General features: G+C 44.0%; 35 protein-coding genes and 10 long non-coding RNA genes across 100 annotated transcripts; 20 read left to right on the plus strand and 25 right to left on the minus strand.

Annotated features, from left to right (window-relative positions):
- Positions 1–1,541: 1,541 nt before the first annotated feature.
- Positions 1,542–6,553, minus strand: tra2a (transformer 2 alpha homolog). 2 transcript variants are annotated; one of them, XM_052071606.1, is made up of 10 exons: positions 6,354–6,553; positions 5,085–5,218; positions 4,822–4,987; positions 3,405–3,452; positions 2,876–3,064; positions 2,565–2,667; positions 2,238–2,453; positions 2,100–2,170; positions 1,874–1,907; positions 1,542–1,822 (listed from the first exon to the last, which is right to left on the minus strand). In XM_052071606.1, exons 1-9 carry the CDS (start codon positions 6,387–6,389, stop codon positions 1,878–1,880), a joined length of 993 nt encoding a protein of 330 aa, XP_051927566.1. In that variant the 5' UTR covers positions 6,390–6,553; the 3' UTR covers positions 1,542–1,822; positions 1,874–1,877. The 2 variants fall into 2 exon arrangements, with proteins under 2 accessions (XP_051927566.1, XP_051927567.1); XM_052071607.1 differs by having other exon boundaries at positions 2,552–2,667; positions 6,354–6,552.
- Positions 6,554–6,796: 243 nt separating this feature from the next.
- On the minus strand, positions 6,797–11,568 carry ccdc126 (coiled-coil domain containing 126). The gene is made up of 3 exons (XM_052071612.1): positions 10,236–11,568; positions 8,086–8,589; positions 6,797–8,010 (listed from the first exon to the last, which is right to left on the minus strand). The coding sequence occupies exons 2-3, from the start codon at positions 8,321–8,323 to the stop codon at positions 7,772–7,774; spliced, it is 477 nt and encodes a 158-aa protein (XP_051927572.1). The 5' UTR covers positions 8,324–8,589; positions 10,236–11,568; the 3' UTR covers positions 6,797–7,771.
- On the plus strand, positions 10,853–13,380 carry fam221a (family with sequence similarity 221 member A). Its single transcript, XM_052071609.1, has 6 exons — positions 10,853–10,991; positions 11,537–11,710; positions 12,518–12,708; positions 12,792–12,862; positions 12,960–13,092; positions 13,329–13,380. The coding sequence occupies exons 1-6, from the start codon at positions 10,864–10,866 to the stop codon at positions 13,355–13,357; spliced, it is 726 nt and encodes a 241-aa protein (XP_051927569.1). The 5' UTR covers positions 10,853–10,863; the 3' UTR covers positions 13,358–13,380.
- A 5,904-nt stretch (positions 13,381–19,284) lies between these two features.
- On the plus strand, positions 19,285–20,994 carry npy (neuropeptide Y). Its single transcript, XM_052071614.1, has 4 exons — positions 19,285–19,402; positions 19,576–19,763; positions 20,313–20,402; positions 20,726–20,994. Exons 1-4 carry the CDS (start codon positions 19,361–19,363, stop codon positions 20,745–20,747), a joined length of 342 nt encoding a protein of 113 aa, XP_051927574.1. The 5' UTR covers positions 19,285–19,360; the 3' UTR covers positions 20,748–20,994.
- Positions 20,995–22,040: 1,046 nt separating this feature from the next.
- pals2b (protein associated with LIN7 2, MAGUK p55 family member b) lies at positions 22,041–36,261 on the plus strand. Of its 2 annotated transcripts, none has more exons than XM_052071604.1 (13): positions 22,041–22,173; positions 28,307–28,553; positions 30,143–30,261; positions 30,471–30,623; positions 31,762–31,914; positions 31,994–32,221; positions 33,375–33,506; positions 33,587–33,683; positions 34,183–34,251; positions 34,322–34,483; positions 34,567–34,769; positions 34,922–35,050; positions 35,281–36,261. In XM_052071604.1, exons 2-13 carry the CDS (start codon positions 28,430–28,432, stop codon positions 35,455–35,457), a joined length of 1,746 nt encoding a protein of 581 aa, XP_051927564.1. In that variant the 5' UTR covers positions 22,041–22,173; positions 28,307–28,429; the 3' UTR covers positions 35,458–36,261. The 2 variants fall into 2 exon arrangements, with proteins under 2 accessions (XP_051927564.1, XP_051927565.1); XM_052071605.1 differs by having other exon boundaries at positions 30,143–30,243.
- LOC127604509 (uncharacterized) lies at positions 22,168–32,075 on the minus strand. 2 transcript variants are annotated; one of them, XR_007963345.1, is made up of 5 exons: positions 31,976–32,075; positions 25,143–25,480; positions 24,515–24,549; positions 24,225–24,318; positions 22,168–22,499 (listed from the first exon to the last, which is right to left on the minus strand). It is a non-coding gene; the product is annotated as an uncharacterized LOC127604509 (long non-coding RNA). The 2 variants fall into 2 exon arrangements; XR_007963346.1 differs by having other exon boundaries at positions 25,143–25,272; positions 31,976–32,073.
- A 6,746-nt stretch (positions 36,262–43,007) lies between the features above and the next one.
- ago2 (argonaute RISC catalytic component 2) lies at positions 43,008–52,224 on the minus strand. Of its 2 annotated transcripts, none has more exons than XM_052071589.1 (20): positions 51,920–52,224; positions 51,017–51,064; positions 49,828–50,008; positions 49,610–49,730; positions 49,353–49,534; positions 48,832–48,968; positions 48,605–48,739; positions 48,397–48,484; positions 48,003–48,150; positions 47,803–47,922; positions 47,003–47,125; positions 46,778–46,911; positions 46,500–46,684; positions 46,254–46,413; positions 45,904–45,994; positions 45,634–45,828; positions 45,414–45,548; positions 45,224–45,325; positions 44,466–44,665; positions 43,008–44,366 (listed from the first exon to the last, which is right to left on the minus strand). In XM_052071589.1, the coding sequence occupies exons 1-20, from the start codon at positions 51,936–51,938 to the stop codon at positions 44,258–44,260; spliced, it is 2,613 nt and encodes an 870-aa protein (XP_051927549.1). In that variant the 5' UTR covers positions 51,939–52,224; the 3' UTR covers positions 43,008–44,257. The 2 variants fall into 2 exon arrangements, with proteins under 2 accessions (XP_051927549.1, XP_051927548.1); XM_052071588.1 differs by having other exon boundaries at positions 46,985–47,125.
- Positions 52,225–53,642: 1,418 nt separating this feature from the next.
- dlx5a (distal-less homeobox 5a) lies at positions 53,643–55,171 on the plus strand. The gene is made up of 3 exons (XM_052070068.1): positions 53,643–54,204; positions 54,369–54,553; positions 54,670–55,171. The coding sequence occupies exons 1-3, from the start codon at positions 53,856–53,858 to the stop codon at positions 54,985–54,987; spliced, it is 852 nt and encodes a 283-aa protein (XP_051926028.1). The 5' UTR covers positions 53,643–53,855; the 3' UTR covers positions 54,988–55,171.
- A 1,435-nt stretch (positions 55,172–56,606) lies between these two features.
- Positions 56,607–60,805, plus strand: LOC127603594 (uncharacterized). Of its 2 annotated transcripts, none has more exons than XR_007963105.1 (3): positions 56,607–56,972; positions 59,876–59,961; positions 60,063–60,805. It is a non-coding gene; the product is annotated as an uncharacterized LOC127603594 (long non-coding RNA). The 2 variants fall into 2 exon arrangements; XR_007963104.1 differs by lacking the exon at positions 56,607–56,972 and adding an exon at positions 57,209–58,080.
- Positions 58,250–60,008, minus strand: dlx6a (distal-less homeobox 6a). Its single transcript, XM_052069956.1, has 3 exons — positions 59,443–60,008; positions 58,886–59,079; positions 58,250–58,785 (listed from the first exon to the last, which is right to left on the minus strand). Exons 1-3 carry the CDS (start codon positions 59,747–59,749, stop codon positions 58,546–58,548), a joined length of 741 nt encoding a protein of 246 aa, XP_051925916.1. The 5' UTR covers positions 59,750–60,008; the 3' UTR covers positions 58,250–58,545.
- Positions 60,806–60,808: 3 nt separating the features above from the next.
- LOC127603595 (uncharacterized) lies at positions 60,809–66,144 on the plus strand. The gene is made up of 2 exons (XR_007963106.1): positions 60,809–61,256; positions 65,334–66,144. It is a non-coding gene; the product is annotated as an uncharacterized LOC127603595 (long non-coding RNA).
- Positions 66,145–73,552: 7,408 nt separating this feature from the next.
- LOC127603562 (uncharacterized) lies at positions 73,553–83,571 on the plus strand. The gene is made up of 3 exons (XR_007963095.1): positions 73,553–73,687; positions 77,956–78,000; positions 83,063–83,571. It is a non-coding gene; the product is annotated as an uncharacterized LOC127603562 (long non-coding RNA).
- A 2,503-nt stretch (positions 83,572–86,074) lies between these two features.
- Positions 86,075–87,474, plus strand: sem1 (SEM1 26S proteasome subunit). The gene is made up of 3 exons (XM_052070067.1): positions 86,075–86,212; positions 86,640–86,733; positions 87,294–87,474. Exons 1-3 carry the CDS (start codon positions 86,137–86,139, stop codon positions 87,334–87,336), a joined length of 213 nt encoding a protein of 70 aa, XP_051926027.1. The 5' UTR covers positions 86,075–86,136; the 3' UTR covers positions 87,337–87,474.
- A 42,594-nt stretch (positions 87,475–130,068) lies between these two features.
- On the minus strand, positions 130,069–164,200 carry LOC127604852 (cytoplasmic dynein 1 intermediate chain 1). 11 transcript variants are annotated; one of them, XM_052072193.1, is made up of 19 exons: positions 164,053–164,200; positions 163,895–163,979; positions 163,394–163,528; positions 163,207–163,321; positions 162,744–162,842; positions 162,080–162,104; positions 160,979–161,038; positions 160,756–160,871; positions 147,824–147,913; positions 146,217–146,391; positions 146,045–146,144; positions 145,838–145,963; positions 138,632–138,778; positions 137,591–137,704; positions 137,275–137,408; positions 136,936–137,080; positions 134,395–134,535; positions 132,571–132,696; positions 130,069–130,740 (listed from the first exon to the last, which is right to left on the minus strand). In XM_052072193.1, the coding sequence occupies exons 3-19, from the start codon at positions 163,511–163,513 to the stop codon at positions 130,630–130,632; spliced, it is 1,944 nt and encodes a 647-aa protein (XP_051928153.1). In that variant the 5' UTR covers positions 163,514–163,528; positions 163,895–163,979; positions 164,053–164,200; the 3' UTR covers positions 130,069–130,629. The 11 variants fall into 11 exon arrangements, with proteins under 11 accessions (XP_051928153.1, XP_051928150.1, XP_051928152.1 ...); XM_052072190.1 differs by having other exon boundaries at positions 163,394–163,545; XM_052072192.1 differs by having other exon boundaries at positions 163,895–164,104.
- On the plus strand, positions 160,760–171,763 carry pdk4 (pyruvate dehydrogenase kinase, isozyme 4). Of its 6 annotated transcripts, none has more exons than XM_052072208.1 (14): positions 160,760–160,888; positions 160,970–162,198; positions 163,172–163,359; positions 165,194–165,385; positions 165,702–165,843; positions 167,310–167,381; positions 167,964–168,148; positions 168,316–168,405; positions 168,729–168,806; positions 168,965–169,041; positions 169,117–169,215; positions 169,294–169,407; positions 169,587–169,700; positions 170,411–171,763. In XM_052072208.1, the coding sequence occupies exons 4-14, from the start codon at positions 165,268–165,270 to the stop codon at positions 170,552–170,554; spliced, it is 1,233 nt and encodes a 410-aa protein (XP_051928168.1). In that variant the 5' UTR covers positions 160,760–160,888; positions 160,970–162,198; positions 163,172–163,359; positions 165,194–165,267; the 3' UTR covers positions 170,555–171,763. The 6 variants fall into 6 exon arrangements, 4 of the variants coding, with proteins under 4 accessions (XP_051928168.1, XP_051928170.1, XP_051928169.1 ...); XM_052072210.1 differs by having other exon boundaries at positions 163,172–163,353; XM_052072209.1 differs by lacking the exons at positions 160,760–160,888; positions 160,970–162,198; positions 163,172–163,359 and adding an exon at positions 164,086–164,224.
- Positions 171,764–171,879: 116 nt separating this feature from the next.
- asb4 (ankyrin repeat and SOCS box containing 4) lies at positions 171,880–174,102 on the minus strand. The gene is made up of 6 exons (XM_052072207.1): positions 173,767–174,102; positions 173,183–173,482; positions 172,845–173,087; positions 172,511–172,758; positions 172,274–172,387; positions 171,880–172,194 (listed from the first exon to the last, which is right to left on the minus strand). The coding sequence occupies exons 1-6, from the start codon at positions 174,050–174,052 to the stop codon at positions 172,006–172,008; spliced, it is 1,380 nt and encodes a 459-aa protein (XP_051928167.1). The 5' UTR covers positions 174,053–174,102; the 3' UTR covers positions 171,880–172,005.
- Positions 174,103–176,677: 2,575 nt separating this feature from the next.
- ppp1r9a (protein phosphatase 1, regulatory subunit 9A) lies at positions 176,678–208,461 on the minus strand. Of its 8 annotated transcripts, none has more exons than XM_052072182.1 (19): positions 208,253–208,461; positions 202,199–203,684; positions 192,164–192,296; positions 190,900–191,020; positions 189,455–189,559; positions 187,716–187,851; positions 184,929–185,081; positions 184,216–184,269; positions 183,575–183,804; positions 182,566–182,662; positions 181,648–181,783; positions 180,556–180,626; positions 179,895–180,018; positions 179,699–179,762; positions 179,501–179,558; positions 178,495–178,614; positions 178,290–178,313; positions 177,971–178,153; positions 176,678–177,908 (listed from the first exon to the last, which is right to left on the minus strand). In XM_052072182.1, the coding sequence occupies exons 2-19, from the start codon at positions 203,543–203,545 to the stop codon at positions 177,747–177,749; spliced, it is 3,318 nt and encodes a 1,105-aa protein (XP_051928142.1). In that variant the 5' UTR covers positions 203,546–203,684; positions 208,253–208,461; the 3' UTR covers positions 176,678–177,746. The 8 variants fall into 8 exon arrangements, with proteins under 8 accessions (XP_051928142.1, XP_051928145.1, XP_051928147.1 ...); XM_052072185.1 differs by lacking the exon at positions 208,253–208,461 and adding an exon at positions 204,528–205,037 and having other exon boundaries at positions 184,929–185,078; XM_052072187.1 differs by lacking the exon at positions 208,253–208,461 and adding an exon at positions 204,528–205,037 and having other exon boundaries at positions 181,654–181,783.
- On the plus strand, positions 189,886–195,871 carry LOC127604857 (uncharacterized). The gene is made up of 4 exons (XR_007963432.1): positions 189,886–190,236; positions 190,845–191,030; positions 192,174–192,281; positions 195,715–195,871. It is a non-coding gene; the product is annotated as an uncharacterized LOC127604857 (long non-coding RNA).
- Positions 206,512–216,873, plus strand: sgce (sarcoglycan, epsilon). Of its 4 annotated transcripts, XM_052072203.1 has the most exons (13): positions 206,512–206,753; positions 207,835–207,942; positions 211,469–211,591; positions 211,800–211,957; positions 212,556–212,628; positions 213,125–213,323; positions 213,447–213,609; positions 213,976–214,190; positions 214,878–214,904; positions 215,529–215,717; positions 215,895–215,935; positions 216,245–216,282; positions 216,403–216,873. In XM_052072203.1, the coding sequence occupies exons 1-13, from the start codon at positions 206,705–206,707 to the stop codon at positions 216,451–216,453; spliced, it is 1,434 nt and encodes a 477-aa protein (XP_051928163.1). In that variant the 5' UTR covers positions 206,512–206,704; the 3' UTR covers positions 216,454–216,873. The 4 variants fall into 4 exon arrangements, with proteins under 4 accessions (XP_051928163.1, XP_051928165.1, XP_051928164.1 ...); XM_052072205.1 differs by lacking the exon at positions 216,245–216,282; XM_052072204.1 differs by lacking the exon at positions 214,878–214,904.
- LOC127604858 (uncharacterized) lies at positions 216,751–217,547 on the minus strand. The gene is made up of 2 exons (XR_007963433.1): positions 217,359–217,547; positions 216,751–216,919 (listed from the first exon to the last, which is right to left on the minus strand). It is a non-coding gene; the product is annotated as an uncharacterized LOC127604858 (long non-coding RNA).
- Positions 217,548–218,559: 1,012 nt separating this feature from the next.
- Positions 218,560–226,247, plus strand: btd (biotinidase). 2 transcript variants are annotated; one of them, XM_052072216.1, is made up of 6 exons: positions 218,560–219,096; positions 224,451–224,600; positions 224,684–224,829; positions 224,897–225,074; positions 225,189–225,725; positions 225,876–226,247. In XM_052072216.1, the coding sequence occupies exons 1-6, from the start codon at positions 218,875–218,877 to the stop codon at positions 226,146–226,148; spliced, it is 1,506 nt and encodes a 501-aa protein (XP_051928176.1). In that variant the 5' UTR covers positions 218,560–218,874; the 3' UTR covers positions 226,149–226,247. The 2 variants fall into 2 exon arrangements, with proteins under 2 accessions (XP_051928176.1, XP_051928175.1); XM_052072215.1 differs by having other exon boundaries at positions 218,561–219,096; positions 224,678–224,829.
- On the minus strand, positions 226,230–240,417 carry LOC127604859 (serine/threonine-protein phosphatase 6 regulatory ankyrin repeat subunit A-like). 2 transcript variants are annotated; one of them, XM_052072213.1, is made up of 30 exons: positions 240,247–240,405; positions 237,558–237,923; positions 236,313–236,396; positions 235,644–235,722; positions 234,843–234,913; positions 234,504–234,704; positions 234,341–234,428; positions 233,834–233,976; positions 233,659–233,766; positions 233,462–233,566; positions 232,344–232,422; positions 232,155–232,269; positions 231,859–231,941; positions 231,711–231,774; positions 231,564–231,632; positions 231,307–231,447; positions 231,111–231,222; positions 230,945–230,971; positions 230,621–230,695; positions 230,021–230,222; positions 229,502–229,589; positions 229,246–229,363; positions 228,906–229,125; positions 228,734–228,821; positions 228,569–228,652; positions 227,861–228,009; positions 227,696–227,778; positions 227,388–227,470; positions 227,224–227,315; positions 226,230–227,161 (listed from the first exon to the last, which is right to left on the minus strand). In XM_052072213.1, the coding sequence occupies exons 2-30, from the start codon at positions 237,711–237,713 to the stop codon at positions 226,863–226,865; spliced, it is 3,306 nt and encodes a 1,101-aa protein (XP_051928173.1). In that variant the 5' UTR covers positions 237,714–237,923; positions 240,247–240,405; the 3' UTR covers positions 226,230–226,862. The 2 variants fall into 2 exon arrangements, with proteins under 2 accessions (XP_051928173.1, XP_051928174.1); XM_052072214.1 differs by lacking the exon at positions 237,558–237,923 and having other exon boundaries at positions 240,247–240,417.
- Positions 240,418–241,822: 1,405 nt separating this feature from the next.
- Positions 241,823–244,077, minus strand: LOC127604865 (progranulin-like). 2 transcript variants are annotated; one of them, XM_052072226.1, is made up of 5 exons: positions 243,638–244,077; positions 243,374–243,511; positions 243,121–243,303; positions 242,469–242,615; positions 241,823–242,138 (listed from the first exon to the last, which is right to left on the minus strand). In XM_052072226.1, the coding sequence occupies exons 2-5, from the start codon at positions 243,509–243,511 to the stop codon at positions 242,001–242,003; spliced, it is 606 nt and encodes a 201-aa protein (XP_051928186.1). In that variant the 5' UTR covers positions 243,638–244,077; the 3' UTR covers positions 241,823–242,000. The 2 variants fall into 2 exon arrangements, with proteins under 2 accessions (XP_051928186.1, XP_051928185.1); XM_052072225.1 differs by having other exon boundaries at positions 243,374–243,527.
- Positions 244,078–244,352: 275 nt separating this feature from the next.
- fam133b (family with sequence similarity 133 member B) lies at positions 244,353–248,360 on the minus strand. 3 transcript variants are annotated; one of them, XM_052072223.1, is made up of 11 exons: positions 248,192–248,360; positions 247,227–247,324; positions 247,024–247,102; positions 246,772–246,891; positions 246,663–246,692; positions 246,478–246,552; positions 245,921–246,019; positions 245,799–245,837; positions 245,647–245,718; positions 244,943–244,993; positions 244,353–244,852 (listed from the first exon to the last, which is right to left on the minus strand). In XM_052072223.1, the coding sequence occupies exons 1-11, from the start codon at positions 248,213–248,215 to the stop codon at positions 244,757–244,759; spliced, it is 783 nt and encodes a 260-aa protein (XP_051928183.1). In that variant the 5' UTR covers positions 248,216–248,360; the 3' UTR covers positions 244,353–244,756. The 3 variants fall into 3 exon arrangements, with proteins under 3 accessions (XP_051928183.1, XP_051928181.1, XP_051928184.1); XM_052072221.1 differs by having other exon boundaries at positions 245,799–245,840; XM_052072224.1 differs by lacking the exons at positions 245,647–245,718; positions 245,799–245,837.
- A 1,019-nt stretch (positions 248,361–249,379) lies between these two features.
- cdk6 (cyclin-dependent kinase 6) lies at positions 249,380–274,156 on the minus strand. 2 transcript variants are annotated; one of them, XM_052072220.1, is made up of 8 exons: positions 273,624–274,156; positions 272,480–273,011; positions 268,286–268,421; positions 264,654–264,821; positions 257,562–257,671; positions 252,859–252,909; positions 252,632–252,767; positions 249,380–252,171 (listed from the first exon to the last, which is right to left on the minus strand). In XM_052072220.1, exons 2-8 carry the CDS (start codon positions 272,701–272,703, stop codon positions 252,019–252,021), a joined length of 978 nt encoding a protein of 325 aa, XP_051928180.1. In that variant the 5' UTR covers positions 272,704–273,011; positions 273,624–274,156; the 3' UTR covers positions 249,380–252,018. The 2 variants fall into 2 exon arrangements, with proteins under 2 accessions (XP_051928180.1, XP_051928179.1); XM_052072219.1 differs by having other exon boundaries at positions 272,480–272,824; positions 273,624–274,155.
- An 11,666-nt stretch (positions 274,157–285,822) lies between these two features.
- Positions 285,823–292,805, plus strand: hepacam2 (HEPACAM family member 2). Of its 2 annotated transcripts, none has more exons than XM_052072217.1 (9): positions 285,823–286,024; positions 289,046–289,405; positions 289,491–289,778; positions 290,315–290,614; positions 291,202–291,327; positions 291,443–291,464; positions 291,536–291,588; positions 291,872–291,945; positions 292,040–292,805. In XM_052072217.1, exons 1-9 carry the CDS (start codon positions 285,967–285,969, stop codon positions 292,148–292,150), a joined length of 1,392 nt encoding a protein of 463 aa, XP_051928177.1. In that variant the 5' UTR covers positions 285,823–285,966; the 3' UTR covers positions 292,151–292,805. The 2 variants fall into 2 exon arrangements, with proteins under 2 accessions (XP_051928177.1, XP_051928178.1); XM_052072218.1 differs by having other exon boundaries at positions 291,554–291,588.
- A 1,278-nt stretch (positions 292,806–294,083) lies between these two features.
- Positions 294,084–341,292, plus strand: vps50 (VPS50 EARP/GARPII complex subunit). Of its 2 annotated transcripts, XM_052069256.1 has the most exons (29): positions 294,084–294,250; positions 295,149–295,217; positions 299,861–299,983; positions 300,730–300,801; positions 303,073–303,126; positions 305,982–306,052; positions 306,873–306,990; positions 307,372–307,407; positions 307,774–307,856; positions 312,082–312,124; positions 313,085–313,183; positions 314,725–314,865; positions 317,927–318,059; positions 320,820–320,911; positions 320,994–321,088; positions 321,409–321,507; positions 321,840–321,930; positions 322,241–322,426; positions 323,778–323,896; positions 325,084–325,190; positions 325,636–325,757; positions 327,648–327,725; positions 328,126–328,206; positions 335,065–335,213; positions 335,446–335,542; positions 336,200–336,358; positions 338,586–338,707; positions 340,025–340,214; positions 340,357–341,292. In XM_052069256.1, exons 1-29 carry the CDS (start codon positions 294,218–294,220, stop codon positions 340,474–340,476), a joined length of 2,982 nt encoding a protein of 993 aa, XP_051925216.1. In that variant the 5' UTR covers positions 294,084–294,217; the 3' UTR covers positions 340,477–341,292. The 2 variants fall into 2 exon arrangements, with proteins under 2 accessions (XP_051925216.1, XP_051925217.1); XM_052069257.1 differs by lacking the exon at positions 327,648–327,725.
- Positions 341,293–346,895: 5,603 nt separating this feature from the next.
- LOC127603384 (uncharacterized) lies at positions 346,896–353,327 on the plus strand. Its single transcript, XR_007963049.1, has 3 exons — positions 346,896–347,078; positions 352,473–353,022; positions 353,177–353,327. It is a non-coding gene; the product is annotated as an uncharacterized LOC127603384 (long non-coding RNA).
- calcr (calcitonin receptor) lies at positions 349,130–379,118 on the minus strand. Of its 2 annotated transcripts, none has more exons than XM_052069583.1 (22): positions 378,757–379,118; positions 364,241–364,305; positions 362,773–362,914; positions 362,352–362,453; positions 361,769–361,854; positions 361,559–361,694; positions 361,361–361,471; positions 360,425–360,537; positions 359,851–359,923; positions 359,636–359,746; positions 359,395–359,507; positions 358,126–358,285; positions 357,900–358,010; positions 357,705–357,817; positions 356,750–356,841; positions 355,534–355,660; positions 353,271–353,424; positions 352,442–352,502; positions 352,264–352,330; positions 351,909–352,127; positions 351,780–351,821; positions 349,130–350,124 (listed from the first exon to the last, which is right to left on the minus strand). In XM_052069583.1, the coding sequence occupies exons 2-22, from the start codon at positions 364,286–364,288 to the stop codon at positions 349,906–349,908; spliced, it is 2,400 nt and encodes a 799-aa protein (XP_051925543.1). In that variant the 5' UTR covers positions 364,289–364,305; positions 378,757–379,118; the 3' UTR covers positions 349,130–349,905. The 2 variants fall into 2 exon arrangements, with proteins under 2 accessions (XP_051925543.1, XP_051925544.1); XM_052069584.1 differs by having other exon boundaries at positions 378,752–378,799.
- A 4,569-nt stretch (positions 379,119–383,687) lies between these two features.
- Positions 383,688–386,012, minus strand: tfpi2 (tissue factor pathway inhibitor 2). The gene is made up of 5 exons (XM_052069966.1): positions 385,863–386,012; positions 385,600–385,770; positions 384,262–384,441; positions 384,008–384,181; positions 383,688–383,926 (listed from the first exon to the last, which is right to left on the minus strand). Exons 1-5 carry the CDS (start codon positions 385,933–385,935, stop codon positions 383,856–383,858), a joined length of 669 nt encoding a protein of 222 aa, XP_051925926.1. The 5' UTR covers positions 385,936–386,012; the 3' UTR covers positions 383,688–383,855.
- Positions 386,013–387,119: 1,107 nt separating this feature from the next.
- gngt1 (guanine nucleotide binding protein (G protein), gamma transducing activity polypeptide 1) lies at positions 387,120–387,923 on the plus strand. Its single transcript, XM_052069559.1, has 3 exons — positions 387,120–387,244; positions 387,350–387,448; positions 387,629–387,923. Exons 2-3 carry the CDS (start codon positions 387,353–387,355, stop codon positions 387,752–387,754), a joined length of 222 nt encoding a protein of 73 aa, XP_051925519.1. The 5' UTR covers positions 387,120–387,244; positions 387,350–387,352; the 3' UTR covers positions 387,755–387,923.
- A 428-nt stretch (positions 387,924–388,351) lies between these two features.
- Positions 388,352–399,981, plus strand: zgc:85777 (uncharacterized protein LOC405871 homolog). The gene is made up of 9 exons (XM_052069556.1): positions 388,352–388,925; positions 392,569–392,689; positions 396,455–396,584; positions 397,595–397,701; positions 397,790–397,957; positions 398,050–398,223; positions 398,755–398,916; positions 398,999–399,149; positions 399,380–399,981. The coding sequence occupies exons 1-9, from the start codon at positions 388,545–388,547 to the stop codon at positions 399,468–399,470; spliced, it is 1,485 nt and encodes a 494-aa protein (XP_051925516.1). The 5' UTR covers positions 388,352–388,544; the 3' UTR covers positions 399,471–399,981.
- bet1 (Bet1 golgi vesicular membrane trafficking protein) lies at positions 399,760–401,882 on the minus strand. The gene is made up of 4 exons (XM_052069558.1): positions 401,699–401,882; positions 401,365–401,471; positions 401,210–401,266; positions 399,760–400,446 (listed from the first exon to the last, which is right to left on the minus strand). The coding sequence occupies exons 1-4, from the start codon at positions 401,715–401,717 to the stop codon at positions 400,291–400,293; spliced, it is 339 nt and encodes a 112-aa protein (XP_051925518.1). The 5' UTR covers positions 401,718–401,882; the 3' UTR covers positions 399,760–400,290.
- Positions 401,883–420,915: 19,033 nt separating this feature from the next.
- On the plus strand, positions 420,916–435,535 carry col1a2 (collagen, type I, alpha 2). Of its 5 annotated transcripts, XM_052071818.1 has the most exons (49): positions 420,916–421,129; positions 423,675–423,736; positions 424,077–424,160; positions 424,557–424,604; positions 424,769–424,813; positions 424,912–424,965; positions 425,041–425,094; positions 425,191–425,244; positions 425,332–425,385; positions 425,772–425,825; positions 425,915–425,959; positions 426,047–426,145; positions 426,257–426,310; positions 426,535–426,633; positions 426,798–426,842; positions 426,943–427,041; positions 427,134–427,187; positions 427,287–427,394; positions 427,476–427,529; positions 427,611–427,709; positions 427,876–427,929; positions 428,029–428,127; positions 428,213–428,266; positions 428,373–428,426; positions 428,528–428,581; positions 429,049–429,102; positions 429,192–429,236; positions 429,348–429,446; positions 429,595–429,702; positions 429,813–429,866; positions 429,975–430,028; positions 430,302–430,355; positions 430,449–430,502; positions 430,612–430,719; positions 430,873–430,926; positions 431,591–431,644; positions 431,729–431,890; positions 431,984–432,091; positions 432,237–432,344; positions 432,460–432,513; positions 432,607–432,714; positions 432,805–432,858; positions 432,951–433,058; positions 433,221–433,274; positions 433,450–433,557; positions 433,644–433,887; positions 433,968–434,152; positions 434,239–434,481; positions 435,097–435,535. In XM_052071818.1, the coding sequence occupies exons 1-49, from the start codon at positions 421,060–421,062 to the stop codon at positions 435,241–435,243; spliced, it is 4,071 nt and encodes a 1,356-aa protein (XP_051927778.1). In that variant the 5' UTR covers positions 420,916–421,059; the 3' UTR covers positions 435,244–435,535. The 5 variants fall into 5 exon arrangements, with proteins under 5 accessions (XP_051927778.1, XP_051927776.1, XP_051927775.1 ...); XM_052071816.1 differs by lacking the exons at positions 420,916–421,129; positions 431,729–431,890 and having other exon boundaries at positions 423,571–423,736; XM_052071815.1 differs by lacking the exons at positions 420,916–421,129; positions 430,873–430,926; positions 431,591–431,644 and having other exon boundaries at positions 423,571–423,736.
- Positions 435,536–437,713: 2,178 nt separating this feature from the next.
- casd1 (CAS1 domain containing 1) lies at positions 437,714–447,615 on the plus strand. The gene is made up of 18 exons (XM_052071831.1): positions 437,714–438,045; positions 440,132–440,228; positions 440,340–440,460; positions 441,642–441,686; positions 441,781–441,843; positions 441,925–441,969; positions 442,045–442,168; positions 442,316–442,530; positions 442,791–443,216; positions 443,300–443,389; positions 443,462–443,581; positions 443,674–443,830; positions 444,201–444,280; positions 444,489–444,590; positions 444,686–444,826; positions 445,493–445,570; positions 445,654–445,746; positions 446,148–447,615. Exons 1-18 carry the CDS (start codon positions 437,826–437,828, stop codon positions 446,403–446,405), a joined length of 2,475 nt encoding a protein of 824 aa, XP_051927791.1. The 5' UTR covers positions 437,714–437,825; the 3' UTR covers positions 446,406–447,615.
- Positions 440,684–441,307, minus strand: LOC127604643 (uncharacterized). The gene is made up of 2 exons (XR_007963378.1): positions 441,165–441,307; positions 440,684–440,793 (listed from the first exon to the last, which is right to left on the minus strand). It is a non-coding gene; the product is annotated as an uncharacterized LOC127604643 (long non-coding RNA).
- A 6,042-nt stretch (positions 447,616–453,657) lies between the features above and the next one.
- Positions 453,658–468,796, minus strand: snx13 (sorting nexin 13). 10 transcript variants are annotated; one of them, XM_052071822.1, is made up of 26 exons: positions 468,604–468,796; positions 466,865–466,977; positions 463,852–463,964; positions 463,662–463,764; positions 463,488–463,577; positions 462,363–462,484; positions 462,062–462,180; positions 461,809–461,916; positions 461,641–461,729; positions 461,461–461,544; positions 461,244–461,382; positions 461,064–461,152; positions 460,115–460,214; positions 459,856–460,049; positions 459,194–459,298; positions 458,941–459,111; positions 458,780–458,849; positions 458,110–458,288; positions 457,843–457,950; positions 457,645–457,755; positions 457,311–457,472; positions 457,174–457,245; positions 456,946–457,091; positions 456,260–456,328; positions 456,068–456,180; positions 453,658–455,868 (listed from the first exon to the last, which is right to left on the minus strand). In XM_052071822.1, exons 2-26 carry the CDS (start codon positions 466,883–466,885, stop codon positions 455,633–455,635), a joined length of 2,913 nt encoding a protein of 970 aa, XP_051927782.1. In that variant the 5' UTR covers positions 466,886–466,977; positions 468,604–468,796; the 3' UTR covers positions 453,658–455,632. The 10 variants fall into 10 exon arrangements, with proteins under 10 accessions (XP_051927782.1, XP_051927783.1, XP_051927779.1 ...); XM_052071823.1 differs by having other exon boundaries at positions 468,505–468,796; XM_052071819.1 differs by lacking the exon at positions 468,604–468,796 and adding an exon at positions 468,416–468,510.
- Positions 468,797–477,573: 8,777 nt separating this feature from the next.
- On the minus strand, positions 477,574–479,856 carry twist1a (twist family bHLH transcription factor 1a). The gene is made up of 2 exons (XM_052071837.1): positions 478,768–479,856; positions 477,574–478,073 (listed from the first exon to the last, which is right to left on the minus strand). The coding sequence occupies exon 1, from the start codon at positions 479,347–479,349 to the stop codon at positions 478,795–478,797; it is 555 nt and encodes a 184-aa protein (XP_051927797.1). The 5' UTR covers positions 479,350–479,856; the 3' UTR covers positions 477,574–478,073; positions 478,768–478,794.
- Positions 479,857–481,884: 2,028 nt separating this feature from the next.
- Positions 481,885–484,985, minus strand: LOC127604639 (fer3-like protein). Its single transcript, XM_052071841.1, has one exon. The coding sequence runs from the start codon at positions 482,675–482,677 to the stop codon at positions 482,285–482,287; it is 393 nt and encodes a 130-aa protein (XP_051927801.1). The 5' UTR covers positions 482,678–484,985; the 3' UTR covers positions 481,885–482,284.
- A 4,488-nt stretch (positions 484,986–489,473) lies between these two features.
- On the minus strand, positions 489,474–491,748 carry polr1f (RNA polymerase I subunit F). The gene is made up of 4 exons (XM_052071834.1): positions 491,398–491,748; positions 491,024–491,165; positions 490,724–490,932; positions 489,474–490,299 (listed from the first exon to the last, which is right to left on the minus strand). The coding sequence occupies exons 1-4, from the start codon at positions 491,697–491,699 to the stop codon at positions 489,720–489,722; spliced, it is 1,233 nt and encodes a 410-aa protein (XP_051927794.1). The 5' UTR covers positions 491,700–491,748; the 3' UTR covers positions 489,474–489,719.
- A 222-nt stretch (positions 491,749–491,970) lies between these two features.
- Positions 491,971–496,567, minus strand: LOC127604638 (transmembrane protein 196). Of its 3 annotated transcripts, none has more exons than XM_052071838.1 (5): positions 495,907–496,567; positions 494,944–495,000; positions 493,356–493,491; positions 493,155–493,273; positions 491,971–493,085 (listed from the first exon to the last, which is right to left on the minus strand). In XM_052071838.1, the coding sequence occupies exons 1-5, from the start codon at positions 496,069–496,071 to the stop codon at positions 493,014–493,016; spliced, it is 549 nt and encodes a 182-aa protein (XP_051927798.1). In that variant the 5' UTR covers positions 496,072–496,567; the 3' UTR covers positions 491,971–493,013. The 3 variants fall into 3 exon arrangements, with proteins under 3 accessions (XP_051927798.1, XP_051927799.1, XP_051927800.1); XM_052071839.1 differs by having other exon boundaries at positions 495,884–496,013; XM_052071840.1 differs by lacking the exon at positions 495,907–496,567 and adding an exon at positions 495,271–495,393.
- Positions 496,568–504,048: 7,481 nt separating this feature from the next.
- Positions 504,049–511,450, minus strand: LOC127604640 (uncharacterized). The gene is made up of 4 exons (XR_007963376.1): positions 509,731–511,450; positions 508,178–508,399; positions 504,906–504,956; positions 504,049–504,794 (listed from the first exon to the last, which is right to left on the minus strand). It is a non-coding gene; the product is annotated as an uncharacterized LOC127604640 (long non-coding RNA).
- A 12,998-nt stretch (positions 511,451–524,448) lies between these two features.
- On the plus strand, positions 524,449–538,208 carry itgb8 (integrin, beta 8). 2 transcript variants are annotated; one of them, XM_052071832.1, is made up of 16 exons: positions 524,449–524,977; positions 526,172–526,257; positions 527,157–527,328; positions 527,446–527,552; positions 527,992–528,131; positions 529,151–529,316; positions 530,783–530,941; positions 531,049–531,144; positions 531,731–531,823; positions 532,444–532,584; positions 533,732–534,140; positions 534,257–534,479; positions 534,572–534,678; positions 535,243–535,353; positions 536,031–536,194; positions 536,767–538,208. In XM_052071832.1, the coding sequence occupies exons 1-16, from the start codon at positions 524,893–524,895 to the stop codon at positions 536,887–536,889; spliced, it is 2,382 nt and encodes a 793-aa protein (XP_051927792.1). In that variant the 5' UTR covers positions 524,449–524,892; the 3' UTR covers positions 536,890–538,208. The 2 variants fall into 2 exon arrangements, with proteins under 2 accessions (XP_051927792.1, XP_051927793.1); XM_052071833.1 differs by having other exon boundaries at positions 524,450–524,977; positions 535,246–535,353.
- Positions 538,209–538,972: 764 nt separating this feature from the next.
- On the minus strand, positions 538,973–540,742 carry sp8a (sp8 transcription factor a). Its single transcript, XM_052071836.1, has 2 exons — positions 540,455–540,742; positions 538,973–540,215 (listed from the first exon to the last, which is right to left on the minus strand). The coding sequence occupies exons 1-2, from the start codon at positions 540,485–540,487 to the stop codon at positions 539,094–539,096; spliced, it is 1,155 nt and encodes a 384-aa protein (XP_051927796.1). The 5' UTR covers positions 540,488–540,742; the 3' UTR covers positions 538,973–539,093.
- Positions 540,743–540,838: 96 nt separating this feature from the next.
- LOC127604641 (uncharacterized) lies at positions 540,839–546,655 on the minus strand. Its single transcript, XR_007963377.1, has 4 exons — positions 545,233–546,655; positions 544,465–544,678; positions 542,495–542,532; positions 540,839–542,157 (listed from the first exon to the last, which is right to left on the minus strand). It is a non-coding gene; the product is annotated as an uncharacterized LOC127604641 (long non-coding RNA).
- Between the last annotated feature and the right edge of the window lie 1,148 nt (positions 546,656–547,803).

The following is a 547,803-nucleotide window of genomic DNA, read 5'->3' on the forward strand; positions in this document are numbered from 1 at the left end:
TCAGAAAAAGGGATATTTAGCATCTAAACATAACAGCAGATGAGACAACTAGCTGACTAGGTAAATAACTGATTTAGAGTCAACGCAGACCGTAGAAACAGCGCACGTTTGGCATGCAGTCAAAATGTATCCAAAACATAAAGAATAGTCACCATTCTCTCTTTTTGATAGTGCAAGTACACCATAGGTTACACCAGGTCAGCATTTGGGGCAAGTTGTGTTTATGTACACCACAAAAATCAGTTTGAAGCATATCAAAACTTCACAGCAAATTGGGGGAAAAAAGATGAGCTCCTGTGAATTCACATCTTATGACTTAAATGTTAGCTGCACGCAGCTTACGACAATCAAGGCTAGGGACCATTGGGCCCATTCTGTCGCCAACAGGCCATAAAGTGCACTTCTGAAACATGTAGCGCTTATCCAGGCAGACTACAGTTGATCAAGCTATCAGCAGATGACCCCTGAAAATGAACCCGGGTCAGTGATCTTTGAACATCACAAGTAACCATAAGATCATGTTCATTATCTGCATTATTGTTTTTTTTTCCTTTTGGTCCGTGAATGTGTGTGAAACACATTGGAGCGCGCAAATATGGTTGCACTTGTCATGGAATCGCACAGCCGCCAAAGAGCGTTTCCATCAAAAGGTCATGGCTTAAATAACAGTGGAAAAAAAGGGGGGTGTCAACATGACACACATTAAAAGAGATGAAGACAACAAGGTCAAGTCCATCTTTGCGCTGAAATGTCTTACTTTGAACCTCGAGCTGGAGAACTTTCCAGGCTGTCAAAAGTGAACCGATGCATAGCTGCGAGCCCCGCCCCCCTCCACCACATGTCAGCAGTTATTCCAACACCCAGTTGAAGAAGCCGCGCCATTATTTGAGATGGCATTAAGGGGTTAAAAGCAGACGGGTGTGTTTTAGCGCCAGATTTTCAAGATTGCGTTCATTCAGAAAATACCCGATGCGTTGTCACCTGTGTGCACGGAGGACCGATGCGGTGTGCTTTTTTTTTTCTTGGCTCAGTGCCCGACAATGAACATAAAAAAAAAACCTGATCACATTTTCGGAGCCCTTCTGTAAAAGCAGGTCAACTTAAATCACATTGTAGTTATGTGGAATGTCTTGCATAACCGATGTTAACAGGGTGCCTTTTCGTTTTAAGTGAAAGCCATTTTTGATTCATCGTTCCTTCGTAGAGGCGGGTACATCATTATTTGCAGTATTCTGATATTTGACTTCATGAAACGAGACATATCTAATGAAGTCTTTCAGGTCTTTTCTCCACTTTGTTTTATTGGCGAAGCTGGACTGAAGTGGTGTTAAAAGTTTGAGAGAAGTCCTTGTGAACTTGAAGTGCGGCCCCAACATGAATTCAAAGGTGTGAACTTAGAACACCATCCTGGCGTCTTGGCTGGTTCTGTGAAACTCTCCTTTGCTTCATTTCCCACCTCACCCACACATCTTCACTCTCACCCATAAAAGTGAAGCCCAACTTCAATTCCAATGCACATTCGAGCCAGAAAAATGAGAAACTTTTCAGAGTTCATAGTTGTATTTCCATATATAGCGCCCCCACCCAAAAAACAAAACAACAAAAAGGCAGTTTGATCATAAAACTCAAATGATGACCTTAAGAAATGTCAGCAGAGATTTACGCTGACTCTACATGGTACTTACCAGAAGATCCAATTCCCACTGTCTAACAGTGAAGATCAGAATAAAAAAAAAAGGGGGGGGGGTGAATGGCAACAATTAAAAAAATAGTTTTGAGTCCGTGGAAGTTGAGAGATTTGTAAGTTAAAACCACCCTCTGCATGTAACACAACTACCTTGAACTCAAAGTGTGCTGTGAATTTCGACATGCTAAGATCATATCAGCTGCAGCACCTCAGTAGCGCCCTGGAAAAAAAAACAAAGCACACACATTCAAGGCAAGTCAGTGGCGTCTCCCCCCCAAAAAATATGAAAGATATATATATATTCATCAAATATATTCATATATTTGTTGAAAATAGCGATACAAACCCAAATGAGTATATCAGAGTCATATTCAACGTCAAAAGGCATTCATTTGGTCTCGTTCATACTTACTTTGGTTGTAGGAATGAGACCAAGAGGAATTTCTGTATCTCCCGTAGTCCGGTGATGGGGAGCGCCTGCGTCTGCAACGGTACACGGAGAGTTGAAATGGAGTAGAGCAACATTTGGACTTTGAAAATGATGAATTACCCGTTGTATCTGTAGTCGTGCTCTTCGTAGCTGTCGTATCGGCCGTAGCCCCTGTCGTAGCTCCGGTCGTAACGACGTTCGTAGCTCCGGTCGTAACCACGGTCATAGCCTCGGTCGTAGCTTCGCTCGTAGCATCGTTCATAGCCTCGAACGCTATAAGAACCCCTGCTCCGACGGCAAACTCCACCACCGCCGCCATCATCGTCGTCATCCTCTCTATTCAAGAAAAAAAAAGGTTTGAAGGAGATTGTTAACCGACTCCACTCTTCATGAGTGCGACATAAAAAAGCGGAAAACGTTGGTTTGACTCTTACATAGCTTGTTTACCCATGTAAATTCCAGGTGTGGGGGTGTGGGCACGCTTGGTAATGGAGTAATCTACTCTGATTACCCTCCCGTCGATCTCCATTCCGTTGGCTCTCTCCATTGCCTAAGAAACAAACGTCCAGAGTCAAGCAAGGATCAGCAGCAGCATCGGCTCCACATATGCGGAGTCGGAGCAATGATGGCTTGTCTACGAGGTCGCCTGTAACAACACTGACATCTAGTGGTGCACTCGAACAATCACACGTGCCCAGCAAATAATGGAAACGGCGCGCGGTGACGAGTCGCAATCAAATGAAACAAGTCAGCCATACCTCCTTTGAATCTTCGAGTCTCTCAAAGTAAACGAAGGCATATCCTCGCGAGCGGCCCGAGCGCTGGTGGAACACCACGTCGACGGCAGTCAGACGACCGTACTGTGAAAACACGTGCCTCAGGTCTCGCGCTGTGGTCTCCAAGCTCAGGCCAAATACTCCCAAACATTTGCTGGGATCGGGGTTTGCCTAGAAGGGGTCAACAATAAAGCTTTTGGTTGATCGCGTTCCGTCCTTTTTCGGTGCATACAAATGTCCAATTTCAACGTTTCTGCAAGCGGAACAGTGTTGGACCCTTGACAGCTTTAATAACCTATCTGAGGCGGGTCGTTTTGACCTCAATCAACATGGAGTTTATCAGCACACCAAACGGAATCTCTGAGGTGTCAATCGGGTGAGCCTCATTCAAAAATCTGAGTTACCGTTACGTGTACGCGGTGTGTCCCACTTAGGTGCCATTCCACCCGAGAAATCACATGCACAATTACCACGCCACGCTCGCCCAAAATATGGCCCAAGGTCCACCTACCCTATCGACTAGCCCGCCGTGGCTGTTTGCTTCTTTGGCTTCATGGCTCTGTTGGAAGAATGAAATGAGAGCAACGGTTATTGAATGTGCCGTCAAGAGTGCTTTTGCCACAGCATGAACCGCAACTACTTGAAAAAATTCCCGCATGGGACGCATATATTCGGCGTGTTAAGTTCGTTGATTCGTCACATGATAACTTCGAGAAGGTTTGCGGCGTTACGGCAGCCTAATTGGACTCGGCTGTTCCGAGTGACGGTTCGTCTTTTTCTCGACAGAGCGGTACCAATCGGAAAATGTTGAGGTTGTTGTTTCGCCCGGAGTTAAAAAAAACAAACAAAAACAATTAAAGACAGCTGCAGACGGTGAATAAAAGCAGAGCCTTGGAGTCGAACCAAAGGCTGTTTGTTATCGTGGTGAAGTCATACAATGAGGTTGTCAGTAGCCGCACAGTCAAGGGAATGACTACACATTGGTTATTGTAGCACTGCCAACATTTTTGGCTCGCTTGTCAAACCGTGCGAAGGGCTGCGTCCTGAATGCAGGCTTTTCGCCTTTTGCAGCAGAACTTGGTGTGACAGTTTACCGGTAAATACTGCTTGACAGTGATGACTGGTCAGGGTCAACAAGGCCTTCTCTGCTGGCCTCAACAACTAAAACCCAAATTCCAATGTTTGCTCCGGGTAACCACATTAATCGAAACCTAAGAGCCGATGCTCTTCAATTTGTCACATTTCTCTTTGCTAGACTGCTTCGAGGACTTAAAAAAAGTTCGTTTTTTGTTTTTTGGGGGGTGGGTGGTAGGGGGGGGGGGTGTTGTCAGATTTCAGCCTCTATGTGCTGCCACATCAATTTCATCTTTCCAGGGCCTTCGGAATTAATCGCACAAGCAATTTGAATTATATTAGCAATGGGACGGGTTCCTTCAATTTCAAATTTGGTTCGCTGCCACCCCAAGAACATCTGCAAGCATGCCTTTTGTTTTTGGCATGCTATTGAGTGATTACGCACAGGCCAGGACGGGATGGTACACTTAATCCGATATTACGCGTTTTATTTGGTTTTGCAATTCACTCCATAGAAGGGTACAAAATGCACACCTTACACACAGCTGTTAAAGAGAAAGTTACTTAATGTCTCTTAAAGGGTTGCATAACCCCCCCCAAAAAATATTGCCATTGCAATAACACGTATTAGATATGCGTATTAGAAATACGAGCTGTAAATTCATATTAAATTGTACGCCTTGACCCAATTGAACAATCAGATGCAACCTGAAATGCGCATCGCCATTCAATAGGGGGAAAGTATCTCAGCGCAACACTAAACTGCTTAATTCGATTTTTCACGAGATAATGTTTAGATAGGACGACGCACAGTATAGAAAAACATAAAATGTCACAAATTAGTTGGCACTCACTCTGAGCCGAGACTTGGGGCTGCGGTTTGAGATGGGCGAAGTGCTGCGGCTCTTCCTGCGGCGGGAGTGGGGTCTGTTGGAATGAGATCGAGATCTCCGTCGGCAGGGATGAGATGGAGAGGGTGAACGACTAACATGTCGGACAGAAACGTGCTTCGAACTAGAGCTGAAAATAGAGTGTGAGGCAGGAAGGTTGATACATTTTCTTACGAAGTGGACAGGAACAATATTTCACCCGTTTATGAGCATAAATAACAACATACCCTGATTTTGATTGAGAGCGGGATCTGGATTCTGAATGCTTGGATTCTCGGGATGGACTCGTGGAGCCTGAGCTGCTCTCCGATTTGGCCTGAGTTGTACTTCCGTGTTCGGATTTAGATGACAAGCGAAACCCCTGTTGCCATAGTGGTAAAAGACTATCATTTACACTTACATGTCTTTAGAACATGAAGCTCTTTTTAATTTTTTTAAAAAAGTGTTTAACACATTAAACAGCGTACAACTTGCACTCTCCAGACACTATATGGGCAACATTCAATGAAAATGTCATTTCTGCATTAAAAAAATGCTCCATTTAAGAAATATAAACATTCAGGAGTGGAATGAGACTGTCAGAGTTTAGTAACTATCATAGGGCCATCAAAACAAGTAAAGCATGCAGTTTTATGACAAAAAGTTAGCATGCTCAAGAAAGAGCTGTGGAACAAGCAAGGTTTCCTTACCCGAGGGACATATTCTGTCTTCCAGTTTCTTTACAAGTTTTCATTTCTACTCGTCATAATCTTCTTCTATTTGTGTGTTTTTCTTCACCCCAATTTTAGACCCAATTGTTCTAATCTTGGTTCTATTTTCTCTGTTGATGTGCTCATTAGCCTTCTTTTGAGCTTGGAATTGTGTACTTTCTTCCATCATTCTTGGATAAAATTCTGCAAAACTTTCACGAACAATAGATCCTTTATTTAAAAGATTAGATTTATGATAAAGACGTACCATACTTGGTGAAAAAGAAACAGTGACTAAATTGCACTTACATTCGAATTGACAATGTTCACCAGTATTATTATTAATTTTTTTAAAAATCAGAACATTTACAGAATATGTGTCAAGTTCGTAACACTTAAAAGCTAGTCCAGGTTTATTAGACCAAATGAGGGGTATCTGCGCGTGACTTTTGATATGACCACACATATAACGGTTACTGGACTTCAAAAGCCAAAAAATAAAAATAAAAACTACTCCTACAATTACAAGATAAAGACGCCATTCAGGGTAACACCGCGGACGGTGTTCCAGCTAACAAAGTTACTGAAGTTTACTTACTCCTCTTAAAGAAGTCTAACAAAGAATTATTGTCCGTAAGCAAGATGCAACCCCAGAACTGGCTTTTAGGCGAGCTCCACTCGGGGCATAAGCTGCAAATTGTCATCGATAGAAAACTTCATTGACTGATGAATACCTTTTCGTTTGAATGTACAGTACGTATTTGTTGTCGGCTTGCAACGAGTCAGGTACAAGAGATCACTCCTTACCCGTCTTTCGTTACCTCCCTCGTCGACGTCACTCATTTTCAGGTCATCTACCTACCAAGCAACTTTTTTCCGGAATATCCAAAACAAGCAAACAAAAACAAGAAATAAAACGTTAAAATGCCGAATGTTTTGGTTTGAAAGATGTGCGACGAGAAAATGGCGCGCGAGGGCGGAGCGATGACAAAACGCACTGATACGTCATTTCCGATTACGACGCCCCTTGCATCTAAGAGCTGGCGACTTTGCTTGTGTCATTTATGTCGCGTGGCGGATGACGTAATGCAAGAGTCAGCGATACACAATAAAACCACACAATGTCGTTTAGAGGACAGTATTTCAATATAAAATGGTACATTTAACTTTTCTTTTATACCCAACACGTATTGCGATTTAGCAAGTGCGTGTGGACTAAATACTATAGTACACAACATTTATTACACCAGTCATATTTGAACCAGTTTATTAAGTCTGGTGGATTTACGGTACAGTTAAAACTGTGCAAATGAAGCAGAACAAATGAGTCATTACGGCTATCGCCCACATTTGTTGGTAATCTAGTAGGGTTAACAGGCATCATTATGATGCGTATTTGAAAGGTTTGTAATCTGCATGGGATAGTTCACCAAGCAGAGATTGAAAGACTCTTCCAGCAGGTAACAATCGTCTCCCACATACAATGTAACAGCACTACCAAGAGTGGATTAACCCATTATTTTTAATAAAATGTCTACAGTCACAGTGCAACATGAACCCTGAACGCGTATTAGCAGATGGTCAGTCATCTTCACAGCATCAAAGATAAATGACCTTGCAGTACATTCATTCCATTCTACATTGAGTGAAATCACTCCCAAGGCAAGTAAAGGGAAGGGGGCACATTTCAGCGGCAAATGAGATTCATTTGTTGTATCACGAGCTTCACATTGAGGCTGAACAGTCTTTGGATTACGTCTATGCAACTAAATGTAAGATAAGAGATGAAGCGTTTTATTGCATCGAGCAATAGTCCACAGCATAAATGCAGCAATTCATATTGTGAGCATTCTGTTGAGTTCAGCAGGTTGACATGATGTTGTTAAGTTGTATACTACTGTGAGCCCAAAATGTGCTTAGAGCCTTGCACTGCAGTTTCCACAACGGCCGATACATAGTTTGAAGCCAGTACTAGTAATACGATTCAAATATGCCATTATATAAAAATGCAAAATTGAAATATAAAAATGCACGCTGCAATCTTGATCCGTAACAATAAATACTGTGGCGCAAAAAAACCAAACAAGCGAAGGCAAAAAAGGTTTTCCCTCCTTTTGGCTTTCCAAGAAGCATCAGTTCCTTCCAAGTCTGCGGACGTCCTGGGATAAATTCAGAAAAAGTGGGATGTGCCAAGAGAGCAGTCAACACGGCTACCAAAACAAAACTCAAAGATGTTGCTGAGGCTTGTTGGGGCTTTGTGGGTTGAAGCGTGACGTCCCGCGATGACTGCTGGCTCGCTCCTGGTGGGAGGCTCTTTGCAAGGCGGCAGGAGTGGAAGTGAGGACGGCCCCGTGGGAGGCATTGGTTAGAGACACATTGGCAGCCAACTCAATTTTCCCCTCTAGTTTGACCAGGCGCTCCAGGATATCATCCAGCAGCACCGCTATTGTCCTCTTCAGATCCGCTGCGTGCAAAAGAATAGATCGTTAAGTCACGACATGTAGCCCAAAAGTCTGGAAAATTCTCGTGAAATGATTACCATAACCAGCCATGGTGGTCCCCTGCGGCCCACCGGGAGCGTTCTGGCTCTCCTCGGTCAGGACCTTGACGTATCGCCGACTGAGCTCCAGTATCTGCTCGCGGAGCTCTGTGCTGCTCTGGTGGCGAGGTTGCTGCACGGTGTAGCGGAGCAACAAGAGTCCCCACGCCAGGCCAAAGAGTAAGAGCAGCACACTCAGCTTCTGCGACATGTTGCGTCTCAGGAGAGTGCCGAGCATGATACTGGGGATGGTGAAAGGAGCAGGAAACGGGAACGTTTGCTGCCGTCCGATGTGAACGGCCTGGATATTGTTGCTTCGGCGCGATAGATTTCTCAAGTGTTTTTGTTGCCCATTCCCAGGGAGAAGTCCAGAGTTCACAAATGTCACAGTATGAGGCTCGACTTTGATTCTCCTAGACGAGGAGACCCTCAATCTTTGGTGGTTGGCTGCCCACCATGACAGAATGGGGGCTTGGATAGGATGCCCACACGGCGTTGGACAACCTATACACACAACAAAATAAAGAGGTTCGAGAAAAATGATCTGGGGAAGCTGGGAAATGGCAGCCTCACCTACCTGTTCAACATTTCATTGAAAGCTACACACACTCAAAGTCACAGATACTACAGTGTCAAATGTGAGGACGGGCGACTTCAAGAGGACCCAAAAAGAAAAAAAAGCCTTTTCTGTGCTTTTGTTAGTGTGTTGGTATTGCATTTTTAATCACGCAAAATCAATTTTGATCCAATTACTCAAACGGATGGGCTAATTGGTGAATCACTTTGATTGTTACAACGATTAACTGTAGCACCACATCAAAACAGACTTCCTTGGTCAATAAGTCGACGGCGTGCACGCCGCAACACATTTTGACATTTCAGCCCAGAAACCTAATTGCTAGTTGAGCTGTAACTGGATCCACTTTGCTGCTCCTGAAAGGATTCATAGCAGCGGTGACAACCATTGAGGGCATTCGCGTTCTAATCCCACCTACACAAGGGTCAGTGAAAGGACAAATAGCTTTCCGGCACGCATTCACATGGAAAATTAGGTGATCATTTTTCATTTTATAGATCTTTGCCAACCGGTCCATTCTCCCTTCTGTGATGGGTGTGCCGCTATTTACCTATTGAGGTGATGAGACGGGAGCGACTGACTGAGGCAATAAATTATGAAAGCAGAGGTAACGGAATACATTTTGCTCATCGCCAGCATCTTTGAATCAGACGTACATTCATTTGAGACTTTAGTTACACTTGCACATTTTTTGTTGTTTTTAGATATTGTACAGGGGCTCCTTTAATAGCCCCCAAATCTACAACCCTAAAGATAAATTATACTCTTGCCAAATTAATATCTCCCTAACAGGGTGAACACAACCTTTGTAAGGGTAACATTTTGAGTTACAGGCTTCGATTATGTTATGCCGGAGTCAATGACTTATGCATTTTTCCAAATCTCATTCCAAGAAATTCCTCTGGTTTAGTGGGTCACAATGCCGTTCATTGATCGTCATCCACTAGTATCTTTGCCAAAATTGGCCATGCTCACAAAAATCTGCCGCACAGTTTGCAAATAATGAGACGTTACTTTTCCCATTTGAAATATAGGATACGCGACCGCAGCCTCGTTTGATAGTCACAAATAACGGCATCATTATTTTCCTTATAACAGCATGAAAAAGAACGCTTGGTCTAAGTGTTTCCTACTTTGGATCTCATTCGACTTGGGAGGCACACGGGAGTTAATACTGAGGTTGAACATTGACCGACTACTGAGTGGAGGCACACTGTCCCGCTCATCCGACTCGCAGATCGTTAACAAAACTATCAGATAGTGAGTGCCAAGAATTACTGTCAAGTTGACCTTGTATGACAGCAGAACAAAGCAACTGCCCCTTGGCAAACGTAGCGGTTCACTAATTTCTCTACCGCGTAATGTTGATGCCAAGGTTACACATGAAGGTGAAAACTACACAAGAGACGCTCTTGTGTAGTTGACACCTTTGTGGTACTTTTAATGTATATGGTTGCAGCTGCAAAAGGGGAAGTTAACGTGTAGCGACTTTGCAACTCCGTGTTAGCGTCATGTTAGCTCGCTAACAACGCTATTAAAAACAGACAGAGACCAGCAGGCTATGCTAAATTACCTCAGGCTTCCTGCATCCGAGGTTATCTCGAAGCTGGTGATATAATAGCCATGCTGCAGCCAAACGGAGGAGGATGAGGGCTCCAAACCCCAAAAGGCTGATCGGAAAGGGTTTTTGCGGTAGCCGGTTAAAGAAAAAATAAAACAAACCAAAACATGAAGTCTACCGTCTCTGTGTTTAAGTTAGGCGGTCATCATGACCCGAGAGTCGAACATTTAATTGCTGCTTCTGCTAAGCTCCGAAAAACGCTCTGCGACTCAATAAGCTAAAGTGTACAGCTTGAAATGTATGCACGCAAGTGGGCTGACCGTCACGGTTCCCTTGAAGGTTCGCTGTGCGTCACCGCAAGGCATGCTGGGACTTGTAGTCGTTACTGCCTTTCTCTTGCCCCGCGGATGACAAAAGGGGACAGTGATAGAGAAATCACTCATTTAACTTTCGATTACGAGGTAGAAACATTTCCGTGTTACAATATTTCGATTTCAACTGAATGAGTAAGATGATCTCCAGTCGGTGAAATTGATTTGGTGGTTTTTTTAACATCTGCAGTACATTCTCCAGCCGTTAGATGGACCCCGGGTCATTTCCATAGCAACATGGCAGAGAAAAAACAATCGTGGGACAGTTAATGCACTGTACATTGTTCTTAAAAAAAAACAACCTGCAAGATTCGATTGGCGCCCTTTTTACAATGCACTCTCAATTCTTGGATAGTTCAGCCTTAAAAGCGGTAGATGAGTATTGCCAGTACAGACGGTTTGTTTCACTCATTCATTTGTTGTAAATACTGTACACCGTTTTTAAACCCGAATTGGTATTGGACGAAAAGCTGCATATTTGTTTCTATTAATAGTTTTTTTTTGGTGAAAGATTGGTTTGAGAATCAAATATCTTGAATATAAGGGCATTCAAGGCACATTTTCTAATACTACAGAAATACGGAGGCTCATAAATGCCTTTGATGAGTTTGAATCATTAAAATAGCAAATTATACTTGTCTTAAATGTGATTCAATGACTTCAGCAGAAGGATGCATTTTGATTTTGTGCAATCATGATTGAATCAACAACGGAATGTGTTGATTCAATAATTCCATAGCTGCAGCTGCCAAATCTTAATAATTTGTGTCATCTTTAGCACAAATGACACCCTACGTCACCACAGTGATATCACACAGGCAGAAATAGGCGAGGACCTAATTAATCCTGTTGAAGAACACGACATGACTTAAATTACCCTTTTTTTTGGGGGGGGGGGGGGGTTTGAAATAAAGCAACGCTTTTCATTGGTGTCTCTTGCAGGCTTGTGGGTGATGACGACGGCGGCAGACTGTTTACTCCTGAGCAATATAAGGAGTACAAGAGGAAAATGGTGCCGCACCGAGTGAAAAATAGACTCTATGTGAGCTTTGGTGTACCGGGAGGCATCGACTGCAGACTGGTCGGTCCAGAGACACCGTGCTTCTGCGGACATAGGTGGTGTAAAGTTGTTTACTCTCCCATTTGACTGCATACTGTAGTCACTGATCAGGATCCAATAGAGATTAATTATAATTATAATTCTGGATTGACAAAAGTCAAAGAGGTATACGTTCACCCTGATGTTTGTTTGTAGGTAATGGCCTTTTTTTTTCCTCTTCATATAAATCATCTCTCAGGTGTCAAATGTTGAATGAATATCCCGTTGCGGTCACAGGATTACACTTTGCGCTCAAGTGTACATCTGCGGACCCCACGTACTGCTCTCATTAGCTTCATCTTGTTTTGTCAACTCGTCCTGCTGCGCCAGCCAATCAACAAGGTCCTTTTCGTTTTTGGGGGTTTTTTTTCCCCCTGCAGCCTCTCTCTATGCTAAGAATTTTGTCTAATGTCGCGGCTTTGTTTGGTTCCTTGTGACAACAACTTGTGTCTTGTGTGTGTAGAGCTCTACTTTTCCGGCGCTCTGTCCTTGGTGGTTTTTTTATCTTGTGAATTTATGCCGCATTGATTTAAAAAAAACAAAACGTATCTTGATCTGGTTCAGCTGTGTTTGCCATTCCCTCTTTCTAACATTTACACAGCGATATAGGGGATGAATGCACTGGAACCTTAACACGTGAACTTCATTTGACCGTCTCTCACTTTTGAACGCTCTTTCTTACAAGGAGCTGAATGAATGACATTCCCAAGGCCATCCACTTCTGCAATCAGATATTTAGAGTCAGTCAAATGAAATGTTACTCGTGCTCGCTGCTTGATTCGACTGCGCAGGCGTCATTGACGAAAAGGCCCAATGTCTTGCAGATACAAGCAACATAAAACGGATTTTGAGATCATCCCTTCGGAGAGACCTTTAGTCCTCCCATGCCGGGTGAGGAAATGTCTTTGTTTGGCTTATGAGTATCTTCCCCACATCGGCGCAGCACCCGTCCGCTGTGGGTGTAAACACTTACCTGAAGATCACACCGAAGGCGGCAGACATTTGTGCAGAAAGTGTGAGTCAAAAGCTCCCGAGCATGAATGAGCAGCACTATTGTACAGACTTTTGTAGACGCATCACAAAACGTTTCCTTTTCAGGTGACTGTTCTGGGTTCAGGAGTCCGTACACATGTGGATGTGGCCAGCCCACCTATAATCACCAGACCCTGGTCAACCACGATTTGTTTTAAAATAAAAAAAAGACACAGAATTTCACAGACAGAACTCCCGCGCATTTTCATCAATGAAATGACTTTTACCTGTCAGGTTGAGACAAAGTCCGAGAGGGTGGCACGAGGTCGCCCCGTGGGAGGAGATGTCCCTTATGCTGCAATGGGCGGACTGACCAACTTCAGCTCCTTGGTGGATGGTTACATTGCTTTGGAAGCGAGTGGATTACGTGAGTAGGCTTTTTTTTTCCTTTCCCCCCCCATCTTGAATCTATTGGAATAGATAAAGAGGAAAAAGTCATCCATCATACGTCATTGAATGGACATTATAGAGTATACACGGCTGCCAAGAAGTAATACGGAGGATATTTGGCTTTCGTGTGAAATTTGAGGCTGAATTTAAAGCGCATCATAACCTGCAAAAACGTGACAATAAATATATCGTGTTGCATGTTGTATTTTTCAGTTGAGGAGTCCGAAGATGACTGCGAGTAATGAGGAACGGCAGTCACGGATGAGTTGTATCGGCAAACAGAAGTCCAAATGAAAGGGGGATACAATTGCCATTTCAGACTGGACATCAATCACGAGAATGTGCTTATCTTAAAAAAAAAAAAAAAAAAAAAAGTCTTGTCACGACCCATCATCATGATTATATGCCATATCCAATCAACATTTATTGTTATCAGTTAGACGGCGATGCAGTGACAGGCGAGCAAATGCCCCAAACAAATCAGACGTTGACGGCGACTGAATTCATCGACATGCTCTTTTGGGATGTCAGAATTGAGATTTTTTATTTTATTTTTTTGAAGTTCAAGACATTTGTTATCAGCGAAGCCTCGGTTGAGGCACTGCTGCGCGATGCCGAAAGGCTTGCGCAATTCAAATCCACGGTGTGCGCTGATAAATCCAAAGAATAGAATTGATAAGCTTGACCTCATCCAACCATACATTTTCTATAGCGTTGTAGAATTAATGGGGGGTGGGGGGGTGACTACACCCTGGACTGGTTGCCAGTCAATATCGGAGCAGCACATCAGAGACAGGCAACCGTTTACATTCGCACCGCCTACGCAGAAATCCGCCGAGTGAACCCCTACAGCCAAGCTTGACCTGTGAACTTGAAATTCAAACCATTTAAAATTGACCGAGTGAACGACGGTGATAATGCAGCAATATTTATTGACTTCTTCATTTATCGTCTTTAAGAAATCGACGTGACAATGCCATATTTGTTTGCATTACCGTTGTCATCTGATTTTGGACTTCCTGACTCGTGTTTACGCCGAATTTTTGTGAAGCCGTCGTAGTGAAAGTCCAAAACATGTCTAATATATTTATATGTATAATAAAGCTAACAGTTTCTCGTCAAAGACTTAAATTATTGCGCATGCTCAATCGCAAATACAATATTGAAGAAAAAAAAAATTGAAATCAAGATTATTTTCCAGCCCGAAGCACGACACTCCCAATTATCATTAATCTGCACAATCTACTGTTTTTGTTGCTTGTTTACTTGCAAAGCCACCCCAATATCCCCCCCCCCCCCCCCCCCCCCTCTATGGTATGTTTTCAACATCTAAAAAGGTATATGCATTGATGACTGTTTCTTCTGGAGAGAAAACCGCCCACTCAACATGTCACCCAAAATAACAGCAGCACTTCAGTGCGCATGTTCGGCGTTTAATTTTTCCCGCATAGATGTTTTGTCTGCCATTGATTAATCCTATTCCTCATGGCAGATCAGAAGCGACGACTGCCGATTTAATCCGTACCGCGAATGGAGAGTGAGGTGAGTTCGCTTGCTCGATTGGTGGCTCACTTCCACAAAAAAAATTAAAATAAAATTAAAATTGTATTGCTGCGCTCTAAAATGGGCTCGTTCAACCCCTTCCCGTACTCCCCGCCCCCCAAAAAAGCATTTCCACTGCGCTAATGTCGCGGTCATACTCGATCAGCATCCAGATGGATGCTGGCTGGTGCATCTCAGGTGGTGCTGAAGGCAAGGAATTCACGTTGCGTGTGAACAACGTCATGGGTGCACCTGGGTCTCGATGCGCCCAAGCGCTCTGGGAAGTGAGTGGAAGGGATCCCATGTGAAAGCTGACACATCCGGTGTGGATCTCCAATGTCAGTGCACTCGAATAAGAAATTCTAATTGTAGTGCTACAAGTATTTCTATTATTTCAATCAACTCTTGTACTTAAGTCAAAGTAGAAGTCGAGAGATTGAAATGTCGGCAATTATGACTTACTATTTATACTGCCGTACGGTATGTATGTATAAAAAAAAACCGCTTTGCTAACTTTGCGCAGCCAAAAAAAAAAGTCTGCGCACGTCAGTTTGCCTCTTTATTTACGTGCATCGTACTGAGAACAAAAATCCTGTTCCGTGGCATTTTAAACCAAGAGCGAGTTAGTAATTGTGTTTACTATCAAACATGTTTCAATAGAGTTGCAAAATGAGTGATGAAAAATGCTAAATTAGCTAATACGCTATCAAAAACACGTTCCCATAGCTTTGCTAATATTGTGAACCGAATACAAAAAAAAAAAAAAAAAACTGAAATGAGCTAATAACTGATGAATCGTGATACCTTTTATGGGTTTTTTTTCTGTATGTTTTGATCAGACATTTGCACTTCACTTTCCTCCATTGACAAAAACAAGCTACCCCCCGCCCCCCCTTTTTTTTTTACCCACAGACCGGTGGGCAACATGGTTGAGGCGCCACACGAGAAACTATCGAAACCCCCAAATAATTCCAGTCACCACACGTTATTAGTGTGGCACAAATACAATTCAAAGTAATTGCCTCTGCGTAGCAACCGCATTTAGGAGACGGCAGCATTTTACTTTTGGCCGAAGGACATCACTACCATGCCCTGTCTGATCCCCATGGAAACCACACCGAGCTTGACTGACAGACCAAGCCAAAGAAAAAAGAAAAAAAAAAACAGGAGACGCGGCACGGAAGATTAAATTGGCAATTACCATGCATTGAAATACTAAATTACCCCTCTGACAGTTATGGGATACGTAAAAGGATGCAACTGTAGAGGGGGAACATCATTCAGCACAGAGAGACAGTTGCTGGTTAACGACCAATTACAATACTGACCCAGATACCACGCCAAAAATAAGAAAAAGGATCCAAACAATGACAAAATAGGTTTCATGTGTTGAGGAGGGGGAGCTGTCAATTTTGCAAGCAATATAATTCACATACGATCATGATTTCTCAAATGTTAAATATACTGTATATTATTACAGTTCAGTATCATTGTCCACAGGACCACAATCCCCCATCTCAAAATGTCGATGATAAATATAATAATTACAATAAATAGATGAAGAACTGCAGTTTGGTTTTGAGACTAAATCCTTCATCCAACTAGCCCAAAAGTCTTCAAATCAGTTGATCAGAAGTCAGTCCGCCACAATGCTACCCCCCAGCCCTTTTATTTTCTCCAAAAATTACAATTGTAAAACTTCAAATTGTCTGTTTCTGTGCCGCGTGTTCTGGAGAAGAACAAAAAAAAAAAAATCATATGGCGCTGACACATTAGATGTGTGAACATCTCTTTTGTGGGAAGAACAGTGGGAAATTGACAGTGCATGACAGTGCAGCGACTTCATGGAGGCTGAGATTCAATTCCCTCCTGTGTCGGTTGACAAGGAGGAGGAGGAACTGGAAGAGGTCGTGACGAATGGCTTTTTAAAAAGCTGCGTAATAATGTAGCCTAGCATAAGTGCCAAATTGTCATTTTATATGCGCCGTTTGTATGGTTAGTCTTATTAAATTGGGCGTGCGTAGCCTAGCTAACGAATAAACTGCTCTCGCCGTGAAGCTAAAGTGTGACTGCCATTTCGATTGATGCCTCACGCGCAACTGTACGTAAACACGTTAGCATGACACACTCTCCCCGCTCGCTGAACATTTACACGAAACCTGGCCGTTGCTTTCATTATTTGGACACACTTGATGGCGGATTGATGGTAACGGTTCAACTTAAAAGGGAACTTTTAAGTTGAACCGTATAAATCATTAAAGCTACTTGAGGGGTCTCATGTTAGCTTCAAATACATCAACGAAAGGTTCCAACATGTCATTTGAGGACTTTTTTGGACGGTGTCAATGACAATGAAACCTTTTCTGTTTTTGGCTAGCAAAATCCATGCATGTACCGGTACGTTATGTTTTACAATACAATACAATACAATACATGCTGATTTATATGTTTTGAGTTTCGCCATCAAATCCGACGCGTTCAGGCACACTATGCTCAAGCTACTTGAGGGGTCTCATCTTGGCTTCAAATACATCAACGAAAGGTTCCAACAAGTCATTTGAGGACTTTTTTGGACGGTGTCAATGACAATGAAACCTTTTCTGTTTTTGGCTAGCAAAATCAATGCATGTACCGGTACCTTATGTTTTGAGTTTCGCCATCAAATCCGACGCGTTCAGGCACACTATGCTACATACAATGCGTCAGCTGCTAATTATTCATAGGAATTGTGTTGACATTTATGCAAAAAAAAAAAAAAGATAAAGACTTGTCTACTTGCTCCGGGAAAGGACAAGCAAATTCGGAATTTCAATATATTTGTATCTTTGGTAATTTGAATCCGCTTATCTTTTGGTCTCTTGTCACTCAAGCCGACATCACTCCCGACACGATGACCTTTTGCGAAAGCCGTCTCGCGTGGACCCCGGTAAGTTTCCTAGGCAGCTGACATCCAACAGGTGTCCTCCAACTAGGACGGCGGCACATCGCACCTGAGCCGAACAAATGCGACACTTACAATGGCTTGACCTTCTGTTGAGGCGATGGGCCGCACAGATCAACACACTGACAACAAAATACGTGACTTGAACCTTTTTGCGCACCAAGAATGATCATCTCTAACCTGTGATGTGCCGTCCACTGTAGTAACCGCTGCCCCTGAAAGGATTGAACTAATAAGAGGCCCTATTAAAATATTGATTGAATCCTGTGAGTTAATTCATCAAAGTCCAAGTTAGTTCTCACTTCCTCGAAGCTGCCAAACATTTGGCTGATTGTGAATGATGCCTCAACAGGAGCCATTAAATAATTGTATCACCACCTTTGGACCCAAGCTGACCGCTGTGGTTCATTATACGAGCAGCGCTTTGTATTACAGTAGCGCTCGGCACAAAGAAGCAATTTCACTTTAAGGTTGACTGAGTTGCGCACGTCAACATTTAGGCAAACATCAAGTGACCTTTCAATTTACCCCGAGATCCCGCTACATTTGTACACATTTTGACACTTACTCAAATCCGAGCTGTTGTCCCAGAAAAAAAAAAAACAAACAACAGTGTGGAGCCCATTGACGCGACTTCCTGAATGTGACTATCTCCTGAAGAGGGCCGCAAAGTCTAATTCCTGTCGGTAGTCGTCATGATTGGGGTTTGCGACTTTGTGAGACATGTTCTCTCACTTGTGTCTCATTCCTCATCTCTCGCTAAGCATCCTGTGTGACACAAAAGGCCCCTCGCAGCATCCTCCGCGCAACTTAAGGAGCAGCCTTGCAAGATAGGGCACTGATTTGCTAGATTATATGGCTGGGGAGCTGACATACAAAAGGATGATGAATGGGAGGTAAATGAAGCGCTTGGCGTTACACGTTCATTTAAGACCTATTTGGGTGTGCATATTAAGGGTGCTCCCTTGAGAGTGTGTTTTTTTTAGGGGGGGGGTTATGCGTCTGCAGGCCCTTTGTGCCTGTTGCTGCTTCCATCTGATGGGAGGAGCAAATTACATTGAAAAGCGATTCAAGAATAACATTCATGAGGCGGTTTTAAATGTTAGTCATCAGGAGCACTTTTGGTGCAAGGCCACATGTGAAGTGTGTATCATTGGCACTTTTATGACTCTTGGTAGAATAGCGGTTTTGTCGTGAGGATGACGCCATAAATGATTGTAAAAATCTGTTCGTGCCATCTGAATTGACGGCATCTTGGCATCCTTTAAAACGTGCGCATGCTTTCCACACATCTTATCCGCCCTGTCAGAAAGTACATTATGTCCAAAGGTAAAATTTAATTCCCAGGCCACAACATACACCGCAACTAGCAGTATGATAATTGTACCTTGACCAAAGCACCCTAAGGTGTCTATCGATTCGATCAATTCAATCTTTTCATGCTGCCATGTACACATTAGGTGAGTAACCGGATCCATGCATCGGTTATGTAGTGCGTCATGCTCAATCCAAGACAACCCCCCCCAACCCCCAAACAAAACAAAATATTACACCGGGTACTGGAAACAGACAATTGACTAATTCGTGTTGTTTTAATGAGTTGAGATGGTTTGAGAAAGAAAACACTCCAGCAATGAAAGCATCGGCGGTGACGCTGGCGTGGCGCAAAGCGGGCGCCGCGTGCAGCTCTGACGCGCGTCTGGTGCGCGCATATAAAGCGCAGCGTGCACCAGGCGCACTTCAGATCTCCGAGGAGAGACGCATGAGCATCGCGCACCGACACTTCAAGAGCACCGTGGAAAATGTAAGTATAACCGATATCATATTCATCAGACCTAGATTGCGATGACGATAAAGTCGGACTTTTTGGGCGTTTAAACCCGAGTTTACGAATCGTAAAGTCGTAAGAGCTTTTCCGCGGAGTCTTCCAGTTGATGTTGTTTGACTGTCACTCACGTTTCCTTTGCACTCCTTCAGATGCATTCTAACTTTGTCAGTTTGGTGGGGACCCTGGCATTCGTGCTGTGGGCGCTCCTGTGCCTGGGTACTCTGACAAACGGTTACCCGGTGAAACCAGAGAACCCCGGTGAAGACGCCGCTGCCGAGGACCTGGCCAAGTACTACTCAGCCTTGAGACACTACATCAACCTCATCACAAGACAGAGGTAGGATGGAGCGCATGATGGTTAATTTAAGAAACCGTATCCACATGCAATTCATTCTGCGGCACCTCATCTTCACGCAAAAAAATGCATCAAAAATTTGTGTTGTGAATATATTGATTGCCCTTTTGCAAACATGCATCACTGCAATATGATGACTATAATTTGAACAAATCTCTTCTACTGCGTGTGCGTGCATCATCACCTGTGTGGATGTGTTGATAAGTTGCTTTTCCGAGCGACAAGGGTTAAGTTCACTTATCGTTTGAGGAGCAGGCCAGGAGTCATGATATCCTGCGGGGATGCAATAATCCGCGCATGCTGCGTTGGTCTGTTTTACTGAAGCTTCGCTCTGCATGAACAAATTATATCAATCCATACAATGCAAAAAAAAAAGGGGGGGTGATATTTCTGTTGAAATCACATTTAGTATCCTGGTGTGGTCATTTGTCAGTAAAAAAAGAGGCATGAGGAAGAAAAATGAAATGAAAATGTCCTCACCTATAAGCCTTGCTTGATTCCGTCTCATTCTGGTTTCTTGGTCTCCTCAAGGTATGGCAAGAGGTCCAATCCTGAGATATTGGACACACTGGTCTCAGAACTGTTACTGAAGGAGAGCGCAGACACACTTCCACAGTCAAGGTGTGTGTTGTGCAGTAAGATATATACACCCACCGGTGACATGAGGTACAGGTATACCTGCACGATACAGTCCAAGCTCCTTACTTGGTCTCAAAAGATTTTGTGCAGGTATCCCTAATGCAGGGGTAAGCAAACTCCAGTTTCTCGAGAGCCATATCATACCTGTCTCAGATCTCTCTCGACTTCAACACATCCAATTCAAACGATCATCGGCAAGCTCTGGTGAGGCTCTTGAGGAACCGGAGTTCCCTCCCCCTGCCCTAATGTCGAAGTAGAAGAATATTTCATTTTCAAAGGAAGCTGACCTCTGTGTTTCTTACTAGATACGAGCCATCATTGTGGTGAGGAGGTCACGGGTCGATCTGCCCTCCACGTGTGTAAACATCATGTCATCGTACGTGCACCAAAAGGACCGCCGTGCCCGGGTCACATTCCTCCTCCTTGCCTGTCTGCTCCCCTTTTGCCGCTTTGTGCCATCAAATTGTAAGAATTATAGACGCGGTCATCATTTGTGAATGTCTCGAGTAAACTGGGGGACAGGGTACGTCATTTGTTGTGTATGTTTGTGCAATTAAAGAGTAATTATTTGAAATATGCGTTTGGTCTATCTGTCCGATTGCAGGCTCAAGACGTATTTCAAAACGTATTTCAAAATTATGAGCTGTTTGTTCGGCAATGTATTTCTTCAAGACTGATAAAGACTTAAAAAGGCTTTACAAGATTTATGTCACAAGTCTATGATGTCCAAAACTTTACAACTCAAATTTAAAGCTGTACAGAATATCTATTTTGTAGTTTGCACCCGTTATTTTGTTAAACCCGTCTCAATGAATGTTGCGAAAACTTGGTGTATGGCTCCCTCTAGTGGTAGACAGAGGGACAGACAAATGTATTAAAATAAATCAAAATAAATTCACACACACACAGAGGTAGATGCTGCCCGGCGGTACGGAATAAACACGTTCTAATTTTGATTCTGTTTAAACTTAATAGCATTTAATTTATGTGGCATTTCTATAATCGTACCCGCAAACAATTAGTATACAACTATCTGCTGTTAAATCATCGTAACGCCCAATAGAATCTGTCCCAAGGTAGTGCAGCTGGAAAAAAGACTGATTGCAGCTAATGGTTAAAGATAATGAGGGACGATTTAGCAAGCGCTAATGATTTTCTGTCGCTTATAGTGCAATGGTACACACGCCGCAATAGTGTGCGGGCAGCGTAGGTTCGTACTTCTGTGACGGTGAGAATGTGGGTGCGAATGGTCGTTTGTCTCTATATGTGTTAATGGCGACCAGTTCAGGGTGTAGTCTACCTTCCGCCCGAAGTCAGCTGGCATAGCCTCCAGTAACTCCCCGTGACTCTGTTCGGGATAAGCGGTGTTGAAAATGGATGAATTGATTTAGACGAGATGAAGGTGATGGAAGGGCAATAGTCACGAAGCTCCCCTGTAAACACTTTTAGCTTTAAAACATTTGGTCTTGTTAGCTATGTAAAACAATCTTGCTTATTCGTTCGTTTAACGCAAATATTGAATGAACCAGAGCGTGATTTAAAAAAAAAAGTGCCCACTGAGTGAAGGTTGAACCTCGGCTGCTATTGGTTCGTGTTTTGTATGACGCCATCAGTAGGCGGGGCTTACACGTGTGATTGGCACCACGTTCTCTTGCCATTCTGTTGCCGGACCAGGACTGAGACTGAGTAGGGGTCTTTAGTGTCCACACGGGACATTTTGACGAGCGATTGCGAACTCACACGCTCGTTAAAGGTAAGAAACCGCTTCCTACCGCCTTCTTTTTGGTTTATTCTTCCATTTGAATGGGAATCAGATTGACAGTTTGTCGCGTGTGAAGAGTTGGAGGGGCGCGTTGGTAGGTCGCGTGAGCAGCTGTCATTATGCGGCACGCGGGCACCAATTGTGGGACACGGATGGATGTGTCTCTTTTTCTTTGCTCCCTGGGCTAGAACGCGGTGACTGTGTCGGAGTAGCAAGCGTACACACCACAAAGGATGACTAAAAAAATGGCCGCACGTGTGGCAACATGCACGCAATACTCACAAAAAGACGCATTCGTTTTGACGTTCATTTGGCATCTGAGAGAAGAAATAATGTCCTGATTGCACAGAGTACATGACATAATCGTGCATATGAATGCTTAAAAAAAAAAGATTTCACAGTTTGAAAGTTTCCAACTAAGTTGAATTGTGAGGGTTTGATTTGGATCCATTGGTACCAGGGCCGTTGCTAGACATAAAACTCGAATCGAGCACAGCCCCCCCACAGTGGTCACCCAGCCACTGCTCCGGAGCGCATATATACAGTATATGAATGAAGGATATTCTAATTACAGCACTGTAGTGCATTCATATTGTAAAATAAAAACAGGAAACAAATCGCGCCGTCTCTAGGTGAGCTCTACCATGTGAAATTCAAATTGTAATCACACGGAATCGTCCTTGAATCTGATTCCACCACAAGAACCGAGCTCCAGATCGAATCTTGTTCATGAAGATGAAGTAGCCTGGTGCCTTTTCCCCACCGATTTGGACATAAAGCAGGCTGCAGCTCTGCAGTATGGATTTGTCATAGTTGGCACAGAAATAATCCAGAGGATGAGAAAAGGGAAATGGTTGCATACAATTCGCACGGCTTGGTAGGATCTGGGGGAGTTTAGGCTCATCCATGCTGCTTCGAGGTGTATTTCAGGCTGCACAGACAGAGCTTTCTACATTTACCTTGTGTTACGGAGCTCAGGACACTGTGAAACTCCACCAATAACTTTTTCCTGCAGTTTTTCATGCTGTTTTCAATTTACAACAACATGCAAATGTCTTGCTACTGTCACTCTGAAATCACTCAGCCACAATTTCTACGATTAGTGAGGTGTTGTGACAAAGCGCCGTGGCCTATGCTCGCAACAGAAAGCAAAAAGAAACTCACAAGTGGTGTTTTAAAACTTGCCAAGCAGTCACCGGGCTGGCTCTGGCTTGCACAGTGGCCAAGTACAGCCTATTGATTTTCTGTTTTGTCTCACTCCCATCCCATAATAATTGACTAACAAGATGTCAGATCTATTTCATATGAGCATCCAGGAAGAGGTCCATTGTGGGCCGCGGAGTGCAAATAAGCCTTTGACAACCTTTTTATCAGCCGTTTCGCCCGGCTTCACGTGGCGAGGAAAGCGAGGGCAACCCGACCCCACTAAAGAGAAGGGCGCACTTGTCTTCTCAAATGAATCGGGCTTCCCCTCTTGCCTTCGATCTTACAATAGTCTAATCAGATGAGCTGAATCGAATAGCGCGGAGGAAGGAGTGTAGACAGTGCATTAGGGTATATGAGTCCCAAGGCAGGGAAGCCCATAATGACCCGAGCCAGGATCCAGCGTGACCTTTATTGTTCTGCGGGCGTGGAACGAGACCCATTGAGAGATTTGTCAGCCCGCGTGCACTTTGTGCACTAGGTCTCGAGAAAAAAAACAAAAAAATTCAGCCAATGTTTCTGAAATTTGGATCTGGAGTTGTGATATATTCTGATTTCTGTCAAACCTCAGTAATTACATAGTAACTACACACAGTGTGACAATCGCAAAACTAGTGCGTTGGTCTAAAACGAAGGAAAGGCATTTCAGGAAACTCCCTATGTCCTGCTATGCGTTCAGATGTTTGGCCACTGATATAAATACCTCCGTTTCATTATTCTGTGACTTTTGGAATTATGCCCGTGTGATTCCGTTAGAACAGCAAAGACACTTTCGAGTGATATTGACCCAGATAAGAAAGCCCAAAACACAGAGGCATCGGAGGAGTGACTCAACCTACCCGACAATGGAACATGGATCATCGGTGCTCCTCCCTATCCTGTTCATTCACCACCGTCTCCCAATCGTGGTCATTAACGGAGGTTGTGAAACTGCTGGAAAACACAATTAACCCTTTCAGGGACAGCGCTTACTGCAGTGGACAGCTTATCAGGTTCCAAAGGTGCATGAAAGGGGGTTAAAGAACATCGCCTGCGCTCTAGAGTGAATTTGTCACGTTACAATGACGAGCGATCAGTGAACGCGTGAGAGAAATGGAAATAACTGCCGCATCCGATCGTGCTGACTCACCAGTTTTCCGAGGCCGCCGTGGTCTTAAAGGGACTCTGCGGATAAATTGAAAACAAACATCGCTTTTTGGCCCGACTGCTCTCTGTGCGTTTTGTGCATACGACTTCAGATTCATTCTCATTTTGATGTACGCAATCTGACAAGAGCCTCAGTGTGCCAAAGTCGTAGTGGAGAGTCATGCGACAAGCTCCTCACGATCTGCAGGACGGGGCGACTTGCATGAATGTGACTGCGCAGCTATCGTCTTCAAATTGCACCCGGCATATAATATCTGCATATGTTCATCGCCAATAACAAAGCGCAAACCAAAAACTGTACCCTTTTTTTTTTTGGTCATTTTTTCAAATTAGTTTGCTGACGTGTGCTTTTTTTTCTATTAGATTGACTAATATTTTCACGACATAACTTTTGGTGTACTAACTCCCAACTAAATTATGTTTATGCGCCGGACTCCACTGTGCTTCATCGTATCCCATAATTCAATTTTCACAGATCCAATCGAGGTAAGCGGCGAACGCTTACGGAATAGGATGACGATTGTGCCGTCATTTGCAACGGCGGCCATCTTACGGGTGACATTTGTAATCCTCTTAGTGTGCGGCTGCGTTAACTCAAGAGTGTGACCTACATTGGGGTTGGTGCGGAGGCAGAGGCAGGCGGGCGAGAGGCGGGGAAGGGCGGTCGGGTGGGAGGAGTCAATTCCTGTCCAAAGTCGCATATTCGACAGTGGAGGTGCACCTGGATCATCCGATGAGATTCTGGACAAGATGGAAACATTATCTGCCATATGACGATCGTACTTAGGCCCGACCGAGTACAAGGTAGACCTCATGTTGTAAATCGCTCGTCCTGGACCAAGGCCCCTAGAGCGACATCTGGACTCCCGGTGCTGCATCGAGCTCCCGTGACCTTCTTTGTGATTGTCACGTCATTGCGAGGAAGCGGGAGTGACAGATGCTCCGAGCTCTTTGATGTGCAAAGAAAGGGGTAAAGAGAATATGAGACGGTATCAAGCTAGGGGGGGGGGGGGGGCTGGTGTCTAAGGCCGCATGTACTTTAGCTGACATCTTAAAAGTCGGCAAAATGCAAACTTGAGTTGCGAATTGAAGCGCAAGATTGAAATGACACAGCCTGGTGCTGTTGGTCCCCGCTTTTGAATTTTACATGCGTGTGTGTGTTGAATAAGTGTCCAAAAAATAATAAATCCATGAGCTGTTTATCATCAGACCGCTCGGCAACTCTCGAGTGCTTTTGTTGGCTCGTCCAATAGCAGATAGCCTATGAGAGATCACTTCCTGCTAAAGGGGCGGAACATGAGGTGAGCTCGTAACAGGTCCAAACGAGGAATCGTGTGAATCTCAAGGCACCCTTTTGTTGATGCGATATGACGCATCGGCTTTCGTTCCGTGACTTTGCCGTTCGACCCCGCGTCACATTTCGAAGCTCTCGGAACGCGTCGATAAATATCGCGACACAAAACAGTGGCGTCGACACAGCCGTCGCATGTCTCTGTTGTTTCCCCCAAAGCAGATTTGGGTTCAACACGCCAGGCACTGATTTATTTTGCAAATACAAGATCTGATGTCAAATGCCAGTCGAGTCGGATATCAAGACTTCCGCTCAGAAAGCATCCCAGGGTTGACTTGCGTCTTTGGATGCTCAACACTTTTTGTCGTCACGGTCGGCAGACTTTTATTCTCTCATCACGAATCGCTTTTTGACTACATTTGAGCTCCTCTGAATGTGGGCATTTCACCCACCGCCTTCGTCTGCTCCTCCTTATTGTCAGGCCTCACGCGCCGAGCGCCGCTGCTGCTACTTTATCGGTGCGGATGACTTGGCAAAGAATTAACCGCCCCCCCACCCCCCGCCCCCAAGATGCCTCTTCCCTCCGTTAACATTCCTCCAAGTGCAATCCTTTCACTTCCAGCAAGTGTGGCGAGCCCGACTTGTTGCGTAATGAATCGAAAGCTCACTCTCTCCTTTTACAAGCAATCCTCGATGAAGGAATAATGATCTCCGACATGACATGAGGAGACGGGCCAGTGAATGGGTTCCTTTGGTGTGAAGTAATCACACATAATGCTGGAAAGTGCAGGATGCCAACAAGACTTGACCCGGCGGACTTGTACTAAAAAGCAGCTTCGGGTCAAAAGCGAGGAGGACAATGCCAACGTCAATTCCTCTTTGACATGAAAAGCTTCCCTTACTGCTTTCCCGTGACACACCGCCCGACAGATTTATTTCATGTGTTTTAGTGTGAAAATTAGCAATATTGCCTGTGAGGCTGCCCATGGCGTTCATTTCCCTTTTAAGCACAACACGGAGTCAATAGCGGCCGTGGTCAAGTCAACACAGCCAACATTGGCTACTGTATGGCGAGTGAGCGAGCGGGGCAAACAGAGATTTGTAATCCTGTGCTTTTGTGGCCGGATTAAAATCCAACGCCGGGGTTGGGGGATGGGCTGGTCAAATTGAGGCTGGATTAAAAGGCTGTGGGCCCGCTTGGTGCACAGCTGTGTCGGGACGGGAGGGGCTCAAAGAGGGTCCTGGCCTGTACTGGGATGACACAGCTTTGCTCGGAAATATAAAGGAGGACAAAGAACATCATCATAAACGTAGATCAATAAATATATACCGTGTGTATATATGCACACAGAGGCCTCGAAACTAGCTTGACATGATGGTTGGAAGAAGAAGCAAACACAACAAGAACAACATCGCATGCAAAAAAATTCTTCCCAGGACAATCTATTTGTTTTGTTGCTTTGTTTTGATGTCCCGGCAAGGTCGCCTCATATAAGCAAAAAGCAATGGCAACTCGGTTGGATGAGATTTCATTGGTATGTTAGCAATTTCAGTTCCATGTGATTTCTTGAGATACTGCAAACTGCTTTTTGACATCTTAGATAAAGTAATGTTTCACCCCCCATCCCCCACCCCCACCACTCCCACTCTTCTTTTGGGCCCTTTTCAGCTCCAGTCAAATAGTGGCTCGAAAAATGATATAATGAAACGACCAGCTGACATGGACAAACTTCTTGGGATGGCCCCGCCCCTCCACTCAAAGCCCCGTTTGGTGCGTGTTAAATTGCAACCTCATAATTCTGTCAGCAGCTCCCGACGTTCGCGGGAGACACCTTCATAGGACGCGTAAAGAAGGAAAATAAAACACGCGAGAGCACAATCTGTACGCATAGTTTGCTCCGCGGGGGTCCCAACATGACCAGCATGGGGGGAAAAGTGGAGGAGACCGGGAATGTCGGGTCAAGCCACCCCCCCCGCCCCCAAATACTTATGTAAGATTACTTACATAATAGCATAATATCCTACTTGTGTGTGTGTGTGTGAGGGGGGGAGGGAGTGGGGGGGGGGGGGCGGAGTACTATGTCTAGACAAGCGGGCACAGCACCTGAACTTTGGGTGGGGTTGAAGGGGCGAACGAGGAGGGGTACTCAAGCAAGCCCTCGGCGCAGGAGAGGATTGTGGGATTATAAATCCGTATGAGTGCGCGTATGTGGCGGAGGCAGGGCATTAAAAGAGTTGCGGGGAGGAAACCGACGAAATATTGAGCAAATCTGCGTGCGGCATCCAACTTTCAGCTTCTTTTGCGGGTTTCCTGCCTGCCTTTCACAACTTGCATTCACACAAAAAAAAAAACCCTTTGAATTTGCACCTATGAGCCCCCCACCCCCCAACCCCACCCACCTCGCCATCACTTGATATCCAACCCATTTTAATCTCCCTCTACTGCTCTTCAGTTGCTTTCCGCTCTTCTCGTCTTGCACTCAGAGGCTGAGCAATCCAAACCGGGGCAATCGGAGCAGAGCGCGGACATAACGGCCGTTGCACAACGACCGGCGGTTCGCCTACTTGCGGCAGCGGGGAGGAGAAAGAGGGAAGGAGGGCTCGGCGATGGTCATGGCCATGGAGGATGCCAATGTGGCGCGGACGGAGGAGGAAGTGGCGCAAGAAGTGACGTCACCGCCGGCAGCGGACGCGCCGACGGTGGCCAACCAGGAAGCGGTTACATCTGGAGGTGAGGAACTTGCGAGGAGTGTCGAATCATTTCTCTGGACGTCTACACGTGATGGACTGGAATCTGATTGAAGGCGGAAACTATTATTGAGCGCCCCGTTGTTCGCACGATTTGGGTCTTGACGATTCTTTTTCACCGAAATGTCGCTGAAGTAATCAGGGAATTACAGTCGAGAGGCTGAAATTCTGCGGATTTGGAGAATTTTAAATGGACCCTTTCAGGGACGGGGCGGTTACTACAGTGGACAGCTTATCGTGTTATCAGGTTAGACTGCAGGGGTGTCAAATCTCTTTTCACATTGTGGGCCACATACGGTCTCAGTCGATGTCAAGTGGGCCGCACCATTAAAATGATACCATACTCTGCTATAAAGAACCAAAATAATATGGTTCTCCTTTGTTTTGGTCGAAAAAAAGCACAAGAACATTAGAACTGTTCGAACCTCAATGCGGGCCGGTTCCGGCCCGCGGACCGTATGTTTGACACCCCAGGGTTGGAGGGCGAATGAAAGGGTTCAACAAAACAACACAAAACATCAAGGCTGTCATTATCAGTCTGAAAACGAAGCCTAAATCATTTTCCGCGGCCATTTTCATCTCCTACTGAAAAGAGAAGAATCTAGTGGTTAAAAAAAAAAAGCATCTTTTGAGGTGAGAAGTCTATTTTCGAGTCCACGTGGCAGTTAGCCAGACGACAGCAAACATTCCTTTGGGTCAAGGACGCACTGACGCTGACCAAGTGGCCAAAGGTCACAACAGATTATGCAAAATACGTACTCGCAGTGGAAAGTGGGATCCTTCGAGAGCAGATTAGTTGAGTTGAGGTTTTTTTTTTTTGGGGGGGGGGTCAATCAGTTGCAGAACGGGGTTTGTAAATTATCAGTTTTGGGAATAGTGAGTAAATGAGTAGCGAGCGGCGCAATGATTTTTTCCGTGCTTAGTCGCATGTTTGCGACATGTTTATCCGGGCCCTGTGAAAGCGGGTTGTTTGTTTGTGTGTGTGTGTGTGTGTGTGTGTGTGTGTGGCCCTGACAAAAACTCAATATTGATTCTCGTCATGTTGAAAGTCGATATTTTAGAGCGCCATCCAGAGTTTGCATATTTTAGCTTTAAAGCGTTCCTTGGCCGCAAAGTCAAATGCTTTTCTTTACAAGCGTCGTTTTCAAACTGCAAAATTGTGAATAAAACAGATACCATATACCCCTAACCTTAACGCCTAACCCCACCCCAACACTAACCCTTTCCCCTAACCCTAACCAGAACGCCTAACCCCAACATCTGACCCTAACCCACGCCTTACCCTACCCCTAAACCAGCCCCAACCACAACCCTAACCCGAAACCTCCCCTGAAAAAGGTTAAGAATTAGGAGTTGGGCATTAGGGGTTAGGGGGTTACGTTAAGGGGGTTAGGCTGATGGGAGTTGGCCGACAAGCATGTGCTGTTTATTTACCTCGTCCATGTAGCCCGGTGCTATTGTATTCCGGGAATCGCGATGCAAATGAGACTTCTGCATCATTTGCGTTTCAGACCCGGCCGACTCAAATTGTCTCTCTCCCTCTCTTCCTTATATCGATTGTCTGCGGCGCAGCCATGCAGGAGGCGTCGGATAATCTCGGTGAGGTGACTGCCTCCGGGGGCGCCAAAGACATCGACCTTCTCTTCCTCCGCGGCATCATGGAAAGCCCCATTGTACGCTCCCCGGTTGAGGTAGCACACTTGCATACACAGAGTTCAAGCTGACGCGCTTGAAGGGGCGCAAGCCGTCACCGAACGCTTGCCGACCGGAGACGAAACTAGTGCGCTCAATGCTGCGCACGTGCAACTTTACCGTCATCCGTTGACGCATTGCTGCTCATCTGCACGCAAACCGTTGCCCGAGGCATCCTCCCCTGAGCTCGTGTGTTTCTCTCTGCCAGGCTCACGAACAGCTGGAGGAGGTGAAGCTGGAGGCGGTGCAGGACAACAACATGGAGCTGGTGACGGAGATCCTGGGCGACATCAGCGGCCTCAAAGTCAGAGACGACAGTGCGGCCGAACTGTCCAGGATCTTGCAGGAGCCGCACTTTAAGGTGAACGGCACTCCTAGTTTGGGGGCGTGTTTTGTTGGTTACTCTGGGGGAAAACACTTCCACCCTCACAAAATTCGGTTCAGTTCAATTTTTCTGATTATCAGATAAGCAAAATTCCACTCAGGGGGCTGTTGTCAGATTTGCGAGTTCATTACGATCGGACTCGTCTATAGCTACGTGGCAACTTCTTTTTGCAGACGCAATTGAGTGGGGTGCGAGGTGTGTACGGCTCCCAATAGGTCAGGACTGTCAATATTCGCAAATAGAAAGCCAGCACAGCAGAAATTAAGGGGATTGCAGCTGGTTTTGCTTTTAACCTAGGGCATACCGTTCTATTTCATTTTATGCCGTTTTTCTTTTTTGTGTCCAAAGCTTCCCTCTATTTCATCTTCGTGTTTCAATATACATACATACACATTTATTGAAGTTTTTTTTTTTTAAAGAGAATGGGGATCCTACACCTCAAACGCTTGATGTGATAGAGAAAAATTGAGATGGCCCAGGTCATTATTTATTTGGAAAATAAATACTTACATATATATGTGAAAATGTTTATTTTACAATATTATTTACAAAAAAATGTAATTATCCAATGAGATCAATGACTTAGACCAATACAAGTGGGACTTGTGGACCAAAAAAAACAAGACTAAGAGACGGAAGTTGCAAAAGATAACACGACGTTGACCGAGTGAGAGAAGACGAGAGACGGGCACGGAGGGAACAAAATATATGCGAGTGACATTCTCTCCCCCGCCATTATTTTCACTAATTGTTGCAACGTTAAAAGGGTAAACAGGAAACATTTGTCTCGCTTCTGAAATTGGATGAGAAGTGGGTCAAGTATGAATCAAATAGATTTGTTGATAATCCATATTTGGGATTTTAGCTTTTACATGATTAGTTTTTCAAGCGAGGCACATTTCGAAGCGACAGCGGATTCCGAATGGTCATGAATTGTTTATTTTGAAAAAATCTTGGCCGCACGCTGATGCGGTGCTTCATAGCTATTAATGTGTAAAGGCAGAAAAATGACCTTGTCTTGAAGCTCAGACCCAAAGCCCCAAAGTGTCTTTCTATAATATAATATCACAGAATCTTCCTTCAAGCACCGTCCCTTTTGTTCTTTTCTCCTCAGTCCCTTCTGGAGGCACACGACATGGTGGCCTCCAAATGCTATGAAGTCCCGCCCCCTGCCGAGATGGCCAATGACGCGGCGGTGAACAGCGCCCTCATGCAGGCGGACGCCGTGCGCATGATCGGCATCCGGAAGAAAGCCGGGGAGCCTTTGGTGAGCCCAGACTGAGCGCGTTTCCGAAAAATTATTTCGTGAGGAAGAATCAAAATCGAACCTTCGTTTTCCCTCGCAGGGCGTCACCTTTCGCGTCGAGAAAGACGACCTCGTTATAGCCAGGATCCTCCATGGGGGCATGATTGACAGGCAAGGACTTCTGCACGTGGGCGACATAATCAAGGAAGTGAACGGCAAAGACGTGGGCAACAATCCCACCGAGTTACAGGACATGCTCAAGGACTGCAGCGGCGGGATCACCCTTAAAATACTGCCCAGCTACCGTGACGCCCCCGCGCCCCCGCAGGTACACACTCACGAGCGTACGCTGTAACTGGAATGAGGGACAGATGCTGGCCGGCGATACTACACTGGTGTCCTCCGAGCAAGAACGTGAAATCTATTAATAACACTCCACTTCCTATCTAGGTCACATGATCTTACATCTGGGAACGCTCCCCATTCACCGGCATTCTGCCGCGTTCTTTTATGGATGCTCGGTGATTCTTAAAGGAATTAACGGGGGCTGCAAACGCAAAACATTGCTTTAGAAAACGTGCACATTAAATTGAGGAATCGAAATTACCAACGGGGCACCGGGCTCACCCCCGATGAGAAAAAGCAGGAAAGGTCAACACAGAGTGTCAACGGTAGGCGCCAGTCTACTTTTGGGTGACGGATAGGTCGAATCTTACCGTTGATCCGGAGAGATCCCGGCTGCTGTAAAGCTCGTCCAAAAACATTCTTGGGGGAGCCGCAACTGCTGGTAAACACAGTCAGAATTTCTAGTGTCATGTAGGCTAACTTATCAAATATCAAGAGGACTAAAACAGGGCAAGCAAAGCAGAGCTGAAGGCCACAGCTGATGGATGAGGGGTGTGCATTACCGCTTTGGTTTCATCATTACCGCTAGTTTCGCTTAGCTGAAGAGGTCACAGCATCCCTTTCACCGACAAACAGCAGGTCAAAGCCATTAATCTGAGCTACAAAAATGTCACGCTCAAGCGAATGGTAACCATAGCAAAAAAAATAAAGATTTAAAATCAAACAGCATCAAGAAAAAAAATGAAACGGTTCAATTGGTAGGTTAGTCTTCATCGCGATAATGCCATGACCAAAGTTGGGGCATTTAATTGATTGCCATCTTCCAAATCAGCCATGATCATGTTCGCTGTAGTTGAATTTCGGGCCAAGTCTATTTTGGCCTCGACTGGTGGCCTTTGGGTCTCGCTTCCAAGTCAGTTGCCTGATGCAACGCCTTCATTTCGACTCACACTTGACACACATGAATTAGCGGTAAACAAGATGGCTAACCAACAAGAGACACATTCACTAGTGAACGAGGTTTCCCAAACCGACCTGCTAGAAAACAAAAAAAAAAAATCCCGGGTGCAATCTCGACACCCATCACTGCGTTAACGCGCGAGAGCAACAGAGTGTCCTGTAATCACTCCTCACAGGTCTACGTGCGGCCCTACTTTGACTACGACCCGGCCAGCGACAACCTGATCCCTTGCCGGGAGGCCGGCATGGCTTTCAAGCGAGGTGACATCCTTCAGATTGTCAACAGAGAAGATCCCAACTGGTGGCAGGTGAGAGGTTTGCATCGATTCTAGACGGCTTAGTGTTAAAAGACGACAATGGCGACGTGTGTTGGGCAAATGTCTCGTAGGCTTGTCATGTCGTGGGCGGGGCCACGGGGCTGATACCTAGCCAGTTCTTGGAGGAGAAGAGGAAAGCTTTTGTTCCACGGGACTTTGATGGATCAGGTAGGCATTTGGAGACTTTTCTTTTTTTTACGAAATCCACTAATCACCGCTCTCCTGTTTTCTGGAATTGGTCATGTGACGTTCGCAAGCTGAGCCCTTCGGCGCCGCGATGTCATTTTCCGTCGACCGCAAGTGACAAAATGGTGTTTATAACATTTTGCTAGCTGTCTCAAGTCAAGCGAGTTAACGGAAACTGAAAAAGCTTCGTACAATGCAGTGCCATCCATCCTGCTGCAAAGTCATAATCATAAACGTACGCTCCCGGTTTTGCAAGTCGACCCAACGTTGTGCTCACAAGGACGCCGTTTCAGTTTCTCTCATCCGTTTTTCAGTTGGATTAATAAAGCAGGCCATCTGGTGAGTCAGGTTCGCCCTTGCTGAGTAACTTCGACTCATCATGTTTAAAAGTGGTCAGGCCTGCCCTCTAGTGGCCAAATACTGCACAAGCAAGGCCATGTGAGAGGGTCGATTGATCCATTCCCCCCACCCCTCCCTCCAGGCATCTTGTGTGGCACTATTGCTGGGAAGAAGAAGAAGAAGATGATGTATTTGACCGCCAAGAATGCAGGTCAGGCTCGTCGCGTCTTTTCTAGCGTCAGTTTTGATACCTGAACACTAATAACAATGCTGTGAACTAGAGTTTGACAGGCACGAGCTGCAGATCTACGAAGAAGTGGCCAAGGTTCCACCTTTCCAGAGAAAGACGCTAGTTCTAATTGGCGCGCAGGGCGTGGGCCGACGAAGCCTCAAGAACCGGCTGATGGTCCTTCAGCCCACCCGCTTCGGAACCACTATACCATGTACGTCATAAGGGCACTTGGATTCTGAGAACCTCAACATCATGCAGAGTTCTTTCTAACCAATGCGACTTTGCATTGGTAAGATACAACACGGCGTCCCCGCGACGAGGAACTGGACGGCAACTCGTACCACTTCACTTCCAGGACAGAGATGGAGGTGGACGTGAAGGCCGGCCGCTTCCTGGAGCACGGCGAGTACGACGGCAACCTGTACGGCACCAAGATCGAGTCCATCCACGAGGTGGTGGCAGCCGGGCGGACGTGCATCCTCGACGTCAACCCACAGGTCAAAGAGAGAGACAGAGAGTTTGACAGTGAAAATTGAAACTAGGCCCACAGGATACTGATGTTTTGCATTCATTTAGCAGTTTTTACTTTTTTTTTGGTTCTAATTGTAAAAAGTTTCACCGTGATTTCACTTCCTGTTTCTCCTTCCAGGCTCTGAAGGTCCTGAAAACGGCAGAGTTCATGCCTTACGTGGTGTTCATCGCCGCACCCGACTTCGACACTCTCAAGGGCATGCACACAGCCGTCGTGGACGCGGGCCTCACCACCAAACAGCTCACGGTACGCAAAACTCCATTTGAATCTACAGCAGAAGCGGGCAAACGCTTCACTTTCACTGGTCCGCGTTTAGTGTGGGATACACCATAATCACCAAACAGCTCAATTTTGTCCCCGTGTGGACATATCCCGAAATTCTACGTTACCCAGCCGGTCAGACTTTGTCCACACTTGATCTACGCCAACACGTTAATGCCTACTCGCATTTATTAACTTTAAGTCCCCGTTGGCAGGACGTGGACCTGAGGAAGACGGTGGACGAGAGCGCTCGCATCCAGAGGGCTTACGACCACTACTTTGATCTGACAATCATCAACGACAACCTGGACAAAGCCTTCGACACGTTACAGGCCGCCGTAGACAAAATGCGTGCAGAATCCCAGTGGGTCCCAGTGAACTGGGTGTACTGAGGACCCCCCTCGGTCTGCGCACGCCTAAGAGTGTCCGTTTGGGGCCCGGAAGGAGGAGGAACACGAGGATAACTAAGAGCTACTTCTGTAAAATAAGATAAATATTTCGGTTGAATTTGAACACTCTGTCCTTGTGGCCACGCAACTTTTTTTCTACTTCGACTTAAAGGGAAAGAGTGCTTATTTATTATATAACTTTTTATTAAAGCTCTTTCTATACGACGTGAAAGTGCAGCAAAGAATAAACGGGCATCTTGTATTTTTTTTTCTTTCTATGTCTATGTTTCAGTTTGCTGTCCATGTTTCATCATCGGATGCATCTTTCTTCTGCTGATACCAGAGGGCTTAATTTTGTTTTTGTGTGTAGAGAAAAGTCATACTTGTTTACGATCAAACACTGTTTTTTTGGGGTAGTTTTTGTTGAACGTGGTAATAGTTTTTAGTGTACTTTTTTGTCATAAATGATTCTTTGCCTGCCTGCCTGGAGCACATGACCTTCACACTGTCCTCATCTTCAAGCCAACGTGTTCATGTTTAACATATGCGAAAGACGCAAAAACTCTACACTACAACCATAAGAGGAAACCTCTCGTAGACTGAAGAAAATAATCTTTTCACTTACATGTACGTCTTTATTTATTAAAAGTGAAATTGTTCATGTTTTTCCTTTTTTTTTTTAATTCCCAGTGCCACATTGTAGGAAACCCGCTGCCTGTTGAACGGGTTTTCATAAATCACTGTCAAACGATTTGTTTCTACATTTTTACCTGCAAAGTTATGAATAAAAGTGACTGCATTTCACCAGCTGGTTTTATGATCTGTCAACTCATTTGGGAGTACTATTTACAATAAATCAATGACATAAAAGGAACAAAAACAATAGTATTGAACGATTTGGGGGGTGGCAAAATGAATGCAACAAATATTACAGGATGGTAATATAAATGCTTGATTGAAAAAAAGAATGCAGGTGGCTAGTAGGTGTGGCCATGAGCCATGCTTTGCTCATGCACGTCCTGCACGGCACTATACAACACAAACCAAGTACTCCTTGTGCAAAGTATTTAGGCAATAATTTGACTTTTTTTAAAAAACTAGCTTAAAATACAACCGCAAAAGAGAACAGCAAGGAATTCCCAACATTCTACATCTTTTTCAAACATTTTTTTTATTAAAGAATGTAACTTACAGTCAAGCCAAGGAAAGAACTACATGAAGTGATACGTATTCACATTGTGTCCTAACAGGGTTTTACAGCATATCTTGTGTTCTGCAAGCGTAAATGTAGACAATGAGAAGAAGGAAAAACAAACAAACAAAAAAAAAAACAGAAATTAAAAGCTTTACAAACTTTACAACACCCCAAAAAAAGAAAAGGAGCTTTCGCAAGTGGATGAAGGGTTTCAAAATCAGCAATATATAAAGACCCGTCACTCACTCCCTCCCTTTACCAGAATAGGAATGACTGCAAATTCACTTTTGGCATGTCATGGTTTAAATAAGGGAGAAGATAACAGAACACACGAATTAAGGGAGGTTTGAATTCACATGGCCGTGCGGGCTGGCTTTGGTCGGTTTCTTCGTATTGGCTGAGTGAGAGACGGACAGAAAAATGGATTTCCTGGTATCAGCTGCTCGATTGAATAGTGGACCGTCCCTGAGAACAAGAATGGGCCAACTCCTTTGCTCTCATTTTTTCCCCCAGTGAAGTGTAGAAATGAATATGGAGGACGCATGTTTTCAGCTGAATACTTGTCATAAGGTTGGGTATGTTTTTTTTCCCCTTTGCCCTCAGTATAGCCCATCATTGCATTGTGGACTTTTTTTTGCTTAGGTGCCCGCACATTTGCATGCAAGTACAAGTGAATGTCTTTTATCTATCACGAAATTTGGACAAGATTTGAAGGATGTTATCGACTTGCAATTTTACTTTATGGCAGCGGCCATGAAGTTACGTTACATCCCCGCAAAATGAAAAAAAATAATAATACTGTTAGCCCATTCTAGTTCTTCCGTAAGAGCTCATGATTGTCGAAGGTAAAATGTATACGCCAACCAAATCTTGAGGTTATTTTCAGACAATGTTGCTTTTGGGACTACAAACACAGAAAAATGGGGAACATCAGACGAGATAAATACAGCGCGGCCGCTTAAATTCAAACCTCCCCGTGGGGGTGGGGGATAGAATTTTATTGGACATATTGAAGTACACTAAACAAATAAGTGAATGCAGCATATATCAGGCTTATGAGGTACTTCATGAATGGATGTATAGATCTATGTATGTGTATTGCTATATATATATATATATTTTTTTTTTTTTAAATCAGATCAACCTTTAAATTTAATTTGAAGTAGTCATTCCTACTACTAGCATAAAATACCTCGATTTTTGTTACTTTGCGGCCGACTTCAAGTGGGCCGTGTTTGAGAGCGCTTCAAAAGTGCAAAACAAATACTGATCGATCTATACGCAGCATCTATGGGCCAGATTGCCACGTCTCATGGCGGTAAGGAGGGGGGGGACCAAAAAAAAGAAAACCCGGCAAACCCAAACCGGTAGCGGGACTCGGAGAAGTGAGCAGTTTCAACAACCTCGCGGACGTTTTGTTGAGTTTACGATGGATTGCTTGGCTGTGGAAAGTGGTTGTGCGTAGAAAAGGAATCTTGTTTTTATTGCAGTACTGGCTGGACCGTGGCAGGAGGAAAGCTTATTGTAACGTGGCGGTAAAACAAACAAACAAACAAAAATAAATAAAAAGACAACGGTTACCAAACACTGTCTTGTATTGACCCAAAAGGCCTCAAGATGAACGGATGACGACACGTCTCGACTTCATGTTGGAAACTCGGAAACTTCCAAAGCCTCGTTTCTACCAAGCAGTTAGTTCATTTTGGTATGGTTGAATTTCCATTTAAAGGGTCAGTTCTTTGAAACACCACTTGCGTTTTTTTTTTGCTCGTCGGTACAACGGAGAATTTTTTTTTGTTTTAATGCTATTTGTGACATACGACTGCATTACTTTTCATGCTCAGTTTGGACTTACACGGCACGATTCAAGTGACAATTCCAAAATTTCGCTTTCGAGTGGCCCAATAAATGACTTCATAATTCAAACGCTCAATGGAATAAAATGTCTTTACGATCCGGACGCAGACAGAAATTCAATGCATATCGAATTCTGAGCAACAGTAAGTAAATATGTTTGAAATATTGTTTATTGCTCTTTTGTGGAGTTGTGCTAGGTGAAATTTTTTCGTGAGCGAAAACACCACCATGTGGAATATGACTCACATGAAACGTACATATTAAATGTAATGTTTTAAAAAAACGGGTGAAAAAAAAAGCTAATTGGGCACTTTGATCTGCAGTGTGAATCCATCCTTTAAAGTCCCTTGGCATCGTCGATGCTTCCTCAATCTAACAGTGCTCGCACATGATATGAACTTGTATCGCTCACTGCAATATGGGATTTTTTCCCCTGTTATTGTAAATCAAGGCTAATATGTTAGCTAGCACCGCGCTCTGAGGTAGGTTATTTTTTCCCCCCCAAGCTGATAAAAAGAAGTCTAAAATCCTAAAATTCTTCATTTGAATAATAAAACATTTTTAAAACGTTGCCGTAGCGCAGCTTTTCCAATTTGTACTTACATCAACAGTGGCTTAGTTTGGAGAACTGGGGTGGACTAAAATGACACTTGCGAAACGTTGCGTTTCTATCAGACGGGAACTAAAATTGCGGTACAATCAGCAAACGTAAGAATAAAAATAATCAAGAGACCGACTTGTGAATAAAAACAAAAAAGGGAGGTGAAGAGAAGTCGAGGACAGCTTTCAAGAGGGCGGAAGTAGCAAGACTGCAGGCTAACGATCACAAGGCCAAAACGTCTAAAAAGGAGCCAATTAAAAACCTCACCAAAACAACCAACAGACATGCACAAACTCCAAAAAATTATTTGGGACCTGTGAGAGTCCACTGAAATATCACCATGAAAACTCGCTGTATAGTTCTGCAGGAGGACAGACACCTAGTCAAAGATGAATATTACTTTTAAGAACCAAGAACACCTTTAAATTAGAGCAATCCCCAGAGGAATACAAAAATAGGCCACACACACACACAAAAAAAAAAACACATTAGAAATGTAAAAAGGTGGCTAAACGACATAGTATTACAAACCACACAGAAGCTATAAATACATTCATTGATACCTGGGACTAGCTAGGAAAATTGGTTGTAGCGTAGTAGCGCTAGCACAGAGAGAAGACAACTATCCAACGGTAATGCTTTGGGCACACCTAATTAATATGCATACGACCTAGCTTCGGTCGAAAAACTGCTGGAATGATCAAGATGTTATTGTCCACATTACGTCATTTCCGCCGGAGACAAAGAGCTGCTATCGTGAAATGACGTTTCAATTAGCTTATGTTAGCCCGTTGGTCTGTCTGTCCTAGTTAAGGGACACCCAAAAGCAGCCCAACTAAGGTGAAAATGTGCATTTACGTTACAAAAGATGCAAAAATGTAAATAATGACAAAAGAAGAATCAGGGGAATAGGATGTATGCAGCCCTGGCGTCGGTAAACTCCTTAAACTGTGCCACGTTTGAGTAGGAAACCGCCATTACGCTGGAGCCCTGCAAGCTTGATCATCATTATAGAGTTCATTCTAGGTCTCAAGCTTGTGGCAAAGTACAGTGAAACAAAGGGATGTGGCCGTCTGTGCTTGCCGACAGATTGCCACATGACAAGCGGCAAAAAGCTCCTCAATGCAGTTCCTGGCGCCGCGATCCCTCAACTTACTTCAATGCGGCGGCAAAGCAATATTGTTAGAAGACGGCGGCAAAGTGAACAAGAATGAGAATATGGAGGTTACAGAGTATATATGAATTTTAGGGATGGGCATTTTTTTTAAACCGACTGATTCTATTTACCAATTTGTGGTCTAGGTCAGCGATTCCCAACCAGTGAGTCATGGCCTATTTGTGCATCTTTTGAAGTGGCCAGACCAGTTTTCCAATTTCATGTCATTGGTTCAAAATGTATGCTATATTTATCCCAAATGAGATACATTTATTCCGATACCGGCATCAAAACAGAAGTACATTCAGAGATTCTCCCAACCCTTTCCAGATTGAGACACTGGTGGATTTCACCCACAGTCCCTTCGAGGAAATGGCGTGAAATGTCCATCTCGATTGAACACGTCAAAACTCAGAGAGATTGGTTCATATGAGAATGGAACAGCGTCTAGAAAATGTCAGGAACCCGTTTATTTTGGTCTCCATACAGTTTGGATCTTCTTGATACTGAGCTCATCAGTGCCAATTCAACTTCTCCATCTTTGCCACCATAATGACAATCGGTCCAACACTTTCTCCATGTTTAAAAAGGCATCGGGATATTTGTGAAAAACGCAGGAGCTGTCGGACTAAGGCTATTTTTGGGCTCGAGCCTGCTCGGCGACAAAAGCCAACTACTGCTTTCTTTCGGAATACAAACAACCTCGGCCACCAGCCGACGACTATCCTAAATGCTGGGCGGGGGCTACAAAATCCATTCTTGTTTTAGTGCAAAACAAACATCGTCAAAAGTTTGGACTTGATATAGTTAAAGGAAACTCAATTACGTTGTGGCATTATAAGGTGCTGGTATAGTAGTAGGTCAAGTCAAACACCAAGACAGACAAACAACAAGTACAAAACCTTTTTGGGAAGAGACATTTCCCATCCAAATTCTTCCTGGTCATTGTTCAACGTGAATGGTAACGATATTGAATGGGAGACGGGGGGTTGAAGTCAACTTACAAACTGGTCTTTTGCAACCTCTTATCACAGGAAACCAACAGCTGGATGTATAGTTTATCATTAGTTACATGCTTTGCTCAAACATTTATTTGGCAGGCGGCGAGGTGGCCACGCCTTTAAATAACGGATTGTGAACAGACGCGGCGTTGTCCTAGCCCCTCGTGGGTTCTGTCTGAAAGGCACGGGTAAATAAATTTCCGATTTTTGAGCGTAAAAGGGGGTACTGACATCAAACAGGTGGCCTGAGAAGACGTGGAACACTTGTGAGCCATTGACACACAACTCCATCCCAAATCCTGAAGTGGAACGCGAAAAGACTGCAAATACTTGTGACCAGACTAGGGGTCAAGTCCAAAAAGCCAGACCACAACATCGCTCTTGGTGTCCGCCCCGAGAACCGATCTGAACACACCGACGCGGACACGCTTAATTTCAAAATGACTCACAAGGCATGACAGTATGCGATCTGAACCGAACCAAACAAACATCCATTCCTGTGATTTTTTTCCACCATCCGCTGATTTCCAGGTTTTAGGTGTATAAGCCAAATGACAGCGACAGGATGACCTACCATTGTCGTAAATCTCAAGTAGAAATAGAACACGGTGTCAAAAAGAAATACTTTTACATCACCGGTGCATAGAGACAATGGCTAAATAGGGAAAAGCTGTGTGCGAGTAGTGACGCACTTCAAGAATTTGGTCGTGCAGCTCAACGCTAAAACCCCTTAAAGGAAGAAAGAAAAAACAAGCAATCCCACTCCGCAATATCTGTTGAATGATGAAAACAAAAAATGTCTTCACTGCCACGCACACAAAACTGGGACTCACAAAAATGAACCCAATGCCATTTAGATCAATAGCATGGGTAATTATGCAGAAATGGCCAGCAGTGTGATGTTACCATAACACTTGAACAGGTAACAAGAGGTAGACACAAAGCCATTTCCATACAATTACACCAGTGTCATAATATGGCCAAGACAATTTCTCTCTCGCTGACGCACGCACAAAACAAACCTACTGGAGCTCATACCAATGCTATCAAAAGTGCATCCACCATGTGTACATGCTTTGAGACGAGCACCAAGAAGTACAATATTGACATCAACAGGAAATATCAAGTACACGGTGTTCTGAATGCCCCGCAAACACAGTCAGTCGGATTTCTGGTGGGAAGATGGCAAGAATAAGTCAATTATTTTCCTTTAGCATTCCAAACATACATGTGAAAACAAGCAAAAAATAAAAAATAAATAAAATAAAAAGTGGGCCGGTCCAGTGAGATGGTTTGTAGTAAAAAACATCTCACGCAGGGGTTTCTTTTTGTGCTTTGAATGTTTATTTGTAAGGGGATTTTTAAAAAATCTTATTTGGCTGATAGCAGACCAAATTGTCCAGCTGTATTTAGAAAAAAAAAAAAAAATTCTGCAAAGCTACAAAGGACGCGACTAAAAGCGACAATTACAACAAAAAGCACCACCTACATCTATAAAAACTCCGGACTGGGGTGAGAAGCCCCTTTGCTAAATCTCATCGTTAAAAACAATGCATAGTTCAAAGTTGAGACGTCATCGACTTCATTCAAGACGACGAACGCAAGCGACCTTCAACTCGATCGAAGTGGACAAGAGAAAATGTCCACAGAATGACTTGAGACTGCCAAGAGTCTTGCAAGGCAAGATTTGCATTGGACTCTCAACACAAATAGTGTTACTTTAGATTATCGGTGGGCCTGTTATTTTAAAAAAAGTTTTATTTTTTCATTCAAAAAAAAAAAAACATCTGTTTCGGCAGTCTCCACTGAAGATTCATTCAAAATATAGCTCATTTTCAACATCATAAAAAGACTCAGAGAAAGTCATTTGCATAAAAACAATGCTTGTGTGTGCGACAACTCCTTTCGCTTCCAGGAGGAAATACTTGCAGTTGTTTTTGAAGGAATTTGCTCTCAAAGCTTTCAGACCACTGTACCGAACGCATCGCTATGGAAAAGCCACATCAACGCCCTCCTCTGACAACGACGCTGCAGCTTCCACACATATACACTGTATATATACTGGATACTTATACAACCAAAATAGAGTACTGGGGGGAGAAGCGTCTACGTTTTTATAATAGGAGCTGGCTACATGCATATTCATTAAAAAGTTTGAAATTAAAAACATTCTAGAAAAAGACATGGGAGTGGAAAAAAAGTGTTTCAGCTCCCTATATTGATTTGTACATCGTGTGTCTTATAAACACGGCTCAAGAGTACATTAAAAAAAAAATGTATGTTTTCTGGGAACCGGTCCCAATAAGAGATTTCAGCACGGCCATTGGGATGCAAGTACAAACTCATCAAAACAGACAACTACGTTGTATCTATGAAAATATTTAGAGCCCTGGAAGTGTTAGTTCAAGAGTTCATGTCAAGATTCAAGAGGGGTTAACTGTCCCACATTTTGGCGTATCATGTCATCCGGGACGAATACTGAATTAAAAAAAAATGTGGCTAAACATAAATGATCAAATGCGGTCTCAGAATGGCACTTTCATCATTTTCAGAGTGCTCGATGTGAACGTCGCGAGTACTTTCAACTTGATTAAAGTACCCATTCTTGACAGCGCATTTGGCTGGTCAATAATGTACACCCGAGGAACAAACGAAAGTACGCCCTCAAATAGGATTTTAAAAAAATAAAAACGGGGGTGCGGGGGGTGAGGTGCCGCTTCTCCTAATTCAGAAAGCACCGCGTGGAATAACAATACTTTCATATTTTCCGACAGGGGGAAAAAAATATACATATATACACATTTTAAAAAAAATAAACCCGGTGTAGAGGGCTTGTTTTTGCAACTTACAGAGAGTGGATTCGTCTTGGGTACCTGCCAGGTGTTTTAGATAGGGAGCTCACACAGTAAAAGCACACAGCTGACAGCCGGACAGCAAAGGGGGTAGTGCGTTTCCTCAGCAGGGCGTCCTTGGCCCACGCCAACCCGGCGGCCTCAGGCGAAGTACATTGTGCGCAGGGTGTCCTGGTGGATCTGAACGGCTTTGGCCAAGGCTTGTTGGTCACGCCCGTTGCTCTGACCCGATGTGTGACTGCCCTCGGCACTGAAAAGTGAGAGATCCACCAGCGGTTATCGTGTGGAGTGCTGACATGATGTACGATGTGCTTCGGACGCGCTGGCCAGCGGCCGCCGTCATCCTCACCTGTCGTGCTCTTTGTCCACCAAGTGATAGCGGGCGCGAAAAGCCACCAAATGGGCGTAGTAGGCGGGCGCCGGAATGGAAACGGAGCGGGTGCAGCGCACGTATGTGTGGCACAGCTGATACGTTAGCACCTGCAGCTCATCTGAAGAAAAGTGATTGTCGTCCCAGAGCACGTGGTAGTGAGACGGCCTGCTGGTACCCTGCACAGTCGGGACAGTGATGATGCAGCGTCCGTGCTTGCGGTGGGACACGTTAACAGAAATGCCCACGAAACACGCAGTCGATTATTATTATTATTTTTTTAAAGCAGCCAGAAAGGTTTGATCCTGCTTGTAGCAATAATAATTCCACCGTAGGGGTCATCATGGGCCAAACCACCCCACAAATGCTGTACAAACGGTGTTATCGTCTAGATTCTTCTTCGTTTACTGTCAAAAAAAAAATTCTTCTTCAAACTAAACTTCTCACGATACAAAGTCCCCTCAGGAATCATTGACTGATCGCAAAACTAATTAATTATTTTCAGAAAATATCTAATCAAAACACTGAAGATAAAATAATTCACACATTTTCTCTCTAGCCTAACCTGAGAAACAGCAGGCCTCTGTAGCACCAGGTCACTTATTTTTGCAACACCATCTTGTACAATGATTGTAGAGTTTTTAATTCACTGGCTCTCACACCGCTTTGTATAGGTTTGCATCTCAACATGGGTTTAAAAATGTGATCGGCCAGTCATCAGTGAAATCCTATTTTACCTGTATGCCAGCATGACTGCAAAGGTAGAAGTCAAATTCGGATGGGTGAGTGATTTTGGTGTCCACTGTGGTGCCGGCGGGAATATTGCCACTCTTTCCAACCTGCGCAAAAGCGGCAACACATTTTACTCAGCGCGTGGTGAAAGAGACGATTCCTCAAGGTTAGCATGACGAAAGCCACAATACTGACCCTCTCGTTTCGGTCTGTGCAAAACAGCCTGGTGTGGTGTCTCTTCTGGACTACTACAAAGGTGATGCCGGGCTGGTAGTCTTTCTCCAGCTTGATGCAGGCCTCTCTGATTGCAAGCAGTTCATGCTGAAGAACCTGCAGGTTGAGAGAATACCCCCCCCCCAAAACTCAGGTTTTCGTCTTACTCATATTTGCGCATTATGCCCGCGCCGTGTATCACCTGGTTGAACTGTCCTTCGGAGATGCCATCCCGGTAGTAGATGATTCTGGTCGGCTTGAAGCGGGTCGACTTGTAGAACTGGATGAGCAGCTCTCTCACCATGGTGGCCAAGTCCTGTATGATATCCTGTCTGTGCTGTTGGACCCGAACGGTGGCGCAGTATCGGCTGGGGTGGGCGTCCATGCTACCGACAACCTGCGGGGGACAATTTTGCAGTCCATTGAGCAATTCGGTTCGGGAATATAGCGCAAACCATGAGACGTTTCTTACAGCTGCAATGGAGGGCTTTTTTCCATCTCCCGCAGGAGGATGAGTTACATCGGCACCAAGAAAGATGACAGGCTGCTGAAACACCAACGGCCTAAAATAAAATATTCGGGCAGAAGCATAAGCTAAGGCACAGAACCAGTTGTTGTAAATTTGTTAAAAATTAAATTTCAACTGTATTGTGTAGGGATTCAGTCTTGTTGGGTTGAACAGTTTTAAAAGTAAACTAATCCGCATCTTTTCCCCTCAATATTGTAATTGCAGTTTTCCCCCCAAAAAGCCTCTTCGGCTTGTAAAGCATGTAAAAAAACAAAACTCTATTTGGTGTACTTTTAAGAGATTCACCAACTGACCGTCCCTGAGGAAGCAGGATGTTGTTGACACCACCCAGCTTGACATTGATCTTCAGACAGAGGTTGGAGAGGGTCTGTGGTGTCGTCTTCTGGACATTCTTCACCTGCACGCACTGGGTGGCCATCCCAAGGACTGTGTCTCCGACACGCTTTACCTCGGCTACAATCCGAATGAATTGAATGTGACCACACAACACAGCATGAACTGAAGTAAGGTTTGCAGAAATGTGTGACTGGATCCCTCACCGTAGACGGGCGTCTTTCCTGGTAAGATGACGACAACCAGCTGGAGGCCCTGGTATGTGTACTTGAGGTGTCTGAACATGGGCTCCACGCTATCGGCACCCTGGGCGTACTTACAGAAGCAGGGCTGACCCTGAATGGGCATGCCTGCATCCCGGGAGATCTTCCTGAGCTGATCTGTGAATGCTCTAAAACAGCCGATTTTTTTTTAATTTTTAAACCAGGTTAGAAAAAGAGGTCTCTGTACATGATACTACAAATGCTGCTAGGATGTTACTCACTTAAGTAAGAGTTCAGTGCACTGTCTCTGCGGTGCAAAGCAAGCGATGGCCCACACTTTGATTTCGATGCCAGTGTGGAACTGCTTGTTCCTCATGTCCCAGACGCCCTGGATTGGCGTGGCTATCGCCTTGTTCTGCAAGCAACAATAAACGCAAGTGCTGTCATGATATTCTCGTGAAGCCATCTGAAACAATCACTGTACTTACAACTGCTGATGGACATACCCTGCCTCCATACAGAATGGAGGGTGCTTGGAGGACACGGCCGTTCACTTCCGTCATCTCGTCCCTCACCATCACTCCGAATTCGCGAACGTATGGGTCAGTGTTGAAGTTGGCGCTTCTCATCTGGACACAAGCACGTGTGCATTTTCGATGGTTTGACTATAGAGTTCTCAAAAAACAGCATTCCCCCATTAAACACAATCTATTTGATTTTCAAACAAAATAGAGTTTTCCGTGTTAAGTTGAAATAAAGAAAGAACATTAACATTCTTCAGTTTAAATTCTTAGCAAGTCGGTGTTCCATCACTGGTGAGCTATTTTTAGAACAGAGCTATGGGCGACTCAAGTTGTCCTTGGTGCTAACTAGTACACCCTGGCACCATTTTTTTAGGACAAAGCAAAAAGGGACTGCGTTTGCACAGGCTCTTTCGTCTTGCTCCCCATCCCTCGCATCTCACACCTCACCTCTCTGCTCGTTTAGAAAGATGAAAAAAAAAGTCAAGTGGAGGTAACTAAATTTAACTCTGCACGCAGCCAATAATAGAGAACCCTACTTGGACATTCCCTCAAAAAAAAGAAAAATTAATTGCATGTGACAGACGGAATCAATGGTAATTGAAACCTTGACTTTTTTAAACCATGATAAACCATCAAACCGGTAATCGGCCCATACCTAGTTTCAACTCCTCGGGACCTTGGAAAAATTCAGAGTTTCACAAGAGGCCATTACAATTGGCTGCATTCATTCCTAAAAGCGCGCATGGTTGAGCAAAAAATCTGAAATCAAATATTTCACTCACCAGTTTACTAATTTCATCCTGACGGTCAGGTGCTGATCTAGCAGTGGCACGGATCATTGTAGAGGTTTGATTGTCTGTCAGTTTTTTGATGCAGCGCTGTCCTGCAACTATGTTACACACCTGGGAACACATACGACAACTAGCTTGAGAAAAATAGGAAGTGGATGAGCTTCTACTTGGCTGCGTTGGTAGTTACTCACTTCTAGAGGCAGGTAGGTGTGCTTTTGCTCCTGCCCCACTTGCAGACACGGCAGGTGGGGGTATCGCAGCATGAGTTTGTATTTATCTTTGAAGTACTGCGCCACGGTGCACTCAATAGTTTGGCCGCTCTCCTGCTGCAGGGGGAAGCTGATGGGGGAGAAAACACTGCATGACTTCCAGGACACACATTTGACTTTTCCGCTGCGCCATACATGCACAAATCAGAAGCTGAGGACATGTTCGAAACCCCCCCCCCCTGCATTTCTGTTGCTAGGTCATGGATTATATTTGGATTTATGACACTTAAGCAAGAATACACACAGCAGAGGGAGATTAAAACACACACGCATGCCAGCAAAAAAAAAAAAAAAAAAACCCCAAGATTATTCTTACGTTTGATGGCTTGCTGGTCTTCTGGTCACATTGCACACTCTGTATTTCCTCTTCATCTGTCCACAATGTGTGATCTCCACTTTCAGGCCTGGAAGAAGGAATTGCGTTCAAGATTTGTGATTCCAAGTAATGTAGACACTGACAAATATGTTGTCCACCCAAAAAAATAAAATAAACAAACAAACAAACAAAAACACACACACCCTACCTTTAATTTCTTTGGTAAATTTAACTCTTTGAGAGTCTGTTAAGGGCTTCTGTTGTTCTTCAATGCTTTTGAAATCCAAGACCTCACACATGAACTCAATTACAGGCTGAGCTTTATAGAACGCGGTGGCCGAAACTGCAAAATAAATAAAACAACATTAAAGAAAAAAATTGATTAGAAGTTACATTTGTAGAAATGACTTGAGGACACCGACAGTAGAAATTTACCATCAATATTGAGCATCATTTTCCAAAGGGAAGGCCTGACAGATTGGTGGAAGCCAAACCACACCTCTCTACCGCCACCCAGTGGATTGGAACAGCCCTCCGAGGGAGTGAAGAAAGAACGACCCACTGGAGTATACCTAAAAAAAAAGGGGGGGGAGGGTCAGCCAATCAAGACCGAAAAAAGGAATAGTTTTTGACAAGTCTGACAAACTGGAATACGTAAATGTTGGTGTTGCGTCCTCCATTTTATTTTTATGTGTGTACAGTATATATTCCAATAAAATTGTGTAAAAAAAAAAAAAGATTAGGTTTCATTAATAGTGTCAGCTCAAAAACAAACTGGTTTTAAATAAATTACACTGTTCAACGTAAACTGGCATAACTTCATCAAAATTAAACGCACACTGTACCAATTCTACCTATGCTGTGATCTCCATGTAAAGAAATGTCACCATGATCCAGATAAAGTTGTGATCTACATTCTGCGTACTAAGAATCAGAAATAACGTTTTGGGGCGTACCTCATAGAGGGCAAATGTCTCATGACCACATCCAGAGCTTGGATGGTCTCAAACGGGACACTGGGTAGCCGCCCTGACAGCGCCTCATGCAGAGCTTGCAGGCTCACGCACGACACCCACTTGATGGAGACTTTGAAGCTGCGGTCTTTGCCCTCTCCTGGAATGGTCACCTCAAGCTCCACCTGCGGATATCATGAAGGCACAAGTTCTCCCAAGGTGCATATCCTTTAAAAAAATAAAAATTAAAACGAACAGACCTTGTCTCTGCCTATTGGCAAGGGCATGGCCGTGTACAGGTTCTTCCTGCCATCATACACTGGCTTTCGATCCCCAAAGATCTGGGCTTTAAAGTGCTGGACCATGTGCTCCACAATTTCACTGAGGTGGAGGGGGAAAAAAAGAAAAAAAAAAGAAGATGCCACCCCTTAGATTTGAAAATGTAATTGAAAAGAAGCCAGCACAAACTGGTACGCACCGGTTGACCCTCCTGGGACATTTCTCCGGCTTAATGTCAATGTCATAATGGTATACTTCCAGTTTGGGGATTTCCATCTCAAAGAAATTGGCCTGGAGCTTGATTGTCCTGCCCATGGTGCCAAAGTCTGGCCTTGAGGGTGGCTTGAACACATATTCTGGCACTGGGGATGAGGGCGGCTCTATAACAGAAAGTGTTATGCAGTTAAAATAACAGCAAGTAATTCAAGGCTGCTTTTCCTTTGGTCAGCAGTGGCGTGACTTGGAACTCTCAGTTTTGCACGAATATTGCAGAAAAGGGTGAAAAAAGATGTCGCACTGAAGGCAACGGGAGAACAACTCTCTATATTCACCCCACACCTGTCCATCACAATGCTGATTAGACTTAATTGTTCACCGACTTCTTCCAATCAGTTTCTGACGATATTAGGGAACTTCGTTTTCTGCTACTCTTAACACTCGTGATAACTTCGCATTGAAACCTCTACAGGCCAGTGTGTCATGAGTCACACACGCCTTCAAGAGCATTGGCATGAAAATTAAGGCATCTGTTTTGCAAACGCGACACGCCCAGACAATGTGAGCAAAGTCAAAAAATGTGATGAAAATAAAATTATGATTGTGACACACCAAGGTATGAATAAATATATATATATTCTTCTCTGAGGGGGGAAAAAAAAGTTGAAATTACAACAACTTTGAAGCCCACCAGCGCGACAGATTGGAATGTGATGAACTTTGGAGAGTTCAATTTGAAACAACAGGCTGGCACGACACATTACACTGCTAATTGGCGGTCTGACTGGTTTGCATAAAATTCTCCTTCAGGTTTTTGCTAGCGCATAAAAAAATAGACCAGCAAAACCTGAAACCAACCAATCTGAATAATGCAGTTCTACATTCTAGGGCTGAACAATTTTGAAAATGAATCTACTGTAATTGCATTTTTCCCCTTGAGAATGCAATTGCAATTTAATATGCAATTTTTTTGTTTCATGGTCCTCTTTCCGTGTATTGTTTTAAAAACAAACAAGCAATAAATTAATCACCATCCGACCAACATGAAACAGCCCCCCCCCCCCCCTCAAAATTGTAACCTCTGCATTTAAACAAAAATTGCATTCCACTGCATTGAGATGTCAATTTACCAAAAGTCCAGCTGGGCAATGCATAAATTTAAAGAAACTTACCAGAGCTCGCTGACCCAGAAGAACGTGGCCCCTCAAACATCTCTGGAGCTAAACATGAAAAAGATATGTTAACAATGACATTATATAGATTTTTGTTTGTTTCATACAGGTTGTACAAATACATGAATCTTATCAATACTAGGCCAGAGGAACCACAACCAGCTGTTAATCTGAAGAAGCGGGAGCCACCCATTCCACTCCAGATAAATTTAGTGTTGAAGTGCAAGTACTTAAATGTCAAAGCAATCATTGATTATGCGTCGATAGAAGAAATATTTTGAAACAATTACAACAACAAAAATTCACTTTTTAGTCGTGATGGGTATAATAATGCGAGTTACCATTCTGAACTAATTAATTAGGTCAACAATAACTCCACAGCAGCAATGTTTGTCCGTCACCCAATTACACCAAACCTTTGTTTAACACAAATGCACGCGCGCACGGGATTTAGTAAAGTGTATATAACATAAGCGTATTTATATCTTTACCTCAGCTAAGATTGGTGAGGAGATTAGATGGCACGATCAGGCGCTAAATATTCCCGCGTACAGAATCACCATAATTGATCTGGTGAACGTTAACTAAAATGACACGTACAAATAACCACGATACTTTATTTCACATCCAGTCCCAAACTAGTATTTGGAAGATTCCAAGTTTCGGGGGAACGAGGTTGGCTCGAAGCTAACTTGGCTAACAGCAGCTTGTTGTTGCACGCTACGCTTGCTCGCCAATTCCTGCTGCACTAACATTGAACGGATGTTTAACGATTTGGGTGAACTAGCTTGCTAAAACAATCAACTAATGTTTTCCCTCGGTACCGAGTAAAAATAAGGCGAAATTCTTGACGGTTGTGTTCACTTTTGGCAACTATGATTTAGCTTAGCTCGTACCACTTACCTCCACCAGTGGGATACATTTTGTCGACTTTTAAACCCCTGTCGTGGCCGTAAAAATGCTCCACTTCACGTCGGCGAATTCCAAGTAAAAGTCATACGTGGTGGGAAAAGTAGTTCGGTAAAAAACATGGGTATGTGAGATGGGAAATTGTTATATTTGCAAAATACTTAGAGTGGCTCATACTCAGCGCGGCCCCATCCCCCCAACTCACAAACACAAGCCGAGTGCGAAGCTAGCACAGAAAGGAGCTCGGCATCCACAGAGAATACCCTTGTGCTTACTTCCTGCTTCGGTTACGCCCTCTTCGGTTCAACCTGTTGCGCTTTTATCACGTGGAACGGATTTTTTTTCTTCCATCCTTATATATTTGTTCTGTTTTTTAAATTGTGTTATAATTAACCTATTTATTCTTAGACTTGCATTTCTAATATGAGCTTTTTTTTTTAGCCCCACAGGACGGGAACTATTTGGGGGATTCAGTTGATGACGTCCGATGCAAATCATGCACTTGACAACGATTAAGAAGCAGAAAGAAATATCTTGACTTTTTTAAACTATAAATGTAACCCTTCAAAAATCGTATGTAACATCGTTTCAATTACTAAACATAAAATTAATTTATAAATACTGTATATGTGAAACTCACCGCGCTGCATCGGTTCTCGACTACAAGAATGGCGCGCTTTTCGCTATGAAAAAAGCATTTCCGGGTCATGGAGGCGAGCAGTCAAAGGACGTACATGAAATTAGGTTAAATATCCAATTATTCTTTGAGCGGCAGTGCAAAGTTTGCACTTGAAATTTATGTGTGAGTTTGATTTATACAAGTGTTTCTAAATTATCTCCCGAAAAGACGGCATATTTGAAAGTTGTACCTACTGTAGCTGCTTTTCAGTCACAAACCAACTACGACTAGTAGTACTATTACAAATACTGCTACCACTACTACGATATAAGAACAAAAGCCTGATTCCCAGAATTAAATGACATTTTCACCCACATAACTAAACATACATTTTTTAAATATATGAATACATCCGGGTACTGTTATGTACGTATTTCCGGTTTGGGATTTCTGAGACCATATGCACTTGCACAATATGCACACTAGTCGTCACTGTTCCCCACTGGATGGCAGCCTTATTTTCTTCATTGTCTCCTTTGTTTGGGGCTTAAAACACTTCTTGCCTTGTGATTCATTTAAAAACGCAATTAAAAGGAAAGGATGAGTTCTATAGTGATGATTTGATTTTGCGTATATGCTTATAATGGTTGTTTCAGAGATGTAGGGTATTATTTCAGGAGTTACTCGTTAACTTACACAAATAGTCCCCCCCAAAAAACAATAAACAATTACTTTTTTTCCCCTTATACTTGTTTATTCCAGTCGTTTTCCATGCAGTAGTATTATGTTTATATTCGGTAAATAGGTTTCATGATTTAGAATGGAATTAGTAAGAACAATTCGTTGATGTATACATTATGTCCAACTTTATATACGATTAGATATAAATTAGCAACACGTGCAAACAGTTATATTGCTTCCACGCGAAAGTACAGTCATGTCCGGGTGAATCCCTTCCAAAAAGGAAGCTGCCAGTGTGAATTGAGTGTAGTTGTGAACGTGTTACACGCGTGCGTGTGTGAGTGTGAGCGTGTGTGTGTTTGCGTGTGCCTGTGTGTGCGTGTCCTGGCCAATGGAACCAGATCCTCCCTGCAGTGCGTAAGAGCGCGTTTAGGATTTAACCAAGTCTTTGCTGAGCGCCTGGCTGCAGTCTTCACCAGAGCCCGACGACCTGAGACTATTCCCACAATGCCAGTGTAGTTTCCACACCACTTTGGAGCCTCTACGCCTCGTTTTTTTGTTCTCCATTTTTATTTTTTGTTTGTTTTTTGTTGTACTCGTTGAACTGTTCCAAGCGTTCCCTTCCGAAGTATGACTGGAGTATTTGACCGGAGAATCCCGAGTGTCAAACCAGCAGATTTCCAGACTTCTTTCCAACTCTCCGCCATGCATCATCCCTCCCAGGAATCTCCTACTTTACCCGAGTCCACCGCCACGGATTCTGGCTACTACAGTCCGGCCGCTGGAGTCACTCACGGCTACTGTTCGCCCACTTCAGCGTCGTATGGAAAGCAGCTCAATGCTTACCAGTACCAATACCCGGCCGTGAACGCGTCTCCTCGGAATTTTCCGAGCAAATCTTACACAGACTACTCGTACACGACTCCAGCCTACCATCAGTATGCTGGTGCCTACAGTAGAGCTCAGCCAAGTCCACAAGGTAAGAACTTATTATTCATTCTTCTTCTTATTATTATTATTATTAATAATAATAATCAGAACGCTAGGCTATTTTTGCACCGCATTTTAAATTCAATTTGACGGTTTAATTGAATTTCTCGTTGATGGAATAGGAAATAAAATGAAGATATTTATTTTTTATAGAAAAAGAGATTGCCGAGCCCGAGGTGAGAATGGTGAACGGAAAGCCGAAGAAAGTGCGAAAACCTCGGACTATCTACTCCAGTTTCCAGCTGGCCGCCCTGCAAAGGCGCTTCCAGAACACGCAGTACCTGGCCTTGCCCGAAAGAGCCGAACTGGCCGCCTCGCTGGGTCTCACGCAAACGCAGGTGACAAATTTGGTTATATCTCATTTACGCGCGTTATTCAATTCCGCGTCTGCATGCTACATCTGCGTTATAGTTTTGCTTTAAATACTTAGACCGCTGTTTTTTTTATACCCCAGGTGAAAATTTGGTTCCAGAACAGGAGATCCAAAATGAAGAAGATCATGAAAAACGGCGAGCTCCCCCCGGAACACAGCCCCAGTTCCAGCGACCCCATGGCGTGCAACTCCCCACAGTCCCCCGCCGTGTGGGACACGCACGGGCCCGCCAGGCCGCACAGCCTGCAGCCGCAAAGCCTCAACACATCGGCCTCTAACTTTTTGGAAAGCTCGGGGTCGTGGTACACAACCTCAGTCGGAAGCTCGGTGGCCGCCCACCTGCAGAATCCCAACTCGATACAGCACTCGTTGGCTCTCGGAACGGGGACGTTATATTAAAAAAATGTTGTTTCATTTAATTTTTTCAACAAAAAAAAACTTCTATGGGACTCGTGTTGACATTTCAGGGGAATATGCAATGTATTTGACAGTCATAGAAGAAACATGTAAAATGTGTAAATGTGTGCATGTAATTTATTGCATTTTTTTGGAAAACTATTAAACGTTTAAATGGACAATGGAACTCTGCACGCTCCGATTCTATTTTCCCGTCTTATCTGCCCTGCGGATTTACCTGGAAAATCGGCCAAATATCACAGCCATTAAAAAAATCAGCCTCAGGTGAGATTTTTTTTAATGACATGCTTGTAAATCACAGCTGCAGTAGCGAGATGAATTATTCAGATTATGTTTCACTTGGCACGCCCTGCCGTTTATTTCCGTTTTTATAGATTTGCAACGTTTTAAAAAAACACATTAACACAAATCTGTCACAGAGATGATAATTTAGAAGGGAAAGCTAGGCTTTTATTGCACATTTTGTTCTTCAACATAAAGCATGCATTTCTCTTCATTGCATTTGTCATGACTATTGATTTTATTGCTGTCCAGTGTCCACACGACGGCTCCGAAATATTTTTCTTTTTTTTTGTGCTTGCAGACAGTCTGCCGTCTCCTTCGCTTTGTGTCCTCCACAATTAGACACTTTGATTGGCAGCGAGGGGGCGACGGGGAGGGAGGTGGTGGGTGGGTGGGTGGGTGCTTGGTTGTGGGACGCCACGGAGATCTGAGACAATCCGCATTCCTGTGGGGGTAGGCCGGCTCCAGAGCTCTGCCACTCCCGGCCGCAGCCCACCTTCCGGGTAAAATAAAAAAAAGAAGGCGAAATTCTCCGCAGCGTCACCATGTCATTAGCAGCCAGAGCCACCGTGAAACCGCTAAACAAACCTTGCCAATTACAAAACACATTTAAGCATTTGAAATGAAGCTAATTGAATTTCCCTGGGCATGCGCACAAAAGATCATGCCTGCGTTTTTTAAATCTACACTAAATGCACTCTACTCCCCCCCTCCTCTCCCTCACGTTTATTCAGACGCCACACGCTGTCACATTTGAACCACGCGACTTCCACCTGACACACAAACCTGTTTTTTGATCCTTACGTGGCCACTGTTGTTGTCTTATAGAGCCAAGATTCACCATTAGATTTTCTACGACAATCCATCATTTAGTTTAGTGAGTAATATGTGTTGAAATCGACAAAAAATGAATCTAGGAGATCTTTTATTTTGTATTTTACATTCAAAAATATAAAAGCACGCCAAACAAAAATTCATTTGACTTCTTCCGTAATTAAGTAGTACGCGATTTACTTGCTCTTCACGCCTGTCACGACATGGCAAAGTCTTCATTATTTGTAACAAATATTTTTGGACCAATGAAATGAAATTGGATAATTCCTCATCTACGGCATACCTGATGCTTGGGAATCACCCTGTTTTTCTGTATAAACTGTCGTCCGCATCCTAAATCAAACGACTACGTTTTCACGCAGTACATGCACACAGCGGTGCCATTAAATGGAGAGCCCACGTTTATTCCCAACCGAATATTTTCCACTCAGCTACTACCAAACTCCACCCCACTAATTATTTTTTATTTTTCATGTTGCAGCAAATCGAGTAAAAAATAATGACTACTAGTTTTACTGGACAGCTCCAACTGTAACACTCCACAATAATTATTCTCCATGCAGGATTAGGGCCGCCCCATTATCATAATCTGGACATTGACAATTACCTATAATTTGCAAAGATGCGCACGGTTCTTGATTGTAGAGGGCCCTTTTTTTCCCCTCCTTTCCTCTCTCCCAAACTCGCCATCACTAAACAGTGACAGTAATAACAGCTAATTTTGCAGCCAATATATAAGAGCCTACCACGGTGTGCAAACACTTTCCCACCTGGATTTGCTTACGGAGCCACCGACTCGGCACACGTTGGCCATTTGCGTGTTTTTGGTGAGGTAGAGAAGCACGAGGAAGGTAAGGTTGTCTCTGGTTTCACCTTTTTTTCCGCATTCTGGGTGCTAAAATCGATCCAATTTGCATTGTGGTTGACAGATTTAGGCTGCATAGAGACGTCAATAATATATGATGAAAAAAACTGGATAGGCCCTCACTCGGGAGGTACATGTAGTACCTGTAGTAACCAGAATATATTAAAAAAAATATATGTACTATATATATATATATATATATATATATATATATATATATATATATATATATATATATATATATATATAAAACATTAACAAAAGTTATGAAATATCTAGCTAGCTAGCGAGCTAGCTAACTAGCAAGCTAGCTATCTCCCATCTAGCTCTATTATCTTGTCTATTATCTATTCATCTTTAGTCGAAGATGTAAGGTGTTATGTATGATATTTGTGGATTTTGTTGATGTTTTGGATGTTTATACGGCTTTGGTACATGCTTGCCGGGCACACATGCCGGATGATGCAGACGGATTGTCGTGTGTGTGTGTGTGTGTGTGTGTGTGTGTGTGTGTGTGCGTGTCTGCGTGTGTGTGTCCGCGCCCCCAGGTAGTCTGAATGTGCGCCAGTGGGGCATCCGCGACTTTGACAGCTGCATGGAGCCTTTTCACCATGCAGTCGTCATCTCAGATAATATCCCCAACGCTCTCTCTTTTCGACAATTTGTGTATGAATAACCGAATAATTTCCCCTCTTTGTTCCATCCGCACTACCTCCAAACCAAAATAAAGATGCCTTTTAGTATTAAAGTGGTAGAAAATTACAGGTAATTATCTTTGACGGTAAAAACGCTGTAATCAGCGGGCTACATCAAAAATTACCCTAATTATGCCTGCATTTATGAGAAAGAGGGGGAAAAAAGCCTCACTTGGATAAAAACCCCGCAAATTGTCCCAAATATCTCCTTCATATTGAACGCCACTGCAGCTGGCTGCTTTGTTCGGCATCGATCCCGCGGAGCTTGGCATTTAACGGCCTGCATTAGGACGGAGAGACGGCAGAAAACATTTTGTCAATACTTCCAATAATTGAGGGTGGAATGACCTGCGTGCGGTGAGAGTCTTTGGAGGTGAATGTAGGCAACGGCGGTGCAGGGTAAGTTCATTTCCTCGCTCGAGCATTCATAGCCTATTACCGCTTTTTAGATCGACGTGGCGCGTTTCTTGCATGCAATGTTGGCCCAATATGAGGGAGAATTGTTTGTATTATTATTATTATTATTTTTTTGAAAAGCACACAGAGCATGTTTTGAGTCACGGTTTACTCAATCTGACAGAACGTAAAAAGTGTATGTACAAGTGAAGTGGCTGATTCTATTTACAGACACACGATTTCAACAATAACAACAAAAAATAAAAAATAAAAATAAAATAATAAAGCAGTGTACAAAGTCCACATGTGAGTCAGTCTTTGCCCAAATCGGCTCAAAATGTCACTGACAATATTTGGTGACGGATGACAGCTGTACAGTCATATATACTTTGTGATAACGCCACTGAACAGTCCCCTCCTTATTTATCCGTCCCAAATTTCCAGGCCGCATCCGGAGGCCTCCATAGTCTATCTCTGCATGGAGTCTTGGTGCGGGGATGAATACCAATGAGAGTAGCCCGGCATGTAGCTGTTGGCTGCCATGTTTACTCCTTTGGATGAGCCCGAGACGTCCCATATGGGCGGGATGGACGGGGAGCGTGGGGAGAGGGTCATGGAACCCGGCATGGGGTCACTTTCGTGCGGGTTGCCGCCTTGCTTGAGTAGCTTCTTGAACTTGGATCTCTTGTTCTGGAACCAAATCTTTACCTGTAAAAAAAGAAGAAAAAAATGCAATGCAATTAGAAATGAATCCACCCCTCTTGTCTCGATTTTTTTCTTCCTAAGATGCATGCAGGATTCGTTCTACCTGCGTTTGTGTTAGTCCTAACGAGGCGGCCAGCTCGGCCCGCTCAGGTAAGGCGAGGTACTGCGTTTGCTGGAAACGGTGATTGAGCGCCTGGAGCTGCAAACTGGAATAAATGGTCCTGGGTTTGCGGATCTTCTTCCCTTTGCCGTTAAAACGAATCTCCCCGTTTTCAATCACTGTCGTCTTCTGCTGCTCTGCAACAAAAAGAGAAGCAATGATCATCCAAAACCACTTTGCAAATGTCGAAATCGCGCGCCGGTGAGGCCCGTTTTTTTTTAGCTGTCATTTTTTTTCTTCCTCCCTGATATCGCCGCTAATGACGTGTCAATTAAATGCTAATTACAACATTCAAGGCTGCCTGCATTTCTGTTTGCGCGGTACAGATGATCACACCCTGTTTGTTGTTTCTTTTTGGAGGGGGAGGTGAGGAGGACATAAACGTCGGACATAAAAAGGGACTGCTCCGGGAAGATAATCGAATTATTCGACTGCTTGTACGCACGCGTGGAGGTGGCGGATAAAATAATAATACTAATCAGAGGCGGTTTTGGTCTTACCTGCGCCGTCTAACCTCGTCTGTCCTCCCGTGTTGTTGTGGTAGGTGGACAGGTAGGGGCTGTGGTGCGGATGGCTCACGTAAGGGTACGCTAGGGACCTGTTGTAGGTGTTGCCGGCCGGATAGGCGGCGGTGTTGTCATGCTGGTGGTGGTGCGTTCCCGAGTGAAGACAGTGAAGCGGGTAGTGGGCGCCCGCCATGGACGGCGAGTTCTGTTGCGAGTGTGACTGTTGGCCAAACTCCATGAAAGCAGACTTGGACGAGTCCTGCGCCTCCAGACCGCCAGCCATCGTAGTCATGGTCATCATCGAATTTTCCTGCCTTGAGAGCACTCACCCCCCTCTCTCTCAAGACCGAATCGGCTTCCTCTCCCTCTCTCTCTCTCTTTCTCTCTCTCTCTCTATTTACCGCGCGCTGCTCTTTTTTCCGATTAGGTCCCGGCTCCCCACGACCGCCACCGCGACCACCAACCACCACGAGGGACTTGAATCTCTCCGTCCGGTGATAATTCTCGCTCAAGGTAGGCTAGAAAGAAAAGGAAGATTTTTTTTCCTGCTAAAATCGCACCCTTGCTTGCAGACTTGGTGCAGACACTACAAGTAAAATGGTTTGTCTCCAAAGGGCAGCGCCTTCCTATTGGTCACCCGGGCGTGACGTCATCACGCGGGGCTGTGCGCTTCACGGGGACTTGAGCTGGAGTTAACCCACCTTACCAGCTCCGACTACAACTTCGAGGCGGCGGGAGGAGGGGGGGGGGGGGATAATATACGGGATGGGAAAGACGCCTAATTCCCACAGACAAGCTGACCTGCTTGGAATTGCCCTTATCGCTTTTCACTTTCTTTTTCTGCCCAACCCAAACAACCGAATTACGCACGAGAATGCACATTATTGTGCACCGGCATCACGTACCGGCAGCACATATGTGCTCATTTTATTTTTCCCAATGGCGTCGCACTCTTATTTTACTCCCCGATAGGAAAAAAAAACATTAACATATACAATGTATGTGTCAATATATATCTAAGTAAATAAAGATCCGGTGAATCCTATCTTGACTTGTAGGACCAACCGGTCGATTTGTGTACATTTATTTCCACTAATAACTCTTCATGTTTGCATTGCCCCTAACAATGGTCATGAAATAGATTCGCCCCTCCCGCTCCCCTGCCCCCCCCCCCTTTTGCAGCCCTCCCTGTTTACTAGAACAATTTATCCCATCAAATTGGGCTGACGATTGAAAAGAAACAGGCGCACGGCAGAGCTAATAATTACATTAACAATAACAATATCCCCAAAAATGCAATGGGTGACTTGGGGATTCCAAAATAACGTGTCATATTTTCTCACTATAATGAGGCCCGAGACCTATTTGATTAGCGGGCACACTTTTCCTCAAATTGCAGCCATAAAATTTAGAATAATTCGTCCGTAATGATGGTGGACTGGCTTTATTTTGGGAGGTTGGAATAAAAGTGGATATAGCATAAATTATACTCTAATTACACGCCTGCGTCGCCTCAATTATCCTCTTATCAAGAACGGTCGTCTCAACGCGGCGTTTAGTTTCACTTTTCCGCCTAACGAGAACTTGCTACCTTGCTATTATCGTCAACTGCGGTTGTTATTTACTTTCTGCGATTTAAAAGTGCAACAACCCGGCTGCCGGATCGTCATTTTTACACAAGCAGGAGACCAGATGAGAAGCACGCAGGCGGGCGGGCGATGCTGCGACACATCCACGGGGATTTATTTCCAACGTAGTTAAAAAAAATATTATCGGAATAAAATAGACGGATGGGAGCAGGGTTGAAGGTAGGTTAATCGTCTTTTGCGGTGCTGCTAATTTTATTGCTAATTATTCCTTGTCTTTGATTTTACAGCTTGAACGTATATATTTTTTTAAAATAACCATCTTAAAAATTGCGATTCGAGTCGATTAAAGGTAGTGGTGATCTATTGAACGGCCGTTTCAACACGATGCTCCACTTTGTTGGTTTAGAAATTTAGAACCCAACCGGGGCTCATTTAACAGACCCCCCCCCCCCCTCCCCGGTGCGGTATCGATATTTTAAAAATACAATAATAACGATACAATACGTGCATTGTTATCTCAGTTCATGCATGCGCTCATTATTTTGTCAAATTCCAGCTCGCCAAAACGCCCAGAACGCTCAACTTCACGTTTAAAAAAAATCACTTAGTTCCTGCAAGTAGATGATTGACCCGGAGCTCAATCAATGGCTGTTTAATATAAGTGCTCTGTCTTATGAACACTGATGAATGACTCTTTAAAATCACTTGTCCAGGGATTCCCCTGATACCCCAACCTGCTTTTGTAAAAAAAAAAAAAGGCTACTGTCCATATTTGAAAGTGAAATAAACGCTCAAATTTGTTTACAGCGCGCCACCGCGCGTCTTCCTCCCCCCGCGTGGCCCCAAGTGTAAATCATATGTGTGCGTTAACAAGGGAGCTGCATCTCCACCAGAATAGTGCGACTGTGGTTTTTGACTGGCTTGCGCGGAAAGCCACCCCCTTGGCTTGCAGAAGGGGGCCCGGCGGTTGCCACTGAAGAGAGAAAACCGAGAGGCTTTTATGAGACTTGATGTCTCCCCACTGGCGTGTCACAGACAACCTTGAAGGCGACACACACACACTGCGTCAGTCACAAATGACCACGTGCGTACCCCCTGAACGCAAGCGTTTTTTTTTTTTTTTTTTGCCAAACGGCGTGCGCACTGCTTTTACGCACCGAAATGACGCAATCGTTTGAACGTAAATGGTGTGTGGAAAATGAGATGTATTATGCCTCGAGGAAGCGGACTCATTGGCATATCATCTCCATGGCGCAGGTGTCCTCGTGGATTTAATTTCAATTTCTGTTAAGACACACAGCCGACGTGCGAAAAAAAAGAGACGGAAATCTTGAAATATGGAGCAGGAATTGGAATATGTTCTGAAACGTGCGTGCTGCGCGGCATGGGACCCCCTTTCTCCACTCTCGATGTAATCCACGACATTATCATGTGCGGGAGCACAGTGGTCGCTATGAAGGAGAGGATTTGGTCGCTAGATAACAGACAGGAAGGGCAGCAATCACAGGCTTCTTTTTTTTTTTTTATTATTTTCTTTTTTTTTCCCAGAATGTACTGTTCGAAGCCGTTTATCCCTGATGATAGAAAATTGCTCTGTTGCCAGGACGCTGAAATAGAGGGCAGAAGCAACATTTCCATTTTCCTGTTTGAAAGCCGTTGCGATGAATTTGTCTGAAATTAAAAAAAAAAAGAAAAAAAGAGTCACCCTAGTAAACAAAGGCGCCCAAACAAAGATACCTTTTTTTCTTTCAGCTGAAAAATCCTCTTCATTTTTTTTACCCTACGCCCCTCACTCATGTTTCTTATTTTATTTTATTTATTTTTTTGTTACAGAGAGGTTGCAAATGACATGCTTGGCCTCTAATGCTGTCCAAGGGCCAGGCCTACTTCACATGCACTCATTAAACAAAACTGAATATTTAGAGCACCTTTTCATCATGCAGACAGTGAGGGAAGGGGGGGGGGGGGATTGATAAAGAATATCTGACAACTGGAGAAATTATTAACCACTGGGCGTGCATTTATGGCACACTGGAATAACAGGAAAACAAATAGACAAGCAGTTATTATTATGATTATTATTATTATTATTATTATGTTTCTGGTTGCCACTTGAGCACATTCATCCCAAAAATATTGTTTTCCCATTATTATTTAGAATACGCATGGAATTATATCGATAGAAGTAAATTATTATTAATAGCACGTGACCATATTTTGACTGGAGGAATTCCACAGCAGGTGGGCTCGGGAATTGGACTGCATGGTTCAAGATAATCGGGGACCCCATGAAGAGAGGCTACGATACACTGTTGAAATTTGGCAAAGAAACCACGAGAGCTTCGGATCCAATGGCAACTTTTTTTTTTAATGAGGAATGCTTCATATTTAATGACTCCTATGGGATTTTATGATATCGGAATGTTGAAAATATACCATCAAATGCAAACGTCATATTTTGAATACAGCAGAATAAGTCTCAGGAGCTCATTCATCATCATATACTCCCCTTTTGAAAAAGATTATAAAATGAATAGGATGACATGTTGGCCGCCATTGTTTTAATCAAGCAATAAGTGGCCCTGCAAAAGGAAATGCAATGTTCAGCGCCGCACTGCAAACCCGAGGAGCTGAAGAATGTGAAGTGAGGTGGAAACGAAGCAAAGAGAATGGAAGTCACACCTGCTGAAACGCAGAGCTCTCTTTCTCATGGTACAACCCGGTCAGGCGATAGCTTCACCTTTGTTTAAGAGCCAACAATCTCCTCCTACGTGAAACTGCCCTCGTATCAGCTTTCAAATATTCACAACCATGTTATTATATTTAACTTCCACCCAGCCACTCTTTAATATTTCAGCAACATTGAAAAGAATCATCGAATAGTCACCCAAATGTCTTTATAACGTCACTTTTATGTACAGGAAAATGTAAAAACACTCTCGGCCTTTATCGTTTCCATATCAGCCGTAACCTCATAATATCATAATTATGATGGCATGGCCTGAAAAACACTGATGGAAGCTTTTTTCCTTTTTTTTTTTACATCTGATCTTTCAGTGTTGAGTGGATACATTTTTTACGACGTTGTCCATTTTGGTGAAGTGAAGGTATCCAATTATTGTCATCATTGCCCTTTAAAATGCATTAGGCCTCACCTGAGGGCCCAATCAATCAGTGTGAGTGAAGAGCCGATTAACAGCAGACTTGCGACATTTTATGCAGCCCCCCCAAAAAATCACCCCAAAAAGGGCAAGGTGGCGATCAGCATTTATGCTCCATGTTGCTCTCTGCGATTGAGTGTCGGAACATTGCCTTTTATCATGAATTTTCTGGTGTGTGTGTGTGTGTGTGTGTGTGTGTGAAAAGCTATAGTTTATTCAAGAATGGGGTCATTTATTCAAAAAGGTGGCAATTTTATGATTTCATTAAGGAGCGGATTATTTTTGGAAGAGCTTGCTCCAAAGGAATGAAATTGTGGGGGGAAAATGCCATCATGTAGCTCATAATTGGAACTAGGAGGAAAATCATTAGTTTGGCCTCCAGTTTGTTTCATTGAAACTTGAGGAAGGTCTTTACAACTTGAGCTACATAAGATGAATCATAGCCTCAAATTATTTTCTTTAAAATATCCGCTATACACCCCCTCTTCCATCCCTGCTCCTCCCTTATGAAAACATCATGCTACCAATGTAGCAGTTGTGGCTAACAATGGGGCTCTGCGGTGCCTCTGTCTCTGAATGGTTGTTTTTCTTCAGACGTGGTGGTTTATTGGAAATCAAATTCAATTCCAATTACGAAGGGGCCACAGACGGCCGATTTTTAAATATTTATTTGTACTAATGTTAGATCATCGTGATAGTTTTAACAAACAAGTCTTTCTCTAACTGTTCCAAACGTTGTTCCTTTATGACAAATAAGATATCTTTCTTGACCTGTCTATGCCGGCCACATACAGTATAGTGGCCGACAGAACAATTCAACATCGTTCCGCTCGATGGCAGAAGATACAATTAACCTCCGAATCCACTTGTTGCCATTCAAGTAGCGAGAGTAAGAGTAGGTCGTGATTCAATTGAGACCACAACATTATGATTTCAGTATTTCCACTTTTGCGGGAACATTTTCTTAGACTTGCCGTGAAATGTTTGGAATGTAACGTGGTGAAAATATGACTTACATGTTGTGTTTGCCCCCCCCCCTCCAACGACATTGCCAATGTTCAATCACTTTCTCTCTCACCCCCCTTTGCCGCCAATTCTCCCCCCCCCCCTGCCCCCTCAATACATCCCCCAACAGGTACGCCTCCATGCATCCCCTCATGGCAGCTCCAAGCCTCCCCTTTCCCCCCCTCCCAATCCGTCTCCCCCTGGTTGGCTTCCACAGCTGTGGTGAGTGAGGGGGCAGATGACCGGAGATTTGGCCCCTGGGAGAGCGCCGAGCCATCCTGGTGCTATTAGACTGGTGGCTAATAATAGGTGTTTCAGACTCGGGGAAGATCAATCAGAGGGGAATGGGGAATGTTCAGGCCAGCGCTTTTTACACATCGGCCCAGATGGATGAAATTACACTTGTCAGTTTTTAGTTGCATTACTCCCAAATTGGTTGTCTACTCTTTTTTTTTCACCCCCCCCTCCCACCCATCGCTGCCTAATTCCTGCTCTTGTTTTTCCTCCTTTTTTTTTTTTTCCTTGGTTCATGTGTCAATGTCCTGCTAAAAGGATTCGGCAGTGAAATCCCTGTCATTTTGTGCCTGGCTCTTCAAGGAACAGCCCTGAATATTCACTTCAAGGACATTTGTTCCCTGTAAACATTTTTCACGTTATGGTCAAAGCGCGCGATTGTGGAAAATGTGCAAATGACATTTTGTTACGTTTAGTGTATATCATCGAGTTGAAAATGTGTCCTTGATATTCAAATTTTCTCTCATGCTGTTTTTAGCTGCTCGGTGTCATTTGAATGTAAATCTGAAAAAAAATTTCAACGGACTGTCATTATATAAGATTGCTTTAAATGCCTTGCTAATGTGAAATTCATTGAGAAACATTTCCCTGGATGAGAAAAGAAAATTCTTATGACTGTGTCAAAGATAAAGTTCTTTACAACAAAAGGAAGGTTTTGGTGATTTTTCAAATGACATTTTGCTCTTTCAAATCAACTTCCACCAACCCAAATGGGGATAAGTCAGCTACATAGTAGGAAAAACAACCACACCACAGTACTGACTCACTCTGTGTCATCTGCTTTTTAATTCCCAATTGTCTTCTTATAATGATGCTCTCAACTGCACAGATGATAGCAAAATTATTTTTCATGATCATGTCACGTGGCTTCTCAATACGTGACAGAATTCAGAAGGTGCAATTAACGTACCCGTTGGCCAATGAGAAATTAGCATCGCAGTTGCTGTGCTTATGTTTTTTTAGTATGACCTTTAACCCTTTCAGGGACAGTGGTTACTACAGTGCAACGGGTTACAATACAATACAATACAATACAATACAATACAATACAATACAATACAATACAATACAATACAATACAATACAATACAATACAATACAATACAATACATGCACCACATGGGCCAAGAAACGTATGCTGAAACGGCATGCTTTTATTTTGAAGGTCTACCGTTGGACAGAATGTTGCGCAAATGGTGCCTGCTTGTTGTAGGGCAGAGGGGGGGATGCGTGGTTTTTGCTTAAAATTTTTCATAAAAGCTCAGGCTTATTTGTCTCTCCGTCTGCCCCGTGGGAAATTCCCATCTGTTATCTGGAAAGCATTGCCCCTGTGATGTTGTTATAAAATTCGCTCAACACATATGCACCCAAAAATGTGACGATCATTGCTTAAAAGCAATCAAGTATTGCTCAACTATAGTGGTGGCGTGAACAATGAGCCCGTAATGCCGTGGCTACCACGCGAAAATCTGCAGACACTTGGGAAGTGGGTCTCTTACTCCCGTATAATACACCCCACAAAAACACAAGCGTGATAATCACAGCAGAAGATTGGCTGTGTGTTAAAGTAGCTGTTCTGAATCGCTCACTGGGGAGACATCCCATCCTCGCTCCCTCCCTCCCTCCCAATGGAAATCAACACAACACAGCTCCCAGATGTTGGGGTCTCCGGGCCCACGCAGCCGAGATGCTCCTCAACGTCTGATTGCACAACGGAGGAGACTCGGCGAAGAGAAAAGCCTCTTTGACTGAAAGCGCAGTGACCATGGGGGAGGGAATCAGGGCCTCTGTGTGACAGAGAGTCTCCTTAGCAACAGGAAGAAAATTAACACTGACTTCTCAGCTAAACTCGTCTCGGGCCTTGGGTTGGATATTTTCATGCATGGGGTGTTAAAAAAAAAAAAAGGGTGGGGGGGCAGAAAGAGAGGGATGAACGCTGATATAAAGACACACTCCCTGCTCGTCTTCCATTTCTATTCAAATGAGTTTTCCTTTTCTTGCACAGCGTATGTGTGCTGAATGCAGAGAGTCCTCCTAATATATGTATTTTGCTCATTTTACTGTGTCTGGCGTTTCCGCGCCTCTTCTCTCTGACTCTGTGTTTGCCTCCCGCTGCGGTAAACACAACATAGCGATGATAGCGCGTGCATTTCAGAAAGCTCCAAACACGGCAGAGGAGCAGAAACATTCATTCTCTCTCTCTCCCACCCCCCTCCCCAACCCCCCTCCCCTCCCGAGCAGCCAGTCCTCTTCCTCACTTCCAGCCAGGGTATTCAGCTACCCATGATTGCAAACATGCATAATGACAGCATCTCCTAGGGGGCCGGCGGAGGTACCCCACTGATGCTGAGAGTCTCTATCCTGTCGTCACATTGCAGGAAATTTGTCAGCGATGCACTCTGGAGCCCGGCGGTCTTCGGCGAGGCCCCGCCAAAACGAAAGCGGTCTGGCTGTTTTTTTGTTAATAAAATGAAGTGCAAATTGGGCCAGGTTCGTTGGAACAGCTCGCTGCTTCCTCCCATTACGAGGCCAGGGCGAGCGCCGCGGAGGCATAAGCGTGAATACATTATCAAGTAATGAGGAGACATCCAGGAGAGGGTGACGTCAGGAGGGGGGTGGGGGTGGGGGGGGGGGTTCTGGAGGCTCCAGAGGCCGCTCCGAGAGCCTCCAGTGTGCTCAGCCACGGATTAGTCATTTGTGTTTGAAGAGCAAGAGAGAGGTTCAGTTCAACGATGTTACGCATGGCAACAGTTGCTAAGAATTGCGGCGGGCGAGTGCCGTTGAGTCGGTGAATACGGACAGTTGACGCTGAGCGGTTGCCAATAGCGGCGAGGATGCTTTGTGTATCCAACGCGCAGCTTTTGCGGCAATCTCGGGTGATATTCATGAAAACCATGGGCAGTGGCGAGCATAATCATGCCGGAGCAGCGTGAGCACGGCGGAGGTAAAATGTCACTGACATTTGGAATTCAAAGCAAGTCATGAACATGCAAAAGTTTATTCTTCCTCCGGGGACAAAAAAAAAGCTTTGAGCTGGTTAAAAGCAGAAACTATCCACCTTTTTCCATTTAGCTGTCTTGTCTTGCTCATAAGGTTTTTATGTCCATGACTTGCTGACTTTTGTTTCCACTTGCTTGGTAGAATTTTGTAAAATTAGCATCGCAAGTATTTAAAAGTGGAAGTGTGTTGTCTTTATATTAGCATCAGCCTAACTCATAAAATAAATAGTAAATGTTCTATAGTTTATTCATTCATTCATCTTCCAAGCCGCTTGATCCTCACTAGGGTCGCGGGGGGTGCTGGAGCCTATCCCAGCTGTCTTCGAGCAGTAGGCGGGGGACACCCTGAATCGGTTGCCAGCCAATCGCAGGGCACACAGAAACGAACAACCATTCGCACTCACACTCACACCTAGGGACAATTTAGTGTGTTCAATCAGCCTGCCACGCATGTTTTTGGAATGTGGGAGGAAACCGGAGCACCCGGAGAAAACCCACGCAGGCCCGGGGAGAACATGCAAACTCCACACAGGGAGGCCGGAGCTGGAATCGAACCCGGTACCTCTGCACTGTGAAGCCGACGTGCTAACCACTGGACTACCGGGCCGCCTTCTATAGTTTATTGTTGATTAATTCATTGGTTGCATTTGTTCAAAACAATACAGGGTAAGAGGACCTGGAAAAATTTACAGTATCTGATTTAAAAAAAATCCTAATCACAATATTGAGGGGAAAAAATCAATTGACATTATTTTTTTTAAATTGCTGAGCACTTTGACAAATTCTGTTTGTTTGTACGATATTATATTTTAGGGTGCAATATTTCCCCCCCAACAACATTAGAACGAATGAGGGGAGCTGAGGCCTTTACCGCAGCAACCGTTTACATTCACATCATCGCCACCACATCAGCGTCGGCGATTTTTCTTTCTTTAATATAGTTATTCATACAATTGTTTTTTACAAGTACTGTACTCGTGTAACCGCAAACGTGGTCTCTGCGGCATTCCTATAAAGGCCCCCTTTGTCATTAATGCACCACCCGAGCAGATCATCTTATATACTCTTGTGTATGTTCCTGGGTGGGAGCTCAGCACTGTAGAGGCACTTTTCTTTTCTCGCACCACACGAGCAGCACTGATGATCCGCAATGGAGTCGCCTGATGGAATGCCATGGCAACGGCTGACACCTGGCTGCAGTTTATCCCACCTCCTTTCTCCCTCTCTCCCTTCCTCTCTCCCTCGCTCCCTCCCACCCCTTCCCCCATCTCTCTCTGTCTGACTCCCCTCGCACATACAGTGGAACACATTTGCCTTGATGGACTCAAAGCCCCTGTGAACAAATAATGGGAGCACGCCAATTTAAATTAAAAAAAAAAGGTTTATGAGTAGCAGTCAAAAATGTCTCCTTGTAAGCCCCCCCCCTCCTCCTTGCCCCCTCCCCATAACATTTGCCAAGATTTTATTTCAGGAGTGGTGGGATAGGGCCGCATGCATGTATGGTTGTGGATCATACAAAATCATTTTTCCCTTTCTCACAGCGCAGTACATCATCAAAGTCTACAAGCCTGTTATGCATTTTGGCTCACCGTTGCGCAGCCAAAACAAATCAGTGTTTCCCTTTGCCATTTCGCAGCCTTTCAAATACGCGTCACAACTCATGGCTATAAATGTCTTGTTCGGCTCTCCGCAATGTCGAGCTGGAGAATTGGGTCCATCGCGCAGGTTGTGAAAAGTTAATGCAATTGATTGAATCGGCACAAAACGTTCATTCAACTGAGAGATGATACTATCTGATGTCAAAAATAACCATTTCTACTCGGGCCAAAAGTTTACCATGCGGAGTTGCACCTTGTGTATTGAAAACAACTTTGTGTTTTAGGCTACTATCTTAGTGCAAAAGCTAAATAGCATAGACTGCATGTTACAGTGCTATAAGCCTTTAAGACTGATAACAAATAGTGGAGCAACAAATGTAAACAAATGTGGTCATATATTCTTTATCCTGTGCAGAGAACGACTGATATTAGTGTCGCACTGATGAGATGTTGAGATGTTTCAGCAAACAGTATGTTTTATACTGCTCCCAGTTAGCCAAAGCGGTCACACCAGAAAAGGCGGCAACAGTTGCCATTCAATTGATGCAGTGAGGCAAAAATATTTTTTTTGTAAAAAAACATTTATTTATGTCAAATTAGAGTGAAATAATTGAGGTCCATAAACGCTTGGTTGAGTTTGGTATCGAAGAACACCTCTGGGATGGACAGAAATTGTTAGCCTGAGCCTCGCGTCCAACATTAGCAACCTTTGAATGCAATAATCTCATCTAAAGTCTTCCCAGAAGGGTAGAAGCTGCCCGCCAAGAGTCCGCCGCATACTTGCATATTTAGGTCATACATAAACAGAGGTATAAAAAAAAAAAAAAGCACAGTTCTGTTTGTGGTTTTACGAAGACGTACCCGGTGGAACTGAAACTGAATACTGCGCTCATCAACCGTACTTGGCAAAGAGACGTCACAAATCGTCCATAAAACTTCCACATCGCGCTTTGCCCAAGAAAATGCGATGTAGCTTTGCTCCTTTGAGTACTTCAACAGATATGCCCTGAGTTTTACGTGTGTCGGATTCAAGTGCAAATACCAAAGCTGGGGGGAAGGAACATTGACTGGATGGCTCATAAAAAGTAAGAGACCAAGTGATATTTCCAACCAGGAATAACTCAAGCCAGAATCTTACAATTGCCGCATGTAAATATGCATACAATATTATTTTGGCCTATTTGTATATCTACTACAAATTGAATGGATTACACAGACATTAAATTGCTAATTGTGTACGTCCAGACATTTTTTTTAATACACAGTGATTGGTCTGCTTTCACATTGTAATTTATTTTGGTTGTATTTAAAAACAAAAAAAAACGTGTCTTGTAGGCACAGATCTCTCAATGGCACAGATTCTTGTGAGCCGCACAGAGAAGTAGACAGATCTCAAACCCAGAGGAGCCAGAAGTATTAATGAGCATTAAAAGCTCTTAAAATGTAATCTCCACGGACTCATGCTAGGAGGTGTTGGCACCGCCGCTGCAACCACAACGCATATTCCTCCGGGCCAACGACTATGAAAGCAGAACTTGAATTGACTGCTTTACACCAAGCAGTAGTTTTTTTTTAAAATACACATACAAGAAAAGAAACGCATCGGGAAAAGAAAGAGCGATGATAAAAATGGATTTCAAATCTGCCTGGTAGTTTTGTGTGCTTATGTGGGTTTTCAGACTAGCACTTAATTCAGTGGGTACGTGGGTGCTGTTCTATAAAAAACAAACAAACAAGCAAAAAAGTGAATGGTTGGTTAGACGATAACAGGCTGACAGGTGTGAAGTGGACAAAAACAAAACAAAACATAGAACTAGACAATAGTCTTCTTGTGTGTGGGATGACCTCTTTTTTATTTCCAGGCTACAATAATATGGAGTTGTATAAAGTTGATCATTAAAAGTGTGAAAAGCCACCAAAAAAATCAATCTATTTAATATATACAGTATGTCACTGAAAAGCAAATTTTATGTTTTTAAAATGGAGTTAAAGGTCACCTATATTTACTTAAGTTAATGTAATGGAGAAAATGTTGCTCGTTGCTACCCACCTCTGACTGTAGTGGATCTTAAAAAGTGACCATAGCCTTTAAAATCTACATGGGGGATTTCTGTTTACAAAAACCAGGAGGTAACCCGGCGATCATGTTGGACTTGAGAGATGCTGCCGTATTTTCTGTTGGCTCGTATATAGTGAGAACACCCGGCATCTACCTGCATGAGTTTGAGGCTGAAAGAGGGCTTTCCATAACCGCCAGTCACTCAAATTGCAAGGTTGGATGATGAATAGCAAACAGTCAAATAATCCAAGGTCAACAAAGTTGTCCGGATGATGACGTTAAAAAATGTGGCAGCGAATCAGCCACAAACACTGTTGAGGAGATGCCTATTCCAAACTGAGAATGGCCACCCTGTTGCTGTTTATTTGTCGTGTGTTTAGTGGCTATTTGCACTGGCTTAACACAGGATTTATCCTGTCACAAATCGGGACGTCGTCGCAGTCCGTTTCTGGACTTCCGAAATATTATTTTAAGTTATCGCCGTTATTGTAGCTGGGTCGAATGAAAAGATGACACGAGTGGGGTGTTCCAAGGGGTAAATGGAAGACATGTCCAAGCTAACGGATGCGCCTCCGGAAGGCCAGTCGAGATGCAGGGGGGGCTGGAGGACGCAGTGGACCTGGATCATGACCGTGGTCAGTGGCGGGCCCTGGTGAAGCTGATGGGGTTTACGCACTGTGATGACCCCGCCGATTGAGACCGGACTCTCGCATCGCAAGAGCATTTATTATTGTTATTATTATTATCGGTATTATTCGATAAGATCCATTTTTGTTCCTGTTTGTTGTCGTTAGGGTGAAGTGATGCACATCCCAGCTGATTTTGGGCAAGATGCACGCCCTGGACTTGTCAAACTCAAATCCAGCCTGCCATAGCGTTGTATGTGGCCCACTAAAGCAAAAAAAAGAAAAAAAAGTGTCAACCTCATGTTTCTTGCTAAATTTGATTTTTCCAAGTACTGAAATGGCTTGGAAGCATAGCCAAGCTGCATCTCTACTGTGCATGGCCAACCGCCAACTCTTAACGAGCAAAACCAAGCTCTTAAAAAAACAAAAACGTCAATGCTTTGGCAGTATTTAAAGACCCCCCCCCCCGCTGGGCGCAGCTAATTTCCATTTACATGCAATATTCAGCCTCATTAGCTTTCAATACAATTTTAAGACCAGCCGCTAACTTCACCACCATGTGATATAATAAAATATTCAGTTTTCATACAGGGGGGGGGGGTCACAATGGGCGCCCATCACTCTTGTTCACTTGTTTTCAAAAAAATAAGACTCATCTCTGAGAATGTAGGTGGCACTGAAATTATCTTGGAGAGCGGCGTGGTAACATTTCCTGACTCTCCGCATTGAAACTCTTTTACATGCTAATGCGCTGACATGATACGGAGCGAGAATGTTGCCTAATAAATATCACCATCATTTTTATGCCCGCTTTTGAGGTAACCCCAATTAACCAGGCCTACACTGCTCAATGACATATGTCCTAGCTGGAGCCAGTAATAACACTGAGCCACGCAATGAAGGAGCAGGTGAGTGCTTTGTTGCACGTCTGAGTGTCTTTACACTGTGTGTCTCTGTTCCCCTTCGAAAGGATGTTAAATTCATGTGCGACGGCTGCACATTTGCATGAAAGAGAGCAGGCCAGGGTCCGTGAGGTGGAACTCCCAAAGGAGTGCTTCAGAGGCCGGAGCCCCCCCCCCCCCCCCCCCCCCCCCCCCAGGCCATGTGAAGGGGCCGCTGCCTCCATCCGAATGTGGCTTGTGTACAACCACCTGTTTGAAAGACAAAACAGAAGCGGAAAGATTTGGATAAAATAGCAGCACATACTGTATGATTTCAAATCAACTTTAATATCACAGAGATTGGGATACCTTTAGTAGTTTAGATCGGGTGATAACGTAACTTAAATGTTCATTTCTGTTAGCCTGTCTGTTTGGTGTTTATATGATAGCATTAAGCTAGCATGTGTTTATTTGACAGGTTTTGTTGAACATTTTAGTTCATTCTGTTTTTTTTTGTGTGTCACTTTTGCAGTAACTGCTTTCAAACGCCAGTATTGGTTAGTATTATGTGATGTATTATATTTTGGAAGTACTTTGCCCAAAACCTGGTAACAAATAGCTTTCTTCATCAGTGAGTTTGTCCTTAAAGGACATGCGTACTGTATAGTCATTGCAGAAACCCATGGACCACATGCACCGCAAGGCCCGTAATGCTTTCCATAACTTATCGCCATGTGCTGCCGATTAATGGGTGTTCTGCGGAGCAAGCGCCAAGGAGACGGCCCGGCTGAGGGTTTTCTTCTGTGGCCAATCTGTTTAGGATTAGTGGAATAACTGGCTGACACCACAGCATCCAACTCAGGAAGCGGCGATGTGCATGCGTCGTAGCTGTCTTGGTTCTCGGTGATCCCTGTTGATGTTATTCAAAGTCCATTGCATCCCATTTTGTCTTTGCGGGCTATTCGAATAGCTTATCGGAGCGTTTCACACAGAGGCACTTTCTTTCGTCGACCAGGGGCTCGGGCCGCTCAGCCATTATGATGGCAATCTTGAAGATTAAATACCCGTGGAAGAAACTGGGCTACCTGTTGCCATGCATGATGTCATGTCTAGTCGAGAGCAGCGGCGATGATTAAGATTTAAGGCCATTGCAGAACTGGATGATGTTTGTGGAAAAAATATCAATTAGAAGTTGGCTCTGAAAGGAGCAGGTTTATGTTGTGGAGGGTGTAGAGGTTCTGGCTCTCACGGGTTTTCACGGAACATTCAGGAGCACATAGGTGTAAATGTTCTTTTTTTTATGCAAGAAGAATAAGAAACAGCTGTTTCGGGACACTGAGCTTTTCTATTTAGCTTGAGGCAACCAATTGTCACTCTCGTATTAGGAGAGTCAGCTCTTCAACACTTTCGGTCAAAAACAAAAAGAGCAGAAGGTGCTTTTCAGGTACTTTTGAGGTGATGATTAATCCAAATTTTGAATCCAGCATCATCAGCAATGCCTGACTGGTCATAATATTAGGTACACGCGGTCTGCGTCACGGACAACTTTACATCATCCGCAAGTGGAGATCTTGCAGTTCCTTCTAAACGTATTTTGCCTGTTCACCTGCATGGACTCCAAAGAATCCATTATGCTTCATGTAAACTGCACGCCTGAATTGAAAGAGGATGAGGGGAGCCGTGAATCAAGTTGGTAGCGTTCACTCCCACAATTGTCCAAACGGCAATCGCTAACTCAGATCAAATCATAGAATGGAGTATTCTTGAGTATTAAAATAGTGTGCTTTTGACCAAATTTATGTACATAGGTCCATCCATTAAAAAAGGGGTTGTGCCTACCTTGCTCTAGATCACCCACACTAATATACAGCAGTGTGAGTTGAATTTCACTCAATCGGCGTAATATATTTAAACATATGTTCAAATGTGTAAAGTTTGGGAACCCTGCCATGATGTAACATTGGCTTTGACGGAGGTCTGTGCTCGACCACGTGTGCTCTTGCTTTGCACAGCCTCCCCCCTTGAGAAAGAACACTGTCACTCACCCATTGCATTTGCTCACCTCGACAGCAGAGTCGATGGCGTCCTCGCCGCCAAGCGACTCATGCGGCGGGCTGAACGTGTAATTACCAAAGCCGGAGATGCTTATTAGGATGAGAAAGACGACAAGGCGAGTTGTGTGTCTTTTATTTTTGTGTTTCTCAGCACAATGGAGTAAGTGGAGGTCTCTGAAATCATGGTGAGAATGAAATATCTGAGAGGAGGAGAGGCAGCAGTGCGAGAGGGAGCAAGAGATAAGGCGGAGGGATGGGGGGGGCGATCAGGGCGGGAGATAAAGGAGATTCACATGCACACACAGCTGAAAAAAGGCTGTGGTTACCTCACTATTATGTTCTGTGACTACTGCGTACTGCTGTGAGTGCGCGAGGGAGGGGGTTCGGGGGGGGGGGGGGCGTTGCGGGTGAGAAACACAGCTGCAAGGCCCTCCCTCCCTCTGTCATTTGTGCACTTGCCTGCCAAGGGTGAAAAGTGAACAAAGTTATCCAAGGATTCACTGCACTGATGCGTGTGTATCTGTGCGTAGCCTATACTTCACAATCACACCGAGGGACAATTTCAAGTGCTCCATTAACTTGCCATGCATGTTTTTGGAATGTGGGAGGAAGCCGTAGTGGAGAACAACCACCCATGCACAGGGGGAACTTGCAAAATCCACACGGATTCCACACTATCTATCTATCTATCTAGATTTCATCAAGGGTGGCAGTTTGACCAAAGAATGGATTATTTGAACCACTATCACTTGTTTCCAATGGGGAAAATAGTTTCAAAATCTGAACAAATCAGAGCTCGACCAACACATTGGAAGGTTTCACGTCACGCTGCAAACAATGAGACAAATTCATGATGTCACTCCAGACGCCCCAAGGCCATGTATGTTGGCCCAACAAGTGCTCGACTTGTTGAAAGAGAAAAGAAGAAGCCATTATGTTTCCTTATGTGACTAATAAACTGCATGTGCATCGATGAGTGTGTTTTCATGTCTTTTCTCATCTTAGAGAAAAAACAAGCAAATAGCCTTCGATCGATCTAGTGGCCGTATTCCCATTCTCAGCTCAAATGATCAAAATCTTATGTCTCGTCGGGTGCTTTGTTTCCATGCAACTGGAACCTTGGTAATGTGACAAAAGAAATCTTATAAAAGCTGAGATGAAGATAGAAACAATGCAGTGTAAACGCACACTGCCCTTTTCCCCTTTTTTGCGTGGGTGGAGAACCTCATCCACAATCGTCGGCTGACTCGCGCTTGATCAAAGTGTTGCACGCTAAACGGCTGAAAAGTATGATAAAGGAGCTCCGGGTGTAATTACTGTGAGCCACAACTTGTTCCGTACGGCAGTGATCGAGCAATGACCCCAGACTGTTCGGTTTTCATCATGAAGATCCTTGACGGACTTTTTAATGTTCCGTCAAATGAAATACAAATAAACAACGGGAAATGGATTGCAATGATCTCAACGGGAATGGGCCAAAACATTAGGTACACCTGTAGGGTCATTGCGAGCCAAAATTGGAGTCACCTTTTAATTGGGGAGTGTTAGCGACGTTTTTAGCCATCACATAAATGAACAAAATGAGCTTTTTTTGTTTGTTTTTGATTTGGTCAACCAAAGTCTTGCACTGGATGTTACATACAGTATGCCGATTTGCATTCCACATGGGGCCGAAGGTCGCTTACTCTAAATGCCCATCCGCCATATGCATGGGAACTTGTCCTTTTCCCCTGCAGTCCACCCCTCCTCGCTTCCCCTCCTTCCCACTTCCTACTATCTTCAGGGCCAATCTGCAGCCGCGCTATTACAAGTTCTGTACTCGCCCGCGTTTGGCAACCGATTTAGAACATCAACACCATCAATCAAGCCGGCGATGGGGCCAAACCAGCTGGCTGAACCATCCTGTCCCGCTGCAGGACAATTTGTCATCGGACAAGAGCAAGTTGGCTTGATGGAACAACGCCCAACGCTCCTCCTGTTAAAAACCTATTTGGATGACTTTTTTTTTTCACTTGCCCTTCCCTTGATAGCCAGCCATCGCACTTCCCAACAGCTTTTTAACCCCAAATCTGTGCTATTGTTTTCCATCTGTCCTGCCATATGAGAGTAATTGCGCACTTTCTTACAGCCGCTGTGAGAACAAATGACCGGCTTGTTTTGTAGCGATCTCAGCCATTTCTTTGACTAAAATGATCTGTTAACCATTAGTAATGCTTCCCCTTTGTTTTATTTCACATGCAGGCCACCAAAGGAACAACAGAAAAAAAAGCATGGAATGGAGCAACCGTGAGTCATCTTTCTATAAAACACGAAATATACTTCACATCAACAAGACGCGTCTGCAAAAATCACAAGCCAGTATAATGAGTCTGCTTCACAAGCAAATAAAACAGATTTGCTCGCAATGGGGCACATTTTTGAGACGAAATTCCCGCATATGACCACGCAACTGTGATGGCACGCTTCACGGCCTCGTTGCATCGCCTTCTTTCTGGAAGCCCCAGGGTGCACTCCGAGTTGTCCAAACACCCCAAATGAAGGTCTGGGGAAGTTCCTTACTCTTTTGTCTCTACCGGGGGGGAACAAGTGCAGCACAGTACTCTCACTGGGAGCGTGTGTAGCGGGGTCACGATGTGGCTGATCTGTTCCGTCGCAGTCACGCTAGCCTTTTGAGTCCGGTTGCGCCGAGGCCCTGGACTGCCAGACCGCCAGCTGCATGAGCGGCTGCCCTTTACCAGTTTAATCAGCCGAGGTCAACGCCAATCAAGAAGTGATGATGCACATATGTGTGTCTGTACAACAGGCGGGAAGGTAGCGACTTCTTCAAATAAAACACTCATTTATTTCCCGCTGCACACAGGATTGCTAAGTTCTTGCGGAAGGGATGAACAAGAGTGTCGGGGAAGAAAAATGGGAGCTACAGAGAGCCATTTTTTTTTCAACCGGTCGCACACGACTTTATTCGGCCGTAAATAATTTTCCGACACAAAAATCGGCATGTTTGAGTTTTTTCCTTGATGAGGTTTATAAACACTCCACATGGCCAAAAGCAACTTGTACTTGGCAGTTGTGCAAAATACGACTTTTCTCCGTTAGTGAAGCCACATTCACATCAGATAGCTTTGGCGTAAAAAGGCCCCCCCCCCCAAAAAAGCTTGGACTTCATTTCGACACGTGAAACTATTTAGGAGAAGGATGATTTATGTCATCATCATCGGTGACGCAGTTTACGTTTTTGCTAAATATAAAGAGTCCAAACGACAAAGTATTGTTTCCTTTCAACAAAGGTTTCACTTTGAATGTCATTGGCTGAGCTTCTGGGTGAAGTATAGTAAAGGAGTCTAAAATCGTTTGCGAGTGCATCACCGACACTTCAAAGATTTCCCATTTCTTTACCCGCCGCGTCTAAAAACGACATTTGAACTTTTATATAGCGAAGGGATCTTGCTTGCGCTCTTAAAAACGCATTGCCAAGACAAAATCAACAGGGGGTGTGTTTTGATAAAGCGCTAATAATTACACCTCTTTACCTGACCAGGCTGAGCAAACAGGCAACCGTTGACCTCGGTGCAGCTGAGTGGACCGCGTCCCGCTCCCCGCGCGAAACACCCAGACCTGACGGATGGCTGAGAGTTGCCACCCCCCTACCCCCCCCCAAAAAAAGAGGACCAGGTGACCACCAGCATTGGCTGTCTGCAGCCTCGTCTTGAAGCCCTAACTACTTAATAAGTAGCTGTCCGGGGTTTCCTGTACATTGTCCAGACCCCGCTGAGGCCCCCTTCCCAAAAGCCCACGGAGGACTTCATTTATCAATCAGACCAATCACAGACTTTTCCGGGTTTTGGGATGGCCACATGCGGGGGGATTAGGCGCATGGGATTCCGTGCGAGCAATTTGTGCTCATAGAGTCAGTCGGGGAATTGGGGAAAATCAACAATGAAAAAGAACGTGATTACCTGACATTTGGGGCTCAATCAATATGTCACTCTACCAAATGGGATTCCACACACTTATATCAACTCGGACACCACTCTCGGGGCCTGCATGCCTCACGCTCCAACGTTTGAGTCACGCTGCACCGCGGATGGATGTTTGCACCCGCAAAACTTGAAGCACATAATTAGCGTTAGCCGGCTGAACCGAGCCAGTCATTTGGAATCCCGACAGAACGCCAGAGGTGAGCTGTCACCGGCGCCTCTGGCATCTGCTCATTTGCATCCCCGGTGGCTGAGAGTGTGACAGCCGTCCAAGAAGAGCGGAGCAGGTCTTGTCAGTCATCCGCTGACGCCCGACCGAGGAACATGCGCTCCCTTGACATACATAACAAGGAAGAGAGGGAGGATTTGCTCCAGCAAAGTGAGACAAAGGAGAGCGATGATAGATATGTAGGCAACGACGACATGTAATTAGCTTTCTCAAAATAGTACGCGGACAACAAAGATAAAGGAGGGAGGAGATCTATTTATTTTCTCAGCAGTGAGCAAACTTGACCTGCAAGCGTTGAAATTCAGGTGGAGCCAGCATTTCGCCGCACGCATGTGTCAGTGTCCACAAAGGCCCCTTTGTGGGGATGATCTGACACGTCACAGCACAAAAGATGCACTTCAAGCTTAAAGCCGTTAAGGCAAAAAGGTGAGCGTGAATCACCGCGCGCTCTTGACCCCGAATGCACTCCACTACATCATTTATTTTTTTAAAAAAGGGAAAGGAACACAGTGTCAGTTTTCAAAGTGCCGCAACAAATTCATCATGTGTATGTGTTTTTTTTAAATTCATCTCAGGATGATGGGAAGTCAAAGAAAATTTGCTGCCATTCATCATGTACCATTACAACAAAAAAGATTTTTTACCCAAAGGACAATTTAAGCTAATTACTTAGGCATGAGGATAGACTTTGCAGATAATGGGTACTTCCAATTAGAGTGCTTTTGTCAGAGAGGGTTACCACCTATGGTGAGAGCGTGTGAGTGCCTTCACATACAGCACAAGACTGCGCCACCGGAAAACGGACACACTGCTATTATGAAACTGTGAGTACACATCACTGGAAATAGGTGTCCATTTTTTTAGTTTTATTAAAAGATGGTTTGGGTGTATCGCTGCATTAAAGCTATTAAGGGGCAGGTTAGCATTCAGTTTTTTTTTTTTTTGGGCTAATCTATGCAAAGGAGTTGCATTGTGGCTAGCTTAGCTAGATCGAAAATAATAATAATAAGAATCTTCACCGTTATGATCAGCATCAGGAAAATAAAGTAAGGATATAACAAATGGGAAATAATTCATTTACGTTTGGTGCATTTTCTCCACTGTCCATTTGAAATTATTTGCTGTTTTTGAATGCAGGAATGGAATTTAAAACCTGACTCATCACTGAATCGACAAAATAATCCACAGATTAATCGTTGGATAAAATAATCATTAATTGCAACACTAATTCATATTTGTGTCGACTTTTTCCAAGCCTGCATCGAAATCCCGCGCTCCGTTGGAGCAGAAATGTTTTCGGTAAGCCTCCTGTATCAATATAGGGGTGTCATTGTTCCGAAAGTCTCTCTGTCAGTTGGACCCCCCATATTCCATTTCCCCCCGCCCCCCTGATAGCATGTCCAGATAAAAACAAAATATGCAATTTAAGACCGAGCAGGGCTAAGCCGCCGATTTGGACAGGATTACCTGGAGGCCAGACAGGACAAACATCAGATTGTACTGTCATAAAGGACCATTAGCCTGTTAGCAAACTGTACCTCAAACTCCAGATGACAGAACTTTTCAAGGCAGACGTGGGGGCAAAATATGAAATTTGAATTCCTCATGACAGACATCTCAATGAAGAGAGATTTCCGTACAGCAAACAGGAGATAAAACAGGCCATTGCACTTTTATTTTCGGAGTCAAAATACACACGGCACTGATATCCTCTAAACTCTTTTCTTATAAAAAAGTATTCGTGTCCACACAACAGACAATAGAGCAGACTTGCTGACTGGCTAGGATTGAATTTAATACAGGAGCTTGACAGACATATCCTGGAAACAGAGTTTGATCCCTGCGGACTTCCTCTAAAGTAGAGTTGACATGTTTCTCTCGGATTTACCTGATTAATAAGCCGGCTAAGTCACTTTAATGCGTTGTTCGCACTGCCTCTTGGTCTATGTCTTTAACCATGACTGATCTCCTACATTTCTCCTTTGGAGGCTTCACAGCTTTGATAAGCAAATGTAATTTAATCATGTGTACGTGTTAGAGGAGTTAAGTCAGAAATGGCGCTTGTGTGCAAACTTCAATGTCAAAGATGAATGAGTTAACCAATGAATGAAAGATATCAGTCAAAATGTATTTTGACGGCATTTTAAAAACACTGAGGCTCAACCAAAAATGTTTCATCTTTATGATGGCTTTAGTGCACTGAAAAAAAATGTGGAGCTCAATCTACTTGCATCAAATTATCATCCATCCATCCATCCATCCATCCATTTTCTAATCCGCTTATCCTCACGTGGGTCGCGGGCATGCTGGAGCCCATCCCAGCTGTCTTCGGGCAGTAGGCGGGGTACAACCTGAACTGGTTGCCAGCCAATCATAGAGCACAAAATAGGCGAACAACCATTCACACTCACAATCACACTTAGGGAAAATCTCGAGTGGACCATTAACCTGCCATGCATGTTTTTGGAATGTGGGAGGAAACCGGAGAACCCAGAGAGAACCCACACATACAAATTCCAGACAAGAGGATTATAAACATTAGAGATAGATAGATAGACTCATAGCTCAAGGTTTGGATTTCGAACCTCAGCTCCTGATTATCTTTGAATGTTCTTCCTGTGCTTGTATGGATTTTTCATTTCCTCCCATCTTCCAAATCCACGCTGGTGCAGTGACGAATATAAATTGTCCTTAAGTTTGAATGTTTGTTTGCCTTTATGTGCACCTATGATTGATGAGAGGTTGTAAGTGTTGCACAGTGGGCTTAATCTTTGGGAGATCATCTCTCAATGTGGTACACTCTCAAACTTCCACCCTTCCTCTGTCGGTGCGCACTGCCTCAAGGCCACGAGCCCAGTCAGTGATATAAAGAGGCGCACAGTAGCGTCTATGGGGAGGGGCCTTGTGGTCTTATGTTAGAATCTTTTATCTGAGCCTCACGGTCTCTTTCAGAGTACTTGTAAACTCCATCGATCTGTCCTTCCCCATGGGGCTTTGTCTCAGGACAGAAATGTGATGCTATTACTCAGACACAAGCCGTGGTGGCTGGAGTCTGTGTGTGCGCTACGGCAGGCACCTTGTATCTCCCTTTTGTGGCCCTCACCCCCACCGCACTCACATTTTTTTCTTCTTTTCTTTATAGAGACGAGAGACTACAGGCGCCAGCCGCAATGTAACTGCAGTCTCAGGTATGCTGGGCGGACGAGGAGGCCATTTCCCAGGGCTTCACCGGGAAAGACTGAGTGACACTGGCACCAGAGTCGGCTACAATCTAGAGAATGTTGGCAGTTCAGATCTCAATTGACAAAAAAAAAATGCACTTGTGGATAGAATACAATACATTCTGTGATGCTGGATAACTTTTTTTACTACTTTTTGACTTGACTTCCTTTTCAAGAGTGTATTGTAGTGCTGGAAGATTAACTAATTAACTCCCAAATACCTATTTATATGTCTTTTCAGACGCAACACATCCAATCCCAGGGACCTATTTATACCCCCCCCCCCCCCCAAGACTGAGGTTAAAATAGGTCTGAAAATGGCTGGCACTGAATGAATTAATCAAAATTTAAATTCTGAATTCGATGTTGGTTTCTCCCAATCTTCAAAAGGTTCTAATCATAGATGCCAAAGTCCGGTCCTCCAGGGCTAATGTCCATGTTTTCCATGTCTGCCTGTTGCAACACACCTGATCTAGATGATCAGCTCATCAGCAAGCTACAGCCTGATAATGATCCTCATCATTTAAATCAGGTGTGTTGTAGCAGAGAGACATGGAAAACATGCAGCACATCGGCCCCCGAGGACCCAACTTTGACACGTGTTCTAATCGACGAAAAATGATAAACGTGTAGACGGGCGCGTTTCCGACGTTACGAAAGAACCATGAATGCAACATGTTTGCTAAACGGGCTCGTTGGATTGACGATAAGCCGCTCCCGAGCGTGCTTCAAGCTGGGTAATGAAGTTTACTCAAAAATGAAACGCACAACAAAACGAATTGCGATATTGTATATTTAATATATATTATATTATAAAACACTTCGTTTTTAAAACATCGCTGGCGTTAATGCTTCAACGTCATGACATTATCCCATTCAAATGCTAACAGTAAATTAGCTTTCGACTACGGGAGTAACTAAAGAAAATTCACTTACGCTGTATTTGGAAATACACACACATAGGTGAGACAACACGACTCAAATAACAATTTTATTCCCAGTTTATGATATTAATATTCGATTACTTGCAATCGTAACTTCTTCTGTTTCTTTCGAAGTGTGTCTTTGCACGGCACCACACTGCCCCTGAGAGGCTGAAACGCACAGGGTCAGCAGGTACGTTATTTTATTTTAATAGTTTTTCCATTTACTATTATTGTAATTAGGTATATCATTATTGACCTTTTTACTATTTTATTTTGTTGGTGTCCTTCCAATTTATAATTAAAGTTTAGTTTTCAAGGAATTTTCCTTTCCTCAAATTTCAAGGATATAAAGATACAAGGACTTTTTGTCGTTGTTGTACCAACACACATTTCCACAACATGATTTCAACCTCAATCCAAATAATTGTTGTTTTTATTTTTTTGCCTAATCGTCCAGACCTACCTTAAAGGCATTTTCCCTCAGGAAAGTTTAGCTGACCTCCCAATAGTACAACTTTTTGGTGTGTTTGTTTTGTCTTAGGAGGTTCCATTGAAGAGATTTTCCTCCTCAAATGCATTGCAATGGGCTGCAAAGAGCCTAAAGCATGCCAACCCTATTCTTGCATCCATTAGTTTGCTTTTAAGCGACATGGGGCAATTTTACGCTTTAATTAGTAAAAATGAAATAAATAAAACCCACCATGTAAGTATTTCTCGAACTGGCCCGAGGCTTTTCCTCCAAATAAACCTATTTATATTTCCTTCTCTGATTGCCTTTTGTTTGCTTCGCCTCCTCATGTTGTGGCGTTGTCTTGCGCAAAGGCTTAGAATAATTACAAAATAAAACCGAATAAGTGCTTTAAAGCTTAAACCTCAGCTCCGTTAGTCAACAGATGACAGTAGCAGTCAATCATTTCCATTGTGGTGCAAGTGGTTTTGTAGTACATTAGCCGTCTCATTCATCTACAATACATCTAAGCTGTGGCTACCGCTTCGTTATTTGAGCAGGCCTATGGGATACAGTATGCGTTTGTTCCTCAATGAAAAGCGGTTGCTAAGATGTGACTGCTGACTTGTGTGCATATGTTTTCAGGAAGGAGCAAAAGCCTTTTATGGCTCTGCAGAATAGGAGCAGTATGTGTGTACAGTATTGATGGTGGAAAGGCTTTAAGGGAGGAGACGGACAGACTGCATTTTCTGTTTTACAATACGGCCGGGGTTTTTTTTTTTATCCATATGTGTTGCAAAACTGTGCAACACTTACAACCTCTCATCAATCACAGGGCACATAAAGGCAAACAAACATTCAAATTTAAGGACAATTTATATTCTTCACTGCACCAGTGTGGATTTGGAAGATGGGAGGAAAATTAAAAATCCATATAAGCACAGGGAAAACTTTCAAAGATAGTCAGGCGCTGAGGTTCGAAATCCAAACCTTGAGCTATGAGTATCTATCTCTCTATCTCTCTATCTCTCTATCTAAATAAATAGCGTCATTTTAAATTCAATTTAAATGCAAGTTAAAAGTGATTAAGATTAAAACAATCCGCTCAGGGCCAATCATGTTCCTCGAAGGACGGTTTCCTGGATGTTTAATATGGCTCCCTGTTTCCACACATTTCATCCAAATGATCAGGATCGCAATCCAGCTTCTCCAGTCCTTGTTGATTATTTTCTCATTTGAAACGGATTGGTTGCAGCCGGGAGTGATGGAAAAGAGCAGGACTGTAGTCCTCATAGGAACAGGAATGAAGACCCCTTCAATATGGTTTGTGTTTATATAATTTAATAATGCAGCATTGTTTTACTTTAGAGAAGAAAAAATGACGATAAAACTGAAAGTGCTTTACCATTTAGATGTAACATGACTTCATTTTAATAAGTTTCAAAAGTAATCCGGAATTTCTGAACGCTAAAACATCGTACATTTGAGGCTTAACGCAGAGAACTCTGTGCTGCACCTTCATTGCGCAGTCAGCGCAGCCGCTACCCGCTGGAGAGTTAAAAAGTTCCCACAATCCATTGCGCGCCAGCTTTATCCGCATCCGAGCATCCCGCTGGTGAACATGTCGGACAAAAAGCAGACCGTCGACCTCGGTCTACTCGAGGAGGACGACGAGTTTGAGGAATTCCCAGCCGAAGGTTAGAAAATTGTTTTTGACGTTGTGATTCTTATTTTTCTCTTCTTGTTTTACTAATTGTCCGCATTGTATGTGAGCTAGGCCTAGTAGCAATGACTCAGCTCACCTAACTAGGCTAACCGAGCAGTAATTCGCCGTTTACCCGTTAAAGAAAGCCAGTATAACGGATTAATTTAAGTAATGTTATACAACCAGTTAAATGTTCTACGTCATTTGTCATTTTAATGATGTTTGTCAAAGTTTAATTTAGGTTGGCATGTGCCTAAATGCGTTAGCGGACTGAGCTAAACAATATGGACACATGCCACCAACCAAAGAAACGTTTGTTTTTTTTGACGTATTTTGAAAAATACATTTGATTCCCTTCCAACGTATCCTTCTGACCTCTTTTCCACACATTGTTCTCGGCCTGTTGTGGATGTATTTAGATTGGACCGGTTTGGACGAGGATGAAGACGCTCATGTTTGGGAAGACAACTGGGACGACGACAACGTCGAGGATGATTTCTCCAATCAGTTAAGGTATTCCACACGACTCTTTCTTTGCTGATGTGAAGTGTACCGATTCAGTAAATAATTTTCAGATGTCACACTGTCTCACCTGTTCTACGGTTATTATAAACATGCCCTAGCTTCCAGAGAATGCGTTTTAATTTGCCGTGGCAACCTAACCAATCATGTCAGTGGCTTAGGGTGCAAGTAATTGTGAGTTTGGAGATGGTTATTACATTAATCCCCATGTTTCCGCACAGTGGAACGGAAGTGCACTTTGTTTCATTGACGGGCACATTTTTCGCCATGGGCAGATAACTAAACATTTACTTGGTTGCGTAATTTCACACTTGGGGGCAAAATGGAACCCATTCAAATAATGTGATGCAGTCCAGTTATTGTCTTCCTTGTTGCGGCTTTATCATTGGCTTTTATTGGAATTAACCTAAATGTATCAAATGAATTCTCAAATGCCATTGCCACACCTGCTGTGCAACATGAGTGTTTTTATTTGAGTGACGTTGGCAATCGTATGACTCCTCAGTGCTTTAATTGATAATGTATCATTCTTTTTTTTTTTCTATTGGTAGAGCGGAGCTGGAAAAACACGGTTACAAGATGGAGACGTCCTAAGTGGCTGACAAGATCCACTTGGATAATATGGACATTTCTATGTGACTATTACAGGTCGACCACAAAAGGAGGGAAGGAGAGGTTTTTTTTTCATTTTCTATGAATTGTTGACAGAAGTAAAACACTTTGAGAAAAGAACTCTATTTTGAGTGTATTTAATTTTTTTTAGCTGTGCGGATTTAATCAAATAAGGTGTATTGTCTTGTCATCGAAACCGAATCAGATAAATTACATATTGAACTTTCAGGAACATGTATTTGTATGGCTCAAGCACCTAATGAATAACTAGTATTATAAACATGGTGTGTTTTTGTTTCTATTAAATTTGCCATTGCTTTGTGAAGCAAATTTTAGTTCGCCATCTGTTCACATCATCTTTAAAGTTTGATTTTACTTTTTCATTAGTGCCGTTTACGTTCATTATAATTTAGCTGACAGGGTGGAAATTTACGAGTAAGACCTGAAGGTTAAGGTGCTAAAATTTACAAAAATTTTACACTCAACTTACCGGTACTTTGCTAGTTAACTTGTCTCCAATGCAGAAGAACTACCACAGACTAAGAGGATGGAGTAAGTACAACATTGAATAGACACGATTAATGGGGGTGTGGGGGGGATATATATATACAGTGTGTGTGTGTGTATATATACTGTACATTGAAAAAATTTTGTTTTGAAATTATTTATAGCCAGGGATGATCCAAATGTTCACAATATTGTCCGAGGCGGGTAAAATCGATGTGAAACGCTGCTGTATTAACATATTTTTGGTGGTGCACAGACTTGCTCATGTGATCCTGAAAATGTGCACGTAATAATCATGGTAATCTCCGCCATGTACCACCCCTTAAAATTTGAAGGAAATCTGAGAGCGGAAGTGAAAACTCTTGGTTGATTTCACATGGAATGACCCCTAAAGAGCTTTTATGGCCTCGTTTTCAGTCACCGTGATGCTGTTTGAAGCAATGTCAAAAGCAGATGCCAAGGGGAGCATCATTTTTCTGTAACTAAACTAAAAATGTTGCCCATTTTGTGAGATCATAGTTTGCCAAGTGTGTTAGTTGCAAAAGAATTGACCTGCATTTTCTGAGCGGGTATTTTCAGCTTGTGTTAAGGTGTCATATTGCGGAAGTGTACATGAAGCAGTGTGAAATACACACATGTGCACACACTCACCTTTTCAGGCCCACAGTGCCGGGCCGAGATCCTGAAGGAGAGATTATCCACTGCCGTATTTGTCAGAGGTAGGGAGGGGGCCTCAGCATGGGGCCCTGAGCCCGCCTTGCCTGGGCCTGCCTCTGCTGCCAGGAAGGCCCTGCTCTTCCGCTCTGCTCAGCAGGGACTCGAGTACTGAACTAGTGGCCAATTTATCCTCGCCGTGCTTCCTCAGCAAAATGCTTTCTAGCACTGGTTCGTCTCCTCTCACTTCTAGGTCCTCAATGAGGCGAAAAGTGTGCCGATATGACCAGGAGTTGTATCCACAGTGCCTCATGTGCCTTTCATAAATGGAAAATAGCACTATCGATATGTAGTACATGAGTGTTTACTGTTTGTACAAGGTATTATGTTCTTATTTGTATCCACAATGTCATTTTATAAACTTTTTATAACAAGATTGAAATATAATCAAATATAGGAAAGTGTGGAAAAAAATATACACACACACAGGCAGTACATTGCTGTGCTGTGCCTTTAAATGCCGTGGCCTCCCCAGAGAGTGCCTAGCAGCTCCCTCTCTCCCTCCTGCACAGCAAGCTCTGGCAGGAGGGACTGAGGGGCAAACCTCACCAATGAGAACTAAGTGGATACTGTGTTTACTTGGGTACCCAAAGGGAGGACTAATTTACAATACAGGAATAGAAAAATAAAAAATATATAGATCGACTTGCAAGGAGTGACTACGCTGTGTGAGACATAGTGTGAGCATTCCATGTGGATTTCAGGAAGTTGTGCACCCAAGCACGGCCTGAGAAATTTGAAAGCGAATTTGTTATTGGATGTGAAATTCCGCCCTAATTGCTCCATTTTTTTTTCTCCTCAATTTCCTGAAGCTATGGATAGCCTGCAGCTCACTTGTGATTACATTCATAGCTCGCAAGTCAAGGCAAAACAATTGGCCGAGCAATAGCTGAGAAAACTTGTAAGTCCACAGGCTGTAACACCATTTACTTCCTGTGGTCTATTTGCATCTATAGCGGTACTGAATACTGAAATGAATAAAATTTCTGGGTATGTTTAAGGGAACTTGCGAGTGTGCGCTTTCCCTTTCAAGAGGATGTAATACAGTACTTCTTTCAGTTTGATTAAAGAGACCACTCGATGGCATCACACAAGTCTGTACAGGTGATCTCTGCATGAGTGAAACAGCTATCCATGATAAAACATTTTACTTTATCAGTTAAGTATAATAGCTGAGTGTGTGTGCCACTAAGGGCCCTTGTTGATGATTGTTGTGACCGCCGTGAAGTCAGTCGAGCGGGAGAATCGTTAAGTGTGAGCAACAGAGGAGGAAACCTTCGGCCATTTTGTTTGTGCTGAGAGCGTAAGATTGTTCCCTTGTGTTTGCTCGCCGCAAGGGCCTCCGCGGGCCCACGGCGGTATTCAACCCCACACCGATCTGCGGGCTCTTGCTGCGTCGCCGCGCCGCTTCGTCTTTGATCCAACGTAATCAGCTCTTTAATTCCTCGCCGGCATTTGTTGTTTCTTTGTGACCCCCGCGATTCAACATGAAAGCGAAGGCTGATGTTGACTGATGAAAGGATGATAATTAGCTGGGTTGAACGCGTGGACATCACGGAGAGCATGATTTTAAGTATGGCAGTCATTTGTCTGCTTATTTAAAAGTGTCGGAAAGTAATCATTGTAATAAAATATTCACCAGGAAAATGGAGAGATACAGTGTTTGTGTTTTGGGGTGTTTGGAAGGGTGGAAACAAGCCATTAATTTTCATGATGATTTTGCCATTTGTTTTATCTGCACAGGAACAGCAACTCTATTTTTGAATCTTGAATCTTCACGACAGTTCATCGCCACTCATGAAGATGTCTGCAAAGGTGCACCAAATGAGTGATCGTCAGCCTCGATTGGGGGTGGGGTCTTTGCTCCACAGAGTGCCATTCTAGTTCAAAAGAGCATTTCACTAGTTGCAAATGTCCTTGCGCCCACGCGGCGGTGAACCGCATGCGAGCAAGCAGCCACGCTGCGGCGGCGAGCACTTTTTCACTTCACGTTGGGAGATGGCAGACCCATTGTTCTCGATCCCGGCGAGTCTGTGGGCGAGCCTCCCCGCTGCTTTCACTGCAGTAACACGGCAGTATGAAAAAGCTTTATTTTCTTGTCTTTCCTGCGTACTTTATAGGCCACTTTGACTGCTCCGCGCTTGCCGCGCGACATGATGGCACTGCTTTTGCAAAAATCTCAGACCCGGGGAGAAAACGGCACTGTCTTTGCGAGGCTCGGAAGCACACAGCTGCTGCTATAATGGCCCTAATTGCACGTTTCTTTTATCGGGCTGAAATTAGCAACTAGGCCACAACACTACAACTAACATAGAGAGTTAAAAAAAAATAAAAAAATAAAAAGACTCTCAGGAGTATATGCAGCAGCGAGTCTGCCAATCCGCGACAGAATGGCCCACACCTGCACGCTCACACCCCCGCTAAAATAAACACAGATAATAAGGTGTAATTACTTTAGAAAATAATAATGAGGAGCAACCCTTCAGACCCCACCGACTCCCGGTGACAAAGGCCTGCCTGTTTATTGTGGGGGGGCGCAACGAGCCCAAAGGATGCTGGCGAGTGTCCTATCAAAAGACCAGAGGGTCCGACTGAGAGTCCCTTACAGGACGGTCATCAATGTCGACGGGAGCCGGCGCTTTTAAGTCTCTCTCAGCCTAACTGCCTCAATTAAGCAGTCTCAACTGACCACAGGGTACTTTCTTAATCATCAAAACCATCCATCCAGTGTCCTTTTATGCCGCCCCAGCAATTAGCCCATGCGCAAAGCCAAGTAAAAGTGAAGACGTCAATGGCATTTAAATAAGTAGAACACTGAACTAATATACTTAGTGCATCATCTATCTAATGAAATCTTTAGAGCGGAACAATTTTGAAAAACAATCTACCAACAATAATGCAAACACATTTATGGCTTCATCACTCAACGTTTTGTGTCAAATATTTTAGTTCGACCCTGGGGATCGTACATGGGATGGAAACGACCCACTTTTGTTGCACATAAAAACCCGGCTTGTATTTCACACTTTCCTGTGATTATTTTCCCCCTACAGAGCCATCACGCTTCAGCCACACTGCCCATCCATGTGAACACGACACCAGATCATCGAGGAGGTGTATCGTGGCGCCATGGGCTCACTGTCACTTACGCCTGTCCAGACTTTTACCCGATCTGACATGTTGGCATACAGATGGGTGTGTTTCACTTTTAACACTTCTCCTGGTGCTTAGGACATTAAACAAACAACATTTTGGTTTGACGTCAAGACACACAAAGAGGGCCTTGCTTTGACCATGCAGTAGGATCCCGCTTACAGATCATATGGTTTCAGATTATGTGTGGCGCAGAGCAAAGTAGGGCCCGACCGATTAACGGGCCGGAGTCATATGTCCTAATGTTTTTCTTCTGGTTAGAACCGGAGCTGCAGCTATTTGATGCTCTTCTGAGGGAGTCCAGTCAGCAAAATATTAAAATATCAATTAAGTTGTGATCATGAAAATGAAGTTCAACTATGACTCGGGAAGTCCTAATTTTACACAAACACATAATTGCATGTAGATTAGTCCGTTTTAATTTTCTCAGGAAAATGACAATGTTTCTGACATTAAAACTTGATTACCGTATATATAATAACTTTCTTGTCATAACATTGCATTTGTGAGTTTAAGGCCCTTTTTGGGTGGTGTCAACATTCAATACACAAACCTCCATTGGTTAGCATGTACTTGTCTGGATCCATATTCAATCACAGAACGTTGGTGCACTCACAATGAACAAGAAACAATTTAGCCAACACAGCTTTTTCTTCTCTAAGTGATAAAGAACACTTCATGTTGTCATCACCACTGGGGAATTATCAGGCCTCTGGTAGTTGTAATTAATCAATCAGCCGTCGCATTCGCACTGCAGATCTGCTACAGCCGTGTTGACCAAAAGAAACTGTGTGCTGCCACTGTTCGTACGACGACTTCTTCAGTCATTAAGACCGAGTCATTAGCACATGATTAATTGCGTGTCACAGTGGTCGCATCATCACCGCATGAAGGAAGCGAGATTTCAAACACAAACATTGCATCATTTCACTCAAGTTAACATGAAACATTTGCTCAAGGAAAGTGATAGAATCGATTTATTTTCATCACTTCCAATCAAAACGTCACCGCTTGAGCTTGTGGCCGCCTTTGAAACTGGAGCTCAGTGACAGACGTTGCATTCTTCTTCTCTGTTTTTCATCACTTTCTCACTTAGGCGCGCACACACACACACACACACGTCTTGAAAGCGAGGGTGGGAGGCCTTGACCCAGTCGGAGTCGCAACGAGGAAACAATTAATCATGTGTGTGCGGCTGTCTGAGGGTCTGCTCTCTGGACAACAACAACATTCAGCTATTTATCTCCCCTCCAGGCTGGACAAGCAGCCAATGTAGGCATGCATACTCTCCGCACGCACACGTGCAAACGAGCGAGGACAAAAATGCTTTCACATACGGTCAATTTAGGTGGCGCGTGAAGATGGCAGGATGCACGTAAAACACATTCAGGTGGCACACACGTCGTCAGGCAACAGGTGCTCTCTTGTGTGTTGAGTTGAGTTTGGTCAGCCTCATTAATTCCGCTATCTGGACAGAAGTATTGATACACATGATCCAAATGGAAGGAAATGGAGAGTTGTCTTCTCAGTTATCGTGGTTATAAAATGTCTACACACCTTGTTCAAGTTCCAGGATTTTGTGATGTAAATCAGTCAGACCAAGATAAATCATTTCAAAGATCAGTTGAAAAAAAGACTCATGTGGTTTCACGGGTGGACACACCCTTTTGTGTGGATGTGTCACAATCAATTTCTGGTCGAATGGGAGTTTGCACAAGTGCCTCTGATGAACCATGAACTTCTGCTGTTCCAGTAGGCTTTCCCTGAGTCTCCTTTTACAGCTCAAGACATGGATCACAGCTGAACTTTTTTTTTCTACAAGGGGGCAATCAGAGATGCATCTGGCATCTGGATGGCATCAGAGGAAAGTGGCAGATTGGAGGAGACAAGTTAGTGCCAACGTCTCTGGTAAAAAATACATCGCTACATTGCATAGTGGGGATGTGGGGGGGGGGGGGGGGCTTTGAAGTGCAAAATCGGTAGATTCAAATTATTGCCATTTCTCATTTTTCTGAATGTTCTCTCATAACCATGACAAGAATAAAAATATAAGCCTCAATTTGAGGTGCAATTTTATTCCATTATCAAGACATTAGAACGAATAGAAATGAAGTGAGCAAAAATGTCGTTTCACTCTTTCAAGAGTGAATCAGCTTTGCTCAAAAATGAATGCTCTTTTCCAAGGGTGCAGGTACGACTTTTGTAGCATTTGTGCCATGACAGCTTCATATCATCTACTGTTTGGATGAATAGCTATCTCACATCCGTTAAAAAAAAAAAAATCACACTATTCATGTTGCAGTCTGAAACTCCCTGCATCACCGGGATCTTCAATTAAGCAATTAAGACAAACGCAAGCATGCTCTCAATCATGCTCTCTCGCTCCTGCTTTCAGCCCAGGTGCAGCTTGGCAGGAAGAGGAACAGGAAAAGACCCAAGATTTGCCGATGCTGCGCTCATTCGCCTTCAAAGGCAAACGCCCCTGTGATCATTTCCCACAATGCACGTCGCTCACGGAGGCATCTGTGATCAGCGCTTAGGAGAATGCGCAGTAATCTGACAGACAACTACGTGAGGGAGGGGGGTGAAGGTGGCAACCCCATCCCCACCAAGCACTCCCTCACCCTCCACACTTGCTCATTCCCTCATCCTGCTCCCATCTGGGTTCACTTATCCCGGCCTGGGCCAGCCAGAGGACCCCTGTGCCCTCTCGGGTTGCAGGGTCTGAGCGTGCTTCATTGTGGGGTCCTTGTTTTTGTGAAAGGGAAGCGCTTGAGCCAGCCCCCAATGCCTGTCTGGACCATCTCACAGTCTTACCCCCGACCACCCCAGGCCTCATAGCCAACTCAGACGGCCCAAAGGCATGGTTAGTGTTTGCCTCATCACAATTGAAAGATACTAACCAGATTCACCCAGAGACTCCATCAGAGACAGTCGTCCTCGAGGTGGAGTTTTCTGAGAGGAAGCAAAACTGGCCCTTCAATGCGTACATCTCCCACATGTCCCATGTTTATGAAATGCCCATGTCCGCATTTGCATAACGAGACACGCGGATGTGCTGTGCGCCGGTGAAGCGTGCGCAGGAAATGCCCTCCCAATGCGTGTGGAGCACAGGTGAAACCACTGAGAAATCCGCTCAACCCAATGTTTGGAGTAATCCACAGTCCAATCCAAGCTAGACGTCAATCCGGGTTATCACGCTGCACGGCTGAATGGAAGCAGAGCGAATCGGACGGCGTACTTAAAGTCATTGAGAAGTTATTCAAACACTCTTGTTATTGTGGCCTAAACAAAGGCGGCCTGTCACTCTGTGTTACACATACACTGTTTACAAGGAAGACACTTGGCTGGATAAAGATAAAGGAGGATGTCTGAAATGACAACAAGACCGCATTGGGAGATTGTTGCAGTATTTAGCTAATGAGCACCAGGCGTGCAATTAATTTCTGATGCAAGAGGTCATTTAAAAAACAAAACAAAACCTGAAGCATCACATAGAACCATATGCACTATAACATACATGAATGCAATCGTATATGGGTGAACGAGTTTAATAATTGTCCCTATTTCATTTTATCTTGTCCTACTGTGTCACTAAGAATTATCATTTTATCTTTTTCCTCTTAATATTGAAACTTTTTTTTTTGCCCGCACAATTGATGATGATAATGCTTAGTTTTATATTTTTCCACCTACACAGAAGTAAAAATAAGACTACTGGAGAATTAGAATCTGCTCATTTTCTGGCAGTGTGTCTTTTTGAAGGCCAAATTTGTGGCCGTTTTTGTATTGAATGTCATGTCACATTGCGCAAGTGTATCGAATCGTGATTTAAGGCTTAAACGTTTCCTTCCTGAGAGGCGTCTTTTTAAAGCGACATTTGTTTTTCTTTTTTTTTCCTCTTTTTCTGTGTTACAGCCACATGTGATTGGCCAAGATATGTAGCGGCATCTGGGTGTCCACACTAAGCAGCAGGGGGAGGGTGGAGCTTACCGACTGCAGCGAGGGAGGAAAAAGAGTGAAAGACTTCCTGCAGCCAAGATGAAAACATGCGCTTCAAAAAAACAAAGTAAGCTTTGGACACATTTAAAGGGCAGAGTGGAGAGTTGTTAAAAAAAAATTCTAGGCATAATTTGGTCGTAAATTAATTGAACCAACTCTTTTAAAGTATCCGAGCCTAAATAACCTTATCTCGAAAAAGATTCCCATCACTAGTCCCTGGTGAAGAAGAGTGTGCCATAAATGGAAGCGAGGTTATAAATAGTGTGTGTGTGTGTGTGTGTGCGCATTTATGAAATATTCCTTTTAGCCGTGTACTTATATACACTCTTAAATAAGTGACAAATATTATCGTTTGACAATCCTCGTCTTGATGTCAGGTGAGGGCTGACTACAATTCCTAGGAGTCGAAATGTTCTATCGCCAATCCACAATTTTTAAAACCACACCACAGTAGAGAGTGTGTGAGAACCACGATTAAGTAGCTGCGGTACTCAAGAACAAAGCCATAACCGCAAGCAGACTCTTTTTATGGTTTGCACAGATCCAAAATGTCGTATGCATTTGAATGTCATAAATATCAGAACTTTTTTTTAACCTCTACAATAAGAATTTGCAATGAGTTAGATAAAACAAAAGCCTGAGCATGACTCGAGCTGTTTTAGTTCACATAAGAAGGTTGTGAGTGACTGACAGATGATAGCAATAAAAGTAAGAACACACTGGCCATTTTAGCTGCGGTGGGGCCTTTTCAGAGGGGGATTATTAACTTGTCAGCGATTTCAAAGTAAGAGACAATTTTGTCGCTCTTTCTAGAGCATGTCCAACATGTCTGCCTGACTTTTATGAAAAGGTCTTTAAACCTTTCGACCCCGGAGGGCCTCCTTCACTGGCTGCTAATAGGAACGCGGTGGTCAACGGGCAGACCTAAGGTGGCCTCGTAATCATTTGTTTAGGACTTTAGCTCTATTTTGGAGGCTCCTTGTTTAGTGTCGGGCTAAAAATAGACGAGCGAGACAGCCATGCCGCTGCTCATCGCTCAAGCTGTCACGTCACGCGTGCCCCTTGGGGACCCGAGCAAGGAGACCCCTCGGGCCGTGGAAGTTCAAAGGTCGCACGGTTTATCATTATTAGCATCTTAGGTGATGGCACAAACGCGGATGTTTGATTGGTAAGTGTAGAGTCGGAATAGCCGACAATCGCAAATCTGAACGCCGTTTTAATTTCAGATTAGGAGATTTAAATCAAAGCTACAAGAAGTGGTGACTTGAGTATTCTTTACATCTCATGAATAAAACACGAGGAGACCTAATGCCTTTGTGCAACGCGCGCTACACTTAAATGCCGCAAGTATAACTGAGTTACTTGCTGCAGATTGACAGGGACGGGAAATGAAATGTCACCGATCAAATCATTAATCGTCTAAAATATTGTCATGCGACAGGAGAAAATAGCAGTGCGAAGATTGCATCGGCTGATAAAACATTACTTTGGGCCATTTTTCCAATAAGTGATGTCCTCGTTGCTGTCAATATTTGGAGGGAGATATGAGGCGTACCCTGGCCAAGGCCGTTTTGAAAGGAGCAGAGAGCCCGCTGGGAAAAATACAGCGTCTCATGCTGTGCCTCCGGGAAGCTGAAAAGCCACTGCGGCAAAAAGCTATGAATTATTTTGAGCACAAAATACATTTTCTTTGAAGACCGTTGTGCCATTCGAGCCCCTCTGCTCCCTTTTAAATTGTTTTTATGCCGTGAGTAATGTTAACCTTTGCTTTTGTAGTCATCACATTTTCTTTGCACCCCCCGCCAGCAAAAAGAACAGATGGACTGGAGATGCTGTAACTAAGTACAGGAACCATTTACTCCAATCATTAAGAAAGGAGCTATAGATTTTTATTCTCGCATGCAGCAAAGAACCTAAGAATAATCGAGCACAAACCAGGCCGAGAAATGTCCAGGACCCTCGGCCAGTGGAGCATTTAATACTTTATGCCTTCAGAGCCCAAAACACCAAAGCAGCAATGTTCAAATGAGGTTAATTAACATGAGCTCGCATGGTCCCCGTGGACTATCCAACAATATTGACCATGGGATTTGCTGAATAAATGAACTCCATCCGTCTCAAAATAATAAACTAACACATAATGTGAAACAAATTTATTCAAGCGCCAAAAGCCCCACAAGCATGCCAGAGGAGCCATTCAAAGTACGAAAAATGACCCGCACTTCAGTTTTTGTCAAGCGGTCTTGTTTCAACCGTCAAGCGTGCTTGAACAGCTTTAGCAATAATGTAGCCTAATAATAATAAGGCTAATTGATTATCAAAATCACTGCAGTTTAGCCTGAAGTTGATCAGCTAATCATTTAATGCCGCGCTGATGATCATACTCTCAGAGATGGCGTGAGAGCTGATTAAAGGCATTCACTCGGCGCAGTCTTGCACACGTGGTTGCGCACGCGCACACTGAGCGCCACCGTGTACAAGCGGCACGTCCTAAGTAAAAGAAAGAAGGTGCAGATGTTACTGCCTAACTTATTGTTGGAAATACATGAAAGTGCAAAAAAGAAAAGAGTACCCTTGCGTCGTCACTATCCATGATTCACAAACTCACCATTTTTTTTCTCCTTCCCTGTGGAAACTATCCGTTGGGATCATATTGTGGTATATTTCCATTTTAAACGATGAATACCACCAATTATAATTTTTTTTGAGGGCGTGGGCGTCGATTACATACGATTTTCTTGCTATTGGCAACAGGACTCGAGATATTGTGGAATTGTTGGCTGGGTTATTTTTTCTTTTTTCATTCATTCATTCATTCATTCATTCATTCATTCATTCATTCATTCATCTTCCGCTTGATCCTCACTAGGGTCGCGGGGGGTGCTGGAGCCTATCCCAGCTGTCTTCGGGCAGTAGGCGGGGGACACCCTGAATCAGTTGCCAGAAACGAACAACCATTCACACTCACACTCACACCTAGGGAGAATTTAGAGTGTTCAATCAGCTTGCCACGCATGTTTTTGGAATGTGGGAGGAAACCGGAGCACCCGGAGAAAACCCACGCAGGCCCGGGGAGAACATGCAAACTCCACACAGGGAGGCCTGAGCTGGAATCGAACCCGGTACCTCTGCACTGTGAAGCCGACGTGCTAACCACTCGACTACCGGGCCGCCCTTCTTTTTTCATTTGACAGTTTTAAATAAACAAAACAACAATACTTTAATAAACAGTAATCCCCCCCGTCGCAAAAATGGTTTTGTAATTTACGTAAATGCAATTTTTTTTTCCGATTAGTAGATGGAAGAGTCAATGGCACACAGGAAGATATTGAACTTGTCCGTTCATGTCATTGCAATCCTGCACAAGAACGTGATGGTGGCTAATCAGCCGTGAAGCTACAAGCCTCACTTCGATATAGAAGCTCACCACTATGCTATACATAATGTCAAGGCTATCAGCATGTAATGTATCCCTTTGTTTGCACTTGCGTTCTCAAGCGACCTATGACTGAATGCTTTGGTGTGCACATAACGTTGATCATACTTTAATCATATGGTGAGGAAACATCAAAACACCTAAAAGCCGCTTTCAGATCTTTCCATCTTTGTAGATGCAACCCCTCTCCTCCAGCCATTTCACACTTGCTTCCCCCCCCCACCCCTACCAACACTGTTTTTTGCATTAATATGTATGTATTTAATGACACATAATGATGGGTAATAAAATGTTAGGGTAAGTCTTAAAAAAAAAATCACCATGGTAACCACCTGAGCTTGTACAAAGAGCAAAGTGCATGTGGCTGTGTCGTTCCTAGCTATTACATCTGCTTTAAGGTGTGTGTGGGGGGGGGGGCAGAGAGAGAGAGAGAGAGAGAGAGTGTGATGGACTATTGGGGGCTTGGAATTGGGGAAAAAGGAGCGAGAGCAAAGCGCGCAGACACAAACACACACATGCACTGTAATTGGCCATGCTATTCAGGAGCACTCCGCTGCATTGTGCGCCTTTGGAACAGGATAAATGGTGGTCTTAGCATCAAGCTAAACCTATTAGGAACCTATGGCCCAGGTTCTGTGCCTAAGTCTCATTTTTTTCTTTTTTTTTTTTTTTTCTAACAGGGAAATTGAAATAATTTGTAGTCAAAAGATGATGGAAATGTTTCACATGATATGTGGAAAGAAAGAAGCCATGTTTGGTATTATGAAATTAAATAGGTGTCGCTCTGCCTTCTTCCCACATTCCAAAAACATGTGTGACTCTAAATAGTTATTTAGGGGTGAAAGTGAATGAATGCGCATCGTGTGATTGATAAATGATCAGTCTCCCGCCTCTTGCCTGAAGGCAGCTGCAGCTCACCATAACAGCAAGTGTTATAAAAACAACGATGGATGAAATTTAATCCGGAAAACAGGTTTTAAAATTTTTATTTCCCAAATAAGGGATAAGAGCAATCGCGAGTCCACGGACAGAAAGTAGTGTCCAGTCCACTCAAGACCGAGTCCACAGATGTAGAGTAGACAAGAGCAGGCTAAAAAACACACGCCAAACATCAAAGGTAATGGAGAGGATGGACACACCTTCAGCTTAGCATTGCCGTAACCACGCAGCTCAAAGGAGCGTCGACGTCTTTCTATTCATTTCAATGGCTGTTATTTTTTTTTTTTACTCGGATGCTAAATCGTGGACATGTCTCTAAAAAATACAAAAAACTAAAACAACCCATAAAAGATCGGCACAAATACTGCAGGGAACTACATTTTAACATTGTTGTTCTTCTCCATTGCTTTTCTGACAGTCTTCCCAAGAGTTAGCCACGTTTCTCCACCGCAAATCACAAGTAAGCCACTTATTTTTCTGCATTTTGAGCGTCCCACAATTTTTATAATATGCTACTTGAGGTTGGTACGAGGTGGCGGAAAGTCGCTTGCTCGCGTGCCTGCTGCTGTTTTTCCAGGTGGAACTCCATTTCAAGTAAATGAGTCAGGGGTGATGGATATGGCAGGGGGGGGGGGGGGTCGTAGAGCAAGCTGTTTGCACGCGCTTACCTTTCTTTTGGAGAGTCAGTACGAGATGAATTTTACTCGAATGCCAGCAAGTGCAACAGAAGCAAAACTTGGCAGCCGTATAAATTCAGGAATGTATTGACTGTTGAGCCAAATTATTATGTGCAAATGACTTTTCTTCATCTGCGTGCTCCCGGCGAGACTTTTTGATGAAGTGGCAGCGTTCCCTGAATCTCCGCGATAGATTTAAATGTTTGTCTTTCACATCGTCTTTAATTCCTTTGTGCTCACTCGACTGACCGTTGTTTTCTATTTCCTGAAGCCTTTAAAAAAACTTTGTTAAGGTAGCATGCTGGGAAAATGGCATTCTGCCAGCTGCTGAGGGCATTTTGTACTCAGATTGGCGGGTGTCGTCTCCGAGACACCAAACAGATATCCACTGCCAGCGCTCACCTTTAAGTGTGTGTGTGTGTGTGTGTGTGTGGGTGGGTGGGGGGGGGGGGTTGCTTCAGGGGTGTGTCCGTGTGCAAGTGCACTCTAGGTGGGTGGAAAACTGTCAGTAATAATATCAAGATGCCTGGTCCAGGGGATTATTGCTCCTCTTTTCCACTACTATCAGCAGAGGAGAGCTGTCTTTCTTTCAAGCCGGGCTTATCCAACACCATGCATTTACGTTACTTGTAAACAACGTTCCCAACCTAAATTCGGGTTGCGACGAGCGTAGTTATATGCCCGCGGAGAAGGGAAAACAGCTAGGTGACGAGGATCAGACCCGATTTAAAAAAAAAAAAAAAAAAAAAGGGAATATACTGACTGGCCAGCATCCTCAGCTGCCGTTGTCAACTTTGGAAGCCTGATATCATCTTTCTTGCCCGTTTATCAACAATTGACTCCATACAATCAAGAGAACTCTTAGCATTCATTTAATTGCCGATTTTGCCTTTCCCTGTAAGAGTCTACGATGTGATATGCATGTTATAGTTTCATTCATACCATTGTCAACTATTATCTGCCCAGACAAGACGACGTGAACATTGGTAAATCACAAATAGATCAATAATAGTGAAAGCAACCTATGCACTGAACTCTTTGTCACTACCCAACATTTCAGACTGAAGCCTTTCACAGGAACACAAACAATGTCACCTTTCTACAGTGCAATATCGCAAAGGCTTTGTGAAAGCAATCTCAGCAATTGGAATATTTCTTTTGGTCCCCTACCGAGATAGACAAATATCCAGGAAACCCTCCTGTTCATGAAAGAAAGACCCGCGATGGTCACAGAACTAGCGTTGATATACTGAGAATTGACTTTCCCGTAAAGCTTCTGGCAGAATGTCACTTGGAAAGATGGGACAAAGCTGGAACTTTTTGGCAGGTCGCATCCGGCACATGACGCACACAAAGAAAAGAACCTTTGGCACCTGCTGTGAAACATGGAAGAGGCTCGGTTATGTTCTCCGGCTGCATTGTTACCTCTGGCATATTTTTTTTTTCTTCTTGCAGCAGCACAGGGAATTATTCTTTACACAAACTGTCGCTAATTTCTTTCAAGAACAGGTTCCCTGAGGAGATGCCATGAATCTAGTATTACATCAGCAAGTTCATCGCAGGCTATGCACATGGATCAGGAGGAGCTGGACTCCTGCCATGGCAGTTGATGGTTGGGAGAGGCTGTGGCTTGATTTGGGTCTGGGTCTCCATAGACACAAGTCAGGTTTCTCCCCCCCGCCCCTCACCCCCCCCACCACATCATTTTTGCCGCCGACATGGCGCTGCTAATCAACCATCATAATCTTCCTCCCTTGTTGCAGTACAGCGTGTGTAGAAAAAAAAAAGCATTGCAGCGGCTCTGTCATAGAGATGCTCCCTGGATCTTGTCCGAGACTCTGCACTATAAACTTTGATACAATCCCAGCGTGATCAGCAGACTACTCACTTACACTAATATGCTGATTACGTCTGGCAAAACACAGACAGGGAAAATGTAAATTGATGTGAGTGGGGGGGGGGGGGGAGAAATATTCATCCTTTTCAATTTCAATTCAAGTCTGGCAAAGCCAATGCTGCATGGACCGCTTTGTTAAGCTCTCTAAAGTATAAAATATGAGTGTACTTTACATGTGCCACCGAGAATTAATCATTACTCACTCGTTTAATCGTATTTCAGCAGCGTTACACGCCAAAGTATTGGCTTTGTTTTTCATCGTGAATCCACAATCGCAGCAGCGCGCTTTTGTTCCCCTTTCCACCTACTTTGCCATCAAGCCAGCTCGCCTCTTAAAGAATTACCTGCTTGGTTAATAACAAATGTTCTTGACTTGACTGGAGTAAGGCAGCACAATTAAAAAGTAATTAAATATGATCACTGTCGGCCAAATGCAGAATGTAAACCATGGGAGCCTTTAAAAAAAAAAAGAAGGAAAAAAAGGATTTTTAACCAATGCATGCTTTCATTTTCCACAGAGGTCTATGCTCCTGTTTTAATCCTTTTAATTGATTTTTGTGCCAACTTAATCAGCAACGCAATTAATTGCCAGCATAGAAAATACAGTCATTTCAAAACTACTCCCTGTAAATTGAAATAGGTTTGATAGATGGATTTTCACAGCTCACTTATTAGCACTGACCTGTCCTGTAATGAAGAGATCCATTTGTGAAATTCATTATGCAACCATAAAGCAGGCCTTCAATAATAAGGGCCAGACTGCGTGATCCTGGTCTCTCCCAAGGGGGGCCTCATTGGGTTCACTCAACAGGGATGTTTATGCCTTTTTTTTTCCTTGATGGTGCAATGTGGGCATTTGTGTTGCCATGGCGAGGCAGGAGATGAAGTGGATTGCATTACAACACCGACAAACTTGAGGAAAGACTCTGAGCTCAGCTCATTTTTAAATACCCCAATTTTCTCTTTATTTCACGGTAAAACTCAAAACGCATTAAGCCCGCACTCTGTTGAATTGCCCAAATGAGCTACCAACATGATTTATGACATAAACTGGCTCACTAAAATATAAATCTTGATATTTGATCCCTTTTCCGCAGGTGTAAATTTGGCCAATTACTGTACAGGCCACTTCTCAACTTAAACCCGCAACGTGTAATTTGACATTTGATTGATAGCTTGCCCAAATGTTGTGGTTTGCCAGATGCATGTAGGAAATCAATGTTGCGTTGAAATGATTTGTTTTCTGGGGTTTTATAGATATTTTGGTCATGAAAGTAGTAAAGATAAATGTTTTTTTTTTAATGTCATGTTTACTGCGGGAAAATCCTTCTGTAAACATTCAATAAGACTTCATCCTGTCGAGCTGTTGCAAACTGATCACATGATTGGAACTGAGGGCTTATCATGTAGTTTTCAGCCAAACGGCTGGCTGGTAAAGTTGGGCTTCTTTTTCTTTTTTTGAACAGAGCTCGGCTTGATGCAGCGATCTGTGTGTCTGCTCTGCACCCACAGAGCCCAAACTTCAGCTTTCCTCTGCAGCTCAGGAAAGAACAGAAGGCACAGAGTAAGATGTGGAAACGTTTTGCTTCCACAGCCCAGACTTTCACGGCCACCTGAAAGGTAATTCAAAACAAACTAAGTCTGTAAAACCCGCCTCAACCACATGAGTAAACGAGAATGGCCAAAGTAGTGTTGCATTTCAACGACTTACCTTCAAGTAGAAGTCTTAACAAGTGTGAATTCTTTTGCGACAACCCAACTTTTACTCCACTGTTTCTATTTGACAGAGCTATTAAGCAGTAGTGTTTATTTTGATTTTTTTTTTAATTAAGATGAGCAAAGTTGAGCACTGAGTTGACTGATACATTTATCTATTCCTTTTTACTGCATTGCTGAACTATTGGATCGGCCCTGGTATTAGCCACCACTCAATACCGAGAAACTCGATTGACTTGGTGCAAAAAAAAATTAATAAATAAAAATTGTGGCAGGTACATCTCTATCATGTTGTTACATTATCTTGGGGTCAAATCGACAAGCAAAATTGTTTTTGTTTCATTTTTTAAAAATTTGTCCTTGGTCATGTCTGTGAAACGGGTACAATTTGTCATTATCGCTCGGAGTGCATGCTCCCATTTTAAATGTTCGCCAAGAAGCTTGCGGCAGAAAAGTAAAGACCTTTGTAACCGCTGCTTATTTGATATTTAGCTAATTGATTTCAACTCATCTAACGCCAGCCAGTCTCTCGCGTGCATGTGTGAGCCACGAGAGCATTAAGCGTGATTTCGAAATGCGAGGGCGCACCTCCCGCTCTCAAAACAGGGACGAGTGAAGTGAACGCCGCCGTAATTGTTGCCGTCGACGGCGTGCGCCAGTTCATTGCCGACGATCATTTATGCACATATGTAAATTTTCATATTTGAAAGGATCAATTAGAGTGACGTTGTCTTGGCGGCAAATTAAAAGGTCTGTTTTAAAGGTTAATGAATACACTGATGCCTGTGAGATATGCGGCTTGCATACAAGTGGTAAATTGCTTGAAAAACATATATTGCGGAGAAAAAAAAAGTGCATCGAGCTAACACTGAATGTAGTGTGTGCCACTTAGTGGACTACCGTTTTTTGAAACCTAAATAACCTCTCACTGAGATTAGACTTGTCAAAGTTGATTTAATCTGACACATTACAGAATTCTGTCCCCCTGACCCACTGCCTGTTCTTCGCCATTTATTTGTTTCGAGTCACCAAGGAAATATAAAGAACTGCGCCCTTTATGACTTAAAAGCATTAACGATCTGATGTTGCATAAAAGTCTCGTTTGTTTTCATACGCCATAAACATCTGTACCTACAATTCGGATTCCCTTTCTTTGACACTCATTTAGGTCATGTGTCGGTATTATGATGTTCACCCTCCAGCACTTTTTGTTTCGTTCATAAAATTTGCAACACAACTCGTTTGACGAAATGTAGTTGAGGCCAAGCCAGAAAGCAAAAAAATGTTCAGAGTGGTGACGGGTCTATAAAAGCCAATCATATAAACGACCAGTTTGAGAGCAGCCTCTCCTTTAAAGAGTTAAAAGCTATACAGTATTTTTATTGCCTCAATAAAGTGTTAAAAAAATCCAACAACGGCTAAACTGTCTCCTTCTGAAGGTATAGCTGAGGTAAATATCACCCCCCCCCCCCCCAAAAAAGTTGCTTTCCTCCGCTCGTTCAGCCTGGCTTGTTTGGTAATAAGAAACAGGTCGCTCTATTGGTTTGTTTTTGTTTCTTTAGTAAGGCTGTAATTTAGGACTCATGTTCAGTGTCTGCGCACTCCAGTGGGCTGTGCAGGCTTCGAGGCTTCAGCCAGCGGGACTTAAGTGAGAAGAGACGCCAACGCAACTTGAACAAGTTCTGCCATGTGTCATTCAAGGGAACCTCGGTCTCGATCAGAGTCTGATTGTTCTCTGGAGATTGACATTTTGTCATAATCTATCAAAACAAGTAAAAAATCAAAATCAAATCATTGCTTATGTGAAGCACAAAATGGGACCCATATGCTATTTGATACAAGTCCACTCGCCAGGCTTGCGGCCAACTTGTTTGAGGTGTTAATTAAAGTGAGCGGAAAGACGCATTTGACAATCGTTTTTAAACGGCGAGCGTGGCACGGGGTAAATCGAAAGCAGAGTTGATGTTGTGTAATGAGAGAAAACAATTTCAATTGTTTGACATATGCTCGTTCTTTTGTTCTATGGTCTGTAAGATGTCAAAAGGAAAATGAAATAGAACTATGAAGACAATACTTTCTGTGGTGGTTGTCAACGACTTTGCATCACTGTCACGACACATTGCCGGAGTGAAACTAATGACGACTTAATCCAATGTTTCGCCCCCCCCCCCCCCCTTTCAACTGAGATTAACTGCAGGGCAAAATCATAAATCTTACGCAATCTTCCTTGTTTTACTTTTGAACAGTTTCACATGAGCATACGTGTTCTTCCAGTTGCTCTTTTTTTTCTTGCAGTCTAGATTTGTCCAGCAATATCGGTGTGCAAAATAATCTGTTTAAATGACTGTGGCTACTCTTCAACCAGTTCAACTATACGGGAAAAGACATGCTTGCTGCCATTTGACTTGTTAAGATAAGATAAGATAAGATAAGATATCCTTTATTTGTCCCACAATGGGGAAATTTACAGCCTCCAGCAGCAAGAATGTATGTAGAAAGAAGAAGAGAAAAAAAAACCAACAACAAACATCTTTCAATTAAATACAATATGAACACAAATGGATAAATCGCAGTTTTGCACCGTGGGTTTGAGGCAGACGGACTTGATCTTTTTGTAATTTGTTCATGTATTTTGGCTCTCCTTGTTTCCTCCACAAAGGATCCAAAGCATGCCTTGAGCCAGACCAACATCCTCCAGCACGTCCCCATTAACTGCGACCGTGTGTTCGTCCTGCTGAACATTGTTACAAAGAGACAGATGAAGCTGAGCTGTGGTGAGTCGTCGTCCTCCTACTCCTCCTCCTCTGCCACCATTCTGATCAATATCCCAAACTAAAATCTGAGAATCATGGTCAGTTTTTATGGCAGTGGTGTCAGATGACTTAAAGACGAGACTTAAACTGGGAGGAGTGGTGGCACTGGTGGGAGCGCGGGTCCAAGCTGAGCCAAGTTTGCGTCGACATTCAATATACTGTCTATCTGAATGAGCTTTTTATATTGCATGTAACCTAGTCCAGATGGCAAACCCACTCCGGGGCAGCGACGCCCGCATTGGTTGCAGTCTGTTTTTCGAGCTTTCTCTGCAGGCGTGCATGCTGTGTGTGCATTCTATACAGTTTTATGCATACACCGGCGCTACCGTGTATCTGGTTGCCCGCGTGAGCCGTAAAAGCTCCGACAATGTCCAAGATGTGCTTCTTTTGTTTTGGTGGCACTCAAGCCACTTCGCTGCCAAATACTCACAAGATGGGATTAGCAAGGAAAACGTTTGCGCCCGCTGCATAGTTCTCGCAAGGGCTCTCTGGCCAGTCTTGATGGAAGCCAGAGAATCTTACCAATTACATGCATTTTTCCAGTCGCGTATGTGGATGCCGGCCAAAGCTCAGCTCGCAATACTGTCTGCCGGACTATGACTCAGTGCAAACAGCTTCACATTATGCATGTTGGCCTTGTGTTACATGGAAGGGACAGCACGTTTCAGCTCGCAGAATTTGGGTTTCAAATGAAATCCCGGGCAAAAACGGCGACGGCAATTTCTGTACATTGGTTGCCAGTTTAAAGTCTTCAAGCCTTCCGTGCGACCCCTTCCCTTCCCGAATCAAACCAACGAAACACTAACACAGTTGCACAAAGTTAAATCTGTAGCTGGGAATGTAAACTTCTCCGTACCACAGTTTTACTGCTTCGTGAGTGTTGTTTAACTCAAAGCTCCGGCTTTTTTGTCCTTATTTACAAATGGACCAATGCTTGCCCCGTCTTGGTACAGCTACTCCTGTTCTGAAAAAAGGAAAGAAAACCATTTTCATTTTTCTTACTCATACAGCATAATGTATTCTCCTGACAACTATGTAGACAATTGCACAAAATTCTCTATTTATTCACAATACAAGCTTTTACAACCACAGTGCACTTTCTCAAACCACAGTAACGAGGAACCGTGGAAGTACTGTATATCCTATTGCTTATTTTTCCAACATACTAAAACAACCAATTCAAGTTAGGTTTAGAACATCTATTAATACTATATGAAAAGTTTGCACAGGCATCTAAGGCTCAGGGTGAAGGTGTATGTGTGTGTGTGTGTGTGTGTGTATATATATATATATATATATATATAAGATGACCTTGATATATATATATATATATATATATATATATATATATATATATATATATATATATATATATATATATATATATCAAGGTCATCTTTATTGTCAAATATGCTTTATGTATGACATGCAGCATAGATGAAATTGCATATATATATATATATATATATATATATATACTGTGTATATATAATATATAGATTACACAAAAATATATATATATACTGTATGTAAAATAAATGTGTATGTATGTATGTGTAGGCAGTCATTGGGTATTTATTCAATATGGACACAAGTATCGCCCTAAAATATTTCAGCTTTCGACGATCTCCACATATTTTTCTCCATTTCGTCACAACATCAAAATGTATTTTTTGGGCACGTATGTTGTCATTTCGGGGTGTGTGGTATGTGCAGTCGATGTACAGTTTACAGTTTGGCCAATGGTAGAGACATGGACTCCACTGACCAATGGCAATAATTCTTGTTGCTTGTACTTTCCGCAGTGTGAAAATGGCTTGAAGCACATCTCATCATCCATGAGAAAGTTCCGTGGGAATGCTCGGCGCTATGCTAACTTTCTCCGCATCATTATGAACTGCGGCCGGCTGAACACTATCCTCCAAAGGTGCGTACCTGCTCCTCTAAATCACTCAGCGAATAAGCGACACTTCTGACAAGTGTCATTATCCCTAAAAGGGTATGAGCAGTAGGTAACTAAGCATGTATCGCAATAAGAACGTAGAGGAAACGGGAGAAGAATGTGGAAAAACAAGACAGTTTGGATGTTAACCTTTTCAAACATTATTTATGGGACTTGATTACTCATTTACTCATTTCATTATATTGGGAAAAAAAATCATAACATTTTCCTTAACGTACTTTTTTATTTTGTATGGTCCCCATTTAATTTTTTATATATGTACTGTAATAGCCTCTTGCAGCTGATTATTCGCTTGATTAAGTATTGAATTATTTGGTTTAGATGGCATGAATGACAGCCACCACTGATGACCAACAATCAGCTCACAGTGACATTTCAAAGTAGGGTTGTTGCTTAACTTTTCAAAATGTGCTCATTAATATGCTGTGAGTTGGCTAATTGAAATGAGTGATGGGGCCACGTTCACTGTTATAATGAAATTAATACAGAGAAGAAAAGCACTTAAGGAACGGCTGCGCACAAAATTCTGTCGGCTCGGGGCGTTAATTAAATATAGTGGCTGCGGTTCTGCGGAACTTAAGCATTTTGCTACTATATTTCAAGGGCTGGAAAATATTTGTTTTGTCTTATGCTAGTTTGCAATTTCTTCATCGTATTTCAGTTCAAGTTAGCGTCATTGGGCCGGTGGTTTGTTTTTCAGCATCTCATTGCAGACTTGCAGGTTGTGATAATGGCGGCTAATTTCGAAGGCCTGATGAGAAATGTCCCCGCTGACGTTTGTTTGTTTACAAAAGTGAGCAGTACGGTGATTAACCGTCTTGCCTGTACGTGCATGTCTGTCTTTCTGTCCATGCGTATGTGTGTGTTTGTGCGCTCGTATACCTGTAGTAGTTGCTCCTGAAGTGACTTTAATTAAGGAGAGAGTGAAATTGCCGCCCCACAAAGGCATACCGTACTGTCGCTGAGGGACGGCACGCCACTTTGACATCTGGTTCAACATCACATGGGATTTTAAAGTTGCACATGTGAGTGAAATAATGTGCATTTAATTGTATGACGTTCACTGGGTATAGATCATTAGGTGCACCTGCACAATCTAATGAGAACCATTGTAAAAGTTATCAGATGACTTATTGGTCCTGAAATTGCAATTTCTCATATTGGTCTTGACAAGACTTTCTTTTCACCAAATCTCAACTAGTAGCAAATATTTGCTCACCAATGTTTTCTTCTTGCTTCTGATTTCTTGTACTTAAACCAAAGAAATCGATGTATTACAACAGCATGATTCATCTTTTCACAGCATAGTGAGTATGCGATGCATGTCAAGGATGCGTTTGACAAGCTTAGTCATTCCTGTAATGTGTCGTCAAAGGAATCACTTCAACGACTCTTTTAATAAGCGAACAGAAGGAAACTCGATATGCGGCAGGCAAAATTACATGCAGGAACGGGAAACAACTTACTTTGGTGCGCAGATGTTTTTGTCTTGTATACCCCCGCGCCCCCCCACCCCTCTCAGGGGTTCTGTACGGCAACAAATGTCAGCATTCATAACTTAGAATAATGTAACCCAGAGAAGGCAGCGCACACATAATCTACCAATATGACATGCGGATGTATGATACAAACATCTGCAGAGAAATCGACACCGTCATGGAGGCATTCATTTTACAATATGTTTATTGTCGAGCTTGTTGTTTGCAAAGTGACAGCGCTGCAGCATACCGAGCGGCGGTTCTGATATCCCGGTTGGCCTTTTCCGGGACGGCATCCAACAGTGGCATTCTGCTCGCTTTGGTTTTACAGGAGAGTGCATCTTGAACATGCAGCGAACTTGTATCCGGTGAAGCAAGCTCGGTGCAGTTGGAGCTCATCTCAGAACATCATATGTACGGTCATCAGCGGCTGTGGAGGAATGCTTCACATTGGTGAGTTTTTTGTTCGTATCGACTTTCATAGGGCTTCTCATCGCAACGTTAAAAACCACGTACATTTTCAGGCACTTTGTTTTCTTGCACCAGTTGAATTCCGCATGCAGTCATGTATGTCAGCCAGGCTGTTATGTATTCCCGTCTTTCCTCATCCATCCCTCCTTTCATGCACCTCACATCCGTGCTTCCCCCCCCCCCCCCCCCCCCCCGCCCCTCTCTTTCCTTTCAGTTTGCCCCACTTGCGCTGGCTCGGTCCCCACCCTCACGTTGCTGTCTTTTTCCCAACGTGTCATTAAGTCTAACCTCTGTGGCAGCGTCAAAGCCAAGCAGACCAGCTAAATGGGCCCATAGAGACGGAGATAGATAGATGATGGTGGGAGGGGGGGGGGGGCGGCGCTTTGCAGTCCATCCTCTTAGTTCCTTTTTTTTTGTGTGCTCGTGTGTGCATTTTGTGCGGTCGTATTATTGCTGAGCGTGTGTTGCCTCGTGTCAGTGTCTTGCCACCCCCCCCCCCCCCCCATCATTTCATAAACACCTTTTTGACTCTGTCATTTTCTCCGCTGTGTTTACCTCACTGGCCAGTCATCTTGGTGCACATGAACTCCTTGCACGCACGCACCCACAAGCAGTTAAAAACCCCCATAAACACAGAACGTGCAGCCAAGTCGTGTTGGAGAACGGTGATAAGGGCACCCTTCAATTCTTTCACCAAACATAATTGATAAGCATCACACGCAAATATTTTAGTTCCCCCGCTGTGAAAGACTCTGTGTTTTATTGCATTGGGAGCTCATTCCATTTGGAGACGAGGCATCAACAAATAGTGTTTCTCTTGTTTGGAAGAGATTTTAAGCTTCTTTTTAACCAGCCATGAGCAGCCGTTCCTCTGCAAAGGCAAAGAGCGCCATCTAGTGAAAGGATTCCTCTTGCTGCTCTCTCCGCATTGGAGATGGCCACGGCTTTTCAAATATATCCAAAATAGATGTGTAGATGTGTATTAGATGTGTATTCTCACTATATTTTCGCTGTCAGACTATTCAGAACCTGATTTGATAAGACGTGACATTTTAATTCTCATACGCGACAATTTGTGGTTAGTCTGGAATGCTCTTCACATTCTATTTTGAATCCCCCTTCCCTCCCCCTCTATTTTTTTATGTGTTTACAGCTTCCCCCACCTCATAAAGACACTTCATTGAGGCAACTAGCTTATTTTGTGTTAGTGGAAAAAAACAATTTGGTTCGCCCTTAGAAGTACGTTGCTGTGTGTCTTGTTTTAGCATGTTGAGCATGCACGCGTGTTGTATAACTCTGCTTCAGCCTTGCCATCTTCAAAATCCATAAAAAGCTTACAATTCCACACGAATGCACATACTGCAGTCCTAAGCACGCGCTGAGTCTCTCCGTGCAGATAATGCATTTTTCTGGAAAGAGGGCGGCAACTTGTTTTTCTTTGCTTTCTGTGGGGCATTTAAATGGCCTTGCTGGACCTGACCCAGCTCACGTATTCCATCCGCGTTCTCCGATGGGAACATCCTGGCACTGATGTGATTAGCCCACTTTATCCATACTGATGTTTTAGCTTGATAAAATGATGGTGAAGTATGCCTGGAAAAAAACAAAACATTTTTCATAAACCAATTGGACTTTGCTTCTCATGGCCCCGGGCGACAAGCATGGCCTCCTGATGCTATCTGAAGCCTTATCGAGGGTGTGGAAAGTACCCAGACCAAGGGCCCTGACACTCCCCAGACTGGTCCCACTTGGGGCACACCAAGGCCCTTGGCGATTGTGAGCAGCACGTTACAGATATTTGGTTTACAAACTGTCAAACTGTGAGTGTGTGTTATTGGGGGCTGCATTGCAATGTAATGTAAATAAATAAAATGTAAATAAAACCATACACTGCAAGTCTGATAAACATTGATTTGTCAGGAAACATCTAAACCTTTGAAGGAAATCCAAACGTATACCACATACCTTGTGGACCAACATGCTATACATGCTATTTATATGAGCAAATAAAGACTTCTGAACTTTTTTTTTTATACTTGTTGCTGCCGTCAGATTTTTTTTCTCTCAATGCAATCACTGCAATCAGCGATTTCAGTCGCTCTCAATGAGTCTTGTGCACCTGTCAACTGGTATTTCGGCCCACTCCACGAGCGCAAACTTCTCCAGCTATTTCGGATTTGAAGGGTTCCTTCTCCAGACTGCATGTTCCAACTCCTTTCGAAAGATGATCATTTACATCAGGGCTCATTGAAGGCCACTTCAGAATAGTGCACTGTTTTTTTCCCCCCTTAACCATTCTTGTTTAATTATTTATTTATCTAATGTGTTTTGGTCATTTTTGCCATTCGAAGAACTGCAAGTTCTGACTGAGGCAAGGCCAGCACATTTTGTTCAAGAATGCCTTTTAGGTCCTTAGTGTTCATTGTACCCTGCACAGTTTCAACACACCCTGTCCCAGCTGTAGCAAGTGACGCAACATCATTCTGCCGTTTACTGAATAGGGCAGATCAAACAACCCTGACTCCTCCGATGCAAGTCAACCTGTTCATTATTGCCTCTAACAATAGCTCGACACTTATGTTAAAGCCTGCGTACAGAAGTCGCTTCAAATTAGCTTCAAAGTAGCGCAGCGGTGGACTTTCTCCGTTGGCTTTGCTGCCGGTGCTTGGAGTTTGTCAGTTCGCACGGTTGCAGTTGTGATGCGGTTTGAACCGTCACACCTTCCGTCTGCTCCCAAAGTGTCTTGTAGTCGATGCGCCATTCGCTCTTTAAGTCATTCATGTTGGTTCATGCTAAACTGTAAATGCATTTTATCTGGTGCCGCATTCAGTATGTCAACTAACGAGGTTTGAAAATGCCCGTATTCCCTCACGTACTCTGATGAGGATGACCTGAAAGCTTGAAAAGCTTTACTTGTTACTAAATATTGAGACCATGGATGCCAATGTCACTCAGTCACGATAGTTGATGTGGATTTGGAGCACGTATGCACGTGAAATATGGACTGTAGCGACGTTGAACAACCTGGAGGATCGGGGGCATTGGAAAGGTGGTCTTAAATGCCATTTCACGTGGAATTTGCAAACCCTGCTCTTGCTGCCGATCTTGATATTAATGCTCAGTTTAATGTGCTTCCCCGCGTCAATTGAGCCAATGTCACGAATCAATCTAAGGTTCCCTCTCAGTAGCATATGGCGGTCATGGTGCATTATTAAAATAATTAAAATAGAACTCAAGCCATCTCGCGATCCCTCACGACTTGTGACTGGTGCGCTCCAAACTTCCTGAGCCCGAGCTTGCCAGATTGTTATTCCTGGGCAAGGGGATACTTTAATAGCCTCTGCTGCCCTCGATTGACGCTGTGAGATATAATAGCGGCAACATTCAACGAAGCAAAAATGGGAAAGGGCGAGTGTTGCCCATTCCCTCAGTTTGGGAAGTCAAGGAGCGTCACTGAGACGATGAAAAGATTCAGAAACACTCTACGGTTCCCATTCCAAGGATTGGATATCTTTTGTTTTTCTTGGAGAAGAGTATAAACGAACGGCTCCGTTAGATCAGTTGGCGCACTGAGTCTGGACCAAAACTGGTTTCATATTGGCAAAGTGTCTCTAATCAGGAAGAAACCTCAGAATGATGGGCTGTTCTTGGAAAGGTTACTGAGCAGAAATGTTGTAGAGGTCAGTACTTGACATCTTTGACTTTCTCTGATGTAGATTATATTTTTCGGGGCCGAAATCTGTTTTCCACAGACACTTTTTTGGATGTCTTCCGCTTGCTCTTCTATCCTTAAACTCATCTCACCGCCCCCCCACTCATTTAATTCCTTGTTTCTTGCCAAGTCCAACATTCACAACAAAAAATCTTACTGTTCACATGTCTCTTAACACAAATCAATACAGAACAGCAATTCGCCCTGTGGTTTGGGACGCATGAACAGTAAAAAAAAAAAAAAAAGGATGTTGACTTTATTGAATTAAGTTTTACACTTACTGGAAGCAGACATAATTCCTTCTTGTCCATTGGGCGAAAGTGTTTTTTCTCTGTGATAGTTAAACAAATACGAACGGACAAAATAACAAAACAAAATTTTCTTTAACTGTTAAAGTGTTAAAGCATCGTCCTTGTAACAGGAGTCAGCTAACGTTTGACTGCCCCCGCCCCATTAAAAAAAACAAAACAATGTTGGGGCCAACTTGTGTCCAAGTAACTTGTCAGCCTGCAGTGCGAGGCGGCAAATCCTCTTCTTGGCACATGTTCCGTCTTAAAGAAAATACCTAAATCCATAGAAAGATGATGAATAAGGGAACATATGGGCCGTCAGAGGAGTGCAGGAAGGATTTCTTTAGTGGGCTGAGCTTTGTTCCCTGGTGGGTTCCAACTCTCCAGTGAGGGCCTGGCCTGGACGAAGTGGATCAGTCTTGGGCCAAAAGGGAGAAAGTAAAGGGACCCAAGTCTACGCAGACGCCAGTCCCACCACAATGAGCCACTTTAGGCCCTTGTGGTTAGGCCTCAGAGGCTGGCCGCCAGCTCGCTGCAGCTTCCTCCATCTACTGCCTGTATCCCCTCTCCTATTTCTCCTAACATTCTGCTTTAAAAAAAAAAAAAAAAACATTTGGACTTTGTATTTGATCTACCTTAATGCTCCTTGCTGAGAAAATTATCTGTCATTGAGCGGCAGGCTTGTAGAGGTGGGAGTGATTTCAAAGACGGAAGTACGGGGGGGGGGGGGGGGGCTCAGCATTAATCTTGACAGATGGACCTTACGCACACACAAACCCGCCCTGTTGCTCCCCCAGGGTGAAGAGGTCAGGGCTAGGGGGACCAGGCAGGTACCACAGGTGGGAGGGGTGTGAGTGAAGTCAAGTCTCAGGATACACGTTTCACCATCAAATGCCTGATCTCTTGTTTGGCCAAACTTAAAACATCTCACCCCAAAAATGCAAGCTCCGTAGTTTAGAATGTGCATAAAGAAATTGTCATCGTGAAAGCAATCGTTTTCTTTGTGGCCTACCATGTGAGTAAGTCGGGTCAGCGAGTGCGAGCATCTCCGTACACCTTGCGAGGATTTCCATTTCATGTATTGGTGTCCGTTGCATATGCTTTGCAAAAACTGAAACAAATAGTCCTGAAGTGAAATACAGTACACTGTGCGTCGCACGACGCCATTGAGAAGTAAAAACAGGAGATCTGTGTTCAATCTTAGCAGATGGATATGAATTGGTCTGGTGTTGTATCATTCCACCAACCCTGTTGACTGTTGAGCAAGGAATTAAGCTGCGCTTCTCATTATGCAGCGGGGGCGCCCTTGGTCTTGTCTCATTGAGAGGAGCTAAAGGTCGCGACCCATCGTTTCGCTGCATACCTTCATCCCGACAGCCTACCTGCCCGTCATGAGAAAAAGTCGGGAGATGGAAGACAATGGTCCCTCTATTGCCCTCTCCCCCTTGCTCGGAGGAGCAACACCTCTCAATCTCGTTCTTGTTCCCGCCCTCTTGCTTTCTTTCCTCGATACTTTGACTCTTGGGTGCCTCGTGAAAACCGTTGTCCACCTGGGTGAGTGATCAGAAGCGGGAGAATATGAGCGCACGGGGCAAAGGGTGGTTCCCTCACCTTTTGTTGGACTCCAGACACCCCGCTGTTTTTCTCCCCCTCCTCCTCTTCCTCTCTCACCCCTCCCCCCCCCCCCCATTGTCCTCATCTTTCCATCTCAATGGAGACAGTATAATAAGAAGGTATGGTTTTGCCATCCCTTCTCTCTCTAATTAAGTCCGTCGCCTTGAGCCGCTTCATGTTTGTGTTCGTTTGACACGCAGCTAAAAACACTTTAGACATCTCTCTTAGCATAATCCCTCACAGATATACATCAACTGAAAGGGTCACTTTACTCCTGCAGAGCAGTTGGAAAAAATAAACTGTGAAGAACCACAGCTGAAGACAGTTTTGGCCCAGAGAAAGAAATGACAGATGAGATGCTGGACCGATGGCTTTCGTTGAGATGAACGCAATGAGAGGACCTTCCAGAAGGAAAAATGGTTTGCGACCCTTTCGTACTTTTTCAACCACTGGATTGACTTAAAAACTTGAATTTCATTATAGCAGTGAACGCTTGAGATTTCCTGGATAACATGGTTCATAAAATTTGATAATTACAACTCTAATTGGGCTTGAAACCCTTCTAGATATCTCTGTCTCGCTTGATGGGAGGATTCTAGCCACTGGTCCAAGAACCTGATGATGTCCCACATCAATGTTTCCGGGCCGGAAACCAGCACAGGTACAACACGATAGAGTACAACAAAATTCAAACAGACTGGCCAAAAAAAACAGACCTCAAACCCAAACCAGCTCCTCAAATATTCAAGACCTAAGGAAGAATTGGTGGTGGCAACAGAAGAGAATGCAGGGAGGAGGGATTTGAAGAAAAGTCTCAGGTGGGCATGAGGGGCGACTTCACCTCTGAGCTTGACCCGCTTCCTTTTGAAGCGATTACCTGTCTTCGTGAGGACTTTGAGCACAGGACAATAAAGTTTGCATGCTTTTCGGCCTGTGTCACCATATGGAGAGGTCTGCATTGACACACACATGCGCGCACGCACACATGCAGACTTCGAGTAGACGCGACTATGCGGGCGGCTACTTGGGTTTGCATGTAGACACATACCACAAAATCCCTAATGACTACCTGCCTGGTATTCTAAAACGGGGGTTTTGTGTGTGTGTGTGTGTGTGCGTGTGCGCACGCCTGTGTGTATGCGTGTGTGTCTTGATTGTTCCGTAGAACTGAAAGAGCAGCTCATGTGAATCGCCGGAGAGCCTCCTTTAAGATGAAAGAAAAAAAATCTGTTTTGATTGACAGCGCTGAGCTCTCGGGAGGAAGGTTGAATGCTTGAGTTTCTGTCGGAAACACAAAGGGCACGCAGACTAAGAAAGGCCGCAGTGACACGGAGGGGGGAAAAGTCTGGCTCCACGGAGATGGCCATACTGGTCGCTCGGGTGCCAAACTCCAGTTATGTAACCTAAGTCAGAACGCCCCCGCTGTCAGAAAAAGGAAAGAATGTGGACGTGCCGTCACTAAATAGTCACAGGAAGTTTTCAAGAGCTCATATCAATACAGCCTGATGAAGAAAATAATATGATGCATTCTTAGTGTGCTGTCAAAACTGTTGTCGAAACAAGCAATTATCAACACGTCTATTATCAGAAGTGGCAACGTACTCACAGTCTGGACTAAAAACACTCTGTAAAACTAAAATAAATGTCTTGTAAATTTGGCACAACGCAGAGTGTTGTTAACGCCGGCAAATTAGGATGATTAAAAATAAATACATATAAAACCAAGCTTCAAAATTACATCATTTCATGTACCGAAGCCGCCCCCTTCTCTTGACCGTTACCCGCCATTCAAATTCCGCTACTCGGGATGACGGTGTATACGTACGCAATGAAAACAACGGTAGCTAACGCGGCGTAAAATCACATTAGGGGGGGTCATCATTATGCTTGCAGGTGATGGTCGGGCTGCAGAGAAATGTACACATTAAAAAAAAAAAAATATATATATATATATATATATATATATATATATATATTTTTTTTTTTTTTCAGTAGAAACGAAAACGGTTTTCGAACAAAAACATGTTGCATTTTTTTTTACAGCCATCACCATACAGTGTGTCACGCGTGTGCATTTTAATGGTTTTCAGTGGACCAATTCACAAGTTCCCAACCCACTTAGTAATGACGCCCTTTTGACAAGCCAATATTTGATTGACAGAGACAATTCTGATCTTAATTAGTGTACAGCAGAGATGAAGTCACCAAATTTCATATTCGCATGATAAGATGTTGTACAATGTCAATTAAAACAGCATGAGAGTTCAGGTCCATGTTTTAGCCCAAGTTTTGAATAGATAAGACTTCCCCTTGTGTGTGTGTGGGGTGGGGGGGGGTGAGCTTTATTGCGTTCTCTTGTAATTATTTTGTTTATTTGCATCCGGCTTTGACTTGCTTGTAATTAAGGTTCGCATAAACTTTTGGTTACTGAACTTTTTTTCTTCCTATTCCAGGACTCACCCACCCCCTTGTCTTTCCTCACACCCTTCGTCTCTGTTCTGATGTCCCCTCGCTCCACATCAGTCGACCTCATCAGCGCCTTACCGGCTCGCGCGCACACAGTTTCGTGCGCAGCCTGTAGAAGTGGTACGTGTTTTTTTTTTTTCTCTTCCTAATCATCCCGTCGCCATTTTCCGTTAATGATAGGGCTGGTGCCACAGCTACTGGGTGTGACACCCGAGCAAGTCGTCAAACTAGCAGTCAGGCACCGTATCAGCGCTGAGATGTAATGTCGCGTACGCCTGCGCTATCAAGCAGACAAACATCCTTCAATTTGGGGCCACTGTCGTCTTTATGCCTTATGCGCGCATGCACATATTGTTTGGGTGACCAATTGACAGACATCGCTGCTCATGCTTACCTGCATTGCGCAATTTCTCCTCTTTGGTGCGGAGTGCAAGTCTAAATATTGAGTGCCAACCTGGTGGAAATTCAAATGTTTTCGCAAACAAAACACAGCGATGTCATTAAAAGTGCTAGCGCTCACAACACAGAACATGAGACATGGGCAGTCATGCAATCGGAACCACTATTCCTGCATTTGCCTCGTCGTATTTGCTTAATCAGTTTCATTCGCCACTGTTGAGTGTTTTGCCAGGACATTTGCACTTGCGTTGGTTTTTCATTCGTCCCCAAATCAAATCGGTGCACTTATTCCATTGAGTTCATTTGGAGTCTTGATCATCCTCAAAATCCACAAATGCTTTGCTTCCATTCTGTGCAGCCATGAAAGTGAATTTTTCTGTCGCAGTGTGCGCGCCACCCACTTAAGTGCAGTAAAAATGATTCATTTTCAGTCAGTTATGTCTTCTGTCTGCTCTTCAAAGTTCCCGGTGGCGACATGGTGCTTCAGGCGAAAGCGCCCAGACGTTGTGTACGCTGACCTGTTTTCAAAGTGACGCCTCTCTGACAGTCGAGCGCGCGCGCACGGACTGAGCAGTTCTGCCGGTGTTTATTGACGGAATGTCCAGATTGCGGATAAAACGAACCGATGAGCTGCAAACCGTGCGTGTTTTCACGACGCTGCTCATGTGCGAAATGCGGAGGGCCTTATAGATTCACAAGCACACACACGCACTGATTGACAGGAGTTGCTACCCGAGCCGCCCCCCACCCCTCGCCACCCCGTCATCTGCGACCTGCTCTCCCTTCCATCATAGGTTTTGATCACTGACCTGTCAAAGTCCCCCCCCAACACAAATATACGCAGCGGCCTGCACACTTAATTTATTCCTCTATCCGAGTTAAAAAATTTAAAAGCATCTTATCAACCAAAGATCTTATTATTTCAAGTTATAGAGATGCACTTTCTGCCCATAAACGAATCTCACATTTATTCATTCATGAGAAATACAGACAGATATTTGCACACATGCGCGGACACACACCCACAAAGACGTGCGCGCTCTGCTTTAGCAAAGCAAATGAATGAAGCTCTTTGAGTCGAGTCCCTTTTGATGTCGATCACGAAAGTAATGTATTTATTTATTTTTGAACATCTTTCTGTTATACATCCACGATCATGTCCCGAATATACCACTTTTGTGTTAAAAGAGATGAGCATGTCTCGCACTTGATGCGCTGTGAGGAAAACACGTCATGATGAGACATCTCATTTTGGGTCGGAACCAGAACAGTAGCAGGAGGGAGAGTGGAAATGTAGAGGAGTGGAAAGGAGTGTCGATGGATAGATTTTTCCTCCCCCACCGCCCCCATGCGATGTCATGACAGCTCCTTTCATCCTGGCTGAGGCCCCCTGTGTTAGTGCCGGCACTGCTGTCTGCCTGCCACTTCACCTGACATATGCACATGCACCCCAAACACACACATATGTAAGTGTGAAGCCGCTACACATGAAATCCGTTTGCGTTCTTTGGTAGCTGCAACAGGGTTGGACCGCAGTGTCAGACTAAGAGCCTGCGGAACCTCAAATGTAGAGTAAGTCTCAAATAGGACTGAACGGCTTTGAAAAATAATCTAATTGCGATATACAGTATATTGCCATTGCCATTTAATATGCTTTTTTTTTTTCAAGGTCCTCTTTGACCGTGTAAATATTTTCTAAATTATATTCTAAATTATTTTAAATAAAAATATTTGTGTTACAATAAATTCTGTCAGATTTATGATAGATGGATGTTGTGGTCAGGGTTATGTTAAAATGAAGGCAAATGAACCATAGCTATAAAAAAAAAACATGAACATTATTTGATATTCTACCTCTCTCACACACACACACACACACACACACACACACACACACACACAAAATGCGGTGGGTACATTAGGTGCCAACATCCAAGGTCTCCACGGAGCACCATGCCTTGTAATTACCTGAGAATCATCAAAGAGCCGCCAGGACCGTCACTCCCGTAATCACAACCTTCAGCTCCGTCGGACTCGACCTTCCCTGCACTTCTCTTGTGCAGACTTCTGCTCTGTTCTGGTTTTGTCTCACTTTGGAGATCTCATGAGCTTTCTGCTTCATTTAGTCGGCCGCCTTCGGACAAAAAAGATGTTTTCATTTTCAGATTATTTACCCAGATAGTCTTGGATACATTTACGTCATCAATCATGAGCAAAATTTATAATTTACCATCGCAATGTGGGGAAAGAGAATTTGAGCGACAACCTTCCTACGACAATAGATTTCATACCGGCCAGACAAAATACTTGTTGTGGGATTGTGGGGGGGAAGGCAAGGAATTGGAATCCCTCTCGGCATTCATTTGGATCCAAATTTCTTATCAAGATCACTGACTTGACTTCCTGATGAAGCCACAGTCTTGTTCACGACTTGAAGGACACCACAATTGTTGCTCTCATAATGTTTTCCTTTGATCACGCCGTGGCAATGCAATTTAGTGATGTGGTGATCTCCATGACCCACAGAATGCCCCCGTACAGCGACGTCTCTTTCCTCCGTTCGTCTCGTGCTCAAGAGTTCTGATATTTCTCCGGTCACGCTCCACAGACATTTTTCTTTTTCCTTGTTGCGTCGTGTATTATCCGCTCGCTCATCTTCCAAAACAATGTTGTTGTTTATTCCCGTCAGTTTAGTATCCAGCGCCAGTGGCCAACGCCGCCGGAGGCCAACAGCAATAGTATCTTAACTCTTGTGCCATTAGCCAGCATGTAATCAGCCAGCTTATTTCCATAAAACAAGTCATAAAGAGTTAGCCGTGAAAGTAACAGTGTTGGAGGTGACGGCTCTCCGCCAGGTCCTGGCTTGCGATTCAATGGCTGTTAAAAAGTAGCCAGGATCCTGTTTTTATAGCGGTGTTTTGTACCATAACACTAAAAGACAACTCATGAATTTTGTCAATGGAAATCAGGAGTCACGTTTTCATGTTTTGATCAGAAGCTGTAGAAGAGCTGAGTCCAACTGTTCATTTTCTGTAGCACTTATTAGGGTCACAGGTGAGTTGTACTAATACTAATAACTTTTTACCTTTATCACATTAACACATTTTTTCCCTCTTAATTATGTTTAACTGTTTAATGTGTTGATGTACAGTTAAGTCCTCACTATTGCTTATGTTTACAACATCCATGAACAAATCCAAAAACGGTCAAACTGACTTTGGACGAGAGGGACTGGTTGCTAGCCGGTTGCAGGGCAGTAAATAAACAAACAAAGCGAATCGACTTTTGGATGCGTCTAAAACAGTACATGTCCTTACACTGAAACTTAGCTTTGGAATTTTTTTTTACTTTGCTCATAGTTTCCCCAAACAGTTTTCACTGGTTTTGTATAGTCATGGGAATAATCGAGCTACTATGCTCTTTATTTCAACACAGGGTCATTGTGTGCCCACCTTACTGCTATTGTTGCTTTAAGCCAAGACCAAACAAGAAAAAAAATTACAATAAAGCAAATGTAGGTAGGATGGAAAGCAGGTGAATAACAAAATGGTACCAAGGCAACCAAGGCAAAGTTGACAGTCTGGTGTCCTGTTGCTTTTTGCTCATAGCTACAGTAACCATTAGCAACTGAGCGGGAATAGACAAAATAAGATGAGCGGAGACTGCAAAGGGAGGAGAATAAACAAACACGTAAAGTCGGGGTAGCTGGGTCGGCATCGCTCAGAAATGCTCAAAACATTGCTGGCAAGATTCCCGGCAAACATGATTTGTCTCATCAGAACAACAGCTCCCACTTTTCCCTCAAAGCGTGGTCGGCCAACGAAGAACAAGCCAGTCTGAACACGCCTTTTCCTTCCCCTTGTAACATTGAGCTTTTGGTAAACGAAAAACAATATGAAACCAAGTCCTGCTCCTTGGGAAGGGGGGCCGGGGGGGGGGTGCAAACAGCTGACACAGCATCAGTTGCTGACACGGCTCTTTCGTAAAGTTCATCCTTGTATGTTCTTCAGTGACACGCCACGGAAAAGAACTTTTCAACATGACTTGGAAAGTCTTCCCCGTTGACATTCACAAATCTGCATTTTGAAGATAGTCCATTTGTATTTCCTCACGGATAATCCATGGATGAAAATCTGCTCTCCAAGCTGTCAAAGCACGGTCGAAACGTCAGTTAACAGAACGTAAAACATTTCTGACTAGCGCATACATTCAACAAAATAGCAATCAAGAGTTCATCCGTCATTTTTTTTCCCCCCCAAAAATGCCAAAATAATTCACAATTCCTTCCCGGGTATGAAACAAGATCAAAACGGAAACTAAATCATGCACAATATTAGCCATCATTCATACCGACATTTCCACATGGTCATCCATTCAAGAACGGCGCAACACTCATTTGACGCTCAAAGCTGTCTTTAAGGCTAATTGCAATAATTGGTATTTTTCAACAGCGCTGGAATCACAGTGTACTGTTTCAACTCCATCGTGGACTAAATTATTGTTATATAGTGTATGCAAAATATAGTACAAATACAATGTATAATTCCGTGATTATTTTCATTTAAATATTATGAGCTGTTCGCGGTAGGCGGTGGTGGTGGTGGTGGGGGGGTCAAATGCACTCTGGGTGACTTACATCAGTACATACCATCAAACATTAGGAAGTCTTGCAAATTGGATGGCAATGTTTTTTGTCAAATATTTTTCGAAATCATACCTTGAACATAGCATGATTCTGTGCACATGAATGTTTTTTCATTCATTCATTTATTCATCTTCCGTACCGCTTGATCCTCACTAGGGTCGCGGGGGGTGCTGGAGCCTATCCCAGCTGTCTTCGGGCAGTAGGCGGGGGACACCCTGAATCAGTTGCCAGCCAATCACAGGGCACACACAGACGAACAACCATTCACGCCCACACTCACACCTAGGGACAATTGCATGTTTTTTGGGAATGTGGGAGGAAACCGGAGCACCCGGAGAAAACCCACGCAGGCCCGGGGAGAACATGCAAACTCCACACAGGGAGGCCGGAGCTGGAATCGAACTACCTCTGCACTGTGAAGCCGACGTGCTAACCACTGGACTACCGGGCCGCCAGCCAGACAGACAGAAGATATACTTTCATAAATGCTGTAAAGAATTCCTTTTATCTTTGACCAGTGTCGGCTGGAAGCTGATGATTTTCTGCAGTTTGGGTTCATTTTACCTAAGGTTGGGTTAATTATTTTGTCCCAGCTGATTGGATAGAAGATTGGATTGGGGCGGTCTGAACCTGGTCGCCATTTTTGTTGACAGTATTGTCGTAGAAAATGTTGGCGGCAGCTCAACGGTACTGGTAGTTTTTACCTACTGTTGGATCAAATTCTTGCCGCGATGCGCTGGGTGATTTATTTTTAAATTGGTATAAAATAACCCACCATTTTCTCAGTCTTTTCTATTTTTTTATTTTTCCCAGCGATGGATTCACCAATTCAGTCTTTTGACCCAGCAGTTTGAAGAGTGTCAAGGGATGGCAATGGCGCAGGCCATCATGAGGCATCATGGGAAATCCCCAATACCCTCCGCCTAAAGGCACATAACAAAGTGAGGATTCAAGACAAGTATTTGTTGCTTGTGTGCCAACTTGGCTTTTTCCTGACGTCGAGGGGTCCTTCCCATTTGCACATTTTGGGGGAAATTCCCTTGCCGTCTCGCCGATAGAACTCGGAACAAGCCTGATGTCCGTCAGATCACATTAAGTGGGCCCAAAGAACGGAAGAGGTGGAGTACAATTTCCTTCATTGACGCGAACGATCATGTTTTGTGTTCATGTGTTGAGCCACCTTGACTTCATGGTTGCGTGTGTCTCAGTAAATCTTTTGACTCTTTTTTTTTACGAGGCTGTAAAAGTATGCAGAGCCTCCACTTGTCTACCCAACCTGCCTGCAGTTTATGACAATACCGGTGTGCGTGTGCACGCGTGCGTCTATACAGCCGTTGCCTACATCTAACATCCGTCTTCTGCTTACCTGTGCAAGTGTGTGTGTACATGCTCGCGCGTGCACACCGCGTGTGCATCGGGAGACAAAGTGTATTGAGAAAGCGGCACGGGGGAGGTGGGAACGAGACGAGCTCCAGCCTGCAAGCCCCAGACGGCCTGGCTCCGCTGGGGCTGCGCCCAAGCACAGAGCGGCCTTTGTCACAATAATTATCCTGACGCTCAGCCTCTTCTTGACTGAAGCTTCCGTGTTGGCTGGCGCTCTAGCGCCACCATTCGCCGCTGACAGGAATGTTGTCTGTGCAGCGACATGATGCAAGGCGTGTGGTTGTGTCTGGAGGATCATACCCGAGTGAAACAAGGCACATTTTAAAAGCCCTTCACAATCTAAATTCTAGTATTTGATGAAATTGTAACTGGTAGCCAACCTACTTTTACAATCTCAATGACAATCCACTCCCAATTATATTCTCTTTCATTTGCAGTGTTTCTTGGCTGCATTGCTTTCAGAACATGTCTGTTGATTATTTTCAGTCAGATTGAAATCTGACTGAAAACGATGTCGTTTCTTGATATCTACGTCGATTCTCAGTCATGCAGGTCAGGTCAGGTCAGGTCAGGCATCTGTGTTGCCATTCAATCTAATCTGCCCAGGGCCTTTACACTCAGCCCTATGAGCCAATATAACTTGAATTACTGTTTCTCATGACGTACAAGTTGTTAGCATAGTAATTGCCAGAGTCACTTTTAAAGGGTTTTGGAAAAATTCATCAAACGAGGCCAGTTGCGATTCAACCGTTGACAATTTCCCGGATGACCTGCATGACTGAGAATCAACGTAGATATCAAGAAAAACGACATCGTTAACAATACCATTAATGATTTTTATGGATACTTTGACAGGAAGTTAAAAATGACTTAGCTTATAAATAGGTTATGAAATCCTTATGAACAACCCTTTATAGTGGGTGTCCTGATAATAATGTGGTATCAAATGTCACTTGTGCACCTGCTCCTCATAATGCTGCTGGGAGAGATTTTGTTTTTGCCCCAATAGTTCTCTATCCTTACAGTGCGGATCCAAATCCGAGTCAAATACGGCAAGCTAAAGCAATTTTTTTTTCTTTCCCCTCCCTCTCTGGCATCCAGGGCTGCTTTCCTGTACCCTGAGGAGGGACCGGATCACATATGCCGTCAGGCAGAACTCTGGCAGGTCAGCTCAATTTCAGTAAGTTGAAAATGAAATTATGCCCACTGTGCAGTTGTGCCATGAAGCCAACGATGAGCAGAAATAAGGACTTTTTTTTAGAACGTGTGGTGATAAAACTTTCTATTTATTAGTTTTGTTAACGTATATGATTTATCATTCTCCAGTTTGATATGATGACTCCCCGACACGAAATCTCCCATGTTTTGGGAGTTGAGCAAAAAAGTAGGATGTGTGAGTCACACTGCGCTCCCCCTCAGACCTCCACATGGCATACTGACTGTTTGAGAGCTCCATGTTTGAGTCAGGCGGCCTCTGACCGCAGGCTCCACGGCGGTCGCTGCTAATTAGAGCGCTGCTGGCTGATTGGGAACTGGCTTTTGGATCCCTGCAGCAGGGAAGCGACTCACATGGCTGCCAACCATGCCTGTGGGGTGGCTTTTCCAACCGTAATGTGTTGTTCATAAACACACACACACACACACACACACACACACACATGCGGCCAAGGACTGTCTGCATGTGTAATGTTGTAAGCAAGCAGAGGTGGCAAAAGTTACTTTTGTAAAAACAGACTGATAAAAAGATCCGAGCGCTGTACGCTGGCAGAGAAGTCTCTCTTTAAAAACAGACTTCAAGCTGTTTATTGCCACTCCTTGTTGAAGTTTTCTCTCAAACTAACAAACTAAAAAGTGAGTTTAATCTTGCATATTAAAAAAATACATGCAATACATGCAGCCAGATTATATATTTAAAAAAAACTCAGACATATATTCTTTATCCTCTGTGACTAATATTACTGATGTATGGAGGAGCTTAGACGGTCATGTAAAGTATGTTCTGTGTTATAATGCTCCACGTTGCTAAGGTGAGCACACCCAAATAAGCAAGACAATGTCCATTGAATTGAAGCAAAAAATTATTACTTTTTCCCTTCATTACTTTGTGGAAAAATTATTGGCGAAACAAATGTTTTAGTTGCAAACAAATTCGACTTGGTATCTTAAGGCGCCTGGTACCTGATATACCATCATTGTAAATATGAACAAAAGATCGGCACCGGTTTTCTAAACTCTAATATTTTCCTAGGAATCTGTTTGCGAATGTGTTATGTTGATGTTTCGCATGTCATTGTGTGAATATGAATTACATCTCGGCACAGTCACATGATCAAAGGCCTTTTTGAGAAAACATTTGCATGAGGAGACAATGTTTGTTTTAAAAGTTGATGTCAGCAGCGCGCTCTTCAGTGTCAAGGCACAGCATAAGTTGGAAAAAATCATAATTCATAATCGTAATTTTTCCTTTCGTTCCCACCACACGACTGGAAGCCACAGGCTCCGGCCGGGTCTGAAACGAGAGCCATGATTTCTGTCTGCTTTTCGTCACGACCACACTTTTATGCTCCCTGTTTTCCAAATTTATTTATCAGCGGTTTCAGCATTCTGGCAATTAATGTTTCACGGTCCGCGCAGGAAATTGAATTACTTGCTCGGTTTGTCGAGCACTATTTAACCATTGACGTGTCTGTGAAAAAAAGTCACCGTTGGCAATTGAAACTGAATTACAGTAAATGCAGCTTTCATTCTTTGGCCACGATCAGGTCCTTGGAATATCCATCCAATTTTTTTATACTGGGTGCACCCTGGACTGGTAGTCAGCCAGTGACAGGCAAATTAAATCTGTAGTATGTAGTCTTGAAGCTTCATGCAAGATTTGATTGCAGCCTGACTTGAGTCGTCCTTTCCCCAGTCACGTTTCTGCCCAAAGAAATGCCCCCAGCTCACAAAATGGTCAACATGATTTATTCCTGATGAAATATGGCCAAAAACGAAATGCTACCAGTTTGATGTTGTATATGTTTGCATCTTACCATCAATTCAAACATAAGAGAGGCGATCGATGGTCTTGTCGGTGCTTGCAACCTTCCATGGCTCAAAAACCAACATTATATCCCTTGACATATCCCTCCACATATCCTTTTCGTGAGTAGTATATCTTCCCGTCCAGGATCACGATAGAGCAACAATAGCCACAGTACAGAAGAGCAAAGTCAAATAATTAAGCACATATGTGACTGTTATGCATGCGAAGGCCACACGGCTTGTAATTCGGTGCTTTAGTCCAGGTGGTCAGGCTCTCCCCGGTGGCTGCCGCTGACCTTCTGAATAGTTCTCATTTGGTTGGCACAAAACCCTAAAAAAAAGAACCCCGCAAGGAGTAAAGCGGCCAAAGGTGCGGTTGATGGTAATGACGGCGCCACGGATGATTGAGGCCATTCATGCACAAGTGGATGGTCGGCTGCAATGTCGTCACTGCCCCCGGTTTACCACTCACTTTGACAGTGTGCATTGCCCTCATTACCCGTCCATTGTCTGGGGAAGAGGAGAACAAAAGACGAGTGATGAAATTACGACCTCACTTTTTTATCGAACGTGATGCGGACACGCTTGTTCATTGTGTGTGGCGCACATCCTGCTTCACGGTTAACCACCTTGACCACGCTCTTCTTAAAGTGGGGGGAGAAAAATAATCATTCAACCCTTCATTCGATACGGTTCCGATTACATTTGAGATTTTCATTTGATCAACCGATGCCAAGTCTGATTTGAAATAAGTGATCCTTTTAGAAACATGTCGGAGTGTATTGAGTACACTCTTGATTGCGTCTCCACAGGGATGCCAGCAGGCGCTGTGGTGATCCTGCCTGGTGTAGTCCAGACCTCAGGCTGGGGGCCAGAACGCTTGCAGTCGACTGCATGGGAAAAGCAAAGGTAGCTTTTTTTATATTCTGGCTCTTCAAATCAAATCGTAGATACAGTGAACCGGATTGTTGACTGATACAGAGGTACATCACGGGAAGCGAACCGCAAAATCCATCTGACAGCGCTGTGGCGAAAAAAACCTAACAAATATTGAGTTTGGATCCATTTGAAGCACAGCGACTCAAACCATCGTAATAAATGTGAGTAAACACAAAACAGTTCCCAAAATAAGTTGCGCTCCTGTCTCCACAGAGATTTCACTTGTACATGACCTGTTCTCAGTTAATCAGGACAGATAGCCCCCATTGGATTGTATTTATTGTCGTCTCACTACTTCCCTGCGCCCCATTCTCTGGAATCCCTCGCTTGTTCACAACAATCTCAGTTGGGATTCTTTTAGCACAATACATGACCCAATAAGTGACCTACAATGTAATGGACCAGATTACACAATGTGAGAAGCCCATTTTTTCAAATCTGCAGTGCACATGCGCACTTAAAGTAGACCCATGATGTCGTTTTCCTGTGCATGAAACGCCGACTTGTGCGTTTATTTCAGTAGTTTTCAGTGTACAAATGTTTCTTGTGAGCAACATTTCTGGAAAAGCCGATGAGGAAGCCAAAACGCAAGAACCGTTCTGAACTGCTGTATATTAAACATTTGTAGTTCATGATCGAACGTCAAGCCAAAAGGCCCATATGTGACACCCACAAAACGTAGTCTCTGGAATACGCATGCAAGTAGCCCAACGTGAAGTGAACATGACGTTTGTAAACAGTGAGTCTGGAGACCCTTGCTTGAGTTTTTTTTTAACACGAGTGCAAAGCGTTTGTAGAACACAACATCGTGAAGCTAAGATGGGAACCACATTTCAGAAATTCTTAGCCACGCATAACCCGACGCGATCCACCTGCATGTACAGGGGAGCAGAACCGGAACATACAAGAGCAAACATAACGCAGTCCAATGCACGGGAAGGTTGGGAGCCAACGCAAACAGGAATAAGAAGAAGCACATGCGACGGTTGACACCGAGATAAGCACACCAAGGCTCCGCTTTGGTTTGATGTGGCTCTCTATGAAGCCAGCTCCATAGGTCCTTCCTCCTCGCCGTCCTCATGGTTGGCACGGATCTCCATCAGCGTACGGGCGAAGCGTGTCCAGTCGTCACTGTGGGCCACCGACAGCTTGTGGGGGATGTCGTAGAATGGAATTCATGTCAGTTTCAACATCGCCGAGCATTATTTTATTTTTTTTAAAGGCAGAAGTTAACCCAATTAATCCCAAATTTTTCCCAGACATTTAAAATTCTAAATCAGGTGTCATTGGTAGCCATTTTAAGTAATCAGTCATAAAAAAAATTAGAGCCCTGTAAATTAAATCATTGTTGGTGGAATTAAATGGGTTCATATAGGTCTTCAGCCGGAATCGAACCCCAGACCTCTGCACGTGCTAAACAGTCGTCACTGTGACGCCATTGGTCAACCTTAACCCACCTGACCAACCCATTCATTTACAAATGGCACGGGGCAAAACAACAGAATGCCAATATTTATTTCCCCGTCATACCGCCATAACAAATTCATGCTAAAATTAGCCGTGGTAAAATTACCGGTAGTCGAGCTAATGTGCCAACACTGCCTTAAGCTGAAAATGCCCGCCTGCGAACATAGCGGGGATTTCAGGCGGGGTTCTTGCTCGCTTTGTGGCAATGGCTAAGTCACGTGGAGGCTATTTTACAAGGACATGAAGAAAAGGAAGGAGAAGGGGGATCAAACACACTCATCCATAACAGTTCTGACATTTGGGTAAACGCGCAGGGCTAGCGGACCCAAAATGATCCATTGCGGTATTTGTGGAGGTTTTTACTGTAGCATAAAGTACTTTATATTTTTAGTTCATTGTGCGTGTCTTTCACCAGCAGACCAAACTTGCATGAAACATCGCAAAAGTCCAGTGTGGACAGCAAACCCTCAAGCAAAAGCGTCAGCAAGTCACTTGTATACAATTTACCACTTTGTGTCTCACCATATGTTGGCATCGTGATGTGTCGTTTAACGCAGAGCAACTTACATTTTTTAACACGAGACGTTATAGAGAAGAAAGAAGTGGGACGTAGAACCTGGCTGCAGGGAGAGAACAGCTCCACCTCTTCTGGGAAGACTAGAGTTTTTATTTGTTGGGATTATTGTCGGAAAAAAAAATTGTGAGGTCAGAGGCTGAGCTCGTTAATACATATTTGCAAGCTCATGAAAATGATTGACGCTTCATCAGTCTGATTGACCACTTTGGGTTTTTCAAAATCCAATGAGAGATACAAGACAAGGCCAGAGAGTTGCAGCTATTTTTTTTTTTTTAAGATTGTTGTGATAATGCGGCCCGGTAGTCCGGTGGTTAGCACGTCGGCTTCACAGTGCAGAGGTACCGGGTTCGATTCCAGCTCCGGCCTCCCTGTGTGGGGTTTGCATGTTCTCCCCGGGCCTGCGTGGGTTTTCTCCGGGTGCTCCGGTTTCCTCCCACATTCCAAAAACCATGCATGGCAGGCTGATTGGACGCTCTAAATTGTCCCTAGGTGTGAGTGTGAGTGCGAATGGTTGTTCGTTCGTCTCTGTGTGCCCTGTGATTGGCTGGCAACCGATTCAGGGTGTCCCCCGCCTACTGCCCGGAGACAGCTGGGATAGGCTCCAGCACCCCCCACGACCCTAGTGAGGATCAAGCGGCTTGGAAGATGAATGAATGAATGAATGTTGTGATAATGCAAAATGTTTTTGGGGGGGGGGGGGGGTGAGGGGGTGGGAATTGCCAAATATGTTAAGTATTGTGTCGTGAAAACTCAACAAAAAGATTTAAAAAAAAAAATAACCATCCACAAATCAATGACAGGCACTGGAGAACATTGTATTTTGTTGACAAAATATTTGTTACTTTTTTTAGTTTTTGTCAACTAAAATAACTTTGCTAGAGAACCCAAAAGATTTATAAGGAAGTGTGTCCATCTATTATATCACGTTGAATACCTCTCCAGTATCGTAGACCCACACTCGTCCCTCCGAGTCACCCACAGCCACTTCCTTCCCTCCGGATGACCAGCGCACTCTGTTGAGAGCCGACGCACCTTCTATCGTCACGCTGGCCGTTGGTACCTAGCCAACAAACATTTTGCATCCATCAGCACACACACACGAGACGACATGAAATGATATTAGGCCACGTGTGATGTTGCTGACGATGACGCTTGCGCGTTCCTTTTTGGAAACGAGCCCTCGAATTGCATCTTGAAAATGCCATGGAAACATCTGAAGGCTTTCCATTTCATGTGTTCCTGACATATGGCAGGCGAGTCTGACAATGTCACCAGTGGAGACAGAGGCCTTTGGCATCGTGTCACCTCAAACACACAGGGCCGCCGCCGCTGCCGAGTATTTAGAAGCGGCGCTAACCACAGACTGGCTGCCATTAGCCCGCTTGAATCCGCAGCTCCGCCCAAGCGGGTCAGAACAGAGCATTTCCAATTGACTGAATATAAATGCGTGTGCGTCCGAGAGTGTGTGAATATCTCCTGGAAATGAGAACCAGGCGCTCCGCACTTCTCCGTTAATGTTGTTATGACTGTGTGTGTGTTTTAATGTGATGCTAACAATGGTAGGCTGTTGCTGTTAGAATGTGTGTGCGTGCGTGTGCACGTGGGTGTGTGTGTTTTTTTTTTAATACCTTCTGTACATCCGCTTGTGTGTGCGCGCGAGCCAATGTTTCTCAGAAAGCGCATTGTTAGGCCAATTAGGCCGTCTATAATGAACTCTTCCTCTGTCAAAGAAAGGCCCCTGTTGAGGGAACCATGGGAACGCCGTCATCTGCGTGCCTTGTGCCATCGTGATTACAGTTTATGTCGATAACGGGACACGTGAGACACCTTTTTTTTTTCATTTTGGCCCAGTGAATGTAAATGAGTCCGTATGACACGGAAAAGCGAAAGTTGTTGAGGATAGTGTTGATGTTGTTTCTATGGTAACCAAGAGACAGGAAGACTCTCATCTCCTGCTTTTTTAGCGGCGTAATCCACACCGCAACGACAAAGGATGTTTTTCCTTTTGAAGATGAAATGACTGCAATTCTGCTCGTGTTCACCAAAGTGCCGTACCACATCCTCATCTCTGCTTTATAGATGAAATAGGGAAATAAGATTAAAGTATTAGCATGGCATAAGCACTAACCACGGATCAAATAATAATTTGGCATGCAAACTCCCAAGTTCAACGTTGTGCGTTCAATTAGATTACAGCGTACACGGCAACAGTGCGCATTGGGAGAATTGATCTTTTATCCATTTAATTGTTGCTTTGTATTAGATTTCATGAATTATTGGAGAAAAGATCAGCTGTCATGGCGTGTCTGGACGAGAGAACAGTGAGTTATATCCATACCAGTTTGAGCTCTTCCCCTTTTGCTAATCAATCATAACTCACACAGGACCGAACATGGTGACAAAGCACCTGCTGCTACTTCAGTTATCCACTTAACTCCTTGATTGTATTTTGGCCATAGTTTGAGGATGGAAGATGGATGGAAGAGGGTGGCAGGGTTCTGCAGTTGCATGAATATTGTACAGAGGTCTGCAGGAATGTTGGGAGGCAGCCTGGACGAGTGGATGTCACCCGGTGTGATTTAAAGCAAGGGCTGTGGGAAACGCCCACGGGGTGACGAGGGCGGGGCGCGCTCGGGTGTTTGTTTGTGTGGTTCAGGTCGAGGCGTAGCAACGGGCCCTCGGGACACACGTCAACAGAGCGAAAACACACCCGCGATGACCTTCAGTCAGCCATCCATCATGGAAAACACACACACACCTCCGTGTCGTTGTTGAGGTTCCACAGGTCGAGACGACCCATGCCATCCACGGAGGCGAAGATTGCAGGGTGCACGGGCGACCACATGACATCATAGACATAGTCGGCGTTGTCCTCAAAAGAGTACAGAGGCTTGTTTTGCTGGAAGAGATCAGAAGATGTTTATGATGGTGCAAAACAGCTGTAGAGAGAAAAAAAAAGTGAGCGTTCAGGGTTAGAGCATTTGACTGGGTCGAGACGAGACGAGACGAAAAAAAAAAAGGAGCGCGAGAGAGAATGGAGAGAGGGAGTGAGCGAGCTTCAGACAGAGTGGCGCTGCCTCAGCCTTGGGGCCTGTCTGGGTGCGCAGCCTAATTAAAAAGCCTCGTACATTCACACACCGCCATAAAACCGCTGGGAGAGATGAAAGGAAGGGCCCCTCCACAAGGTGTACTGTAACCTCAGCACAACAGCCTTCTGCAACAGAGATGGAATGAGATGGCTAATGCGAAGGGAAAAAAAAATATGGATCCCAAGAAACGGATCCAAACAAATGGCGCTCTAAATAAAAGCAAAATATTTGAATTTTTTTCAGAGTGCAAGGACAATTGTTGTACACTCTGCAGGAAAACAAATACGGGTTTTCATTCATTCAGTCAGTCATTTTCTGAACCGCTTTATCCTCACAAGGGCTGCTGGAGCCTATCCCAGCTGTCCTCGGATAGTAGGCGGGGAACACCCCGAACCGGTTGCCAGCCAATCACAGGGCAGACAGAAACAAACAACCATTCGTGCTCACACTTACACCCAGGGACAAGCTAGAGTGTTCAATTAGCCTGCCGTGCACGTTTTTGGAACGTGGGAGGAAACCGGAGCACCCGGAGAAAACCCACGCAGTCCCGGGGAGAACATGCATACTCCACACAGGGAGGCCGGAGCTGGAATTGAACCTCTGCACTGTTAAGTTGACGCGCAACCACTCGGAATACCGGGCTGCCGCGGGTTTTCCTAATCAAATTAATTATTTTTTTTTTTTATTTCGTCGCAATCTGATCTGCACCTACAACATGGCTGCAAACAGAGAGGAGCTAGTTTATAAAAGTAGAGTCAGTTTTGCTAACCTAACCATTTGGAGCCCTGCGACTTATATAATTTTTTTATCCAAAGTATGTGCTTCAAGGCCAATACCAATTTTACAGAGGTACCGAAGACGAATTGGCTTTGTATGTTTATTTGGTGGTCATGTACAATGGCAACAAGAAGTTGTGTGAATGATATAAACACAAAATTCCTTAATTTGGTTGTCAGGATCTCAACAAACGAATGACTTTCTTGGCCAAGTTGTCATCGTGGCTGCAAAGTTTCGAAGACTCCACATCAGTCATCTTGAAGGTATCCTACCAACCAACATAATGAATCAACGTTGGCCGTGGTCACCTAACATCCCTCCCATTTTTCCTCTCGAGCCCCAGAGATTGTATCCATCATTTCCAGAAAACGACATGAAATATGAACTCGCAAGCACAGGCATTCCCGAAATTCCATCTCAGCTGAGCTTGCAAGAATAGCCAGCAGTTTGCTGGATTTTGTTGATACATGTCCTCTGCCTTGGTGGTGTGGTTCAGTGTGAATGTGAGTTTGAATGGCTGCTTGTCTCTCTGTGTGTGCCCCGCAACTGACTGAGGACCAGTTCTAGGGGCTAGTCTGCCTTTTGCTCTGCATCAGCTGCAATGGGCTCCAGTTCCCCGCAACCTTGAACAGGCTAAGCGCAGTCGAAAATAGACATCTTTTGAATCTTTGAAATACAAATCAGCTTTCCTGTTTATTAAGAGTTTGATGTACTTTCCATCCGCCCCCTCAGTCAAGATCACCTCATCTGATTGGAAGTTCCGAGAAGAGCGTGGCGCACTAACATGTCATCAATCCCTTTACTCACTGAATAAGTTGACCAAAAGAGTTCACGTAATGCTGAAAACCCTCGCTGCCGTGACTATTTCAGACTCCCAATGTTTATATTAAGTGCAGCATTGGAACTCCGTAATGTTAAAAACATTAGCGGACTACTTTTCGAAGACCCTTTTGAACTTGAGAACGATATAGACGTCGACCTGAATGTGCGGTTGCGAGTCATGCTCCACTTTGTGAAGGCTATGATTGGTGGGCGGAAGGTAAACCCCGAGGGGTTTTTAGGTAAGCGGTGGCAGCCTGCTTGAGGTATATCAAAGCATCTGTTTGCACACAAACATACACACACACACTTAGATTAATGTCCCGCATGCCCACATACAAATATGGATAGGCATAAGAGGCAAAGAATGCATTCCTGTGGTGCCCCTCAAAGGAAAAGCGAATTCTCAAAACCTGAGACCCTCTCCCATTTCACGCGCTCCATTTTGTCTTGCTTCTCATGAAGTACCGGTAAACCCATTGACAAGCATAGCTGAAAGTTTCGCTTCAAGATTGAAGTTGTGGCCAAAGCTTCACAAAGGTTGTGCCTCAATCGAATTTGACACGTTGGCGGCGCACCGCAGATCCCGCGTCTCGAATGGGCAAAACACTCACCTTAGTGCTCCAAAGTTTGACTGTCCAGTCAAAGGAGCAAGTGATGAAAAGATGGGAAAAATCCACAGTGCCCACGGCGTTGTGACAGCTGATCCCTGTCACGGGCCCCTGGTGACCCTCGAACATCTCACAGATTCCCGCCTTGCTAAAAGGAGGAGAGAGAACAAAACCTTGGTTCTTGTGCCTATTTTTTTCATAAGCTGACCATTTAAATGGAATACTTTTTCATGTCAAAAGGACAGTTTCTCCAAATTTGTCCTAATCGGTGTTACTGGGCACTTCTCCTGTTTGCAAATTTGTTGAGTGTGTGTGTCTATTTGAGTGACTCCGTCCACCAACCTGCCGTGTCGGGACGCAGTGTACACCGTGCCCTCCTCGCTACCGACGACATAGTTGTTCACATCTCCTGTAGGGAAGGCCATGCCGGTCACAGCCACCGGTTTGGATTTATTGTAGACCAGTTCCATGCTTTCCTACACAAACGCATCGAGACACGCATGTACGCACACATGCACACATTGTACACATTAAGGCCGAGAAGAAAAGAAAAAAAAGCAAAACTCCGACAACTCCTACTACATATACCGTGCACATATGCGACATTCCATCTTATCAGTGAAGATATTTGATAACATGCGATGCCGTGTGGTGAAACCTGAGGCTGAGACAGCATGTCCAGACTCCAAGAGCACATCCTTCCGTCTGTAGACACGGTGATCAGGTTGTTGGCATTTTGCGTGCCGACCACGTTGACACAGTACACGGGGTGCTGCACACAAGGGCCAGATACAAAATGACTGTCCTTAGCTGTCACTCTGTCATACCTTCTCATAAAGAAGCTACTTGTTGCTTTTTACGTCAATTATACTATTGATGTCATTTGGCATCATAGTCTTTGTGTTCAGACTCAACATCCCTTGATAAAATAAAATAAAAACTACAGTATATACTATACTGACCCGAAATCGTGACCCTGATAGTCACACGCCGTCATTCAGTACTTGTTCGGTGTAGTGTGCTCACTTGTTTGGTGCACAGTTTCCTTTGACTGGACTCGACATCTGGCTTACCCGCGCTGCTGTGCAAATCCACAGGAGTGTGTGAAACCATAATGTCATTACTGGCTAGTAATTGATTTGTCTGCAGGGCCACACAAAGAATCCTTTCAGCAATCAGCACCATGCTAAGCTGCTCGCTCTCACTGAATGGAGAGAACATGACCAAGAGCGAAGGCCTCATTATTTCGCAGCCACTTTAAGCCAGCAGTGTGGTCGGCAGTCCGCTCGTGTGTGTGTGTGTGTGTGCGTGTATAGCTGTAGTTATACATGACTCTTGTCGTTATGATGAAGCCAGTGCATATACAGTACAGCATATGGCTGAGCCATTGGTCGAGCTCAGAGGATATAACGGAGTGTGTGGACTGTCTGTTAAGTGTGTTAAGTCACAAATTTGACGCCTGACCTTTTGTTAGTATTGTGAAAGGTTTTTTTGGGGGGTCAATGTAGCAGCTAAAAAAATATTTTCCTCACATATAATACAGTAATGCCTAACGCACTGTACCGTTGTGCTTCTTTACAGTTCGGAGGTTTGGGGTTCGAATCTCCCATCCATCCATCCATTCTCAACTTGCTAAACACTCTCCACTGTGATGCGAAATTCGACAACTATTAAAACAAAATATTAATAAGGCTCTCACAGTGTGTGCAGCAGCCGACAGGGGAGTCCTCTGGACTGGGGTCCGTCTGTGACTGCGGTTGTCCCACAGGACAATCTGCCCCGAGTAGGTACCCCCTACCACGAGGTTGGGGTGAAACTTGGCGAAACCCACAGACACCACTGGAGACTGTGGAGAGAGAGGAGAGTAGGAGTGTTGTGCCAAAGTGAGATAACGGCATGCGAGTGTGCTGTGCAAAGGTTTTATTTGATCTCCCTTTGTTTTTATTTTGACAATGGTTGAATGGTAGTCCAGTGGTTAGCACGTCGGCTTCACAGTGCAGAGGTTCGATTCCGGCTCCGGCCTCCCTGTGTGGAGTTTGCATGTTCTCCCCGGGCCTGCGTGGGTTTTTTCCGGGTGTTCCGGTTTCCTCCCACATTCCAAAAACATGCATGGCAGGCTGATTGGACGCTCTAAATTGTCCCTAGGTGTGAGTGTGAGCGTGGTTGGTTGTTCGTCTCTGTGTGCCCTGCGATTGGCTGGCAACCGATTCAGGGTGTCCCCCGCCTACTGCCCGATGACAGCTGGGATAGGCTCCAGCACCGCCCGCGACCCTCGTGAGGATCAAGCGGCTCGGAAGATGAATGAATGAATGAATGATTAGTTGATGTCATATTCAATTCAGTGATTCATTCGTGTCACAAAGGAGAGCCCGCCAGTGGTTGGTCAGCTCGTTGAGGACAGATTTGAACCAGAGAAGTGTAACAGGAGAGGGAGATGATGAGTTTGGCCAGGGCGAGGGTACGTCGGGCAGAGAAGAGAAGGGGTGATGCCTGGGCGGAGACCGGACAAAGGGGGGAATTGTAGTCCTCTTTCGCCTCAGCCGTGTCACATTACGGCATCAAAACCCCAACAGCCACTAGAGCGCTCACTGTAGCCTCCGTCGTGACAAGCGCACCCTTTAACCCCCACTCCCTCAGAGGCACGCAGACACTCTCCTCTTCACTGCTTTTCCCCTTCAGGCTTCGAGCCAGCACTCCCTGACCCATAGCCAATGTCGTTTCTATTCTTAGGACTTTGTAGAGTGGTGCAGGGGGGAATTGCGCGGCACCGTACGGATATGCATTCATCCCTCCATCCCGTAATCCAGCACATTCATGGAAAAGAAGGCTGACGCAAACTGGAAGTACCAGAATATACTTAACAAATCAGTTGCCAATAAATATAAAGGAGTCCATGAAAAAAACACACTGTACTCTTCAGGACACACATTTATTACTGAAAGACTCAGCAAGTAATATTTTGACGTAAAATATGATTTCAATTGAATTGGAATCAATTCGATGGAATTGTCTTCATCACAGAATGATGTTGATCACATTTTCTCTCGTGAAATTGCAGTTTAAAACCCCAAAACAGTTTAGAATGTTGGCTATATCCATCCTTCCTTTCCCACTCTCTTTCTCTCTCTCTCTCTCTCTTTCACTCTCTGTATCCTGACCACGAGCCATGTGCAAACCAGCCGACTCTAAACCCAAGTACATTTTGTAAAGGAGACTGGAAAAGAAACCAGAAGGAAAGCAAACACTCTCTTTCTCTCTTTTTATGGTTTCTTCTGAAGAGTCCTGGCTTGCAGAGGAATGGTGCGGGAGTCGCTTCAGATGTCAAGACTCAAAATAAACTCAACTTCTGCGGTGAAAATAAAAGTTGCTTATAAGCCGGCAAGGAGGCCCGCTCTGAAAAGTTTATTTGTACAGTTCAATAAAGAGGGGATACTGCTATTTTGACGGCACAACCCGAGTATAACCAGTCCACGGGCTGTTATTGAAATTGAAATGTTATAAAATCTTACGGCTACTGTCGCGGCTTTACATAGCAAGTGCAAAAGATAACTATAAAACCCCGATTCAGGAATTGCTAATTTACTGTGCCGTCCATGGAAACTTCCCTCCTTAACATAAACACTTGGTGTACCATCCAGATTTGAGATTAGCTGCGGTTGTCTGACTGGTTGCTGTTTGATGTCTGCAGCGACTCCGTCATAAAGTCAAGCCTTTCCCCATGGAGAGACAAAGTCATCACCGCAACAATCATTGTCTTGTTGAAGGGCCGTGACCCGTTTCAAAGGCTAAAAGGGGGCCACTGATTCATCTCATGCACCAGTATCGCACTCACTATTGTATCGGTTCTCGTCGTTTTTATCAGAAGGATAATTAAGGGATCTTCATGTCGTCTTCTACTTCCTTTCATTTTCTGACCATATTGTCGCGGTTTGAATCATTATTTGCATGGATTTAGCATCCCTGTATTTGAAGGCGCGTTATACGTATTAAAATAAGCAAATCATTCACCTTCAACTCCTCCGTACGTTTCTCTTCATACATCTGGACACCCCAGAAGCACATCTGTCTAAATAACACCTTAACAACTCTCACATGTGATTGCGCGGGCAAATCAGGCCTGACATTTTTTTTTTCTTCCCCAAATGCCATGTGGCCCTCATGAGTGATTCTCATCTCGCATGCAGCAAGGCGACCCCCCCCCCCCCCTCCCTCCCCCTCACCAAACACGCACCCAACATCAACATTTCACAAGACTGGATGTGAGAAGGGTAAGGGGAAGTTGACAGGTTGCAGGGTTGCAGCAAAAGTCATGGCCCTATATATTAAACCGAAGAAGAATTGTAAATATTTTACTGGAAGAATGTCAGAGAGGAAAAAAAACCCTAAACAAAACCATCTCGCTTGGTGACTTGTGTTAAGTCCTACCCACCCAAGAGATTGTCGCCTACCTGCCACTTGGGCTCACAAGTGCTTCTGGCAACCCTCCTTATATTCACGGGACATTTTCCGTTCAGGATAATGCACACATGGGCAAGGCTCTGATTGAAAGATGGCACCCAGTGAAGGATTACAGACGAATGACCGAAGGAAAAAGAAACTCGAGAGAATGGATCGCTCTCTCTTTTGTTGCTTTCTATCCTCGGGTAACAAATTGCCTCTGAAGTCATATTGCAGTGGCAGAGTTGAAGCCAGCGTGCCATGATGAGAATAGGAGGGAGTGAAGTGAAGTTGGGGGCTGAAGGGGGTGTAGGGGGGTGAAGACAGTAGATGGATCCACACCTCCCTTCTTACCACACTCATCTGGTTTCCACTCTGCCTTATCGGGACCAGATGGATACATCTTCTGAAATCCCGCCACCCTTCTTCACCACCACCTCCCCTGACTTTGCTAGTTTATGACACAGCACAGATTTTGTCACTCTGCGGTTTTCTCCAAGGAAAGAGAAAATAGCAACGACGGTCTCTATTTTACCAGGAGGAGAGAATGCAAGCTGAAAAAGGCTTCTCTCCAAGGGTTCCTTTGCCTCTATTTTACATCATTCTCTTTCTATTGCCACACACTACGATTTAATGGCACTGATCGGTGGCTTTTTTTTTTAAATTTTGTTTTGTTTTAATATGATGATCCACTTCCTCTCCTGCAGTATGCTCACGAACCGTAAGAATCCTTTGTGTAGCAACATACTGTAACACACAAAAGCCATCTCTGGTTACAATTTGATCAGTTTCACAAAGGAGATGTTTTATCTACGGCCAAAGTGAAAGGCAAAACAATTAAATGCTCTTCCACGAGATGGGATAAGGTTAAATTAACCTGCGTGTCCACCTGACACCCGTCATTCATCCAACCGAATACTTCCTGCGAGTATATACCGTTGTATTGAAAAACGGGAATGAAACCGAATGCCAGTTGGTCCTCCATCATGACTTCACTGATCTTCTCCATTTCTTACTCTCCTCCGCTTCCTCCTCATCTCCACTTTAGTGTTATGGTCGTGCGAAAAGATGCTTGGGGAGACGTGAGGCGTGTCGGCATTAATGCAAAGAAGAAGAAAAAAGACTGAATTTGATAGGCTGTGACAGTTGTAATTGGGGGGCCGTTACAGGGGGCGATGTGGGTTTTGGAATATTGGTTCAGCACTGGTTTTAAGTCAAACTTACCCTTTAATGTGGAGTGACTTTGTTCACTTGACAGACGGGTGTCATTTTACTTACGATTGTACTACTTTAAGATTGGGCCTAATTCTGGATGTCTTGAGATTGAGAAGTCTCTGAAAATTGTTCTAAAAATCATTTAAGGCTCTGACTGTCTTTAAATAGCCTCCCAAAAATACAACGCTAAACGAGATCCGCACTCCAACATCAGGATGGTACACCCAATTGCACTGAAACCAAACGACGACTTTTGAACAAACAGAAGCAGAAGCAGGCTGGAGTATTTTGGAATCTCTGTTGCCCATTCACTGCCTGTGCAGGAAATATAGACGACTGACCTCACCAAAACCTCATCTGAAACCTGAAACCATCTGTAAAGCCTAAAACAATAAAGCCCCCACTGCATCAGACCTCAACCGCAAACCCCAGCGACTCAGCACTGTCCTTTTGTATCAACCCCTCGACATTCACATATTTATAGATTTCAACCATCTACCTATCCGTACGCCAGATGAGAAATCCTTTTGCGGGCAAGTCTGGGTAAAGAAAAATGGCTGAAATGCTACTAAAGCTTCTCTCCGGGCTTGCCAAGGCCAACAAGAGAGGGCCTGCCAGATGAAGCCATGCGTACGCGTATGCGTGTAGCGCATGCATACAGTAAACATTCGGTTGGTTTGATCAGCGATGCATGTGAGAGATGTGTTCTTTGCTTCCTTTGTGGAGGGCGAACAGACGAAGAGGGAGAACATTAGAGAAAAGGGGGGCCTTCGAAGCACTCTGTGGTTTTGGGGGGGGCTTAAGTGGCACGACATGCTCACACGTTAAAAAAACATTTCATGTACAGTTTTAGCAATAGCCCGGGCAACCTTTTATGTACATATGCGATTTTTCTTTTTCTTTTTCTTTTTTTTTCCTCCACCAGTGCAAAGTGCTCTTGCATAAAAATGACCATTCAAGGAAAGCACATAATTGCTCAACAGCAAACCAACATGAAGTGTAAGAACTCATTTTGTGCATTTTTTTTCCCCCCAAACAAAAATCAGCTCAATCAAAACTTTCTTATCGAGGTGCTGTGTTTGTCTCGCCTATCATTGCAAACCCGCAAAAAAAACAATAATTAGCCTAGCCTTGTTGTCGTAAACGCAACCAAGCCACGTTCACAACATAAAGCTACAGTCGATATTTAATTTTTTTTTTTTACCATTGCTTTTCCAGGATTTTTTTCCCTCCCAATAACCTTGTGTTTTCATGGAAAACATATTGAATGTTTATGTATCGAAAATTTCTTTCATCAGTCATCATCTTCTTAACCGCTTGATCCTCACTAGGGTCGCGGGGGGTGCTGGAGCCTATCCCAGCTGTCTCCGGGCAGTAGGCGGGGGACACCCTGAATCGGTTGCCAGCCAATCGCAGGGCACACAGAGACGAACAACCATTCGCACTCACACTCACACCTAGGGACAATTTAGAGTGTTCAATCAGCCTGCCATGCATATTTTTGGAATGTGGGAGGAAACCGGAGCACCCGGAGAAAACCCACGCAGGCCCGGGGAGAACATGCAAACTCCACACAGGGAGGCCGGAGCTGGAATCGAACCCGGTACCTCTGCACTGTGAAGCCCACGTGCTAACCACTGGACTACCGGGCCGCCCATAAATTTCTTTCGTTTTGTTAAAAAAAAATCAATCATAATTTATTGGACTTTTTTTTCCTCATAAAGGGAGCCACTCATAGTTAATAACCATGTTGGATTGCAATATTGGGGGGGGGGGGGGGGGGGATGCAACTCCATTACTTTTCAAAATTGTTCAGCCCTTAGTTTAAACATCCAACAATAAAACATGCTTTTATAACACAAAACAAATGTGGTCCGGTAAGCATTATCACGCAGCACAATTTTCATTTGATTTACTTGTCCATAATTTGTTGCACGGAACAGATGCCTGGGCACAAGGTTTCAAAATGTTTGTCAAAACTAAAGGGACTCGGAAAATGCGCTGTTGATACCTTCCAAAATACAAAACATCTTTGTATATAAATCCGAATGTAACAAGATGCAGGCCCGTAGTCCAACCATAAAACCGCAGATTATAACAGCAATATAAATTACCGAGCAGTGAAACAATGAAATGTTTCATGAGGGATGGGAGTAGACTGGGTAACTTGATTGTGAAAAACTTGCATGTGGCCAAGCAGTCCGCAGGAGGGGAAAATGAAGACATAAAATGGGGAAAACATGCGTGCGTTTTCTAACAATTTTGAAGCAACGACATCAGTGGCTGTGACGATGATGCTTTTGCAGATTATTCCCATATTGACGCCGCGTCATTATTGGGGAAAAACGGCGGCGCTCACGTCGACCCAGCGTCAGTGTGGGTGGGCCAACACTCACACATATGTGGCGGCGTCGGATTAGGAAGTGGTAGGCCACATCATTTTACTACCGAGAAGTTTCTGGAAGGTTTCGCTTGTCTCCAGGGAGATGCGAAGCCCTCCCACCCACTCGTCAACCTCTAACGTCTACCGTTTTCTCGCTGTCACTTGCTATTAGCATCACACCTGTCAATGGCTTTCTTAACCACCAAAGAGGAAAGTTTCCTCATTAAAACTGGTCTCCACTGGTGTTGGTCTGTACTTGGCTGTTAAGGGCGCTGAATTTTATAGATTTTTTTTTTCACGTTTGTTGAATTATTATTAGTCTTCATAGCCTGCAGCTCTGGTTATTGTTCCAATTATAATAGTTCCAAGAAAACACATCTTCCAAGCTGAGCTTTATACGATACATATGATTCCCATAAAATTATTGTTGCACACACAAACAAATGATCCATTCCTAAATGTGTAACTTGTTTACCACATGTGATAATCATCATTATGTTTAGAATAATGATCTAGCAGTATCATTAACCATACCTGTCATTGTGTTGGGTTTTTTTTTCCTACTTTCATCACATCTTTGGTTGGCAAGAACAAATTACATCCATCCATCCATCCATTTTCCTCACAAGGGCCGCGGGACAATTTAGAGTGTTCAATCAGCCTGCTGTGCGTGTTTTTTGGAATGTGGGAGGAAACCGGAGTACCCGGAGAAAACCCACCCAAGCCCGGGGAGAACATTCAAGCTGCACACAGGAAGGCCGGAGCTGGAATTGAACCCGGTACCTCTGCACTGTGTGGTCAACGCGCTAACCACTGCCCCACAAATGCCATCTTTCTACTATTATGAGTTACGACAGATCTGAGAGTTACCTGACAGTGAAATATGTATTCCGGCGTGGCCTTTTTGAATTTGATGTTCCACACCAGGGCAACACCGTCTGGTTCGTGGGGGGCGTCTTCGTTGTTGTTGTAGGAGGCAACAAGCAACTCGGGATACTGAAATTTAAAAAAAACAACAACAACAACAACCTCGTTTTAGTTGAAAATAATAATCAGACATTAAGCTGAAGGGCTCACCTGAGGGGACCAGTCAAGACAGGTGACAACGCGATGCTTTGACCAATGATCGTCATAGAAAAGTCGAGTGAAGGACAAACTGGAACCTCCAGCCAGGTCGCTGGGAGCGCACAGCATGAGAGTCAATGAGAGCAAAGCCCGCATGCGCAAATTAAAACTCATTAATGCTCACCCCTCCTTATCCTCCAGGGCTCGACCACCATAGTCGAAGAAGATGTCGCCGCTTTCCGCCAGGGCTCTCTCCATCACCCGGATGCTGCAGTCGAAGAAATTCTGAAACTCAGACGAGTGGAGTATTTGCTGCCTCTCCTCCTCCGTCAGCTCCCGCAGTACAGGGAAAGAGCCTGCTGGTAGGAACAATTTCACTTTCATTATATTCAACAATGAATGAACTCATTTTTTAACATCATTTGGAAATTAGCCGCAACGCTATATGGCAGCATTGAAAAAAAAATGTTGAATGTCGAGCCTTGAACAATCTTCGCATTTGCAAGTTTCCTTGGTAATGCACGACCCATCTCATAATTTTTTTTAAAAATGTAAACTATCCGCCTTGGCTCGATTATGGTTGGGCAACGCTGCATTAGAAAATATGAAGCGCAGAAAACGACACGCAGGACTTTCAACATCGACATCGTTAAGTCGCTCACTCCCGATCAGAACCAGAGCAACATGCTAATAAACTACAAACAGCCCCTTAATGAACCTTTCATAAAATACTACATTGACGAACGTCCCGAACGAGACGCAAACAATTCCGCTTGCCTTTGAACGAAATGGCTGCGCAGCATGGAGTCCGCTTATTGAAGTCCCTGTCCCCGAAGCGCACGCACGCCATTTGGCGCCGTGGCCTGCGCGGACACGCAATTGCGCGGAGCTCAACCCCCCGCCTCTTGACTTTGATCCCCCTTCCATCGCGACTCGTCAGAAAAGACTGAATTGAGCGGAACACATCAAAGACCAAGACCGTCGAACGACAGGAGATGGATGAGCGTGTGTTTATGACGGCACGTGCGTGTGTTCGAGTCCCGCACGGCACGTTGATGATGATGCATGTGGGCGTCTCCCATCAAGTCCTTTGTGTTTGTCTTTGGGTGCATCCGTCGTCTGTTCCCGGCCCCCCGTGGGCCCTCCAGTAACATACGCGCACACTCTTCGCTTTGAAGTATGTTCCAGGGGTCATGTGGAAGCTTTTTAATCATTGCTGACCTCAACATGCCGGAGCACTGATATGGCGAACGAGTCTTAACCCCATGCGTAACCTTCCGTCTTCCATCCCATCCACCCACTGATACGTGCCCCACAAGGTCAGGGAGTGTGTGTGGTGAGAGCTTGACCAACTTTATGTCACTGAGCCGCGCAATGTTATGTGCTAACCTGCTCGAACATGAAGGAATGAAAATCGCTTTTGATTTCAAAGAAATGCCAGCCTGCCAAACTGACAAAAAAAAAATTTCCAGTGAAGTTCATAAATACATTTAAGCGTAGAACCAATGAATTTACACCACAGTGCAATAGAATGTCTTTTTTCTTTTTTTTTTTTGGTAGTTTGGGAATCGTCAATTAACAGATTGTGGTTCGACTTTGGATATTTTAGTGTCTTTGTCTTTGTACTGCAGATGTTCTTATTAGATCGTGCATGTTTACCCAATTAAGTTTTGGCTGTGTTATGCTCGCGCCCCCCCCCCCCCCCGACCCCCCAAAAAGCATAATAATTAACTCTTGGAAATGTAATTGAAACCAACTACTGCTGTCTATGCAGGCAGCCATTTTGTTTACCTTTATTTTCCTTGTCATCTTCATCCTGCAACTCTAACTCAGGCCCTGGCTTCGTTTCCATCAGCTCTTCATCCTCTTCTTCCTCCTCTACTGAGAGAGAGTTTAAAAAAAACAAGAGAGAGAGAGAGAGAGAGAGAGAGAGATAGAAAGAGAGAGAGAGAGCACTTGTGTTAATCAACAGCTGTTCCAATTTTCTCTGACCTCCCACTGTGCACCTCCTTCTCAACCCCTTCTTACCAAAATAATCATTGCCAGACACGTACAAGTACACCTGACTTTCAAAAAATTAAGTCCAAACGGGTCATTTACAAACAGGCAGATGTGAATAAGTCGATTTTGTTTTTCTTCATTAAACACGTACACATATCTACGGGGGTTTGTTTCCCTGTGTGTTCATATGGCCACATATGACGATATAACACACACACGCGCGCGTGCACACACACACAGCAGGAAATAGAAATAGTTGTGTTGACTCCCTCTTCCTGGCTCCCCGTCACCTTTGACCTCTAGAAATGGTATGTATGTGTAAAAGGGGATTCCCTTTACATTCCCTCCAATCAGGCTCGGCAATTACACTTGACTATCCAGGATTTCTTTTCAGTGTGTGCAGCGTGTGTGTTTGGAAGGAGGTGGGAGTTCAAGCATGAAAGGTTACTGTCAACACAGACACCTGCTTGTCAGCTACTGATCCCCCGAAGCCTCCCCCGCGATCACCCCCCCCCCCCCCCCCCCCCCCCCGGGCTGTGTATTGGTAACCCTTGCCAACTTCCCCTCCTCTTTTCTCTTGCGGCCTCACCCTGAAACAGATGCTGAGAGTCAGGGGAATGGGGGGCCTCTTCGACGATCGCTCTGACGATGTGGCCAGACACCTGTGGTCCGCCAACTCACACACACACTCACTCACACACACACACACACACACACACACACACACACACACGCTCATGCCCCTAGCTCACAGTGCCAAGGGTGCTGAGGGGTTAACTGGCGCCAGGTCAAAGTGACAACACGCGCTTAGTCCAGTGGAAGGAAGTGACTACATCACACTCTCAGATGTGAGATCCTTCCTCCATCTACACACACACACACACACAGTGTCAGGGTGTGTTTTACTCAGCTGGAGTACGGCCCGGGGCAATGTTAAACCACTCACTTAAAGCTTGCTCCTGCTGCTGATGAACTGTGCATTAAGCACTTGGACATGCCTAAGCTGATAATGACCTCTCTGGCACTGCTATCCAAGGCAACACATCTCATTCGTCATTGTTATTGCGTATCCCAAAAATAAAAAAATAAAAAAAAGAATCGTCTCACATTGCTTGTTGAAATCCAGCTCAGAACAAATGTTTTGATGTGCAGTGAAACCTCGAGGTACAAACTCGATTGGTTCCGTGAGCCCGTTTGTAACTTGGAATGTTCAGAAATCAAGGTAATGTTTCCCGTTGAAATAAATGGAAATGTAGTTAATCTGTCCCAGCTCCCAAGCTAAATCGTGCATACCTTTTTTTTTTACCACTTTGTTCTTTAAATAAATATAATGCAATATATAACTAAGTGGAAATACACTAATACTTTATGAACAAATAAAATAATTAAAAAAAATATAGCTGGGATAGACTCCAGCACCCCCGCGACCGTAGTGAGGATCAAGCGGTACGGAAGATGAATGAATGAATTAATTATTAATTCGGGCGGCCCGGTAGTCCAGTGGTTAGCACGTCGGCTTCACAGTGCAGAGGTACCGGGTTCGATTCCAGCTCCGGCCTCCCTGTGTGGAGTTTGCATGTTCTCCCGGGCCTGCGTGGGTTTTCTCCGGGTGCTCCGGTTTCCTCCCACATTCCAAAAATATGCATGGCAGGCTGATTGAACACACTAAATTGTCCCTGGGTGTGAGTGTGAGCGTGGATGGTTATTTGTCTCTGTGTGCCCTGTGATTGGCTGGCAACTGATTCAGGGTGTCCCCCGCCTACTGCCCGGAGACAGCTGGGATAGGCTCCAGCACCCCCCGCGACCCTAGTGAGGATCAAGCGGTTAGGAAGATGAATGAATGAATGAATGAATGAATTACTTATTAATTCTAATTACGCTGGGAGGAGGACTACAGTTTTTTCCCCCCTTTTGACAACATTTTTGGGTGATTTCTTTTAGGCTACCATGTCATTCACAAATGCAACCGCTATTAGATTTGCGATTGGATGATCAAGGATATGTGGGCGTAACTTCCGCCTATGCAATGGTTTTACGATTTATGCTGCAGAGATCTAAGTGATTTTCAGTTTGCCGCAATGCGTTAGTTAGGCATGTTGCTACGAATGGAGAGGATACACGACATGGATCCATCTGCTCGTTCATGTCAAAGCCGTTTGTATATCGAAAACAATACGTAAACAGAGGTCATTTTTTTTTTCAACGTTTGTGCCGAACCGAATTGTTCATCAAAAAGGGACGTTTGCAACTCCCGGTTCCGCTGTACTTGACATATCATTTCCATTCGGTGTGCGCTCAGGAGATGACTAAGATGTTCTAAATGCGCTCCCCAATGCCAATGTCCTAGTTTGCTTTGGTCAGTGACTAAGTTGCAAACTTCACAAATTCAGGGAAACGGCATGCCGACTGTGGAAAGTCATGTAAGCAAAGTCCCTTTCGCGGTATCCTCTCCTTCTTCTTCTGTTATGTCTGTCCTATTTTCTTGACCCTGTCATGTCCAGGCCAGTGGTTTGGAATGTGTGGTGCGGAAGATGGGAGGAGCGAGAAGAGAAGAGAGAGCGACCACATTGAGGGGCGATCAAACTGTCACAGCTCAGGGACCACAGGCCTCTGGTGCAAGCCGGCGTGATTCATAGCCGAGGGGTTACCTCACTTGATGCCTTGACAGTCCGGTTCTCCCATGAAGGAATTGTTGATGTTGCTGCCATTTGCCATGCCATACATCAAGTTCCTCTGTCACAATCCCGCACCAAAACTATCACAGTTATTTCTTTCGGACGGAAACATACGTTCATGTGTGCCGAAGTGTGACTAGTGACCCTGAGAAATTTTGTAGGACCTCGTCGCTGATACGTAAATGATGAAAGTCAGGAGGAAAGGGAACTATATTTACTACATTTACGGAGATGTTCGACATGGATCAGCTTCAGAAAGTCCTCCACCAGCTAGACGCTCACCACTGTGAACTCTACTTCTGGTTTCATTGGCTCTCTCTTTACTCAAGAGGTGGTCTATGTTTCTCTGCATCAAGACCCCAACCCATCTTTGCTCTCTGCTCACCATGCATACCACCACCCGCACTCGCCGTGCCTTCAGTTTTATGAACCTCTTCGTTCCCAATATCCACGCTGCCGTTGCCGTTATTGTAGACCTAATGTCATCTCATGCTGTCATCTCCCATGGTTTTCACATTACACTTGCATCTTCAAAACTCGCCGAATTTATTTTCTTTTGAAGTTAACGTCTCATCCTGCGTGTTGTGTGCTTGAGGCAAACCCACGTGATGCTGGATGAGGAGGCGGTTAATCCAGGACCAGACGGCTGTCAACTATAGATCCCGGAGCAAAACACTCAGGTGAGCGAGCAGTCTCGAAATTGGAGGGATGGATATTTGTTAAGTTGACGCAAAGTAAATAGTTGACTCGAAAGTAAGTCCGTCGAGTGCTCACGGACTCGACGGAACAGAAGCAACGGTGTGTCACCGCCGAGGGGACAATCGGACTGACGGGATTCTGCAAAATCCGTAATCTCGACAGATCTCAAATCCCTCAATCGCAATAAAAAGTTACTCTGAGGGGTGGTGGTGGTGGCGGAAATAGGACAGATGTATTTGGGGGGCGTGGGGGGGGGGGTCATAAATGCATTCATCAAGGCACGCTCACATAAACAGTTCACAGGGGTCCTGGGACGTTGGCTGCTCAGCAGACCACAACACAAGCACGACGCAGAGGAGTAGGAGACAGCCACGGCGACTTGAAAGGCTTTTCTAATGTGGCCGTGGCACGACACGCGCACCCCCTCGCGCACGCGCGCACACAATAACCTCAGCGAGAACAAGTCTCATTGTTGAAGAGACGCATGTGCACGCCATCCTCTGTACTCAAGCACATGTTACTTATAACCCCCATGCAACAGGGTGATTGTTTTATTTTTATTCATTCAATCTAACGCAATTTAATCCTTGTACTACAAGTACCGACTCCACAAATGTCACGTTAAATGAATGAGGCTATCGCTCAAAATGTTGTCGGAAAATCCTGTATGTATGCGTTCAACGCAGATTTCCCAAATGGAATACCATGACATTTTATTTCTTTTTTGTTTTTCTTTTTGTAGCTTTCAAGAAATCGAAGTCGGGTTTTCATATCTTCAACAGCCATTGTGAGACAAGGTAATGGAAAGTGACACAGACTATAAAGAGAGAGCAAAAAGAGAGAGAGAGCTATTCTGAAAAAATATATATTTTTTTAATCCTCACACTTAATCACTAAGACCTTGTTGATTCTCAATGCCTTCCATATGTTTAATCCTTCGCTGAGTGCGGTACATCAAGTCACTCTTGCAACAAGAGTAGCATCCAAAGTTGTCCCTCCCCCCACATCCACTCACCAGCAGCAGAACCTGATGCAAATCTGCTCAGACCCAACCCCACACGATGATTTAATTAGTTCATCTCACCACCACGTTTCTTCCCACTTATCAGAACAATGGAGGGCGTGCGTGCACAGTGGACAAAGTTTGTACGTGTCGACGTCGCATGCACACGTGCCTGCCCCGCACATCACCAGATTCCATTAAAGCACTCTATTCCGTCCTTTGGTGGTCTGCGGATGACGCTGCTGTGAGAGCCCGCCGATTCTTTCTGCTATCTTTTTTTCTCTCTCTCTCTGCCCCACTATGTCTTCCCATCCTCTCCCTTCCTCCCTCCCTCTCTCTCTCTCAAGCAGTGGCACCCAAGCTTGGCTCGGACCCAGACCCACATCTTCAAACTGAGCCATCATACCGCATCACGGCATGCTCTGAGCCCAGCCGCAAGGCCCTGATTAAAACCCATGACTTCAAACTTTCCAAACTGTCAAATCGGGATAGAACCAGAGAAAGCGAGAGAAGGCGCAACAGAAATGCCTTACATAAAATCACAGCCGCGGCATCGACTCGATGCCAGGTTAGGCGCTTTGTGTCACTCAGAAATACAGCTATTTGCATCTTCGTGTGTCTTATGGTAATCGGACTTCAAGGCCAAGCGACCAATTTGAAAGCGTCAGCCAAAGACGGGACTTGGTGTGCAATGTTCAATGAACAATATTCATCACATAAACAGTAGAAACATTCGGTATGAATGCGTTCATACGTTTTACCTATTGAGTGCGAAACCACGTTTTAAATGCTAAACGAGTGGTTAAATGTAATCGCGTTTGTCAAAACCTTTGACACTTGAGTTTGCCACAGTCTTGGGCACGTTTGAGCATGCTTTATATGCCAAGAGTGCCCCCTACTGGAGACCTCTGGAATGCCATGTTCAAGTCAATCCACACTGTGCAGAAGCACAGTCATCGCATTTCTTTGCGCTCAAGTGGCAAGCCATAAACCATGATGATGATTTGGAAATTAAGCCCTGGATCCGTTGCCGCTAGAACAGTTCATTTTCAATGCATATTACATTTCTAATGTTTTTTCCCAAGAAACCACAGGCAGATTGTTTACGTTGGCAGTTAAGCTGTTATTTTATTATTATTATTATTATTTTTAAACAATTCCCCAACTTAAGCGTCATTTCCGAAGCAAAACGTGTAAAAATAAAACCACGGGCAGGTTAAACAAAGGTTTTGTCAACATCGAACTGGCCATGGGCTGCAGGCTGGCTGTGGCAGTGAACCGTCAACCCTCTTCAATAAAAACCTCTGGAGAATTGAGGTGAACTTGTAGTGCAAGTGCGGTTGACCACCCAGGCACATGTCCTGGGCCCACTGTTGTTTTACACACAAATAGACATGCTTATGTGAAAAATTTAAGTTCAAGGTAATTTTTGGGGGGGAGCAAAACTGAGAACTGGAAAAAAAAACAATTGAATCTTATCCCTCCACATCTCTTCTCATCAGATGGCAAATATGATTGAGAAGACAGTTGCCAGAGCAAATTGGAGAGTGACAACGATAAAGAGGGCATCGTATATGGTGCTCTCAGGGGAAACTCGCAATCATCTGTGACTGCCTCAGAATGCCACGAGGCTCGTGAAAGACATCACTTTTCTCTCATATCAAAACTTGGGACTTCTGCTCAGTTCTGGAGCAAGAAGCACCGCTTTATATAGCCGCAGGAGCACAGGGCCCGCTCCCGGTCTCCCAAAACGTTCGTCAGTCCTCAAACCAAACGTGACATTTGCTACATGTGCTTTCCGTTCAGTGAATTTGTAGTCAAACAACAGAGGACATTTTGTTCGGCTTCCTCTGGGTACACTCGCTGTGGTTACCCTCCATGTGAATTCTGCCTTCAGAAAACACAAGTACACACACGCACGTACAAGCATGCGGCCTGTTGTAGCAGCCTGGCTGGAACAACAACAATGTAAGAGAGAACTGCTTCCATATGTGGCTGCATACACCCAGATACTGAAACATATACAGTAAGTACTACCTAACCATACAAAACTCATGAAACCGCACTCCTCTTTGCAGAACCTTGAAAAGTGGCCACAAAGCCCACATGTCTGTTTCATATTGACGGGGCGTGTGTTACATTCACTATGATTCGAACGCATCGTCGGTTTCACTGGACACAGTGAGTGTATTGGCACGGTGCGTTTTTGAGCGCGGCAACCTCGTGAGCGTTTGGCACGAGTCGGACTCTCCCGACTGATCATGTCTCGGACAAAAGCAGCAGATGAAATCAATTCTTTTCGTGGACTCGCGCGTGAACGACGATGTTGGCTAGAGTCGACATAAAATAGCAGTTAGCTTCCTGCATTTCAAATGAAGTTTTAAAAAACGGTTCCAAACTACCAGTACAAGCGGTTTCACTGTCAATTGTGGTAAACTGTCTTAAAAAAAAAAAAGAACAACTTCACACGTTTGCCGTTCAGATCGTGGGACTGATCCATGACAGGATTACAGTCGAGCTTCGGATATGGGTCGTCGGTTTGCCAGCATGCAAATGTGTGCTAGCATTTTACTTCCCACTCGGCCTCACGTTTGACTTTCCATTGATGAAATTCACTTCTCTTCATCATCAAACGTGTTTCCTTACGGGCGCTTGGCATTAGAAACACTCCTTGCCCATCTTGTACGGGCAATCGCCAGTTCCACGCGAATGTACGTTAAGGAACGAATTACTGACCAACTATCCCACCGAAGTTGTACAGACCGTGAAAACTAATGTTCCAGAAAAACATGATAAGAGAGAAAGCGAGTCGTATAGACAGATACAAAAACATGTCTGCAGACCCTGTGAACTTTTAACCCCAACGAGGGATTTTCCAAACGTGCAATATCACATTAGAACACACACAGAGAACTGTTTTGCTGATGGCCCGCCTCTGGTTCACTGCAAACAATTACTGATGGAATCATAAGTCGGCGTTTCCGCCAGTGTGTTGAAAGTCCGGTGGTCCTCGGGCTGCAAAGTGACTCCTAGCTACGGTGTTTGCGAGCCGTTTTGTAGTTTTCTTCCATACAGTCGAATCAATAGTGGACCCAACATTTCAGTCCAAGTTGATCATATTAATAGAAGAATGTACACCGCAGTCATTTTTTTTTCTTCCAGATTCTCACTTTTGCTTTTTCTCTTATTTTCATGGCCACCAATGTGGCCAATTACAGGTCTTTTAAGGCACCACTGAGCAGAACCAATTAAAGTAGGCTACATTCACACTGCACCCACGCTGACCTGGACACACGGATACGTGCGCAACTGCATTCGCAAGCAGCCTTCAATTTCCTTGACCTTTCCATCGTGCTGCCAACATCCCAAGTAGAAATACCCGCACACGATAGTCATCTGCAGACTGGGATCGCTTGATTTGAAGTAGTTGCATTTAACTGTGGTCACGGCCAAGTGGGGACTGACTGGTCCAAAGAAGGTTTGAGAGTGGGGAGAAACAAGTCTTTGTTACATCGAAAAGTTGGCCACGTTGTGATTTAATGACGTCAACTCTTGGTCGGCGCAAATGTGTCAAAATGCATTAAATATTCCAAAAAGTCGCTTCAATTACAGATATGCAACTAAAAAAAAAAATATCTAAAAATAATGCTGTAATTGTTCATGCCGCATTATACAATCCTTCATTCTGAACTAATAGTCATTTAATTGTATCCAGACTTAAAGCGTGGCTTGAAATGTGGCAGGTGAACACAGGAAATCGCTATTGGATCTTGGACATATGACGGCACTTTTTAAAATTATTATTATTTTTTTTTTTTAAGGCTGTGGTCTTTATTTTCTGCGTTTTGTTTGAGGTGTGACAATGAGAAGGTGCCAACAACCTGCTGGTAACAACATAACAATGGTGACTTTGTATTGTGGGAAGTTGCGAAGCAGGCAAAACCTTTTGATTACAAGCGCAAATATTTATACCAAGAAATGGAGCATTGTGAGTCATTTATGGTGATTTTTTTCCGCTTCAATCCAAAATGCAGGATATAGAATCATATACAGTAGTACCACACATGAATGACATAACCACTTTCTATATAGCTTTGCTGAGAGGACTATTTTCTCCTAATCTATACTGTTTGTCACTTTTCATTCCACCACACTGTGAGTAAAAAGCACTTCAAATCTTTTGCCAGATATCCAGATTCTGGGGATTTCCACTTTGGAAGCGATCTGAACAGGATGCGCCATTCCCGGTTTGTGTCCGTCTTGAGGATGAGTCAAAAGGTATGACCCTGCCATATTTTATGCCAGTTGTGTTTGGATTTAAAATACAGAAATGTATGAATGACAAAATTAACAAGACCATAACAAACGCATTGTGTGCTTACGATGGAAAGCAAATCCTTTCAAATGAGGTTCTTAACAAAAAAAAAACTTTCATCACGGACAGACTACCATTCACTCACACTTTGTTTGACCTCACTATATTAGGTTACTATCACGGACCCTGTTAGAGCCCGCTTTATTTTTCTTCCGTGGCCCAAGGCAAGTGCGCAAGTGCGCTTCCTTGACGACAAGCCTGCCCATTCAAATCCATTAAGAAAACTGTAAATAACCGAAGCTAACCGTGACTGGGGCTAATTCTATTGACCAACACAATGGACACTCGGGACAGACCGATGGCTGAGCGGCTATTGGGGAAAGGAGCACACATAGACAGCTACTCATCATGATTATAGAGAATCCAATTGGTCTCGGGAAGTGACAAGTCTCATCGTTGAACGGTTTCAGAGAAAGTCTCGTGCGCACACTTGATACACTTAAACCCAAATGTGAAAATTCAGGACACAACGTTGTGCCGTACATGCATGTAAGAACACGCATCGACTTCAAATCAGCGTTCAGGCCCAAACAAACTTGCGGCGCACAAACATAGACAGACGACTTGTGGAAGAGGTCAAAAGTTCATGAGCAGACAAAGCCATGAGACTCTCGGAGTCAGACATCAGCACTTAGTGGTTATAAAATGCACTCAATGTCAATATTGGAGTTTTTCTTTCATCCCATTTAGATCAGGGGAATTTTGGCCTAGATAACATTCAGTAGAGATCATGCTTGGGCTATTCTTAGAGAGGTCAGAAGTTGACACCAGTCACACTTGCGTGTGGACATGCACATGGAGCAAGCATGTCAAACCAATGGAACCACCTCTTTTGGTTGCACCACCATCATTAAACTACGCTGTCTGCGGAGAGCAGCTGGTTTTCTCCCACACTATCATTCCTCCAAACAGCCTCTCCATATTGTAAAACTACAACCGAGCGCCACTACTGACCTAAGTATGGCACGATCAAAGTCTCTGCAGACAACTGGCCAACTGGCATCATATGCAATATAGGGGTGGGGGCATTGAATCGGAAAATTCTATTTTGATTTAAAAGATGAGAGTGCATCGAATCAAACCAAATCAAATCGCTCCATATATATATATGGACATAAAATTTGAATTGAGTGATTCACAACGTCATATTATACATGAAAGGGCTGAAAGTTATAGAGTGAAACTCCTTTACAACGAAATCATGTTTGCAGCAAGAAATGTTTCACAACAGGGGACTTTTCACTATAGCAAATGTAATCTCAGATGTAAACACACACACAACATATATGTGTACTCTTTATTCTTATTCCAAGAGTGCATAAGTATGAGCATACACTTATTTGACACTTCATATAGCCAGCATAGAAAGAAAAAATGTGCGAAATTTACGATCAGCATTCACTTTCACTTATATCAATTTCTTGCATAATGTCTTTTACTTTGCTTCCTCCATCTTTCATTTTTATTACTTTTATCCTGTCTTCAAGTGTTAACGCTTTTCTTTTCTGAACTCCTTGGTCTGCAAAGGTCTGTTTTTTTGGGAGCCATTTTAGCAACGCAACGTTCGTGCTGCGTCTGAAACTAACAATAACAAATAATTCCTGTACTACTGCGCATGTGTAAACCAGTGTGGTGGTTGCTGTTGCCGTTTGCTGGCTAAGCAGTAGGAATCGCTGTGGCAGTGTGTTGGATCAGACTTTTGCGGCAGGCTTGTTTTCGTCGTAGTGGACCTCATTGCAAGCCAACGGTGGAGAAAATGATTTTGTATTACACTACGGGGGCTTTTTGTTGTAGAGGGAAGCAGAAAGGAGGGAAAGGCTTTAATGCATGAAGATTGTTTCACACTAGGGTTATTTTCGCACATGTATGTTTCGTTGTAGAGGAGTTTCACTGTATATTTGAATGTGTTGTTTTGTGATACGAGTCACTACTGTGTAATCAACAACAAACATATGGCCAGACAGCCAGAAATACAGACAGGTGGCAACATCAGTTTTTTTTCCATCTTTTCTTCACACACACTCACTTTGTAGTCATCTGTAAAGAAAGGTCTCCTAAGGCTAGGGTCAAAACACAGTAGACCAGTACGGCCCAGCTCTGGCTCCCAGATGTTCAGACACACACACACACACACACACACACACACAAAAACAGTCACTCCATATCATCTCTATCTTCCTCCCTCGAGTTGCTAAGCAGCTGGCGGCCATGTGACTGTAGGGGTTGTACTTCCTGCTTCCTGTCATTATAATAGATGGTCTGGTGTGGATTCCAGTGCCCCCTCGATCAGCAACCACCAAGCATGCACGCACACACACACACACACACATGCGCGTGCACACACACGCACGCACATCTGTCCTCATCAGCGTCCCACGTTTGCCCCTCCTATTTCCTTGACAGATCTAGGAATAGATCAGCGCCACATGCAGAGGCACTAAATAACATGTGAATACAATGTGTGCAGAGGCCTACAATATACTTTGTACGATTGCACTGGACAGAATATGAGGTACATCTGCACGATCATAATATCGAATATAGCTGTATCAATAAAATATGCCGTTAACATTTTGTTACAATCCTAAACATTTTTTTGGAGGGGGGGGGGGGTACTGTGCCACGGTCTAGGAGAGTGGTTCTCACAAGTACCACCGTCATGATTACCATTAAAATACAGGAGCATAGTAGGTCTAACTGTAAATCAAAAACCAGACCGATGTTCTCTTTCTGACATACTGAACATTAACACCCCGCTTAAATATACAAAAAAAAAAATAATGTACTTAATGATATAAATGTATTGCTAAAAGTTAAATAAAAATTGGAGCTGAACGTTCAAACTAACAAATTGGATGCTGGAAAGATCGATATATTCATTCATTCATTCGTCTTCTGAGCCGCTTGATCCTCACTAGGGTCGTGGGGGGTGCTGGAGCCTATCCCAGCTGTCTTTGGGCAGTAGGCGGGGGACACCCTGAATCGGTTGCCAGCCAATCGCAGGGCACACAGAAACGAACAACCATTCACACTCACACTCACACCTAGGGACAATTTAGAGTGTTCAATCAGCCTGCTATGCATATTTTTGGAATGTGGGAGGAAACCGGAGCACCCGGAGAAAACCCACGCAGGCCCGGGGAGAACATGCAAACTCCACACAGGGAGGCCGGAGCTGGAATCGAACCCGGTACCTCTGCACTGTGAAACCGACGTGCTAACCACTGGACTACCGGGCCGCAGATCGATATATATATATATATATTTTTTTTATCCTAACCTTACCTGTCACTTCATTAAATTACTGAATTTTTAAAAAACTGGTAGTAAAATAAGTTAATGTACTTCTCCAGTGCTCCACTTTGCAAAATCTTGTGGAACATCAAACCGTGGTGTTGCCCATATGGATGTGTTTAAACACTGCTGTGCAGAATAGTGCGGAAAACGTTTTTAACATGCAGGCACTCACAAAACCTCACACGCCTCGATGAAAATGTAAACACCGTTACAGAAATGTAGTTCGTAGTTTGCCTGTAACACACACAACATTAAAGCGCTCCAAAATCCATCGGGAATCATTTTTGGGTCAGTTTTCAACCGATCATTCTGGTTCTACTTATGACCAGGAGTCAGAACCATTCAATGCTATGTTTGAAGACACAACAAATGACAGGCAGACATTGTCTTACTGGCCTCCTCTCTGTTTTTGTGAGATCTTTATGTCACTGCAGGTTTACAGGCTGTGAACTTGGCTAACCAAAGAAGTATCAAATTCAACCACCCAAAGTCGACAGTTTACTGCAACGTGAAACTTCTGGCTTTTAACTTTTGGTGCGCCGCTAAACCCTGTGAATCTCTAAATCCCCCCCCCCCCCCCCCCCACCAAAAAAAGTTAGTTTGAACCTAAAACTTTTTGGAAGTATGTCAGCAAAAAATGTTTGTTTAATGTCATGCACACACAAATGTTCACCTTCAGATAAATGGGCAGTGTGCGGCGTTTGTGTCTCCTTGCTGTACAAGACCAACTCTTTGGGTTGGAAGTCAACTTGTGTGATCTTGGAGGCCCCCAGCTTCTGCATCCTCCGCCTGGTTCACAGAGAAAGGTGCCTTTCTTGGAATGATGGAGACACTCAAAACAGCTTTCATTACCGTCAAATTGAAGTCATATTTTGTTTTGTTTTTAGATGACATACCCGAGCTCGGAATCTGACTCAAGCTGCAACACGGAGGGGTCTGTGTCCCACTGCAAGGTCCTGACATCACCAACAGAGGGGGTAAAAGAGCATACATGTCATCAACAAGCTATAATTGGGATTAAAAAAAAACAAAACGTCACGGATAAATCATTTAAAAAAATAATCGCCACCATTATTGTGTTGTACAACCTGTACAATTCATCCGAGGATGGAAAAAAATGTGAAGTAAAAATAAACAACTGAGATAAAGTAGTTGCATAAGTGTACACACCCTCTTATGACACGCTGCCTGTTGAGAATTAAGAAGTCACATTCAAACTCATGTTCAGCGGCAGTCAGCACAAACCTGCCGCCATTCCGGGTGTTTCTGATTCACCCCAAAGAGAATTTAGTTGTTCTTGTAGCCTTTTTCTGACCTTTCCACATTTGTGACAGGCTTCGGCTCACCTGACATGGCTTATATAGGTTATAGATCACACGGTGCAAAAGGTTTTGAAAGGTTTTATCTTCACAATTTTTATATCACAAAAAAATGGTTCTTGAAACGACGAGACTTTTAATACCCCCTTTTATAATTGACTTATCCGCCTTCAAGGTCAACATCAAATCCATCTTTGATTGGCGTGAACATGTTTGACAGATATGATGAACCCCCCTGCCATGAATGATGATCATGAGAAAAGCTGCAGAGGAGTCTTTCATACCGAAGCAAATACAAAGTTACTTGTGTGAAGGCAAGCCGGCGCTGAGACCTTCCATTTTTATGAAACGCAACACTTCTTGTTTTGATGATACCTTTCAGGGCCACTGAGTGCACCCATCAGACCTTCAGCCTGTGCCATTTCATTAACCTGCCAGAATGGCTGTTTTTACACTATCCGTGAAGACACAGACTGTCAATTCCCGATAAGGCTCAAGCGTCGGCGATCTTTACAAATTGAGGAAGACATCGGGGCTGGAGAAAAAAAGTCACGAGCAAAATGCGAAGGAATGAAAAGGGAAAACTGTCAACCGCTGTGTTTTGATCCGATAAATGATGATTGCCACACGATAGGTGGATTCCTGTTGGTGCCCGTGGCTGTCGAGGGATTTGCTTACCTTGAGCGTTGTACCTCCGACAAGCCTGACCTATGAAGTGGAACACAAGCACACACAGCCACAAATGGAGATGCTCAAAACGACGGCACTGTTGTCCAGGAGGGGTCGTGGGACTGGAGGTAACTTACTCAAGTTGTCAAATTGATTTCCGAAAAGCCAAACAAAATTGTCAACGCTGGCAACTTTACGATTTTGGAGCCCAACTCCACCCCTGGCGGCACCAGTGTGACACATACCACTTTGTATTGATGACTCTCACATTCACCTCAACAGTTAGCTGCAGCCAAAATGTGCAAAATGCAGAAGAAAAGCGACTGAATTTGTCGAAAATCAATAGCAGCTGAGGTGAGTGCACGTCTTCCACCGGTCATCAAATTACAGACACGATGGCAAATGTGGTCACGTGCAAAACACCACACCTTCACCACGTTCGACACATTCTTACCTAAATCTGTGATGCAATTCACACAAGACAGAGAAGAATATATGTCAAAATAAAAGATGAGGCAAAATTATTGCCAATCCGAAACGCTTTGCTAGCTCGCTCTTGAGGTGCATGAGGCTTTGAAATCAAAAGAAAATGTCATGTTCAGAATGATGGGTCGCAATTCCGAAATGAAGCAATGGCTTTGTGACATCCACGTTAGAACTTTTCAAGTCGAACTTGTGCCGTACCTGCCCGCTGCTCCGCTATCAGCTGAATCCTGGCTCTCCGTTTCACTTGGCGTGCTCATTGATTTCGACGGGGATAAAAGATTTGGCACTGAAAAATATACAAATGCAAATTTTGCATTGCAAAATACATATTTATGAAAATCTGACATCGGTTGGCCCCGTTTTGCATTCACTGTTAAAAGTGTAAAAATGCTGTAGGTCAACTTGGAAGATGGCTTCACGATTATGAGGCGTTGTTACAGTATTCGACCACAAGGGAACAGCATTTCTGAAACCCAACTGAAATTGTAAGACACTCTTGGGAGTCCAACTCATCAATTTGAAATGAGCACATGAAGATGATACACTCATACAGTATAGAGACTTGTGAGCCAGCCAGATTCAATACTGCACCGACAAAATATTGTATCTTTACAGCATGCTGTCATTAAATCGATCAAGGAGGTCCAGACCTAAAGAAGGCTCGGGTGAAATGCCGATACTCTGCAGCAGGGCCTCCGTCTCTCGGCGCTTGCGGTCCAAGTCTGAGTCCTCTGAAGTCGCCTCCGTCTTCTGTTGGCTCTCTGCCTGCACAGGAGAATCCAAAAATAAATTCAAAGGTGCAGGTGCGTAAACTTCAATGCGGCGCGATTGACTTACTTTTTTGGTTCCCTCTTTCTTCTTCCTCTCCTCTTCTTTTCTCTTTTTCTCCTCCCTGATCTGGGCGAGGCGCTGCTTCTTGCGCTCCAGCTCTGCTTTTAGGTCACTTTTGTCCGACATGGTCTTCTACTGGGGCTTTTAGGGGTATGACACTGTGTTATTGAATCACAATGATCAGACTGAGACATTTCTTTCAGAAACAACGAAGTCAACATCGCTTTGCATCAAGAAAACGCTTATAATTTCACTCTGCAGTTAAACCATGACCCTGCATCAAATGCTACCTGACAGCATACAGTACCAAATGCATGATCGGAATAGGATAAATACAAAAGCCATTTACAATGCAACGCCAGCAGAAGGCAGATGTTAACAACCACGTCTGTGGCCGTTAACCCACAGCTCGCAGCTCAAACATCAGTCACCTAAATCTCGCCTGAGAATTAATTGTAATGGTCTGCATGCATTTATATTACAATTAGAAACACGCTCTCTTCCTACCTTGTCCACTCGCGTTGATAATGATGTGTCACGGCAAAAGATGCAGTCTCACTGCTACGCCCCGAGGTTTCAACACATCCTTTATCTAAATGTCATTTAAACAGAGGGCGTTCAACAAGGCACCAAACTGGTCTTCCGAACCGTTCGGCGAAGCTTACGGATGGCAGCGGCTGAAACGGTGCATTTCAGATGACGGTGACTCTAATACGACAAGAGGCAGGTGGAGGTCCAGAAGCGGAGGAAAAGATTGATGCTGAGGAAGAGGGACGAGACGAGAACCGTCCCTATTGTCATGGCCTTTGCTACACTGCCATCTTCTGGACTCTTCAAGTAAATGACTGTGCTTTTTGTATTGGCGTTGGCTACGCCGCCATCTTCTGGACACTCCAAGAACGCAATTGGAGATCCTTCACAGCTTCTCGTGCCGATCAAAGTCATTTTACCTTTCAATCATATTGCCGAGTTTCCCCTATCCGCGCCTGCTCTTTAATTATTTAATTAGTATTTTTTTTTAATGTAATGGGATGACTAAAATGCACACACACAAACATGTTACTATTGAGGCAAAGCTGCACTTTTACTGCTACTAGTGATATTGTACATATGTACTCGTTAACAACTAGCACATCAATAATAGTACTCGTAGCATGCAGATGGCAACCCTTGCAGAGTTTTGCCTCAACGGTGACAGCAAGTTCAGCCGGTGTGCAGATATTCATACATCATTTATGACAGCACGTCAGCGCTTCTCGTGCCGGTATGGTCATTTTACATATCGATGATTTCATCGAGCATCAACGGTGACTCGGTGCATCTGTTGCGATCGGTTTAACAAAACGGGAGCATTTAGAGCCGCGCATTGATTTATTTCATTGACTGCAGGTAATTCGGTCTCTGGGAGATGTACGACAACGTTATAATTCGAGCAAGCGCATTAATGGGGCATACTTTGACAATATAACGTAATGTTTTGTTTGTAAATAAAGACAACTCGTGTATGTACTTGAAGTGTTCTGCCGGTGGGGGAGGCTGTGGTTTATTGGTTTGCGATGGGCTCTAGTTTGTTTCTTGACGACCCTCTGTCCCTCCCAATCCTTGCGAACATGGCCGCCATTGGTGTGATTTTATGTCAATCTCGTCGTCTCCGCCCAACTACAGTCCGGTCCAAACATCATTTTTGGTGGATCAAATCATGCGAGGCGGACACTGCCGCGGACGAAGTAATGTACATGCATTACTAATTTCAGCATGTAATTGGCAATGTTAACTAAGAGCCTTCTTTCACTGTGTGTTTGCTAGACAAAAAGCGGCAAACTGGAGTGTGTTGAGGGAAGGGGCGTTCGTGTCAATTGGGCTCTTTCGGGACAGCAACAATGAAGTTCGCACAGTTTCTCATGAAAAACAGCTCAGTGGCCGGAATACCGAAGCAAGTGGAGAGGTTTTCAAAGTTCTCCCCGTCGCCTTTGTCGATGAAGCAATTCATTGACTTCGGTAAGTGTTTCCAGGACAGTTAATTATGTTGCCGGGGGTCTTCAAATAAGATGAGCTAACCTCTTTCAGAAGGTGTTTTTTAACTATTTCAGATAGTGTCATTTTTTTCATGTATAGTACTCGGAATGAGCGCAGAAATAGACACAAAGACTTTTGCACCTGTGCCAGAAAGCACAGCTGCCCTTGAGAGGTTGCAATCAGAAGTTGCACAATTCTTCAATCTATGGTCTTTTGGAACAGGAGCTCCATCATCATTTGACAGAATCAGGCCAAAGTTTGTTTGCTAAGTTGTTTTGTTTTACCCATGTGACTACAGGCTCTGCCAATGCATGTGAGAAGACCTCGTTTGTGTTCCTGAGGCAGGAGCTCCCTGTAAGGCTGGCTAACATCATGAAGGAAATTGATTTTCTCCCGGACAAGCTCCTCGGCACTCCTTCTCTGAAGCTCCTCACAAGTTGGTAGGACACATCAAATACATTCTCCTTTTATGCCCAATATTGCATCCAGAGTCTGAGAAGTATACAGCCCAAATTCCCATCTTCAAGGTCAAAAGCACTCTCTTCAGCCTCGTTGTGATACACTCTTTATGTAGCTAAGTAGACTGGAAGAAGTTCAAGCTAGCCAGTCAGGATGCCTTATTAAGCACTTTAATTCCAATGCTCCAATTTCATAATACTTTCCAACGACCACTTCAAACCGTATCAAACATTCCTCCATCAACTAACTGTCATTACGTGCATGTGACATAGTCCTCATGATCTGTGTCAAATTTGATAACACAATCAGTTTCCCACATCGTTCTTTCAACTTTTCACATGACAAGAGACGGTGTCTTTAATACAATACAAATTATGTTTATTTGTGCCACAAATGTTTTGTTGATAGTGACCATGACCTCCAAAAAGGCAAGTTTATGCATGTCGGGATGGCCCTGGCTCAGAGGTTAAAGCGGGGCGCCCAGTAGCCATTGGGCCCACTCTTCACTTCGCGCTCTGTCCGAGTCATGTGTCATCGTGTCCTTTGGAAAGACACTTCACTCACTTTGGCTGCAGTGCCACTCACACTGGTGTATAGCTGGGTGTGAATTTTATGAACCTGGGTGGGTTGCAATAAAAAAACTAGTGAAACTATGCTTGAAATATTTTATAGCCCTAAGTATTACTCAAAAGATGTTTGGCCAAGTTTACGTGACGCTTGACCTTTTAACTACTACTCGTTACGTAAATTTAGCATGAGCATGGTTATTTTTCTTAACTAGTCTAACTTTGATTTTTGTCTGATATCCTAGTAATGTGCCAGGAAATAACAACAACACATTAGACAGCAATCCTCCACGACAGACTTTGTTCCAGTTTGACAGTTATTTTGTCATCACTATCTGCTGCGTTTCTGCGTGAGTCACATGACGTACAGTATTTTCAACGAGAAAAGGTCAGTCAGTGCACCTCCCCCGACTTGCTTCACGGCATGTGTCGCACGTATATATATTTGGCCCTCATGCCCGCTTGCACTGTGACTTTCTGTGTTGTGCAGTACGTGCTGTTGATGCACTGTTGATGTCTGTTGATGCACTGTTGATGTGGAGTGCAACCAAGGTGACTATGGTGGTTTTGCTCATAGTATGAAAATATGCTTCTAGGTCAACCAGATGTTTCCATGACAGGAAATAAAGTGAGGGTCACTTGACGGGCAGTCTAAGACAGACGTTATTGCATTGTTCACCTTTCACCTACTTTCTCAACACTCGAGCGTGTGACTCTGCAAGCTGCAGTCTTCAACATTTACTGGCCCGCATATACATGTTCAACTTTATGTATCATGTACTCCAAATGCTTATAATGTGACAAACTGTATTTTCAGTGTTTTTACATCTGTTGCGCGTTGTAACTATCCGAACGTGTTTTTTTTTTTTTGCTGCTCATAGGTATTCACAGAGTTTGTTGGAGCTAGTGGAATTTTTAGAGAAAGATCCAGACGATAAGGACATCCTGACAGGGTAAGCCATTTATATCAAACACACATACGCGCGCACACAGTCCACTTTGTTGCTATTGAACCGGTGCCATCATTTAAGTATAGTAATTGTTTTTATATTACACTGTAAACATCCATCCATCCATTTTCCGAACCGCTTGATCCTCACTAGGGTCGCGGGGGGGTGCTGGAGCCTATCCCAGCTGTCTTCGGGCAGAAGGCGGGGGACACCCTGAATCAGTTGCCAGCCAATCACACGGCACACAGAGACGAACAACCATCCATGCCCACACTCGCACCCAGGGACAATTTAGAACGTCCAAACAGCCTGCCATGCATGTTTTTGGAATGTGGGAGGAAACCGGAGCACCCGGAGAAAACCCACGCAGGCCCGGGGAGAACATGCAAACTCCACACAGGGAGGCCGGAGCTGGAATCGAATCCTCCAAAATTATTATAGAACTTAACAAATCCATATTCTACAAATAGAGCTTCGCCTGCAGTATTTACACTGCATTTTTATTTTAGCTGGCTAACTATTCATTTCTCAGCGTAGCTTCCATAGTCATACAGTACTGTACATCCATCATGTTTTTGTTCTCAGCTTCACGCAAACTCTGATTAAAGTCCGCAATCGACACAACAACGTGGTGCCCACAATGGCTCAGGGCGTGGTGGAGTTCAAGGAGGCCTTTGGCGTGGATCCCGTGACCAACCAGAACGTGCAGTACTTTCTGGACCGCTTCTACATGAGTCGCATCTCCACGCGAATGCTCATGAACCAGCACAGTCAGTATAGCACTTGGTGATTATCAGTGAGTTCACCCTCACACTTGCCTTACGTTCAGGTGCAATATTCAAGTATCCGTCGGATTTTTGTAGCAGTAAAGCTCTCTACTGTAATATTAGAGTTGTGCATGTGCATGAATATTTCGAAATGTTTTTGTGTTATGTAGCATTAATCTTCGACGGCAGCGTCAACCCGGCACACCCCAAGCATATCGGGAGCATTGATCCAACTTGTGATGTCGTGGAGGTCGTAAAAGGTAATGAATAATGGTCCTCGGTTTTGTTTTCCACACGCTTACACTGAATGTGTCATCTGTTTTGCGCGGTGCTCGCACAGACTATTTAATCACGTTTTTATAGTCTGCATAAAGGGTTGACTGTCAAAAGATGTTATCATTACATTTATGGCTGGGATTTATTGAGTATGTATGTGAGGTTAACCGGTTCACTTAAGGCAGGAAGCATAATAAATGCACCATCTACTTTGTATACATTGTCTCGTTCTAATTTCCCCTTTCTCTCTTTGAAAAGTCAGCGATTTAATAGTTAAGACGCTTCTTGTATTGTTCTCCATGTAAAGATGCCTATGAAACATCCAAGATGCTGTGTGAGCAGTATTACCTCACCTCACCAGATATGGAAGTCACACAAGTCAACTGTAAGTCTGAAAGAAGCATTTGTTCCATTGAATTTAAAATATTTTGCTGCATTCAGTCATATTTGGCAATTGGCCACAGATTTTAGGTAGCATTAAAATGGTTGACCTAAATTTCTTCTTTTAATTTGTTTTTTCTTTAAATCATGAACGTTGCACAGCCAAAAGCCCAGACCAGCCCCTTCACATCGTTTATGTGCCATCGCATCTTTACCACATGCTATTTGAGCTCTTCAAGGTACAATAAGCAACCAAAGGCAAAGCTTTTGGTTTTGCCACACCCGCTAACTGTCTTTATCATGTTCTCTGTCAGAATGCAATGCGAGCAACAGTCGAAACCCACGAGACGAGCCCAACCTTGCCTGCCATCAAAGTGCGCGTCTCACTGGGCACAGAGGACCTGACTATCAAGGTGAATGACTTCACGCGGTAGTTTCTCCCGCAGAACTCTTCTTTACAGGCCATCTTTATTCCCTCGGCCTATTTTTAGATGTCAGACAGAGGAGGTGGAGTCCCCCTGAGGAAGATTGAGCGGCTCTTCAGCTATATGTACTCCACAGCTCCTAGTCCTGTACATGTAGACAACTCTCGTAACGCACCCCTGGTGAGACTTTAAGTGCGCACTGCTTGTAAATTCCGTTCTAAATGTATGCAAGTGCACCTGGCAAGATGTAACCACTGCAACTGCAAGTCCCTTTTTCAGGGCAAACAGACGATTTAACACTTCTTACAGAACTGGTTTGTTCCTCTAATGCTTTTATTCTTTCCTTCAACCCCTCGAAGGCTGGTTTTGGCTATGGGCTCCCAATCTCCCGTCTCTATGCCAAGTATTTCCAAGGAGACCTGCAGCTCTACTCTATGGAGGGCTACGGAACGTCAGCTGTCATTTACTTAAAGGTGACAACAGCACAAGTGGTTCCCCGATCCAAAATAACCATCCTCCGATCACGTACGCAGCTTTGACGTAACACAAGACCCTTCGCAGCTGATAACGGATGATGTGCCCTTTTGTAAACGATGCGTTCTCACAAGACGGTAGTTGGAAATTGTGTGAAGGGTTGGGCATTATGTTACGTTAATGACGCGGCAGTATGAGTATCAACGTCGTGGAAACAAACACATTCCATCAGTCTTAACACAGCTTTCACAAACTAGTAAAATAGCTAATATAGAAACTATGTGTAAACCCTTTTGACGTGTTCCCATATAGCAAAGTGGCACCTCCAATGAAAGTGACACATGGGAAATAGAGCCTTCAGTCGCTCTGCTCCCCAGCTTTGGAACTCACTCCCAGCTGACCTTCGTAATTCAGACTCACTAACACATTTCAAATCCGGCCTCAAAACACATCTGTTTCAACAAGCCTATTCACTCAGATCATAAAGGCATTATTTTATTTATTTATTTATTTATTTTTGTTGTATTTATTTATTTTTTCTGATTTGATGTTGTTTTTAACATTGTACTCGTGATTTTAACTGCTTGTTGTAAGGTGTCCTTGAGTTTCTAGAAAGGCGGCCACAAATAAAATGTATTATTATTATTATTATTATTATTATTCAATCGTAGAGGCATAAGGGTCCTCACACGTTGGGCCCATTTCACAGGCGCTGTCCTCCGAGTCGGTGGAGAGGCTCCCCGTGTTCAACAAGTCCGCCCTGCGCCATTACCTGTCCAGCAGTGAGGCCGATGACTGGTGCATGCCCAGCAAGGAGCCAAAGAAACTGGGCAGGAGCGAGAGGAATCACTGAAGGAGGTAGTGGAGTAAATAATGGGGTAGGAGGAGTGGGAGACAAAACTATTTGGCCATTTCTGTTCAGATTATGACTTGGTGGTTCGGTCCACTTGGTGGATTTCAACCCGCGTATCAACGCACTCTTCAAACACTATTTTGGTAAATGACTGTTGACCTGCTCAGTTATTCACCAGCTCGTCAAAGTCATTTCAAATTGACAACTGTGGCCAACTCATCAACAATCCGAAAGGGAACCTCTGTGCTATGATCATACCGTATATTTGTACTCTCAAAAAGGATTGTAGATCCTTTCAAGCCCAGTAAAGAACATAATACTACTGTACTGGAGTATTTTAGACGTCTTTGAATGTAAAGTTGTGGTACTATGTTTTAGTATTTTAATCTCCTGAGTAAAATGGCATTTTTGGTCATAGAATACCAGCACATAAGGTGCCAGCTAGCCAAGATTTTTTGACTGCTGATTACAAAAAAGGAGTGAGCATGAAGATGCGAATGAATGTTAATTTCCATTAAGGAAGGCCTCGATGCGCTTGTTTAAAATGAGCACTGTAATGCATGTGATGTCACATGTTACCAATGGAAGTGAAGGATTGACTTGTTTTTGCATGCACTCTTTCCTACTGTAGCAACAAGTGTGCCTTCTCGTGACAAAGGGCAAACGTCCTGATAAATATGTCATGTTAAATATTATATGCAGGCTGTAGTGATCTTAGACTTTGCTTCAATATCGTTACAGCGTCCCATTAAATGTACCAATGAGCCTTTTCAAAAGGGTTTGGTAGGATTTCAAACAAAATGTGTAATTTCTACAAAACTGTCATGTTTGCTGGTGTTATGGTACTACAGTTCATTTTTATAATGAATTTATGTCATAACAATGGCAAAAAAAAATCACATTACCTCTATAACTGTCAGGCCTGGTTTTTAGCACATTTTAAGACTGCCTTGTAACTTAACTCATTCACTCCCAAAGACGTTTTTAAACGTCTATTCAGACTTGGTCTAGAATTGGCTGGTACTGAATGAGTTAACACTTTCTCCTACTAGATTCTTGTAAAAGCACACCTTTTAATAAGTGTGGATATGTACTGTACATTTCATCTTCACCGGATGTCTGACATTTCTTATATTTCTATTTCAAATGTTGGAGTTCACCAATAACCAGAAAAACTGAAAGGAAGAAAAAGACGACACAAAAATGTGATGTCATTTGTTCCATGCGTAATTCTTTGTTTGTCCTTTTGGTAAATTTCACCTGCATACCGGTTTCGAGAAACATGAAACTAAACGCACTTTGGTTCCCTCCCGGCCTTCCACACTGTGACCCTACATGTCATGAACATCCTCGTCGCGTGCATCTCACACACTCTGAAAAATGCATTCCTTATTCCCCTCTCAACAGATATTGAATGTTCTCCGTTGAAGCCATCTTGATATGTACCCGGATCAATACAGTACCCCCTCTGGTGTCAGTAATAAGTAGTTCTTAATACTTGACGGTAAAGGGAGCAATGCCGTTCCTCTTTCACGCGAGACCGCCATACCGCCTCTGATGGCACATCTAGTCAGGTGCAGCAAGCTGCGTGGGCTGTTGGTGCAAACAGCGAACAAGGAGTCGTAGAATTCTTTGTTTCGCTGAGATTCGACAGGACAAAACAGACCGACTTAAAAGACTGCAGCGGTTAAGAAACTAACTTGAGAGTTTGAATACTACCTTGTAGCAATCATCCGGAATGGCAGATCTCCACTTCCTTGTCGGCTTTAAATGTTCATACGAGTTGACCATGATCTCGACAACTTTAGGGTAGTCATGGCAGGACTGCAACACCTGCGCAGGACAGGGCGCAACCCAAGCAGGTCAGTTCCAATGGGAAACAATCCGCAGGATCGTGGGCGATGCACTGAAAAACTTGATTTGCGCTCCAGCTTCACGTCACTGCGTCTCCCGTACCTTATGAAACTGGGGTGGGTAGATCCTGGCCGCGTTGTAGTTGAGCAGCAGCTGATAGCAGTTTTCGTGTAAGGCCGTGTGCCTTACGTCAGTAACTTTGAGGAGGTACTGGATGGGAGAGCAGCCGTTGATGTCCATGGCTCGGGCGTCCGCTCCGGCTTCCAGCAACATCCGCATCAGGATGTGATCGCAGTTCCAGGCAGCCTTGTGAAGAGCTGTTTTGTTATCTTCCTCTTGAAGGTTGACATCTTCAAAAGACAAAGCCCTAGTGAAACAAACTATCGTACTGCCTCAAGACGCACACTCATTGATGAGAAGGACACTCAATGCAAACCCGCTTTGTGGTCCAACAGGATGCGACAGACAAGATGGTGATCTTGGCTGTAGGTTTGCTCTTTCGTGTCAAAAGCCCAAAAGGCGGCGGTCATCAGGGGAGTCTCTTGCAAAGAGTTGACTAAATCCACAGGCGCTCCATGAGCCAAATAGAGTGCCACCAGTTCCGCAACCCCAAATCTGGCCGCGGCGTGTAAAGGTGTGTCCTCCTCATTGTTGTGACTGGGTAGACTCACCTGCGCACCTGCGTGAGCAAAAAACAAAAGTATTTCGGATTCAAATACACAATGAATCAATCTCCGTCAAATTTACCGTTGACTATTTTGACAACGTGCCTACCTTTGAGGATGAGCAGCTTGGCGCAGGTCACGGATTCTTTGGTGATGCAGTAGTGCAGTGGCGTGTGTCCACTCAGGGACAAGCTGTTGACCTTTGCCCCGTGCGCTAAAAGCAGACCCACACAGTCGGCATTGGACACCTCGCAGGCCACGTGTAACGGCGTCTTCCCGTTGGGCATGCCGTTGATGGCCGCGCCTTCCTCGAGGAGCACCAGTGCGGTTTCCAAAGCGTTGTACATCACACAAACATGAAGACCCATTGCCCAGGACTTCTCTAGTTTGTAGCCTGGCAGCCAATACCCTGTCACAAATCGGAACTGATTAACCTCTTTCTTAGCTGAATGATAATCTTGGAATGTGTTAATGAGCGACTGGTTTTAGGAAAGCATGTTGTTATTTATATGTTTCTGGTAGTTTTGATTCCTGGAGCCTTATCGCCATCTAGTGAATAACTGACAGAACTCTTTGTGACCCCCACCCTGCCATCCACTATAAAATGTTTCATTGATCAAGCACGCAACTGTCATAGATTTTTCATATCTTATATTGGACTTGCTTGCGTCATCTGAATTTCTCTTGACTTACCTTGTTTATAAGAGGCAAGGACCATGCTGGGGTCGTCCACTTCCAGAACGGTGTCGATGTCGAGTTTCTTGATGCGGAGGATCCAGAGGACCTCCTCGGCATTGTTAGTCTGCAAGGCATCCAGGTACCGTTGCTTTAGCTGCTTGACAGTTAGTTGTGTCGGGTTCAAGTTCTCCATGAACGCCTCTTGACAAGCGGGCCCTCGGCCTACATTAGCAACACCAGCTGGCTCGGGCAAAAACGCTCTCCTCACAGCATGGAGTAGATTGTAAAATAATGTGCACATTCAAAGGAAAGATTCATGCCTACCCACGGTGGGTTAGTTATTTGGGGCTGCATGACAAAAAACTAGAGCAACAAGTGACGGACGGGAGGAAAATGGCAATAGAGTGAATTATAAATAGATGCAGCAGTGGGAGGGACTCCAGAACTTGAGCTCTGTATCTCTGAATCTGGGTTAGTGAGTCTGCTGTCACAGGGTCATGGTTTTTGTCAAGCTGCAATAACGCCCAACCTTGTTTCTTTTTAAATCATCAAAAGAGACTCAGTTATTTATTGTCACACCCAGTTCAAATTTACTGTCAAACTAAACATAAAACTAAGAGAATTACACGAGGGGTATTTAAAACAATCACATAGCTGAGCATGAAGTCTAATTAGCTTCATGCTCACAAACAATGTAATGAATAGCAGTGGTAATCTGACATTATACTCTTAAACCAGCCGTGTCAAACTCATTTTTGACGCGGGCCACTTTGGAGTTACGTCTTACCTCGGAGGGCGGTTATGACGGTGAAACCACAAAAATGTTTAATCATTTCATTGCGTTATTATTTGTACACAACAAATTAATGGATTATTATTTTTTAAACAAGACAACAATCCAATTACCCAAATTGCTATGCAAAAGTACAAAATGTTGTGCAGGATGAAAGTCAGTGACGGTATATTTTATTGAGTGCGACAGGGATTTGAGCTGCCCCTTCAAAATTTTCAGTATGCAAAAAAAGTAGATTAAGGGTGAGGACTGAGGGTGGGGGTGGGTCGTCGGGGCTGAGAGGAGGAACTATAGCATATTGTGGCAATGATCTGAAAGACAAATGAGCCCTTGTGTACATAACTCAGACTGTTTATTTTGGCCTGCTGGGAGCACCAGTGTCACATCTATGCATTGTATTCATCACACCAGGTAAGAGAAGTTGCTTCAGCACACTGCACCTTCTCACAGTTAATGAAATGGAAAATTAGGATATAAATATGAAGATTGTGGCAGCATATGGATGGATGAGAGGAAACTAAAAAGTACAATGAGACGCTTGGTTCTTCAAAGCCCCCGCCTTTGAGCACATTGCAATTCAGTTTAAATTAATTAATCAAATCATTTATGCGAAAAGGAATCAATAAACGTACAATTCTAGATAAATCATTATTGGTTCATTGTAATTTCCTTACGTGATCAGTTGACTTTAGTTCATATACACAGACATAAGAAACAAGAATGTGGACATTGATCATGGTGACAACAGTCTATATTTGTAAACCTATAGAACTGTTCACAGTAATGACGGGTAAGTAACGCGGAGCATCTTTTATATATTCATTGCATGGCCCTTCCGGTCTAACGTCAAAGTATAAATTGTGATTTTGAACCCCGTCTGTCCACACATGTGAACCATTTATATGATATGGCTGCCTTCCTTCCTCAGTATCATTTTTCATCTCATGTTTTATTTTGACTTCTTCTGGCAGGGAAAAAAAGTGTCTCGCGAGTTATTTCAGGAAAATTCTCTAAACTTTCTAAAGGCAGCTGTTGGATATTCGTTTTTTAAAAGGAATACAAAAAGGTCAAAGCGGGTGACAAGCAACAGTATACTGCAGCCATGTCCAAAGTCCGGCCCGCGGGCCAAATCCGGCCCGCGGTCGAATTTCATCCGGCCCTCGGCCCCCGTCATAAAATCAGTGCCGTCTGGCCCGCAGGTTGGGCGCAATGGAACACGTGTTGCATTGACTGAGGTCTCGTAGACTGGTGAGTGATGTTTCATAGAGTACTGCTTCCCTCTAGTGGCTAAATGAGTAATAGCATTCACTAAATGAGTAATAGCATTTAGACACTAGAGGGCATCACTCACGAGTTAACAAGACATCACTCCGTGTTGACATTGACTGATATGTCATATTTCAAATTCCTGTTTCAAATGAACCAAAAGAAATTCTTAAGATTGTTGAAATTAAAATAAAAATGGAAATGTGATACAGACTGGCTTACTAAAATTTGTTGAACAATATTGTTCAATGTTAAGAATGTCAGCCAAGGTCGGCCCCCCGACATTTTACCACATAAAATCTGGCCCCGTTGGCAAAAAGTTTGGACACCCCTGGTATACTGTATATATCAGCAGAACGTTGTTAATTTTTTTTTTTTTTGTAGAATAGGTTTGGTTATTTACATTTCCCCAGCGGTCTCCATTAGAAGCAGTCATAAAGTACATCCACTTTTGAGACCTGCTTCACAGTATTGGATAGCAGTGCATTTAAACTGCAAGGAATATTGCGCACGCCAGTGCAAAAGTTTACAGCGTTTGCACTTCCAGTGGTCTGGCAAGTTGAGACATACAGTATTAGAAAAGTTCCAGTGTTTTCCTTCAACAGCAAAACTAGGCAGCGTGGTGACACCTAGTGGTCACTGTGTATTGTCTCCTATTGTATAGGTTCCATCAATTCTTTCAGTGATCGATGAGAGCATAAATATGAGTCTATTAAAATGGCACATCAGACACATTTGTATCAGTATCCACTGTATAGGCTGATATATGGAAATATTTCTTTTTAAATATATATTTGATATCCAACTTAATGTCCATGTACTAGGATGCTCTTTGTCCTCAGCAGTAAAACAGCTTGCTTTGGCAAACTAGTAGGAAAATTGTATATTCGTAGTGAGGCAAATTTGTGCCCTAGTTGACAACTGTGCGCCACTAGTATTACTAGTGGTATTATAACATTCGACTAATTAACATCCAGTGCCTTGCTATTAATACTTGTGATGCTCAGATGTCTCCTCATGCACAGTATTGCCTCACTAGTGACAATGTAATTGTACTAGAAAAAAGGAAATAGAGCAAACTCATACAGGAACCTTAATTTGGGGATGGACAGTGAATAGATGCTGCAGTTTGACCATTTAGGCGGCTAATAGTGTGACGCATGCCTACTAGTATTAGTTACAAGTACAGCAATGTAGTTTGTTAGTAAGGTTTAATTGCATAATAATGGTGGCACTTGTAGTGCAAAGAACTTGTCTTTGTCCTGTGCTCTCATAGTCTACAAGTGCACTGAATTCTTACCAGTGAGGGCAAAAAGCACACTAGTAAGTGGACCTTAAGGTAATGCTTAGGTTCATTTGCAAGCTACTAGTAAGCCAAAAGTGACACTAGTACTGGAAAAATACTAGTGAGACAAAAGTCACTGTACTAGAGCGCATTACGCATTTCTACTAATGTGCTGAATTGTCTTACGAGTGAGGATAAAGAGCAAACTAGTACACAGCTCTTAGGCTGGATAGCAATTGAATAAATGCTGAAAACATGTTTCCGTACCGAAAAAGGGGTAGCAGTTAGCTCTGGAGGGGATGTAGGATAAATATGCATTGACTATGTCACAGATTTACCCTGGAGATGAATAAATAAACCCAATTTACAGCAACAAACATCAAAAATAAATAGAAAACAATTTCTGAAATGCCTAACGACACAGGATCGATGCAAAATGAAAGGGCAGAATCCTGTAACCTGACTGTTTGTTTTGGTTTAACTTGCTTGGTGATGGAAAACCTTCCCCAAAACGGTAGGCTTGGTGCTCAAACCACACCCTGTACGAATGGCATCCTGCAAGGTTCAATCTTAGAGCCTTTGCAATTCGTCTTTGCGGGAACCCAAAATTCAAAGGGTCACACGGGATCAGGTCACTTGGGCCACACGTTATCACACTTCTTTCTGCTGTTGCTCCATCTCTCTCTTTCTGAGCTTCTCGCGCTGTTTCTCCACTTTTTCATGGTTCCTCCTGGCCTTCTCCATCAGAACCTTTAGGTCTTTAACCTTTTTCTTGATCAAGGATCGATCTTGGGAAGAAGTTACTCCAAGGGACTGAAATCAGGAGAATATGAATGAGCATCCGACACATCTGGACATTCGACAATGAGGTTTACCTTGAGCTCGGCGCTATCCAGTTGCAGCAGTTTTTCTCCGTTTATGTTTTTGGCAGTGAATTCTGGAATATGTTGGTCTAAACTGAGGGCCATAAGCCAGCCGACCACTTGCTGAGAGCTCCATTCTGCCACGCCGCGATTCTGCCACTGATGCTGCTTCTTACTCCACCCTTCTTCTAAGATCTGGTGACCAAAAGTCCAACAGACAGTCAGTAACATGATTACAAATAATTTTGGGTCTTTCTCTCTGTATTTGATCATGATTTGGAGACTAAATTTGTAAGTAGACAAGGTAAACAGTTCCAGTTGCCAGTCTCACCTCATCATCTACCATATCCAGACTCTGCATTTGGCAGCACAGGAAACAAACCAAAAGAGGAGGGGATGTGAGGAGGTGTGTAAACAATGCAAAAAGACAATGGCAGCACCTTAAATTCAGTTCCGGATTATTTTTTTCGTGAATTCAGGGCACTTATTTTGAAAGAAAACTCGTGTACAGCAATTTCAAAGCGAATGTATTGTACCTCATCAGACGAAAGCGCTAAGTTATCGGCGTGTCCTGATGTTTTGGCTTTGCCGGCCAGTCCGCTGATCTCCACGGAGCTGCTGCTGCTGGCACTCAGGTCCTCACTCAAAGCGGGTCCCTGACAAACCGGAGACAGAATTATCAAGACACTATGGGATCCACTTGGGAGCCGCGGGAGGCTGGACGATGGGCCTCTATTCTATTGGCCTTTCCTTGGAATGTTATTGATTACTATGTGCAGCTTGCAAATGTAATGGAGGCTCTCGGCTGTTCACTGCATGTTTGAAACACACGGAAGTCCGATCCGGGACTTTGCCTGCTGATTCTGGCTCTCGTTGATTGGTCAATTAATTAAAAGTAAATTGAAAAAGTCATTGTAAGGCTGCATGGGAGCAGAATTGTATGAACATTTTTAGCCGGGATTCTAAATAACAACAGCAAGCACCCAAAGTATTTTTTAATTTTCATCTGTTGTATATTCAGTTATAATCATGCCTTTTGAAAAATCAAATATGCAAAATATTACAGTGATACCGTACCCGGTAATATGAATAGGAGAAGAAGTGTGGTAATGTAATACGGGTCTGTTTAACACACACACACAAAAAACCCAAGCATTATTTTTGTAGAAATGTATAACACTCTGTGTAATATATCACCAACCACATTTGGTGGTAATATATCACTACAAAATTTGTAACATTCAAAAGAAGAACTGGGACTACATACAAAATAATCTTCCGTTTTGATGAACCGCATTCAATTTTTTTTTAATGCATTCAATATGATTGGATTGTGCAGGTGCACCAAATGAAGTGGCAGAGGGTTACATAAAATTTCACAAAAAGGCATGTGTGACTGTTGAACATGTCCTGCATATTCATCCAGAGAGCTATTCTTCATAATTACTGCATAATGTCTGTTACAAAATGTACGTTGTATTATGAGTCCAATGTAATGTCTACAATATATGCAAGCCATTCATTTGTCCAGTGTCTCCAAACCTCGTAAAATTTTGGCTTGACTTTCCGAGGGCTGTCCTCTACCAATTTCTCCGCGCAACTGAAAGAGAGTGGAGAGGCATGTTGTACCACAACGTTATAAAAACACTGCACCTCATTTGGTCTTTGACCAACATTGGAGAAGTTAATGCCCCCCCCCCCCCCCCCCCAGCACAACAATGTCACTCGTCTGTATCTTACCCAGACTCTGGGTCTCGTCTCTGTTCCTCCACTTGTCGAGAGGGGCTCAATGTTGCAAGAGAACCTGCCAGAAAGATGGCAGGTTCGGGTGAAAGCCCTGATACCAAACGCACTGCCCCGCCCCTGCTTGACAGCGCTAAGGGAGCACTTTTATTGATCTAATCTGCGGGGTGTCGTCTGTTATAGGCATTCAAACCTTCGTTTATTCGTCTGGGGGATCCCTCTGCACTGGCTGGACCCTTGGTAACCAGATCATAAGACGCCACGCTACGAATGGAGCCGGAGCGACTATGTCCTGGACTGCTGCGCCCCTCCGAGACCTGAGGGATGGACAATAAGAGGGGAGATGGAGAGTCGTATTTGGAGGTACAGAGAAAGCAAATGAAAAACATAAAAGACAGAAAAACGTAATGTTGAAGGGAGACTGAGCCATACTGATTCCGTATTCCCATTTCGAACTCTTTTTGATTTGGAAGCCTCACACTGCCTTCTTTTGGTCTCCCTGTCAAAATGGGATTCTCAAGTCGTTTACCCAACGTGAACTACTCAACTCAAGTTGTGTTGAAAATGACAAGATGCTATCCATCCACAAACCTCCATCACATTCAGCGAGCGGAGACGCACGGCGACAGCGCCATATACTCAATTAGTGCTGCTGAGCAACACGCCGTAATTAATCCATTAACTAAATGGAATGGACAGAGTTCAGACACTCATAGGTACTCTAATTAAATGAAAATACGTGAACCTTTATGGCATATCTCGGTTGGTGATCATGGTTGCTTTCATGACAATGACTCAAGAGACGTGTGATGGAGTAACTGTTGTCGAGAAAGTGTGTTTGTTAAATGACAAACCTCTCCCTCTGTAGAGCTGATGCTGTCTGCTCTGGAGCCTTTCGCTTTGTTGGGTGAGTCCTTCCTCAGTTCTGCACAAAATCAGCAGCATAAAATCAATGGTACCAAATGAGTTGCAGGGAGTATACACAAAATGTGTCTTACTCTTGTTGCTGTGTTTGGGGAAAAGTATTAGGAGTGTCAAATTGCAAGGCTGACGTTTGTAGTGGTGTAGAATTGCATTTTTGCAATTTATACAATGCCATCTCTTTTATTCCCATTTAGAAAGGCAGAATCTTTCGTCCCGAATGACAATCTCTGATCATCATTCTTTTTAGTATGTGCACCTTTCGTGTTCGACAAATTCTCCATTCCATTGGTTTAAACGCGGGAAATCATTTTGCTGTCATTGTAGCCTATTAGTCCACTTTCTTTCAAAAAAAAATGTTCTGCCAAACCGTTAATGCGTTAATTAGGCAATCGTAATTTACTGAGATTACCCAGAGAGCCTGTCACATTGCACGAAACTAGTGGAATTTGGAAGCGATCCGATCTGCACACGTCTCTCTTTTCCTCCCACATGTTCCCATTTCTCGCACGTCCCAGCTGTCTCCTTTTGCCGCCTCGGTTTTAATGTTGCGTAATGGGCCGCGTCATTCAGATCAGCACGCATCCAGTCTCGCCGCTACCCTGTCGGCACTGGTCACACATGTCACGCGTTCCGACGCCGTCGCCGGGGAAATAAAGCCTGCTTAGCTCAAGAGGCGAGCAGGAAGCGGATATCGAGGCTTCAAGTTTGTTGTTCAGACAGCGCGTAAGTGCACATAATCTGTGACTTGATCCATGAAAGCGGTGATTCTCAAAGTGTCTCAAAGTACATCTATTAGGTACAGTTCAATTGTATTTAACATTTAAGTGGAATATAATAAGGACAATTCATTCTTAGTTAAATCATTATTAAAACACATTCAGTCCCAAAGACGTTTTTAAACGTCTTTTCAGACTTGGTCTAGAATCGGCTGGTACTGAATGAGTTTAAGTATTTGTTGTTTTTCGCCGGGGCTAAAATGTTTGGGAACCGCTTTATTAAGGTTTATTAAGTGATGCACTGACCTCTACCTTGTGCCGCAGCTCCGGTGGGGCTGTGCGGCAGAGCATGCAGACTCTCCGCACTGTTGCTGTTGTTGTTGTTGACCTGAATGTTGTTCTGCTTCATCAACTGCAGCAGTTCCGACTCTAGTGTTGCAATCTGTTGAGAGGAGAAAGCAGAATCAATGTGAATCAGCTGCTCTCAGAACAAAAAGCGTTCCACATGACAGGCGCCCGGGGAAACGAAATAATAGCCCCAATTTCTCTTTGCAGCTACGAAAGCTTCCGACTTTTGGGAAGATATTTTGTTTTAATTCATCCCAAAGCTGTTCCATGGGTTCGAGGTTACCGTTCTTCCATATTAAATTCATCCAGCCTACACGGGCGTAGGGGCCGCACTGGGAAACTGAAAAGACATATTCCCAAAATGGCTGAAAGTGTAAAGATATCGATCACGAATGAAAATATCTGTATATGCACTACTAATGTGTACAGTACCCGACTGACTATCTAGTTTCCTTATGTTTTGCCCTCCCCTTTGCTTGTGGAATTTGAATGACGTGCATCCGAATAACGGTAGTCGTGCACATTTGGCCGCATCGGCGATCCAGTTGAGCAGACGCTAACACTTACGTCGTGTCATATTGCGGGCAAAGCAGAAAATAAATCAACTTGACGTTTGACCACAGGCCACGGGGACACCAGAGCCATCCGCTGTCAGTGTGAACTGAGGGGACAGCCTTGCAGAAATAAAGCATCCATGTGGAATAAGCTTTCTAGCGGCCATGCAAAGTGTTGAATTGAAATGCGCTGTCAAGACCAGCGTTTGGATTTGCCTATCGTCTCGGCCTCTTCAGAGATTTCAGTGCGCCCTTTGGGAGACCACTTAGCGGAATTTTACAGAACAACGTCATACATCGAGGTGTAAATATGGTCTTTTACCCTGACTTGCAGTCCCTGGATCTCCGCCAGGTGAGCTTTTTCAGCCTCCTCCAGTCGTCGCCTTTCAGCATCCTCCTTCTGGATGAACTCCACCTCCCTGGAGGAGGAGATTGAAAAAGGTTGAGCGGGGGAGCAAACCAAATTGAACTAAACTACCTCCACTAAGGCTACCATTTGGATCAGCACCCATGTATACACCTTCAAAGAATATTTGTCCGGATATTTTTATTTTTTACCTACATCTATGCGTGAAAGTGCTCTGTCTGGGAAAACAAAAAGTGGGCTCAGTGTGAATCCCTCCGTAGAACACAATGTTCCACTGTTTTTAAATGTACACGTCTCTCCTACGCAGACATCTTTTGCTACAAAGCAGTTTGTCTCTCATGTCAGCTTCACTTGAGCCTGCGGGGCAGGAGCCAATTACAGGCAGTCCGATTGCAGCCGAGGTTGTGATGGGCCTCGCACAAAGAAAGACAAGTTGTGCCGCAAGGGAGTGGAAAGCCTGCTCTCTGTGCTGAAATAGGATAAGATCTCACGGATTTAAAGGAGAAAAAAAAACGTAACTGCCAGACAGATGGGAGTGCAGGAGATTCACATTTTATGATCGATGATGCAAGCGAAGATTACGGGAAAATGAATTCATCAGACATTATTCATCCAACTACACTAAGTGTCAAGATGGGAGCAATGGCCTCATTTTGAAATGCGATGTAGAGGAGCCATAATACATGCGTAGGTGTAAATGTGAGTGTCGGAGCAATTATATGAGTGCGCCATAAACTTGGCTGCATTAAAAACACCTGCATGATCTAAAAATATCGAGTCGTTTGCAAAAAAAAAAAAAAAAAAATCGCCACCCATTTTCTTTGTATTTGAAAGTCGCTGTGAGGTGCTATACAAAATGGATGAATGGATTTCATTCTGCCATCTTAGATGATTCTTAAAATGAAGCCAAAACGATGATTGACAATGAAACGCGATCGTCTGGGCACCATCGGGCGTCGCTCACTTTTGCTGGAAGTCTTTGATGAGTTTCTTGGCTTTGTTGTATTTCTTCTCCAAAGTCTGATACTGCGCCTGGGCCTCTTTGAGGTGTTCGTTGACCGTGTGGCACAGCGTCTGCGCCTCGATCCAGTAGCTCTCCAGCTTCAGCATCCTTTCCTTGTTCTCCTCGATGCTGGCCTTCAGCTGGCTCTTTTCCTTCTCCCACCGCTGCTTCTCCCTCTCCACGGAGGCCAACTGCGAATTCAAAAGACGAAGACGAGAATTACGCTCTTGACTCACAACAAGGGATTCCACGAGACGTAATCACAATAATGCATCATGAACTCATTCACTCCCAAAGACGTTTTTAAACGTCTTTTCAGACTTGGTCCAGAATTGGCCTGTATTGAATGAGGTAATGTCACATTAAAATGCTCCGTTGATTAACTAACTAACTAACTTACATAACAGCCGTATCCAAAATGTGTTTTTTTTTCTGCGTCTGTTAGCGATAAAAGAAACCTGCGACATATAGAAAACATATATACTGAGGGCATACATGTGTCGTTATTTTAAGCTTAGCCCAAAAGCTCGCATGCTTTTCAAAAACTTATCATCAGCCGCAAACATTCACCTCAAGTCCCGCCGATAGTGCTGTTGACTTACCTTGTTTTTAAGCTTCTGGATCTCGGCCTCGGTCACCGTGTGTTTGATCTGGAGCTGTTGGAAAAAAGAGAGGATAGGAGAAGGGAGAAAGAGAAGAGAGCGAGCGTGAGGACAGTCAGATCATCAAACGCATGGCTGCGCAAGCTCGATACAGTGCGACGGGCCGAGGCGGATGACCCGGTCCAATTGCAACGCCAGTGATGACGTGCTCGCTAAGGCCCAAAAGAAAAAAAAAAGTTGACCTTCCACTATATTCAGAGCACAATTACGTGAAGGCAAGATGAACGTTTTGTGCGTGTTGAATTATGCAAAACATGCAAGTGGCAGAATGTTTCCAAAAAAAAAAACATCGCGTAATCCCAAGGAAACATATCATAAAGTGGGATTATTCCATACACATCTCCTCAAAGATCTGTAGTACACGTTTGCTATTTGAGCTCATCCTGTCCTGATTAAAATGTAAAACTCGGCAGCAGGTTGGAGCAATTGCCATCTCCTCTGGGTCAGTGAAACTGACAAGTGTGAATGCATTTGCACAAACGGGAGCAAAATACCGCATAATCAAATACGTAGCACACCAAGTATCATCTGCTGTATTTTCTACGAGTCAGAGACAGTGGGATATAAACGATACTTTGTGGAGCGCTCGTATTTTTACTTCTCTTCTTTTATTTATTTTAAATGGTTGTCACAATGCACCGGGTAAAAATTACCTCTCTGAACTTCTGGAACAGTTTAGTGGCATCCAAATCCGAGGGCGACAAGACGTCATCGTTCTCGGGCAGGTCGAACACTTCGATGTTCTTCCCCTCGCTTGCCGCGGCAGGCGACGCCTCCTCGTCGTCTGTGGCGTACTCGCCGGTCTGCTTGAAGACCAGAAAGTGCCATGTCAGTCACAGATAAGCGTCTCGATTTTGGCCCGTGACTCGGATTTGTCTTGCAGGACTGTCCACCTTGTACGGGTTAATCTCAATCAATTAAGAGTATTGAAACTTTTTTCATTGTAGAGATTCATTAAACGCATAGGAAAAGGAAAACGCTGGCGATTTGTATATTAACATCTTTTTCTGATTGTATCCTTTTCTTGTTCGGGCTGAGCCGCGTGTCAAAAGCTCTCCCAAAATGAGCTTTTCATCTCTCCCCGACATCCTCTTTTCATTTGCGACTTTGCATAAGTAATGCAACTCTCAATGCGAGCATCATGTAAAATCTCGATAACCTACTTAAGGTTTCCCCAACCCTTGTCGGATATGAATTGCGCTGACAGCTTGGTCATCTGTAACATATTTCCTCCGCGTTTTGAGAGGCGTCACATCCATTTGTCTTTTAATCTGAGCGCATGGATCAAATAATCCATTTGGCCCGTGACCAACCCTGCCTCGTATGTCCAGTGACGTGACTCGGTAAAATATCTCTGGCGCCTTTGTAGCATCACACAATCAATCCATTTCAAATAATAATAATTTTTTAAAAAGCCGATACAAAGACAAGACATTTGCTGTGGCTTAATTTAGCTTCGTGCGGGGGCGGGGGTGATATTAGGCATTATTATCTTCCAAACAATTTATATAAGATGATTGTGTGACATGTAAATAATGAAGTGTTGACACTGTTTCTACCTGCCACCCACGCGTGTATTTTAATTCCTACACTTGAACCAGTTTTACCTCCCTAAATTAGAGCGTTGCTTCCATCCTAATACTCAATGTATTAGAACATCTAAAATTATTTTTTTAAAGCAAATTATGTATCCCAGTAGGATATGCAGGTGTAGCTCAGATAACAGGCTTGAGTCTCGTTTCCTCGAATAGGCCCGTCTGTTGCCATGGTTGCAGCCTCCTATATTAAGGTCCCATTCAGTGAAGGAGCAACACAATGCATTGAAGGGCAGTTCCACGTTAGAGTGTGCTCTCATGAACATAGCAGAGGCACCTCAAGTAGACCGAATGGCGGCTCATACCATTTTCGAGTCCGAGGGGAAGCTTGGCCCTTTGACTCTTTCAACAACAACAAAAAAAGTGTGTGTGTGTGTGTGTGTGTATCATGCATGCATGTTCCTATTTAACTGACAGATGGCCAAGCTTGGGCGTTTGATGACAAATAATTCCACACAAAAATATGCGCGTGTCACCGTTTCCCTTGGGCTCACATGTCAATAAAGAGCCGTCAGTTACATTAGGATACAGAGCCTTTATGCCAGCCCACCCGGGGAGAGAATTGCTGGAAAATTTATAGCCGTATTAATATTGATGAGTTCTACTTATTGCCCCTTAGATCTTGATAATGGTTTTGTTATGGTTTAATCCACCAAAGCGTGGAATGAACGCAGAGTGTTTTCGGAATCTTTATATGGACTATCAGTGGACGTTTGGTGGAATATTTTTTTATTTTTATGAACCTAACTGAAAGAGGTTATATTTTTGTTGAGTTTGTTTGTGAGCATACTTTTACCAAAAAAAAAAAAAGACCCCACCAGTCACAAAAGCCATATTGGTATTGTTTTGATCATGGTATGTTGGTTTGATAATTCACACAAGTTCAAACCTTCATGTTTTAATTCTTAGTGGTTGACTTTTGCTGCTGCTTGAGTCAAGCAGTGGCTTCCCTTCTCTAGAAAAAAGAAAAAAAAATGGTGCTGTCTCTTTGTGCTGTGTTGTGAGACATTGCGGGTGGGGGGGGGGGGGGAGAGAGAAAAGCTGGTTCCTTGCATGTCTCAAAGTGACTCGACTGTACATGGCGTCCCACGCTTGCAGTGCCAATTCTCTACAGGACTTTAATTAGAACGGGCACTGTTTGATGCGTGTGTGTGTGTGTGTGCGTGTGTGCGCGCTCGGGATTATGACAGCACTTGGGATAAGCTTCCATGGCCCGGAGAACAGTTTCTTATGCATGACAATTCCCACTGAACCGTCCGCCATGCGACGGGAGACGCGATGAAGATAAAAGCTGCACGATGAGCGCGAGCCTACAGTGTCATTAGGGGTCAGCCGCAAAGTATTGATTCATGTAGATCACGTGTCAAACTAACAGCCCGGGGGGGGGGGGGGGGGGGGCCCAGATCCGGTCCGCCGTGTCAATTTTTGTGACCACCATAGCAAATCAAGTTTCGCGGCTGAGTGGATTTGTTCTTTTCAATTTGGCATAAAATTGGCGGACACATTTTTTGTAATGCATTTTTTTTTCTTCATTTTTAAAAAATGCTGAGCGATGCTGTCGGGTGGAGGTGTGTTAAACCTGCATTTTCTCACTCCATTCTATCACACAAGAAGCGAGGTTGCAGACGAATAATACATACTGAACCTTTTTAACTCCTTCATTACCAGCCACTTCTAGACCAAGTCTGAAAAGACGTTTGAAAACGTCTTTGGGATTGAATGAGTTAAATACGTTTGCGGAATTTTTGTGAAGTAGGTGGCTATTTACAACCGCTACTCTCCTCTATAGCGAGTGACGCCCGCCCGCCTGTCAAGACACTGAATTATACCGATGGTGGTCATTACCTCATCATCATCGGCGTCATACTGGGCGTACTGCTGCTCCAGGAGCTCTCGCTGTCTCTTCTCCTGCTCCAGGGTCTGCTGGATGAGCGTGGCCACCTCGCTCTGCTGGCCCGGTTGCTCTCGGCCAATGACAAACCTGCATTTGGAGACAGTCAGACGGCCTTTCACAGAGTGGAAACTGAATCCATGCCGCCTGCGTCGAAGGCAGGTCAATGACCCGCGACACCCCGAGGGCGTCTCATTCTCATCGAGGAATTGTGCTAACTATAATATAGACATTAATGTAGCGGTTTATTCTCCTGCAGATTCCAATGCCCATGGCTTTCGAAGTGTGATGAGAATTACTTGAAATACACATGAATCCCGTTCAAGAAAGGTAAGCCTTTTCTTTACTCAGGTTTTGATGTTTTATTCTATCCCCCTATGTTGAACAAGTGCATACAACACATCTCCAGGAACTCAAAATACCGTCTCTCGAAGATGGACTGCGAGTTGTGTGAGCAACGTGTTCCAGTGACCTATCTGTGTGAAACTTGAGCTGGAAAGCTTTCTAGTATGAAGGCAATGCAGACAGGGCCTTACGCTCCAGCAGAGGCGCCTTTTTATTATTTGATCGACATGTGAAGCAACAACTGGGGTGAGCAAAAGGGAGGAAAAAAAAGTTTGGGCAGCATGGAGGTCTTGAACCTCATTCGAGGGACTGTTATTTCCACCCTGGTGTGAGGTTTCAGATAATGAAACTCCTTTACGGTGACTGCATGTGAACGTGACTTCGTTTTGAGACCTGCATGATATAAAAGATTAAATATAGATCAAATGTCTAATGTAGGACAGCTGGCTGTAAAACCTCAGCGAGGGAAGGATTTTTGCCAAGGAGGGAGAGGTGCACTAAGTGGGTGGGTGACATGATGGAGGAGGATGGAAAGAGAAAGAGTGTCCGAATGAGGCGAGTGAAAAGAGGACGAGTGATACGAAAAGAAATGCGCCGAGTGTGAATTTGCAGTAGTCGTTTTCATTTATGTACTTGGTTTGGGTAAACGCAGTGTTAAAAGTATTTCGGTGCAAACGAGCAATACGACAGCGAGGCTGAGTTTAAGTGGACCCACTTGTGCTATAAAGCAGTACAACATGTTTTTTTAAAAAGCGACTTTAATATCCCGCAGTCATTTTCTAAGATTACAATTGAACCTGAAAAGTTTTGGGGGACATTTTCTGATCCAAATTGCACTGTTGTTGATATGTCCTTTTTTTTTTTTTTTTTTTTTTTTTTTTGCATCATTTTGGAACCTCACAACTGACAGAATCAGTATATGGCATTGGTTTTGTATTTGCGTTTTTCCTGGTTTTAATGGCCGTTCGCAATTTTAATACGGTAGAAAACGGCAGCAAAAAAAAAAAAAAACACAGCAAATGGGACCTTAAGAAATTATGAATGTAACACATTATTTCAGGCCGTCACAATTAAGTGGCCTATTTGTACACTGTCATTCTAAGGTAAAACGATTACAACATAACTGGTTATCAAATAAATAACAATGCATTGTTTTGCTTGTATGGAATGAATTGTCCATGTAAAAAAAAAAAAAAAAGGACCGTGAATTTCAAAACCGTTAAAAATCCAAGATGACTTTTAAAGTGGGCGAAGCTGGGTGACCGTCACACTTCCCACTGATCTAATCTTATCCGCTCCATCGGGGACTTTTTTTTTTCTTTCTTTTGACAGGGAAAGTGCGTCTTACCGTACAACTCCCGATGTGTTCCTGAGGACGGAGGCCGCAAAACTCTGTGTGACACCCACCAGGCTGGTCCCATCCACCTCCACAATCTGGTCGTTCACCTTGATCCTAAGACACGCAATCACAAAATTGAGGACATCATTTAACGCTTGAAGATTGGAAGACTCCACTGAGGCAAACGTTTCCCTTCGATGACTGCGGACAAATCATGAGACAAAACGAGGCACCCCAAAAACATAGGTCAAATCAGGAGGCACAGGCCAGCTTGCCTTTTTGCTCTGAGGCACAAAACGCAGCCCTGTCAACCAACCGCTGGTCATTGAACATGAGTAAAATCCCTTTTAATTGATAACTATGGAGCAATGGCAAACTTTGGAGATGAATTCCAGAGACCGCTCTAATTAACAGACCATATTTATTTCATTTAAATATCTTTTTTGACTGTACACCATCTTAAACACAAACTCGTTGCTTGTGTGTCAGTCACACCCGCTCAGACTTCAGCTTCTACGAGGACCCACAGCATCTGACATCTTAATCCGGCTTTGTGGCTCCATTTTGGCCCGAAGGGAACATTCCCGAGCCGAGGGGGAATTAGGGAAAAGATAAAGTGGCGACGAAGGAACGCAGTACTGTATCTCCGTGGGTCATCAGAACCGCACATAACAGTGAGCATCAGTCGAGTCCATCGATCTGTCTGCCTGCCATTGTGTGTGTGCCTCGGACCATTAAACCTGCCTCGGCAAAAGGCCGACGCGCATGCACGGAACCAAGTTGATGGAGAGGTAATAACCGAAAGGATATGATGTGCGAGCGAGCATGCCTGCGGAATAACAACATTGCGGCAACAAAAAAAAGCTTTTACACAAGTTACGTCTAGTCTGCTTTGCTCTTTTCGAAGGGCACTCGTAAACATAATCTTGGGTTCTTTCTTAGCATAGAACTGAAGATTCTCTGTTGACTACTACTGGAGAGCCACTAAATGGTCTAATAGCTACTCTGGTGCAACTTGGGAGGATGGGAAAACATGAAGAACTGCATTTGGTGAAAACTGGCCTTTCATATTCAGAAAACCACCACTTAAAAAAAAAGAACATTCCACTCCACCCCAAGCACTGTTGCATCCATTTTCCATCCCACTTAATCCCGTTCAAGGTTTCAGGGAGAGCTGCAGCGACACTTTGGACTTGAGTTGCTTGCGTCAGCTACTGTATGTGAAAAATTGTCCTACAATACATCACAAGCGTAGCTCTGCGCGAGACAGAGCACAGTGTGCCTCTCTATGGATCTAATCTCAACCCCTACTGCTAAATCTGACAGCAACCGTGTGTGGGTTTGGTGTGCGCGGTGCAGATAGCTCACAATATGAACACTTTTTTTGTACACACACCAGATGACAGAGTGGAGTTGCTGCCCTTAATTATGAGCGGGATCGAAAAGAACTTTACCTGCTGTCTCTTTCGGCAGCTCCACCTTCGATGACGGTCTTCACGAAGATGCCCAGTTTCTCCAGGCCTGCATCGGCGCCAACACCCATCCCGATGATGCTGATCCCCAAGCCGTCGTCATCTGAATGCAGGTGGAACACAGTTGAACTCGTCTTATATGTATATACCGTATTGGCCCAAATATAAGACGGTGTTTTTTTTTTTGCATTGAAATAAGAGGGGGTCCTCTTCTAATCAGGGCCGTCTTATATTCGGGCCAATACGGTTGGTTGGTGTCTGCCAAGGTTACGATAATGACCAACAAAATAACTGAAATTAAATAATTTAAAAACAAAAATGCTTTAAAAAAAATCCAAACAATGTTACGTTGATCAACTCGATTTAAACTGATTATAATTGCAGCGACAATTTTGATTTCAGTTAGTGGAGGACGGTCATTTATAGTTGATATTACTCTATTACAATACTCAGTGACCTTTTTTAATCTTACACAAATACTCCAGAATAAAAACATATATATATATAATAAGTAAACTGAAACAAAGCAAGCAAAAACAATCAAACTTGCTCTAGAAATCTATTAAAACTATCTGAATTTAAAAAAAAACAAAAGTAAAAAAAGGAAATAAAAACTCTCGTGAAAATCCCCAAACTATTCTAACCCCGGTGTGTGCATATACGGTCGACTATCGGGTGCTACGGGGTTGCGAAAGTACGTAGGATAACTCAACAGCAATTCCAAAAATAAGTCATAGAAAAAAAAGCAAGCAGATGGTGTGAAGATAAGAAAGGGAAAATGCATATAAATAAACATGCATACGGTTAGTGCTTTATTAATGGAAGGAAAAGAAGAGAAGAGGCGGCACCCCCAAAGCGCACGCTGACCTTCACTCATATTATTGTTCTGGAAGGGAATTTCCTTTCCAGTGCACTATTCCTCCAATTTCGCTGCCCCATTCATTATTCATAAGAGCTTAGGGTTACGTAACGGCCACTGGAAGGTGACAACCCCGCAACACAAAGCGCTCTATTTTAGACCAGGGGCAAAGTAGGAAGCTGGTAGACATTTGTGAGAACTTTTGCTTAGTCTCATACTTGTAAGCTAAGTTGTCATGGGATGTTGAATGCTGAATAGTTCTTATGATGTTCATTCAGGCAGATCAGATCCAGAGAAAACCACACTTAGTACACCCTTGGGAAATACGACACCTCACAATCGGGTGGGCGATTTGTGCAAATTTGTCATGACGATTTTCCTTCCCACCTTTCTCCAGCTCCACGGGGAAAAGTTCGAGCTTCTCGACCCGCTTCTCCAGCTCGTACTCTGCGGACGAGGCCACGGGATCCACTTCCTCGTTGCGGCGGTCGTAGTCCTCGTTGGAGTAAGTGTTGAATACCTACAGAGGTTAAAATACATGGTTTGAAATTAGCTCGAAAACAAAGAGCGGCGGGTATATTGCAGGATGTTTTCGGAAGCCTATCCTGGAAAATTTCCTCCATGAATACAATCCAAAATAAAAAAGCTCAAGCTCAGTTCTGATTGGGCCAATGAGGTATTTAAAAAAAAAAAAGTTTTGTGTATTCTCATATTTGTATTCACTTTTTTTTTTTAACCTTGAGCTATCTTTCTCGAACATTATTTACTTCTGGAAAGCAGAAAGTGAGTGTAAATGTGTGCCACGGTAAGTCATTTTTCACTTCGTCATCCAAGCATATTATTCCAGACACTGTACTACCCAAAAATAAATGTTCGCCAACACAAATATTGACTGACAACAAGCTGTTTGTCAGAGAATCGTTCATAGATGGACCCCCCCACCCCCCAACCCCCCGTCCCCTTCTTCCTCTGAACCGCACAGGACGTCTCTCTCCTCATCTGCAATAGGCAGCTGTCACTTCACATCTCATCCCGGCCAGCAGGATGCCCTCACAGTTCCCTGCATGCGGTGGAGAGAAGAGGGCTCGCTGAGAGCTGTCGCCAGCAAGCGAGCGGCCTTTTCACATGTCCGGTGCCAAAGGTCTGCTGCAGGGGCTAAGTAAAAAGGGGCGCCATGCCAGTTTGCCAGCACAAGTGTCGAAAATGCCAACAACGCCATCAGCGTCTGGTGTATGTTTTAGCGGGGGCTCAAGTGTGATATACATTGGGTGATTGAAGGTTGAAGATTTCCTTCTGGGTGGGTGTGTCAAAGTCTGAATAGGAAAATATGCGCCAATGAAAAATGGGCACGTTCAGACATGTAAAAAAAAAAGAACTGAAGTGCAAATGGGAGAATATGGCCGAGAAAACAATTTTGCACCTATGTGAGGTTGCGCCATAGGCCAAAGAGCAATGCAATGCGTCTTCATCAATAAATTATGGCTGACAAAACGCAATGGAAGCAGTGCGCACGTGGTCAACACAAAAAAAAAAGTGAAAGTAGTCCTAAAGTAGAGGATGCGGAACAAGGAATGCATGCTTGACACGCTGCACACACTTTATAGTTAGCAGTTCTCTTCCCATTCTTTCCTCTGCATGACCTTTCTTGTCATCAATCATTCAGTGTGATCAGCAACTCTGCATTATTTACACTGTAACGCACACACGGAGATCCAAAGACAGTATATTTGGCTTCATCGAGCAAAATCAATTGTAAATGTTTTGCAACTTAAACATTTGAGCAACTGGAAAGCCTATAGCACATCAGGTTTTTGTAGTTTCTCACATGGCTCTGAAAAATGTATTTAACACGAAGGACGAGATTGGCAAATTCTATAATAATATGCTGTAGCCCTCGAGGACGTTTTCAAAATGGACACTGCATGCTTCATTATGAAGACGATACAAACACATAATCGTTTCTTCATTAATGTTTTAAAATCGGCTCACGGCAACGATAAAAATACAAAGGCGGTGGAACAAACGGCGCCATTAAAATTAAAAAAACATTTGGAATGCTAGTGGCTGATTGACTACTTCTGGGGGTTTCTCATCACTGCACAAATACCCCTGAAACAGATGCTACTATTGGCAGTCAGTACTGTCGTTAATGGCTCCTCTCAGTCACCGATGGCTAGCACGACAAACACATTAGCATGCAGAACATGGGTGGGGCTGGGGGGTCAGGGAGAGGATTGAGGACAGATGGGGGTCAATCTTTGAGAAGAAGGCATTTAAAACTCATTCAGTCCCAGCCTATTCTGGACCAAGTCTGAAAAGACGTTTAAAAACGTCTTTGGGAGTGAATGAGATAAGACGTGTTCCCTTACGGGAAAGGCGAGCAAATGGGAGCCCATGTGAAAGGGCATAACAGGAAATAATACACAATGGGAGAAAGAATTATTTGATTCCTGCCGAATTTCGAAGTTTGCAATTTATGTGGTGGCTTATTATGGTAACAGACAGAGAATGGCGGCAAACTTTACTACATAGCGTACACGATAAAAATGATGTCGGTTTCAGCTCCCTCCAAAGTAGGTCACTCTCATGATCTTATTTGAATATTGAGTTTCATGAACTCATGTTTACGCAGACTAATTGTTTGGCGACAAATGCATTTCCCTAAACCAAAGGTCCAACTAGTCCTGTTGGTTTGCTAGTCACTAACAGGGCACGGACAGAGACGGAGACAAAATTACATAATGCAGCTGCTTTGACTTTCCAGAGGCCCGAAAGCGAGACGCAGACTTATTTGTGCTTCTTTTATGTTTGTATGTGGGTATTTTGAGATTGTGTGTATATGTGTGTCCAGAGAATGCATGTCAGGCATTCTGGTAGCAACAACAGGGAAAGATAGTATGCATGTGGGTATCTTGTGTATGTATGCAGCTGGTTTCCTTGCCAGGTGCGTGTCGATACACGCTTGTGTGCCATTCGTGAGGAGCCATCTTCGCATGAAAATGAAAATGTCAGTCACATTTCCCAATGTGAGGAATGAGCAAAGCCCCACCGGGATGAAGAAAAGGGGAGTGGGCGGGGGGGGGGGGAGCCCAATGTGGAGGAGGTTAAATAAAGCCAAGTGTCAGTGTATAAAAGGATGGTGAGAAAATGAAGGGGTAGCGGGTGGTAAACAAAGAGTCCAGTTCACGGGGGAGAGGAGGTAATATCTCGTAAGAAAGTGACTCAGATGATTCATGGTTCTGAGGGGTAGACTCACAAAGGCGGTAGATGGAAATGAAGAACGAAAAGTTGAGGACTGGGGGGGGGAGACTGAGAGTCAGGCGTGGCGGTATGAAGCCTTGTGCCGTTACCATCCCAGTGTCTTTATCGCGGGGGATAAAGAGCCTTGCGCCGTGAGCGGTCGTCACGGGGGACAATGTATCTCAGTGCGATAGCGCAAGCTGTATGCTTTCATTTAACAATTCTTCTTGTTATAAAGCAAGCGAGGATGGAAACAAACGAGTGTCGGGAGAGAAGCGTTGGCCTCATTTAGAAATGTAAAAATGGCTCAAGTGTGGGAGTTCCTGTCAAATACGCATGGAGGTGTTATGATGCAATTTCATATTCGGAATGAAACATTTCGATGTAATTCTGTTATATTTATTAGTCTCGCAATGGAGAAATTGCCATTTCACAGCAGCAAAGTTATGAAAGGAAGAAGAACAAGAACAACAAACTATAGGCATTGCTGGAAAGGCATTCATATGTATGTCGACTTCCAAATAAACAAATCAATGTGGACACATTTGTACGATAAATTTGAATAGCTCCTAATTACAAAAGGTTTTGACTTTTCATGCAAAATGCTGTTTTATGCAATACATTTATTTGATTGAATCACGTTCGAATGTGTCCTTTGTGCTACGACAGCTCACCCTATTCGCATTCCATTACTGTAGTTGTACCTGTGACCACCCACCCTCGCGCCACACAAAAGCCGCGGCCGCCGGAAGGATGATGAGGCAAAGGAACGGATGTCTCGCGGGGATTGGGAGTGACCTTGACAGGCGTAAAGGAGATGAGAAAAAGAAGCCAGCCAGTCTTCCTTATGTAAAAGGTAAGTGGCCCACAAGGGTGACTGGTCCAGTTCAAGGCCAAACTTCCTGTCATGTCACCATGCGTCATCCTGCATGTTAGCAAGTGACATCTGACATGTCGGGGAACGCCAACGACTTACTCAGCATTGTCATTTTTCTTTTTTCTTTTTTTTTTTAGCCCGCATGTCGACTGTGCATACAAAAGGAACTCACATTTATTTTTAAAAGCTATGGCTGAGATTTTAACCGCACATTATTTGGATCCAAGTCGATGCCAGCGCCAACTACTACTAGGTCAGCGACTGAACAAAGGACGCTGGGGGGGGTTGGGGTACTAAACAGGGCCGAGAATAATTCGCATAATTCAATGAGAACAGACAATGGCTTTATTATGGCGCTGGCGAGGATCACGACTACCACAACTACACTGTGACATCGCATGGCCACTTCATTTTATGACTAGTTTTGTCTATTTTCCACTGCATAGAATCCATTCGTCCCTCTTTTTTTTTTTTTTTTTTTTTTTTTTTTCCGAGAATCCCGCTGAGGCTTGTGGGGGAACGAGAAAGGCACACAACCCCCCTGGAATGGCCGGCAGTCGATCACAGGTCACGTGCGTAGAGAATGTCCAATGCTTCACAAATAACATTATGCCGTCCTTTGATTGGTTGGTCAGAACAAAACTCCGCGTTTGTTATCAAGCTGTAGCCTTCTGGACATATCAATAAATGTCATAATCGGAATCTCTGGTGAATATAATCCATCCACCCATTTTCCGATCCGCTTTATCCTCACAAGAGTCGTGGGGGGGTGATGCAGCCAATCAAAGCCGTCTTTGCGCAGTAGGCGGGGGACACCCTGAACTGGTTGCCAGCCAATCACAACACACACAGAGCCGAACAACCATCCGCACTCACACTCACACCGAGGGACAATTTGAAGTGTTCAATGTGCATGTTTTTGGAATGTGGGAGGAAACCAGAGTACCCGGAGAAAACCCACACTGGCCCGTGGAGAACATGGAAACTCCACACAGGGAGGCCAGAGCTGGAATTAAACCCGGTACCGATAAACAGAATTCATCAATCCCAAAAGATTTCCAATCAGATCAAATGACTTGGACGAGACAATGGGTGGAAATAAAAATGTGGTGATAAATGACAAAGGTGGAAACTGACCAGGATAAAAATAAATAATTAAACGCATAATTTAAAAAAATAGCAAGGCAAGTCTCGCCTTTCTCTTGATCATTAAAATTGCATCCCCGCGGGATCATCAGGTGGCACAGACACGAGCAAACAAAAACGTCCTGGCATGAATAATGCACACACATATCCAAAACCCGGGCTCGGAGCTGCTCGACCTGTCAAGGATGAGGATGATGAAAAGTACTATTGCAAGAAAATGTTGCCCCCCCGCCCCCGAACTCACATTTTCACATTGAAGACGTGCATCAAAAGTGCACAAGCTGCACGCTGCGTTGATCCTTTTGAAGGAGTTAGTGAAATACTTTTGATTTAGTCCACTTGAAAAGAAGCTTAGCCGAAATACCGTTTAATACCGACTGCCCTTTTTTTGATCTCATAAGCAAACTATCAACCGTTATACGTGTCACTCTTTGATGCGGTTCTCTCTCACGACGGTAAGCGATAGATTCCGTAATTAGGGACACGGATAGCCAGGTCTACACAGCATCAAGGGAAATCCGGGGAATGCATATGATGCGGTGGTGATGCATATAGCGCAGGGCTGTCCAAAACCGGTCATTGAGTGCCACTGTCCTGCATGTTTTTGGATGTTTCCCTCCTCCAACACACCCCATTGAAATGATCCACTAATCAGGAAGCTCTGACGATGATCCTCATCATCAAATTTCGATGGCAATACGAAAAAGCCCACGAAAGCCCCACGCGTCTCCGTTCAGCTAAATCAACGTCCCTGATAGTGTAGTGCACAGGTGTCAAACTTAAGGCTCGGGGGCCAGATCTGGCCCGCCACATCCTTTTATGTGGCCCGCGAAAGCAAATCAAACTTTCATGATGCTTGCTAAAATCACTACCAAAATTTCAAATTCTCATTTGTAATTAATAAGAGTGATACTATAAGCATTTTTTGTGTGACACCTCATGACAGTAACTTAAATAATAGTCGAATGAACCGTCATTCTTGACTTGTTTATATGGTTTCAGTCATAACGGCCCTCCAAGAGAAACTGTAACTGAAATCTGGCCCACGACAAAAATGAATCTGACCCCCCCTGGTGTAGTGGTTCACTTCCCTGACTTCCACGCAGGCTGTGTATCTTTAATTCCCCACTCGGGGGTGGGGTTAAATCTGTGTCGCTTTAAGTGCCCTGTGATTGACAGGCATCCAACAAGCTTCGCTCCATCACATTTAAATCAAAGGTGCAGGGACTTCTTTGAATTTTTCTTGATTTACTTTGTTGTTAACCACTGTATGATTAAAAAACAAGTCGTCAGTCAAAAGAGGGGCGCCACTAAAGTAGAGTAATCCTCTCCATCAGCACACGGTCTAAAATCAAAATCCTTGGCCGGGAGCCCACCTCGTTTCAGTTTGGGACTCGCTAAACCGTATTAAGCGATGGTGCAGATAAGGATAGAACGCAATGTATATCAAATGAAGTATGGGGGCAAAGGCATGTGTTCAATGTTGCTTTCTAAGGCTTCAGGATGAAGAGGCAGATGGTCAGACATAACTTTTCGAAATACAAAGCGAGCAGAAAACAGCGCGGGCAGGTTGTTTGTCTGAGCATCAGCAACCCGACGAAGAAACTCTTTGTAGTGGTTCATGCTCCACTAAAGAGCACGGTGTGAAACGGTGCGCTGCACGCATTCAGAAGTTTTGGTTTCGTTTTTTTTTTTTTGCCAATGATGTTTGCAGCGTTTCTCATCTTAAAACCTGCGTCATGCAATGCACTATTAATCTGAGAACGATGACCTCAAATTCCCCCAGTGCATAGCGCGCCACCTTCCAGTTCAATATCCAAAATGTAAAACATTCATCAACAAATGGGCACATTTATTCAGTGGAAGAACGGCCCGGTGTGGTTTTATGACTAACCACACCAGTTAAATAATGTCGTTCAGACTCGTGCTGCCGTCCGGATGCATTGCCACAGGAAAGAAGGCTGACACACATCTATCAAATTGACGAGGCCACTCAGCAGTCCCCGAATGGCGCTGCAGCCCAATCTAATTCACAAACGCAGCGGTGATCGCATGAGCTGCTATTTAACCGAAGCCCCCACTTTTTTTTTTTTAATCAAAATATCACAAGAAGAAATACCCTGCATGAATGCAGTTCAAATAAAGGAGAGGGAACAAAAAGTGAAGGCCAGACACTGCGTCCCCTCTTAAACTCCTGTGGCGTGATCCGATCAAAGAGAGGAAGTAAACACAATGGAGGGGGGAGGGCGGAAAAAAAAACGCCTCAATGTGAGATGGATGTTTGATCAGGGCAGACATGTTTAACACCCCGACAACCACGCAGGAGAAAGTGGAAGGATGAGTGTGACGCGCCTCGATGGAAACGCTCGATTCTCTGCGGTTCTTAATGGCTGTGAAAGCATTGCGGTGTCGAAATAGGGCATCAAAAGCGTGACTTGGGCCGCTCCACATCAATCTGAGGAGAAGCGAACGCGGCGACCCGCAGACACTCACACCGAGGATAAGAACCGGTTGCTTGAATGAGCATGCGATGGGATTCGTTTCTGTAGGTCAGTGCTGTCGGGAAGGCGCAGTGGCTCCGCTAAAGTCACTTCCTCACTAGGTCAAAATGTTGCAGCCAGTCAAAGGACGTGGAAAGGGAGCATGAATTCAATCAATGTCCCCGGCAGATAGTCATTGGACACTTCATTAGGGACCCCTGCGCACGCAGCGGCTGTATTTTCGCCGCATGTTGCCGTCCCGTGCGCATGCCAGAGACTGCAAAGGATGCATTCACAAATCTGACATTGATCATCTTGAGTGATAAATCAACCGGCATGTTTTGATATGTTTAGTGGTGTGGTGTGGAAGCGCCCCGCATCGCATTCTGAGAGCCGTTTGAACATTTTGCCCTTAGCGTGGAGCGAATTCTGGAAGCAAATATTCCAAAACATCTTATGACAACCACAATTATAAACATTATTTGTCTGCAACTATTTTTTTTTGCAATGTGAACAATAAAGGTGACTATTTCAATTAACGCCACTCACTCGAAACGGATCATTCCTAGACTTATAAAAGCATTAAAATATTGCTTTTATTTTACAGTATTTTATTTTGATGCAGCTCTTGTCCTGAACATGTGCAAGTGTAGCTAATGCTTAGCTGTCACAACATTTCTGCACCTCCGAGGTACTGGTTTCACAGACTTAATGGAGATTTTCCCAAAAAGACTTCTCGCCCGCTGTTCACAAACTGTTGCCAAAACACTGGTTGGGCGCTCTCTCTCCTCTTAGCAGCTGCCTGCCTGATTTCAAAATCAATTAAGGCGGCAGAGCTCGGATGTTAAAATGATTTATCCGCTTTAAGGAGCGGCTCTTAGAAATATTACAAGAACTGTTAAGATTAAAGGATGGCGAGGGGGTGGGGGGGTTCTTTTCCCTGTGCCAACATCGGCTCTGCGGGCTCCGCCCTTCCCGAGGTCATGCTAGACTCGTGCAGGGCTTGAGAACACATCTTTGTCTCCAACACTATATGGACGAACAAAAGGCACAACCGTGTTTGTGTGCATAGGGGAGGGGGTTGCATAATGGCGATGAGGGAGGGCGTGATGTGACTGCAAGGCTGCGTGTGTAGAAGGTGGGCAGTGCTTGTCCTAATTATTCCATATGATGAATGAGCGTTCGCCTTTCATATAAAACACAAGCCATTAAATAATAGGCACCAATAGGATTTTAAAAAATAATAATCTCTTCTTTTGACCTTGATGTGTGATATGGACTTCTTTTCACTGTCACAACAAAATTGTCTGAAAAAGATTTTTGCACGGACTATATTTCCCTGTGTGCGGTGAGCCTGAGGGGGAGGAGCCAAATGCCACGTGCTCATAAGAGATAGTAATTAGCGCAACAATCGTTTCTCTGTAAAAAGCTAATGGCCTAATTGTGAGCTGCACATCTTCGTCCTTGCGATATTTTGATGATGGCTCGGCACAAGCATGTCGTGACACCAATTGAAGGAAAATGCATATGCAAAACAGTTATCGTCGTGCTTGCATGTAGTGAGAAAAAAAATGGAAGCGCTAAGCATGCAATTCATTCATAATTGGAACGTCCGGAAAAAAATGGCACATCTCATATTGCACAAATGCACTCGATCACAAAATAAAAGTCAATATGATTTGAGATGAAGTGTATTTACAAGTACAAGTGTGACCCTTTGGATCTCGATTGAGGTCGGATAAATAAAAATAAAAAAACAAGGCCACTGGAAATCTGTGCGGACCTACTTTTTTTTGCATACAGACGATCAATACAGGAAGCAAAATATGGACAGCTGTATCAATACAGTCCATTGCTCTGCCCCACTCACCACCCCCAATCTGAACAAATGATAGAAAACACAAATTCCCCAATCAAAACACGGATCGCGTCCGGAGGGCTTCCTAAAATATGTTTCCTACCGCAAATGCTAATCTTATTGATTCTAAAAGCTTGGGGATTACGAGGGGAGTAAAATATTTCCCGTAATCTCCCAAATCCATTTTCACAATCCACAAACTACACTCGCCTCATTGTGCTCAACGTGTGCAGCATACGCACAAAAACTCAAGTCAGATGACGCAACATCCACCGCCACTTCTCATCACCGGCCGCAAAAGGGAAAAGTGATTGAAATTAAATGAGAGACACAAGACGCCCGGATAAGCTTAGTTAAACGCTGATTAGAACCAGATGTGATTTGAAGTGAAGTGACCAAAGTGCTTTGAGAACAAACACGAGAATATGTGAAAAGCGTGTCGGCGCATTAGCACAAGCTAACACGTGCACAGATGTTCTGCTGGTAGGCGAAATTTCCCAAGGGTGGTGGTGGGGGGGGGGCAGGTGCTGTCACCCTCAAGCTGTGCATCATCAAATAGCCGCAGCCCTCGAGGCCTGAACGTAACAGATTTAATGTCGATACATGACGAATAGACGTCGAACAAGAACCAGGTTCACTGCAAGTGACAATGCTAACTGCGCTAGCGAAACATGAGCTCATAATCCGGTAGCTTTAACAACAACGTCTGGTTTCTACTCTTGTTTTGAATTGACCTCAACTCATTCACTCCCAAAGACGTTTTTAAACGTCTTTTCAGTCTTGGTCTACAATCGGCTGGTCCTGAAGGAGTTTTAACTTACCGTTATAGGAGCAGTGCTAAAGCGAATCTTCCTTGTTGCGGGGATGTCCTCTTTGTTCTCCTCCGGCAGACCAGGAATCTCAGTCATATCAGAGCCGGGGTCGTAGACGATATCTTCGTCGTCTCCATACAGCTCATCCTCGGGGTCAGTGCAACTTTCCCCCCAACCTTGGTAACACGCATCCCCATCGGCGTTAAAAATCACCCGCTCATTCCCGGTGTATTCCTCTTCAGGATCGTCCACCTGGTCTTTGGGAGAGTCTGGAGACGTGTCTTCTCTGGTCGGATCTTCTCGGCTTTCTCCGGACGGAGGAGTTTGTGCGGTCGGCGGCTCGGCAGTCGCATCCTCAAAAGTTTTTGGGCTAATGGCATCATTTGTCGTTGTTGACCCATCGTTATTCTCGATATATTGTCTCGTCGCTGGCTGGTTCTCGTCCTCATCACAGGAACCATTGACCTGACTTCCATTTGTAGTGGCGTTGGATAATTGCCTCTTATCTGCTTTATCTCGGGCTTCCTTGTCTCGTAGGATTAGCTTGCGCTCCGCAGTCTCGGCCCCGCCGTGACTCGGACTCAGAAGGTCATCGGCGGACAAAGACGAAGGGAACTTCCCGCCTATCCTGCCGCGGTAAGTTCCACGCACTGGAGATTGTCGCGGGTCGTCCTCACTAACATCGCGGTGGAATCCATCCGGTGAGTACAAGGCCCGTCTGCTGACTCCCCTGAACGGCGTACCCTGGTTGTGTTGCTCGGCGTTTTCAAAAACGGCACTCAGTTGGCTAACGGTCGGCGACGACGCCTCCGTTCTGGAGCACAGCGAGTCCAACGAGTCGGTACTGCCTCTGTTGGACTTGGCGCCCCGCCAGTCGTCCAGGTGCTCGTGGGAACCCCTTTTATCGCGGCCGTAGGGGTAGACGGGCGATTGGGACTGGTCACGTGAATGCTGTTCAAATAACTTCCTGGTTTCCGAGAATTTTGCTCCCGCGCCGCCTACCCTTTCAGCCGACGAGGAATGCTGGAGTTTTATCACCAGTCCATCGGCCTTGTTGATGAAATTGGTTGGCTTGACCAGCTTTTGGGGCGAGGCGTCATCTTGACCCCTCGACTTGACAGACGCACTTTCTGAGCCCATCTGCATGAACATGTCTTTAATGCGGCTGACGTGTGTGCCATACTGACGACCCCTCGGTTGTTTCCCCCGTTCGAGGTCCTTGGCTTTGGAGTTTCCATCTATTTGAGGCTGGTCAAAGGCCTTCTTGAGGGCCTGAAACTCAGCCCTGTAGGCATTGCGGTGCGGGGAGGCACTCCGGAGGCTGGTCCTCTCCCCCGTGGCCTCCGTCTTCAGCATTATGTCGTCTTCGGATTGAGCGCTGGCGTCAGCATCGCCGTGGCCTCATTAGAACTGAGCATTCGGTTTGACCTATTGCAGGGCTGCCAAATCCTCTCCAATCGATACCGTTTTAGAATCCTTTCGGGCCTGCTCACACCTGCAGAGACAGAGAAATTCCATCAGGCTACATCATCATCATTTATGGAAGACATTCCAACCATATCTTCATGGCAAACTGCACACAACAAACAATGACGTGGCACCGCCGGGAGGTGACGCTCAATCACTGACTGTTTTGCTTCTGTAAACCGGTGCTGGGGGGAACAGAGTGCACGGGGCATTACTGGACCGATGATCGGGTCTACCACGCCGTCCGAAAAACAGATTGATGACTCATTGAAACCTAAAACGCATTTATTGTCTATTTAAACCATTGTTTATTATCACATCACTATCTTGAACATTTACACACATAGACACACGCACATGAAATGCCACCAGATCTTTTTTGTTTTTTTTTGGAGGAATGGAAGTCAATTGTAGTTAAATATTCCATACTACCACCCATTAATGTTTAATCCTGCTATCATTGCATTCCGAGAGACGGGATGGGCATACAATGCATACCCACCCAGGGATAAGGCGTGCAGCAGCAGCGTGGTCTGAAATCCAAATGCGCTGATATAATATTCATTGTTTACCACGCCGGACCACGCCGCGTGCAATGTTCAGTGCAAAAAAAAAAGTGAATCTTGTTCAAATGCAAATAACACTCCCGGTTTGCGCAGCTTTGGGGCATTGCGGGGTTGAAAGTCAAATCGCTCCATCGGATGATCATTTTAGATGCACACGCCGCATCGCTGCAATAAGATAGCTCGGGTTACCTTCATGCGTCTGTACTAGCGAAGCGAGATAAGCCACAACACCGAAGACCGTCAAAATAAGTTGAACGCGTAAACACGACGCCTCGGAGTCAGAAAAAAACAAGAGTCCCACTTACATTCGTGGCTTCGGTTCCGTTTTGATGATGCACAAGAAGTGAAACCCACGCTCGGTGGAAGCTAAAGCAAAACACTGGCGCTCTCCCTGCAGAAACCTTTCGAAAGGCGCGTTTTCGATCCAAGCGCTTGTTGGAAGAGTCCCGGTACGGAATGGCCACCGCGGAGCCGTGTGCGAGGATGCACACTGGACTGGAGCGGCTACAGCGCCATTGCAGGCGGCGGCTGATGTTGCCGCTTTCACCACCGGGGTACCGGCGCAGCTTGGGCGCGCATCTTGCCGTAGCCTCTCGGCGGCAGCGTCCCAAATCTTAAATCGGCGTTAGAGCAAAGTGAGCGCACCTATCTTACAACCGGAGCCTTTTTGTGCGATGCAAACGACTGTTCGAACCTAGAGAGCTGGAATGGTTTGATCCGATAAGCTGCTGCTGCTGCTGCTGCTGCTGCTGCTGCTGCTGCTGCTTGGTGGTGGGTTGCAGTCTGGCACAAATAGCAGCACGCAGCTCCTGCAACTTCACACGCTGCTTGCTGCACATCATCACGAATGGGTGGGGGGTAAACGGGGTCGTGGGCTGAGTGGGGAAAATTGTAGGTTTGCCCAAAAACTCTCCAGATCGGTGACTGAGGGAGAATGGTGATGCAAAAAACAATGGCAAAGAGCCATCAAGTGAAGAGTTTTTATTATCTATGTGAGATATTTTTATGTGAGTGAGATAAAAACCTATCCAAGCTGACTTGTATGTAAACCATTTACAATCACCATCTACACTCGCATTTACACCTATTGACAATTTAGAATCTTCACCTGACATGCCTGTTTTGTTCATGTGCATGTGAAGAACATAGGAATTCCACACAGTGGGCTCAAGCCCAGATTCCAAGCCGGGACCTCTCGCCTGAGAGGCTAAAGACTAGCCTGTTAATGTGGCCCATTTCTGAGACATTAAACACAAATTCTAAATCAAGGCCCACGTTACATGTTCTTCACATCCTTGTGGGTGCTTTTGACTGTTGACATTCTACATGCTGGTTGCTGGTGTGAAGATGTTGCTTAGCAACTTAAAAATAATCCTGAGGGTAAGAGAAGAGAATGGCAAGGCGCTGCCAATGGAAGTGAATCAGCCCGGTGAAGTGAGGAAGCATCAAGTGTGTGTGTGTGCCATATGCATGTGTTAGCTTGATCAAATGGGGCATGTTGTGGTAATTAACTGCACGGGAGCACGGGGGCTCAATGAATGGCCCCCGAAGCTCTGACGGGGAGCCGCCGGGGCCAAAAACACACGGCCATCTGTCCGCTGGGTCATTCTCTGCAGGGGGTCTGAACAGTTTGTTGTTGATCAAGGCTCATCCAGCCACATTTTAGGGGTCTAACCATTGAGGGTACGCGTACATTGCTACAGAGTTTTAAAAAAAGGAACATTTCACCTCGTCATGATCAATAAAAATAAACCAAATCACATGGTTCAGAACGCATACATGTATGCAACCCAAAGCATCACGCCATATTGCATAATTGCCCACTTGCATTCAATTTTCATAATTTTATGGCAGGTTTGGATCTGAACTAAAGGGAATATTGTGGGGAAAACTACATATAATCTTATAGTTGATGCAGATGTGCCTGAAGCCGTTGAACATTATTGGAGATAACCTAAATAACAGCTAATTGGATGCTCAATAAGAACTACTTTGTAATGTTGCGGTGATGGCATGTCATCATCATCATTGATTTGTCGTCTGTTTTAATCTTGCAGAATAAATCCCCAAATTCCACAACCCAATCTTTGGAGTGTGGAATAATAATTTTAAAAAAGTTTACGTGTGCATCCCAATGCGTTGATTTGGAGGTTAAATGAGTAGATAAATTGCCTTTTTTTACGTACCTTTCAAAGCACTGAATAACACAACGGTTGAGTGAAATAGTGAAAGAGTTTCCCCACATTTGCTGAGCGAGTGTCGTCTAGAAATTCACTTCCGTTTTAAGAGACAACTATCTTTTTCCACGCAGACGTTGAGCCAGTGAGAAGCCCTGCTTGTGTTGCTCCAGCCAAGGAAGGAGGCGGAGGAGGAGGGAATGCTGCAGGATGCTTTTTTTTTTTTTTTTTTTTGAATCATGGCTGTTAAATCCTCTGGCGACTCGGAGACAAACATCTAGCTTCACGTGAGACTTACAAGGAGGATGACGAGCACCATGTCCTACGCGGTCGTCGCCGTGTGGCTCGCCACGGGTATGTAACGATGAAGCTAGCAAATGTCGGACGTTTCATGCGTGTCCATGACAGTTAGCTAAGCGAGATAGCTCCTTAGTTAGCCTTGCGTATTAGCCACAGTGAAGGAGTCATGGAGAAAAAAAATTGCACTTTTCGGTGGAATGTCTTAAACGCTCAAGCCTTCAAAGCTGTTTTGAACGTGTGTCTTCAACGTGGAGTGTTAAGCGTTTTTCTTTGCGTCACGTCATTCATCTTAATTTGCCATTCGTGTTTATGTATGTTGACGTGCCTGTTTTGATTGTCTCTCATCATTTTCATGGTCATTAATAGCATGCTTTGTTTGGATATGTTTTTCCAGTCTAAAAATTCTTTGTAGTTCCCATAGGCTTTTCTTTTAAAACCAGGACATTTATGAGCAATACACGCTGTTAGTGAATTTGGCAGTTATTCATAAATGTGGGTACACCGTATAACCCAGTTTTCAAGTAGACCAGACAAATTTCACGTAACCCAAAAAAATTTTGGCACACCACAAAACAAAAATGTCACAGTAAACGTGTAGCTCCAGTTAATCACTATTTGCGGGATAGTGACAAGGCCTTACTGCGAAAAGCCACTCCAAAATTGCCGATACATTCCACAAGATCATGGACGGACTACATTTTTTTCCCCGAATGAAGCTCTTCAACTGCCGCTTGGTATCAGATAGTGACAAAAACATCCAATTTTGGAGTTTATCATCAAATAATGAAGGGTGTTTTTTTTTAATCTGAAATGTTTGTAAACTGGCAAATTTCCCACAGCACACCTGATAATCAATCATGACATAAATAGCAATCGGTGGTATACAGTGACCTCATTTTGTAACTTCAACTTTTTTTTAGTCAGACATCCTAAATAAATTGAGACAAACTAAACTACAAGATTATTGTAGACACTTTCAGAAGACTCCTGTCATCGTACTTAAGTCGTAAACCAGACGGTGGTAAAAGTTTGGACGATATCTCTTTTAAATGTTGGACATCTATTAATATTGACATAGACACACAAAATCTCCAAATGGACACTGAATGACACTCTTGATCCATTGATCCTCTAGTTTACATTGTGCATGGCAGCAATGCAACACACGTGGCTTTGCATGAAGGAAATATCCGCAAGGAGAGAACCGTTGGCTGGAAGCAGAGAACAGCCTTGTACAGAGATGGTGAGTGGGTGTGTGCAGTGGTGCACTTCATGTGTTGACCCGCTGTACACTCGCCCCCCCCCACCCCCTTTACCCCCTCTTCGCAGTCATAACACAATGCTCAACTGGTTCCCCCTTTAATACTGTCATGAATGTTGTCACTTGTTTTGCCGTCCCAACGCGTTGGCGTTCTTGCTCTAACAGTGCTTCACTCAGTTAAACTTGCCCCCCTGTAGAAACCAAGTTTTACTGCTGAAGTGACATAGAAAACCAATTCTACCATTCCAACCGCACACCGTTGGGCAAATTTCACGACATTATTTCAGCTTACCTTTTCCAAGGAAAGATAAAGCGCTTGTAGGTTGAACTGTTGTCCGCTTCTACCATCATCGTCGTGCTTGCGTAGACGCTCGCGACTTTCACTTCCAGGTTGTGTGCTCACAGGCAATCAGCACAGGCGCAGTGCCAATGAATTTGTGTCTGAACAGTAGCCATCGTTGTTTTCCTATGCTCCTCAGCTGCACACCAAAGAAGCACATGCATTCCTCCCGACTGGAGCGCCATGCACACATGAAGCTGAAAGCTATCCCTCCCTTTTTTTTCCCCCCTGGTACATCAGCTAGCTAGAGGCCCATCTGCTACTTTGGGTTTCCGCACAGATTTTTCACTGGGGCCTCACACACCAGAGACTCGCGCTTGGACAAGGTTGGGCCAGGAAAGTGCAAGACCAAGTTACCTATTTCCAAAATCCCCAGAAGGCTTGGTTAGTCATTTATGGACATAAGTTTTAACTCATTCCCTGCCAGACATTTTAGAGCATTTTAACATTTTTCAGAAAGCAGAAGTGACAAGTATACTTGTCAACAGGCAGTCAATAACGACCAATGTGATGTTTTTAGACATTGAATGAAATTAATGGGTCACGGTGTGTATGTGAGCTGCGGAATGGAGATTTTCTGTCCATTCCGAAACATTTGTCTTTCAATGCATTAGTCTTGCTCTTAAAGCAGACGGCTCCGTCTGAATTGGCCTGTTATGCATTAACCGGGAATGGGTGAAGTATTACGAACAGTAGGAACTGGAGGTCAGCATCTCGAGAGGGCTCGGCCAGGAGTCGGAATGCCACAAATAGGCAGATTTGATATCGTTTGGGGAGACTCAATCAGATCATAATCAGAATCATCTTTATTGGCCAAGTATGTAGAACACGCAAGGAATTTGTCTCCGGTATAACACGCTGCACTAGTATCATCGTAAAAAACAAAATCATTGAACCATTTTAGAGTAACCAGTAGTTTTGTAGTACCATTTTGTGGTGCAAGAAGAGTGACTATGTCAGTGACTGTTTACGGAGTTAATGGCTAGAGGGAAGAAGCTGTTTAAGTGTCTACTGGATTTGGTGCGCATGGATCTGTAGCGTTTGCCTGAGGGGAGTGGCTGAAAAAGGTGGTGGGCAGGGTGCGGGGGATCCAGGAGGACTATCAAGGTAAATTACCCAATGATAGTCCACCACACGACCTGAATGCCCAAGACTAAGCTACTGGAGAGAGTGGTAGTACCCAGTCCATATTCCCCCCGCCTCTTTCTTTGATATTACATGATACTTTTTTTGTGCTCACTTGTACATCTTGCGTCACGACAAGGTTCCACCATGCTGAATTTTGGCTGCCAGCACTTGACCGTGAGTGCAAGCTGGAGGCCCTTCGTGCTTTTGTCTGCTAAAGAAGTGCCGAGGCCCAAAAGGGGAGCATAGTAGACCAGAATGTCTTTTTGTCGAGGGCACCAACCAACCACTGTGCGAGTTTTTAATTCTCGGGCGCGATTGTAATGTCACGGCGGCCTTTGTTGCTCTCGTAAGAGGATTTGTCTCGCTCAGTTCCCACTTGCCGTCCTTGGAGCTTGGAGAGATAGAATCACCAGCCGCGACATTAGGTACACTTGGGTCGTAATAATAATACAATGATATTGACAACATCAGAGGTATTATTTTTGCAACAGGATTGTGTTTGTAGTTTGCAGTGATTTGTGGCCCTTGGGTTTCTTGCTCAGTTCAGATCTTTGGTGACCGTCAAAAGCAAAATAAGAGCGTTTCCTCACAAATCTGGCATCATTGTCTATAAGTAACACTATGTCAAGCGTCGACTACAGGGCCATTGATCGTAGCCAGCTGTGACTGAGCCCTCAGGGACTTCAGACAACTGGCCAGGTCAACGTCTGTGTCAGATGTTTGACATGCACGTTTAGGCTTTGGACTTCTAACAGTTCCACGTGTCATTGTGTCCCTCTTCAATAAGCCAAACTGTAACAGTGAGCCCTAATCTTTTTTTTTTCAATGCCGATTTCCTATTTCATGGATATGGATTAAAAGCTAAATCCTCTATTACGTTCCTCATTAGATTATCATTGGGAGCTTCAGTCAGTGCATAAGGAGAGCGGGTTGAACGGTCCCATTCATGTGCGATCGTGGCGCTTCGGTTAGCAGTGTCAGTTTGATACTGATGGGGAGTGGATAAAAATATATTTTGAAATAACAGTGCCAGTGGGAAGGAGACACACATATATTTGTAGTGTATGCGTGCCGTGCTGGTGTCCACAAGCAAACGTTTTCTCTTCCCACTACTGTTTTTTCTTCTCCCCTCCCATCCCCTTCCATATGCACTCAATCTCCCATGGCGATGAAAGAAAGAATGGCCACCCACCATTCGAGAGAAAAAAGGGCAAAAAGAGAGGGGAAAAAAATAATGTACGAAGATAAGGGGGGAGGAGGGTGGCCTTGGAAAGAGCAAAGAGGGCCAGCTTGAAAAAAAAATCCACAAGGCTGCGAATAACCTCTAGTATTGAATGCTGTCCGCTTTTTATGTTACGTTTGCATTAAAAATTGAGTGGGTCAAACACAAAAACAACACATACCGTTCTAGTTGTTCGAACAGAATTCTTATGCAATGAATTGAGTACAGTATTCCTTTTCGTGAAGAAGAGTAAAGTCTAGAAACGCTATGAGGGTGTGATAAATGTGACACATTTGAACTTATTATGAATATTTAACACTAAAATAGTACAGCACTATGGATTATTCCGTTTATTATAGACTGTACTGTATATAACCACTCTTACCATCGCAAGTTCTGTATAGAAGCTAGCAAGTGGCAGCTAATTCGTGGCTAATACTGCCAGAACTGAGTTTTTGTGTGACTTTAGAGGGTTACTTCAAAGAATAATTCTTTGGAATAGTACACAATTTGGGAGTACCTGTGATTTTAAAGTAACAAAAGGAGGAAAGGTCAGCAGCTAAAAAAAAGTTAACACTTAAATGAAGATTGAAAGACGCGACTCTGAAAAGTACTGCTAGCACAGAGCTAATGCTAACATCATCAGAGGGGAAGTATCGTAGTTAAATCTGGGGTGGTTATCGGAATGGCAGTGGCACTATTTATCTTTAGTACAAATTAGTAGACCAAAAAGAAGATTTTACAGCACATTCAAGGGACTAGCTGAACATATTGTTGCTGTTGTGATTGTAATACTGTCCATGCAAACTCTGTTTCAGTGATCACCATCTTGTCCCGGTCGCACGCGGAGCGTAACGTCTACCCCTCTGCGGGCGTGCTGTTCGTCCATGTCTTAGAAAGAGAGTACTTCAAAGGGGAGTTTACCCTCTACCCCAAATCAGGTACAACGCTGTCAAATATTGTGATTTAGTGCGCAGCCATATTTGACTGTATGGGCAGGTTGTTGAAAGTCACGCTCTGGCGGAGGCAGGCGCTTTACTGGCATCACTTCACATTCGGTGCTGTAGATCTCAATGAGCGTTATTGAGGTGGTGTTGAAACCCCGTCAGGACATGGGAGTGGATGTAATGAACGCTCCTTTTCTTTCAGGTGACGCCACCAACGACCCCATCACTTTTAACACCAACCTCCTGGGGTACCCAGACCGACCCGGCTGGCTGCGCTACATCCAGCGCACTCCCAATGGTGACGGAGTTCTCTACGGTTCCCCCACCTCTGAGCATGTGGGCAAGGCCACCATCATAGAGGTGTGTCAACAGTGTAAAACGGGGAAAATAACATGTTCATATATTTCATCGAGTGGTACCTTGAATTAACTTCAAATGTATTTAAAGCAGGTGGAGGGGTAATTTTGTTGTTGTTGCTTAAAGGGGTTCCCATCATGTAATTTCTCCTATTGTGGGCTGGCCCATGGTAAATGTTATATATAAGGTATATCGTAAAAGACATTTTAGAATAAATCATATCTTATTGTGATCTACTTTTATGATGCAAAAAGGCATAAAAACCTTAGCAGTTGAAGAAAATAATCCCTCCTGACCACAATATGAGAAATTGTCATGTTGTTCAACTCTGTTGATTGTCTTTAATTAGCAGCACGGTACAGTGTTATAGTTTCGGTTTCCAGGCTTAATTCCATTATCTTATGCTTTTTTTTTTTTTTTTTTACTGTTGAAATTCTTTTCCCAAAAGGATGAGCGGTCCCAGCATGTGCCTCCAATCTAGCGTGCTGGCTCGCTGTGCCGGCCTCCGCAGCTCAGCCCGCGCCAGAGAATTGCCGTATAAACCACACTCATGATCTGATCTTAAATGCCACCCCCCCACCCCACCCCTTGTGTGTTGCAGATTACCGCCTATAACCGACGCACTTTCGAGACAGCACGGAACAACTTGGTCATAAATGTCATGGCCACCGAGGGTATGCACCAGTGTGAGAGCTTAGCACCCGCACACACTCAAACAGCAGATCCCCGATTAAATCCTGAGGGCTAAATCACTTCTGGAATGGTGTAATGGGCTCCTCTAAAGAAAATAAAAAAATAGAATGAGGTTATGTAAATGTTTTAAATAATAATTGAAGTCTTTTCAGCTGGGCACGGTCTACTTTGACAGAGAGCCAATTTACTGCATCATTTCATGTACCAAACACATTAGTTGTGTCGACTGTCGTTCCATAAACTACAGTTCGATGACATGACACCCGTGTCATTGACCACTCAAATCCAAGAATTATCATTGCTCCTCCTATACTGTATAGTGATGTCATCAACCATCTGGACCAAAAGGAATCGGACAGCAGCGTGCGACGAGACCTCCTCGTCAGGACCAATGATGTCAGCCAAACTAGCGTAGCGCAGCTTTCTGGATTAACATCTGCCCTCATTCCCTTCACTGGTCTCTTCATCCCACCGTAGAGTTCCCGCTGCCCTACCAGGCAGAGTTTTACATCAAAAACATGAACGTTGAGGAGATGCTGGCCAGCGAGGTGCTGGGAGATTTTCTGGGAGCCGTGAAGAACGTGTGGCAACCCGAGCGCCTCAATGCCATCAACATCACCTCGGCGTTAGACCGCGGAGGACGTGTACCGCTGCCTATTAATAACCTGAAGGAAGGGTAAGGATGTAGGAAGAAGGAACATTGACAAAAATAAAGTCCATGTGAGCTGGACATCAAAGAATCATCCATCCAATATGAGAAGGATGTCATGTTTGTTAAATGTTTATTTTTTTCCTATAGCGTGTACGTGATGGTCGGCGCTGATGTCCCCTTCTCGTCATGCCTGCGCGAGGTGGAGAGCCCCCACAACCAACTGCGCTGTAGTCAGGAGATGGAGCCCGTCATCAGCTGTGACAAGAAGTTCCGAGCGCAGTTTCACATCGACTGGTGTAAAATCTCTCTGGTAAGATGACAAGATTCGTTCACTCAAATCAAACTTTTCAAAACATGACAGACTACCTAATGACCTGACCGTAACCGCCGTCATCAGTGGACGTTGCTAAAAGTAAGCAACCTATTTTGACAAGGGGTAGAAATTACAGCGCGGTACTTTTTTCACATGGAGGGAGTGCAAGTATAAAAAAAAAGTCATCAGAAAAATAGTCCCGCCATGAAATATTCAAATTGTGCTTCTTCCCACCCCTCCACATCACATGACATCATTTATTCCAAACTGTTTAGCGGACCCTCGCTCAAGGACCCCAGTTCAAAAAGCCTTGAAGCTCATCTTTTCAGCTTTTCCACTGACACGCTTACTTTTCTGCTCTAGGTTGACATCAACAAAGTAATCCCGGTATACGTCAAGCGTCCTGAGCCGGGTCCCGGGGTTCTGCCTGAATTCGGGGAGTACAACCCCCCGTCAGAGTCCCTGAAGAGCCGAGACTACTTCACGGACTTCATCGTGACGCTGGCTGTTCCTTCGGCGGTGGCGCTCGCTCTCCTCTTCATGCTAGGCTATACCATGTGCTGCCGAAGGGAAGGCGTGTATGTATGCTTGGTCTTACAGTGAACTGAGCCTTACTGCCAATCGCGAAAATCTGGAAGGGATTGAGCCGCTAAAAAGCATTATAATTGCTAATGGATGGCTCCAAAGGACTATATTTGTGTCAATGAAACTCCCCCGCTCACTCCAACATTGTTCTTTGATACCACAAGATGGTGCCAAAGTGAATTTTTTTTTGGTCTGATTGCTATTCCTCAATAGGAACTTGAGCAAAGTTCTTAGGCACCAAGATGCCACACGATAGCAGCAAAGCAATGTTTTATTAATAATACCAAGATGCCACGAGGTGGCGCTGAAGTACCGCTTATTTTGGCCTCTGCTCAAAACCAAATTGGGAATTTTTCGCTCATTTTCACAAAATCCCGAACTGTTAAGTATTTGCTGGTTGATTGCTCTTGTTAGTGAAGACTTTTTGAATGGTGATGAGTGCAGAGACGTTAGCAGCACACTAGCACTAATCTGGACCAAAACGGCAGCTTTTCATCACCGTCCATCTGTTGCCACGGCAATGACCTCTCATCTACTGTAAGCCATGTCACCTTTTCCAGGCTTGAGAGCCCCCCCACCCCGTCCCAATGTCACCTCACCAATGTGTCCGTTTGAGTGCAGTTGTGTCCGTTAGGACTGCCGGTGGTATTTAATTCATTCCATCTTTGTTTTGATTCTAGGAAAAAAAGAAACATGCAAACATCAGCGTAAGTGTTTTGCCTCTTCGATGTTTCTTTCCCTCCCTTTCTCTCTTTCCTCCATGTTGATTTTTCCATCACCGTTCTTGTATTCATCAGTGTGTCAGGGTCCATTCATCCATGAGGGCTGCTCCAAAATGTAGGCACGATATTAGATGACCTCAATGTGTAAAGGCGCCTTTGATGCGTTTCGCCGCTATTCATGGAGGACAGCCACCGTGCCCTGTTTTATATCGTGTATCCCAAAAGATAGTGGTAAAGCTCTAATTTTGTCTAAATTAAGATCCTCGCCCCACAGAGTTTCTCAGCACCAGTTTTACTCCGCAAGATCGTTTTACATACATGTCGATCTCAATTACAACATTTACAATCCTGTATAGTTCAGTCACTTCACTTGGAAACGGTGACTCGGTTCACGACAAAGTGAAACATTTACTGGCTTGATTGATTCAAAATATTGCATTAAAAAAATCATAAGGACATCAACCCTTTAACCGTCAAGATACCAAAATTGCAACATTTCGCGTATGCCTTTACCTTCAATGGAATATATATTTTTTTATGAATATAGGCCTGATACAAGAGGTAGACAACAATAACGGACTGTTATGTGTTGAATTTTGGCCCGTCTAGCATTCAGCTGGTCCACCACAGCTCCATCCAGAAATCCACCAAAGAGATGCGCAACATGTCAAAGAACCGGGAAATCTCCTGGCCGCTCTCCACACTGCCCGTCTTCAACCCGGTCAGCGGCGAGGTGGTGCCGCCCATCCATCCCGACACCTACGAGACCACCAGCATGCCTCTCATGCAGACACAGACGTGAGTACAGAAAACCTCATCTTGTTTTTCTTTTCTTTTCAACGTAGAAGCACGGCTTAAGAGCTTCGAGCTGTCCCGTGATTTGTCCATAATGCGCTTGGTGCAGAGAACTATGCGATTACATTTCGGCATGCCATTTGAGGTTTATTCCCACTCACCAAATATCTTTGACTGCAGGAACCTGCAAAACCAGATTACCATACCACAACAACAATCAGGTTTGTTTGCATTACCTTTGTTTAGGTTCATGAGCATGCCTAGGCAGGCCACCACCTGCTTCTTTAAAACAATTTTAAAAACATAGATGTCGGTTGAGTACTTTCCAAATGTTCCATGTATGGCGATCATTCTCAAACCTTCATCCGTTGAAGAAAACGATACATTTTAATTTTGGTCATGATGGTGGTATTAATCTAAGAAGAAAAAAGAAATTGAGCAGCCCTGGAATCAGACAACTGTAGTGTGAGAGCGCCCCCTGCAGTCTGCATGGTCCACTAACGCCCTTTTCTTTTTCACTGCTAACAAAGGAGATAGTTATGTCATGTCGACATTTCGAAGGTTGGAGGTAGGCAAATGTTATCAACCAAAGAGTCCAAATGATTCATAATTCATGAATGTTCTCGTAACTTTGGACTAATAGTACAAAATGAATGAAATTAACCATCTTTTCTCTCGATCTTTGTAGGTAAATGGTATTCCTGAGGAGAGGAAGGTGGCCGAAGCACTCAATTTGTGATCTGACTGAAGGTAGCTAGTCAACAAACAAAACCAAAAAGTCAAGAGCGTGTCACCGATCGGCTCGACTACTTTCTTCACTTTGCGCGTGCGCAGAAAGCACAGAGTATTACATGTACGCTTGAATTTTAAATAATTCAATACTGTACACAGGACAGTAACTTTTAGCATGAGACTACTCCCAAAAAACAAAAGGGGAGGTGGTCTTGAGTTTTGATCAGAAGAGCAACTTGTTGGCCCATTTTCAATTCCAGTCCTGTCGAACACAATGGTGAAAATGGGAAGCAGAAGGCTCGCGTTTGTTTGTTCAGTCAATGTGGACGGAGAGTTGAGAGGCCGCTTCAGTGCTGAATGAGAAGAAGAACAAATGCACCTTTTGTTGTTGTTGTTGTTAGTGTTCTTAATAAATGTGTACAACCCATCCCCTTTTGCAATGTCAAGTTTTTTAAAGTTTTCCTTTCTACAAACTGAGAAAAGGGGCGTGGCCTGAGGCTGGAGATGTCCATACAAATGTACTGTATAGTTGTACGATGTACCATAATAACCAATTAATGCTGCGCTGTGTGTGTCACTAACCCTAAACAAATAACCTTGTCATAAATGCCGTAATTCCGAACTACCATTCTCTCCTGACTGACTTTCTTCGGACACAGCAATAAACTAATGGCCGTTTTTTTTGCATGCACACAAATGTGTTTATATTTTGGAGGTTAAAAATAAGGAATGCCAAAACCCCTCACTAATAAGAGCAGCTCGTACTCGTGTTTGGTTCTAATGGGACATACCGTACAGTATTAGGACTAAAACGCAGGTTGCAAAACGAAGGTCCAGAGTTCATCTGTTTTCCCGATCGGCTTTGTCCTCACAAGAGGTGGGGGTGCTGGAGCCTGTCTCCAACCGAACTACGATCCGAGCTCACACTCACACCTTGGGAGGATTTAGAGCAGGTGTCACCAACATTTTTGAGGGTGAGAGCAACTTCATGTGTACCGATTGTGTGAAGGGCTACCAAATTGATACACGTCTGAAATAACATATTTGTCCAAAATACCTTCAATAATATGAGGATGGGTTATTTTTAATACTTGATGATTTAAATTGTCAGACTTTGATCGTGTTTCGAAATGTCTCACAGTACTGCCAATGTTTGCATTTTTAAATCATAATTTCTACTAGCAAATCACAATGTCCAGGCACTGGCGGGCTACTCAAGTGGTCTTCACGGGCTACCTGGTGCCCGCGGGCACCATGTTGGTGACCACTGATTTAGAGTGTTCCATTAACCTACCACGCGTGTTTTTGGAATGTGGGAGGAAATCAAAGTGCCCGGAGAAAACCCACGCAGGCCTGGAGAAAACATGCAAACTCCACACAGGGAGGCCGGAACTGGAATCAAACCCTGCAATCGTATATTTTTTTCATCGCTGCGTACGGTCATTGATAAAAGCATGATGTGCGCATGCGCAGTAAACCGTTGTACGGGTTTTCGTTGCTTTGTAAGGTGAATCGTCATCATAAGGGCAGCTATTAGCCGAGGTTGACACTAAATTAGGGCATATCTTGAAGAACCACAGATTTCAAGGGCAGGTGATCCACTGAGCTGGTGGAAATACATAGTTTCCGTCTACCCCCGTTTGATCAAAGTAATGGAGAGTACATTTTAGCAACATCTGTCCCGCCAGAGAGGGTGTTCACAAAGACTGGACAAATAATTACTGAGAGGAGGAGCTGGATCAGCCCGTCCAAGTTGTAGTTTAATTTTGTTGCTCGTTTGTTGTTTGGAACCTTTTTAATGTTCAATAAAATTAGTAAAAGGATATGGCATCTTTGCTTGGTAATTATTGCTATTTGCCTTCAGTAGAGTGCAATATTTAGTTCACCAAGTCATTGATCAAAATGTATGCTAAATTTGTCATAAATATTTAAAAGAAAAGCTAAAGTTAAAGGAGCCGTTTGCTTAAAAGCGCCGGCTCTTTTCACTGAGCCGATCCAAATGAATCGGATCACCGAAAATCCCATCACTACTGTACTTCATCAATTCCCTCACCACCCCTGACTGCAATTCATCTGCAAGCCAACCTTCTTCTTCTGCTGCTTGTTCAACGACGCTTTGCATACTAGCGTCACCCGGTGACCCGCCACGATCACTGCTTTGGCTAACCTGGAAATTGTTTTTGTAATTTTTTGAAAGGATTATTCTGATGAATCAAGTGGTTTTGTTTTCGAAAAACGAATACGCTACGTCACGAGTCTTCCGTCTGAGACCTTTTCAACTTAAAGGTTTTTGTTTACATTTCAAAATGTATGTTACCGCATTTTCGCACGCACAGCTTTAAACATTAACCATACATTCCCGAAGGGACTTATGACTTCTCATATGCTTCAGACGGTGTTAGTGTGAATTGTATGAGCGACCGTGAGCATGTTGCTGGACGTTGTCCTTTGGGTTGCTTTCGCGTCCACCTGGGCCTTCGGTCAAACCGACACTATTACTTCGGATTTAACATACGTTGCTGCTGTCTACGAACACCGCGTGATCCTCAATCCGGACCCTCATATCCCCCTTTCTCGGCTGGATGCCCTGCAACACATGCGCAAGAACCTGGCCGTATACGAGGAACAAGCCGACCTGGCTGCCCGGCAGGTGCTGCATTTTATTTTCAAGATTTTATGTATTTTATTGTTTCACTCTGTTCTTACTGGCCATACAGAATGGACGATAAAGCATCTTGCTTATTTATTTATACTCTTGAAGTACAAGCACGTAACTCAATCTCGTAACATCGGGGAGAACACGCGTCACTTTCTGTTCCTTCACCGAAAGCTGTCCGACGTGCAACATCAACTCAATCTAAAAATCCTATTGGTACAATTATTATTCACAGAGTTTGTCAAAGGGCAATTTTACTTAACGTATATTTTATGAGGTGGCAAAATGTGTGTAGTAAAGTAAATATAATTTTTGAAAAAAATGTTTTTAAAAAACAAGTTTTACAGTCCTCTTCTGACAATCACTTTTTCTGCTGATCGTTAAGATAAACTTTAACCAAAATGCACCCTTACATTAATTTTATTGTAGGTTAGCCATCTATACTGTACTGTACACCCTGGTACATGAGTACAATAATGAGCATATCCTTGATGAAAACTACCCAGTCAGCAAAATTGGTCTGGCCCACCTCTGGGACAGACACGGCATGTGCACTCGGCCCACATACTTCAATGAATGACGACCTGCATTGGCCCACGTCTGGCATTCATGATGTGGGCCGCATTCGGCCCAGATCTGAGCCGCATTGTAAAACCATATCTGGCCCTACAACTACCCTGAACAGTAAGGCGTTTTTTGACAAAAAAACGACCATGTACAGCAAGGCGTTTTAGCCGGAAAAAAAACGACCATGAACTGTAAGGCGTTTTTAGCCGAAAAAAAATGACCACCTATAGTAAGGCGTTTTTAGCAGGAAAAAAAAGAGCATGTATAGTAAGGCGTTTTTAGACGAAAAAAACGACCATGTGTAGAAAGGTGTTTTGAGCCGAAAAAATACCATGTATAGTAAGGCATTTTTAGCCCCCCAAATCCCCGACCATGTATAGTAAGCCATTTTTAGCCGAAAAAACGACCATATATAGTAAGGCGTTTTTACCCGAAAAAAAACGACCATGCATAGTAAGGCGTTTTTAGACGGAAAAAAACGACCATGTATATTAAAGTGTTTTTAGACGAAAAAAACGACCATGTATAGTAAGGCATTTTTAGACGAAAAAACCCGACGTTTTTTTTTTCGACTATACGTGGTCGTTTTTTTCGTCTAAAAACGCCTTACTATACATGGTCGTTTTTTTGGTCTAAAAACGCCTTACTATACATGGTCGTTTTTTTCGTCTAAAAACGCCTTACTATACATGGTCGTTTTTTTCGTCTAGAAACGCCTTACTATACATGGTCGTTTTTTTCGTTAAAAAACGCCTTACTATACATGGTAGTTTTTTTTCGTCTAAAAACGCCTTACTATACATGGTCGGTTTTTTTCGTCTAAAAACGCCTTACTATACATGGTCGTTCTTTTCGTCTAAAAACGCCTTACTATACATGGTAGTTTTTTTTCGTCTAAAAACGCCTTACTATACATGGTCGGTTTTTTTCGTCTAAAAACGCCTTACTATACATGGTCGTTCTTTTCGTCTAAAAACGCCTTACTATACATGGTCGTTTTTTTCGTCTAAAAACGCCTTACTATACACGGTCGTTTTTTTCGTCAAAAAACGCCTTACTATACATGTCGTTTTTTTCGTCTAAAAACGCTTTACTATACATGGTCGTTTTTTCGTCTAAAAACGCCTAACTATACATGGTCGTTTTTTTTCGTCTAAAAACGCCTTACTGTACATGGTCGTTTTTTTTCGTCTAAAAACGCCTTACTATACACGGTCGTTTTTTTTCGTCTAAAAACGCCTTACTATACATGGTCGTTTTTTCGTCTAGAAACGCCTTACTATACATGGTTGTTTTTTTTCGTCTAAAAACGCCTTACTATACATGGTCGGTTTTTTTTCGTCTAAAAACGCCTTACTATATATACATGGTCGGTTTTTTTTGTCTAAAAACGCCTTACCATACATGGTCGTTTTTTTCGTCTAGAAACGCCTTACTATACATGGTGGGTTTTTTCGTCTAAAAACGCCTTACTATACATGGTCGTTTTTTTCGTCTAAAAACACTTTACTGTACATGGTCGTTTTTTTCGTTAAAAAACGCCTTACTATACATGGTAGTTTTTTTCGTCTAAAAACGCCTTACTATACATGGTCGTTTTTTTCGTCTAGAAACCCTTACTATACATGGTCGTTTTTTTCGTCTAAAAACGCCTTATTATTCATGGTCGTTTTTTTCGTCTAAAAACACTTTACTATACATGGTCGTTTTTTTTCGGCAAAAAACGCCTTACTATACATGGTCGTTTTTCTTCGTCTAAAAACGCCTTACTATACATGGTCGTTTTTTTTCGTCTAAAAACGCCTTACTATACATGGTCGTTTTTTTCGTCTAAAAACGCCTTACTATACATGGTCGTTTTTTTCGTCTAAAAACGCCTTACTATACACGGTCGTTTTTTTCGTCTAAAAACGCCTTACTGTACATGGTCGTTTTTTTCGTCGAAAAACGCCTTACTATACATGGTCGTTTTTCTTCGTCTAAAAACGCCTTACTATACATGGTCGTTTTTTTTCGTCTAGAAACGCCTTACTATACATGGTTGTTTTTTTCATCTAAAAACGCCTTACTATACATGGTCGTTTTTCTTCGTCTAAAAACGCCTTACTATACATGGTCGTTTTTTTTCGTCTAAAAACGCCTTACTATACATGGTCGTTTTTTTCGTCTAAAAACGCCTTACTATACATGGTCGTTTTTTTCGTCTAAAAACGCCTTACTATACACGGTCGTTTTTTTCGTCAAAAAACGCCTTATTATACATGTCGTTTTTTTCGTCTAAAAACGCTTTACTATACATGGTCGTTTTTTCGTCTAAAAACGCCTTACTATACATGGTCGTTATTTTTCGTCTAAAAACGCCTTACTATACATGGTTGTTTTTTTTCGTCTAGAAACGCCTTACTATACATGGTTGTTTTTTTTCGTCTAAAAACGCCTTACTATACATGGTCGTTTTTTTTTCGTCTAAAAACGCCTTACTATACATGGTCGTTTTTTCGTCTAAAAACGCCTTACTATACATGGTCGTTTTTTTCGTCTAAAAACGCCTTACTATACACGGTCGTTTTTTTTCGTCTAAAAACGCCTTACTATACATGGTCGTTTTTTCGTCTAGAAACGCCTTACTATACATGGTTGTTTTTTTTCGTCTAAAAACGCCTTACTATACATGGTCGTTTTTTTTTGTCTAAAAACGCCTTACCATACATGGTCGTTTTTTTCGTCTAGAAACGCCTTACTATACATGGTGGGTTTTTTCGTCTAAAAACGCCTTACTATACATGGTCGTTTTTTTCGTCTAAAAACACTTTACTGTACATGGTCGTTTTTTTCGTTAAAAAACGCCTTACTATACATGGTAGTTTTTTTCGTCTAAAAACGCCTTACTATACATGGTCGTTTTTTTCGTCTAGAAACCCTTACTATACATGGTCGTTTTTTTCGTCTAAAAACGCCTTATTATTCATGGTCGTTTTTTTCGTCTAAAAACACTTTACTATACATGGTCGTTTTTTTTCGGCAAAAAACGCCTTACTATACATGGTCGTTTTTTTTCGTCTAAAAACGCCTTACTATACATGGTCGTTTTTTTCGTCTAAAAACGCCTTACTATACATGGTCGTTTTTTTCGTCTAAAAACGCCTTACTATACACGGTCGTTTTTTTCGTCAAAAAACGCCTTACTATACATGTCGTTTTTTTCGTCTAAAAACGCCTTACTGTACATGGTCGTTTTTTTCGTCGAAAAACGCCTTACTATACATGGTCGTTTTTCTTCGTCAAAAAACGCCTTACTATACATGTCGTTTTTTCGTCTAAAAACGCTTTACTATACATGGTCGTTTTTTCGTCTAAAAACGCCTAACTATACATGGTCGTTTTTTTTTCGTCTAAAAACGCCTTACTGTACATGGTCGTTTTTTTTCGTCTAAAAACGCCTTACTATACATGGTCGTTTCTTTCGTCTAAAAACGCCTTACTATACATGTCGTTTTTTTCGTCTAAAAACGCTTTACTATACATGGTCGTTTTTTCGTCTAAAAACGCCTTACTATACATGGTCGTTTTTTTCGTCTAGAAACGCCTTACTATACATGGTTGTTTTTTTCATCTAAAAACGCCTTACTATACATGGTCGTTTTTCTTCGTCTAAAAACGCCTTACTATACATGGTCGTTTTTTTTCGTCTAAAAACGCCTTACTATACATGGTCGTTTTTTTCGTCTAAAAACGCCTTACTATACATGGTCGTTTTTTTCGTCTAAAAACGCCTTACTATACACGGTCGTTTTTTTCGTCAAAAAACGCCTTATTATACATGTCGTTTTTTTCGTCTAAAAACGCTTTACTATACATGGTCGTTTTTCTTCGTCTAAAAACGCCTTACTATACATGGTCGTTATTTTTCGTCTAAAAACGCCTTACTATACATGGTTGTTTTTTTCGTCTAAAAACGCTTTACTATACATGGTCGTTTTTTTCGGCTAAAAACGCCTTACTATACATGGTTGTTTTTTTCTATGACGACTATACTTTTCTATAAACAACCAAAACAATATGTATATCGTTTGTTTTGGTATAAAGAAGCACAAGAATATTTGTAAAATGTTGAAATTTAATGAACGTATCTTTTTACAAAACATTTTATGAAGCACCATACATTTCCTTCAACAAATGTGCAATTTACTTTTATCATTCACATATATGCATTTTAACTGATCCCATTGATTGTACAAACCTTAGCAAGTAATTGGTGACGGACTGAGGCTGCTGTTGTCTTCTTCTCTGGTCAAAACAGTGTCCCCTCGCGGATACTCAATGAATTGCACCTCATTAAAAATATTAATTCTGTGTCTTTTATGCATTTTTTTCATTTTTAAATTATCCTGCGAGCCTGATTGAACCGCGCGCGCACGCGTGTGTGTGTGTGTGTGTGTGTGTGTGTGTGTGTGTGTGTGTGTGTGCGTGTGTGTGAGTGTGTGTGTGTGTGATGAATGGAATTCTGCATCGGTGTGCAATTGTAAAACAAGGCTGTGTGTTGAAATAATAAATCTGAAACTGTATTTAAGGGATGCTCAATACTGGCTGGCCATATATGAGCCGGAGTTGTGGCCCTCATCTGGTTTGCCAGAGTCAAGCCAGTGCCTCCTTTGCCACTCCTGGGCCGTGTTCGGCCCACATGCATTATGCCAGTGCCGAATCAAGGCCAGATTCATGCCGAATGCCTTTCTGCGGGTCAGATGCCTTTGCTGACTGGGTACCCTATCTTTCTGGATCAGGGTGCCCAGATCATTGTCTTTCCAGAAGATGGTCTTCACGGTTTCAACTTCAGCCGTTCGTCCATTTCCGGTTACCTGGAGACCATTCCTGACCCTGAAGTGGAAAAATGGAACCCCTGCACTGAGTCAGGAAAATTTAATAATACAGAGGTACACAACACTGCTGCGTTTTTGAACAGTAAATGTTTCAGTTTTATTTACTTGAACGTGTGCTTTCTGCTTACCAGGTTCAGCAGCAGTTGAGCTGCATGGCTCGCCGTCACAACATTTACGTGGTGGCCAACATGGGTGATGTGCAACCGTGTCCTCTCCAGACAGACCCTACGTCTTTTTGTCCCACAGATGGACGCTGGCAGTTCAACACCAACGTGGTTTTCAGGTGTAAAGCCTCCAAAATGCTTTCTAAACTGTACGTGGTCAAGAGACTCTAAAATGTTCTCACGCAGGTCCGACGGACTGTTGGTGGCACGCTACCATAAGCAGAATCTTTATTTTGAGGATGCTTTTGACACGCCGCCACAGCCTGAGATGATCAGTTTTGAGACCACCTTTGCCGGGAGGTTTGGCCTAATCACCTGCTTTGACATCCTCTTCTATGAGCCTAAAGTCACTCTACTGGAGATGGTGAGAAGATGACCCTGAATTGAAGAGTGAATTATCTGTAGGTGCGATACCTTTTATAAAGATTTTAAATCCTAGACCATTATTTCTAAGTGGTCTTTCAATTTCATCCTCCAGGGGGTCCGTCAGCTGATCTTCCCCACCGCCTGGATGAACCAGCTGCCCCTCCTGGACACCATCCAGTTCCAGCGGGCGTTAAGTCTGGGCTCTCACGTCACGCTGCTCGCCGCCAACATACGCAGTGACCGTCTCAAAATGACCGGAAGTGGCATCTACACTCCGTTTGCAGCAACCTACCACCACGCGCAGAGCGGAGACCCAGAGGAGGGCCGCCTGCTGATTGCCAGGATACCTGTGCTGGGCGTGGCCACGGAATATGGCCAAGTCCAGCAGATAGCAGCAGATTTGAGCTACTGTCGCCGTGACGACCGTCCTTCCGATACACCACCATCCTCCACAATCACCTCCACCATGATGCACGATCCGTTTAAATTTGTCTTCCTCGCCAACACGGAAGGCAACCTGAAGGTGTGTGACGGCACCTTTTGTTGCCGCCTACAGTTTCAGCGCTCACCAAAAAATAACAGTGATGAACTCTATGCACTGGGAGCTTTTGCAGGAACGCACACCGTCAACGGGCGTTATGCTGTGCAGGTATGTGTTAATATTTTACGTTTAATTTACTCATAACCGGTGATCTCAGCTTGTTTGAAGGAACATCCTCTCAAGCATATTTGTTCTTGAGCTGAAATGCTAAAAAGTGTCCAACACGGGGAAATATGACGCATCAAAATGTGCTTACAGGTGTGCGCACTGGTTCGTTGTGCGGGGCCCGAGGCCAGCTCATGTGGACAGGAAGTCGAAGAGGCGGAAACAACATTTGATTTTGTTCTGGAGGGTGAGTTTGTGACCAACTACGTGTACCCGTCAGTGCTGGTGAGCCGTTACGTCCTGGAACAGCCGGAACGCGTGGAGAAAAGTCCAGAAGGAAGGGTGACCATGAAACATTCGAACACAGAAGGCGGGCTGGTCACCGCGTGCTTGTACAGCCGAGTCTATCACCTGGATAACGACTGACCCGGTACGATTCTGTCGGGAGACAAAACATATTCGATGTGGACGAGATGAGAATTGTGTCAAAAATCTTGGAACGGTGAATAAAAACAAATATCTTTATTCTGCGTCTTCTTTACAAACATTGCACCATATAGTTTTCATCTCCTACAGGAAAGGTGCTTATTCCTGAAAAGGCAAAAATTGTTCATGATTACGCACTCGTGCACTTACTCAAACATCAAGTAGTTGGGCTGCTGATTCCACAACATTTCTTCATAAAAAGAGGTTGCAGCCGCTACCTTTTCCAAGCGTTCTAATTCCTCTCAAATTCATACTGGCGTCAATCAAGATCAAAATCAAACAGGCTCTTCATCCATCTGGTCCCATATAGAATATGCAAGTTTTTGTTCCCAAGTCAGACTTTTGTCAAGTTTTTTTTTTTTTACAATTGCAACGCCGTGGTGATGGGATGAAGTAAGGATAGTCCTCACTCTGTTGGACCAGGTACCAAATGCTTGCCACTGGTTAGGAGAGAGGATACCTCAAAGAAATGTATTTGTAGGAGAATAAAGTAAGCACTGCAGTATTTGTTATTTGAAGGTTTCACAAAAAGATATCCACTCGAGTGTTTTTCCCCCTCTTACTTTGTGTTTTCTAAATGTCAGTGATCTGTTCGAGGCTCCTTCCCCGAGTGACACACTGGCCTTCCGACATGATGATTAGTGGCAGCGGTCCTCAGTAGGTCTCTGAATCCGAGTCGTTCAGTTCTTCGTCAGTAGTGGCACAGGACAGGGGGCGCTCGGGTCTACAATACGAGGCGCGGTCGGGCCTCAGAGGAGGAAGGCTTTCAAAGGCCACGCCCTTCGCAACGTGATTGGAAACAGGGTGAGGGCTGATGACCATGTGCGGCAGAGAGAAGGCGGGCAGGGTCGCTACGGTGACCATGGGCGAGGCGGGCATCATGGAGTTGAGGATGAGCGCCAAGCAGTCGGCCACGTCGCGGGTGGGGGCGCAGGCCAGAGCGGGCGTGTAACCTAAAGACATGGGAGGGAGTGAAGACGGGAGGAGCTTGTTTGTTTCAAACGTGAACGCTCACCGTTCTCATCCACAGCTTGCACGCTGGCTCCTTTCCCCAAAAGTTCCTGGACAACGACCGTTAAACCGTTTTTGGCCGCAACGTGGAGCGGCCTGCGAGGGAGGATCAAAGTGAGTGGGACCGTGACCAAGAGCGTCTGGCTGTGAGCTAGCGTGACCACGTACGTGCGCAGAGAGGCGTTGGTGCAGTTGATGAGATTCTTATCTCTGATCTTCTCCAGAATCAACAAGGCACACGTCTCGTGACCCTGACAGAGACAAAATCGTGCGCAGTGAGTAAAATCTCACGTCAAAGTCAATACGAAATGTAGCCAAATTATTTTCAATATTTATAGTCAGAAGATGGCCGGATTATCCACAGGGTGGTGGGCGCGCTGGAGCCGATCCCAGCCGTCTTTGGGCAGTTGGCGGCGTCCACCTTGAACTGGTTGCCAGCCAATCGCAGGACGCAAAATAGATGAACCATTCGTTACCTTGCTACAAGCCAAGTGTAAGGCCGTGTTCCTGTCAGTGTCTTGAAGAGCGAAGTCCGCTTTGCTGCTGCTCACCAAAACCTCTGCAACGCAGCGCAGTAGGAAGAGTTACATAAGACAGCTCCTCGCAAAGTCAGAGAAGGTGAATATCGTGCCTGTACGAACCCACGGCATTGGTTTGCCCGTTGAGAGCCGCCATCATCAGCGGCGTCCTACGCGTGTGCTTGTCTGCAATGTTGGCATGAGCTCCGTGACCGAGCAGCAGGGAAATGCATTCTGCGCGGTCTGCGAAAGCGGCGGCGTGAAGCGGGGACCTGCATTGGCGGTGTCGCAAAGCCGTGCCCGTGAGAACAGCGAGTAAATGACACTTTGCACAGAGAGGACTCACAATGTTGTCAATGTCGGGCAGAAGCACACAAAACAATACTATTAGTTTGTCCTTTGTTGTCATGCATTAATTGAATTCTCTCGCATGAATTATCTATGCATTCAATTAAAAAATATATACAATATACTTACAAGTAGAAAGATATGAAATACAAATCTATAAATTCTTGTACAGTGAGACTCCTCTACAACGAAACCTACATGGGCGAAAATACTCTCTAGTGTGAAAAGATTTTCATGCATGAAAGCCATTCCCACTTTTCCGCTCCCCCTACAACCAAAAGCCCCCGTTTCGTTCTACGGATTTTTTTTCTCTGCTCTTGCCTCGCAGCTAGATTCACTACAATGAAAACCAGTCTTGCACTAAAGTCTAATCCAACCTCAGCAGAGACCAGGCAGAACCAGAGTTGGACATTTATGGGCATCAGAGGCAAATCTAAATGTTACTCAAAGTGCCAATTTTGTCATCCCTTCTGTGCCTTTCACCTGCCCTTGGAGTCAGTGGAGTCAATGATGTTGGCACCCAGGGAGTCGATTAACATCTCGGCCACTCCTTCGTTGTCGTTCATTCTAAAACACAAAACACACATTGTCACTTGTGTCTGTGATCGCATCAGGCATTCATGTGCACAAATATTAGTATTTGCTTACACCGCACAGTGCAATGGGCTGAATGTGTTCCCTTTTATCTTCCTGAAGACTTCCTGCTCCAACAACAACTCCACGCAAGCGTCACATCCTAGAAAAAAAAAGAAGTTAAACTTAAAACGTTAATTATTATTATTTTTTTCCATCATTCAGTTTCAGGCTGAGGTTGAGTTACCGCTGTAGCAGGCCCAGTGTAGCGGCGTGTAGCCTTTGTTGTCAGTCAGCTCCGAGAGAGCATTTGAGGTCCCGGGCGACTGCAGCATAGCGCCAAGGACGCCGACACGCCCGCAGGCGGACGCCAAGTGAAGAGGGGAGAGACCGCGAATGTCCTTCACACACGCGCTGGCACCACGCTGAAGGAGCGCCTCCACACACTCCTCCTGGCCTGTTACCGCCTGTGTCGACATAACATAGCTCAAATGGTAAACGAGCACCTTGGTGATAACATCATGATCGCACAGCGGCAGCGCATTTTGTTCTAATGAATCCACACCCACTAACATGATTCATCTCACCCCTCGGTGAAGGGCCGTCCTGCCCCAGCAGTCCTGAACCTGGACACTGGCTCCTTGACTGAGCAGCGAATACACACACTCAGTGTGTCCATTCAGCACAGCTAACATCAGCGGGGTCCTTTGTGTAAACGCACACGCACACACACACACACGTATTGATGACTACTCATCAATCATTAGGACTTTGGTCAAAGTGTTTGCATAAATTTTCATAAAAGGAAGGCCAGCATGATGAAATCAGCCTTCCATAACTCACTGCTTGTTGACATCGAGTGCATCCAGATTGATGTGCTGGTCATTGTTGCTCATGAGAAGACGCAGGCACCCGGAGTGGCCATTTGTCACTGGGGCACGCACAGACATGCACACACATACACCAAGACAGTGGGATTCACTTCACAAAAATATATGCAATCCTTTTTTGGGGGCTCACATTTTCCTGGAATTATGGTAAAATATGTAAGATGAGGTAAAGTGAGGCAAATGTGACATTTGACTGATTCAAGAAGCAGTCCCTCTGGCAATATAGTTGACATTTCATCGACCGGCACTATCAAAACTAATTCTGATGACCCCGGGCAGATTAGAGGCAGCGCATAGAGACTTAAATGGGATTGGATGAAAACATACAAAAACAGCATAGATTGCTAGCAATAAATTAAAACAGCTAAATGAAAAAATATATATATTAGCATTGAGGTTGTAAACGTAGGTCAGTGTACAGCTGAGTTCACTTTTGATATGGAGTCATGTGAAGCAGACTTATTTTGTCTACCAGCAGCGTGTAGAGCTGTCCTTTTCTGGGAGTAATCGCAGGCCATGGGTGAGGCGCGGCGGTGTAGCAGCAGCGAGACGCACTCCTGGTGTCCCTTGGAGCAAGCCAGGCTGAGAGGAGTGTGGCCTTGCGGGTTACGGACGTCCACGTCTGGCATGGAAGACAAGAGGACTTCTAAGGCTCCGCAGTGTCCATGATAAGCCTGCAGGAATGAAGGGCATACCGTGCATATGCAGACTTTGGTGCGGAAGAATTGGGGCACGGCCGATATTTGCAGACCCGGGCAATTGTCTTTTGTTGTAATTGCTTCAAACAACAAAGCGTGTGACGGAAAAGTGGTTAGGACTGCACGACTGTTTGTGTTTTATGTTGTGTGTTGTGTTTATTATTTTACTTTATGTTAACTGTTTTGTAAAGCGCTTTGTTACAGCTGCCGCTGTTGTGAAAGCGCTATATAAATCAGAATGTATTGTATTGTATTGTATTGTAATGTGTAAAAAAAATTATTTCTAATTTTGAAAGCTAATGTTGGCCGATTAATCGGTCAAGCCCTGGTGAGGATTACAAACCCCCCCCCCCCAAAAAAAATACTGAACTCACAGCCAAGTGGAGTGGACTGATCTGCCCATGGCCCTCGGAGTCACTTGGGAAGTCTGTTCCTGATGACTCCATCAGCTGAAAAAGACAGATAGTAAAATAAAACGGAACGCGACGTCAAGACTCAGGATTGCATTCCAATGCAATGCCACATGGGTAAGCCTGATTCAATTTACGTTCGATGAGGTCTTGATGACATTTTGTTCATCGCTACTTTCGTTGTGGCATCGAGTTTGACACTTTGAGCAATGCCTCATCCGTCCAACAGAGGGCACACCTTTCATGAAGAGACCCATTTTCATCATCTCAAGTACTAAGCATTCTTACCACGTCAAGAGGCGTTTCACTTGCCATCTAAAGGAAAACACAAACAAAGAGTATTTACTGTCCTTGGGAATTCAGATCATCCCTCAGAAGTTTTTGAAGCACTTCAGACTTGATATGAATAATTCGTAGGTTTGTTTTTCCCCAACATAATGACTGAGGTACACACCAGCTCCAGAGAGAGAGTACGGCCATAGGCTGAGGCATAGTGGACTGCACTGTACCCCTCCTGGTCCCTAACACCTGGCTCAGCATTGTTCCTCAAAAGGTACTCCACACACCTATGACAATCCGAAATACAAGAGTGTTTCCAGAGCAATGGGGCACTGAAGATGTGTGCGGTTTGAATCAGAAAACTGACGTACTTTCCGTCAGTGTCGGCTGCAGCGGCGTAGTGCAGGGGGCCGCAGCCTCTCTGGTCCAGCTCATTGATGCTTACCCCGGAGCCCACCAGGGCAAACACGCAGTGGTAATTGCAGTTTGCTGATGCATAATGAAGTGGAGTCCTATGAAGGTGAGAGGACGACAACATTTATATGTCTTCCTCTCGCTGTGCATTTTAGCTCTTTATTTGATGTATTTTGCAGTCTTGTCGAGGCACGTTTGGTGGCTGCTAGCTTACCTTCCGTAGTTGTCTTTCTTGTTAAAGTCTGCTCCTATGTTTAGCAGCAGGTTCAGGCACTCCAGGTTCCTGAGCAATTAAACAACGTATGCCATGAAAGGAACACTTACAAACACTGCAAATGGGATGGATAAAAGCAGGACTCACCCTCCAGCTGCAGCAGCATGTAGACATGTCCTTCCGTAATCGTCGGGAGTGTCAATGTCAAATCCTGAGACAAATGAGTAAACACGATCTAGGTACTGATCAACAGGGTGGTTTCAGGGCCTTAGAAAGGTTGTCAACATTAACATACCCGAGGACAGCAGCTTCCTGCAGCAATCGGGGAAGCCGGTGAGAGCTGCCAGGTGCAGCGGGAACATCCCGTGAATACCTCTCCTGGAGATGGGAAAAGGAAGAGCGATTGTCACAAGACGCAGATGGTCAAAACACCTGGTACATTGGGCTTTAGGATAAATAATGGTTCAAAAGGTCCTTCCTTGTTTTGGATTTAGGTCAGACTAATAAGGCTAGGACACAAATGACGCCTCTTCTGTCTCCTCTCTCATGCCAGATGATACAAATGTACTCCAAAGTCTTTTTGTGACTGACTTGGCGAGGCAGGCTCTGTGTTTGACGAGTGCCGTGATGATGAGCTCATGGCCATGACGTGCGGCGATGTGAAGGGCGGTGTTTCGGTCCCTGTCCACGCAATCAATCTCAGCTCCTACAAACACATCAATGAGACATACACTACTCCTATTACAAAACACAAGCGAGCATTTGGCTCCCGGGCTTTACCATTTTGAATGAGGGCCTGAGAGCAGGAAAACCTGCCATGGGTAGCTGCCATATGGAGAGGAGTCTTCCCGTCCTTACTCTGCACAGATGGACAACAGCATTGGTGGACATCGGAGTAAGATCGGCACATGTCGAGGGCCGGTGCAAATAGCTCAGGTTTTACTGCTGTAATGTGGTAGAAAACTGAGCTCGACGTCATGCGAGTGTCACCCACACAGATAGTACCGGATTGGCCTGAATATAAGACGGTGCTCTTTGCATTGAAATAAGACTGAAAAAGTGAGGGTCGTCTTATATTTGGGGTCTAGACATGCGAGATGGCGCCAGACATCATTGAAGCAAATGCTGAATTTGACTCGCCAGGCCAGAGTGAACCCCCGCCACGAAGAATAAAAATAAAAATAGCGGCAGCACGAAGAAGAAAAATAAAAACTAGCGGTAAGAAAGAAAAGTGAAGAAAATAATAGACGTGGCGACAATCTGGAGAAAAGTGGGTCAAAGATCGGCCAGGTTAACCGGTCAGCTGAGGAGAAGTTATGATGTAATTTACAATTCAAAAACCAGAAACCATTCATTTTATGAATGTGACTGCACTTTAGTTTACCTATTTAAATGTTCAGATATTAAGATTCGAATGAGGCAAAATAACATGCCTGCTCTCTCAAATATATTGTTATAATCATTTGTTTCAGATGTACTGTAATTATTTTCGGTTAATTTAGTGTTCCAAAAGTCTTTTTCCAAACTTGAGTCTTGAAAAAGAGGGGGTCGTCTTATAATCAGGGCCGTCTTATATTCGAGCCAATATGGTATATCCCTAGCCAGCAGCCTTGGGGAGACACTGGGCTCCCCCCCACCATGTCGCATGTGGTCGCTGATCTGGAGGCTGCGTGTGTCCTCGTACCGGTTTCCATCGGTACTCCTAATGTGTGTCTTTCCGGTTGCGACAAAGGAACAATCATACAACCGCAAGAATTTGGAGGCACAAGGTCTGTGGGGGTATTTACTGAGTACATCCTCTCAAAAGGGAAAGCGGGCGGTTTAAGATCCTGTAACAGCAATGCTGCCGAGCTTGTCAGTTAAACCCGAGCTTGGAAGTGTTTGCCAGGAGCCCGTACCCTCATGTTGATGTGCGCTCCGTGGGCCAACAGTAGCTCTTGGCACAGCGCGCCTTGGCGTGAGGAGGACGCAAAATGGAGCGCAGAGAAACCCCTCTCGTTGACCTAGAGGAAAGGAACAAATCCCCCCCACAAATACAAAACATATGTTGAGCAGGTTTAATTTTGAACACACGCCCACGCGCACACACACAAACCTGGTTGACACTCGCCCCCGCCTTGATGAGCTCACTGACCACCACATCCTGCCCGTTGTAACACGCCAAATGGAGTGGAGTGTTGCCGTAGGCATTCACCACATTCACCTACACAAAACACATTTTAAGATCTTTTCAATGTCATTACTAGGTGGGAAGCACTGCGCGTGCAGACCTGAACCCCGAGGCCCAGCAGGTAGTGTACAGTGCTGCTCATCCCGCTGGAAGCAGCTGCGTGCAGCGGGGTGTAGGCCTTCTTGTCCTTACAGTCCACCTCGGCGCCACTGCTCACCAGTAATTTAACTACCTCCAGGTGACCTGCGAAAAAAATATATAGCTCAATTAAAACTCATTCAGTACCAGCCAATTCTAGACCAAGTCTGAAAAGACGTTCAGAAACGTCTTTGGGAGTGAATGAACCAGTTTTAGAGGACATGGATTGTTTTTTTCTTTTTTAATATTTGGGATTTATTTGACTCTTCGAGATTTATGGCCAAGAAGATTTTTCTTTCATACAAAGACGAGCTGTTTGATTTATTATTACACTTTTGTGCTAGCATCGGTTACTGATAAACTGCAGGTTTTGATTTGCACATCAAACTGGGTTACAAGAGTATCGTTTAAAAGAAACTTCAGCAGAAACCCAGAACCTAAACAGCCAGAGAACGTGATGTAACCTAACCCATGTAAGCAGCCCAATGGATGGCCCTCCTGTCCTTCTTGTCAAACGCGTTGATGTTAGCTCCTCTTGACAGTAGCAACTTCACCATCTGCAACCCAAACGCAAGCAAACATCCACCGCTGTCCACATGCGGAAGTCCCGTTTTACCGCACGAGAAGCCGACCTCTACGTGTCCACTGAAGGCAGCGTGGTGCAGAGCGGTGCGTCCCGCCCGGTCCGACACGTTGACATTGCTCAGCAACGGGACTAAGGCTTCGGCACAGCGCATGGCCTTGTTGCTCGCCGCAACGTGGAGCGGAGTCTGCCAGTTCTTGTCCCTGGCGTTGACGTCGGCGCTGTGCTTCAGCAACATGGCCACCGCATCCTGCGCAGTCATGGGGAAGGTTGACAGGAGGGCTTTTCAAAGAAAAAACGAATGCTCATTCATATTCTCTCCAAGGCGACAAGGAGGTGACGAGGCTTCAGTCGAGCCCAAGTGAACGGGTGTTTAGAAAATGATTACCTCACTGCACGAAGCCACAGCGCGGTGAAGAGGGGTCAACCACTTGTTGTCTTTGGCATTAACTCTGGCTCCTTGGCAGAAAAGAGCGGACGGCATATTAGTACGGTATCAACAAAGACAAAATTAACCAGCTTCAATAAATCGAAACGATTTGACCGTAACAAGAACTCAAGGACAAATCGATTTCAATGACAAAGAATGGGAGGCGTCTCTTGAGCCAATGGTGGCCGGGGGATTCAAAACTCCCTTGATCCTCGTTGACGCCACTTGGCAGGTTAAAATAGCCCTGAAACTGTGCACCTGTCACACGCTCTTCCCAATACTGAGGAACAGGGCAGCACACGTGGAGGCACGTGCACCCGCTCACACCCCTGCTCTAGCGTTGTGTTGGTGCTGACACCACATCCAGACGCGTGCAGCTGACTTATAGAAAGCCAAGAACGTACAGAGAGACCCCCCCACCCATATCAGCTGATTTCGAAATCACTAGCAGACATCATGTCACAAGGCAATGAGTAGACATAGCACTGGCGCATGTGACCATCAATGAAGAAAAAACAGAACATTCCGCAGAAGACAGTTGTTAAATATTAAACGGAGTGGCTTAATCCTATTTCATGGATCGTCCGGGCATCGCGGCTGAAGCTCTCGAGGCCATGCGGACAGATCTTAATGTTGATCATCACTTTTTTATACCCCCCTTTACCGTCACAAACGATTTTGCGGTAGTTCATGACTGAAGCGTTGACAAAACAAATGTGATTTGAAATACTTGCAATAAGACATTGACTGTAGTTTTACCTGAGAGGATGAGCAGTTCAATGATCTCAGTGTCACCCAGGTAGGCTGCAGCGTGTAGCGGTGTCCGCTTTTCAGTATCCTGTTGCGCATTTCAGACAGGTAAACGTACATTCTGCATGTTATGTAGTACATAGAAAATTATACTTATATTAAAAAATGTACACAATTGATGTTGTGTACTTCTTCTTCGCTAGTGAATCTTTATGGACTCTGTGGGTGTATCTAATATTTCTCTGCTAGTGTCTAAAATGAACTTGGCCCCACAAATGGCACCGTACAGACTCTCATTCACTTTGCCGTCACTCCCTTCATTCAATCATCAGAGTGGGTCTATAAACAAGTGTCACGTGACTGCAATAGGTGGGGGCCAGTGTTGCTGACTCCAGGAAGAGCTATTGTGATGACCCCAGCAAATATTGACCATCGCAGAAAAAAATACAAAAAACAAACAAAGCTTAGAGCAATTAGGTGGATAATATATCCTGAAAGATGGAGATGGGGCAAGGAATGAGATGATGTCAAGGTTATGTCCTTAAACTGCCAGTCAAGTGATTCTCCTCAGATTTTTAATGTGGTAGATCGTGTGAATATGCTGACAAGCAAAAGAGTGCTGCTTCATTAAAAACAAGAGCAAATGAGTCAAAGAAGAGACGGTCGAGCTTGACTTACCTGAATATTGACATCCTCTTTCTTGAATATGAGGGACCGAACTTCATCTGGATCCACATTGAAGATGGCTCGAAGCAAGGACGGCTACAACAAAAACAGCATCATCATTTCCAAATTGTTATTACCGCCGTTACAATTTCCTGTGAGCATGATACAAGAGGCATCGGTGTGCGAGGACCACCAAAAATGGCTGCCGGTGCCAGATTTGTTTATGACAGAGGCAGCTGCAGCACAGTGTCGTAAAGAAACCTCGCAGGTTTGAAATTGTACTCTGCGGCCATTTCATCTTCAATTCCACTTGTCCTGTGCTATTGTATTCTCATCACTATCATTTGCTAGACTACATCAAGGAAAACGATATATTAGTACAACTAAAGGCCTCCCTTCAATGAATGATACCGAGACACAGGATTTCATCCATGATCTTCAGCAAAGTGAAACGCGTGCTCAAGGCGAGCAATTGCTCGACTTAAAAAATATTTTCTTGTTTTCACAGTGCGCTTCGAGTCATTGTCCATCTGCACTGTGAAGTGCCGTCCAATGAGTTCTGAAGCATTTGGTTGAATATGAGCAGATAATATTGCCCGAAACCCTTTGGAATTCTTCCTGCCGGCTTTTGTCAGCAGTCACATCATGAATAAATACGAGGGAACCAGTTCCCAGTTTTGGCAGCCATACATGCCCATATCATGACACCCACACCATCACCACGCCTCACCGATGAAGTGGTATGTTTTGGATGATGAGCTCCTTTCTTTTTCCATCCTCTTCTTATCATTCTAGTAGAAGTTGATCTTCGTCTCACATAGCCAAAGGCTTTTTGGGATTTGTTTGGTAAACTCTTATCTGGGCTTTGTGTTTTTGAGGCTCGCCAGAAGTTCATATTTTGTGGGGAACCCTCCGTGTCGGACAAGATGAGAACTGTGTCACAATATTTATGGACGTCACTATATGTACCCCCAAATAAATAAAAACAGTGAACTGTATTTTCACTCAACTATCGCTTTGGTAATACACACTGCATGTTAAGTGTTTTTATGTGTTTCATTAAACCGCTGCTAAAATGAGCATGAGCAGAAGTGCACTCGATTTTAATAGAATAAAATCAGACTGTGGGTCTACTTACGTAACGAATGTCACGTTTCAACTCAGGTGTGACAAAGAAGTAGCCTTGACATCTCAACGCACATTTCCCTTTACAAAAATGGAGTCAATAATAGAACCATAAAGACAAGGCCACCTCACCTTGTCCTCCAGCGCAGAAGCCCTTCGAGGGGGATGATGTGATCTGCGGTCTAGGGTCGATTTGGGCTCAGGGGGTGGGGGTGAAAAGCAGGGCTCATCCTCCTCCACCTCCTCCAGCACCACGATACAAACACGACTTGCCCGCTCCGACCGCATCAGGAAGCAGTGAAGACAAATATAGCAAGTCCCTCACTCACAATTCACAGATCACTCTGTCATATGTTCCCAGCCGGGAGCGACAGGGGTCACCGACAATTCCCAAAGACATGGCCACTTCCTCGGAAACAACCAGTGCGCATCTTGATGTGAAATCCAAGCACTCCTAGAGCTCTGCAGCACGCCTCCACTCCTCCTCGCTCTGAGCCGCTGTAAACAGAAGCAGCGGAGACAGCAGGGAATTCCTCTGCGTAATGGTGTCGGCGGGCGGCATGCGGCAGAATGACGGCACTGCCTCGAGGCCGACACAAAAGTGCGGGTCCCCGCTGCTGTAGTGCAGGCGCGCTCACAAAAGAGCACTGGTGCATGCGTGGGGATGCAATGTGCCTTTCAGCCAGAGTGCTGAAGCCAGCTCTTTCCGGGGGATGAGACCAAGGGAGTGAGAGAGGCACTGAGAGGGGGGGGGGGAGCTGGAGGATTATTATGGTCAGTTACCTAGAACTCGACCATCGCCATGTATCCTGAAGATGAATAGATAAAAGGGGGCAGAGGGCAGGTGAAAGCAAGTGATATGACTCGGATGTCATGTAAACACAAGGAAAGGAATCATCCAAATTTATATGGACTGAGTTGGCTTTGTCAGTACAAGTTCCAGGTATCAGACTTGAGTAAGGAGCATAAATCGTCAAAGCAGTGTTGAACGAATCGGATCAACGCGTCTTGTGTGTGTCCTCCTATCCCCTTTGGGTATATTATCAGTAACATTGCTTCAATGCTCTCCTCATTATGAAAGTGGAACAAACAGGCTCTGTGAGAGAGACTGCGAGGGCAGCTAACAAGACCAGTCTGTGCGTGTTGATGTCTGCCTGCGTCACTCTGCCTCATATTCAACACACATCCTGAAAGGAGCAACCGTGCCAAGCCGCACAAGCCCATTAACTGAGAGGCAGTAGAGATGAGACAAACAGAGCAGTCCTAAATTATGAGAGGATTGGACTCACCCCTCTGGCACTAAAACATGAAAAACATAAAGCGCTGGTGATGGCACAAGGTGAACACATGAGCGCAACACGGGAGTTCTGAGAAGACAACAGGGGTGTCCAAACTTTTTCGTTTGAGGGCCAGAGACAGAAAAAAATGGAAGCGTGAAAGGTTCGAATCTCAGTTCCAGCCTTCCAGTGAGGAGTTTGCACAGTCTCCCAGTGCCTGTGTGTGTTTTCTCCAGTTACTCTAGCTTCCTTCCATGTTCCAAAACATGCATGTAGGTTTCATTGAAGACTCTAAATGACTTCACTGAGTTTAAATGGGTACTTGTTAAAAGTTAGTTCGGGTGGGATATGCCTACCAGTGACCCTAATAAACGCCAGCGGGAGAGGAAATTAATAGATAACTCCAACAGTTACTTGTAACTACAACATGAGATGTTTCTTAAAGTGTTGCAAAATACATCCACTGGGTTATTCAAGGACCACTTGGCTACAATTTCAGAAAAACTGCTCTGACATGCCCACAAATCTTCATCAAAGCATAAACAATCGGGTACTAATATAAATAAGATTTTACACAACAATAGGAGGCTTCTCTGGCTGCCCGCGATAATCAACACAATCCTGATGTGCCACTTGGAAATGCACAGAAACTCTGGGTAGGACCAAATCATCTGCTTTTTTTGTGCATGCTCTCTCTCCATCCACATCCTGAAGCTCCAATCTCAAGAAAACGAAAGTACATGTCGCCCTCTAGAGCTCAAACATAAACCCATCGTGACAGTGACATTCACCCATGATTCAGTTGCTCCCCTTCCAATGTCTATTTCCAGCTATTTATCCGGTTTTCTGTCAGTAAACGCCACGGAGAACAATGCAGAATGAAGACGGGGAAATTATTTGTGAGTTCACTCCATTGTTAACATATCAACGCCCTCCACCCCAAGGTGCCACATAAAGACAGACATAGACCTTACAAAGTACAGCTTTGGTGGGGGACGCATTCAGAAACATACAAATATTTATTAACCTTATCTTTCTTTGCATTTTTTTGGTCGTGAAACGGTTTAAATTGATGCTAACAACTCGCGTTAAGAAGGGGTGCTCTTGCAGCGGTTTTCACTGACAAAGGGACAATCAATACAAAAAAAGCCAGCATGCTGACTGGCGGTAGTGTTTTAAATATGTTGGTGAAGATAAACTGTTATCTGTTTTTAAGTGCCACAAAACGCACACATAGCCTCCTTTGTCAGTGTCTGTTCAAACAGTGATTTGTTTACCGTTAGCAGCTAGCTTTTCAAGCTAGCTCTCGTGTAATCCCACTGATGTGTATTTTTTTTTCACTTCTGCATTTTTTTCCTCAAATGTAATAACCACACTTGCGTGGCGAGCTGGTTCACGTTCGATAATTAAATTATTCACTGCAGCAGCCAGCCTGAATGAAGGTGTTCACTGCATAATAAAAACCCGAGCTAGGAGGTCCAACTTATAAGAAAAGTACAACTAGGCGTGTCGTTCGCTTCACAGTAGGAAAAACGTGACAGTACCTGGTCTTGGATCTTCATCACAGCCATAATTCCAGTGTCAAGAGTGTCAGGTATGTTGTAAAATAGCCCGGTAATAGCCCAAGACTAACCGGGAAAAATACTGAATCAAATTGGAGCCCCCCCCCGACACTCACACGCCCCCAACTTCCTTCCTGTCACGGAACCACCACCACTCCACAGCAGGAGACAAAAACTGGACCATGAACTTTTCTGAGTGTGTACGGTAGTTGACTTTGTGAGTATAAAATATGTATTACCGACCAGCTTTATACATCTCCATCAGTGTACAGCAGGTCCACAATATCTGAAGCACTGACCGACATTTATGCAATATCAACCCAAATTTGATTATTTTTATCGTTATTATTGATAATCAAAACTCTATTCTATTCATTTCGTAGCTATTCTTTTTTTCCTCTCCAAGATTTCAGCCTCTATATGTTGCCATGTCAACCAAATCTGTCCCATCCCAAGGAAATTTAAAGCAGAATCCCAGCCCCCATGTGCCTCTGGACTTTGTTGTTCTCTATGCTGGGCCTCTTCAATTTTAACAGGAAGCAGGGTGAATTTTTGATTCCGGAAGACTGCTGGTGGTACCGGGTATCGGAAACAGGTGCAACATCTGCAACATTTTTACTTCTGTTCTTAAAGTGAATTACAGTCTGTACCTTTTAAAAAAACATATTTTACCTCGGCCATTTGAATTTAAATATCTGTGCTTGTGCTGCCTGCCCACCAAAGTCCTTTAAAAATATTTTACCTCGGCCATTTGAATTTAAATATTTGTGCTTGTGCTGCCTGTCCACCAAAGTCCTTCACCATACTAATAATGACAAGTAGAATATATAAAGTCCAGTGTGGTTACCAGATAAGCTCAGTTAGCCTAGCTTCTACTTTGTATTTTGCATTCAGGGTGCCGAATAGGACAATAGCTCAGTCTTGATACTACGCCAGACTTCATATGTGGTGTGATGGGTAAGCCATTCACATTTTTTTTTTGCAATTGTCCTAAATAAATATTGATGTCCAGAGCTGCCTTGAAACAATTCCGAACACCTCTTTTCTGCAGCCTCGATACTTCGTAATCTAAGACGAGGAATATATCAGAGACGCCTGAGAAATGTATGTTATTGCATTTGTGTTTCATTTAGAATGAAAAGCATTGGAGTTTTAAAAAGGCGTGGCTTCATTTTTCGTTGTGTCAATTTGTAAGGTTGAACCAACCTTTCACTATGGCAACTTCGTGGCTTTGATGTTAAGATCTAGAATCGAAAAATGGCGACTATTTTCTTACTTAAAGCGGCATGCGTGTTCGTCGTATTCGGGAACGGTTTTGTCAACTGCGCCCAGTATTTTAAGTCACGACTGCCTTCAGCGATCTCATCTTTTTACCCAGAACGAAATCGTGATCGTCCGTGCCGGAAGTGACGTCGCATTTCCGTTCATATCCTTCCGAAAGTGACTCGCGAGAGTAGCTCCTTGATTTACGACGCAGCCTCTTTACGGACGTGACAGTTTTGCGTACATGGGAATTTACACAAAAATACTCCAATAATTTAGTGTGAAAAATAAACACTATGAAAAAAGTGTTTATGAAAATAGCTCGTAGGTACCCAGTTGACTACAGCATCATGACCACCCAACAGGTGAAATTCAGGTTGAGGAAGCTGCTTTGTTTTATTCTTTTAACATTGATTACATGTAATACATTGAAAAGTAAACTCTAAACGAGAATTGTCAACAACAACAAAGTATCACCGGTCATGTTGAGGATGTTCCTGAATCAATGCTGTGGATGGACTCACGAAGGTTCTTCTGCTACATGCTAAGGGGTGGATGTTGCATGTGTAGCCATATTCACAGCAGTGCTGACCATCTGCACAACATTGGCCCTGAAAATCAATGACAGTCGTTTTTTAGAACGAAACATTCTCGTAAATACCTATTTCCCTTAAATACAATCAGCTGCAAATTTATGAATGATCTTGAAATTCAATAATCCTTTTATTTCAGCTACAGCAGATTGCATTGAACGTTTGCTGCCTATCTGGTAGCTGCCTATGCAAATAGATGGAGGAGGGGAAAAACGTTGGTCCACTTGTCCAGGAAGCAGTGAAGGAGCTCTGAAGCAGGCACTACTGACTTCAGCAGGGATGGCTAACACCACACATTATTTTTCTGTCCATTTGTGAACAAAATTAAAATTAATAGCGGATCCATACCAGTGGGTAGGGACAGCAATTCCAAGATTCCGATGACAATCCTTTGCAGCAAGATGTGCCTTGTGGGCAAAAGAACTTGGAACTGCAGCGAATGACTCCAAACTCGCCCTCACTACCCCTGGCATCTACCATAATTGGCACACGTGTCTGCAATAAGATCATAAAAGGACGCATAACATGTTAAGTTTCATTATACTGGCTTGGTTAACCACAAACCGTTCTTGTATTTCAACACAATTTTGGTGTATTAAACCCATTCCATAATTCCAAATTGGAGATTAATAACCAATACTTGAGCTGTATTTATTTAAAAAGCTAAGGAGCATTTACTTGATGTCATAAGGCAAAAAAAAATATATATATATATATATTTATATTTTTGCCTTATGACAAAATAATATATATATATATATTTTTGCCTTAAGTATCGGTGACTAGCTTTGGTAGCTTCGATGTTTTATGCAATCTTGTTTGTCATGGTTTTTTTTGTATACACTGTTGCCATCATCACGTTACTTTCTCCCCTATTGAAGAAGCCAAATAAAGTGCAGTCATGTCTACTTCAACAAAATCATTTGAAACCAACAAAATCATTTTAAACCTATCTGGACTTTTTGACCTGTGATATTTCTGAAGTGCAAGCAGCACTCACCTTTTCAATAATATTGGAGTATGGCAATGATTGAAGTGGGATGACGGGAGGTCCACCAGCAGTTTTTTTCAGCAGAAATGGAGAGTCCATCCATGACGTCGTGACTTTCTCACACTGCTGGGAAACCAAGTCACAGCGAAACCCTTGAGGGCAGCAGTGGGACAAGTCTGGGCAGCATACCGCCTGAAGAATCCCAGGAAATACAGGATTTAAAAAAAACAGTACAACACTTGAGATTACTGTGTGAATTTACATTGGGATATCCACAGCAGCTGTACCCCTGCTCAGTCTGGCAGCAGGTTGTGTGATCGGAGCAGACGGTTTCGTCGGGACATGGGATTTTACAGGACACAAAGGCCCCCACTGCCAGCCACACACTGAGCCTCAACATCTGGAGCACACGACAACTACAACAGGCATTCTAAAATTACAACTGAGGAAACACCCATATGAAGATTTAGTCAATGTTTCCGTGACAAGAGAAAAGTGATGACAAGCAGAAAATGCGTTGACTTACTTTGGCTTGTCAACGTTTCCCAACAGCTTCCCGAATAAGAATCAGCGGGCTTCTGTTTGCTCAGATTAAATATTCGCACTTCTTTTCATTGAATCTTGAAACCACCTTTTAAATCACACCCACGACATCATGTGACTTTCAGATTACACTCAGCCCCTGCCCACAAATGCAGTTCACAACTCTGAAAATGGATTTGGGCATTGAGATTTTACATCCATGTTGCCTAAATCTAACCAATGGCTGGACGGTCACAGCCATAGTTCAGCCTCGACAATCTGATAGTTAATTGCAGTTTACAGTGGTTTAAAATAGCAAAAACATCACACGGCATTTAGCTTTACATGATGGAATATGACACTGAAGCAACAATGCAAATTCCGCATCGCTAAAAAAACTACACAAGCAGAATACGGTGGGTAAATATGGCTCTGACTGGCCGTCACAACTCATAATAGCTGTTTTCCACTGCTTATAAAATATGTTGCCTCCCTGGGGTACAGTATGCGTGAAAGGACATGGTAAAAGTCAAATTAACACCAATGATCATACGTGTGCTGCAGTGAATTCCCACATTTTTAGCAGGTAGGTTGTCTGTGGAGCTATTTAATAATAATGAAAATAAAACATGCGTGGTAACAGTCAAAGCAAATGATGGGTGGAGGTAGTTGGGCTACTGAAGATAAACCTTCAAAATGTCATCCTTCGGTAACCGCAATGACGGATAAAAGGTGACTTTATTCATGAACTCCCAATTCATACACGTGCACAATTGCGCAGCAACGAACGGAGACGCTTTTTTTTTTTTTAATCGTACAGGTCCAACTTCAATATGAGGCTGGCGTGAAATCAAGCGTTGAGCTCGACATGCGAAAGAGGAAGCAGATAATTCCTCAGAATGAAAGTTCAGTAAAATGGGCGGTGGCAAGTGCTGTCAAGAAATCTAATAGCACCTCAAAAAAAGAAGATGCACCTGATTCAACAAGGCTTCACAACCTCAGCACAGCACCGCAACTGTCGCAATCTGAGCAGGATGTTTCTGGTGGTCCAAAAAACAAAACAAAAAAAAAACATTTAAAAAGCTAAAATTGCAGGAGTATGTATGAAACAGTCGTGTCAGAGCTAGTCCAGCTCAGAGTCCGACGGAGATGCAAACTTCCTCTTCTTTTTCCCGCTGTGCTTCTTGTGCTTCTTTTTCCGCTTTTTCTTCGATTTGTCCTGTGTTGAAAAGGCATTTTTTTCTGTCAGCTAAAACAAAAACAACCGTCTTTCAATGTGGAACTGGAACTTTTGAAACTGTACTCTTACTGTGATTTTCTCTTTTTCCTCACTATTTCTCTTCTTCTTCTTGGTGTCAGCCTGAGAAGAAGAGGGAAACAAAAGCAAAATAAAACCCATCGAAACAAAGGAAGCCAAAATTAACGATGTTTCGCAAGAATGGACTTTCTGACCACAATTGAGTGACAAATGTACTTTGGGTTTGGCTGTCTGACAGTGATACCCCAACTTGCGGATGTTTGCTTAAAGTTGTTTACTGCCACTCTCAGTGGAAATTTACTGTGACGCTGAACGTAAAAACAATTTGAAATTATGCATTGCACCAAATTACATTAATGACGCTTAACAAAAGTCTGCTAGCTTAACGCTAACCCGAAATGTGAAACAGCGTAAGAAGGGCGACCGTGGTAACCATCGATATTGCTGTAATTATAAACCTTCACCTGATATATTTGACCACAAATGGTAGTAACACACGCAGAGGGCAATACAATACTGTCAGCCATGTATCAGCCATTCATCATGTGCAAAAAAAACCCCCTAAGGATTATTGTTGCAGCCAATTTGTGATGGTCTTTTGAGTTTCATCATCACATCTACACATCGTACATATACATGGATATATGTTGTTATATTTTATGGATGCACAAACTGTTTAATTCTTTACACTATTAAAAAAATCAACAAGGCTAAAGCTAACGCAAAATAAAACAAACATACAAGGGTTATGTTACCATTTCATCTCCATCCGACTCGGCAGATGACTTTGGCTCACTTTTTATTTTCCTTCGATGGCTTTTGTCATCCTAGGCGACAATATTTTAGTCCCTTAATCCATATTCAGAATGAATGAAAGGTGCATTTAACATTTGAAGATTTAAATCACCTTATTGTTATCGCCTTCTTCCTTGAGTCTTTTCTTTTTCTTCTTGAGGCAAAAAGAGCATCGAGAGTGAATTTGGGATGTTGACCCAAACCCCCCACCCCAAAGAACAAGGCAAAAAAGACCTTTCTTTCGGCATCTGAGTCTGCATCCGAGTCATCTGATGCTCTTCTGGCCGACGACCTCTTTCTTTTCCGCTTTTTCTTCACGGTCTTCTTTTCGGGCTGAAGACAAACAAACGCACAGAAGTTCAGATGAGGTTCGACAGTGTTCCCAGATCACTATTGGCATGCCCTATTTCAAATAAACAACGTCAAGTTCATTAGATAAAAACCATTCTCGAGAAAAGCCACCCTCTCCAACCAAACATGGAGCGCATACCAGAAACTGCCGCGGGTGTTATTCCATTATTTATTTCACAATGACAGACTTGAATTTGAAAATCTGTGTATATATGAACAATTCTGGGTTTAACTGTATATATATAAATATGCACCGTGACTGCCCCCTACAGGCATCGCTGCATCCAGTCCTCAGCTCAGCGATGGTCATGAGTCATAGTGCACTTTGATATGGAGCTGGATAGTAGTTAATACTTTTGAGGCATCATTCCGTTCGGTGTATGATATTTCCTTTTGACAACATTCATCATTTTAAAAGCCCATGGCCATCCGTGACTTACCTCGTCTTCAGATTCTGAGGAGGAGCTGCTGGAGGAATCAGAACTCGATGAGGAGGAGGAAGAAGATGAAGAATGCTTGAGCAGAACACAATAAAAGCAGGGTTCATTAGATTTGAGGGAACTTGTTTTGAGTTGACTAACTATAAAAGCATGAGGTACAGTGAAAACTAGAGGTCTCCCCTCACCCTACTGGATTTCTTCTTCTTCTCCCTTTTCTGCACACAGATTAAAAAGGCAACATAAGATATTAAGGCTATTTTAGCAAGGTAATTTTCTTATGCGTGTATACTGCACCTCCTTCTTATCTTTCTTCTCCTCTCGTTCTCGCTCTCCTGCCTTTTTGTCTTTTTCTTTGTCCTTGTCACTTGCGCCTAAAAGCCTTTCTCGGTTCTTTGCCAACTCTTTCTTCCATCTCTGTTACCGAGAAAAAAATACACCAAAAGTCCGTAAGACAAAATAAGGTACACCTAAAATTCAAGATGCTGATTTTCATGAAAATAAACCACAGATTGTGTTGTTGAATGAGAGCAAAGCCAGTTTTCACACCTCATTCATTTTGTCCTCAAAGTCAGCCAAGGCTCGTGAGCCTTTTTTCTTCTTCTCCAGCTGCTCCTTTATCTCTTCCCTGATGAAGACACAGCAAATGATTTGATTAAGTACATCAGTTGTAATACACATGGAAGTTATTTGAAACAAATAATCTGTTCCACTGTATAATTTACGAGCCGGAGATTTTATCCTATACGCACCATGTTGGCCGAGGTCTGCCTAAATAATCCTGTATGGTGGGTCCTGAGTTCTGTACCGGCCCCCTGGATCTTGCAGCAGCAATTGGATTTACATAGGCCTGGAATGTCAAACAACCAAACAACATATATTGAACAAATCTGGAAAAAATAAATAAGATTAAGAAAACCTTTATTAGTCTCGCAATGGAGAAATTCCAGATTCACAGCAGCAAAGTTATGAAAGGAAGAAGTAGAACAACAAAAAAATAGGAGCTGCTGGAAAGGCAGCCACTCTCGCGGCGCCATTTTGAAGTCAAAATAACAAAAATAACACAAGACAAGATACTTGAGTTACCCTACCCTAAATTTAAGATGTTACAGGAGAAATATTGGCACATGAAAACTTATTAAGATTACAATAGTAATGTAATAATTCGTGTAATTATTTGGTTTAAACAGTCTTCTTGCCTATAAATTTAAAAGCACATTTTGATACGCGTTGTTCGTAACCTCAGACCGCGTAAGTCGAGGACCCCTGCGCAATCATGACAGGAGCATTGTCAACAGGAACATTTCACCTAGAGTACAAATACACAAATATCGACATGATCCTAACGCCGTGGCCTTTTCCCCTCTTAATGGACAGGAGTCATGGAACGACATTGAAGTCGTGCTGGCTTTACAGGGCTAAACCGCGCAGCACACTATACAAAATAGCGAGCTAACGTTGGGAATCCTCTGCTACTACGCGCGACAGTGCTCGAGCCCCCACACGCAACGTACAGATTTTTCGTTCGCGGCTACGGCGTGGAATTAATAATACCATAGTAAATAGTTTCACATAAATGGGGGATGCTGCCTTACGGTTAAATTGACAATAGGCTAGGCGTATCATTAGCGAGCATTGGTATGGGCTCCGTTGTGCTGAGCTGGGCTGGTCGCAAGCTAATTTAGCGGGTTTACACAAAAACATAACAGTAACTCACCACTCGATTGTCTCTCTTGCCCATTTTGGCTTAATTAACAGAGGGGGAATCGAGCAAAATGCATGAACATTAGTGTTTTTGTTCCTAGTTATTGGTAAACGGCTACATCAAAACGGGTTTTCTTGCTAGGAGCTTCGTCTCCTTCTGCGATGAGAAATGAGTCGGGCCAAGTTGGTCTGTGAAGCGTTGCTGCCACCCTCTGTTCATCTTTAGATTGCACATGGCTTGATCAACTCGACAAAAAAAGTAAAAAGAAAAAATACTGAAATACAAAAGTGAAAATACCCATCCACACTTTTTAAATGTCATTAGTACAATGGGGAAAAATTAACACTTCGTTATGACCGTCCTTGTTTTATTTACTTACATCGTACTCAGAAAAACATCATTTAGTACCAAAAAAAAAAAATCAGCCAATAACTGAAACAAACTCACCCTACTTTTGTTTTTGTTTTTTTAAAGATTTGACTCAAAGATCTTGGTTTTTGCCACAGGACAACCTATTCACCGCAAACCATACTTGAAATGAAAACAATTCTTTTAAAAAGCAATGGATAGGGAATATCTTGCTTCTCCAAATCAGTTGCAGTCATCATCAGTGTTCCCTGGTTTCCCTTCCTCCATGTCTTTTTCCCCCACCTGATAAGACCTCAAAATCTCAACTGTGGTCAAGTTAACCATTTTTTTTTAATTGTGTCATCATCAGTGGAACATGGAAAAAGAATAGTTAGGTAGAAAGTACAAATATCCGTTTTCAAATGTCAGAGGTCAAAGTAAAAAGCCAACAGAAAAACAAAGTAATGCACAAATACCGTAAAAAGCTAGCCTGTAGTTTTTTTTATCACTGCAAACCAAAAACGCAGGAGAAAATTTAAATGAACAACTGATAGTGATGGGATCAAAATTATCATTATAGAAATGAAGACACAGCTTATGTAGCAGTCTTGCACACATTCCGCATTGAGCAACAACTACATGCAACCAACAACCTCCCCCTTTTTTTGTAGGTGTCGGACATGTCAATTTGTAGCTTTTTGCAGCTCTCGTTTCCTTTAATGCTGCTGTGTCATCTTTTGACTCTGCTTTTGGTAAAACGTCCAAATGACACCCAGACCTCATTTATTCGACCCCATTTCTTTGCAGGGTTACATTGAAACGTATGTCATGTATAATTAGGATCCAACACAATTTTCGTAAAAAGCGGCTTTTAATTCAGCTGGTGTAAACAATAATATGACACCAATTCTTGAATTCATTCAATAACACCATGATTGTTTTGTTCCGTGTCCCAATTTGACGTGCTGAAAACGTGACAGGAACGTGTTATTTGACTTACAAAATGCTTTGTCCCTAAAACAGCGAAACCTCTAAAAGCTCAAAAGTAGAATTCAATTTTACTCATTTTAAAACGTGATACTGTTACTGGCTAAGAAACAATATACAGTGATTGTATCAAGTTTAAAAGACTAAAGCAGTCGTTACCAAAACTCCTACAAACCTAAAATATTTTGAGCTTTCATTGCATTGTATGTCACAACATCAGATTTGAATCATTTCCAAACAGAATGTTTACACAGTGCTGAGTCAAGCCGATAAGGATTTGTTGATTACGTTCACCAATTAGCAACAAAAGGTTGCTTTTGTGGCCAAAAAAAAAAGAACAGTTCATACAGGCAGTTATATTCATACAGTAATGACTACAGTAACATAACGTGATAAATAGGACTGACAGTAGGATATGATCAATGGCATGATCATTGGACAGCTTGAAGAGAACCTGAAGGAGTTGTAATGTGATCAGTTAGTAGCCAGATGATGTGCAAACTGTGCGAAAGGTTTGGACACCCGGAGCAAAAACCTGAGAAAGAATCACTTTGTGTGTCTGTGAGTGTATGTGTGAAAAGTGTGTGTGTGTGTGTGTGTGTGTGTGTATGTGTGCTAGCAGCACGACCAGTTAAGAGAAGATACACCAGTGTTAAAAGTATGTTACTGTTCTGCGCAAAACAAAAAAAAAAACTATATAGAAAAATACATCTCTGCAACTTCCTTTTTTTCTTTGCTGGTAAAAAATAAAAATCAAAATTGAACAGAGCGGGACTTATCTATAAAATAACGGGGGAAGAAGTTTAAGATATTTGTGCATTATTTAGAAGAAGAAAAAAATAACACGCACACATATTTGCAGCCACTTACAAGCCGAAGGAAATTCAACAAGCACCCGCAGAACCCGCCAGACATTTTCAACAGACAAAATACTCTCGCCGTACAACATTCCACTGACCCTCACTTTGTTACCTGATCCGCTTTTGTGACATTTCTATGGGCTGACAATGCAAATATCAGACATTTTCTACAATGACTGCTGCACTACAAACAGCACAGTATAGTCATCTAGCCATTTATACATTCCTTACATCGTCAATTTATCCTCACACAGGTTTGGTAATCCTCAATAGAGTTGGTATAAGAATACTTTATGCCCCGGCGTCTTAAAAAAAAAATCAAGTACACACCTTGATAAAACATGCATATAAGACTTAGCAATAAAATTAAAATTAAATACAGAATATTGGTAGCAAAATTCTATGCCAAATGTACTGATGAATCGTGCTGGTGGGACTAAAGCCACCTATTGCAAGCGTGTACGTTACTGTGTCAGTTGAATATAAAAAAAAAAAAAGGTTATAAGACACCTTGATGGCTAACTATCATCATGTCAGAAACATCAAGGGAGTGGCAAGAACTGTACATTTTCATCATTGCCGGAGCACCAGTATCAGCCCATGATGTTGATAAATGCCTTTAAGTGTGCTTGGCCCCAAAGTCGCAAAGACCATTAGAATCCTGCTACTGGTCTGCAGTTACGCGGGGCATCCTCTGGATGGCAGTATAACGTTTGTAAGGCCTGCAATGTTGGCGGCGGTAAGTGGCAGTTAGTCATGACTCATTCGTTTGGCGTCTACGGGAACATCAGTGCACACTTGACGTGTTCGTAAATGCGACCGTGCTTGTGCTTCACAAGTCCATAAAGTAGAAGAATGATCCATTTTAGGCATCGCCCCCCCCCCCCCTCCAATCGAGTAGTCTCGGAAGGGAGCTCTACACTGGTCGCACAGTGGCTGCTGCATGGAGTCTACAGTCCTTTCACTGATTAGTCCCAGTCATAGAAGAGTCTTTGCATTGATAACGTAGTCAATCATCAACATTTTAGAACCTAAAAGCAGCAATTTCAATCCATCAGTTCACAGGAGGAGGATAGCGTTTGTGCATATCCGGGGCGGAAGATCCTCATTCCTAGCATTGCCTTCTTCCGAGTACTCTCCTAGAAGGGTTTATTTAAGCATACTGTACGCACCACCTGGTCGTTCGTGCTTTGTTCTGTTATACCACAATGAATCACAGTGGAGTAAGTTTTAACGCTGAACAGAAAAGCTACAAATATAAAACACAAAATCACACAAGGATTCATCCCCTTTTCAATGATCGCCTTTGGTTGCTGCATGACTGTTGGGAATTTATACACACGGGGGCCCGCAAGCTCTCAAAATTCAACTTGCAAACAAGTAAGCGACACCTCAAGCATGGGAGCTAATTTTGAGCGGTGGCAGAATTGTGAAGTGAAATGTCAGGCCATTTCTAAAAGCTATTCAAGAGATGAATGTTTGTCTTGCATCATCTTGTGTTTTATACTTCAATTTCATCCATTTTACAGCTCATTTCACTGGGAGTCATAGTTCAAAGCACTTTGATTGAACAGTCAAAGACTGTCAAGACCAACGAGCGGCCGGGTGAATACTTGGTGACACGGTGAGGGACAGTGAGGACACTCAGGCAGTCCTCTCTTCAATAGCGGGCTTGTTGCCGGGGATAGGCTGTGCCGCATACACACTTCGACTGAGGCTGTCCACACTTTGGAAATAAGGGTGGGTAAGTGCAGCAAATGCAGATATCCTCCTGGAGGGATTGAAGGCGAGAAATTGCTGCATAGAGGACAGAAAAAAAAGTCAGACAGCAAAGTTATTGTCATGGACCGTTAAAAAAAAAAAAAAAAAAAAACCTGACCAACTAAAGTGTAATATGCATGCCGGGCCAATAGTTGGCGATAGCACAAACGCAAAGGCAGATGTTGAACACCAGCTACCTCACAGAGAAAACAATCTTCTTTGGACCGCACACGGAAAAACTAAAAAAAAATTAACAGGAAAATAATATTCATATCTCAACTGTATTTATTTATTTTGTAATTGAACCACAAACAACATGGCGAGATTGTCAAGCAAGCAACACAGACTCTCCACTCGCGAGTCTCCGGGCCCGGATGGCTACCCCACCGACTTTATGAAACATTTCGGCTGATTCCTACTTGCTGCTCTGCGGGGCTACACGTTAACGGCAAAACGATTTCATCGTCGTCACAGAACCAATTAAATTTGGACGTACCAACAAGAGGGCCCGCCCTTGCTCGTCTATGTCAGGAACCAAGTCCTCTATTGGCTTAGCAGGCTGCGGGGTGAAGGCACTCTGTGGTAGGGCCACCTCCTGGGGCCAGTCCTCTGCCGAAGGTACCCCAACAACACTGTGGGGATGACAGCAGAGAGGAGCGTTCTCTTCCTTCGCTCCCAAAACGATGCGAGCGGTCATCCAAATTCAAATCTCCAGATACTCACTCAAAAATCTTTCCCAGCTGATCGACGTCAGAGTTCCCGCGAAACAGAGGTCTGCGAGGGAGAGGAAACCTTTGAGTGTCACTGTGCAAAATCTCACAGGCGAATTTGACTAGCGATCCGCACACATGAAAACATTCAATCGTCAGCATGAGTATGACGATATTTCCAAGTGATTGCTTTTGTGTTTAGGTCATGTTTGATAAATAGTGATTGCAAACGGCTCCGGATGATTTATGTTGCATACTTTCAATTTGTGTTTGTTGGTTTCCTTAATTGCATGGTGATAATGGCGTTGGGCGGCCCGGTAGTCCAGTGGTTAGCACGTCGGCTTCACAGTGCAGAGGTACCGGGTTCGATTCCAGCTCCGGCCTCCCTGTGCGGAGTTTGCATGTTCTCCCCGGGCCTGCGTGGGTTTTCTCCGGGTGCTCCGGTTTCCTCCCACATTCCAAAAACATGCGTGGCAGGCTGATTGAACACTCTAAATTGTCCCTAGGTGTGAGTGTGAGTGCGAATGGTTGTTCGTCTCTGTGTGCCCTGCGATTGGTTGGCAACCGATTCAGGGTGTCCCCCGCCTACTGCCCGAAGACAGCTGGGATAGGCTCCAGCACCCCCCGCGTCCTAGTGAGGATCAAGCGGTTAGGAAGATGAATGAATGAATGAATAATGGCGTTCATAAAACATGGATTAAGTCAAGTTAAGTCCCCACCAAAGCTGGCCCAGGTACCACATTTACAGCCCATAATTTTCAAGCTGACATTTGTGCCGATTTCATGTCGTAGTTTGGAATGCAAATGAACACAATACACGCACTGTATACATACTGTGTTGATAAACTGCGTTTTTGAGCCCGAGGCAAAATGGCAAGTGTCACTCTCAAGGAAAGAAGTCTCACACTTGCATCTCCATCTCGAGCATTCAGCATTGTGAGGTTGTACTGGTAACGCGGGTGAAAAAAAAAAAAAAGACGAGAGGAAAACGGCAGCAAGACTGCTGGTGGTTCCTGTGGCTTTGGCCCGTCTTCGGAAGCCCGTGGGCGTCCATGTCTGCTTTGGCACGGGCGCAAATTCCAGGAGTCAGCATCAGAGCAAGTTTGCCGTTGGTAGCACGGGACGGAAAAAGCCCAAGCATCCTGTGCGCGTTCGCTCGCTCTCGCTTTCGCCGTGAATGTTAAATCGTAAAATAGGAGTGGGAGCGGCGTGTGAAAGAAACGTGTGATTATCCGAATAGAGAACGAAGCATGGGAACTCGACCTTCCCGCTGAAGGTGTTGATGTCAGAGGCTTAATTTGAACAATGCCCTTTGTGCCCAACAAATGTGGTACTTCTGAAAATATGTAAACATGCTCTATTTTTAGCCATGCAACAGAAGACGGAACAATGCACATCTTTACTGTTTTACTTTTATTCGAAGGCTCGGGAGGGGTGAAAAGTGAAGCTGTTCCACTTTGCATCTTCTCCCAATTGCTGTTCGGGCTTTGCCAAAGTATGAGCAATGCTTTGAGAAAGGTAAGCAATTAGACAGGGCAGACTGCGGCTTGGCACCGGGTACGCTAATCATCGCACCAATCAAAGTGTTCATTCACTTAATACAGAATTTGTTGCAGCTATTCCAATAAGCGGCCTTCTTAATTGACGAGACTTTGTGCGTCTGGTCGCCGACGGCTCGCTGAAAGCCCTTTGAAAGGCAACCGCATCTGTGCGGGTTTCCAAACCGCCTTTGAGATCACACCAAACCAGTTTTGAAGATTCACCTCCAGCAAAGCCATCGTGCCAAAACAAGCAGGGCTGATAATTCCGAAAGGTCCGTTTTTAAACCTGCTGCGGATTGCCGGTTTGTTCGCGGTGACCACAGGCATGCGCACGCAGTTGCGGACGCCGTGCTAGTCTTCACACTGGATTTGTCCTCCTTTGTGAGGTTTTGCATCCGCATATACTGTGAAGTGTTTATGCCCCCCCCCCACCCTCCCCCGCCCCCTTTGCCCTCCACTATACACACACAGGGAATATGCTAGGTTGGGAGAGTCAGCTGAGTCATGCTTCCTTCAGCGCCAATACTTCTCTGTCCCACATTCCACTGCAGCAACCTCTGGAATGCCTGTGTGTGTATGTGCATGCGTGTGTGCATGGTTGCACGTGAGTGTCAAGTTGGGTGGCAAATCGAGAGGAAAAAGAGCGTTTTGTCTGATGTGGTGATGCTTTTTTTTTTTAAACCCCCCCTCCACCCACCACCCGATCCTCTCCCCGCCCCGTTTTAAACAGTATAACATATGCACAAGGTGTTGGTGGAGGTTTATCAATAGAAAAAGCCTCCGGCGTAACGGACTGTGAGAAAGTCAACATGGATGCGAGGCTTCTGCCGGACCATTAACACAACACGGTCGACCTTTTTAAGATTAGAGGAATGTCAACAAGCAGGCGGTTTTCTCTTTCTCATTCACTTCCAACCATGACTCACATTGACACTTATCCGAGCCATGCAAATGTAGACTTGTATGATATTTGCTCAAATTCCTTTCACAACAATGTAGTCATTAGAGGAGGCATTAAACGTTGGTATGTTAGACCATGAAAGGGGGAAACTTGCTCCAGGGGTCGCTGATGCAAAGGCAAATACGCTGAAAAAAAGGCTTTGTTGAATTGACTCCATTTTATTCTGTTAAATGTTTGTGTAAAATAAAATCTGGGTCGTTGTGTGGGCTACCTTAAAAGTGTGTCTGGATCGAGATGTTTTAATGTTGTGCAACCACTTGACAAAACGAATTTGTCAAGTAAATTAAATGCAACACCTTTTTTTTTGTTATCCCCCCCCCCTCAAAAATTGTGAACACATTTTAACCATGTGCAACCGATACATGTTCAAACTAAGAAAATTTAAAGAAACTTTTTTTACAGTATTTTCGATGCACTGTATAAGGCTCACTCACAGATTTGCAAAAAGTCTCAAAACAACATCCATGGTTGCATTTCCATGCCTCTTGGCAATACTCGGGTCGAGTAAGTTTCTTTTTTTCTCTTATCATTTAACAACTAAAAGAAAAAAGACAAAAACATTGGGGTATCAACAATGAAAAGCTCATTTTGAGTGCAACCTTAACACGCAATCTGATGAACACAATATTTCATGCGGCACCTATTCTGATGGTCACAAATAATCAGCGGGGTTCTTTCTGAATTTTCAGTGGCTAAAATCTTGGACTTGGGGGGCCGGGAAGACGGCAAACAATAGATTTCTCTCCCATTGTTCCGCCCCGCCCCCCACCCTCTGCGACAGCATCGCCCAGGTGCCCTTTAATCTCTAACAGGTGGCCTTTTAAAAAGCCAACTTAATCACCTTGAGAGAGACCGAGTGTGCACGTGGGCGTGGGTGCGTGTCCATTACAGCGTTCTCTGCCCGGCTCTCTGTCCTTAGGCGAAGTTGGACAAAATAGAGTGCGATGAAGTGACATGTCAGAACTTTTTTGTTGTTGTTGTTAAATAGTAGCCTACTAGATATACCGAATATTATTTTATTATTGGACTACTGGACACTTTATATTGCTCGATGGCGCTCCACAAAATTTGCATATTTGTTGCTGTCTCAGATCTTCTGTAATTTGGAATGAATTAGGAGTTTTTTTTAATTTACGTGACAACAGATGGGGTCAGAATCAAGCTGAAACAAAAAAAGGACAAGTCTTACGCAGAGGGAACGGCGCCGCTTGGTTTGTTCAATGGCACTTCATTCAGATTTCGCTTTCATGTGCATACTGTATTTACTCGCAGTCAGTCACATTGTGCCAGTCTCACCGCATGTCGTGCAATCACCGCGGGGGTCAGTGGGTGTGCGCGCGTGTGTGTGTGTGTGTGTGTGTGTGTGTGTGTGTGTGTGTGGTGGCTGTGTGTGGACGGTTGGGGAAGGAAGCATAAATTGCCATTCTTATCTCCACGAAAGCAGACCATTAAAGTCAGTTGCTCAACAGAAACAATTTTTTTAACCCTTCATATTTAAACCGCCGCTATGACGAATATGGCGATCCCGAACGGATTTTAAAAATGGGAAGGAAGCAAAGCTTTTGACTAGGTTTGACGGAAAATGAGGTTATTAGCTTGGGATGGCTTCAGGGTGTGAAGTCAGTTAGACCGCAAACTGACAAACACCTTCTGTATATCAAGAAGTGGCGTCTCGACTTATGTGCTGAAAACCACAGCGAGTTGCCAGTCATTACTGGAATAGTTTGATAAGCCAACTGTGATGACCCTGCCCTCGCGGCTCAAAATGCATCGGACAGATGGGTTTTTGTCTCACAGCAGCATGATTTGGGAAAACTTCAGCCTACAAACAAAAGATGGAATTATTTTAATGTACTCCCCCCATCGTAAGCAAACTCGTTGTTTTCAACATGCGGGTGAGATTCCAGGCACCAATTCATCTAGCGGACTGTGAATGTGCAAAGCTAGGTGCTGCTGTTTTGGTTAGCAACGTGGCTCAGCAGTTAATTTGTCAGTGGCAATGACTGTATTGTCTACCTCGCAACTAAATGCAGCATGGGATCTATTCGAGGGACGACCACTATTATAAATAAAATATATTATTATTATTATTATTATAAATACCGGAACAGTATGAGTTATTTATAACACGTCTTCCCTTTCAGGTTTTGCATCTGGTACCGTCTATTCATTAACCGCTAACCCGCATGCTACAGTGAACACATTTCGCCTCACCTCCGTCTGAACATCTCAGCAAAGATGCAGCCGACGCTCCACAGGTCCACTGGGGTCGCGTAACTAGACTGCAGCAGCACCTCCGGGGCTCTGTACCACAGTGTCACCACCTATAGCGTTCGGAGAGAACGGTGGTGAGAATAATTTTTACATAAATAATTTTTTTAATGTATTGTCACACAATCCAACATTTCCATTCAAAATGTAATAATCCATTACGGTCGCTTTATTTTTGGCATGATTTTCACGTTCCTTTGTGCTTCTCTCATGAGTAAGCAGCGACATTGTTGTAAAAAAAAAAAAAAGTCTCCAGATACAAACTCGGTGACCATCGAATTATAATGGAAGGTTTCCAGGTGCTTTCCTAAAGGCCTTGATTTATCATCAACCTCTCGCTTTTGTTCCACCTCCTCAGGCACTGCAGCACGCTGATCAAAATCAAAAAGCGAACACCGGAAAGCAACGTGAGTGCAGTGAGTCACCTACACGTATCATGGTTTCATGCAGCATAGATTTTAGGGGGGGGGGGGGGGGAGCGCAAAGTTGAAAAAATGACAGTATTTACTAATGAGCTTGAAAAAAGATCCTGACAACAAATGCAAAGTTTTGGATGAGGTCTTTTCTACTGTGCTTATGAGCACTCAATTTCGGGAGCCGGTTTGCAGATCTGATTTAACGGATCCTTAGGCGAGGCCGATTAGGCCAATCCAACATATCAGTCCCAGTTCTACTTTAAAACTATTAATAGAATTGAGAGTTGCTTTTTTGCAGATGTGAGATACTCTCATCTCCTGTTTCCTGCTCAAGTGGAAATGAGGGAGGAAGCTGGGACAAGTAGGCTGTGAATGCGATGGCTTTGAAAAGCTACTGACCAAATAAATAGCCTGATAAGTCAAGATCGGAAGACTTCAGTATTCTAAAAAAAACTTTTCATTTGCATTTTGGGGGATTTCCTTCACCACATTATGTGTAAGAGAGAAGTTCATCTCGCTCACATGAGTAACCCCAACTGTTGTTTTAATACGCAACCGTATAACTTCTCTTTACAATTTTACGGCAGTTAAGAATGTTAAACATTAAAGAGCCTCTGGAGTAAAATATTTGATGAAGGCCACAGTTTCACTTTCAAATTATTTTTACAACTTTTTTTGTTTTTTTACTTGGGAATAGATTACTTCAAAGCTAATTATTTACCATGATAAATTTAATTTGGGAATTTAAAGAGGAAGGGAGAGACAGAAAGCTGGTGATTGAAAAAAAAAACCCCACACACAAAAATCGTTACTTATGATAATGTCTCATTATCGCTGCGGTTTGCAGGCATAAAATGTATCTGTTCTTATCCTTCCACCCGCTGCATCATTTCAAAGCAGTGCGAGCACATTGCTTGCACGTGCAGCCTTCTAAGAAGAACCACAGACCTGGAGTTTGCAGTATATCCGCTGCAGTGCAATTCAGTTATTCGAAAACCTAAAACGTTACCCACAAGCGCAGATATCGTCTGCATTTATCACTTATTTGGCCCCACACACATACCAAAAAAAAAAAAAAAAAACTGCAAGAAAGATGGGGCGACTGACACTGACAAGTTCTCGGATACCATTTTTGTCGCAGCCAATCTATGGTCGGGTGAAACCTTATTATGCTTCTGAACTGCATAATAAACTCGGCACACTTTTTTCTGTCGTCGGCGCTTGGTAGATAAGACCCCAAACTAAAAGTGTTTTTCTGAACTCCTCCACACTACGCTCAGATCATATCCCACTTTCTTCAACTTAAGTATTTCATGACGCTGCGCAGACTAGAGTGGAAGAGGAAATGTCATTTGACAGCTGAAGGCATCATGCGAACCCTTTCACACGCCGTTTGCCACTTTAAAAAAAAAAAAGTCACATCATTCTTCAATTATGACGCACAGATTTTATTGGGATCTTTCATGACAATAAATTATCGGGGTTTTCTGCCTCTTTTCCATGATTGTCTGGGTCACATTATAATTTGGTCTCGCCCTCCATGTGTTCCTGTAGTTCAACGGTGAATGTTGCAAGAGTAAATATACAGGTGGTAGAGGGAGGTGTGGGGGGGGGGGGGGGGGGGTTGCAGGAAGAAGGAGGTTCGACTTTTGTTTCTATGGTCTGCTGTTCTATGTTGTCAGTATTTTTCTTGGCTGCTTTCTTCCCTTCTTCCACACGGTAACACAAACAACGGAGGGGGGTGGGGGGGTCAGACAAAGCCGAGCAGAGGGGAAAAAAAAAAAAGTTAGTCAGTCTGTGTGTGGTGTACGAGGCTGACTCCAGATCGGAGGACAGCATTCTGAGAATTCCTTTCAGCTGAGAGCATCCTCCCCCTCACCGCCGCTAACGCCGTCCTCCACTTTCACTGCTGAGCTCTCAGCCCCAGAGGACCTCCAGACCTCCTGGGTCAGACCTCCGCGGCCGTGCCACTTGCAGCGCCTGGACCCCTGCCACCGGCGTTGTGCGCGAGCACATCGGAGGAGGACAATAGGGTGCATGAATGCCAGTGTGTGGGTGTTTGTTAGCGAATGTGGGAGTGGTTGCACGTGACTGAATGAGCACCTGCGTTCGCCTCGTTGAATACGCTCCGGTGCCAAAAAGCGCTCGTGTGAATGTGTGTGGCTCCAAAAGAATGCCCAATTATCTCAAACATGTGCCTGATGTTTTAAAAGGCTAATTGCAGTATATTATCTATCATCCCTGTGGGCAATTTAACATTAAACATACTCAAGATAGTTGATAGCAAAAGATCAGTTGAAAGCATGCGGCACAGGCAGAGCCATCGATTTATCTAGCAAGGGTTGTAAATAGAGTGGGCGCATATAACCCCACACACCAAGAAATAAGGGACACGATTAAAAGCTTGAAACTGTTCATTCACTTATTGCAGAATAAGTGCAGTAAACGTTTGGTGTTGTCACGTTTCCCAGCTTGTACACATTATCAGTCTTAGGTCAGAATGTGATTACATTCCTGAGAGCAATTCAGCACAAATTAAAGTCTCCCAAAGTGAATCTCAGAGGAAAGGGGATAAAAGGTTCAGGGTGTGTAGGCAAGCCACATATGGGAAGAGCAGAGGATATAGAAATAATTATCATACGAGGGAAAACAGTCTACAGGGTTCTCGGCCTGAGAGTCCCCGCAGGCCCCATTCAGTCCTTGTAACGACAATATTTCATGACTGGTTCGCTCCTTTCCTCCCTCTTGTTCTGCAATTTATAGTCGCAACAATCAGACTGCACCTGGCCAAGAAAGGACATGAAAGTGAGATTATCGGGGATATTGATATATGGCTCGAAAGAAAAGTGCTCGAGCAGCAGACAAACTGTTACAGTAAAACAGACTGTTGCCAAAGTATGCACAGCATACAGGAATGCAGCATGGGGCCCTCAGCAAGTGAAACAAAGACAGCACAGTCAGTGGCTCCCTCTCCCCTGTGCTACCACATCCGCACATCATTAGCTGGAAAATTCCAGATATATGCCGTCATTTTTTCTCTCGCCCCCCACACCCCCTCCCCTTCCTGCTACGGACACAGCTTCCATATCCCGTTGCACTTTTGTGTGTGTGCACATGTTCGACTCCCGCTGCTTAGAATCCCCATTTGGTGACCTGGAGCGACACCAAAGACTGGTGACAATTAATATAGTTTGGGGCCGGGGTGGGGGTTGGGGGGGGGGGGGGGGCGCGATGCTGGCGAGATGCAAGAAGCACGGTGCACGTGAGGGTGAATGTAAATATAAACAGTGAAAGCAAAGCCTTGACCTGCGTGCATGTAGCAAGCTAAATGCGTTAGCTAAAGTTCTGGGACAGCTCCTTCACTTTTGGCTGCAGTCAAAGCATACAAGCGTTTCCTCCCCCCCACCCCACCCCATGTGGAGCTGTTTGAGGAGATATCTAAACAATCCCCGAGTGCGCTACACGTGCTCTCCTACATTGACCCCCCACCCCCCACCCCGACCCTCCCTGGTCTTCATTGTTCCCCCTTTTCAAATAGCAGAAATGCATTTCAGCAAAGCAGATCAATTCAGAGACTACTACTGCCCTGACAGGGAGATATTAGTGTTCTAAGTCTTGCTTGATGTGCTACCGGATTATAAAAGGGCTCATATGGTAGACATTGGGCTCTTGAAAACATTTATAAGAACCATTCTTCTGTTTTGAGTGCAGGAAATATGTTTTTGATTTGTGTTGCCTGAGATATGCTTCTATTTTTGTAATTGCAGAGGGACGCCTTAATTGGTTAAAAAAAAAACTTTTGTGTGTCCTGAGATATGCTTCTATTTTTGTAATTGCAGAGGGACGCCTTAATTGGTCAAAAAAAAAACTTTAATGAGGGGGTCAGGGGGGAAGACATCTGCTTTCAGAAGAAGCTATAGAGGTGTCCGCGGGCCATCTTCAAGAATACTTACTTACAAAAGCATGCTTGCTACTAATCTTACGCCTGTTAAATGTAGCAACCCCCGGGATAATTTACATGCAAAGCAGAAAAACGCAAATCAAACAAGTGATTAGTCTGGTGGTATTCTCCTTGAATCCAATTTTACAAACGATGCAATCCACAAGACATGGATGAATGGAAGCTAATTGTTATGTCACGTCATATTTTGCCAGATGAGCGAAAAGAGAAAATAGGCATAACACCTAAAAAAAGTCACCGTGCTTCTACCGTCAAAACAATACCAAAAAATAGGATTGAAGCTTGATGTTGGATCCTTACAAATGAGCAGAAACATACCTAATAAAAATGCTGTTATATGTACACCACACCCATAGGTGGCGATGTAACTTTGAGACCACCGATCTTTTTTTCAGTCTTCAAAATGTGCATACAAGAAACCAAAATGTTTGAGCATGTCCACAGTTTCACTGATCCTCGTGATCAGAATTCAAGAAACAAAAATCTTGGCTGGTGGTTAGGATTGGTTGGATTTACAGTTTTGAAATAAGAAACGGCAAATTTTCTTTAATCAAGCAAAAACTGTGCTGTGATCTATTCTCAATGAAATATTTCACCCAATAAATTTGGGAAGCTGGTAATCGGCCCAACTCTTTCCTCTGTGGCACGTCAGATGAACCCATCAGCTTTGCCCATCTGCCTGTCACTCACGGCAGTTCAATGAAGCCGGAGCCAGACTGGGTCATTAAAATGCCATTAACAAAGCAACTGCCCCCTGGGGACTACCAGAGGCAGCCTAATCGAGGCCTCGGTACCAACCCAATGGGTGGTCTCTCTCTCTCTCTCTTTCTCAAGATATGCAAAACTTCATAAAAATGGTGATGTGGATGGTCAGCCAAATGCAATCGTTACACATCTACTTTCAGATTTTTCTTGTCAGAATAGCTAAACACAGTAGCGACCAAAGCAGCACTGATGACTCTAAGAGGCTTTTAAAACATAGATTTTCAACTACCGGTCACAGACAAAGATCATGAGAATCTTGACTGAGAAGGCATCTTTGTCATTTCAAATGGAGGATACAAAACCCTTCAGTGCTATGCTAATATAGTCATTTGACCAGTGTTAGAACACGTGTATGTCCAAGGTTGATGAGCATGAAGATGCTAAGGTTGATTACAGTGGAAATTTCAATTGGTAAGACTGAAACAAAACAAAAAAATGAGACGGGGACTTTGGAGCAAGTTTATGCAAATGGCCACCGCAGACATTGACATTTGAAAAGTGCAAAATGAATCACAAAGAGAAGTCTTGGTCCCTTAAGCAAGAGCAGTTCTCCACAGCCCATCTGTCTGCCAATAACGGTGGCATTAGGTGACTAAATCAGTAACTGCTGCTCTGTGTTGGGCAAGGGGGAAGATCCTCTTAAACGGTGTGGCGCTTTGTGTACAATACATGCAATTCATAGCTTCTATGAGCCGTGAAGAAGCGTAGAATGGCTTAATGAAGGTGGTGTACGATTGTATGTGGGGTTTTGTTTGGGGGGGTAGACTCAGGAACATTTATCTGGGAGCGAAGAGCCGTGCTGCACTCTACCACACACAGCTTTAAACTCACACACTTGTATTATTGTGGCCTTTGCTGTACAAGTATAGTCAAAGAAGGAAATGAGTGTGAGTGTGAGCGAGTGCGTGTGCACAAACCAGCTCAAAAATTAAACCCCTTGGTGTGCACAAGTGATTTACGGTTCACGATGTGTTTCACTCACACCTCAAGTTGAATTCCCTTTTTAGAATGCAACCTTCGAAATGGTACCCTTGCCAGTAATACCAGTGTTAAGGCAATGGCGGGAAGAAAAACTCCCACTGCACAGCACACTTTTTGGAGGCATTATGTTCAATGTGAAAATCATTTGACACTTCAGATATGTTTCGGTGTAATGAAGAACAAATACTGCACATTAATATTCCTACTATTTTTCAGATGCTTTTAAAATGTGTGTGAAAACTAATTGGGTCATTTGAAATACTGACAAGCCAGCAAGCATCAAGCAAAATGAATAAATAAATAAGTGGCAAAAATATTACAAATCAATCCCTAAAATAAATAAGTTAATGTTGTGCATGGCTAGTAAGAAAATATCCCTTAATAATTCAGGACAAAAAATATATATTCTGAGCGACATTTGCTGCCTGTGTCTTGAAGTGAGTTCTTCAGTCTCCATTTTATCTGGTCATCGGCGCCCACAAGCTCAGCAGCGGGACATCAAAGTACCAAGAGCGGGAAAGGGAGGGGTCCTTGCGTCTCCTCATCTGTCCCATCCCTGTCTACTATTGCCACTGAGGAATTCCTGAGAGTAAGAGCCACAGGAGCCCTTGGCTCTTACTTTACACTGAGAAATTCGATCATGTGACTCACTGGAATGGAACTGCCCGCTCATGTCCCACGAGCGCCCGACAAATCACATTTACATCATTTTTCATCCAACTCCCACGGGATGAGAGGGGATTTGACAGCAGTATGTCTGCACTTTCATTATAGAAATAAAAAAAAACATGAATGAAGCTCAATTTGGCAAGATTTCTTGAACCAAGAATCCCAAATGGCTTCATCTGGCGGTATCTCTCAAGGTAAGCAACTGTAAGATCGGACTTTATTATCTGTGAGATATGGACTCACCACAGAGGTGAGCGCCATCTGGAAGCTGTAGATGCGGGCGAGACCAAAGTCGGCTAGTTTAATCTGTCCTCCGCTGGTGACCAAGATGTTCTGCGGTTTGAGGTCACGGTGAACTACACGGTGTGAATGCAGGAAGTCCAGCCCCTGGAGCAGCTGATACATCATATTCTGTAAGAAAACAATCAGTCAGTAACTTTTTTTGAACAGAGATATTCTCACTGGCTAAACATGGAAACTAAATAGCCCGAATGTCATAAGCTTCACAAAAATGGCAGACAGAGTTTGGTAGAAAAGGAGTTAATGGAGGAGGCCTGTGTCTTTTCTTGTTGACTGTGGCAGATGTTTGATAACACACACACACACATACACACAAATGATAGAAGGAGGCCCCGCTCTATACAAGCGTGGAGCTCTGTTTCATAGCAGCTGCTCCGCTGGAGTTAATTGGCATTCCCTCTCATTTTATGACCACAGGCTGACCTCAAAAATGGCCATAGGCACTGCATCGATAACGCATGAGCTCAAGAAAACGAGCGCGAGGAGAAGGCAACTATGTCGAACCAGCTTGGACTTGTTCCTCCCAAACTGAAATAACTTCCCAAAACAGGTCTTGCTTGCACCTGTACACAAGTAACGAGCCATTGATAAAGAAAGTGGTGGTTTTGGCTCCGGAATGAAGCTCATACCGAAAGGGCAGAGCGCCGGTTTTGGATCGTTTATGGTATTCCAATAAAAGACCAGCTTGCATATCCAAATTCAGAAGGGGAAGGGTTGGACGTATACGGCGTATGGAAGCCACTTAAAAAAGGAAGGAAGGAAAAATAATAATTAAATTCGGGCGGCTCGATGCGTCTTATCCCAGCCTTTACATACACACACGCTCCTGTAAATACACACATGCCCCTTAGCCCACCGGCCTCCCACCCTTCCCAAAAAAAGTCCCCAGCCAAGACCTCACAAGTGACATGGAGCTGAGCCCACAGCTCTATTCACTAACTGACCAGCTGGTGAGTGAGTCAAAGAGGCCTGCACACTCAAGCAGAAAACATTAGCAAGCGGCGCAGGGCTGGCTGCTGTGCAGCGCGGGAGATGGGGACACCCCGCCGTGGACACGAGGAGCCGAGAGCGTGCGCGTTTGTATACATACAAATGGCGTGTCCCCCGGCCCCGCGTCCACCTAAACACACAACCGTCCGATTTGCGTACACCTCGGCTTGTCGGGTGTCGAAGCTTGGTGTGTAATAACGCGTGTATGTGAAAATGTTCAGTGCGTTTGTATGTCTGTGTGTGGTAAGGGGGTAGTCGGGGGGGTCCTGACCAAGGGCAGGCAGGATGCATAAACAGACCTTCCTTTCTACATCTCCATCCAGCCATGACCTAGTGAGGAGGGCAGCAGACAGACAGGGTCATAGAACAGAGGGAGGCAGTTGGTTATTTTAACGTGCGTGTGCGCGCGTGTATGTGTGTGTGTGTGTGTTGACACAATAGCACCCCCCAGTCAGTTCCTCTCTGCTTTAAATAACCATTTCACCGTGCTTCCTTTCAGCAGGATTTGCTAGTAAATGCTAATTACCTCAGAAGTGTGACTCTTAGACAAACACACAAACAATGATGCCCCCCACTTGGCCTCAGCGCCTTCTTCTCTGATGTATCAATTTCTACTACAAGTGAGTCAACTGTACAGGTGATTGACAGCATGGCAGATACAATAGACCCAAATATAAATGTGTTGTAAAGTTTAAATTTGAAACTGCCATGCATTTTAAGCAAGTCAGTTCCCCCAAGCGTTCGAACTCAGAAAAGTCCTTAGGCCATCTTGGTTTGGAAGAGACAATATCACACAAAAAGGCAACCGGTTTGACCCCACAAAAACAGAGGGGCCGGGGGGGGGGGGGGGGGGGGGGAGTAGTAAGCCCTCTGCAAGATGCAGCCACAACATGGCTTTCTGGGTATGCTTCCTTTTCTAATGCAAATGTACCAAAGGCGGCCATATTGTTTATTGTAGTGAGGCACAATATGGGACATCTGCCGGTTAGCGTTAGTGTAATTCCCTCCCCATGCTTCATTAACCTCCCCCTTTATAGGCTCAGAGAATAGAGCTGTGGTAGCCTGGATGATGGCAGCGGAGAAGGGTGGGCGACACCCAAGCGCTGGCCCCGGCCGAGGCGCACTGAGCCTGGGGTAGCTCGGCTGCTTGATGTCCTTCCAGCTCATTTAATTCCTGGAGGAGGGCCCCTTTCATCAATGAGCATGTGGTGGGTCTCCGAGCCGAGTGGAGGGTGGGGGCAGCGGGGACAGAGGTGGACAGGCTGGCAAGGAGTGGGGTAACTGGTTTTATGCTGGTTTAGGGTCAACTGTATCTGAGCTTTGTTAACGTGTAGGGGATTTAATGGTAACATCAACAGGCTAAGGTGGGTAAGGGTTGCATGGATGTTCAGGGAAAGCAAAGCGGGCACAAAGACGAGCCCCACAGGTTGCTCACCCTCCACAGATCTGACGGTGGGATGAGCGGCATAGCTCTCCAGCAGGGCACTTTGTGAACGAACCATTATTTCATTCATAAATCACAAATTTGGTTCAATAAAAAAATGGCAATGATCATAACAAATGGTGGCCATTTTAGAAAAATATTCCATGTCAAGATAATTTGCATTGGGGAGAAAAAGAACTTGAACATATTCATGCAACACAATTATTTGCAATTGTGAAACAGGTAAGAGAATACATTGAGAACAAATAAGAGATGAGCCGCTGATTTTTTTTTCTTCAGAGAAATAATGTGTGAAAAAAAATGCGACACGTAACCGGCATTGTCGTATGCTTTTGAATGGCAGAAATTAACGCCGATAATCTTTGGTGATTTTTTTTTTTTAACGGAATCTGCGTACACATTGTGTGGTAAAGTAATACAAGCAAGAAATTACAGCGCTAGACACTACATTGGGTAAAGACCTCAGGTCAGATACACCCGTTTCGTCTATGCTTACACCGTTTATCATCAATATCGCTGTTTGACAGAACGTTCACACATAAACTAGGCCCTTGGGGTGGAAAAAAACCGACAGATATTCAAGCTTCCACAAGGTCTCCATTTCAAAACTGACACTTCAACTCAGAGGCCCAAAAATGGAGCTCTAACTCCCCAGTATTGTAAACGTTAAATCATGGGACCTAGGGGTGAAACACGATTAAGAGTTCTTTAAAAAAAAAAAAAGGTTTGTGGGAAAGATTAAAAAAAAAACTGTCACAGAGGAAGGGTTAATGGCGCGTCCAGTTCCGACCTTTGGGCAATTTGTAAGTGAAGACTCAGTGGATTTTAGCACACTGGAGCAACCGATGAAGGCACTTCCGTATGCTCATAATGGCCCTCACACAGTATAACTTTCAATCCAATATAAAACTTTTCCGTAAAAGCAAAAATCTTTAGATTTGATTACTTCATTCACACACGAGTTTCATTCAAGCCACGGTGGATTATCAAATATCTCCTTTTCCATTTATAATAGAAGTCTAGTTGCCCTCAAGTCACCTTAGTGGTTTGATATGTGTCACAACAATTGAACACAAACTACAGAAACTCGTTGCTGGTCGTCAACTCTTTAAGCTGTCGACTAGTAGCCACTCGTCGTTACCTTGATGATTTCTGGCGGCACGCCGGGGTCAGGGGCTTTCTCTAGGTAGGTGGTCAGGTCTTGATCCACATGCTCAAAGACCAGGGTGAGTTTGGTTTCGCGGTTAGTCCGAGACACTGTGCACACGTCAAAGAGCCTGGAAGAGGAGGAAAAGTGAGCGATCAATAAATATACTGTAGCTGGCTGATTGTGCCGAACATCCAAAAACGAGTCAAGTTCAAACTATTATGTTCGACATCACGCATAAAGTCAGTCAATCTCGCGAGACTTCATCTCACTAAAAATCCAAAGGATTAAGTCCACAGAAGGTGTTTTTGTTAGGGGGGTTGGGGCACCATATAATGTACCAACGATGGCAAAGAGAAAAAAGTGGGAACCGAAAGTGGAACTTGCTGCAACATAGGAAAGAGTCTGGCAGCCACAGGATTGCTTTGCTAACACCTTCCTGTTCTGTCTCCGCGTAGGTGCTGGTCGAGAAAAGTGTGAGGAATAATACTTTATTATAGTGTCACATAGTTGAGATAATTGGGTTTTTTTTTTGGTTACATCAATTTTTTTGGTCCATCAAAATCATTTGGAAGTGCACCAGTGTCACAGAGCAACTTTGTGTCAGACTTTGGAGGTTTCGCTAAATTACTCGTGCGAATATCTGCAACAATATTTCGTTCACTTGACATCACTTGACCAAACCAGCCAAAAGAGGTGAGCTATGACGGCCGCTACCTGAGCCCTTAGGCATTGTGATGTCATTTTCAGTCAATAGCAAGTGTCAGTAAAAGGCAAAATGGCCGCCACCTGAGATGGATAAAAACTGGTGTATTTTTCTGCTTAATTCATCTTCCACAAACATATTATTCATCAGAATACCATGTTTAGCCGAGTGGGAGTTGAGGGGGGGGACATATTACAAACGTTTTTTTTTTCATAACGATTCCCCTGAAACCTTTTAATTCCCACGACAAGTTCAAAGAATTTTTGACCGCTGTAAAACCTTGTTGCTGCCTGTGCATGTTCATTGAAAGCTTTGGAATCTTATTGAGTTGAATGATCACAAGAAAGCAATGCAGGAAAATAACAACATATTGTCCTTTCTAAACAATTTAGCCTTGTAAAAACAAAGCTTTCAGCCATTAAAGGCTAGCAAACCCTAATCATCAGTGGTTAAGGTTGTGCCAAACGAGGCAACAAGCAAAGGCCAAGAATCCAGATTATGTCTGCAACCTGCCAAATGAGGCTTTGGTGAAAAGCTAAAACAAAAAAATGATGCAGTGTGCCATCTTCAAAGAGCCGGGGGACGCAAGCGGCATTCCTCAAACGGCGCTATGACAACTCCTGATGCTCTTTGGCATGTTAAAGAGAGCTGCGGCAAGGGCGTCATCTTCCATCACAGTAGCGATGTCTGGAGGCGAAGGGAAACGTAATGGAAACGTAGCGGCCATGAGCTGTGTTGACACCGATTAGTTATTGGCATCACATGACCTCATCAAGTATATCCAGAAAAGTCTAAATCAATGTCAAATATTGGGTCAGCGCAAGTGAATGATTATACCAAAACATGACGGGGAGTATTTAATCTGTCTTTATCCATTTCGGAAATAAATACATTGTGAGATCTTGAAGTGTGAGGGTCCTACTGCGTCACATTAATTACAACTTCCATGCACGTAAAGAAAAGACGGAATATCTCTTTTAGTCCTCCGACAAGGCTTCATGCGTCCATGCCGACGCTCTTGAAAGAGGCGGACTGGAAACGCTCGAGTCAGTGGTGTGAATGAGAGGTGCTTCGTTCAAGGTATTAGTACCGCGTGTGCGATGTCAAAGAATAGATGACGCCCTTCTCTTGAAGCGTTGAGGTGAAACGCCCCTCACAGCTCGATTGTCGGCCTACAATGTGTGCTCTCAGCAGACACTCAACATATGGAATGAATAATGGAGCTCATTACCAACATCCAGCGGTTGCCGGGAGTCTCACAGAAGGGCCACAATGCACCCTTCCTGGCCTGAGGTGCTCGGTTATAATGTTTGGGTAAACTGGGGGGTCCCTGCACCAATTCAAAAAGCTTTTAACCATTACGGGAGAGATTCTAATGCCCCCCCCCCCCCCAACCTTTCACAGTGGCAGATCTACACTCCAAACTGAGCTGACGGAATGGTTTTTGGTCAAGTTAAAAATAATTCATCGCAATTGTGCTCGGACAAAGGCATCATCACTCATTATTCAATGATTCACTGAGGAATTATTGTTAGAAGCAAGAATGTGAATGCGATGCTTCCGTCATATCCGTTGAGGACTTCCCCAATGCATAAGAGTGGCATAGATAAATGACCGGTGATTGTTTGAAATGAAACCGAAATTAAATGGCCTCAGTTAGCAATTAACAATGGAATTAATCAAAACCTACCGGCCCAGGAGTGAAGCACGGGCCGAATGGAAATGGAAATTGGAAACGCAGTCAAGCCAAAAATGATTTATACGTACCCTTGTCAAACTTTAGAATTTTGTTTGTGTTTTGTTTTGTCGTACATTCGGATAACTAGAAATGGAATGACACAATAATGTCACAAAGACTATAAGATGTTGTGTTTAGTTTCGTGCCAAATTAAAAACACAAATTTAAATTTAAACAATGCATCTTCAAACGTACCGTTAATGAATAACCAACGGTGATTCGAGAAGCAATATTCCCCATGATGCACTGCATCGATAGCAAATTCATGAATAGTGGTACGAAAATGCGATTATTTAATCAAGAGAACACATCTGAGTCATTTATTCAAGCAAAAGAAAAGTCAATTAATTATCCCCCCTCACCCCCCCCCCATGATCATGCTAATTGATTTACCACCATGACAAGTTTTCAATCAACTTAGCTGTTGACATGTAAATTACGTCTCGGGTCGAAGCAATTTACCCACTCGTGACTAATCTGCTTTTTGACTCACACGTCACATTCAAACAACGTGCGCGCTCGAGAAGAAGGCTATAATCATTCCAGCTCTGACATCACGGAGAAATGTCCGACAGTCCAGTGGTCACCAACTACTGGGCCACAGACTGGTAAGAGGACGTAGGACATTTGGTACTTGGCCAGAAAGAGAAACACCTTACAACACAAAATAAAAAGACAATGACATTCAAACATCCTCCCCCCAGCAGGGCTTTAATGTCGTTGTAATATCATTAACAACCACTAGATGGCAGATATGGCTTAGCTGCACCTACAGTGGGCCTTATACTGCTCTATACCACAACGTGAGTCTGCCATTTTTTTTCCCCCGATTTAGAATGATCAAAATTTTGAGCGAGATGATTTTTATGAGAAAATAAATAAATATATAAAATGTAAAATATAATACTTTATGTTGGTTTCTTCAGCAGCTTCGCGTCGTCCTTGAATGGTAATTTTTATGCAAGAGAGCGCGTTGCACTGAAATAAAACAGTATTGGATTGGATAAGCTTTATCGTCAAATGCACTGTATGTGTAACAGACAGCACAGATTACATTTCTTCCCTCTCAACATAAAACAAGATGAATATGTAGTTATTTAGTTGTTTGAATCGGATTTTTAATACATGCATGCAAAAATATATATATATATATTTTGTACGCATGCATGCATACATTTTATTGGTTAGGAAGTGTGTGGCCCAATGCCCCCCCCCTCGAGTAGACCCGGTGAAAACTGCCCACCCTTGATCTACATGCATTACTCCACCACTTGTGTTCAACTACAAGCCGCTTAAAGGGTTATAAGACTGGGGCACAAATGCTATTTAGGAGCCCATCTATGGTGTTTTTCCATTTTATTAGCCGAGTGAACTTTCATAAGGCAAAGCAATGTGATTGTTTGAGATACACGGCATGGAATTCTCGCTGCTTTACACATAGTTTGTCTGTAAACTTCAACTCGGAGATGCATTTCATAGCTTGAAGCCTCTTTTTGAAAGACTGCTCACTACGTGCCAAATTTCTGCTTGTTTTTTTAGTGAGTTGAACTCAATGACCCATACAATGCTAGCAGCTCATATTGTATGTTGTACTAAATAGTGATTGGGTGGTAGGGAGTGCCTGAATAATTACGAACACAGCCATGGTGAGCAACACATAAACGTGCATATATTAGAGCAGGTTCTTACTTAAAATGAGAGTTTGGCCACGCACAGACACACACCTTTTCTTCCCAAAACTTACCTGACAACATTGGGATGCTCAAAGGCTTCCAGCTGCCTCAGTACCGCCACCTCCCGGATGGTTGAGAGAGGCATCCCCTCTTCCTCCGTCTGGACGCGAACTCGTTTTAGGGCAACAAATCGTCCTCCGTTCTTCAGATCTCTGGCTTTGTACACTTTTCCATAGGCGCCTTCTCCAATCTCGGCCACGGGCTCATACTGCGTACCAATCGTTTCTTTGTCCATTTTTGCTTATTTTTTTCCCTCCTCGTCTTGTTGAAAATAGTGCGGGGATTCCCAGCGAGGCTGACGAGCCAGACTTTCTCACCGAGACATATTCACAGGAAAAAGTGGGCACGTGCAATGCCTAGATGACAGAGAGACACGGTTGGAGGTACACACCATCTTTGTCAGAGTTGGTCAAAATGTGCCCCAGGTAGCAATTACAGGACTGTCATCATGTTTTTTTCCCGACTATCACTACAGCAGCCTCGATGCCTCCCAACTTGCACTCCTCCTCCTCCTCCTCCTGTTACGCTTAACATGTCCTCCTCCTCTTAAAACAAAGTTAAAACACAAGAAAAAACATTACTTTAACGTCAGTGTTTTTATGCTAGCTCTATGTGAAACACGCAGTCTGGTGCGTTCAAAGACTCACCGCACATGCAAATGTTCCAAGACATGGACTGTCTCGCGTTAAAGGAAATCGAACAGCATTTAAAGAGAACAAGCAGAAATAAAGTACAAGCTAACACGTTTTGAGTGCCATATCTAGCCTCTTCCCCTGTGTCCATTTTTAGCAACATTTGTTATGAGCTAAAAGTTTGTCACTGAGGCCACACAAACGTTGCGAGCACGTGGCTGTCTCCTGGCTGCATTGTCTAAACTTCAACAGTTTTAAGTCCTTTTAAAACGCTAACAAGAATTGCCTTTCATACATCAAGCCTCCTATTATTACCCCAAGGCTTGCGTTTTAGGTTTTAATACCACTTTCATTCTCAAGAACGGCTACGACTATTTTTAACACATTTTAATTGATTAAAAATTCAAATAAATTCAATCGCGTGGTTGAAATGCTCCATTTTGCCTGCTAAATATAACTGGACACTAGCGCAACATGTATACACACTTTTAGTCTCACATTCAACACGACTTTTAGTGTTTACCTCGTTTTATGTTGTCAATAATATGTCGCAACGTCGGCATGTCCGATAAAGTGAGGGGGCACCCGGGTCTCCGACAAGAAAAAAAAAGGAAAAAAGGGTCGCTCAAACGCATCCCTGTCCACTGTACTCCATACGGGGGCCACACAGGTAGCTGTTGAACGGTGCATGCTCTAAACCCCCATCCCTCAAACTGCACCAGGCAGGGACACTCAAACTGGGGGAGGAGGAGGGTGTGCGGGGGGAGGCGGAGGGTTGTTCGAAAGCTCCACACACGCACACGCGCGCGCACCCACGCACACACACACAGCCTACAACTGTTAGTGGGGTGGGGTGGGGTACGCAGGACAAAAGCAAACGCGTGATACAAGCCCTCCAAAGCCACGCTCCTCTTTAGATTCCCCCCTTTCTCTCGATCTCCCCCCCTTCCCCCCTTCCATATATCCCCCAAACAAGCCCATGCACCAGCAGCCTCGTTCGGCCGTGTGAGCTGCGTCTCCGCCTGGCTTTCCCACGCCGGCTGAATGTGGCCTGACCCCCTTCAGAGAGGTTTGACACGGAGCGGGGACATTTCCGCATTCCTCCCCGACTACAAAGGCACACCGCCTCCTCTTTGCTCTCCCCTCGGCCTCCTCGGAGCTTTACCATTCATAGTGCTCCTCGCCGGCGGGTTTTGTCTCCCGTGTCAAACTCGGGAGCGCCGCAGGGGTCGGGGGTGTGCATGGGGGGGGGGGGGGGGGGGGGGGGGTTGGATGGACGGCCGGACACACTATCTATCTCCCTTCGCACCCATTGACGAGCTCCGGCGGCAACAATGAGCCAGCAGGGGTGATACGTAGAGTGCTCAACCTGGATGGTCCCAAAGGGGTCAGGTTCAAGGCCCGGGGCTTGATCTCTGACATGGGGACTCTTCTGCTCCGGTGGTCATTTGGACTACAGTACGTTATGTAACAAGCCTAATTTGGTCAATAGTACCCCATACAAGAGGTGGAAAAAGTACCTAAAATAAAATATACCTAAAATACTTGTATAAAAAAAACACACACATTCTAGTCCTGGTAGAAGTACTCTTTTACTTAACTTAAAGTAAAAAAAGTAAGGTCATTTGTTAACAACACTGGTTTTGATAACTTGACACAGTTCAACTTTTTTTTTTTTAAACCAAGAGCTCGCCAGTGTTGACACAGACTTCTTATGCCAGTGGTACTGTGTCGCTGAGTTTACATTAAAAAAATTAATCCGAAATCAGCGGTGACCTGAATTAAGATGTGATATGGCCGCCATACAATTAGTAACTCGCTGAAGTTCATTCGGGAGTCACTGCTTAGAAGGTAAATGAATAGCGAATACAGAATTTGGGTGTGAATCCGAGTTCTTCTGCAAGGGAGACTGACCCAAATTGGGTAATTAAATGACGAATAAACAAAAGGATGTAACATAGGAATGTAATGCCATAATGTTCATAAATTGTCATATTGCACAAGACAGTTTTCACCATTTCACAATCAGCAAAGCAGTTTCCTCCTTCCACAAATGTGAAAGAAATGCTTGTTTTTAGCTTCAATACAGGCCTATCAAGTTAATTAAGGAAATTACCATTGATCGTAAGAGTCGTCATCAATATTGCAGGCTTGTTTTCCAACAGTTTCTTCTCATGATGGGCAAAGTTGAGACATGACAGGACTTGATGTCAGATTTTCTCAATGAAAGGCCAGCTGCAGTGTGGAAGTTGCATTATCATAACTATTGGTAAGCATTTATTGTATGAGAAGACCAGGAAAAGACGAGCAAGTTGCCTGATTGATTTCTTATGCTATTGATTCCTATGCTTATGCTTAACTTGGCAGTCAAGGGCCAACATCTTAGGCAAATGTAATGAAATTGCAATTGGAAATGACAAAAGCAAACTATGAGCCTCTGACTAAATGTGGAAATTTAGATGTTTTTTTTGTCATCGTTAGTGTGAAATCTGCTTTGAAAGCAATCCCCAGGGAGGACTAAATTAGCATGATTGCTTCTTTTCTGGTGCTGCAAAACAAAGCAATTTTATTCACTGTGTGTGGTGAGGAGACTTTCAAACATTTATCCAAACACATTCTGAAAATGAGTGTTGGATATCATTTCCCACATCAACTACCATGTCAGTGTTTGACAATGTAATATATTTTGTATCAACTTTCCACAGTCTGTGTTTATTTTATGAAAGGGAATCACTTTCTGGAGAGGAAGGAGGAACAAGCCAGTCGTTTGGGAGCACACTGTCGTTTTTATCTTCATCATTTATTTTTGAACACGTGAAACTTTTGCAATTGGTGATTATATTGTGGATGATATATTATGTCAGTCTTGTTTCAAGTGGACGGAACCAAACCAAACCAAACCGCAAACTCAAAGCAAATCCGAAATGTGGTCCAAATGTACATAAATCGCCGTAACAAGACTTGACTGAGGTTGCGATCTGAAAGAAGGGAAAGTATTTCCAGCAAAGGCGAAAGTGCGTATGGTCAGTCAAAAGTTGTCAGAAATATAAAAACATTCCCATTCACAGTTATGAATCACAATGCAAGTTGCTGCAAAGTCTCGTCTGGCAAATCAGCCCTGTGTTGCGAGAATCTGCCACTGGCGTCCCTCGTGTGGAGGAATGCTGCTTGACAGAGCCACTCCTTGAGATTTTATATAAATGTAATTTAAAAAATGTGCTGTGGGCACATTTCCTCACAGTCAGCATGATATTAGACATCATTGGATGCATGCCATGTGTGCGCGTGTATATATACTGTATATATACACACACACTAGGAGTTATATTGTGGAAGTAAGCTTTGCAAATCTGCAGCTTTCTTGTGAGCCATTCCTCAAAACTTTCATCATTTTGGAACAATCCTGCAACTTTGTGGTGCCCTACTTCATCATTTTAAAGGAGATAAATTGCTCATTTTATCACAGTTTAAAACAAGTCGAGTTTATTTATACAGCCTATGATCAAATAAAGAGTCTCAAAGGGCCCACAACGAACCCCCCGGCCAAAACCCTCTGTCAAGGCAGAAAAAAAAAGAGAGAAAAACTGTTGAGGGAAACAAAAGAAAAATTATTTCGGGCAATAAAAGGAAGAAACCTTGAGGAAGGATCACACACGAAGGGATCCCTTTTCCATCTTTACAGAAACAACTTTACTTCGATGATCGCCACTTAACCTCTTGTCGGAGTAAGATAAAAGGGACACAGGAGAGAGGAGAAGCGGCAATAAAAGAGGCAAAAAAATCCAAATGTCAGAGGGTGAGCAGGGCAAAAAATATTCCATACTTGATGTGCTTTCATCAAGCGTGGGAATGTAGGAATAAATTGAGATCAGTTTTTTTAACAAGCTTTTTGATAAATAAATAAAATAATAATATTGATGCAATCTTGAAATTGAACAAAGCGCCAGTCACAAGCAGTACATCTCCCTTTTGCATTGGCAAAGGCCATAAAAAGCCAGGTTATCTAAGTTAAAATGTCCTACAGCTGTCATTTTGACTAATTTCCAAGAGTGGACAAAAGACGATTAAATCAGAGTGCAAACGTCTCTGTGTTTGATTGTATCCCTGTGTGTGTTTTTTTGTAAGTGTGCCTGTGGCAGCTGCTCATCAGCTCAGCCAAGAGAGAATTACAAAGCTCCCGTGGGAGACCCAAGAAGCCAACAAGGGGCAGGTGACTCGCAGTCGCTCCCAGATCTCCTTACACGCACGCACAAACACAAATACACACGTGCGGACATATGCATACAGACAACAGATGAGATTGATTATGGGCCTGTCTACCACTTATTAGGGTCGGGTTTGGGGAGTGGACCTGGAAGGGTTGGGGCGGGGCGTGGGGGCTCCATTCCACAGGTAGAGTGAAAAGCCTGAGGTCTCTGAGCAGACAGCTGTCTCATCCGAGGGAGGAATCTATCACCTGTGATATCGGATGCCTTTTAAAGTTCCAACAATTGTCGCCGGTTGATAAGAATCACTTGTGATCGGTAGCCTCATTTGATGCCGACATGACATGATGCCAGCCAAAATCTGGCTTTTGATGTGCCTCAGTCACTTGATTTCCTCTCTTTCGCTTCATTGACTCGAGTCCCAAGTGCGTGGCGCACGTAAAGCCCCGTTTCTCCTCTTCCCTTGTCCTTGTCCCTTCCCTTCTCCCCGGCACAGGCCCCCAGACACAAGCCTCTTTCTGTTGAGCCATCGCTATGACAACCAAGCCACTAGCTTGAGGAGGCGACATAAAAACCTGCTCTTTTGCGGGGACACAGGAACACCTGCCGCCTCCAGAGATGGGGAGGGCCAGAGTTGGACACATAAGCGCATGCAGACACACAAACAAATGCAAGTGGTCACTAAGGTGTCACACGCATTATTCAGTACTGTAGGTGCACACAAAGTTAGACACCGAAGAATTAAACGAAACCTCTTTTATTAATAATCTGTCTGCGCTCATTGAATGATGTCATGGGAGGGAGTTGAATACGGCATGAACTCATTATCAAATACAGTTCAGGTTGGTCAGGTTTCAGTTGAAGTGCAATCATTGCGGAATGGTAGTTCAAAGAAATTAACATTTTCGTCTCTTGTCTGTCGCTGAATGAGAACAAAACTTTTCAACAGGCTGCATCACTATGGTAACCTACGTTGTCACCCCAAAACGCTTCAGGTCTTACCACTTGGCAACCGTGTTGGAAATGTTTCTGTATTCACATGGGCCATTTCATTAGGTAAAGTTAATGAATGCTAATCATTGCTTGACGGTTTACTAAATAAAGTAACCAAAACCTTGGTATCCTCTCAGTATGATGCAGAGCAGCTTCAAGCCACTGCAAACTACAAGCAATTTTTTTGGTTTGTTTTGCTCTTTACAATTAGAGATGCATGTAAACTTTTCGAGATTACCGGTATTTATTTTTTCAGAATCTGCCCTTATTTTTTTCTCGTCCACATCCCACCCCCCCCCCCCAAAAAAATAAACCTTTCCGTCACCTGACATAATTTTTTGCAGATATTTTTGGGCTATTTTGAGAGAACAACTGCTGTGCTTTGGGAATAACAGTCAAGAGATTTTTAAAATCGGCATCACAAATACATTTAGCCAATTAGATTTCTCCATTTAGAGCAAACACACTCTAAATGTGCTTCCATCTGAATACATTATTGGAATTATCGAGAAAATCCAGATGTCGAATAAGGTTAAGTGCGGTCAAATGTATGCTCGGGTGCCTGAAGTCGCGATTGGAGTGTGTGTGTGTGTGTGTGTGTCTTTCATTCTTTAAACAAAACCAGGATCCTGTCTAAGTAAACAATGTGAACTGTTTGACCCCAGGAATAAATGATAATTACATCCTCTCCAGTTGAATACAAAGACCAGATGTTAAATGTGTGTTGGGGTTTTTCGTTAAGCGTGAAAAGGGAATTAATTGTGCAGAGCTCATGTCATTCATTACTCAGTAGTCTAAATCTCCTGCATCCCCATTAACTCTATCAACAAGTGCCGGTTTAATCAACTGAAGCTGCTGGTTGGCGTCCTCCTGTTCCAGGCGGAATATTCCGGAAGGACTGGCAAAAGAATCTCCAGGGCCTAGTTGCTGTTCATTAAGTGTATTAATGATTAACTGAGAGTGCTATTGTCCCCTCGGGTCCAGCTGTCCTTCCTCTGCCTGATCCACTTCAATGCCACTGAACTCTATTCATGTGTTTAAGTGACAGCTGCTCCTCACTGTGTGCTCGTTCGATCACTTGCAGATTCTGATTTATGTCGTTAGCTTGTGTACAAAAATTGGGTCTCTGGAGTCTTGGGGTGGGGCGGGGGCTTTCCACCCATGAAGTGTCAAGTTATATAACCACTTTGTACATATTTTGCTACTGTATGTAAAGCCTTTGAGTCATTTCAGAAAATGTGGCTTTGAGCAAGTCAGTCTGTACATCTGCTCCACTGTCTTGTGGAGATCCAGTTTCAAATCAGATGCTTGTGGTCTTTACATTCAAAACAAGGAATACCTCTGCCTTTTGATATTGCAGCGAGATATCCTTATCCATTCATCTCCTCTTTTCTGACAGGAACTATGGATGGTATCTCTTATCTGAACAATGTGCTGGTGGGAACCGCGATGATTCATGTGGGTAGACCTCCAGATGTGATGTTAGGCCTTTGGAAAGGAAATTGGAGAACACTACTGGCCATTACGCTGAATTGAACGCTCGGAAGACTTTTCCTCCACTATATGCGCATAAGCCCCTGCACCAGAGGTTCACATTGAGCGATGAAAACCATTAGCGTGCTCTAAGACTGCAAAAAGGGGCAATGCAATTCCCCTTTTTCAATTTTCGCAATTACTGTTTTTTTTGTGTGTTTTTTTTAGGGGGGCGGGCGTCTAACTTCCATAGCAATTTGAAGAGCATGCAGGCTGGTTGTGCTTTACGTTGGTCAAGTGACATTAATGGCTCCTTTTACCGCCTATTGGTGGCAAGTACAGTGTTGTTTTCCCTTATCCCACGTTTTACGATGGTGTGAAGCATAAAGGACAAGCGCAATCCTTGGCAAAGGGAGGACTGATTTTCGGCCTCTGATGGCAGTGTGTCTTAGCAGCCAGTTTATTGCAGGAGCGAACATAGAGGTGGCTGTGTCCATTCAACTCTTTATGCATGCACGTGCAACCAGCCACACAGGCACATGCCCTCAGACACCGGTCGAGTTTGCGGCATTTGCACCAAGGTAAACATCACATTTTCTCAGAGATGTGTGTGTTGGATGAAAGGCATTTTGCATTTCTCAGTCTACAGGGAAATTAAAGAGTCCGCGGGATAAATGTTCACTTTCATTTCAATTCCCGTGGCGAATTTCAACTCGGACATTCTACACCATCACGTCTGGAGCTGACAAATGTCATATTTTAAGGCTTTGCCGTTTCCTCATTTGCTTCACGGTTCGCACAATAACACACTGAGCGTTACACCTGCTCGGCGTGAGAACATTTGTTTTTGCACTTTTTTCATAGAACCGATCCGAGCCAAAGTCAGTGAACGTCAACATGACTGCATTTTTATCAGTGCCAACTACCGTTAAGAGTCACGTCTGCTTCAGTGACTTGCATTTTAATGGACAATCATGCATAATGCACAAGCGCAGCCTTAGATTGACGTGGTCCGGTGTGGTTTTGACCGGTGACGGAAGAGGATCTGGGTTCCAGACAGCAAGATTTGACATTGGCTCACTTCCTGTCATTGACTGCGGGTCACATGGTGAGTGCGTGGGCGCTCGATAATGGAATGCGTTTAAAGGGTTAGGCTCCTTCCACCAGACACTGTGTCACATGCACACAAACGCACGCTCACACTTACAGCCCTGCGCATGTTTGTGCTGTATTCTGGAAAGAAGACAAACTGCAGTTGTTTTCACATTCACAGCATATTGACACACACTTCAAACTCTCAGATGATTATGAATGGAGTTCAGTCCTTGTTTAGGCACTCGGTTCATGGGAGCAACGGAACCGCCTCCTCTGTGAGAGATACAAAGGTTCAGTGGTGCGGCAGTCAACAAAGTGTCATTCCTGTGCAAACTTAAGTGCATGGCGTGTACATGCATACGCCCACACTCTGCACGATGTGTGCATCCAGCAGACGCATTTTCCTTCTGTTATAAATCTTAACGTATGAATGGAACCTTTGCCATCCAATGAAATCACTCGCATACCATTCAAACATCCACACCCCTTTTGGAGCCTCGCTACTTCTCTTTAAGTATCTCACACTTTCAAGTAAAGGGTAACGTTTGTGTATAGCCAGCCAAAATAACATTTCAGGTTGGAATCAGAAGCGTGACATCCGCTCATCAAACACCCTCAAAAGGCACTGGTGCATGTGCCCACTTTCAGTTTTCATCGAAGAGTGGAGACGGTGCCTGTGAAGGTGTTTGTCAACGCGCTCGCCCTTTCAGGCAGAACCAAAGTCCATTTGTTAAAAATATACAGCGGTATTTATCGTCTGCACACCACTTGCCCGAGAGAGAAAGATATGTGAGCCTGTATCACAGTGGGCCAATGACACCCCATGTGGCCCCACTGTAATGACTGCACCACACACACACACACACACACACACACACACACACACACACACACACACACACACACACACACACACACACACACACACACGTGCCAATAATGTGGCCTTGATGTGGGCTGCTGTGCTGTGTCTGCTTTGAGTGCCTGCAGATGGAGGCCAAGGCTTCCAGTGAGCAGGAATGATGGCAAAGGGGGAAGAGGGATCCACAAAAAGAGAAAAATGTTTTACAGTATCTGCCAGGGTTTAAAAAATAAGTAGTCGACTATAATGAGATGATAGATGAGTTGAAAGCGATTATTTGATGTGCTGTTATGGCACACCGGGGGGCTCAATAATCACCAAATGGAACCTCATAAACGGGAGTGCTAGCTTACAGTCCGCACAAATAGTTGCTCCAAAAAATTGGAAATTGGTTTGGTTTTACAAAATCTCCTTGATTAAACAAATACTGTTACCTAAAAAGACTGTGGGAATTAAATGTGCCTTTTGACCCACTTTGTACCACAAGGACATGACAGGATGATGAGAATGAAGATGAAAAGCTTGATGCTTGCAGTCCAGTCAAGTAGAGCAGTGGTGAAATGGGGGCAGCAGTCACCGCCTGGGAGACTGGAAGTGGAAAAAGTGACATTTTCAAGTACAGCAAGAACCTCAAACGGGGGGCCCTCGTTTGAGGTTGTGTCGCATGTGCGTGACTCAGCTTTGGCGTCCTGGTTCTTGGAAAAGTGTCATGGCCGGTCACGTTGTCTTCCATCTGATAAAAACAAAAGAGTTGTGTTTTATGTCGCGGGGGGTTTGCTGGAGCCTATCCCAGTGAGGATCAAGCGGTTCAGAAGATGGATGTGTTTTATGTGCTAATCTGTTTGTGTGTATTGATGAGAGTCACAGAACAATTGAGTGCTTGTTTGAGTCATAATTCTTGATGACAATCCCGAGTTTAGGGCGAATTTATGACTTCTTCCTTATATCATATTGAAACAGCAAAGTACGTTATCTATCCATTGTCAGCCAATTGCAGGGCACACAGAGACGAACAACCACCCGCCCTCAAACTCACACCAAGGGATAATTTAGACTGTTCACTCAGCCATGCGTGTTTTTGGAATGTGGGAGGAAACCGGAGTACCCGGAGAAAACCCACGCAGGCCCGGGGAGAGCATGCAAACTCCACACAGGGAGGCCGGAGATGGAATTGAACCCGGTACCTCTGCACTGTGAGGTCGAGGCGCTAACCACTGGACCACCGGGCCGCCCCCCGTGTACGTCATTTAAGCACTATTGTGACCATATACAAGTTCTGCTTCAGAGTTTCTCACCAAGCCAAAAGGTCACAGCCTGAGGTTCCATTTGTGTTTCTCAATATCTTTCTTTCTTGTCGAAGGAGAACTAAACTTACTGCATACATCACACATTTTATTTTTACGAGTACATATTGCAGTACTTGTTGCTCCAGTTCTTTAAACACGAATCTTCACTTAAGGCCTCAAACAGAAAATAGTCCTTCTGACTAGAATCATATGTCTTTACAGCATCTTGAAACTAGCTGAAGAGAATGACAAATAGTCTTCAAGAATAACCAGTGGAAGTATGTTTACAGTCACATGATGCAACCCCCCCTCCCCAACAACAACAAAAACGCAAATAGAAATTGACAAAAGTGCCTTTAAGCAGTCATAGCTCGTCTCAAGGCATCACAAGATCAGAATTTAAGGAAATGTTAAATTATATTTATTTTCCAAACTATTATTGTATCAAACTGGATGTTGAAGCTATTCAGAGCAGTAAACACTGAAGTCACAAGTTAGAGAGAGGGAGAGAGAGTGAGAGAAACATTACTTCAGTTGGCCAACAAGCATGCAATGGAAATAGTTTTACTCTTTAGTCGAAAAAAATGTACAAAAAATGTAAAATGAACAACCAAGTGCTCCAACGATGACTTGATGGCTCTTTTCACGTGATTGGGATGATGCAATGACTCCATCTATTGGTTAAGTTGCAACTCACAGGAAAAAAAAATAACTGTTGGCTCCCATCGCTATTTGGATGACAGCCAGCCACATTTATCAATTGAAACAAATGATTTGTTCGATTGACGCATTGTATCACTGTCTAAAGCAGGGGTGCCCATTAGGTAGATCCTGATCTACAGGTAGATCTAAGACAGGTCCCAAGTAGATCCGAGGAGTGTCGAGAAGAAAAAAAACAAACAACCATTTGTGTCTCGTACATGTTATTAATATATTTTTGTGTTAATATACACTGCATACTAATCATATTTTCACTAAAAAATATTTTTAAAATAAAATAAAACAGGTCAATTTACGGTGGCGCGTGATTACGTCACGGGGGTGGGGGTGGGGTGGGGGTAAGGGTAGATCCCGGGAGGTTAGTTGATCGAAAAGTAGATCTTCGATCCAAAATGTTTGGGGACCCCTGGTCTAAAGGAAATCAACAACTTGATGAACCATATTTTCCTTCAGCTAAACCAAACCAAAACTGTGGTCATTGACTTTCTCCAAAGTCAAACAAAAACAAAACATGAAACCATCATCGTGTGATGTGTGACATGCTAAAAAAAAAATATAGTTACACACTCACACAGACTCACAAGTCCAAGCCCCATTTGCGATCTCACCTTATCGTGGTGGAGGGGTTTGTGTGTCCAAATTGTCCCAGGACTTAATATGTTGTCGGGGGGGTTATGCCCCTGGGTTGGGTCACCCAGGGCAAACAGCAACTAGGCGAGGGACTGGACGAAGCACTGATCAAATCACGTGAGTCACCAGTGGCCCTTTCTGAAGCCAGGTGGGCCTTGATAGAGCGCGTCTGGTGGACAGGCCTGCACCCATGAAGCGATGATCCAGTGGGCTGTAGCTCAGCCACTGGAACCTGAAACATGTCGTCATGATATGGATGCGGTTAGAAAAAGAAGCCTACATTGTTCCGGGTCATGGAAGTGGATTTAATTGGCAGTTGACAGTTGAGCAAACATCGTTTTAGCACGTTCAGCGGACACGCCCACAATGTTTGACAGAAAATGGGTTGATGTGTTCGTCATTTGAAGTCTCAATTGATATCCAGTACTTACCGATATTTTTTTTCTTAATTCAACTTTGTCAAACAATGTTTGTGTGGTGTGTCAACTTCAGTAAAGAAATGTTTATTTTCACCTTAAAGAGGTTTTAAGAATGTCATGATGTTACTTAAAACATAGCCTGTACAGTTAATAAAGGATTTATGTTGGCCTGGATACCTGCAACAGTTATTTCAAATGGTTTAAAAAAATACTCAAGAACTCCTGAACTTAAACATTACTGCAAACATTAAATATTTATATCTGCACCATGTTGTTAATATTCCGATATTTCTGAGTCTAATATGCAAATTGTGTGCTTGTGTGCCTGTTATAAAAAATCGACACTGGCGATTGTTCATTTTCTCTCTATGGTGCCATCACCAAATGGGGGCGTTCATTTACACTGCCAACAATGGCTTCATTCATAAGGTACGTGCCAAGTTTCATCACATATTCAATGACCCTCACAATTTACAGCAAACACTTACGGACTACAGATCTGCTCTTCTTATATTTCTACCTATTGATATTTTTCATTTCCTTGGGGGTGGGTGGCGTGGGGGTTGGGTCATATAAGCTTTATTTTTTAAAAGTTGTCAAGTCACATTTCTCTTTCAGATGGACGAGGTTATGCACCTTCAGGACAACTTGAAGGTCAGCGATGTGAACGCTTAAGCAGAGCAGTGTCGGTTTTGCCGTTTACCAAATCATGTCACAGCACGACCGGTTTATACCAAATTTGAGTCCTGTACTTCTAAGCTGTCGAACTGTTTTTTTTTTCCCTGCCCCTCCCGACACATGTACACACCTTAAGGGATTGATGTAAAAAGCTTTACCGTCAAGATTCAGGTTTCCAAGTCTGGCGTTGAAACTATTAATTTACACACAAATGTCTCAGTTTCTGTGATGAAATGAAACCTTCAGCCTTAAGGCAGGACTATGTTTGTGTGTGTGTGATTGGGGGGGGGCATACTGTCCTTCCACTCAGGTGAACCTCTTCTTCTTCTTCCCTCACCTGATGTCACATGGGAGGAGCCTTGCTGCTGAAGCTTGCTCATCTCATTTCCCTGGCAAATGTAGTCACCACAACCAGTCGCACTTCTCTACTCCCTCCTCAATCATCACTCTACCGCCTCCCTTGTTAATTTCTCATTCCTCACAAGTCCCAAGAGGATAAGATGCCATGAAGGCCATGGGGGGAATGGTACTTCGCATCTGCTTGCTGATGGTCCTGCTAACAGGTGAGCGCTGCTGATGGGATGATGAGAGGGATGAAAAACGTTAACATGGAGGAAAATTTCATTATTATTATTTTTATTTATTTTATTTTTTGGAAGTGAGAAAATGTTAAATGAGACATTTTTCTGCAGCAATTACACACATCCGAAATGCAGTCTTGGTATATTTTCTTAATGTTTGGTTTAAAATGAAAATATGACATGAACAATACAAAAAGAACATTCAGAACCAAAACGCACCCAAAAGGGCATTCTGTCACCTCTTGTCACCATTAAAACAACAACAACAACAAAAAAAAGCTTTATAAGTGTGAATTTACCCGTACTCTACTCTAATTGGAATATGTCTTCAGTAAATTTTGTGGTCTGAATCTTGTTTATTGACAAATTCTTTTCATCCACAATCCTGGCTGTGTAACTTTGCTTTTTGAATGTTGCCAGCATGAGATTAATTTTTCAAAAGGCAGTGGAGAAAAGAATTGGGCAACACCACCGCTCTGTGACTCATTTTGAGACAACCTTACCCAAACACAACATCTCAAATTAACCGCTACATCCTTAAGGAGATGTGTTTGTCTTATCTTTGAGCAAGGTGGGAGACCTAAACTTGCCTTTGGACACGCACTGGCTGACTTTATTTAGTATCCAAACAACTTACTTGGTTGTGAAGGTGATAAGAGGCAGGTGTGAGTATGTATGGGTCTTCTCTTGCAATTGTTTGGAAGTGTATGTATGCCCTTCCTTACCTTGAGTGTTTGTTTGTGTGTGTGTGTGTGTGTGTGTGTGTGCGCGCGCGTGCGTGCGTGTACAAGCTTTACCATCACTGCAGCAGTGTATGACCACAACAATGACCACTTTGTTTGGGGCAACAGTTAAGCAGCGGGCTCGGCACACTTCTCCTTATTTTGTCTTTTCAGTGTGTCCCAGCTGGTGTAAATGAAGGCACACGCCTGCTTGTGACAACACACACACACACACACACGCACTCTCACACAAAACACAGAAACTCGCCTGCAGGCCTGGGAGAGTTGAACGTGTTGCTAGGGTGTGGGTGCCGCATCTATTATTTAGTGCATAACGGCTAGCAGAGTAGTTAAGTCATTGTGATAAGGAGCATGGAAACATGGAGTAACATGGAGGAAGTAGCATTTGTTCGGAAAGGAGGTGTGTGTGTGTGTGTATCAAACGTTTACCTAATTTTAGCCTCACTACAAGCACACCAACCTGCTCTGATTAGATTTGATGGACAGATATGCTTAACTAGTAAATTGGATTTTCCATGTCAAATTGAAACTCCTGCCATTTGCATTCGATCGGCGTGAAAGGTGTTTGAATATTGACGACTTTTTAATGATTACCTCTTCTCATCCCAACTTAGCACGTTATTTTGACGCAAGATTGGACAGCTATAATTATTATTAATTTTTTTAATGATGAAAAAAAATGTCGATTCTTTGAAAAACACAAATTAGAATCTCACTTTGGAAGTGATTGTAAGCTAATATTATCTTATTAATTATGATCATTCTATGGTTCAATAAAGCGGCGGATAAAACGGAATCCATCTCTCCTTTTACCGAGCCATCCATTCAAAAATAACGAACCCCTCAACTTACATGATCACCAGGCAGAAAATGTGCCTTTATGGCTAATGCTAGCCTATTAATACGCACATGGAAGGTCCACCGCTTTACAACTTAATGCAGTTAGCAAACCGACTATGCCCTGCTTAAAAATATATTTTGAATTTCAGAAAGTTTTCAGTTGAGTTTCTCTATGCCATAGTTAAGCTCAATAAGCTCAAACTATACACATAATTATGTGTGTGTGTATATTCATATATATAAAAATAATGAAAACCGTGAAAAGGATCATTAGAAGATATCCCAATGCGAGCAAACAGTGAGAGTCTCTTTGCAAGTTAGTGGCTCACAGTACCGCCACCCCCTCACATGCTGTTTGCTCTCAGCCTGGCATCCAAACAGAAACTGGAAAACTACTTTATTCCACTTTTCCGACTTTACAAAAGAAAAAAAAGTGCCCCAAAAGCAATTAGTAATAGTGAAGATCCCCCCCCCCCCCTGCCAAAAGACACCAGCCATCTCAAATGAAATATTAATGATGCTTATGTAACACAATGAAGGACATTAACCCCCCCAGCAGATCTAATATGCGGGTCATATTAATTGTGCTGAACTCACAATGTCGGCATTGTTTGAAACACAATTTGTTGAAGTGAGAAGTTGTTGAGCATTGTGTTGACAACCTTCCCTGGCAACTGCCCTCAACAGCAGTCAGTGAGGTGCTACATATCAACAGCTATCCAGTGCCTTTAGACCGCCCGCGTGTTTGCTTTGTGTGGCGTGAGGTTGAAAGACAGGTCTTGTCCTTGTCAAACAATGACAGCAGTGACTTGTGTCAATATTAACTCATTACAGTTTGAGGATCTGGACAACTTGGTAGAAAAGGATAGAGATAGTGCAAATAACCTCTGAGACCAAGCCTGGAGTTGTTGATCAAGGCCCCATTAATGCTTTGACATGAGCAAGTTACACTCCCTGTTAGGCATTCCGGCACATTTCAATGAGGAGACATGAAATGCAAATTCTCACTTTACAAAGGAGATAACATTCAGTTCTGATTAACCCAGTAGTATACAGGAACTATATATGTTGATACAGCTGCTGTGTTGTTTCTCTTCAACCTGGAAATGATGATGAAGAGATGTGTCTAAATGTACCGCCCCCCCTCATCCCCCCTTGGGTCACGTGACCTGGCCCCGGGAGGTGGGATATACCCTGAACTAGGCAATATCACAATGTTGTAGAATGCGATTTTCTAATCACCCCGCAAAAAAAACCAAACATTTTGGTCGGATGGTAGACTTTTGTTTTTTTTAAATAATCACAATTGGAATATTGAGGGGATAAACATTGCAATACGATTATTTTAAAAACTCAATCAGCCCTACACTGGACTGTGCTCAATGACTGTAAAAACCAACTCTTCTTCCTCATCTCACAGATGTCAATGCAAGATTCATCCACGTCCCTTCATCAACACGCCACGGCATCGAGGGAAAGTCCCTCCGCCTGCCGGTTGACATATACTTCCGATTGGATGAGGCGAATATCCAGGGAACGTGGTCCCACACCACCGCGAGCGGCAACAGGACCACTCTGGTGACATTTACCAAAGAGTCCTCCATTCCTAACATGATGTACCGCAACCACGTCTTTTTCAAAGAGCCCAATATGTCTTTGCTGATACGAACATTAAACCGGCGCGACGAAGGCGATTATCACCTCAATCTCAACATTGAGTTTCTCAACAAGTCGGGGCGGGTTTTGAAAGAGGAGCACACAGTGCGCGTCACTGTGGACGGTGAGTTTACATGAGTTTGACGCATCAAGTCATGTGAGTTATTGTAGCTGATCTCAAAATGCACACGCTTGTTTTCGCTTCTCAGTTCCCGTATCCACGCCAGTCATCGAAAGGAGCCCATCTTACGCAGTCGTTGAGGACAAGGCCAACGTGACGTGGACATGTTCGGTGGAGAGAGGAACCAGAGTTGTGTTTCAGTGGTACAGAGACAACGTCCTTCTGGGTGTCAGTGACAGATATCACTTTTCCAAAGACAAGTCCACTCTACTGATCAGTCCAGTGAAAAAGGAGGACAAAGGAAGTTACCGCTGTGTGGCGAGCAACCCTGTCAGCCAGGAGAGATGCAGAAAGGCCTCGGATCTCACCGTTTACTGTGAGTGGGCTTTCTCCTTAATCTGGTCCAATCTATTGCCTTTCTTTGACAGTTGACCTGTCACGATTCGGTTTAGGGACCAACAGGTGGCACTGTAGAGCTCCCCTGGCAGCTGCACACCTGTTGGTCATAGGTAATCAGTCCTTTTATACTGTCACGATTCGGTTTAGGGACCAACAGGTGGCACTGTAGAGCTCACCTGGCAGCTGCACACCTGTTGGTCGTAGGTAATCAGGCCTATAAAAGGACTGATTACCTATGACCTATGACCTATTACCTTTGACGTAGGTAATCAGTCCTTTTATAGGCCTGATTACCTACGACCAACAGGTGTGCAGCTGCCAGGTGAGCTCTACAGTGCCACCTGTTGGTCCCTATCAGGCCTATAAAAGGACTGAGCGAGCTCTACAGTGCCACCTGTTGGTCCCTAAACCGAATCGTGACATGACCATGTGCGAGTTTCGAGACGGTTGGAGATTGACATTTTCTGATGTATGATTTTTGTTTTCCCCCCGACCCATTTATATCCTCCCTAGATGGGCCGTACAACTTAGAGGTGAACTCTGACCAAGGCCTCCGCACAGGGGAGGTGTTCACCATCAACCCAGGAGAAGTGGTCTTCTTTGAGTGCCAGGCTGAATCCAACCCGCCCAACAGCTACGTGTGGGTCTCCAAGCGACGCAACACGACGCGGGTCATCACCGAGGGCCCGCGCTTGGAGGTTCTCTCCTACAAACTGGCCCAGGCTGAGGAGTACCTGTGCCGTGCCTTCAACAATGTGACGCAGAAGCAAGACGAGACCCAGTTTACCTTGGTGGTCGCCAGCCTTGGAACAGGTTGGGTGGAAAATGACGAGAATCAAAAGCGCGGGGTGTTTCGGGGAATTGCGCGATAAACATTCAGGGAAATCAGATGAGGTCATATTAGGTCTAGGGCTACCGATTCCGCGCTTGGCGGGGAAGTGAAACCTGATTATGACGACTATGGCTCATGAACAGCGCGTTTTTATCTCCGTTGCTAGGTTTCACTGCCTGGAGTCCCGTATTAAAGTTCAGTGTGTGGGAAAGTAAACAGAGCATAAGAGCTGTTGTATTTGTTGACGAAGTTTTATAGCATGCGGTTTGACTGCGTGGAACGCTGATATGTTGTCACGGTGATGGAGAGAAAAGGCTCAGCGGTGGCTTATGCTGATTACTGGTTAGGGTTTAACTCGGGGTGACTTGAATTTCTTTTATTTTTATTTTTAATCAACAATTTACAACAACTAACTACTACAATTGGTATTACGTCATTTTTCAGTCTTTTTTTTTTTGTATGGAGCGGTACTCCAACCTCGCCCCCCTTCTGTTCCAAAGTCGGCTAATGCAGTCCAAATGCAGTATAAACATGAATAATTTGTAATCCCTCCCGTGTTTGTTTGCAGGAAAAGAGAAGCACACCCAGGATAATAATGCCGTCTCCCCGCTGGCTGTTATTACTTTGTGTTCTTTGCTCATCATCGGCAGCGTGCTGCTGGTATTTTTTAGGAAAGCCTGTCACCCAAAAAGAGGTTAGATAGCCCTTTTTGCAACTCCCATACTCAGTTATCATGCGTGATTCCACATTTTCTCGACTGCCTCACGTGTATTCATTTTTCATTTTCCCTCCTTCCGTCTTATCCGCAGTGCTCATGAGAATTTATAACAGGTAAGGACAAAAGCAAACTATTCAATGAAGTCATGTGATTCAAATACAGATTGCTATCATCTTCTACTTAGAACAACTTTTTTTCCCAGACCAATCTCTGATCAGAAACGACCACATCGATCCGGTAAGACACTGCTTCTATCGCAACTCTTCTGTACACATGTGTTATTAGTCATTCTTTTTCATGACAGGTTCGGAATAAACCCATCAATGTTTAGGATCTCAGAAATTCGGTCACAGACAAAATGCGAATCACAAAAATGTTTCTGATCAAAAACGCAAAACAGAAAACGCTACACACAAGGATCCAAGGGGGGAAAATGGGGAATTAACAAAAGGCGCTTGCAAACAAAAATAAATAAACGCAGACATGACATTTCACTCACTCTATATACATTCATCAACAGGCCATGAAGATGCATCTGAAGACTTTGGCATCTATGAATTTGTCTCCATGCCTGGGAAAATGGAATCTGCACAAGTATGTTTTTTTCTTTCTTTTTCTCCCTCCCACATTTGCCCCCAAAAGCAGCAAGAGCTGTTAAATGGATGTTTTTCTCCCTACTGTCCTGCAGGCATCATGCAGATCTCTGGCTCGGCTGGAGTCACTTCAGGATATGCACACCACAATCTACGATGTCATCAGACATGTTCCTGAAACCCCCGGGCAGAATTTTCTCAAGTGACTTTTAAGTCCTCGCCTTAAAAAAAATACGATTTGGGTATGTCTTGAGACTCTTGTCAAAGCCCAAGACACTGCTTTTAGTGACTCACTGTTTGCACAAGAGCTGATAGAGACCCGTGCGAGTGCACAATCTTATTGTGCACTGTTGTTGTCCACACCCCAGGACAGATAATTTATTTGATTGAGGTCATTTTGCTGTCATCCCATTTTATTTAAAACAGGATTTTCTTTCATTTTCTGCAGGATATTTGTGTCGGAAAGACATTGCGAGGGAGAGAGAGAGAGAGAGAGAGAGAGAGAATCATATTTAAAACTTATTCCTTAATTGAAAAAAAAATATTATTTAATGTGGTTTTAAAAGACTGAGTTTAATGAGACTAGTGTTTCATCAAGTATTTTTTTGTAATTTATGGTAGTGAGAGACGAAAAACTGTAAATACTGTACATAGGTTAGACTGAGATTCATTTATAATATGATTTCATTCGAGGTGTCCTTAAGATCTGTTTATTCCTTTTTGAAACCTTTAACCCATTTTCTATACATGTAGCTTTTCTCTGAACGTGAATGTCAATAAGGGGAATGAATGCTTTTTAAATTAATGTACAGTTTGCATTTGTATCTCTGTTTTTTATTTGAATAAATATGATTACCGGTACATGACTTTTGTTTTTAACAACCGTTCAGGCTGAAAACAATTACTTTCAGCCTGAAAAAAAAAACACACAAACAAACAAAACAAGAGCCCCTGTCACTTGTTCTGTCACTTGTGAAAGACTCGCAATTGCTGCAGACTAGTTGGTTTGGTTGTAGACATGATGCATTGGTATGCAGCGTACTACCAGCTGTGATGGTGAGACACACGCAGAAGCGGACTGATGCTTCAGTATGATGAGTGCACTCCAGCAACTTCTGCTGGCACTGTTATGAGAAGATGAAAAATAAAGTGTCTGTTGTTGGTGTATACACTATATGAGACAACCTGACACTCAAAATACTGTGAGGTCAGACGATACTTGCTTTTAATATTCATGAGAATTTAACATGGCAGATCCTGGACAAAAATAAGCACTTTGTTAAATGAACCTCACCTCGAATTACATTATGACCCAGTGAATGAAGTCGTTCTGAGTGGGTCGTGCCATCTGTTAGCAGCGTATGCTTGAGGGGAGGCTTCTCTTTGGCTGAATGCCTACAAATACCTAAAAAGAACTTGCTCACCTTCATTTGACTGGGAAATAGCCTGGAGCTTCATTAACCATGCAGGAACAATAGATCATTGTGTCTCCCGATTTGACCAAATATGCCTAAGGTGAAAGTTACAAGGCCATATGTATAGTGGCTCTGTCATAGTGCAGTGTCATTTGCTATTCAATCGTTCTAGTAGAAACATTCGATATTATAGACTGCATTACTAACCATTCAGACTATGAACAAATAGTCTTCAATAAAACTCAGTTGTTGTTGTTGTTTTGATTTACGCCGCCAGGGGTCGCTACAACGTGTTATTTGCATGATTGTTTGACATAAACACAAATCTATTTGGACATTGCAGTCCAGAGTAAGAATTCGTTTTTACCAATAAATCAACAACAAAAGAGGGTTTTGCGAAGAGCGAAACAATTTTTGTTATCTTTTGCTCTGATTACAGTGTGAATTAAATTAGGCACGCAAATATAATGATCATGTCAAGCAGGGTGTTTCGGGCAAAAGAAACTGTTCAGGTTTATCACCTGATCAAGTGGGCGAATACAATGTTGTTGTGCCGAATGTAATCAGTGTAAAAATAATGAGTAATTTGTGTTAGATATCGTGCTTTTTACTGTTACGTTCTAATATTTGCACCAATTATTGGTCAAGGCCTGTTAGGAAAAAAAAAGCCAAACAAAAAAACACTACGTTTCCCATGATGCTTAGGAACGTGTCAGGCAAGCCACCGCCTTTCTCACAGGTCACGTGACTGCCAACTATGGCGTCCCTCACCGTATTGGTATAGGCGTATCGCTAACATGACAACATAGCTGAAACAATCGCCATTTACATGACCAGTGGACAGATTTCAGCGCTAACATGCAGAAGATCAAATCTCTCATGGCCCGACAGGTAAGTGAAGTTAACCTACGTAAAATGACTTGCCTGACCTTTATAGCAGACGCAGCTGGAGAACTTGCTAGCATGATGGCTAAGGTGCTAATTTGACAGGTGTCAATTGAGTAACCAGTCCAAGTGCACGTATAACAGCTCCGGGCCTGGAGGGCCACTGTCCTGCCTGTTTTCCAGCTCTCCCGGCTGCATCTTCACCTGATTCAAATGATCAGCTCATCAGCCAGCTCTGAAGCAGCATTAGAACGTTCCTGATGATTTGAATCAGGTGTGTTGCTATTGGGAGAGCTTGATAACAGGCTGGACAGCGGCCCTTGAGGACCCACTTTGGACACCCCTGCTTTATAACATAACTAGGATATGAGGAAAAAGCTCATTGTATGCAAACCACTGTGCGTTCGTATATAACGGACATAACAATCTCATAATAGTGCATTATTTACTGTCTGTACAATATAACAGAACACAACACGTCGATTGCATTTTTGGGGATGATTTTTTTTGTCAATGATAACCAACGTCAACATAATACATTGCTTGACACGTTGAAATGCCCTAAGATTTTCACAAAACTCTGATTTCCGTCTTTTCCCCCCATCGATGGGCACTAGACAGTGACAAAAACAAGTTTTTCTTTTGCCTCTTCTGAGATTTACGTTATTTTTCCTGCTACCAAGCTTTCATAGAGTTTCATAGATTCAAACTTAAAAAAAATACAAATAAAATTGCTGGCGGTCATTGCAGGCAATGTTGACAGGTGAATGATTAATTTACAATCTGGTCATCATCACAAAGTTCATAATTTGAATCACGGTTCCACATGACAAATATGCATTGAACTATGAAAATAATGCATTTCCCCCCATATTTTAACGTTATTTTTGTTTATTTCTATCAGGGTCTAAAAAGCCCTCAGGAGAGTATGACAGACCTCAGTCCCACGGAAAACTTGAAGATCCCAAGCAAGGTAAATTTAAGCAGCCTTCTTATCATTATATGGATATATAATAGTGTCGTTCCATTTTTAATATTTATTTTTCTGATTTTACCCCGATAAGAACACTGAGATGATGGAACTTTCTGCGGTTTTGTAATGAAAGTAGACCTTTTGACATTAGATTGACTGCAATGGAGAGGGTTAGAATTTACCCAAATATAAGGCGTGTATGTGTCAGAGTCTTACTGCCACCGTGGTTCATTATAATTCACTCCCAGGAGGTTTCCAGGAGCAGAAGCGAGACTGAAGGCCAACATTTATTTCAATTCAGGACTTCATCTCATTTACCACCGAACCCAGAGTGTGAAATAAGTTCTGCTCCAGTAGGTCACTCTTTTTTTTTTAGGGTGATTGGGAACACAGTCAGTTATGCTTAATTCCATGAGATGACTCAGCAGATTGCCACCTTGTAACATGGTTTGGTGCTCATTTTAAATGAACGCAGTCCCTTTTGATTAGTCGGCTTTGTATCCATTTCTCAGTGAACACAAGATCAATTATTCAATTTTCTTAGGATCTTTAGGTTGACCCTTTTTTTCATGATTCAGGGGTCAAGTCCTTGTTCTTCATTTTGCTTTGAGAACAGCGAGAAGTACGGAATCAGTGTACAGTTGCAACAGAATACTCAAAAGTGTAGAAATGTCACCTGAGAATGGAATATCTGTGGCGAACCATGACGACAGAGGATGCTCGTTGCTCGAGTATACGTTTGCCCAATGACTTTGATTTTTCATCACTTTCACAGCTTGACATCATTCCTGTCTCATGAGTCGCGATTCAAATCATTTGGCTTCCACCAGGAGCCGAGAGCAACATCTGGCTCACTGATGGTCGATGAACGAAGATGCATCACCCATCATCGGACGTGACTCGCACATTGAAGCAGGGAATGAGAGGATTGTCGTCAAGTGTAATGAATAGATTTACATATATTTTTGGGGACAAATTTAGTCATAGAGCAATAGAAATGGAAAATACCGAACAAATTGCTTTGGTGGAATTTTCCGTGCAACATTTTCCTGAATCTCCAAATTCTGCTACGCTAGTTGCGTATACCCCCTTCCACCAGCAGGGGTTCCCCTTGCTTTTCTCACAACGCAGCAAGTCGAGTTGAGAGGCTGCATGTGCTCTAACAGAAAAGAAATTTGAGGCTATACCACAATGTTTTTATTTTGCTTTATATCATTTGGAGAGGGCATGAGCACAGAGATAAATCTGCATGATTTGGTCGGGGTCAGTGCCTCTACCTTACACTTGAGGTCTGAGGTGTATGAGCGCGTGTGGTTAAAGTTGGCCTCTGTAAAGAATCTACATTCATACCTCGAAAGACTGTTCCGTCATGGAAATAATAAGCCCCCTCATCTTTATAAACTAACCTTCATCTCTGTCCCACGGGAATTTACATGAAGCTCCCATTGTTGAGAAACGCTTTGTTTTTGAGCAAACCTCCCCGGCTATCAAGGTCCGTTTTATCCTGGTCCTGACTGTCATCGTTCAGCGAGCACTCGAGACTTTGATATACCCTTTGATTCTTTGATAGTGTCTGTTCAGTGTCCTGCAATTTGAATGCAAATAGATTTGTAATTTCCGAGCTACCCAAAAAAAAGTAACCTGGTTGAAAGAATTTGCACAGAGGATGATTTTTTTTTTTTTTTTTTGCGTCATGCCAGTTCAAAGTGAGATCTGTTCAAAGCTTTTGAAGCACGTATGCTTTGCATACCGAGGACTCTTTCAGTTTGAGTTGTGTGCTAGTTTTCCGCTTGACGGCAAAGTCCAACGATGGCGGGTGACCCCTGGGGGAAGGGACAGAAGAGACACATCTTTTGTTTTGGTTTTACGCTCATCCATCTGTCTAGAACTTCCAACAGCAATGAGTCATTCAACCCCCACCCCTTCCCTTCTCCGCCCCGCCGCCCCCTCTCACTTTTTCTCCCATTTGAGTTGATTTTCCCACCCACCTTTCGTCTGGCCACCCGTGATCTCCTGTGCCTTCACCCTCGTTTTCAATCTCACTGCACTCGCCCACTCATTTCCCTCGGGGCTTTCGCTCTCTTCTTCACCTGAGCCGAATGGCACAGAGTGCTTCATTCACACACTTCCCCATCATCCGATCACGTTATCTGAATGTTGTTCTGCTGCACCATATACTCGTACATATATGATCCGATGCACTGGCTTTCTTACTCAGCATAATTGTCCGATACAGAGGAGCGAGCGCGAAACACGCGCACCCACAGACTTGGCGAGGGTAACATGCGTGGCACACTTGGCTCTGCACACTCCAGACCGATAGCAGTGTGAGAGCTGCTTTGGTGCTTGGTGGGTGTGTAACAACTCTTGATCAGGCTCATCTTATGAGGCCTGTACCCGATGAGCTCGACTGTGCTGGATTTGAATCGGCACTGTAGCGTGCGTAAACGCTGCCCACTGTGCTTCAATTGCCTTTATTTTCCTTAGTCTACATCAGGGTTTTCAAATTCAATAATTACGGTTCATTCCACTATTGGTTAGGTTACTGTAATGCAGGGTTTGGTAACAAGAAAATGCTTATAATATGTCTGCTATTTATTACATATGAGAATTTTAAATTTTGGTCGAGCTTTTAGCAAGCATCGTGGAAGTTGACATGTTAGTTTTGCTTTCGCGGGCCACATAAAATGATGTGGCTTGCCAGATCTGGCCCCCGGGCCTTGGGTTTAACACCTGCGATCGACATGTTTACATGTCATTGAATGACAAGTTGAAATGATGAAGCCACAGATTTTTTTTCATTATTGGTGTCATCCGACTTAAGACTTGTTTACGCCGCACTAGTTTGGGAGAGTTCTATGGCGTTGTCATGGCGAGCGCTGAAAAGACAGCAAGTCATTGTGTGAGTAAGTTAAGCTTTCATGCAAATTTGCAGGTTTTTTTTTAACCTTTTCATACACCCTGTAAGCTGATAACATGGTAAACTGTCCACTTTAGTAGTCGCTGTCCCTGAAAAGGTTCATATCACCACGTCTTCAATTTTTTATTGTAACACAAATTACTGAATTGCTTGTGTTTATTAAAATAAATAAAAACTTCGGAAAAGGACCTTAAAAAAATTGCATATTAAATCGCAATCTAGAGGAAAAATTAAATCGGACATGCGTGAATTGCCGAAGTGCCTATGGATCGTAATCCACATCCAACCTTGCCAAGTCTATTTTTAGTTGCAATAGATTGGAATGTGCTGATGCCTCAATGTATTGATCCAACACATAAAAGAAGTCGCAGTCAGCATGACGCGTACGTGAGATGTTTTATTTAGATGTGCGCTCGAGTACAAAATGCGTATATGTTCCGTATGTAAAGCTTTATGAATTCAGATGTGGCTACGTTTGTTTGCGTTTCATTACCTTATTCATCTCTTCGGGTTCACCTTTTGCTAGCTGACATTTTTGGGCTTTTTCGTGACAGTTGTTTGATCGATTGCTACGAGCACAGATACCCAGAGGGTTAAGAGCAGTGGCGTCAAACTCATTTTTTGGCGTGGGCTAAATTATAGTTCCCTTGGAGGTCCGTTATGACTGTGAAACCATATAAGGAAGTCAAGAATAATGGTTTATTCAACTTTAGTTTAAGTTACTGTAATGAGGGTTGGGTAACAAGAAAACTTACAATGGCTCTCTTATATATTACATATGAGTATTTGAAATTTTGGTTGAAATTTTAGCCAGCATCGTAGAAGTCGACATGTTTGTTCTGCCTTCGCGGGCCTCATAAAATGATGTGGTGGGCCATATCTGGCCCCCGGGCCATGGCTTTGTGTTTTAGAGGATGAATCCAAAGTATTTGCAAAGTAACTTGACCTCCCCTCGAGTGCCAAGTCACTCTATCGTGCTTGTTTTCTACTTTTACAGCCTCGCTCGTCATTTAAATGGAACGATTTTGCCCGCGGTAGCAGCAATTTCCCCTTTCAAAATGCCACCTATCGAGACCTTCAAAGATCCAGAAAGTGCATTTGAAGTGATGTTCATCCACGCTCTTGGACCTTTGCTATGCTGTCAGCAACTGTTCATCAACTTTTTGCCTCGTTATAAACTGCAAACTTGAGACATTTGCTCACACTTTGTCATTGACCCGTGACCACGAACCTGCTAATTAACACTGTCGGTGGTGAGAGCTTCAAATCTGAAAGAGCGTGCGGCAAGCAGCCTCGGCGGATGCGCAGCATGTTGATCAATAAGACTCTTACGGTTCTCACGAGAACTCTGAAGGGGAGGGAAATCTCCTTTTTAAAAAAAAAAAGTCATTCATTTCCTGGCTTTGTTCCCCACCACCCTGACCGATATCCCTCATGAGAGCAGCGCAATGAAATAACATGTAATCTTCTCCCAAACCACACTCCTATTCCCTTTCCTTTTCTTCTCTCTGCCCCTTGTTATCCATCTGATTTTCATTCAACCCCCTTCTCACTTTGTCCTTAAGCCTTGGTGAAACTCCTCTGACTACCTTCTTCCCGCAATGCTATTTTATGTAGACTGCTAGAGGTTTAAATTTTTTTTTTAAGTTTCTTGGGCTGATTGTGTGTTTCCCTGCGCCTGAACTATGTGAACGGTAAACCGAATTGTCTGTGGGTGTTTTAGGAGGAGCTGCGAGAGCTCAGGGAGCAGCCGATCGACCCTCAGGCCGAGCAGGAGATCATCGACGGCATCGAGGAGATCTACTTCTCCAACGACTCTTTTGACATGGTGCAGCACGAACTGCAGGTCGTGTAAAAATACTCTGTTCCAAAGTGCTTGACGAACGGAATGAATGACAACTCGCCCTACTGTAAAACTGATGAGAAGACCGGCTTCGCAGTTTCCACTCCCCCCCGCGGCAACGGCAGTAATTCCATCAAGGCCACCGCCTGCGATAGCGATGCGGTATTTGCAATGCCTCCGAATCCGTGATCGTTATTTTGCGCTTCCTGGTTTCTCATCTGAGCTGCTGCCACTTCCTCTTCTCGTTCCATTGACATCCAGACTGATGGATTGTATCCACTGAACAGAAGGAGGGTGTGAAATCTCATTAGATTTATCTTGGTCTCACCACACCACCTGAAATGAGACTCTCAATCAAGGGGAAAGTAATTACCTATCATCCTTTGGGGCATGGAATTGTAATATCTTCTTTACCCAGCTGAGTTTGTTTGCTGTTTACTAAATAATGTCCTCTGCCATCTTGGCCCACCCTACATCTGATCTTCGGGTATAAATTGAGGTAATCATTTCCGTTTCATTGAATATAAGAGCAAGTCAGAGCAGCGAGACAATCTTGAACCCCCTCCGAATGCTTCGTGGCATATATTTTAAATTCAGGTACAGAGCAGCAAATACCTCCATGGGTCTCCCCGGGTTCAAACTTTTTCTAATGAGGATCTGTTTTGAAGCAGCAGGAGACATCGCCGTGTGATGCGCCTGTCAGCGGCTGGCGTACAAATAAACTTTGTTGTTGTTTTGTGTTTGTTTAGAAACTCCCAACCGAGTTGAACCTGCAGGACTTGGAAGAGTACCGAGACAGACTGAAGAGACAACAGGCTGCTGTAAGTCACACACGCTCACAGAACGGAGCTGAAAAGAATGTTTCCCATTTTAAAATGATGGCGGGTACCACATGGTGCGATTGATAAGAAAAAAAAAATCAATACAAACAGAAATTGCCCATTCCAGGCTCACATTCTTGCCACGACCTTTATGAGCATGTGTTAAGTTTTGTGCGCCATTTTTGCTGAAAATGTTGAATGTGTTTTTGTACCACAATCCTTATGAATGAATGAATTATCAAGCCTCTCTCTTGAACATAGTGCCTGTTGCCCCGCCAGTATGGCAAGTTAGCTGCCCAACAGCCGGTAAATTGAGAGCACCCCAGACTTTATGTGACCAGCAGCGTGGCGAGCGCTATGTGTTTGTAAACACTCGGAGTACATCTTGTCGCTTTCCCCTAATATGTCACAGTTAGCTTCCGGGCACCTGTGGAGAAATAGCCATGGCAACTGTTCCAGTGAACAGTCGCGCCAAAACACTCTAGCCGTGTTGTTCGGTGACATCTCCGACAGTTAGCGAGTTTCAGTGCCGTGGGGCATTTGCAAAAAAAATACAAGATTCTTCAGGGTATAAGCGAATAAGTGCATGGAAGTGAGTGCTTACTCGCAACCCTATTGAGGAAAAGCCGTATGGAAAATGGATCGAAGAAGAGAAAAATCAACATCATTCAATTGCTTGAGTCAGTCTGCCGGGCTCTGATTTTAATCAAGAATCAAATGACAAATATTTTGTACGTTTTTTTTTTTTCTTGTAGCGCAAAGCGTCAAGAGGAAAATACGAAAAATTCCTCTTGAGTCATTAAAAAAAAAAAAACAACGACAACAACGCAAGCCTCTTTTTGGGCACTTGAGTTATGGTAATGAATTGCTTCAATTGGATGCTCATGCCGGCTGGCGTGCAGTGAGCTTCTGTAAACGTCCCAGTCAACAGATTGAGAGTTAATGTATGGCTTGTGTGCAAATCTAAAGTCAAAGAAATGGCATTCATTTTCACCCTACCATGAACAGATGGTCTTAGATATGCATGCAGAATGTTTTCTTTTTTTTTGCGGGATCTAATAGTTTGCGTGCAACATGCATAATAATGCAAAACCCTAAGGAGTTGGTGAAGGCTTTAATTTTTTTTCAAACGAGATTTTATCAATAAGCAACTTAATGACTCAATATTTTCGAGCAGCCAGATAAGGAATTGATTTATTTTGAGGTGATGTAAAAAAAAACGTGAGCCATATGACGCTGATCATCTCACCGCTACTGCTGTCCCGCTGCCAGGAATGAAAAGACCATCTAGACTCGTTGGTAGCTTTTATGTGTTTGTACATTCACGGTGTGCACAGCCAGACTCACTGGTCGCGCAGATCATTACTTCTGGGATGTGTAGTCACTGTGTGAAATGAAGCTTATCCCTGTGCAGAAGCAACGATGATGCTTGAATATGCTCGCCGCAGCGTGACCGGCTTCCCTTTTGTCCCAACTGAGATGCAAATTTTTCCCATTCGTAATGAGATGACATCACCCGTACATATTAGCTGCTTTACCTGAATCCTCTTTGCCTTGGTCGAAGAGGCATTTTGTGTCATTTGGGGAGAGAACATCTGCTTTGTCTGTCCGCCACCGCATTTGAGCTTAATTGGCATCTCTGACTCACTCCCGGCAGAGGTTCATCTCCTAGCTAATTGCCTTTGCGCACTGTTGAGACCTCAGCCGCCTTGAAAACCGGCGTAATCCAAAAAAAAAAAAAAACACACTTTGGCTCACTCCACAGAAGCGGTAGCTGAGCTAATACCAGAGACGGCCATGTTCTAATAACCTGGTGGGAAAGCTGCCGCTGAAAACTTTGTGTGGCTTTGATACCTTTGCTTAAATCCTCCTTGGAAAGGGACTTTAAATTAAGCGTGTCCGTGCCTGTATTCGGTGCTGCGAGGGGCAATGAAGTGCCTGAACGCCAAATGTACAATTTAGCGCAGCATATCATTCATTACATGAAACGAGGGCGAACCACTGAATCAGTAATTGACACAACTCCTTTAAAATGGATGCACTCACTGGCCACAATTGAGTTGACTAATATTGAAATAAGATGAGGTGTAGGAGCTGTATCGTCTTGTTCATCCAATCATATACTCTGTAGATATGTATCTCTATCTATATATTCACACTCTTGATTTTGAGGTAGCACTGCCTCAGCTGTTTTCTTGGGTGACATCTGGGAAAAAAAGTTTCTCTGTTCTAACATGGCCATTCTCATCTCTGCTCTCTCTTTCTCTGTAGGTTTCCAAAAAGGTTGCTGATCTCATTCTGGAGAAGCAGCCTGCTTATGTCAAGGTAAAAAACAAACAAACACAAATAACCACAAAAACTTGCACTGAACAGCTTCTTTCTGATGTTCCTCACTTGAACTCAAATCACCAAAATATTTATTTATTTATCTTTAAATTTCTCAATAAAAATCATACTGCGTTAGCGTCTCAGTTAATGCCCTCCCGGGTGACCTTGTGAAAGTACATCAGTTAGAAAGATCGAAGAGGCGTTAGAAGCTTTTTTTTTTGGAATTCAAAATATCATCCTGAATTAAATTAAAACTTAATCCCAGAAAATCCCTTCTTTGCTCCTCCAATGATGTTGCAACGACCTGAAATGCCTGCAACCGATTTCATTTTAAGTGTGAGAGGGAGATAATGTGGCAATAAGTCTCTTTTGGTCATGTCTTCATCATCTCCTCTCAGTCTGGTCTTTCTGCAGGAGGAGCGATATTTATTTTGACTGCATAGACTTCCAAGTCAGGACCTGGGAGTAATTATGGAACCCAGCACCCACAGGCAAAATGCAATTAATTATTATTAATAAGTTTGGTAAGCTTGACCTGGCTTAACTTTACTCAATTTCCCGGATGTGTGCGTCCGCCATTTATGGGGCCATCACTCTTCAAATAATATTTGCTTGCTTCTTGTGTTTTCTCACCCCCCCCCCCCCACCCCACCCCGAATATCCAATAAATGAGTTTCGTCACTAATCGTGGTGGCGCTTTTGGTCCTGGAAATATGCGGCAGATTGCATAAATGCAATCAAATGAAATGTTCTTAAGCCATCCGATGGTCAATCTGTGAATAGTAAACTGGTCATTATTTCCGTGACCCTCCTGGTGACTCCTCCGCGTCCAAATGACAGCGGAACTTATTAGCCGCGGGAATTCGCCTCCACCCATCTCAGTTCACATCCACAAGTTGGTCTACGAAATGCCCTCTGGGGTCCATGTCATAATGAGTCAAAATAGGGCCTTTTTAAAAAAAATGATTTAATATGAGCTTGATTTCCTGCATTAAGGGCCCCTGATAGGAATGACAGAAAGAGCAGTTGCCGTCTACATTTTGTCCTTGCTTTGCATCTGTGTCGTAAATCCTGAATAATTTCTGCCTCCACCACCACCAACTCTTTATCTGCTCTCCATGATCATTTTTACGACGTAAACAGAAATGCGTATCGCCGCATAACGCGCAGGCAGCCCCCGCGGCCGCCCCGCTTCCTCTCGCCAGCGCTCGCGTGCCGTGTATCGCCCTTCATTGGAAGCATAATTTGTGCAGACATCTCAACCCATGGCTCGCAGCTTAAAAAGGATGGTCTGGTAAGCATCTAATGTGATTCATAGCAATCGAGGGAGTAGCCTTCTGCTGGAGCTTGCGTCTGATCACTGTTGACACCCGCGAGCTGCACATAACCTCCTCCTGCACTCGAAAAAGGACGGATGGGTTACAGCATGACCTTAGCTTTTGTCAGTGATCCGCTTCCAGCGTTTGACTTTCATGCGTGTATTTTGAAGGCGACTGCAGTTATTTGTACGTCTTCTCTTTGCTTACCTTTGCACTCGTGCCCGGTATTCCAAAGATGATATGATTGCAAAGTATATGTGCTGCTATACAAGATCGAATGGATTTCCATGAAGGAGCCCGAACCGGGTCGCTAAACACAATCAAAAAGGAATGGGCTGAGTCGGGGACTCAATTATATTTTCACTGGAAAAACACTTATTAAACTCAGCCATGCGCCTTTCATTGTACACCCAAGTTGTTGCGTTTGAGGAGAAAGGTTCGGCCAACCTTGGTGGTCAGACCTGCCAATTAGAATGGAGGTCTCAAGGCTGTTTCACGAGGGAGATTAGAAACTGACAGGAAATAGAGCTGTCGGGGAAGAGATGCCTAATATCAGCCAAACCGTGGTGGCATGTGGCTTCTTACAAAATGCCACCTCCGGGGTCCATGCACTTTGTAACCTAAATGCCAGTCATCTTTGTTTCATTACGTTTCCTTGACAATGAAGCAGACTCAAACAGCAGCAGCATTCAAATTGACAGAGACATTTAATAAAAGGAACCTGTGCATCGTCAATGTGTTGGAGGGTCAGAGTGAAGACCTCTGATGAATATATGAATAGCAAAGCATTTGGAGAGGGGGGGGGAAATATCTAGTGAGGCTAAACAGCTTGACCTTTACTTGGCATTGCTGCTTTCCTACCCAGCGCTCGTTTGTGGCCATATTAGGAGTTGCTTTGCACTGTTAAAGGTGCTGGCTCATCTTTCCCCTGTTTATGTTTAGAGGATGGACAGGGAATTCGTGCCCGGTTGTACAGCCCCCCCCCCCCCCACCCAGTCTTCCAGCATTGCGAGATGCATATATTAAAGAATAAATTACATTTGAATAAATTATTCAAAATTGTTTTGCAACTGCAAGGCAATCAATCCATCGAAAGATTGAGAATTATTCCTCCCATCCCATGATTTATCAAAAAGATTTATAAATGAATAAAAACAACAACAACAACAACACTAAAGTGCTAATTGGGCCTTGAGGTAAACGACAAAAAGTTTCTGAAGTAGTAACATTATTATATATATAATTATTCACATTATTGTGTTTTTGCACTCCTGAGCACTATTTTTTGTTTGTTTGTTTGTTTGTTTTGTTTTATTCTGATGGCGTCCAATCTCGAATTTCATCTCACGCTCACAGCAGGAGCCTCCTCACCCTAATCTGTGTTTACATCGCAGTTGATTTGTGTGCGCTTCAGCGTTGAAGAAGCGTTATGTTGGATAAATGGCTGCATCAGAGAAATCAATCTTTTGCCGCAGGCGCCTTTTCAACACTGAAGAAAAATTGTGAAGGGGTTCGGTTTATGTTTTTTTTTAGGAACTGGAGAGAGTGACGGCGTTACAGACCAACCTGCAGCTGGCTGCCGTTATTTGCACAAACGCAAGAAGGTGATGGTGCGCTTTGTATGCTTGACCGCATTTAATCCTCATATTCTTGTTGCTTTTCGTGTACTTAACTTAAGATCAGATAATCTTTCACTGCTCAAGCAGTACAGCAACACACAGCAGGTTGTTAAAAAAATTATTAATGGCATTGAGTCCAAAAGAAAAAAACTGTTATCATCAATTCCTGTTTTGCTCCAGAGTGGAATGATGAAGAGCAGTCCCTTGAGCCGGATACTACAGTATGTTCTTGGAAGGCAAAAAAATAAATGCTTATTACATCGTATTTTTATTGCAAAAGAAAATGGCTCTCGCTTTGTTACCCCCACAATCAGCCTTGCAATCAAAGATCTTTGGTGTTGTTCAGGGCCAACGTTCTGTCTGATATGCAAATAATAGCCAACCTATTTCGTTCCCATTTATCACATCGCCCTCCTATCTAAATATAGAGTCGGTACTTTTGAAAGCTTTGAAAAGTGGGACTTATTCCATCTCTGCCCTGTTATCGCTTCTCATTCTCCACAATGGGATCGCTCGCTCTTGCTGGATTGGCAATAGAATGGCATCATCCCTCTGTATTTGTATTCATTATTTATTTGTTGTATATCCGACATTATTTATTCCTTGACCACCTTTAACATTTGAATTCGGACTGACACACCAAACTCGTGTCTGAATGTATTCAAAAGAGGGCTGCTCGCACGCATGAATGTCATGGAAATTAACTCAAAACAACACCATTAGCTGAGTGTATTAAAGCCAAATCCTTCAACAAAGGGTATTATTCTGAGCTTATTTATTTATTTATTTTTGCAATTTGCCTTAGGCAACTGAGTGTGTCAAAGGAGGGATTCACAGAAGCAAGCTTGGGCTTATTAGCCAATCAGAGAAGGCGGCAGCTCTTGACAGGCCTGCTCAAATCTCTTCGGACCATCAAGACGCTGGTAAAGTATATTCACGACAATAATTCTGCTAAATCCTGTATTTTTATTTTATTTTTTGTATCTGCACTCAAATTGAAGAGTCATTGTCCTCTCTTCAGGCTTACCCAATATCCAAACGGTTCTCTTCAGCCTTCAGAATATTTACTTTATTTGTGCTTCCCATTTTGCGTGACTTTCCTTGAACCCGCATGCTTTTGGGCTTCTCAGTCAGACTGCAATGAATCGGTTTGATTGGACAGTGTATTTACGGCCAACGGTATGTTAAATGATGAAATCTGTATAGTTTATTAGATTAGATTATGTTTTGGCCTTTTTTTGTGCATGCACATACTTTTTGGTATGTAATAGTACCGTGCTCAAGTCTTGTTGTTCCCTCCACAGCAAAGAACAGATGTGCGACTCAGCGAAATGCTCGAGGTATTGTATATCCGCCTTACACCCTGCACACATTGATAGACATGCTGACGATTGACTTGAAAGCCCAAATATCATTCGAGATTCTGCATCGGGAGCTGAACTCGTACAAGCTCGTACTCGTACCCTCAAACAAATGCTTCGCTTTTATGAAGATTTTCTGAAGCAACCAAAATCAATATGACCGTTCTTCTGACAAGCATCTTACAGAACCTAGTTTGTAAAACCGTGACTGTGAAAAATATGAACCTATACTGGGTAACGTCATAGCTGATATGATAAAATACATTGTTGTATTTTTACCACTCTTGGACTTGAAAAGAGCTTATGAATTGTTTATAATTGACCAATTTTGCTTCATTTCTTCAGGAGGAAGACTATCCTGGTGCTATCCAGCTGTGTCTGGAATGTCAGAAGGCTGCCAGCACATTCAAACACTATAGCTGCATCAGGTATGGTCAGAATGTCAAAATATTGAATTTTTCATTATGCTTTAGTGGTGGAATTCAATTTATCCAATTTGGGAATTGCCATTGAAAAAACAAGTTACTAATTGTTGTTCATTTACCATTAATATTTCCCATGATGGGGAATTATTATTATTCATATGATTATTCAGCAGTTAGGCGGTCCAGTGGGTTAGCGCGACAACCTCACAGTGCAGAGGTCGTGGGTTCGATCCCGGGTCCGGCCTTCCTGTGTGGAGTTTGCATGTTCTCCCTGGGCCTGCGTGGGTTTTCTCCGGGTACTCCGGTTTCCTCCCACATTCCAAAAACACACATGGCTAAGTGAACAGTCTAAATTATCCCTTGGTGTGTGTGTTTGGCTATCAACCGGTTCAGGGTGTCCCCCGCCGGGACAGACGGCTGGGATAGGCTCCAGGGTGGAGGATAAGGTGGATCGGAAAATGGATGGTTGGATATTCATCAGTTAAGCAAAGTGACTCCAAAAAGACTTGGATGCTGAACACTCCCGGTTATAACAATTGGGCTGAAGTGACAGGATGACTGATGATCAGTAGACGCACATTATACACTGGAAATTGCAATGCTGAACACTCCGTTTACCCCACCTCCCTACCACCCACAACCCCCCCACTGCATCTGCTCTTAATCTGCTTGGATATCACTGTCTTTACCGTGACATTAATTTGTCATTATTGGCATTGAACACATATGGGAATGCTAGTAGAATATTTGACAAAGTGGTGGCTGCATACAAAACAGTCCGCTACTTTATTGGCCGCCGATTATGTCTCCGACTTCGGATTGCTTGTTGACACTAATGTTGATGAACGTCGACTTGTCATCGATGTGTCAGTCGAGCACTATGATTTACAAACAGAAAATAAAGTCACAGCAATAAAATATATTTACCCACAACAGATGGCTCATATGCCAAATTTATGGAGAACACAAGAGCGTGGGAGCGGGCTCGGTGAAACCTGCTGTGGCGTGACTGCATTTCCAGTCTGAGATTAAAAAAATAAATGAATAAAAAATAACTCTGGCTCGTTGTGCTTGCCGCCAGGTATCATTTGTCCGACTGAGGAAACCTGACCTCGTTCTGGGCCCACCCCAGCAAGGGGCGTTTTACACATTGGGAATTTGTGTTGTTTGCAAATAATCGCAGACCTTTTTGCATGTGCATAATTCCACATCCTTCTTCCACTTTGATAGGTCGGGTTGAATAATTGCTACAAATCCTTCTTGAGATAAGCCCCTTCCCTCTTCCCTAGTTTGCCTCATTTACCAAAGCTGCACATTCAGAGAGAGCGAGAGAGAGAACAGTTGAAATCAATTTAGGTGCCGGACTTATTTCACTCAGTGCACACATCCCCTGCTGGAGGCAGTTCTACTTCCTCATCAAGCCAAAGCGACGTGATTAGCGACTGTCTGATGTCACGCTGAAAAAAAAAAAATCATTGCGGAGTAGCAAAGTGAACAAGTTGCCTATCCAACCCCTCAAGTTAGCGTTCAATGAGGACGGTGGGGAAGAAAGGAGAAGAATGTTCCCTTTTGGCCGTCTCCATGTCTGCGTTCTTCTCAATATGATGTGGTGATAGCATTCAGTGGTAGCTCTCAACAGAAGTACGTTGGTTCGCAAACGAGCATTATCATGCATGTTTTACGCAAGCTCTTTGGCCCTTACGACATTGCTCACTCTCAGCAGCTTGTTGCCGGCCGGATGCACTTTGATTTAACCTTGTAGCGACTGCCATGCGCCACTGAGTGCACCCACCGGGAGGGGGGGAGGGGGGGGCGTTTGATGGCCGCCCCCTCCCGTTCATGTCCCTTGCCTTTTAAGAGTCAATATTGTTATTTGAAGAACACGGTTCTGTCTTGATGCATTTTCATGAAGTAACTCACACTGGTGGCTGTAAGGGCATCGAGAGCGCCCCCTGAAGTTAACAGAGGGAATCACACACCGTAAATTCTTCCCGCCTCAATGTGAGCTCACAAAATGAAACTGAATAGAGGGAGTGTTCCCATTCATCTCACCAGTTCCGAAGAATAACCAATTTCTGGGCTGTGTGAAAGCTTTACACAGTGTTTGGTCTGCAAAACAAAAACAACCCCCATTGCCCTTATAACATTTCTTTAAGCCACCATGTGACTGTTTCCTTTATCCCTCCATGCCATCCTTCGACTTTTCAAAGCCACTTTATTGCCTCTGGGTCCGCTGCGTAACAGTGATTTTCATGACCACAGCTATAAATAAATAAATACAGTATTCCCACTGAACCTGAGCTTCCGGGCCAGACCCTTGAAGGCACGGCTAGCCTGTTTATCCAGTCAGCAGTCGACTGTGGAGGGACTTTCCTCCAAGCCCCGTGGGCGCGCCTGTTGTCACCTCTAATTGAAAATGAGGTGTTAAAAAAAACAAAACGAAACACACTCCTTTAACTACATTTCAATCCTCGAGATTCCTGTGGGGAACAGGTTGTTAATTAGGTTTTCCTCCTCATTTGTTATTTATGGATTGTGTTTTATTACGTAAAAGGTGCTATCACGTTGTGCCCGAAACGACAGAATAATCGCTTCGTGCGCAACTAGCTGGAGATAAGTGGATCCCCGAAATGGCAGACACAGAATGGAATTTTGTCACAAAAGATTAGATTTATTTTAACACAAAAATCCCCGTCTAAACGGACAACTGAAAACGCTGGTCAAAAAGAGCACCAGGAAATAATAACGAGGCAACAGAAAACGCTTGCGAAAAAATGGCAAGGAGAAAGTTCTTAAGCAAAATACTATAATCACACACGAGAGGAATATCAAGGAACGCAATAATAGACAATAGTCATTTAAGGTAGTATCGAAGCGAGAATGAATAGGCGATAGCAATGGCACGGCGTGGAATAATGTGCAGGCGGCAAGCAAGAACGCCTGCCCCCCTGCTGTCAAATACAGAACGTGACAGGTGGCAGTATGTAAGTAAGCATCTGATTCCGCACTCAAATGCATGAATATACCACAAATACTGTCTTGCCATTTATAGAGAGAGAGTGTATATGCAAGATAACCAGATTTTTTTCAGCTTGTGTGTTTGCCCTTACTCAACGCTAGCACATGATATTGTGGTTGTGTATTGACGCGATGTAAAGACAAGCGAGGGCATTGATCCAGTTGACCCCTCCTTCACCTTCAGTCGAGCATTCTCCCGATTGTTGAGAGCGGACACGAGGACGCCCTTCTTCAATAGTCACTGCCCAGTTAGATGGATCAGTACACCTGTCTGTACTTGAGCCACACTTTCTGCAGCGCGTTGTGTTATGTAACAGCCTTGACCGCGGTGTTTGTATTTTGGCAGCGCAGCCAATGTCGCATGGGTGTTGGACTGACTCCTCATTATTTGAGGATCATGAGTGTCCTCGTCGCGTCAGTAGCTGACGACTCTGACTAAGTCCCAAACTGTCTTTTTTTTGTTGTTGTCACTTTCAAAGTTCATCTCGAACCAAGTTTTAGAATCTTATCATTTCTGGATTTTCTATCTGAGCAAGCTGCGAGGGACCCAATCTCTATTTTCGCTACTCGACTCACTCCTCCCCATTCTCCTTCCGCATTAAGCAACAATGCGTAATTAGCAATTTTTATTAAGGACACATTCTCCCTTTGGGCAACTTGGTGTCTCAAAAGGCCCAACACAAGAACGGGCTGACCCGAAAAAGACCCCAAACAAAGCAGGGACAGATGCAGGGAGACGGTGGAACAAAGGAGGATTACAGCTGGGTGCTGCATTGGGGCGAGCTAGCCCAAGGGAATTATGTGGGTGTCCTGGGATGGGTGGAATAAGATGTGAATTCTGTTGTTATCTTCATTACCGGTTGAAAAAAAATTCCTACCACGAGATAACATCTTACGATGCTTCAAGGTTGTGTGGGCACGTTTTCTGTGTGTCATAAGCAAGCATACATTATCAACACTTGAAACTGGAGTTGGAGATTAACTGAATGCCTTCACTGAAGCCACCCCCCCGCCCAGCTCTTTTTTTTCTCTCGCAAATGTCATTAAAGATATTGAAAGTGTTTTTTAATCGTTTTTTTTTTAAATGTAGTGCCAGTTCCACAACTTCAGCAATATTCTCTAGCCTATTGAAAATATAACGGCTGGAGGTTTGTTTGTTTTTTGTGGTAAAGGAACTTAAAGATGATAGTCAACTTTTTTGTCTCCACAGTGAATTGAATTCCAAACTACAAGACACTCTGGAGCAAATAGAGGTACTCTCTCTCATGCCCGCTCACTCTGCCTTATCTGTAATTGAGTTATTGAGAGCCACTATATGTGAAAATGCTATTAATGTTATTTAGCATTTGGCCCTGTGCTTTAATATGAAAGAAAAACATTTATTCAGACACAACTGTGGCGATTTAATTCTGCCTCTGTTCAAATATTGACAGGCTGAAAAGTCATTATTTTGAGCGCAAACGGATGCAAATCGTATCAGTTTCATCTCTCGCTCAGTTGCGATGTTATGGCACGATAAAAGGTATGCAAAGCAATTTTCACTGCACCGCTGCCTCCGCACTTGAATAGATTAATTACTTTCGTTTGTCTGTACACGAGAAAAAAGGCACAAATGCATGTGCGCAAATATTGACGAACCGCCGGTGGAAGTGCCCGCTTGTTTACCCGTCAGCTTTGGTGATCAACAAGAGAAAATCCCCTAAACTCATTTTACTAATCACAAAGAGCCATCTGACACATCAGGAAGATGATTTGCGCCATGTTTGCAACTGTGATGGAAGACACACATGCCGAAGGGGAATCTATGTATCTATGTACTACATCCATGTGGATTAAATACCGTTTAGTATTTGCAGTCTCAGAGTAACAAAAACACACCTTGACGCACAGTTAGGACTTTTATCGTTGTCTTTTTTTGCGGCTTTAAAACCTGCAGCCAGAGAGCTTTGTACCTCTGTCAGCACCCTGTTTGAAAAGTTCGATTCAGTGTGGCAAGGTCTTCCTTTCTTACAACCCCCCCTACCCTCACATCTTTGTAGCGCTTTGTCAAAAGCATCCACTCTCATCCACATCTAATTACCGTAGCCTCTGCTTTGTGTACGAGCTATGCATCTGCACATCTATATCGAAATCCCCCGGCCTTAAAGTTGATAATCCCCTCCTCCCACTGTTTCCTTCCTCACCTTTTGTCATCCATCTGTTTCTGCCTCTAGGAGCAGCTTGACGTTGCCCTGTCAAAGACTTGTAAGCACTTTGATGTTTCGCACTATACCAAGGTCCATCTGGCTTACACACTCCTGGGAAAGACACAGGTGAGTTGTGGCGCTCCTCTTCAAGGTCATGGAAATGTGTGTTTCCTCTTGCCATAATCCTTGTTTCCTGAGCAAGTCTTGCCCAATATTGACTTTTTTTTTAACTGGGTGGGAGTGAAATGACAATCACAAGGTTGTGCTAATTTGGAGTCCTGGCAGAAGGTGACAATCACCCAATATATCTTGCGCAATGTCCCCATCTTCCAAATGAATATTTACCTGCATGCAAAGTGTTGTGCACACCGCTCCCAGAGGTCTCGGCTGAATTGGTTCAATAAATGGTATCAGTATTTGATGCAAAATTACTGTTAAAAATCGATTTGCCTCACCCAAGCCTGGTTTAAATGGAGAGACATATTTGTGGTGTGAGCTTGATGTGAGAAGGGCATTTTCAAAGTTTCTGCAAAAATATCTACAAAGGAACACAACTGTAAGGAGAATTGCTCGAATAATAATGAGTCATACACAACAGAATAAACCTTTCAAAAATCTTAAGCAAACCATGAAGTCTTACTTCGAGAGGATTCTGTCTCATATGCAGCTTGGTAACAAACTGAAGCGAGCAGCACATGGGTGGGGGGGGGGGGGGGGGACAGCCCCAAGCCCACTCAGTGTAATGAAAAACATAAATGTTTCAAAACGGGTAATGAACTCTTCCCCTTTATGCATTTCTTGAAAAGCTAAAATGCAATCACCAAAAAAAAAAAAAAAAAAGGCCGGGCAACCTTATTTTAAGAGCCTGTGCAAGTGCACTATTTTCAGCTGCGTTTAGTTGGAGCCTCATTCAGTTTTTCCAATGGTATCCAAATGGAGATGGGAGAAACTGCAGAGTCCGTGTTCATCTTAATGAAGGAATAATGTCACATGGAGCAAGAATGTAGCTCACTGATGACTTTTTAATAGATCTTGGACAACAATGCATCTTTCTGTCATGGAGAAAAAGCTATTAGGCATTGGCTGAAATGCCAATGCTTGTTAAATGAGTACTCACCACTGAGCTGCAAAACATTTCTCACTTTCTCACCGACATTTTCACTAGCCCCGTGTATAAATGTTATTCATCTCCAAGGACAGCGCATATAATACGTGGCAAATTTCTTTTCATCTATTTATTCAGTCATTCAAATGTAGCCCCTTAACTGCTGAACATTCTGTGTCGTATTTATGGCCTAGCAATTGTAAATGTGGAAACTGTGCTGTCTTATGAAGTCTATTTGTTTTTCAAAATATTTGGCACACTCACGGTGCAGATGTGCAAGGTTCGATTCCGGCCTATCCCGTGCCTGCATGGGTTTTCTCTGGGTATTCCGGTTTCCTCCCACATTCCAAAAACATACATAGCAGGTTAATGTAACTCTTTAAAGTGTCCCGAGGAGTGAGTGTGAGTGCAAATAATTGTTCTTCTGTGTTTTCCCTGCGATTGGCTGGCAACCAGTTCAGGGTGTCCCTCGCCTACTGCCTGAAGACAGCTGGGATAGGCACACGGGCAGATGCCAATGGCACCATCATGTTCAGAATTGGGTGTTTGGCTTTCTTTGCAGACCGCTATGGACCAGCTGCACATGCACTTCACTCAAGCCATCCACAACACTGTGTTCCAAGTGGTGCTGGGTTACGTCGAGCTCTGTGCTGGCAATGCTGATACCAAGTTCCAAAAAATGCAGTATAAGGACCTCTGTACGGTAAGACACTCATGTCCTGCACCTTCGATACGCAGATCACCTGTGTCCAAGTCGAAGTCTTCTTGACCCAATCGTTGGTGGCGTTCTGTCTGTCAGTGTCAGTACTTTCCTATCATGATTTTGTGTGAGGTGATGGTTAAAAAGCATGATTTAGTAAAGCCGATTAACAATGGAATGCCCGTACCGTAAATGAATATAAATCACGCCATGGTCACGTCTTCTAATGTACAAACTGGCCCCTTACTTTCCTTTCCTTGGTTGTGTCTGAATTTGTCTCATCTAGGTTCCGCTTTCAAAGAAATCCCAGAATGCTGTTTTCGAAGACCTAGCTTGGTCAATTTATCCTGAATTTACTGGGGCAAATTGCTGTGTATCCCCCAGAGATTAGAAGGTTACCGGTGACTGTTCCCGATGCCTGTGTGGAGTGGATGTTTTTCGGTTCTGTTCCATTTAACACCGTATTCAAGTTTTGATCGTTTTCTTCTTCAGACTCTGCTTGCTTGTTGACTTCTTCTTGTTTGGCTGGCACAGCTGTCATGCAGCAGATTTCCAAAGCTCTCCCTTTTCCCTGTCTTTTCATCCTTCTCTCTGCTTTAAATTTGCAGAGACACTATTTGCTTTTGGAAAGGTCGAAGTCAAGGCATATTTGTTTGATTGGACAGACATGACAGGCGGCGACTTCAATGGAATAACACAAAGTAGTATTTCAGGACTTTTTTATTATACCGTACTTGTTGAACGCTGACCAGCCACAAGGTTAGGTACACCTGTGCGGTCTGGTGAGATCTGGTAGAACAGATTTATTTTTATTTGCTGTGCGATGCAATCGTTTTTAAAAACTGCAAAAATGTTCACACCGTCAAATATGGGTACAGTTTCTTGTAGTTTCCACTTTTACGAAAGCTGCACTGGAACATACTGCAAAAGTGTTTTGGTGAGCTTATTTTAGATAGTCAGCCGAGTGAGTCATGTTTTCTCTTCTGTAATGGGAAAATTAAGATCTGTCTCCTTGCTCACTCGTTTTAACACCTCTCACATCAAAAGCAGGCAGTCTTGAAAATGGATTCCCTTTTGCACGGTCGAGAGAGTAATTGTGAGGAGCGAACGTATTGACTCCCTGTTTCCACGTTAAGTAAATTTTGAATGATGTGAAAGCACACGTTGGACCCTCTGAACCTACCTTTCTGATTGCGTGACTTAAAATTCAAGAGCAATGGGAACTCTCTGAGAGGTCAGTTAGGATTATGGGAAGGCCATATTAATTTTATATCAGCACCTCATCATTATTTGCCAGACTTTGTATCAATCCCCTGGTCTATTGGACCGCTCTTGTTGGAATTTTTCCATTCCAGTCATTGGAAGTGAAGTGGCTGGAGATTTTGGAAGTTATTTATTTGGTGATCATGCACATTATTTGCATCTTAATTCTTGGAGTCGTAATGAAAGGCGGGCATGGTGGAGTATATCGATGCTGTTCATTTTTTTTGTCATTTAAAAAAAAAGGTTGACGTTAATGGGGCGTCTGTTTTTCAGACATCATATTGACATAAAAAAAAATCTGATGCCAAGCCATTTTGTCGCTTATTTTTGTTTGAGCTACACATTTTTGCACATGCCGTCATGCAGGTGTAGTTGCTTATTCATACCAAACAATACAGAGCTGCTGCATCAACATTTTTCCAGCTTGATGGAAATTGATGTCTTTGTTTTAAGGGCTCTTGCGATGATGAACTTTCTATGAACCTGGCCATTATGTCGCTAGTTTTTGAGAAGCTGTACGTCAAGGCTGATCAGGTCTGAAACGGGCAGTTCAAAACCGTATTCCAATGGGGAATCTTCATCTCTTTGCCGATTCTCTAATCTGGTTTAGGCTTCATCAAAGCACTTTGATGATGAACTGAAGCTTCAGGTTACTGATTAACGGTAACAACAAATGTTACTGCCTTTTTGTTTTTTGGGTGGGACGGTCAATCCAGTACTACTGTCTTATTTCCTCCCATGGTTCTGTCAAGCACGCACGGATGAACACAACTAGATGCTATCTTGTAAAAAGTTGAGCTGAGTTTGAAATAATTCTGAACGGCTTGGGAATAATGTGTCTACTTCTCTCTAAATAAGTTACACGTTGTGAGCCGGCAGCGGTAATCGTGTCTTAGATGTCTCTCCCATTCTGTGAAAGTGAAAGTGCAAATAATCTTCCAACCCAAAATTTATAAGTGAATGGTGCAAAAAGCTAAAGAGCTCGTTTTTTTGGGGACAATTAAAATAGACAACAACAACCAAAAAAGGCAACACAACTGCATGTCATATTTCATCCATCTGATCACGCTTGCTGATGTCAGGTCACTGTTCTCAGAAAAAAATCAAATCGTGGAGTTATTGTGGCAGTTCTGTCAAGAAAGCTTGATTTCAACAACGGTTATTTAAACGTCAGGATAGATCTCCCACCCCACCCAGTTGTTCGTCTCGTTAAGCGCAGTCATTGTGTGTAAGTGTAACTGCGGTTGTGCGTATTCCCCATCAAACCCACAGAGCCACTCATACTCGCGCACGTCTTTCGGTGCCTTTGTTGCTTGGCAACATGCTGCTGACATGCTTGACTTGTAGAAAATACGGAGCGTAAAATGTATGCCGCATCTGGATCGAGAAGCTCTCACATTGCGTTGTGTGTCTGTGTCGAACATCTTCCAAGATTTTCTCGAAAAATCATGTGGGGGCAAGAATGGGGCCGATCGTAAATTTGATTGAAATACTGAATAACATTATATAGCACATTAAAATATTGGGAGAAGAAGGAAGAACAAGATTACATCAGAAAAGTTTTGGATGGACCTGCAATTTTTTTTTCTTTCACATGTTCAAGTAATGATTCTTTTTATCTCGAGGGACACTCAAATGCCATTGATGCGTAATCGTGAGTTGTGAAACAGTTGACAACATTTATTTGTTGACTGAGAGCTTTCCTTCATTTTCTTTCAGGCTGCATTGAAGTAGATTAGAGCCTTTTAGCAATTCGTACCACCAAACAGCATCAGTGACTGCATTACCGCCGTGTTTGCAGCATATCACCTTGGACAGCTACATCCCATGTCTGACGGATCTCTGCAAAGCTTTGTGGGAGGTGATGCTGAGTTACCACCGCACGATGCAGTGGCACGAGGCCCACGACAAGCAAGCCGCCGCGCCCACTCCAGGTACTGCCCGATGCCTACGACACCTTATGTTTGATTTTTATGTACAGCATTTAGAAGTCGAGACTTGCTCAACATTCCCAAACTGGACACAGGCGATCTCAACATTCATTTGGTATTTGGTAATTGTATATATACACTTCATGGGTGATTCCCGGCCAATCAAAGTGGCGGTTCTTATTCCCTTTAACTTCAGCGCCAGACTTCATGCGGGAGATACGCGTGCATACTGTACGTTTAGAAGATCTCCACTCGCGGATGATGTCAAGTTGACTGCTGTAAAGTAGACCGCCTTGCACGCCCAAGTCCTTTGGATATTTCATAAAATGCCAACTTCCCCGTGAAGGAAAGGACATGCGCCTCGTTTCCTGCCAAGAGTGCCATCAATCATCTCTATGGTTGATTGGCTTTCACCTCTGTGTAAAGGTGTCCCTGGCCGTAGCTTTTGTCTTGCATTAGAGGAGTATGCGTGTGACCTGTCGCTGCAGTGATTTACTGTGCATGAGCCGTCTCATTTGTTCGACAGGATTTTGAGGTGACTTTGACCTCGAGCTCACACTAGAGCAGTGGTTCTTAACCTTGTTGGACGTACTGAACCCAACCAGTTCAAATGCTCATCCAGTTCAAATGCTCAACCAGTTCATCACTCAACGCTTTATGAGTGAAAAATAAAAATTTTATTTTTTTATTTTATTTTTTACAACTTCAAGACATATAAAAAATTTATTAAAAAGAGAAAAAAAAGTAAATCAAATTTCAAGACAAAAGTATCACTTAACATAACACAAAAACAAACCGTGCATGACGTACTATCACGACAGTCACACGTTGACTACTGAGCGAACTAAATTTCACGCAGCACTGATTGGACAAGCAATGTCATGTGATCATCTGCAGCCAGTGATGGCCAAGTGGGCGTATCATAACTAATTGGCTTTTTGACTCGGGTGTGTCTCAACCTCCATGGCAGAGGCTCCATTGAACCCCTGAAACCAATTCACCGAACCCCTGGGGTTTGAGCCAACCCGGGTTTAGAACCACCGCACTAGAGGCCAGAACAGCCAAGCCTGCTTATAGATCCTTTCCTCCTCCAGCATCTTTCGTCTAACTCTGGCACTGAATATATTGAGTCGGCCTCTGTAACGTTTCACTCAGAAATCATCTACTTTGATGAAAGGACAGCTTTTCACTTTCTCCCTGTGTTGGTGTTTCTTAAATCGCAATGTATGATTTTTGTAATTTGGCCCCAACGGCTATTGTGGCGATTGCCACTTAAAACTTTAAATTGCGCTTTGATCTGAGAATGCACGAGAAAATGAAACTGATTTCCGGTCGGACACATTATGAGCTTCAGAATCTGACCACATGGGCTTATACCCGCAGTCGCCGTCGACGTAGAAGTTCTACCGCATGTTGCTTCCCATACGTATACGTCAACATTTTATATATTTTTTAAAAATAGTAATTGACTTTCGTTGACATCTCCATAAATATTGCCACAGCCATTATTATTACCGTCGTTAGTCATGATAAATGGCAGTGCAGATGACATGAAGCAATGGGGACATCTGTAATTTGCAGTTGATTCATGCGCATAGTGAGTGGCAGCCCTACCTAAACATGGACAAAAACACATTACTCCTTGTCTCATTTGTTTCTATAATGATTGCAATCACAGGTCAAGGAGAGGAGGGGGAGGTGGAAGAGAATTTGATGTTCACAGAAATCGACGAGAATATTGTTGTTGGAGTTTTTATTTATTTATTTATTTTTTCAGTATTTCTTAAATCGCGTAATCATCGCTAGGAATCGGTCATCATCATGAGCTCAGTGGGGTGAAGTAGACATAGCTGTGGAATGATCACCGGTGGCCACCTGTTGCGCTAGCTAAAACCACATATTTGGATACTTTCATTGAAACACTGAAGAGAACGAAAGAATATGATTTGTACGGATTATGACTGAGAAATGCGGAATGGCACAAATTTGACAGATTTGATAATAAATCGTTTCATTTAGTCCAGGAAGTTGTTCCACCAGATATGATTCCACTTGAGACCCCCCAAACTGCCCTTCCTACTTCTCTTCAAATATGTTTTTATATGAGAGGCGTTGGTTTTAATTCTTCTATATGAGAGAGAGAGAGACAAACAAGAAAGATCTGCGTTGACTGTATAGCGGCAAGGGTTTTATTGCAAACAATTTACCAACACATTTCACAATGACCTGCTTTTTAGTGGCCCAATTGATTTTGTGTGTGTATTGTAGTGAAAGAACAACCTCAAAGGCCCTGTTGGTTTCCTGCAGGCTTTGACAAATCCATACTCGCTGATCCTTACTGAACCGAGGTTTCGCCGTGTTTCTTTTGTCTGCAAGTTTCTTTGTCTATTGGAAATGACCTTGACAGACCCATCCGCCGATCCCCTCATCAATCACTCTTGCTTCTCGCTCTCCATCCCGAATGTACTCAGCCAACGTGAGGTGGTGGGCCAAGTGAAGAATTTGGTTTCGCTGCACCACCTCACAACGAAGACAGACTTACTCTGCGGTGACTGTCATCCGCTGTTGAGCACTGCAGGCTGGAAGAATTCCCCCCCCCCCCCCATCACCTGATTGACGACTACCTTCGGTGATAGCGCAATTTCAAATTGTCACTCCTTTGCTCTCTGAAAGTTTCAATGATTACATGCTTGAATGCACAGGAAGAAATAGGAAATTTGTTTTGTTTCTCAGCCTTTTTCTATTCTCTTTTAAAATATGTAGAGGACGCAGTGTCGACAGAGTCCGATGAGTTGGCGATAGACCGCAGCTATGTCAAGAAGAAGCTGGAGCACGGACTGACACGGATCTGGCAGGTTCGCCGCCGATTCTCTTCAGACGTTTACCGTTATCATTTCTGTCCCAACAAAACTGACCTTTTGCTCTCGTTTCCGTCAGGATGTCCAGTTAAAGGTGAAAGCCTACATCCTGGGGACCGACATGTCCAACTTCAAATATGACGACTTCATCGTGGTATTGGATGTTATCAGCAGGTATTGTTTCATGCCAGTGCAGGTAGCTGTTGCTTGCTAATGATTTGGGTTTCATCATGACTGTACCCCAGGGGAGGAACCAAGCATTCATTTGATTCAACTGCCCCCACTACCCACGCCCACTCAGAACATTGCTCGCAATTTGTAGCATTTCCGAGCTCTCCTCATAAGTAGTTTCAAAACAACTCTTATTAGAACCCGATCGCAACAACCCGCTGCTTTGTTTTTAAGGATCTTCAACCAAATAAGATTCCCATCAAGAGACTTTTCCATTTAATAGCTCATGCATGTTCATTTAACTCTCTGCATTCTCTCCCTAGGCTGATGCAGGTTGGTGAAGAGTTCTGTAGCAGTAAATCTGAGGTCCTGCAAGAGTCCATCAAACGCCAGAGTGTCAACTACTTTAAAAACTATCACAGGTAGGATTGCGGTCAAACAAGGACAAACAAGATTGGCGAGGTGATCCCCAGGGTGCAATTTGCAGGAGAAAACAATTGATATTCGCATTGATCTGGACTCTCAGTGAATGCTTATTTTCAGCTTTTGACACGTTTCCTTTCCCCCTTTTGCATGACCTTAAAAGTGCATTGTAAAGAGTCTTGAGATAATTGGAAAATTATGATCACTTTTTAAAAAATGGTTTTAATTTGCGCCTCAGTCAGGGCTTTATCTATTTGAACTGTGAAGGCTTTTCAAAAAAAAAAAGCTGTGACTCATTCCTTTTATTCTACTTTCTTTTACAATTTCTCAGGGCACGGCTGGAGGAGCTGCGTATGTTTCTCGAGAATGAAACATGGGAACTTTGCCCCGTCAAATCCAACTTCAATATCTCCCAGCTCCACGTGAGTTTAACTCTTTCCTTGTCATCAGGTGCCCAGGACAAACACTGCTAGGTTTTAAAGAAGGAAATGAAACTGGTGTCGCGGTTGATGCCTTTGCACGGGTCGTTCAGTAAAATCAGAATCGAGGAATTTGTGATCAATTATGGATATAAGACAAAAAGACCAGACAATTAAAAAGGGAGATAATCTGCAGTATTCATTCAGTGAGTTGCTTTTTAAAACATTATTTTCACTTGGGACTTTTCTCAAAGCTTTTCTATTTCTCTATCCTCTCTATCCCCCCCTCTATTTCACACCTTCCATAAACTAGGAGTTCAAGTTCATGGACCAGTGTCGCTCCCCTCCGCTTTCCCCAAGCCGACAGGGTGCATCCTCTGCCATCCAAATCCAAGAGCAACTGTGTCTGTTCCAGCAATACCTGCAAGACGGAAACCCTTTTGAGATGCACATTGAGCAAAAAGAGGAAGAGACAGAGGATGTGCTGGCATCGAATGGGGTGAGTCCCCAAAAGTCACTCAAACACTTGCGTAATATCATTTGAAATAAACCTCTTGGCTATCATCAATACTTCAAATGATACACATTATTTATGTGTTATGTGATTGTTCATGAGGTACAGTATATACAGTACATTAGATTTTTAGACATTCATACATTTGTTGACAGCTTACAGCGTCTGCCCTCTGATTGAGTCAAGTCAACATCAGCGCGATGCCGATGACTAATTAATGAGCTACCTGTTGAGATACACCGCGGCGTTTATAAAGAGACAAGTTGATTGTCACACAGTCACCGAGGGGGCTTCGCATCAGCCCCCATCCGCCCCATTGAAATTTTGAATGACATGCGAATGACATTTCGGCCATTTTGTATTCTGTCAACAGACAAAGCGTTTCTGCTTAGAAGTGAAGTGAACTTAATTGTCGTCGTCGTCGTATGGATGCCAAAGACGCTATATGGTGATATTGAACCGTATGTGACGGCCAGACAGAGCAGTTGTCATTCAGTGTACGACACATTCGAAGTGATTGCGACACAAAAGAACTGGCACACAGTTGGAGTGATTGGTTCTGTGTACGCTCTCTCTCAGCCCAAGAAGAGTTGGCCTCTTGTGTTTGCACCCATATATCACACTAATAGAGGCGCGCGGGTCCAGTGCGCGCAATTTTCTACTGTCTCCTTTAAAAAAATAATAATAATAAAGCATTCAGTTGTGCTGTCAAGGTCTATTTATGAAAGATACCACATTTTTCTTTGTATTACACTGGTTATTTTTAAATGGCTATATTATCCTTTTTAAAGCCATATTGCCTTATCTAATATGTCAGGCTTTCACAGCCCAAGCGTTCCTTGTGCATAAGCCTGTAAGCTCGAGCTGTTGTGATGCCGGAGCTTACGGTGAAGGAGTACAAAAAAAAAAAAAAGAATATATCAAATTATTTCTGGTAAGCCGTGACCAAATTCTTATCTGGAAGGTGTTTCTTTTCATGGCTATGTTCTCAAAAGGGTAGACGCTTCTCATTTTTGCAGTTGTATGTCACCAGGTCATATGAGTTGTAATTACATTTAGTAAATAACAAGTCATGGCAGTAGTTTGTTTTTTCAATCTTTTCACTACCGAAGGGAAAACCTTGAAAATTTCCATGTCCATTGAGTTTCAATATGCTCGTCCATATCCAATGCGGTTCTACGTTACAAGTCTTAAAAGTGTTATTCCTTCAGACCTCCTTCTCGACAGTAGGTTCCACCTGTGTATTTTTCTATTTGGCCTTGCTTCATTTTTTTTTTCCTCTCGCACCGATCCTTCTTTTTTTTTTTGTGTTCCATTCTCTTTGCCCTTTTCAAAGTATGAGTCCGACGAGCTGGAGAAGAGCACTTATCACGATTACGACAGCGACAGTGACGTCCCAGAGGAGCTCAAGCAGGACTACGTTGACGAGCAGACGGGAGACGTCCCCCTCAAGAGGTCAGTTGCACATAGGACGCACAGCGAGGGGGGGGGACCGGACAGCGAGCGGAGTTTCACAATAGGTTCATGTGTTATCCTTTCCGCTCCCAGGTATTACTTGCGCTTAAAAAAATAAAATGATCGAACTCAACCATGACTTTAATTGAGGGTAAGCGGTGGTTTACAAAATGGATAGATTTGTTATTTCAAGTCTGCAAGTCACCCACTACTTTTTTTTTTTTAACCATGCTCTGTAGGCTTCCCGTGAATGAAATCATGAAATATTCCCTTTCTTTCCACATCGGTGATTACTGCAGTTGCTATCAAACGCCGCCAAGATCAATTGACTAGTCTGACCAAATCCGGCGACGGCTAATTTTATGATCATTGTGTATCGCGGGTCGCATGCTAGATTAGCCGCATGGACCTGGAAGATTGCTGCTTTGATTCTACAGCAATATCAATCCAAGCACGCTATTGTATACATCTTATTAACTTTGATGGCGTCCTTACAAAAGCCGCTCTTGTATTGGACCTCCTTATTGTGCAAATGCATATCACGTGAGGGTCAGTGACTTGAAAGTACATTTTTCTTTTGATGCAACGTTGAATGGCGCAGTGCTTTCACAAAATTACACAGCGAAGAAAACGTGCAATACTATTACTTATTCAGGAGCTTGCCAGTTCAAAGGCATTGTTGTGGTACGTTATATTGAAAACGCCTTGTCCCGCAATGCAAACTCGCGTATTAATTGCACCATTACGAATGCACTCGGAGTCGAATCTCATTCTTTTAAAGGTCTGACACACTGCCTCTTTTGCCCAGGCGCTCACCATCACTTAACCCCTTTCCAGTTTCCATCGCGTGCATTGGCCTAAAGCTCCCAAAATGCTAATATCTCATTATTTTAAGCAGTACTAGCTAATGGCTCATGATGAACTGGGTCGCGTGGTCACGTCCAGTAATTAAATGCCCTATGTCATGATTGCTGGTTAATGTAGCTCAATGACGGGTGTCAGGGGTCCAGTTCATCGTGCTTCACCGGTGCAGTGACCTCACCCTACGGGTCCTTCTTTCTCGCCGGCATTGTATAATGCGTACTGATGGATCAATTAGAACAATTTCCACCCCCGCTGAGGTTGTTGTCCTGCTCTTTTGCAACAGACTAATAACCTATTTTGTTCATGTCTCCTTTCTGTCACAGTGTGTCTCGCGAGACCATACGAAGCAAGAAGAGGTCAGATTATAACCTGAATAAAGCCAATGCTCCGATCCTTACCAACACGACTCTCAATGTCATCCGGCTTGTCGGTGAGTCCCTTTTGTGCATACGTACACATACTATATAGTCTTTGCCCTTAGCTTTGCCCTTGCACTTCTTAAGAGGTACCTCGATGTCCGTGTGACATTATTACAGCATGCAAATGTGATGTGATGCAGCGACAAACATCATGGGATTTTTATCGTAATTTCACACTTTGAACCTCCAGCAACTTTCCACCAGATTTTGGAATATGTGCTGGTGGGATATTTTTGCCACTACGTACATAAACGATGCTTTATGCTCTTGGTCATTGCTGGAATAGAAAAGGGCTTTCTTCAAAATGTGACCACAAAGCTGAAAGTATCTATTCTCGGTGACTTGAAGCTTTCAGATGCAATGAAACTTGATCTCAATCGCGATGATGTTGAAGAAAAAAGCCAAAGATTTTCCTGACTCCACCACTTTCTAACCGCTGATGTCTTGTCCCGTCAGGGAAATACATGCAGATGATGAGCATTCTGAAGCCGATTGCCTTCGACGTCATCCACTGCGTGTCGCAGCTCTTTGACTACTACCTCTATGCCGTTTACGCCTTCTTTGGACGAAATGACATGGTACGGCATTCTAGTGATTCCTCTTTTTTTTTTTTTCTTCAGTCAGTTCTCAGCGGTCAGGAACGCAGGGAGAAGTTGCGTCAACAGAATATTATGCACCCCTGACTGAGATTTAGACAGAGTAACCTAAAGGCTCACCCTCATTTTGACAGATTATTTTGCCGTAACAGCAACAGGAGACCCGCTGGGAGTTGAATTCTTGCAGTAGAGAGAAAATTCCCCTCCCGGTCTTGTAGATTTATGATCTCACGGGTGAATCCTTCGCATATTCCGAAACTCGCTCACCCATAAACTGAGTTGGTGACTCCAGTCTGCATTTTGGCTCAGTGTACGAGTTTTGACTTGGGAACAAAATTCAAATGGGTCCGGTAACAAGCAATTGGATTATCTCTGTGCATATTCCATTGGAATGAAAGGTTGCAGCCTACCGCCAACTCAGCCCAGCCGGGTCTTGCTAAACTATTCTCCACAAAACACATTTGTTGCGTCGTCACCCTACTGTCACGGTAGCAAGAGGAAAATGGAGACTTCTATCCCGTTAAGTTGAAAGAGATAAAGTGGACGAACGCTCCACGCGGTCTGCTGTAATAGAAATTCTTCACGCTTGCATGCGCGTGCCACGCCGAGGTAAACGAAGCTGACGTGTAAGTCGCATCTTCAAAGTTCTTTGACCGTCTTCCACCCACTGCGACACATTATTTTTATGATCATCTGCCATCTTTGAGTAAGATTTTATGAACCATCCCATTGCATCAATGGTCTCACTTAAAGAGGCACGTACAGTAAAATGCAAATCGCTCCATGAATCTTTCAAAAGCCCTTATGCGATGCACGCATGCCGCAGTTTTGACCCAGGACTTGCTCTTTTTGCTCTGCCAGGATGGATCCGCTTGACTTTTCCCGTTGAAAAGTCAAGACTGATTCATATTCCAAAGGGGTAAATGCCCCCAGTATGTGTCTATATTGGCTGAACCAAGTCTGTCATACGTAGGTTCAAGATGCATTATTTTCACAGAACAGACTTCATAAATAATCAGGCGTTGATCTGTTTGGATTTAGTGCAAAGACGATTTTGGACTCCGCATTTCAGACTTGCATGCGTCACTAAAATGTCTCCTTTTGGCGAGAGACAAATTCGAGCCTAAGCAGAGTCATGGGTGTCTACTGCGCAGATGGAGACGGCAAATGACTGAATCCGACGCTGTTGCTCAAATGGTACAGGTCCCAAAAAATGAGCACTTCAGAATGTAGACTTGGAATGACCTCCTGAACTTGAGTGATTTAATATACAGTTGATTTGTTGTGTAACTCCTGGAAAGCCTTGAGTGCAATTTGTCTTTCGGCTTTCCTGGATGTAACGGAGCAGGATTGCACGCTTACTTCTTGGGGCATGTTAAATAACAGCTTGTATATTAAAAAATAAATAAATAAATAAATAAAAAAGGGGAACATTTTATGGTTATTTTTAAGGTGAGACCAAACCATTTCGATCTTTTTCTCGAATTATTTTGTTGGGCCACATCAACCGCTTAATTGGTCTGACAAAGTATGTCAGAGGCTTCAAACGTTTTTTCAAACGAGCCAAACTGTACCAGGCAAGTGCCACAGTGACTCGGTATTCTCCGTCAAGTTTTTCTTTTCACGGTTCGTGCCCTGTTTTAATGATCGCCGCACATAACGTCACTTCGTTAACTGACTGTCACAGTCTTTTTTGTTTTTTGGGGTGATTGTCAGTTCGAAGGCACATTTAAATTTGAAGTCCTCCATTTAATTCCCTTTGGAGTGGTTTCAGATTTTTATGGGGGTAGTTCTGACTTTTCATCCTCACTGTTGTAATTTTACTGTCTTTTCCCCCCCGCCCCGTTTCTGTGGTCCCTATGTCATCTATAGCCTGTCCCAAGCCCATCTTTGCCCTCTCATGGTGGCAGAGAGTCGGGTACAGCCCGAGTGGTGGGCCCGGCTTGTTTGGTAAGAGTAGAATGAGGCCTGCCTTGCGAATTCCACACCCTAGTCAGCACTTGTATGGTGATTTGAAGGTGTGCCTGATCTGCTTCCTTGACTGACGCCAAGTGCATCTGAAAGTAACTCCAGAGGCGTTCAAGTTTTTTTCTGTAGTGCTTCCAGTCTCTCCACCCTCTTCTGTCCTCTGCGTTAGTTTGTGTGAATGTTTTATTTTGATGTGCGCCCCTTACAGTTACCCCTCTCCCTGTCGAAAGAGGATCCTCTTGTCTCGGAGAACATGAGATGAGCGCAGATGCGTATGCGTGTGGCATGCTTTCACACTCTCCTGAAGTGTGCGCTCTCATACAGGAAGTTGTTGCTGACACTAACATGTGTGTGTGTGTGTGTGTGTGTGTGTATTTCACAGTATGAATCATCGGGTCTGGGCCTGATCAGCAGCAGACTGCGAACCACACTGAACCGTATCCAGGAGAGCCTCATTGACATGGTACGACTGCAGTACACCGTCTCCTCACGCTCATGCTTCCTCTTTTTCCTGCTTTACAATTGCTCATTACCTCATTGCCGGGCTCATTTTCTGACACAAACATGCTCTCTCCTTTATGGCCTCTCCATTTCTCTCCTTTTAATGCTTTTTTCCCTCCCCCTCTTCTATTCTCTCTCACCGTCGCGGTCGTATGTGTGGCCTTGTTGCCGAGAGAGCCCGCAGCTTATGTTGCCACCAAATACATTACGGGTCGTCATTAGGTGGCCACCGGTCACTCACACACACATACCTTCCCCTAAGTGACCAGGGCTGGCTGGATTCGTACGTGTTGTTCCATTAGGGCCTTCAATGATGACAATTAGTCTGATGCTAGCCGTACCCCCCCAACCCCCTCACCCCTCCTGCAGCCTGGCTCGTCTGATCCATGATGTTCCCAAAGCCGTCTTGTTAACTTCTGCTTTTCGGTTGTCGCCATTTTCCGGGTTTTCATCTGGCTGTGTCTCCATTGCCGCCCGAAGTTTTGTTTCTCCACAACAAAATAGAAACTTTTGATGACATTGTTGGCTTGGTTCTCGAATCGGTCTCCTCTGTGCTGTAAGAGTTGATGCAAATGAAGTTCACTCTGCCTCTTCGTTGTGAATACGTTTTGAAAAATGTTTCAAACTGGAATTAGCTTTTTTCCACCTTGTGTAAAGCTATGTGAGTGTGTTGTTATATTCAAAATAGAAGTAGTGTATGTGTTGTGTTAAAAAACATGATTTACTTTGACCAAAATTCCCTGCACGCATGCTGAAATATTGAATGTGGAAGGATCCTGCAGAGGCAAGCTGGAAAAACCCCCAAGTTAAAATGGCTGAATAAATAAAACGGAGGGAAAACGAGTGTAATGTGATGAAGCATACGAGCTGTAACACAGCCTTTGCTGAGATTTTCTTCAAAACTGATAAAAGACTAAATCTTCATAACAGAATTTAAGTTTCAGTCATTTTAAAGTGTTATGGGAAATTACATAAGAACGTAAAAGCTTACAGGGAACCCCAAACTTTTTGGAGAGCTTTTGAGTACAAATAACGTCTTACTGTTTGGGAACGCCGCAGCCGTGCCGAGAAGGGAATTGTCGCAGATGAATGAGATTTCTTCGAGTGCCACTCAGCTCTCAGCGGGCACCAAACAAGTCTTCGTAGTTCACCGAAGGCCGACGAACATTTTCAAGCCAAACTTTTGAGTGCCAACAATCAGGAATGCTCTGAAGAAAAATCACATGATCGCAACGTAAGTGATTTCTTGATTCCAGTTTGATTTGGCATGTACTCAGGTTGAGCACGAATTGTCCTTTAAGTAGCGCAAGTGATTTTTTTTTGCTTCCACCCAACTGCGGCTGAGTCCGCAGGCGCAGTCTCGCACTTGCATGCAAATGCGAAAGACTTTGTACACCAGAGAGTGGGCAGGTTGGACCTCATTTGTAAACACATTCTCGAGTTAATTAGACACGGCGTTTCAATCGAGCAGTCAAATCCTTGCGGTTGCGCTCCCGTGATTTGACGTCGCGGCGCTTTGATTCTAAAGCCAGCGTGCTGGTAATGACTCAGAGTCCCACGTGAGGTAGCATCTCATTTCGTCTCAGGTACGGAGTGGACTCGCCTTCAATTGGAAGATCCGCCGGGGGGGAAAAAAAGAGGAATAATATCAACCGCGCTTCCTACAGTGGACGGCTTCTCGTGTCATCAGGTTATCATTACTGGCGCATGAAAGGGTTAATATCATGTTTGCCTTCATGATAGCTCGCTGACATATATTTTTTCAATTTAAAGCTTGTTCAAGAGAGAGGGAATTTATGACCGAATGAGTTAAATTTCATTTTCCTCTTCTTACGAGTCCCCTTTTCGGGTTTTAGTTGATATTTTGGAAGGGATCAGCTGCACCGTGTAAACGCTTGTTGTCATTGATGATGTTTCTGCGGGAACATTTGATGACGGCGCTATATCAAATTCATGGCCGAGGCCCATCTGTGTCCACGGTGTCCCTGGTTGAAAGTTCAGCTGTGACAGATGTTGAGAGCCCCTTGCCCGAGGCAACATTTCAAGCCGTCACACACTTGGATTTTTAATGAACAAGACATTTCTTCTTGTCATGTCTTCCTGTTCTGCCCCTGCCTTTATTTCCATCCCTTTTGTTGTTCACTACTATATGTTCATGATTATAGGCTTTTATAACTTAATTCAGGCATAGTTTGTTATTTTGTGCCACTCAATTTATACTACGGAAGAATCGAGACAGGCCGAGTTAAAGTAAGCCGAGTGTGTGTACGGTAGCTTCCCTAACGGAACCATCGGTGCACACCTTAAGACCTTTCACTTTAATTCATCTGGGATGTTTGTTTTTTTACGCATTAGTTTGGTGCTTCTGTTTTGCTAATTAAAAAAAAAAGTTCTGCTGAGCACAGCAATTTAAAAGTACAATGCATGTTACATTACATTACGTCCATATTTTCCTATTCTTTTGGATCTTGTGATTGCTGAGTTGCGACGAGTTGAGTGGGTTGCGTATGTTAATTTCTGGATGCTCGGCTTGAGTAATATTTCATACATCACAATCGACAGAGTATGGTGAGCTGGCTCCCATATAAGCGGCACAGCCCGCTTGTCGCACACCAAACACGTTACAGTACGGTAATTGGATCGTCACCTTTCAGGGCACATCGCTGTCGCGATAAGTGTCTTTGTTGTGGCCTGCTCACTCGCTTTGAGTAGGGACTGGCTTTTGACAGCGGTTATGGATCATAATTAAAGCTCTACGGTCTGACCGCATTTGTCAGACGATCACAAGTATTGACACTTGGAGGGGTTTTTGATTGGAGCGCACCAAGGCGGCCTCGCTTGAAAGGTTCAGCAGTAGGTCACGTACCTTGGCAGTCAGAAGGAGACGATTTATCCCCTTTGGAGACACTTTCCGCCGCTTCCCTAAATTTCCACCGGTGACTCATCGCAGTTCCCGTGGGAAGAAACATCTTGCTGTGCATGGAAGCGCTGTCATTTAAATATTTACAGCGCGCACCCCCGACACCTTTGTTTTAATTATTTGCCACAGCTGGAAGGATCAGGGGTTTGGGTTAGCCATCCATATGATGAAGCGTCTTTACGGTATTGATTTCAAAAGCAGTGAAATGTCGACTTGACTTGAATTAACCGCCAACATAAGTCCGCCAGTTCAGCTCAACGCGATCCGGATACTGTCCATTTTGGCATCCTCGTGTTCAACTGCTGTCTCTGAATCCCAAACGCGTCACTCTCGTCAGATTCATTTTTGTCAGCTCCACGACGGCTCTAAGGCGCCGAGTGATTGTCAAAACAAAATCAAGGAAGGTTCATTTAACGTGTCTAATGAGAACAAAATATCCGGTAATTGTGTGACAAAGAGGTGCAAAAAGATCCACTTGACAGTAATTGCCTTGGAGCCAGACCACTTGAACTGACCATGCCCCTCCCCCCCCCTCCAGCCCCCACATCCCCCCCCCCCCCCCCCCACCGGGTACACTGGAGAGGAATAAGCAGTCAATCATGATAAATTGAGACACTTCACCAAATAGATTTATAATCCCCTGTTGAAAGCCTCATTTATGATGGCTGCGATATGATTTGAATTCCCTTTATTAATAGATAAATACATTTTAAAAAAACGTTTTATTGGAAACGGCGGTAAAAAAAAAAAGAACATTGAAATTTTCAGAGGCACACCTGTACACGAACAATGCTCGAGATTGTTTTGCGTCACTGTATATTAGTCGGCAGCAAAAAATGTTGTGACAGCTGTTGTGGAGATTTAAATTGAATTCACCAAATGGTATGATCTGATCAGTATCACATCTCACTTTTTCAGGGATGTTTTTTTTTTTTAACGCTTTCATGCACCACTAAGGATAACCTGATAATATGATAGGCTGTCCACTGTCGTGACCGCTGCACCTGAAAGGGTTCAACTTGAAATGACGCAAAATTTGAGAAACCGATCTGAGGGGGGGAATAAATAAATAAAATAAAAAAAATCTGCGCATTTGCTGCTGCCGAGCAACTTTGTTGTGTCATGCGCAAAACTGACACGCTTGCCTGACATGAAAATGCAGTTGGACTTGAATACGGTGATTTTGTCGCCTGCGGATGAGCGGTCTGACGCTGTTCATCTTGATCCTGGCTTTCCTGCAACACACTACCAGAGCCCCAATGAGGGAAAACAAATCCCCGCCCAACGAGTACCGTGCGACACTTCACAAAGTCATTGTGCTTCTCCTGTTGCTGGTTTGTCATTTTCAAGTGAGCAAATCCTGCCGCTTTATCTTTTTCATTGCTTTTAAGCGAAACAGCGGGGCATACGCTCTTATCCCGCGTCTGATCTATCTCCCGCCTCATTCGATGCAAAATCTCCGTATGTATCCTTTCTTTCCAATGGGAATTCAATCCTTTATTTTGAAATCATTAGACAAGGGTAGATAAGCTCCCACGCTTTGATGGCCTCGTCTTTTAACCGAGCACGTGCTCCACATGGGACAAGTGTGTGTTGCGTGCGTTTGTGGCATTAATACCAACAGACACAATCGAAACAACTTTTTCCCCCCCTTTGCACATTCGCTGAATATGAATGACCGGAAAGAATCTTGAAAGCGGTATTCCGGGCAAACTCTTCGTTATTACTCGCTGACAGGCTCAGGGAAAGAATTCTTTACAGAAGCTTTGAGAAGGATGTGTGTGAGGGAAAACGTTTTCATCTTTTCGGGGAGCTGGTAGGATCAAAGATGTATGACATCGTTGCAGTATATCGTCCATACCGGGAGAGGACAATTTATCTTTGAAGGGGAAAAACTGATTGTTCTACAAGGCAGCGCAGATCCTTTTGAGATTTTTACACCCGAGTTTGTTTTGAAGCGCTCATTGCGATCTTATCTTAACCCCTTCAGTTGACAGTTGCTCGTGTTATCAGGTAACAGCACTGGTGTCAGACTCGAGGCCCGGGGGCCAGATCCGGCCCGCCACATGATTTTATGTGGCCCGCCGAAGCAAATCATATGTGTCAACTTCCATGATCCTTGCTAAAATCTGGACCAAAATGTCCAGTTGTCACATATAAATAAATAAATGGTGAGATTTTGCAATAATTTTGTGACCCTGTTTGCACACACTTGAAAATCATTATCGTTGACTGCTTTCAAAACTAGTAATCCGTCAATTTGTTGTGTTACAAATAATAACACGACGAGATGTCATAACGGCCCTCCGAGGGAAGACGTAACTCCAAAGTGGCCCCGCAACAGAAATGAGTTTGACACCCCTTGGTTCCAGGGTGCATGAAAGGATTAATAAACACATGCTGAAATGAGCACGGGAGTTGAATAGCTACAGTCCTGCGAGAGTGAATTTATTGCGTTTTTAAATCCATCAAGCGTGTTTGAAAAAAAAGTTCAATGTAAGCAAAGGCCAATTCTTAATTGTTTTTCAAATCGGGAACAATCTCCTGCTACTCCCTGCCCTGATTAGATAATTACAATAATTACATGGATGTCTCTGGAACGGAATACTTCATTCATTTCTGAACTATTTTTTTAGGGGCAGAGGTGCGGAGGTGTTATATATACAGCACTGTAAGAAAGTAAGATTTGCAAAACTCAAACGCAGCACGCGATTTACAGTATGTCCGCTCACTGAAATCCAACATTTCAAGCCGCGACTTTTATCGATACTCATCTTTCCTTCTCCTGAATAATCACGAAAAGTAGAGACGTTCACCACAGATGTTACGGTGCCTTGTGACCCCCCCCCACCCCCCCCGCCCCGTTCATTTCTCGTTTTGTGCTTTCTTTCGTTTGCACACTTTTTGCTTCGAAAACCCTGACAGCGTGGACCAGTAGTGGCCATTTGTAGCATTCGCGCCGCTATGCCCTGGAGTGTGCTTTTGTGAGAGAATGATCTGTAGCACTCTTAATAGCGGCGCAGCTCACAGCCATTTATTAGTTGCGTGATTGCCATCGATCCGCCAGGAGGCTGTTTTCGAAGCGCCAAGGTTCTCACATGGCCGTGTTGCGTCACATGTTTCATCAGGGGGAAAGAAAAAAAAATGTACGCTGTTTCACTTTTATTTTTTTCTCAAGTGGTTCTGCCTTAATGGGCAGTTTCTCCTCCAGGGCTGACATCCTCCGTCTCTCTTCTGTTTTCATTTTTTTTCTCTCTGTGTAGTCTTCCTCCCTGGCGAGTTCTTCGTCTTCCCCGTTTCCCTTCTGGCTTTTCAATCAACCGTGTAAAACATGAGTGGGTGATATGGGGGGAAAAAAAATAATTTGATGAAACCAACCCCCAAAATATTGTCATTCTGAACTTGCTTCCCAAATGGCTACAAGCAGTACGTTTTGCTTCGATTTGAATGAAGAGACGCTTCCCCATGGATCGCCGTTCTGGAGTCGCCACTGGCCAGTGCGTTGCCATATTCTCATGAAAGTTAGGGTTTTTTTGTCTAGAATTCACAATTTTCAAGAACAGTTGAGCTTTGTTTAGTCTTCAGGGTTTTTTTAAATTACAATTTCACTTCATGTTTGCGCCATTTTGCGAAGTTAACATTGTTGTCAAACGAGTCAAGTAAGAAGATGAGGTTCCACAGCACATCTTCGCAAGATATACTGTATATATCCTGTATATCCCTGAAAACTCAAAAATTAACTCATTCAGTACCAGCCAATTCTAGACCAAGTCTGAAAAGACGTTTAAAAACGTCTCTGGGAGTGAATGAGTGAAGCATTAAAACAAAAACCAAAAAATTGAGTTTACGTTTGCTTTAGGCCGCATGCTAATCCGTTGCATGCATCTCTTTCCCTTGCAGGAGGCCAGCAGTGAAGCTACTAGCATGCACGCTCCCTCTGAGGACAGGAAGGAGAAGGTGCCGAGCCCCCACCTCAGCCAAATGGTGGTCCTCACAAACAGTGGCACGCTTTATGGGCTGGCGCAGAGAGTGGTCGCCACCGAGTCCCTGTAAGTAGCCCCTCAAAAAAAAACGTAAGCAGCCGATGTGAACATGAAATAATGAAACGTGATCAATCCAATGTACATTTCGGCCATTAAAGACTCGGAAGGTCCAGAGGACATGACTAAAAGTCGAAATGAGATGAATATTGTAGACTTGATTTCAGAATGTTCCGTACCTGTTTGGGAGACGAGACGCCGCCGCCTTGATCGGCAACATTTTCTGCTCGTCTTTTCTCAGTGTGTTTTTGGCTGAGCAGTTTGAGTCGCTTCAATCCCATTTGGACACAATGATGCCCGCTGCCAAGAAGCCTTTTCTGCAGCAGTTCTATTCCCAGGTAGAGCACGCAAAATCCCGCACCCTTTAGTCTAATTACTCCAAATATGATTTGTCATTGTCAGCGACAGACGCCTCCATTCGAATTGCTAATCGAGCAACAGCGGGGGCGACCAAGCCTACCGTCGTGATCGAATGTGACATATTTTTCATTTAAATGTCTAAGCATCTTATTGTTACACGAGGTGATCATTCTTGACAATGTTTTGTTTTTGTTTTTTTTTGCTCTTTTGAGTTGAATTTTTGGGGCCCGATGTAACACCGATGTACTTGTTCTCTGTGAAGTATCTCACGTCATTTTTTTTCAACCAGTGCCGACTTTTACTTCTTGAGAAACCAATTTCTGCTCCGGTAGCAACGGCCAAGTAACCCATCACTGTGTGCCATTATCTCTGTGTTCTGCAAAAAAAAAAAGAAAAGAAATTGTCACTCGAAAGTCAGCACGCTGATCTTTTCCTGCCACTTTCTTTGGTGAAGAACTTGACATTTCAGATGTTTAAATGATGATTGAATGCCAGGTTATGACAATGTAATCGCGCACATGCAAACCGGTTGCCCGCATGAAGTGTTATTGTCCCCAAAAAAATAAGTGAAACATTATTCGAAAATTCTAATTTGACCACGTGCCAAAATGACAGTGGGATGTTCCTTCTCTCAGACTGTGTCGACGGCCGGCGAACTGCGGAAGCCCATTTACTGGATCGTGGCTGCCAAGGCCATCGACTATGAGCAGATGTTGCTCCTGATGTCCGGCGTCAAATGGGACATTAAAGAGATCATGTCCCAGCACAACATATATGTGGATGTGCTCTTAAAGGTAAGGTGTGACCGTAGATTGTTTCCCGTTGTTTTAGCCCACCTTGGATTCTATCCACTTTCTGCGTCGCTTGTCCTCAATATGGTCACAAACGGGCGGAGCCTTTCCCGGCTAATTTTGGAGAACCATTTACATCAATGGGCGAGTTTGAACATGGATGTTTTGGGAATGTGGGCGGACGGCAGAGTACCAAAATAGAACGCAAGCAAGAGAGTGAGCGTACATATACGTGAATTTGTTGTCCATCATAAAACTGACTTAAGATAGTAGATCGATCGTAATGGATTTTTGACTCGACTTGAAGAGCAACAGTCATTCGTTTTCCTTCACAAACATCAAATACAGGTGTCGACAACAAATGTGCATTTCGCTATTACGTCATCTGTACCTACACCATTCTTCTCCTTTCACGAGAACGCAGGCTTCTTTCTGCCACACTGGCCGAAAAAAAAAAAAAAGGAAATTTGATTAAGTGAAGCTGAGCCAAAAGGCAACAGGTCACGCTGAGCAAACTCTATTTTTTTTTCTTCTTTTGCAAATTGGATTTGTTGCCCAAGAAGTATTACAGGACTTATATTAATCCAATATAGTCACCTGTTTTTTTCCTTTTTTTTTTTTTGTTTTGTTCTGATTTGTGCCCACTGAAGCCTGTGTTCACGTACAAGAGTGGACCTCGAATCTTCTTACATTTTTTTTCTTTTGCAGAACATTACGCAAATAACTAAATTCAGTTAATATATATGTAATGTGTTTATTATTTTACTTTATGTTAACTGTTTTGTTGAGCGCTTTGTTACAGCTGTAGCTGTTGTGAAAGCGCTATATAAATCACAATGTATTGTATTGTGTGTGTGTCGTGGAGCAGAGAGTTTTCATCATTTTGTGTCTGTCGCTGAAGTGAAAGTAAACCCGCTAAATATGCACCTCGAGGCATGCTCATCATACATTTTGCATTGGAAGGGGAGGGAGAAGGTCAAACCGAGAAGTCAGAAAAAGTTTGCGGTGTGTGCGCTTGTGCACGGGACCCACATCCCTGTTAAGGAATGTGTTAAATCACATATCTGTCTCAGAGTCCAGAGATGATGCATTTATGAATGGAGTCATACATAATAAAATATTCTACTCAGAGGGAAAAGTATTTTGTACCGAAAAAGAAGTTCGACTCACCTCTTTGAATTCCTGCATGGCTCACAGATCTTTGTCCGGCTCTGGAACTAATTTATTTCTTGAGGTAAATTGCAATCCCAGAGTCACTGGATTAAATCCTTACGGTGTCAAAATTGTCCGCTTGATGGACTAACACGGTGCCTCTTACAACCGGCATGTCCCTCTCCCCATCGGGTACTAATAACCTACTTTCACAACTTGTCAGATACACATAATGCAAGCGCATTGTGCATTGATGGAAACCAGCGTGCCACACATTTTTTTGGGGGGGGGGGGGGGGGGTTATACTGCATACAGAAGAATATTTTATTCATGAATTCACGTTTATCACCAACATTCAACAATGACATTGATTTGCATATAAATTGGCATGGAGATGCCGTCGCCTCCAAATTGCTTCATTGAGAAAACGCTGAAGTAAAGGAACTATTGTGAGGCTATTTTAAGACGAAATAACAGTACAGGTTTGCGCGCCGGCTATCAAGCTTCTGGTTTGTGTTGCGCCGGTGTGATTGTCGCGTCCACCTCGCAGCGGAGAGCAACGTTTCCGTGCGTGTGAACATTCACGCATCTTCCACCTGAAGCATCCCTTGGACCGCAGTGAGCGACATCAGACGTTCACGCGGCGGGCCAAAGCGGTGTCACACTTGGCCAAAACCCGAGACCAAAAATAGGTTAACATGATTTTGATAAGTCAGAAGAAAATCCAAACCGGCTATCTATCAAAACAGAATACATTAATATAATCAGCGCTAGCTTACTTTAATTTTCGCATACATGTGCTTTTTAAGGACAATTCATGAAGTCTTCATCTGGAACCATACAATCCCACATTTGCCCCACTCATGAATCATGGGAGAAAAAAAAAACGTGTCGTTTGATAAAACACAACAATTTCTGGTCACCTGACCTCTGAAACGTACGAAAGAGCCTCATTTAAGGAGATCGTAAACTATGCCCATGATTGGACTTCCTGAAATAGCGTTTGCGCGGGAATAAAAGAATGAGTCATCCGTCTTGATTGACCTAATGTCTGCTTTTTCTTTTTCTGATACAAAAGGAGTTTGAGATGTTCAACCAGCGGCTTGGTGACGTCTCCAGACAGGTGCGCATCCCACTGCCTGTGTCCAATGTCCTTTGGGAGCACTGCATCCGCTTGGCCAACAGGACTCTTGTCGAGGGGTAAGACAGTTCATTTACATATTTTGACTTGAGAATCATCCCGAAGATGATGCCGTCATGCGCCTGGACACACGGGCGCACAACCGCCCGTATGTCCGGCTCGTGCCAGAGCGGACTTTGCGGAGATCCTTTGGGATGACGCTTTCACAAAACAGCTCGACATTCATCCCGTCCCGCTCGCTTTGCTCTTCCGCCGTCTCGTCCGGACTCATCGGGGAATCGCATGAGGCGGGCCACTCGTACTAACTGTAACATGTTCTTGACACATCCCTTGGTTATGCATGGCATCGCTTTTTTGCTTGTCAGCACCAAGTAGGGCTTTTGATAGGGGACAGGAAGGGCCTGTGCATGTTTTTTTTTAACACTACCTGCGTCCTTGTGGTTGAGTGGACGTGCGGAGTGGTTTGTTACATCAGAGGCGTGCTGAAGCGCTCTCATCTTGATGGAGTGAGGCTGCAGCCAACTGTTTTGAAGGGTTAAAAAAAAAAAAACAGCACAGAGTGGATTAGTGACATAAGAATCTTGATGATTGCACACATCCTCATTGTCTACCTATTTTTCTCTGCTCACCTGGTGCAGTTTTGATGGCAGGTAGCGTCTGCGTTTTCTTTCCAAACTTAAAAAAAGAAAATTCATAAAGCGCTAGCTTCGCTAGGGAAAAACTACGTATCTGCAGAGGAATCCGAAACACACTTTTTTTGAAGTTTTCCTCAATGTCGCTCTTGCGGTTCTCCAAACAGGTTGCAGTGTGTTTCGAGTCAACCGGAATGAGATAATTCATTCAACATTGTCTGCCTAAACCAGCAAAAAGATTCAACCAAACCATATATGCTTTGCGCAAAAGCTAAATGCTAATGTGAAGAAGAAAAAAAAGGAAATCAAAATTTTTCATGCGCTAATTATAAATCTTTAGCTGGGATAGGCTCTAGCACCTGAAAACCTAACACAGGAGAATATGGGTTGGTGTTCAACCTTCCTTGGATTTAATCGTCTGCATTTACCCCATTTAAAGAGCAAAAATATAATTCTCATGCACTCAAGCGCAGCCCGTTAGTTTGGCTAATGTCAGCTTTCTAATGAGATTCAGCGGCAAGTTCCGAGCACCGTTTGGCTCGTGGCGCCTTTGCGGCACAAGAGGGCCTGTGATCTGCAGCTTGAAAAGGAACGCAGCGCCGTGCCATCTGGCGACGTCAACCGAGCGAAATGAGGCTGGCGAGCCCGAATATGGGGTCTGCCCACGATGGCGCGAGTAAAATAATGAAACATTCTCCGGCGGGCAGACACCACAACATGTGATTTCCTGCCCCTCTTTTGTAGCTATGCCAATGTGAAAAAATGCAGCAACGAAGGTCGGGCCCTAATGCAGCTGGACTTCCAGCAGTTCTTGATGAAGTTGGAGAAGCTGACTGACCTCAGACCCATTCCCGATAAGGAGTTTGTCGAAACCTACATCAAGGCCTACTACATGACGGAGAACGATATGGAGCAGTTCATCAAGAACCACAGGGTGAGGCATCAGTGGCAGTCATTTGTCGAATTTTGTTTGACCTTGTCGACAAATGACCTGGCCTCAAGAAGAAAAACAACATACCGCCACCCCTCTCAAAAAAAAAAAAAACAACAACACCCTTTTCTGCTTTGCTTTTCAGGAGTACTCCATGAAGCAGCTCGCAAACCTGGTGAACGTTTGTCTGGGCTCCCATATAAACAAGAAAGCCCGCCAGAAACTTCTGGCTGCCATTGACGACATTGACAGACCCAAGAGATAGACCGCTCACAAATGGACCAAGCGGCGTGAGGAGATGGACAGTGGAATCTTCTGACATGAACCACCTGCTGCTTCGATGGATATTACTCCAAGTTCATATCTGTACCACAACGCTTATCAACCTCATTGTTTTATTTTATTATTATATCTTTTTTTTTATTTATCATAACTTCACTGCAGTTTTCTTCCTTCAGTTAACGACAACTGGAATTCACCGTGTAATAAATGAGATGAGAACTGTGTCGCCATTAAAAAAAAAAATCACATGATGTTTATGAGGGGTTTTTTTTTTTGTTTTTTTTAGATGATGTTTTACTTGTTATTCGTGCACTCCAGCTAATGAGAACTAGATAGTTGTGCCTGAATGGCTCCCGCTTCTTTTCTTGTTTGTTCTGTTCAAGAATCTTGAATCAAATTGTAATTTACAGCGAGATTGTATATCTGCACCATCTAGAATTGACTGTGTTCGTTATTATGTGCGAATGACGTGATTAGATTATGAAATTGCAATGGAATCCCGCAAATGCAAAAAAAAAATAAAAAAATCCATAAGTGTATATATTCCTGATCGTGTGTCGTCGTCAGAGGAGAATATTACAAACGTGAATGTTTTCACCAACGTCTGTATTTATTTGTGGCTCTTTGTCTTTGGTGTTTTCTATCACAACCGCAATGCCTGCTGGTTTTATCATGTAATGCATCAAAGGAGACAAATGTAAATCGTTCTTAACCATTTAGTGATCTGTCAGAGATGGAGGAAGGTTCGAACCACAATAATGGTACCTACCGTAATAAACACAGAACCGATGTACAGTGAGTGCGTGTTCATTTTTCTAACTGCCTCACATTGGCTGCTCGTACTCAAACGTGCTTTTCTTGCGTCATGAAGTCATGAGCAGCTGCGCATGTTATTTGGGAAGCGCCCCGTGATTAATTGATTCAGGACGAGAGCAGCGAACACGTTATGAGAACACGCATCACATAGGGAACCTTGCTTTCTTCTTCCACGGGTTGCTCTCCACCCACGCGGTGTGTTTTGCACACTCTTATCGGGCTGAAAACGGGAAGAGGCGTGCGTGTATAGACTTTGCAGAGGTCTTCACATCCATTCTGACAGAGATGGGCAATGCATGATTCATGGCGCACATCTTGAGCGGCTCGCCAAGTCGTCGCCTGTTACCCTCATGCGCTTAGTCTATACTTGGGCAAATAAATTTCTCGAGATACTTGCAGCACTTGCCCCACCCATTTCGTCGTCAGGTCTCGAAGTTCAGGAGAATATAAAAGGATGGCTTCGCAGCAATAACGCATCCAGCTTGTTCGCTATCTGGGAGTTTGTTTTTTTTATTTACACTCTGGCATCCACATGTATTATTCCGCACGTCACAAATGGGCCATTTTGGTCCAGATTTTCTGCCAAAACTCAATTTGCTTTTGTGTGCCATTAAAAAAAAAAGATGTGGTGGACCAGGTTAGGCCTCCAAGTGTCACCAAATAGCATGCGCATGCCTCTGTGGATGGACCTCGCACAGCGTTTCATCTTATTGGTTTAACTCTATGGCCTGTTAAATGTGAATATATGACCTTTATACTAACTGAAGCCATTAAACAAGCTGTTGAGAGTGAAAAAATGATGTATAGTGTCTCGTACACAAGTTCAAGTTAGACACAGACACAGCTCTGGTTAATGAAATCAACATTGTTATTTATCTGTATTTAAATATCTAAACGCCGGTATTTCCCTATCTTGTAGACTGGCATCAGAGATGAAGACAGCTAATTGGATGTGCTGCTTCAACTGTGAAAACAGCGCCTCGAGATCGTTGTTCCAGCAAGCAGCCACTGCTAATTTGCTGCCTGACTACCTGAGGTAGGGCGGAATAAATGTTGTCTGCGCCATGACACGAGCAGAGTGGTGAGAGCGCTTGAACGTCGGCGCTGCACTCGATGCTGACAACGTGAGTAAACAATTCAGGTTCAACTGGATAAGAAATGTTAATGGTTAATAGGGAGTTTTTCCCCACCTTTAAACTTTTTTCTTTACTTATATAAATCATAAGCAACATATTTGGTCCATCGTAATATCCTCTACATGATGTCGATCATCATTTTATGTGCTTAATTTGGTATACAGTAGCTTTTTGAAACGGTTTTATTAGATTCTGTATGTGTATGTAATGAAGTCTTCCTCACTTTCTCAACAGCCTAAATTTGGAGCTCCAACCATTTTTAAAAACTTAATAAACACATGACTCACATCTGTGAATGAAGGCAAGAGCGAGTAAAACTCACGTAGGTGAATATGAATCGCTCTATTAGGCCTCTAAACAAAACAAGAAATTCTTCACCACTAATGCATGATAATCAATGTCCTGACCTCTTAATCCTCATTGCAAACAGAATAATAGAGGCAACAAATAGCTGCGCCGCTCATTTGTGTCCTCATTCAGCCACCTATTTTCTTTCATGCTTGTCCTGACTGGGTTCACAAGTGAGCTGTCGACTTTGGGCGAGAGGCTGGGTGGACCCAGGATTGGTCACCAGCCAAAATTGGAAAGACAAAATCACTCTCACATTTATTATTTTTAAAAAATCATATACCTGTACTTAAATTGGGAATTACAGAGAAGTGAAACCTCAGAGTGACCGAGAAGTAATTGTATTTCTAGCAGATGGCAATGTAATGAAAGCAATACATCATCATATACTAAACTCTAAGGTCGTGTACCAAATCTCATCATGTGTGGAAAAGGTGCTTCACTGCCAGAATTACCATATAGACCAAATATTTCACACACCATTTTATTCAGAGTCATCTCATATTGTTTTTATCATATGTGTGCATGTTGTACGCATTATCATGGCAAGGCCAGCCATGCTCTCCAGTATTACCGTTGAAGGAAGCTTGAATCCATGTTGGCTACATGGAGGCAGTATAATACAGACATGGGTATAAAGAGAACAGGCAAAAACTCCACAATAAGATTGATCAGTGGGTAATGAATTGATAATACATGACTATGAATATTGTTAGTTCAGCTTTCTGGTAAATGTGATTGTGTATTCGTTCGAGTGGTGACAGGCATACAAAAACGGCAGAATTGGACAATGCGTATGACGTAATCGATTTACGCCCCGTGTATCATCAAACATGGCGGCACCGGTTATAGTTCTGGCTATTGTGCTTCGATTAACACTTCAGTCACGTAGTAGTAAAGGAAAAACTCGGGCTCGGTAACTCGGGCTCAACATTGCAGTCCATGTGAGCTATGGCTCCATTATTTGTACTTCAGTATTTACGACCACTGCGCGATCTCAGGCGCAAGGTTAACAAATACGGCAATACACTACGACCAAAATAAGCACATTTTAAATTACGTAGGTGTGTTTCAAAATCGATGGTGAAAAAAACATCTAGGTACAAATGTAAAATATACATTATTCCATATTTATTCTTGAAAAATACATATTTCAACTTTTCAATTTCCTGTGATTTTTGTTCCATTGTGGGTAATATAACTTTGTTCGGAGGCGTCGTGGATGCCTGTTCCACCAAGTGTAAATTAAATCAATGGCGCAAAAGGGTCGGGACTGCAGACCACAGAGCTGGGACATCCGACGTTCTCGCAGTCTTGACTGGAACGAGGGGCACAGCGGGTGCAATTATCGGTATTGGCGTTCGTGCTACTGCCACACATGCCACATTTGATTAGGAACACCTGTTTGCTGCTGCCGTAAAAGAGGACCAAAACACGACGCACAAGACTGAATTTAGGACATTTAGCATCTCTGTATAAAGTAGGAATACGAAATAGTAGTAAATAACCTGGGGGGGACGAGACACTTGAAACAATTCCAGCCTGGAGGGGACTTGTTTGACAATTGAACAAAAGGCAGGTATCACTTTAGAAAACCGGGTCGACGTGCATTTCATTCGTTTGGTCTTGGTTCTTTTAACCTTCATCTTTTTGCAAACTAAATGTATTTATTGTGTGAATGCTGAGAGGTGCCATAAACTCCCCTTAATGGCTTTTTACATGATATTCATTTTAGTGAGCTACGAGTCTGATTAGTGACAGGGTCTCTCTGGCCAACTGTCTAAAAAAAAACATAAATCAATTTCCATTTATCGAAACTTATTATTTTGGATGGTGACAGCCTTTGGTGCAGCTCAGTACACGAGGTCAGCAAGAAACTACACAGTTCACTCTCTGTGAGAAACAAATTGATGCCCCGGGCTTACTGGTTTTTGATGCTCCGGGCTTACTGGTTTTCTCAGCTGCAGTCATTCCTCCTCATCATCAACTGCAATGTTTATCTTAATCAATAATGAGTATTTCATTAAGAAAAACAAAACAAAAATAAAATAAATGACAGTGAAAGCAGTCCTGTTACAGCATTGAGTGTAACTCGCGTTCAACTTCCAAGTATTGTAAAGTGTAAACAGCGTACAGTGAAATGCATGATAAATGATGTACATTATCCCAGTTTCTTTTTAATCTAAAGTTAGTTTCTTGCAATTTATCTTCAAGGAGCTGCTATGGAGCGTTGCTACACACTAACAAAAGATTTATCTTGATCTTTCTTCCTAGTATCATGAACACTAATGGCACTAAATAGCTGCTGCCACCATCAGCATCCCAGTTCAAGTCATTAACCTTTGGTAGAATGTGGGCAAAAAACAAAACCAAAAAAAAAAAAACCCCCATCCAATTTGGCCAGTGCTAACAGACCCCCCAAATCCCCGGGCACCCACGGCTGGGCGAAACATCTCGAACTGCCCCAAGCGCACAAAAAATCATATGCGTATGTCATGACATTACAAGATGATTCTTGATTCTATTAGATGAAAAGTAACTTTTGTTATGCTTAGCTAATATTGATTTTGCTGCTTTCGTCTCAGTTCAGAAAGGACGTTTGGCTTTGATTAATAAAAATCCATATTTTATCGCTCGACAGCAATCTAGAGAACAAGTAGCCATTATGCCTTTTGCCCATGTGGCTTAACTCTGTCCATGTCAATCAAATAGACAATTTTGTAGCATGTTTTATTGTTTTTTTTTTTTAAATACGTCATTCATCATATGTATGTACAGTATATATATATATATATATATATATATATAATAGAAAAGATATGATAATTATATTCGGCCTTTTGCCTGAATATTTTTTTATACAACTATTCCTGAAATAAACAAAACATACTAACCCCCCCCCCCTCCCGAAAAAAAACATAGACGGTTGGGAGAAAACTCACAATTTGATAAACACTCCTTTTTCTTCATTTCTGTCACATTCACTTGGGGACTGAGAATGCCTCGGGTGTGTCATTCGTCTGCTGTCTCGTAGAATCAGAAGGATATGGCAAATCCCACGCTCTCCTTCCAGTCATCGTAATATGTTCATAATATCAAGCTTTAAATAATGAGCATACAGGGAACGTTGTCTTCCAATCATACATCAAAGCGGGCTTGCACACCCAATGCTCATTTAGGTTTATTATTAATGAGTATTGCCACATAATGCTGAAGGAGGAGTTATTTTATGATGCAACCTCCGCCGCCGTTTGCAGACTTGTGGGATCAAGTACAATTCAAACATCCAGTGGAAAGTATCAATTGTCATATGCCTGGTCGATTTGTCCTTTTGGCACCAAGAAATGAATTCAGGCAACATTCATGAGTGAGCTCGCAGCGCAACAACTGATTATTCATCGACGGAAATGCTCTTCATACGCTTGTCGTCTGAGGCCTGTGCATAAATGCATCCTGCCACTATTGTTAAGATCACACTCAGTCGGCCTATCTGTCGCAAGCAGATGGCGGCTGTGCTGCAGATTAGAGTGAGGAAAGATTTGGACGGTTTGATTTTCTTGTCTTTGAAGCGGTCGCACCGAGTACAGCACGGGAACTCGTGTCTCGCATTACGCAGGCGGCCATATGATGATGTATGGAAGCCCATTCGAAAAAAAACAACCCCAAACTGTTGGTGTATGTATCCCATATCTGCAAATTTATTATCGACACATAAGTCTACCATTTTAGTGTGCATAAGACGCAAACTTGATACCCAATAAACTCATTTGTGCTCTTTCCTCATTTCAGTTCTTGGCCATCCAGCATCTAATTCGGTTCGCGGTATATTGCGAAAGCTTGTTGGCACAAATTATGCACCCAGAAGATGATTTCCTGCCAATATTAATATATTTCTTTTCATTTTGCTTGCTTATTAGATCTCTATCACACTATGCCAAAAACAATCAATTCCTCCAAATATTTCTATTGATTACAATAGTTAGACGGCGTGGAGGAGGCAAACACGCCACTGCATGGTCGTGTTCTTTTTTTTTTCCCACCTCTTGTTTCAAAGCTCTTATTTTGCCCACTCAAGATGACTCATTGACAATTTTCTGCAGGTTGCTGCCACACTCAAGCCATCAGGAGGCTCCGTCAAATTCCAGACCAAATCAAAGGCTCGCCTTTCCCTGACGTTTCAAAAATCCACCTCGCAACAACATAGGGGCCATTCCAAGCTGTGACTTCCAGCAGAATGCGATTCCATTCATCCGTCCGTCTTGAGCAGGAAAACATGATGAAGGGGGTATGTGTGTGTGTGTGTGCAATTATGAAGATTTCTTTCTCATTGTGTCCTCATTGTAGCACAGGTCCCCCTCCTAAGCCCTCTTAAGCACACTTTGCATACAATTTGACTTGAAGTTGATGATATCAGATCTGCTCCGGTTATTTTATTGTTGTGGTGAGAGTTAAGAGACAATATTTATCAAAGGAATGAGAATGCAGCTCCACAGGCGTCAAACTTGATCATTATCATTATCATCATCATCATCACCAGCACCTCATCAAGCTCATAGCACCAATGAATGAATTCAAAGGAGGACGGTGCGTCGTCTTCTTTTGGCGGCGTTATGAGGATGCAGCAGAGCCTGAAATTGCATATTTTACACTAGCGTCTCTAGCAAGGCAGAAATTATTGGCATGAAAGAAATGAATGTGGCAACTAGAGTACGATAAATGTGACTTGAGGTGTTCAAAAGGAATTCAATTCTGACCTGCTTTAGCCGTCAGATGCCGGCGCTGATGGTATGAAAGGAGTCTTTCGTATCAAAGAGGTTGGATCACAAAGTATAAGTACTGTAATGAGATACAGTGGCGCTTTGAGACATGAGTGACCTGACTCCACCCCCCCAAACGAGCAGTACTTTCGCACATGGCGACCAAATCTGTTGGAAATTTTATGTTATACTCAACATAAGATAAAGGAAATTACAGACGATGTATTTAAAACGGCCACATAACTTGGCCTGGAACTCCGATAGCTTAATGCTAACACGTAATGGAAAATGCCACCATCATATGGTAGCATTGAGCTAGCTCGATCTAACTCTGGGCAGGTGAAAGGATAGCATACACTTGGTGGTAGGCAATGGATATTTGAACACAAAGCCACAGTGACACGCTGAAAAATGGCATATATTCTTTATCCTCTGTGAAAAAGGATTTGATAATCCAGCTCTTTGAGTCACTTACAGAAGTTAGGATGACTGCATTATATCGCTCCCGATGGCCATCTGAAAAATCTGTAATTAATCATAATGCAAGTTTCAATCTTTACGTTTGATTTATTTGTGACAATGCTTTAAAAAAATTACATTATCCGGTGTTCGTATTTTGTAACAGCCGATGCATTTTTGGGGGGTGGAATGGATTTTTCATTTATTACATGTAGAAAATATAATTTATTATTATATATATTATATTACTGTATACAGTATATAATACACGGGATGGAAAAACATCACTCAGTCAAGCTTTTGCGAAATAGATTTTTTTTTTTTAATAAACATCGCATTTTCAATGATGTCAGTCGAAGCCAAGAGAGACAAGGAGACGAAATGAACCACAGGAATTCACCAAAGTGGGGATCACAGTGCAGAAATCATATGGTGTGTTACGTTTTGGCTTCACTAAAAAGCGCGCTAACTTCCACAAACACAGATAATGTCCACAGCTCTCGCCTCGGACAGTTCCTGATTTACCACAAAAAAAAATGCGTGAGAAATACACTAAAATCAATACTTTAGTGAATGCATTGAACATTATTATCACAGAATGAACATCATTCGCGAAGATTGATTGTCACTTCTTTCTAATCTGCAAAAAAGACATAAGTGAATATTGGTAAATCTTTTTCATCCATATGGATATATTTCATTTGAACTTTTTACTGCTGGTTAAACCAAGTGCTTCCTCTCCATAATTTTTGATTTTGTTGACAGTCTGTAGTCTGATTCTGGTAACGGGGTGGGCAAAACCCTCCCCACAAAACACTCAGTAGAGAAAAAGTGTTGGAACCAAGAAAATAGAGTGACTGATGATTACGTGCTCGGCGTACTCCAAATATTGGCCTCACTGTGCCAGTTCTTTTGGAGGACAGCATATTTATATCTTTTACACCTGCTTTTTGCACAGTGAGCTTCCTCTTGCTTCTCAGTCCTGTGATGTTGAGCATCGGCAAAGCAGTCATGGCGCACTACACTTGGTCATGATGATAAAATATTCACGGAAAACAAAATATGCATTTTAAAGGATTTCTATGTACACAATTCCAGAGGCGCAAACATTGATACTTGGTAACATTTCGTGGCACGTAACCAGTGTGGTGGTGCTGGTATATTGTTACTGTTTGTCATGTGTGCACAGTGGATACAAATAAAGTGCACACACCCTTGTTGGAATTCCAAGATAAATCCAAACTTTCTTTTTTTTTTAAATAGGTTGTGCAAACACAAGATTTCAGTGGCTTTTTATTTTGAAGATAAAAAAATGAATTACACAAGTTATAGGTCACCATTGAGGAGAAATGTTTTGAATAGATTGAACTTGGAGTCATTTTTTTTAATATCACAAAAAATGGCATTTCGAGGGTCTGTAGATTTTTTTTTTTTAGATCCACTGTGTGTGCGTGTGTGTGTGTGTGTGTGTGTGTGTGTGTGTGTGTGTGAGAGAGAGAGATGGGTAGGGTACCACATCTGCACTCACTCGGGCACAGAACGTCCCCATCTAGTTTTTGACCTGCATCGTCTACCCTTTGGTGTATTCGGTGAGAATAAAAAAGGATTGTGTCAATCAATTGCGGTTGCTGATCACCGCAGTCATCATCACTGTGTCATCATCACATCGACGCTTACAGATTACATTGTCGTCACAGTCGTTTCTCCTTGCCGCTAGCGCGATAAAGTTGACTCGTGGAAAGTCTCAAAGCCACCGGGCATTGTCACTAAGCAGCTGCAACAAAGTGATCGAAGTGACTCTCTCCCCTTTGTCAGCCCCGATTTGAACCTCCCAGATTCAGTCTCAACCTTGTAGCGTTTGTCGTCAAACGCTACAAGATTGCCGTCTTGTACCGCTCAGGGGATCTCGCCCATTTTCAGCGCCACCAGTTCAGAGTCGTCCAAGTGGCGCCCATTCAAGTGTTCGCTGTTGCCGTCTTGGTGGTACATAAAGGGAGGGACCTCTGAAATGGAGGTGGCCGTGTACGACGTGGAGCGCATCGAGCAGTGGTCCTTTCGCCTCTGACCCCACTCGGTCTTATACTGGATCCACTGTCTCTTCAGAGCAGCTTGCACCTGCACACAGGCGCGGACTTGATTTGAACAATACGGATGCAACAAAACGGAACATTCCTCAGAGCATTTCTCAAAATCTGTTCGCAATCCATATTCCGCTTTTCTCCATTAGAAAATAATCCGCGGATTGAATTTGATCAACACGGTTATTCTGGTTATCTGTGAGCCATAACTTGGGGTCTCATGGAATATTTTAATATGTTGTCGGGGGGGTGGGGGCGGATGCCCCTGGGTAGGGTCACCCAGGGCAAACGGCAACTAGCTGAGGGACTGGACGAAGCACGGATCAAATCACGCGAGTCACCAGGGGCCCTTTCTGAATAAAACATGCCAAACATTCATTCATTGAATAGTAACCACAAACCAGTGTCGCAAAGTCATTTCAGAATTAAAATACGATTCAAATAAAACCAAAACGTTTCCTTGCTCTTGTGCTCATTCAAAGCAATCGAGATCCTTCATAATATACAGTCGGAATGCGCAAACCGCTTCTTCTTATGCTCCCTGCGAGACTCTCATAATGCTCTCATTTTCTGAGGATGCATGAACACACTCAAGCAAAAAAAAAAAAAAGGCACAATCATAAAAATGACCAAACTAATTGTCAAAATGAGCCAAGAGCGCGGCGAGGACGTCCATGTAGAGCATTGTTTTTGGCATCACAAAGACAGCGCGAACGCTATTTGTCTCATTGACCTCGCGCTACAAAGGCGCCATTGTGGGCATAATGCTGGTCGCGCAGTTTTTTTGGGGGGGCTGGCGAATAGAACACAACCCCAAAAACCCATGTCCTTATTAAGGCACTGCAACTGATCAGTTAATCCAAACAAACACTTTGATCCCATGGTGACGGTGTGTTAGATCGCCCTCCTTTCAGGTGGACTCTCTCGATGCGCGTCTCTCAAACGTGGTTTGTACGAGCCGTTTTTGAGCATTCGAGAAGATGGGAACCTGACTTCATTTCAGACAAGAGCACATCCACTTTGTGTTTTAATTGCACATGCCGAGTACTCCAATCTGCACCTCTCCCCTGCCTCGTTCTCGATAATGGAACATTGACCGTTTTGTTGCGTTGTGTTCTCACGACTTGTCCATTTATGACCTCTTTTGGATTATTTAATTGATTGGACCTTCAACAACAAATAAAGCTTGAAACCAATAACATTCAAGCGTTATGGTAACACTCCGTTATGAGAAAGCCGTGCTAAAAAAATGTTTCCAACAACTGCTTGTTTACAGTGCTAATGCTAGCTTAGCATTGCCAGCACTGCTATCTTGTTGCCGTTGGAAATGATTTCTGGCGTCATTGTGACTTGCGCAGGTTAATGAAGTGAGGTGGGAATGTTGAGACGAAAGATTATTCAGCAGAAGGCTGTAATTTGTCCATTTCGTCTCTCGAATGATCTCCGGCGGCCGCTTGGCTGTTTTAAGTGCTCATTTGCTGAATACAAAACAGAACAACCTGTACTCCTGACTTATTACCTGCCTCCATGAACTTTTCCAACAAAACTGGGGGGGAGGGGGGGGGGATACACGTTCCTAATAAAAAATTTTAGTGGACGATAGTTTAAAAAATAAAAATTAAATGGCTTCATTATATTGAAGTACTATGCTAATGGAAGTCTTAAATACCGCAATTGATGAATATCACTCACCTCGCCATTGAAGAAGCAGAATATCGTTGCCACCAGTAAGCCCTTCAAAACAATCGCAATGAAATATTTTACAGCACAAGTAGCCGAAAAGGATCAAAAGCGCCTTTGCGCCCTAAGAGGTCTACGTACCTGGTAGTGCATGAGAATGTGCATGATGTACTCATAGACCTCTCCCGCCAGCCTGTTCTCCGGCCTCCAGGGAAAAATGACAAATTGGATTCCCAGAAGGGGCACCAGGATCAGCGTGGCTCTCACAGCCTTCATGTACATGTTGGACTCAGCACAGTGTGTGTCTCTCAGCTTGGTGACCAGCAGTCTGATGATGTTGAGCAAGAAGAAGAGATTCACCTGCAAAAGAAGAGAACATTCGGAGTATTTGTGGGAACTCGCAAAATGCAAATCAATACTGTCACATGAAGCCAGCATGCATTTCTTTGTCAATGTAGTGCCACCCGGGGCTATAAATAGAACAGAGGAGACTTACAAGGAGCGCTGCCACTATAGGACCATGGACTGCATAAAGCAAATGTGTTTCCACGCTCATCCAGCAGCTACAGAGAGTTAAAAAAAAATAACCTCAGTGCAGTCTGAAGTCCAAAGCATACACGAAGAAAAAAAAATTACCAAGCGTGTATATATTCGTTGACAGGTTTGGTACTCACTTGTCATTAAAAAATGTTGTTCTCGCTACAGCATGGATGGATGCAGGCACGAGTGGGAAACCTTGGAGAATGAAAAGATGGGAGGCAAATGACGGCTCAAGTGAAACGCTTCTGTCATCAAAGCCACAGTAAAGTACGCGCCTTTCATAGATCAACTCGATGGAGTTAAAGAATTGTCTTTGTATGCATGCGAAAAAAAAAAAATATGAAGCAGCCCTGAAAAAGCCATTCAAGCTTGTTTCTATTTTTCATGTTCCAAACACTGTGGCGCGACACACTTTGCTGCGATCGTTCTCGCAAGGGAAAATGTAAACCGGGTCGTGGAGCGCAGAAAGGGCAACGCAGTTGGACGATAAATAGATACAATTAAAAAAAACCTCACACCATCAAATAATACAATATCAGAGAGTGAGAGGACAAATGTCTACTTGCTCTCCCTCGAATTAAAACAAAAGTTCATGAGGTTATAATTAAAGCAGAATGGGTTTTACAACTGCAAAGAAATGACAGGGTTTTTTTTTTCTAATTTAGCATTTTTCTTTGCAAATTAGAACCTGAGCTGCTTTTTTTCCCCGTATTCAGTTCACGATGATCATAAATGATAGTGTGAGCCTGTTATTCAAAAATGAATTGATTTTTACAAGTTCTCGGCAGTTTAAAAGTCGAGCAAAACTTTCCAAATCGGACTTTTGACCTCAGAGGTTCCACTGTTCACCACGCAGTTGAAACCGCGAGCCGATCCCGAAAACTTGTTTTGTTTGTTTTGAGCGGCGTTTGTCAAATGAAATCACAATAGGAGGTTGCCCGAAAGGCACGGATGCCGACTCACCCCAGCCGAGAAGGTAGTACCAGTGCAAATGCTGCTCCTCTGCAAAAACAGCCACCACGATGAGCGTGTGCAGGTAGATTCCTTCACAGAGCATCCAGAAATAATTGCAACTCAGCATGTACATGTGGAAGAAGTGCAACACCTTGCAGCCTACCTGCAAAGATGGCCCACACAGGGACATATAAAGCATTTTATCAGGTAGTTCACTTTCAACATTCATTGACTTTTTTTTCTCAATGCTGCTTATCCCACGTGTTGTGGGTTTTATGGCCAAAAAGTTCAAACCTGGTTTGATGAGGCCTTAACGCATCAAGTTTGTTTTTGCACGATCTAATTTTTATTTTTTTTTTCCTCCAGTTGAGATGTCCAGTTTATAGGTCACATTGTTGGAAGAAAAAAAAATGGTGGAATGTCCCTTGCATCACAAAAACCTGGCAGTTGAAAAGGGGTGTGTAGAGTTTTCCTATGCAGTGTGTATGACTTCAGTAGAAGTGAGCCAGAAAGTGTAGTGGTGCTTTAATTTTTTTTTTTTTTTATGGCTGGCGCCTCGGGTAAAACCCAAATATTAGAAACGCCTTTGTGCATGTGCCATAAACATATTTTTCACTTCTCACCTGCTCACCCAAGACGCCAGTAAGGATAAGCCAAACACAAGGTGGACGGTTTGCGCGGTCCGCTTTGAGTAAAGGCGAATGTTGCCTTGCTGACAACGCAATTAATAGCACGTCTCCTTGTCTATAACTCGCCCTGCTCTACCCTTTTACACAAATGTCCTCCTCACATAATCACATTTCTGTGGCCTCCAAACAGAATGTAGATATTCCCTTCGGGGAAGCTTGTGGAATTGCAGATGAGCACGATTTTTCTTGAGCCGCAGACAATGTTCTGCTTTGCAAATCAAGCCGCTGTGGATCATGTAGCTCTGCTCTCCTCGGAGTCCCGACCGCTTGGAAAATGCGAAAGGTTCTCTCGTGGCAAAGTGAGGGGGGGGGGAGGTGTGCAGCTGTAAATCAGTCGTTCTAAGCCGCAAGCAGAGAAAGCAGCCGGACTCATTTCGATATTTGACGGTAGTTTGTAAATGCAAACGGGTTTGTCGGAGTCTCTCAAAAGGCTGCGAGTGATTGCGTCGAATGATTCCTCTTGAAAACCGAGATTCAACGCTTTTGAATAATGGCAAAGAGGTTTTTGAACCGCTGCTCGGCCTTCCGCAGTGCTTCCAGTATTTTTAGAAAAAAAAAACATTGCGACGAAAGATACGATGACATTGCAGCAGCAGGTTTTTGTATCAAACCCAGATGTCAGGTCGTTTGTCTTTTGTCCGGCCAAAAATTCTGTGCTAAGGGCGGCACGGTGGCTGAGATTCAACTCCCAAAAAATCCCATTCCTCCCTGCCGACTTCTTTCTCCCAACTTAATTCAAGTCTTGGACAGAGTTTTACTATGACTGTATTCATGATTTTAATTGTTAATATTATGAACTACTACAAAAGCCATTAAAAATGTGTTTCTGTTTGCGATGGCGGGAAAAAGAAAAGGGAAGATGATTTGCCGAGCCGACGAACATTTTTTACTTATTCCAAACAGGATTAATTCCTAAAAGGTTTATTTATGTTCTGCCATGCTCGTGAGGCATTCCTGCGAGACAGATTTATCAGCAAGTACTCAGACGATTTTGGAGATTTGAATAACTCAAGTATCCAGGGATTTTCCACAAAAAAAAAAAAAAGAGCCCAATGATACGCAGCCAAAAATATCAACCTATGGAGGCGAGAAATAAGTCAGAATTGCAAATATAGACCAACCACTCTGCTACCGTATCATCATATTATTTTCCCCGAACATATACAATTTCGATCATTTGCATTTGCAAAAGTCTACACACCCCTGTTTCAATGCCAGAGACTCCAAATTGCCCATTGTCGCGAGTGCAAGTGTGAATGGTTGCGTGCTGAGGATTGGCTAGAAACCAGTCCAGCCCTCCCCTCTCCTTTCTTTGCCTAAAATGCTCTGGGATAAGCTCCAGTTACCCACGACCGCCACGGTAATGAGGACTGGCAATCCAGAAAATGGACGGATGAATTTTATCACATCATTTTTCTTTCGAGCATGAATAATAAATAACGTTGCGCCTAATTTCCCACGGTGGAAATAATCTTCCTTATAGACAATGGCGTCCGTGTGTTGAAACGGTACTGTTGGAAACGTGCCAGCGCAAACATTTCATTGTGCTGCCCGACAAGATTCGATACACGGTTGATACTCACAGGATTTCGGCCCACTACTTTAGGGTTATTGACGACGGTGACGAGGTAGATGATGGTCAGGGCGGAATTGAGCACGTAGGAGCAGAAAAGGTTCTTGTGCAGCGTGATCCTTTGGCAGCTCAGACTCCTCCGTGATGAAACGATTGGGGGCCGATAGGTGAGCGTGATGACATTTAAGAAACGCTGTTATGCAGTTGCCAGCGAATACCACGACAGCGATGCAATCTGATCCGAACCCAAAGCCGAGAGATGTTGTCATTTGAACAAGAACCGATGCCACCGGTCCAAATGAACTCATTCAAGCACCAGCCAATTCTAGACCAAGTCTGAAAAGACGTTTAAAAACGTCTTTGGGAGTGAATGAGTTAACAGCCTTGTTTTTTTTTTGTATTGAACCTGCACATTTTTGGATATTTATGTCTATCTTTGGGAAGCATGTAAAGAGAGGGGTGGTTGTGCGCCTTGTGACAAAATGTCTACCGAAGACACCCGACATTGACGATGTTACGCGTTTGGCAAACCCAACGCGGCTTCAGCCGCCCGGCGCATTCCCATCTAAGCCTCACATCTGGATCCTCTCATCCACCCCCTTATACTTGAAAGGAATCTGCTCTAAAGAAAAGCTGAAGTTAGATGAAAGCAGAAACGGGGCCCGGATCCAACTTGTCAGGTTGATTCATTTTCCCGACGAACCGCGGTCCTCCTTCTGACTCGGATATGAAGGATGGTTTTGAAAGTTTTGCAGCACGGCGAGGGCGTCGGGTGAGATCCAGACTCCACATCTCCCCCGCCCCCCGCTTTTAAAAATGGCAACAAGCGGTTTACAAGCACAGAGTTCAATAATAGTCGGGCCAATGGAGAGCTATTACGGATGTATTGAACAACCAAAGCAAACCCCGGTGGCCACGAAATGAAGTAGCTAGATAAAATGAAGTGCCGCCAGTAAAGCGGCATGTGATTTGGGTCGGCTAAAATTAACAATCGCCAACCTTTTCCGTGAGACATCAATGAAACATAATCTACATGAATATAAAAGACACGGGCGGCAAAAGAAGTCGCATCCTTGTGAGGAAAAGCCACGAAGCGAGCGAGCTAGCGTCTGAGATCAAAGCTCTGATTATCATCTCGGCGCGATGACAAATTTTGTCTCGATAAATGTCGCGCCTGTCGGTACAGATGTGATATTAAAAAAGGGAGGTCAGGGAAGTTGCAGTACCTGAAGTAGAAGAAGATGGCCAAAGAGATGAGCAGGGAGGCTATGGATAGGGCGTGACCCACAATCGCCATGTAAAACAGGATGTACGCCGACTGGAAGCAAACGACACAAAACAAATGAGATTGAATATTCGGAAAAGATGGACGAAATGCGCAAATCGCTTTTGGTCGTCGTTTTCAGACAACCCAACTGTAGCAATGTAAAGGGGGGGGAGGGGGTCTCATCGACAGACCTCCATATTTTAAAATAATTTACTGTGACACGTTTGCCGCTGAAATAAAAAGCGACCTTCAATGTCATTTTATTTAGTGTGGCCTTCATTTTCCTAACGAGCGTTGATGCTGTCAAAATTAATTTCCTTAGCTTTGCTTGTGTCCTGACGCGACAAACAAAAGAAAAAAAAATTGCTTATTGGCTTTCGCTTTAAATTAGGTGGCTGAAGAAAAAAAGACATCTGACTTGGGAATTCTTTTCAGATTAGATGGATAGTTTGGGAACGCTAACACTTAGGTTTTTATGGAGGGGGGGGGGGGGGTTGTTTTTTTAAATCCTGCCAGAAAACACAGCACGTTTCCCACAAATCATTCTTGTAGCTGACAACATCAACAAATTCTCCAAAATAAGACCCCGGCTGGGAAATATTGTGCTTTTCTGAATCTGTCGCATCACTGTCGTTAATGGTCCCCGATTCACGTGTCTCCGCGGATCTGACTCAAGTGATTAAGATCTGAATCGCTGTTGACCGTTTTTTTGTTTTTCGTTACCATGATCACCTGAGGTTAAAAAAGAAAGGATAAATGGATCCTATTTTAACAAAGCAGTACAAAGTGCCGATCTGTTTTCAAACGTGTGCTGTAAAACGTCAGAGGGGAAAAAATACTAAAAGTGCAATTGAAGTAACTGAGATATGATCACAAAAACAATCTTTGCAAATTGTTCACAATATCAGTGTTACCTTCAACTTTGCTTTGGTGTTTTCATTGCAGGGTATATAGTTTGACCAGGTTCTGTTGGTGTCAGGGTGGCGAAACCACTGCCCATCATCCCCACAGTACTTGGTTGCCTTTTCTGCACATCCAAGTACACACAATGTATGGATTTTTCCATCCAAACTTACTCTGACAATTACCGAAACTGACATACCGCTTACCTGTAGGGTCAAAGTCAACAAAATAATCGGGGCAGTTTTGAGACGCGTAGGTTCCTGCCGGCGTATCCCCCCAGCACAACCAGCCATCCCAGTTGCGACTGCAGTACACTTCTGATTCACCAAAGAGAGAGATGGGGTGAGGGGGGGGGGGGGTTGGTGGGGGACCCAAACTTGATTTTAGGATAATTCATAGGCCACCAACGTGTAGAGAAAGTGAAGTCATTACTTGATTTGTTATAAGGAGGGTCGTTCTTCATTTTTTCGAAGCATTTGTACTGGCTGTCGAGGATTTGCTTCCTCTCAAGGGCATGCTCCTCCGGGTCCACCACAGTGGCCTCGTCACCATAGTCTTGCTCCGTGTCACCCGAGAGCTGTGCACTCGCCCCCTTGTGTGGTCACACATATTAACACACAAAGGCTACAATCGTCCAATCAATATTAACTAAACCTTTCGCGCACCCTGTAACCTGATAACATGATAAGCTGTCCACTTGTAGCAAGCGCTTATTCAGATCATTTTTCATGCTCGGGTCATTAAATAGATTCCTCTGCTCCGATTGTCTTGGAACAGGGGTGTCAAACTCATTTTTGTCTTGGCCGCGTTATAGTTACCGGTTCCCTTGGAGGGCCGTTGTGACTATAAAACCATATGAAGAAGTCAAGGATAACATTTTTTTGTTTTCAAATAAGTTGCTGTAACGAGGGTTTTGGTAACAAGAAAACTTCCAATAGCTCTCTTATAGATATTCCATCTGAGAATTTGAAATGTTGGCACAAATTTTGGGAAGCATCATAGAAGTCGACATGTTTGATTTGCTTTCGCGGGCCACATCAAATGATGCGGCGGGCCAGATCTGGCCCCCGGGCCTCGACTTTGACACCTGTGTCTTAGAAGCTGTTTCGACTCTCATCCGAGCAGGTTTCAGTTCATGCCAGTAGACTATAAAGCAAAATTGTCTGGTACGCTTCACACCTGCTAGCAGCCTGAGACAAAGACTGGACATCCAATACCCAGGAAAAAAAAACAAACAATCTGTTGGATGCTGTTCCGTGCTGACAAATGGTTTGAAAGATGAGTGAGAGAGGCAATCTGCATTAAGGTTGACACGAACCGTCTCCCACATACAATGCCGTCCTTTCAATCATATGCAGAGAGACTCCATAATTGAGCCTCGAATAAGTAACACAATAGACACTTTTGGCCTTCAGGTGCCTCTGCAAGCAATTGGAAATTTAACGAGTCTCATTCCAGCGAAATGACGGTTGTCGCTTGGCAGAGTTTCTTTTCAACGCATCTTTAACGACCGCATCCCAAAGAGTGCTGCCATTTGTAGTTTTGAGTGTGCCTCTATCTAATGCGTTGCTTTCCACACAAACGCTCTGGCTGGAGCTGTCCTATCGAGCCTGTTGCATGAACTGATGAAGCCCGCTGGGACGAGAGTCGGTGTCTTTTATCCGACCACCCCCCCAAGCCCCCCCCCCCCAAAAAAATCACCTCCAGCTTTTCCTGAATGTCGACGGCACAGAGTGTAAAGTTGGTCCATGTGATATTAGACTCTGGGTGGCGATACCATTGCCCATCCTCTCCGCAGTACTTGCTCACCTTTTCTAAAGAAAGCGCAGCGATGCATTAAACATGTCAACTGTGTACCGAAACCTTGGAAACGGGGGTGAATAATTGTGCATATATATATTTTTTTTTTAATGCCAGTGCAAAAAAAAATCATTTTGCTGACCTGTGGGTTCTGCATACGACAAGTAATCTGGACAATTCTGGGTGGCGTAGGTTCCTGCGACGGTATCGTCCCAGCACAGCCAGCCATCCCAGTTCCGACTGCAGTACGGTCCTGCAGCAGCAAAAAAACAACAAAAAAAAACAAAAATGCAATTTGTGTCCCATTCATTAAACGACAACGACTCATTAAATGATAGCGTTTCAGCAGCTCGTTACCCGATTCATTGAAGGCGGGGTCTTGCCTCATTTTCAGGAGACATTTGTATTCACTCTCAAGTAACTTGTGCTTCTGTTGGATTCAAAATAAAGGCACACGTCTTTAAAAAAAAAACAGTATGATGAATTCCTCTGGGGCTATTTTTGTTCATGTAAAAAGCTCGGGGAATCAATAGCTCCCTGTAAACATGCAGATAAAAGCAAAGGCACTTAGATTTAACATTGTTGTCCCTGACAGGAAACATGACGTCAAAGTCAATGAAAAAAAAAAATTACAAAAATCAATTTCCTCGTCTAACCGTGGTGGCGGGAAACGCTGCATTTCCTCAAATTAGACTTTACTCTATTATTTGTTGTGGAATGAAAGGAAAATGTCTTTGCACGACAATAGTTGTCTGCTACGTGCTTAGAATCCAAATGGACCTTGACCTGCTACCGCTAAGTACATGCCGCTCTCATTTAATGGGCTTTATAACCGTGTCCTGTCCTCACACGTTGTGCAGTGACACCTTGGTTTTGCATGAGCAGCGGTGATCTTGAGCGAATCCACGATATAAAATGAACAAGACATCACCCTGGTCGTCTTCTCATCGTTGCTCGTGCAGAGGGTGTAGTTGGTCCAAAATCTGTCGCTCTCCGGATGACGAAACCACTCTCCGTCCTCACCGCAGTATTTACTTGCCATGCCTTAAGATGAAAATAAAGTTGAAACGCAAGACATTTCATAGCGGCATCGTATTGACGTCTGTTTCTGAGTATGAAGACGAGATTTACCGTATTTTCCGGACTATAAGTCGCAGTTTTTTTTTTTCATAGTTTGGCCGGGGGTGCGATTCATACTCTTGAAATTATGAACGCATGATTGTCATTTCACGTTATATTTTCACATTAAACCACAAGAGGGCGCTCTCGGCCTGTGTTGATAAATCACCGATGAGTCTGATGTAAGCGACGTAAAAGAGGAAGTGGCGCATCGTCTACCTTTTTTTTATATTTTACGTTAGATTTTCACATTGAACCACAAGAGGGCGCTCTCGGCCTGTGTTGATAAATCGCCGATGAGTCTGACGTAAGCGACGTCGAAGAGGAAGCGGCGCATTGTCTACCTCCCGAGTTGAGGAAGTTGTTTAAAAGTGACACCGAGGATGAAGATCTCATTGGATTTAGTGATTTGGAGTGAAACTGATAGTTCCTTAAACTTGTTAGCATGTTATTAATGCTAAAGTTATCTGAATAACTCTTAATATACTGATAATATACTGATATTACCAGGCATGTCAGTCATGTAACGTTAGTATACCGTACACTTATTAAGCCTACTGTTCTCTATTTTAGTTTTATTTTAAATTGCCTTTCAAGATGACATTTATGTTTTTGGTGTTGGATTTTATCAAATAAATTTCTCCCCAAAATGCGACTTATACTCCAGTGCGATGTTTTTTTCCGACTTATAATCGGGAGCGACGAATAATCCGAAAAAATACGGTAAAATGTAACGTCAAATGCTTACCCGATGGTTCAAAGTTGAGAAAATAATCCGGGCACTTCTGCGTGGCAAAGGTTCGTGCCGGGGTGTCGCCCCAACAAAGCCAACCGTCCCAAATACGGCTGCAGAACAATCCTGTCGCATTCGGAGCACTGACGTCAAAACTCCACTATGGAGACATTGATTGCATGATTACGTACGCGACGATTCCATCACCGGTACCTGTTTCATTACGAGGTGAAGCTTGTTCAATCTCCTTGAGGCATTTTTCTTTGTTCTCAAGTATTTTCTTCTGGACGTTTCTGGTATGTTCTATCGGTGATTCATCTTTCACGTCCTTGAAACCATTGTCAATGTCCTGCAGATACAAAGAAGAAAATAGTTTTTCGCAAATCTTCACAGTTTGAACCCTAACGACTCGTGTGCAAGCACCTTGGTTCTGTCCTTTGAGGCTTCTTGGCAAGTGGATCCAGTTTGTACCCATTTACCCCTTTGGTCGCAATATTTAGTCACGTATCCTGCAAATTGAGACAAATAAGAACGGGGCGATTACTGACATCGTTGAATCGTTTATGAACGGCAACGTGACCACTGCAGTTGCTTCCCCAACTGAAGCATGTCCAAAGTTAGTTTACAGATCAGCGGCCGGCCTTTGGCTACTCTTAGAAACTGTTGGGGGAAAGTGGCCTTCTTTCCTCCGCGCCTTCAATTAATTTCGGACAATGAGGATGTTGATTATCCAAATAGACTTCTGGGGGAAGTTGAGGGCCTTCAAGGACTCTCCCGAGGTGGGGGTCAAGAGGCTAAAGGTGATTCTAACCACAGTAAGCTGGAAATACCTTCAACGGCATTCTACATTCTTTGTTTCAAGTATTTGAACAGAACCAACAACAGGGAGGGGCTAAAAAAAATCACAGTAAAGAATAAAACGCATCAAAATTTGTGCTGCTTGGTCGAGAAATGGAGCTCAATCGGATGAATTCCAGTTTATTGGAACCGATGTTTAAATTCTTACCGGCGGGATGGTGACTGGGACATCTCTGTGTTCGAGATGTACCTGCTGGTGCTTCTTCCCAGCACAAAAAGCCATCCCACATTTTTCCGCAGAAGGTGCCCACTAAAAAAAAAAAAAAAAAGTTGAGGGTTTAGCTGTGGTTAATGCACTCCACTCATGTCAGCAGGTCCCTTTCTAGTGCCATTTGAGTGGGGTGTCGGTGGTGGTGGTGGGGGGGGGGGGGCATTGGACACATCAGGCCACATCGTCGCTTTCGTTGCCCATTGGGGCCTGCTTATCATGTGTAATCATTGAAGTCGGAATTTATTGATTTTTTAAAATGTTGATTATGGCAATGTTAAAAAAAAACTACAAACGAAAAAACAGTAAAAGTAGTCAACAGTGGTTAAGCGTGACGTAGCGGTTCATTTGGGCCTCTCACCGGTTTTGTTTTGCTGACTGTCTTTGTTGGACACATTAAGACATCTGTATTGACTTTGTCTCGCCTCTTCCCATCTCTCTTTGCTCATTCTCGGTGTGAGTGATGATCCCGGAGCGGACTCGGTGCCAGCCGACACCTTGCACTGTCGGGACAAAAGGGAGCCGTAGTGAGAGCGAGCAGAAAGAAAGCACGTCCTCGTAGGATCCGTGTCGATACGTAAATGAAAGCAGTAATGATGTTATCTAGCTGTGTCAATTTCACACCTCTATGGTAATGAGATGATGTTTGTTCTTGTGTCGTCTAAAGACTCAAATGGGATGTTTCAAAGCGGATTGAAGGACTTCCCCGCTTTGAAACTTTCATCATTCCCCATTGATGACATTCATCTGTAATATGTTTGCCAAAGAAACTACTTTCCTTCAAAGGGTTCTCATCTTGGCCTGCATTGTTTGCATTTGGAGGTAGCAAGAGATGAAAAAGCCTGCAGGGCGTATGACTGATTTTGATAATGGAGCTCACTGAAAAGGCGGGGGGGGCATTTTGTTGTGACTTGCAAAATTCAGTCTGAAGAAAAAAAAACCCCAAAAACTTCTTCAACAACTCATCTCAAACATTTCTTTTCTCCCTCATAGTTCAGAAATGTAAAGACTTTGCCAGCCAGTCTCCACATCCCTTATCGCAATAGGGACATGCAGCTTCGTTATCTTTGGCGTGGCTATTCATGTGGGCGCTTGGATTCGGGTTCTCGCGAGCGTTGAGCAAAGCTGGCGCTTGCGCGCCGACGTCCCATGTAGCAGTTTAGCAGCCGTACATATGATGTCACTCCAATCATTGAAGTAAATGACGTCATACATACGACCACCAGGCCACCACCAAGATCAGCTGAAGCAATTGGTCCCAAGGATTCTTTTTACCAATGAAATAAAGACACTAAAACATACAAGCACAGTTTAACAAAAAAATGAACGTAGCAATCTTAAACGAATGCAGATGACACAATTCGCCGTTTATTTCAACCTCGCGATTCTGGAAGCAACCTCATTCAAGTGTGAACCAAATATTTTATTTTGCTCTTCCGAAAAGACACACACCATATGTTACATAATTCCACCGCTCCCTTTTTTTCCTCCCCAAAATAGTTTCATGTCACACTTTAAGATTTTAAATTGGCAGCATTGTGACCTTGTGCATCAGTTCAGTTGGAAAGAAAATGAAAAATGTGTAATTTGGTCTCAACAATGTGAGATATAGATAGTCTAATGTGACCGATATTATATTTGGTCAAAGTAAAAAAATAAGGACCATTTAATCTTTTCATTTTAATCTAGTGTATCATGATTAAATGTTCGGGTGGAGTGAATACTGACGATCCGAAAATGTCACTAGCCCACAACGTATTACATGTGTCCCGAAAACTGTTTTTTCAATGCTAAAACATTGTCTGCATAGAAAACTCGTTTATACATACCACTAAGAGACAGCAAAGGATCCAAGGGTAGCAAACGGCTAATTTCATATCTTCCCCTCCGATGTCTGTAACAGGACAAAGAAGGACAATTGCAATATTCATCAACCTGCTCGTGAACCGTGAAAGTGACTGACTGAGCAAACATAATGTTGTTTCAGATCAGGATTATGGCCTCTCGGGAGAGTAGCGTCACTGGGAATCATTAATCTGAAATGCAAAGCGGCGGGGTCGGCGGCCTGCGGTGTTTGCGACACGGAGACAAAGCCATTGTTAAATGTAGAGTCAATGGAGGAAGGGCAAACTGCGGGTTGTGAGCCCGCAGTTGCAAATCAGTTGGTGCTGGGCTTCGGCGGTTCCGCCAGTTTTAGAGGATATCGCGCATTTCTCCGTGTCGTGCAGATCCACGATGGGAAGCCCATCCGTCAACTGTGAGGGGGAAAGTTAAGACGATCAGGGGGGCGGGCGTGGGGCGGGTGTATCAATTGTCAATGGCGACCCACCAGGCTGTGTTTTCAGCATGGGCAACTTCTTGTAAGTCACCGTGCATTTTTTTAGAATGTGGGAGGAAACTGGAGTACCCGGAGAAAACCCACGCAGGCCTGGGGAGAAGATGCAAACTCCACACTGGAAAGGCCGGAGCCGGGATCGAACCCACGACCTCTGCGCTATGAGGTCGACGCGCTAACCACTGCACAACCGGGCCGCCAAATTGTGTCATCCCTTATTTATAATGGCCTCACATACCACATAAACGAACAAAGTCTTTGCAAATGAAACTTGTCCCTGAGATCTAATGGATGAACCAACTCTTCAAACCTGGGTGAGTGAGGTTCTGCCACAAGATGAGAGAGGGACACATCAGAGTGTGAAATTGGACAGCCTAATTGGGAAGAGTTGAGCCCAAAGGTGAAGCTGAGATTTTTACCAGCCAATATACGGACATTAAGTCACAAGTCGGGCGGTGACCGTGAGCGCGCAGTCAGAAATGTGTTTTGGCCCTTAGAGACGGGCTGATATGGAAGTCAGCGAAGGTGGTTCAGGAATCTTTTATGCATTGCTCCTGGCGCGTGCTTGGGGGAAGTAAGAGGAGCCCTTGGGGTAATCTGGGACACGGTGGACGGACGATGCCTCTCAGCTGCCCTTGGAATGCCTTAGTGTCCACTGTGGTGGTAACTAAAGGTGGAGTTCTGGTTCCGAGCATGATGCTTTCGAGGGTCTGCCAGAGGCACATATGTTGTTGTTGTTGTTGTACGGTATGACGGCGCGATAGTCCAGGGTTGGATGTCAATCGCAAGATGAATCACAAGGCAGACTCATGAGAGCTCACGGGACCGTCGATGATGCCTTACAGGCAACTTACAGCTCGAGGCCGGGCATTTGTTCGAAAAGTGGCAGATTTAACTGAGGAATGACAAAGGGAGAGTGCTTTGATGCAATCAGACATGACGTCAAAGACAGTTGTGCCGTCTGCCTGGCGCCGGTCATTGTTGACTTCATGATGGTTGTCTTAGAATTCCCGGTAAAGGAGAAGATTTGGGTGATTCGACAGCATTGATATTTTCCGGATCGAAGAAAATGTCCCTGTTAGGATTTAAGAATCCGGGAGCATTTCTGCAATGACTCGCACTCGGTCCATCCATAATTAATTTGGCTGGCCATGTGACACTTGGGCCAAGATGGTCTTCTGTGATGGACCGCATCGCCGCATGACTCTTCTCTCTTCCATACGTCTTTATCCCTGACGCCAGGGATAAAGACTCATTTTAAAATTAGTCCGCGCCTACCAAGGACGTACTTGTACGTCTAAGTCTTTTTTTTTTGCATCATGGAGAGGAGGAGGGTCTGATGCAATATGTGAATGAGAATTAGCCGTTTGCATTTTAAATCATGTTCAAAAAAAAGCTACCAGTAGGTGGCAGTGGTGCCTCACATGCTTGAAATGCACGCCTTTACAAAAAGCTCTTTTTCTCCGTTTTTTTTCCCCAGGAATCGCCATTTTCATGAAACTTAGCCCTTTTTGTAATGCCGATTGCCTAAGAATGGAAAAAGATAGAAATTGAATTAGTTATGAAATAGGAATGAAATAACAAAAATTCATGCTTGGACTTGCTTGGAGTCTAGGCTATTCATATTCATCTAGAGAGTATCATTACAGAGCAAAACTGCATCAATACATTTTCATCTTTTTTACTCCATCTCTTCGGCCGCGCTGATCAAATCAGACATGGTCACTCGTGCGTTTTATTTCTACTGGCAGTATAGAATGCACCGACATGCGCCGTGACGGACCCATTTGTATTACCGATGCGGCACCGTCTCACATTCTCTGCCCCATCAGTCTGGATAAAGTCATGTGACACCACTTTCCCAGGCTCTGATGAAGGGGGTACAATTGAAGAGTGCTCAGATTAGTTAGACGAGTGAATGAACATTGACAGATTGCGGTTGTCACCCAGCCGCGTGTCGAATGACTTGCGTGTTGGAGCCGGCCCTTCACGTTGTACTGTATTGACCGAAGAGCGCCTCAGAGTGACGAGGTCGTTTTGTAAATGTTCTCTATGACTCAATTGGATGGTACGAAACACGCCGTTGCAGAGAAAAGGCTCAAGTTAACCGAGTTTGTTTGTTTGTTTGTTTTTGAACCAACACATTCAATGCATCAATCAAATATTCAAAACGACCTATCATCAACGGAATCGATGCGTTTGGGTTAGGCGAACTCACTTTGACATCTTGTGTTTTCGTTTCTTGTCTTCTAATATTGTGCAATGAAACACTTTTTTTTGCAGTGTGGGACAAATAAAGGTTATCTTATCCTATCTTTCTCAAAGGCCAAGCAGTAGCGACTCTGCATTAGGGGCAGAGGAGGCAGTGCCCCACCAGGAGCACTTCTGCTTGTTTATGTTGCGATGCCTATTTGTGGAGTCTAGAATTGTCTTGAGTAGCTTTTGTTTCATCTTCGTCTTCTTTTCCGCTCTCTCTTGTTCATTTCCTGTGTACTCACAACTTTTTTTTTTGTCAAGTCACCTGCCCTTGTCACATCCTCTTGCCTGTTGTGGTGAATCTCTGCCCCTTGTGTCCCAAAGTAAGCGTCCTTGGTATTTGTTGTTTACTATCGATCCTGCCGCTCGGCAACTTCTTGTTTTTGTCTTGTGAGAATAAATTATTTTTGGGCACGCCTTGCCCCCCCACCCGCTTCGCTGCACTCGGGTCGTCCGTCTTGTAAGATATCCTTTATTCGTCCCACACTGGGGAAATTTACAGCCGTGACGATGAATTCTCCTTCCGATAACTGTAGGCTAATAAGTACTGCAATGACTGAAAGAACGTTTTCAACAGCTGTCAAGTCAAGGCTGACCAGCGAAGGCTTATTTCCAGGGAGTACAACTCGGCGATGAATAAACATGAGACTACCGTTTTCTGTACAAATTGAGTGGACAGTCATCTCCTCCAGCCTAATGCAACTCATTTCCCAGTAGAGCGCTAGCTCCCATGCCATTTGAAATGAAAAGCTACTGCTTGTGCTTTATTTGTTATCCTGCTTTAAGGCACTGGAAAGGAAAACATTTTCTTCCTGCATTTGAGCATTCTCCAAGCCTGTCGTTTATTCTCTGGTGAGCGGTTAGAAGCGGTGAAGCAGAAGAGCATCGTTCGCTTTTGTGTTCCAGATGCTCAAAATGAGCCTCCTGTGATAAACTGACTCTCTTTGGTGGCAGAGTAAACACTTGATTTATACCTCCCGTTTAAAAAAAAAAATGGAAAGACAGACACGGCGTTTGGGGTTTTAAGAGGGATTAAAGGGAAAGACATGGATGTAGGACAGAAACATTCTTACGGTTATCTGCTGGGACCTCATTCGGATCCATTAATAAAACCTCCCTGCTGGTGTTGTGCCCCTTTTCTGACTTCATCTGTCAGTCCGACTGTCATCGAGCAATTTCAGATCATATCGAGCCTACTGTGCATCCAAAGACGGGCTTAATGTGCGTCATTCCCCCCCCCCCCCCCCCCAATTTGAGAGCGTTCCCAAGCCACACGCCGATAAATCACCTTTAAGTGCGCTCATTTATCATGTGTGCAACAAGCCAAAGTGAACGTGCCCGTTCTCTCGTTTGTGTAGCGCGCTTTAAGCCGCTCGAAATGGACGGGAGGGACGCGTCTTGCGCACAGCGCCGTGTGGGGTTTATTCTTTCACAAGTGAAAGCTCGCCCGATACCGCTGCTTCTCAGACAGCACAAATCGATCACATTGAGAACCTCTGTCGTTGTATCAAGCGTAAGAGTGATGATGTGGGTCGCAAGTCAAGGAAAGAAGCAGGTGTCTATAAAAAGGAAAGGTGGGGGGGGGGATCACTTGCTTTTTCGGGTTTAAGAAATGATTACTCGTGTCAGAGGTTGAAAGATATTGTAAATAATCGTCTGTCAAAGATTCATGAGGAATTTATTGGCCAGGTGGAAGAAGCTGAGGCAATTCATCAGGTGACAATTTGAAACCGAGTATGACTGAGTGCTTTGACGCAGTCAATCGGGAAGAGGGGCTGTACCGCGGATAAACTGCCAAAAGCAAGTCCATCTTTGACTGGTTTCTTCATGCCACTCTTTTTTTCCCCCGTTTGTTGCATCATCTTGTTTTCAAATGTGAGGAATAAACTCAGCATACGACAAGTGGGATCACATGATCACAAAAAGTGATGGTCCAATTTAATGCCAATCCGCCTACGAAAGTTCCGCAAATCAGCTAAATATTTTAAGTTTTGCTATTGTGGACGTTGACTTTCCCGCATTTCACAATAAAAAAATAAGAGTTTACAGAACTGTCGTCTTGTGTTGTAACCCTCCAGACCGAGTTTGTGAGCAATCATTTAGGTGGCCTTCCAAACAGCAAAGCAATGAGTGTTTTAAATGCCTCACGTCATTATCGCTCTCTTTTTTTTTATTTTTTCCTTGACCGTAGACTACCCCTGTATTGAGGCAGATGTCATTGGCCCAAAGGCCACAAAAGAAGAAAAAGAAATATCACACCCACCTGACAGGTGCGGTGCTGTATCTTAATGTTTGATTGCAATGTAATACATTTTAATGGAAGTGTTTGTGCTCTTTATTTTGACTACAGAGATGCTGGGTGTCACTTTCTAAAGTGCATAAAATTACACTTCATGAAAATATCATCATCAGATGTTTAGTCTTGATTGCTGTGCAAGCTGCAGCAGGGAGTTAAAAAAAAAAGAAGAAGAAATGCGGAATTGCCATACACGCCATTAATTAGTACTAATGTCAGCAAATCCTGAGGCTAATGGGATGGTGCCAGTAGAAGATCCATATCTGAAGGGATGAATACTGATAGATTTGGAACTCTCTCAATAGATGAAGACAGAGAGTCTGTCGGATCTTCCTTTTATAATGTCCAACTGTACGCCGGCTATATTTCCACGATAGAGGTCACCTGTGAACGTTTCTGCTCAATAATGCTAATAAGGAACGTGTGACACCTTATTCACCTTCAAATGAACCAGCATGTCGGCTACAGTACGATTCGCAGCCACTCATCTGTTTGTTTCACGTATATCCACCCTATTATATTCTTCCCTTTTTAAAAATATCCCTTCTGTGATATTTTTCCTCACCTTGATACCAACCAAAAACATTTTCGAATACGGAAGCGCAGCAGAGCCTCACTCCCTGACATTAACATTGTTTACATCCAGCAAAATGTGTCATAGTAGGAAAAGGAACAACTTGATGTCAAAACAAAAGCGTTCGTTCTCTGACCACTTTTCTTCTCCGCAATGTCCACTTGACTCCCCAACCCCCCTCCCCTCCCATTGCACGTCTCCGAGGTAACCACTGATATGTATTCGCCTCGTGCACCAAAAGTAGAAAAACGATGCGTCAAGCGCGTTATTTGACATATGTTGTTGCGAAATCAAATTTCCTCTATGTTTTCAGGACACGTTGACATAAAAACACATTCCCCACTCCAGGGATTAAAAAAAAAAAAAAAGGAAAATGCGTTCTGTGCCTGTCGAGCACTCGTCAAAGCAACAGGTGGCATATCAGCTAATTGTAATGCCATTTGAGCAAATTAGAAGCCTGAAGTAATTTGTGACTAAAATAGTCACAATAACAAAATGAAATGGACTCACGTAACCAAGTGCTTATAATACATGGTGTCAAAGTCATGGCCCGGGGGCCAGATCTGGACCGCCACATCATTTTATCCGGCCCGCGAACGGAAATCAAGCGTGTCAACTTGCATGCTCCTTGCTGAATTCTGTACTGCAATATCAAAGTGTCATGCGTCATAAATGACGTTTGTTACAATTATTCGGACAAATAGCTGTTTTTAGGAAGCAATGACAGCGCCGATGAAGGCTGAAGTGACAGCCGAAACAGGATAAAAGTTGAAGAAAAACTTCATCCAAAAAAAAAAGACCATTGTCTTGGAAACCTAATTTAACAAGCAAATAGTGGACTTGAGTGATTTCCAAATTAGTAATCCATCAATTGGTTGTGTACATGTTATGCAAAGAGATAGTTAAACATTTATTCGGTTCCACTGCCGTAACGGCCCCCCGAGGGATAACGTAACTCCAAAGTAGCCCGCGACAAAAATGAGTTTGACACGCCCCTGTTATAACCCAATAAAATGCCTTTACATATGATGCTAGCATGAAATGGGCTGCCCCAAACCGTAAACAAACGCAAACACGCTGTTGTTGCAATTTGAGTCATTCTAACTCGGTCAACAATAAAGGTGCTTCTTCTCTCATCTTAAAACCCATCGAGAATAAGACACTGTATGGAAGACAAACATTCCCCAAGTGTAACATGGGAGCATTGGCACAACGGGGAGCGATTTATTGTACAAGTCTGAGATAAAAGAGAAGCCCCTCTGGCTCAAGAACAGCATTCAGGCACAAAATGACTCCCGCGGGGGGGAGATCAGAGACCCCCAAAGGCAGACATTCAACCAAATCCTTCGACTCAATCTTCAACTTAAACAAGGCAATTGAAAACTGGCGGTGAAAAAAAGGCTTATCCACATGGAGCATGATGGCCACTGAGCGGAAAACCAATAGTTCTGTCTACTGGGAAGGAGCAGTCGAGCCACGTGGGAGGAAATAGTAGCTCAGTCTCAAAATCTCTTACAACAGGCTTGCTGTGTATCTGCTTTGGTTTTGTTTGGGGGGTTTTCCCTCTCTCTCTCTCTCTCTATCTCACGGTGGTATAACTCATTTAACACCTTCCCAAATCTCCCAAGGTGTTCCACGCTAGAGACATTTCTGCAGAGCGTCTGATAAGACCAATTGCACTTGTAGCCGTAACCATAGAATCACACAAAGAAGCAGTAGTATGTTTAGACAACTCCTTACGATAGGTACGACATACCGATTTTTAAAAAAAAACTGCCGTCACTCTTGCTCACTATAGTATACTTAGCTGGTTGAATTAGAATTGTTTTTTCCCTTTTTTTATGCTGTGGTGCAAATCTGGTCAAGCAAAAATTCAAAAAGTCAGCCCCAAAAAAGTTGAGCGCTTTGCCTCCATGCAAAGCGCCACTTTTATCTAATGAAGCGCCTCAACAATCTTCAACATAGTTCCTTGGCCTCAAGATGGCGCAAAGGCAACACTTTCGTATAAATGAAGCTTCTCAAGTCACTTAGAATTCCCTGGCACAGAGATGCCATAAGGTGGAACCAAAGGAGTACTTTTATTGCTTTGCCAAATTGTTTTTTGGCGAATAGTGAATTGTTGTAGATTTGAAAACCAAAATCCCCCCCCCCATCCCCCCCAAATATCAAAATGTGCCGTATCTTACTGCACCTTTATGAATGTGTAAGATTTTCTTTCATCCTCGGTGAATCGATCAAGTTATCTGTTGCTTCCGCTTGGAGCTCGAAGCGGTCTTCATGGTGCGGAGTGCCGCATGTACAGCACAATCCCATTTGCTCTCTTCTAAAAATACCCGGCGATTGTTGAAAATAGCATCGGATTGTTATTTATTTATTTTTTTTGGGGTGCATAAACGGCATTTTAAATCTGCCCTGGTTCTGTTTAGCTATGTGGGGGTGGTCTTTTTCTCGGTTCCAGCTTGGGAAGTGAAAAATAAAATACACATTTCCCCAAGAGGCTGGTATTCCTATGCTTTCTAGAATCATATTTTACGGATTCAACATATAAACTTTTTTGACTCTATGATGTGGTTCAAGAAGGGCAAAAATCATGAGCTGAGCGATTTAGCAGCCGCAGCAGTCATTTAGAAAGCTTAAGACTGCGAATGCGTTCAATCTCTATTTCACAACAACATGCAAGTAATAGTAAAATCATTTACTCTGGCTTTTTTTTTATAAGTGATTAGTCCTTTACATGATATGACACGGCGGAAGCATCGTGACTATCCCTAATGGGCCGATCCTAAAGATCTACCTTTAAAACAGAAATTGAAGAGAATAGATTCTTTTTTTGTTGTTGTTGTTCTCACAAACAACAAGGCCACTCCAAAACATTTTTGCAGTACTAAAGCCCAAACTGATGATATTTCACAGGGATCCAAACATCTCCCCAAATTGTCTCTTCACGCATGCCGTCATTGCAGCCGTGCCAATTCGAATGTGTTTGAATCCCATAACTCGGCAAAGGGAAGCAACAACAATCACTCGGAGAAAAACCTTGGCAAAACGGTCAGCTCTCATTCCATCTTGATTGGTGCTGCCTGAGCAGATTTTTTTTTTTCCTTAATGAAATGTGGATCGCTCAAATCATTCACACACGCCAGCTCAATCGATTTTTCATTCCCTCTGAATAACAAATGTAATTACGGTCACTGCGGATGCATGCCTTTCGCACAAATACACGTTTTTTCCTCTCCAAAAAAAAAAAGCAGTATACAGTTTGTAAGATGTGGAAACTCTGTGCTGTTGACAAACTGTTGTAAAGCGTGATGTAACGTTTTTTCTGCGACGCACGCATTCAGTCCATTTTCACACAGTATTTTTCAGCCGAAATCGAACTTGTTGTAAAAGTCCCGTGAAACAGAGGAGTTGAGTCTCTTGTCGTGCCCTTGCGTCACCCCCCCAACCCAAAAAAAAAATCCATGGATTATCGATTTGAGTTCCGAGCGGGGAACGATGACCAATGTACCCTTTTGCAAGTCCTTACATTCCCAACATTCATTTCCAACTACCCTTTCAGATGACGTTCAGAACTGACGGTTGCACAAATGTTGTCGAGACGGCGTCTTTTATCAGAGGAAAGGGTTTGACATTTTGGGGGGGGGGGGGGGGGGGGAACGCCATCATTAACTTGCAGTGCAGACTTACTGGAAATAAAAACAGTTTTTTTATTTATGTCTGTCCACCAAGTGTGAATTCAAGACAATGTTCCTTATTTTCTGTACACTACTATCCCATAATGATAATGTAAGTATCTTAAGTATCAGCGGTGGGAAGTAATAAAGTACAGATCTAGTCAACCCGACTCAATCACAGATTCCGGCATATATTCCAAATGTTAAACGCTTTTGTGTCATCACGTTGCTCGGTTAAACTGACATGAACTGCCTGTTGCATTTATTATTCTTTTTTTTCAGCCAGCAGCATCATTAGTGCAGAAGTAAAAGCGCATTGCTGTGTCTCTGATTTAGTAATTAGGAACTAATTGTGAAGGGACTCCGGAGGTTATCGCCATTATTATTATTCAATATTCGTTTTTAATTTCATATTCTATGCACGTTCCGCTGAAATGCCTTAATGGGGGGTACAGTTTTCATAGCCTCTCTTTGTAATCACAAACATTTTTATTTGTTTTTGGTTCAAGGTGATGCATGAGCCGAATCTTACGGGGTAATTTATTTCATTTTCAACCTTTAGACCTATTGAAGTTTCCCGTTGTCTAGTGAGCTCTTAAATGGTAGTACTATCACTTCGCTGGAGAGTTAAGCTATGATCATGAAGACAGATCTTGCAGGAGAAGAAAATGTCCAGAGTGTGCTGGTCAGACGGATGGACAGGGACCCGGCTGATTTCCACTGCGTGCATACTCTGTGTTAAAGCTAATCCTTTTTCTTATAGATGCTCTCAATGTCACAGTGAAGGAGAAGGCCATATTGGCAAACATCATGTCGGTCTACGTGTGTTGCTGCACCACAACTGTAACGCTTTGACCAGATGCACGAAAAAACAAATCAGTGGGCAAAATAAAACTATTGTGCAAGCTTTACAAGTACAGTACTGTTAATCAAGTCCATCCATCCATTTTCCGAACCGCTTGATCCTCACTAGGGTGGCGGGGGGCGCTGGAGCCTATCCCAGCTGTCTTCGGGCAGTAGGCGGGGGACACCCTGAATCGGTTGCCAGCCAATCGCAGGGCACACAGAGACAAACAACCATCCACGCTCATATTCACACCTAGGGACAATTTAGAGCGTTCAATCAGCCTGCCATGCATATTTTTGGAACGTGGGAGGAAACCGGAGCACCCGGAGAAAACCCACCCAGGCCCGGTGTATATATACACAGTATATCATTTAATTAAAACCAAATCCAGAAAATGGTGATTCATGGTTCTGCTACTTTGTTTTTTTTGAATATGAGTTTTGTTTTTGAAGAGAGTAATTTTGTGTTGCTACTTTGGACATTTTTGGCGGGGGTGGGGGGGGGGCGGCCTCAAGATTTCTGGGTTTCCTGGGTCCTAGCCTTTTTGCCTCACGGCTCATAACACAATGCCTAAGACCTTAGATTTTGAATATCTAATCTTTTTGTGACGATGTACAATTTAATGATTGCATCTAATAAAGGTTTTCTTATCTTATCTTATCTTATCAACCATTTTGGGCAGAGTCACAGCACGATCACAGATCTGGAAAGCTCCCATTTGGACGCTCGCACCGTTTGCATTGATACGCAATTGGAGCGGAGACACAGCAGCGCTCTCTCAACCGAATATTTTGATGCTGGACTTGAGTTGAAAGTCACGAACTATAGTTCCCCTCGGGTCGCTGCGTTCCCTCTACTGGGTCAGAGGGGTGGGATGGCTTCCGGGTCTGACGGTTACAAGCTGCAAACAGGCGAGTGAGACAAAAGCAGGGCGATGGCTGCCCTTACCGAGACGATGGCTATGAGCATCATATTAATGATACGGGTTCTCCAACAGACTAAAAAGAGCATCCGCAGTGATACTGTATTTCTATTAGCATTAGGAGAGATGAACGGACAACTAGAAAAGCACATTGGTGGGAACATCAACAAAAGATGACGCTGAGTGAGTGAGAGAAGCTTTTCAGAGAACATTGCAGGAAGGTTGCTCCGGCTTTTTGAGGACGACACACTGTCGTCTGCAACTCTTTTGAGAACCAACGGCAGGTTTATCCAACTTGCCATGACTCTAGTTCCAGGGGGGAAAATGCTAACCTCACAACCCAAAAGGCCAAAGCAGCAGCATCATCAAGTGGCGACGCGACTTCTTAGAAAGGCAGCTCAGCAGTTTCCCCGGATGGGAGCTATCGATCCTTAATGCACGCGCTCTATAACTGTTGACCCTCCTCGTGATTGCGAACGGAGAAAAAGAAGCTTAAAATGACATGAGAGGGAAAAAAATCAGGATGAAAGGGACGCAAATGGCAAAGGAAATCAATAATCAGTCTGCCTGTGCCGGGATAGCGTTCTAAGTCAAAATGACCAATGTCTCCAAAACACACTCGCAGTGCTGCCCTTGGGGGAAGAACCTTATCAACATTCATCGCTTCCTTTGATTCTATCCCTCCTCAAGGGTCGCCTGCAATTTAGATGAGCCTAAAAGGTCACTCGGACTCTTTCTGGAATATTTCTTCGAGCCAAGAGATCATTTAGGATTGTCCTCCAAACGGAGTATCTCTCTCCACTCGTTCTTTTTTCAAGTCTTGTGGTGAAAGTTCTTCCAACGCTACTCACCCTGATGTCTCTTTATGTTGTTTTATTATCGTGCACAATAGCAGGCCGATTTATTGACCTTTATTGAACCGCGATACTCCGCCTTCGTGCCGGGCAGCTTTCACAATGTCAAATCAACCGCGCTGCATGCTGAGCAGTCACTCATGTGACCTTTCCTATTTTCTACCACATGAGGCAAACCGCTGCGTACTAAAAGATGACACTTTTTCAAAGTGTGCTGACATTTTGGAGGGATGAATATAGGACAGACGCAACGCGGGTGTGTGTGCCTGGCATATATATCACTTGAAATGTCAGTGTTGATAATGGCAATAATGAGGTGTCGATCAAAATCTCCACATTAACTTTCCACATGTTGAGGATTGCATGGGAGCACATGCAATTAATTAATTGGCGGCGGCGAAGTACAATTTTCATGACGGATGCCCCCCCCCCCCCCCCCCCCCCCCCCCCCCCCCCCCCAAGTCAGTCCACTTATATGCCTTTCTGTAACTTGTTCCAGTCTCTCTGTTGCAACCTGCTGGCCGCGCTGAAAATATCCTCGCTGGAGCCCCTTCATGGCAAGGTACTGTTGATGAATGATGAAAATCCCCCCCCCCCACCCCCCAAAAAATTTGGGGAGTGGTCTAGAGAATCGCAAGAATATATTAGCTGAAAATAAATGGAGCGGTTTGGCAGTGCGACATGAAATGTCAGCCTTTCTTACTTATTATTCCACTCAAAAAATATGCATCATAATAATGCGTTTACAGTAGTGGGGGGCACATAGAACATATTATTGCAAAGACATTTTTTTTTTACTTTGACTTCCACTTTAAAGGTTGCATGTTCACAGTCTGTCCCTCAGGGGGGGGTGTGATGACTAAATCATCTGCGACTGCCAATCATCAAAGTTGTCTGTCCTCGAGGCAGACTGCCCGGAAAGTCAAATCAAAAGCCAGGAGCCGGATTTGTTCCTCTCAGGTGGTTCCCTCAGGCAACCCAGAGATGGAATAGTTGGGAAGTAAAAGTGACAACAAATAGTTCAAAAGCGATTTTTCTTCGGTGACCAACACAGCTCATGTTTCTCAGCTTCTTATTGATTGCATCAGTAATCAGAGTAGCTTTTAGCGTCTTTCATCATGACGCGCCAAATTGATTGCGGAGCAAGCGCGGAACGCATCCTGATGTATTATCAGAGAGCGAAACATTTGCAAAACAATCAGTCAGGTGTTCATGTTTTCAGAAGAGCTCATTTGCTTGAGGCAGGTGGGCAGGAGGGGGTCAAAGGTCAAAGGCTCTTTCACCGTGACACGTTCGGGCCGTGTCGGGTTCTCCATGAGGTCTGATTTGCTCCGCAAGTCGAAAGGCCTGTACTCAATTAGGCCGCGCGTGTCAATCCAGCCAATTAAGACGGACAGAGTGACATACAGCTCTGCCGATGAATAAAACATAAGGTGTTAAGCGTCATTACAGGAGCGAAAAAAAAAAAAGAACAGGTCGTCTGCTGACCTTCACCGTTTGACGGATGTCCGTCCTGGTTTGCGCGTTCTTGCCCATATCTTACATTGGAGTGCCACGTGAAATGCATCGCGCGGATGATCCATCCTCAAAGGCCTGCTTTTTGTTTCTTGTTGTAGTTTTAATTTCATCTCTCGGGGTGTCTTTCCCCGACCCCTTCAAAAACACGCGGACAGGGAATGATGAATTAACAAACGGATGCGCCAGGCACACAAAGCAGCGAGACGCTTTGGCAAGTCTGCAGGGCGCTGCGCATTTCCCAGTCTGCCTGTCACCGTGGATCTCCTCATTGATGTCTGCCTCATTCTGAGCTATTACTCAGCCCCCCCACCCCAACCCACACCCCCCATCTCCCTCCAACAGCCTGCCTCAGTATTATCGCACGCCGGCGTTCGACCCGTGTTTGAAACCCGCACTCGATTCTTGTATGTCATGACAGCAGGCGGTTGCCACCGTTGACTTGCCTCGCACGAGGCCCAAATTTCAGCATACGTGAAGCTTACGGGGATAGTTTAAAAAAAGTGAATGCCTGGGGGGCCGTTGCAGCCGGCAGACTGTAAGACTGATCTTTTAATTCATGCATAATTCATTCTTTCGGGAGGTGCTCAAGTGACTCTCGTTATTTTGGTTACTTGGTTCCAGAGTTCTTTGAAAGCGAGGGATGTACTAAAAAAAAATGTATATATATATATATATATATATATATATATATATACTCTGATTTGCACGTTGCATTTTCACCTCTGAAAATAGACCTTTAGACTTAGAAACAAACCAGCACACGTCAATCGTAGTGTTCCCCTGTTTAACTACACCCGCATCCGTAGGAGTTGATTGTTACGCTCATAATTCCGGCAGGACCCCCTGTATGAGTTTGACTCCTCCATCCTCATGAATAAGACACAGCATGATCAATCACGTTGTGGCTATTTTTACTTGGCAACTCAAAAAAAAAAAATGTGCATCAATCCTGCCGTGTAACAACAAAATGAAAAATAAGCAAGCGAGGAGATCTTGCGCACAAAATAAGCTGAAAATTTGTCGAGCAAATGAGTTCGGTTTTATTTTAACCAAGTAAAAAATGACTTACCCCAATTGACATAAACAACAGGCACGGGATGCTTCAGTCAGGGGTGGGGGGGATTTTAAAAAAAAAGCCTCTCCTCGCAGCAGATCGCAAAATCACTCAAAAGCTTTTTCCTCCAGAGTGATTAAAAGCCCCCAATTAAAATGCCACCTTGCAGTTGTTTGTGCAAGTGTCGGTCTCCCTTTCACCGGGCAGAGACTCGGGGGTCGACGTGCGCGGAGCAGAGCGCCAATGTGTGGCCACGCCGAGCTGTGACAGCCAGCTGACTGGCCGCTCCTCTTGCGCGCTGGCGATCAGCAGCCCTCCGCTTTGAACGGGGAGCTCCTCCTCGTCTCAGCTCCCAGTGCGCGCTTATGCCTGCGTTATGTGCGTGGGTGTATGCGCGTCGTGCCCCCCCCCCCTAGTGTTTAGTTTAAATAAACCTGCAGAGAGCGAGGGAAAGGAGGGGGGGGGGGGGTCATTGTGACGTGAAGCAATTGGCTTGCCTCATGTATAGAATCTATTTTCAAGAACATATGCATGAAACATTGGGATTGGCCCAACTGTAGCCTTATTTGAAGGTATCGTGTACGCGTTAAGGCTGCCGATACTAGCCGCATATCCAAAAAAAAAAAAAAAGTTTTCCCCGGCAGTAGTCGGCACTCTATTGGCGGCAATTTGACACATCTGCGAATCGTCATTTGCGTCAGACAGAAAGGTCTTTGTTCAAAAATGGTTCCGTTTTGGTAGACGGCATTGAACTGCCGAGCCCCCTACGCATCTGACAATTTGCTCACGGAAAGGAGATTGCGCCTTGGCGGAGAAAGGAACGTATCTTTTTCGTGGCGGTGTAAGTTTTGTGTGTTTGTAAAATTTCGTAGACGCCGCTGCGCATCGGTCGGCGTTCCGGCAAACCGAGGGTCTTTATTGTTATACTCCCCCCCCCCCCCCCCCTCTCCCCGGGCGTATTAGCCACTTCGGGCAAACAGCAGACAAAAACTCGTCGCCAATCAATCGCAATACACGTCGGTCAACAACCTTTCACACGCATAGTCACTGAGTAAGAACGAATAATAAAGTTCCATCCCAGAGATCAAGCGCTCGTTCAACCAATGAGTGACTCGGCTCTTATTTAGCAAACCTTATCTTTTCCGAAATTCATCCACGACTCTCTCGCACAACACATTGGCACGCCTCAATCATTCATGATCGTCCTGCTGTCTCAATAACAGACGATTTTTTTTTTTCCCCCAGATGCCCTCACATGTTTTTGTCATCGTCGACCAGTGTGAATATTTTTAGCTCTTGTTGTGGCCAAATGGCAGCAGCTCGGCTTTGCGGAATATTCAGCACTTTGAAGGTCAAACGTCTGACTGAAGCACTCTTGTTATGGGTGAGAGCTTAAAAGCCGTCGAGAAAAGACAAGAAATGTCTTGCGAACGTGGAAGGACGTCGGTCCTCAAACAAAAGTCATTTTGATCACATTAGCTATGACTGCTGGCATAGCCCCACTTAGATTAGTCACATTTGCCGCCCGTCGGAAGTCCAAAACCCCCTCATTACTGCTCATTGCTGAGTTGATGGACAGTGGATCAATGTGGACAACTGCGACGTTTAGTGAGAGATGGCCTTTGATTCCGGGGGACTAATGAGGAACACGAAAAAGACTTGAGCGAGCATGGCGGCAGCTCTGTTAGTGTCGCTTTCTGGCATGAACAAATGTCTTCATTTTAGTCCCGCAGACGCTGCGATCTGACAAGACTGGCAGATGAGGTGTGACCGATGCTGCGCGTCGATGATGAAATGATGTGGCGCGAGCAAAATGCATTTATATATATATTTATATATATTGCGCAGACCGGAGGTCACCGAATGATGTCGGGGAACACACCTGAGGTGAAAATAAAAGCACGCGGTTCGAGCGCGCGGTCTTCAAATGCTATTCAAACAGTTCTGCTTATGAAAGCATTCGTCTGTTTGGGACGTGTGATGATCGCAGGTTTTTAGGTGGGACACTTAATAGATTCATAGCGAGAGACCGAAAGCAACAGGAAGAGGAGCGGGGACGGATTAGATGGGGGGGGGGAGGGTTTGATGACAGAGATTTTTGGGGAGGTGGGTGGGGTGGGGGTCAGGGGTCTTGGATATGACACTTGCATATAAAATGTACGTTGAAATTGACCTGCCTTTTCGTCTCATCAAACTAAATCTTAGTACGTGTTTTCAGATACGTCCACGTCTCCGCCCCAATCATGTCATTGCTGTCATACACACTTTTGACAATTTGTCACAGTAACAATCACATTACACAGTATTTGTTTCTCCGGCTTTTGTGGACTTTCTCTAAGCTGTTTACCAAAAAGAAAATCCTGCGGCTGGGGTTTTAGGCACAGACTCGGAGATCCATGCAAAAAAAAAAAAAAAAAGCTACGCTGGTCTTATTTTTGTGTTGTAGCATATATTTAGTCTTCTGTTTGTTTTTATTGATCCGAAACTATCCGATAAGAGTATGTAAATTCCGAGCCACATTTGTAACTCTAAATAAACAGTAGTTGTGTTCTATTGTAACATTCATCCATCCTATTTTCTGTACCGCTGAACCTGATTAGCATCACAATGGGAAACCTCACGACACGCGACATCGCCAAAAGCTACAGAAAAAGCAAGGTCTGGCAACGGCAGGGAGAATATTCTTGCCAAAGCATCATACCGTCACTACTGATTCTCGATGCTCTCATTTGCAAGATGATTCATTTGCTTTTAATTGAAGATGCTTAATGAGCACTCATGAAATGTCACAAGATTTGCTTTTGTCCAAGTGTGAGAATACTCATTACTCGTGTTTGCTGACGTAGTTTACTTCCTAATTATGTTTGAATATCACCTTCAATGGGACCTCATTATCAGACGTTGGATCAAAGTGGCCACTTGTAGCTTAGCGTGTCTTCAGCAGGTTACAGAGAAACTGGAAAGGTCATAGACATCGACACTACTTGGATTTTTTTCTTTTGGAAGAAATTATATTAAAAAATTTTAAAAAGCAAAAAAAAAAAAATCAAGAACCAAGTGCTGCCCCTACAGCATTTCATTTCACTTAAACTAGTCGACAAACTGCCCAGCTTGAAAGAAGCAAACGTTTTTTACTTCTTTTTTTTTTATTTCCCTTGCAATGAAAACACAAAAATGAGAATAAAAAAACAATGAGGCAGCACGTGAACCAATTCCTGCCCCAACTCTGTAGTGCAAAGTAACAAACGGCTATAAAATAGACAATTCCTTACAACATCTGATTGCATTCCAAAATACATTTGTGCAATTTAAAAGCAACGCAAATAACCCGAACGAATGCTAATAGAATGGAAATTATGTTGCAGTACTGTCATTTAATTAAAATAATGCAGAAAAGTGCCACTAGGGGTCAGCAAAGAATTTCCCTGTTCAAAAGTGCACAGTACGCCGAAGCGCCCCCCCCCCTCCAACTTCAACATTATCATGACATTGGGTTTGAATACAGAAAATCTCACTGCTTCATCACCTGTGCCACCGTTTAGCCTCACACAGTTGCAAAGCGGAAAAAGGCAAGTTGTCAAAGCCAACATCGGGCAGCCAATTAATCTTGGTTTAAAGAAGAAAAATGTTCCACTTGGCGAGAGTCTATTAATTCCCTCCTAACAAGGGCAACACTGCGCCGCCTAATGTACTGCGCCTAATGAAAATGAAACCGATTCATCGCAACATCCACACTGCGTCTTTTGTGATCGCTATCGTACTGTGTAAAGCGGAACGCCGAGCTGTGTAATAATAATCCCCGTGTTTAGCATTTGTCATAATTAAGACGCAGCGGAATTGTAGCGCGACCTTAGAAGAGCGACGCCAGCTTATCGGGTAACATCCATTCACGCCCCCTTATTAGGCACTTATTGTGATATTTATTGTCGGGGGAAATGCGGACAGGAAGGAAATGTTTGCCTCGCATGGGAGGAGTCTAAAATCCATCAAGTCAAATACGATGGCGCTGTTGAGCAGCCGAGCGGGATGAGGAAAAAAAAAATCCTTGTGTTGTCCATCCATCCATTTTTTCAATCCGCTTTATCCTCACAATGGTCGCGGGGCGTGCTGGAGCCTATCCCAGCCGTCTTCGGCTGGGGGACACCCTGAGAAAACCCACGTAGGCCCGGGGACAACATGCAAACTCCACACAGGAAGGCCGGAGTCGGGATCGAACCCACGACCTGAGGTCCACACCCGTTATAACCACTGGTCCACCGTGCCGCCCTCTCTCATGCTGTCGTCTATGTAAATAGCTTAGCAGTGTTTCGTAATATGTCACGAGATGCTTCGGATCAAATATTTCTGTTAATACCCAGTAGAAGAAGGGAAGTAGACTCCTTTCCTGGCTTTCATAAATATTTGCGGCAATAAGGAAACGCGACAGTCCTTCAGATGAATTATGACGGCGCGCCGACTGTCGAATGCTATTATGAAATATCAGCTACGTAGCGCATGCGCAAACCCGCATTCCGATCTTTGCTCGATGCTTCGTAGCGTGTCCCAATAACGTTCTCTCTCGCTACATTACCCGAACTTGTGGTGTCTATTGACTGGTCCTTGGATGAGCCACCCCCTGAAAACGTGCCGCAAAGTCATTACGATGCTATCAACGGTCATGATTTGTTCCTTCCTCATGATGCTAGGATGACTAAGTTCCTTACAAGGTGCTAGCGGGAAGGAGTGAAAGTCACAAGGAGCCCTTTGTCTGAACTTTTTTTGTCTGCTCGGGCGCATTTGTGTTTCAAAAAAGAATTAAGATGGCTCATGTCGCTTGTTCGATGTCCCATTCTATGGTTATCAGTACGTCGTACTTTTCTGTAGGTGGTATGATAGCAACAAAAATGTGCTTGACTTTGTACGTCTTTTTTTTGTAAAAAATAAAACCACACCACAAGACAAAGAAATAGGAAAAAATACTTTATAAAATATAGATATTTACACAAAATAGTGCTTCGTCTACCGGCGCATAAAACAGACGTTACAATCATACAGTCTCAAAAGTGCAACGGAACAATGTTGCCGTCAAAGTCAAAATACGGAAAATACAGGCACGTGCGCGGGAGTCCGTCAGTCTACGCTTGCAAGAAAGTGATGCGGTTTCGTCTCAGGCGGCGCATTTTTCCTCCGCTGCCCTTTTTACCTCCTGGAGGAAAGCGTTTGGGAAAAAAATTAGTCTCGCCTCGATAACGGATTTGGGTGAATTTCTACTAACGCTCACTCACACCTTTAACACACACGTCCATGCAGCTGTGCCTGGAGACGAAATTATTGCTGCTCCCACCGCAGCCCGAGTACGTGAACTCCTCGCACGTCTTGGTGGTCTTATTGTAGTAGTAGCGCGGTATGGAGGCGGAGCATTTGCCTTTGTCCAGAGGGTCCAGGCACAGCACGGGAACCGCTGCAAAAACAATAAGACGCCGTTAGCCACAGGAAACGTCGAAATATTCTCACTCCCGTTCCTCCTTTGAAAGCGCTCACATTTTCGCGGGCTGCAGTACTCCTTGCAGGAAGTCAAGTCGGGGAAACGGTTGTCATTGCCCTGGCAGCCGCCGTAGTAAAAAAGCTCACACTGCATGCTGGTCATGTTGAAGAAATAGCGGGTGAAGAGGGCTCGGCAGGGCCCCTCCTCCATGGGAAACCTGCACGTCTGAGGGATCTCTGGGTGGAGGAGAAACGGAGAGATTGGATCAATTTGAAACTGGCGTCCGCTCGTTAGGAACATCGACACACGAGAGACTGTCGAAGTCATTTAAGTTGTAGCCAGTTTAAAATATTTGACATTTGTGGCAACAGCGTTAGCGCAACAAAGCAAGTTGTTTGCTCCAAAACAATTTCCCGAAAATGTTTTTCTGACGACAGTTTGTCTCTCTTGGTTATGGAATTTGAATTTCTCCATCGCGAGACTAAAAAAGGTTTTCTTATCTTATGAAATGCGGGAGAGCTGATTTTAACAGCAAAAGAGAAAATATCTCAAAGGCCTTTGACTAGAGCATGGGGTGCTCATTAGGTAGATCCTGATCTACCGGTAGATCTAAGACAGGTCCCAAGTAGATCCGATTAGTGTCGAGAAGAAAAAAAACAAACAACCATTTGTGTGTCTTTGTACATGTTAGTAATATATTTTTTGTGAGGATCAAGCGGTTCAGAAAATGGATGGATGGATGTTAACATACACTGCACACTAATCAGTCTAATTTTCACAAAAATAAAAATAAAAAATAAAATAAAGCAGGTAAATGTTAAATTTGTGTGTGTGTGTGTGTGTGTGTGTGTGTGTGTGTGTGTGCGCGCGCCAGTAAGGGTAGATCCCGTGAGGTTAGTTGATCAAAAAGTTTGGGCACCCCTGGACTAGAGAATCTGAGTGTTTCAGTCCTGCTGCTTTAAAAAAAAAGGTAACTAGATGTTGGAGGGTCACCAGTCTCCTCCTTGACTACTGCTGATGTGCTCTTGAGCAAGCCTCTCTAACTAGCTGGATCTGCAGCCAGTCACCCCCCCCCCCCCCCCCTTGACTCCGATTCCTCTTCCTGCATGCTCTTCTTAGATGTGATCTTATCAGTAAAATGCAATGCAGTCGTTAATTTAGAACTATTAAAAGTAACAATGGCAACTTACTGCGATCATCAGGTCATCAAAATATTACAAGCAATTCGTATGGTTTTATTTAATTAAACAAGCGCGTCCTTATAATCCTCAAACTGCCTCAGCTGTCTATTTGTGGCACGTTTCAAATTGTGCGCGTGTACCTAATAAAGTGGCCGTCGAGTGTCAACGGCCAAATTTGCTACCAGCTTCCCGAGACAACACGTCTCAACTTACTCGGTATTCTAAAGCACGTTTTGTGGCACTCGTGGTAAGTCTTGAAGTTGTTGGCGTTGCCTTGACACCCCCCGTAGTAGAACACCTCGCACTTTTGAGTGATGGTGTTGTAGTAGTAACGTTCCATTTCGGCTCTGCAGGGACCCTCGTCGACTTGGAGGAGGCACACACCTGAAACGATCGCGCCGCACATGCACACGCATAAGTTGGAAATATTCACAGCTTTGCGGAGAAGTGCGCCAAGTTGCACGTTGGCCATTTACCTCGGGGTCGCAGCGCCAACGCTTGGTAAAAAGAGGAGCAGAAAGCAAACAGGGCCAAAAAGTACAACTCCATTGTGTTGCCAAGTGTGTTTCTCTGCCGCGACTCTCCAAGCCGACGCCTGTTTTATAGCTCTTGTTTCCCACAAGGAGGGGTTGGGGGGCGGGGGCGGGGGGGGGGGGGGGTCGCTCTGGGGCGGGGATGCAGTGACTCAGTCTGACCGCACGAGCAGCTGTAGTTTAGTGCCAGGAGAAATTCACAGATGACGTCACGTGAATGTCACAATAATTACAAAAAGCACTCAGTGACTAATTGGAGGCAAGGCAAACGGGAGGAAATAAAATGATAGTTTATTTTACCCCCGGGCAGGGTGGTTTTCAACCCCCCCCCCCCCCTCACCCCCAGGAGTTTAAAATAGATAACACGTATCTTTTTGCATACCATGAGTGATAAGTTTTCTACATTTTTGTTCAGGGGCCCAGACTCTGTTTTTATTTTTCTTTCTTTTTGTTCGCAGATTACTGATTGGCCTCTGTGAGCATTGGACAAAATCGTGACTTTTGTTCAAGAGACCTCAAAAATGATGCTTGTTCAATCATTTACCATTCAAGAGAGTAAACCATTTTCAACTCTTTTGATTGGTCAATAATTAGTATAATAATAATAATAATAATACACCCACATGTGTGAACTGACCAAAATGATAGATTCATGAAAAAAAATCAAATATATCCAATTTTGACATCTGAGTTTTTGGTCCGACGCCAGCTATTTAATATGTCATTAATAACTCACGCAAGGACTTCACACATGTCCGTTGGCAAACCTTTTCGCCGACAACTAGGCTGAAGTGCGGAGCGGAGGTTTGTCAGCAGCAAAAAAAAATACTGACATTTTGTTATAAAGAGGGAAAAATAAAGCCAATTTGCTGTGATTGCAAAAGGGGATGAAAAATTGCCTTGCAAAGTCTCAAATTTGACTTACAGGCTGTTGGGAAAACTCCCGTGCAGCCTTGCTGCAGAAAGGAATGCACCTCGAGAGAAGGTTAAATACTGATAAAACCCATTTATCAAAGTGACATGATAGCCGGCACGCCACCGATGACTCATCGGGCTCGTCCAGTACTAGATTGACACTTCCCAAGAATGGAAAAAGATTTTTCAGCCTTTACATCTCATTCAAAAATGAGTCCCAAAATAAAATCAAATGATAAAATTGACTCTGCTGTCAAAAACATCCTGAGGATCCAGGCACAGGGTCTTGTTGAAATCAGATTAGGAGATTAGGATCATTTATGCAGATTACTTTATAAACCCGATTTAGTAGAGGAGAAGGATTCTTCTGCAGGACCGTCGCAGCGAACGACTGCTGCCTGCAAGCAATCGTGAGTAGCATTTCCAAAATTATTCCTGGATGCTTTTCAATAATTTGTCTTGTCACGTAGAAACTTTTTCGCGTGTGTGTGTTTTTTCCCCCCTCCCCTTTTTAGATAATGCCAGTCATAAATGTCGAGGACTTGACAGACAAGGACAAGGCTCTGATGGAAGTCAACCAACTTAAAATTGAAGTGAAACTTCAGAGGTGGTTGGTACGTTTTTCTATTTTTAATGAACTAAATGAATACTTCCGTGCTCGCATGGTGTGGTGCGGCACGGTTTTTAGGATTTAAGGCCATAATAGTAATTGAGAGAGACAGACAGAGGAGCGATTAAAGTCAAATAAATTGCTGGATCATATGGAATGATTTCTGTGACGTGTTCCCTTTTAGACATCGAAATGCTGCGAGGAGATCAAGGATTACATCCAGGCCGGAGTGGATGAGGACACTCTTGTCAAAGGCATTTCAGAGGACAAGAACCCCTTCAAGGAGAAAGGTGGCTGTGTCCTTTGTTAGACTGAACATAAAGTGTTCTTCATAACTCCGATTAGCCACCAAGGGCATTTTTCATGCCCTCCCAAGACAGATTTGCAGACTGAGAAGACTACAAGGGTATAACGAATAGAAGAATTGATGCAGCTTTTTTTTTTTTTTAATAAATTGCATTCCCCGGCTTCTAGTCAAATCTGTACCCGATATCGTTTCCATTTCACTGAAATTATTTATATATAAGGTTATATTTAACGCTTCCCTCTCCTCTGTAAACGGAATAAATAATACGATGCCCATACAAAGTCACAGAATTAAATGTGCTTGTTAATATATACTGACTTTTTATATATATATATATATATATATATATATATATATACTTTTTAATAATAATAATAATAAGAATAGTACAATTGGTGGTTTGCAAAGTACAGTTGATGCCTGGGATGACCACACGGAAATGACGTCCCTAAAAAAATATATTGATCATTTGGGGGTGGGTGGTGCGAATGGAGATTTGCATGGAAGATTTTGCCATTATCTATTGGATACCACTGCCAATGGTTTGATTTTATGACAATTCTGAAACGATCATGACTTTGTGGGGTGGGGGCCGGGGGGGGGGGCAATCTGGAAATATTCATGGTTGATATCCAGTGTATTGCGTGGCAAAGATATTTTGCTGCCTCTTGGATTTTTTTTCATCAATGAGGATGGGGGTCGCCCCGTAAATCCTCTCTTTTGCACGCACGCCCCTGAATAGAGTAAAACTTTATCATAGTCGCAATGGAAATCAGTGTATCTCACAATTTGCATGGTGGTCGCGCCACTCATTATTCGTATTTTTATTAGTAGTAGTAAAATTTATGAGTGTTATTTATTATTTCTTGTTATCCATTTCTTTTATTTCATTTTACTGTATATCGTATATACTTCCAAAGTACCGAACTTGTGCCGTGATCTGCTTCTGCGCATGCGCGACATCACCCAAACAACAATGGCGCTCCGCTGCGGCGCTGCGCGTGTAAAAGCACTTATTAGCACCCGTCCGTTCTTCAAATGTGCTTCGTTTGGCCCCCGCTCGTTTGCTGACCACGCGTCGTCCCCAAAGGTAGCAAGCAACGCCCCAGGGATCTCGCCTGACCATGTACTCTTCACGCCAGAGCACTTTGCGTTAAGGGACTCGCTCAAAAAGGTACGAATGGCTGCTAACGAAAATTAGCAAGCTTTTAGAGTCATGAAAACAAAAGTTAATACTGTTCCTGTGACGCTTTACGGCCGTTTGGCTCACAAAGATGTAGCGTTCAAAGTTGTTGCAAACAGCTGCAGCGCATCAAAAGTGGGTGAGAGGTTAATGTGCAGTCAGTTGATGAATACACACTAGCCGGACAGATTATTAGCTACACTTGCAACATCTATACCAGTGAATATTCAGCCAGAATTAAGCATTCGTGTTTTTTTTTTTTTTGCTTGTGTTGGATTGAGCGCCTGGGAGTCCGGGTTTTGTGACGCTGCACATCAGATATTGTAGAGATACGCACATTATTTCATAACTTTTTTTTTGTTTTGTTTTGCAAGACTGGGAAGGTGTGGAAAATATTGGCTGAATTATGTTATAAGAGATCATGTTGCGTATGTGAGGCTTCGGTTTGTTTGACTTTTGGGCGATATCCTTCTTTTTCCACTTATCACTGGCATTCAATTGGTTATTTGGGCTATAACAGAGTTTTTTTTTAAGTATGAGAATATGTCATCAAATACAATAAAAGCACGAGTGAAATAAAACATTGAACCTGGTCCGTGTGACAGAAAAAGGTGCGGAGAAATTGGTGACGTGATCGATATATCAACTTCGACTCGACTTTCATCACGTATAGTTGGGCTCCAAATGTGTGTGTGTATATATATATATTTCAATTTTCCTCACTCTTATTTTGGTTAAATATTTTGTTATTTTAAAAAACCCATAATGCCTTAGTAATCAGTTTGTCTCTTTTAAAAAGCAGACAGATATTTGTAGGTACAATGTGCAAAAATAACAGCAGCCAAATTTAGGGCAGACAGCAGAGACGTTGCGGTAAAGGGAGGAAAGCGTTCTGTGTGACTAAACCTTCAAAGGATACCGGGAGTTTGAAAATAAACTAGTCCAGGGAATATGGGAAGGATGAAAATGTAAAAGGGAAATACAGAACAATATGCTGTTAGGGCGCGAAAAGGAACTTGAGGCAGCGTGGTTTAATAAAAGAATCGTCTGGAGAATAACGGAAGTACTAGGTATAAATTGAGTCATAGGAAATCCCTCGGTGAGTATTCAAGGTGTTTGCTTTTTTTATTTTTTGGTTGTGGTTGAAAACGTGCGGTGAATGATTCAAATGTTCTTTAATAGTTAGTTGCTCTTGATCTAAAGAAATGCATCAAAATTCCAAACCAATTTGGAGTCGCCTCATTTCGGAAGGCTGCACTTTTAAGTTAGCATAACAATTTCCGCAGAGAAAGGTCACGGCTGTGTTTAGTGTCTGGCTTACACCCCACCCCGCATGGTGAGCTTGCCGCAGGACCGGATAATGCGGTGTTCTTGACAACCCCCCCCCCCGTCTTGGCACACGAATCTGCTGATGTGAAAGCGTCCTGGTATGTAACACAAATAGTCCACAATAACCTTTGTGAAACCATGCGGCATCCCTCCCCAACGTGCCGCATGTTTCCCGTTCCAGCGCGCGCTTTTTGTCCCTCCCTTTCCCTCCTCAGGATCTGAACTTTTAACACGGATGACTTCAACCTTGGAATAATGGCAGCCAACTGCTTATTTTTTACTGTATGCTCTCACGAGTGTACAAGCGAGTTTGTTGGGGCCCTTTCAAGGTTGCGCTTTCGCTTTCGAGCGCAGACTCGTCTCAACGGCTTAATGAAGGAACAATAAAGGAGGGCGTATAGTCCATAAGCCTTCATAATCCGGACGCCTCATTCACGTCATGTCACGTCACGTTTTTTTTTAGCAGCATAGGCTCTACTTTGGGTTCCGAGTAGCCACAAAAATAGTGCACTCGGGGAAACCTGACAATAGGTTGGTCATTTCTAAGCACTTCTCTAACCACTTCCCGATTCTCAAGGTGAGTCATGTTGCCAAAGTTTACCCGCTCAAAAGATCATTTCAAAAAATTGTCGACCGGCTCTTCACTCTCTTTGGAATTTAGCTCTCGACTCGTAGAAATTGCGGCTCCGATAAAGCCGAGATGAATCATGACGCCACTTTGCCTCTGAAGAGCGATGACAAAACGCAGTACTTCCTCCCACCTTCTACTCGAGATCGTAAAAAGCCGAAGGACGAGGATTGACCAAGAATTGTTGAGTTGAAATGTTTTTGTACAGGCGCGCGTTTCATTGACGTGAGGAGTTTAAGATAGCCACCGAAGCGTTAATGCCAAAACACGTAATTGGCGATTAGCGTACTTGGAGCTCGAACAGCTTCTGCGAAATGCTAGTTGAAAGGCGACTGCCCTTGCGTCTGCAGTTAGCCGGGTTGGGATCCAGATTCCCTCGTAAGAATCGACAATTAGTCACTGATTATAAACTGACATGTTAAATATTCTGCCCCTCCCTCATTGCTCAAGGAATTTTGTCAACATGTGGATTGTGGTCTGCCCACCAGGGGATATTCTCCCCATTTTGTTCTTCAAGCATGCAATCTTTTACTGTTGTTGTTTTTGTTCCTGTCACCAAATCAAGAGGCCTTCTTGCTTGGTTTTCTTTTGTTTTTGGAAAGACATTTTTGTACTTTAGTTCAAACGTTTTTGAGTCCGCCCATGTCTTTTTCCAGCATGATTGTGCCTCAGTGTACCAGCCAGTGTTCAAAATACCAAGAGCCCTGACCGCAACCTACGCAAACATATTTGGGGTGATGTGGTGTCAAACTCGAGGCCCGCCACATAATTTTATATGGCCCGCGAAAGCCAATCGGGCATGTCAACTTCCATGATGCTTCCTAAAAACTGTGCCAAAATGTAAAAAATGATCACAAGTAATAAATAAGAGCAGTTGTCAGCATTTTCATGTGACCAGAGCCCTCATTACAATCCCTTGAAATAGCTGAGGAAACGATGATTCTTCTTAATATGGTCTCACAGTCATAACGCATTCATTCCCTCCAAGGGAAATGGCAACTACAATGTGGCCCGCCACAAAAACAATGAGCTCGATTTAGGACAATCATGGTTGATTGACCAAAAGCACCCCGCATCATCAGTCTTGCAAAAGTCTTCATTTGTCTTGTTTACCACGCATGCATCTGTCCGAACGCCTTACCGACATGATCGCTCTTGTTCTATTTTTAGCACCTATTTTACACTTCAGTGTTCTGGATTGGGATTTGGGCCAAATCACACATCTGCTTTTGAGATTCGTGTTTGTATGTGACCAGCCATGCCTGTTAAAAAAAAATAAATAAAATACACGGCGGGGGAATACCCATCTAGGCCTCTCCCTGTATTCATCACCAGCGGCGTTATAGACTCGCCGCGTAACGCATTTCCCCCGAGCTGCTCTCTATTCATTGATAGTTAATGCATTTTTTTTTTTTTGTGGCGGCCTGCTAGAGATTGATAGCTGAGATTTTAGGGGGAGATGTGTCCGCCACGCAGCAGGAAAACGTATGCATGTATGTGATGTCGTTGCCCCCCCCCCCCCCCCTGTAATGGAGATTCTTTGGGGTTGGGCGAAGAAGATGGACCATTTGTTGTTAAGAGAAAGCCTATCATGCACACGCACGTACGGTGGCGATATCTCACTCACACACGCACGCACACTGAATATTCATGCAAGTGCATCTGTTTCCCCGTTAGATCATCGACCAGGAGATCAACCCGTACGTGGATCAGTGGGAAGCCGAGGGAAAGTTCCCGGCGCATAAAATCTTCAAGATCCTCGGAAATGCCGGTTTTCTTGGAGTCAACAGGCCAGTCGGTGAGATGTGCATCTCGGTCAAACCTCTCAGATGATCACGTCTAAAAAGCTCACAAAGTTCTTCCCGATATATCGCTATTTTGTTTGCCGTTAAGAGATCTGGAAAGGCGTTAGCGGTCCATCCTTGTCTCCGTGACACATTTGAGCAAGTTAACTCTCAAAATCTTGTTTGGACATGTTCCTCGGCAAACTGTAACATACATTTGAACCGCTGCAGCTGGCAAGGAATGCGGTCCTCCGTCGCGAGTGCATGGTTCCGCAAGAACGCCGAGACGTTGTCTGACGCATTTAATTCGGTCGGAATGATTTAAAAAAAAATGATGTAGTGGGTATGAGTGAGAGTGATTACTCATTGGCGACTCAATCGCAGTGACGTACGCTGCCTGTATCGTTCCCGTGATTAATGTGCATCATATCAAAGAATCGAAAAGGAGCCAAAATGAATAACACACAAATATTTTTTTTTAAATCAAAAATATGTTATCGAAAATGATAACTTGATATTTTTATCAGAATTGGACCACAAAATAAAAAGCGTTTTGCTTTTGTCGAGCAGCTCCCAGGTGCTTGTATTTATTTATTTTTTTCTTCTTTGTGACTACGAAGCATTCTGGTGCTTTGAAGCGTCACACCGACGTCCTGCAACAGCTGTTGGCTAACATCGAAACCAGATGTGCACCCAGATGATTTGCTGATAGAGTCACCAAGGATTTCGCTCTGAATTTAGTTCAAATGCTGAAAGTCAAGCGCTCACGCAACTGTTATTCTGCAATAAAAAGGTTTTGTGTTTTCGCCATCTGCTCAACTTCGGAAAATGTCTCAACATTTTCCTCCAACTCAGCCGGCGAATCCTTATTTTTCTTTTGCTTCTAAGTCTAGTCTTACTTCGAGCTCCGATGCATTACCCTGTGATGTCACCGTTTTTTTTGGTGTTTTTTGCAGCCCATCTGTGGGGCATCGCAAAGTTTTGTTTTACTGTCACCACGTAAATTAGTTGCTTCACTTCATGGCATAAACAATTCACCCACTTAAAGTCTGGAGAAGATTTCACCAGGAGTGTTTGGGTCAGGGAAGAGGGCGGGCGAGGGAATTCAAATGTGCTGAGTCCACACGCCCCGAGCATTAGTTGACAGGATTAGCGAGCGATGGCCCGGGAGACGACTGTGCAAGGACTCAATGCAATTATCAGGTCCCAAAGAGTCTTTGCAGCGATGCACCGCGCAACCAACTTGTCCGCATCTTTTATGTCGTTGCCACGGGAGCAAATAACCGACGAGGTCTTCATTTGTAAATTCACCCCGAAAAACTATGGTTTGACGTTTTACGCTCATTGGAAAATTTTGAAGCCTCCTCTTCTCCGTTTACTGTTACTTTAAGAAACAACCGCCGGTGTGTTGACTTGACCTACATTTCACACAATCTAATTTCAACGACAGACAAAGTCTCTCTTGAGCAGACATGCCCGGTTAACTCCCCCCCCCCCCCCCCCCCCCAAAAAAAAATCTCCTCTGGGTGCACTGAAGTCTCAGTTTGGCATCGATGAGTCGGAGTTGACCCTGTTTGCGATGGTTTTTGCGCCGAGCCTTGAGCAGATGATTCCAAATTAGAAATGAAATAAGCTTCAATCAACCCGATGAACGTAACGATGTACTCGGGGTTTGGGCGTGGATGACTTTTTGTAGCCGTGATTTGCGTGTTGCACGGAAAGTCCACATTACCTGTCAAAACATGGGAACAGGAAGTTTTCCTAAGACAGCCTCATGGGGGCGGGGGGACAGCGATGACCCCTGGCACCCTGCCTGGCTTCCTCTATCCTGACAGGGAAGAACTCGTCTTTCACACCATGGCAACGGCAACCTGCTTGACAGACAGGAACTGGCAGCCAAAATTGTTTCCCATCCGTTTCGCCAAAGATGCTTGTGTGATTCCTGCTTTAGTAACAGTCTGACGAATGCATTTCATCGTTTGTTTTCCCCCACGCGCGTTCCTGACGCTGTCCCGTTGCACATGCGATATGAATGTGATCGTGACGCATGCAATTGGAGCAACATTATCCATGACTGCGGTACATATACTTACGAAATTAATTGGTTCCAGAAGAAATATCTGAACTAGACCATTTTGTAAGTCGAGACACGTTTTCCATGTAAATGGCCTAATCCGTTCCAACCCCCCCCCCCCTAAATTCAGACCCAAATGTTTTCCAAAGCATAAAAATGCATCAAAATACGTATCAAATACCGGTTACAAATTGAATGATTGCGCAATAAATTGGCGTTGTGCATAATGCAAAAAAAAAACAAGGAATAAAGAATAAAAATTCACTTTTAACTGCGTCATCATTTTTTTAAGCCTCTTTGGTTCATGTTGTCTCTCAGAAGAGAGTATTTTTTTACCTTTTGTAACTTGAAATTTCTTTCATAACAAGAGGCAATATTTTCCTGTTTCGTTTCGTAATTTGAAAATTTTGTATGAAGAGACGTTCATCAGTAGAGGTACCACTGTATGCTTTAATGACGCAAGTTTGGAGACACTTTGCCATTACAGTACACTAAAGTAGGGGTCGCTGTCGTGTCTGTGACTTTGGAGGGTGTTAAAAGGCGGGGGGCCGTGGCCTGGTGAGTGATATGGGCCTAGTATCAACATCAAATACATTTCTGTACTTCATTTTGCAGTTATCATAACATGAAGTCAATACAGCAGGTTTTAAATGTTTATTTTTTTTTCTTACAACCTCTGTTCTAGTTCAGCCCAATGGTGTTGGATTTGGTTGAGTCCGGTCAGGTTGCGCAACACCCTATTGGCCCATTTCCTTGAGGCTGATCCCGATGTTTCACGATTAAATCGAAACAAATCTCTTATCGACTAAAATATCATATTTTTCTGTCCATTCATGCTTACAACAACAGAGACGTAACCGACTGAACGTTTGACTGTTATACTATACTTTGCAAAACTATTCACAACGAGAAAATATTTGTTTGGCGGCGGAACGAGAGCAGACGAGGGCCGCCGCGAACATCTGCCGCTCAGGAGAACGCTCGGGGCTATCGGATTGGCATTTGAGTTTTGAAGCCTACTTGTTTGTTTTTCTTTTGCTTGTTTGTTTAACTCGACAGCCCGCTGTTGCGCTTGAAGCGGGATAAACCTGGGCGCTTCCTTCTGTCCACATGATCCACTGCAGGGTTTCCAGCGTGCAATATCGCGCTCCAGCCGCACCTGTTTCCTCTTAGTTTTGGCAATCCCTCTTCCTACAACACACACACACACACACACACTCACTTGAGTTTGCTTGGCCTACTCTCGCTCGCTTGTATGTCATTTTCCCCGTTGTCTCATTATCTCTCTTTTATCGCTGACGATGCTTTCCATTATTCCATAACTAGTCAGGTGGGTGGTACAAATGCAAGTGTTGCAGAATTGCGTGGTAAATTTGCCCCTAATTGTTCCTTTTTCAACTGCTACACAGTTGAGGCTTTAGTTCACGTTATTCAAGTCAATTAACTCATTCAGTACCAGCCAATTCTGGACCAAGTCTGAAAAGACGTTTAAAAACGTCTTTGGGAGTGAATGAGTTAAGTATCTGAGGGCATTGTGGGTCAGAAAAATTTGCGGTGCGTTTTGAATTTGTCTCCATGTCTCCAAACTGCAGATAGCCGTGAGTCTTATGCTTATCTTCCCAAAGGTGATTTTTACTCGTCGTGAGTTCCGCCAAAATGATTGCTGAAAGCTAATGTTTCATATTGTTGTTTTGTTTTTGTTTAGAGTATGGAGGCATGGGACTGGACTTCAGCTACAGCGTAGCAGTGTCCGAGGAACTGGGTCACATCCGCTGCGGAGGCATCCCCATGGCGATCGGCGTTCAGAGCGACATGGCTACGCCCGCGTTGGCCAGGTAACAATTCCGTCAAACTGAATCGCACGTCTGCCCACGGCTTTGGCGTTGTCTTTATCAGGAGATGCATATTTAACCTTGAAGGCTCCAACGCTGATCCCTTTTATTGCGAGAATCACAATACCCACAATGTCATCTTTATTTTATTTAACTTTTTTCCTCACAACTCTGAGTAGCAGCCTAAACATACACATGCGGCTGTGTTTGAAGCGACAAGTAACCCCCGTATCACTGCAACGGGACCAAACCCTGTCGAGATAAAAATGTATGAATAACCATACCGCAAAATGTTGCCGTGAGAGAGTTGCGACTAACGCAGATTAATGGGATTTAGTCACAAACACCGTATTCTCAAATAAAAGTCCTTTGCGTGTACAAGAGCTTCTGTCACCCGAGAGCTAAGAAACAAATCGTACAACGGTATGAGGTCAAATCATTAAATTTTGCACTGGACCCTCACCCACTAAATATACTGTATATTTTTTTAAACGCATTGTCTGCAAGTACCAATATTAAAATATAGTAGCGCAAGTGTGAATAAAAAAAAATGAGAGAGGTTTTAGTCCGTCAATCTCGTTGCACCTGTAACAATTACAATAAAGACTTTCTTGGTTCCCAAAAGATATATTGAATATGATTGTAAGACGCTGGAACACAGTGCGCACTTTGAGCATTAGCACTGTAAATGAATAGACATGTAAAAAGATTGGAATGCATAAAATGATTTTGATGATCATTTATTGCGTGCATGTGAAAACAATTTGTGGTTTTATTACTGGGGGAGCTTGAGTTCAGTCACGTTTTACCTTTGTCACTTCTTTCCTTTTGGCTTTGTAGTACACAACAATTCTTGCCCGAAATGAGTATTTGCACAAATTAACGCAACTATAATTGCCTTTAAGCATGGCAGGATTGTCTTCAAACTTAAAAAAAAAAAAATCCTAAAAGTCAATTTTGTTGACTTCATAAGCCAAACGAGAAACGTGTCACTTGTGTGTGTGCTTGAGCAGGTTTGGTTCGGCCGAGCTCAAGAAAGAGTTTCTGCTTCCGAGCATCTTGGGGGACAAAGTTGCCTGCCTCGGAGTTAGTGAAGTCGGAGCAGGTTCTGACGTATCCAGTAAGTTTCCATCTCAAAAAGTAGACCAAAAAAAGTTGGCCACCTTTGACCATCTTGGGTTTTTACACCCTCCCTCGCATCGATCCAGGCATTAAGACAAAGGCAGTGAGAAAAGGAGATGACTATGTGATCAACGGCGGCAAGATGTGGACCACCAGCGGCACCCAGGCGGACTGGATGTGTCTCCTCGCCAACACCAGTGACGGACCCCCACACAGGAACAAATCCCTCATTTGTTTGCCCATGAACCTGCCAGGTAGGGTCGCCGCGTAACGGGCCGACGCTATCAAAAACAAGTTGTCATCGATGCGGGTCTGGTTCTCGTCTATGCTCGCCTCCCCGTTTTAGGAGTGCACGTCGCCCGGAAGATCGACAAGCTGGGCATGTGGTCGTCGGACACAGCCGAAGTGTTTTTCGAGGATGTGCGAGTTCCCTGCAAGAACGTCATTGGCCAGGAAGGAATGGGCTTCACCTATCAGATGCTCCAGTTCCAGGAAGAGAGGCTCTGGGCTGTGGCCAATAGTAGGAGAGCTTTCCTCATTTTGTCCTTTGCGCTTCACGTTCTCCCGTTTCCCACATCCGTTACTGTCAGCGGTACATTTTTATGTCGATTCCCCTTGCGCTGCCAAGCAAATCAACAAGGAGGTTGAGTTCACTTCGGGTCAAGCCATCAATCCCGTGAGGAGGGGGGGGTTGCGGGTTGTTTGTGTTTAATTTTGACAGGCGTCAGATAATGTTTTCCTGAACAAGTTGGCAAATGTGAAAACGCTCCATGGTGGAATTTTTTAATTTGGCCGTGTTTATTGAAAGTGTCGTGCGCGTGGTGTAGGAGTGATTTAGAACCGCGCCGTGTCATGCGAAGAGGTGTTTGTGACATTTTGCAACTTTACTTAGCTACAACTGAGCCCCCCCCCCCCCCCCCCATGCAGAATTTTTGGGCGTTGTTAATGTTTAATGTCTTAATGAATCATAAAGGAAACTAGTCCAAAAGCAGGGCATCTCTCGCATATTTCAGATCTCTTCCCCTCATGTCTCTACTTCGAACACCTCTAGTCCTGACTACAATGGACGTCGTCATTAGGGAGACCATCCACTACACTCGACAGAGGAAGATCTTCGGCCATCCGGTCCTCTACCACCAGGCGGTTCATTTTAGGCTGGCCGAGCTGCAGACGGAGGTGGAGCTGCTGCGCGCCCTCCTTTACCAGGCCACAGGTAAACTCCAATGATTTTCCAAATCCCAATCTCAAATATGGAAGGAAACGACAAAATCTCTCGCTTTGTGGTGCGGGTCCAGCCTTGTATATCAAAGGCAATGATGTCACCAAGATGGCATCCATGGCCAAATTAAAGGCGGGGCGTCTGGCCAGAGAAGTGGGTGACTGCTGCCTCCAGTACTGGGGAGGAATGGGCTTCACCAGTGATGTGCTGGTCAGCAGATTCTACAGGTACGTGCGTTTAATTATGTGAAGAAATGTTAGGTTGTGGCCTTACGACGAAACAATAGCTGAGGTCAAAATATGAGTCTCAATAACTGTATTGGTCCTTTTATGACACTGTACTGACATCTAGTGACATGTGGCACAAATGTAGTTGGAAGCGGGCGTGGCACGGTACACGGTCAAGAAAAAAAAAATCAAAACTAACATCCTTTTTACTAACTTTGCCCTATCCACAGAGATTCCAGGTTATTGTCCATCGGCGGAGGGGCAGATGAGGTCATGCTCGGAATCATCTGCAAATACATGGACATTCTACCCAAGAAGTGATTTCGTCAATGATTTTCTCTTCGGTTCGCTTGATAACGGCAACTCCTCAGACTCATTTTGACGCGCAACAAAGCTAATCACCCAAGTGCTGTTATTTATCAATCGATTCGGGTCACTTTGGCTAAGCGAGGTTTGAAGAGAATGTTCGTATTTAAAGGTGCTACGTGAATAATTCAGTGAATGTTTTATTAAGGCATCCAATTTGCATTATGTCAATATTTATTCACGACCAGGCTTTTTTTTGGGAAGAGGTGACATCTGTTTTGTCAGTACATTAAAAAAAGTCGAATTTAAGGACATACCTGATAAATGTTTATTGGTTAAAAAGATCATAAAATATTTACATTGCACATCTAACATTTCTGCCCCCGACCCCCAATGTGCCCCAGATATTGTACACCCACATATATACGCATTAATTGCTGTGAACAGATAATCTAAATATCTCTCGGAGAGCATTGTGTAACTTAGGTGCGCTCAATGTGAAGCACAATAAACAGATAAGAGCATACACAGGGCACTCGTTTCTCCATGTGTCAACTATGGCATTGCGCAATCTGTCTTCTATGTCACAATGCTGAATCTCATCTCATCAGCCTCTACACACGCACATCCAAGCGCTTTGTTACAGCTGCAGGTGTTGTGAAAGCGCTATAGAAATCAACATGTATCTAATCTCACAACAGCCGCGTATTGAGGGTGTAAAATACACAGGATAATACAACTATTTGGCTTCATGAATTATCTGACCACTTTTTTTTTTTAATGAACTTGAGTTATCGAGGTGCGGGTGTGTTCAAAGTCCGTCAAGATCCAGCTGTCACCTCAATTTAATGAACCAGTAGAGTACAAAGAAGACAAAAAGGCAGAAGAGCAGCATGTAGCACAGCAGTTTGGCCTGACTGCCTCTGGACAGCTGTTTGACTCTGCCGATGGTGGCGCCCAGCAGGCCGCCCGTTGAGTCAAAGTCCGTGTCCTAGTTTGGGACAAAAAGACATCCTCAATCTAAACTAGTCACTACACGATGACAAGAGAGGGTGTGAGTGACTTTTACCAAGCAAAACTTACCACGAAATTTGGCCAGCTCATATTTTCTTATTATAAAAAAATCAGCTGTTTAAAAGGTGACACACTTTTTCAGCAATTGAAAAAGTTCCCAGTTGTCTGTGACATCCTTTCATCATATGCAAGAATTTGTTTATTTTGCTCATCTGCCTGTCATGAAGGGAGCTGCCCTTTCTCAGAAGGGAGTGTGAACAATTTTGCCAACTAGAGTTAAATTTCCGAAATTTGAGTTATTATTTGTGCTTGCCTGACATTGAAAAGTCTGAAAATGTCAGGACGCTTTATCAACACCAAATGTTTTCTTGAAATTGATTTCACAGGCCAACTATTTAGTACACTTCCTGGATGTTGACTCAATGCATACTCTGCTCTTCTTCACTTTAATTGTTCCGCTGATAACGCTAATCTGTGATTCCAGCACTGCAGCTCTGTGCAGCTTTTGGTGTTGATGTGACTAGCCTACCAATCGCTCTAAAATGCCGATAAAAAGTTGGCGCTCACAAAGTCCATTTTGGAATGAAGCAGCTCAAAATAATATTTAGTTGGTCGTTTAATTTCACACTTGGGCAGGGATTCCGCAGACATACATACTCTACGCATTGCTTTCGTGATTACAGAATGTAGATTTCAACCAGTTGACAAATCAGACATGCTTTTATTTTGAATCAACTCACCATGTCGTCCAGCATTTTATTCTGGTACTTCACTTCCGTTCCAATGTCGATAGACAGCTGAAGACAATTGTGAGAGTAATTAAGTCAGCGTGATAATTAAATATTTCAAAGAAACAGCGGGGATCTGTTGAAACGGCGAGTTTGAACCTTCTTACACTTTTCAAAGCGCTGACTTTGGCTCGCAGTCCTTCCTGTAGATGTTCATTTTCCTCTTCGTACACACTGTATCCACTTGCCACATAGTTTCCAGATGCTCCATCACCTTGATGACATTAAATTACGAGTACGTGTTTATTTGGTTGACGTTCAATCACAAACACACTGCAAAACGGACTCAATTATACAAACGCGGGACACTAGAAAGCTATTTTCACCTAATTAGCAAGGCACCTGCTTGCTAACAGAAACAGAAATCGGCATGTATTGCATTCTGCGCATGCTTTCGGTTAGCTCGTACGGAATGCGCCAAAGACTTCGCTTTTCTCTTACCCAAGCCGGCGCGCCTCATTGTGAAACACGGACGTTAACGCTGTCAGCTTTTGTGTGAGTAGTGTTTCAAATTCATGAAAATCACACCACACACGAATATTGTGAAGTGTTGTCAGTCTCTTTTGCTTCCTTTCTTTTCAGGTCAGCAGACGCCACGTCATCCTCATCGAACGGAAGACGAGGAGGACCAAAAAGCAAACGACTAAGAAGCAGTTTAGGGTCACCAGCCGAATCTTAAACAAAGAACAGGGGTAACCACATCTTAGTCGTAGTTGTTTTTTTTAATTTTATCTTATAAGATAATCACTTTATACTTCAATGAGAAAATGAAATTATTTCTCATGTTGTATTTCACAAAAGCCTGGCATTTGAAAGAGGGCGTATACATTTTTTAAAATCTAATAAATTCTTGGGATGAAATCGCCATTTCGCTGCTCAAAATTTCGTTTTGATGTACATTTCGTTTCATGTATTGCTAATTCGATGCTTACAAACCTCACTTCTGTTACTTTCGGCGCTGTTACTCAAATGAGGAGAGTCATTACAATAAAACAATGACATGAAAACATTAAATTTGCTGACATGGGCCGCTACGCATTTTGAGTAGACAGAAATTTATTTTTTTGTGTTACAACAAGCAAATGGCAGCGATATGGTGGAATGGCTAATCGATTTATCATGATCACTTAGCCTCATTCCTCTCACCAATGACTCAACTCAACACACACCACATCACAGGATAATTACACGTAATAATCTGTTAGGGGCATGCGATTAGTGGGCCCTTGCTGATTTTGATCAGAATCGGATGCAAAATGCTCAAATTCTCTCATTATCTCTTCATCTGGGGGAAAAAAAGAATTTTAAAAACCCATACTATTGCTTCAAGTGATTTTGGCACATCCATGTCTTCAATACCCGGCGAAGAGGGATGAAGAACAAGGTGGACTAATAATCCAATGTCAAGAAAAAGATGGCGTTCCGAAATGGCCGCGATCGAGGTCACGCCATTGTTAATAACAATCTTAAACTCATGCATTATGCATGAGGATCTCCCCAGCCCGTAAAGGATAGGTGCCATCTGGCAAGACAGAACCGTAATTAGCTGAAAATGAGAAGCGTTCACCTCTCGCTGCATACGACTGCAGATTTAGCCGCCTAATTTCTCCAGAGGATGGAGCAACGAATGAGTCGGGAGGAGAGGTGGAAGGCAAACTAGCCGTGAGGAAAGATCAAAAAGATGTGATTGCGCTTCTTACAAGCCGTCTCGGGAGAGAGGATTTTTTGATTCCCGCTCTTAACGCTGCTTTGAAGCACCGTTAAAAATACTCAGCTGACACTTTAAGTCAGGCTGCAAAATTCTCTTGACTTGTAAATTGTCCTGAAACGAGGATTCTGATATTGAATTGGGACACCGCATGGTTCTGTGCGGCCTATCATTCATTCATAAATGGGATTTATGAGATGAGAAAGGAGAATGAAAATTGTGCTATTTGGGTGAGTCACAGGGTAGCGGTATATCTGCTGCGACTGTGATCAGTATCGCAATACTGAAACTTGTGTTTGCGGACCAGCCATCTAGTAAGAGTGATAAGAATATGTGACTGAGAAACACAGGAGGAGAAAAGGAAAAAAAACTATTCATCATTCAAACAAATCATTGAAAATTGGCTTAAACGAGAGGGAAACATTTAAATCTATTTAAATGATCGCCTTTTATCTTCAGTGTTGTTGAACCCCCCTCAGAGCATCCGTGTCACTCCTCGTGAGCGAGACTATAACTCAAAGTAAAATAAGACGTCGCCTCACCAGCACCGTGTTGTTATTCCCTCCCATCATCGGCGCACGAGCGTGCTTCTGGGGGAGCGTGTGTCTCCATTCTCAGCGTGTCCTTCAGTCCTATGAAGTGCTTGCAAAATTCTCCACGTTCGCGCACTCGGTTAGAACTTTGATTCACCGTTGGATGCAAACAAGGGAGTCCCAAGGCAAAGATTGAATTTTTTTTTATCATTGATGGGGTCGCACTTGTGCCTAGCAAGAATCCACGACATTTTGACGAAGATCGGATTACCGATGCACCTTTGTTATAATCCACAAAAGCATTGGGGCCCAATGGGGCTGTAACTGCATTGCAATTTGTCTTAAGTGGACTAAATACTACTATATTTTGTACTGCGTGTTATACTGGGACTGACGGAAAGAAAATCATTAAAACAACAGGTTACTTTTCTTTTATGAATGACGCACACGCTTGGGTTCTCAAACGAAATAATTAGTTACTATCAGGGGGTTGGGACTGGCGAATAATAGCGACTAATTGATGAGCTCAGGGAACCGCAGCACAATCATGTCATTCATTGCAAAGAAAAGAAATGTCATTGTTGCAATTCGAATACACTTGATCAAAACCTTGAACAAAATCACGTTAGTGCCATTCTGTTTACCCATCCTGACATTTTTTTTAGAGCGCTTGTCTTGAACCCGACCAAGCTGACTTTCGACGGGAAGTTGGGCACACCCTGGAGGAATCGAGATTGCGGCTCCATCAGTCGGGGGAGTGAGTGCTGCCCCCTGCAGGGATGGATCATAAATGCAAGGTTCGTGATGACAACGCAAGACAATACATCCTGATTTATTATATTGCGCTTTCACAACAGCTGCAGCTGTAACAAAACAGTTAACATAAAGTAAAATGATAAACACAACACATCACGTAAAACACGGACAGTCGTGCGATCCTAACCACTTTTCCCTCATACTACTTTGTTGTACGCTGCAAACGTGTGCGTCGTCCTCCTCCTTTTGCCCAATTTTTCCAACAATCACCCCCTTGCTGCACGTGTGCATTTGCATAGTAAAGGTTCTGAGCAGAAAAGCAACAGATTTGCAAGAATGAGTCATAAAGCAGCCAGGAGCCAAAATATGCTTTTGATCATGGGGGTATGGGGGGGAGGTGCTATGCTTTATATAAAAATATAAAAAAAACTCATCTGTTGTCCTCATCTTGACATTATTTTAACAACTTTCAAAGCTGAGAATGTCATTTCAGGGATGTGCGGATGCACCGCCGAGACGTTTAAAAACAGCCCTGTGAGCTAACGCAATTGTCATGGGCACAAATTCTTCCAGCAAAGGAACAAAACAGAATAATCCGACCTTGACGCGAACTCAATTAAAAAGCAGGATATGAACATAAAAACAGTTTATAATATAGCACGTGGCGCCAAAGTTGTGGCCTCGTGCACGTTGTCACCGTACAGTAGGTCACTTGCCTGCTCGCTTTTTTTTTCTGCAATAATTGACTCAACACCTCCCCGGTGCTCTGCATGAGAGCCTTTGATAAATTATTCATTGTTTTCTGAAAAGTGGAATGAATGTCTTTATGGTAATACGGTAATCAAAAACTAATGTCGTGTGACTCTTAAGTGTCTCTTTCATACCTGTGCCTTGTCATAACAACGCATGTAAAGATCTTGACGCAATGCCGGCTAGTCTGGTTATGTGAAAATCTCCCGCCAAGATCAGAAATGTCCACTTCCAAGGCAGTCGCTCTTTTCAGAGTGAGAAAAAGAAACGAGATGAGTCAATCAGACAAATCTGAATGCTGTTTTTATCACTCCACCATCACCATACATGGTGCGTGGCGGATCTACGAAGGGAGAGCTGCGCTGCCGAGGCAGTGGTCACAGCTGACTTTAATCATGACTCGTTCACATGTGGCGCACTAGTCGTGCACTGATACGCTGAAAAAAAAAGCAACGCTGTCAACAAATATTTAAAAAAATTCGCTGCAAGATAAATTTTAAACTTTGACCTCTTTCATCACAAGTCTGTCAACCTTTTACATTGATATTTGTGCATTGTTGAAAATGACGACAATGTGTTCTTTATCCACATTATATTTATTCCTTTTTTTTTAAATGACAGCTTTGGTGTTTTGAAGCCTTGTAACATCTGCACACGGAGGCAACTACTTTATTTCTGCAAAAGCATCCTAATTAGTCGTCGACTGGCACTTGAATGACCTGTCGGTACCCAAAGCTGACGGCACGCAAATGAAGTCCCGTTCCCCGTCGCGATTCTGCAACAATGAGTCATCGCTTCATGTGGTGCAAACAAACCCTTCGTGTGTGCGTGATGTGCGTATCAGTGGGTCTTCAGAGGAAGACGAGGACCGAGGTTTAATGAATTTTTAAATTAGTGGAGCTGAACGAGTTATTTAGGAACTAATGTGCTCAATTGTGACTGATTTCATGATATAATAGAAATTCTCGAAATCTATTCTCTGTACGCTACTTGCTGTGTTGCAGTGCAGCTCATCTTACTGTACTAGTGCACTTACCGTTGTGGTCTTTTATTTAGTCCATCCGGGTCCTTTAACCCTCTCCCCATGTTGGGCATAAACAAACATTTCAACTTCAGAGACACCCTGAGGAAATTGGATGCGTTGATGCAGCTGATGGCTTCTAGCGAGACAGCCAGCGGAACGGTTCAATCTGAGGTCTCCTCCGCAGATATCGCAGATCTTATCATTGCAGTTTGTCACCTAATTCATCATCCAAAGCCTTATGTTGAAATCCAAGATAAATAGGAAGACAAACCGTAAATGTAAAAAGTCATCAGAAAAATACTCAAGGAAACTGCAGATTACCTGCAACATCGATTTAGGTACTTCCAGTGAAGTATTTGTGCTTTGTTGCACATAGAAACAATAATATTTGTGTTTTGTAGCCCCATGCTGTGAAGAGAACACCAAATTGGACACTAATCAGTTTGTGGGCCGCTTGTGTCATGCTCTCATGATTACTCTCACAATTAAGTGTTTGGAAATAGTGCTAGCGCTTTGCGGCCTGTCTCGCTCCAACTCAGCAACTCGGTCAGGTCACATTGCACATTTATATTTTCAGTGTTAACCCCAAAACACCCTTTTAATAGATCACATTTTTGTTTAGGACGGTGCTTTCTAAATTGGCACGTCATGTACTCTAACACGGTAGGTAAATATTTATGAAAACCACTTACTTAAATAAATATAAAACACTACCATCAAAAACAATAAGGAAGGTGGAACTGGGCGTACCTTGCCTTCCTGTACCTTGTGACGATGTATTATTTTCTTTGCCACCAAAGCACAATGAGGTTCTTTTGTAACGTCTAATACGTGTCGAGTATTGTGTCGAGTATTAGTGACACAGTCCGACATCCTTGAAATATAACCACTCCACTATCTCAATACGTTTTAGTTAAGTTCATAAATAAATAAACTGAGACATATACGCCACGTGTAGAATTGACAAAAGTTGTGCTCGAAGGGGAGAGCTTTTTTTGGTTCAACGTTTCAACCACAAGAGGGTGCTGCTGTCTCATTTATGACGCAAAGGAATGGCCAAACTGCAGACGGTCCAATCCTTTGAGTGAAACCCCAAAAATCAAGAATGCTTTAGTGAAGGTTTATCCTAACAACCCCCTGAAGGAAGGTCCCACAAACTGTTTTCTTTAGCAAAGCACCGACAACACCACCAAAGTTGTAACATCAAGTGGGAATGAGTCTTTGCTTCCCTGTAATGCTTACGTCCAAGTTAATAGTTTTAGCACAATTTTTTTTTTAAAGGAGGAGCCCCCCCCCCCCACCCCCCTTTTTCTGCTGCAGATGTTTGAGGCGGTTCCTCAAATGGATTGTTTCAGGCGTTTTTGGACTGAATGTAGTTCACAAATGGCAAAAGGCATTTGGGTTGAGATTAAAAATACGTTATATCATTAGTTGGGGTGTACAGAAGCACCAAAAATGATGACTAGATTGCAGTCTCCGTTTTTATTAGCACTCGACTACATTTCAATTAAAAAAAAAAGGTCAAGGGAGCTATTTTTGTGAAAGTTGTCTTCGTCGGGGCAGTGCAGTGCAGTCGTGGATAGCATTTTTGGCAAAAAGAAAAACACCCTGATGTTGTTTGGTGCTGCAAACAAATTTTGATTAACATTAAACTACATGATGATTATTAAATCTAGGTTATGACATCGTGTTAAATTACGGTGCAGTATGTGACTTAATCCCATTGCTGAACTAGACAATGTGCTAGGCGGTCAATTAAAGACCCACCCAAAAAAGTTGTCTTAAATTAAACCAAATAAACTGATCACTGTGACCAAAAGGTCTCTATAAATGAGAGTGAAAAGGCATATGAACAGCTGCAACAAAAAAAAGAAAAAGAAGAAAACCATTTAGTGGTGAAGCAGAGAAGCATAAACGGAAGGCCAAAACGCAGCAGTGAGAAAAGGAGACTGAGGGATAGAGGACGAGTCAGGGAGAGGAGAGAGCGAGTGAGAGAGACAACGTGGCAGCGGGTCGTGTCTGGTAAGAGAGGACTCTGGGTTCACATGAGCATGAGTGCCTTATGTCTAAAATATGATGAGGAAATACTATTTGCACTCAAATTTATTTGTATCTTTACATGTATTGTAATCATCTCCGTCACACCAGATTAACAATGTCTAATATTGGGGCTTACTACCATGTCTAAAGCGGTTTCATATTGTCTCCCACTCCCCTATGGTAGAACAAACTCGCACAAGCCTCAAACAGACCTTTATCAGAAAAATCAGGCTGCCCCATTTAGGAGGAACTTCCTGTTTAGTTCAAGAAAGTCCTATTTTGCCTTTTCAAGCATCTGGGCACTTCTAACCTTGAACTTGGCAATTCATTTGGCCAAAAACATCATGTGGCATTTACTTAGTTAAAAAAAAATAATTTGGTTGATCTGTTGATTAGCAAGAACATACAAAAATTGCACAGCCAATCTGCAGTTGGCCGATGACCGGGCCAGGGTGTACACCGCCTCTCACCTAAAGAGAGAGGCTCCAGCTGGAATAAAATGAAAATGGATGCTGAGCGCACAGCTTTTCAAATCTAAACTTGATAAAGTGGGATTAAAATGTGAATAAGAAAATGATTTAAAGATATTTTACAGAGTTGCTCATGACCAGTTTTGTCCCAACTGCCAATTCTTCAACTTTTCACATCATTCTCGAATGAACTAGCTGCCAGCTAGCATACACAAAAAAATTGGTGATGTTTCAACGTGTTAGTCTCCTTTATGCTAGATCTAAAGGGACTTCCAGCTTTGGCCCGCTCTGGACATCTCAATTTGCCGCCGAGCAGACGGCAGGTAATTGAGGGCTTCACCTCTCTTTGGCAATTGCACACTTTATTGCAGCTGAAATGGGGGGAGGGGATTCTCTCAACAGGCGATCACAGGACGCACGCCTGTAATGAGGCGCTATCGCTGGAGAGCCACTGTCGGGGAATCGCAGGTGCCTTTGTGACTGCTTTTGCCCTTGTACATTGTGCACCTGCATGAGTTTATTCTCTAAAAATAAATCTACGTCTGTGCGTATCAATTTTATCAAATGTTCCCAAATTCTCACCTTATGCCTTGATAAGTCACCATTCAAAGTGCATTCTCATCATCAAGGCTGTGACCTACGGTAAATTAGCTAATTGCATCCAGCCAATCACAAAAAGGACGAGAAGCAGGCATCAGGTTGGATTTGAGGAAAGTGAGGCAAGGGTGGGAACATGATAATGTAGAGAAATAGAGGAATAGTTTCAAAGGGTTATTTTTTCTTTTTCTTCTATTCTCCCAGCAGTGAAAGTTGGAGAGAGAAAAAAAAAATCGGTCCTGCCTTCTTTGCTGTCCGTCAACACGTTTGGAAGTGTGTTTCCTCCCTCAGGGCGTCACCTTGTGCATCCGCCCACTTACACACACACCCAAGATGGCACCTGGCTCATCCCTGTTTCCGCCCGCCCCTCTCTCCTTTCCTTTCCTCCCCTCTTGCAACCGTCATGGGTGCAGGACGTAGACTGTACTAAAAACAAGCCTTTGGCTGCGGAGATTCCACATGAGCTTTAGTCCTACCTTCTCCTGAGTCCTCCCTCTATTGGTGACAAGCTCATCAAACTGAGGGAAAGCATTGGCTTGGGAGGGGGAGGGGAGAGTTTTAGACCTTTTAAGATGTCTTTGGAGAATGAATCATGGGGGCCTGCACTGGGGGAGATGCACCAGAAAAACACATCTGGCAAAAAAAAAAAAAAAAAAGAAAAAAAAGGAGAGAGCGAGAGGGTGGGAGATAGTGGCAGTTGCAGCAAAACAATGACATTGTCACCTTAATAGCAACCTAGATTGACACGTTTCATAAAGCAGATTTTAATAAAGGAAAGGGGATAACATTGCATAGCTTTGTAGATGCAAATGGAGGAGGCTGTAAAATTTAAGCAGGCGATGTCCCTCCCTAAACAATGTTGGAGCTCCACGTCGTAGGCGGGCAGAAGCGAATGAACGCCATCATGGCTCCAGTCGCTTTGGCTGCTCTTGGCCTAGCCGTGAAGTTTTTTTTTTCTTTGCTTTTAGAAAATGGTTTTGGGCCAAGAGAAAAGCTCGAGTGAGGGAGCGCGACCCAGCCACGTCATCTGCAAAGTCTTTGTGGAGCAAAAATGCTCGCGGATTTCGAGCGCAGCACTTAACCTTCTCGCTCATCGAGAGATGAATGCACCAAAGCCAAGACTCTTTTCCACTGTTAAATTGATATCAAATATTACATAGTGATCACTATTGTCGTCCTGTGCAATTCTTTTACGAATGTAGTTTAAAGTTTTCAAGTAACACTCTGTAAATTTCAGTGTTTAACCTTTAACAAAAAATTGTTCTGGTATCATCATCATCATCATGTCATCATAATTGAGTATATGCAGAGAGAGAGTAGTCAGATTTGCTTGTTAGCATCGCACTTTTCCCCTTTACCTTTATCGGTAACCTCCTGTTGCGGTTCCGCAAAAATGACATACGCATTCGCAGCGTCTTGTGACAAAGGAATGATGTTGAAGTGTATTGAGGAATTTCGTTTTTTAGACAAAAACTGCACTTTGCCATCGCGTTGTGTAATCTTGGTGCTAAGGAACTGTGTTGAAGTGAATTGAGGAGTATGATTTGGACAAAAGCCGCGCTCGGGCACTCTTTGGTGGCATCTTGGTGAGCTAGCGTACTTTGTTGAAGTGAATTGAGGAGCTTCATGACAACAAAAGTAGTTACTTGGCCACCATTTTGGTGCCAAATACAGTAACTGTGCGTGTGTTAACACCTCGCAGCGGAGAGGAAGTCGCGACAGGAAACGCATCCGATTCTTGCAGTGTGGTCATGCTGTCCGGCACGGCTAAGAAAATATGGCAGCATGGTGTCGTTACACACAGGCACACCCTCACCTGGGTGTGAAACATCTTGACTTCTGTCAAGGTGAGAACATCGACCATGTTTGTTGCCGAGTGTGTCACCTGTACTCTAGGTTATTTTACCGAAGAATGTTTAACAAATCAATCACATCAGTCATTGGGGGGGGGCTCTTCAATTTAAATTTTCTAAACCAAATCTCACGTCATATATAGGAATGAGTTTTTGCCGATGAACTGAATGATAATAGGTGAGCAAAAGTGCTTAAACATGAGCATCTGTTCTTTCGTGCTCACCCGTCAGGGCTTGTCCCCCCCCCCCCCTCCCAGTGCAGCAGGCAGGTCACGACCCCTCCCCCCCACATCCCACTATTTTATAAAGGTCACTTAGATCGGTCGGTCGGCTGCGTTTAGCCGTTCGTGTCGCGCAATGCATCTGCAAGGAGTGTTTCAATCAAGGGTTTTGCAGAAGAATTAAAAGCAGCCCAAAGTTCGGGAAACCCAGACATGTTCGCTTGCTCCCCTCCTCCACTTTCAAAGCTCACAGTGGACACGTGGAAGAATTTTCTGGTCATCGTGAAGTTCAGTTTGGAAAAAAAAAAAAAAGAATGAGAGGGAAAGAAACAGAAGAGGTGGGAAAAGAAAAATAATGTTTTTTTTTCTTTGCTCAGACTCCTCCCCTGCAATTTGAGTGGCTGTTGGAGATCATCTGGTCACCAAAGCAAAGTAGGTGGGTCAGGAAGAAAAAAAATGGAGATGTGGCAGGATATAATAATAGCATATAGGATAAAAAGAGAAAGGAAGGAAAGAATTGGAAGTGAGACTGAAACTGAAGCATTCCAAACGACTGCTTTGAAAATCATGAAAACCTGGATGAGCACGGAGACTCGTTTTCTTCGGGAACATGTCCATACCTGCTTCACTGCCTTTAAAACAAGGAATGACTGAAAGTCAATGAGCAAGAAGACCCCCAATGTGTTTCACACACCTCCATTCATCTTCTCTGACGAGCAATCAAAGCACAACTTCGTCATCCTTCACTTTGCCGAAATAAGGACATCGACCTGCTTTACATAAACAAATAAGCCACCCCCCCCCCCTCCAAAAAAAACATACCGGCAACATTTATTGAGACTCTATACATGCTAATTTGAAAAAATCCCACTTTTTCGATGGCACCATCAGTATTTGTCATAATTATTTTTAATCGCGATTAATGAACTAAAAATGAGATTAACTTCACCTAAATAACAGAAATGTGCGTTTGGTAGTTGATTAAATGTCAAAGAGGGTTTTATTATCTCTAAAAGCTACGTTTTTATTCAGCCAATGTGACTCCAATGCATCGAAAGTGAAAACAAATCCAAATTATTCAGAGTGATTCTGCACGTCTGCGTAAGGAAAACGTACTGCTAACTGGATGGCTCCTTGCAGAAAACAAGATGGCAGCCGCTCTCCCACAAGCAATAGGAGCCTCCACCACGTTTTATTTCTTTATTTTTCTCATCCTTGAATTCTATCAATGAGTTTGTCAGAAAGAACTGGAAGGAGACGCCAAACAAGTTAGTGGCAAGGAGATTTAAAAAAAAAGGGGCATGTTCGAAAAAGAGAGCGAATGGCCTCGTTTTCAAGATGGGCTTGAATGCAAGGAGAAGAAGTGGAAGGACGGCAGAGAGTAGATTCTAACCAGATGCAAAACGTTCACCGTGCGCGTCAGCCAGCAAGCATGTGCTCATGCCTTAACTATGTAATGGGCCGCCTGCTCTCCCCTTAAAACGCCCTCCTCCATTAACCCCCCACCCCTCTATTTACTTAAACCAGCCTCTCTGTCTTTCTCTTCTTCTATATGGATATATTTTTTAGTTTTATTCGCACTTCCTTAAATCATGCTGATCCAATCTTCATCTTTCACTCCTCATCGTCTACGGCCACTTTGCTCACTCTCAAAAACCGCCTGCGGTTATTCATAAAGAAAAAGATTGGTTTGGAAAAAAAAAATGACACGGCGCGATAACGCCACGCGTCTTTTCATCTGTTCTCGTTTCTACGTCTCATGAACCCCGTCAGCGGTGCGCGGGTTGCGTTTGAGCAGACTGCTCCCAGTGATGGTGATTTTCCATTGAGCGGTCGTCAAACGCAAGCGAGACAGAGAGAGAAAATCCAAAAAGAAGGAGGAGCTTATCTTGAAGAGAAAGAAAGGGGGAGAGAAAAAAAAAACATCTGCAATTCTCAAGTGGAATTTCTTCCATCATTGTCCAACTTCCCTGAAACCACTCACACGACGTGTTTGGTGCACATCGACAGAAAAGAAAAAAAAACCCTCTGAGGACATTTGACGCGAAATTGAAATACTTTTAATAGGCGTGAGCGTTGCGTATGGTCACTGTTCAAAATGGCGCCACAGTTAGGCGAGGTTGACAAGTACTTTGGTTGGCCAGTTTGTTTGGTTCAGTGCGAAGCCGGTCCAAATGGCTTCCATCTTTTTCCATGTCACAGTGCGAATGCTCAGAAATCAAAGACCAAATATGCGCTGCATCGTGCACCGTATATCACACACACACACACACCTAAATGAGTTTAGGTGTGTGTGTTTGATCAGTGCAACTTCATCTGAGACGGAGGTTGAAGACTTGGTCATTTAGTGGGTAATGCAGGAAGTGTAAAGTATTTCCAGCTGTGAAGCAAGTTACCATGCGTGAGTTAATTGAGTTAAAGTGAGTTAATTATTTCATTGCATGCATCCACACTAATTTACACTTGATCCTTTTTATTTATTTTTTTTAAATAGCATCCCTGCGGTCTTTGTGACTTAATTTACCAATGGAGCTCAGAGGACTATATTGTAACCATAACGTGGGGGTCTGTGGGGGGGGGGGGGGGGCATTTTTAACGTGGGCCTCACAATCTCTCTCATTTGTCTTCATTGCCAACACAAAAACAAGCTGGATATTTCTGTATATCCATGATTCTTGTTCTCATTCTTGTAAGGAGGAGCCACGGAGTAGCAATTTTCCAAACAATTGTTTATCGCTAGACGTGAAACACTTCCTCGTTCCTTTTTTTTCCCCTCTTCCACATCATCCTACTCCGTATAGTACCGTAGTTTCTCTGAATAGTAATTTTACTGAGTTCTAAAAGCAAGGATCCGGATAGGCTGAGGACCTTTATCGACAGGCAGAGAAATGGTGATGTGGTTGCCAAGTCCTCAGCAACGAAAGTCGCTATTGGCTCTCTTAAAAGTGGATTGGAAGTTGATCAAATGTCACTGGCATCCAGAGTCAATCTTTTTTTTTTTTTCATCAGAAAAATATTAGTTTATGATTGCCAGTGGGCGGCGCGTGGTCCAGTGGTTCGTGGGTTCGATCCTGGCCTCCCTGTGTGGAGTTTGCAAGTTCTCCCCGGGCCTGTGTGGGTGTTCTCCGGGTACTCCGGTTTCCTTCCACATTCCAAAAACATGCACGGCAGGCTGATTGAACACTCTAAATTGTCCCTAGGTGTGAGTGTGAGCGCGGATGGTTGTTCGTCCCTGTGTGCCCTGCGATTGGCTGGCGACCGGTTCAGGGTGTCCCACGCTTACTGCCAGAAGACTGCTGGGATAGGCTGCAGCACCTCCCGCAACCCTTGTGAGGATAACGCGGATCGGAAAATGGATGGATGGATGATTGTCAGTGTGTGTTCTGTAAACCAAACATGATGAGATTTAAGTTACCGATGGGGTTACCGATTGTGTGGGTGTTGAATCAGCGTCAATTGTACATGTCCTCTGTTGGAATTATCTCACTCCGTGAAAACCATCGCATGAGACCAGTGATTCCCAACAATAGTTTTTTGGGCACATTGGTGCGCCCGACCAAATCACGCAGCAGAGCCCACACCACCGTTCGAGCAGAGTCTTGGAATTGTCGCTGGTTGCTTTTTTTTCCCCCCCTCCAACAGGAGACGTCTTCCTCCCATTGCTCTTCCTTCCCCTGTAAAAAGAAAGCCTCCTCCCACGGACTTAGCGGGTGGAAAAAATGACACGGCAGCAGACTGAAATACTTGAGTAAAAGTGCTCACAGACAGTCTGATCCAATGGAGGGGAGAGGGGGCAAAAAAGACTTTGCGTTTCAGTTGCATTTTTTTTACCGATTTGTTGATTCCGATGAGGAAAACAACGCAAAGACATGAGCTTGATTTCAAACTGGAACGGGAGTGTATGATTATAAACATATGGAAGGCATTCAACCATATTCACACAGACACACACACAGAGACACATATATCTATAAATGCAAACATGTTTCAGATACCCTTATATGGTAATGAGTAGAGCCCTGATCATTAAAAAAAAATAAAATAAAATGGTTCTAGCTACAACACCATTTGACCAATCGTCCAATCAGTCAAGTTGTCGTCTGCAACTTCCCATTTAGGCTCACTGCGCAAAAAATGGCACACGCCTGCGAAGGGATGAATTGCATCGTCGCCATCTTGAGTTAGCCTCATCCCATTGATTGTCCTGGTAGACACTGTTGGGAAAAAAAAAAAGGTTGACACTTGGGAATGAGTCAACCAATGTGTGTCCATTCAATGCGATGAGACTGAATGTTGTCAGTCGTATGATGTATGAGAACCTGATCAGTCAAAACTCAATAAAATTGCTAATAGGTCTCTGCCTGGGCTGAAGCTACCTCGTTTTTTTCCTTCTCTCCATCTGTAAAATCGTTCAAGTGTTGAGCAGGTCTGGAGGAGTCGTTTGACTTCCTTTGTTGTCACACTTACTGCTGTCGTGACTTGAAAATTGAGTCTTCCTTGACAAAGAGAAAATGATCGTGTTCGATTTGTTGACATGATTAAATGTGGTTTCACCAATGAGATGCTCCTCCTGTTTAACATCAACCACGAACCTACAAATAAAATTTCCCAATGTTTCAAATTGCGGATGGTGTGATGACAATGGTGTGATATCTGAATGGAAGCAGTAACATTCAGGACAAAGCATTGTCGAATAATGACCGGGCTTTTCCGAAATCGCTATTCTGCTTTTTCCAAGGTAGGTTTGTGGTCAGGCATGAAGGAGGAGGGTGAAAAAAAATGTAACCCTTTTTTTTTCATGCTCAAATTTGACCTTAGCCTGTCAGCCACCTAGCTCAGTGCAAGGCCATAGTTGACCTCTCAGAATGAAATTATCTCAATGGCTCACAATTCCTGGGTTCAAGCATAAAATGCAAGAATCAGACGAAGGGGGAATGTTCAAAGTACTAGTTTGGTATGTGAAATGGAAGAGAAAGCAAAGAGTTTCCAGAGGGGGGTGGGGGGAGCAGCAAAAGAGTTTCCTCCCCCATGAAAGCTGAGCCAGTCCACATCGATCGCAACAGAATCAAAGGGGTGGGGCTAATCGAGGACTTGGGGGGGAGGAGCTAATATGATGTCTCTCATTGCTTTGAAGCTTTTCCTTTTCACATTTTCCTCAACTCCGGTTCTATTTTCACTGGCGCTTGAAAAGTATTTTCTCAAAACCAACCCTCACATTCTCTTAACTCACGCTCGTATTCTCGAGACTTGCATGCCCTTTGTCAAAGAGAGAGAGAGAGAGAGGGAGAGACAGAGAGCAAAAGTCTGAGACTCCAAACAGCTGAATTCACTTAAATGTGTTCCTCATGTGCGCAGTAATATACGGAAAAGATTTCATCTCCCCTCACTTGTTAGGCTTAACCCTTCAGAAGTCAACACGCGAGCTATTTGCCTAGCTAGCTAGCTAGCTAGGCAAATAGCTAGCTAGCTAGCCAATACCCAGCTAGCTAGCTAGCTGGGTACAGCAATCTTTGAAGGATTGCCGGGTACAGGTCTGTCTACTTTTGACACTACTCTCATCCGTACACAAACTTTTGAAAAAGCCAATGGCACATAATTCTCCAAAGACGTTTCTCAACTAGAAGCGAATCAGTGGCAATCACTCCTTTGCTTCAATTGAATTAATGAGTTTGTAACCATTTCCTCCTTGCGGCAACCATTCAAACATCCAAAGCAAAATGAAATGACTTAACAGACATTCTCTTGCACTCCTCCCCCCCACACTCCTTTGCTGTCAGACCACAATGCAGTGCTATCTAGCAATTAGTTCCCAGCCTTGGACTCGGGCAACATTGTATAGGGATATTTCTGTCACGTTTATTATGCCTTTGCTAACCAGACTGTGAGTCATGTGGACATGCAAGAAAAATCTAACCATGGGTTAGTTCCAGCCAAGGGAGGTTCCTGCTTTGAATTCACTATCCTGCCTTTGACTCTTCACTTTCTCTCGCTTTTACACTGACAGAAAAAAAAAACATTCAGGTGAATTGATTTCACTTTTACAGTAGTTTCACAAGGGGGGGGGGTCTAAAAAGCAGCCTCAAGCTTGCTTGTTTTTCTTCTAAAAACTTCTTTGGCTGCAAGCATTCTAACCCCGACTTTTACTCTCGCACCCTCTGCAAAAAGTGACCCAGGAGCAGCTCTTTAATAATACCTCCTTCCTTCTTCCATCCCTCCCCTGAGCCTGAAGATGTGGTGGTGACCTGATACGGATGTAGACGTTGAGGAAGAGAGAGAGAGAGAGAGAGAGAGAAAAGTTACGTTAGCGTTACGGTTTAAGGACCAACTGAAAGGAGAGAGGAATTACATCAAGAAAATGAGATGAGGTGCATCCCACTTAAATGTGGAGTGGAGAATTGGATTAGAAACACTGAAATGAAACGAGAGTCCCCTTAAAAAAAAAAAAATTATGACAGGCCCGCATTTTCCTTCCTGGGCGCTGCGCAGGCTGTCATTGGGTGAATGCTGCTTTAGGTCTCAGGCATGCTGCTATGCCCTCGGGCCTGTCGGGAGGAGGCTTCTTCGACTTTGCGTTGCCTTTGTGACGGAGCCTCTCTTGCATCCCTCGACTCAACTTAACTGCATTGATAGAACACTTTCAAACAACCACCAACAACCACTGTGTACAAAGCGCCAAAACTTGAATCTATACCGACCCCATATGCACCCACCACTTTTGTTCCCATTTTTTCCCCCCCAAGGGCTCAGCTCAAAGATCACAAGGCTAGCTTCACCATAAGATTCGAGAATAAATAGGGGAATGATATGCATTTTTTTTAAAAGCAATGTTTGCTAATTGTTTTAGTGTATGGTATGAATAATAATAATAATAATACATTCTATTTACAAGCGCCTTTCAAGACACCCAAGGACACTTTACAATTCTCTTTCACAGCGGAGAAGAATCACACCGTTTCTCCTCCTTTGTGAAAAGTCCTCTGCAGAGAAAGAGAGAGAGGGAAGGAAAGGCTACCAAGAATACAGACTGTAATTTAAAAACCTCAACTCTTGAATGTCTGCTGTGCATGTGTATGCGCATACGTACGCGCAGCGCCCTCTTTAATTAGCTCCTCCGGAGTCAGAGAGGGCAGAGTGTCTGAACCTTCCTGTGCATCCCTCTCTACCATTCTCTCTATTGATTCTGGATCACCTCTGCCCCCCCCCCCCCATCCCCTGTGAGTCAATTCAGGACATTATACTATAGGTATGTAAGTGAATGCTGTCTATCCCATTCACCACAACTGCCTCTATCAAGAGTCCGGGGAAGCATTCTGCTGACATGTTGCGCCCTAACGTGCTTGCAATTCATGATCCGCTCTTGTAATGAAAAATAAAAGCACAACTGCGGAATGGTGGTTACCCTCAAAGCTTTTGTACATGTCGTTTTTGATGTATAACTCTCAACTTATTATGAACACATCTTTCTGACTGTGGAAAAATTATATGAACCGACCCTGGAATCCAAATATGAGAAAATCGGAGGGTACCTTAGTGAGTGGACTACCTACTGGGACCGATATTGACTCCTGTTGTACTCCATCGCTGCATCATATGAATCCTATGAAAGTAATTTTTGGCGAAATCCATAGGCTGTCACGTCAGCACCTGCGCTTTCCCAAGCAAAGCTGAGATAAATTCGATTGATCATGTCTGCTTCACAGTTATGAGGTTCTGGGTTTGAAACTCAGATGAATGGGTAAGGTAGGTCGTTTGCTAGCTCGCTGGCTAGATTCATTCTTTACTTATCCAACAGGGAAAATTAGATGAATTAAATTAACAGTTTATCACGGCACTTGTAGAGATGATATGATGACACTCATGCTAACTTTTCAATAAAAGCAATTTCATATTTTTTTTTCATTATTATTTCTCTTGCCAGCAGTTGAAGTGCCAGCCGGGAATCACTCCACCCATCAATCCCCTGCGTTTTTCCTCAGCTTCTGATGAGAAATATGAAACCCTGAGACTTGAGGTTTGCTCGGAGGAGGGGGGAGCCAATAGTCGTGCAGCACATCTGGAGGAATCTGTCGGCGGGGCTCACCCCACAATACTCATAATATGAGGTAAAACATGTAAAATGGACCATTTGTACACCAAAATGGGGGAAAGGCTGATTTTATGAATACATCTAATTACATTACCTCTGTCTGAGATCGCCTTGTGAGGTTGAAGCTTGTGTGAAAAGGGTGGCACTGTGATCATTGAAGAGCATTTCATCACATTTATATACGATTCGCAAAGCATTTCTGGAGTGCGTTTCTCCATACATGCAAAAAAGTTTCACTAAAATGTGTAAAAGTATTGCACTCGTGTGCTGTGTGCGAGTGAAAAGTTTTACTTGAATGCGAGAGCATTTTAGCCGTATGTGTGAAAGCATTTTGTCAGGGTATGTAAAAGGATTTCACCGGTGTATATGGGGGGAAAAAAACTACCTCACTTGTGTATGTGTGAGAGGTCATCCGGAATTATGTTGTCCCTTTCAAGCTTCTAAATTTTTTCTGAGTTTTTCATGAACGTGACAAGTTCAAGGATGATGATGTGGAGCTTCAGCGACTTCGTTGCTCCTCTGCGTCTGGTCCACCCCACCCCCGAGCCGCTTCAAGCAAACATGAGAATGTAACTCAGCACTGACTGGGAGCTCGGCCATCTTTAAAACACATTTCATCTCGCTCGCCCCTCCTCCCGCCTCTTGTCTCTACGCACATCTCCGTCCTTTGACTGAGGGAAATGAATTTGGGAGTGTTCACCGGTTGCACAGAAGGGTTGTGGGGAGGAAAGTGCACTTTTGTCCGTACAGGAGAGCCATCATAATCCCCTTCAACGCCTCTTGACTGATCATCCCAAGTGCATTGAGTACATTCATAATGAAGCAGTTAGCACTGTATTGAACCAAATGGTGTTTTCTGTCTGTATGTACGTATGCATGCATTTGCCGATAGAAGCTCTTTGGCGGAATGCTTATGCTGAAAGACCGTATGGCTGTTGTGAGTTGACGGCATGTCTGGTCATGTGGACAGGTGAGCTGCAAAGATGTGAGCAAGAGCGTTGAGAGAGAGAGAGAGACTTTAGTGGGCTTTTGCTTGTGACGTGGATCGTTGGGAAGATGCATCAAACACATGGTCCACACATGGAAACGGAGAAGAAAGAATTTGCACGAATGTGATATCAAGCTGGAAGACTGAGGAAAAACAGGTTTAGGGCATTGAAGTTAAATTCCAATTCAAAGGTGTTTCGTCCACGGTTTTCTAAATCCAAACGCGAGTTATTTTGCCGTTACGCACGCTGGGGGCTTTTTTACGCGCGAGCGCGCGGTCTAAGTTGAGCGTCCGATCTCCTCGAGCCGCGCAGAGGAGAGAGAAGCGTGTGGAACTCCCTATCCCCTTTTAAACGTCCACGCTGTCCACGTCCTCAAAAAGAATGGATCTAATTAAATCGATGCACTCGTCATCACGGGACAGATTTTTTTTCTTCTTCTTTTTTTTTGTTTTTTTTGGGGGGGGGCAAACGTGCTCCAGTGGCGGCGGAGAGGAGGCTGGGTGATGCAGGACCACATGACTAGGCCAGGGAGAGAGGGATGGGAGTCAGATTGGGTTTCTCGTCTCTCATTGGCCGGGGGGCTGACTTTTGACACGCAGACCCGGGACCCTCCTGCCGTATAAATAGGCCTGATAGAACTTTATTATTCTAGCATCACGGCTGCAGGCTTCTGCTAAGTTTGGAGTTACTCGCGTCACCTCAACTGTATGCCTGCTTGAAGGTGGTTTAAAAAGAGGGGCACCGCAGCACAAGGAGTCTGCATGTCTATTTAGACATGCTCAGCTTTGTGGATACCCGGATTCTGTTGCTGCTTGCAGTAACTTCATACCTAGCAACATGTCAATGTAAGTTTTATCATATCTGCTCTTTTCTCTCCTGGATATTTCCTTCCACCTACGCTGCTTGAGGATTTTTTTTTTTTTTGGCTTTTGTTTTGGAACTTACTTCAACGTCAAGACAGACAGCTCAGATCGTTGCTGCTGAGTTCATACAGAGGAATCTTGGTTTTGTTTTTTCGTGGTTTTTTTTCCAAGGATACAATAATTATCATAGGAGTAGTTGCACTGCTGCGAGAGAGAAAAAAGAAAAGTTTGGCTTTTGAATGAGATGTCGAAAGTAGTCGGGAAAGCTTTTAGTCCTTTTTAGAATTCATTCAAACGTTTTTCTCCTTAGGTTAAGGGAAGAAAATATTTGGGGCGTTGTACTTAATGTTCCATCCAGACATCCAAGGGTGAAGATTAATTGTAGGAAAAATGTACGGGCGCCCTCCTGTGGCCAGTAGTGCGAACTGCACCTGTAACCCAATTTGATTGAGACTAACTTGAGAGCAGTCAATGAAAACTTAAAATTAGACTGACCGGTATTACATGATGCATAGGTTTTATTTTAATTGATCACATCATATACATTATATTTACCCAACATTTTTACTAGAATCCAATAAATTGAATCGTGTGTTACTCAACTGCAAACGAATGTCATTCATACAGTGCATGATTTGTGCTTCTTCAACAGAAACCTTTCAGTCTTTGAAATACCTTAAAAGGTTGAGATGAACTTTCTCTCGTCACTCGGCGTGCCTCTCTGCGCCACCTTGTGGTTCAGATTGGACACGCCGCTTTAGAGTTCATAGGGAGGTCCTGCGCAACCCGAAGTCAAGCGGGACTTGCTGGTCCACATTCACAGATGCTCCCGGTGTCCCATTCGCGCTGATGCACATTGTAGCACTGTGAGACATGACAATTAGATAACCCAAATTCATTTGACAACTTTGAAGAATCCCTTCAGTCTGTTTGCGAACACACATTTGACTAACAAAGTAGAAAGTACATTCACTTATATCACGCATTCGAGTTACAACACACTGCAATTGATGTTGTTTCGCTTGTTTGCGATGACTGGCTTGACTTGTCCCTCAAGGCATACCTGTCCAAGCCTGTTGGGCTTAACAGCAGCCCGGAATGCTTTGATTGACATTTCAAGTGGGCTGTGACCAATGTCAGCTTATGAACTCCAAGCACATGTCTAGCAAAGAAACCTCCAAGAAGTAGTCACATTTGTTCGGCCTTACAATACAATTGTGCATATGGGGGGCATTGTAATCGAGATGTAACCGATATGATTTTTGTTTTAGCTAGCAATGCGGGTGGTTTTTTTTTTCCTATTGTGTTGCTTCTGTTCTAATGGTGTATTCCCTTTTCTCTCTCTCCCCCCCCCCCCACACACCCTCACCCTCCTCTCCCTCCGCTTCATCTGTCATCTATACAACGATGCAGTCTTGGTTAGTACACGCATGCACGCCAACATGATGAAAACAACACAGATGTTAACAGAGTGTTTGTTACCTTGTTGTTGTTGTTTTTGCCCCCCCCCCCAAAAAAACACGTCCTTAGCGCAGCTAAAGCTTCCTCTCGTCAGGTCCTGTGCGATTTGAGCAATCTCAACCACAGTTTTTGGATTTATAAATTTGTGCCCCCCTCGGCAGAGTTATTCTTGCCTTCCTGTCCTCGGGTAGGTGAGGATCTGACTGGCTGAAGACTGTGTCAAGGAAAGCTTCAACCAACCAGGCACCCTCAGGGGGTCCGCGTGGCACAAAGGATCCTTTCTGAGGGCTGCAGCGAGGGGCAGCGGCCTTCCTTTGCCTCCTCGTCACTTCAGCCAATGATTACATTGAGCAAACATGTCTGATCTCAGATATTTCAATCAATCAACGACACCGTTTTAGCATTTTGAATTTGAATCTGCAGTCCAGTCGGAGGGATTCTGCATTCCCACGTGCCGACTCGCCATTGAGATTGCCCAAACTTTAAATTTCATCCAGCTGCAGCAGCACCATTTGAAATCTGCTACATGCCTCGCTCTCATCTCAAAACAGTTTTTATGCGGACATCATGCTCGTAGTGCCGAGCATTTGCTCAGTCCTGCCGTTGCTCAGCAACCCCCCCGCGCATTGCCCGAATCAGACTTTATCGCGTATTAACACAAAGGCCTCAAACCTCTCCACTTTTGCAAGCAAAGCAGAGAGGACGGCGCTATATAAAGACGTTCATCAACTTAGTGAAAGATGAAACTTACATCTGTGTATCTTCTTTTCCATCTAGGGTGTGAAGGTGAGCACATAATGTTTATCATATGTGTGGTTTAACACCTGACAGCATGGCACACCAAAGCAAGAGAGTTTAAGCATAGAGGCACTCAAAGGGCAACGTTTGTTCTGTCCCAGTCAATGAAAATGTGTCCTAACTTGCTTGTCCTGCGTCTCAAAGGTCAAGTTTGTTGACATGCGCGTTTCATTACTGTAGTGGACCTGCTCTGCATCTAGTGCTTTATTGAGGGCGGCGGCCGCTTTGAAGCAGTTCAATGCTAAGACATCTGGTCTGTGTTTTTAAGCTGACTTGCTTATTTTCCTGCCGCAGGGCCCCCGAGGAGACAAAGGACCTCGAGGTGACAGGGTAAGCTGAAATGGCAATTGAATCGTATTTCACGGTGTTTCATGTCACTTGTTGCATATATAAATTAATTTTTTTTTTTTGGTAATGAGAAATGTTGGACGTAGAACATCTGTTGACATGGTTTGACCTTCTAACCTTGTTAGGCCACATCCCATTTTGCCCCACGTCAACATAGTAGCTACGCTATCGTTTTTGAAATGCAGTCACTTCATTCAGCTCAGAATGATTTTGAGCTTTATTTTCGCAGTATTTTGCGATATGTTGCATAGGAACCAGTGAGAATGAGACCAAAAGGAAGTTTGACAGCTCAGCTCATGGCCCACGTGTCTCTGTTGTGTAGGGTCCCCAGGGACCTGATGGAAAAGATGGAAAACCCGGACTTCCCGGCCCCGCTGGCCCCCCTGGACCCCCTGGACTCGGTGGAGTAAGTCCCCCCAACCCCCCCCCCCCCTTTTTTTTTTTGATGATTAAAAAGTCAAGCAACCTCCAAAACATTCACTGACATTTTATTGACCGCGACGCACATGCGTGTCCTCGCATAGAAAGTGATGCTTTGAACAGTGCACCTGAAAAGCATATTGACGTGATCCTAACGGTCGCGGTCATAGGTCAACTGTGTGTCACAATTCCGTACTCCTTGAGTCTGGTGACATCACTCCCTCTTAAATCGGCATGAATTTGACTCGCATGGAAATCCCTTAATAATATTCTTACCCATCAACATTTTGCCCCCATTGGCTTATTTGCATCCACTGACTTCATCCAGATGTTGTTTTGATTTTGCAAATAATGGACACTTTTTTTTTAATGTCTTTTGCAGAACTTTGCTGCTCAGTACTCTAAGCCTCCCGATCCAGTTTCACCCATGGTGAGAGCCCGTCACTTGTCACACACTTGTGACTGCACCAGAGTCACATTTCAGAAACACACCATTGGACTAAACATGCATGACCACATTTTGTTGAGGTTCCAAAGCATTCCATGATTTTTTTTGTTTAACATATCACACATATTTTTTTTTTCCCCCATTAGGGTATGATGGGCAACAGAGGACCTCCCGGACCCCCTGGACCCCCTGTAAGTTTCGGTTCGGACTCGGATCGCAATCTGGTGTTACACTCGCGCCGCTGGCATGATCACGACTGAAGGCCGTACTTCGTATTCTGTCTTAACAGGGACCTCAGGGACACACCGGACACCCTGGTGAGCCCGGCGAGCCTGGACAGACTGTAAGCTGAATACTCTCGAAATTCAAATATGTGTAGGAGAACTTTGGTGACAAACATTCTGGTTTTACATCAAAGGGTCCCGTTGGTCCCCGTGGCCCACCCGGACCTCCTGGCAAATCTGGAGAGGACGTAAGTAAACAATGGTGTCGACACGGATCCAAAGTGCTCTTTTTTTTTTCCTTGTTGTTCTCATGGGATTGAATGGAGCCATTTTTCCACTTTCAGGGTAACAACGGCAGACCTGGCAAGCCCGGAGACAGAGGTGCCCCCGGCCCTCAGGTAAGCCTCTGGCTTGACTACTATACTTACACTTAATGGCGCAAATACCAATTTGTCTCTAACATTGTCTTTTGTTTTGAACTACAGGGTGCTCGTGGATTCCCCGGAACTCCTGGACTTCCCGGAATGAAGGGACACAGAGTAAGTCTTGCACTTTGCTTGAGGCAGTCTGAACAAAAATGGCGTCAAAGGGGAGAGCCAAATCATAGAAAAGTGAATTTTTGTTGTTGTTGTTGTTGTTTGGATCCACCAAAAGATAGCTAGAGCTATTCCTAGCTCTAAAAAAACGTTTTTCAGAAGGAAAAATATTTGCTTTGGTACACTTGAAGCTGCATTACATTATAATTCAATTTTTTTCAACTACTTACTTAGCAAAACATTTCAGCTAAACTAAACGGCCCCTCAATCTCAGGACATATAAAACAACACCATTCATTTCCCTTTTGATTACTCCCAAATCTTCACGGCCAACATTTCATTAATCTTTTCCGCGATATCACCTTTAATAACCTTTTTCCGTGTTTCAGGGTTACAATGGCTTGGATGGACGCAAGGGAGAGCCTGGTGCCGCTGGAGTCAAGGTAAGAAAGGGGTGAACAGACAATAAATATGAAGGTGATTCTTCGTTCTTCCATATTGCACACATGACACTTTCTCCTTCATAATCTAGGGTGAGGCTGGCGCACACGGAGCTGCTGGAAGACCCGGACTTGTTGTAAGTGTTTCTTCCTTTCCTCCTTCTACTCAATGAGCCGAACATTGCGTGAATGAACACGGTCTGGTTTCTTTTCCCTCCATCCAGGGACCTCGCGGTCTGGCTGGCGAGAGAGGTCGCGCCGGCCCTGCTGGCCCTGTTGGTGCTCGTGGTGCTGATGGCAACACTGGACCAGCTGGTGCTGCTGTAAGTACCGTCTCGAGCTAAAGCTGTTGGCCACGTGACCCAAAATGGTGCCCATCATACATTAGATATGAAGCTATATCTTCTGACTCGGTCCGCTGTTGCTCTCCACAGGGACCCGCTGGTGCTGCTGGTGCCCCAGGATTCCCCGGTGGCCCTGGACCCAAGGTAGGTCTCGATGTCACATGCTCCCTCCCGTATTCTGCCTTTAGAATTGAACATCTGTTTAATGATCACTCTGACTTGTTCATCTTCTGCGTTGTTCTTGATTGTACTCTGTGCAATTGTTCACGCAGCTCCTTCTCAAGTCTTGCATAACAAACTTGAAGCCTTTCCGAAGCGCAGATAAGAGAGGCTCTGTGCATTGATGGCATGTTTTCGGTCATTCGTAGGGAGAGGTTGGATCCGTTGGTGCTACTGGTCCCTCTGGACCCCAGGGAGCTAGAGGAGAGCCCGGTCCCAATGGAGCCGTTGGCCCCGTTGGTCCCGTTGTAAGTAAACTGCTGTTGCTCACCATTTGTTTTTGTTTTTTTGTGATTAATAACTCCTTTAGAAATAACGATCGCTTGTGTTAGCTTGTGGTTGAAATTGAGTGTGAATTGTTTTCTTGTTTTTGTGTTGTGTTTACGTATTGGTGATTTATGTTCTTTCTTAGGGTAACCCTGGTGCTAATGGCCTGAACGGAGCCAAGGGAGCCACTGTAAGTGTTTCGAGAATCTATGCTGTCTTGATCACACATTGACACATGGAATCCTCCCTAAAAGGTTGCTCAGTGGTACTCAAGTGGCTGTCCTTTTTAGGGTGCTGCCGGTGTTGCTGGAGCTCCTGGATTCCCCGGACCCAGAGGAGGACCTGGACCTCAGGGACCTCAGGGTGCCGCTGGTCCCAGAGGCCTGGCTGTAAGTTCACATTCACACAATCACGCAAGAGCAAAAAGTTGCATCGGTTCATCCATATAAATTGTGTTGTATTTTTGCTGCACCTGTTTTAGGGAGATCCCGGTGTTCAGGGTGTGAAGGGAGATGTTGGTGCCAAGGGTGAGCCTGTAAGTTTTGAAGACACCCCACTCGTGTTTTACTCTTTTCCTTTTTTGCGGGTTGACAATTGGTTAATTGTTTTGTCCTCCGTTTGCTGCCTTCTGCAGGGTAGCGCTGGACCTCAAGGAGCCCCCGGACCTCACGGTGAGGAGGGCAAACGTGGACCTACTGGCGAGATTGGAGCCGCTGGCCCCGCTGGTAGCCGTGGATCCAGAGTGAGTGGATGGTGGTGATCGTTGTATCGGATGCCGTCTTGCTTTGGGGATCACCTGACAGCCCTTGTGTGTCTCCTCTAGGGCGCTCCCGGAAGCCGTGGAATGCCCGGTACTGAGGGAAGAGTTGGCCCACTTGTAAGTAAAAGCCTTACACGTGGATATGCCACTCCTCTTGTGTTGCTCCTGGTTTTTCACCTCACGGTCGATGTCACGTAGGGTATGCCTGGTGCTCGTGGAGCCACCGGCTCCGCTGGAGCTCGTGGACCTCCTGGAGATGCTGGCCGTGCTGGTGAGCCTGGTCCCGCTGGTGCCAGGGTGGGTATTGTTTCTTTAATTCCTCCATCAGCATCACTTCAGCCTAGCAAAAAAATCAGCTCTAGCATACAGACATTGTGATGCGTGTTATCGGTATTGTGTTAGGAAGGAAAATCCTGATTCAATAACAGCCGCACCTTTAACCAGAAATGCGCATTTTTAACAGGGTCTCCACGGAAGCCCCGGAAGCTCTGGACCCCAAGGAAAGGAGGGACCTTCTGTAAGTAACCACCTACACAGAATGTAAAGTACCAAAAAAAAGAAAAAAAACAAGCTTCCATGCTCTGGTCATGCTAATCGTTACCGTTTCCTGCTGTAGGGTCCTGCTGGACAAGATGGTCGCACCGGTCCTCCCGGCCCAACTGGACCTAGAGGCCAGCCTGGAAACATTGGCTTCCCTGGACCCAAGGGACCCGCTGTAAGTAGAAGCAAGACCAACTATTTGGACTAATAGGAGAGAAGAAGCAAGTATATCCTAACTCGTTGAATCGAATGTTCTCTAGGGTGAGCCTGGCAAACCCGGAGAGAAGGGAGCTAATGGAGCCACTGGTCTGAGAGTAAGTCACATGACTCACAACAACTTCATGAGAATAATATGATACAATATGATTGAGCACGTACTCAGCAGTCTATTGTTTTAATCATGTCACCGTCTGTGTGTAGGGACCTCCTGGCCCCGATGGTAACAATGGCGCCACTGGCCCCATGGGAGTTTCTGTAAGTATCTGTGTCCCATTTAACCATTTCAAGGCATCATTTATTGAGTTGTGTTATTATACCACGTTATATTAAGCTTGAGTTCCTCTTTACTATTGTAGGGCGGTCCTGGTGAGAAGGGAGAGCAGGGACCTGCTGGATCTCCTGGTTTCCAGGTCTGAATCCCATTATTTGCGAGCCATAACTTAGAACAGCACATATTTTTACATTGGGAGGAAAAAAAAACAATTCACTCCAGTTGACTTCAAAAAGTGAATACAAGGTTCATTTCTACCTTTAAATGGAAGAGCACTGAATTGATCAGCCTGTCACTATATGTCACTGGCATAGAAAGATATGACCTTAGATAACAGTTCAAGTCAATAATTTCCAAACCAATTATGTAAAACCGGATAAATTCCCATGCCACACCTGATGATCTCTCACAGCACACAGGTTGGAGATCATTGGTTGGGTCATTTGTAGTTACAAAATTCATTACATTCTGCTTTGAGTTCAATGTTAAGTGATGATTGGATGCTTTCATAAGTACCCGAGCATGCAGCCAGACATTCATGAATTACAACCAATTCAGCCTACATACAGTATGTTGTCATACTCAAGTATTTTTACACCATCTCAGGGTCTGCCTGGACCTGCTGGCGCTGCTGGAGAGGTTGGCAAGCCCGGAGACAGAGTAAGTACCCGTCCGAAACGCACATCGAATTATGCTACGGTGTGTGCAGTTAATGCATACCAAGCTTACACAACACGTGCCCCTAACAGGGTGTCCCAGGAGACCAGGGAGTCGCTGGACCCGCTGGTGTGAAGGTATGAACTTGGTTTTCCAGATTACACTCATTTGATAATGACCCTTGTTTCGGATGCCTTCCACATATGACTACTCGACTTTCCACTGATAGACTCTGTGTGATCCAACAGGGAGAGCGCGGTAACCCCGGTGCTGCCGGATCTGCCGGACCTCAGGGACCCATGGGAGCCCGCGGAGCTACTGGAGCTCCTGGTGCTGATGGTTCAAAGGTAAGACGTTTGCCGTTGAGAACCTGTTCGGCCAAGGGTGTGGACGTGACCCTCAATGGAGTTTCTACTAGAGTGTGCGAACATGACTCCTTCAAAATAAAACGCTTCAAAGCAAAAATGAACCCAAACTTTTCCGATCCACTTCCAGGGAGAGCCTGGTATTGCTGGAGTTGTCGGTGCTCCTGGACACCAAGGAGCTAGCGGCATGCCCGGAGAGCGTGGAGCTGCTGGACCCGCCGGAGTCAAGGGAGAGAAGGTCTGCGCCAAAAGTCATGACAAATCTATTCACGCGTATCATCCGTGGCATTTTCAGTCGTGGGGCTTACACAAACGTTCACTTTTTTTTTCCTTCTTTTTCTCGTATAGGGAGAGCTTGGACACGCCGGACCCGACGGCAACCCCGGAAGAGATGGTGCCCGTGTATGTGCTGATCCGATCCTCAGTCTCTTCCGTCTCAAAGCGTAGACCTTCCTTACCGTTTTCAAAGCAGAGCCGTGCTCTTACGCATCTTCTCTGATTGACTTCTAGGGTCTCCCCGGAGCCGGTGGCCCCCCTGGTCCCACAGGAGCCAATGGTGACAAGGCAAGTATAGAACAAAAGATGCGAGGAAAGTCTTAGGTCTCTCGCCACTCTCCGTTGTCCTTAATATTCAACCCCACTCGGTGGGGATTTTCAATCACATATCTGTATGCATCCCAGCATGACGGAAGCCAAGAAGTAGCATTCACATCAGCTTCCGTTCTCGTCATCAGGAAAAGACCAAACAACATATTTGTTCTCGATATCATGGTGTATCACCTCACACATGTACTCGTAGATGACGCGGTATGCTCTTCATACTTTGTCTTTTTGTAGGGTGAGAGTGGATCTTTCGGACCTTCTGGACCTGCTGGAGTCCGTGGTGCCCCTGTAAGTTGAGATCAATACCAATCCCAATGTTTATGGTGAAAGATGATCTCTGCATTATTTTGCTAAGAGAGAGTATCTTTCCATTCAACATAGGGTGAGCGTGGAGAGGTTGGACCCGCTGGAGCCCCTGGATTCGCTGGACCTCCTGTAAGCTAACATCCTCACATCTCCGAATCATTACCCGTGATAAACACTGAGGCCATACAGAACGGAATTAGACACTATAGCCAATTCCTGTCATTGCTTCACCCTACAGGGAGCTAATGGACAGGCTGGAGCAAGAGGAGAGCGTGGACCTGCCGGAGGAAAGGGAGATACTGGCCCCGCCGGACCTGCTGGACCCGCTGGACAGTCTGGACCTGCTGTGAGTAGAACATTCAGTCTGGAGCAATGCATGTTGCTTTGTCATTTCGGGTCATAGCACACACTCTCGTGAATTATAAATGACTGTTATGATTGGGAATTTTTGGTTGACACTCGTGTGAAATTTAATCTGACCAATTTACCTGCCTTTCAGGGTCCTTCTGGCCCTGCTGGAGCTACTGGCGCCCGTGGAGACAATGGCCCTCAGGTGAGCAATGAAAACCCAGCATTTCTTCCTTGGCACTTATTACACTCACAAGTATCGAAGTAAGTACGTTGATAATCACAAAGCGCTTCACATCGAGTAATGAAGCCTGCCTAAACAAACGTGCTTGAAAAGCTGCTTTTTTTTTTTTTTAAATGGCAGCTTCCGTTTTAGTGAGCCACGGTGCCAGTTTTACATGAGAAAAATCTCACGCAACACCAACCTGTCAAAAACGATGAGTGAATTAAAGATGATCTCAAAGCAGATTTACTCACAGGAAGCCGTGACTTATTCTGTTGTATAAACGGCGACAGGTGGATACATATAGTGCCGGTTAATTGTGTCGTGTGCTCTCTCGTGGGAGGGCATTTCATTTTTCTTTTGCCTTTCACTCTACTGTACATTGCTGGCATGCATAGATGAACACAAATATATTTTCAATTAATGCAGTGGCCAAGGAGTAGTCATTTCCAGAATAATAAGATTAATCAATACGTTTCTTTGCATGCACTACAAAAGTCCACACCGGATCATTTTTGTTAAAACAATTCATTAGTGACTGAAACTTTGCATCTTGAATGAGTCAGTGCAGTCAAATTTGCCATTTTGACTCCCCCCCCCCTTCCCCGACTATGGCCGTATAATTGATGTTATTTTTGCATGATAGGGTCTGACTGGTTTCCCTGGAGCCGCTGGCAGAATTGGCCCCGCTGGACCTGCTGTAAGTGCATTTTATGTTCGTTCGGGGTCGTTGAGAGCAACCAAAATGTAGATACCCAAATTTCACATGTTCTCCTCCTCTCAGGGTATTGTCGGACCCGCTGGCCCCGCCGGTCCCGCTGGTAAAGATGGTCCCCGCGGTATGCGTGGAGACGTTGGTCCCGCTGGCCCCGCTGGAGAGCAGGGTATGGTTGGACCTTCTGGCCCCGCTGGAGAGAAGGGACCTTCTGGAGAGCCTGGACCTGCTGTAAGTTGGAGTTGCCCGAGCCACATGCGCGCACATTTAACTCGGCTAGTAGTCGTCGTTTCGTTCATTTCATGATGCTGCGCTTGGGCTTAGGGTGCTCCTGGTGCTCCTGGAACTTCTGGACCTCTTGGTCTTCAAGGATTTGTTGGTCTTCCTGGCGCTAGAGGCGATCGTGGTAGCCCCGGTGGTCCCGGTGCTGTCGTGAGTATTGCCATTTTCTGATGACGTTTTTTTTTTTTCTTCATCTGCGACTCCCGCCATAAGCACATTACTGTAACGGAAATGATAGCGTTTGGGGGGGAAAATGTTCCCACCATTATTCATGATAGACTTGGTTACATCCTAGGGAGAGCCCGGTAGACTCGGACCTGCTGGTCCCGCTGGTGCCCGCGGCCCCGCTGGCAACATTGGTATGCCTGGTATGACCGGACCTCAAGGAGAAGCTGGACGTGAGGTACCATCATCCAGTTCTGACACCATCTTATCCTGAAATGATAAAAAAAAAAACACCTGACGAAGTGATGAGAAAGTACAAGGTCTTGAGTTTTAAACTTGACATTGCTTTACAGGGTAACAGTGGTAACGATGGACCTCCTGGTCGTCCTGGTGCTCCTGGAGTCAAGGTATCCAACCAAACTTATGTCTAAAAAGACAAAATATATATATATATATCTTTTCCATTTTGATCATCACCTGCCCACTCCTGCCGCGCTTAGGGAGACCGTGGTGACCCCGGTCCCGCTGGTATTTTGGGAGTTGCTGGTGCCCCCGGACCTGCTGGCCCCAGCGGAGCTGTTGGAAGACCTGGAAACCGTGGAGACTCTGTATGTTACCGCAGCTAGGCCTCCACATTGCAAACAGCACCCAACATTTATTTTTGACAAATATATATTGACTGGATGTCAATACCGCAGGGCTTTACCGGACCTTCTGGACCCGCCGGAGCCGCTGGAGCTAGAGGTGCCGCTGTAAGTAGAGCTACCATCATCATACTATCACGGTTAACGCCATGTCCTGTTCAAACGACACGGTGCCATTTATGCGCTTGTATGTATTCTAGGGACCCGCTGGAGTCCGTGGCGAGAAGGGAGTTGGTGGAGACAAAGGAGAGATGGGAATGAAGGGTCTTCGTGGACACCCTGGTCTCCAGGGAATGCCAGGACCTTCTGTGAGTGAAGCCTACCACCGTGATACAGAAGAAGAAGAAGAAAAAAACTAAACATTGTCCTTATATCAGGACGATGGATTATTTCTGACAGCACTAAAACATTTGCATGCAGATATGTTGCCGGACAATGTCACTTAAAGGCATCTCTCCGTTTCCCTTCAGGGTGCCCCTGGTGACACCGGACCTGCTGGTGCTAATGGACCCGCTGGACCCAGAGTAAGTGAAATGTTGATCATTTCGCGTGGCGTCCATTGTAACCATCGATTGTTGGGCAGGTTCGAGAGTGCGATGTAATGGCTTGCACCCAAGATGGATGGACTATACTTATGAACATGCAGAGTGGATTTGCTTTGAATCTAGATCTGACCAAGATGTTTTCCTCCTTTTTCAGGGTCCCGCCGGACCCCACGGACCTCCTGGTAAGGATGGTAGAGCTGGTGCCCATGGTACTATTGGTGCTCCCGGTGCTCGTGGAGCCCCTGGACACATCGGCCCTGTTGTAAGTATACTTAATACTTTCCATACGCAGATGAGCTCTGTTATATTCTTCAGATACATATCAAAGCTCTCCCTCACCTCTATTAGGGTCCCCCTGGACCTCCCGGTCTGCCTGGACCTCCCGGCGCTGCTGGTGGTGGCTACGATCTGTCTGGATACGATGAGTACAGAGCTGACCAGCCCGCCATGAGAGCCAAGGATTACGAAGTTGACGCCACCATCAAGTCCCTCAACACTCAGATTGAGAACCTGCTCACCCCTGAGGGTTCCAGGAAGAACCCTGCCCGCACATGCCGCGACATCAAGCTCGGCCACCCCGAATGGACCAGCGGTAAGTCGGACATCTTTGGGAAATCCTAGCCGACATGAAATCATGCCGTGAAACCAATCGCAAACCTTTGGGCTTCGCAGGATTCTACTGGATCGACCCCAACCAGGGTTGCATCAATGACGCCATCAGGGTCTTCTGCGACTTCGCCACCCGCGAGACTTGCATCCATGCCCAGCCCGAGAGCATTGCCAAGAAGAACTGGTTCAGAAGCACAGAGAACAAGAAGCACGTCTGGTTTGGAGAGACCATCAATGGCGGAACTGAGGTGAGTTGCTGCAAAGAGTCAAAACCCATCACCTGGTTTTCAGAACTTCAGAACAAATGCGCTTTATTTTTCTTTATTTTTTACAGTTCACCTACAATGACGAGACCATCAGCTCTCAGAGCATGGCCACCCAGCTGGCCTTCATGCGCCTGCTGTCCAACCAGGCTAGCCAGAACATCACCTACCACTGCAGGAACAGCGTTGCCTACATGGATGCTGAGAGCGGCAGCCTGAACAAGGCTGTGGTGCTTGCCGGCTCCAACGATGTGGAGCTGAGGGCTGAGGGCAACAGCCGTTTCACCTTCTCTGTGGTGGAGGATGGTTGCACTGTAAGTAGCTCTTTCTTTTCCGCCATTGTTATCCAGAGCGCCCGGTAGAGTCAATGCAAGTTTTTGCTACAATATGACCCCAGGGTCATTTTGATTCGGATTTTTCTTTAGATTATTGTATTTTTTAATTATACATTTATAATTCAGTTAGTTTTGGTTAACTTTTTTTTTGAGTGAATTTGCTACATTTAATTAGTTTTAGTATTAGCTTTAGTTTTTTGTATATGGCGTATTTTTGTCAAGTGCAAAATTTAAAAGAAAAAAGGCGACCAAATACATTTCCCAAACCACTGTGTGCCCTTTTTGCAGTACAACCTAAGTAAATACATTTAAAATGAACCCCAAAAGCTCATGTGCGATATGAATTGACAAAGTTGAAACACATTTTTGCTCTTATAGCGAATTTTAGTTTGTTTTATTAATGTAAAATGTAGCTTCAGTTTTTGTTTCTTTTTTTGGACTCTTGTTTTTATTTTACTTCATTCACGAAAATGTTTTTTCAATTTTAGTTGTAATTATTTCGTTCATTAATGATGATAAGCTCGTCTGAGCCATGTGTCTTGATCAGCACCATTCTGATCTCGATTCTCTTTTCCCCATCCCCTACCCCCGCAGAGACACACTGGTGAGTGGAGCAAGACAGTGATTGAGTACAGAACAAATAAACCATCTCGCCTGCCCATCCTCGACATTGCACCTATGGACATTGGTGGAGCTGATCAGGAGTTTGGTTTGGACATTGGCCCAGTCTGTTTCAAATAAATAGACTCATGATAAATTAACACCCCAAAAGAGAGAAAGAACGAAAAAAAAAAAAACCCAAAATCTCTGCCCTTCTTTCTGTGTTTTTTTTTTTTAATGCTGATTTCTCACTGCGCAACCACTTGCTTAAGATGGGCAACTATCGGAGAGGACTGAACGGACTGAACGGAGCGATTGTGCAATGCAAATTAATACAGCAACCCAAAGGAACGCGGGAAAACACCTTGTTGTGGGACATCATGTCATCCTTTTGTAAAAAATAAAAGAAGTGTAATAAAAACGCTGAAAGTAAGCATCACTTTGTGGTCTTTGTATATCTTCCAAAGAGGAGGTTTAAAACCACAATTTCCATGAAAATAAGGTTTAAACTACCTCATGCATGTGCTTAAATAGGCAAAACCAGGGTCCACAACAGAGATGTTTGGGCTTCTAATGCTTCAAGCGTTGTCTGATATCAGAAGGTGTTTGGTAACTTGAAGCAGAGATCAATGGTGCTAATCTGCAGCTGTGGACAAAACCACTCTTATCTGTATTATTTTGTATTGATCTTTTAGGAGTCTTGCATTAGTCCTCTGATAGGCTCCCACTTTAAGCAGGTGGAATACCCCTTAACCTGATGTCCAGTATTTGTTTCATGGTTTTTTTTGTTTGTCTTGAAATTTTACTTTGTTTTGGGGTTTTGTTCAAGCTTTACCCTTCAAATCACACATCCAGAGTTCATACTGACATCCCATTCTCATCCAATTCTGAATGCATTTTCGGCGGCCTATCTCTCAAGAATGACATCGCAAAGTCTATTGTACCTATTTTGTATATGTGAGATGTTTAAATAAATTGTGAAAAGTTCTGAAATAAAGCATGTCCAATGTTCCAAAACACACTACTCATTGACTTAAGTGCTTTCATGTTGACACAAAATTTAGTGTCACTTCTGTTGTCAGAACTTTGGTGACATTGATCACCTTGTCGTTATTGACTTCAACATCCATCTTGGACGGAAGCACGATCATGTTTTCTTGACCCCCTTGTTGCTCCTCATCATCACATTTACATTTTAAGTTTAAGTGTTCACACCGTTCATGCCAATGCGTGATGTCTTTTCTTGCACATATGAATCCTTTCATGTTGCTTTCTCATTGCATATTACAGCCTTGGCATCCAAATAAATTCCCATGATTTAGATTAATGTATATTTGCAGTGATACGTGAGTGTGATGAACGTTGATGACATCAATAACTACTTTAGACCATTAGAAATGAGCATATCTAAAAATGAAATGACACAACCTGTGGTACCAGTACAGTACAGTACTGTACTGTAAAATTGTCAGCTGCAGTACTTCTATAGCCTCTAGAGGGCAGTGTTTCCTCTTTTTCGGTTGTGCATTGGCCATGCAGACGAAATCATATGAATAACACAATTCAGATTATGTTTAAGTATGAATTAATCTTAGTTCAAATGAACAAGATAATTGGGAGACTCAAACTTGTACACTTGAATGTGATGTCTCAGCATACTTATTGTATGGCGGATGTGACGTCAGGCATGCAGGTCAATTGGAGTCAGGTGTACACGAGGAAATTCGTAAAGTGCAGGCACAGGTGCGGCAAGAGGGCCATCGATTGAGCGGCATTTTTCTCAACTAAGTGAGCACACGAGTACGTTTGTCGTATGTTGCCCCCTTTCTCAAAATGGCTTTTTGCTTTTTTACACACATGATGATGACTGTATTGGTTTACCATAAAAATTGTTGCTTAAATTTCACGCCACAAAAATGAAAGTGAGCCACATGCCATAAAGTTCGGCAACCTGGTTATCGTAATACAAGACTGGCAGCATGGTCGTTTCCCAACCTACAGGTTGTTGGTTAGATGCCCGGCCCTTACGATTATGTCGAAGTGTCCTTGAGCAAGATACTGAGTGAGTCCCCAGTTGCTCCTGCTGTTGCGACATCAGTAGGTGTGAATGAGGGAACGGCGTAAAGCACCCGAGGTAGAAAAGCGCACGCAAAGTAACAGCCCATTTATCTTTTACATCGTCTTCAGGCGCGGCGTTGTCGCCATCTCCCGGTAGTAGGAAAAAAGCTTTCAGTGAAACCTGCGGGAATCCAAAATAAATACGCGAGCCATTTTTCCATTTGTGTCCCTTGTTGTACTATGTTTCTTTGTAGAAATGAAAATCAACCTGCGATTAGACTTTTTCCTACTCGTTGCAGACAACAAACGAGAAAATCAAGCTAAGATTTTTTTTGGGAAAGTGAATGTTAATTTTCTCTGTGGTGTCTTATAAGGTCAGCCTCAGTTCACTGGGAATTTTAATGACAACGTATTGCACAAAAAATCTATTTAAAAATCAGACACGTATGAACCGATACAGTTCGTCCCTGGAACCGGGTGGCCATGGCGAATTTCGGGAAAATATGTAGACTGTATATGGCACGTTATGGCCCGACTATTCCGGGGTCGAATTTTGCTTCCAGCACATCCCTAGTTCGTCTCGAATATGAGCGCAAATGTGAGCAAAAACGTTGGTTAGTTTTGCAATATACTAGGCAGTGACTCTTTCAAATTAGCAGTCAGGTATGGAAGGGGGAGGAGAAAACGACGAGGAGGAGGAGGTTCGGAGACTCTCCCGTGGAGAGTTCACAGCTGCTTGTTGTCATGGAGGAGCGAAGATGGCGGTCCTGGTCTTGGGCAAGCGTGAAATAAACCAACATTTCACCATTAGGAATGCCAAGTTGATATCGCTCGTGCTCGTTGTTTTACTCGTCATATTCCACACGGCCTCGCGCTATTTTGGAGGTAAGCTGTTCACTCGTCGCTCCGGAATTGGAACACTTGTCACATGCTAATCGCTAATGCTAGCTGGCTTCTCGCCCCGTTACGGTCACTCTACTTCGCGAAAGATGCAAAGCAGTTTGACAACACCGCCGGCAGACGTTGCGGTAGTAACGATATGGCTTAGTGGCTTGGATTTGGCTTGATATGCTGACTAGCCGACGCCGCGTCGAGGGAGCCGTGTTGTTTACATGCTCTTTGGCAGCATGCTTGTCTGAAAACCCTTAAATCCATTTGAGCAGGACACCCACTTTAAGGTCAATTTTTCTACGGGTGTCTTGCTCACCATTAATAGAACCAGTTTGTCATACTAGAAACGCTTTATCTCCTATTGCATTACAATTCTTAGATATTCATTGGACGACAAGTACTGTACCAATAAAAACGACAGGGTATTAGCGAGGCAGGCAAACGTTGGCACCACTACTAGTAAAGCTTAATCAATACAATAACAAGAGATTCTCGGTCTCTTTATAATCACACTAGCTAAACCCCGGTGGGACAAATAAAAAAGACTCCGTGTAGTGTAGAGCAGGGGTGGGCAATTATTTCCCCCCCTAATTGAGAAGCAGAAAATATTGTGGAGGGCCGGGCCAAAAGTTAGAAATCTACTCCCGATTTCAATGTTATTTCTACATTGAAATAAGTTAATGGCATTGTTTACAGAAGCTGATAAGAGTATGTATTATTGCTAGATAATGAAAGTGCAGTTATTTTACAGACAACCGATTTCTTCAGTGCAATTATGCAAAACAATTCTAATTGTGCAACATTTGTAACTCTTTTTCAGTAAGATGACCACTACAATGCTTTCTGATTTTAACTTTCCCATGTAGATAGCACAATGTCTTTGTATGCCAGTAATAATGTCACATTTTTTGTCCCAACTGCCAAACAATATAGAAAAAAATACAAGCAATCATGTTTCAGTGTTTTGTTTGATCTACATAACGTAAAAAATGTTCGCAATTCCAGTAAAATTCACTGCAATAAAGAGTCACTTGCATGTCGTCATTTTGGATCCAATGATTGAAAATAGCGGCGCAGACACGTTCCCTTTGCTTCACATTCAATCTGGGAAAGTGCAGCCTCGAAAGTATCCACAAAAAAAAAAAGAAATAGTGGCTGTCAAGAGACTTTGCGTGCCTCCTCAACTCGTGAGCGGAACCCGAAGGCGTGTGCAACCTAACACTTGCTTGTATTGTCCTTAACAAAAGGGTGAGGTCAACGATGCACCTGATCCAGCTGAAAAGGGAGACATACTGTACATTCCGACTTCATCTCACATTTGAGAGCGTGATGGCAACTGAAGTAACAAGGATTTTTGGACGCGTCTGTACATATTAAGTTTGCAATCGGCATTAGAATATGAGACAATTGTTTCCAGAAAAAAAAAGTACTGCGCGTTAGTTTTCTAAACTGCTGGAGCAATTATGTATTACAATATGCTCCTCAAACAATTACATGAGCATGATGCCAAATTTATTTGTAACCAATTTACAAGTGGATTAACTTGAGGGAGGGGAGGAAAAAAAAAAGTCCTACTGCACGTAAACTATTTCAGCTGTAGAGTTGATATTTTCCTCAACCAATTACACAAGGAATAACCATTATTATTTGGAAATGGTTTACAGGTCGATGAACCAGTCCCCCTAATAGAGCGGCTGGTGAGTGACAATGCATGGGGGCGTGTTGTTTACACACAGGGAGCAGCATCCGTAAGTCGCGACGACACGAAATGAACACGTCTTTCTGCCTGCCGGCACAGTAACTCCCAGAAGTCAAACGCAAATGTGTCAATTGTCTATAAACATCACGATACGACAAAAGCCTTGTCGTTGTTCATCGTCACGGAAGCAAAACGACAACCGGATTGTCGTCGTCGACCGTCGGCTACAAATGAGTGACTCGCCGATGCCTTCCTTTATTTCGCTCTGTATGTGGTGGTAGTCCTGAATGGGCGCAGGGAAAAAGCTCTTTTCGTCAATGTTCTTTTGATGCTTTGTATTTATTTTTACCGGGAGCTTCTCTGTGCTTTGACCTCCCATAGGCCGAGATTCATGCGAATGGCTGCTGTCCAGCGGACGGTACTTGGGGGAGAATGTTTGGCAGCCTTACGGCTGCATGATGCACAAGTACAAAAGCATGTGAGTCCCTCAGATGGCGTTGTGTGACATGTGCGTACAAAGCAAATACCAAAGAGGAAATCTACAGCCGCACGCTATGCGTGCTTGACAATGGTTGTCTTTGTGCGACAGTGAAGCCAAAACCTGCCTTTCGAAAAAGCGAGTGGCCTTCCTTGGAGATTCCCGAATCCGACAGCTGTTTTACTCCTTCATCAAAATTATTGAGCCTGACCGACGAGAAGATGGGAAGAAGGTATGTGTTGACGTCATTTTAACACAATTTACAATTTGAAGTCGACGATGGCTTGAGAACATTCACTTTGCATTATATGTTGGGAGGCAGGAGGGGCCTTTGGAATGAGAACACCTACGAAGTCAGCTGGCGTCACAGCGTCCGCTCTACAGATTCAGCAATTTATAATATATAGCAAAAACAATGCAATATTTTAAGTACTTTTTATTTTTTTGGGGGTGGGGGGGTAAGTGACTGCGTATCACAGGGTTATCAAACTCATTTTTGTCGCGGGCCACATTGTTTCTCTTACGAATTTTGGGAAATCATCTAAATGTTTCAGCACCTTCACATCTTCTATATATATATTGCGCGTCGTCCCCCACGCGGTCTGTCCTTCCGTCTGTCCCTTTTCAAAACGTACCTACTTCACCGCGCCGCTGCGCGCCGCCACTGCGCCGCTCAGGCAGTGGCTCACTACGATCGCGCGGGCATCTTAGCGAAAAAATGTTGTCTACCCACAAGCATTGCAATGAAATTGTTAGTTATTTAGTAGAGCTAAACATCACTTTATTTTCGCGATAAGCAATGAAGATGAACAAAAAGTTGAACCAAGCAACAACACTTTTGTGGGCCGAAGGCCCACCTTACCAGCCTTCCGCAGGAACTAGCTGATGAGCCGCCCGGAGGGCGGCGAACCAGCTAGTACTACATATACAGCGCACAACACATTGTTGAATAACTAGTTTTAAAATCAGAAGTCAAGAATAATGACTGCTATTGTGGGTTACATCTGACAATTTGACATTTTGGTTCAGACTTTAGCAAGCATTATGGAACGTAACATGCTTGATTTGCTTTCGTGGGCCACATAAAATGATGTGGCGGTCCAGATCTGGCCCCCGGGCCTGGATTTTGACAGCTGTGGCGTATACAGTAGCATACCCCGACCTATTTAAATCAGGAGACTGTTTTTTATTTATTTATTTATTTTTTCTTTTTCAAATTCATCATTGCTCTCGAACCAAACAAAAGCTGAGTTTATCTGGGATTCCCCTCCAAGCCTGCTCCTCAATGAAGGCTGACCCGAAGGGCTCTCGAGTGGACAATTCAAGTCCGTGTATTGGGTATCAAGATTGCAGCTGAGAAGTCTCACAATGTCGCAAACAAGAATCTCTTTTATGTTCCATGCCGAATGGAAGCACGCGGACATCGCCTTCCAAGAAAAGAGTTCCTCTCTTTATGTGGTGAGCTGTTTTTGTCAATTGCATTTGTCTCGGCTGTGCAATCGACGACGGGAAGTGAAAAAAAAACCCATCCTCCTTTCTTTTGCGCGTGCAGGACTTCCTCTGGCATCCAGAGGCGAACAACTCGATGACGCAGCGTTTGGCCTCGTGGACACGCGTAAGCGAGCACGCGTTCTCACCTTGCGGCAAGTCGGCCGGCCGCAGCATTTTGTAACGTCTGCAGTGCGGTGCGTTTCAGGAAGGCTCAGCGAGGCCCGATGTCGTCATCCTCGGTGCCGCAACGGTACGTTTGTTGAACAGCCCGTGCGGCGCGCGAGCTGGGTCTTCAACCCTCTCTTGTGGTCTTCATTTACCGCAGTGGTCCATCAAACTGCACGGTGGCAGCAGTGAGACTCTGAAGCAGTACCGAGTCAACGTGAGCGCCATGGCCGTGTACCTGGAGAGGCTGGCCCAGCACGGAGAGGTCTACTGGGTCCTACAAGGTCACACGTCCGATACAATTCAAGGCCGGAAATATGATCCGCTGACTCGTTGCTTCACCCCAGTGATGAATTTCCCATCGCCCTGCCATCCGTTGCTCGTTTAACACCCGCAAGCATGCAGTCAACCCACGCGATCTTCCCCTCCAGAACCGGTCAACGAGGAGCTGCTGAGAAAGGACCGGAAGGTGATCACCAATCAGCAGTTGGAGCTCTACAACAAAGCGGCGGTGGATGCGATTGACGCCGCCAAGCGGAACAACAGGTCGTCGGTGAAGCGACTGGCCGCCTCACGCAAGGCGGCGCTGGAGACCATCGGCCAATCGGACGACGGGCTGCACATACCCGAAGGTGCCAGAGATATTGTAAGTTCATTCGGTCGTGGTCAAGAAGGTCCTTCTTGCACACGGGTAAAATTGAGAAGAAGAAAAAACTAAAGTCATAATGAATGAATGATCAGAAATTCAATAACGTTTTAGAAAACAAAGCTCATAGAGCAGGACTGAACAAAAAAAGGATAGCGAAGCGAGTTGTCTCAGGAGATGAGAAAAAAATAAAAATAAGACAAGACATGGGACTGACTGGATCCAAATCAGCTCAACGGAGTATCGCTGCTGCGTTTTAGGGGGCCATGGTGCTGATGAACGCCTTGTGCAACAAGCTCCACAGACCCATCGACGGCTCCTGCTGCCAGACGGCGCCGTCGCCCACCCTCCTGCAGAAACTGGCCCTGTGCTTCTTCGTGGCCTCGGCCCTCGTCCTCCTGGGCTTTCACGTCCTCGGTAACAACCGCCGCCACCACCACCGGCCCGTGCCGCCGGACGTCGAGAGTCTGGAAGAAAAGAAGCCGGCGAGCGCCGTGGCCCCGCCGGGAGCCGCGGCGCTTTTCCAGGCCGTGTGCAAAATGGGCATCATCATGGCCTACTTTTATCTTTGCGATCGGGCCGACTTGTTCATGAAGGAGCACAAGTTCTACACCCACTTGACCTTCTTCATCCCCCTCATCTACATATTTGTACTGGGGGTGTTCTACAGTGACAACAGCAAAGAGGTACGGCCTTCATTTAGCGGTGAGATGCGGCCTCCGTTTTTGACTTGCGATAAAAGACGACGTTCCTGTTCCCTGCCACGCAGACCCGATTACTGAATCGAGAGCAAACCGATGAGTGGAAGGGCTGGATGCAGCTGGTCATCCTGATCTATCACATCTCTGGAGCCAGCGCGGTGAGTTCCTCACGTCTCGCGCGTCGTTTCAAGACGTCATCAGAATAATAAATCAAATGTCGCGCCTTTCAGTTCATTCCCGTGTACATGCACGTGCGGGTGCTGGTGGCCGCGTACCTTTTCCAGACCGGCTATGGGCACTTTTCTTTTTTTTGGCTCAAAGGAGATTTTGGACTGTATAGAGTATGTCAGGTGAGAACGCACGGGGTGGTCGGAGCCGCATTCAAAAATTGAATGTCTATTGCTATTGTTGTTTTCCTGATGAATCCTTCCTCTTCCTGCAGGTGCTTTTTCGTCTGAACTTCCTGGTGTTAGTCTTGTGTGTGGTGATGGACAGGCCCTACCAGTTCTATTACTTTGTCCCACTAGTCACCTTTTGGTTCGCCGTCATCTATGGCATGATGGCCATGTGGCCTCAAATCCCGCAGAAGATGGCCAACGGTAAGCGTTTGGAGACAAAGGATGAATGATTTTGAAAAAGAATGGAATCGCCATTTAATGAGAGTGTTGTTTTTGTTCTTGTGATTTTTTTTTTTTCTTCTCCAAAGTATTTTCCCATTCGGGTTTTAACAAACACAAGAAGTAAATGTAAAAAAGACAACGAGGAAGCACGCACTTCCTAAGCACCGAACCTATCAAATTAAAAATGTAACTGGAGTTGATCTGTTTTTGTTTTTGTAAAATTGGAGTCATTGCAATTTGAAAATGACATCGAGATGTCTCGTTGAATTCGATCAACCGTTCCGGCCCGATTGGAAACTTTTCACCGCGTCGCACTTTAAACTTAACGGCGGTCTTGTGTCATGTACAGTCAGCGGCATGTGGCATCTCGGCGTCCTCGTCAAGCTTCTGGTCCTTCTGTTGTTCATCTGCGTCTTGGCGTACTCAGAGGTGAGCCAAATCTGCGCACATTGTAGCCTACTGCCAAATTCACATTAATCGCGCTGAAAGACAAAAGTAGTCGCCGTCATCGATAGTGCGAAACGGCTATCACAGTATTAACATCTTGACGAGTGAAAAGGATACATTTAGATTTAGTGGCGCACCCGGTATCACTTCCCAAAGCAATTTTGGGTGAAGTTTGTCTTTGTGTCCGCAGGATTTCTTTCACGCCGTCTTCTCCTTTTGGCCCTTCTCCAAGCTCTTTGAAGTGAACGGAAGCGTCTACGAGTGGGGCTTCAGATGGAAGCTGGACAGATTTGTACGTTTTGACGTCGCGACGCACTCACGTCTGCTGCGGCATCTCGTTTTCTAGCCATGCGAGGTTAAATTTGTTTGGATGCGTTTGCGCGGCAGGCGGTGATCCACGGCATGCTGTTCGCCTTCGTCTACCTGGTGCTGCAGAAGCGGCAGGTGCTGTGCGAAGGCAAAGGAGAAGCTCTCTTCTCTGCCTGGATCTCCAGCCCGCTCTTCTTTCTCGCCATCGTCACCTTTGTCGTAAGAGCGATTTGCCCTTTTTGTACAGTTCCATCTTGAGAACGTCCTGCAAACCTCAGTGGGGGGGCTTATGGTAGAACCGGGTCAACGATTCAGAGTTTTTTGATTGGAGATAACCACACCAAGGACAATATACACTCAAACTGATGGTAAAGTCGACACGTAAAAATTTATCAACTTCAAACAAATGTTTGTTTGTTAGTTGTTGTTTTTTTAAGCAGGAGATTTGGGCTGCTCTCCGGTAAATATGAATGAGTTTCTCTATTTTTGTCATGCGGTCGACGATTAGTAATTCTTTAAATCTTGTGAATGACACTGAATCCGCCGTGTGAAGGTCTTCAAATTTTGTGACATGAACAACGGTGCTCCATTGCGTTCAGAAAACTGAACTGGAGCATTTACAATTGGTCAGCAGTATGTTATTCGAATATGAAAAACTGAAAAACGGATCACAGTGGCCCTTCAAAAGTCTTCCTCAACCCGCCTAGCTTTGTTTACTGCTCTGACGTACTCAAATATTTTTCTTTTTCTTTTTTCACACGCGCACACACAAAAGTCTTGTGTATACAGAAACTCTCAACGGCAACTATCCCACAGCCAATCTTTTCACCTCACCTCACTCAAAACGTCAAGCACGTCAACACTTGTCTCCTCCCATCATTCCAGACATATTCCGTGTGGGCCAGCGGGTGCAAAAACAAATCGGAGTGTAACGAGATGCATCCTTACATCTCTGTAGTGCAGGTATCTAATAGTTTCTGCTCCTTTTTAAAATATTTTTTTGTCATATAATGTCAACTTCAATTGACCTTTGCTCACACAAACAGATCTTGGCCTTCATCCTAATCCGGAACATTCCCGGCTACGCCCGCTCCATCTATAGCTCCTTCTTTGCCTGGTTTGGAAAGATCTCCTTGGAGGTGAGACTGTCTCGCCAACAGAGTTAAAAACATTAATGATGAAAACTCGAGTGGATATACAAAGTCGACACACCCTTAGCCAAATGCAAAGTTTTTGTCATTGTAAAATAAAAAAATGGAGGCTGGACTAAGTTTTGAACGGGGGCGTGTGGACTTTTTTTAATGTACACATGTATTTGTCTCATATAAAAATGTCCGCAACTGACTTTTTGTGAAAGAAGTAATGTCCGTATCTGTGAATGATTCCTGAGACTCCGCATAGACAAACCTCTCATCAGAGAATTTTACATAGCATGAAAGAAGATCCTCCATGTTGATAGCGTGTAGGAAACAGTACGACTCCATGACGAAGCCATTCGAAACCGCCCACATACTTGCCTGAATGCTTTTGTCTCCCCCAGCTGTTCATCTGTCAGTATCACATCTGGCTGGCGGCGGACACCAAGGGCATCTTGATCCTGATCCCCGGCAGCCCATCGCTCAACATCCTGGTCAGCACGTTCATCTTCGTGTGCGTCGCCCACGAGATTTCAGTCATCACGAACGACTTAGCCCAGGTGGTCATCCCCAAGGACACGGCGGCGCTCCTCAAGAGGGTGGGGGGTTTCCTGATCCTGGCAACGCTCACCCTTTTCATTGCCCAAGACCGTCAAACTTGAGCCTGGTGAGGTGTGTCGTTCACCGAACACCTTTTTTTTTTTTTACTGCTGAGATAGTCGCACACTGAAGAACAATGCCCATCTACCCTCACTCCCTCCCTGAACCCCCCCCCCCCCCCCACCCCCTACCACCTTTCACAGTAAGTAAAACGAAAACTTTAAAAATTTGACATTGCAAAAAGGGAGGGATGGTACATTTATTAAGAAGAACAACAACAACGAAAGGTCCATTTTCTTGAGAACTTCTCATTCAGGACTGAAGCGGCCTCTCAACTCTCCGTCCACATTGACTGAACTAGAAAAAGAAAAAAAAAACAAACGCGAGCCGTCTGCTTCCTATTTTCATCATTGTGTTGTACAGGACTGGAATTGAAAGATGGACGAACAAGTCGCTCTTCTGATCAAAACTCAGACTACCCCCCCTCCCCCCTATGTACAGTATTTAATTATTTAAAATGAAGCGTATATTTTATACTCGGTACTTTTTGCGCACCCGCGAAGTGAAGAAAGTCGTCGATTCGATCGATGACACATTTTTGACTTTTTTGGTTTGTTTATAATCTGCCTCTTCGAGCTGTGGTGAAACATGCACTGGTTGGCCAGCACGACAACTAACTAACGAACTCCCATTCGACATGCAGCTTTTTCCCCACCGACTCCATACACGTGAGTAGCCACCAACACGAACTGACTGGGTGAAAAAGGCTACTCGATGATATTTTATATTTGGGTGTTTTATTTTTGTGGCCTGCCCTCTCCTACGCAGGATTTAGCACTTTTATTTAATGACACTCGTTGCTGACAATGAGTCCACGTGCAGCTAATTGTCTGCACTGAAGCAGGTTTGTATCGAGAAAATCACCAGATAAACTTTTGATCTACGGGCGTTACTGCAAATGAGTTGCATTTAGTGTTTGGACTGAGAAGGCGCAATGCGAGTGTCAGTCGCCGCATTCCTCTCCAAAAATTGTTGAGCCTTGATGTCATTTAAGATTTGAAACCAGCGGTTTCCGAATTGTGGTACTTTGGCACTCTGGCCTTAATTGTTCCATTTTGGTAGTGTAAAAGCAACAAGTATTTATACTTTTTGTTACACATTTTTTGTGATGTCTTAAAATGTGAAATGTATCCATATTTATAAATGCCTTCACTATGATGTACATCATGATCACCTCATAAAATGTGCAGTTTTGGCTCCCGTTGTCTGAAATAGGTTGTGCTTATTTCCTCTTGGGCCAGAAAGAACAAAAATAATTCATTGAATCATTTTATTGATGCCACACCTTCCACTAAGGGTTAAATCATTCAAAAGGGCCCTTGTGCAATTTAAGTAACAATACATTTGACTAATTGACTAATTTAACCAAATTGGTGTGTGTGTGTGTTTTTTTTTTATTATTTGCTGAAAACTTGACAGTATAATGAAGGGGTGGGCAATCCCAGTCCTGGAGGCCCGCTATCCTGCATGTTTTCCAACTCTTCCTGTTGCAACACACCTGATTCAAATGAAGAGGTTCAATATCAGGCTTCTGCAGAGCTTGCTGGTGATCTGCTCGCTCACCTGATAAAAGGCCACGCACACGGTCGCCATCTGACCGCACCTGTTCGCTGCACTTGGTCAATTCCCTCGTACACACCTGAGTGATGTGACGGTCGCAAACGAGCCGGTGGTTTTTTTTTTTTTGGAAGGCTTTTATTGTCGGAAAAAAACGCCCATGTATAGCAAGCCGTTTTTAGCCGAAAAAAACGACCATGTATACTAAGGCGTTTTTCGCCCCAAAAAAACCCATGTATAGAAAGGCGTTTTAGCCGAAAAAACGACCATGTATAGTAAGGCGTTTTTAGGCGGAAAAAAAAACGACCACGTATATATAGTAAGGCATTTTTAGCCGAAAAAAACGACCATGTATAGTGAGGCGTTTTTAGTGGGAAAAAAAACGACCATATATATAGTAAGGCGTTTTCACCCAAAAAATTCGACCATAAGGCGTTTTTGAGCCGAAAAAAACGACATAGTAGAGTATGGCGTTTTTGAGCCCAAAAAAACCGACATAGTATGGTAAGGCGTTTTTGGCCCGAAAAAAACGATATAGTATAGTAAGGCGTTTTTGAGCCGAAAAAAACGACATAGTATAGTAAGGCGTTTTTGAGCCGAAAAAAACGACATAGTAAGGCGTTTTTGGCCTGAAAAAACGACATAGTATAGTAAGGCGTTTTTGAGCCGAAAAAAACGACATAGTATATTAAGGCGTTTTGAGCCGGAAAAAAACGACATAGTATAGTAAGGCGTTTTTGAGCCGAAAAAAACGACATAGTATAGTAAGGCGTTTTTGGCACGAAAAAACAACATAGTATATTAAGGCGTTTTTGCCCGAAAAAACCGACATAGTATAGTAAGGCGTTTTTAGCGCGAAAAAAACGACATAGTATAGTAAGGCGTTTTTGGCCCGAAATAACGACATAGTGTAGTATGGCGTTTTTAGCTGGAAAAAACGACATAGTATAGTAAGGCGTTTTTGAGCCGAAAAAAACGACATAGTATAGTAAGGCGTTTTTGGCACGAAAAAACGACATAGTATATTAAGGCGTTTTTGCCCGAAAAAACCGACATAGTATAGTAAGGCGTTTTTGGCCCGAAAAACGACATAGTGTAGTATGGCGTTTTTAGCTGGAAAAAACGACATAGTATAGTAAGGCGTTTTTGAGCCGAAAAAAACGACATAGTATAGTAAGGCGTTTTTGGCACGAAAAAACAACATAGTATATTAAGGCGTTTTTGCCCGAAAAAACCGACATAGTATAGTATAGCGTTTTTAGCCGGAAAAAACGACATAGTATAGTATAGCGTTTTTAGCCGGAAAAAACGACATAGTATAGTAAGGCGTTTTTGAGCCGAAAAAAACGACATATTATAGTAAGGCGTTTTTGGCACGAAAAAACGACATAGTATATTAAGGCGTTTTTGCCCGAAAAAACCGACATAGTATAGTATAGCGTTTTTAGCCGGAAAAAACGACATAGTATAGTAAGGCGTTTTTGAGCCGAAAAAAACGACATATTATAGTAAGGCGTTTTTGGCCCGAAATAACGACATAGTATAGTAAGGCGTTTTGAGCCAAAAAAAACGACATGGTATAGTAAGGCGTTTTTGGCGCCAAAAAAACGACATAGTATAGTAAGGCGTTTTTGGCCCGAAATAACGACATAGTATAGTAAGGCGTTTTTGAGCCGAAAAAAACGACATAGTATAGTATGGCCTTTTTAGCCGGAAAAAACGACATAGTATAGTAAGGCGTTTTTGGCCCGAAAAACGACATAGTATATTAAGGCGTTTTTGAGCCGAAAAAAACGACATAGTATAGTAAGGCGTTTTTGGCCCGAAAAAAGACACAGTATATTAAGGCGTTTTTGGCCCGAAAAAACGACATAGTATATTAAGGCGTTTTTGCCCGAAAAAAAACGACATAGTATGGTAAGGCGTTTTTGGCCCGAAAAAAACGATATAGTATAGTAAGGCGTTTTTGAGCCGAAAAAAACGACATAGTATAGTAAGGCGTTTTTGAGCCGAAAAAAACGACAGTATATATAGTAAGGCGTTTTTGGCCCGAAAAAACGGCATAGTATACTAAGGCGTTTTTGAGCCGAAAAAAACGACATAGTATATTAAGGCGTTTTGAGCCGGAAAAAAACGACATAGTATAGTAGGCCGTTTTTGAGCCGAAAAAATGACATAGTAAGGCGCTTTTGGCCCGAAAAACGACATAGTGTAGTATGGCATTTTTAGCCGGAAAAAACGACATAGTATAGTAAGGCGTTTTTGAGCCGAAAAAAACGACATAGTATATTAAGGCGTTTTTGCCCGAAAAAAAACGACATAGTATAATATGGCCAGGAAAATGTTACTACCGGTAAGTGTTGTATTTTCACACAGAACTCGGTTTGAACCAGAGTTCCCTGGACCAGACGCCAGCATGTATACCTCTACACGACAAATGACTGACTTGTCCTGCACTATAGGCGTATTTGACATGCACTTTAGAGGGTTTCTAGAAAAGAGTAAGTGTTGCATTTTCACACATGACCAATGCAGGGTTTGAACCGGGGCTGCCTGGACCAAACGCAAGGATGTATACCTCTACACTACCAGTGACTGTGAGTTGTCTTTCACCATAGGCGTATTTGGAGTGCCTTTTCAAGGGTACACCTCAATATAGATGGTCGTTTTTTTCGTCTAAAAACGGCTTACTATACATGGTCGTTTTTTTCGGCTAAAAACGCTTTACTTTACATGGTCGTTTTTTTCGTCTAAAAACGGCTTGCTATACATGCTCGTTTTTTTCGGCTAAAAACGCTTTACTTTACATGGTCGTTTTTTTCGTCTAAAAACGGCTTGCTATACATGCTCGTTTTTTTCGTCTAAAAACGGCTTGCTATACATGGTCGTTTTTTTCGTCTAAAAACGCCTTACTATACATGGATGTTTTTTTCGTCTAAAAACGCCTTACTATACATGGTCGTTTTTTTCGTCTAAAAACGGCTTGCTATAATGGTCGTTTTTTTCATCTAAAAATGCCTTCATATACATGGTCGTTTTTTTCGGCTAAAAACGCTTTACTTTACATGGTCGTTTTTTTCGTCTAAAAACGGTTTGCTTGCTATACATGGTCGTTTTTTTCGTCTAAAAACGGCTTGCTATACATGGTCGTTTTTTTCATCTAAAAATGCCTTCCTATACATGGTCGTTTTTTTCATCTAAAAATGCCTTCCTATACATGGATGTTTTTTTCGTCTAAAAACGCCTTACTATACATGGTCGCTTTTTTCGTCTAAAAACGGTTTGCTTGCTATACATGGTCGTTTTTTTCGTCTAAAAACGGCTTGCTATACATGGTCGTTTTTTTTCATCTAAAAATGCCTTCCTATACATGGTCGTTTTTTTCGGCTAAAAACGCTTTACTTTACATGGTCGTTTTTTTCGTCTAAAAACGGCTAGCTATACATGGTCGTTTTTTTCGTCTAAAAACGCCTTACTATACATGATCGTTTTTTTCGTCTAAAAACGCCTTACTACACATGGTCGTTTTTTTCGTCTAAAAACGGCTTGCTATACATGGTCGTTTTTTTCATCTAAAAATGCCTTCCTATACATGGTCGTTTTTTTCGGCTAAAAACGCTTTACTTTACATGGTCGTTTTTTTCGTCTAAAAACGCCTTACTATTCATGGTCGTTTTTTTCGTCTAAAAACGGCTTGCTATAGATGGTCGTTTTTTTCGGCTAAAAATGCCTGAGTATACATGGTCGTTTTTTTCGTCTAAAAACGCCTTACTATTCATGGTCGTTTTTTTCGTCTAAAAACGGCTTGCTATAGATGGTCGTTTTTTTCGGCTAAAAATGCCTGAGTATACATGGTCGTTTTTTTCCGTCTGAAAATACCTTACTGCACATGGTCGGGGGGTTTTTTTCAGCTAAAAACGCCTTACTACACATGGTCGTTTTTTCGTCTAAAAACGCCTTTACCTCTCTGCTGCTTGTTTATTGTTTGGGACGTTTTGAATGTTCAATAAAATAAGTAAAAAGCCATTTCTTTGCTTGATAATTGTTGCTATTTGCAGTCAGTAGAGTGCAATATTTAGTTCACCAAGTCATTTATCAAAATGTATGCTAAATTTGTCATACATATTTAAAAGAAAAGCTAAAGTTAAAAGAGCCGTTTGAGAGCCAAAAAGAGCCGGCTCTTTTCACTGAGCCGATCCAAATGAACCGGACCACCAAAAAGAGCCGAAAATCCCATCACTACATCTGACTGCATTTGATCAATTCTCACGTACACACCTTACTCCAACTCAGTTGCTGGACTGACGTCACGTTCGACTATCCAAGCTTCTTCTGCTGCGGCTTGTTGCGCTTTGCACACTAGCGCCACTCGGTGACCCGCCATGATGACTGCTTTTGCGTACCGTGGGAATTGTTACAGTACACTTCAGTTTCACGACGCAAAAAAAGTGAACGTAATGCGTTGTCGACATCTCCCGGTCAGCATGAGAAATGGCAACCAGTGACAACTTCCGGGAATCCCAAATACAGGAACCGTTTTTCTGTACCCTGGGCTAGATGCTCCATCGTATTACATTTTCACTGTTGAAATCAACATTAAAAATCAAACTGTAATTATAGGTTTCCTTACTCGTTCCAGAAAACAAATGAGAAAATCAAACTCTTAATTTTGGTATGAAAATTCGAATGAACAGTCGTTTTTTTCCTGTTTTAATATCTGCTTCCTAACATAATATCCATTGTGCAAAAGCGACACAGACCAAGCTAGTAAAAGGCAACTTCCGGAAAGATAGGCGTCATCAATGATGTCATTCGTCCAAAAAGAAAACACCTCGATAAGGTCTTTATCAATTTGTTCCGGGTTACTCGACAAAATGGTAGCAATACTGATATACCATCGTGGTTCGATCTGAGTTGCAACTCGACAATCTGAATATGCATTCCGTACGTGTTTTCGCTGCGTGTTCCGTTCCGCGCACCCTTTAGGCAGTTAACGTCTGCATTCAAGGTTCCCACGCGCCTTAACAGTTAGCTTTAGCATACGATACGCAGCAAGATGGCGACACCCGATGCCCCACCAGGAGACGCCGTCCCAATGTCGAAGTCCATGCAGACGTTTAAGAGCTGCTGGAGCTGTCGACTCATCTGCGGCAGTGGTCTTATCCTGTCTGGGTTGTACGTGTTCAACGCTGCCCGCAGAGTGATGCGACTCGGTGGTCCTACCTCCATGGGGACGGTCGCACAGATTACTTTCGCTGCAAGTGAGTTGGACGCAATGTGAATATCATTAGGACATAGATTAACAAGTGACATTTCTCTCCTGACCAGGTCTGGCCGCGTGGGGAGCGGTTGTCATCGTAGACCCTGTGGGTAAAGCGCGAAGGAAGACGATATGAGAAAGCTTGGACACGGACTATGAATCATGCTGGGAACAAGGGCGGGCTTTGAAAGGGACTCTCTTGCTGGAGATAAGATACAAGTGTTTGCATCTGGAATTTGTCGAGATAAAAATCAATTACATGATCACCAGGGGACTTCTTCCTACTTATCCAGTAGTTGATTTAGACCCATTTGATTGTACAAGAGTTAAGTCATATCTTAAGTAGCAATGTCATTTCATGGCCTATTTAAATTTAGGTTAATGGTAGGACCGACCGCTGTCAAACGGAGTTAAAAAAAACACACACACACCATACACAGTGTTGGTCAGTTAGTCTGAGTTACCTTTTATTAGTGTTGTACTGATGTGAGCACTGTTGCTCTCAAGGAAGGATTTCTTGGTAGGCGTGATGCAAAAAAAAAACTTTTTCAGTCGCTTGAAGTCATGACATTCTTGTTTAGGTTTTTTTTTGGTTAAAGAAAAATACGAAAATAGAGTTGACAGTACATTTATGCACACTATTGACAAACTGTACACAGATATGCACATTTTTATGTATTCTGGATGTAAGAACAAAAAGGCTTCCTGAATGACGAGGTGCACAATGCACCAGGTAATGTCTCACCATGAGAACAGACGATTCAGTTTATCAGCCAATCAGAGGCCACCACTGCTGAGTTCCGGCCAATGACTGGAGATACAAGTTCTCCATCCAAGCCAATGGGAGACCCACGCCCCACAGTTGCTACTATAAGTGCTCAAGAGCAGTGATTCAACTTGTCACAGGCGATTTGATGGAAAAGGTAAGAGGGCGGGGCCTTTCCCATCTAAATTAGCCATACAAGCTAGTTTGCTAATAAAAGGTAAATCCCTAGGAGGAAAACGTCCGCACCCTTGGGGGAGGAAATCAATGTGACTTATAAAACAAGTCTAAAAGAAAACACGGGTACAATGGAATGTTAAAGTTGTTGGGCCAATAAGGAGAAACATTTCATGTTTTTCAAGGAACATGAATCTCTTGTTTCACTACATATTTCAAAATGCACATGCTTCCAAGAAAAGTAATATTGCACAAAATATAAGACCTGATGTCTGCCATCTCATGTGATTTGGAATATTTGTCCACGTCAGGAGAAGGAATCAGTCAAGTGGAGGAGCTTCTCGTCAGTTCACAATGCGTTGTTTAAGGCCGACTCTCCCACAATTGGACAACACGCACACCAGAGCAGAGAATACATTCGCGTGTGTAGAAAGCCATTCAAGCAATTATTCAATATCCATCTTAAGGTTTAAGCACTACTATGCTCGGTTGAGACAATTCAGTGCACTCATAGAGGGAGGGGAAAGCTGCACATTAGTTGACAACTGCGTGCTCCTAGTGTAGGTAGGTATATGCATATGTGTACATATGTACACGTGTATAGATAGACAGTGTCTATCTATCCTACCGGTACATGGACCTTAAGATGGATATCAATGATACGCTCAAACAGCTTTCCAGAGACACAAACTTAGTGTGCTTGCATGGACAGCTGCACCTTCACGCATACACAAACACACCATGTGATGTCAACACTACATCAGTTTGCATCATATGTCTTCACAGAGCACAAGATTGTGAGCTTTGGTCTTGTGGGGTCATAATGTACAGTAAAGGGGGCTGTGGTGGTGGGGGCGGAGCGGGGGGGGGGGTCGGATGCAACACACATGCACAAAAAAAAATAAAATAAACAACAGCTCAGAGGCGTGAAAATTACAATTAAAAAGAAAATCCATTCATCCGATATTTGTTCAGTCACATTTTTAAAAACAGCGCCTCATTAGCCAGTCCTACTGACATATTTGGTTGCTATGAACGCAAAGAGTGCAGCCTTTGCAGGTAAAAATGTCTACAGCATTAAGAGGGGAGCGAGTAGAAGTGAAGTTGAAGGTAAGGCAAGGTGTGGGTCGAGCTGTTTCTTGCTGCAGTTAAAAAAAAAAAAAAAACAGTACAGTACTCTTGGGCCGCCGGGGGTGGTGGGGGGCAGCACAGACTGACCCAGTTCAGCAAAACTAAAAACGTCCAAAACCGAAGGGGGACGAAAATGCTGTCATGTGGGATGCATGTGATGTGTAATATTTTCCTATTATTAATTGGAGTGTTTTCAATGAGAAGACATGAGGGCTTCACCCCTTAAATTTCACATTATGCCCTTTACCCAATGTCACATTTAGCTCTCAAGTCTGTGTGTGTACACGTGTGTGTGTGTGTGTCTACTTCTCTCTGTGTCCATCTGGCTCGGTCCACTCCTGTCACCTCTTGAGGGAGGATCCTTTGAGTTTGTGGCTGTATCTGCGGATGCGCGGCGAGCGGGAGTGCAACTTGACAAAAAGTTCGGGGAACTTGTACTGAGGGAACATGGTCTCCAAGAAGCCCTCCAGGAAGACGTAGACCAGCCGCCGATTTGTGGGCTGGTACTGGAACATGTCGAAGACGCGCAGGATGCCCTTGCGGGTGGTTTCCGCACCGATGATGTGCTTCAGCTCGTCTGCCGCGTGGTCACCAAAAAGTGACAAGTCAACAAATGATCGGAAAATAATATACATTTAATAATACATACAATAATAATACATTTAGAAACTTGTCTCAGATGAAGTGTAGCTAATCTTACCTTTGTAAAAGACAAAAAATGTTTTACATTTCTCTACTACCTCTTTTTCTTTTTTTTTATGTGTGTGCGTAATCACCCGGCATGATGCCCAGCAGACTGGTCTTGGCAGCAACTCGCGTCCTCATCCGGATACTCTTGTCCCGACGAGGCGGGGTCTCCGCCAGAATCCCATTCGGCCAGTAGGAGTCTCTGGAGGAGGTGGGAATTCAGATGGTTCCTGCATACGCCTTTGGGAGGGGGAGGAGGCTAAAAGGAGCAACAACGTTACCTGAATTTCTTGACGTAGTCTGCCACCTGCTCTGGAGAAGTTAAGTAGTCCACGTGGTCCACGATTTTTCTGGAGAGAAAGCAACGCTGATGTGTGGGCGGTCTCCTCTCTATGACAGTGAGTTCTCCGGTATCACAGATTTTTGAGGATCTTTTTCGAATGGGCTTTTACAGTACAAAGACAAGTCGGAATTTACAGTGGCGCGGTTGCACGTTGCGCCGCGATATGCCAAAGAGCGCTGATGTCGACTGGAAGAAGCAGCAGCAGCAGAGAAGATTCCCCAATTAACTGATTCAGTACCAGCCATTTCTGGCCCAAGTCCGAAAAGACGTTTAAAAACGTCTTTGGAAGTGAATGAGTTAAGCTGGAGAAATAATATAATGTCTACTTATGAGTAATGTCTGTATGTACTGCTGCTCACATAAATCGCAGTAGTCAGAAGGATTTTTTTCATTCCCATAACTTCTTGGCTAATTTCTGTTAGCTTGTCGACAGTGATTCCAAATCATAAATTAGCGTTAAGCTACCAAATTTCTGTAATTTTGGTTTGGTTGAACATTTAGTTGGTTCAATTGAATTGGTTTCAATCAAAATGTGATTTGAGCAGACGGGAGGTATAAAACTACTTTCAAATAGTAAAAACTAGCTTGTATAAAGTTTTTGATCCGGTCTGTATATGGATGTACCTGTTGATGGTGTCGCCGTAAGTGGCCCGTATGAGCTGTTGCAGCAGGTTCTTGATGTTCCTGCGCAGCCACTGGTTCTTCTCCTTCAGGTCGAACACCTCGTCCATCAGCAGGAGCATGACACGCAGCGGGATGTTGTCGTCCACCTGCTCGTGCAAATACAAGATGTGGGAGACTTGCGCAAAAAAAACCAAAACGAATCGCTGACACTTGAGCGGGTCCACTCACATTGTCATCCAACTGTGCCGAGACTCGACAGTGTTCGGGGTCGATGTCCGGCTTGGGAAGAAGAGGAGGCACCTGCAAAGGGAGGGGGACAATTGTCACATTTGGTCACGATGAGCGCAGGTGGTGACGGGGAGGACCTTGAATATGGACTGCTTGATGTCCTGGCCCAGTCTTTCGGACATGCGGCCCATGTTGTCCGACACTTTGTTCATGCCCTCGGCCAGACTGTCGGGGAGGGACTTGACCGCGTTGGACACGTTCCTCATGGAGCTCCGCAGGGGGTTGACAAACGTGTCTATCTGGTGTGGGAACGTGACACGGCAAGCGGCGTTTGAGAGACCCGCATTTGGCGGCAATTCTGCATTGAGCGTCTGACCGGGGTGACCCGCAGAACCGCTCTCATGGCATTGATAAAACGGCAGAAAAGTGAATCCGCGACTCCGATGGACTCCCATACTTTTTTTGTAATACCTTGCGTGCAAAGTCTCCTTTGCCTTTGTTGTAGGCTTTGTTCTCCAGGAAGTCATAGACGTACGGCACAAGAGTCGGGCACGCCTTCACCATCTCGGGGTTCAGCAGCAACTAGAAAAAAACGGATAGGGAGTAGTCTTCATTTTGGCCGCCCATGTCAAGAAACAATTAATGACACTAATAAATAAGAATTAATACCTGTAGGTAAGCATTGAGGTCTTTTTTTCGCTTCTCCAGGAAGTCTCTGTCCATGTTGTTGAAGGTTTTCTTCCCCGGGAGCTTAAGGATGGACGTCAAGTTCTCAAACTAAAAGTGCGACGGGGCAATGTGAGCCCGTCGAGAAAAAAAAAAAAAAAAAAAGGACGCTCAAACACTTATGCTGTTACATTCTCTCACACTTTCATAAGCGCGTAAAATTTGTCACAATCGCAACACGCACGCGCCCACCCCCGAGCAAAATCAGACCTGCTCAGTGATCCTCATATGGAAGTCGTGGAAATCGGAGTAGCGCCGGTACGTCTTCCAGCAATCCTCGCTGCCGTCCTGGTTGCGTCTGAATACAGTGATGGCGTAAAGCGCGTACGTCTTCCCATGCTCATTGCACACACCTGCGGCAGCCCACAAGCCGGGAATACAAGCGTCAGCTACCCCACCCGACAATACATCCACAAGCGGGTAGGAAAGGGAGCGGGAGTGGGTCGAGGAAGAAAAAAAGAAAACATGCGGGTGCAAAATGACGGGGACAAATTGGCGGGAGACAGAAAGGAAAAGAAAGAAGAGAAAAACCAAAGGAGATGGGAGGAGCAAAGAAAGAAGACAAAAAAAATGGAGCTTGGCGCCAAAAAAGATGGGCGATAAAACAAAACAAATAAAGGGGCCATCAGCACATCAATATAAAAAATTAGGCTGCATTCACACTGCAGGTTCAATCGTTTTTTTATCTAGATTTGAGACGAGGGATAATATCCAATTCCAAGTGTGTGTTTTTTTCTTATTTACACTGCCATGGACACATATGCAAATTGTACCACTAAAAAGCAAAGAAATTTTTTTTTGTGTCACTGCAACCAGGACGCAGTGTCAATCCAGTCTTCAAAACATCCGATCTAGTGTGCGTGTGTGTGTGTGTGTATACCCGTGTCAGAGATGAAAGCGTGGAGCTGCATAGATTCTTCATGGCAGGTGTTGCTCAAGTCGTCCAAAGACTGGAGGAAAGACAAGAAAACCTTCAGTTGTTTGTTTTTTTTTTTGTGTGTGGACAACAGTCACCCTGGCGAGACAAAGCGAGGCCTTCACCAGGTTAATGCTCCCGGTGGGAGAGCCATTGAAAGATTCTCCGTCGCCGTCGTCGGAGCCGCGGTAGCTGGGCTCTTTGAGCATGTCCAGCTCTGCCAGCATGCGCACGTAGAGCGGACTCTGCTTGAAGGCCGGGTAGTAGCGCTCGTCCTTCAGCATCATGTCGTACACCTGAGGCAGAAAAAAAAAAAAACATTCGCTTGCTTACGGACTTTTGAATCATCGTTGAGGAATTCGGGAAATGATTTCCTACTTTTCTCTGGATATCGTCAAATATTTCTGGCGTGGGATCGTCTTTCTGCAGCTTTTCCCCTAAGCGTGTTATCGAGTCCTCGTTGACTTGAACCCGTGGAGACGCCTGCTGGGAGAACAAGCTTGTTAGGTGAATTAGGTACATTTTGTAATTGAAAAGAAATTATCATGGCTAGACAGCATCATTATTACCATTTTTATAGCATTTTTATTTCTTTTTTTGGGGGGGGGGTTAATTTGAATTGAATACAACTTTATTGTCAAATGTGCTGTATGTATGTGTAACATACAGCACAGATGAAATTTCTTCTCCCTCAAAATTAAAACAAGATTTTGGAAAAATATTTGTTTTTTTTAACTACAATCAAGACCCAGTGCAGCTAATCTGGAGCACCTGAATAATTCTCGGTGGGCCAAAGTGCTCTGTGAGCTGCTCGATTTCCGTGACAGGAATATGTGTTTGAAATCCGACTTGGTGTCACTCCCAAATTGTCCGCTTTGAACATCATCTAAATGTAGCCCAAGAATATCATTCAAACTATAATCGACCCGTGTTCTTCTCACTAGAGGTGAATTCCGTTACATCCTACAAGACATGGCATTCCGGCGAGCTGTATTTATGATGTTGGTGGTCCAAAGGCTGTTCGTGGCCGATTTTTTGACCTTGTCAGAGAGGTACTGCTCAAAGACCCCCAGCGCAGCCGCCTTGAGGAGCCCCTTGGTGGCGTTGGGTTGCTTCTTGCCGTCTTTATGCCAGCGTTGCATGGCCTCCAGCTGCTGCTGCGCCGTCACCCTGTAGCCTTCCACCGTGAGCCAGAAGAAGAGCTCGGCCTGGGCGCCGGCTGCCTGCATGAAATCTGCCAGGAGAAAAGTCATGAGCGCAAAGGAAGTTGTGGACCGGCGACAGCATCGACGCATTTACCCATGAAGAACTGCAGCGCGATGTTGTGGACGAGGATGTGATCCAGCGGGATGACGCACAGCTTGCCAAAGTTGGCCGCCAACTTCAAAGCGTCCACTTCCTACACAGAGGACGGGGGGGAGGAGTCAACTGACACAGTCTGTCAGTTGACAGTCTGTCCCCGAACCTCATCAAACGTCTTTCGCGAATGCAGTGGATACTTGTGGAGATTCTACCCATCGCTGTTGAACCCTTTAGACCAAGGGTGTCAAACATATGGCCTGCAGGCCGGAACTGGCCCCAAAGGAGGTTCGATCCGGCCCGCAGGATAATTTTAAAAGTGAAAAAATACATCAATACATAAAACACCTGAGAAGCGACAAGCTTTTGCCAATATTAGCCTGAAGAGGAAGACTAGACCAGAGAATTTCAGACCGATCAGCAGATTTAGACAGCCAAATGAAACGGAGTCAAGTCGTTTTGTAAATGTTCATTAAATTTAAGATTTTCCTAATGTTCTTGTGATTCTTTCTACCGAAACAAAGGAAAGACATGATATTTTGGTTATTTATAGCAGAGTAGGGGATAATTTTAATGGTCCGGCCCACATGACATCTACTGAGGCCGTATGTGGCCCACAATGTGAAATGAGTTTGCCACCCCTGCTGGCCATTTTGTGACATTCTTTTTCTTATTTTCGAGTGGCTGCGCTGAGTTGTGATGTCATGACAATCCTAACCAAATGCTTGAATGATCTTAAAATGACAACGACCCCCAAGAGCCCAAAACCAAAATCTGTACAAGATAAGTCACAAAGTTTGGTCGTTTTGAGCAAATTGCTGTTAAAGCTCCAGCTGTTTAAAGCGGATCAAAAAAATATTGATGAAATGATTTTTTTTTTTGTGCACAAGTGAGGGTGGATATTGAAAGGACCTCTTCAGGGTTAATAAACTCCTGAATCCATTCCTACCTTGCCAGATTGTAGTCTCTGGATCCTGGTCTCGCACACCTTCTTTACAAACAGAAGACTGTTGATTTGGTTTTTGATCACGTTGATGTCTGAAAGCACAAAGCGAAGCAAGCGACATGAGTCCAGGATTGATGATCTGGACTTTTGTCGCAGCCGTGAGCGAGATGACCCCCCCCCCACCATCTCCTGCTGTGTCCAGCGAGCGCAAGTACTGCAGCTCCTCCATCACCATGTCCTTCACGGCCTCCAGCTCCGCTGGCTTGTCTGTCAGTTTCAGGATGTTCATGAAGGCTTCGTAGTTACAGCTGGAGTCTCGGATCTGAAGACACACACACACACACACAGTCACCGACGTTTTCAAGCCACTTATCGCATTGTAAAAATGTCAAACTGGTACCATCCAGATGACAAACTGGTTGATGTAGTCCGGGTCACTCAGCTGGTTGATGAGAGGAAGCAGGATGCCACGCGCCAACACCTCCTAAATAAAAACGCACGCGGGTGGAAATGAGAAGACGGCGCCGTGGCGGGACGGCTCGCTGTTGCGGAGACGTGACTGTTTCGAGTGCGCACTCACTCTTAAAAAATATCTCATGTTCTTGTTGTGGAAGTCTCCGGGAGGTAGTAAGAGATACAGAAGCAACTCGCACAAGTCTCGAAGGAAACCTGACACAAAACATCGGGCGACAAATCACGCCGACGATCGTTTGACGCGAGTCATCGGAACGGAGCCGAGTTTGTTTACCTTCTTCGTCCTTCAGCGAAGTGCAGACGACGTCTCGACAAATCTTCCTCTCCATCTCCACTTCGGCCTCGAAAAACGAGTCTATCAGCTCGTCTGTTATGTTGTCCCCTGTCCGGTTCAGACCAAACAAATCCGTCAAACAAACCGCACGTGCTCTATCCTTGTCCTTCACGGCCATGCAACAAACGCTACTCAAATTTGTCAACGGGTCACGCGAGCGATCGTGGCTCGTGGCGAGAGCGTCAACGCTTACTTTGTTTATCCTCTTTGTCCGGGAGACGATCCTGAGCTTTACGAAAGACACGCAAATGGGTGGCAAAGTCGTCCACCAGGCGAGTGGTGAAGTAAGGCTGCCAGTCCACTTCTTTGGACCTTGACAGATAAGCGTGACAATACCAACGAGATCCGCTAAAAAGCGTGGAATCAACCCAAACCGGCGCCAACGACAACGCTGGAATTGACATTTGGTTAAATCGATTCATCTTGCAGGTGCCCATTTTGCGGTCGTCTCTAATGAAGTGGCTGCGGAGCGTGCGCGTATGTGTGACGCGTACCGCGTGGAGAACTGGACGAGGGCGTTCTGCAGCGTCTGTCTGATCTCCAATAAGAAAGACTCATCCTCGCTCAAAGTGTAGTACCAGTACTGGATATAATCTCTCAAGGCAAACTGGATCACCTGCAGGGACATCAGTGGGGGGGGGGGAAAGAAAAGAAAAACAGCTGTGAAAAATCGTTAATTATCAAGCGCTAACAATCTGAGAGCTTGAGTTGAAAAGAAAAAAAAAAGTCATAAATAATGCTTCAAAAATTGCATTCAAGGGGCAGAGCCTTGTTTTGTTTTTTGTTTTTTTATGTAGAAAAATGGTGGAAATCAAATCTTATTTCATTTTGTTGATTTTGTTGAGTCGTTTGTCTGTTCAAGAAAAAAAAAAAGATCAAAGTGAAAAAAAATGTCCTCATGGTGTCTAATTGACCGTTTCATGAGGTCCTTTCACTTTGCCGTCGCCATTTACAATGTCATGGTAGCAAAAAACACCAACCCCCCCCCCCCCCCCCCCCCCCAAAAATGCAGACTTCAAAATAAAACATGCTGCAATGCTAACACCGTTAGGGCATTTGTATTTTTTTTAAAAAGTGACAGAAAATCAGCATTTGACGTTGTTTGTGTGGTATTAAGTGAATAAGCACAAGTCAATTGGTTTTCCTTTCCCTCGGTGTCATCCGAGCATCGCAAAAAAAAAAAAAAAAAATGCAGCGTCGCCGCTTAACGATGCTGGCCCCGCCGCTTGAGCTGACACGAAGTGGCCAACTTGCATCGCTTTTGGACAACCCAAATGCAGATGAAGCATCCGATCGTGCTCGCTGTTACATTGAAGATGCTGATACTATCCGACGCCTCGCCAGCCTGCTTTCATTCGTGCATTGGCCTCATTTGACTTGCAAAAAAAAATTTTTTAATGGTTGCGTCACAAGTGCGGGCATACAATAAAACAACACAACAGACTCCACGTGAGCAAAACCAGACTGACGTTAGGATGGCTCATGTGGGCCTTTAAAGTGGCCGACCTGTCACAAAAGTCCTCCCCCCCAATTTTTTTTTTTAAAGCAGAGCTCGGCCAAACCGTGCAGCGAGTCGCTCGGTTGCGGTAACTTGAGAGTGACGCTGTATTGTCGCAAACCTGTTGCAGAGGTTCATCGATGAAACTCGAGCCAGTCAGTCGCCTGTCGATCTTGATGGGCTTCATCTCCAGCTTCATCTCATCCAGCGTCTGACAAAAAAAAGGCAGAACCATGAGAGGGGGGGCGGGGGGGAACTTGCAGATGTCCAACACGCACGCAGTCTCACGTTTTACCTTTAAAATACCAATCGGTGGGGGCGGCAGGTAGGAGTGCTCGCACCTCTCCAAGTACTTCTCCGAGTTGATCTTCCCGTAAAGCAGAGTGACAGCAAAGCCCCTGTGGGAGTAAACCAGTTCATGAGTGACATCCGTGGATATGCCCCCCCCCCCCCCCCACCCACCCAAAAAAAGCGCGCCTGCTCACCCGCCGATGAAGCAGAGGATGTAAAAGGCCAGGTAGAATATGGCGAAGGGTCCAAAAGTGACGAGGAACAGCACTACTCCGAGACCCCCCCATCCCCAAAAGGACAGACTGGCCTACAAAAAAAAAGAAAAAAAAATCATCATTTAATGACAGCTTATACAACAATATCAAGGAAAGTGTCCAACTCGACGTCCCAAGCAAACTTAAATCGGCTTCATGTCGGGGAAAAAGAAATCTAAATTCAGACAGCATATTCATATTTTACCACAAAATTACACAAAGCGTCACAAATTTTCAATACAGTATACGCAAAACCTGTGACGCCCCTTCCCCCACCCCTTTTTTTTTGCATATTCTCCTCAAAAATGCATACTCTTCCTTCACCAAGCACGTTCACACACACACCATTTAAAAAATAAAAAATAAAAAAATAATTTCCACTCTGGGGGGAAAAAAAAGTCAAACCATAAATTTGACATTCCAGAACAGCCTGAATTAAATTAGACGGACACTTTTAATAGAACAGCTAGATTGAAGGTATTTCGACAACAGGCCGACAAATATTTTTATTCAATATCATACAAAAAGGGCTGCGCTTGTACGTCCCAAAAAAAACTATTTTGGAGGCACAGGAAACCGTGATACAACTCGAGGTTCAAGTGATGTCACACAAAGAGACGTGAGGTTGCATTTTGTGGGCAGATATTCATAAGCCACTTCCCATAGTGAAGTGCTGCAGAGACGGACGGAGTCAGACAACAATATCGACGCATTGTTTTCACTTCCACCGGCGGACGGAGCCCGGCAGCTCGCTCGGATGACAGATGTGTCGACGTTGCAAGATGTGAACAGCCACTTAACCATTCATTTCGACTCCTTTGCCGATCGTTGCAATTGTGCGAGCGTTTAACGTGAGTGAAATCATGTCCGTGACTTGTACTTCGGAGTGACATGCTTGGGTCCCGAGAACGCAGCAGCGGCACACTACCAAACCTTGGAGAAGCCCCCGACCCTGACTTTGCCCCCTAACAGCCTCTCTCTAATCAACTAAAATGATGACCAGTCAAGTGGGCAGACTCCCGGACGAGAAAAGTAGGAACAAGAGCGTCTCTGAACAAATTGCAAACAAACCCCCAAAAACCAATCTGACCTTGACATGGTGCTTTTATCAACAAGTTGCAAAATGTTGACCTGAGGTACGTGCTTCAAAGCCCCCCCAAAAAACTTGCTTTGCCTTTCTGTGGACGTTGATGTGAGGTAATGCTAGGGACAAACTTTTTGATATCATCACAAATGAAATAAATCCCAGAGGGGAAAAAAAATTCCACCACTAGTTTTGCGTCATGGCATTCATCGTACTTTTTTTTTTTTTTTTGGAATTGCACAAGGTGAACATAAACTATGAATCTCTCAGGTATGTCTCTAAATGTCCAAGGTGCAGCGAGTGCTCAAACAGGCTTGACAAGACTTCCTATTCGACTCACAACTAACAAAGATTCCAAGGTCGGTGGGGGATCCAGAGAATCATTTGTGGCCTCGCTGGTTAACCTCAAATTACTCATTAAAAGGCAACAAACTGACGTTCCAGGAAAAAGCAAAAAAAAAAAAAATAGCACAATCATTGCATGAAAAAGACCCACTTCAAATGTGCTACATGACGCGTGACGTCGGACGAGCGTCGGCCGACGCGGCGTCTTATCATCCGGATGGTATGCCACGAGATGACGAAGGCCGGCAGACGCTGGGCGGCTTTGTAGACGAGATGATAACAGTGCGAGTTATTGCGGCTTACGCTGTAGGGGTTGAAAACATGAACCACCTGCTCCACCGATTAACGCGTAAGCCTCGGCGAGAACAACCTGGCTCAACATCACTCGCGCGACCAAACCAACCTGCTGATTTCAAAGCATACCTGTATGGTACCAGCCAATTCTGGACCAAGTCTGAAAAGACGTTTAAAAACGTCTTTGGGAGTGAATGAGTTAAATGTTCACGGCCGCAGAGAGAAGCATGATTCGGTTGGTTCCTGACACACTTGAGATCATCTCATGGGTGACCACAACCCTGATTAGCGTGGTCATTAGGCAGCATGTTAGCTTGCGCCATTAAAAATGGCCGGCGGGAGATCCCCCAGTTAATTGAAGGAGAGAGTCACAGGGATGACTGCTCACGCCTAATCCATCCGGGAATGCATGAGGCAAACATGGCGTTAACGTTCATTAACAGAACTTAAGTTCCAAGGATCTGTGAGGGGACTTGGGGCATCATGCCTTTGCGAAGGTTATACGTTACTCCTGCAGGACGTGGCGCTGACAGTTGGACGTTATTTGCAGTCAGTTGGGGATCCAACTGAACAAGAAGCTCCAATGCGACGGATGCATGGCCGCATGACCGCAACCCTGACGGTACCAAAACCACATCAAGCGGGACGCAGCCACATGAGTCAGCCTGCCAAACCGCAGATCGCCCAGCTTGTCAAATCGGCGTATTCCTTTGATGGACAGGCGGAGGCCGAGATGTCCAAGGTGACATGGCGGGCTAAGTGTGTGACAAAGGTCACTTCAAATCAGACTTGGGCCAAACGGGGAAGGACAAGGTCAGCGAGTGATTGTGGCGCTTTACTATGCCAAAACCCATAAAGAGGCGATCGGGGAAGGACGAGCATATCCTCAGCGTGCAATCGTTTTCATGGAGGAGAGGTGGTCGGGGCCAAAAGCCTGATGTGATCCTATCTTACGCAACACGCGTTTGAAAAGGAACCTTTAAGTGCATTCCTCGGTTTGTACCTTTCCCATTGAAAAGTAAACCTTTAGAAAGCTGGCAAACGAAGAGGACCGTGACTCACCAAAGACCGCACCGTCTTTTATGACACAAAGAATACTGCAGTGGCAACTAAAGCCTCGTTACCGAGGCTAAATGTGTACTTAAACCGCTGGAGAGGTGCCCAGAAGAGGCTCTTATCACCTTGATTCAACTTTATTACCTCTGCCAAGGAAGTTCAATTTTCATTTACCTGATGGGGTTCTGTCATCATGCAAACACTACCAGAAAGCGTTAAAGGAAGATTGGAGTCACATTTTTGGGATGCAGATCCCCTCCGGGCGCCCGGACAGTTGGTGCCTAAAGCTTTGCGGCAAACAACAAGACAGAGTGAGGTCATCTGAGACAGCATCAGGAAATGGCCAATGGTCTGAATATTATTAATTTTCATCTCCGTGATTGTCTTTTCAATGCCCAGATTTCACTCCGATTAAGAAATCTGCCCATAATTTCCGTGGTGTGCAGTTAGGGCCTTTAGAGCCTTCTCTGCTGACTCCTAGAGCAGCAACAACTAACTAGCTACGAAACAACAAAATTAGCCGAAGATGGTGGATTTTGCTGAAAAATAACAAGCATCTCTGGTGAATATAATTAATTTTATTGAACGTTTTTGTGTGTTTGTCATGCCACAAGATATGCAAATTAGGCGAGAAAACAAAAACATTTGCTCAAATTTGGAAGTATGGCGAGTTAGAACTGCTTTTATTTGTAGCCTCATGTCACGCCCTCTAAACGCCACCAACCCACCCCTCTATTCAAAAGAAATGCCCACAGCTCACTAACACACATGTATGGGTGGATGCCAAAGCTGCCAAATTGCTCGCACTCCATAGGGGGTTTGTCACAAACCAGCGCTGCAATTATTTGACGTTTCCCTCAGTCATGCCTGCTGTCGCTTGTCTGATTGGTTAGTTTAATTCAGTGACAAGTTATTTTAAAAAATACTGAGGCTAGCAGGGAATGAGGAAGAGGTTACTTGTCAACAAATGCTTCCTTTATTGTTGCAAACTCCCATCTTACAAGTTACTCAACTCCAACGTAGTTCCTTCGCAGCAAGATGCCATCATAGCTTGTGCTATGAATTCAATACTAAGACTAAGAAAACCTTTATTAGTCTCGCAATGGAGAAATGCTCTTTTTTCGTTATTAAACACGCTGAGAAAAAAGTGGTAATTTTGGAGGGGGTGCATCATCATTTGAACTGGGGGAATAAGTGACTTTTTAATTTCCGAGTTTAGTCACGGGACGAATTCCAAATCAAGACACCACGGATCACAAAGTCAATCATACGTCACATTGCATCAACTTCAAACCTTCCTGCTTTTGGTAAATGTTTTGTTTGTGACAAAGGCTCACGTGACCTGACAGTTTGGCTGCTACAAAAAACACATTAAAACACGCAAGAAGATTATCTATAAAGTCCAACCAAAAGTCAAAAGGAAGCGATACATTTCTCACAGTTTAACCAACGCGTCGTACGGCATCCACGCGATTAACTGACTCCTGCAGAGTTGACAAACGACTCACATGGCCGAAAAAACAAAAAATAAAAACAAGCCGACACCCAGCTCACCTGCGATCTGTGCGGTGTCGAATTTTCCCGGTGGAGGCCGTTTATCATAATATAAACACTCCCTATCTACATTGGTCACGTCCAGCTAATTTCAGCGCAGTGTTGACAGTACGAATAGCCCAAGATCATAGTATTAGCGTCGCGTTAGCTGTGTAATCCCGGGTCGAGTACCATTTATAGCGGACAAGCTTTGTAGAAGCGCCGAGACTGTGCGGCGTCCGTCCTCTCCCATGACAATCTGTACGTGTGTGTGTGTTTACCTGCTGGGCTCACGCCTAGCCGCCTAGCTTCCAGGTCTTGACAAGCATCCGCCGAAAGCTGCTAAACTCACATTAACACTGACGTCAGTTGTAACTTACCTCTGCGAACATCGTTCAAAAGGCGTCCGGTGGCCCTGGTTAACCCCGCCACATCGTAACACGCCAACAGGACTGCTTTCTTCACGGTTAAAAACGGTCGTATTCCCAATCTCCGTATTCGCTTTCGAGCGTCGCCATCTTTGTGAGGTTTACGTCTCCAGCGCCCCGTTTGCGGACGTCTGCGCCTGATTGGCTGGGACGTGCTGACGTAACCTCACGCCCGTGACTGACTTGACACATATGCAGAAACAATCACGATTGAACAAACCCCAAGCATAACATCCAGTTCAGCACAGAACAGTTTCATCGAAACAACGTTTCCCAGATGTTATTGAGCAACTTGGGCTGCCCAATCTTCCTGGTACGCTCAGCAAAATTTAAGTTTGAGGCTGTCTATTGCTGATTGCTCATTCAGTGGAGGATTGCCACTCTAAAACACAAAAAACACACAAACAAACACTAAAAGCAGATTGGTTTTGTCTTTGACAGCGTTCCATGCGATACAGCACAACGTGGAATACAAAATCTAATCAAAAACAGTTATTCAGTATGATATAAATACACTCGTGTGCGGGGTCACTCTAGTGGTACGTGAAATCTCTGCCCAACTGCAGTTCAGTTTTATTTAATTCGGCCTTCGTACTTTACTGTTTTTAAACATATACTTAGGTATAGTTTATATTTCACTTATACTTGAAATGCATTTCTATTAATAAGAGTATATGTACTATAATAATATATAATCGTATTATTTTTGTTCTTTTACTGTAGTAAAGTTTTAATATTCAAACTGCGTGACGTATTAGTTTTTTTCGGCCAAAGTTCCAATCATCTCGTGAAAGCGCATTAACTGTGTAAGTCGCTGGCATAGATAGAGGAATTAAAATGATTGTGGTTCAACAGCATTTTACAGTACTGTACTGCTATTTGTTGCTGCAATTAAATCACTCATCACGATTGAAAGGAAGTGACAGTGACTGAAAAATACGGGTCACGTGATCAACCTATAACCACAAAAGGCATAATACATAATTTATTGCCTTGTGGTATCTATTAGATAAGATCTAGCCTACGTTAGCACTTAACACTTAAATGCTACAGTGAGGAGGGGGGGGGGGTAGTGGAGTAAAGAAGCTGCTTGACTGCACTTTGTCGGTCACAATCTTCAAATGGGGCAAAAATTCCACCTGGAAGCTACAACTGTCAAAACTAAATGCAAGCGTGCCCCCCCTTCTCGTTTAAGAGGATGGAACATCTATCCTGAATGCATCCTAAAGAAATCACCACGGTCTTCTCGTGTTTCATTTGTCTTTCCGCGTCACCCTGCGTCTGACATCGCAACTCTGTGAGCTGAACAAGTTTAAATTACCATTTGCATGCGTTCAGGTTAAGAAATAATTAATTTTGTATGGACAATGACATGTCAGTAAGTGTTTGAAGAGATTGGTTGTCCCTGCCTGGGCCTTGTCTAATGATATGTTTTTTTTTTAATAAAATAAAACAATTCCCCTACACTTAGAGAAGCAGCAAGTAGATTCAAATCCAATTATTACATGACTGAAGGCGAACACTAGAGGTCGCTGCTAACCCGTTCTGGGCTCCCTGGAAGGGGACGTTGAACTGTCAAGAGAAGGACGCTTGTCTTGGAATGTCTCAAATAAATCACCTGACAAATGTTATTACACATCGAAAACGCACCAAAGAAATACATTGTGACTGTTATTTGCGTTTGTTTGTTTGTTTACGAAACAAGCACTACTTCTGACAATCACAAATGAACATATTTTGAAGATACAGTACATTTTCTTCAAGGAGAGCAGTTGGGGATTTTCAGCAAGGTCAATTAGGGGCTATCAGGTCAGACCGACAGTTCTGAGGTTCTGAGTTTTGACGTTCTGGGTTCAAATCTCAGTTCTGGCCTTCCTGTGAGGAGTCTACATGTCCTCCATCTTCCCAAAAGTTGAATATTAATTGAGTACTATAAATTATCCAAAGAATGTGAGTGGAAATGGATCTTTGGCTGGAGAGCCCAAAGTCAGCTAGGACAGCTTCCAGTGAATGACGGCAAGCGCCATGGAACACGGGTGGCCGGATCTTCTTATTCCGTATTCTGGTAAAAGTGTGAATGCTTTCAGCATGAATGTTCTGGCTGACAGTGATGACAAAGGGCTACGGCGGTTTTGCTTTTCCCAACTGCCTGACACGCTGTCATATATTAAAAAGCGCCTTTTACACAAGTGTCGTATAAAGAGTCAATCCCCCTTTTGGACTGCTGCGCATGAGCGATGGCTACCGCTTCTCTATTTTCAAGGAAACAGAAGGTCTCTTGATCCAGCAGTATATCAGGTAACTTTTACAGGGATATATAATTGGACATTTCTGGGTTGTTCTATGTGCGCATAAACATGAGAACATATTCATGTTCCGTGCGCCGCGGAGCCTCGAGTAAATTATTAATGTCCCTCTGAGGAGTCATTGACTTGCTTGCAGAGTGAGCATAAAGCCAAGTCGCAGTCAGGCCAATGAGTGACCTAATGCGTGGCGGTCAGGATAGTTTGGCCTAAAGGAGGAAGACCGGTGTGTCAGGGGTCAAAGGTGAGGAGGTGGAATGTGACAGCCGATAGTAATTTGATGATGAGGAAAAGTCATGCCAATACGCACTTTTTATCCGGAATATTCCGATTGGGAATGCTCCATTCTGAATGTATAGGGGAGGAAATAAAGGAGGGAAATAATCAAGAGGGTGTAAAATGGATCATTTGAAGGGGAAAAATGTCCTCATTTTTACAACAAAACGAGTTTACCAGGCGTCTGTTTTTATCAATCTGTTGAAAAAAGACACGATTGTTGCCACTGGAGTAACTGTAAACCTTCGGTAACTGGATAAATTATATACATGAGGTGCTACATAGGACAAAAATGACATCTGCCGCCACACAATCAACCCCCCACCAAAAACAACCTCTTCCCTCACAAAAAAAAATCCGTCATGCATCCTAAGAAAAATCTCTCTAGAATAAATGTAACTCACAAAAAATCTCTTATTTTCTCCCAAAACTCCAAAACAATCTAACACTAAATATAAACTCAGAACACAGACCCCCCCCCCAAAAAAAGCCAAATATACAATAAATGCTTTCACACATAACAAAAAAAAAACCTCACAACAAAAAATGTCACCCCCAAAAAATTCTCATTGTCACAAAAAAGTATTTTTTTTCACCCAACAAAATCTGCAACAGAACTCCCAAAACAGCTTGTGCTCAAGAAATGCTCTCACACTGACTACAACCCCCCCAACCACCAAAAAAAAATCATACCTCGCACCCCCCCCCAACCAAAAAAAAGGTTGTGAGAGGTAAATGCCACTTTTGGGCTGTTCACCACCATCATGCATCTCGTAGCATACGGCATCCTTTCCTCAACTGCAAACCTGATAGAAGAAATGAAGAAAACGTAACATTTGTCACATGTCCTCAATCACATCCTTGGCGTTGTTTGCCTGCGGTGTCCCCGGCCGGGTGCCACGTTGCAGATGAGGGCTGACACTGGCTAAATGTTTGCAGATGAGGCATTGCAATATCTAATCACCTCGGTAACAAGGGTCACTCTGCGAGGCCACTGGGCCAACTTCCCCGGGGGGACTTTTAGTATTTCACCAGTGAGATGTTTACTTCAGCATATGTGTGTGTGTGTGTGTGTGAGTGTGTGTGCAGTTACCCGAGGGGTAAGAGTGTTGAGATGCTATTCTTCCGAACCCCACTTGAACAGCGACATCTTCCCCGTTGACCTCAACTTATTTCACACTGTCAAGCAAAATGGAGGAAAGTGGCCACTTCCTGGTGCACAAAGACCATGTCATTCTCGTTACATCAGTTTTTCTTTTTGCATCAGCATTTGATTCATTTTCCGTCTCGGTTTCAATGTCGCCTATAAATTTAAATGCCCCTCAACTCATACGACGCAATTTAGAATTTGATTCAAACTGACTAGGGGGATATAAAAAAAAATCTGTCAATAAATTAAGCAAGCAGAACTGTTGAAACGCTGCCCATGCATGACTTCCAAATTCCTCGGTGAACATCTCATAGATGAGCTGAGTGTGTTTTGCGTTCTCTTTTTGTTTTCGGGGTGACTAAGGAAAAGGGGGGGTGATCACAATTGACGTCCAATTGAACGTATTCCGACATACCGTCAGGCGCTGTCAACAATAAAGGCTGGTCAACCGCAAAATTCCATCAGAGATGGCTTTAGGTGATCCTAAAAATATTTTTAAAGTATTTGGGGTTTTTTTTTTGTTTGTTTTTTAAGTCTGACCCACAAAAATAAACCTTTGAAAGGTCTTCTCCCCTTAAAAGCCGCACAATGTTGCTCCCTCCATTTTCACAGTTGCATTTGCAAGGTAAAATAATCCAAGCGTGCAGCGATAAGGAAGATCAACGCTTCACTCTTCCAAACTTGCTTTTTATCGTTTGTGGAAATTCCACCGAAAACATTATAGGGATATTGTGGGGCAGGACGACCACAAATCTTCAGGGGAATGGCGCAAGAAAATATTTCCTGGAATTTGGGGGCCTAACTAAACCCCAGCCAGCCGCGGCTCGTTTAGTTTTTAAACGCTAAGCTCGTATTGAGATAACACAGGTATTTTTTTTCTCCCCTCCACCACTCCCCCTCCTTTCTTACGGTTTCAACGAGAGCTGAAAGGAAAACAATAAAAAAACGACGAAGATGACAGGAGCCGAGTGATGGAGATGAAAGAGAAAATAAAGCGGGCACAACCAGAGCACGTTTCAAACGGTGAGTTATTTGTCTGCCTCGACCTGATGATGCGCAGGGCCGCTTCCGGCGGCTCGGGTTTCAGTGTACCAAAACGTGCTGGGGGGAGTGGGGGGTGTCCACATCCTCTACCAACTTCTGAAGATGGGGCCCTTAGATTTTTTTTTTTTTTTTTTACTGAGTAGTAAAGAAGATGAAGTAAAGCAGAGCCGATGCATAAAAACAGTCGATGAAAACAATTCTTTCAGCCATCCAGACACTATGGGGACAGATTTTGGTGCAGGTGCTGCCCTGAAATAGCGCTCTTGTGCTGTGTTGCTTTTTTTGATAAGCGCTAATCACACACACCACCACTCACACACGCACACACACACACACACACACGCGCCATCACCATCTCGGTATTTATGTGTCCCTCCTTGCATTTATATGAGCTTTTGGTCTCAGGGGGACCTTTTGCTTCTTTTCAGGTGGTGTTACTTTCCACTTTTCCTCTTGTCCCATGTCTGCACTTTGAGCAAAACGCGTGTGTGTGTGTGTGTGTGTACTTTGGCGCTGACTTACCGGACTGCTTTTCGAAGCTCAAAGAAAAAAAAGAAGGGTGGGGGGGTGTAGGAAAAAGACTCATTAGATGGCAAAAGTCAGTGCTTGTAAAACGCACAGAACAGCTGTCGAGGCGCGACTAGTTGATCGTGGAATCATCAAAATTTGGTTTTCGAAAAACGTGAGGCATCTTTGATTGTCTGGTGTGTTTTTCTTTGGGGGGGGGGTGTTCAAGGCCCAATCATCCACTGGGTGTATGAAGTAACTACTGAGGCACACTGGGTGTTTTTGTATGTGTCCGCCGAGGTAAACATAGCGGAGGAAATTAGCAGGGGGAGATGATATTGCAGATATTGGGAGGGGGGGGGGGGGGGGGGGGTGGAAAGGAGGGGGGTTTTGAGGCCGGGAGAAAGAAAGGCAGAAAAGATGGCAACATATTAGAGAAGGCTTAAGGAAGGAGAAGCAAAAAAAAAAAAAAAAGACCACCCGACAGGGAAGGCTCTCATTCTCTCCCAGGGACACTGAGCTCCTCGAGATGCCAAGTCGCCCCTCCCTCGAAACGCCTATCAACCGCCATTGCATTCAACTGGGAGAACACCCACAAAACTTAACACCGGATGATGCAAGCAGTCGGAGATGCAACTTTTTTTTTTTTTTGCCCCACATCTCCACCCAAAAAAATAAAAAACTCAGTGGTGCAGACTAAGTACAGAAAGTGCTCATTTAATGCCCCCCCCCCAAAAAAAAATCTAATGTAGAATGTCTGATAGATTCCAATGAGCCCACGAGTGTAAGACAAACACGGAAATGGGAGTCCTAACCCCCCATATCAATAGAACCCCCTAAAGCGGGGTCCCTCCACCATCCCCATTTTCAGGCCGAATAAGACATTCAAACAGCTTAAATCCAATAAAGGCCCATTGCGTAAGGCGCCGTAAATTAAGTTAGGAGAAAGAGCCGATGCGTTTTAAAGAGCCACGCTCGTCTTTTGATAAAGCTTGTCTGTTTATATTCCTAAAGCTGAGCCACTGTGATATTGTCTGGTATGCGGAGGGTTGGAAGAGGCTCGCCTTTAACTCAATCTGCAAGATAAACAGCCCCCGAGCGGGGCAACCGAGAAGCTTCACGTATGTTCCGTCCCTTCATTTGCCCGCCTACTTTCTTTATTTTCTCACTCGGATGTTGTGTCTCGTTGTCCTGCTCTGGTCAGGACAATTTTCAATCCGACGCACCTCCGCCCGTCCACCCAAAAGTGACTTTGCGGCGGTCCAAGCTTGGGGGTCGTCGGCGTGCGGGCGACGGGGTTAGTTAGGAGGCCGTAGGTCAGGAATTGATGGGTGCAGTTGGCACCGCCCTCGGGGAAATCGTACGTGTGTGTGTGTGTGAGCTGCAGACTAATTGGGAGCGTGCGTTAACTGCTGCCGGGTCACTTCCGTGTTCCCTTGACCCCTGCCTGTTTTATAAAGCCCCTCAAGCAATCCTGTCTCTTCATTAGGACTTAATGGGCCATTACCTTGCCAGTCCCGTCTGTGGATTCAAAAGCTTTTGCAAGATTGTTTCTCCTTTTTGAGAGTCTTAATTGAACTGGAGGAATATGACCTGGGACTGGAATCGACTCGAGTCGCTTATTTTATGGCCGGAGAATTGGCTTGGCAAAATATTGTTTGGAAAGAAAAAGTACAAACTGCAAAGTGTTCTGAGTTGAAGCTGACTTGTGTGGACAAGAAGTGTGGATTTACATTTTTTTTTTCACCCGAGGCTGGATTTTGACGCCGACAAACCAATAAAGCTTAAAAAAAAAACAACGAAATGACTCACCCTTTGATGAAGTTTGTCAGGCTTGCAGCATCGAGCGAAGTGGAGTTGCTCCATGCGTGACGCTTCTTTGCTGTCAAAGTGTGAAAACGTAGTTATCCACTGTATCATAAAACATTTAAAAAAAAGGAAAAATCAGCATAAATTGTACTCACCCTGAATTCCGATGGCACCTGAAGAACACTGACATTTTCTTTCTACTTCTCACGGTGTACTTCTTTTAGCGGATGAAGGCATATTCTGTACACAGAGCGTTTGTGTAAGTCAGTTCATCTAGGCGTCATCACGTTTTCATTTTTGACATCACCGGAACACTTCTCCGTCGGAATAAATACAACCGAGCCAACTACAATTGTGAGTTCTTTTTTCTTTTTCAATGCGATATCATCTCATGAGTTGAACCGCATTTTCATTCCCACTGTGTTGAAATTTCCAATTGGGTAAAAATGAAATCCTTGTTTCCTGATGGAAATTATGTGTGCTTATTTCATAAACATCAAGCCGCATTATGCATCATCTCCAGGACACCGTTGTTGAAATTAAAACAAATTGTATTAGCTATAGCACGGAATTGCAGCAACATGCAAAAAAAAAAAGGGTTCCCAAAGCCCTGAGGTCAGTGCACTGAAAAAAGTGGAAGTCAAGCTAAAAGGAAGTCAGGGGAGATAAAACAGGTAAGCCTTCGCTGGGGCGTTGAAAATGGAAACGACCAAGAGTCTTGCTAGGAGTTCGTTTTGACAAGAGGAGTCACAGCTCGTCAACAAACAAACTGAACCTTTTGACTTTCGCATCGGTTGCAATGCAATTGAAATGGTGATTCATGGCTGGGAGACGGCGTGCGTTTCGGTCATCAAAGAGTTCGTAAATCAGGACATTGTCAGCAGATGCCTTTCACGCTGATAACAACCAGTCACCCCTTCACCTTCCGAAGTCAAAAAAAAAAAAGGGGAGCGAAGGCGAAACAGCCTTCGTTCTGTCTCTTCTCTCACCGCGACAACGCATATATCGTTGAGAAATCTCCTCGCGTGCGTGGCGAACCTCGATGGGTGTAGTCGGAGCCGTTTGCGACATTCCTACATGTCAGAGCAACGGCCTCAAGTTTAAGATAACACTGCCACGGTGAGCTACGGGTGGGAATTGATCCCCCCCCCCTGCCCCCAAGTGCCTGGTAAAGGGCCTCGAGTCAGAGCTGATGGCTTTTCCTTCTGCGCGTGAGCCACAATGCAAAAAAAAAAAACACACACACTCATGCTCCCATCATCATCCCTCGACAGCACCGTATGGAGAGTTGCAAGTCTTTTCCCCATTTTTGCATTGCTATGGTCACTTCTGCCCCTACCACCCCTCCCCCCAAAACAAATAATAAAAAAAATAAAGTGCATTTTGCAGCCTGACCCGTATCCACCTCTTTAAAGCTCGCTATGCTAACTTCAAAAGCACCTGCAGGAGTCCCCCTTGCTGACCTGTGACTCGGGAGGACATGTGGGAATATCATGCATGCTTCCCACTGCTTCAACGGCCCCCGCCAGCTAATTACGGCGCTCCCAGATCCCCGAGTGCAAGAAATAACTTTAGAGTAATCCAGAGGTATGAGATGTTTTCTTTCACCCCCACCCGCCGCCGCCGCCGCCGTGGCTTCGTTAGCTCGGGATTCTGCTACAACAAAAGAAAATAAACTCTCTTGATTAACTGGAAAAGGCTAAAGCCACCGGAAATGACTTTGTTGCCGTGCTTTCAGGTACGTTTTAGGAGCGTTCAACGCGCTCGATTGTTTTTGGGACCGCAATAGTTTATTGTCGTTGGAGAACAACCGAATGAATACTTCCCAGCCTCTTACTTTCATTTCTTTATTGCCAAATATTTACAATGTTCAGAATGTGCAGACGACAGATCGATTCGGCATTCTGAGATAACCCCAAAATAAATACATCTCTTATTTCATTGGGGGGAGTGGTTAAGGGGGGCGGAGGGGCAAACGGATTTCTCAGCGGTAGAAAAATAAATACAAATACTCCATTGGCTGTGAGACATTGTCACGAGGAATGTAAAAAGGAATGGTGTTGTTTCTCCCCGGTTTCAAAAAACAGAGCGAGTTCCTCGGCTCATTTTGTTTTTACAACATTCATATAGTCGCAGTGGTCTCTCTTTCATATCCGTCTTGTCCTATAAGTGCTCCCTTGCAAACACAGCCGTCCCTGCAACGGCAAATATCGCACATCCCGCTCTCGGAGGAGGAATGAAGCTGAGCAGCTGGGCTTCAGCTGCATGTTTTCCAGGGTTCGGTCTTGTCGGGGAGAGTTGGACTGAGCCACGAGTTCTTCAGCGTGGACGGCCTGTCAAAGAAATAGTGCCGTCGTGAAGGAGCAAAATTCAAATGGGACACTTGGAAGTGACAGATTAAGACATTTCCAATTGTATGCGGTAAAAGTTCCAAATATTGCACGCATCACTTTATCAGGCGTGGTCAAAGTTTTGTGCTTAAAGAGCCGCATTTGAGAAAAAAAGTCATTAGAGTAGTCTGTTTGAAAATGTACATTCATTGCACATGATTAAAATGCATTAAACATGACTATTAAGACATGAAAACGACTCCTTTAGTTATGTGCAAGCGATGTACATGATCAAATAAAGTAGTTTTTCAGCGTAGCTTAAGTAAAATTATTCATGTTGGTTATTTCAATATTTACGGTCAAGGGGTCAACCAACGATTGATTGCGATGAATAAAGCGAATTTCGTGACAAATCTTCTGAGGAAATAATGGAAAGAGCTCAATTCATGCAGGGAAAACTGCGGGACACTATGCCGGCTTGGGCCGTATTAAGGCACGGAGCGGGCCGTGCGTGGTCCCGGGGCCTTACTTTGCCCACACCCTTTGTTTTCCTACGCAATATTAACGACAACTGCAGAGCGGGAATCGAATGGGAAGCTATTTCCAAGGCAACTCTAAACGTGAACATACGTGACGTCAGGTTGCGCGTCAAACAAACAAAAAAGTTGCAATAGAGAGGACACTAGCTGCGGTTTACCTTGCCGTCCCATCCGAAGCGGGCCCACTAGTGGCTTGTGGTCGACACGGGGCAGGCGTCCCCCATCCTCCACACGGAGAACGCGTAGCTGAGACGCTCGTGCGCCACGTAGCTGCAGCTGGAGCCCCGCGCGTCCAACTCGTCGCTCTGCAGAACTTGACACAGGAAGTCGATGTAGCGCGCGGCCAACTTGAGCGTTTGGATTTTGCTGAGTTTGTCCGACGGCAGCGTGGGGATGATTTTCCGGAGCGACGTGAACGCCTCGTTGAGCGACTGCGTGCGTTGACGTTCCCGGATGTTGGCCATGACGCGCTGGTTCTGGAGATCGTCGATGGAGCGAGCGGGGCTGCCGCTGCTGCTTGCCTCGCTGCTTTCGCTCGCCACGCTGCCGCCACCGCGGTCACAACTCTTTCGGCATCTCTTCTTGGGAATCTCCACGTCCAAGGCGTCGTCCAAATCGTCTGCGCTCCGGCGCGCCGCCGCCGCCCGCCGCTTCCTCGCGCCCCTCCTCGGCAGCTGCCGCTCGGTCTCCTCCTCACTGTTCCCCGCGCTGTCCATCGGGGACGAGTCGTCTTCCCGCATTCTCTAAAGTCTTCCGAGATGCTCTAGAAGCACTTGTCCCTCTCTATTCCGGTCCGCGACCCCCACATGTGTCATATAATTTTTTTTTTTTAAACGTAGAGACCTCGAGCGGATTTTTGGAAGCAAATGTGCTGCACCGTGCAAAGGCGGAGATGTGTCTCACACTCTTTTATAGTTGCAGGGGGAGCGAAATGGAGGATTTTGGGGAGCGCTGTGATTGGGTGGGGAAGGGGTGTAACATAATACCACCGCAGAAATAACTTGCGTTAATATCAGAGGAAGAGTAGGGGACTTTAAGGAAAGAAAAAAAAACAAAAAGGGGCTAGTAGGGTTTTGGTGTGCGCAAAATTTGTGGGCGTTTTCTTAGATGGGGCATTTCGGCACTAAATATAATCAAGTACAACCTTATTGTCAAATGTGCAGCACGGATGAAATTTCCTCCCTCTTAAACAGACGACAAGAGGAGGCGCTGCGGGTGCCCGCGCCGCCATATTAAATATATATTATATTATTCACGGGACGGATGCTCTTTTTTTGGGGGTGGGGGGACCTGACCCACTTGTATGAAAAATATGATTTCCTGCTGTTCCCGATGACACCCATTTCATAAATGTAGATTTTTTTTTGTAATGTCGACATATTGACATCGCCATCATATACGCACTTTGGCATCAATGCGCATACCGACAGTAGATTAGAATTCAGACTTTCGCATTATTGTCATGAAGGAATCACGACACCCGATTCCAGCGAGCAAACAAAGTTCCTGACCCGGAAAGATATACGGGCACAGCATACACCCAACCCCCCCCCCATGACTCCATTCTAACTTACGATTCCCTTGACACGGTCATACATGTGTTCTCTTCAAGTTGTGTCAGTCCCGCAAGTGTCAAGAGGACAAACCGACTCCTAAAGGGGCAATGTGTACTGGAACTGTCAGAAATGGGTGCGGGGGTGTGTGGAGTGTCCTTCGTCGTGCAATTAATGTATCCTCCAATCGGTGACAATGTATCCTCCATATGCCTCATGACTGAAAAAAAATAATACAGTCATGGGAAGTAGCTTTGTAGCTTCCAAGTTGTGTGGATTCAAAATTGCTGATCGTTCTGTTTTAGGTTTGTCGGAAGAGGACATAAAAGTAGGCCGGATAGAGGATCTGGAATACCGCACCTTGTCTCCGCCCACTTTTAATAGTTATCACCCATCCGTCAATTTCCCATAAGCTCGCAAGTAAATATTAATTTTACTTTTGTACTTATGTACACTTGAGAGTCGGGTACAGGATGCACTGAATTGACGTGATTGACCGTCGGGACAACGATGCCCCCCTTTTGCTGCAGCCCATCCGAGACTTTGAAGACATTCGAGCACAAGAAAGCGTCTCTTTCCAGTCTAGACGCGGAGATGCGGCAAAAAATAAACCCGGTGAAACACAGGAGGTTGCAAACAGCGGGGAGGCCTCGGCTCGGTCGTAACCAGACCGACGTGTTTATTTTCCCGTCAGCGGCCCCACGTCGAGGTATGCGCTTAAATGGGTCTGACCCCCCCTACCCCCCCACGGGGACGTCGACACCGCGGCTCAGGTTTAAAAGACGGCCCGTCCCGGGGAGCTCTCGGGGCGGATCCTGGCTCGCAGCGGGGTCGCTAAGGAGGTGTACGACCGCGGAGTAAAGCAAACACTGGAGGTGATGAAGAGGACCCAACTCGGAGAAGATTTTTTTTTCTATTCGGAGAAAAAAAAAAAAAAAGAACCCAATAAAGAAACAAGAGCTTGCAAAATCCGGAAATGGCAGATTGTAATGCGAAGTAATAACAGGGGCCTCATCCGTGACGCGGATGGCCTACAGGTGGAATTCGCAACGGCCAATTTGCACCTCAGCGTCAAAGATAATATTCAAACTCGATTTGTTATGCAAATCTTTCCCTGGCACTGGAACAGGATCATAAGGCTCCCGGGCAAGAGTGTCAATCAAACCTTGGCTGTGGACCCTTTTCCTCGCACAGGTGAGATTTGCATGTTTCACGCTCTCCAAGGTGCTGAAATCGACCTCACCTGCCCGACTCCCCCGATGCGACGTCTCACCAAGCTGCTCTGACAATCGGTGGATTTTTTCTGCCGTGATCACCATCCGCTGTAAGCTGTCCACTGTGGTAACCGCTGTCCCTGAAAAGGTTAATGAGATATTTTTTTTTTGTCAAGACATTCATGTTTATGATTTCTCGCTCTAATTAGGGAAACGGAAAAAATACTATTTTCATCAATCTTTGCCAGTTTCCCTTAAAAACAAAAATAATGATAAATGATAATTCCCGGAGCATTCCTAGAAAATCACGTGACGTGGACGTGACGGATAGGATTAAAAAGAAATAAAAGTCAAATGATGATATGAGTGGAATGAAATGCAACTCCCACTTCATTCGGACAATCGAGTGCAATGGAGGAAAAAGATTTTGCTGCTAACCTGAGAGAGAAAAAAAAAAAAAACTAAATACATAATTTCAAATGTTTGGACACAAAAAGAGGATGAAGCTCCACCTTTGACTGATTTGAGGTAATTGTTATTAATCCGCCCCCCCCCTTTTTTTTCCTGAATTCAAATTGTAATCTCCAGCCCAGCGATGCAAAATTGCACGAGTTCCGAGTACCAAGTGACAAAATATTACAACAAAAAAAATCTCTTGTGAAGCGCACCCCAATTTAGGAGACATTGCTGCATTGATTGTCAATCAAAATGGAATCTTTATTTCCGATTGGATCAAAGGTGCGGGATGTAGCTATTATTACGACTGCAGCGTCACGATTGACGCAATCAAAAACAAAAAAAAAAACTAAAAAGGCAGATCGATTTGAAGAAGTTGCGACTCGGAACTTGGTGGACAATTCCGGATGTCAAATATTCGTCACGGATGGCGCGCCGGATGGAGTGAAACGCTAAGTGTTCTCCAAAAGGTCTTTCATGAAGGAGATGTAGACGATGGCGAGCCGCAGCGTCTCGATGCGGGAGAGTCTCTTCTCGTAGGCGAACGTGGGCACTTTCCTCCTGAGCGCGTCAAACGCCTCGTTCAGACTAAACATCCGTTTGCGCTCGCGCACGTTGGCCGCCTGTCGCTGGACCACCGTGATGATCCTCCTCCGCTTGGACCTGCCGGACCTTCCTCCTCCTCCTCTTCCTCGATGATCTTCCGCGCGCGAGCCGCGCTCGGGGCTCCAGGACGCGTCGCTGTCCGGACTGTCGGTTGCCGCTTGCTGATTTGCCGGAAAATCCATCAGGTTTACATCCAAGTGGATCAAGGCCGAGTTCAGCAGTCGGCTCTGGACCTCCATCTCCGAGTCCAAACGTTTCGCCCAAAAGATCCTCTTTTTTTTCCTTTTTTTTTTTTATATGTCCGTTATCGTAAGGATGAAAGCATCTCTTCCAAGCCCGACTGGCCTTTTGTCTGATTCCGGATGGAGCGCGACAGGGTGAGATCCTATTTGGCCGGCGTCCAAAAGGCCCGATCCTGCTCTTTCCGCCAGTGACCAGCGCGCGGCAGCCCGCAACGCGCCCATGCCAGTCGAGCGGCTAGAAGAATCTCTCCGTCCGAGGGGATGCGACGTCCGTCCTCTTGGAGAGCCCATTCGCGAGCTTCTGCACAACGGCGGGGCCTCTCCACAAGAGGGTCACGCGGTCGTATTTGCACTTCCTCCTTTCTTCCTCGCCGGCTGAATTGCCGCACTTTGTAATCACTTAAGAGAGCCCTACGAGAAGACTAAATAGAACATTCCCAAACAGTCACCACAGAGTTAAAAAAAAAAAAAAAAGCTTTCTGTTGCAAATTAGAGCAAATAATTGCCAGTTCCCATGGCAGGGAAGTGTACACATTGCAGGGGGGAGGGTGTCGCAAGGGTCTTCGAGGGGCTAATATTTGTATTCCCTCAAGAAAACGCTTGGTCATGGTTCTGCTCAATGTATTTTGGAGGCATCAATGGGAGAAAATAAAATCCTTTTTCAGAAACTTTTTTTTAAACCCCTGGAGAACCCACGGGGTCAAATTTGGCCCCTATAAATTCTGCTACTCAAATGCCAAAGGGTCAAATTTGGCTCTCAGCCTATATTAGGATTAAAGCATTGAATATTTGGGGAAAAAAAAATAAGATTTTGGTGTTCGGTGAACATATAGCAGTCATTTAATGTATAATTCATCATTTTCCAAAGAAGAAAAGGGTTCTTGGGTTCTCTGAGGGTTAAAAAAAAATTCAGCTAGTTCAGCGATTTTTGAATGTCTCGTATTCATTTTAATTAGTTTTAGTATTAGTTTTATATGACAAAGGCACTATTTATCAAGTGCAATATATTTGAAGAAAAGTCACTAAATATTGCGTAGGTTCCTCAAATTTGTGTCTGTGTTTTAATTGTTCCCTTATATTATATTTGTTATTTTACGTCCTATGCTCCGTAGAGCGTTTTGTTCCAGCTGAAGCTTTTGGGAAATCCGCGACATAAACAAAGATGTATCACATTGCATTTTGGACTTTCGGCTCTGCAATTTTTGAAAGCTCAACCATGGGCCGCCATGAGTTTGACCCCCCCCCCCCCTTGCTCGAGAGCATTAACTGCTGACATAATTAATTTTGTGGGGAGGGGGAGGTGCTTTAATATGTTTTGAGTACTTTTTATTACATGTCGTGTTATCTAATACACTTAAATACAAGAAACTATTCTTTTTTTTTTAAATAGAGAGGAACACATCAATCAAGAAGATAAGAGTAAGTTATATTGTATTTATTTATAAGATGTACTAAATGGTTACTAGGAGATTTTATACACGTTATTAACGAGGCCGGTTCAAGGAGAGCATCCATAGATGATTCGTTGCGGACTAACGCGAGTGTTTATCTTGCGCACACTCACACGACTGGATTGTCATCATCTCGCCTCCGCCGCCTTCGCCGTTTTTCGGTCGGGGCAGATAAACATGACGGGACATTCCGCCGGTCGTCGTGGAAACGCTGAGAAAGAGCAGCTGGGCGGTAGAAGATGAGGTAATCTCACCCTGGGGGTGTTGGGTAAATATTGGCCTTAAATAAGGAGTAAAGCACCGAAAAGAGGCGCACAAACACACCACCAGGGGGGTTTTATCCCCGTTATTTTTTTTGGGGGGGGGGGGGGGTTTCTGAGTGGAAAAACGCAGGAGTGGAAGGATGCTTCCTGCTCACCGCTGTTGTTATTGGTTAAAAAAAAAAGACTTTTGCAGACAGATTGAAACATTTCAAAGCTTACCTTTGGTCATAAACGCAACATTCTCCGCATGCCTCGTCGTCCCAGCGAAAGGGAGCGCTTCACACCAAATGCCCCTTTTATTGAATGTTAGTCATACTGTACATCACGGGTGTCAAAGTCAAGGCCCAGGGGCCAGATCTGGCCCACCACATCATTTGATGTGGCCCGCGAGAGCAAATCAAACATGTCAAGTTCCATGATGCTTGCTAAAGTCTGAACCAAAATTTCAAATTGTCATATGTAATCCACAATAACAGTCATTATTACTAACTAGGTCACCGACGAGCAAGTTTTTGCACTCCCTTTCGAATCATTTGTGGTCATTAGATTGGGGGAAGATGACGCACGATCTAAGCAAAGGTGCACGTTGCTCTAAAGCAGGGGTGCCCAAACTTTTTGGATCGAAGATCTACATTTTGATCAACTAACCTCATGGGATCTACCCTTACCGGCGCGCGCACGCACACACACACGATGTATTTTATTTTTTAAATATTTTTTTGGTGAAAATGAGACTGATGTACAAAGACACACAAATGGTTGTTTGTTTTTTTTCTTCTTGACACTCCTCGGATCTACTTGGGACATGTCTTAGATCTACCGGTAGATCAGGATCTACCTAATGGGCACCCCTGCTCTAAAGGGAATTCTGCAGTGAACTTGATGAAGGTCATTCTTGTAGAATTAATTTGGAGTCGGACATTAAATAAAAGGGTGGTGGGTGGAATTCAAGGAAGTGTGTAATTGAGAGGAGTTGAACTCTCATGCAATTTTCTACTTCTTTACTGTGTCATCGTGCGCACACTGCGTGTTTCTTTCCCTTCTTCATTCCTGCCTGCCTGCCTGCGCGCCCGACAAACTGACTCATTGGCTCGCTTTGTCTCACCTTTCACGGCATCCGAGCTTGCGAGTGGCCAAGACGGTCAACCAATCACCAATGCCGGGAAGTTTATACAGCTGGGTGGCCAGTTAAAGGTGGGGCTCGCGTGTGTGTGTGTGGGGGGGGGGGGGGGGGGGCCTCACGGACGTTGCTGGGTAAAAGCCAACGGGCCTAGCATACATCTCCGCGACAACACCCAGCAACCTTCCATCTCACTTCCCTCAACGCCACCTCACTTGCTGAGCCGCGGCTCCCTCGTTCGGATTGCGTCCTCCCTCGCTTCGTCTTAATCCGACGCTTCAACTCCCCACCGACACACTTGAAAATCCATTCGCCGTCCCACCCACCATCCAACAACATGTCAACACCTTCCCTTCAACAGCCCCCCCCCCCTCTTCCCCCAATGCTGTCTCAGCTGTTTATTTACTCCAAAGGAGCCTGGCCGCCTGTATGAAAAGCTTTCCAAAGTTGCCATGTTTGATTTTTCAAGTCATTTTTTTTAACTGTAAACTTCATTTCACAGGCAATACTTTTCGAACAATATGGCAAAAGTATGTGGAGGGGGAAAAAAAACAACACTTACCATAGATGCTGATTATTAATGCGTGATGATGATGATGAGAGACGTGTTTCCCGGTCAGAGTTGGCTTGCTTTGTTAAACCAGTCTGGAGAAGGAAAAATGCTTCAGTTATTTTGTCCCGTTGCTAGGGGGGAAAAAAAGGCTATAATGTCAAATCAAAATTCTGAATTGTAAATGACTCCACTTTTCAATTGCCTCTCTTTTCCACTTATGCTAATAACTTCTTCTTGGCGTTCAAAGGGTGTCAGAAATGATCCGAGTTTTGTTTCCACAGCGGTGATGTCACCAGAATTTTTTTTTTCAGAAATGCAAAACACTTAACAGCCATGAATATGAAATGATCCAATGCAAAATAGAAAAAAAAACAACAAAACCACACCAAATTGGGTGTGTGCAAGTGTACCAGTCTGCACCTATTCTTGTGGCCAGTTTTTGTGTCATTGTGGGAGGGGGTCAGAGCATTTTTCAATGTGTATCGCTTAGGCGCGGTGTAGCATAACTGTAGCCAAAAGAGCCTCATCTTCCTCGGATCTTAAAATCCGAAGCGTGGCTGTGTTAGGGAGGAGCTTGTGAGCTCAGCTTTTTTTTTTTTTTTTTGAACACCGTAGATCTCAAACAGGAAAATGTTTGCGGAACTCAGCAGGGAAGCCGCCCGGTCCAGACGCCTTTTAGTTCTTGGCCACGCCGTTGAGTGCATTGCAATCCTTTGGCGCGAAGAGCAAGTATTTGACTTTTTTTCGTCTTTTTTGCATAATATGCAGCATGAGGTCACTTGATATGAAGGAATTTGTGGATGATAACAATATTTATGTTCTGATCATTGACACTGTCTCTTGGCAATATCTGACGGGTCCTGATCTAGCGACAAATTGCTTTTATCTTTGCTTTTGTTTCATGAAGCGCGGCCATGCTTGTTGTAACTGGCCCACTCTCTGAGCGGTTTCTCGGCTCGATTTTGTATTCTCTCCATTCAAACGCCTTTTTGGGAGGAGATTCCAATTCGAGTATTGTTTGTCTTGTGAAATGAAACTTTTGTTTCCGTAAAACGGTCCGGTTGCAAAAAGCGGCGCAAGCAAGCAAGCGCAAACCGTATGGAACATTTTTTACACTCTAACTGCGCAAAAGTACATTTGGTGTAGTGGAATCCAGTTAAAAAAAAAATAAATCCAACTACTCACTCTTTGAGGACGAACGGCAGAGAAACGACGCCGTATCTCCGGGCGGGGAGTCGATTCTAGGCACCGCGCCATTCTTTACTGCCACACAAGTGTAAAAAGAAGTTAGTCCCCGCATCTGAAAACAAGCCGGTACTCACCCCAAATGGAGACGATGGACGCCACTCTTTACATTCAGACTTAAAATCAGCCAAGTCTCATCTCCTCATTTCGGAGTGCTTTTCTTGGCTGCGTTGCTTCCAGCACGTGCACGTGGATGTTACTGTCGATATTTTTGTCCAATCAGATTTCAGCCTCTGTGTCGCCATGTCAATCTAATCGGACCGGAGCCTTCAGAATCTCTAGCGGTGGTATATGTAACTCAAAGCATCTTAATTTGTATATGGCTGCCTTTCGTTGACCTTGGCGTTTTTTCATCTTCCGATTGGGTGTTAAGCAAGCCAAGTTCAACTACAAAAAAAAAAAAAAACATCTGCAGCGATCTGTACATCAAAGTAATCAGATTGTCAGGCTATTGAGGGATATATTGAGGGATATGTTATTCTTAAAAATATATCATATTAATTGACTTTTGGGTTCTTTAAAAAAATGCTGTAGGTGATTTTCCAAGACAGCACCTGCTTTTTTTTTTTTTTTTAAACAGTATGTGCTATACTACAGAAAAAGCGCGCTGGCGTTAACACCAAATCGATTCCCGGTCGCTGTGGTTTTCCGCCGCCGGCAGGTCAGTCAGTGTCTGTCGGTGCCAGGGAACCAAACCAACCCTCGGAATCCAGCTCCACAAGCACAAGTCATGTTTACTTTCAGGGTTAAGCGTGTGTGTGTGTGCGCTTGGATTCTCGTGTGTGGACACTGAACCCTTGGGAAAGAGTGGAGCCGGAGAGTGTGAGTGGATATTTGCCTACCTGGGGGTCTGAGATGAACATTAAAATGAGGGCTGATGTAAAGCAGAGGTGCCAAAAACCTCCCAGCAATGCCTTTGAAAGGCCCATAAAGGGATTTCATAGATGTCAGCATTTAGGGGCTCTGAGACCGAAGTCAGCGTCCGACCGCATCGCTAATTACCTGAGCCGAAGGGATGGGAGATTTTTCGGATTCGGGGTCGGGGGTGTGTGTGGCACTCGTTTCCCGCCTCTATGTGTGGGAGTGGGGGGGGGATGTTCTCCTGGAGGAGCCTGCCAGGCATGGAAACTTTGACACAAGAGACAGACACACAGGCAACGTAGAGACACGCACACTATGAAACGCAGACAGAGGTGTGAGGGAAAGATTGTCTGGCCTGTTCAAGAACAAAAACAACACTCCTCCCTTCCTCCCTCTTTTTCTTCTTCTGGCCATCAGAGGATCATGAAGATAAACGAGCATGCCTAGATATGAGGGTCCAGTGGCAGGAGGGGAGCCTGGAGTGGAATGCGTGTGAACTGCACTCCGCCTCCAATAAATCAGGGGAACAAGTAGGAGGAGAGGGAAGGCCTGGTGGGGGGAGCAAAGAGGAGGAGGGGGAGGAGAAGGGGGGAGTCTGCATCGGGACGAGATAGCGAGGATGACAAGATGAATGGGAGGCGATGGAGGGGTGCTTCGGTGCAGGTGCACGCGGGCCAGAGTGGAGATCAGGCGAGAGAGCAGAGGGGGAGGTCACCGGGGGACAAATAATTTACAATACAGTATTCCCTCGTTTTTCGTTCCAGAAACCCCTGTGACTATTTGTTTTATTTTTGCATCTTTTGAAGAGTCAGGCATAACACATCGGGTAAGACAACAGTACTTAAATTCTCCCCAATCTGTGAAAAACAAGTTATATTGATGAGATTTTGAATGTAGTAAAAAAAAAAAACTTTAAAAAGCGTTGACTAGATCCAGCCAGCAATCGGTTATCCCATGAAGCGATAACAAAAGCACATGATCGGATGTGACGGATGACGCCGCAACCATTTAACTGCCCCCCTTATCTCTCGTCTTTAGACGGATCCCGATAAGCTCTGCGGCTCTTTGCACCTCGGCACTAATTAAGACTCCCCGCTGAAAGGCAGGATTTGAGCATGGGGGGTTGAAAGAAAACACGCGCGACCCTTTAAGTTGTCTCTCGACGCTTCATCACCTCACACTCGATGGGCAGCATATAAGATGACAGAAAAGCATTTGAAGCCATTATTAGTTCTCACAAGAGCAATGGCACTTCAGCATCAATCTGTGAAGTCCAAATTTGAATCATGAGAAATATCGATAATTTTGAAAGAATATATATTTATTCAGCATAAACTTTCGGTTTGTTGTCCTTAATATTTCACGTTAGTTCTTTGTAGCCTTTAGCCCCCGCTTGTGGAGCGTTATGAGGCACGGAGGAGATCTCCACAGATTGGATTCTTGTCATAAACGAGGAGTCCAAGTGAGCTGCTTTGTGAAGCAGTTTTGCGCCCTCTACAGGCCACGAATGGCAACTGACGACACTGATCAGTCATTCAAGGATTTTTCAAGCAATGTCATTTTCTTTCTTCTTTTTCTTGAACTTTGGTTCGAAAGCCTCTTGACTAAAACTTGCACTGACTTGGATCTCCTTTTCGCGTTTCCTCTTGTCAGGCTTGTCACTGTGATAGCCGCTGGAGTCGCTGGCGTGGATCTCCGTGGGGGAGATCTGAACCAGCTCCTCCTCTTCTTTTATCCTCTTCTCTTTTTTCATCTTTTTTTTCTTCTTTTTCTCACCATTTGCATCACTCTCCGTTCCATCCAGCTCGAGTGTAGCGTTACCATCATCTTGGCGTGACGGCGACATCTCTTTTATCACTTCTTTGAGTTTATCTCTCTTCTTTTTCTTCTTCTCACCATTGGCTTCACTCCCTGTCCCGATACCATCGAGTTGGGAGGACGGCCACACCGCTTCTTCTTCTTCTTTGATTTTCTCTTTCTTCTTTTTCTTCTTCTTCTTCTTGGTGGCGTCTTGGTCAACAGACTCCTCAGTGGCCTCTGTGACCGGTTGTATGTCTTCTAACTCGACCTGGTTGACGGCGACACCCGAATCGGAGCTCTCTGTAATGGCCAACAATTCCTGAACCCTGATGTACACAAACAGGATTACATTAATTTCCCTGAGACAAACACAAAGCATTGGGATGGTATTCAAAATACGCACTTTGGCGCAGATGCTTTTAAATTACCAAAAATTCAAAGATGGATTACAGTAATCCCTTGTTTTTTGCAGTTAATTTTATCGGAACTGAAACGCGAAAAGCCGTAAAGTCGGATTTTCTAACCCCGAGGAATTTTCAAGTTTGTCTGTAGATGTAATGTTTGCTTATACAGTACAGTGCATTTAAATGTGAAGTGGGATTTCACGGCGGTGCCATTGTACGTTAGCGCTCTCTGTTGGTGAAGATGCGAGACTCCAGACCCAAGAGATTTTGGGGTGGGGGCGAAAATCTATCCAATTACGCAATAGCATAATCGATTCCAAGATGACTTGATAAATCATATGCATACCTGGTTCTGTTCAGCCTTCCTCTTATAAGCAACACACCGGCAGTGTCAGCATCAAGCGCAACCACCTCAAACTCCAGCTCCGCTCCGATCCTGGGGCCCGCGTCCCTCCAGGTATCCACAGAGACAAGGTTGGGCTTAGGAATGCTGGCATTAAAGCAGCTGTGGACCAGGCAGCCCACGTGGCTCACACCAAGTTTGTTCACCTTCCCCTGGAGGACCCCCACCACCAAACCCCGATTAGAGAATTGCATTCTACTACATCGCAATGTCGATTTATAATCGATTAACTGCAATACTGACCAGCAATCTCTGTCCTTCTTGAGGTTGAAATATAATAAAGTTGGCTTGTATGTCCATGTGAATGTAGCCGCTGTCATCATAAATGTCTCCATGGCTGCGCAAAATCTGGATATTGTCATAAGCTAGAGGTACACCTTGGAGGCTGCGGGAGAAAGCGTGACAATGCACATGGTTAAAACACACGTTCACAGTCGCTGTGGACATGTCACAATCATTTCAGCCAATGATATTATTCCATCTTTAAATTAGGTTGGGACCTGCGGTTTAGCAAAGACTCTACAACAGTGCTTCTCAAGCTTTACAAATGTGAACCTACATTCGAAAACCTATTACACCGCATCACCAAATAAAATTAACCAACTGAGTTGTGTCACCTCGGTGAGAATTTGAGCAGCTCGGCCTGTAACTCCTCTCGTAACGCTGTCCTCTTCTTGTGCAGGTACATGGGCGGCAGGACGACGTGTCTTCGGCGTGTGTTCATCACCAGACAAGAGTAGGGCGCTGACAAAAGTTCGGAAGCGGCGGCAAAAGACGGGATAACGCATGGAACCTCGACCAAATCTGCCCGAGACGTAGAGGACGCTGTAACTGTCGGGTTCTGAGCGCAATGTTCGAGGATTTCGCCGGACATTTCCAGACGTTTTTGGTCGTGTTCGGCATGCTTCAAGTTCGCCATATTGCCAAAGAGGAGCGGAAAGTCAACGAGTGCCGACTTCCGCTTCGGGAATCTTCAATTACGGTTTACATCGCCGTCTGCTGGTGAAGAGGTGAAAGTAAAACTGGAGACAAAAATGGAATAGAAACTCCAAAAGTCGAATGAGCATAAAGCATACGTTCCACAGACAGTAAATAAATTAATGTTATATTGTATATGTGTGTATATAGTATATTTATATACTGTATATGTATAAAATTCATTTTTACACACACATTTGTTTTTCAGTTCCAATGTTGTATTAGACTTTTATTGACTTACCCATAGTTAAAAGTATTTATAAAAATATGTACAGTATGTACTACATTCCTGACAGTAATGTTACGAGGTACATTTGCACAAGCTTAACTATATCCATCCCAACCCATAGCTATATTTTTGCCTTTAGGATACTATTGCCCTCTTGACATTGCCAGACAGGTCTTCATTTAATAATAAGGTCATGTTGTTACTGGTAGGTGTGACTGACACTGATACATATGAATGAATTAGAATAGATTTTTCAAAAGGTTAGTTTTAGGAGCTCTAAGAAAATATAGAAAAAATCATCAAGTCAATCCAAATACTCTTTTTGAAGTGAGCTTCTGAACTAAAGAACGTTCCCCCACTATATTCTAGTTTACTGAGATGAACTTGTACTGCCAAATAGTAGAATGTAGCAAAGTTTTACAGATAGGCAAAATTATAACTATTTTGTTCCAATTAATAGGGCAGTACGGTGGACGACTGGTGAGCATGTCTCACTCACAGTGCAGCAGTGCAGGGTTCGATTCCAGCTCTGGCCTCCCTGTGTGGAGTTTGCATGCTCCCTCCGTGCCTTCATGAATTATTTCCGGGTACTCCTTTTTCCTCCCACATTCCAAAAAAAACATGCATGACAGGTTAATTGAACACCCTAGCTGGGTTAGGCTACAGCACACCCGCAACCCTTGCGAGGATAAGCAGATTAGAAAATGTTGAATTAAAACCCACACTGAGGTAAAGCCTGACTAACTGATTTTGAGGCAGTAGAGAAAGAAAATATTTTCCATTCTGCTCATTCATTTAAAGTTTTGATGACATCAAGTGGTTATTTGACACTAAAATGTCAATTCATCCTCTTTGGTTAGGTCCAATGCACTCCATCCATCCTAATAATAATAAGAAATAAAAATCTCACTTCACTGTCTGCACAGAGTCCCCCTCCTGTGATTGATATTGTTATACGTCAAAGCATTTTTGCGCCTGCAGTACAGCCACGCTTTATGTATTGACAGCAAATGATTCAAGTTGTCATCATGGTGATGCACTGGTGTGTCCGTTGTAGGAGAGCTGAGGTATACCGTGACTGGAGTTGTCCAAGATGTCCTGTTGAACAGGCACGCATTAGGTCAAAAGGCAAGCTAGCCAATGAGAAGTCTTTTTTTTTTTTGCTACCTTCTCTGTCATCTCGTGTGAATGGTGCAAGGAGTGCTCCCTCTCCAAGAACATCCTCTGTTGCTCGGAACTGGCCAGACGACAGGTGAGCCAAGTGGATAATGTACATGAGGAGATCCCTACGGACAAGATAGGGAAAACCGTTAAGGCATATCGTCGCATGTGTGCTTGTTGGTTGTCACGCCGAGTGTCCAGTTTTACCCAGACAGGCCAGAGTCATGGCAGCAAAGTGGATGGATTGCATGGAATCTGGTCGTTTTGTGAGCGCACGGACAAACTGGAAGTTGAGGATGCCGCCAATCAGACCGCAGATGCAGCACGCCGAGAACAAAATCATCTGAGAACACAAGACGACAGATGAGATGAGTAAAAAAATCAAAACAATGAAAAGGGGAGTGCAAATGTCCATCTTCATTACGCCCTAAAATCTACAGCATAGGTGAAACAATAACCCCAAATGATTTTTTTAAAATATACATTTTACACCCATAAAATGAAATGCACCAATCATGTCCAATGAAACTTTCAACATAACAGATTCACCTCATTCCCTTTCGATATTCAAAATAATATATTGCACATTTTTCACCCGTATTATTCCACGGTTCCATATTCCCCCCCCCCTCCCCATTGAGCATTTAAGCATTTGCATGTATGTCCTCCTGAAATTGCATATTCTAGTTATGATGATGATGATGAAGACTTTAGCATTCCCACATACTATGTTAAACTAGTTTAAGGCATTTAGATTGTATTTAAATTTTCGGGGGTGATTTTTTTAAGCACGTGAATTGGATGATGTTATCATGCGAATGAAAGGCATTAATAAAAACAATGCGATTGGGTTTCCTTACGATGCATATTTAAATTGCCCTGTGTAAAATCTCACCAACAGTGCCACATTGGGTAAAGGCAGGCTCTGAATCCCAGCATGGCAATCATTCCCCCCCCCCCCCACACACACACACAGGATGAGATGAATGCAGGTCCTTTATTCGGCAAGTCAAATAATCAGGTCAAATTGATTGAGGGAGGATTGTATTCTGTCTCTTTGGAAATGAGCAGAGGTGCCTTCACTGTTTGCAACCACATTGAAAAGGACATCTCCAATTTCAGCCATTACCCTGTGAGGTGTGTGAGGCGTCTGGCTGACAGGACTCCTGAACCAAACTATGCTAATGCGATCATTGGCCCGAAGGCATAGAGTGAACTTGGGTCAGGGGGGGCACAGAAAGACATGAGGAGAAAAAGACGATTGAAAAGCAGTGGGTGGCAGTAAGCAATGGAGAAAGTGGTAATAAGTGGAGGTGGGTGCAGGGTGAAGCAAAGGTCTCTTTTCCATTGTGCTGACATTGATCCATCATTACCCAGACAAGCAGACATCCAGAGTTGAAGGCGAGGAAAGACGAGGACTTGGACAGAAAGAGAAGAGGAGAGGTGACTGCTTGCCCGCCTCTGCTTTCCTCGGACGTCTTTCACACACATTGACACCAGTGTGGTAAATATATAATCGACCAAATTCCGAAAGAAGATGGCTTGCTATTAAAAGCTGGTCAAAGTTAGTTCTGTCATGGAAAACCTTATGACATGATGTTTAATTGTCAGTGGAGAACCAAGAGACACAAATGGGTTAAAAAGCATGAAATAATAATCAAGACTCCCCATGTGTCAGGCAGCTGGAGTCCTCTTCCTGTTTGCTGCAGCAAAAATAGCCTCCATCCAAAGAGAAACGCGCATAGATTAGGCACAAGACGGGATGCATCAACAAAGAAAGGATTACTGAACTTACAGTAAGGCCGGTTCTCTTTCGAGCGCACAACACTCCGCACATCCCGCAGAGCAGAAACTGAGAAAGAGAAACAACAAACACGTGCTGAAGGTGTTTGGCAGGGTGAAAACATCACAAAAAGTCTATTTTAAAATGTGTACACGACAGACTGGTGACCAGCCAATCGCAGAAGACACAGACAACTCACACTCCCATGGGCAATTTGAAGTCTTCATTGAATAGAATATGAAGGGTTTTTTTTTTCTTTTTAATGTGAGAGGTACTGTCACGAGAGTACAAATTGGCATGAGCGTAGTACAAAAACAACCCAGACACAAGCAAAGTGACCTGCTCTGAATCATTTCACACTTTTGCAGCCAATAGACAGCGGGAGCTTCTTGGCTTGTGTTGCCAGCCACTGTGCCTGCTGTAGACCTTTGCCAAAATAACTCCTTGAGAATTAGAACATGCTGAAAAAGTGCAGACTCATGAATTTAAAAAAAAAAAGGATTAGACCCTTTGCACTCACCACACATAAAAAGGAGAAAATAGGTCAGTAAAAGGAAAATACATATATATATTAATGTATATCTAAATAATATAATAATAATGAATAATAATATATACATAATAATAATATAAATAATAAATAAATAATATCTAATAAATAATATAGGGCGGCCCGGTAGTCCAGTGGTTAGCACGTCGGCTTCACAGTGCAGAGGTACCGGGTTCGATTCCAGCTCCGGCCTCCCTGTGTGGAGTTTGCATGTTCTCCCCGGGCCTGCGTGGGTTTTCTCCGGGTGCTCCGGTTTCCTCCCACATTCCAAAAATATGAATGAATGAATGAATAATAAATAAATTATATATATATATTCTTTTAATGTCTATAAATGAATGTACCATAACTCTTATCGAACTGAGAACACGATGACTATTTTTAGTCCACCCGCCAACTTACTAAAAAGTAGCAAAGTCACGTACACAGAGTCCGCTCCACACGGGCGAAGCGTCGCCTTGCCGCGGCTTGTGCTCCCCCCGAGCCCAGCTGATGCCCACGGCTCCGAGGACGATGCTCGCCACGCCCAGGCCCACCTCCACCACGGACAGGAGGAGAAGGCTCCACAGGATTTTGCGGCTGGAGCACATCCCACCCGGGGCATCTCTCCGCCTCCGGCACGAGAAGTCCGCTCCTCGGTCGCCGGGAGCGCCGCGCGCGGTCCTACATCGGGAAGGAAAGTGGCTGGATCCAAACAAGTTGCTTCGAGTTGTTTCAAAAAAGTAATCGCGTGAGCCGAAAGTGGAGGAAAAGTGTCAGGAGGGAGAAAAAGGAGAGTCGATCTAGAGATGGAAGGAGTGATGTGAGGAGGACGATGTGACGTCCACGCTTTCTCAAGCTCAACGGCACGCGCGCACGGCGAATAGGCGCGTGCACGCGTGCCGTGTATGTGTTTACACGTCGTTTAGTATTAACTTTTACTCAAGTGCTTACCAGTAGTTTTTTTTAATACATAAAAGACATTTAGTTCACTAGTGCGATTGGGAAAAAAAACAAGCTTCACTTATTCATTGAACACATTTCATTACAAAAAAGAATTGCGATTTTTTTCTACTTCTAGTTTAAAATTCTCGCGATCTCTTGAGATGTTGCTGCGATGTGAAGTAGACAGTGCGAATATTGTATAATCTGCTGTCCCTCAACGTAACTCAATACAAAGCCATCAATGTTGAAATGGCTGGCAACAAAAGTGTGCACACCCCTATGTGAAACTTGGAAACTGGGCCCAGTGAGCCATTTGCCTCCACAGTGCCATATGACGCATTTGCTATAAGGCAGGGGTGTCAAACTCATTTTTGTTGTGAGCCACATTGTAGTTACGGTTTCCCTTGGAGGGCCGTTATGAATTTTGGGAAACAGTTTAAAAGAAGTTGAATCCCCCTCCGCATATTAGATACACGGCACACAACAAATTGATGAATAACTAGTTTTAAAATCAGAAGTCAAGAATAATGACTGTTATTGTGGATTACATATGACAATTTCACATTTTGGTTCAGACTTTATCAAAAGCGTCATGGAATTTGACATGCTTGATTTGCTTTCGCGGGCCACATAAAATGATTTGGCGGGCCACATCTGGACCCCGGGGCCTTGAATTTGACACCTGTGCTATAAGGTATCAGATGTAGCTAGGGAGCAGGTGTGTCAAATTTAGCAAAGCACTTGAGCGCTGTCATATTTGTTCTCGGTCCATCTATCCATTTTGTAATACATTTATCCTGGAGCCGGAATCGAACCCTGCACCTCTGAGGTGAGGCCGACGTGCTAACCAGTCGTGTCATTTACACTGGTTTAAAAAAAAAAATCTAACTAAATCAGGAATCCAAACGGAACTAACAATCTGTAACAAAACGACATGAATGAGCAATTTTTTTGGAGAATGAAGGGAAAAGCCCGAAAATTAATTGCCAGGCTTTCCCGGGTAATCACACTTAGCCAGAGCTCCTTGCAGTGTCCAATCAATGCACCAAGACATCAGAGTTTGCACCGGGGCTGGCTTTTTAACTGATCAATCGACTACAATATTGACGAGCCTGAGGTTAAAAGCAGCTTGTACGGAAGCATGGATCAGCGCGTCTTACTGTATCGTGACTCATGGAATGTATTTTCCGTTTCGTGCTCTACATGACAATCCTTTCGGTCACAAACATGGGCCCGTGCATTTTTATTACTGTGCTACTGGTGGTTCGAAATATTAGAGAGTGTCCGTTCCTGCCAAACAAGTCAGGGGATTTGTTTGAAAAAGAAGAAGTACCGTACGTACTTTTGTCAAAGTTTTTATAAAGTGAAAATAAAGCCCACGAACTTGATGACTTACGCGTGAGCCAAAGGCAGCAAGAAACCAAGTGTAGCAATCGGAGATATCGAAACTTCCTCCCACTTAAGTGGATAAAGAGAGATGAGTTAACAGGAGGTGCCGGGGACCCTGCGGTCCCCTTGAGGCCCATTATGAGCATCCCAGTTGCCATCCACTGCCAGTGTGGGCTCGCAATCATTAGGGGACTGCTCCGTAATAGCTGGAAGAGGACAGCGGGAAATCTGTCATGCTTCCCACAAGAGCAGAGGAGGGAAATGAAGCAAAGAAGCCGCAGGGCACTCAGGCACCGACTTTTGTTTCCACTGTATCGGTGGAGGTGTGACACCCATCAAGTCCGACTGCTGAGCTGTTGTGTGATTGTTTACAAAACAACCCATTTAGCCCCGTGGTGATAAGCACTCGTGCTAATGCTGTAGACGCATTAGCCAAGAGTTGAGGCATAGGTTAGTCGTACGCCGTTCAATGACAACTACACTGAAGTCGTATTTTCCAATGTCATCTTTTGGTTGCTTGACAACTTGACAAATGGATTCATTTTTTTGAAATTCCAAATCATGCACAGGAGTGGGCGAGACAACGATGGTATTTTCCCAAACCCGTGAAAGCGGGCGCAGCGTGGGGCATTCAGAAATGAGTGTTTTATAATAATCCATCCACTGTGGTAACCGCTGTCCCTTAAAGGGATAAGGATCTGTTAAATATTGTGGTTATAGCATGAAGTGAGTTAAGCCTTGCTGTGTAAATATAATGTTTCAAAATATTCTGGTGACCTTTTGACTCCATATTTATCATCCAAATCTTACGCTAAATTGAAAATTGCACTTCTGCACTCATGTTCTGTATGATAAGTGAATTTTGCTGCTACAATAACATTTTCTCGAGTCTCGAATCGCAGAATCACATTATAGATGGATAGCTAACTAGCTAGCTAGCTAGCTAGCTAGCTAGCTAGCTAGATAGCTAGATAGATAGATAGATAGATAGATAGATAGATAGATAGATAGATAGATAGATAGATAGATAGAGAGAGAGAGTTTGTGTGGTTCCCACGTTTTGGGTTGTCACGGTCAAAATGTCCACATCGTGTTTGGGATCTATTTCCTGTATCGCTCCGCATTTGAGTCACATCTGCTGCGTTGGCTCGCTGCTCTGCAGAGTAAACATAGTTCTCATGAAGTATTAAACACATCACAGCAGGAATCACGATGAACACACACACGCACGCGCGCACACACGCACACACACTTGCATACAGTTGAAGAGCGTCCCAGTGCCGATTCAGTGGCCTCTAAATTTCCCTCATCTCAGTGAAATTGGATCTGTGCCTTCATCCTGTGCGAGGAGCTCGAACATTAAACCACCAGGCCGCCCTCTGTTCTTGTTTGGACTCCCTCTGAGGGTGAAATGTCAACACAAGTAAGTAGGTTGATTGGAGGCTGCCGGGCAGATTAAACATAAATATGACATATCAAGCGAAATCTGTGAAATAGATAACTTTTTGTTTCATCCGTCATCATGTGTTGCAGGTCGAAAGGAGAGTTTTAGATCAAGAGAACGCCAGCTCATAGGGTGAATCATGCAGGTGTATTGACAAACTCGACCACAAGAGGGCGGCATCTCATTGGGTGGGTCAAGCTGCAGCAAAGGGAAAGTATGAATTCGAAAAGCGGATTCAAGCAGGGGAGAAAACGGAATCGACGATGTTTGCAATTTCCTTGCAATCCTAATCGTGTTACATGAGCAACACACTCCAGGTTCAGTTGATAGGATTTGCGTGTTTGCAACGTGCGAAACAGTCACCTCAACGTTATCATTCTCTTTCTCATGTGACTTGGCCTGACCACGCGAGAAGCTTAGTGAATGACACGCTTAACCAGAATAACCAGGGAAGAAAACCCCCTGACTTCCCACAGGACGCCGGTGCGGTCCAAAGTCCACTTTTAGCAGCTGCACGTCTGTTTGTGTGTTGATGAGGACAAAAGGAAGGACGGGGAGACGGAACCACACCGACCTTTTCAAGTCTACTCCAGGGAAAGGCTTTCTGCTAAATGATGACATAGCGCTGAATGACGCACAGGGAGTGGGAGAGCCGCACGCCTTTAAGCATACTTGGACAAATAAACGCTCACTCGTGTGCGCGCTCACGTACCGTTGTAAGGGTGACGTCACAGTTTATTGAAGCTTATGGTTGCCGCAGTTGAAGTGACTGATTTGGTTCCCAGTCTACTGTAAAACATACAGTGCAGCCAAAAACGCATAAATTACTTGCATGTACACCACGCCCTTTACACGCCCCCCCCCCCCCCCCACAAAGGAATGATACAGAGTTTATTCTGGGACTTTTCTGCAAGCATTCATCTTCTTTTGTGTTTTCCAATCATATGATATTTTACTTTGTAAAACTTTGGCTTATCTTGCCCGAAACGACAAAGTTCTCATTGACTGTCCTTGATGTCAGCTGGCTAATAGATTATCTTGTATCCCGCTTTTGGGAAGGGATGAAATGAGCAGGAAAGTGAAAGAGAAAGTGACAGCATTGCTGAATGAATTTTTTTGGGATGTTGACAGAAAAAAAAAAAAGACAACTTGGCCCCCCAAGTTTTGCCACAAAACAATAATAACAATATATTTGATATTTTTTTAAGCCAAAAAAAACAACCCTATAATTCAACAAAAATAACAGCAATATTTCCTTGGGTGGAATGTCGGCTCCCTCTAGTGGTCCACAAATGAATCACTGAATTAAATGCCGCTGAATTAAACTCAGCACAGTCGCATAAACTTTTTCTTTTTTTTGTGCAAGTTCAATTCAGTTGTATTTGCCTTTTAATTAGAATACTATTTGCATTTAATCTCTCAGAATTGCTTGTTTCCCCCCCAAAAAAAAAATATTTAGGTACAATTTCTGTTTCACTTATGCGCAATACTTAACCATTATTTTTTTTCGCCAAAATTTAAGCGGAAGTGTTACTATATAATCTGAGCAGAATGTTATCGTGTCTTAATTCAAAGAGACGTTTAAAAAAATAAAATCATTGCCTTTTTTTTTTTTTTTTTTTTTGGTTGAACACCTGCACCTCCTATAATACAGTATTTCAATCTTGGTGATAATGAGGGTGGATGAAGAGGTAAGTATTTTTTGAGGTGGTGTTGATGTTTAAAAAAAAAAAGTTTAAAAACCATTAGCGTATTTTTTTTTTTTTACAATTTATCTGTGACTTTCCTATCCTGGTCTTATTTGTCCAGGTCCAATCAGAAATAAAAGCTACAAATTGTTCATAACTGCATGACTGGAAGAGGGAAAATAACAGCAACATTAGTCACCGGTTATCAGCAAGACTTTTTTTTTCTGGATGATAGGAGTTGGACATCAGAGAAGAATTTAACTTGATTGCCTGGTCTTGTTACACACACACACACACACACATTCCTGTAAGACTATATTTGTGAGGTCCGGGTAACTCCAGATAGGGAGTGAGGACCACCCTTTCTGATAGGTTTAGAGAGGAACTAGTCTTAGATTTGTACACTAGATGTCACCCCAACTACTTTCCCCACTTCAACTTCTTTAAAAAACAGAGCAATAAAAAGTAGACTTGAAACTGAAATCATAGCAGGAGTGAGGACTCTGAATGGGCACATTCAAAGTCCTCACTCCTGTTGTGACTTTGGTTAAAATATCTTATCTTTTTTGGTTTTGTTGCAGTTAAGCATACAAATCAACTTTTGGTATGGCCTTCAGAGTTTTTCCTCTCTTATTAACCTGCAATTACACAGCAGACATTTTGTATTTTAATTTTAAAAAGTGTGAGTAGTCTGTTTTATGAATAATTTGATAGTTTCAACTTAAGATAAGCAGAGTTCCTCATTTATACATTATATATCAATCACAACTTGAACCGATTGATTGCTGTACAATTACTACTACAATAAAAGTGACCCATGCTTTGGCCAATTAATTTACGGAACTAAATCAAATATATTGTAAAACTTTATAAGTACATGTCAACATTAAATCTCACCTCAAGTAGAACATTTTTAACAACACTGCTCAGGAAGAGTAGAAAAGAATTGAAAAAAAAAATACTCCAGCAAGAAAATTTAAATTTAAAAATGAAGAACTCGAGAAGCAGATCTTTTCTTGAAGTTCCCAGGCAAGCCGGGTGACATAGTCTCTCCAGCGTGTCCTGGGTCTCCTCCCGGTGGGATATGACCGGTACACCTCACCGGGGGAGGCGCTCAGGAGGCTCAGGAGGCATCCGAATCAGATGCCCAAGCCTCCTCATCTGGCTCCTCTCGATGTGGAGGAGAAGCGGCTCGACTCTGAACCCCTCCCGGATGACTGAGCTTCTCACGTTATCTCTAAGGGAGAGCCCGGACACCCTGCGGAGAAAAATCATTTCAGCCGCTTGTATCCGGGATCTCGTTCTTTCGGTCACGACCCATAGCTCGTGACCATAGGTGAGGGTTGGGACGTAGATCGACCGGTAAATTGAGAGCTTCGCCCTTTGGCTCAGCTCCTTCTTCACCACGACAGACCGATACAACGTCCGCATCACAGCAGACGCTGCACCGATCCGCCTGTCGATCTCCCGCTCCCTCCTACCCCCACTCGTGAACAAGACCCCAAGATACTTGAACTCCTCCACTTGGGGTAAGATCTCCTCCCCGACCCGGAGGGGGCACTCCACCCTTTTCCGACCGAGGACCATGGTTTCAGATTTGGAGGTGCTGATTTCCATCCCAACCGCTTCACACTCGGCTGCGAAACGCTCCAGTGAGAGTTGGAGAGCCCCGTTTGAAGGAGCCAACAGCACCACATCATCTGCAAAAAGCAGGGATGTAATACTGAGGCCCCCAAAACTGACCCCCTCAACGCTTCGGCTGCGCCTAGAAATTCTGTCCATAAAGGTTATGAACAGAATCTGCGACAAAGGGCAGCCTTGGCTGAGTCCTACCCCCACTGGAAACGATTCCGACTTACTGCTGGCAATGCGAACCAAACTCTGACATCGGTGGTATAGTGACCGAACAGCCCGTATCAGGGGGTTCGGTACTCCATTCCCACGAAGCACCCCCCACAGAACTCCCCGAGGGACACGGTCAAACGCCTTCTCCAAGTCCACAAAACACATGTAGACTGGTTGGGCGAATTCCCACATACCCTCAAGGGCCCTGCTAAGGGTGTAGAGCTGGTCCACTGTTCCACGGCCGGGACGAAAACCACACTGCTCCTCCTCAATTGGAGGCTCGACTTCCTGACGGACCCTCCTCTCCAGCACCCCTGAATAGACCTTACCAGGGAGGCTGAGGAGTGTGATCCCTCTGTAGTTGGAACACACCCTCCGGTCCCCCTATTTAAAAAGAGGGACTACCACCCCGGTCTGCCAATCCAGAGGCACTCTCCCTGTTGACCACGCGATGTTGCAGAGGCGTGTCAACCAGGACAGCCCCACAACATCCAGAGCCTTGAGGAACTCCGGGCGGATCTCATCCACCCCTGGGGCCTTGCCACCGAGGAGCTTTTTAACCACATCGGTGACTTCAACCACAGAGATAGGAGAGCCCACCTCAGAGTCCCCAGGCTCTGCTTCCTCCAAGGAAGGCGTGTTGGTGGAGTTGAGGAGGTCTTCGAAGTACTCTGCCCACCGGTTCACAACGTCCCGAGTCGAAGTCAGCAGCGCCCCATCCCCACTGTACACAGTGTTAGTGGTGCACTGCTTCCCCCTCCTGAGACGTCGGATGGTGGACCAGATTTTCCTCGAAGCCGTCCGGAAGTCCGCTTCCATGGCCTCACCGAACTCTTCCCACGCTCGGGTTTTTGCCTCGGCGAACACCGAAGCCGCGGTCCACTTGGCCAGTCGATACCCGTCAGCTGCCTCTGGGGTCCCACAGGCCATAAAGGCTCGATAGGACTCCTTCTTCAGCTTGACGGCATCCCTTACTGCTGGTGTCCACCAGCGAGTACGGGGATTGCCGCCACGACAGGCACCAACCACCTTACGGCCACAACTCAGATTGGCCGCCTCAACAATAGAGGCACGGAACATGGTCCACTCGGACTCAATGTCCCCCGTCTCCCCCGGAACATGGGAAAAGCTCTGTCGGAGGTGGGAGTTGAAACTCCTTCTGACAGGGGATTCCGCCAGACGCTCCCAACAAACCCTCACTATACGTTTGGGTCTGCCAGGACGGACCGGCATCTTCCCCCACCATTGGAGCCTACTCACCACCAGGTGTTGATCAGTTGACAGCTCCGCCCCTCTCTTCACCCGAGTGTCCAGAACATGCGGCCGCAAATCCGATGATACAACTACAAAGTCGATCATCGAACTGCGGCCTAGGGTGTCCTGGTGCCAAGTGCACATATGGACACCCTTATGTTTGAACAAGGTGTTCGTTATGGACAATCCGTGACGAGCACAGAAGTCCAATAACAAAACACCACTCGGGTTTTGATCGGGGGGGCCGTTCCTCCCAATCACGCCCCTCCAGGTATCACTGTCATTGCCCACGTGAGCATTGAAGTCCCCCAGCAGAACAATGGAGTCCCCAGCAGGAGTACTCTCCAGCACACCCTCCAAGGACTCCAAAAAGGGTGGGTATGCTGAGCTGCTGTTTGGTGCATATGCACAAACAACAGTCAGGACCCGTCCACCCACCCGAAGGCGGAGGGAGGCAACCCTCTCGTCTACCGGTGTGAACCCCAATGTACAGGCAGTGAGGCGGGGGGCAATGAGTATGCCCACACCTGCTCTGCGCCTCTCACCGTGAGCAACTCCAGAGTGGAAGAGAGTCCAACCCCTCTCGAGAGAACTGGTACCAGAACCCAGGCTGTGTGTGGAGGCAAGTCCGACTATATCCAGTCGGAAATTCTCTGCCTCACACACCAGCTCGGGCTCCTTCCCAGCCAGAGAGGTGACATTCCATGTCCCAAGAGCTAGCTTCTGCAGCCAAGGATCGGACCGCCAGGGTCCCCGCCTGGACTCGAATCTGCAATGAAATGGGACATCCCTGATTTGACACTCATTGTCAAATACGTTGCATGCATTTTAACTGGTTAAATTATGAAAAAAGAGATATAGTTCCTCATCCAAAGCTTACCATCCAATTCAGTCTTCCCTCTTTTGGAGAGATGCTTTTCCCTTTTTGGGGCTAAAGGTCGATACCACCACATGAAAAGGAGAACAAAGTGACACATTTTACTAAATCAGTGTTGAACAAAAATATGCTATCAAGGCATTCATTTAGTAACCCAATTCCAGTGAAATTGGGACATTATGCTCATCAATCAAAACAGAATACAATGATTTGCAAATCATGTCCAACCTATATTTAAGTGAAGCATTACAAAGACAAGACAACATTCAATGTTCAAATTGGTACATTTAATTTTTTCCAATAATATTTAACTTAGAATTTAATGGCTGTAATGCGTTCCATAAAAGATGGAACAGCTAGCAAAAAAAATAATGTTGAGAAATGCTCATCAAACCCGTTTGTCACATCCCACCGGTGAACAGGCTAACTGTGAATGGGTGGGTGCCATGATTGGGTCAAAAAGTAGCTATCCTGAATTCACAAGCAAAGATTGGGTGAGGGTCACCACAAGTTGAATCGTTGAAGGACAGAGTTTCACAACGTATAATTGCAAGGAATTGAGGGATTACGTCATCTTTGGTCCATAATATCAAAAGGTTCAGAGAATCTGGACCAATCAGTGCATGTAAGCGGCAAGGCCAAAAACAGATAACATTCAAAGGCCATGACCTTCGACCTATCAGAGAGCACTGCATCCAAAACCACCTTGTCCCAGCTTGTTTGGAACGTGTTGCAGCCATCAATTCCAACATAGTAGTGTAGCCAATTACCGTATTTTCACGACTATAAGGCGCCATTAAAAGTCTTAAATTTTCTCCAAAATGGACAGGACGCCTTATGGTGCGGAGCGTCCTTTATATGCGCTGAGTTCCAAAATCTGACTGACAGCCAACACGCTGTTTATATAGAGAAAAGGCGGAAGTGACTGTGAAAGAAGTCGGCCAATCAGAGAAGGGTGGGCGTGTATATATACATATATGGAGAGGGAGAGAGAGAGAGAGAGAGGGAGAGAGAGGACAGACAAGCTAGTCCGCCAATGGTGAAGGGTGGGCGTGTAAGTGGACGCCTCAAGCCAGTACCAACACTTGTATAGCGTGTGGCAATGTGCATTGTTGCAAAACAACTCCGGTTTTGGTTTCTAAGAACCCCTGAAAATAAATTCGACAAAGAGACATGCCTACGAAGCTCAGTTAAAACTTAAAGCCACCGGTTATGCTTTTGGCATGCGTGACCATCTCACAGCAGCGGTGAAAAATCAAGTCAAGCAAATGAACTCTGAGCTTGCCGTTATTCCCGGAGGCTTGACTAAAGAACTCCAACCGCTGGACATTGGCATCAACCGGGCGTTCAAAGTAAAGTTGCGAACAGCATGGGAACAATGATCGATGGCAAACACAACTTTACAAAGAGTGAGAGGCAGCGCTGGGCGAGTTACGCCACAATACGCAACAACGAGAGGGAACGCGGCGTTTTTGATGGATTACGGTACTTGCACAATTGTTCAATTCTTTCTACACACACACGCGCTGCCACCATGTTTCGCTCTGTTCTTTACTTTCAAATGTGGGAAAGCTTCACACGAGAGAAATGTTGACTTTGCTGTTGCTACTCCTTCTTTCCGCTCGGCAATGAGTAGCAACTCACACTAGCATGTGATGCATTCAATGACAACTGAGATGTGCAGTCCTCTGCTTCTGATACAGAGGATGAGGACTTTGATGGATTTCTGGGTGATGATTGATCGAAAACGTGAGAACATTGTACGATGGCTAAATAAAATACACCCGAACTCAGTTCTGCTTTCGTTGCCTTTTTAAAAACTTGTTTTTATCTTATCTGTATGTCTTGGCATGCTACCGTATGCTTCAAGCTAACGTGTTAGAGTGCGCGCATGCATGCCGTATGTTTAAGCTGGCGTATGTTTTACCACTGTAAAACTGCGGCTATTCGTACGATGCGTCCTGTGTATGTGTAAAATACAGAAATGTCACGCATTAATGAGACTGCGGCCATTAGTACGATGCGTCGAATAGTCGTGAAAATACGGTAAATAGAGGTTGAACATGACATGCAAATCATTGTATTATGTATTAAATACAAGTTCGTGCTTCCATTAAGAATAGAGAAGATTTACTGGGCAACATATAACATTTGAAAGGTATGTTACAAGAACATGTTGTATGATTTCATGCTAGTCAGTGTGAACCAACCGACATAATTACATTTTGTTAGACCAATGCAAATATTTGGCAGAAATAAAATACTGATTCCTGATTCAAAATAACTATCATCCATAAATTATCTTCCCCCTTCAAGTGCATTCCAGTGGCAGCCAGTGAACGAGCCTGGTCTCTATTGAACGCGAATAGCAGGGGTTTCGAAAAACATCTTTCATATTGATAGATTACATTGTCCAGTGTGGGCAATGCATTTGATAAATGAAATGGTAAGAACATGAATCTAAATACAAAAATACCCAAAACAATGCTGTAATCGATCGTGTAATATTGTACAGTAGAAATTTTTGTTGTATGTCATTTCATAGTGCTTTAGGTGCTAGAGTGAATTTACGCCGCATTATTTCCCCCAAGAAACATTTGATTTATAACGGCTAAAAATACACAAGGATTAAATATAATTTATATATGTTCCTCATACTGCGTGACAACTGACCGGAACAAAATATGGAGAAATTAAAACTCTTGACATGTCCATTCATCCGTTCTGCCCCCCCCCACCCCAAAAGCCGACTGCCCCCATGTCGAGCGTTGCCACGTACAAAGTTACACCAGTGTAGCCCCTGAAAACAGCTTAAAACGGAGCAAATGTAACCCTGCTCAGGAGGTGGTTTAAACATTTACTCTGGAGTAAATGCTAGTATGCGGGGCAGCACCGATATAAAATGGGACGTGTGAACGCTACAGGAGTAGACTTGCTACGCGTGAAAAGAGTTGATTACATACGGGTAGAATGTGTTGCTTTCGTGCTCGTTTGTACTTCTGTCATCTTTCCTTTTGTAGGAGACTGCACCGTCTCAGAGTTGATTGTGTAGTTTGTTCCTTTATGTGTTCACAAACCCCCCCACAGAATTTATTTTGTGATGCCTTATGTTTCCTTTCCAATTGCCTTGCCATCTTTAAATTTGATTGGCCACAGTAGAAGCAATAATGACTTCTGTGCCAAACTCGTTTGCCTTCCCTTTTTGTAAATGCTTTTATGGTTAAAGAAGGATCTTCTTTGCTCATCTTTTGTTTTTACATAGGTTAATGGGTTACCTTCTTTACGAATTGCAGACATGACTGTGCTCCTCTGCTTCATATGTCTGATGACTTGTAGAGTCTTCACTGGATGTATCATAAGAACAATTTTTCTACCTTTGGATGGAATATCTCCTCGTCATCACTCGACTCAGAGGATGTCTTAGTTGGTTTGTATTCCTCATCTGATCCAAAAAGACTTGAGTCAGAATAATCACCATCTTCAGTGGGATTGTCCATCTGTTATTTAAAAAAAAAAAGATCAGAAAATACCATTGCAATTAATGATGTTAGAGAATAGTACTGATAATTCAGGCTTACATGACAAGATAGTTCTGTGGGATAAAATATTAATCGAACACATTAACATGGCAAAACAGAAATACCTTATAGAAATAACTTATTTTGTTTAATATGGGCAAATACAGCATTTGAAACTGACCGGGTAATCAATTAAAAGTCGACTTATTATAATTTTTAAAAATGTCTATATCACTCATTTCCAGTGCTTGGCAAAGATAGGTAAGTGCCGAAACCAAATAATGGTATCAGGCTGATACTGGCATTATTTTAAGGTTATCGTGGAGGCTGCCAATACCAGCAATCGATATTTCAGAAAATCAACATCAACATTCATCCACTAATTTGCCGATTAACGTCTAATCACTAAGTTGATATGAGTATGATAAGGTTAAGATTCATGCTGAGAATGCATCACTAGTGTGTTTTTATAAGCCTGGGCCAATAACTGGTTTGACGTTTGAAAAGTCAAAGTTTCAATCACCACTAATTCGGCTTTGCCAATAAGGATATTTGGATCAATAAACGATGAGCGAGTGTGGTTACAAATCGCAAAGGTTGATGACAGTGACAATGTATGTTGCCACAAAAAAAATCATCAAAATGTCCCCATAAAATAGTAGAAAGCTTAACAAACATAGAAAATATGCATCTCTCCTCATATAAGTGGGGGGTTTTTCAGCCCAAAATGCATAGGTTTTGGTGATCCACACATTTAACCTTTATTATTGTTTTTTATTCATTTATTATTTAATTTTAACTTTTGTGTTGATAATGGTTCACAGTATAATATTTCGTTCAACCCACTTTATCTGTAAATTGCTTGGTATTTTACATCGTCTTTTTGCAGTTACTTTCTGTATATGGAAAGACACTGGTTCCATTTGCAACTAATTCTCTGCTCAACTAAGATGGCGGCGGCGGCGAAAGACGCTGGGTCATTTGCAACTAATTTTCTGCTCAACTAAAATGGCGACGACGACGACGGCGAGACGACGGCGGCGGGGGGGTGGGGGGGGGTGTTAAAACTTCATTTTACCACACCAACGACCTATTCTGTGGCGCTGTATTGTGTGTCTGACGGCCTATTGAAAGTTTATTGTTTGAGAGGAAACTTTCTATCTTGGTGACAACTCCTTAGGTACAGCATAGTAGAGTTATTCATATAGTTGGTTTCACTCTAATGCTGATATAACACGAACCTTTGAGCCTGCCCGAATTACTTAGAATAACTAACTTGTAAGAAAATATTCAAAACTTGAGTGTCTTACCTGCTTTAATTCTGAAGTATTTGTCACTTTCTGGGGTTTTCTCGATGATGCTGACTCGTACGCTCACTCTTCTCAACGCCTTCCTTTTGTGCAGGCAGCAAAGCGCGCGTTTCCTAATTGATGGTCAGCGAGTGTGATGTGGGGGAGGGTAGCTGTAGAAACTCGTTTCCTGCAACGTAACTGTGACGTTTTGGGGTGTGAAAACAGCCCCGCCCCTTCATAACCAAAACTCCTTCACTTTTCCTCTGAGGTCCGTTTTGAAGTGGGGCATAGTAAATGTCAAGCAATATCAACATATTTTATGAACTCTTGTTTACACCAATGTCATGTACTCCTAAAATGAGCACAGCATATATACATGTGTGTGTATATACATACTGTATATATATACAGTATATACACACACACACATATTTTAAAAACGACTTAAAATATTGTAATTGTTCTGAAAGCAACATTATTCCCAAATGCTAATATGGAATTGTGATGAAACATCATTATTATTTACTTATTGGATGCAATTCGTATTATACAGTTTCGATGTCCAAAGCAGAATAAAACGAATTAGATTTTCTGGGGACACGACTGCAACACTCAACTCTTCTTGCAAAGCTTTGTTGCTGCTGTATGAACCGCGCTCCTAGTTGATCACGTGCTCAAACTAGTGTGGGGGAGGGGAGCTGAATAAACTAGGTTCAAACAGTGCAACTGCGAGGGTTTGGAGCTGGGAACAGCCCCTCCCCCCTTCATGGCCAACGATAAACTAAAATTGCTCAGCCTTTAACTTTTATTTTACTCTGCGGTCTGTTTTGAGGGGAGCATGATAAATTTCAAGCAACATCTATATGTTTCAGCAACTGTAATAACACAAATGTATATACCTGTTCATATTTTTTAAACCAGACTTAAATATTATAATTGTTCAATGAAACATAATTACAGTAAGTATTGCCATCTATTGACTTCTGTCAAACGAAAATTCCCTCACCCAGAATAAAAATCTATGCATTACACATTTGAGTACGATATTACATTATATGATTGCTTCAGGAGTATGAGGTACCGAGTCCCCTGATGCGGGCACTTTGGTCCCTCCACCACAGATGTCAGAATTTGGTTCACATTACCGGCAGTAAGTCAGAATCGTTTCCAGTGAGGGTTGGACTCCGCCAAGGCTGCCCTTTGTCATCGATTCTGTTCATAAACATTACGGACATTGGCAATTTCTAGGCGCAGTGTAAGTGTTGATGGGGGTCCATTTTGGTGGCCTCAGTATTACATCTCTGCTTATTGCAGATGATGTGGGACTGTTGGCTCTTTCAAGCAGGGCCCTTCAACTCTCACTTGAGCGTTTCGCAGCTGAGTATGAAGTGGTTGGGATGAAAATCAGTCGGAAAAGGGTGGAGTTCTCTCTCCGGGTCGGGGAGGAGATCTTGTCCCAAGTGGAGGAGTTTAAGTATTTTGGGGTCTTGTTTGCAAGTGAGGGCAGGAGGGAATGAGAGATCGACAGGCGCAGCGGTGAAGCGGCTGCTGCTTGCTCTGCGCGCTTTGTATCGGTCAGTCGTGGTGAAGAAGGAGCTGAGCCAAAGGGCGAAGCTCTCAATTTACCGGTTGATCTACGTTCCAACCCTCATCTACTGTCATGAGCAATGAGTCGTGACCGAAAGAATGAGATCCCAGATACAAGCGGCCGAAATGAGTTTTAAAGGTGTTCCGGGCATGTCCCACTGGCAGGAGGCCCCGGGGACAACCCAAGACACGCTGGAGAGACTGTGTCACTCAGCTGGCCTGGGAACGTTTCAGAATCCCCGGGAAGAGCTAGGAGAAGTGGCTGGGGAGAGGGAAGTCTGGGCTTCCCTGCTAAAGCTGCTGCCCCTGTTACCCGACCTTGGATAAGCGGTGGAATATGGATGGATGGATATTACATTAGTGATCGATTCATAACAACGGACGAACGTTCCGATACCTGGAACCTGGAAGCCATACGGAAGCTCGAATTAGAGCAAACTCAAGCAAGTCCCGTTCGATACCGCGGAATAACTGTCTGCACCACTTTTTACTCTCTTTGGCACAAAAACAGCAGAATCTCTCTATTAGCATGAGTTTACTGGAATCGTGAACGACTTTCTATTCCATTCATTTACATTTACGTCCTGTCGATCGTTGCATCCAAACAAAGGAATGGTAATGACTGTGGAAGGGAACATGGAATGCATCCGATTAGATGCTCAAAGCAAGTTGCTTGTGGCTCGACGGACTGTAGAGTAAATGAACGTTTCCTGGAATGCTTGACCTGCTATCATGCTAACTCAACTCAACATTATTTATAGAGCACTTTCAAACAGCCATCGCTGCATACAAAGTGCTTTACATGGAGCAATTTAACATATACAACAAACAGTAACGCAGTCTGTAATAAATACGGTAGAAAGCACAGAACAGCAAAACCAAGAACAAATCTAAGTCATGGTGAGTCAAATGCCAAAGAATACAAGTGAGTTTTGAGGCGCGTTTTGAAGATGGGCAGCGAGGAGGCTTGCCGAATGTTCAGTGGGAGGTCATTCCAGAGAGAGGGACCAGCAACAGAAAAGGGTCCATCCCCTCTGAGCCTCAGTTTAGTTCTTGGTCCTTCTAATAATGTCTGGTCCGCAGACCAGATGAGGTCAGCGAGGTAAGGTGGCACGAGGTAATTTAGAGATTTGAAAAGGTCATTTAGAGATTTGAAAACAATTTGCGCTAACTGGAGCGCTAATCAGAGAGAAGGCGAGTTCCATCGCGCTATGGGCATGGAGGACTTTGAAGGGTCCCGTGGATGCCTTCAGACATTTGTTGCACAACATCAGCTGAGCAACGCTGTCTTGGGTGGTGATCGAGGGGAGGTCAAGTTCGAGATAGTGAGTGATTGGAAAGAAAAGCCACCAGCTGTTATAGGTCTCATTTTGGAGCAAAGAGCCCTCATTTTGTGACTACTCTTGTTATAATGTATTTTGTTCATATACCTGTACTGTATACTGCCGTTTTTGTGTTATTTGTGTTGTTGGAGCATATATTTTTGCATTTTACTGCTTGTGTTCTTACACATGTATTTTGTTAACACACTTGCATGTTCATAAAGGACGTGTACCGTAGTCATGTCCCACATAAGGAAATTCTGTTATCAAGACTGATTGAGCAACGCAAACATGATTTCTTACTAAAGAATACTTACTGTTGTTACTTATTGAATGCAAATCATAATGATCCAGTTGAAATGTCCAAAGCAGAATGAAACAAATTGGATATGCTGGGGACACTTCTGCAATACAGTACCTAATTCATTTTTTCTTGCAAAGCGTTGTGGCTGGCTTCTGCGCAGCTCTGCTAATTGAAATGTAAACAAACTCATGTCTGGGGGGAGGGGTGCAGCAAAAACTTCGTTTTGGAGCAGGTAACAGCCGCTCCTCTTCATGGCCAATGACTAAGTCAATTATCAAAATTGCCATAGCCTTTTTGAACTTTGAGGTCTGCTGTGAAGGCGAGCATGATAAATTTTGAGCAACATCTACATACAGTATTTGAGTAACTAGGCTCACCAATGTCACATACTCCGCGCACACACAGTATATTTAAACTGACTTACAATTTAACAATTGTTTTTAAAGCAACATAATTCCAAACTCTAATATGGAATTTAGATGAAACAATTATTTACTTATTGAATGCAAGTCATATTTTCCAGTTTCAATGTCCAAAGCTGAATGAAATAAATTGGATATGCTGGGGACACTTCTGCAATACAGTACCTAACTCATTTTTTTCTTGCAAAGCGTTGTGGCTGGCTTCTGCGCAGCTCTGCTAAATGAAATGTAAACAAACTCATGTCTGGGGGGAGGGGTGCTGCAAAAACTTCGTTTTGGAGCAGGTAACAGCCGCTCCTCTTCTTGGCCAATGATTAAGTCAATTATCAAAGTTCCCACAGCCTTTGTGAACTTTGAGGTCTGATGTGAAGGAGAGCATGATAAATTTTGAGCAACATCTACATACAGTATTTGAGTAACGAGGATCACCAATGTCACATACTCCTAAAATAATTACAGCAAATAAAATTATATATATGTTCACAAACACAACCGCACACACAGTATATTTAAACTGACTTAAAAATTTACAATTGTTTTTAAAGCAACATAATTCCAAACTCTAATATGGAATTTAATCGTTTCTTGGTTTCTTGGAATTGGAATTCTTTACTTATTGAATGCAAGTCATATTTTCCAGTTTCAATGTCCAAAGCAGAATAAAATGAATTGGATTTTCTGGGGCCCTCCGTGAGTCGTCACCTTACCGTGGTGGAGGGGTTTGTGTGTCCCAATGATCCTAGAAGCTAAGTTGTCTGGGGCTTTATGCCCCTGGCAGGGTCACACATGGCAAACAGGTTCGAGGTGAGGGGCCAGACAAAGCACGGCTCAAAGACCCCAATGATGAATACAATAAATGGATCTAGGTTTCCCTTGCCCGGACGCGGGTCACCGGGGCCCCCTTCTGGAGCCAGGCCTGGAGGTGGGGCTCGTTGGCAGGCGCCTGGTGGCCGGGCCTACACCCATGGGGCCCGGCCGGGCACAGCCCGAAGAGGCAACGTGGGTCCCCCTTCCCATGGGCTCACCGCCAATGAGAGGGGCCAAATGGGTCGGGTGCAATGTGAGCTGGGCGGCAGCCAAAGGCGGGGACCCTGGCGGTCCGATCCTCGGCTGCAGAAGCTAGCTCTTGGGACATGGAATGTCACCTCTCTGGCAGGGAAGGAGCCCGAGCTGGTGTGTGAGGCAGAGAATTTCCGACTGGATATAGTCGGACTTGCCTCCACACACAGCCTGGGTTCTGGTGCCAGTTCTCTCGAGAGGGGTTGGACTCTCTTCCACTCTGGAGTTGCTCACGGTGAGAGGCGCAGAGCAGGTGTGGGCATACTCATTGCCCCCCGGCTCAGTGCCTGTACATTGGGGTTCACACCGGTAGACGAGAGGGTCGCCTCCCTCCGCCTTCGGGTGGCTGGACGGGTCCTGACTGTTGTTTGTGCATATGCACCAAACAGCAGCTCAGCATACCCACCCTTTTTGGAGTCCTTGGAGGGTGTGCTGGAGAGTACTCCTGCTGGGGACTCCCTTGTTCTGCTGGGGGACTTCAATGCTCACGTGGGGAATGACAGTGATACCTGGAGGGGCGTGATTGGGAGGAACGGCCCCCCCGATCAGAACCCGAGTGGTGTTTTGTTATTGGACTTCTGTGCTCGTCACGGATTGTCCATAACGAACACCTTGTTAAAGCATAAGGGTGTCCATATGTGCACTTGGCACCAGGACACCCTAGGCCGCAGTTCGATGATCGACTTTGTAGTTGTATCATCGGATTTGCGGCCGCATGTTCTGGACACTCGGGTGAAGAGAGGAGCGGAGCTGTCAACTGATCACCACCTGGTGGATAGTAGGCTCCGATGGTGGGGGAAGATGCCGGTCCGTCCTGGCAGACCCAAGCGTATAGTGAGGGTTTGTTGGGAGCGTCTGGCGGAATCCCCTGTCAGGAGTTTCAACTCCCACCTCCGACAGAGCTTTTCCCATGTTCCGGGGGAGACGGGGGACATTGAGTCCGAGTCCCATGTTCCGTGCCTCTATTGTTGAGGCGGCCAATCTGAGTTGTGGCCGTAAGGTGGTTGGTGCCTGTCGTGGCGGCAATCCCCGTACTCGCTGGTGGACACCAGCAGTAAGGGATGCCGTCAAGCTGAAGAAGGAGTCCTATCGAGCCTTTATGGCCTGTGGGACCCCAGAGGCAGCTGACGGGTATCGACTGGCCAAGCGGACCGCGGCTTCGGTGGTCGCCGAGGCAAAAACCCGAGCGTGGGAAGAGTTCGGCGAGGCCATGGAAGCCGACTTCCGGACGGCTTCGAGGAAATTTTGGTCAACCATCCGACGTCTCAGGAGGGGGAAGCAGTGCACCACTAACACTGTGTACAGCGGGGATGGGGCGCTGCTGACTTCGACTCGGGACGCTGTGAACCGGTGGGCAGAGTACTTCGAAGACCTCCTCAACTCCACCAACACGCCTTCCTTGGAGGAAGCAGAGCCTGGGGACTCTGAGGTGGGCTCTCCTATCTCTGTGGTTGAAGTCACCGATGTGGTTAAAAAGCTCCTCGGTGGTAGGGCCCCAGGGGTGGATGAGATCCGCCCGGAGTTCCTCAAGGCTCTGGATGTTGTTGGGCTGTCCTGGTTGACACGCCTCTGCAACATCGCGTGGTCAACAGGGAGAGTGCCTCTGGATTGGCAGACCGGGGTGGTAGTCCCTCTTTTTAAAAAGGGGGACCGGAGGGTGTGTTCCAACTATAGAGGGATCACACTCCTCAGTCTCCCTGGTACGGTCTATTCAAGGGTGCTGGAGAGGAGGGTCCGTCAGGAAGTCGAGCCCCCAATTGAGGAGGAGCAGTGTGGTTTTCGTCCCGGCCGTGGAACAGTGGACCAGCTCTACACCCTTAGCAGGGTCCTTGAGGGTATGTGGGAATTCGCCCAACCAGTCTACATGTGTTTTGTGGACTTGGAGAAGGCGTTTGACCGTGTCCCTCGGGGAGTTCTGTTGGGGGTGCTTCGGCTGTTCGGTCACTATACCACCGATGTCAGAGTTTGGTTCGCATTGCCAGCAGTAAGTCGGAATCGTTTCCAGTGGGGGTAGGACTCCGCCAAGGCTGCCGTTTGTCGCTGATTCTGTTCATAACCTTTATGGACAGAATTTCTAGGCGCAGCCGAAGCGTTGAGGGGGTCAGTTTTGGGGGCCTCAGTATTGCATCCCTGCTTTTTGCAGATGATGTGGTGCTGTTGGCTCCTTCAAACGGGGCTCTCCAACTCTCACTGGAGCGTTTCGCAGCCGAGTGTGAAGCGGTTGGGATGAGAATCAGCACCTCCAAATCTGAAACCATGGTCCTCAGTCGGAAAAGGGTGGAGTGCCCCCTCCGGGTCGGGGAAGAGATCTTACCCCAAGTGGAGGAGTTCAAGTATCTTGGGGTCTTGTTCACGAGTGGGGGTAGGAGGGAGCGGGAGATCGACAGGCGGATCGGTGCAGCGTCTGCTGTGATGCGGACGTTGTATCGGTCTGTCGTGGAGAAGAAGGAGCTGAGCCAAAGGGCGAAGCTCTCAATTTACCGGTCGATCTACGTCCCAACCCTCACCTATGGTCACGAGCTATGGGTCGTGACCGAAAGAACGAGATCCCGGATACAAGCGGCCGAAATGAGTTTTCTCCGGAGGGTGTCCGGGCTCTCCCTTAGAGATAAGGTGAGAAGCTCAGTCATCCGGGAGGGGTTCAGAGTCGAGCCGCTTCTCCTCCACATCGAGAGGAGCCAGATGAGGTGGCTTGGGCATCTGATTCGGATGCCTCTTGAGCGCCTCACCGGTGAGGTGTTCCGGTCATGTCCCACCGGGAGGAGACCCAGAGGAAGACCCAGGACACGCTGGAGAGACTATGTCACCCAGCTTGCCTGGGAACGGCTCGGGATCCCCCGGAGAGAGCTGGAAGAAGTAGCTAGGGAGAGAGAAGTCTGGGCTTCCCTGCTAAAGCTGTTGCCCCCGCGACCCGGCCCCGGATAAGCGGTAGATGATGCATGGATGGATGGATTTTCTGGGGAGCGGCCTGGTGAACTAGTGGTCCGCGTGTTGACCTCACAGCGCAGAGGTACCAGGTTCAATTTCAGCTCCGGCCACCCTGTGTGAAGTTTGCATGTTCTCCCCAGGTCTGTGTGGGTTCTCTCCAGATCCCACATTCCAAAAACATGCATGGCAGGCTAATTGAACAATCCAAATTGTCCCTCGGTGGTGAGTGTGAGCGCGGATGGTTGTTTGTCTGTGTGTGCCCTGCGATTGGCTGGCAACCGGTTCAGGGTGTCCCCTCTCTACTGACCGAAGACGGCTGGGATAGGCTCCAGCACCCCCCGTGACCCTTGTGAGGATAAAACGGATCGGAAAATGACTGAATGTATGTTACAATGAGAACTCCGACATGCCTGAGGGCGTAAATATGCTTACAGCTTTAACTTTTTTAATTTAATTGCACTTTCCTATTTCTATTTAATGTGGTAGTTTGAAAATATAAATAAGAAGTTCCTCACCAATTACTCAGTACTTGTGATTCTTTCACTACGTACATTCATTCATCTTTCGAGCCGCTTGATCCTCACTAGGGTCGCGGGGGTGCTGGAGCCTATCCCAGCTGTCTCCGGGCAGTAGGCGGGGGACACCCTGAATCGGTTGCCAGCCAATCGCAGGGCACACAGAAACGAACAACCATTCGCACTCACACTCACACCTAGGGACAATTTAGAGTGTTCAATCAGCCTGCTACGCATGTTTTTGGAATGTGGGAGGGAACCGGAGCACCCGGAGAAAACCCACGCCCGGGAGAACATGCAAACTCCACACAGGGAGGCTGGAGCTGGAATCGAACCCGGTACCTCTGCACTGTGAAGCCGACGTGGTAACCACTGGACTACCGGGCTGCCCCACTACGTACATATTTACTCTTATTCAAGGACTCTTTTTTTTTACATGTCATATTTTTCAAAAGTAACACTAATACAATTGAGTGCACATTTATTCTGCCACCTCTGTCCTTGTGTCCTTATGGAAAAGATGAGACTGATGCCCTAAATATAATAGTAAATAATAGTTCCATCAGTAGTATACAATAGAATATAAAACATTACTCAGTAAAAATACTCAGAGAGCTTTGCTTAATGTTAGAAATGTGCACTTCAAATTACAAATGTGGAGCTATGAAATGACAACTAAAACCTCAATATGTCACAAATGGAATAAGTGTGTACTTCACTAAATTATTTTAGGTTTTTTATTTAGTGGTTTGATTTAAGGTGTAATTTCGTGTGGGTCTGAGGCCATATTCCAGATTTGGGTTGCATAACAAGTTCTATTTCATAACAAGATGTTTGTTAAAAAAGTTAAACTTAGACAAATATTAGATATAATAAAAAATACATCATTGTTTTACTTTCTAATAAGCCCATGAGACTGTTTTCTATAGTTTCAGTTTTGTTGGAACAAAAATATTTCAGAAATCAATAGGTGGCGGTAGTGAGTAAAAAGTGTGTGTATTGAATTTAAATGAAAATACACACAAAAAATCATTTTTGGTATATTTGTGAGGACCTCTCTGAAACTTTGAGAGATGCCTATATAAACCCTCTAGAGGCCTTTAGAATGAAAAACTTGTGAGGACTGGCCTAAATGTCCTCACTTGTCAAAAATGTCCTCACTACGTTGGTCTTATAATCACAGTGGTCCTCACAAGTATAGCCGTACAAACACACAAACACACACACACGCACACACACAATAGCGCGTAGACAATACCAAACCAAACCACCAAGTATGTGATGTTCCTCCTCCGTGCTGTCGTCCAAAATGTATTTCCACCCCCACCCCCGTCCCCGATTACAGACATTTCGGCCCCAGCACCACAAAGTGGTGACCTTTCTTTCTCATATTGGGGTTGGCAGAAAGCCGCGCGGCTCTGTTTGGCCTTGACAGAATTACGCCTCACAGCAGCTGGCACCCAGGATGTGGCTGAGAAAACTCTGGGACTCTCCAAGACTCCCTGGTGAGTGAAAGTGGGCATGAAGAGGGTATTGAATGAGCGAGGCCCTCGGGGAAATGTGTCCTTTCATTTCATTCTGACCAGTTTTGACTTTTTTTTTCTTTTTTGAATATGAGATCATATTTATATATAGACGTTAATTAAAATGAAAATGGGACAGACAGAGTGGAATTAAAATACCGATAAATATCTTTGCCAAACGTTGCTTTTAGATGATTAAAATAAAGAAAAATACGCTCTTGTGGTGCCTCGAGTCAAATTTTAACTCAGTGTTATTTAGCCGTGCTTGTCATCTTTTCCCATTGACACGAATGGAAATGCTACGATTGCGTAATTGTAACGTAAATTTCTATGAGGACAATCATTGCTCTATAATATCATACATGATAAAAACAGTCAGTCATGCCAGAATTAGAATAAAAGCTCAACGTGGTGTGCCCGCTTTGGCCAACTGGAGGCAATTATCAAACGGACCGATTAACAGTTCATGAATCCACGCGAACGCTTTTCAGAGCCTCAATACAGCCCCAATCAGTTGATCGTCGCAGAGGATAAAGAAGATATGACTGGGAGAAGTGTGATGATATTGTATTTCTACATGCGCTGCTGCACCGTTTAGCCTCGAGGCTCCAGCTCACAAAGTGTAACAGCGACTGTAGTTTATTGTTTTTCTCAACTCTCTCTCCTACTCTGGAATACTGGAATACCCTGGAGTTAAAACGCTCATATTCATACTTTTATTCCACACATTAGCCCTCCCTTGGATGGACACAAGATCAGGTTTTATAATCTGGAAATCGAATTTCCTCAGGACTAAAAGTCTGCCCCCCCCCCCCCCAAAAAAACATGGTCACTGTGGTCCTGGAGCAGATGAAAGTCACGGCCCGCGGTCGCATGAGGTGGAGGATTCCGCCTTTGCTTTTGCATGAATGCATTTTGGCCACAACACCGCAGGCGGTCTAAACAAAATGTCAGCAGTGACATGACAGCAATTACGGGGTTTTCCTCGGTTATGGATGCAGAGCGGATGTTTTTGGACGTTTAAACGATTATCCTCGACCACTAAGCCGCAAACATACTATTCAATTATGCTCGTCTCATCCGGTCAAGTACGTGCATTTCGCATCACCTTCAAGGCACCCTTGATAAGTAGCGGGGCTGTATTTCAGTGGAGAACTCTTCGGGCCTTGCAACTATTGGACGTGGCATTTATTTTACTGGCGTTTCATTGTCGGTAAAGAGGAACAAGGGTGCAACAAATCCAAATTTTAGAGGACACATTTTAGTATTCACGCGGAACTAAAAGAGCCGTAACATCCTGAGCTATTTATGACATATTTGATCGGTTGCTAGGAAATAGCAATGAAGTTCGTGCTTTTAGGCTTTTCACCCTCCCGGCCGGCAGCTGGGGATTTATTGGGCATAAATCCCGCGTTACGGTTACGTCCTTAATTGCTCTCCTGATGCGCCTCCCCCTACGAAAGTATCGGAACGGTGAGCCTTTGCTCAATGTTCTCACGTCTCATTGATTATTTCAAAAATAAATGACGGTCATACCTGTTAAAGGGATAAAATATATATTTTTTTAAACCAACAAGATTGCCATTGCCAATAGTCAGTACTGCCGTTTGGAAAGCGCAGAGAAAGAAAAGGAACCACAGGTGTTATCAGTAACAACTAGCCCGTGTGTAGAAAAGGACAGCCGGTGACAAGTTTTGAGGGCTTTAAAAACAAAAGACTTGAAAACACCTGTTAGTGACATCAGCGCCCGACACAGGCGACGCAGTCATTTGCAAGACGAATGAAAAACCCAACGCACAGAGACAAACAGGTCCTTCGAGAGAGAGAGAAAAAAAAACAGAAGGAGGCAAAGATCTTTAGCAAAGTGACGGAAAAGGTTCATGTTTAGAGGAAGAAATGACCCAAAACACGCCAAGTTCAAGTTTGGATGTCAAACTGAAATGTTTTTCAGTGCGCATAAAAACTGAAAGGAACCAGCCTCACGTTTGGATGGGGGGTGTTTATAAATTCGGATGGCAAGTCAACGATGTCAGTGTGGAAAGAAAGCCTTCAGGCGCTTATTTCTGTTTAGTATGCGAAGCGAGGAGCTGCCAGATGAGTGGTCACACGGGCATCGCTAAATTCCATTCCTGAATTCTTCGCAATTGTGCATTGACACTTTTTTTTTGCACAACAGAGAGAACTTTTGACAATTTTCTAGAGTTCATCCAATCGTGATCCACCACATTTGATAATGTTGACTTATCGAATCCTTTAAACCAAGCAAACAATAATAATTGCCAAACGTTTTTTTTTTTCTTCTAAGGTGCATCTATTCACATCACCGATAGAGATGAAATACAGAGATAATCCAAGAGGCCCCGAGCGCTCGGTATTTTACCCTTAGTGATAAACTCCCCACCACCCCCCGCCCCCTGCCCCCACGTTCGTTTGGGGTTTATGCATAGTTACGAGTCCCTGCTCTGCTCCCATCTGACCTCTAACCCCTACTTTGTCCTCCCATCAGCGTATCTAGCTTATGGCTGAGAAGAGCGTGGGAGATAGTTCAGAAAGAAAAATCAAGTGAGGGGAGTCAACTTTGACAGGGGGGGGGGGGGTGGTAGAAAGGGAAGGTGGGCAGGTGCTCGCGGGGGAGTGGGTGATCCAAAAATGGATGCTAACCCGCGTTTGTGTGTGTACTGGGTGCGCGCGGCCGGAGAATGATGAGAGCAGACCAGCGTGAGGGAAAGCTTAGCCGACTGCTAACACAAACAAATAGTGGGTTGGAGGGAGGGGGGGCGGGCGGGCTTGAAAGGTGGAGGCAGGAAAAATTGCGAGAAGAGTGTTTAGTGTCATCATTACGAACGGGATCTACCTTCCAACATCCTGACGTTGACCAGTATTGACGAGGGGCCAGGGCTGTGTTTACACAGGAGTCCATTATCAAGATGGCCATGCAGAGACCGGCTTCATATTTTTTGAGCACCGTCGCCGCCCTGGAAGAGAAGAGAAGTTTATGTGGAGGGGGAACTTGGAATCCGGATTTTCGAGATGGTTTCACGCATTGTTCGTTTGAGCCCAAATGGAGATGACGGTGACATTTTAAAAGTTGAAAATAAACGCTGTAGGACATTCGATTTTAAATGCCGTGCCGTCTGCTCACGCTACACTGTCTCGCCGTCGCTCTTTGGTGGAGGTTACATTACCCCCCCACCCAAAAAAAACGTCACTTCATGTCACATCCACTTGCACTTTCCACTTTCATGGGAGCCATAATGAGCACTGACTAAACAACAAATAAACAAAGATACCAAAAAAATGCGATGTGAATCATGTTTCCGGTTTGTAAGAGAAAACATCCTTAGCGTTTCGCGAGGATGGAGCATACGGACCAAAATATTAATTTCACCACCCAAAATGGTTTGTGAACTAATATGTTTGTGAGCCAAGCTTTCACGAACCAATTCCAACTTCATTGGCGTTTTTTTTTTCACTACACTGGAGGTTCTGTAGAAGGCAATAAATACAAACACGAAAACACTGTGATTGAAGTTTGGTAACCTTTTTTATGTATCTGTATTAAGAGTATTTCTTTTTCTTTTGAAATGATTGACACCTCATCAGTCACATTTTCTGTCTCTGATTGGTTGGTCTTCCTCAGGTGGGGTGGTTGTTAAAAAGGACACGGCCCACATAATTAAAGCATGATGTCCAAATTATGTACACACATTACAAGTTTAATGCGAATAAAAAAAAAATTTGGGATAAGAAGAAGGCCCAACCGTTTGTTGCACAATGCCCAAGTGTTTCTTTACAAAGTGACATCCCCAACGTCTGGCCCACCATTAAAGCATTATCAGTCGTCTTTTTTGGTGGGATTTTTGAGAACCCTCTCGTCAAACTGCCAAATAAAACATTCCACTTCTCACCCGGTCGTCGAGTGAACGCAGCACGGTGTGCGTTAGCATCATTAGCATAATTGAGAGTGACTGCGGGGTTAGCAAGACGGGCACCACCCCCCACCTTCCCACAAATTCCTGTTTGACAAATTATGCTAATGAATGAATGAGGACATAGTAGGCCCAGCTCCAGGCTTGTGAACAACAGATTGGGCCAGATAAGAGACCCGCGCGAGTGTGTGCGCTTTAGCGTCGCGTATTGATCGGAAATGTTGACACGCTCACAATCACAGGTTGGGCGGCGAGCCAATCACAACATGACTCTTTCATCTGGTGGGCTTCACTCGGAGACATGAATCCGATCACAGCAAAGATGGCGGACTCCGCATTGTGTGTCTTTTGTCGGCGCACAGCTGCTGTTCTCTTGCTTGTTTAGGACTTTTTTTTGGGGTTCCTGTTCAGGAGAGCGACCAGTGAAGGTTACTCCATGTCATTGGAATCTGCGCACAATGGACCCCCCCCCCCTTCCCCACAAAAAAAAAACTCCTCCTACTACTTTAGCGCCAGCATGTGAATCTCTTCACGAGTGTGTAGCTTTGATTGACCCCCACCACTCCATCCTGGAACCCCAACACACACACACACACAGGAGCGCTCGCTGCGGTTAAATGGCTCCCAGAAGAAGCAATATAAACACAAGTGTTCAATTTGAGGCCATAGTTCAACTGGAGTGCACCACACTGCTCCCGTCTATATTCCTGTCGTGTTAAACATGGACAATCCATTATAGTCAATCCCGACCTAACATTTGTTTTATAAACTACGTGTCTCCGTTCATTATGTTTAAGGAGCAGTCGCGTCCGTTAACCCGTCCATGGAATTTCGCATTCAACTTGTAGAATTTCATCCGATAAAATGAGATGCTTTGCTTGAACAACACAGGAGGTGCTGTCAATTTCACTGTTAAGAGTTTTCCAGTCCCGCTCTTGATTATTTTAATTATGTTTGATTTTTCCAGCATATCTTTTTTTTTTGAGGGGGGGTTCCCTTCCAAGCAATTTGAATCATGCAATATCTTATTTTCAACTGGCATATCACACATTCCAATCACAAGTGGTGCATTCGAAGTTACGAAGTAGGTGTGACGTCACGGTGCCATTTGCAAATTCTCTCTCTCTCTCTCTCTGGTTGCCATGGCACCGCCTACCTGAGTCAGTTCAGCGGCTATAACGCGCTCACTGTGCGGCATGTTCACTCGGCACGCCGGTGCACGTTGTCAGCCACTTATTTCGGGTCAGCGACTGGACCGCGGCCACGGCTCGATCGTAACGGAGCGCGTGGATGGAGAAGGGGTGGGCGCGGGGGGTCAGCGTCGCCGCACAAAAGCCGTTTCTTTACCTGCCCTCCCGGCCGCGGTGCACGGGGGAGCGCGCCTCTAAGCTGATTGGAACCGGAGGATGTGAATACCTCCCCGGGATTATTAGAGGGTTATTGGCGGAGGAACAATGCGCCGGGACTCGGCGCGTCATTCCCGGCTTTTGTTGGCGAGGCGGCGGACGCACGGTCCCGGGTCTCCAGACTCTTACGAGTGAGCCCACGCAGCCTCCCCGCTCGGTCTGTTCAACCACCCGGCGTGGATAATATGACTTCCTGGCCATTAACATATGGCAGCGTCCCTCTGTGTCTCCTGCTCATAGTTGCTCTCTGCGCTGGAACCTCCCCCCCGGGTGAGTGGAAGCCTCATTAGAGTCCAATTAAAATCGTATTTTTGCAATTAACCGACGTTCTGCCTCACGGTTCCCCCCTGCTCAGCATCAATCGGAACCCACAGCCGCACACGGACTTTCTTTAAATTGCACGTCTCAACAAGCAATGTTTCTTTTATCATAGCATAGTGAATAGGACTTGAATTGTATTTTCGCGTGGATTTAAAAAAAAATACATATATAGTAAAATGGATTACATTTTGGCAATAAATGTATGATATTCTAACAAAATGTGAAATGATGTTATATGCTATGTTTTTAGATCGGAAAATGTGATCGGATGATAAATTTTAGTGATTATATGTGCTCACTTTTGTCTTGACATCCATGGTGGCTGTTTTTTGAGGGTACAGAAAACTTACGGTACACTGTCCACCCTACCCATCCATCCATCCATCCATCCATCCATCCATCCACCATGTAAATGTCTGTTTCTTAAAAACAAAAACAAATGCCCCTTAAATAATCTCATCATATTGTGATTATTGCGGCCACATTATTTACGATATTTCGGAACGATAATGAATTGAAGATGTGATCTCGAACACATAACTAATTCCGCAGTTCAAAAACAATTCCAAAAGGGTGTTAGTTATTACAAAAAAATAAATAAAATTCAAACTTCATATTTTTTAGTCAAGCTGGTGAAAAAAAAAATCATTTTACTGCTGCCAGTTAAATATTGAGCTCATTGGAACACAATGCCAATGCTCAAAACAACCTGCAGCTATTCTCTGGCCTACATTCCCTTCTGTGAGCTCAGAGGCGCTTGGAAAAAAAATATGTGATCTCAGCAGATAGATCATCTCAATGAATCATTAATGCCACCTTTAGTCACCCGAGATATATTACGACTGCATAAATAGTGCTTTCTAGATTCAGCAGTCATAGTATTGGCTCTTAAAAAAAAAACGGGAGCTTATTGAGTCATGTAACGTTTGAACGCGTCCTATTGGACAAGCACCTGTTCCCACACTTAACTGCTTTTCCGCAGCCTGACGCATACTGACATGAGATGACACAAGTGTAGGCGATGCTTCCATCACCAAAACGGTTATCCAGCCAAGCTCCACCGCAAGACATTTACACAGGCTAAACCGTCCCCGGCAAATTCACTTTTCTTCTGCTTTTGTCACCATACCCTTCCCCCTTTAGGCGACAACTTGTGCTCATCTGCTCCGATTACGTCTTGCAAAGAGTGTCTCCGACGTGGGCCGCAGTGTTCTTGGTGCTTCAAGGAGGTATGGAACGTGTCAAAAAGTGCGCCTCTGGCATTCCTCGGATGATGCGCTTGTTTTGCTTTAATACCATCCGCAGATGTGAGCAACCCTCGTGCGGGACATGCGAATGTTTCCACTCCATTTCTATTCTTTCTCACACAGCAGCGGCAGCACAGGCAAAAGCCACATTTGACCCATATGTTTAGTCTACTCATCGCTGCGATCGTGTGCGTCTGCCTGGGAGTTCTGTCTCATAAAGCATCCACCCAGGATCGCTGCCCAGCCTTGAGGAAGTGGAAAAAAAAAAAAAAGGCTCAAACACTGTTTGGGGAACTAACACATCAACCAACACATACACATGACTGGCTAGACGACACAGACCACAGGGGTGTGTTGACAAGCTTCAGGTGCTTTTCCCTGCCATGTGACCTTTGACCTTTTTCCGGCATCACTGGGTCGTGCTCAACGGTGTGTGAAAGCATTCAAACATTTTTTTTTTCCACCAGCGGTGGGGATGTAACAGAGTAAAGTTGGTTCAAATGGATACGTGATCAGCATGAATGATGTCAGCTTGACATTTAGCAGAGTGATTACTATTCATGATTGAAAAGTCCTGCTGGTCAGTGAATTTACAAATCGGCAAGTGCGTTCGTTAAAATCCGCAACCAAGCTAGCTATAGTCACTCGTGTTCAGAAATCTTGCCCAGTCAAATTTTCCTGTTCAGGTTTTTGCAGGGCTGGACTCGACTTTTTCCATTCGCATTCGATTGCATGTTCTCCCGCGTGCCTGCGTGGGTTTTCTCCGGGTACTCCGGTTTCCTCCCACATTGCAAAACCATGCGTGGCAGGTTAATGGAACACCTGTTTTCCTTTTTTTCTTATTCTGGATCTTGGATTTCCCTGTTCCTGTTTTATTGCAGGATTTTCTGGAGGAGGCGGGTGCTGGCCATCGCTGTGACCTACGGGCGAACCTGCTCAGAAGAGGCTGTGGCCCGGAGTTCACAGAGAACTCAGACGTCAAAGTGGACGTCGACACCACCGTCGGCAGCACACAAGTGTCCCCGCGTGACATCGCCGTCACGCTCGCCCCGGGTAGGCTGCGGCGAGCGTTAGCATATTGATGGCTCCCCCGTTAGCTGTTGCTACAATTAAACAGCAAATGGCCTCATGTTAAGATGAACCGTTGTAATTCAGTTTTGTGTGCGCCAGGTTCCGAGGCGAGCTTCGTCGTTGCCGTCAAGCAGCTGCCACGGTATCCGGTGGATCTTTACTACCTGGTGGATGTGTCGGCATCCATGCAGGAAAATCTCGATCATGTAAGTGTTTACACCAACTGAGGCTTCATAAACATGAAACGCATGAGAAAGACCTTCAGGCGGGATTGAGGAATGACTGCGGATTTTAATTTTTGCCTCCACGTAACAGTTCTAACTGTCCTTCTGCCCCCCCCCCCCCCCCCCCTCAAAGATGTGTAACCACCACGGGTTGCTCATCGTTCCAGACAGGATATGAATCTTCCCGGTCTATTCAATTAATTAACTTTTTCATTCATTTTGAACTGTTGACTGAAATGGGCCTTAAAGGGAAAGAGAGAGAATTGATTCAAAAGAATTGATCTTTAACTAGCCAAAAGAAGCAGAGTATGAAGGCCGGTGCATGTAGAAAGTATACAAGCAAGTTTTAACGATGTAAATAAACGCTTTCGTCACCACTTATGCATTTCTTCCCTCACATTTTCCTCTGCCCGCTTCCCAGCTCAAGACAGTGGGCGTAGCTCTGTCCCTGCGTATGACGGAATACTCCTCAGACCTCTGGCTAGGTTTCGGCTCCTTTGTGGACAAGCCGGTGTCGCCTTACATTAACGTGCATCCCACCAAGATCAACAACCCCTGCAGGTTCGAAGAATTATTGGCTTATTGTCGTAGAAATATTCCAATCATATTCCAACAGGTGTCCTGGAGTTGTATGTGTCGGATGTCACGGGCCGGTCTGTGCAAAGTGTGCTAAATGTTGTTTTTAGAGCGTTAATTCATGAACAAGAGAATTTAAAAAAAAGTGGAAAAAAGGTTTGCCTTTGTACTGCGCTGAGTTGTACATAAATGTAAGAGGACTCGAAACAGAGCCGAGACTTATCATGGGGTGATGGTGAGGAGGATATTCGTGCAACATGGGGAAATTCCCCCCGCAGTCAAGGTCTATGGCAGGGCAGCATAACTAAAAGATGATTCAGGTCACAAGCACGAGCAAGCCCCCTTTAATCACAAAAGAAAGTTCGACATCTGCTCGGAGGTATAAATAGATAGAAATACATACCGTATATATCTGGAAGATGAGAAGAGCCCAAAGTTGAAGTCTCTGCCTTTCAGTGTGCTTTTGAAGATTCTGGAAAAGCACAAGTAGATTTGAGAACAGAAGGTTCAAGTGGCGTGATAAGACGCGAAGAGTACTTTGAGATAAGATTCTGAGGAAAGGATGTCTGAGGATTGTACATTTCTGTTTTTTTTTGTTCCATCCAGCCATTCAATCAAAGAGAACATGAAAACACAGAACTATTCAAATTCACCACTTTGGAGGGGGGCAAGACGTCGATGGTATAAGACATGTTTTTTTTTGGTTTGGTTTTGTTTTTGAAGGCAGGAGTAAAGATTTGAACCCCAACCTCAGGAACGTTAGCTTAAATGCGCTAGCCTCCAACTGTCAACCCCTAATTTCATTGCAAATATATTTTTAGATGGGACATGTCACAATCTCAAGTCTGAGCATTCCCCATGTGACTTTGCTTTTTTTTTCTTGGATGCGCCATTGTTCCAAAACACTGAACCGCTCTGAGTCGGAGACTGAAACAAGAGGCTTTTGAATGTGAACGCGACAATCAATAACTGTTTCCGTGACGTTTTTTTTTTCCTCCAACCAGTGACTACGAGATCCGCTGCCGACCCGCCCACGGCTTCCACCACGTCTTAAGCATGACTGGAAATATGAGCGAGTTCACACGCGTGATCAAACGCCAACGCATCTCGGGTAACATGGACACACCTGAGGGAGGCCTGGACGCCATGTTGCAGGCCACTGCGTGCCAGGTGAGCGAGGCAGAGTGAGTTAGCATCTTTGGATTATCGGGTATTTTTAGATGTCAACATGATTTATAAATTTCCACAGAATGATAACATGAACCCCTTTCATGCACCCTAGAACCTGATAACTCGATAAGCTGTCCACTGTAATAACCGCTGTCCCTGAAAGGGTTAAAGAAAAATAACTACATCTTCGTGATGCTCAATTCTCGCTATTTAATGACCTATAGGGATGAGTTAAAGCTCTCAAGAAAGCCAACTTTGGGTAGAAGAAACCTAATCTGCTCAAAATCCGAAGCTACCCAGCGAGTGGGTTAGAAACAACCCATCAGAGGGGGGGGGGGGGGTATAAATATGGTTTTGGATTTTCCAGGTTCCAACCTTGCCGCGGGTCTCTCCGACTTCAGTTGTTTACCGTTTTCATTTTCACTTCGGCCATGTTGACATTAATTAATCGTGTTGGCCCCCAGCCTGATTTTTAATAGTTCCAAAAAAAAAAAAATAGAGGAGACTGTTAAAATTTACCAGTCGGTTCCAACGCTTCAAGGGAGGCCTTTATTGCGGCAAGAATGGCGGCATTCTGACTCAGCGTCGGAGAGCACCGCCGGAATCCCAAGAAATGACGCCCCGACTTGCCTATGACTGACACACGCTTGCCACACATGCACACACACACTCACACACAGTGGCAGTAGTTCATACGATGCCTGCAGGGGGGGCGCTTTGAGTCATGCATTGCAGGGGGGGGGGGGGGGGCTGAGTAACCAGACTGCAGGGAAACACCACGGAACTCACGGCTCCACAAATAGACTCTCCATTATGTCATGCCTATCTTATTAACTTGCTGACTTTCCTTAAATATACACACAGACCCCCTTTTCTCCCACAGTCTATGACACAGACATAAACGTGGGGGTGGTGGGGGGGCGGCTGAGACTAGTGGGAGCATTCCTTTTTTTTTTCCCCCCCTTGAGAGCCAAAAGAGTGAGCCTGATGTTTGAAATTGGAGTATCTTACCGCATGTTATGTTATGTTATGTGCTTAGATTTTCCACACCACTCTTTTCATGTTGTGTTGCTGACACGTCAGCTCAAAGAGAAACTCGTTGGCGAACACATCCCGCCTCAGAAATATAGTGTGCATGCACAAAACGTTTTTACTGAGTACAGTTGTAACGATTTCAATAGTCACCTTGCTGTATTTGCTGAGGAATTAAGGGCAACGTTACGCAATATTAACAAATGTGGCTCAATAAATACGGACAAATCTTGAATCCTCCCACCTTCAGCTGACTCCACTTCAAATTCTTTCTTCTCCTGACAATGCCACGCAGTTATGCGGAAATGGCTCAAGTAGTTCCAGTGCAATCCTGCAAACAAAGACAACCTATCAGTGATGAAAACGCAGCCGTTCTGCCCGGAGGGAAAGTATGCAGGTGTTATTTCCAATGACTTAGGTTTGTTTCTTTTCAGAGAGCTGTGGGTTGGCGTCCAGAGGCCAAGCGTCTGTTGCTCCTGATGACCGACCAGCCCTCTCACCTCGCCCTGGACAGCCGACTGGCAGGAATTGTCATTCCGCACGACGGCTTGTGTCACCTGGAAAACAACGTCTATACTGGGAGCACCAGGATGGTGAGCGCGCGGGGAGAAGCCCGCGGAGGTCGCCGCGGATTTTCTTTACGCGCGTCCTATCCACCCTGAAACAAAGTGAATTTTTCTCTTTTGGCGTTTGACCTCAGGACCATCCCAGTCTGGGCCAGTTGTCTGACAAGCTCCTGGAAAACCACATTCACTCCATCTTCGCGGTGGAGAAACAGCAGTACCAGTGGTACGAGGTAATATTCAGTCCATAAAATGTTTGTGGCGTTTCCTAAAAAATACAAACAGTTCCTTAAGCGGCACGCACTAAATTGCCAAGCCATATAAGGTATATAGCTTATATGGTCACCTTCTCCATCATTAGTCACTGGGTGAGTGACTGGTGCTATGTAGTACCGCCATTAAGCTAACAGAAAAGACTATTCATGTGTCCCTTGCATCATAAAAACAACTCACTTTTAGAGGTGCTACTAAAAACAAGAAATGGAAAAAGCAAGCAAAGTACAAATACTTTGATACGGTCCCTTAACCCCCAATGTTTGAAAGCAGACGCATTAGCTCTACTGCTTCGTTTGTCCAAAATGTTACCGTTGTCAACCCTTGTCAAGATATCTAAAAAAGAAAATCCGAATAAGGTGTAGCCTACTTTTCAGTTGGTTAGCATTAATGTAGCATTCGTTGCTAGTCAGTTCACGTTGTTCTGATATATGGGTAGCCAATTTCAATCGCGTAAAGGTTGAGCGCTTGCTGGCGAGCTCTTAACACTCAAAACTAAAATGTTATCTTGGATATGACACGATGCAATTTTTTTTTTCCCTGTAGGAGTTAGTGCGCTTGCTCCCTGGCTCCTACCTTGGGAAGATCGGCTTCTTCCAGTCGCCAAACCTCATCGATCTAGTTGTGGACTCGTATAAGGTACGCACTCAACTTCCCGCTCTTTTCTCTGTGTCCAAACCCAAAAAGAAAAGACCGAGGTTGGGAAGGAGACTGCAGCAGTGTGAATATTTAAACCTACTAACATGCGTGCATATGCGTTTGTGGGGATGTGACTGCTGGTTTGTTCATATGGCTGCAGTCTGGCCTATAATCTCGCTTCCAGCACAGCGCTCTATTGTTTGTTTCAAGAATCGTCCGAATCCACAGATCTGAGTGCACGCTCACACACTCACACACACACACACGCACACACAGGCAGCTGAATTTGAACAGAAGCTGCTATTGTAATAGCCATCGGACCCCTCCCCATTCCTTCCCACAAACTAGGTGTCGCGACCATGTACAAAAACAAAGATTCTATTTTCGCCCTCCCCCCTTTCCCCCATAAGGCTCTTACAAAAACACACACACAACAATGAGGACATTTTGAGGACAAGTTGCAAATTTCAATCGTCACAATTAACACTCTTAGTCTCCAATTTCCGATCAGCACTGTTGTTTCTCCTCTCTCGCTTCTACATTCCTATGAGAGTATGGAAGGTTTTATCTTGGCAGAATTCAAGATCATTGTCTAATTCGATTATTTTTTTTTTTAATAGAGCTTGTTGTCAGATGTGACACTGTCAGTGTCATTGGATGACAAGGCACTCAGCAGGTACTGGACGGCCGTGTCCCCCATCTGTCCTGAAGGAGCAACCCCCAAAGAGCTGGGCTGCTTGGGGGTGCAACCGAATCAGACGGTAAAGCCGCAAATGCCAACGCAGTCATGTTTCTATCGTCATTCGTATTTCTTATTTTGTTGTATTGGATTTCCTTCCGCACACGATATACACATCATGAAATATTGGGAAAATAATCCAAGTTGAGCGGATTAGGCTAAAAGAGGTATTAAATGCAACCAAGAAAAAAAAAAAATTCCACGTGATTCCGTGATGTGTTTGTTTGCAACATTTTGAAATAGTTCACAGAAAATACTGCCGAATTGTAGAATTGTATCACATTTTTGCACAGCCCCGTGGAAGAAAATCTAGTGGCGTTCGGTTAAGATAACCAAAGTCTTTGTTTTGTCCTTTTACTTTCTATTCACTCCCTAATCTGCCCTTGAGTCTCCTTTCCTCCCACTGAATCATGCCTCAGTAGTTCAGCCCTTTAATCCATGGGTAGAGAAAATGAATTATGGAAGGTATTCAGTCGTTATCGGCGTAGCCCTAAAAATAAAATGAAAAATGTGCATACTTTTCCATGCTAATTAATATCAACCGTGTACGCCTATTAAACTACTTTGATAAGTGAAGACAAAATGTCTGCTACTTTTTTGTTTTTAGGGGGGGAGGGTTAGAGTAGAACTTAATGTCCACTTTATCAAGATAAAAACCTTTTCAAGTCACCCACATACAGAAGCTGGCATTTCAATAGCCTTTAGCTAGAAAATGTCCTTATCAAGTGGGGAACAAAGATGCTATTTTTGGCTCAACCTCCCTTTTTTTTTTCTATAAGCCGCCGACATTTAAGGGGGGAAAAAAAGAGCACCCAACAATGAAGGAACTCTGGGAAGGGTACAGCTTTTGCTAATCCCACTAGTCATACATTAGTCTCCCACGAGCTAGCAAGCAACCTACAGTAGTTTAAAGTCACTGTCATGTGAAAATATGTCTTTAAACTCCGACAAACCACCGCTAAAAAATGTGAACTGAGATTTTTTTTTTAATCGCCAATTATACAAAATGAGACAGTTGTCTCGATTGTCAAAAAATGTCAGCGTCTCCACTGAATGTGTAAAGTGCTAGCTTACAAGCTAACAACGCTGAAGTGAAACCAAAGGAAGGACGGCGAGCTTTTACTTCATCCATGGCATCAAGATTCTATTTTTTTTTCTTCTCAACACAGGTCTACTTCAACATCACCATTGGCCTCCACTCCTGTCCTGACCACGGTGCCGATGAGGACATTCAAGTGATGGTTCGCCCCGTGGGCTACAATGAATCCACCACTGTGAGGATCCATTCAAAATGTCAGTGCAGTTGTGGGTCAACAAGACGCTGCCACGAGAGCGGACGCTCGCTATGCGCGGGGACCATCCACGGCCCCGGTTGGGAGCAGAACCCGCATCGGGGATTTGTTAACGAATCAAACTGGATTTGCCGAGCGGAAGGCGCTCAGGTGGACTGTAGCGGTCGTGGAGTGTGTGAATGTGGGAGGTGTACGTGTGAGCACAGCAGACTCGGCACGATCTATGGGAAATACTGCGAGAGTGATGACTTCTCCTGTTCTTACAGAGACGGACTGCTATGTGCGGGTAAGTTTTTGACGGGTATTCGTTAATTTTCAACACAGAAGTGCACATTTAAAAGCAATGAGAATAATGCGAAGTATACAACGATGCAAAAATGGTCTTGTGTCTGCTCCTGACAGCACGTGGTGCGTGTGTGTTGGGTGAATGTGTGTGCGAGGACAACTGGACAGGCGATAGCTGCGATTGTCCCGTCTCAACAACGACCTGCCAATCACCGGATGGCTCGCTGTGTAGCGGACGAGGCTCGTGTGTGTGTGGCCAATGTGTGTGCGACAATCACAGATACTCCGGAGACTTCTGCGAGAGATGTCCTGCTTGTCAAAGCACCTGCCAATCAAATTGGTACTTCATTTTGTTTTGCCGCGACAAAGCCTGACGAGTGGCTACGTTGCTCGAGCTGACATGTTTTTGTTGGTGTTGTGTGTCTCTTTCAGGAAGTGTGTGGACTGTCACATGTCTCGCGGTTTCAAACAACACGAGGCGGGATACTGCAACCACACTTGCGATTCGGACGTTGTTTACAACGGCGACGTGAAGTCAGGTAGAGAGCTGTTTTGGCTAATGTTGCTGTTTGACATTCCCATTCCACTATAAACAAGCGGCGGTAAGCAATAACCAAGTATTTATTAAAATATTTTTGACAGATTTTAACGTAACACACACTGCATCGCCAACTAAAAATTATTTACATGGGAGGAGCGCATATTTTTGTCCTCTAGAGGCCGCTGTCCACACATTCTACACTATGTAGTAACGATGACTGTGAATGGGAGTGGCCGGCTAGTTTCTGCCAATCGCTTTAACCACTTTAGTGTCCGGTTGGTGGTGTCAGTTGAGGCGTTCGGCGGGTCAGCTTAGTGAATGTGCTTGATTGAATTGTATTTCGTTGTCGTTCGATCAATAATGCGATTGAAACGCCACAATCCCGGCCACTTGTAATGGATTACAGTTTGGTCTAACCATCAGTCGGAGGTTTAATGCAATTATGCTCCAATGTGTACTTAGCAGAGACGTGCAGTCGAGTAATTGTACCTAATTGTGGAATAAATGAACTGCTAAATTCTTTTGTCGACATTAATTCGAGGGTGTTTATCTCTCTGTCCAGCAGGGCGGAAGTGGATTCAGTGCATGTACATGAGCAGCGACAACTGTCGGTATTGGTTTCACACAAATTTTGAGTCTGGACGGAGCCGGCTTCACATTAGCACAAGAGCAGGTATACACACACACACACACACACACACACACACACACACTCGCATCCACCAAATCAACTTGCCTTCATTCCAGCACTGCTACTATTGCATGTCACCTGCATCCCGGTGCATTGGAGTCAGCAAGTCTGTTGTCAGTGCCGCAGCTGTATTTCACATATTCCCCTTTCTCTCCAGCCTCTCTGGCTCGACACTCACTTGGAAAAAAAAAACAACTCACACCTGCACACACTATTTGAAATACCCGCGCTCAGGTTTACGCTTTCGCACACATCCAAGTGCTAGTGTTCATCCCCCGCCTGGAGTTTTGGAACAAAACTGCCCATTGTGCATTTTCCCTCCATCTCCTCTTATCCCCTCAACCCGACGGGACACTGCTGACGCCTGCTCCTCCCGGGTGCAGCAGGAGCCAGGTCTCCATGGCAACCCCATTACTAAATGTCTTTGGGCTCTTTGTTTTGAGCCATGAGGCTGTCATCTACACATGGTCCCAGCAGAGACACGGCTAATAGCCAACTATTCCAGAGCTGGGTTTGTGTGCGTTGTGTGCGTATTATTCTCTTTGCGGCCAATCAGGGAGCAAAAGTTTCACAAACGTAGACAACAGAAAGAACAATCTATAAATTTAGAGTCAAACTATGAATGTATGACCCGTGTGTGTGCGTGTGTGTGTCCGCAGAGTGTGCCAGTAGAGGTCGGCTGGTTGGGACCTTCCTGAGTGTGTGCGCACTGACAGTTCTGTGCGGGCTGGTAGTGGTGGCAGTGTCTAGGCTGCTTCTGCAGAAAAGAGGCTGGTCACCTGGAGATGCCAGCATGGATGGAGAATACAACTGCACTGGCAAGGTAAGCTCACCAGTGAGCACAGCAAGGGGTAATTTTTTTACCCCTGACATTTTTTTTTCTCTTTTGAGTCTTTTTTTAAAAACCATTTCAGTGTCAGGGGTGTTCTGCTACGACGACAGGTTTGAGCGAGGCAACAGACCTACATCTGTGTTTTACATTTCCGCTTGCCTCCCAGCTTTAGTAAACACAGTGTTGGGATACGCAACCTCACGTGATTTACGCAAGTGCCGAGAAAAATGAAGGGGGGAGGGTGTCAAAGCTGTTTTGGACTTACAGCAGTTCACAATTGTATTTCAACTATGACTCATAAATACATCAAGGGAGACACACTATTGCTTGTGTGCGGCTGAAGTGGGGGTAAACGTGTACCAAATCGGGTGTTTCTACACATTTCTGTGCACTACTAGAACTAGCAAATACGTTGTAACATGGCGGAAATCTCATATAGCGGTGCGATGTAGTCCTTGGGAAAAAGAAATGTATCGAGTAAGGCAGTCCATAAAGAGCTCCACACTTAACACCGCCAAGTACACGTTCATGTACGTAACGGCGTATATTCAATCGCCCTTTAGGAATTGTCCTACATCCCTACAAGCAACGAGAAGACAGTCACTTACCGAAGAGATCGACCGCCTAACCATTCGATGGAGATGACCGTACACGTAAAAATGCCCCTTGGTGAACCCTGGCAGTAATGCCAGTTGGGGGGTCAAGTGGACACATTCCAAGGAGTAGAATTGGACTCTGTTCTGCGTTCCTGTAGATATGCAAAGTCTGATGGTCGTAAGAAATTTAAAACCTCTATTGAATTATGGTTATTATTATTACGATTTTAAGTTCAAGAGTTTGGGACTGAGGTTGCCAGTAAGAGTATTGTGGAGATGGCCCGATTATTTAAAAAAAAAAAAGTCCTCCAAACTCTCAGTGTAAAAGCACTAAGTCTTCTTCAAAGATGATCAGTCATGACCACTTAATTTTATGTTTACGTCTGGTGTCAGGGCTTCTGGTCAAAAGGTTGTGCTCCAAATACTGCATTATGGTTCAGATATAGACTGCCCTCTTGTGGCTAACATAAGGTACGATTTTTTTAAACTTTACCATTCATGCTGTCTGCACATAGTACCGGTACATGGGCTTTATTACTTAGGGTTAATTTATGACGGGCACTTGTGACAATTTTCTCTTTCGTGTAAATGTTTTGGTTCATTGATTCACGTTGTTTCATCGTTTATGTTAACTGATTAACTACATTGCTTTTTTTTCCTATCAGAGGATTTTCTTGTGATTTGAAGTTGTCGATCGGTTTAGACTTGCACTTGTTTTGCATTGTACTACTGAGGTGTCTCTTCATTCCAGGGCATGAGAGCTGTTCAGCGGGATTCAAGTAACATTTTTTTTTGTGCTAAACTGGGCATTAAGGGTGCAGAAACAAATCCACTGGAATAACAATAAAAGTGTAACATTTACCAGAATATATCATCACAGGCATAAACAATTGACCTCAAATGAGAAGTGCACTTGCTGTATGTTGGTCTACTGCCACATCTAACTCAATTGGGCTGATGACTTTATACTTTTGATTCCTTGGTATGTCCCAAGCTAAGCTCGAAAGGTACTGCGATCCAAAGTGGAAGAGCGTTCTTCTGCTACTCTCCTCATGCACTAGATGACTTTCCATTCCTTTTCCATTTTTGTGATTTTAATTTGAGGCGATGATGTTTACAGCAATAGCTGCTTTATCTTTTTTTTTTCCTGTTAAGCCAGAAACACTACTATTTATTGTAATGTATTTTCTTATTAATTGATAAGCAAGTTGTACAATTCTAAGATGAGTCTACTTGAGCTGCAATGTTGTTTTCGGTCAAAAAATAATAATAGCAATCAAGCTATCAGCAATAAGTGAATCATCTCATTGAAATAACAGCAGCACTTCTGTGTCGTTTCTGTGTCCCTCGTGAATTGTGTATCATGTCTTTCAATCACAATAAAAGAGTGCAAGATTTTTCCAAACTAATTTATGTGTGGAATTGTGGAGAAAAAAAAGGTGTTGCCGGACAGTTTTTGCAATCTGAACACTAGATGGCGATGTACACACACAAAAAAGCGACATGGAGATCAAGCAATATCCTCCACTAAAAAAAAGATCATTTGGATTTACTTAATTCGAACACATACATCGGTTACATGTGATTAAAATGCGGTAAACCTATGTGACTTTCCTAAAAAATAATCAAATACATTTTAATCACGTGCAAGCGAAAAAAATTTTTTTGTGTGTGTGTGTAGTGACCGCTGTCGAAAATATCGTTTCCCATCGATTAACATTTGAAAAAAAAAATCGGATACAAGAGATAAATGTAAAAGGTTAATTGTGTACTTTCTGCCATCTATTGGCGTAGAATCGATCTGCCTGTCACTATACGTGAAATTGGATCTTTTCTTACGGGAATCGCTCGTCGAATGTAAGCAACCAAACGATCAAGACTCCTTTTCAATTAAGTATGTGGAGGATGTTCAGTTTAATGCGAGTTGTGCAAGATATTGTTGGCGTGTTGTAATACATTACCGGTCATTGTTGCAAATGAGCTGCCTAACGAGAAAAGTGTGTTTGACCGGTTTTATTGACACCAGGGAGCTACAAGCTAAATTATTACAAAATACTTCTTTTACAACTACTCGTGAATTAAGAGAGCCATAAAATCAGATAGACTCACTTAATTTGTGCTTAAAAGAAGAATAGTGATGAAGAAATTAAATCCAAAAATGCAAACAATGAAGCAAAGTAAAAACAAGACAATCTTTATTTTTTTAGAAGCCGACAAATAACATGAGGTAAGCGTGTTTAGTCTGACACTCATCATAAAGTGCAATGTCTTTTTTATGTTAAAAAAAAAGCTGTTTATTTCACCTCATTTGCCTGGACAGTCAGGTCCACCTCTGGGGACAGCCTCGGGCTTCCGCCCACGCCGTTGTCCGTGTCTCTGTTACCTTTCCCAACCCCGTCTTCTTCCGCTCTGTGTTCGGTCCCCTCGGGGCCGTGCGTCCGAGCGTGTTTGCTCAGGTGGTCGGAGCGCATGAACCTCTTGCGGCATAAGGCGCACTCAAAGCGCTTCTCTCCGGTGTGCGTGCGCAGGTGCCTCTGGAGCTCGTCGGAGCGCGTGAAGCGCTTCCCGCAGAAGAGCCAGTTGCACACAAACGGCCTCTCCCCGGTATGCCAGCGAAGGTGAGCCTTCAGGTGGGACGTCTTGCCGTACACTTTCCCGCATCCCGGGACGTGGCAGTTGTGCGCGGCCCTGCGCCGCGGGCTCGACGCGCCGTGACCGAGGCTGTCCGCCTCCCGACAGTTAGGGCAGTCGCAAGTGGCTCTGCCCGCGTAGCGACGCGAGGAGGAGCGCGAAGATGCCTGCGGAGGGAGCGCCGGGCTCCCCGCGGAGGAACCGGAGGAGGTGGACTCCGAGTAGGGTGGCCTGAAGCCATTGAACAGGTGCTGCGTGCCGGGGAGGAGAGGCTGAACGGCGCAGGGGTTGCGCTCGGAGGAGCCGTAGCCGCTCAGCGATGACGGCATCCCGACAGGGTTGGGAGTATCCACCCAAGCGGTGCTTCCGTCCCACCAAGACGAAGGCCCGCTCCCGACCTCCGCCCCAGGCATGAACCATGACTCGTACGGATGCGTGTGGAGCCGCGGGTAAATTCCTTCCACGGAGGCCGGTAACTTGGTGAGAAACATGGACCGCTGTTCAGGAAAACTTGCGTCGGACTGCCCCGAGGTCTGGTAAGCTGAAAGCTCGTTGGTGTTGGCTACCGAGAAGGTGCTCGAGTTGTCCGAGAATCCCATCCCGTTACTCTTGGAGGTGAGACAAGTGGCGGCCGCGGCGCTCCTTCTCCACGGGTGGAAGCCCTTGGAGAGTCCCGTGGGCATGCAGGAGAGGTCAGGGGTGCAGTAGGAGGGGCTTGACTCCCCGATTCTGCTGCAAGTGGCCGCCAACATGGCCAGCGGGGTGCTGCTCAGCTGGGGGTCCTCCTGTGGGAACGCGCAGACTTTTTACAACCGCCTGTAACTTGATTCATGTAATGTGATCAATTCAATTTCAATTATAAGTATGGCTGGCCCCTTGAGATGAGCAGCAATCTCATTTTTAACCATAAAACATATTCTACATAAACAGTCACGACAACATTAAACTTCAAGTGATCTAGTTAACGCCCGTCAGGACTTTTCAATCATTAAAAAGTGCGTTATAGAGACAAATGTAAACTCACCCCCAGTAGTGTTGCAGCCATGGTTTGAGCCATCCAGGTCTGTGTGTGTTTTGTGTGCGTGTGTCACAGTGCGCTTTTGTCTGCTCTTTTGTACTTGATGCTTCCTCGTGCCTCGGAAGCCTAGAGGCCAATGGACCAATCAGAGGCCAACGCGGGTTGTCTTTTGCACTTCGCAGCCGGAGGATGTAAATTTCCATGCGGAAAAAAATTGAGCGCCGCAAAAAGTGAGATTTTGGTCCTTTCACAGCAATTTGAGAGTATGGGAGTGACACAATAAAGGCAGGCACACTGATCTGTTACCGCGGAAAAGGTCTTGATCGGAAATGGCGTGTTTGTGAAATAAAAAAATGTTATTGCTTGACATTTTATTTTTTGACCGACACCTTAATCCAAGACTCTAAATTATCCAGGTGGAGATATGAGAAAATTGATGATTTCATCTCATCACTGCTTTGTATTCACGTACGATCAGAGGAAGATTACAGTTGGTTAAGAATTTTTTTTAAAAAAGGAAAAAAAAACCAAACAAGCTTGCTCTGCAAGTTACTTGAAATAAAATGTATTTAAATCCCATATTAATGACAGCCCTGCTGTGCGTATGCCTGTGTGATGTGGCCTCACGGAACGTGTCAAAACATACAAGTGTGGTTAAAGATGAATGCTTGTAAAGATGTCAAGACCTGGCAGAGGAAGAGGTCGGACCGGTCCATTCCATCCTGTCCCTGGGGCGGTTAAATACGCCCCAGGGGCGGGGGTGTTAAGTAAGGACACCAACTTCACTGCCTCTGCAATTTCACATCATTCAACAAAACAAATGCGGGATTCCGCCCCCAAAACACTTCCTTCCTGTGCTTTTCCTATTCTTATCAATCATGTGAAACTGTCAATCACAACTTGAAGCCCATGAATTGACACATCACTTTTTTTTATTTAATGTTTGAATACTTACATCTATTTTTGGGACAGCCTAATGAAAGTCAGTGGAGCAAATTGAGTGATTGAGCAGGAATGGTAAATTGGCTTGAAATGACCTCGGGCATTGTGGCATTTGACCAGTTTTGTATCTTTGCTGTCATGAGGTCGGACAATCGCTTTGTGGAAACTTTGAAACCGTCAATGTATATTTTTTTTAAGAATGATCAAATCAATTATTTGAATCTGTATAATTGTTAGTGTTTGTGCGTCATTTTTTTTAATACACTGCCAGTGGACATGACCAAATTAGTGTGCCTTGCCTTTGCCCCCTGGGGCACCGATTCCTTCACAGGTGGACTTTACAGTCGGCCATCTTCACTCTAACCTGATCGTCATCCCCATGAGCCACCCAAACAGCTGTCCTGTCTTTACGCGCATTCTTTTCCCACACTGAAAGTGTGTGTGCGCGCCAGCGTGAAAAGCCCCATAATGAAACCCTGTCTGAGGCACAACCTGTTCTTTTAAGCCATGATAATGACCACATTATCACGCGCCATCAGACGTCAACAAAAAAAGATGGTCGCGCACTCTCCGCGCACTTTGTGGCCATCGAGACAGAAAACGCAGGGAAGAAAAGAGTGAAATAAAGATCTGGCACATCTCAGGGGGGGAAGACTTATGGCTGGGGTATTTTATTTCTCCTAGGAGTTTTGCTTACCTCCTCTTTTGTTGCCGTCAAAGGGATCCTCTTGCAATCGGACGGCGGCCATTTTGCTCAGCTGCCCCTGCTGGGACAATTAGAAAGGAAATGACCATGTGAAAAGACAAGCGGAAAGACATGACAAAAAATATATATTCACTAGAACCAGGGGGTTATGCTATCAATTAGTAGAAGGACAAGATACAAAGCAAAACTTTTTTTCAACGTCTGTGCAGTCCAATCCATGCTCCATGTCAGCATTTTCTCTGCTACAGATGCTCACTGCTTCCAACTCTTACACTGAAGTTTTTGCAATTGATTGTAACGTGAATGGTCATTAAACATTAGTGGGCTGCCACTGAGCATATTGTACAGCATACTACAGAAAGTATGTTAAATTAGGAAAAAAAAATGTCAATACATACCTTTATTTCCATGGTCCACTTTAGCATCTTTCGTGTTGCTGTGAGAGAAAAAGAACAGAAAAACTCGTGATGAAGTGAAAGGTAACCCGCAGGCACCTTCTAAATCCTATTCAAAAACATCACAGCCTAACCATGATTCCAAATAAATTCCATATGTACCGCAGACTGTTCAACTCCAGTCCTGTAGGTGGAGCTAACAATCAATGGTCGCCACCTCCAAAACAACCGTAAACGAAGAGGCAATGTTTGGTAAGATCCACCTTTGATTTGGGCTCAAAATACTGTAACCCAGAAAAATCTTAGCAGTTCACCATAATGTCAGAAAAGTTATAAAAGTTTGATTGCTATAAATGTTATCTCAAACACCAGGCGCATACACACAGACACACACACACCAAAATAAGCAGCACAATTGAAGAGGAAAGTTTCTCAAGACCAATAACAATTTTAAACTACTCAAGACGGTGGCCAGAGTTTTTCTAAGATGACCTTTGACTGATAGGAATTTGTCTTTCGAGGCCATCAAAATGGATCCTCTCCAAACAAATGAAGCTGCGTTCTGCGTTTTCGAGAAGGGGAAGAGGCATTTTAATACATGCGCCTTGAGCTGCTCGTCGATGGCTTCCCATCATCGACACACGGACGTGTCTGTCGTGACTCGGCATCGAGCTGATGAACAACATTTCAGGTTCGCCACTATGAAAACATTCCCGGTGTAGAATATTTGCTTTCTTACTCATTAGCAATTAACTGGAACAACAGCCACAATCACACCTATCTGACAATTATGTGCTATCAAAACTGATTTGACAGGCTAGACAAAAAAAAAAAAAGCCTTGGAAACGGCATCAACAAAGTGGCAAATAATCTCCCAGGGTTTCCCCTCACCTTGGCACACAAACTGCACGTTGCACCTGAGAGCGGTTCTGCCGAGCTTTGCCAAACGCACTTAGAATTGAGAAAGTAGTGTCATTACACAGTACGGGATTTTGATTTATTTTTGCACAGTAATTCACATTCATGAATTGAGGACATAAATGAGTTATTCATGGGCAACAAGTCGAGGTTGAACGTGAATTAAACAAGTGACTTAAAAAAAAAAAGAATGCATTTCTGCTTTAGTTACAATCGCACACCAGTAATATTGATTAATTCCTTTGTTTGTTTGTTTTATCTCAACAGGCTGCACAGAAAGGCAAAAACGGAAAAGTTTGAGGACGAAGAACATAATCATCCTTCTTATCGTGACTATAATGAATGGCTACACTTCTCTTGAGAAAATGTTAAGTGTCGGGTCCCTTTTCAGGGGGCCGTGATTCAAAGTGACAAAATAATTAAAGGGGAATGTTGACCTCCCCTGGTAATTTTTTTTTGGGGGGGGGGGGTTGAAAGGAGGGGTTCATTGGAAGGAGACTGAAGCAAGGTTGTTCAAGTTAACAAAATAAACTAAAATTATATATATTTGTGTGAATGAAATAAAATAAGAACACAAGAATGCTTTTAAAAAACAAACTGACTGAAACTTAATTTCATAAAAATAACCATAATTATAGCGAATGTTTATTTGTCTTTGCCAATTAATTTCGTACATGAGAGAGAAAGATGCGTACAAGCTGCAAAAAAGCAGTGCACACGATTACATGTATGTGAAACGGTACATGAGAGGTCATCAATCAGAGCAGGGAGGTGAACATGCACACACACACACACACACACACACACACACACACACACACACACACGCACACACGCACACACAAACACACGGACTGCAGCTTCAGGTGGTTACACGTCTGCTATTGTACTGATGTTTCCCGTCAAACATGAAACATTTCTTTTGCCACCTCAAGCCCCCTCGCGGCTCTGGGCCGTCATTCAGGACATACACAGACAGGCCCCAAACAGGCCGGCAAGTCGGATCAGGTCCTGCGCTCAGGTACGCACGCTAATGCACAATTTAACACACTTACCTTTGGATCTTTATGGCGTGCTGCACCCTTCACTTTGCGGCACTGGAAAGGTCTTCCCCGACTCATGGACATTGTCTTCAAAGCCAGATTGTAGGCAGGAGTATACACACACTTGTAAAAAGAATCAGCCCCAGACGCCACATGGCTGCTCATTGTCTGAAAGCGGCACATGGCTCTTGTCTTTTTGTCCTCCGCAGTCTTTCAATACAGCTGCCTGGAAATGGAACAAAATCAAATAATTGTATACACTTTGTGAGGCCAAAATGACATTTCACACACAAATTCAGGATGCACAATTACCACAGGAGAAGTTAGTTTGACCTCCCAACTTTTGAATGCACATCCACTGGTTCAGTATTCTGGGCCTTTTTTTTTTTGCACAACTTGAAGTAGCTTTAATGGCAAAAAACAAAACAGGTGTTTGATCCATGACAAGAACAAGACAATAACATTTCCACAAGCTAAAACTCAAAGTGGAGAGGATGTTAAATTAGATTCCAAACAACAGTTGGTCAAAAGGGTCACGGGTCCACCCAGAGTTCACTCTCAGTTCAAGTGACCTGCAGTGCTACCTGCAGGCATCTCCGCTCTCGTCTTCATCTACCTGGGTGGGGTCAACTTACTCTCATGGATCACTGCTGTACGAGTTGTCACATCATTTTGGTGGGTTCTGTCCGAGTTTGTAAAGTACTGAAGGAAGGTGTACTTGGTGTGTTATGGGCTGACATGAGCATGCTTCCAGTCAGCTGAAACAAACATTATAAATACCTGTTCTTGTCACAGACGCCAGTCGACGCATTCTGGAAATTCTCAGGCCGTGAATCTTCACTGAAGCAAATGACTCACGTTGAGCTCGGTGGAAAAAATATATATATACCACTGTGGGAGCGTTTTGTTATCATGCGCATATACACCATTGAACTATTCTCACATTCAACTAAAACACTTTCAGACGCAAATTAAACATGAACACATGTGGCTGAAATCCTCTCATACGTCATTGTGAAATGCTCTCATGCTTAAATTGGACCACCCGCTAGAAAATTGTTGTCCTGCTCACACATTACTAAAACACAATACATCCCACGACTGAAAGCTTTTACACACAGCATTGCAGAGCTCTCACATTATACACAAACACTCTACTATACTGAAATGCTCTCATGTAACATCCTAAAATATGCTTTTCAGTGGTGTGTGAATGCTGAAATCAGTCGTGCGGGAATGCTGAATCAAGTCGCCAATTGCCCCTCACAGGAACTGACCACACTTAAACCACTGCAAAACTCTAATAAAACTCCATGATGATGATACTAGTGGACACAGTAGAAAATGTCTTCTTCATCTTGCTGCATAACCGTCCTGGCTGCAAGATGACACACAGCTTTTTTTTTAAGCATGCAATCTCGTCGATCCACTCATTACAATTGTGCCCTTGCCAACTTTCAAACAAGCAAGTCCAATTCAATGAGTGAGTGATGAGTAACACGCACGCACACACACATCAACAGAAGAAGCTTCTGCCAAAACTCACGTTAGTCGTAAATCTCTTTGTCTTTCCAGACTTACCTTTAAGAGGAGACACCGTGACGCCACTGCTTCCAGTGACAAATGGACACCACCCACCCACTCTTCTGCCATAAAAAAAGAGAGAGAGAACATAATTGCACAAAAGACAACACGCCACACAAACATTCATCGACTCACCCACATATTATTAATGTTATGTCATTCATTCAGTAGGATTTGAGTTGTGTGATTACAAAGTTACAGAAGTGGAAAAAAATCACTCCACTAAAATATCCTGTGAAATTATTCACAGCTCTGATGACGAAATGCAATCATCAATAAAGGCAGTATTATGAGGAGGAAATATTTCTTTATTCTATTCTCTAAAATATTAACCCATTTTGGTTTCGTTGTTGGATCCTTTACTTATTCGGAACTAAAAATAGCAATACTTTCAATTTACTTACGAAATACTCTTTTAATAAATTTATACTCAAGGATATGTTAAGTGAAAAAAACAAATACCTTGAAAAGTATTTTCAAATACAGTATACAGGTACTGTACTATACTATTTAGCTTGTGTGTGGCGCCACCTACTGATGTAATATGTGAATAACACACTCTTCCATACTGTTTCGACTGAATTTCCAAAAAAAACCTCACATTATTTTAATCCAGATTTTTTTTCTAAGATTGGCGTAATCCCTACTGATTGTCAAATTGTGTCAAATGTCAAATCTTTGTACAGAAATGCACAAGGAGTACCGAATAATTTCGCATAAAGCGACTCCCCTTTTTCCCCCAGGCCAACCCTCGTTGCTTAGCAACGCCTCGCAATGTGGCCCGGGGGCGGGGGCACTTGGCTGCCTGTTACGCCGCATTTATTAAACGTGTGCTTGTGGGGAGAGGGAGTAAATTCTGTGCACACAAAAAACAAATCATGTAGAGTGTTACAGTGAAAAATAAAAACCCTGCTCACTTAATGAAGTATTTGTATTTAGGATTATACAATCTCTCGGTCAATGTCGTCTTTTTATTCGTCCTTGGACGTTACAAAATCAAACTGATGTAATCATTTGATTTGATCTGAAGGTCAATGTTGACAATCAAAACAAAACAAAAACAATGGACAACTTGTTTTCCATCATCAAAAAAGGACTGGGAAGAAGTCCATTCTTGAGGAGTCTTAAGAGGCCGAAAGTAATTCAAAAAACCACAAGTAATCAGTTTATATTGATAACAACAAAAACAGCAGTTGTGTTACGAATACTTCGTGGGTTTTTTTTGTTTATTATGGAATTTATACTTCTCTTGACTATTTTCAAACAAATTTTTACTTTTACTAGAGAGACAAAAATCTGTAGTGACTTTCTCCAACCTTCGCACAATGAAAAAACGGCAGAGCGAAAAAGTCAAACAACTTGATTGAATGCAATTGGTACCATTTCTTTTCTGATAGGTACATTTCAGTTTGTACTTTTTGATTTGAACTTCACTGAAGGAGACAGATCAGTATTTCTCTTTTTAATTAATTTAAAAGAGCTCACGAAGAACACAAAAATATGAAAGTTTGAGTTAAATTTGGAATATATCTCCTTTCGTTTTTATGGAAATTAGTTTCAAGGAAACTGTGGAACTGTGGCAAAAGTAGGAAATTGGCGAATGTGGAAAATAGTTCCCAAGATGTCCAAAATGGGGTGACAATCTCAAAGTTGACGTTGTTTGAATCAGTGGAGAAAAGTAGAATGATGAAAATCGGTGGACTAAAACTTTCACATAAGTTTTGTTAAGAACTTTGTTACAGCTGCAGCTGTTGTGAAAGTGCTGCA

Source organism: Hippocampus zosterae, chromosome 7 (genome assembly GCF_025434085.1).
Source record: "Hippocampus zosterae strain Florida chromosome 7, ASM2543408v3, whole genome shotgun sequence".
Classification (NCBI taxonomy): Eukaryota; Metazoa; Chordata; class Actinopteri; order Syngnathiformes; family Syngnathidae; genus Hippocampus; species Hippocampus zosterae.

Excerpts from the sequence above, each read along its gene's own strand:
- tra2a (XM_052071606.1), bottom strand. The coding sequence starts at position 6,389 with ATGAGTGACGTCGACGAGGGAGGTAACGAAAGACGG. Across the intron at positions 4,988-5,084 it reads CGCTCTCAATCAAAATCAGG|CTCTAGTTCGAAGCACGTTT; the intron begins GTATGTTGTTAT and ends CTCTATTTTCAG. Across the intron at positions 1,908-2,099 it reads GTCTCATTCCTACAACCAAA|GGCGCTACTGAGGTGCTGCA; the intron begins GTAAGTATGAAC and ends TTTTTTTTCCAG.
- ccdc126 (XM_052071612.1), bottom strand. The coding sequence starts at position 8,323 with ATGCTCGGCACTCTCCTGAGACGCAACATGTCGCAGAAGCTGAGTGTG. Across the intron at positions 8,011-8,085 it reads GACCACCATGGCTGGTTATG|CGGATCTGAAGAGGACAATA; the intron begins GTAATCATTTCA and ends TTTTGCACGCAG.
- fam221a (XM_052071609.1), top strand. The coding sequence starts at position 10,864 with ATGCACTGTACATTGTTCTTAAAAAAAAACAACCTGCAAGATTCGATT. Across the intron at positions 12,863-12,959 it reads CCTATAATCACCAGACCCTG|GTTGAGACAAAGTCCGAGAG; the intron begins GTCAACCACGAT and ends TTTACCTGTCAG. Across the intron at positions 13,093-13,328 it reads TTTGGAAGCGAGTGGATTAC|TTGAGGAGTCCGAAGATGAC; the intron begins GTGAGTAGGCTT and ends TGTATTTTTCAG.
- npy (XM_052071614.1), top strand. The coding sequence starts at position 19,361 with ATGAGCATCGCGCACCGACACTTCAAGAGCACCGTGGAAAAT. Across the intron at positions 19,764-20,312 it reads AACCTCATCACAAGACAGAG|GTATGGCAAGAGGTCCAATC; the intron begins GTAGGATGGAGC and ends GGTCTCCTCAAG. Across the intron at positions 20,403-20,725 it reads GACACACTTCCACAGTCAAG|ATACGAGCCATCATTGTGGT; the intron begins GTGTGTGTTGTG and ends GTTTCTTACTAG.
- pals2b (XM_052071604.1), top strand. The coding sequence starts at position 28,430 with ATGGTCATGGCCATGGAGGATGCCAATGTGGCGCGGACGGAGGAGGAA. Across the intron at positions 33,507-33,586 it reads AAGATCCCAACTGGTGGCAG|GCTTGTCATGTCGTGGGCGG; the intron begins GTGAGAGGTTTG and ends AATGTCTCGTAG. Across the intron at positions 33,684-34,182 it reads ACGGGACTTTGATGGATCAG|GCATCTTGTGTGGCACTATT; the intron begins GTAGGCATTTGG and ends CCCTCCCTCCAG.
- ago2 (XM_052071588.1), bottom strand. Across the intron at positions 46,414-46,499 it reads AGGAAAGACGCCCGTCTACG|CCGAGGTAAAGCGTGTCGGA; the intron begins GTGAGGGATCCA and ends TTCGGATTGTAG. Across the intron at positions 45,549-45,633 it reads CCGAAGGACAGTTCAACCAG|GTTCTTCAGCATGAACTGCT; the intron begins GTGATACACGGC and ends CTCAACCTGCAG.
- dlx5a (XM_052070068.1), top strand. The coding sequence starts at position 53,856 with ATGACTGGAGTATTTGACCGGAGAATCCCGAGTGTCAAACCAGCAGAT. Across the intron at positions 54,205-54,368 it reads AGCTCAGCCAAGTCCACAAG|AAAAAGAGATTGCCGAGCCC; the intron begins GTAAGAACTTAT and ends TATTTTTTATAG. Across the intron at positions 54,554-54,669 it reads TGGGTCTCACGCAAACGCAG|GTGAAAATTTGGTTCCAGAA; the intron begins GTGACAAATTTG and ends TTTATACCCCAG.
- dlx6a (XM_052069956.1), bottom strand. The coding sequence starts at position 59,749 with ATGATGACCATGACTACGATGGCTGGCGGTCTGGAGGCGCAGGACTCG. Across the intron at positions 59,080-59,442 it reads GACGAGGTTAGACGGCGCAG|AGCAGCAGAAGACGACAGTG; the intron begins GTAAGACCAAAA and ends TTTTTGTTGCAG. Across the intron at positions 58,786-58,885 it reads TAGGACTAACACAAACGCAG|GTAAAGATTTGGTTCCAGAA; the intron begins GTAGAACGAATC and ends CTTTTTTTACAG.
- sem1 (XM_052070067.1), top strand. The coding sequence starts at position 86,137 with ATGTCGGACAAAAAGCAGACCGTCGACCTCGGTCTACTCGAGGAGGAC. Across the intron at positions 86,213-86,639 it reads TGAGGAATTCCCAGCCGAAG|ATTGGACCGGTTTGGACGAG; the intron begins GTTAGAAAATTG and ends GGATGTATTTAG. Across the intron at positions 86,734-87,293 it reads GATTTCTCCAATCAGTTAAG|AGCGGAGCTGGAAAAACACG; the intron begins GTATTCCACACG and ends TTCTATTGGTAG.
- LOC127604852 (XM_052072193.1), bottom strand. The coding sequence starts at position 163,513 with ATGTCGGACAAAAGTGACCTAAAAGCAGAGCTGGAGCGCAAGAAGCAG. Across the intron at positions 146,145-146,216 it reads GCCCTGGAGGATAAGGAGGG|CGACCTGGCTGGAGGTTCCA; the intron begins GTGAGCATTAAT and ends GTGCGCTCCCAG. Across the intron at positions 137,409-137,590 it reads ACATGCTGTCTCAGCCTCAG|GAAAGCATGGAACTGGTCTA; the intron begins GTTTCACCACAC and ends GCGTTTGTGTAG.
- pdk4 (XM_052072208.1), top strand. The coding sequence starts at position 165,268 with ATGAAGTTCGCACAGTTTCTCATGAAAAACAGCTCAGTGGCCGGAATA. Across the intron at positions 165,386-165,701 it reads GAAGCAATTCATTGACTTCG|GCTCTGCCAATGCATGTGAG; the intron begins GTAAGTGTTTCC and ends ATGTGACTACAG. Across the intron at positions 169,408-169,586 it reads ACTCTCGTAACGCACCCCTG|GCTGGTTTTGGCTATGGGCT; the intron begins GTGAGACTTTAA and ends AACCCCTCGAAG.
- asb4 (XM_052072207.1), bottom strand. The coding sequence starts at position 174,052 with ATGTGCACATTATTTTACAATCTACTCCATGCTGTGAGGAGAGCGTTT. Across the intron at positions 173,483-173,766 it reads CCTTGCCTCTTATAAACAAG|GGTATTGGCTGCCAGGCTAC; the intron begins GTAAGTCAAGAG and ends GATTTGTGACAG. Across the intron at positions 172,388-172,510 it reads ACCCACCCCAGTTTCATAAG|GTGTTGCAGTCCTGCCATGA; the intron begins GTACGGGAGACG and ends TGTCCTGCGCAG.
- ppp1r9a (XM_052072182.1), bottom strand. The coding sequence starts at position 203,545 with ATGCTGAAGACGGAGGCCACGGGGGAGAGGACCAGCCTCCGGAGTGCC. Across the intron at positions 182,663-183,574 it reads ATCAAAGACTTCCAGCAAAA|GGAGGTGGAGTTCATCCAGA; the intron begins GTGAGCGACGCC and ends CTCCTCCTCCAG. Across the intron at positions 180,627-181,647 it reads AGCTGCGGCACAAGGTAGAG|AACTGAGGAAGGACTCACCC; the intron begins GTCAGTGCATCA and ends GATTTTGTGCAG.
- sgce (XM_052072203.1), top strand. The coding sequence starts at position 206,705 with ATGACGAGCACCATGTCCTACGCGGTCGTCGCCGTGTGGCTCGCCACG. Across the intron at positions 207,943-211,468 it reads AACAGCCTTGTACAGAGATG|TGATCACCATCTTGTCCCGG; the intron begins GTGAGTGGGTGT and ends ACTCTGTTTCAG. Across the intron at positions 216,283-216,402 it reads CGACATTTCGAAGGTTGGAG|GTAAATGGTATTCCTGAGGA; the intron begins GTAGGCAAATGT and ends CGATCTTTGTAG.
- btd (XM_052072215.1), top strand. The coding sequence starts at position 218,875 with ATGTTGCTGGACGTTGTCCTTTGGGTTGCTTTCGCGTCCACCTGGGCC. Across the intron at positions 219,097-224,450 it reads CCGACCTGGCTGCCCGGCAG|GGTGCCCAGATCATTGTCTT; the intron begins GTGCTGCATTTT and ends TTTCTGGATCAG. Across the intron at positions 224,601-224,677 it reads GAAAATTTAATAATACAGAG|GTTCAGCAGCAGTTGAGCTG; the intron begins GTACACAACACT and ends TCTGCTTACCAG.
- LOC127604859 (XM_052072213.1), bottom strand. The coding sequence starts at position 237,713 with ATGCGGTCGGAGCGGGCAAGTCGTGTTTGTATCGTGGTGCTGGAGGAG. Across the intron at positions 236,397-237,557 it reads CTTCTGCGCTGGAGGACAAG|CCGTCCTTGCTTCGAGCCAT; the intron begins GTGAGGTGGCCT and ends TTTTTGTTGTAG. Across the intron at positions 228,822-228,905 it reads ACACTGGGCCTGCTACAGCG|GATGTGACGCTTGCGTGGAG; the intron begins GTAACTCAACCT and ends TTTTTTTTCTAG.
- LOC127604865 (XM_052072226.1), bottom strand. The coding sequence starts at position 243,511 with ATGTTGAGGCTCAGTGTGTGGCTGGCAGTGGGGGCCTTTGTGTCCTGT. Across the intron at positions 243,304-243,373 it reads GCTGCTGTGGATATCCCAAT|GCGGTATGCTGCCCAGACTT; the intron begins GTAAATTCACAC and ends GGGATTCTTCAG. Across the intron at positions 242,616-243,120 it reads ACTCCAATATTATTGAAAAG|ACACGTGTGCCAATTATGGT; the intron begins GTGAGTGCTGCT and ends ATCTTATTGCAG.
- fam133b (XM_052072221.1), bottom strand. The coding sequence starts at position 248,215 with ATGGGCAAGAGAGACAATCGAGTG. Across the intron at positions 247,103-247,226 it reads GGCAGACCTCGGCCAACATG|GGAAGAGATAAAGGAGCAGC; the intron begins GTGCGTATAGGA and ends TGTCTTCATCAG. Across the intron at positions 246,553-246,662 it reads AGAAGAAGAAATCCAGTAGG|CATTCTTCATCTTCTTCCTC; the intron begins GTGAGGGGAGAC and ends GTTCTGCTCAAG.
- cdk6 (XM_052072220.1), bottom strand. The coding sequence starts at position 272,703 with ATGGACAAAGAAACGATTGGTACGCAGTATGAGCCCGTGGCCGAGATT. Across the intron at positions 268,422-272,479 it reads GAGCATCCCAATGTTGTCAG|GCTCTTTGACGTGTGCACAG; the intron begins GTAAGTTTTGGG and ends CTCCTCTTCCAG. Across the intron at positions 252,768-252,858 it reads CAGCTGGGAAAGATTTTTGA|TGTTGTTGGGGTACCTTCGG; the intron begins GTGAGTATCTGG and ends TCATCCCCACAG.
- hepacam2 (XM_052072217.1), top strand. The coding sequence starts at position 285,967 with ATGAAGGCCATGGGGGGAATGGTACTTCGCATCTGCTTGCTGATGGTC. Across the intron at positions 289,779-290,314 it reads CTCGGATCTCACCGTTTACT|ATGGGCCGTACAACTTAGAG; the intron begins GTGAGTGGGCTT and ends TATCCTCCCTAG. Across the intron at positions 291,465-291,535 it reads CTCATGAGAATTTATAACAG|AACAACTTTTTTTCCCAGAC; the intron begins GTAAGGACAAAA and ends TCTTCTACTTAG.
- vps50 (XM_052069256.1), top strand. The coding sequence starts at position 294,218 with ATGCAGAAGATCAAATCTCTCATGGCCCGACAG. Across the intron at positions 299,984-300,729 it reads TGGTGCAGCACGAACTGCAG|AAACTCCCAACCGAGTTGAA; the intron begins GTCGTGTAAAAA and ends GTGTTTGTTTAG. Across the intron at positions 321,508-321,839 it reads TACTTTAAAAACTATCACAG|GGCACGGCTGGAGGAGCTGC; the intron begins GTAGGATTGCGG and ends ACAATTTCTCAG.
- calcr (XM_052069583.1), bottom strand. The coding sequence starts at position 364,288 with ATGAAATTAGCCGTTTGCTACCCTTGGATCCTTTGCTGTCTCTTAGTG. Across the intron at positions 359,508-359,635 it reads GTCGTATGCAGAACCCACAG|AAAAGGTGAGCAAGTACTGC; the intron begins GTCAGCAAAATG and ends CGCTTTCTTTAG. Across the intron at positions 351,822-351,908 it reads ACATTCTCATGCACTACCAG|GGCTTACTGGTGGCAACGAT; the intron begins GTACGTAGACCT and ends ATTGTTTTGAAG.
- tfpi2 (XM_052069966.1), bottom strand. The coding sequence starts at position 385,935 with ATGGAGTTGTACTTTTTGGCCCTGTTTGCTTTCTGCTCCTCTTTTTAC. Across the intron at positions 384,442-385,599 it reads AACGTGCTTTAGAATACCGA|AGATCCCTCAGACGTGCAGG; the intron begins GTAAGTTGAGAC and ends TCCTCCACCCAG. Across the intron at positions 384,182-384,261 it reads GTACTGCAGCCCGCGAAAAT|CGGTTCCCGTGCTGTGCCTG; the intron begins GTGAGCGCTTTC and ends TTGTTTTTGCAG.
- gngt1 (XM_052069559.1), top strand. The coding sequence starts at position 387,353 with ATGCCAGTCATAAATGTCGAGGACTTGACAGACAAGGACAAGGCTCTG. Across the intron at positions 387,449-387,628 it reads TGAAACTTCAGAGGTGGTTG|ACATCGAAATGCTGCGAGGA; the intron begins GTACGTTTTTCT and ends GTTCCCTTTTAG.
- zgc:85777 (XM_052069556.1), top strand. The coding sequence starts at position 388,545 with ATGGTGGTCGCGCCACTCATTATTCGTATTTTTATTAGTAGTAGTAAA. Across the intron at positions 392,690-396,454 it reads TGGAGTCAACAGGCCAGTCG|AGTATGGAGGCATGGGACTG; the intron begins GTGAGATGTGCA and ends GTTTTTGTTTAG. Across the intron at positions 398,224-398,754 it reads GCTCTGGGCTGTGGCCAATA|TCCTGACTACAATGGACGTC; the intron begins GTAGGAGAGCTT and ends GAACACCTCTAG.
- bet1 (XM_052069558.1), bottom strand. Across the intron at positions 401,267-401,364 it reads AAGTCAGCGCTTTGAAAAGT|CTGTCTATCGACATTGGAAC; the intron begins GTAAGAAGGTTC and ends AATTGTCTTCAG. Across the intron at positions 400,447-401,209 it reads ATAAAATGCTGGACGACATG|GACACGGACTTTGACTCAAC; the intron begins GTGAGTTGATTC and ends GTCCCAAACTAG.
- col1a2 (XM_052071818.1), top strand. The coding sequence starts at position 421,060 with ATGCTCAGCTTTGTGGATACCCGGATTCTGTTGCTGCTTGCAGTAACT. Across the intron at positions 425,386-425,771 it reads CCGGAATGAAGGGACACAGA|GGTTACAATGGCTTGGATGG; the intron begins GTAAGTCTTGCA and ends TCCGTGTTTCAG. Across the intron at positions 431,891-431,983 it reads CTGGAGAGCCTGGACCTGCT|GGTGCTCCTGGTGCTCCTGG; the intron begins GTAAGTTGGAGT and ends GCTTGGGCTTAG.
- casd1 (XM_052071831.1), top strand. The coding sequence starts at position 437,826 with ATGGAAGGGGGAGGAGAAAACGACGAGGAGGAGGAGGTTCGGAGACTC. Across the intron at positions 441,844-441,924 it reads GTTTGGCCTCGTGGACACGC|GAAGGCTCAGCGAGGCCCGA; the intron begins GTAAGCGAGCAC and ends GGTGCGTTTCAG. Across the intron at positions 442,531-442,790 it reads CCGAAGGTGCCAGAGATATT|GGGGCCATGGTGCTGATGAA; the intron begins GTAAGTTCATTC and ends GCTGCGTTTTAG.
- snx13 (XM_052071819.1), bottom strand. The coding sequence starts at position 468,476 with ATGGGAGAGGACGGACGCCGCACAGTCTCGGCGCTTCTACAAAGCTTG. Across the intron at positions 463,965-466,864 it reads TGATGACAGAACCCCATCAG|GCCAGTCTGTCCTTTTGGGG; the intron begins GTAAATGAAAAT and ends TTTTTTTTGTAG. Across the intron at positions 461,153-461,243 it reads GCTGGACACAGCAGGAGATG|ACATCAACGTGATCAAAAAC; the intron begins GTGGGGGGGGGG and ends TTGTGCTTTCAG.
- twist1a (XM_052071837.1), bottom strand. The coding sequence starts at position 479,349 with ATGCGGGAAGACGACTCGTCCCCGATGGACAGCGCGGGGAACAGTGAG.
- LOC127604639 (XM_052071841.1), bottom strand. The coding sequence starts at position 482,677 with ATGGAGGTCCAGAGCCGACTGCTGAACTCGGCCTTGATCCACTTGGAT.
- polr1f (XM_052071834.1), bottom strand. The coding sequence starts at position 491,699 with ATGGCGAACTTGAAGCATGCCGAACACGACCAAAAACGTCTGGAAATG. Across the intron at positions 491,166-491,397 it reads CTGCTCAAATTCTCACCGAG|CCTCCAAGGTGTACCTCTAG; the intron begins GTGACACAACTC and ends TTTCTCCCGCAG. Across the intron at positions 490,300-490,723 it reads GGAAGGCTGAACAGAACCAG|GGTTCAGGAATTGTTGGCCA; the intron begins GTATGCATATGA and ends TGTGTACATCAG.
- LOC127604638 (XM_052071838.1), bottom strand. The coding sequence starts at position 496,071 with ATGTGCTCCAGCCGCAAAATCCTGTGGAGCCTTCTCCTCCTGTCCGTG. Across the intron at positions 495,001-495,906 it reads CCGTGTGGAGCGGACTCTGT|TTTCTGCTCTGCGGGATGTG; the intron begins GTACGTGACTTT and ends TCTCTTTCTCAG. Across the intron at positions 493,492-494,943 it reads GAAAGAGAACCGGCCTTACT|ATGATTTTGTTCTCGGCGTG; the intron begins GTAAGTTCAGTA and ends TTGTGTTCTCAG.
- itgb8 (XM_052071832.1), top strand. The coding sequence starts at position 524,893 with ATGACTTCCTGGCCATTAACATATGGCAGCGTCCCTCTGTGTCTCCTG. Across the intron at positions 524,978-526,171 it reads CGCTGGAACCTCCCCCCCGG|GCGACAACTTGTGCTCATCT; the intron begins GTGAGTGGAAGC and ends TTCCCCCTTTAG. Across the intron at positions 534,679-535,242 it reads CAACGGCGACGTGAAGTCAG|CAGGGCGGAAGTGGATTCAG; the intron begins GTAGAGAGCTGT and ends CTCTCTGTCCAG.
- sp8a (XM_052071836.1), bottom strand. The coding sequence starts at position 540,487 with ATGGCTCAAACCATGGCTGCAACACTACTGGGG. Across the intron at positions 540,216-540,454 it reads TGGCTGCAACACTACTGGGG|GAGGACCCCCAGCTGAGCAG; the intron begins GTGAGTTTACAT and ends GCGTTCCCACAG.